Here is a 454,099-nt window from a genome sequence, read left to right as displayed (position 1 = left end):
TGCTAGCGGTCTATCAATTTTGTTGATCTTTTCAAAAAACCAGCTCCTGGATTCATTGATTTTTTGAAGGGTTTTTTGTGTCTGCATTTCCTTCAGTTCTGCTCTGATTTTAGTTATTTCTTGCCTTCTGCTAGCTTTTGAATGTGTTTTCTCTTGCTTCTCTAGTTCAATTGTGATGTTAGGGTGTCAGTTTTAGGTCTTTCCTGCTTTCTCTTGTGGGCATTTAGTGCTATAAATTTCCCTCTACACACTGCTTTGAATGTGTCCCAGAGATTCTGGTATGTTCTGTCTTTGTTCTCATTGGTTTCAAAGAACATCTTCATTTCTGCCTTCATTTCATTATGTATCCAATAGTCATTCAGGAGCAGGTTGTTCAGTTTCCACGTAGTTGAGCTCTTCTGAGTGAGTTTCTTAATCCTGAGTTCTAGTTTGATTACACTGTGGTCTGAGAGACGGTTTGTTATAATTTCTGTTCTTTTACATTTGCTGAGGAGTGCTTTACTTCCAACTATGTGGTCAATTTTGGAATAGGTATGGTGTGGTGCTGAAAAGAATGTATATTCTGTTGATTTGGGGTGGGGAGTTCTGTAGATGTCTATTAGGTCCGCTTAGTGCAGAGCTGAGTTCAATTCCTGGATATTCTTGTCAACTTTCTGTCTCGTCGATCTGTCTAATGTTGACAGCGGGGTGTTAAAGTCTCCCATTATTACTGTGTGGGAGTCTAAGTCTCTTTGTAGGTCACTAAGGACTTGCTTTATGAATCTGGGTGCTCCTGTATTGGGTGCATATATATTTAGGATAGTTAGTTCTTCTTGTTGAATTGATCCCTTTACCATTATGTAATGGCCTTCTTTGTCTCTTTTGATCTTTGTTGGTTTAAAGTCTGTTTTATCAGACAGTAGGATTGCAATCTCTGCCTTTTTTTGTTTTCCATTTTCTTGGTAGATCTTCCTCCATCCCTTTATTTTGAGCCTATGTGTGTCTCTGCACATGAGATAGGTTTCCTGAATACAGCACACTGATGGGTCTTGACTCTTTATCCAATTTGCCAGTCTGTGCCTTTTAATTGGAGGATTTAGCCCATTTACATTTAAGGTTAGTATTGTTATGTGTGTATCTGGTCCTGTCATTATGATGTTAGTTGGTTATTTTGCTCGTTAGTTGATGCAGTTTCTTCCTAGCCTCGATGGTCTTTACAATTTGGCATGTTTTTGCAGTGGCTGGTACCAGTTGTTCCCTGACCCTTTGTGCTTCCCAGGTGAGGCGATGCCTCACCCTGCTTCGGCTCATGCACGGTGCGCTGCACCCACTGTCCTGCACCCACTGTCCAGCACTCCCCAGTGAGATGAACCCAGTACCTCAGTTGGAAATGCAGAAATCACCCGTCTTCTGCATTGCTCATGCTGGGAGCTGTAGACTGGAGCTGTTCCTATTCGGCCATCTTGGCTCCACCCCCAGACTAGCTGCTATTCTTGTATTCAATAGCAGCCACACATGGCTGTTGGCTACCACATTGAACAGCACAGTTCTAGAATAATCAGTTAAGTTTTAAAGATTCAATTTGCTTTAGCTGAAGAACATTTAAAAAATAATGCCAAAAGGCACCTGAAAGTTCAGCACTGAGACCTTGGGTGAGAGATCTGGGCTAGAAATGGAGATAATGGAGCTATTTTTATTGTTAAGGACATGAGAATGGGTGGCCACCACCAAGCCTGACATCTTCCCTAGGGAGCCATCTTTGGGTTAAGCCATTATTGTCCACCAAGGAGTTATAGAAATATATTACCTTGAATGGTTGGTTGCTATCACCACTTGGGTCTCTCTATGGACCTATGAGACAGCAAGAGAAATTACATTATACTTGTGTTCCTGATTACATCCCAGTTAATTAATAGTGATTCTAGTCTTATTTATAACAGTAACTTAAAGTTAATGGGCAATCAGAGTTGTAACAATCATTAAAATCATAAGGAATGTAAAGACAGTTTTATGCTAGTAGTTAAACCTGAAAGACACTAGAAATGAAGTGTGAAGCAAAGGAGGTGAATTGTGTGTGTGTGTCTGTGTGTGTAACCAGTGAAGCATATAACCTGATAAGGAAGGAGTAGTTTAACTGTTGTTCCAAGAACCCAAAAAGATTCTGAGCATACACACCATGTAGGAAAGGGAGATGAGAAGATAGAATGGCAGGGCAAGAATCTGTAAGATATTAAAACTGTCACAGGTGGTACTTTAGGTTGATCTACCCCAGACATGCTTTCCAAAAAACTTCCTCACAGCCTTGCAATAGTTCGCCAAAATTAAATCCTTTTCGAGGCTGAACACAACAGTGAAAACTGTTGCTTCTCATTGTGTTCATCTATGACACCTAGTCTGTGGCAATGAGGATGACTGCACCTTTGAATCAATGTATTTCATGAGTGTAATGCAGAGATTAAGAGCTCAGACTTTAATTCTGCCATACCTGGGCTTGGAAAATGGCTCCCCCATTTACCATGTGACCTGGAGCCTAACCTCTCCCAATCTCCACTTTCCTGTGAAGTGGAAACAGTTACCTCATTCACAGGAATGTTGTAAGGCTTAAGTGAGACGATGCATGCAAACCACCAGGCTCAGTGGCAGGCACCTCATTATTATGAGCATTTGTTGTAAACTCTCCCCCTGCAGATTTAGTTATGCAAAAACAAGTTTTTAATGCGGTAGATCATAATCAAGAGCAAGCATTTGGATGATTCCACACATTTCGCTCCTTATTACGCATTTAATTATTTTGGGTAGTTGGTGGAATCAATAAAAACGCCAACAAGAAAGGCAATTTTTAAAGATGTTAACATATTTCAAACATAAAAATAGAAGGTGAAAATTCTATTCCAGTTTCACGAGGAAAATCTTTAAGGTAGCATTGTGATCCCACTGTGACACACTAGAATCGTCTGAGACAGGAATTACATAGTAGGAAATTGAGTTCTGAGCCTCATTTAAGGGAGTGTAGCTATTAAAATAAGAACATACTGCCTTAATTATCAGACGGTCCTGGCACTGAGAAGCTGCTCCTGGGCTCCTTTCTCTAGACCATAGACCTCTAATTTGTAAAGTGAGAACACTGTACTAAGATATCCGATTTCCTTCTGCTTCTCATACTATAGGATTCTATGTCTGTAACAGAATTGGGTCCCAGTGATTCAATTAATGAGAATGTGACTAAATTAAAATAATTAGCTGTTGAGGATCCTCCCCCATCAAAATGGGGAGGTCCTTCTTATAATTCTTGAGATAGCAGGATTCGAGGTTAAGAGGAAATGATGGGGTAATAAAAAGGGCATGAGGATTTGAGAAGAGAGTTAAAGGGCAGAGAAACTGAAGGCAGCACCTGAAGATGGAGAGGCAGGTGGGAAAAAAGCAGGAAAGGAGGGAATTTGAATGTTCCTGGAAATTATGTTTCACCTTGCTGTTGCTGAGACATACTTACAAAATAGTTTTGGGTTATTTTGAAATGGCTGTAGATTGCTAGACTGTGTTCTTTTGATGAAAACACCATTTCTGGACCAACCAGGTGGACTATAGCATTATCATTATCCCTGTTGGTTTCAGAGATGCCACTCAGCCATGTGGTCAAGCTTACTCCCTTTCAGGTTGGTACGTGTCTTCCCCTATAATCCTCACCCCGCACCCTAAGAAAATCTCTTACATGGGACTATTGGATGCATCCCAAAGGTGGCTATTTGACCCCTTTTACTTGGGAAAACCCAGGATGACAAATGTGTGGGAATTTTTTCTTCCGTATTTCACAGTTTTCTTTAGCTGGACCCATATCCATTCTTCCCCATGGACATAAGCAGTGGACGACTGTGTATTTTACTTTTCTGAAGTTTAATTCCTCTCTTTTTTTTCTTTTGTGTTTTAAATCACCTTTATGCTTTTGAATTGAAATAGGAAGTTAATTGACCTAGATTGCCTTCCACTCTTCCCTCCCCTCTCTCATCTGCTGACTCAGGACAAACTTCAAACACAATTTAGGCACTGTCTCTACAGTTCCTAAAAGCTTTCCTGACCTCTTCCTTAATTCCATAAAATCTGTGCAAAGCTCATCACCTCACTTATTGCACTGTATTAAAATGATGCATTCATGCGGCCACCTTTCCTTCATGGTAAGCACCATATCTCCTTCACCTCCTTCTCCATAACACTCAGCACAGCCCCGACACGAAGCCAGTCTTCAGCAAGTGCTTTGATGAATAGTCAATTTTGAAGCAGCTCTTGAAGACTCCCTTGAGGTCCATTTTCTTTTGCTGAAGCCCAAAGAGGTGGGGAATATAGGGAAAGTCCTTCTCTAGGTTCCCATGGGAACCGAAATAAATGCAGCAACAATTAGAGGAGAAATGAATGCACTAAAAATATCATTTTACAAAGTAAAGGACTGTCACTATTTCAAGTATTCAATTATACCTGCTGCCCTTTCTTTCCTGTAGGAGAATGTTTAAAACAGCTTACAAAATTATAGTTCTTTGTTAATTAAAAAGCTTATTCATCAATCCTAATACTACTATATATATAGATAGATAAATAGATGTGTATGTATATATACACATATAAAATATCTAAGATGTCTAGATCTATGATCTTCTTTCTTCCTTTTATTTATTCATTCAGCCAATCTTTACTGCATGCCAACAATAATGTGCTAGACACCATGCTAAGCTTCAGGGACACAACAGTGACTAAAAGAGCCAAGATAGTCTTTCTTCACGGAGTACACAGTCTAACAGGAGAAATAGACAACTTGAAAAGCAAGCAAACAAATAAATATAGTCTTACAAATTGTGCAAGTGACATGCAGGAACTAGCAAGGTGCTATTATGGAGACTAACGGAGGGGTCGTTGGGTTGGGCACACTCAGGAAGAGGCACCTAATGTTAGACCCAGAGGAAGAGAAGGGACTGGTCTACAAAGAGCTGGAGGTAAACTGTTCCAGCCCAAAGGAAGCGCAGGTGCAAAGAGTTCAAGAAAAATGGAATCAGGAGCTTGAAGAATGGAAAGAAGGCTCATGTGGCTGCAGCAGAGCTGAACAGGAGGAGATTGACTACGTACGATGGAGAAAATTTAGATTTTGCTCAAAGGGCAATGGGAAGTCACTGTAGCGTTTTAAGGAGGGATGTGCTATAATCTCATTTCAAAAGATCACTGCAGTTACTCCAAGATAACAGTTTTGGAAGGTGAATAAAATACGTGAAAGCTAACTATGGGATTTCAATTTTCAATTGAGCAAGAGATGATAATGGTTTAAATAAGGATGGTGGTAGTAGAGACTGGACAACATGAATGTGGCTGAGAAATATTTTGAAAGTAGACACATCAAAATTTATTTGACAATCTGAATTCTAGAATTCTATGACAGAATAAAAACAAGTTCAACCCTATTTTATTCTGTGATAAAGTCAGTGTTTCAAATAAAATGAAGTCGAACTTGCTTTTTCAAGAAGGTAAAAAATATTGATTTTGAGGAAACTGTGAGAGACCTAAGCAGAACAACTAAAGAGATAGCTGGATGCTCGCTTGCTCTCCCCCTTCTCCTTTCCTTTCTCCTTCTTTCCTCCCTCCACCACTTGCTTTCTCTTCTGCACACATCCTTGGGCCTTCCTCATTCTCAGACAACCTGCACCTTGCTCCGTGGCGAGCTTCTGTCTTCATCCTGTCTCTTTCCCATGTTGCCCACCCTTTGCTTACAGCTGTCACTATATATCTGGCTTCTGCCTCTCCTGCAAACAAAAACAATGACTTTATCATAAAATAAGGTCCTTCTACAGATTTCTTTCAACCCACCCTTCCAAACTACTCACATGTTTATAACTACACGAACCATCCCCTGGGCTAATAAGTCGGGGTCAAACACACATCCTTCTCCACATACTTGCTAAGGCTTTACCCTCTTTAGTTGGCCTTTCTCACCTCATTCTTCTCCACTATCTTTTATATTTAAACATAGGATTTAAGCTGCAGTGACATGGAATAGTGAGTGGCTTATTTTTGGACTAGGAAGGCTGCTAGAAAGTCTTTGGTGAATAAAATAAACAACAGCATTTCATTGCACAGTCATGAACTAATAAGAATGCATTTTTTTTTCTTTTGAGACCTAGTCTCACTCTGTCACCCAGGTTGCAGTTCAGTGGTGTGATCTTGGCTCACTGCAACCTCCACCTCCCGAGTTGAAGCTATTCTCCTGCCTCAGCCTCCAAAGTAGCTGAGACTACAGGCACGAGCCACCAGGCCAAGCTAATTTTTGTATTTTTAGTAGAGATGAGGTTTTGCTATACTAGCCAGGGTGGTCTCAAACTCCTGACCTCAAGTGACCTGCCCACCTCAGCCTCCCAAAGTACTGGGATTACAGGCATGAGCCACTGCACCAGGCCAAGAATGCATTCTTAATTACTCCCTTCACACTTTCATCCTGATGCTAAGCATCATCCTGCTCTGTGCTGGCCTGTTAGAAGCAAACTCCTAGTTTTTGTTTGAATAAGATACTTTTGTAGAGAGGATTAAATGGGGTAATACATATGAAGCAATTAGGACAGTGCCTAGCATCTAATAGATGCTCAATAAATAGTAGCTGTCCTGAATTAAAAAGTCCTCTCCCTCTGTCTGTTATCTGATTGGAGCTAACTCAAAGAAAAATATCCCCAAAAAGGATTCTTCCCCTTTAAAAGAATATCATTGACATTTCACATCTTACAGCCTCCTAATCTTCAGCTGTTTTCAGTCAGAGACTCTTTAAAGGAGGCCAATCTTGTTTAAATATTGAAAAGTTAAGTTTCACAAAACAGAATGATCATTCAACTAAGAATTACGAATTTTAGTGTTCATTATGGTTTCCTAACTACAGGCATACAGTGATAAGTTGAATGTGAGAATGTGAGCCCTCAGAAAAACCTTAGAGATATTTTTTCTAGTTTTTTTTTTTCATTTTTTTAAATAGGAAATTAAGATCCAGAGAGAAAAAAGCAACTTGCCTAGGGCTACATAGAGAGTTTGTGGCTGAGCTGGGAAGGAACCAGAGTTTCCAGCTCCCAGCACACTGCTCTTCGGATTTCTTTCCCTTACTAGCAGAAGATTCCTTGTACAGACTTGGAGCCAAATCTTCTTGCTTAGGTCTCTTTCCACATAAGAGAGAGAAGTGAGATCCTCAGGCTGTAGAAAAACGCAAAGCACAGACAATACCTCCGTGATGGTTAACGTTGAGTGCCAACTTGACTGGATTGAAGGATGCAAAGTATTGTTCCTGTGTGTGTCTGTGAGGGTGTTGCCAAAGGAGATTAACCTTTGAGTCAGTGGACTTGGAGAGGCAAATCCACCCTGAATCTGGGTGGGAACCCTCTAATCTTAATTTTAGTCAGCTTTAGTCAGCTGCCACTGTGGCTAGAATAAAGCAGGCAGAAGTTGCAAAAAGCAGACTTGCTGAGTCTTCCAGCCTTCATCTTTCTCCTTGGCAGGATGCTTCCTGCCCTCGAATACCACACTGCAAGTTCTTTAGCTTTTGTACTCTTGGACTTACACCAGTGGTTGGCCAGGAGCTCTCAGGCCTTTGACCACAGACTGAAGGCTGCACAGTTGGCCTCCATACTTTTGAGGCTTTGGGACTCGGACTGGCTTTCTTGCTCCTCAGCTTGTAGACAGCCTATTGTGAGACTTCACCTTGTGATTGTGTGAGTCAATACTCCTTAATAAACTCCTCTTTATATACACATCTATCCTATTAGTTCTGTCCTTCCAGAGAACCCTGACAAATACAACCCCTCACTCATGCTAACTTCTCAGGTCTCAGACAGAGGGCTAGAAACCAGTGCAAATGTGCTCATTGGTTACTGGCTTCCTGAATTAGTTCAGATTTGACATAAACTGAATGCCAATTTGCAGAATCAAGAGCAAGCAAAGGATGAGATAGGAATGGAGAAGGGAAGTCATATGAGTTTCTCATATTTGGCTTCTTTCAGGCAAGGATTGTATTTTTGTAATCTTGCATTTCCTAATACATATTTGTTGAATAAATGAATACATTCTCAGCCTTTCTCTGGCATTGCCCTTAAACAATATGTTAAATATATAGAGAGATTCTAAAGCCTGTCAGAGCATCAGATACAGTTAAATTAATCTGAATAACGCAAGACTAAAATTAAGAATTGAAAAATTAACTTGACCAAAAACTGTGCTTCAAATAAGTGAACCTAATGGACTTATTTTCCAGTTTATTTATCTTATCTAATGTAGTTTTCAAGTTCTGTATCTGTCTTAAAAATCTTCTTACTTTGACAATTTTTAAACAAAATATACATAACCACTCCAGTCATGAAGGGAAGACAGAGAGTAATCAAATGATTACACGAACAAATCTATACTTATAACTGTGGTGAGTAGAATGAAATACATGAATTGTGAGCAAAAATGACATAATTAATAGAGGTCTAGCTTTCAGAACATGGGAGGTGATGGTCTGTCACAACTCACTCTTCTCCAGATTTGAGTTTGGAGTTCAGTTCTGGCGCCTCCATTTTAAGACCCTAGCAAGAAATTCTCCTACTGCCTCCAGAGTTAGTCTGATTTTTTAAATGCCATTTTCTCACATGCTCTGCTTCTCTTCAGCACAAGAACAAAAACAAACAAGAGGAAACTAGATTTCTTTCATTCATTAAAGATTTTTGAGGTTTCTGCTATGTGTCAGGGATTTCGCTAGAGCTAGGGATACATGGTCGATGAGAAATCAACCCACTTTCTGCTCTCCTGGGGTTAACAATCTTGAAGGAGAGACAGACAGTAATCCCATGATTGCACAAATTAAAGGTATAAACACAAATAATAAATACCAAAATGTACAGAAAACCATGAAGAAATATAATGTAATTCCAATTAAAGCTCTTAAAGGGCTTTTCTAAGGATTGAAATTCACACTGATATTTAAAGAATATGTAATAATTAACAAAGCAGAGATGGGTGATGTCCCAGCACAGTTACTAGAAAACCACTACCACTGGCCAGGTTGTTCCTGGCAAATTGTGTGACCTTTAAACTGTGAATTGGAGGGTATTGAGTATTCCAGAGTAATGAATTAAATTGCTAGGGCCAGCGAGCCAAATCCAGCCCTGCTGCCTATTTTTGTACAGCTCATGAGATAAGATTGGTTTTTACTTTTTAAATGGCTGAAAAAAAGATCAAGGGCAGAATAATATTTCGTAACATATGAAAATTATGTGAAATATGAGAAAATTTCAGTGCCCATAAATAAAGTTTCATTGCAACACAGACGCAGCCACTTCTTTATGTACTATATAGCTCCCTTTGTGCTACAGCTGCAGAATTGAATTGCTGCAACACGGCTCTGCAAAGCCTAAAATATTTGCTATCTACCCCTTTGCAGAAAAAGTTTACCAACCTCTGGATTATAAGAAAGTGTTTCTTTTCAGAAGATAAAATTGTCAGTGTTGAGGTTGCTGCTTGAGGGAAGGGTTTAAATGTTTACAGTAGTAGAATTATATCGGTTCCAGGAAACATGCTTTCAGTATTTGTAAAAGTGATTGGCCTGCTCTTTGGCCCCCGGTGTCCCTAAGAGATAACTGAGGCTTGAGTGGACGGCTTCTTTTCCATAGAATACAGCCATTTTGCCCCTGCTAAGATGAGGCAGTCACTTTCAAGGGTGGGAGGATTTGAGTTTCAGTTGCAGTGGCCCATTTATTTAAAAAAAAAAGAGAGAGAAAACAAAAAACCAAAAACAGCCTGTGGGACCTGTCATCTCCTGAGTTAGCAGCAGACACCTAGCATCTGATGACACCAAGGCTGCCAAGGCTTGTGACCCTCATTTCTCTTCTCCGGCTGCACAGACATAGGAAGGTTAAAAAAGAGGTTGTATGGTTTGGCCTGCTAAAATTCTCCATACACCTCTCTTAGGGTCAGTGACTCAAAGAGGCAGGGTGTAAGCAAATAAAAGCGTATGTGCTTGATTGCCTGCTTTCTCCATGCTAACATGACAGCTTGTGGAAACAAGGTCAAGGAATATTAAAACAAAAGATACACCAACTGTGCTAGTCTGTTTTACACTGCTATAAGGAGCTACCTGAGACTGGGTAATTTAAAAAGGGAAGAGGCTGAATTGACTCACGGTTCCACATGGCTGGGGAGGCCTTAGAAAACTTACAATCATGGCAGAAGGCAAAGCAGAAGCAAGGCACTTCTTACATGGCAGCAGCAGAGAGGGGGAGAATGAGGGGGGATCTGCCAAACACTTTTAAACCATCAGATCTCATGAGAACTCACTTACTATGATGAGAACAGCAAGGAGGAAATCTGTCCCCATGATCCAATTACCTCCCACCAGGTCCCTCCCTTGACATGTGGGGATTACAATCTGTGCTGAGATTTGGTGGGGACACAGAGCCAAATCATATCGCCTGCTTTGATCTTCCTTTTGGGAGGAACAATACTAAGAGGGGAAGAGTATTCCAGGCAGAGAAAGCAGTGTGCTTGAAGGTTCCAAAGTGAGAAAAATGTTGATGTGATCAAGAACAGAATGAAGACTGGTGTGACTGAAACTCAGAGAGCAAAGGAGAGTGGTGGGGTCAGAGAGAGGCTGGAGTCAGATCATGCAGGGCTATTGATATCACCATCAGAAATTGCAGAAAAGTTTTAAGCTCTTAACTGATACTGTTGGGAGGTGTGGCCCATCATCTTTTCCAAAACTAGCCACACCAAATATCCCATGCCATGTGCTCTTCTTTCAATGTGAATTAGATACTCCTTTGGGATACGCGGTCTTTTTCCCTCTCCTTGAATCTGGAAGGAGCGTGATGACAAGTGACACTCATGACTTCCTAAGCTAGGTCATAAGAAGAGATGCATCTTCTACCTTGTCCTTTGAAGATGCTTATTCTTGGAACTCAATCATCATACTGGGAGGAAGCAGAGAGATTATGTGGAAAGGCCACATGTTCCAACCAACAACCCTCGCTGAGGCCCCACTTGTGGGGAAAAGAAAAAGACATAGTAACAATCTGATCTCTCTTTCTTTTCCCCACACCACTGGACAGAGGGCATTAACCCCCCGATGTATAAATGAGCAAGTGTTGAGATAATTCTAGCCCCCAGCTGTTGAGTCACCCCAAGACTTCCAGTGTTCCCAGCCAAAGTCCAAAGCACTGAAGCAGAGGCAAGCTTCCACTGGTTTCCCGACCCACAGAGTCCATGAGTATAATAAAATTATTGGTGGTGTTTTATGCCACTACTTTGCAAAGGCCAGAGAATTAGGGTGCACAGAAATAGATAACCAGAACAAGAGGCTCACAGCTCCAAATTTTAGGTTTACTGAAACCCATTCTTGTCTATTCACTTCCTTTAAAAAAAATTTTTTTTAGAATACCTACTGGTAATAGTTCCCTTTGTTATTTAACCTAACTCCACATAGGATTCTTTCCGACCTTACCAATCCCCCACTCTGGCGCCCAATTCCTCAACCAATTCTGCTGCAGTGGCCTCAGCTCACATGTTCAATTCTTTTACAGAATCTATAAACTCAGAATGTAATCTGAGAAGGCATTCGAATAAGGCATTTTAACAGAATTTGTAATTTTATCTTCCTTCTCTTCAGAGGTATAGGTCCTTTAAGGGAAGGGGCAAAACCCTGGCAAGTCAAAGTCACTGTTAGCATCTAAAGAAGATTAAAAAAGAAAGGAATATCACATGCAAACCTAGTTTTACTTGGTTGCAGAAAAACTTGGGAGAAATGAAAACCTGTTCACAAATTGTCACCTTTCTCACAAACTCCAGCATGATTCACAATTCAATCTGCATGCAAATTTGATCAGAACACTGCTTTCTTACTCATCATAACCTGTTTTCTTGGAAACAGATCCCTCCTGGGAGAACAGGAAGTTTGACGTCAATTTTAAGGTTTCCCCAAGTACTGGCAGGGAATTGCTCTGTGGGTGCCTCCTACGAGTCACAGATTTCCTTACCCACCACCTTATCAATACTTCTTGCCCTCAGACCATAAGGAGGAGGTTAAGAGAAGGCAAGAGGAAGGCAACAAATTGTCTCCGTGCTCTGATTCTTGGCCTCCAGCTTTGAAGATTCTTCATTTGCAAAGAGGAACAAGTAGAGAGTGTGAGCCCTGGTGACTATCGTTTCCCACTGGAAGGGAATGATTACCCTCAAAGGGGAAAGCACCTTACTCTGCTTTCAACAGGGTCCTCTGCTGCTCTTTTAAGCACTGTTTGATTTAAATATAACAGCAAGCCTTCCAGATTGAATACTTTTCATTTCTAAGAGCAGATCAATTCCCGTTTACTTCTGAAATTCTGCTTTCATGAAATAACTGATTTTGTGTCTTATGGGATTGTAGCAGACCTTATTGAGCTGTTGTCAATTGGTGAGGGATATATGTGAAAGGGTTTTGGAAAGCCTAAAAACCACGTTAAGGGAAGAAGAACCTAGCTGACTCTGTACCACTACTAACATTTTCGAGCATTCATCAGAGCCAGGCTACTATGCTACACTGTTCACAAACGACAGTTGCTTGTTTAATTCTCCCAATTTTATAAGTTTGAAAATAAACTTGTTCCCCTTTTGAAGATGAAGAAACTGAGGCTTGGAGACCTTCAGCAATCTTCAGAGGGTCATACAGCTGGGCAGTGGCAAAGCTGGGATCCAATCCATGTTAAACAGCTCCAGAGCCAGCACTTAATAGAACCCACACTTGACTCTGATGTGAAGCCAAGCTTGAGAACTGATGGGTAAAGCCTTCCAGGCTTCATTCAGTTCTAATCAGGCAGCAGATCAGCCACACACAATACAGTTTTAAAGGATATCTTATCTTTGTTGATGAATGATAAGCACTGCCCACAATGTTTGCAATTTCTCTTTTTGACTGTCTGGATATTGTTGTTTTAAAAAAACCCTTGAAAAGTGCTTAGCAGCTAAAAATACCCCAGAGAGCTATGTAATGTAGTTTCTAATTTGAATTTGCTTAGAATGGAATGCACAGTGATCATGCTATCAAAAGTAGGGGCTGCCCAGGACTAAAGCTGGAAGGACGAGGTCATGATTGTTACTCTGCCCGGATCTGTTGGGCAGCTTTGGGCAAAGCTCCTTTCCACTCTGGACGCTGCTTTCCCCATTTGTGAAATGAGTGAATGGTAGTAGGATAACAGCTTTTAAGCTTTATACCTCATAGATGGTTTTAGGGCCACCTCTAGGAGGTAGCAGAGGAGGAATAAGCCAAATTCAGGTTTACCTGTTCCCACAGAAAACAGAACACATCCAGTTATTTTATATACTTGGGCTCTAATTACATTGTCAATTAAAAAAATAGCCAAATGTTGCTTTTGCCTAGTCACTCCTCTGCATAGTCTTCTTTCTTCTCATAATGTTCCTCAATTTTTCTTTAAGAAACTACCTTCATTCCCACTTTCCATGGACCAATGGGGATGTCAGTCAAGGGGCCCTAAATACTCTGGACCTAGCGGTGGTTCCATGGCTCAAGTCAGAGCAAACAGATCCTCTGAGAACACAATTTTAAAGTGTGGAAGCCAAAAACAGAACAAAATTGGAGCAGATTCATCCCCTCAAAGGCACTTGAGAAGATTGGTGTGAAAGACTGAATTGTATCCCCGCCCAACCCCAATTCATATGTTGAAGTCCTAACTCCTAATGGAACTATATTTGGGGATAGGGCCTTTAAGTGGGTAATTAATGCCCAACAAGGCCATAAATGGGAGCCCTAATCCAATAGGACTAGTGTCCTTATAGGAAGAGAAAGGGACACTAGATGTGAGAACACAGAGAAAAGGCCATGTGAGGATACAATGAGAAAGTGGCTGTCTACAATGCAAGAAAAGAGACGTCACCACAAATCAACTCTGCCAGCTCCTTGATCTTAGACTTCTAGCCTCCAGACTCTGAGAAAATACATTTCTGTTGTTTAATCCTCCCAGTGTGTGATATTTTGTTATGTCAGCCCAAGATGACTCAAAAATTGCCTAGCTTTGTTCCCCAGATGGCCAGGCCAGCCTTTTCTAAGGCCTGGTATGTCAATTTTCTTTGGGATCTGTGAGTTACCCCAGATCTTCTCAAAAAATTCCTCATTGGCATACATTATGAAGAGTGAGTTTTTGTTGCTTAAAACCAAATAGCCCAGCACAGTGCTTTTCAGGAGAAACAAAAAACAAAAAACAAAAAACTGCAAAGTAGACAGATCCTAAAATCTCCTCCAATCCTAGAACTTCATGGTTTTTGTATTACAGTTATCCAAGGATTTAAAGATGTTTGTCTACCATAGCAAACCTTCATATTTAGGCTGAAAGGAAAGAAAAAAATTCAAGCAATTTGGCATTTATTCTCAAGTTTTTAAATACTAAGTAGCTGAAAATCTGGGGAATTTTGACTGAATTTTTCAGTCTTTATAGTTACTATAACAATGTGATTGTAAGGGGCCCTCCTGCCACTCTGGGTTGAATTCTGTGTCCCTGAAGCTCTAATATGTAGAGTGTACAGAGCAGGAGAATCTCGGACTAAGTCATGCCAGTATTCTCAGGACTCCACTCCATTCACCTTCTCTCTCAGCTGTGCTTCCAGGGTCCTCTATATGTTTCCAAATGCAACAAAATAAATGAATAAATCACACTGCCTACTGGCTGGGAGGTCAACCTGATTGGCCCATTGTAACTTCTGCTGACACCAATGTATAGTGCTTAAACATCTCTTACCCACAAGCACCACATACTGGACTGTAGGGTGAGCTGCACAACCCAACATAATTTCTGCAGACAGAAGTACACAGTACTAGTGCTAGGGCCAATCTCTGCAGGAGACAGTAAGCCTGCTCATACAAACAGTACACCACTATAATCTAGAAACAACTGGCAGTTGAGAAAACCACTACACTAAGGCTGTCTGTACCAAGGAGTTCATACAGAGCCTTGGCTCCTAAAAGCATATAGAAGTAAATCCAAAGGACCCTAACCAATATATACAACAGTCACACCCTCAAGGAGGAAAAAAATTCCATTCCAATGAAAGTAAATTCAAAAATAAGAAGTGGCATCTTCTCCAGATGAGAAATAATCAGCCCAAGGACCCTGACACTATAAAAAACAGTGTTGCAATACCCCTCAAACGATCACACTAGCCCTCTAGCAATGGATCCTAACCAAATTGAAAACTCTGAATTACAGATAAAGAATTCAAAATATAGATTGTAAATAAGCTCAGTGAGATCCAAGAGAAAGTTGAAAACCAACACAAAGAAATCAGAAAAACATTTCAGTATAGAAAAGAGATAGACATCTAAAACAAACAAACAAATCGAACTTTTGGAAATGAAAATTTCACTGAAGGAGTTACAACATACAGTTGAAAGCTTTAAAGATAAGTAGAACAGGCAGAAAAAAAATAATTTCAGAGGCTGAAGATAGGTCTTTTAAATTAACCCAGTCAGACAAAAGTAAAGAAAAAAACAATAAAAAAAAAAAGAACCAAGCCTCTGAGTAAAAAATGGAATTGTGTAAAGTGGCCAAATCTATGAGATGTAGACATTCCTGAGGGAGAAGAAGACAAAGTAAAGAGCTTGGAAAACCTATCTGAGAAAATAATTCAGGAAATTTTCACTGGTCTTGCTAGAAATGTGGACATTCAGGTACAAGATCAGAGACCACCTGAGGAATAGTTTGCTAGATAAACACCACCAAGTCATACAGTCTTCAGACTATCCAAAGTCAATACCAAGGAAAAAATCCTAAAAGCAGCAAAAGATAAGCATCTAATTACCTATAAAGGAAATTCCATCAGACTAACAGTGGCCTTCTCAGCAGAAATCTTATAAGCCAGGAGAGATTTGGGGTCTATTTTTGGCATTCTTAAAAAAAAGTGCCAGCCAAGAATCTTATATCCTGCCAAACTAAGCTTTACATATGAAGAAGAAATAAAACCCTTCTCATACAAGCATGTACTACAGGAATTTCTTGCCATTAGACTAGTTCTACAAGAAATGCTGAAAAGAGTTCTAAAATGAAAGCAAAAGAAAAATACTTACGATCATAAAAGCACATGAAAGTACAAAGCTCGTAAATCCTATAAAGCAATTGCACAACTGAAACTACAAAGAAACTAGGTAACAACATTATGACAGGAACAAAAACATCACATATCAATATAACTTTGAATGTAAATGGCCTAAATGCCCCATTTAAAGTATATAGACCGGCAAATTAAATTTAAAAACAAGACCCAACCATTTTCTGAGTACAAGAAATCAACCTAACTGGTAAAGATATTCACAGACTCAAAGTAAAAGGGTAGAAATAGATATGCCACACAAACAGAAAACACAAACAAGCAGGAGTAACTATACGTATATCAAATAAAATAGACTTTAAATCCATAGCAATATAAAAAAAACACAAAAAGGTCATTGTATAATAATAAAGGGTTCAATTGAACAAGAAGGCATGACTATTCTAAATATGTATGCACCCATCTCTGGAGCACAGATTCATTTTAAAAAATATTACTAAACCTAAGAAAAGAGATCAACAGCAACACAATAATAGTGAGGGTCTTCAACACCCCACTGACAGAACTAGACAGATCACCGAGAAAGAAAATCAACAAAGAAACTCTGAACTTAAACTGGACTCCAGACCAAATGGACCTAGTAGACATTTACAGAACATTCTACCCACCAACTGCAGAATATACATTTGTCTCATCTGAGTATGGAACCTTCTCCAAAATAGACCATATGCTTGGCCACAAAGCAAATCACAATAAATTTTAAAAAAACAAAATTATATCAAGTATCTCCTCGAACCACAGTGAAATAAAATTAGAAATCCATATCAAAAGGAATTCTCAAAACCATACAAATACATGGAAATTAAACAACTTGCCCCGAATGATCTTTTAGTAAACAATGAAATTAAGGTAGAAATAAAAATATTTTCTTAAGTAAATTAATATAGAGATACAATATACCAAAACCTCTGTAATACAACAAAAGTAGTGCTAAGAAGGAAGTTTATAGTGTTAAATGCCTACATCAAAAAGATAGGTCTCAAATTAACATCCTATTGTCACACTTCAAAAAACTAGAAAATCAAGAATAAATCAAACCCAAAGCTAGCAGAAGAAAAGAAATAACAAAGACCAGAAAAGAAACAAATGATATTGAGACCAAAACAATAATACAAAGGATTAACAAAACAAAAAATTACTTCAAAAGATAAAATAAAATTTATGCACACTACATAGATTAATCAAGGAATAAAGAGGAGACTCAAATAAGTACAATCAGAAATGATAAAGGTAAAATTACAACTGATACCACAGAAATGCAAAATATCATCAGAGTCTACTTTGGGTATCTCTACACACACAAACTAGAAAACCTAGAGGAAGTGGATGAATTCCTGGAAACACACAATTTCCCAAGATTAAATCACGAAGAAGTAGAAATCTTGAACAAACCAATAATGAGTAGTGAAACTGAATAAGTAATATAAACCTCCTTCAAAAAGCCCAGGACCAGATGGATTCACAGTGAAATTATACTAGCATACAAAAAAGAGCTGGTACCAATCTTATAGAAATTATTCCCAAAAAATTGAGGAGGAGAGATTCCTCCTTAACTCATTCTATGAAACAAGTATCACCCTGATACTGGAATCAGGTGAGGATACAGGCCAATATCCCTGATGAATATAGATGCAAAAATCTTCAACAAAATACTAGCAAATTGAATCCAACAGCACATAAAAATGTGACCCATGATCGAGTGGGTTTTATTCCAGGGATGCAAGGATGATTCAACATACATAAATCAATAAATGTGATTCACCACAAAACAAAATTAAAAACAAAAGCCATACGATTGTCACAATAGAAATGCAGAAAAAGCATTCAATAAAATCCAACATCCCTTCATGATAAAACTCGTCAGCAAACTAGACACTGAAGAAACATACCTCAAAATAATAAAAGCCATATACAACAAACCCATAGCCAACATTATACTCAATGAAGAAACACTGAATGCATTTCCTTTAAGAACCGGAACAAGATAAAGATTCCCACTCTCATCACTCCTATTCAACATAATACTGGAAGTCCTAGCCAGAGCAATCAGGCAAGAAAAAGAAATAAAAGGCAATCAAATTGGAAAAAGAGGAAGTCAAATTACCTCTGTTCACTAACGACATAATCTGACACTTAGAAAACCCTAAAGACTCCTCCAAGACTCTGAGATTTGATAAATGACTTCAGTAAGGTTTTAGAATAAAAAGTCAACAGACAAAAATCAGTAGCATTTCTATGTATCAGTAATGTTTGATCTGAGAACCAAATCAAGAACCACTTACAAAAGCCACACAAAAAATAAATTACCTAGGAAGACATTTAACCAAAGAGGTACAAGATCTCTACAAAAAGAACTACAAAACACTGATAAATAAATCAGAGATGACACAAACAAATGGAAAAACATCTACACTTATGGAATTAAAAGAATCAATATCATTAAAATGACCGTATTGCCTAAAGCCATATACAGATTCAATGCAATTCCTATCAAATTACTAATGTTATTTTTCACAGAATTAAAAAAAAATCCTAAAATGTATATAGAACCAAGAAAACATACTGAATAGCCAAAGCATTTCTGAACAAAACAAAGCTAGAGGAATTATATTGCCTGACTTCAAATTATACTACAAGGCTATAGCAACCAAAAGAATATGGTACTTGTACAAAAAATAGACACATAGAGCAATAGAACATGATAGAGCTCCCAGAAATAAAGCCATAGACCTACAAGCAACTATCTTCAATAAAGTTGACAAAAACATGAAACCGGGAAAGGACCTTCTATTCAATAAATGGCTCTGGAAAAATTGGATAGCTGTATGCTAAAGAAGGAAACTGAACCCCTATCTCTCATCACATACAAAAATTAACTCCACATGGATTAAAGGCTTAAATATAAGACTGAAACAATAAATATCCTAGAAGACAACCTAGGAGAACTTTTCTGGACGTTAGCCTAGGCAAGGAATTTATGACAAAAGCCTCAAAAGCTAATGCAACAAAAAAATAGACAAATAGTACTTAATTAAACTAAAAAGCTTTTGCACAGCAAAATAAATAATCAACAAAGTAAAAAGACAACCTACAGAATGGGAGAAAATGTTTGCAAACTATGCATCCAACAAAGGACTAATACCCTGAGTCTGCAAGGAACTCAACTCAAGAAGAAAATAAACAATAACCCCATTAAAAAGTGGGCAAGGACATGAACAGAAATTTTTCAAAAGAAGACATACAAATGACCAAGAAACATAAATTTCTCAACATCATTAATCAGAGAAATGCAAGGTAAAAATCACATTGAGATACCATCTTATACCAGTCAGAATGGCTATTATTAAAAAGTAAAAAAAAAAAAAAAAACAACCAGATGTTGGTGAGGATGTGAAGAAAAGAGAATGCTTATAAACTCTTGGTAGGAATGTAAATTAGTACTACCTTTATGCAAAATAGTATGGAGATTTCTCAATGAACTAAAAATAAAACTACCATTTTGCTGGGTACAGTGGCTCATGCCTGTAATCCCAACACTTTGGGAGGCCAAGACGGTAGAATTGTTTAAGCTCAAGAGTTCAAGACCAGCCTGGGCAACATAGTGAGACCTCATCTCTATTAAAATTGTTTTAAAAATAACCAGGCATGGTGGCACATGCTTGTAGTCCTAGCTTCTCGGGGGGATGAAGTGGAAGGATCACTTGAGCTCAAGAGGTTGAGGCTGCAGTGAGCCCTGACCATGCTACTGCACTCCAGCCTGGGTGACAGAGCAAGGCGCTGTCTCAATAAATAAATAAATAAATAAATAAATAAATAAATAAATAAATAAATAAAACTACTGTTCAACCCAGCAGTCCCACTACTGGGTATCTACACAAGGGAAAAGAAATAATCATATAAGAAAGATACTAGAACTTGTATGTTCATCACAGCACTATTCACAATAGCAGTCATGGCCTAAAGCTAAATGTCCATCAACAGATGATTGGATAAAGAAAACGTGCTACAGGCCTGGCGTGGTGGCTCATGCCTGTAATCCCATCACTTTGGGAGGCCAAGGCAGGGGTATCACTTGAGGCCAGGAGTTTGAGACCAGCCTGGCCAACATGGTCTCTACTAAAAATGCAAAAATTAGCTAGGCGTGGTGGTGCACACCTGTAGTCCCAGCTACTCGGAAGGCTGAGGCAGGAGAATTGTTTGAACCTGGGAGGCGGAGGTTGCAGTGAGCTGAGATCGCACCACTGCACTTCAGCCTGGGTAACAGAGGGAGACTCTGTCTCAAAAAAAAAAAGAAAATAGGGTGGCACATATACATAATGGAATACTATGCAGACATAAAAATAATCAAATCATGTCTTTTGTAGCAATATGGATAAAGCTGGAGGCCATTATCCTATGTGAAATAACTCAGAAACAGAAAATAAAATACCACATGTTATTTATCAGATCTAGGAGCCTTGGAGCAGAGACTATGGTGTTTACTAGGTATAGAATCATGTCATCTGCAAACAGAGATAGTTTGACTTCCTCTGTTCCTATTTGGATCCCTTTTATGTCTTTCTCTTGCCTGACTGTTTTGGTTAGGACTCCAGTACTCTGTGGAACAGGAGTGGTGACAGTGGGCATCTTTGTCTTGTTGCCCATTCAGTATGATGTTGACTATGGGTTTGTCATAGATGGTTCTTATTATTTTCAGGTATGTTCCTTCAATTCCTAGTTTGTTGAGGGTTTTTAACAGAAAGGGATGTTGAATTTTATTGAAAGCCTTTTCTGCATCTATTGAGATGATTCTGTGGTTTTTCTTTTCAGTTCTATTTATGCACACACAGATTTTGAAAACATAGCCAGGCCTTTTTGCTTCTTTAATTTAGGGCCAAAAGGAGATGCCCTGAAGACGAAACCTCTTCTAGGACTTGTTTTCTCACACTCTGAGCTCCTGGAGTCATTTGTGCTGGGGAGGGTGATACTAAAAGGAGAGTTCTCAATATGGGCAAGAGAGGATGCATCTGTGGGTTCCACAAGTAATATAATAGGAACATGGGCTCTAATTCCCAGAGCCACCCCTAAGGAAGAGCCAGGACTTTGAAGGGATGTCTTGGAGGGAAAGTTTATTCTTGATAAAGATTCTCCCTTTAGGCTTATCATGTTAGGTACCTTGCTGCCCAGCTAAGGAACCAGACAAGTGTGGACAGAATGAGTATCAGTGGCCACTATGGAAGTCTGGGGTAAGAGAATTTGTTATGTAGAGCAGGGAAAAGCTCCCGCAAAATGATGATTTGTTCTAGAGAAGGAAAAAGCTCCCCCAAAATGATGAGAATTAAATTCACTGTCCTCCTGTCAAGATGACGACTTGGAGCCAGATTTCATTTCATTCACAGAAATAAACTGACATTTCTTTTACACTCAGGTGTGAGGAATGAGATTCATATGGACTAGCTACATGAGACAGATAATTCATATTTCTCAGATTTTGCAAGTTTCAAGTGAAATTATTTGAGGCTAAAAACATACTACTTCCATGTAAGTGGAAAGTGTTAGTGAGCTGGGAAAGTGTGGATTGGTATCATATTTGCTGGTCCAAAGGTGGAGCCTTGGCCATTGTTTCCTGTGGAAAATGTTGGGAAAATAACAGGCTTTGCCTTCAGGATGCATTTTGGATCCTCCCTGCAGTACTGCCTCGTGCAAAGATCCTTTAGGACCATTTTACTATCCTCATTACCATCATTGTTGTCATTGTATCTATTATCAACATGGTCATCATCATCATTGTTATTATCATCATAACAGCTAGTGATTTATTGCAGACACTATTCTAAGCACTTAAATGTATTATCTTATTTATTCCACACAACAACCCTCTGAACAAGCTCCTTTTACTATCCCCATTCTACAGATGAAAAAACCAAACGCAGCGAGATAAGTGATTTGCAAAGTTAAGTGGCAAAGCAGCTTTCACTGATGTGGTAGGATCACTGGACTTCATAAAAATGCCATCATCATATATTTAAATATATTCTTACGAAAAATATGTTTAACTCCGAACAAAATGTAACACACCAATTTACATGTAATAAGACCTTAAAACAAATGTGAAAAACAAACAATTAAGTTCTAAATGGTAGGATTATAGCACATATGACACTGACCAGTGATTATCTAATCCATAGGGTCAACATAGGCTATCGCCAAGTTTTCTATAAGTCCCTATTTTTGTATGTCATCTTCTGGAATTAAACCTTTCCATGGTACTTTTCTGCCTTCTTTTTAATACTATTTTTTTAAATTTATTATAATAGACCATATCAAATGTGGGGTGTTTCTTGGAAGTTGATAAGAAGTATACTTTATTATTTTTTCTGATTATATAAGTTAAGATTAGCTCATTATCTAAAATTAAAACATAATAGGCCTACATTTCCCAAAAAGTTAATGTGTCTGAAATCTCTCACACTGGAAAGACAAACATAACTAACAATTTAGTGCACCTACTCCTCAATATACTTTTTTCTCCATACATATACTCCTGCTAACAAATTTATAATAGCAATACATGTACGTGAATATATGTAAACATTTACTTACAAGGTGAAATTATGCAATATATAACATTTATCACTTTTCTTCAATTAACAATATAGTTAGGATTCTTTCCATGGCAGTACATATAAACCTGTCTGATTACTTTTTAATAAAATAATATATCCTCATGGTTAAACAAATTTCATATATAAAGACATATGATTAAAAGTAAAAATATCTCATACTTTTGCAGAAGTACATTCCCAGAACTAACTACTGTATCGCTTTGAATATTTGAAGCATATGAGAGCATATCTTATTTCTACTTTTTATTAGTCTTAACCAAGATCAGTTACTGTGGTCTCAATTTCTTCTCTTTCCTCTCCCCATGTGGTTATCTGAACTATCAACCACAGATCATCTAGTTTGATTTCTAAGGCATTCCCTATGTAAAAGAGTGGCTAAAAATAGAGTCCAGCAAAAGATTTCTATTTCTTAAAGAGCCAGACTTTTTGTCTTTTAAATCTTTTTTAAAGCTACAAATAACAGACACCGCTTAAAATAAGAATATACAGGCTACTAAGCAAAACACAAATATTTTTTAGGTGATATAGTTTTAAAAATAGGCCATAAACAGCTTTCTTCAACAAACCCCACCTACTTATTCTCAATGATGATCCCAAGTCCAATTTTCATGCTTACAAACCTGCAAGGGAACAGACTTTCTAAGCCTGTTTATTTAACACATCCCTGATTTATCACATGGCATCTCTGCTAGTCCCAGTTATCCAAGCCAAAAGTAATTCAGAAATCTAAATAGCTGCTAATGACCAATGGAATTATGAGACAAATATTTTAAACACAACTTTGATTACATATCTAGTCTTCTCTGTATTCTCTACAACCATTCCTTGTCTGTTGAGGAATCTTGATCATGTCAAGAGCTTAGCTCAAAACCACACTGCATTAAGCCCCATTTAACACTACAGTTATTTGTTTGGTCATGCAGTATTTCCCCTAAAAGGAACTCACTCAAATGCCACAGAGGAGTATGCTCTTCTGTAGGTAACAGGGAGTTAGAAACTTTCAAGCAAGGAAATGGCACACGTTGGTATGCCCTTTGGAAAGATGTTTTTAGCTGGTTTAGGAAGAGGTAATAAAGTGACTGAAAGCTAGAGGTGATGCCCAAACCCATGGTCCAAGCAGTACATAATAAAGTTCAAACCAGGGAAGTCCTAGTGGGACGAAGAGGGCTGGGTAGATCCAGGGAGATAAAATCAGTAGGATTTATTGACAATATGCTAGGTAAGAGAAAGAGAAGGGTCAAAAACAACCTCAATGTTTGTGGCTTTTTGTAATAGCATAGAGATAATATAAATAGAGACACCTGGGAATGAAGTTCTAATGCAGGGGGAGGAGTACTCTTGAGGGTGAGAATGGGCAATAAGGAGTTCCATTCAGAAAAGTTGAGGCCAGAATGTTTACTTGGTATCCACCATTTCAAGTATAAAAGGAACAAAAAGAATAACCCCTCACAGCAGTCAGGACTAGGGTAGGAAAAGCATTAATGGCAAAGCATGAGATTATATGAGAGACATTGCTGAGATATAAAGAAACATAGGGGACTCTCCATAATTTTAGTTCCCAGGGTCACAAAACTCATTTTTACCCCAACTTGTTTCTTATACTCAGCAAAGAAGCTGACAGTGAAATCCATTAGCTTAGCCCAGAGGGACTCCCAGGGCTACTAAACTTCATCTCCTTACAGATATTCCAATGATGCCAGGGACAAAGGCTTCCCCTTCTGAAAGGAAACCTAAGAGCCAGTTTTCTCCCTCTGCCTTCCAGATGGCATTACACATGTCGATTAGAAATGTTCAGGAAGTGCTTTCTCTTTGCAACCAAGAGAAACATTTTCCTTCTTTGGAGCTGGCTCCCACTTTCTCTCCTTCCTTAAATGGAATCTGATGTGTTTTTTCCCAAATTATCCATGACTGATCCCTTGCACTGTTTGTGCTCTTGGTAGATACTCTGCAGTAGGAAGATAAGGATGGGGCTGAGTGACGTATATTACTCTACTGGTTTCCTTAGCAATGCCTCAGCAAGCCTCCAGCTCCCCTACAAACCTCCTTCTGAGTCAGCCTGTTTCGGCTATAGTCCAGGCTCTGCCAGAACATCACTGTTAAAACAGTAATAACTTTTTTTCCTCCACGGCACTTTACAATGTATGACAATCTTTCACAGTCTTTATTTCATTTTATTTTTATAGCATGATCTCACAGAGAAGATATTATCAATATCAGCATTTTATAGGTAAATAAATTGAAACTCACAAAAGTTTAATAACTTGCCTAAATTTCATAGCAATAAATCAATGGTCAGAAAAAGGAGCTCATGGAGTTTGTTCCTCTGGCAATAGTGGCCACTGAGTCACAGCGAGACTTTCCCATACAGTCTGAAGACTTCAGTTAGGGGTTATTCCACCCAATGATGAAATAGGGGGAAGATCTTCCCTGTAAATTAAGATATGCTTCAGATTTATTGACATAAAGTTCAGTTCATGAACAGTGATAATAAAAATATTCTTAATTCAGCCACTAGCTTATCCCAGGGAGCATTAGTGGTGAAAATACAATAGTTTTCATAGTGTCTATCATATAATAGTTGTACTATGGATTCACCACAGGTGTGCCCTACGATTGGCCAATGTACAAAATTCATTTTGTCTTAACTGTTGATACATACAACTGTTCCATGGTGTTCACTGTAAAACACTGTTATGGCAAAGTTTGTTAGGTATAGCATTGAATTGAGTGGATCATCAAAATGCTGTAGAGTTGGTGTAACTTATTTTGAATAATTCGTATAGATTAATATCAAGCTGGCATCTAAAAAAGAGTACACATCTCCTGCACATGGCCATATGTATGTATGTATGTATAACAGGGGTCGCACAGGGCAGTCAGGGCTTTCCTCAAGGAGCCCCACAGTGCTGATGGGTGATACATTTTTATAGCATACAACTATAGATGTGTCTATAGAATCTTCAAGACACCTGTGTATGAGATTAGCATTTGCGTTGTAATTATCTTTTCCTGTTCTTGAATCTCTTACTATCTTGAGGGGAACTCTAAATTTCTAGTGTATGAATGTGAACTACACATGGAAAAAACCTGAGATCTCTTGTTCTAATTTCTATTTCTGACAAAATAAAAATTAATATTTAAGATATTTGATTTCAAAAAGTTTTTTAAAGGCTACTGAAAAAGAATCAAAAGGGCATAGAGTTAGACTGTCCATCTAAATTTAAGACTCTATCTGTAAGAAGATATTTCATATACACCACTTGACCCATTGACACAAGGCAGTCTGACTTTTCTATCGCACACTATTCTATTTCTAAAAATATTATTCTAGAGTATTATTCAGGATTAGTATGAGTGGACTTTAGTTCACAGAGTCCCCCTTTCTTTTGTGGGCAGAAGATCACAAGCTTCTACGTGGATCAGTCCATCCAATACCTCCTGAAGCTCCACATTCTTAGTATTTTCCTTTATATTGATTAATATTCTGCCTTATTATAGCTTTCAGAAGACACAATTAAGCAAAAATGATTGATAGAATCTTGGGTTTTGAAGCCAGATAGCTTAATTAAATACCAGCTGTGCCACTTCCTGTTTCTGCAACTTTAGATGAATTACTTAACACTTTGGGGTGTCAGCATCCCAATCTATAAACAAGGGAGAAAAATAATAATAATACCCACCTCTTCTGACTGTGATAAAGATTCCTTAAAATAACATATATAATGTTCTTATGGCACAGTGTTTGTCACATAGTAGTTATATCATTAACTGTAACTACTATTGATATTCTATACACTGGTCTTATCAGACATGGTCTTATGGAGTAATGTGAAATAGATGAGTGAGCTCTTATGTTCACATGTGAGCCTTTTCCTGTATTGGAAAACTGCTCTCAATGACATCCATGTGTTCTCTTAAGTTAAATAAGCACAAGTAATATTTTAAAGACAAGTGTATTAGTCTGTTTTCACACTGCTGATAAAGACATACCTGAGACTGGGAAGAAAGAGGTTTAACTGGACTTACAGTTCCACATGGCTGGGGAGGCCTCAGAAAGGCATTTCTTACATCGTGGCAGCAAGAGAAAAATGAGGAGGAAGCAAAAGTGGAAACCCCTGATAAACCCAACAGATCTCATGAGACTTATTCACTATCATGAAAATAGCATGGGAAAGACCGGCCCCCATGACTCAATTACCTCCCCCTGGGTCCCTCCCACAATACATGGGAATTCTGGGAGATACAATTCAAGTTGAGATTGGGTGGGGACACAGCCAAACCATATCAACAAGACAATCCACTCCTGTCCGCACAAAGTTAATTAAAAGGTAACAATGCCCACCGCTGTTACTTCAGGTGATAAGATTTGGGCTCTAAGTAAGTCTGTAAGAGACTTACAAAAGGTGGCATAGCATAGCAGTGGAGCGAATAGCCAGCTAGGATTCCTAAGAAATAGATTTTACTTGTTCTGTGCTCTTGGCTAAGTCATTTGACTACTTCAATATCTTCAATTGCAGATAGGAAGAAATGGGACAAATGTCACAACACTATTGTGACAATTAAGGAGATACGCAAAAAATACTATGAGGAGGACAGTGTTCAGCACATATAGGCATTCGATTAGTATTGGTTGATTTTATTTCTAGGCCCCAGACATTCTGACACCCAATTAGTATTTTCAGTTGAGATAGTTAGCTATACCCTTTCAGATGATGGTTATGATGGCTTCTTCAACTAGTCCCTCTGCTTCCAGTCCATCCCTGAAGATCACATGCTCAGAAGTTAAGAGAAGAATATTAAAAGAATAATAATGATATGTCAAAATCTATAGGAAATGGTCAAAACAATATTTGGAAAAAAATTTAGAGCTTTACTTGTCTTTATTCTTAATAAAATAAAAGAACATTCACTATGTTCCCACATCACATAAGATAAGAAAATTAGTTTTTGAAAAACTACAGAAGAATTGGAAACTATAAACATGATAAAATAAATAAGGTGATTACATAACAAAGAAAACTAAAACAAGTAATTAATATAACCAAAGATTACTACTTGAAAAAGACTAAGAAATGCCCAAAAAACAGCAAAAGCTAATTTAAAAAACTAATAAAAATATAAATAAGACAGAAAATAGAGCACACAGGATAATAGAAAAAATTGTATGAAGAAACATTTGGCACAGTTAAATGCTAATATATTTTAAATTCTGTGTGAAATAAATTATTTTCTCAAAGCAAGGGAATTAACACTAGGTACTGACTTTGTCGCAGTGCTGAGTGTTTTATACACATCCTTTTTTTGTTGGTATAATAAGCCATTTTATAAATATTTTTTCCTCCTTTTATAGCAGAAACTGAAGCTTACAGAGATGAAGGTGTATGTCCAAGGTCACCCAGCTACTAAGAGATGCAGCTGGAATTTAAATTCAGATCTACAAGGCCTATGCTATTTTTATTTTTCCAAGTTTTCACCCTAAGAATATAAAACATCAAAATGGTCATAAAAGGAAGAGGAAATTTGAATATACAGCACTAAAAAGTATTCATACACCATTATTAAAATAAGACTTGAACATGCTTGTTTAGATCAAAATTTCTCCAAACATTCAAATAGCAAAAAGTAACCTAACTACCCATTTCATTTCTTGAAAGAGAAAATAATAGCAAATTTCCTACTATAAAAGAAAAAAGTGGTCTTAATCCTAATTGTTATTAAAGTATGAACACACACACAAATATAATGAGCTTTCCTCTTATAGATACAAAGCTTTTAATAAAAATAAAAAATTGAATAAAGCAATCAAATAAAAGTTATTCCATGCTACAAGAATATGGCATGCTATAAGAATACAACATATTCTATTTCTTTCTAAAAGGAAAACATATTCTGTTTAATCTTTCTATTTCGAAAGCTTATTCATGACAAAATCACATCAACAAAAGCAGTAAGTCACTTGAAAGAATCTGGGGCCCATTTCTAATGTTTTGAAGGTTTAAAAATAGGAAGGCAACATGACAGCATGAGGAGCTTCACAGATCTGCAACATCAGAAGCTAAGCACTGTGGGGAAGAGAAATAGACTTCACTAAAATAATCCAGCTAGTCACTAAGCAAATAGTAATAAAAAGCCACAAGAGAGGAAGATTAGAATCTATAGTTTCTACAATATATTCTCTAAAATATTTAGTTTCCAACCCAACTGCAAAAACATTCAAAGAAACAGGAAAATAAAACATATACTGGAGGAAGAAAGAGGGCAGAAGAAACTGCCTGTGATAGCAACCAGATATCAGATTTAACAAAGTATTCAAAGTAGCCATTAGAAATATGTCCAAAAAAACTAAAGAAAATTATAATTATGGAAACAAAGAAGGATATAATGACAACTTTTCATCAAATAGAAAAATATCAGTATTGATAAGGTCATAGAAATTTTTTAAAAAGAAACCAATGGAAATTCTGAAGCTGAAGGTACAAAAATGGACATAAACAATTCACTAGAGGAGCTCAACAGTAGATTTGAACTGGCAGAATAAAGACTTAGCCTACATGAAGATAAACCTATAGAGATGATACAATCCAAAGAACAGAAAGCAAAAAGAATAAAGAAAGAACAGAGCCTCAGAGAAATTTAGGCATTATTAAGTACACAAACCTACATGTAGAATGAGTAGGATAAATGTGAGATCTACAGATACAGCACTGTCAAAATAGTGAAAGTCATTAGACAAGGAGCAAATCTTGAGAGCATTAAGAAAAGAATGACTCATCACTTAAAAGGCAACCCAAATACAATTTGCAGATGACTTCTCACCAGAAACAAAGGAGACTAGAAGACAGTAGAATAACATATTCAAAGTGCTCAAAAAAAGGCTGCTGACCAACCAAGAATTCTATTTCATAAAAGCTATATTTCAAAATTTTAAGTACAATGAAGAATTTTCCAAATAATCAAAAACAGAGAAAAATTGCTGCTTGCAGCCATTTTACAAGCAATAATAAAAGAAGTTCTTCCAGCTGAAAGCAAGCAACCCTGGACAGTAATTCAAATCCACACAAAAAGAGATCATCAATAAAGGTAATTTTATAAGAGATAGTATAAATTCATATTTCTTCTTCTTCTCTTAACTGATTTAAAAAGCAATTGATTGTGTTGTCTATGATTTCTTTCAGCAGTGTTTTATAGCTTTCCTTGTAGAGATCTTTCACATCCTTGGTTAAGTATATTCCTAAGTATTTTATTTTATTTTTATTTTTTGGCAGCTATAGTGAAAGAGGTTTTCTATTTGATTCTCAGCTTGGTCACTGCTGGTGTATAGCAAAGCTACTGATTTGTGTACATTAATTTTGTATCCTGAAACTTTGCTGAATTCATTTATCAGTTCTAGTAGCTTTTTGGGTGAGCCTTTAGGGTTTTCTAGGTATACAATCTTATCATCAGCAAACAGTGACAGTTTGACTTCTCTTTACCAATTTGGATGCCCTTTATTTCTTTCTCTTTTCCGATTGTCCTGGCTAGGACTTCCAGTACTATATTGAATAGCAGTGGTAATAGTGGGCATCTTTGTCTTGTTCCAGTTCTCAGGAGGACTGCTTTCCACTTTTCCCCATTCAGTATAGTGTTGGCTGTGGGTTTGTTGTAGATAGCTTTTATTACCTTAAAGTATGTCCTTTCTATGCTGATTTTGCTGAGGGTTTTAATCATAAAGGGATGCCGGATTTCATCAAATGCTTTTTCTGCATCTGTTGAGATGATCATGTGATTTTTTGTTTTTAATTCTGTTTATGTGGTGTATTACATTTATTGGGCTACATATGTTAAACCATCTCTGCATTCCTGGTATGCAACGCACTTGATCATGGTGTATTATCTTTTTGATATGCTGTTGGATTCAGTTTACTAGTATTTTGTTGAGGATTTTTGCATCTATGTTCATCAGGGACATTGGTCTGTAGTCTTCTTTTTTTGTTATGTCCTTCCCTTGTTTTGGTATTAAGGTGATACTGGCTTCATTTGACTGATTTAGGGAGGATTCCCTCTTTATCTTTTGGAATAGTGTCAATAAGATTAGTACTAATTATTTAAGTGTCTGATAGAATTCAGCAGTGAATCCATCTAGTCCTGGAGTTTTTCTTTTTTGTTGGCAATTTTTTTATTACCATTTCAATCTTGCTGCTTGTTATTGGTCTGTTTGAAGATTCTATATCTTCCTGGTTTAAGCTAGGAAGGTTGTATATTGTCAGGAATGTATCTATCTCCTCTAGGTTTTCTAGTTTATGCACATAAAGGTATTCATAGCATCCTTGAATAATCTTCTGTATTTCTGTGGTATCAGTTGTAATATCCCCCATTTCATTTCGAATTGAGCCTATTTGGATCTTCTCTCTTATTTTATTGATTAATCTATCAATTTTATTTATCTTTTCAAAGAACCAGCTTTTTGTTTCATTTATCCTTGTATTTTTTTTGATTCCGTTTAATTTAGTTCTGCTCTGATCTTTGTTATTTCTTTCCTTCTGCTGGGTTTGGTTTGGATTCTTCTTGTTTCTCCAGTTCCGTGAGGTGTGACTTTAGTTTGTCTATTCGTGCCCTTTCAGACTTTTTGATGTAGGCATTTAATGCTATGAATTTTCCTCTCAAATGGGTAGAATCAATATTGTGAAAATGGCCATACAGCCAAAAGCAATTTGCAAATTCAATGCAATTTTCATCAAAATACCACCATCATTCTTCACAAATCTAGAAAAAACAATCCTAAAATTCATATGGAACCAGAAAAAGGGCCCACAGAGCCAAAGCGAGACTAAGTAAAAAGAATAAATCTGGAGGCATCTCATTACTTGACTTCGAACAATACTATAAGACCACTGTCACCAAAATAGCATGGTACTGGCATGAAAATAGGCACATAGACCAATGGAACAGAATCTAGAACCCAGAAATAAAGCCAAATACTTAAAGCCAACTGATCTCCAACAAAGCAAACAAAAACATAAAGTGTGGAAAGGACACCCTATTTAACACATGGTGCTGGGATAATTGGCCAGCCACATGTAGAAGAATAAAACTGGATCCTCATCTGTCACCTTATACAAAAATCAACTCAAGATGAATCAAAGACTTAAATCTGAGACCTGAAACCATAAAGTTTCTAGAAGATAACATCAAAAGAACCCTTCTAGACACTGGCTTAGGCTAAGACTTCATGACCAATACCCCAAAAGCAAATACAACAAAAACAAAGGTAAATAGATAGGACTTAATTAAACTAAAAAGCTTTTGCACAGCAAAAGAAATAGCAGAGTTAACAGAAAATGCACAGAGTGGGAGAAAATCTTCACAATCTATACATCTGACAAATGACTAATATCCAGAAAGGACTCAAACAAATCAGCAAGAAAAAAAAAACAATCCCATAAAAAAGTGGGCTAAGGACATGAATAGGCAATCCTAAAAAGAAGATGTACAAATGACCAACAAGCATGCGGAAAAATGCTCAGCATCACTAATTATCAGGGAATTGCAAATCAAAACCACAGTGCAATACTCCTCACTCCTGCAAGAATGGCCATAAGAATAATGATAATAATAATAAAAGATGTTCATGGGTGTGGTGAAAAGGGAACACTTTTACACTGTTGGTGGGACTGTAAACTAGTACAACCACTATGCAATACAGTGTGGAGATACCTTAAAAAACTAAAAATAGATCTACCACTTGATCCAGCAATCCCACTAAGTTATCTACCCAGAAAAAAAAAGTAGTCATTATACGAAAAAGACACTTGCATATGCACGTTTACAGCAGCGCAATTTGCAACTCCAAAAATATGGAACCAGCCCAAATGCCCATCAATCAACGAATGGATAAATAAAATTTGTTCTATATATATAACTATATATATATATATATATATATGTACACACACACACACACCATGGACTACTATTCAGTCATAAAAAGGATTGAAATAATGGTGGTTGCAGCAACCCGGATGGAATTGGAAACTATTATTCTAAACGAAGTAACTCAGGAATGGAAAACCAAACATCATATGTTCTCACTCATAAGTGGGAGCTAAGCTATGAAGATGCAAAGGCATAAGAATGATACATTGGACTTTGGGGACACAGGGGAAAGGGTGGGGTGCGGCAAGGGATAAAAGACTGCACATTGGCTACAGTGTACACTGCTTGGGTGATGGGTGCACCAAAATCTCAGAAATCACCACTAACAAACTTATTCATGTAACCAAACACCACCTGTTCCCCAAAAACTTATTGAAATAAAAAAATTAAAAGTTTGAAAAAGGCAATTGTATAAAACAATGTGGGTAGCATGTATTGTTTGGCCTATAACTTATAGAAATATGATACATTTGCCTATAAAGACCACAAAGGAAGTAGATGGAATCAAAGTTGTATTGAGTTAAGGGAATGACTGCACATGTTAACTTGAATCCATAAGAACAATTGAAGAGAAGCAGGAATGATAAATAAGAAGGTTAATATAAGAAAAGCTATAAATCAGGGGTGTCCAATCTTTTTGCTTCCCTGGGCCACACTGGAATAAGAAGAATTGTCTCGGGCCACACATACAATACACTAACACTAATGATAACTGATGAGCTTAAAAAAATTGCGAAAAAAAAATCTCATAATGTTTAAAGAAAGTTTACTAATTTGTGTTGGGCTTAATTCAAAGCCATCCTGGGCCACATGTGTCTTGCAAGCTGCAGGTTGGACAAACTTGCTATAAATATACACCTGTCTCTTTTCAGCTTCTTTAAAACACACAAAGTTATATAAATTAATAATTATAAAAATATACTGTTGGGTTTGTTACATTTATAGATGTAATATCTATAACAATAACACCACAAGAAGAAGGAAAGGTAAATAGAACTATATAGAAGTAATGTTTCTATATCTCACTGGAATTAAACTACTTATAAATCTGAAGCTGTTTCTGATAAGATGTATATGATAATCTCTAAAGCAACCACCAAGGAAATAATAAAATGCATGAAGAGTCATTAAAGCTATTTAAATGGTACATTAGAAAATATTCACTCAATGTAAAATAAACCTGTGAAGAAAATACAGAAGAACAAAAACAACATGAGTCATACAGAGGACAAAATTTAAAATGGCAGACATAATCCAAGTATATTAATGATAGCATTAAATGTGGATGCATTAAACAATCCAACCAAATCAAAAGGAAGATGTTGTCAGACTGGGTTTTAAAAACAAGACCTATAATACACTGTCTACAGAAGACACACTTTAGATTTAATGATATAAATAGATTGAAAGTAAAAGGACGAAAAAAAGATATATGCAAACAGAAATCACGAGAAAGCAAAAGTGGCTATATTGATATCAGACTAAATAAACTTGAAAACAAAAAAATGTGTTTTTTTGTAACTGGAAGTAATGAGAGATGTTTTATAAAGATAAAAGAATCAACCCATCAGGAAGAATTGTAAATCTATACATTTACAAGTATAAATGAATGCAACTAATAACAGCACCCAAATACATGAAGCAAAAGCTGACAAGAATGAAGACAGAAATACACAATTCAACTATAATAGTTGTAGACTTTAATATCCCATTTTAAAAATTGACCATAACAACTAGGCTGAAGATCAACAAAGAAACAGACTTGAAATACACTATTAACTAGCTAGACCTAATAGCTATTTATAGGACACCCAACAAATTAGGAGTATATAATCTTCTTGAGTGCACATGCAACATTCTCCAGGATAGATTACATGCCAGGACATAAAATAGACCTCAATACATTTAAAGAATATAAATAATACAGAATACGTTCTCTGACTATAATTGGGAAAAATGTAGAAATTAATAGCACGGTCCTAAATCAGTAATGGACCAATGAATAAACCAAAAGGGAAATCATAAAATACTTTAAGATGAATGACAATTAACATACAATATACCAAAGCTTACAAGATGTAGCTAAAGTATTTTTAAAGGGGAAATATAGCTGTTAATCCTTACATTAAAGCAAAAGAATAATCTCAATTCAGTAACCCAACCTTCCATCTTATGGCACTGGAAAAAGAAGAGCAAACTAAACCTATAGCCAGCAGAAGTAAGGAAATAATAAACATTAGAGTAGAAATTAATGAAATTGAGAATATATAAACAATAGAGAAAATCGATGAAACCAAAAGCTGGTTCTGTGAAGTGACTGACAAAATTGATAAACCTTTAGCATTTATTGACCAAGAAAAAGAAGAGAGAAGGCTCAAAGTACTAGAATCAGAAATGAAAGAAGGCACATTACTACCTTCCTTACAGAAGTAAAAAGGGTTATAGAGAAATACTATGATTACTTACATGCCAATAAAATAATTTAGATGAAATAGACAAATTTCTGGAAAGACACAAACAACCAAAACTGACTCACAAATAAATAGGAAATAAACCTCACCAAAATCTCACCTAACTTCTTTGTAGAAATTAAGCTGATTCCAAAATTCATATAAAATTGTGATGAATCCAGGATATTAAAACAATATTGAAACATAACAAACTAAGAAGATCTATACTACCTTAACACTTAGTAGAAAACAGTAATAATCAAGGCAGTGTGATACTGGCATAAGGATACACATACAGATCAGTAGAATAGAATTGAACACAGGAAATAAGCTCTTGTCTGTGATTTTAGACATAGCTACCAAAGCCATTCAGTGCAGGAAAGAATAGTCTTTCAACAAATAGTGTTGGGACAACTGGATAGCCAAATGCAAAGAAATAAAGCTGGACTCCTACCTCGTACTGAGAGGTGACAGCGTGCTGGCAGTCCTCACAGCCTTCGCTCAGTCTCGGTGCCTCCTCTGCCTGGGCTCCCACTTTGGCAGCACTTGAGGAGCCCTTCAGCCCACTGCTGCACTGTGGGAGCCCCTTCCTGGGCTGGCCAAGGCAGGAGCTGGCTCCCTCAGCTTGCAGGGAGGTGTGGAGGGAGAGGCGCGAGCAGGAACCGGGGCTGTGCGTGGTGTTTGTGGGCCAGCTGGAGTTCCGGGTGGGCGTGGGCTTGGCGGGCCCTGAACTCGGAGCAGCCGGTGGGCCCTGCTGGCCCTGCCAGCCCTGGGCAATGAGGGACTTAGCACCCGGGCCAGCGGCTGCAGAGGATATACTGGGTCCCCCAGCAGTGCCAGCCCACCGGCGCTAGCTGCCTTCCCATGGGGTAGGGCTTAGGACCTGCAGCCCGCAGTGCCTGAGCCTCCCACCTCCTCCATGGGCTCCTGTGTGGCCTGAGCCTCCCCAACGAGTGCCACCCCCTGCTCCACGGCACCCAGTCCCATCGACCACCCAAGGGCTGAGGAGTGCGAGCGCACGGCACGGGACTGGCAGGCAGCTCTACCTGCAGCCCCGGTGTGGGATCCACCGGGTGAAGTCAGCTGGGCTCCTGAGTCTGGTGGAGACATGGAGAACCTTTATGTCTAGCTCAGGGATTGTAAATACACCAATCAGCACCCTGTGTCTAGCTCAGGGTTTGTGAATGCACCAATCAACACTCTGTATCTAGCTACTCTGGTGGGGCCTTGGAGAACATTTATGTCTAGCTCAGGGATTGTAAATACACCAATCAGCACTCTGTATCTAGCTCAAGGTTTGTAAACAGACCAATCAGCACCCTGTGTCTAGCTCAGGGTTTGTGAATGCACCAATCCACACTCTGTATCTAGCTGCTCTGGTGGGGCCTTGGAGAACCTTTGTGTCCATACTCTGTATCTAACTGATCTGATGGGGACGTGGAGAAACTTTATGTCTAGCTCATGGATTGTAAATGCACCAATCGGCACTCTGTATCTAGCTCAAGGTTTGTAAACACACCAATCAGCACCCTGTGTCTAGCTCAGGGTTTGTGAGTGCACCAATTGACACTGTATCTAGCTGCTCTGGTGGGGCCTTGGAGAACCTTTGTGTCGATACTCTGTATCTAACTAATCTGGTGGGGACGTGGAGAACCTTTGTGTCTAGCTCAGGGATTGTAATCGCACTAATCAGCGCCCTGTCAAAACAGATCACTCAGCTCTACCAATCAGCAGGACGTGGGTGGGGCCAGATAAGAGAATAAAAGCAGGCTGCCCAAGCTGGCAGTGGCAACCCGCTCGGGTCCCCTCCCACACCGTGGAAGCTTTGTTCTTTCACTCTTTGCAATAAATCTTGCTACTGCTCACTCTTTGGGTCCACGCTGCTTTATGAGCTGTAACACTCACTGCGAAGCTCTGCAGCTTCACTCCTGAAGCCAGCGAGACCACGAGCCCACCGGCAGGAACGAACAACTCCAGACCCGCTGCCTTAAGAGCTGTAACACTCACCGCGAAGGTCTGCAGCTTCACTCCTGAAGCCAGCAAGACCACGAGCCCACCAGAAGGAAGGAACTCCGAACACATCTGAACATCAAAAGGAACAAACAACTCCAGATGCACCACCTTAAGAGCTGTAACACTCACCGCGAGGGTCCGCGGCTTCATTCTTGAAGTCAGTGAGACCAAGAACCCACCAATTCCGGACACAATACCATATACAAAAATTAACGCAAAATGGATTAAAGGCCTACATTTAAGAACTTAAATTATCATAAAACTCTTAGAAGAAAAAATAAGGGTAAATCTTTATGACCTCAGATTTGATAATAGATTTTTAAAGATGACACTAAAATTACAAGCAGCAGAAGAAAACATAGATAAGTTGGACTTCATCAAAATTCAAACTTTTGTGGTGCAAAGTACACTATCAAGAAAGCGAAAAGGCAACCCACAAAATTGGAGACAATATTTGCAAGTCAATATCTGATTAGAAACTTGTATTCAAAATATATAAAGAAGTTTTACAACTCAATAAAGAAGACAAATAGAGCAATTTAAAAATGAACAAAGGACTTGAACAGACACTTCTTAAAGGAAGATTTACAAGTGTTTCATAAGCACACAAAAAGATAGTTGACATTAGTCATCAAGGAAATGTGAATCAAAACCACAGTGAAATCACATTTCACACTCACTAAGATGGCTACAATCAAAATGTCAGATCATAACAAGTGTGGGTGAAGATGTGGAGAAATGGAACCCTCATACACTGTCAGTTGTGCAGCCACTGTGAAAAATAGTGTGGGAGTTGCTAAGACAATTTATCATAGAGTTACCTTATGACCCAGTAATTCCATTCTTAGGTGTACAGTCATATGCCACATAATAATGTTTTGGTCAATGATGGACCACTTATACAGGGATTCTCCCATAAGATTATAATGCCATATTTTTACTATACCATTTCTATGTTTGATACATTTATTATTAAGATACAGAAACGCTTACCATGGTGTTAAATTGCCTACAGTACTCAGCATTATAACATGCTGCACAGCTTTGTAGCCTAGGAGCAATAGGCTATACCACAGAGCCTAGGGGTAGTCAGCTATACCATCTAGGTTTCTGTAAGTGTCCTCTATGATGTTTCCACAATAACAAAATTGCCCAAAGATGCATTTCTCAGAACATATACCCATCATTAAGAGATGCGTGACTGAAAAGGAGAATGCAAACATATGTCCACACAAAAGCTTGTACAGTTGGTAGTTGAATGATTCATAATAGCCTAAAGGTGGAAACAGTTCAAATATCCATCAACTGATGAATGGATAAACAAAATATGTTATCTTCATACACAGGATATTATTAGGCCATGAAAAAGAATGAAGTACTATACATGCTACAACATGAATGAATCTTGAAAACATGCGAAGGTAAAAGAAGTCAGTTAAAAAATACCACCTTCTATATGTACATGAAATGTCCAGAATAGGCAAATTCATGGAGATAGAAAGTAGAGTAGTGGAGGTTCAGGGTTGAAGTAGATAGGGAGGATGGAAGGTGGTGATAGCTTAAGGGTTGGGGCTTCTTTCTGAGGTAATAAAATTGTTCTAAAATCAACTTTAATGATGGTAACATGTATCTATAAACACACTAAAAACCATCTGTATTACTGTGTTAAGCCTGCTATAACAAAATACCACAGACTGGGTGGCTTAATCAACAGAAATTTATCTTTCACAGTTCTGAAGGCTGGAAGTCCAAAATCAAGGTGCTGGCAAGGTTGGGCTCCTCTGAGGCCTCTCTTCTGGACTTGCAGCTGGCCACCTTCTTAACACTTTGTTTTTATATAGTCATCCCTTTGTGCACATGAGTAACTGGTGTCACTTTCTCTTATTAGAAGGACAACAGTCATATTGGATCAGGGCCCCACCCTACTGACCTTACTTTAACCTAATCACCTCTTTATAGAATTTATCTCCAAATATGGTTACATTCTGAGGTACTGGGGTTGAAACTTCAACACAAGAATTTGGGGGGGGGTCATGATTCAACTCATAACACCATTGAATTGTACACTTTAAATGGGAGAATTGTATGATCTGTGAGTTATATCTCAATGAAGCTGTTTAAAAATAGTTTAAGAATATTCTCTTAACACAATAACAAACTTTTACTAAAAGCCGAAATTAAACTTAGAGATGCATCAGTCATTCTCCTTAAAAACAAAACCCTGATATTATAAAACATTTATAATGAAGAATATATGGATAGCAGACAGATACAGGAGAAGAAAGAGATAATTACAAACTCTTGGAGAAAAAGTAAACTGCAAGAAAGGAGATGAAATTGACATAATATTACAGTTGGCCCTACAGACTGTCACATTAAATTATCATATTGATCCATTCATGTATCGAGTTTTTTGAGCAGCTACTATATGCTAGGCTGATGTGTGGCATACTTTGGTAAACAAAATGAAGATCCTACTTTCATACAGCTTGTATTCCACTAAGAGTAGGGATACAGACAATAAACTAAAGACGTATTTAAGTAAATTCAGTATGTTAGAAGGTGGTATGGTTTGGCTCTGTGTCCCCACCCAAATCTCATCTCAAATTGTAATCCTCAAGTGTCAAGGGAGGAAGATGATTGGATCATGGTGGTGGTTTCCCCCATGCTGTTTTCATGATAGTGAATGAGTTCTCCTGAGATTCGATGGTTTTATAAGTGTTTGGAAGTTCTTCCTTCCTTTTTTTGAAGGTGCCTGCTTCACCTTCCTCCATGACTGTAGGCCTTCCCAGCCATGGGGAACTCTGAGTCAAATAAACCTCCTTTGCTCATAAATCACCCAGTCTTGGATAGTATAGTATCTTTGTAGCAGTGTGAAAATAAACTAATACAAATGTGGCAAGTGCTATTGAAAAAAAAAAAAAAAGGCTTAACAGACTGAGAGACAGGAGGACTGTCTGAGAGTCCACCTGAGAGAGAGTAAGGGTGTTGGCCTTATAGATATCTGGGAGAAGAATATTTCATTCTGATGCTACAGCTTCTGTAGAGGCCCTAAGGGAAGAGTATGACTGAACTGCTTAACAAATAGCAAGAAAACAAACAGGACTGAAAGGATGTGGGCAAAGGAGAGAGTAGGAGGAGACTATATTAGATTGCAATGAGAGCCAGAGCATGCAGGCCCTGAAAGACATTGTGAGGACTTGGCCTTTTACTCTGAGTAAGATGAAGAGCCATTGCAAGGTTATGATCAGAGAAGCACAAGATCTTCCTTGCATTTTAGAAGAAGCCCCGTGGCTACTGTGTTGAGACTAGAATGTTGAGAGACAAAGGTAGAAGCAGGGAGACTTTTAGGGGCTATTGTATGCGAAAGTGAAAAAGACTGGACTCAAATTTTATTTTAAAAATAGTGAAAAATACTGTAAATATTGAGAAGGTGAGGGAATGAAGGGAAGCAAGGATGGTATAAGAGAGTTGAACCATCATTTACCATAATAATGAGTCAAGTAGGTAATATTTAAAATAAGTAAAGAAAAAGCAGTAAAAACATAGCATTTAGAAATATTTTTAATTAAAAGAACAGACAGCTAAAATGGTTTGAAACAATTGCCATAAGAGGGAGAAACTGGGGAAGAGGGACAAGAGACAGCTGTTTTCTATTACAAGCCTTTCACTTCATTTTATTAATGATATGAATTAATTGCTTTCATAGTTATTTTATAAAGGACATGACAAAAAAGGGCAGCATTTAACTTGATAATCAATTTTGAGTTGGTGAATTGTGCAATTGCAAGAAGTTAAAAAGGAAGAAAGATGTCTAACTGTTGTGTATGTGAAATATCATTATTTGCAGATGGCAGAATGCCTAGTTAAAACAAGAGTCACTGAAAATATTTTAGATAAAGAGACATTTTTTAACTTACTGGTTAGTGTAATGTTTTGTTTAATAAATGTTTCTCTTCAGTGTAATAAAATTGTCATCACTACTAGAAGTTCAGTGCTAAATTTGGCACTCAACTGTACTTAGTGATTAATATCCTAGAGCTTGGTCTTTTTAATTCTGAAAAACTAAATGACCATTCAGCTGTATCTGTTTTTAATATCATTTTAATATTAAACTATCATAATATTATTGCTTTGAAATCCTTTGCTAAGGAAAAAAAATGTTGTATCCTTTCATCCTGGATATTTTTGGTTTAGAAACATTTGCTGAGTAGACCAACAACAACAGTTCAGGCATATGCTATGCTCTGGCCAAAAGTCAAGGGCAGGTCACTAGAAATAGCTTTTAATATTCACTTCCTTCTATTCTGGAAAGGGAAAGTAGAAAGTGGTTTCCACCTGAGTTCAAGTCAACAAATCATACATTTGCCCATTCGTCCATCTATGCATTTATTCATCCATTCATTCAAATTCTTACTGAGCTACAGTAAGCTGAGCAATGGAAATGCTATCAGTAGGCTGTGTGAATAATAAATTTAGGGGACAGTTAGAGTACACTGCAGGAAGGACTAAGAGAGAGTTTTGCCTAGAGGTTTGCTAGTAGAGGCAGACCCAGAGTTAGCAGGGGTGGAAAGTGTTGGAGAGAGGGAGTGATAGTGATAGAGAGGCAGGACACGAGGTGGATTGTATTAGTTGAATATAAATAATAGAATGGACAGTTGAGCGATTGAGAAGGGGGGAAATGGCAAAATATAGTGGTTTGGAAGAACTACGGAGAGAGAGAGAGAGAGAGAGAAACAGACAGAGAGTTATTCAGCCGTCTTAACTTCAAATGGCCGCAGGAGCCAGGCAGGTTATATGAATGAGTGAAGTAGGCTGAATCCTGGGAAAGACAAGTGAGAGTAACTTAGACTATGGTTAACAGAGTAGAACATGCGCCACTGGAAAGGGCAACCTCTCCATAGCTTCTGTGATCGGTGGTAGGCCGGACCTTGTGTCCCGTATTTTCTGATTTTTCAAAGGAAATCCAGATTTGTATTGAGGTTTATATGTATGAAATTATTGGTTAATTAAAATATTTTAAAATCACAAAAATTAAATCTACTGCATTCTTCCCCCAAACAACAACAACAATAAATCCATGACTAGTTTCAAAGCCAAAGCTGTCAGTTTTGTATTCCTGATATAGTGGTTGAGTTCCTTGACCATATATTACCTTAAATAAATCACTTAAGTAATCTTAAGCCTCACTTTCCTTATGTACAATACTAACATTATTTAATTTCATTTATTTAAATCACAGGATTTTTGTGAGAACTAAATGAGAAAATGTATGTACAGCTATGCCCTATTTAAAGTTGCTGCTCTGCTATAAGGTTTGTGAGATATTTTTATTAAAATATACTGCATATACATATAAATCATAATGGCACACTACATATAATGAATTCATTGCAGCATTCTTTATACACATATGTATTTGTTCTTAGCCAATGAAAGCTCAAAAACAGACTGCATAGAGGTTATCCATCCAGATGTGTAATTTAGTGAGCTATTAGTTTCCCTTCTGTCATTTATTTTTGCATTCTAGCAAGCAGCATTGACCCATAAGATTGAGTAGGTGACAGACAGATGGACCTCCCTAATGATGACCAGGGAAAAGTGTCAATCTGCAGGTGTCAATCTGAAATGCAAGTGTCACAGTAGCTCCAGAGACTCCAAGGAAATGACTGCAGCTCAGAGGGTACAAATGGGAGCTTCAACCACAGGTTGATTGCAGACAGGATGAAGGACATTGCTGCAACACAGGAGGATCAACCAGAAATTGAATTAAGAAAAACTGGTAGAAATTGTGATTAAAGACACATGATAGGATCAAGGAATTTGAAAAGAATAGAACCACACTCAAAAATGAACAATGTTCAGAAGTATCTATGCCCCACAGATCTTCTTTAAAAATTACTCAGTCAGCAACTCCATTTCCAGGAAGTCTCGCTTTGAGCTAAATGGGGTTTACGGTGAAGTTTTTGTATAGCAGCTGGCTGAAAATATGACTTTTATTATGATTGGCTTGGTCTGACTAGATTATAAGGTACATGGTGGTAAAATATGAGACTGAAAAGGTGAGTAACCAGAGGCCAGGTCACAAAAGGTCTTGGAAGGTATGCTAGAGAATTTGGAATTTCTCCAAAGAGTTGGAGAAGCACTGAAGGATTTTAAGCAAATATTAATCCCCCATGTTAAATACAGTATAGAACAAATAGCTTACTACTTACCCTCACATATGCAATGATTGACATAAAGCTGGAATATATTTAGTGGATTTTTCCACTTTCTCCAGTGTGACAATGCATACACTGAGTACAATCTTTAGACTCTGCCTTTAATTAACAGCATATGTCTCTGGGAAAAAATAAAGTTTCAGTTCCATAAGCTCTCCCCAGACAATGACACTGTTTCTGAACTTTGTATACTGATAGCTGCTCTAAGATAGCATAAGCAGAAGACAGGAATGGTAATATGGTTTGGATTTGTGTCCCTGCCCAAATTTCATGTTGAATTGGAGGAGGAGCCTGGGGGGAGGTGATTGGATCATGGGGGCATTTTCCCTCTTGGTGTTCTTATGATAGTGAGTGAGTTCTCATGATATCTGATGGTTTAAAAGTGTGTGGCACTTGCCCCTTCACCCTCTCTCTCTCCTGCTTTGCCATGTGAAAAGGCGCTTGCTCCCCCTTTGCCTTCTGCCATGACTGTAAGTTTCCTGAGTGCCCCCCCAGTCGTGTTTCCTGTTAAGCCTGTGAAACTGTGAGTCAATTAAACATCTTTTATTCATAAATTACCCAGTCTCAGGTAGTTCCTTATAGCAGTGTGAGAATGGAATAACACAGAAAATTGGTATCAGGAGTGGGATATTGCTATAAAGATACCTACAAATGTGGAAGTGACTTTGGAACTGGATAATGGGCAGAGGTTGGAACAATTTGGAAGGCTCAGAAGAAAATAGGAAGATGTGGGAAAGTTTAAAACATCCTAGGGACTTGTTCAATTGTTTAGACCAAAATGCTAATAGTGAGTAATATGGACAATGAAGTCCAGGTTGAGGTGGTCTCAGATGGAGATGAGGAACTTGTAGGGAACTGAAGTAAAGGTCATTCTTGCTATGCTTTAGGAAAGAGACTGGCAGCAATGTGCCCCTGCCCTAGAGATTTGTGGAACTTTGAACTTGAGACAGATGATTTAGGGCATCTGGCAGGAGAAATTTCTAAGCAGCAAAGCCTTCAAGATGTGACCTGGCTGTTTGTAAAAGTGTACAGTCATATGCATGAGCAAAGAGATTATCTGAAACTAGAACTTACATTTAAAAGGGAAGCAGAGGACCAGGCATGGTAGCTCATGCCTGCAGTCCCAGCACTTTGAGAGGCCAATGTGGGCAGATCACTTGAGGCTAGGAGTTTGAGACCAGCCTGGGCAAAATGATGCAACCCTGTCTCTACTAAAAATACAAAAATTAGCTGGGTATGGTGGTGTGTGCCTGTAGTCCCAGCTACTAGGGAGTCTGAGGCATGAGAATCACTTGAACCTGGGAGGCGGAGGTTACAGTGAGCCAAGATTGTGCCACTGCCCTCCAACCTGTGTGACAGAGCGAGACTCCATCTCAAAAAAAAAAAAAAAATAGTGTCTGTGGTGTGGGTACAGGGGGACCACATCATAAAAGTTTGAAAAATTTGCAGCCCAGGCCGGTCGCAGTAGCTCACACCTATAATCCCAGCACTTCGGGAGGCTGAGACGGTCGGATCATGAGGTCGGGAGTTTAAGACCAGCCTGACCACATGGTGAAACCCTGTCTCTACTGAAGATACAAAAAATTAGCTGAGTGTGGTGGTGTGCACCTGTAATCCCAGCTCCTCAGGAGGCTGGGGCAGGAGAATCCCTTGAACCCGGGAGGTGGAGGTTGCAGTGAGCCAAGATTGTGCCACTGCACTCCAGCCTGGGTGACAAGGTGAGTCTCAAAAAAACGGAAAGAAAAGAAAAAGAAAAATTTGTAGCCTGGCCATGAGGTAGAAAGGAAAAACCCATTAGAGCCCATTTTGGGGGAAGAAATTCAAGCCTGTTGCAGAATAAGTAAAGAGGAGCCAAATATTAACAGCCAAGACAATGGGAAAAATGTCTCCAGGGTCTTTCAAAGACCTTCAAGGCAACCCCTCCCATCACAGGCCCAGAGGCATAGGAAGATGTGAGAAAGTTTGGAACTTCCTAGAGACTTGTTAAATAGTTTTGACTAAAACACTGATAGTTATATGGACAATGAAATCCAGGCTGAGGTGGTCTCAGACGGAGATAAGGAACTTATTGGGAACTGGAGTAAAGGTCACTCTTGCTATGCTTTAGCAAAGAGACTGGCAGGTGGGAGTCCCCACTGGGTCACTGCCTAGTGGAGCTGTGAGAAGAGGGCCATCACCTTCCAGACCCCAGAATGGCAGGTCCACTGACAACTTGCACCATGCACCTGGAAAAGCCACAAGCACTCAATACCAACCTGTGAAAACAGCCACCCCGGGCTGTACCCTGCAGAGCCACAGGGGTGGAGCTATCCAAGGCCTTAGGAGCCCATCCCTTGCATCTGTATGCCCTGGGTATGAGACATGAAGTGAAAGGGGATTTTTATGGAGCTTTAAGATTTAGTGACTTGCCTGCTGGATTTCAGACTTGCATGGGGCCTGTAGCTCCTTTGTTTTGGCCAATTTCTTTCATTTGAAATGGGAGCATTTACCCAATGCCTGTACCCCTACTGTATCTTGGAAGTAACTAACTTGCTTTTGATTTTACAGGCTCATAGGTGGGAGGGACTTACTTTGTCTCAGATGAGACTTTGGACTATGGACTTTTGAGTTAATGCTAAAATGAGTTAAGACTGGCAACTGCTGAAAAGGGATAATTGTATTTTGCAATGTGAGAAGGACATAAGATTTGGGAGAAGCAAGGGGTAGAATTATATGGTTTGGATTTGTGTCCCTGCACAAATCTCATGTCAAACTGAAGGAAGGACCTGGTTAGAGGTAACTGGATCATGAGGGCGATTTCCCCCATGCTGTTCTTGTGATAGTGAGTTCTCAGGAGATCAGATGGTTTAAAAGTATGTGACACTTCCTCCTTCACCTTCTGCCTCTCCTGCTCTGCCATGTGAAGAAGGTGCTTGCTTCCCCTTCACCTTCTGCCATGATTGTAAATTTCCCAAGGCCTCCCAGTCATGCTTCCTGTTAAACCTGCAGAACTATGAGTCAATTAAATCTCTTTTTTTCATAAATTACCCAACCTCAGGTAGTTCTTTATAGCAGTGTGAGAACAGACTAAAACAAATGAAGAGACCTTACTGGAAAAATGGCATCTCTGCAAACTTGAACCGCAATCTTTAAGTAGACACCAGAAGTGAATCAAAGGATACATTGGTTCTGTTTCTGGCTCCCTGAAAACAACATCTGTTAGAGCCAAGAGAAGGCAAAAAGTAGGTGACAGGATCGCAGGATGCTGTATTTTGCTGATGGAAGTAGTTTCTGGGTAAGATCTAAGCCACAAATGCTACATAGTAAGCCACTAAAGGATGGCAGAGAAAAGGTTTTCTAATCCTTGGTGTGAAAAAGATCTCAGCAATTTTGCTTCATTATTTCTGGATGATGATACAAAATTTAGTGGAGATGAAATGCTTTTGTGAACTTAACTCCATGGTAGTTTCTAAACTTCTTAGCTCCAGAATCACAAAGGGTACAGGAAATGAGCATTGACTGAATACCTGCTAAGCTTCTATCTACTGGGCATTTTTCTTACACTAAACTCGGAAAATTGTCTAGCCTTTTCCTACCCGTCTCTTACCTACACTGCCTCCAACCACAAATAATCTGTCATTATTTCCCTAAAGCAGAAAGATTTTGAAAATGGCCAATGGCCAGATAGTTGCACAAGTATCATTTGTTTTGTTATTGTTGTTGTTGTTGACACAAATTTAGAATCCCACTGTGGCCTTCTGCTTCCGCTGTTGGGGTGCCGTCCTGTTTATATTTAACTCATGAAACAACCTACCTTTCAAAATATGGTACAGAACATATTGTAGGTAACAAAAATCCAACTAGAAGAATAATAGATTAGACAGGGCTCTTGGACAAGGAACACCAGTCCCTTTTGCTTCAGAGTAATTGCAGGTGAACCTTTTCCTAGTGCATGGTGCAATTGTAGGAAGAAGCCTAGGAAAGTTAGTATTTCCGCTAATAAAGATTTTAAAAAGTTTTCTCCCTCTGCATCTACGTTCTGTCATTGCTGGGTACCACGTGGTAAATAAAGATTTATTAATATTCTCCCAGATAAAATGATCTCTGTGCTCTATTAAGTAATACAGTACCCCAAAAGGCCCATGACCACTGGGGTAGGCGGGTATTTCACTTATTTTTGTAACTTATTATTGACTTAAGGATTATTAAGACATACTGTCAAAAAGTGCTGTGTGGCAAAAGCTGATAATTACCTATTTCATGCCCATTATCCCTTCCTCCTTCAGAATAGAAACCTTGTTTTGTCAGGGATATCAGTCTGCCCTGATACAAAACTACTTTTTTCAGCCTCACTTCAAGATAGCAGTGGCCAGGTAACTAAGTTCTGGATGAGGCTTTCAGGAAGGGTAAGAGGCTCTTTTTCCTTTTTCCATATTTCCTGCCTCTTCCTGCCTGGAATAAAGACTTGATATCTGGAGCTACCTTGGCTCTCTTGTTCCTTGAAGTTGGAAGTCACATGTTAATGACGACAGAATAAAAAGATAGCAGTCTAGGACATAGGCGGTATCCTAGAACCACTGCAACAACTATAGAAAGTCAACCTACAGACTACCTATATATGACAAAAAACAAACCTTCATCTTGTTAAACCGTGTTGGTTCAAGCTTTCCTTATTAGCCCCCAAATGTATTTCCTAATTGCATCATTCTCTGTGTGGCTAAATAAGAACACAACAAAAAAATATTCAATCAAGGTATGAAAAAAAGAACAAAACATTTAAATTCTATGACTGTCAAGGAAGGGTTCATTAAGTGTGAGGAAGGAATTACTAGGTGGTGGTCATGGGAGAGCTATGATGTCCAAGTTGGCTACAGGAGAAGGGTTTTTATAAAAGAAAACTCTAAGAATCCAAGATATTTTATTTGTGGTTTCAAACACTTCGCCGTTTGTGGCAATTATAAAACTGCATTATTCATTAACATTGAATTTGTTTAGTCTGTAGGAGAAATGACCGATCCTTGTAAAGTGTTTCTGGGATACTTTGGAATCTATTTAATGAAAAATCAAATGAGACAGGATAACAAGTTTAAGTTCATTTGAGTCAACATCAATGCCAGTTACTCCAGAAGCAGGAAAAGAGACCAGCAGAGAGGAAGGTAATAGAAAGCTCTTGGTGCTGCTCTCCTAATTACCTCTAATCCACTAACGAGCTGGAGACATCTTACAAATACTAATTAATTAAGCCCCCTACCAGTCAGATGATGACTGTAGGAAGAGGCCTCTGTGATACAGGTTTGGACTTTAAGAGAACACAGGGGGCTAGTAATGGACATGTAGTTACAAGCAGGCAGTTGTTGAAGTCCTGTAAGGTCAGTTAAGGCAGTGAGAAGCACTAACCAAAGAAAAGTACAGAATTGAGAACTTGGAGCAACATGTGAAATCAGCAATGACCTCTTTGCCCTTTTCTCCATGCAGTTTTCAACTTCTACTTCAAGCTAAAATAAGCACATTGCACCCCAATCTGAGCATTCTTTGTCTTCAAAAACTCTTCCAAGTTTCACCTTTGTGTTCCTTCAATTGCTCATTAACAACACACACATTTGCTAGAAATTATCATCTCATGGTATTGTCCTGTTTTCATGCTTCCTAAATTGTGTTCTGCTGAATCATGTTACAGAAGGTATTTGAATCAGCCACAATACTTTTGGCTGCGAATAAAAGAAAGTTCAACTCAAAGTGGCTTAAACTATAAAGGGAATTTATTTTTTCTGGTTCACTTAACTGATGAGTTCAAAGGTATGTCAGCTTCAGGCACTGATTTAAGATTAGGGTACTCACTCTATTTCCCTGCATTTCTCTTGGTGCTATTCTCATCTGTTTGCTCATTCCTCTGGCTGAATTCTATCAGTAACAAAATGCTACTGCATTTGGTGAGGTGTCTGGTGACACTGCTATATATCAGAGCATTCAAAGGAAGAGTTTCTTTGCTCAGATACCAAACAAATGCTTTGAGCTTCATCACTAATAGACAAAATTATGTTATGCACCCACTCTGGAAAAACATTAACTCCGACCCAAAGAATGGTGAATGAGTCAGTTTAGGCTAAGTGGTACTGGGATAGCAAATGACCCCAAACTGTCAGTGGCTTGCAAAGCAACAAAGGTTTATTCTCATTCAACTTGCATGTTGGCAGCCGCATATCAGCTGAGACTTGAGCCATGTCCTCTTCATTTTGAAACCGAAATTGAAGATGAAGTCACTGTCTAGGACATATTAAGCTTGTAGCAGAAGTAAACAAGTAATAGCAGAATTATATGGTGACTCTTAAAACTTCTGCTTGAAAATGGCACAGATAACTTCCACTCACATTTTGTAGGGCAAAGAAAATCATTGCCTAAGCTTTTGTCAATGGGATGAAAATAAAATCTTTCTGGAAGAAAATCCAGATAGGATGAGTTTGAAATATTTTGAACATAATGCAATCTACTGCAAATGCTATATGTTGATTGGCTTAAACTGGGTTGCTCATCCCTAAATCAATTACCAGGTGAGGGAGATGGGATTATTCCTTTGAGTTTACATCAATCAAGGTCTACTCCTCTAAGCGAGAATGAGATGAATCATACTTAAACCACCTGGTCTAATTTACGTACCAATAGATAGGTCATATTGGATACACCTTTTAAACATAAGAAACCTGGAACTTAAAGGATTGAGACTTCAATCCTTGAGCCATCAACGCTTGAGACTTCAGAGCCAGAATTAAAGCCAGGTCACATAAATTTATAGCTAATTATTTCCATTGTACTAAAGACTTTGAAATTGTTACTACTATATCTAAAAACAATCTCCTTACCTGACTCGTTTGACCAACAAATTCAACATGGGTAAAGATCATATTGGAAATTTACTATTATTTTTGGACAATCACCATCTTTAAAATCATTCATAGGTCCCAAATTTGAAAAGCCACATCAATTAGAGAAAAAAAAATCAGAAAATGGCATATTTCATCTAGGAAAACAGGCATTCTCATACAAGACAGTATAGAATATATATTGTACAAAATTCCTTAAGATCAGTCTGGCAGTACTGTATCACTCAAAGCAAAAGCCTTTAAATGTGCTCATAGATTCACTCAGTAATTCCACATCTAGGAATTTATCTCATGCAAATAACCATGGATGAGTGGGGAAACAAAATAAAAATAAAAATAAACCACAAGGGTGTTCAATGAAACAAAAATTTAAATAATCTAAATATTCAAAACTGTGGGATTTGTTAAGTAAACCAAGAAATATGCATTCAACAAAGGACTATATGCTATTAAAAAAGAACTTCATGCCTGGATAGTTAATTACATAGAAAGATTTTAAAAAATTATTCTGGCAAATGTGAGTTATTAAATGGTATATGCAATATGTTTCCTTTTATATCTATGCAATAATAGAAGACTTGGGTTTTTTAAATTTTTGTTTATGTTTATACTCAAATTTTCTACATCAGATGTATATGACTTTAAATGTGTATGAATTTTATACTAAGAAATTAAACAATAAAATTTTCTTTTTTAATGAGTCAACCCTCCTAAAGCCAAGTGGAACAGATGAGATTACCAACTGCAGAAGTAATTAGCTCTAAGAATATGTTGCTGATTAGACTAGGATGCCTCTCACATATGATAGAAGAGATTAAAATACAACCTGAGCAATCTATGATATGTAGTTTTGTGATAGCCCAACAAAACTGGTCTAGAAAAGTGGAAAATTCTGATTTAAAATAATCAATATGACTTTCACCTTTGTCAGAGAGTGAGGCAGAATTTTACTCAGGCAAAAGATGGCCAAACATCCAAATGTTCCAGTTTGATGCTTAACAATACCAGGTTCCTTTTATTTTAATCCTGTACTGACCAAGCTGTCTTCTGTCTGGATTTTTCCCTTTCATCAATAAGGAAAACCTCACGTCATGACACAGGTTATTTGTCCTGACTGGTAGAATTCCTACTGAACCTGTCAAGGAAAGAATTCTGGTCTACAAGCCAGTTTTTGGGGAAATGTAATCAGTGTCATTGTGTTTGCCAAGCTCATTTTCAATTAAGAATGAGTTAATCTCATCAAGTGGGGGATAGCCAACTGGCTTCTTTCTCTTTATTAACATTTCCACTTTCTTCTATACTTACAAAATTGCCAGTGAAACTAGATGTGTTGGCCAATGGTTGTAAAATTTCATTCTTGAGATCTTTAAAACCCATGGGTAGGTGTTGCCTCTACTCAGTAATTTCATTAAAATATTTGATTTAGTACTACAGAAAGGAAAATTAGACATGTGACTTTTCCATATTCTAACCATACTTCTACCTAGTATTCCAGTGATAAATCTCCTTTACTAATGCCACAGTGCCTGGGCACATATTGCATAGTCACATTATCGTGCCTTTACTCAGACTCTTCCATAAGTCTTGGACCCTTCTCATACCACATGTTAAAATCTTTCTCAACTACCAGATGGAAAAAGAAGTTCTCTGGCCCATACCACTAAACCCTAGAACTCTGGATCACATTAAGTAAGAATGTAAATTCAATACAAGCCTGTAGTTTATTTTGTTCATTTCTGTACATATATTACTTATTTAAAAATGTTTTCGTGTTAGTAGGAAATGCAAATTGCAAGAATTAGTGTAATTGTCTTATTTCTAGCTTCTCTCCTCACTAGACTGAATGCTTATTGGAAACAGACAAGAAGAGTGTTCATCAGAGTCTCTGATGGTATTGCACAACATGCATGTTTAGCTTTTTATGCTGATAGTTTTCAAACATATAACTAGTAGAGATAATGGCTGCAGCTCAAATAACCCAGTTTCTATTTTAACTGGCATTTTCATATTCAACAACAAAAATTTTGAGCAATTCAAAAATGCATTTATGCATGAACCAAAGATAGAGTGATCTCATGATATAAAATCAAATTTCTATCCTGAGTGTTACATCCCTCACTTAAAAGCTAAAAACTTTCAATGTTTTCAAGTTCAGGTCCTAATTTAATAGATAGAGTCAATTAAACCTCTCAAAATGTCACTTAGAGAATGGAATTAGCAAGATAACACTTCTTGCTGAAGCATAATACATCAGTATCAGAAATATAACTTGCACTAGTATTCAACATTTGTTTCAAAAATGCTATATTCTGAGGCTTTTCGTTATGAAAGCTGAGCTCGCTGCATTTTTTTCCCCAAGAAAAGTAAAAAAACGTGACAGAGAGAAGCACCCAGACTGTGCCAGGACATGCTTACTCAAGAATGTCTTCTAAAAGAAAAGTGAAATGAATAAAAAAGTAAGTCTATGCCTCCAGATACCTCTACATCATGGAGCCACAAAGCAATTCTGGCCCAAGACCACTCCTGAAGTATTTTGACATTTGCTCCTTCTCTGGAAAACAGAAGAGTATTTTTGAAGTTAAAATACACTTCTGCAGTTCAACAAGGAATAACAGAATCTCATAGTTGAAAATATCATGAACAATTTGACCTGGGGCCAGGAAGACAGGAAACATAAGGCAAGAATGGTCAATAAAGAGGAGCATCCTAGGCCAGGTGAGGAGTTGGTCCCCCAGAACTGGGCAGAAGGCTTGCAGCTAATTCAATCCAGCCTTGGCAGGCTCAGATATCCAAGGACAGCAGGAGCGTGTGCACAGCAGCTATTCTGTGTCATGAGAATGGTAGCATCACAGTCTTATCTATTAAGTTTGAGGCATGACTCCAGTAGGATCAAATGAGCCAAATGTATGAGGAATCAGGGTCACAAACAGATTGGAACTCACCGCCAGGCTCCGTATCTGGTAGAGTTGCAGTAACAAGCTCAGAAAAGCAAGGCACAGGTGCAGTCCTGATGACTTGAAATTCATGACCCACGTGAACAAGAAATGCCCATTGACATTATTCACTTTGGCACAAGGTAGCAAAACCACTACAGACCACACAGCTGGTGAGGATGGAGTTCCTGTTACACTGAGAGGCTAGAACTGAGGCAGGTATTGGCGATAGATGTAGTTGTGAGCAAGTCCTAAAATCAGGGAAACCCAGAGTAGTAATAGCTAACATCTGCTGAGGGTCTATTATGTGCCAGACTTTGCACTGGATCTTTATATGAATTATCTTTTACTATTAACATTACCACCACTAACTATGAAACATTTACTGAACATATGTTATGTGCCAAGTATTTTTCTATGTATTTTATGTGCATTATCTAATTTAGTCCTTACAACAACTGTATGTGCTAAATATTTCGTATTTCAATTCTTATATAAAGAAATTCCGATAAATAACTAACTTGTCCCTGATTCAGTATCTTGCTCCCAGGTCACACAGATGAACAAGTGACAGAGCTGGGATTTTAATCCAGGCATCCTGAATCTAGAGTCCCAATCACTGCCTCATGATCTCATTGAACCCCTAGGAGTAGCTCTTGCTATATGCAATTTACAGTTGATGAAATAGACTCACTGAGGCTGCATGATTTTCCAAGGACATCCAGGACATTCTGGTGTCCTCATTTAATCAACCCAGAAAGATCTTGCCTTGGGTCACCCATTAAGAAAGTGCCAAAGGCACAGTGAATTTGTGTGTTCCCATCTCAAAGGTAAGGATGGGCTACTTACACTAAAAGGTTTCCTCATCTGCTGCACAAGTCTCTCAGTTTTTGCCTCTGGTTACCTCTTTCATTTTCTGGCCATCTCATAAAATCTAGAAAACAACTTTTTTCTGTCATTCTTCCTTTCTTCTTCTCCCCATTACTAGCAAGTGAATCTCATCACATATAAATCTTAATCCAGAGAGATACTCCCTGAAACTCAGTGAAGTCAGCCTGGGAGGTTTCAGGAAGACAGTAAGGGCAAATGAATCTCTAAATTACTTGTATTAATCAAATTCCTCCTAAATTTTCTCACTTCATTGTTTTCCCACATGACCACATTGGCTTAGAGCCAGCTCCTTTCCTTAGCACAATTCGTGACACCTGGTAGTCTTAAGAGCTGCTTGATCTAAGACAGTAAGTTACTGCTCTGCTATAGAAGAAGAGGTAGCATTTAACTGATGGAAAGAAAAAGGAGTGGGCAGTAGTGAGCCGGCACTATTTATGAAGCTTCAAATTGCACTGGACATGGCTGGAAGAAGGCAGGAAGAAAAGAGGGCAGAAGGCACAGGAAAAAGAGTCACCATAGTTTTCATGTGAATAAATATTAGAGCAGCTCGCTAAGGACACAGGTGATTACTTCTGTCATTTCTCAGCATATAGACCAGCAGATGCAGATAAGGAGCAGGTCCCTGTGGGAGGCTCAAGGTGCTGCAGTGGAAGTACTAGCATTTTACAAGTAGCCCAGAGTATGCAGGATGCTGGGCATGCATCACTCTCATGTCGTTCTCACAAGAGCACTGCCAAAGTGGCTCCTAAATAAAAATGACACAAAAGGCTATACACTGAGAAGTATCTTTCCTGTCTTTGTCCCTGTCTAATCCCATTCCCATGCTTAACCTTTAATGGGAGCCATTTTGATTTGTCCCCCATTTATCCCTCTGATTCTTTTTTTTTTTTTTTTTCAGACGGAGTTTCACTCTTGTTGCCCAGGCTGGAGTGCGATGGCATGATCTTGGCTCACCACAACCTCCGCCTCCCGGGTTCAAGTGATTCTCCTGCCTCAGCCTCCCGAGTAGCTGGGATTACAGGCATGAGCCACCATGCCCAGCTAATTTTTGTATTTTTAGTAGGGATGGGGTTTCTTCATGTTGGCCAGGCTGGTCTCGAATTCCTGACCTCGGGGGATCCACCCGCCTGGGCCTCCCAGAGTGCTGGGATTGCAGGCGTGAGCCACTGCACCCAGCTGATTTTTTTTTAAATTTTGTTTGTTTTGTTTTTGTAGATACAAACAAATGAAATTATATAGTCTTATTTTTACCCAGGAGCAGTAGTATTATCCATGCTCTGTACTCACAGGGAAACCAAAGTTCAGATAAATTAACTGTTTCTTCCTCTGGGCTGGTCTGTGGCTGATGCAGAATCCTCCTACTCCTGGAGTTGCTGCTGGCAACAGGATCCAGCCTGAAGATCAAGGATCAAGGGACACAGCTGAGAGTCACTGTAGATTCTGAATTTAGAGTTGCTGCTTGAGTTAGCAAATTGGAAGGCCTGAAAAATACCATTCCCCTTTCCTGTGGTGCTAAGAAATCAAAGATCTAAGCTTTTGCACCACTAATGCCTGAAGCTGGAGGTTTTCATGAACCATTCAATGGGTGTCTTTATGAAAGCTTCCTAGAAAGAAAGGCTGAGGTATGTGTGCTTGGGCTAAGGTTGTCAGATAAAATACAGGGTGCCCAGTTAAATTTGAGTGTCAGATAAACAGTGAGTAATTTTTCATTATAAGTGTGCCTTGCAACACATTTAAATGTGTTTGAGGATGATGATGATGATAATGATGATGAGCTAAATCTGACGGCCCCATCATAGGGAGGTGTTGAACATGGGCCTTTAGTCCTCTAAGGAACAGCTGGCCTTAGATCTGAGGGGCTGATGGGTTCCTAAAGTTTTGGGTAAATTGAGATCTAACCCTTTATATTAATAAGTCCTAAAATAGAAGTCTTGACTTCTAGGTTTCATAAACCTTAAGAATAGAGAAGACCACCTTCATTATTTCTGGAAATATAGCTTTTTGAGAGTTTTCTCAACCCCAATTAAACTGCTACAAAAGGGCCTGAGTATAGCAACTGTAGCCTAACCTAGCTAGATGTGTTGGCATTTCTTGGAATTGTTTGTTGTTATTAATTTAGCAGGTGTAAAATGATTCATTTTACTTTGGTTTCACTTTCTTGATTATTTTATGAGCTAATATAAAATAATTTTAATCCATGATTGATTTCTGTGTTTCTTTACTATTTGTGTTTCTTTACCATTTGTGCTCTTCTGTGTTTCTTTACTATTTGCTCTCCCCTTCATATAAAAAAAACCCTTTTATCCATTTATGTTTAATTTTAAATGAGCTCATCACAGATTATTATAGATATTAGACTATCTGTCATATTTGATGAAAAACATTTTCTGTCTTGCTTCTTATCCCTTAATTTTAATTTTGAACTTACAGATGTTTACTGTTTATTCACATGAGTCTATCAATATTATTTCCTTTGTAGTTGTGTCTATTTACTTCAAAGCAATAGAAATTTGTCATCCCTGTATTCATCTCATAAAAGTTTTATTTTCTACTTGTCTTTCTATGCTTAAGAAAAATCAATTAACTCCTTAATCTAGTGATTCTCAAAGAGTGGTTTGAGCATCACTTGCACCAGATTGCCTGTTTTGTTTGTTTGTTTGTTTTAATGCCCATCCCCATTACCCCTGGCAGACCTTATTAATCAAAGTTGTTCCAGACGACCATGAAAACATGTATTTTTAACCACCTTCTAGGTGATTCTTCTGCATCTGAAGCTTGAAAATCACTTCTTTAAGCCATATGAAATTACTAGACATCTTTGTTTTCAAGCAATAAGTTGACTTGAGATAACTTAAGCAAAAATCATATTTGTTGGAAAAATTGGGAGAGTGGTTGTAATTGAAGTAAAACCTGAGGAGCTTGGCTCAGAGATGAAAAGATCACGCAGCTCCGGCAGGCCTGAAAAGAATATAGGAGTAAAATGAAGGAACACTCACTGTCCTCGACCCACCTCCACCCCCACTCCTCAGGATGTAAGCTCCATGGGAATAGGGATCTCTGCCAGAGCAGGTGCTGAATGAGTGTCTTTTCTTGTTGTTGCTCCATTCACAGCCCCTTGAAACTGTCTCCAATTGTCCTGACTTGGGCAACAGCCACCTTGTGACCAGAAAAGGGCAGAGAATTTATAGTCCCACCCACACTGCATATACAGAAGAGGTTATCTCCCAAAGGAAATTAAATTTATCACCACAGGAAGGAAGAAACATTTTCACTGGGTTAAAAACAATTATCTAGTGTATCATGGTATAAAATATGGCTCTAAGATAATTTTTTCCCAAATGGTTTGCCAATTATTCCCCCAATCGCTTATTCATTCATCAATTTTTCAATATTTCTTATATTGAGTACTTTACTTAACATGGGTTACATGGCAACACTCAGTTACATCTATATTGAGATTTGTATTTTATTCCATACACCTGGAACTGGAGGTCAATAACATTAAATTCACTTCATTTAAGATACCAGGTTTTCCCATTACCTTTTAGAAACCATTAAAAGATTAAATAGGCTGTTCCTTGTGCTACCTACTCGGTTTCATTTTCTCCAAATATGCTTCTAGTTTTAATAACCTTATTCTTTGAATTGCAGGCATCTTGCATTTCCCTCTAGGACTAAAAGTATGTTTGTTTAGCAATGGAACTCACTCTGCTTTTTCTCTCTCTCTTTAGGTATAATCCACGCAGAAATCAATCATGCAATTAAAAATTTTCTTCTTTAAACTTCTCAATAACAGCGATCCCAATCTTCTTCACGCAAGTTTATTTTAGGAGATACAAAGCCACAGAAAACCAAAGAGGAAAGCTCTAGCAATATGTACCCATAATTTCTCAAGGTTCTTTAGCATTCAAGGGAGGCTTTCTGCTTAATAGCCAAATAATTCCATCTAAGCCCCCATTCAATATTTTATCAATTTATTGTATAATAGCTATAATTTATCCTCCTTCTTACTCCCGAGGATTGTCAGGAAATAGTTCCACACAGTAACAAATCCACCTTGATTATCATTGGACATCTCTTACTCTGGACCACTGCTCTAGGCCCCTCTGCTGGTCACCTCTCACGACTGTTTCTCAGGATCTTTTTGCAACATGTTCTCAAAGAACACAGCCCAAGGGACATAGCCCCTGTCTTGGTATAGCCCATGCCAGAACACAGACCTTTTCCTAATTCTCCTTAGCCCAGCACATGCTAAGCTGTGAGGTCTGATGTCTACTGAAATATTGATAATAATGCAAGGAAAAGGAAAATTTTTAACTGATACGAGATAGCACCACTCCTATGATCCGTAGATCTGAGAGTGTTTTTCCTCCTTCCTTCCTTTCAAGGGCTGGCTCATCTCCGCCATGAGAATTTTATTGTCTTTTTTGCCCATTGAGTCCAAACTCTTACCCCCTTCAGCCCTAGAGGAATGAACAAGCAAACCCACCCCCTTCCCTAATTTAAGACCCAATTTAGTTCTTTGATAGAATAAATCACAATAAAAACATATCCTTTCCACTATTCTGGGCTCCAGACAAGGCCACTAGAAAGTATAGTTCTCTACATATGTTTATCTGACTGGAGGACACTGAACACTTTAATCCGCAGTGAACTAAACCACACCAGCTGCAGATCATGTTTACAGCTCAGCTGAAACGAAACATCAGATCTGCCTGCTTCCTGTTGGGAGGAATCAGGTCTTAGGAAGATCTATCAATATTTAAGCCAACATATTTCCCAAGAGAAAACAGTGATTTTTCTGGGATAGCCCAAACTAGATCTACATGAAGAAAATAAAATGTCTCTTCTTGTAAGAACACAGTCATATTAAAGATACTCCCAATTTGTATTACTAACAGAGCACATAACTCACATCCTGATCTGAAAACTTTAGCAGGGTTTTACTGACATCGTGGGTTCAGAGCTTCCCTGAGTAGAGGGAAACGCAGGCATCTGTCTTACATGTATGTGATGTAATGTCTCGCCAAAGACTTAAGGCTAGGAAAGCAGTCTAGGAGGGAAAAATAAGCCTTGAATTCCCTGGTGAAGCATGAAAAGTGATGTAAAGAGGAATTTGGTAAGCAGCAGGCTGAAAGTTTATGCTGGCAAATGTTACCTTCAGCAGCAAGACCCAGTATGAGAGACAAATGGAACATCCTTGGCAGCAAAGGCAGGTTTCTATTATCTTTGTTGTAAGGAGGCTTATCCTTGGGTCACAAAAGTCTGTCCAGGGTAATGATTCAGAATGCCATAGGGAGCTGCCAACAGCAAGGGCTGAAGGGAGGACTTTGATTCATCTCTTGCTGGTATTGCTTCTCTTGTGACTTCAATGCTAGAAGTGAAGTATCAGTGACAACGGCTTGCTCTCCTGGAGAGGTGTTCAGAAGGAGCCAGCAAGGTGGGATCTATTTCAGGTCTTCACCATTTATGAGCTGGGTGGCTGTAACTCTGGGCAAGGTGTTTCAAATTTCTACCTGCCAGCTGGAAAACAGCACAGCGAATGGAGGATCTGGGCATGCTTTAATAGTTTTCAAGCATGGATGACGGGAGAATTGGCAAAAGTGAACATCTGAGGGGAGATAGATACAGATGGCAAGACAGAGAATCACGGGACCCCTCTTACAAATGAGTAGCCCCCAACTGTCAGATAACTTGAGCTCCGTTTCCCTACAGTTTGTCCTTTTCAGACTTTTTTTTGTAAAAGTTTAAAGGAGCTCCAGCACAACTCATTTGACAATAGTAACTATTTACTGTGACTACTTCCAATTGTGGCCAAGATCTGCCCTCTAGTGGTGGAAATTGCAATGCCTCTTACTATTACATTGTTGAACTTGGTAATTTTCAATGGTCGGGCGACCCCTGTTGTCATAATAGTCGTATCTCAGTATGTTGAGCTAAAAGAAACCAAAAATCATCTGGTCTGTTTCTTTTCATAACTAAGTCCTTCCAAAAATGCACCTGGCTCTTGCTTTAACACCCAACTCCACGTAAAGATAGCAAAGCAAAACAAGATCACAGAAACTTCTTTCCCCATCTGACGAAATGGTTATTTTTTAAGCCAAATAATACATTAGCAGCTAGAGAAGAAAGGGTACTGCTTGAATCATAAGGTTTGGCATCCATGAAAAGAAAGATTCTGATATGACTGGTACAACTCCTAAGGCCAGCCGTTCTCCCAAAAGCAAAGGTAGTCAATGAAATACTGAGAATTCAAAAGAATATACTTTAATTAAAAAATAAATAGAAAGCCACACCCACCTCTGATACTGATTCTTTGGTGAGGGGAAGACACGATAGTTCCAGATAAAGTGAGAAAGACATCAAGGAGAATCCATCTGTGTCATTTTACAGAAACTACAAACAAAACTGCTCCCTGTTAAGCATGAGCAAAATTAAAAGAAACCGTACAAAATTACGCAAATCTGCTACTACAAAATAAGCAGTAAGCAAGAAAAAGGCAAACCAAAACCCAAACCAAAAACCCTCAGGAAGAAAATAAAACTCAAAGGTGAAGCGCAAGTTCTTTTTGAACGTTTAATTACAGAGAAGAGTTCATTAAGAATGTCAATTCAGTAAAACAATACCTCTAAGATAAATTATAAAATAAAGACGATGGAAGAAGACATTGTGGAGCTAAGAAAAATTGAAAAACAAAACAATGAATTATAAATGTAATAAGTTATAAATTGTAAAGGAGAGAAAAATGTAGCTGCAAATGGCATGGAGAGATGGCTGGGGATAGTCATAGAAAATGCAGGATGAAAAGACAAAGCAATAAAAATAAAGATAGATACAGAGAGAAAAAATCATTCAACGTGAAGACAACTGACATCCTTAGAGTATAAGGAAAAAAAAAGAGAATTCAAAGATATAACCTAAAAAGTTTTCTGAAAAGAACGGTATTAGTGAATTAAAAAGAGGACAATTATGTCAAGAAAAATTGATACAGAATGGTCTAAATTGGAAAATTTCCTGGTTAAACTGTTAAATGTTAAGAATCAAGAAAAAAAATTCGACATTTAGGCAGAAAAAGGCAAGTCAGCCCCTAGAGGGGGAAAATGTCAGGTGGTTTCACGGCTTTGCCATGGCAACTCCAGTCCAAGAGACATGGAGTAATGACCACAAACTTCTGAGAGAAACAACATGATTCAAAAATATTATACCAAGCTAGGGTGTCATCAAGCATGGAGATAAAGGGCAGATATTTTTGACATGCAAGGGCTCAGGAAATATAATACTCATGAACTCTTTTTGAAACAAAACCAAACTACACACAACTGGCAAGTAATTCCACCGAACAAGAGATGAAAAATAATAAAGAACTCGAGTGAAAAAGCTGTGATGAAAAGAACTCATGTGGAATACCATGTTTATTTAATTTCACAGCTAAGGCTAATCCTGTGTGGCCTTGAAGGTAGTATAAGGGAATGTATCATTAAGTCCTAACAAAGTGAAAATAATATAAGCGAAACCTGGAAAAGAGTGAGATGAAGAGTAAACAGTAATTATCTCATCTTTTGTAACAGGGGTCAGCAAATGACAGCCTGTGGGCCAAATGTGGCCCACTTCCTGTTTTTATAAATAAACATTGATTGAAACATAACTACATTCATTCATTTACATATTGTCTCTGGCTGCTTTCACGCTGTAATAGCAGAGCTGAACAGTTGTGACCAAGTTCTTTTAGCCCACAAAGCCTAAAATATTTACTACCTGACCCTTTGCAGAAAACATTTGCCGAGAGAGAAGAGTTCATTAAGAATATGAATTCAGTAAAACAATACCTCTAAGATAAATTATAAAGTAAAGAAGATGGAAGAAGGCATTGCAGAGCTAAGAAAAACGGAAAAACGAAACAATGGGTTATGTTTTGTAACACTATTTTACAACACTAAGACAATCTATAATAACTAAAATTGAAATGCGTGGCTAAAAAAATGAGTCTGTTTTTAAAATTGCTTCAGTAATATCTTTAACTTTAGAGGGATCTCTACTGAGGACGTTTTTATCCAACAGTATGTGTACATATATAGGCACAGAGAGATGTCTAAAGTAATATTCATCAAAAGTACTTGTTACTTCCACATGGTAAAATATGGAGTAATGTGTTGCTTTCGTGTTGGTGTAGTGTCTGATTTTTTTGTAATGAGCATGTATAATTCTTTAGAAAACAGTAAGAGTAATTCAAGTGGTGAATTACTCTTAAAAATAAAAAGGCCAGTCTATTTCATCTTCAACCCAGCGTTCCTAAGAACAGTCAACCTGTTATTTGGGAGCTTCCTCATGCCCCCTTCTCTTCACCTCAAAGTTTTGGTGTGCATTTTGGAAATGTAATTGGAGAATTCCTGTATATTCCATAATTAAGCGTCGGGAAGTTTTCTTTCCTCATTTCCTAGATTTGCCATCAACGTGGATTAAGAATTACTTGGAACAGCAGAGGGCGTCCTGCTTCACGTTTATAGGAACGTAATGCACATGGCCAGTCCTGCAACTTGGAACTTGTGTGAATGAAAGCCGGTAAGTGATCGCCTGTAAGACTCAGTTTCCCCATCTCCCACTCCTTCCTTCTGCCAACCCATCCCCCACACTGCAGAACAGATCATGCCGCCCTCTGACAGCAACCCATCTGTTATTTCCCTTTGCACTCAGAATAAATTCTCAACTCCTTAACTAAGGCAGAGGAGGCCCCCACACGATCCTGCTCCTGTCGTCTCACTCCATGCCCCACATTACACTTGATACCTCAACTACGCTGGCATTTAGTCAGTGTCTAGACCATATTCAGCTCTTTCCCATCTCTGGGCCTTTGCATTTGCTGTTTCCTCAGCTGAGAAATTTCCTCTCCCGAGCTCTTTTCATTAAGGAATCTTTCTCAATGTTTGCCACCTCCTCAGAGAGGCCCTCCATGATGACCCTACCAAAAATCTCACCCACTTTATTTTCCATCACAGCACTATTTATATTATCTTACTAGTACTTCTTACAGTCTGTGATTGTTTTATTTGTTATTATGTTTTGTCTGTCTCTCCCACTAGTACCTGATTTCCACAAGAGCAGGAAGCTGCCTGTCTTCTTCATTGTTACGTCTTCAGCATCTAGCGCTTAGTAAGTACTCGTAAATATTTGTTGAATGAATGAATAGACTTGCAAAATGTGTGTCCTTGCTGCTCTCTCAAGGCTATTATAAGAAGAAAAAGTGAGAAAGTTTTTGTGGTGGGTCAAATTGTATTTCTCTCCAAATTTATATGCTGCAGGCCTAACCCCCAGTACTTCAGAATGTGATTGTATTTGGAGATAGGGCCTTTAATGTGGCAGTTAAGGTAAAATGAGGTCATATTGGTGCACCCTAATCCAATTTAACTGGTGTTTTTATAAGAAGAGCAAATGCGGACACACAAAGAGACACCAGGGGTGCACAAGCACAGAGAAAAGACCACCTGAGGCTGCTGACTTCAAGCCAAGGAAATAATTCTCAAAAAAGCCAAACCTGCTCACACCTTGCTCTTAGACTTCCAGCCCCCACAGCTGTGTGAAAATGAATTTCTGTTGTTTAAGCCACCCACTCTGTGGTACTTTGTGATGGCAGCCCAAGCAAACTAATACACACCTTTATAAATCAAATAGTAGTAAGCAAAAGCGACAACTTAATATTTGAAAGAGCAATGATTAGGCATTAATGGTGGATTGAAATGGCAAGTTATGTTACAGCTATTCCATTGAAGGAACAGAATTTGAGAAGGTAAATCCTGAAGCTGGAGAGTCAGGGATGACTACATATTTTGCAGAGTACAGGACAAAATCAAAATGTGGAGTTCCTTGTTCAAAAGGCAGGAAAAAAGTGCCATTAAAGATACAAAATATAAAGCTTTCTCTTTATTCCATGGCTTCTTTCCCCACTCATCATGGTGTTTTTACTTTGCTGTTTGATGTAGCTCTAAAAACAATTCAAAATTATCAGCATCAATTTTACCACTCATCTTTATATTGTAGAATATTAGTTTTAAAATATAACATTTAAATATTAGTTTAAATGTCAGAGTATTTAGCTTGACGTAGAAGCACTGAAATTACATCTTCTGTATCTTGTAGCTCACACATGCATAGGTATTGCCTCCTCATCAGAACTGTGGAAATGCTGCCGAGAAAAACGAACTCAACCGTGTTTATTTTACTTCTTGACATGTGCATATTCTACCAACACTCTCTATCTTCAGCTTACTGGCGAGGAAGGAAGGAGCAAAATGAGAAGAAACTATAGGCCGTCCACATTTCCCTTTCCTTCTGTGTCACCATTTTCAGCCTCAGTGGGTGGCTAACACAGGCAAGTAACATGAGTAAGAAAGGATGTGAAAGGGATCCTTGGTCATTTGTGTTTCTCAGAACGCCACTGAACAGAAAGCATGGCCCCTGGGGGCTGTCAGTGTCCCCATTTACCCAGTAGATGTAACACACTTACTCTGTATTCACTGTGATTCTCACTGCACTCCATGTGTCCTGGGTACAGTTGACTTCTGTGTCCAGGGCATTCTAATGTTATATGTGAGTGGGGAGGCAAGGAATGGCAGTGGACCCATAGATTACACGTGTTTCCTCTGGTCCCATGCATGCTCCATTGTCTCATTGGACTTTACCTATAGAACACAAGTTCAAAGAAAAAATTATTCAGGATTTCAAGACGGCTACAGCAGAGCATTAAACCACATGCATGGCCCTCTGAGTGTGGGTCCCTGTGCAACGCGCACAAATCATGAGCTCTTGGAGCCAGCCCTGAAGAAAAGTGAAGCCATCCTTCAAAGAGCAAAGAAAGTAAACGGGTCCCAGACTGCTTGCAAGCTAATTCCCAAAGAATAAATATCCTGCGGAGGTCCCTAAAGCCTTTCTATAGAGAAGTGCCAAAGTGTGGTTCAGTACCCAACCCTTAGCAGGAGACACAGGAATTAACAGTCATGTGCTATTGATTTTCACGTTGGCACGTATTATCTCAGGTTCTATGGGATTTGCAAGTGAGACTGAGAACGTATAAACACATAAAACCATCTTCCTAGGGAAATTGTGTTTCTGAGTTTCCAAAGACCCACTTGCAAATCTTCTTTGGGAACCCACTCTATTTCTAGGCAAAAACTATTTGCACCTGGGAGTCCTGGGAGGCCATTTAGCTCTTAACAAGGCAGAGGCCAGTCAGGCACCTTACTGAGACCATTAAGAGACAGGTGGAGGCAACCAGGTACAGTGGGATCCCTGGGCTGGAAGCCGGGAGACATGGGTGGGAGGATGACTCTGACAGTAAGTGTGTGAACTTAATCAACTCGCTTTCAAACACAGAGTCTCATTTCTCTCTTTTGTGAAACAAGAAAGTTGGATTTGATGGTCCCCAAGGGCCCACACTGGGCTAAAAATAACTAAAACCAGGAAAACTTTCTGACAGAGAAGGCAGAGAGAAAAAAAAATGACAAAGTCACATGGAACAACTTGGCAGTGAATAATGAACTGAGGACGCTTTTAGAAACCTCTGTGGGCTGGTTCCCTTTGCAGGTCTTCTAAGTCCCCTGGATGTTGAGGTCTGACTTCTGCCCGACCAGAAGAGTATGGCCTGGGCAGGGTCTCCAGCAGCTTCTCCAGCTCACCTGTCCTCCTGCCCACTAGCCTGCGCAGTGCCTTCCCCCTGCCACTCTCTAGTCCAACTTTGGCCAACTGGTGACCCTGGGCCCGAGAAAGATCCTGAATGACTTGGGAACTCTTGAATGTTTTTATCACTACTCTTATTGCTGTTAACACATTCCTGGATTCTGACCACCTTAAGTCTCTGGAAACATTGGTGGAAACAAATCAAACAAGTAGCAATAGAGTGTGGAAGAAAGTAAGTGGGGTGAACTCCTGAGATCTAGCTTTGGCCTGTTATTAACAAATTGAGTGACCTCAAACAGATCCTTTTCTTCCTGGATCACTGGATTTTGTCTTTTTCCTTCACTTGAGTGAAGTGAATTCTCAAGTGATAGCACCCTGTTTTTTGCATGTGGATATGCCCCTCCTCTATTATGAAATCATAATGTTTAGGTGGGACTGACCCTTTCCCCAGTTGGCAGATCCCATCCCTCTGGCCACAGTGATGGGCCATGGCTGAGAACAGGACCCAGTTAGAGCCAATGAAAAGACTTGAGACCTGTAACTGGACTTCTGAGGGAGAAAGGTTATCTGTTCAATAGATTTGAGGTCATGAGCATGTGAGGTTTGGAGCTGCTCTAACCATCTTGCTGTCATGAAACAGCCAGCTTTGAAGCAGAGCCAATACATGAATGGAGAAAAGCAGAACAAATATAAAAGTAGACACACTGTGTCTCAATGACATTCTCTGAACTCCTAGATCAAACTGTGCCCCAAACCAAAAGCCACCCCTGGATTTAAGCCAATGAATTCCTTTGCTCGTTTAAACTGGTTTAAACAGGACTTTTGGTCACTTGCAAGGATAATAATCCTAGCTACTATACTCACATCTCTGAACCTTAATTCCCTCTACGGCAAAACAGCTATTTTGTGGGTAGTAATTAGCATAAGAGAGCATAACGGTATTATCTCTTTCAGGAGTGGCCATAATTCCGAGGTAGCAAGGACAATTTTTCAAAATGCGAAGATCTGGTTTCTTCACTCACTAAGCATCATATTTTCAGCATCTTGGACATCTTACATGACAGCCTTTAATAAATGTAATTATTATTGTTCACATGTAATTCTGCATCCCCAGCTGATGTCTCTCTTCTGAGCCTCAGATGCCATATCCATCTGAATGCTGGACACCTCCACCTAGATATTTGCATCTCAACCTGGCAGGTCCAAAACTGAGTGTGGTTCTTCCCACCCAACCCCAAACCGCTGTCATGTTCCCAAGCAAAACCCAGCTTCCCAAGCCTGAAACCTACTGGTTGCCCTTTTCTCCTCTCTCTCTTTCTTTTTAATTCATTCCATCCACAAGCCGTGGTAAGACTGTTTTCAAAATAGCTCTCATACTTTCACCTTTTTCTCCAACTCTCCTGACACTTCTATATTAGGGCCACCATTGTCTCTTGCCTGACCACTGGAAAATATTTCTAAAAGATTTGAAGATGGCTCTCTCCTTCTGGTTCTTAATGCAGTTCCCTCCTTTCATCCCTTTGGGCTTAGAAGTAGGAACACCTCTGCTGCCACTACCCCTGGGTGACTGCATCAGCCTTTGTGCCTCCTCCTTACAAGCAAACCATCTCTGAACTGTTCTAATTTGAGGATCCCATCTCTTTCCCATTGGGATTTTAAACCCTGTAGAGCCTTCCATGAACACTTTCCTCCCTACAGTCTGACTCCTGTAATGACTCCTTCTCCCTCCCTTTCCTCCTTTCCTAGATGTCTGCTTACACAGCCTAGAAAGAAGGAGGGAGGAGAAAGCGGAAAGGCTCATGGTAGCAGGGCCAGTTTTGACTTTTAAGAAGCCCTGGGGATTTGTTGGGGGAACAGTGTTCTGGCTCCAGCTATTGCTGGCAATCTTTAGAATGTGGCACTAGCTCCTCTTTGTCCATTGTTTGGGGTTCTACTTGTCAATACTGGAATAATAGGAAAAGTGTGATGGACCATCCTATCACATATGGCCTTCTGCAGTGGGACTTAATGAAGCTTTCAGATACACAGAGGCCTTGTCACCATAGCTCTTTCTAATGCTAGTCAATACTTTCTGTGTATTAGGTCTCTTGCTAAAGCTTTGCCTTGAATGTTTACACACGGGCAATACCCAAGAACCTAACTGGAGGCAAGACAGGTGAGGGAAGCAGGACAAACACACCCAGTCTGACCCAGCTGATAATGAGTTTTCTACATCTGAGAATGTGATATTTGTGTAACATGTTACAGTTTAACAGGAGCTTTCATCCGCCTTTAGCTGGCACATGGCTGAGTAATCAATATATGTTTTCGTAAATGATTAAATGCAACTATAGAGAAATTTTCTCCTCCTCAAAATAATCCTGTGAAGCAGGCAGTGCAGGGATTATTATTCTCACTTTACAGAAAAGGAAACCAGGGCCCAAAGAAGTGAAATACTTTCCTAAGTCCACGTAGTCAGTGACTGTATGCGCTCAAACCAGAACCAGGAGTGTCAGGCACCCATACTAGCTTATTTCAAAAGTCGGGAAGTCAGGAAGAAGGATGGTCGTCTTGATAAAATGGGGAATTGGATTGGATCAAGTGCTTAAGTGTCTTCTCAGTATTAAGTCTCTATTCCTAGCCTCCCTCAATAATCTTACGGCACAGTTGGGAGCTGCCATGGAAGGGGATGGTAGGCAGAAGTTCAGGCTGCTAACCAGCTGGGAATTGATTAAAAGGAACAAGAGAAAGGCCTTCTGGTGCCAAGACTCTGGAGAAATGTTTGTTGACTTTTGGCTTTGCATTGACTACTTCCAACTAGGCTTTGAAGCAGACTTTTTGATCCCAGGGCTCCCTGGGATGGGTGGGGGAGCTCATGACATTGTTGCTATGGTTCTCCAGGCAACCACAAACCCTCAGTAGCTCCAGGAAGATGCCTGAATTACGTGGAAAACGATGAGGGAACTACAGAGAAAACAAGAGATATCTACAAGGAAAGTGGAGCAAAAACAACAAGAATCTAAAGGGCAAAACAAGAGAGGCCCCAGGGACGGAGCAACAGCCAGCACAGCGGCACCATGAGGATGTTGAAGGTGCCTCTCCTGGAGTCCTTCAAAATAAACTTGTCCCTTATAAAACTGAACTAGAAAGTGTCTAAAGGAACGAGAGCCGTAGCTCTCAGCCAAGTCTACTAAAATAAGTTTTAAGAGATGGAGTGATGTTCTAAAAACACAGACCTAAATATTCACTCCCTTGCTCATAAGCTCTCTTTGCTCCTTGTTACCCTCCAGATAAAGTCTGTGCTCCTCAGCAGAGCTCAAGGACACTATTCAGTTCCTCTCCATGCCCCATGACTCTCTCGAATCTGGTCTGCGCATTTGTGCAAGGTTCTCCCTCCTTGGCAAATCACTACTTATCTCAAGGTCTAAGCTTCAACATTAATTTCTCCAGGAACATCCCCTCAATCCTATTCCCATCCCCATATTAGGCACGGTGTTCCTTCTGTATGTTCCCACAACATCACAATCTTTCATAATGGCCACATCACTGGCATCGTTAGGGGCATGTCCGTCCCCTTCTCAGATACATCTCTCACATGAAGCAGAGGTCCGGGCACTTAGGAAGTGCTCATTAAATATCTGTTGGATAAATAATAAGCAGAGACAGTCAAAAATCTCTAAAAGAGACTTCTGTTTCACCAAGCAAAGAGGAACGAAAATAACCAAGTGTGGGACATTGAGCAAAGAGATTATTTTTACCAGGAACAGAAACCCAGACAAATAAATGGCCCTTAATTTATCTCAGGGTTATCAAGAAGTATATTATGCCCTTGATAATTGTGCAGTTATAATTACTTCTTCTGGAAACTGGGCTTTGTTGGAAGAAAGACTGGAGAGATTTGGAGATAAGTTTCCTTAGGAATAAACATGGAGAATCAAAATCCACCAAATGCCTGGATATCTCGGAAAAGAGATCAAACTGAAATAAGTGAGTGGACAGAACAGCCAATATGGGTCTGACAGAGTAGCCGCGTCTAAAGGAGCAGCTGCTCCTCAGCTCCAGCCAATTGCTGAAATGCAAGAATACCAGCAGCAGCAGCCAAATCTTGTGACTGTCCCAGAGAGGCCTCAAGTCCTTGTGGGGTGTGTACCTCTGCATGTCTGAAATCCTCTGGGTTCTAAATCTCCCTAGCTTGTTTACATTTTTAATAATTACTAATCAGGCCAAAACAGCAAATTGTATGAGTCCCAGAGATGCCAGCGTTTGACCTTTTCACCAGGAAACCTGACCTCCCGTGGCTCTGTTTATTGAAAACCGTCAACACCAAACTGCAAGCGCCAAAGCTCCAAACAACATGATCCACCTGTAGAAAGTGATCAATACATGAGGGACTAAAGAAGAACAGAAGTTTGTCTGGGTCAGTTATTGGCACATAGTAAGTGGGTGCTCAGTCAATAAATATCTGTTAAATGGGATCAAGAATAAGGGAATGGTGGATGTATGTCTGCAGTTCAAGGTTTGTACCACTAGATGGTGAAGTTTGTTTTTTTTCTGCAGATGTAAGCATCGAGAAATAAAATACTAAGATAGTTTTGTGGGTACATCTACAAACCATGAATACATAGCTCGGATATCTCACAAATGCTAACAGCTGTTTTCATATCGTCTTCACTATTCCTCCTCACTTCCAACTCCAGTCAGCTCCGGATACAAATAAAGTCATTAGAAGTAGCTGGCTTTCCTTGATATGAGAAGGACCATGCTAGAAATAGAGGATTATTAGAATTATACAACTTTCCAAGACTGAGCCAGGAAAAAATTCAAACTCTGAACAAATTACAAGTTCCTAAATTGAATCAGTAATAAAAATCCTACCAACAAGTAAAAACCCAGGACCAGACAGATTCACAGCCGAATTCTACCAGACATATAAAGAAGAGCCAGTACTATTCCTATTGAAACTTTGCAAAAAATGGAGGAGAAGGACTCCTCTCTAACTCATTCTATGATGCCAGCATCATCCTGATTCCAAAACCCTGCAAAGACTCAACAACAACAACAAAAAAGAAACTTCGAGCCAATATTCTTGATGGTTGTCTATGCAAAAATCCTCAACAAAATACTAGCAAACCAAATTCAAAAGCACATCAAAAAGCTAATCCACCGTGATCAAGTAGGCTTTATCCCTGGGATGCAAGGTTGGTTCAACATATACAAATTAATAAATGTGATTCATCACATAAACAGAACTAAAAACAAAAACCATAGATAATCTCAATAGATGCAGAAAGGGCTTTTGATAAAATTCAGCATCCTTTCATGTTAAAAACCCTCAACAAACTAAGCATTGGAGGAACATACCTCAAAATAATAAGAACCATCTATTACAAACCCACAGCCAACATCACACTGAATGGGCAAAAGCTGGGAGCATTTCCCTTGAGAACCAGAACAAGACAAAGATGCCCTCTCTCACCACTCCTATTCAATATAACACTAGAAGTCTCAGCCAGCATAATCAAGCAACAAAATACTAGCAAACCAAGAGAAGGAAATAAAAGGGTTCCAAATAAGAAGACAGAAAGTCAAATGATCTCTGTTTGCAGACAATATTATTTTATCCTTAGAAAACCCCATAGTCTCGCCCCAAAAGCTCCTAGCTTTGATAACCAACTTCAGCAAATTTTCAAGATAAAAAATCTATGTACAAAAATTAGTCACATTTTTATACACCAATAATTCCTAAGGTGAGTGCCAAATCAAGAATGCAATTGAGGCCGAGAGCGGTGGCTCACGCCTGTAATCCCAGCACTTTGGGAGGCTGAGGTGGGCGGATCACGAGGTCAGGAGATTGAGACCACCCTGGCTAACATGGTGAAACCCTGTCTCTACTAAAAAATACAAAAATTTAGCCGGGCGTGGTGGTGGGCACCTGTAGTCCCAGCTACTCGGGAGGCTGAGGCAGGAGAATGGTCTGAACCCAGGAGGCAGAGCTTGCAGTGAGCCGAGATTGCGCCACTGCACTCCAGCCTGGGCGAGAGAGAGAGACTCCATCTCAAAAAAAAAAAAAAAAAAAAAAAATGTGATTGATTGAATTCACAATAGCTACAAAAAGATAAAATACCTAGGAATACAGCTAACCAGGGAGGTGGAAAGACTTCTGCAACAAGAATTACAAAACACTGCTGAAAGAAATCAGAGATGACATAAACAAACGGAAAAGCATTCCATGCTCATGGATAGGAAGAATCAATATTGCTAATATGGCCATACTACCCAAAGCAATGTACAGATTCAATGCTATTCCTATCAAACTACCAATGACATTCTTAACACAACTAGAAAAAGTTATTCTAAAATTTATATGGAAACAAAGAATAGCCCAAATAGCCAAACACTCCTAAGGCAAAAGAACAAAGTTGGGGGCATCACATTACCTGACTTCATAGTATACTACAAGTCTCCAGTAAACAAAACAGCATGACATTGATACAAATACAGACACACAGACCAGTGGAACAGAATGGACAGCCCAGAAGTAAATCCACAAACCTACAGTTATCTGATCTTTGACAAAGTTGACAAAAACAAGCAATGGAGAAAGGACTCTCTATTCAATAAATGGTGCTGGGATAATTGGCTAGCCATGTGCAGAAGATTAAAACTGGACTGCTCCCTTACACCATATAAAAATTAATGCAAGACAGATTAAATACTTACATATAAAACCTAAAACTATAAAAACTCTTGAAGAAAACATAGAAAATACCATTCTAGACATAGGACCTGGCAAAGATTTTATGATGAAGATGCCAAAAGCAGTTGCAAGAAAAACAAAAATTGACAAATGGAACCTAATTAAACTAAGAGCTTCTGCGCAGCAAAAGAAAGAGTTAACAGCCCACAGAATGTCAGAAAATATTTGCAAACTATGCATCTGCAAAGGTCTAATATCCAGTATCTATAAGAAACTCAAATTAACAAGCAAAAAATTACCCCATTAATAAGGGTGAAGGACAGTAGCAGACATTTTTCAAAAGAAGATATATACATGACCAACAAGCATATGAAAAAACGCTCTACATCACTAATCATTAGAGAAATGCAAATCAAAACTGCAATGAGCTGAACTGTCTAACACCCACCAGAATGGCTATCATTAAAAAATAGAAAAAAAGTGTGCTGGTGAGACTGCAGAGAGAAGGGAATGCTTATGCACTGCTGGTGGGAGTGTAAATTGGTTCAGCCATTGTGGAAAGCAGTGTGGCCATTCCTCAAAGAACTATTAAATAAAAACAGAATTACTATTAGACCCAGCAATGCTATTATTGTATATATACCCAAAGAAATATAAATTATTCCACCATAAAGACATGCATGCATTATGTTCATTGCAGCACTATTCACAATAGCAAAGACATGGAACAACCTAAATGCCCATCAACGGTAGACTAGATAAAGAAAATGTGGTACATATACACCATGGACTACTATGCAGCCATAAGAAAGAATGAACTGATGTCCTTTGTAGCAACATGGATAGAACTAGAGACCATTATCCTTAGCAAACTAATGCAGGAACAGAAAACCAAATACTGCATGTTCTCACTTATAAGTGGGAGCTAAATAACAAGAGCACATGGACACAAAAAAAGGAACAACAGACACTGGGACCTACTTGAGGGTAGAGGGTGGGAGGAAGGAGGGGATCAGAAAAAATGGCTATCAGGTACTATGCTTACTACATGGGTGATAAAATAATCTGTACACCAGAGCCCCATGACATGAGTTTACCTATAAAACAAACCTGCACATGTACACCTAAACCTAAAATACAAGTTAAAAGAAAATTTGGAAAATGTGGTGCATACACACCATGGAATAATATGCAGCCATACAAAGGAGATCATGTCCTTTGCAGCAACATGGATGAAGCTGGAGGCCTTTATCCTCAACAAAATAACACGGGAACAGAAAACCAAACACTACACGTTCTCACTTATAAGTGGGAGCTAAACACTGAGTACACATGGACACAAAGAAGGGAAAAATAGGCACCAGGGAAGACTTGAGGGTGGAGAGTGGGAGGAGGGTGAGGATTGAAAAACAGCCTGTTGGATATTATGCTTATTACCTGGGTGATGAAATAATACCCTGCAACCAAACTCCTGCAACATGCAATTTATCCATAGAACCAACCTGCACATGTACCCCTAAAAGTTAAAAAAATAGAGGATGAATACTAGATGATGTCTGTATGGGGCAGAGTGGGAAGGGCTGGGTATTCAAGGAGCTCATGGTCTTGTGGGGCAAAGAGACCTTCAACCTGGTTACAATTTATTGTATTTGATACTATAATGGTGGTGTGTAGATGATGCTTTGTGAACCCAAAAGAGAATGACTACCTATGTTGGTTGAGGAAGGGGCAGGAAGTCTTCTCAGAGGAGCACCTCATGCACTGGATGGGCCTTGAATGATGAGAGGAAACCCACCAAGGTACGAGGGCAGGAAGAACATTCACTCATTCATCAGATATCTACTGAGCACCCATATTGCCCAGCACTCTGCTGGCCATTGGAAATATGGCAGTGAACAGGACACAAGGGCTCTGTTCTCAAGGAACTCACAATGCAGTGAGAGATACATAAAATAATCATGAGAATAAATACTTTTTTTTTTTTTTGAGACGGAGTCTCGCTCTGTCGCCCAGGCTGGAGTGCAGTGGCGCAATTTCCGCTCACTGCAAGCTCCGCCTCCCGGGTTCACACCGTTCTCCTGCCTCAGCCTCGCCAGTCGCTGGGACTACAGGCGCCCGCCACCACGCCCGGCTAATTTTTGTATTTTTAGTACAGACAGGGTTTCACCGTGTTAGCCAGGATGGTCTCGATCTCCTGACCTTGTGATCCGCCCACCTCAGCCTCCCAAAGTGCTGGGATTACAGGTGTGAGCCACTGTGCCTGGCTGAGAATAAATACATTTTTAAAAAATTTTATTTTAAGTTCCGAGGTACGTGTGCAGGATGTGCAGGTTTGTTACATAGGTAAGCATGTGCCGTGGTGGTTTGCTGCACCTATCAACCCATCACCTAGGCATAATATTAAGCCCATCATGCATTAGCTATTTTTCCTGATGCTTTCCCTCCCCCCACACCCCATCCAACTGGTCCCAGTGTGTAGTTCCCCTCCCTGTGTCTATGTGTTCACATTGGTCAGCTCCCACTTGTACATGAGAACAAGGGGTGTTTGGTTTTCTGTTCCTGTGTTAGTTTGCTGAGGATAATGGCTCCAGCTCCATTCATGTCCCTGCAAAGGACATGATCTTATTCCTTTTTATGGCTGCATAATGAGAATAAATACATTTTAAAAGATTAACAGATTGTGGTAACAACACAATCTTGTGGAAGGAAGGAGGCAGGATGCTGTAATAGGAAAACGGGAGACAAGACCCATCTCCTACAGGATGGTCCAGGTGATCCTCTCTGAAGAGGCAGCATTACTGAAGGATGAGAGGGAGCCAGTCACATAAGCCAGATGGGGGAAGAAAGGGCTGAGGGGGCAGTGGGAGTGGGGATACTTAGAGGAAGGCATAGCAAATACTCTCCAGGAAGAAGACCTAGAATTTGTGGAACCATTTGTGAAAAGTTGGGGAATCTCCTGGTATATCTGAGGAACTGTAAAAAGTCCCTCTTCCATTAGGATGTACAATGGAAAGGGAGACAAAAGATGGTGAGAGCTGAGATCAAAGAGAGGGCGATGGCCTGTGAAGGGATGGCCTCTGACTTTACCTTAAAGTTCAGTGTTTTCCTAACAAGTGTCACACTTGGAGCAACCTCACCACTTCTGCCCTATCTTCATTCTATCAAGGCTATTACTTCCTTATTTTTCTTACAATGAATTTAATGTTATACTTAAAATATTTTTAAGGAAAATGTACTATATAGAGAATTATCACTGTACTATATAGAGAAAAAAATTGTAATATTTACCATTAATAGCAGGTAACCACAAAATATAAATACAAGACAAATAAAATTTTAAAATATCACATATGTCTCCTAAAATTTTCATGACTGGTTCCATCCTAGACTTGAGGGTATGGGGATGGAGAGCATTGAGGGACTTTAATTAGATGACCGAGGACATGAGTTTAAATTTCAGAAATCAGTGTTGAAAGCACTCTCCTATTTAAATATCCTACTAAGAAGTGATGATTATCCTGGCAGTCAAAAAAAAAAAAAAAGTATTTCCAGACAAAAACTTTTTCCCTAAGGGACTTTCCAGTGGAGTGTTACATGAAGCCAACTTTGAAAGCCCTGATGAATAGCAAGCTACAACACAAAAATTCAGAGAGACGGGTTAAGGACAACCTGCTCACTGAAATTCCCAAGTTTAGTATCATTTCCTCCAGCATGAGAAGGATGGCTTAGCTACTTGGCAGCTGGGGAGTAAAGAGATTTAGATAAAGCTCTTGAAAATGAGGAACTAGCTCATAATTCTTAACTGGGGAAAGCCACAATACAAAATCTAACAGACTTTTTTTTTGGTTCTTCTTATGAACTCATATCTGGCAGCTTAGAGAAAGACATGAACTTAAGTACCCATCCCCTGGAGCATTTAGACTTTGGTTTTGCCACTTGAAAAATATTTATGAAGCCCCTATAGAAAGTCAGATACTGTGTAGAAATCAAAATTACTTAATGGGGTGTTAAACTCAAATGTCCAACAAGTGCCAGGAGGGAAATGTGAATGACACAGCAGCCCAGTAAGACAATACAGAGTGGTGGAGGCTACCGAGAACTGAAGACTACCACCCCCAATTGAAAGGGGAAATGGCTGCTCAGCTCCACTCAACAGTAGCAATCCCAGGAATGTGGGGCCTGTGTTGACAGGTCTTCAAATATTTTAACCGAAAAATCATTGCACAATGGTCATTATGTTTAGGGGAGAATTGGAGAGTAGGGGGAGTATATCTTGATTTTTAAAAGCTGGCAAGTATCAGAAAAGTTTTAAACATGCTGCAAAGCCAAGTAAAATATGCCTGCAGACCCAGGCAGAAAGCAATCCAAGGGCCCCAGAGTCTGGATGTTGCAGAGTCTCAGCCTTTTTGGGGCTTATGTGTTGGAAGATAAGACATGTTCATAAATAACTGCAATACAGAACATGGTGATAAGTGTTGTGTGAGCAAGATAAAGTGCTAAAAGAATTCAGAGGAGGGAGGGATTACTGAACAGTGGGGTTCGTAAGGAGGGAGAAGGGGTGTCTCAGAAAGCTATTTCTGACCACATGTTGAGGAACCCAATAAATTCAAGGAGGGAGGAAAAAAGAGATCTCCAATGATCTCAGTAAGCCGGCCAGGAACTAACTGATGCAGCCAGGACTGGGCATCAGCATATCACAGGGAGCATTTTCAAGATGCACATCTAGCTCTTAGCCCTGACATCCTACATAGAAATTCCTTGGGTTGAAGATCATGCACCCAAGTTTTAAAATGTCTTTTTAGTTAATTCTCTTTCAGGCCCTTCCTTAACTTCTGCTCTAAGGAGCTGTCCCCTAAAACACTGCCTAAAACAACAGGTATGTCTCTTTTGTCCTTTCTGTATCCCCAAATTCAAATAAACTAGGATGCACAGGTTGTCAAGTTTTTATTTCGTGAGTGTATCATCTGTGCCGGTACCTGGGATTCCATCCTGAGCAAGGCAAGAGCCTTGATAAGGCACTGCCTTAGCCTGGAGGAGAACTGACCTTCTTGTACTTATCCATTTGGAGCAGGTGCCATTTTGTTATTCCCAAAAAGGCACTCTATGCTACAGTGGCCTGCAGATTACCAAGGAATTGATAGATTTCCAAGCCATCTTTCTCCAAAGATTACCTTAAAAAAATATAACCCTTATGTTGACACAAGTTGTATATAAAAAGTTGACACAAGTGTGTATTGAATTTGCTTAGAACTAAGGATGGGATTGATATCCAATACAGTTATAAAAATCCAGAAGTTCACGTATGCATTTCCAATTTATAACTCAAAATTCTCATCAGAACCTTTCCATACGTGCCTTAGTTTTCAGCTTCTTTCAGGAATACCCAGGCTCAGTTTTACATCAAAGACACCCAGCAAGCAGGCCCCATTGTTTCACTACTATTGTTGCCAAATCTGCCGCCTCTCTCATCACTGGCCATCCCTCCTGAAGGGTTGCTTGTCTAAACACCAATCTAACCTAACAAATCTTACTTCAAATTGTGCACTGTCCCAAAGAAGACATGCGAGGAATGCAATGTTCTCCGGTTGTTGAAACATACGCATTTCAAAATCAAGGAAGCCTTCAGTATGCAGAAGTTGTTAGCTTTCTTGGCCCCTTCCTCTTTTGAGCTACAACCATTCTCTTCCATTCTACATTCTGGTAAAAATGCAAGTTGTCCATGCCTTCTAAGCTTATGAAGTAAAAGAAGATATGGATAATGGGAAAGCCTTAGTATCATGAAAACGAATGACTCCATAAAGCTCCAGTGAAGGTAATTAAAATGAGAAATGTTTGCATTTTGTTAACTACACGTGCTGCCCAAAATAAAATTAGGAGTACACTCTTGAATCCTGCAAGAGGAACTGATCCCAGGAAACTTGTTACAGTCAGTAGGGTGGAAACTGCCCATTCAACTTGATTATGAGCTTGTGCACTCGAAAGGGGGAGATAGTGAGCCCTTTAAGCAATAATACCTTATGCTGTGTGCATTTTGTAGCTCAGAAACATTTTTACATCCAATTCATCATTTGATTCTCACAGCAGTCTTAAGAGAGAGGCAGAGAAGGATTATTATTATAACCAATCTACAAAGAAACTGGGGCCTACAGGGATGTGTAGTAGATATGTGATGCTGTTGCTGCCAAATGCCGCTTTACCCTTCTCCAAGTTCACGTCCGGGGAACACCTGCTCTTGTTTTGAGTCCATGTGCTTATAGAAGATGTAACAACATAATTTATTACTCTAAGGATGGGGCATGTGAATCAGAGCCTTAAACTCTTTAGGTCTCACAAATTTCTTCGGGAATGGGCCCATAGACTTGGTTAGAGCTAACGAGATGCAAGACTTTTATTTGTTGATAGAGTGATGTGTCCACTTTCCTTCTTACCCTCATGTGATGTCTTGGAATAAAGTAAACATATAGGATAATAGAACTAGTAGAAAGAGAAAGGCTTGGTTCAGATGAAATCATTGATTTTCCCATCTTGGAGCAATTACATTTCCTTTTTTATTTTTATTTATTTATATATTTTTCGAGATGGAGTTTCGCTCTTGTTGCCCAGGCTGGGGTACAATGGCGTGATCTTGGCTCACTGCAACCTCTACCTCCCCAGTTCAAGCAATTCGCCTGCCTCGGCCTCCCGAGCAGCTGGGATTACAGGCGTGCACCACCATGTCTGGCTAATTTTTGTGTTATTAGTAGAGATGGAGTTTCACCATGTTGGCCAGGCTGGTCTTGAACTCCCAACCTCAGGTGATCCACTCACCTCAGCCTCCCAAAGTGCTGAGATTACAGGCATGAGCCACCGCACTGGGCCTACATTTCCTTTTATTTATTTATTTATTTTTTTTGAGATGGAGTCTTCCTCTGTCGCCCAGGCTGGAGTGCAGTGGTGCAATCTTGGCTCACTGCAAGCTCCGCCTCCCGGGTTCACGCCATTCTCCTGCCTCAAGCTTCCGAGTAGCTGGGACTACAGAGCCCAACACCATGCCTGGCTAATTTTTTGTATTTTTAGTAGAGACAGGGTTTCACCGTGTTAGCCAAGATGGTCTTGATCTCCTGACCTCCTGATCCGCCTGCTTCGGCCTCCCAAAGTGCTGGGATTACAGGCAGGAGCCACCGCGCCCAGCCTTTTTTTTTTTTTTTTTTTTCTGAGGTTAACTTGAGCTGGGTTTATAGGCATCTAAAACTGAAGAGTGACTCAAAGTGGTTATGGTGTCCACGGCCGCATAACTTCACTTTACTCGTGAGTGACATAGCTCTCTAGCTCTTATTTGGCATCACCTTTCTGCATTCGTGTGTGTTGTCAATTGGTAACTTTCCTCCATGTTTTGGGGAGAAAAGTGAGAGGGTGGAAATGTTTCCAACTTCTTTTTTTGCATCTAAAAATTTCTGGCCACTAGCCAGCCAGTGGATTGCATGCTCATGGTTCAAGTGCACACCCCCTTCCTGCCCCAACCACAGTGGCCAGAATGGGAGGCCAGAGTGCAGAGATGGGGAAAGGCCAATGGGTGATAAGGCACAGGATATAGCCACTTGAGCAGCAGAAGCTTAGAAAGGTCAGCTCCCTTAGAAAGAGGCTGTAGGCACAGTAAATCTTTCTATAGCACTAGTGCTTCTCAGTGCAGCCTCAGATATCCACAAATTCTTAGGCATCGTATGATAATGCTACAATTTTGCATTTGAATTTATCATTCAAATGTTTCTCATGCTTGGGTTACCTGCATGACTACCTTATGAGATTTCAGTGCTTATATTTGTTGTATTTGCAAACAAATTGTATCTAAGTAATAGTACTCAGTTGTCATGAGTTAATGAAAAAAATGGAGGCAATCTTAATGAAAAAGTGATATACTTGCATCAAGTGAAAGTCAGATGACATCATGGATCTTCATGGGACTAAAGCTTTGCAACAATGCCCATAGAGAAAGTGTGATGAAAGAACTGAGGCTCAAGAGTGAATAGACAAGTCAAACTCCAAAGAACCTCACTAGACTAGATGTGAGCAGAGAATTCCTTTTAGCCATGTGGGATTATCCATCACAATCAATTTGGCCACTTCAATTTTAGTTGTTTTATAATTTTATTTATAGTACATTTAACTAAAAAGTTTGTTTCTGCTACTTTGGTTATATACAACTATAAAATGAGTGATTTATTCCTACTTTTATGTTTGTGTATGTGTAAATAACATTATAATAAAAGGGACATACCAATGATGGGGACTATGAGAAATTTCTTTTTTCTTAAAGGGGCTGGTCAGTGTCTCAGACTTGAAAACCACAGGGGTATAGTGTCTCTCCCAGGACTACCTGCTTTCTTCTGGCTTTCTTCTTGTGGTTTGAACCTTATAATACTCTTCTTCTTTTAAGCCACTTTATTAAGGTAGGATTGACATGCAAAAAGCTACACATATTTAACATGTACAACTTGACGAGTTTGGAGATAAATATAAAGCAAAATTTTTCTCTTCTCCTCTTATATATTATTTGTATGTATGTGTGTGTGTACTTGACAAGCTCACTTCACGTAACATCTACACATTCAGCAAATTTTGAAGTATACTATACAGTATTGTTAACTATAAGCACTTTGTTGTGCAGTAAACCTTTAGAACTTATTCATTATCTATCACCAAACCTTTGAAACTTTCAACTAACACCTTCTAATATGTCCACTCCTCAGTCCCTGGCAACCACCATTCATTCTCTGCTTCTAAAAGTTTGACTATTTTATATTTCTTAAATAGTGTCATGTTGTATTTGTCGTTCTGTGTCTGGCTTATAATACTTGGCATAATATCCTCCAAGTACATCTATACTTTTGCAAATGGCAGGATTTCCTTTCCATTTTAAGGCTGAATAATATCCCATTGTATACATACATCACATTTTCTTTTTTTTACGTACATTTTTTATTATACTTTAAGTTCTGGGGTACATGTGCAGAATGTGCAGGTTTGTTATGTAAGTATACATGTGCCATGGTGGTTTGCTGCACCCATCAACCCGTCATCTACATTAGGTATTTCTCCTAATGCTATCCCTCTCCTAGCCCCCCACCCCCCAAAAGGCCCCAGTGTGTGATGTTCCCCTCCCTGTGTCCATGTATTCTCATTGATCAGCTCCCACTTATGAGTGACAACATGTGGTATTTGGTTTTCTGCTCCTGTGTTAGTTTGATGAGAATGATGGCTTCCAGCATCATCCATGTCCCTGAAAAGGACATGAACTCCTCCTTTTTTATGGCTGCATAGTATTCCATGGTGTATATGTGCCACATTTTCTTTATCCAGTCTATCATTAAGGGGCATTTGGGTTGGTTCCAAGTCTTTGCTATTGTGAACAGTGACACAATAAACATACATGTGCATGTGTCTTTATAGTAGAATGATTTATAATCCTATGGGTATACACCCAGTAATGGGATTGCTGGGTAAAATGGTATTTCTGGTTCTAGATCCTTGAGGAATCACCACACTGTCTTCCACAATGGTTGAACTAATTTACATTCCCACCAATAGTGTAAAAGTGTTCCCATTTCTCCACATCCTTTCCAGCATCTGTTGCTTCCTGACTTTTTAATGATCGCCATTCTAACTGGCATGAGATGGTATCTCATTGTGGTTTTGATTTGCATTTCTCTAATGACCAAGTGATGATGAGCTTTTTTTCATATGTTTGTTGGCTGCATAAATGTCTTCTTTTGAGAAGTGTCTGTTCATATCCTTTACCCACTTTTTGATGGGGTTGTTTGTGTTCTGTGTGTGTGTGTGAGTGTGTAAATTTGTTTAAGTTCTTTGTAGATTCTGGATATTAGCCCTTTGTCAGATGGGTAGATTGCAAAAATGTTCTCCCATTCTCTAAGTTGCCTGTTCACTCTGATAGTAGATTATTTTGCTGTGCAGAAGCTCTTTAGTTTAATCGGATCCCATTTGTCAATTTGGGCTTTTGTTGTCACTGCTTTTGGTGTTTTAGTCACGAAGTCTTTGCCCATTCCTATGTCCTGAATGGTATTGCTTAGATTTTCTTCTAGGGTTTTTATGGTTTTAGGTCTTATGTTTAAGTATTTAATCCATCTTGAGTTAATTTTTGTATAAGGTGTAAGGAAGGGATCCAGCTTCAGCTTTCTGCATATGGCTAGCCAATTTTCCCAAAACCATTTATTAAATAGGGAATCCTTTCCCCATTGCTTGTTTCTGTCAGGTTTGTCAAAGATCAGATGGTTGTAGATGTGTGATGTTATTTCTGAGGCCTCTGTTCTGTTCCATTGGTCTATATATCTGTTTTGGTACCAGTACCATGCTGTTTTGGTTACTGTAGGCTTGTAGTATAATTTGAAGTCATGTAGCATGATGCCTCCAGCTTTGTTCTTTTTGCTTAGGATTGTCTTGGCTATGTGGGCTCTTTTTTGGTTCCATATGAAATTTAAAGTAGTTTTTTCCACTTCTTTGAAGAAAGTCATTGGTAGCTTGATGGGGATAGCATTGAATCTGTAAATTACTTTGGGCAGTGTGGCCATTTTCACGATATTGATTCTTCCTATCCATGAGCATGGAATGTCACATTTTCTTTATTCATTCATTTATTGATGGACTCTTAGGTTGTTTTCATGTCTTGGCTATTGTGAATAATAATGGAATGAACATGGGAGAGCAGATATCTCTTCAAGATCTTGATTTCAAATCCTTTGGATGCATACCCTGAAGTGGGATTGCTAGATAATAATGGTATCTTCATTTTTAATTTTTAAAGAAAAGTTTATACTCTTTTACATAGTGGCTTTAAGAACATTGTACAAGGTTCTTTATTGTCTATTACACATCCTCACCAACATTTGTTATCTGTTGGTTTTCTGAAAATACTAGTTTGAGGTGATATCTTATTGTGGCTTTGATTTACATGTCCCTGATTAGAAATGTTGAAAATATTTTCATATACCTGTTGGCAATTTGTATGCCTTCTCTGGAGAAATGTCTATTCAGGCATTTTGTCCAATTTTTAATTCAGTTATTTTTGTTTGTTTGTTTGTTGCTATTAAGTTGTAGGAGTTCCTTATATATTTTTGACATTAACTCTTTATCAGATATATGGCTTGCAAATATTTTCTCCCATCTGTAGGCTACATTTAACAATTTGTTAACAATTTGTTAATTGTTTCCTTTGCTGTACATAAGCTTTCTTCAGGGTGATGTAATCCCAATTGTCTAATATTGCTTTTGTTCCCTGTGTATTTGGTGTCATATTCAATAAATTATTGCCAAGATTGATATCTAGAAGTTTCTCCTCTGTGTTTTCTTCTAGAAGTTTTATGTTTTCAGGTGTTACATTTAAGTAGTTAACCCATTTTGAATTGATTTTTGTGTATGGTATAAGATAAAGGTCCAATTTTATTCTTTTTCATGTGGATATTCAATTTTCCCAGCACAATTTGTTGAAGAGACTATCCTTTCCCATTGTGTATTCCTGACGTCCTTGTCAAAGATCAATTGATCAAATATACATGGGTTTATTCTGGGGTCTCGATTCTATCCCACTGGTCTATATGTTTTTGTTTTTTATGCCACAGTACCATACTATTTTGATTGCTGTAGCTTTGTAACATATTTTGAAATCAGGAACTTCCAGCTTTGTTCTTACTCAAAATTGCTTTGACTCTTCAGGTCTTCCCTGGTTTCATATGAACGTTAGGATTACTTTTTCTGTTTCTCTAAAAAATGTCATTGGAATGTTAATAGAGATTGCACTGAATCTATAGATTGCTTTGAGTAGTGTAGACATTTTAACAATATTGATTCTTCTAATACATAAACATAGGATGCCTTTACATTTATTTGTATCTCCTTTAATTTCTTTCATTGGTGTTTAATGGCTTTCAGTATATAAGCCTTTCACCTCCTTGGTTAAGTTTATTTCAGAGTATTACATTATTTTTGATGTTATTGTAAATGAGATTGTTTTCTTAATTTTCGTTTTGAATAATTCATTGTTAATCTATAGAAATGCAGTTGATTTTTGTTAGTGTATAGAAATATGTGTTGATTTGGTATTCTACAACTGTGCCAAATTGTTTATTGGTTCTAATATGTTGTGTGTGTGTTTGTTTGTCTGTGTAATCTTTAGGTTTTTCTACATATAAGATTATGTCATCTGCAAACAGTTAATTTTATGCTGTCCTTTTCAATTTGGGTATGTTTTATTTCTGTTTCTTGCTTAATTTCTCTGGCTAGAACTTCCAATACTATGGTAAATAGAAGTGGTGGGAGTGAGCATCCTTGTCTTGTTCCTGATCTTAGAAGAAAGTCTTTCAGTTTTTCACCATTGACTATAATGTTAGCTGTATATATGGACTTTATTGTGTTAACGTAAGTTCCTTTTATACCTAACTTTTTGAGTGTTTTCATCATGAAAGGATGTTGAATTTTACCAAATGCTTTTTCTGCATCTAATGAAATGATCATGTGATTTTTATCCTTTATTCTGTTAATGTGATGTATCATATTGTTTGATTTACATACGTGAACCATCTTTGCATTCCAGGGATAATTTCTTCTTGGTCACAATGTATGGTCCTTTTAATATGCTGAAAAATTTGTTTTGTTATTATTTATTTGAGGATTTTTGCACTCATGTTCTTTGAGGATATTGCCCTGTAGTTTCCTTTTTATCTGATATTTTTGTCAGCTTTTGTATTAGGGTGATGCTGACATCACAAAGAATTTGGAAGTGTTCCCTCTACTTCTGTTTTATAAGAGTGTAATAAAAATTTGTGTTAATTTTTTTAATGTTTGGTAGAATTTATTTGTGAAGCCATCTGGTCCTGGGCTTTTCTTTGCTGGAAGATTTTGATTACTGATTCAATCTCCTTATATTGAATGAACAGTTAAATAGAAACAGTTATTGGTCTGTTTAAGCTTTTTATTTCTTTTTTATTTAGTCTTGGTAGGTTATATGTTTCTAGAAATTTATCCATTTCTCCTATGTTGTCCAATTTGTTGGCATATAATTCTCACTAGTAGTTCTCTATGAGCTTTCTTATTTATCTTTTTCATTTCATTACTGGTTGTAGTTGTCTCCTCTTCCATTTCTGGAACATGTTATTTAGGTAAGTCTTATCTCTTTTTCTCTTAGCCTAATTAAGCTTTTGTTGATTTTGCTTATCTTTTTAAATAACCAACTCTTATTTTTATTAATGTTTGCCAATGCTTTTTTATGCTATATTTCACTTATTTTTTCTGTAATCTCTATTCTCTTCCTCCTGTTAACTTTTGGCTTAGTTTGTTATTTTTCTAATTTATTGAGGTATAATGTTAGTTATTTATTTCAGGTCTTTATTTTTAATGTAGGTGTTTATTATTATAAATCTTCCCTCTTAGTACTGCTTTTGCTGCACCCCATAAGTTTGGATATGTTGTATTATCATTTTCATTTGTCTCAAAATATTGTCTAATTTCCCTTTAATTTATTCTTTGATCCAATGATTGTCAAAGAATGTGTTTTTTTGAATTTTCATGTACCTATAAATTTTTCAGTGTTCCTTTTGTTATTAATTTCTCATTTCATCATATTGTGGCTGAAAAAATATTTAGAATGATTTGAATCTTAAATTTTTTAAGGATTGTCTTATGATCTAGCTTGTGATCTATGGTGGATAATTTTCCATGCTCACTTGAGAAGAATGTGTTTTCTGATGCTGTTGGATAGAATGTTCTGCATATTACCATTAGGTCCATTTGGTCTATAGTATTGTTCAATTCCACTGTTTCCTTATTGATTTTCTGTCTGAATGATTTGTCCATTACTGTAAGTGGGGTATTGGAGTCCCCTACTATTTATTGTATTGCTGTCTATTTCTCCATTCAGGTCTGTCAATGTTTGCTTTATATGTTTAGATATTCTGATATAGTGTGCATATATATTTATAATTGTTATATCTTCCTGTCCAATTGATTTTATCATTATGTAATAACCTTCTTTGTCTCTTGTGACAGTTTGTCTTAAAATAATATATTTTTCATCCTTTCACTTTCAGCTTATGTGTGTCATTACATCTAAAGTTGGTCTCTTGCAGACAATATATAGTTGGATCTTAAAAAAATTTCATTTAGCCACTCTATCTTTTGGTTGGTGAGTCTATTTACATTTAAAGTAATTGTTTATAGGTAAGAGCTTACTATTGCCATTTTGTTGGTAATGTTCTGTCTGCTTTGTAGTGTTTTTGTTCATTTCTACTTCTCCTGCTATTTTCCTTTGTTTGATGTTTTTTTATAGTGATAAACTTTGACTCTATTCTCTTTATCTTTTCTGAATCTGCTACAGGATTTTTTTTGTGTGGTTACCATGTGGCATGTATAAAATTTCTTATTGTTATAACAGGATTTTTTGAGGTGATAACAACTTCAGCTGCATATGAAAGCTACAATTTTACTTCTTCCCCACACACACTTTATGTTATTAATGTCAGAATTTCTTTTTATATTTTGTATTAATTAACTATTTTTTGTGGTTATAGTCATTCTTAATACTTTTGTCTCTTAATGTTTACTCCAAGGTTAAAAGTGATTTTTGCACTACCATTATGGCATTACATTATTCTGTATTTGTCCATATATTTACATTTACCAGTGAGATTTATACTTTCATGTGCTTTTGTGTTGTTTAGTGTTCTCTCATTTCAACTTGAAGGACTCTATTTAGCACTTCTTGTAAGGCAGATTCTAATGGTGATAAACTGCTTCAAGTGTTTGTTTGTCTAGGAAAGTCTTTATCGCCTTCATTTTTAAATAATAGTTTTGCCAGGGTTGGCAGGGTTTTTTTTTCTTTCAGCATTTTTAATATATTACCCACCTTCCTCCTCACCTTCAGGAAGGTTTCTAATAAGAAATATACTGATCATCTTCTAAAGGCTCTCTTGTATGTGACCAGTCACTCTTTGTTTGCTGCTTTCAAAAGTCTCTCTTTATCTTCGAATTTCAACAATTTAATTATAATGTGTCTCAAGTGTAGACATCTTTAGGTTCAAACTACTTAAGATCCTTTAAGCTTAATGAATTTGAAAGTTCATTTTCATCCTTAGAAATGTGAAGTTTTCAGCCATTATTTCTTGAAATAAACTTTCTTCTTCGTTTTCTCCTTCTTCTCTTTTTTAAACTACTGTAATGCATATAGAGTTTTGCTTGATGGTGTCCCTTAAGTCCTATAGGCTTTTTTTCACTCATTTTCTTTGCTTTGTTCTTCTAACTGTGTTATTTCAAGTAAACTGTCTTTGAGCTCACTGATTCTTCTGCTTGATTGCGTCTGATGTTGAAGCTGTCTATTGAATTTTTTTAGCGCAGTAACTGTGTCCTTCATTTACAAAATTTGTTTGATGCTTTTTTATTGTTTCTATCCCTTTGTTGAACTTCTCATTTCGTTCATGTATTGCTTTGTGATTTTATTTAGTCGTCTATCATGTTCTCCTGTAGCTCACCGAAATACTTTAAGATAATTATTTTAAATTATTTGTCAGATAATTCATAGATATCCATTTCTTTAGGTTCATTTACTGAAGTTTTTTTTTTCCTTTGGCAGCATCATAGTTTCCTGATTCTTTATGATCCCTGTAGCCCTGCATTGATGTCTATGCGTTTGAAGAAGTGGTCATCTCTTCCAGTCTTTACAGATTTGTTGCTTCATTAAAGCCTTTCACCACCCTGATTAGAGACTCTAAGCAGACTAACTGGCAGGGTCCATGGGTGGGCAGACCTAGTGGCAGAGTCCTTGGATGGGCCTGCTGCTAGAGTCTACAGATCGATAGGTGTGATGCCTGAGTCCATGGGCAGGTGAGCCTAATGTCTCCGTCTAAGGCAAACCTGCTGCCAAGGTCCATGGCAAAGTCAGATACTTACATCACTCTCCCTTTCCCTTATGAAATAACCCACAGGCTGATGGAATCTTCCTCAGTGCTGTGCTGTGTTGGCTTACAAGAGAAGTGGTGTGGGTAAAGTGCAACTATTCTTACTCTCTGAAATGTGTCCTTTCTTTTTCTATTCTTCACCTGAGTGCTGTAATGTCTTAACTGAAATCTAGAGATCTCAGGAAGGTATTCTTGACTATGGGTGGCTGTTAAGTCCACGTTTCTGTAAAGGAATAAGGGCTGGAAACTTCTATTCCATCATCTTGCTAACATCACTCTATAATACCTTTCCAATGGGGCTTCCTGTTTGGGGTCTCTCTACCTCTTAATCATTCCAGATAAGAACTAATCTTACTTACATACTTTCTTCATGTCAGTCCTAGACTCAAGAACTTCTGATAGCTTTAATATGACTATCGAATATAAGTTCAAACCTCTCTTTCTGACATTCCAGGTCCTGCCACTGGGCTATCACACCTGCTCTGCTTTCCTCACCTATGGTTTGTACCCTGGTCATTTGGATTCTCTTATTGAGACCCAGAGAAAACTCTGCGCCTTCCTGTTCTTTCATCTTTGCCCTTACTCTTGACATTGCCTCTCCATTGTCATTCATCTCTTTAAATTATTCTAAGCTACTTCAAGTCCTACTTACATTACCAAATAATCTACAAAAAGCCACTCCATAATAATTTCAGCCCATAGCAATCTATATTCTATTTTTCTTTTCATAATACTTAGTAGGATTTGTCCATATTTCTATATTTGATTTTCTTCAATGTGTATGTTGTCTGCTAATATTATCTAATGTTTCAACTGCAAGTTCTGTTCTAAAAAGTCTCAGGATTTCCACCTGTGCGTTTTAACTCTGAGTAAGGTAGGCAGGATGCCTTGTATTCAGCTTTATTTTCCAGAGAGATGAAGAGAGTTCCTGAAGGTACAGGTAAGCAAAAATGAGATAACACATTTTATTGAGTGGGTACGTGTGTGTATTTTCAAAAATGTCATAACCATCATAAAAAGAAAACTGTCTTAAGCCACAAAATATTTAATGGAGTAAATATGTGAATTATACTTTTTGTTTATCTCTGGTCTTAACTGCCATCTCTGCTAATAAAAACAAAAACAAAACGTGATTTTCTTTGTATTACATGATTTGATAAGACTCTCAACTGAATTTTCATCTTAGAGTCAAAGTTTTTCTTTGGCATACTTATATCTGGTGCCTTAAGGATCTAACAGTATGAGGCTAAACCAACTCCCTGCCTCCCTCCCTCCCTCCCTCCCTCCTTTCCTTCCTTCCCTCCCTCCCTCCCTTCTTTCTTTCCTTCCTTCCTTCCTTCCTTCCTTCCTTCCTTCCTTCCTTCCTTCCTTCTCTCAACAAATATTTATTGAGCAATAGCCATATTTCAGGCTATGTACTAGGTGTTGCTGATATGACAGCAAGCCTATTGGACATAATCCCTGTCCTAATAAATTCATAGTCAAATAAGCACGCCTGTTGAAAAACCCAGCTGTATACGTTGACCAATCAAAACCTCAATGTCTTTAATTTTCAGCTAATATAAGAAAAAGACTGTTAAGAGAGAGAGAAAAACAATGTCTCCTATTTATCTCTCAACTCATAGCAATTCCTGTTTAATTCTTGGCCTTCAAAAAAAGAAAGAATTGTGGGTCAGCATTTATCATGCATCTATAAGAAGTGGGCAATACCCTAATCAGCAATGCTAAAAGATATGCAGTGATTCCCTCACAAATGGAGCCACTGTAAGAAAGTAATTATGTGATTTGAATCACCTGATTCTGATTGGCCTACCAGTCACAGTAGTCCTCCCATCTTCTTTAATGCCAGCACAAAGATCAGTGGGTAAGCCAGGCTCTAACCACACATAGTGTTCTTGACCACAGTGTTGGTTTCACAGGAGTGCACGTAACCTCTTCTGGGCCAATCAGAGCTCTTCTTTGAGATTTTCTGCTTGGGAGCAGAATGAGAGTTTTTACTTCACCCTCTAGGTTCAAGGAACAGAAAAAATGTGAGCCTAAACTTGCTTGCTGCCTTATTGTCCAAGAGATGAAAGATGTCCACTACATTTGTAAGGAATGAAATCAACCCTCAGGGGGGAAAAGGAGACATGAAAGAAGAGGAGAAAAAAATGTCTCTAGGATATCATCTGAGCCCCTCAATATGGCTGTGCTTAAAGCCAAACCTAATAAATGCCATATTTTGCATAAGCTAGTTTGGGTTTAACCTCATGTCATTTGCAATTAACAAACATTAGCAGCTTCTTTGGATTATTAATTGTTGTTTGTGAATGTTTATTAAAGGATTTTTTCCTAGTGCTTACTTATTATTTAAAAGAAAACACGTGTGTCTATGTATATGTATATATGTATAGGTATATGTATGTGCTTTCTTCTGAGCACATTAGAAGCAGGTGAAGAGGGATTCTAAGGGGAGCTTTAAGCCTTGAAAAGTATAGCTTCATCATAGATAAACAGGGCCTATCATGTCATTCAATGAAGCAGGTGAGTTAATCCATTTGAAGAATATTTATTGAGCAGTTATCTTTTCATTCTTTTGAGTCTACTAGAACAAACATGCCACTTTTTTTTTTTACATAAAAGGCATATACCATATATAATATTTAGGATTTTTTTCTAGTCACTTAACAATATATTTTAGAGCTACAATAAAACCCTACTTCATTCTTCCTTTATGGCTTTTTACTTTACTACTAAATAAATGTTTTATATTTTAATAGTTGTCTATGAATGGAAAACGATTATTTTTAGTTTCTTGCTACTACACAAAAGTAATTATGATAAATAGTCATGTAGGTATATCTTTGCTGTCCAAAAAGTTGGGCATTTAGAAGTTGAGCAGATTTTGCCCAATTCTTGCTCAAAGACGTTTTACCAAATTGTACTCACACTCACTGTGTATGAAAGTGAATCTCTGCACCCTTGGCTATGCTGTATTGTCATTTTTAAAATCTTCATCCATCTTATGGATGAAAAAAAGATATTTCAATGTTCTCATTTACATTTTAAAAATTATTCATGAACCTGATTAGTTTTACAAATTTGGAAGCCATTTCATTTATTTTTCTGTAAATTGCCTGTTCATATTATTTATGTAATTTCATTGTTTTTCTTCCAAACTTGTCATAGCTCTTTAATATTGAAAACAAGTTCCATCTGTTCATTTTTATGTGTTGCAATATGCTCTTGCTTTATTTGTTTATTTATTTATTTACTATGTGTATGGTATAATTTTCTACATCACAGTTTTTGTTTTTATTTTTGTGACAGGGTCTCACTCTGGTCGCCCAGGCTGGAGTGCAGTGGTGTGACCTCCCAGGCTCAGATGAACCTCCCACCTCAGGCTCCTAGGTAGCTGTGACTACAAGTGCATGTCACCACACGCAGATAATTTTTTGCATTTTTAGTAGAGTTGGATTTTGTCATGTTGCCCAGGCTTGTCTCGAACTCGGGTTCAAGTGATTTGCCTGCCTCAGCCTCCCAAAGTGCTGGGATTACAGGTATGAGCCATCCACCTGGCTAGTTCTTAATTTTTATATCTGTAAATGTATCACTCTTTTTATAGCTGCAGTTTTGTGCCTTGTTTTGAAAGAATTTCCTCACTCCAAGCAAGACTTAAAATAAACACAGTATATCCACATTTTCTTTTAGTACTTTTATTAGTTCATTTGTATATTTAAAATTTTTATCATGATGGAATTTACGTGGATAAGAAAAGAATTGAATTTTATGTCTCCTCAAACTGTTCATGGTATAATTCTTCCTTTTCCACTGATTGTAAATACTATGTTTATTGTATATTTAATTACTAATATATTTGGGCGTATTATTTAGTGGTTTGCTATTTAATATGGTCCTATCATTAATAAAGGTAGTGTAGAAAACATCAAAGTAAAATGTACAAGCAAGTCAACATTGCTTCAAGTGCTGTAAAAGTAGAAAGGCAAGCAAATTTTCAAATATATGTTTTTTTCTTTACATATTTCTTCTTGGTTCTGATTACTCTCTTACTTATCCAACACTATTTCACATCTATTTTCTCATTTCATCTTAGGAAAGTGCTGCTATTTCTCTATCTTACAGATAAGGGAAACGGGTCTCAGAGAGGCCTTGTGGTTTGTTTCAGGAAACCTGATGGTAAGTAGCAGAGCTAGGAGTTAAAATGAGACTTTCTGATTTTAGGTTTCCTGTTGAATTCCAAGATTTCTTTTAGAAATCAGCCATCGCATAAATTACTCATGAATGACAGTCTCCCAATCTATTCCACTTTCTAGTATACCTGGCTTCTATTAAAGTGAGTTTCCTTACAAGATCCTCAATTAGGCATCATTTTTCACCTGAGAAAAAATAAATCTTAAGTTGTGACAGTCAATATTCAATAAATAGCTGCTAAACGAATTAGTCCTTCAGTCCACCTCCCACTTTTTATGGAAAAACAGTATCTTCAGTGGGAAGTTATCAATTAGAATTTGTCTTCAAAAGAAGAGTCTCTTGGGTTACTATATTGGTCCACTAACATTAATATTTAAATATTATTTCAAAAAAATAGAGAATTTTGATTTTCAAAAGGATCTCCTACTCTCATTCTTATACCTTCAAACTTTTGAATGTGGTTGGAGATTTTTTTGTACTTTTTCTTACAGTTGAAATCCCCTGAGATTCAAAATTGATTATATGATCAAAAGTATTTCTTATTAGTTTTTCAACAGCCATATCTCACAGCAAAAGCTAAAGTAAGCCACCAAATCCTGTGAGACCTCCTGAGGCAACTCTCAGGTTTTGCCTTGGCTGGCATGTGAAGAAGCAGAGCTTATTTTCCTGACAAGTGGATTTGTACAATTTCAACATGAAGAATTATTCAATTCAACTTTTGACCTAGGTCTTTCCACACATTTCAGGGAGTCACAGAAAAAATTACACAAAAGAATGTTGAAAACTTTCTAGCAAGTAAAATAACAGCAATGTAAAATATAGTCATATTTACCAGAAGAAGTCATCAAGAAGACACCCAGGACCTTCAGGAGTTAGTGTGCAGTAGCATTCTTTTAATCACTCATTCATTCATTTGACATTTCAGATAAACCATGAACAAAAATGAATATGATCTCTGCCTATATGGAGCCTACATTCCGATGGAGATTTAGGGTTACCATGTTACAATTAATTTTCTGTTTGTTCCATTAATTTTTTGTCCTTCTGTTTTTCCTTTCCTGCTTTTGAGTTAGTTTAATATTTTTTAGAGTTTCATTTTAATTTTTCTATTGTCTTTTCAGCTGTCCCTTTTGTGTTATTATTGTTGCTCTCCTTGTTGTTGTTGTTATTCAAGTGGTAGCTATAGAGAATTTCAACATACATTTTTAATGTTTCAATCTCCTTAAAGTTATTAGTGTGCCACTTAATGTTAAATGAACAAAACTTGCAATCATATAAGTTCACTTACTTCCCAACACTGGTCTTTATGCTATAGTTATTTTTTATGTATAGAAATGTTATTAGCCCCACAATTCAATCTTGCAACATTTGCTTTACATAGCCATATGTCTTTTAAGAAAATTAAGAGACAAAATTGTTTTAAAAAATATTTACCTACACATTTATCATTTCTGATATTCTTCATTTCTTACAGAAGAAACATGTTTCAATCTGGTGTGATTTATCTTTAGCCTGGAGAACTTTTGAATTTCTTATGGTATTGTCTGCTGGTGATGAATTCTCTAGTTTTATTTTACCTGAAAATATCTCTGTTTCATCTTAATTCTTAAAGGATGATTTTATTGAATACAGAATTCTAAATTTAAAAGTTTAATTTTTCTATTTTCTTTCTTTCCCCTTTTTTCTCTTTCCTCCTTTCTTTCTTCCTCTCTCCCTCCCTTCCTTCCTCCCTCCCTCCCTTCCTTCCTTCCTTCCTTTCTCTTTTTTCTTTCTTTTCTTTCTTTCTTTCTTTCTTTCTTTCTTTCTTTCTTTCTTTCTTTCTTTCTTTCTTTCTCTTTCTTTCTTTCTTTCTCTTTCTCTCTTTCTCTTCCCTTCCCTCCCCTTCCCCTCTTCCTCTCCTCTCTCATTTTACTTTTAGCACTTTCAAGACATAGTTCCATTCTCTTCTGGCATCTATTAGTTCTAATGAGATGTCAGAGAAAATTTATAATGTTCTGCCATGAAATCTGCCATTTTTCTCAGGCTAAATGCAAGATTTTTGAACCTGTAAATTTATTTCTTCAAAGACTTTTTCTCTTCCAAGCTATCAGTCCCTTTTTTCTGGGATTCCAATTTGGCACAATCATGGCTTACTGCAGCCTTGACTTCCCAGGTTCAAGCAATCCTCCCATCTCAGCCTCACAAGTAGTTGGGACTGCAGGTGCATACCAACACATCTGGCTATTAAAAAAAAATTGTAGCAAAGAAGTCTCACTATGTTGGTCAGGCTGGTCTTGGTCTTGACTTCCTAGCCTCAAGCAACCTTCCCACCTTGGCCTCTCAAAGTGCTGGGATTATAGGCATGAGCCAATGTGCCTGGCCACATTTTCTTATCTTTTTTATGTGGTCCCACAAGTCACAAAGGCTGTATTTAATTATGTTTAGTCTTTTCTGCTCTCTTTTCTTTAGGGTGTATTATTTCTTTTGCTCTGTCTTCAAGTTTTCACTGGCTGCTCCTTCTGTCATCTCCCAACTGCTGTTAATTTCATCCAACAATATTTTATTTACAATATTGTATTTTTCTGCTCTAGAATTTCCAGTTTTTCTTAATTCATTTTTCTTTTGTGAGATTGTTTATTAAGATAGTTTCCTTCCTTCCTTCCTTCCTTCCTTCCTTCCTTCCTTCCTTCCTTCCTTCCTCTCTCTCTCTCTCTTTCTTCTTTCTTTCTTTCTTTCTTTCTTTCTTTCTTTCTTTCTTTCTTTCTTTCTTTCTTTTTGTGGCAGCATCTCACTCTGTCACCCAGGCTTAAGTGCACTGGCATGATCTCTGGCTCACTGCAACCTCCACCTCCCAGGTTCAAGGGATTCTCCTGCCTCAGCCTCCCGAGTAAGTGAGGTTACACTCATGTGCCACCACACCAGGCTAATTTTGTAATTTTTGGTAGAGATGGGGTTTCATCATGTTGCCCAGGCTGGTCTCGAATTCCTGACCTCAAGTGATCCATCTGCCTCAGCCTCCCAAAGTGCTGGGGTAACAGGTCTGAGCCACTGTGCCTGGCAGAGACCATTATTTTTCCTTATATCCCTTAGCATGGTTATAATAGTAGCTTGAAACCTTTTGTCTACTAATTCTAACATTTGAGTCATCTCAGAGTCAGTCTGCTTTTCTTTCAAGTGTCGGTAACAGTTTCCTGTTTCTTCATACGTCTAGAAATTTGTATCGAATCTAGAATATTATGAATGACATATTAGTGAATCTGGATTCTGTTATGAACCTCTGTTAGTATTGATTTTTAATTTTAATAGGCAGTAAGCTTGTTTAAGCTCAGACTCTAAATTCTGTCCTTCTAGTAGCAGGCAGCACTTTCAATTTCCAATCTGTTAACTTAGGTTCAGTCTTGCATAGGCATATTTCAGGCTCAACCAGAGATTAAGACAATGTTTTTATGCAGAATGTAGCATTCTCTGTGGCTCTCTCATTTCCACATTTCCTCTCTCCCTTCTTACTCCTGTGGTAACACCAATCTCTGTCTGAAACCATCAAGATTAAAAAGTTTTTTCTGAGTTTTAACATCCAGTCTCTGCCTGTTGGAGTCTGCCCTTAGGAAAAAGCCTCAAAAAGTAGGTAGCTCATCCAGTGCCCTTTGCTCTCCCAGTATGAACTGCTGCTCAGTTTCTGCTGGCTTTTGTTCACTTTCCAGTGTTTTCAGGTACATACCTTTTATATTTTGTCCAGAGTTTGGAAATGTTATCTGCAGGAGGGTTGGGCTGATAGAAATTACTTCTCAATTATTCAAAGCTAAGCTTCATTCTAGTGGATAAGACAAGCATAAATCAAATCGCTACTCAGATAAAGATAAAAATTGCAATTATGCTAAAGTGCTAAGAAAGAGAGGTACATGGTGTTGATAAGAGTTTATATTTTGATTCACTGATAGAGTTAGTCAATTCTTCATTGAGTTACTTTGATGATAAAATGAATACATACATGTACGATCCATTAATGTACCTGGGGGACACAGTTAGCACTCAATAAATGTTAGCTATTATATTATTTTTATTTTTATTAGGATGATCAGGGAAGTCTTCTCTGGGAAAGGGGTATCTGACTTAGCTCTAAAGAGGAGTAGGAGTCAATGTGGTCAAAGAAGGAGAAAAGAGTTTTCTTGGTGTAGAGAAAAGCACATGCAGAAACCTTGCAGTAGCTGAGAACAGACACAAAGGAGGCAGTAAAGGCCAGCATGGTTGGCATGGAGTGGGTGAGGGGAGCATAGGAAAGAAGGCTGGAGTGAGTGGAGGTCAGGAGGTCAGACCTTTTGGAGATTGTAGCCATGCTGAATAGTTTAGTTTTCATCTCAGAAGTAATGAGGAGCCACAGATGTGCTTTAAGGAAAGAGGTAAAATGATCATATTTTTGTTTCAGAAAAAAAAGTTTCTGGCCACTGTGTGGAGAATGAAATGGATGTGGGTGGAACGATGGAAGACGGCTGTAGGAGGCTAGGCAAGGGTGAAAGGGTGGCAATGCAAAGATGGAATTACATAGAACAGGTTGGAATGAGAGACCCAGAAGGGACCTAGATACAGGGCCACATTCTCCGAGATGATCCATAGACATCTTTAACTCAATAGGCCAAAACAGAATACCATTTGCCAACTTTCAGTGACAGAAATTTCAGTAATTCCTGGTGCTTCTTGCTTTGTTACTCCCCAAAGTGAACTGTCCCCCAAGTCATAGCAATTCTTCCCCTAAGCCCTCCTGCATTTATCTACTGCCACTGATTGCAGAGCCTTGCCCTTACTCACCGAAGCGAGTGAACAGCTTCCTAACAGATATCCCTATTTCCAGTCTCAACATTTTCTTATTTGTCCTCCAACCAGATCCAATACCATCTTTTCTAAAGACCCAATCTCATATGTTATCTGTGCTTAACAATCTTTCAGGACCTCTATTTGGTATAGGAGAAAGTTCAAATTCCCTAGCACGACATGATGCTCATGACACATGGATCTTTCCTTTCCCTCTTTCAGCAAATATTTTTACGCGCCTTCTATTTGCTGGAGAAAAAGGAGGAAATGTTGACAGAGATCCTTGTACTCATATTGTCATTAGTCTAATGGGGGAGACAGAGGCCAGTTTCAAATTCATCTTCCTCTACTTCTTTCTCTACCTATACTGGTCTTCTTAAATTTTCTTCAGCACATAGAATTTTTGTCATCATTAATCACTTTGTTCTATTTCTTGGTATCTCTGAGCCTTTGCATATGCTGTTTACTCTTTTTACCTCCTTCTTGTTAAGAAGACACAATTTTAATACCACTTTTTCTAACCCCCATACACATGGTACATCTTTTTTTTTTTTTACTTATTATTTCAAATTTCTATCAAGAATCTATTGCTTGGTGAGCAGATACTTTTGTAACTGTATTTAAAACTTCACATTTCACCATTTCTCCTCTTGTCTCTTGCAGTAAACAATAAAATATTTGAGAGCAGTAAGCTGATCTGTTCATTTTTGTTGTTGTTCTGTCATCTACAACATGGCCCAGCCCCAGTCAACAATCAATTGTTTATTGATTCTTTTAAAGCCTTCTCATTCTACAAATGGGAAAATAAAAATGCCAAGAAGGGAAGTGATAAGTCTTGCGAAAGGTCTTGGAGTTATTTTAAGATTACTGTTTCTAAGTAGGGGGTTGTCAATATTTCTCTGAGTAATGTACTGGAAGGTTTCATGGAAGTGGCAGGACTTAAGATGAGCTGACAAGTTTGACTAGGATTTGGGATTGTGGATATACAAGTGGAAGCTGGTGGAAGTTGACCTGGGACTGAGGAATTTGGTCAGTAGTTCAATGACCTCTGTCAGCTGAATCTATGAATGCAGGTTACTAAATAAAAAGCAAAGGGGCTGTGGTGAACGAGTACTAACATGCAAGAGCAAAACCCTGAATTCTATTCCTAATGCACACTTCACTGTGTGGTCTTGGAATAGTCCTGTCTTTTTTCTGGGTAGCAATTCTAATAATAAGATACACAGCATTATCAATAATAACCACTTATATTTATTAAATCATTAATCTTTTCTAAGTACTATTCTAAAACCTTTATGTTTTACAGATGAGGATACCTACTTTCAAAGAGTTGAAGTAACTTGGCCAAGGTTACATAACTAGTTAGTGATGAAGCTAGGAATCTTGCCCCAGGATGTTGGACTAGACAATCCAAATTCCAATTTAACTATAAAGACTTTAAAGGAGTTTCTGCCACAATAAACCTTGGACATCCTAGGGCTTATTACAAGAGTAACCATCTCTCTTTTAAAGTAACCTATGCACCCAGCTTCCTCCCAGCGGGGGAGAATTTCTCACCTGGGAAGCCTAGCCATTATCTCTGGTTTGCACACACAAAAAACACATGGATCATTTGAGATTCTCAATTGGCTGTGATGGTAAATCATTATTTTTAAAAATAGATTCAGTACACAGAGGTCTTATCTGCATGGTTCTATATTTCACTGCTATTTTTTATCTTTATATATTATTAATCATATGAGCAAGTCAGCAAAGCACTTTCACATATATTTCTTTCACAGTCAATACAATTGCTTGTTTTGGATGAAAAGACAGACTTACTCTGTGATTTTCTCAAAAGCACACAGATAATAAGTGGTTACATTGGTGTTTGAACTTCAAAATCTCTTCTTTGCAATCTTCCCATCTCCAAAATACGGTTGGCCACAGATACAGGTAAATTTATGTGAATCATCAAGTAATAAGACTTCCTTTGGCTGACTGCTTTGCTGCACTTTAGAAGCTTAGGTTGCAAAGTTTAGTTCATTGAATTCACCATTCCTCCTCTTACTTCACCAATTTCATCCTCCACTTTTTGGAGTACCTTTTTTTGTTTTTTGTTTGTTTGTTTGTTTTTGTTGTTTGTTTGTTTTTGTTTTGAGATGGAGTTTCGCTCTTGTTGCTCAGGCTGGAGTGCAATGGCCAATCTCAACTCACTGCAACCTCGACCTCCCAGGTTCAAGCAATTCTCCTGCCTCAGCCTCCCGAGTAGCTAGAATTACAGGCATGTGCCACCACACCCAGCTAATTTTGTATTTTTAGTAGAGACAGGGTTTCTCCATATTGGTCAGGCTGGTTTTGAACTCCTGACCTCAGGTGATCCACCCGCCTTGGTCTCCCAAATTGCTGGGATTACAGGTGTGAGCCACCACATCCGGCCTTGGAGTACCTTTAATAGCTTGTAGTCCAGCCTCCAAAGATAGCTGTGATGGTTAATTTTACGTGTCAACTTGTCTGGGCCACAGCTCGCCCAAGTAGCTGGCTAAACATTATTTCTGGATGTATCTGTGGTGTTTCTGGAAGAAATTAGCATTTGGATTAGTGCACTAGCAAAGCAGATGGCCTTCCCTAATGTACAATGTGTGTGGGCATCACCCAATCCATGGAGGGCCTGAATAGAACAAAAAGGCAAGAGAAGGTGAATTATCTCTGTTTGAGTTCTCATTGCCTGAGCTGGGATATCAATCTTCTATTGCCTTTGGTGATCCTGCCTCTCAGGCCTTCAGACCTGATTAGAATCTATATCATTTGCTCTCTGGCTTTCAGGCCTGTGAACTACACCTTTGGGTTTCCTGGGTCTCCAGCTTACAGGCAGGAGAACATGGGACTTACCAGCCTCCAGAGTCATGTGGGCCACTATGTTATAATAAGTATCTTATAATATTTATAATATATATTATAATATCTTGTAACATACTATAATTCAATTATACCTGTATTATATTATAATAGAAATCATATAAGCCTCATCATGTATGCATACATGTATACATGCATATAAATACAGATATAGATACACACACACACAAATATATATATTCTATTGATTCTGTTTCTCTGGAGAACCTTGACTAATACAGTAGCCCACCTTATCCCTGAGCAGCTTTGAAGTTAATATGAGGATTAATAACCTTCTTTTATTGAGTGAAATTTCCCTCCTGACATTACCACTCATTGATCCTAGCTCAGCCTTTCGCCTCTTCTCTCTAACAACCTCTCAGATTATTTTGGTTCTCAACTTTGATTCTTTTCTCTTTTTTGTGTGTGTGGATTTGCCTTGGTCTCAGCTTCCTCATTTAGAAAATGGATAGGTGGACTGGTCTCATGTGACCTCCATAAAGCTTTGATCCTATGATCCTATGGTATTATATTAATAAATGTCCAAATAATTGTACCGCAAAACAGAAAAGCTTGCTTGCTGCCAGGAATGCCAAAAGGCAAATGTTCCCTAACATTTTGTCCATTGTGTCTTTTCCTTCCTTTCATTTTGTTTGTGTTTTTCTGGAGATGGAAAAGATAGTCCAGAGAAGGTGGATGGGTGTCTGCTTCATTGTTGATGCTGCCATGCTCTCAGGCTAAGAAGAGATTTGAAGTGGTTAGGGATGCCGAAGGCGCAAAACAGTCCCACCCTTTCCCACCTTGGCTTCCAGCTGCATTTCCAAATTACAGGGTGTTTTCCAGATAAAAATCCTGATTGACTGGCATTCACCCCAAGTCTCACACAGCCTCCTCTCTGGCACCTTCTCATAGATGCCTCACATACCCAAGTGTGTCTGTGACCTCTCCTCCACAATATTCTCTGATGAAGGGGTACAGCTTTTCTGCAATCTATGAAAATATAGAGAGGACCAAATGTTTAGAAAGCTTGTATAGACCCACACACACTGACTGGTGTGTGAAACAGTAACAACAATAAAAAATAATCACAAATAGCTACTTAATAATAAATATGTTCTAGCACTAGACTAAGAGCTGTATGTATTTTATCCTATTTACATCTCACAATAACTCTAAGAGATTGGTATTATTTTTTCACCTTTGTGTAGTTAATGAAACTAAACTTGGATACATGGATCACTGACCCAGTGTCACACATGATCTAATGGAGAGCCCAAATCCCAGCCCAAAGTTGTAAAACGGTAATGCCTGAGCTCATCACACTATACAATACTGCCTTATTTTTAAAATTATGTTTTTAAATTTTTGCATCTGTTAATCACCGCTTCCCTGAAGCCCTCTAGGATGTCCTCTACATCTGATTTAGGGTTCTCCACTGTGTTTCATTGTATCCTGTGCATGGTTTTATGCTAATGCTTAGCACACTGTTTAAAATCTTCCATTTGTCTTTCTTTCACTCTAATTTGTAAGCTACTTGAAGGCAAGGACTGTGTCTCTTTATGTTCACAAGCCTTTCTCCTACCACACCTCTCTTCTCAAATATGAGTGTTCAGGACACTCTTGCTCCAGAAGATTGTCAATAGCTCTTGGTTTTATGGCCAAAATCAAAAATTACCGGGTGAGGAGATGGCAAACCCCACCCAGCCCTTTCCAGGAATTGAGAGAATTAATTCCTCTGGGTGTTCCCAGAAGGGTTAGGAGCTCAGATGCTGCATTAAGGAGAAGAAATTGTACAACATAGGAGGCAGCTCCCCTGATATGAAGTAGTGTTGTGGTGTTTCAGGATTTTTATAGAAAACTTTCTGGAGTACTGACTGCTAAATGTCACTGGACCATGGACCTAAAACCATGTATTCTTAAGAAAAGCATGGAGGGTTTCTGTAGCTGAGCTTGGGTTCAGTGCAGAGGAAGAGTATGGGGACCATCTCCGAGCCCATCTGGAGGACTAATGATGCCCAGCAGCATCACGTTCTGGGAACAACAGAAATGACAGTGATGAGCATCTTGGGCTTTCATCAGGACCCTAGCCTTCTCCATCGTCCATACCCTTTAAGCTCCTAAGAAGTGAATCCTTCAAGCATGACAGATTTTACTTACTATCAACTTTCATATATGGAGGCTGAAAACTTCAGTATGCCAAAATCATGGAGCAGATCTGTACCTGTTGTGATTACATACGTATATCAGTGTATGTGCATGAAAACTTTCTGGGAGAACATGCAAGAAACTGCTGAAGGTGGTTGCCTCAAGGTAGAAGAATTAAGGATTTATGGGGAAGGGGAGGTGTGTTTTTCATTGGAAATGTTTTTATAATGTCTAAATGTTACATCATGTATATGTATTATTTGTATAACAATATAAAAAAGCTAATTTATATAATAAATGTAATGAAAATTTATTTTTAAATATTTGGCACAAATTTTAAAGGACTGGAATTTGAATCAATCCTATGTAGAGACCCAGCTTGAGATCCAGATGTGTTTTCTTTAGGATTCTAGAGGAGAAATTGTGGGGCAGTTCTACCAGAAGTTTATTTACATGGAACACTAAAAAGTCTCCTGATAAGTGGATAAGAGAAGGGTGGAGGGAGTGATTCAGAATAATAGCGGTAATAAGAGAAATAAGTAACATTTAATGAAGGCAAAATACTAGATTCTTTACAGGGATAATCTCATTTAAACAGTCCAGTGAAGCAGGTGCCATTATTATTCCTGTGGAAATTGAGGCTCTGAGAGTTTGAATAACTAGCAAATGGCAAAGTTGAGATTTAATTCCAGGCAACCTAAAGCCAGAGCCCAAATTATTTACTTGTGTGTTCTAACTCCATGTGAGTGGGGCACCCTATCTGATATGCAGATTCTCTTTCCACCCCAGCTGTCTTGATAGCGTAACTACCTCTGGCCGGGATAGCAAAAATCTGACATCTACCCAGCAGGAAAAATGGCAGATCCCACTTGGCCACCTGGAGAGCCAGTTTTTGGATTACACGTGAGATACTTTGAGAAGTCTCAAAACTAACTGGAAAGAACTGAGAGTAACTGAGAGAACAGAGGGGCAGAGCCAGAGAAATGCTGTATTGTGGTTATTACCATGATACTATTTTTATTCCCAGTGGCCTGGGAAACAATTTTACATAATAACGTTTAAAGGAAATAAGAAATGTCAAAGCAGGGGCTCCCTTCCCCCAAGTCATAAGAATAGGATTATCTCGGCCGGGCGTGGTGGCTCACGCTTGTAATCCCAGCACTTTGGGAGGCCGAGGCGGGCGGATCACGAGGTCAGGAGATCGAGACCACGGTGAGACCCCGTCTCTACTAAAAAAAATACAAAGAATTAGCCGGGCGTGGTGGCGGGCGCCTGTAGTCCCAGCTACTCGGAGAGGCTGAGGCAGGAGAATGGCGTGAACCCGGCAGGCGGAGCTTGCAGTGAGCCGAGATCGCGCCACTGCACTCCAGCCTGGGCGACAGAGCAAGACTCCGTCTCAAAAAAAAAAAAAAAAAAAAAAAAGAATAGGATTATCTCAATTCCTACAAAGCAGAATTACCTGAAGTTTAACTATGAAAGAAGAAAAACTCATTTCCTGCAGAAGTTCTCAGCCTATTGGTGCTGGTGACACCTAGAATCAGGAGTGAGGTTAAGAGAGGAGAGCCTCCGTCCTAATGCTCTACGACATCTCTTTGATGGTGGAATGGAAAGTTAGCTCCCCGTGCCCTGAGACTTTGCACGTAGCTATGTAAATGGCTGCACTTTCATTCACTTATGTATCTTAAGACTGATTCCCACAGACCGTGAATACATTGAACGTCAAACTATATAAACTGGAGCTAGAAAGGAATTTGAAGTTTATCTAGTTCAGAGGTTTTCTTTCTTTCTTTTTCTTATCTTTAAAAGGATCAGAATTCCCCTTCTTTTCTTTTTCCAAACGAGATCTTATGTAGAATTTTACCATATGAAGCAGATAAAGGATAACTGCTCTGGATGAAATGGGGGTCTCCTAGGCAGTGCCTGCTCATGTTCCCTAATGCCCAACCCCTACGTCTGTGCCTTGTTGTGTTTTGAGATGGCTTAAAATAAAGGAGTCATATAATCTATTGTTAAAACTGAGACAGTTTTGAGCATATAATGAGACCCTGTTAATAATTATGCTGCAACAACAGGTGTAAACTGGGACTGTCCTAAATAAATCAGAAAGCATGGAATCCTAGTTTTAAGGAATATAGTATGAAAACTGTTGGCTCGGTCCAAACTCTGCATGTAAGGGATGAGGACTCTAGGGGAAAGAACTTGCCCAAAGTCACACAGTGACTCAGTGCCAAAGCTAGGGCCAGAATTCAGGACTCCTGAGCTGGAGGACAACAGTTCATCATGCCTCTCTACTAACTTGACAGCTGGATTAGCCCCCATGACTTGCTCCAGTAGGGAAAATCAAGGCCTGATGAGAGCAAGGAAACTCCACAGCAGATGATCCATCATCTCTGTCTAATCCACTGGATCTGGATCCAGATGTTCCACCCCAAAATAAACAAACCAGTAAAAGACTAAATATTTTTTCTAAAAATTGAGTTAGTGTTGGGTTCCCTAACCTCAGTAATCCCAGTATTACCTTTGTGTTTTTTTTTTCCATGACACTGTACTATCTGTACTATTATTTATCTCAGTGTTCTTCAAGTCAATTCATTTTTTACTGTCAGATATCTCTACTTTAGCCTTACCCAAAGCAGTAAGATTTGTGATGTCACGGAGCCTGTATGCTAGTTATATTCTCTCTAAAATTTATTAATATACACAAATAACCATTAAAATATATATCTATGTACCTCTAAAACTACCAATATTCTACCTACGATATGCCTATTATATTTTGGAAAGCACTCATTTAGTGAACAGAGTTTACTGAATATTAAGAATCAATTAATTTAAACTGTCAGCTCCTACAATTCTTGTCTCTACTAGAATTGGGTATAAGTTGATATATGATTCAGCACAGCTCGCTTTTTTAAAATTCAACAGTAATATGCAATTCTGTTTTATGAAGTACACTATGATTTCTAGGAACTTCATTGCCTAAGCAAGATGGTCACTTTGCCTCATTCAGTTCAGCCTTCCTAGTATGGGCATCTGCTCTATTTTAATGCTATTATCTCTCTTTTATCTATTTGCTGATAGATGCCTTTGTGTACCATTTGGCTGTGCGAAAAAAAATTTTCCCAGTTATTTTTGAAAAGGCACATCTCATGTGTCAGAAATAAAGTCACTGGCGTTAATGTTCTTATAAATATTTATTGAGCACCTATCACATGCCAAATTCTAACTAAGCTAAGGAAAGTAAGAGGCATACAGTCTTGGCCTCATGTTCCTTAGTTTTAGTGGGGAAAAAGACAAGTAAACAGACACTCACAATACAAGGTGCTAAGTGTCATATGAAGGATGGGTTGAGCATGTCTCTTTTTGCTGATCAGCTGAGGGGAAGGAAAGCCTGTGTTAGGAGCAGGTATAAACATTATACAGTAAGTTCTCACTCAATATCCTCAATAGGTTCTTGGAAACTGCAACTATAAGCAAAACGAGATGGTATAAGAAAATCAGTTTTACCATAGGCTATTTTTTTTTTTTTTTGAGACAATGTCTTGCTCTGTCACCCAGGCTGGAATGCAGTGGCATGATCATGGCTCATTGCAGCATCAACCTCCTGGGCTCAAGTGGATTCTCTCTCCTCAGCCTCCCAAGTAGCTGGTACCAAAGGAATGTGCTACCATGCCCCACTAATTTTTTATTTTTTGTAGATACAGCATTTCACTATGTTGCCCAGGTTGCTCTGGAACTCCAGACCTCAAGCAATCCTCCCTCTTCAGCCTCCCAAAGTGTTGAGATTACAGGCGTGAGATGCTGCGCCTGGCCTACCACAAGCTAATTGATATAAATAAAAGTTAAGTTCCTATAGTATATTTCTGGTGACAAAAATATCACCAAACTTCTAAATAAGACTAAAGCACTTTAATATTAAACACTGAAGTAATTATGAGCCATATATACATTTAAGAAAGATTAATAAAGACAAATAAGAGAATTACTTACTCACTTACTCCAGTTCAGGATTTGGGTGGCCAGAGCCTGTCCTGCAGCTCAGGGAACCAGGCAGGAACCAGCCCTGTACCGGATGCCATCCCATTGCAGGGTGACTCACATACACCCACAGTGACTCACACCAGGGCCATGTAGACCCACTAGTTCACTTAATATGCACATCTTTGAGATGTGGGAGGAAACCAGAATACCTAGAGAAAACCCAGGCAGACATGGGTAGGACATTCTAACTCCACACGTGCAGACAGTCTGGCTGGGAAGCTACTTTTTTCTCATCAATGGAATAACAAAACAACATTGAATAAAATGACATTATTCAAGGACCTGTTGTACTCAACAAATCAGATGGGCAGAAATGGCCATTTCTTTATTTTTCTAACAGAACTCCCATTTTTCCTTTCTGAGTGCTCCTCTTCCCACTCTCCTGAAAGAATAGTTACAGAAATGCAGCTAATTTTGGTTAAAACTTAGGCTCCTCCCTCCAGTGTATAAGCTGAAACAATGTATAATTCAAACTCCATAGCAGGGCCCTTCTGTCCCACTCAGCGTTCTCCACTCCAATCCTGCCCTGCAGTGGCATCTGGGCAGGAGACAACAAGCATAGTGTCACAGAGTTGGGAATGAGGAGTGTCAAATCCACGGGCTGGACTTCAGAACCTCACTGACCTTCGGGCTCCACACAGTCTGGACACCCTCCATGGGTATCAGCTGGATGTGACTCCCCTGCCTTGGGCTTTGGAGCATGACACTGGAATCCACTATTGAAGCCCATTAACTGGGGCCAAGTTGACAACAACCTAGAACCTTCTTGGTCCAACCACATCTTTTTGGGCCCAGGGAATTCTCACCATGCTGGAGTCATTAGGGTCCGCCAACTTCTACTCCAACCCACTCAGTCATCCCCCTCAGTCAGGCATTACTCTTCCAATGCTCTCCTGTCCTGTTGGCATGAGCCACACCAAATATGAAGCTTACAACTTGCTGCTGCTGCTTCCTGGGATTTACTCCCTGCTCTGGAGTATCTCTAAACCTTTGGAGGTGCTACACATGCCCCACCATCACCCCAGGTTTTGATGACCACCCCATCTTGTAGGAGTTCCCCTTATTTTTATATCCTCATCCTTTCTCAATCCATGATCAATCATGGTCAATGTAAAATCTGTGCTGTGGCTTTCCTGGCTTGGCTCTTCATAGATAAACCTATAAAGCCAAGATTCGAGAAATCTTTTTTTTCTCTCTTTCTCTCTTTCAACAAAGTTGGTGTTCTTTTTTTTTTCTTTAGCAAATTAGCAACATTTCCTATCAGATTATATATTGTTCACAAGCTATACAAACTCTAGGAACTATCGGGTTATTTGGGAGAAAAACAACTGGTGTACTATTTTTCTAAACACTACACCTACAAAACATCCAATATTATCAAGGTAGTTTTACTTAGAGAGCTGAGTCATTCAAACCATCTTCCAGCCTATTTATATTTGATAAATTAAAGGAAAGGGCAGAGATAGGTGAGTTACCATTTATTGAGTGTCAACAATACCAAGCAGAGTAATAGGTGTTTCTTCACTTTCTTTCATCCTCATAACATATCCTTTATGTAGATATCACTCCCATCCGACAGAGGAGGAAACTAAGTCTCAGAAGAGATTATTTAACTTTCCAACTTTCCCAAACTTCCCAACTTCCCACTGTCTAGAAGTGATGAAGCCAAAATTCGCACCCAGATGTACCTGGCCCCAAAACTCATTTGCTTTCTCCTTTCCACAGTCAGCAAAACATAAGTCATCAAATGTCAGCCCAACAACATAATTAAGTTTCATGTCCTGTACATTATTTACAGCATATGATGTCCTTTACAAAAAAAAAAAAATCAACAGATCTATTTATTTATAACTGTTTTTCTAGTTTTTGAGTAAGCTTGATGTACTAACCTTGAGCGTTGGTGGTGGGTGATAATTGACCTTTGGTTTTCATACCTACTGTTGGTACTATCTTGACTGGTTTAATGTGGAATCCTTGGTTACCAACAAAGAACCAGTGATAACATTATTGGGAAAATTAAACCTGCTGTTTGATAATCTGCTTCTTAACACAGTTTCCAGGAAAGCATTCTAGTAAAAAGAGGAATTTATGCACAAATACAGATTTTCTGAGTGACCCCAACTCAGAAGAGAGGCTGCTAAGTCCCATAAAGAGCAAAGCTTGTGGTTGAGCATGAGGCAGCCTCAATGTTGCATGCAGAAAAGAGTCATCACTGGGATCCTGGCAATTGAGCCATGACAGTCCCCAGGTTGTGCAAGTAAATATAGCTTTCCCACCATGAAAATTTTCTCAGGCCCTTCAGGGAAGACTGTGACACAGATTTCCCAAAAAAGGTAACAGCATCAGTGAAGCATTTCCTAAAGATTCAGGAGCTGAGACTCCCCAGATTGTAGGTGAAATAATCAATCCAGAATTGATGTACAATTCCTTCATTTCCAAAAAAGAATTTGTGTGACCCATGATAATAAAAGTAAAAAAACAGATTATATACAATGTGTTCTTAATACATAGATGCAACATCAAATTTAAATTGATTCATATATTATAAAACGTCCTTTTTAATAATTTGTTATATATTATATATGTATAGATATTCATAAAGATAAATGTGTGCATATCGGCCTTCTATATTCACAAGTTCCATATTTGTGGATTCATTCACAGCAGGTCAGAAATATTAAAAAAAAAACATCCAGTGGGGAGGTGGTCAAGATGGCTGACTAGAAGAAGCTAGTGTGTGTGGCTCTCACCAAGAAAAACAGAAGGAGTGAGTAAATACAGCATCTTGTACTGAAACATCCAGGTACTTGCACTGGGACTAAGCGAGCAAACAACCTAACCTATGGAGAATGGGAAAAGCAAGGAAGAACTACGGCCCACATGGAGCCACAGAGAGCCAAGGGAACCTCTCCCGCCCAGAGAAGCAGTGAGTGAATGTGCAATCCTGGGAACCTACGCTTCTCCCATGGATCTTTTCCACCCTCAGGTCAGGAAATCCCCTCATGAACCCACTCCACCAGGGCCTTCAGAGCTGCATAGAGTCTCAGCAGAGTAACTACTCAGGCACATGTGGCAATCTGGGAACCTTAGATACTCAGGCCCTCTGGGTTTCCCAGCAAAAGCAGCTGTGACTCTGGCAAAGTAGGAGGTCAGATCCCGGAACATACCCCTAGGAAAGAGGCTGAATTCAGGGAGCCGAACAGCGACAGTCTCTATGTCCCACTTCCACAGCACCTCACAGAATAAAACCCACTGATTTGGAATTCCAGCCAGCTACTTGTAGCAGCATCGCACCTCCCTGGGAAAGAGCTCCCAGGAGGAGGGGCAGGCCACCATCTTCGCTGTTTGGTCTGTTTAGCCAATGCAGCCTTCAAGTTTTGTAGGATCCAAGCCTACTAGGGGTGGAAAGGATCCCCCAGCACAGCACAGCTGCTCTACAAAAGCATGGCCAGACTGCTTAAGTGGGTCCCTGATCCTGTTCCTCCTCACTGGGTGGGACCTCCCAGCTGGGGCCTCCAGCCACCCCTGCTGTGTTCTCTGGCTGACAGAGATTTGAAACCTGCCTGGGACGGAGCTCCTAAGGAGAAGGGCAGCCGCCATCTTTGATGTTTGGGCTACTTAGCCACTGCAGTCTTGGGGCTTTTGAGAGTCGGAGCTAACCGGGAGCAAAGGTGGTTGCCCAGCACAGCATAGCTGTTTTAAAGTAGGTCCCCAATCCCATTCCTCCTCACTGGATGGGACCTTCCAATGAGGATCTCCAGCCACCTCTGCCAGTGCTCTATGGTGAACAGAGATTTAAAACTAGGATGGAGCTCCTAGAGGGAGGAGTAGGCTGCCATCTTTGTTGTTTGGGTGAATTAGCTATTGTGGACTTCGAACTTTGGAGAGTCCAAGGCGACCAGGGGCTGAAGTGGGCCCCCAGCACAGCACAGCTGCCCTACAAAAATGTCACCAGACTGCTTTTTAAAGTTGGTCCCTGATTGCATCCCTCACCATCAGGGGAGACCTCCCAGCTGGGGTCTCCAGCTAACCCAGACAGTGTTCTTTGTGTTGACAGGTTTCAAACCTCGCTGAGTTGGAGCTCCCAGAGGGAGGGGCAGGCTGCCATCTTTGCTGCTTTTGTGACTTAGCTATTGTGTCCTTTGGGCTGAGGAGTGTCCAAGGAGAGCAGGGGCTGGAGCGGGCCTCCAGCACAGCACACCTGCTCTGCAAAAACATGGCCAGACTGCTTCTTAAAGCGGGTTCTTGTTTTCATTCCTCTTCAGTGGGCAGGAGCTCCCAACCAGGGTCTTCAGCCACCTCCCACAGATGCATTTGGGCTGGCAACAAAGTCTGTATCTCCCTGGGATGGAGGTCTCAGAGGAGAAAGCAGGCTGCTGTCTTTGCTGTTTTGCAGCTTTCACTGGTGATACCTCCATGTACTAGAAAATCTGAGGTGACTAGAGACTGGAGTGGGCCTTCAGCATACCACAGCAGCCTTATGGAAAAGTGGCCAACCTGTTACATGGGGGCCCTTTCCCATATCTCCTCGCCAGACAGGTCCTCCAAGCCTGGGCCTCCAGCCACCCCGTGCCAGAGCTATTGAGTCAGTAGCAACTTGGCAACTCCCTGGAAAGAGCCTCCATGGGCAACTGAAAGTCTCTCTGCCACTGCCTCTGCATTGGAACTGCCCTTGCTACCCTCAGGCTAACATATGAGCAAAGACCCTGAGAGCTTTATTCATACCTCCAACAAGCTGCAGTCAACCCAAGGATAGGAAGCTAGTCCATCTCCCACAGGTCAAATACACACCCCAGTGCTCATCACCAGACAGGGAGCCCCTGGCTTGGGACCACAACACAGACTCTGCCTCCTGGGATGATTGCACTGGGTGATTGCTGACCTGCATCTCTCTGGGGTGGAGCCCCCAGGAGACAAGCAAAAGATCCTTGGCCACAACCACTACTAAGGTCCGTTCCTCTGCTGCCTCCAAGATGGGGAAGAAACATAAACACTGAGATACCCCACAGCAGCTGTGGGCAGCCAAGGAGTGCCAAGCCACAATCTACAGCCAGCACTCAAGGGGAGTGGAACCCACACTTTCAGAGCATTGAGAGGGAACACAGCTGCAACTGTGAGGAAACATAGGGGAGCCATACAACTGAGCAAGAGTCTACTGTCTGACCAGTAAGCCTAAGTGCCACCTACTGGATCATACCCCAAAGCTTCTCACTTATAAGTGGGAGCTGAATGATGAGAACTTATGAACACAAAGAAGGAAACAACAGACACTGGGGTCTACTTGAGAGAGAAGGGTGGGAAGAGGGAGAGGAGCAGAAAAGATAACTGTTGGGTACTGAGTTTAATTAAAAATAACCTGTACAACAAACCCCTGAAACATGAGTTTGCCCATGTAACAAGCCTTCACATGTAACCCTGAACCTAAAATAAAAGTTTTTTTAAACCAACAAAAAAAATACAAAATAATATGATTAAATTAAAAGACAATATTCCCAACATAAAGAGATAATAAATGTTTGAGATGATGGATATGCTGATTTTCCTGATCTAATCACTATTCATTACATGTATCAAAACATCACCATGTACCCCATGAATATGTACAATTTTTTCTGTCAATTTTTAAAAATTAAATTAAATTTTTAAATGCTGTGTAACAACTATTTATATAGTATTTACACTGTAGTAGATATTATAAGTAATGTAGAAATGATTTAAAGTATATGGGAGGATGTGCATAGGTTATATATAAATATTAAATAATAAATCATTCTATATCAGGGACTTGAGCATCTGTGGATTTTGATATCCTTGGGAGTCCGGGAACTCATCCCTCAAGAATATCAAGGGATGACTATACAAATATGTGTGTGTGTGTGTGTGCGTGTGTGTGTGTGTGTGTGTGCATGTGTTATGATAGCATAGTTTAGAAAAGAGCACCGACATAGGATTCAGAATTAGAGTATAATCCTGGCTCCTCTAATAGTATACTGCACGTCATCGAACTTTTTGAACCTCAGTTTGCTCAGCTTTAAGGCAAAAAATGTTAGACTTCCTTTAGTGTCAGCTGTTACCTTGTAAGTATATAATTCAACTCTCCCTGAAAACTATGTTAGATTGGTCTTTCAAATGTTAGTTCTACTTCTTCCTTCATGAAGGCAGGTAGAATAAAATAATATTTTCAATATTTTTGTTAGTTAATATTTGTTTCTTTCAAAACATTTTAAGCTCCAAGAGGATAGGAACTGTGCCTTTCCTGTTCCTCATTGTACCTCTTCACTTGGCTCGGTACTAGCTAAAGTTAATGCTTTTTGAATAAATAATAGATAATAAAAGACAATAACTTGTGAGGAAGATGCAGTATTCGTTCTGAGATTTTGCCAAATGACACTTTAACATGGTTACCATAATTTGCAGTGCTCTCACCATTCTTGCATGTCATCTATGACTTCAATAGGCTAATTCAAAAGGCTTCCAAACTCAAATGTCAGTCTTGATTCTTTTTGTCGCCTCTGCAGTTTCCACTGCTGACCCACCCTGCAACGTTCCTGTGGGACTTTCTCCTCTCGGCCTTGGTGATAACGCCCTTTCTTAATCCTTTCCTTGTAACTCCAACCACTTCTCTGTTTTCCTCCTCATCTCTTCCTCAGGCTTCCCCTATATATAATATTCCCTAGGTCTCATCTTCTTGCCCTTTTCAAGCTAGGCATCCTAGACCATGAGTATATTTCAACAAATACGTCTACTTCATCCCAATGGGAGTTCAAGTGTTTAGCAGGTAAATATTTGTTGAATGGGTGATCCTATAAATATCCATGGCTTCAACCATTACCTCTTAATACTCCCATCTATACTGCCAGTCTCTACCTCTTCTATACTTTAAATTGATAAATTTGTTAGTTTCCTAGAGCTACTGTGATAAAGTATCACAAATTACGTGGCTTAAAATAACAGAAATTTATTCTCTCAACATTCAGGAGGCCAAGAGTCCAAAATAAAGTTGTTAGCAGAGTTGGTTTCTTTTAGAGGCTCTAGGGACAGAAACAATCCCATGCCCCTTTCCTTCTGGTGGTTGCCAACATATTTCTTGGCTTGCAGATGCATCACCGGAATCTCTGCCTACATCTTCACTTAAACTTGCCTGTGTCTCTGTCTCCTTTTCTGTCTTCTATAACTCTCATTGGATTTAGGGCTGACCTTAATCCAGTATAATTTCATCACAGTCCTCATCTTAATTATATCTGCAAAACTCCTTATTCCAAATAAAGTCATATTCTGAGCTTCCAGACAGAAATAAATTTGGAGGGGGCACTATTCAACCCACTACAGTCTACATGTTGGCCCCTCAATATTCATATGCATCCCATATGCAAAATATATTCACCCCATCCCAACATTTCTTAAAGTCTCAATTTATTCCAGCATCAACTGTAAGTCTCCAATCTCATGTAAATACCATCAGCTCAAAAAGTCTCAAATCTCATCACCTAAATCATCTAAACCAGGTATGTGTGACACCCTAGGTTTTCTCCATTCTGGGGGCAAAATTCCTTTCCATCTGTGGCCCTATGACACTAAAAAACAAATTATCTGCTTCTATCATGCAGGCAAAGGTATAGGAGAGACATTCTCATTCCCATAGTGAGAAATAGAAAGAAATAAAGGGATCTCTGGTCCAAGTAAGCCTGAAACCCCAGCAAATTCTATTGAGTTTCAAGGCCTGGGAATAATCTTAGGTGGCTTAAAGTTTGAGAAATTTGACTACATAAAAATAAGAATGCATAGATAATAAACCATAAGCAAAATTAAAAGACAAATGACATATTAGGAAAAACGCAACTTATAGAATAAACTGCATGTTGTTTCCTTAAAATATAAAGAGCCTCTGAAGCATGATCAAATAAGACCAACATCCATTTGAAAAATGGGCAAGATGTAGATGAAATATTTTAAGAAAAAAAAATCAGATGGCTTTTAAATATATGAAAATATGATCAACAGCACTTACAATGAGAGAAATATACATGAAAGTATTCCAAAAGGAACAATGTAAGTTGGACTACTTCTTTGGAGGGCATTTGATAGTATCTAACAAAATTAGACATTCATGTACTCTTTGATCCAGCAATTGCACTTCTGTGAATTTATCCTACAAGTCAATTAATAAGCATACAAAATAGCAAAGAAAAAGCTTAATTACAAAATATTAGAAAATATATGAGTGGTCATTTACACAGAAATGTTTAAATAAACCATGGTATATAAACCACTAAAAAATTAAATTAAAAAGCTTCGTATATAAAGATAAGTAACATTCTCCAAGATACATTATTATGTGAGGGTGGAAAAGATGTACAGAACTCAATGCATATGAATTTGTACATACATGCCTAACATATATCTAGAAGACTGCTAAGAAACTGTTGGCATTGGTTGCAGAGAACTGTTTGGCCAGGGACCACGGTAGAAGAGGATGTTTTTACTTTAAAACATTGTGTACCTTTTGGATTTTGAACACTGAAAATATTTACCTATCATGATTCATGTATTCATTTTTTGAATTCTTTGAAAAGAATTAGAGACTACCAGTTAATCGTGGCAGGTTGTAAAAATGATTTATCTCTACTTCTTTCTGAAACCCACCAAACAGACAGTAAAGAATATTTTTGCAAAAAACATTGTAATTCAACAAGGACTAAAGAAAGGAAAGATAAGACAGTCTCAGACCTGATACCAACAAAATCTTTGAAAGGGGGAAGATATAGAATCCCTTACCCAGAAACTGGGGCTCCAATATTTCCAAGAGTGGGATAAAGAGCATAGCCAAAACACGGGAGTATACTACTTTAAAAAGTAATGACGGTATAGACAGGTTGTTCAGAATTACTAAGATAAATAATAGAGGATACAGTTTAAAAAGTTGACAGTGGTTGCCTCGGGATTGAAGCTAAAATAGAGAGAAGTGGATAGAGGATTGCCATTTTTTATTGTGTACTATATAGTTCAACATCTTTAACTATATACATTATTAATTTGAAAAATGCCTTTAAAAGTTATTATTATTCAGTGTCATGCTAATATACACTGAATTTTCAGTGACATAGCTTAGCCTTTGCAGCAATATAAATGACCAAAATTGACCTCAAAGAAAAAGAGATGTAAACTCACTAATGAACCAAGAAAGAAATTGGAAAAAAAATTAAAGTAAGTCTTGTTACTACCACAACAAATATAATTGGAATTACAGGTAATGTTTTTTTGAATATTTACTTCCAAAATCTGTGTTTTAAAATAAAAAGAAAATTTTTATATGGTAAGTAATTTATTTTATTATGAGATTATTCTAAACAGAATCTAAGCAAATAGAATTTATCCATATGCTAAGATATATTCTTTGTGACTAATCACAGTTTATACTATTATTGCAAAACTAGAAAAAATAAATTACTTAATAATTCTAAGCAAAAATCATTAAAAAGACTTGAATAAAATTATAAATCTTTGACATAAACCAGACTAATACTAGAAATACAATAAAAGATAAAATATGTGTTATGTCCTCCAGGAATTCACGGTGTAGTATTTTCATAATAAAAAAAAGTAGAAGAAATTCTTATTTAACATTCAAAAGAACACTTGACAAAAATAATGACTTAAAATCATCCACTGTTTGAGCAAATATCTTTGGAAGATCTGTGAGCCAGACACTCTTGGGTAACGGTTGGATAAGATGAGTAAGAGACTGACATGAATTTAAGAATAATCATATCCTGATCACAGTCATTATCATAATAGATAACATTTCTTGAGCACTTACGTGATAAAGCTGGAAACTTTACACAGTAATAGTGACCAGTAGCTCCTCAGCTGGAATAGAAAAAGCAGTAGGGGGGTTGAGCCAGACTGGCAGGCCATTGGATCACATGTGAGGGAATTGAGGAAACTGAGAGAGAAGCTTGTAGTCAGGGAAAGGAATTTTGGCATTGGGGATTCTGGAAGTGCAGTTACAGGCAAGGATAGGTACCAAACCACAATGCAATGCTTAATAGCAAAATGGAAATCACCCAAACGCCCCAGCTGAGAGTGAGATTAAAGCCGACGATGGTACCCTTAAAGCAATCAACTATTGTGTAGCCATAAAATTGTAAAACTACAAAGGCCATAAGGATACATAAAGATGTACATATAAATTATGCTAAGTGGAAAAAATAAACCCAAGTATTAGAGCTGAGCAAAATCTCTGCTTGCACATTGACAGAAATAAAAAGATATTATAGACAGGGTTAATAGCTTCAAAAAAGTTCTATTTTTATTTCTTTGGTAGTGTTCTTGTCTTAGTTCATTCCTGCTGCTATAACGAAAATATCTGAGACTGGGTAATTTATAAAGAACAGAAATTTATTTCTTACAGTTCTGGAGGCTGGAAAGTCTAAGATTAAAGCTCTGGCTTCTGATGACCATTGAGGGCCTTCTTGCCGAGTCTTCACAGGGCAGAAGCTAGCCGGCCAAACGCCTATGCAAAGCCTCTAATTTTAAAAGGGCCTTCATCCCATTAGTGAGGGAGCAGCCCCAGGGCCTAATTATTTCATTAAGCCTCCACCACTTAACTGCAACACTGGCAACACCTGAACTTTGCAGGGGACGCATTCAAAACATGGCAGTTCTATAAGCATGTACTTTCTTTAAAAGGAAGACTATCTTCAGTTACTCCCAAATTATCTCCTTTGCTGAATCAGAAAACACCTGTCAGGACTCCAGAGATTCCACAGTTAGTTCACTTCTCTTTCTTTACTCTTGGACCCATAATTAGTTATGTCCCTATGCTGAACTGAGAAAGCATTTATAAATAAAAGACAGTTTAATAAATCTCTTCTTTTCACCAAATAAATTCCAGTTCAGAAATGCCAGCAGATGTCTGAAACAGCAAAGAATAATGCATAAATTTATTGCTTTATTTTACCTGGAATATGCATGGTATCAATAAGTTTTTGTAATTGAAAGATAATCTAGAAATCTAGACTAGTAATCTTCAATTCTGTTCTACAGAGATAACTCAGGGATCACCTTTGGGATAAGGGGTGACAAGGTGGGAAAGTAAGCACAATTCCTTTGTCTCTCCTCCCACACTCCCCCTGGAGCTCCAAAATGCACGAGCAATTCAACCAGAGCAGCTTTGGTAAAATATTGGCTTCATAGGCTAGTGTTTCCAAACATAACAGCATATAAAAGTCAAATGAGGAGTCTTTAAAACGTTGAGTCCTGGGCCGCACACCAGACCTATCGAATCGGCATCTCTAGTAATGGAGCCCAACGATCGGTATCAGTTTAAAGCTTCTCATTTAATTCTGATGCAATCCAAATAAGGGAAATTTTTCTACAGAGGACTGGAAACAAGGAGACGTATGACCTTTGCTGAAATGTTTCTTATTGTGGGAGCTTCTCCCCCACAGAAGGCATTTGTAATTACTAAGAAAGAACACCCTGTCCATGGAGCTGACTAGCTCTTTCTGCCCTCTTATGCTACCTAGTCCCAGAGACCTCCCTCATTCCCAGGACAGATGAGGGGGTTTACACCTGGGTGGCTGCCCCTTCACCATAGAGCTTCACTTCTTTTCTGTTACCCAGCTTCATCCACCTTGCCATAAGAGCCAACAAGATTAAAAGTTATTCAATCATAATTCCTCAACTTCTGGCTAGAGTTTTTGACCCAAGCTGATTCACTCAGAGTACTCCTCCACGACTTTTAAAGATTAAAGCTGGAATATAGAATCTTTTCTCTTTGAAGTAATAGAGCTAGACAAATGTTAATCTACGGCCACTAGTGGTCATATCTTCATCGTAGTGGGTCCCGTGATGGGACACTAGATATGCCACCAAATCAGGACTGATGTATTGACACTGACTACCCCAAATGCCACTAGTACGACTCACAGCTGAATCTTTTTCTGCACAAGGAAGCTGCCTTGCCCTTGATTTCCCAGCCAGCCACATCCAATAATTGGTTAATATAGAGGTATAAAGACCTGATTCCTCTGTTTCAATTTGGGAAAATCTTGAAGAGCTATCGCAGCTCCAGAGATCCACATGGGATCGGATGAGGCAATTTCTGTGAGGGCACTATAGCCCAACTTCTCCCTCTTTCCCCTCTTGCTTCCTTCATTCTCTCAGAGCTGGTGTCCAAGCAGATCTCCATCTGAGAGTTTGTTTTCCCAGAGAACCTAACCTATGTCATTATGGAAGAAACCCATCTGCTGAAGGAGGAAACAGGGCTGAACAGAGACAATAGAGATGAGAGACACCCATATGGAATCCTGACTCTCTTAAATCTTCTGATTGTGCATAATTATACATAGTTCTAAATAGCTCGCCATCCTGATAATGTGATGCTCAGGCCTGAATATAATTGTCCAAGGCTGGACCTGCTAGACTAGAATATGGGGGGATTTTACACTCATTGAACTTCTTAATTTACCTGAACATTAGATGAAGTTTTTAGAAGCCCCAAAATCCTGTTGGTTTATTGGAGCCTATGTTCAACAAAGACTCCTACATTTCCTTCTGTTGAGCCAGCTACCTCTCCCTGCATCCAAACATCATTTACTATCCTTGAAGAACTGCCTACACTTTATGGCTGGCAGTATTTCTTAGCCTTTTAAACACATGCACCAAATATGAGCACAGATCTGGAAGAAGCTGAAGGGACGGGGAGGTGGGAGGTTGTTTTTTGCAGTTTATAGTATAAAAACTGTAAGTTATACGGAACACAATTTTTCCAAAACTGCACAAACTGTTCAACCATCCTATGTTCAGCCCCCTTAAAAATTGTAGAAGACATTTCTTTTATGACAACTTGGAGTTCTTATAGTTCTTACTTAGAACTTTTAAGCAGCACTAATATCTGTGGTGCACATAACAAAAGTTCCAGAGATATTCCCTTTGCCAGGAGTGAAGCTAGGTCTGAAAATTATATGCTCTGGTAACAAAGTTCCAATGAGAAAAATTGAAGTGGTAACAAATTTGAGCAACTTTATTTTCTTTAATTTCTAACCATGAAATATTTGGATCTGTATGGGACTTTGAAGATCATCTAGTGCCAGAATGGCAAACAGTCCCCACTCCCCTGATCTCTCTCCTCCTCCAGAGCCCTTGGCAGACATTAATATGGGACTCAGGATTCTTCTCACAGAGCTCCAGTGCTCCTCGTTCTCCAAGGGTCTTCTTCCCAAGGATCCAAATGATACTCCGTAATTCTCAGCACACCGCATCAGACAGCTACTACCAATTAATTGGTCTGGAAAACTAGACAAACTTTATTTCCTTTTTTTGCCCCAATCACCCTACTCCCCTAAAGGGGTAAAATCATTGACCCAAATTTATGTAATGCTTACTAATCAAGCTTAAATTCCTGATTCCCAAATCAGTGCTCTCTCTCTCTTTTTTTTTCCCCCTTCACTGAAATTTCTCCAGCAATTTTAACCATTATATGCCCACAGGCTGGTCAGGTATGCAGAATTCTGGACCCAACTTCAACCGGCATGTCCTCCATTGTAGAATGAGTGTGTAGCTGTTGCTCACACTGCTTATGACATATGTAGGAACGTAGAGGCCATCTGAAGGAAGAGAGGTGATCAAGCTGGGCTCCAGTACCCATACGGTTGTAGACGCTTCAATAATAATAATAAAATGCTATGACAAATAGAAACAGGCCCTGCACCCAATGACTCATGTCTCTAAGCTAATCCCTCAATGGCCCCACCTCAGTATTAAAAACACGAGAGAGAGGGAGAAATACAATTCCATGTATGTATGTCTGTTTGGTAACCACAACAACCAGCCATAAATGTGAAGTGACTCCCTGATAAACGGTTTTGTGTGAAGTTAATACCATCCCACTTGCTCTTGAACTGTCACCTGGGGCCTTGAAGAAACAAGTGGCCTTAAGGCTATTTGGGCTCCTTTAAAAATGCTAACCCTCTCCAGTGCCAGCACCATTTTTCTTGTGCTTAGAAGATGGCAGCACTATAGGTGGGATGGAAAATAACCAGCTGGCATGAGGTGCCCTAGGAGCCAGTCTGAAATTACAGGATGATGTGTCAGGATCTAGGAAATGATGGATGCAATGAGTGGGTCATTCTTTCTCCTTGGCACAAGAGAACACACCCAGAACTCTAACCTCCATCCTAGGAGGTCTGAATGCCAAAGCAAAATGAACTTTAGAGACACCAGACACAATCCCACCACTTAGTAGATTATTAGAATGAGGACCAGAGAGGGAAGAGACCTGGCTAAGGTCACACAGCAAGTATGACTGGTGTTTCCAAAAGTAGATTTTTGGAGTAGTAAAAAGAAACTGGAAACATGTAAACATCAGGAGCAATGATAAACTGAAATAATTCATCCAGTGAAACGCCACTTGGTCTTGAAGGAAGAGAGGCGGTCAAGCCAGACTCCAGAGCTGCTCACCACAGGAAGGAGGGGTCCCATCCCCCACCAACATCCACAGCCCTATCCCGCCAATGGGTCCCCCTTTTTCCATCTCTGAGTCTTACTAAAGCAAAATGCTAGCTACAAAGTGACTCACTTTGGGAAATAGACTTTGTGACTCAGTTCTGCTCTCTAACCACTAGACTAAGCTCCTCATGACTTAAGGAGGTTTCACTATATCAATCAACAAGCTGAATGAGAGAAGATTCCCTTGCATAAAAGATAAATAGGTGGTTTATCCATCAGTGGTAGGTATTATGAAATAAAAGGCAATGTAATATGTAATTAATTCAGTATACATTAAACTAGGATCAATGCCAGACATACTATCCTCTTACATCCCCATAACAACCCCATTGGTAAAGACAATTATTCAATGTATCTAGAAGCTAAGAATCAGAGATGATAAGTAACTGGAAATGAAGTTTGGGAGAGGTTAGGTGACTTGTCTGAGTTGGCAGAGCCAGGATTCAAGCCAAGTTGTCCTGGTTTCCTCTGCTCCATACCCTTGCTTCCAAACCGACACCCCACTGAGGCATCTTTCACATGGCCAAAGTGATACAGCAGAGGCAAGCTGCCAGTCTCCTACCTCAAAGGCACAGAGACCTCTGTGATTTAATCACCACAACAGTTCTGTGGAAGGTTGGCAGAGGATTTGTCAGATAAACAACAACAACAAAAACCAACAGATTTCAGAAGTAGAAATCCCACGTAGCCTTGAGGCAACCATTTTCTGTGTAGGAGCCTCAGTCTTCTTCATCTGTAATATGGGGATAATTAGAGTGTCTACCTGATAGGTTTTCTCTAAGGATGAAGTGAGATAACATAAGTGAAAAGCACTTTGTGTAAACTGCTAAGTGTCATTCAGTGAAAAGAGAATCAGAGAGATGCCAAAAGGACAAGCAAAATGCTAACCCAATGAACTGGGTCTAGTATAAAACCATTACTTGACTCATAACAAGAAATAATAGTGATATATTATATCTACATAATGCCTACAGCTTTATAGTTTATATAGAGTTTTTTAGAATATAATTCTCTTCAAATCAATAACCAATAGCCACGATTTGAGTCTTTTCTAAAAAATGCATTTGGTATAGCCATTTACATGGTGAAGCTATAATATATATGCTAGGTAAGTTGTGGCAGCCTATGTTAGAAATCATATATAATTCTAACAAAATTCTTCTGAAGTAGGTGCCGCTCCACAGCTAATGAGAGGAGAAGCTGAGCTTTGAACCTAGGCCTGGCCTGACTTTCAGGAACCCACAGTGCACACTTTCCCAGAACACCACAACTCAATGCACCCTCAGCAGGCCCCAAAGCAGAGTGTTATCCACTCAGGAAACAGCCATATGCAGCCGAGGAAACAGCCACATGCAGCCTGAGGTGTGAGACCTGAAACCTCCTTCCTGGAACTTGAAAGAGCTGCCATGGCAAGGAGGACATGAGCCTTGCTATGGGTCTCCAGGGTTCACCTCATACGACTTTCTCTGGCCCCTGTGAGCAGCTCCCCATGCTGCTCTGAGTCAGGCTTCTTGTTTCTCATTTTTCTTCCTAACATATTTTCCCATAGTGCTTTTTCTGAACTTCTTCTTTCCTGAAATCCCCAACTCACCCTGAGGGACCCTACCACCTCCTTTCTCCCTAACCCCACTTCCCAATATTCCTCTATGCCTGTGATTCATTCTGTGAGTTAACTGAAGAGGGTGGCCCTAACCTGTCTCCTGCATATGTGGTTGCCGTCCCCAGTCTTGGACAACGGAGCAGCATAAAGGCCTAGGGAGTGGGCCCTCTAGACCGACTCTCTGGGTCCAAATCCAGGCTCTGCTCTCAGGGCCGTGTGGGCCTAAGCAAGCAAGTTGGCCTTTATGTAAGCTTCAGAGAGACCCGTCTCAAGGAATCACTATGGGGGTTAGAGGAGATTATGCTTTTGACAAGGGCATGTTACAGAGCAGCTATTATCAGTGGATTTGCATGCATGACTGGTTTCATCATTGGTGTTACCCTTCTACCACCCCACCTCCAATCTCTGAAAAAACATCTTTTCTTAAGCCAAATTTTCCTCTTACTCATCCATTTCAACCTCCCCCAGGAACCTAGTCCCAGGACTCTTCTTCCTGTATATGACATAATCTAATTCCTCTTCCACCCTACCCACCTCCTTGTAGACCCCCCATCTCTGTTACAGACACCTCCACCCCTGGGATCCAAGGCAGGCCATCTAGCAGTCTGTCTTTTCCTAGGCCTCTATGCCACCCTGTCATCGTGACCATGGCCTTTGGACTCTTCCTAAGCTGCCTCCCTGGCTTCACCTTTCCTTGCCACATGTCATTGTCCTCCCTATTGCTCACCCCACAGCCTTCCTCACCACAACACTCCCTTCCCAACCTTGCCCCTTGGTTCTTCTGTTCCCCATCCTTGGAGAGCCCTTTTCTCTCCCTGCAGGGAAGGGAGGGCTTATCCTTCAAAGCACAACTTATCCAGGTGCTTCTCATCATTTCCAGTTAGGTTTCAATTTTCATAGTCTGCCCAGTTTTCAAATTATATTATTATATGTTTATGCTTTGCTCCTAAATAAATTACAAGCATCTCAAGGGCATATCTCACATGTCTGTATATCTCTTTACAAGTCCTAATAGAATGCCAGATACAGAAAATGTCTCTGAAAACATGCATTGATCAATTGATTTAAAAATCAGTCTGCAAGCTTTAGAAAAAAAAGACATCTGAGTTAAGAATTATATTAGCTAACAGTTGCTCAGTTCTTGCTATGTCCTAGGCAACGGACTCAGTAATGAGAAAATAAAATGAAAGAATAGTATCTACCATTGTGTCAAATATCTTACATGCATTGTTCATTTAATCTTCACCATAGCTATATGCAGGAAGTACTATTATTATGCTCATTTTGCAGTGTCAGTTATTAAAGCAATTAGCTCTGTGGGAGAAGAACATAAACAGAGGCTCAGCTATTCCACTAAGTCATGCAAACAACCAGAATTTGAACCTTGATGAAACATCTTTTTTTCACTTATGCAATAAATATTTCTTGAATTCCTACCATGTGCCAGGCATTCTTCCAAGCTCCGGAGATAGAATTGTGAAAAAGACAAGCACATTCCCTTCCCTCTTGGGTCTTACATTCTGGTGAGAGAGGAAAACAAGAAATAAGTAATCTAATGAACATATAACATAATATGGGTAGTGCAAAGACTATGAAATAAAGGCAGCAGCATGTGGGATCAGAAAGTAGTTAGCGGAAGATGTGGGGGCTTCAGGTCCAGAGGTTCAGGAAGACCTCACTGGGCAGGTGACAAGTGAGAGACCTGAGTGAAGAGAAGTGTGAGCATGGGAGGATGTGGGCTCTGAGCATCCCCTGTGAAAGAGACAGCACGTGAAAAGACCCTGCAGCAGGAATTAGCTTGGCATCTGTGAGAAAGGCAGAAAGGTTACCAAGGGGTGGAGTGGCAGAAAACTATGTTGACGAAGTAGAAGCGGGCAGATCACAGGACCCTAAGAGTCTGTCTTCTTTTTGCATATTTTGGGAAGCCCCTGGAGAGTTCTGAGCAGAGGAATGATATATATGATTTGTGCTTTTAAAATATTACTGTCTAACCGATTGTTTCACAGAGCTGTTTATGAGAGACCAAGTGGTTTTTGAAATAACTGAAGTTTTGTGGCTAGACATGGTTCTTCTGGGATGATTTCATTAAGGGGCAAATGTGGTTCTGAGGGAAAATAAGACAGTTTGGCTCCCAGGAAGGGGGAAGCCATTCTTGATGATGGTAAATACATGTGTGATGATGAACGGAGAAGTCAGGAAGTTGTGAAAGGTAGTATTTCCCAAAGTTTATTCTATTAACATTTATTTCAAGGTGTGTGAATAAATGTTACACAACGAAACATTGACTCAGCATGGGAAATGGTCTGTTCAACAAAGGTAACCAGACCTCTTTAACGGAGGACTTCTCAGAGTCTTCAGGATGATTATTTGCGTCTGGTCTCTTTAAGACAAGACTGAAGTTGGCAGAGTTCCCCAACCTTATTTGACCACAAGACTCTTTTCACATAAAACACACATCAGGAAATCCCAGTGTAAGGATTTCATCCTAAAACCAGCTAAGACTGTTCAAGATGAAAATAGGGACATAATGAGTAATAGACCTTGAAGGCAGGAATGGGGCATTTTCGGTTATTATGAGGCCAGTGTAAGCTTACCAGTTTGATAAAATTCATAACAGATAATCACATGAGAATGTCACTTTTGCTGTCCTGTTTAGAACTGATAAAGTAGAGGTCTTCAAACATTCTAGGGATTCTGTAAGATGATTTATCTACAGTGTGGGAAGGAAATGTTATGATGTCTATTTATGTTTATATTGTTTCAAAAATCATAAAGAAATTAATATTCTAATATTTACATGGATTATGTGGATTAAAAGTGACACAGTATGACTTATAAATATATATACTTGGCTTGGATGTTCAAAAATGTCATAAGAAGGGATGCATGGTAAATAAAAGCCTGGAGATTGCTGGATTAGGTGACCCATAGAAGGAAATGTCTAGTGCATGCACCAAGCTGTGGTTGTGGAAATGTAGAGGAAGGAATAAAATCAAAGAACCGATGGGGTGGGAGTTAGAGAAAAGAGTGTTGGGGAAGTGGAGGTGTCATCAGCAGCAACTATGAAAAATGTCTGTGGAGTGGCTATGAAAAATAGATGATGACTGCAAGGCCAGGAGCTCTGGAGATAGGTTTAAGTTTGCTGCAGAATTTGAGAATGAATAGGGGGCCCAAGCAGTTATAATGCATTCACATTGCAGCACCAATTGTAGTCTGGTATCTAGGACATAATATCTGTTCAACAAATGTTCTTAAGAAGAACAAATGAGTAAGTGAATGAATTAATGAATGAATAAATGCACAGGGCTTAGCAAAGCAATGTGGAGTAAGAAAATGTGGGCAAAATGAAAATGACCTGACCAAGATTCCACAAAATGTTATTTCCTAAAAACAAACAAAAAAAAGTATAACGACCCCTGATATTAGTTTGTTTTTGACATTAGACCAAAGTATTTTCAAAAGAGAATTTATTGGATATATCCATACATATTTTTATGATAGACTTTTTAAAAATGTTATGTTGGCCGGGCATGGTGACTCACGTCTGCAATCCCAGCACTTTGAGAGGCTGAGGCAGGTGGATTGTTTGAGCCCAGAAGTTTGAGACTAGCCTGGGCAACATGGTGAAACCCCATCTCTAAAAAAATATAAAAATTAGCCAGGTGTGGCGGTGCACACCTGTAGTCCCAGCTACTTGGGAGGCTGAGGTGGGAGCATGGCTTGAGCCTGGGAGGCAGAGGTTGCAGTGAGTGGAGATTGCACTGCTGCACTCCAGCCTGCATGACAGAGTAAGAATCTGTCTCAAAAAAAAAAAAAAAACAAAAACAAAAAGAAAAGAAAAGAAAATGTTGTGTCATACATGTACATTGTAGAAAAATCAGAAAATACAAAGAAGCAAAAAAAAGCGGGGGCGGGTGCAAAATTTATCATACCACCATCCAGAGATAACACAGGTATATATTTACAAAAATGAGCTTATATTTTAAATACTATTTTGTAATTACTACTCAGTTACATTCATTTTTTAGTTGCCATTTCTCCATGGCCTCAGGACCCAGTTGGAGGACTCTTGTGTCCATGTGATCAGCCCCATTAGTCATAAGCATGGCCAGGTCTCTTGCCTGTAGCTCCTTGTGCACCATCTGTCCATCCCTGGCACCTTACTGATAAGTTCTCCCCAGGCCCAGACACTGGAGGCCCCAATCAAGGCTGGAGTTACGGTGAGGTAAGTAAAACACCTGCCTTGGGAATAAAAATTAATGCAAAAATATCCATGATGAGCGAAATGTCAAAGTTTTAAATAAATATAGGACCTGACAGGGCCAAGATTAGGGTGAGGAGAGTGAGTAGGTCACACGATAAATGCAGAGTTGGATCCTGTCTTTATTAAAATGTTATTCATTATGGAGGTTATGTATTAGTTTTGGTTTTTAAAATATTGCATTAAGATATTATTTATCTTCGCCATCCCTTAAATTTTGCACTTGGCTACAAGGTAACCCCACCCTATTCCTGGCCTTTTAGTGTGGATTTTGGTGGGGCAGAGTGGAGTATGGGATCAGCTTCGTGGCTGAGAGTAACGACACCTGAGCCCTCATCTAAGCTCTACTATTAATTACCTGTGCATTTTTCAGTTATTTCCCCTTTCTGGGCCTCCGTTTCCCCAAATGTAAAATTATGTGGATGAACTCTATGATTTTAAAGCACAAATTAATTGCACAAATTCCATGATGCTAATTAGAATTGTAGCTAGAGATCAGGAGACTTTCTTCCTGATACTACCTCTGTCATTTACTAACTATGTAACCTTGGGTAAATAGCTTCCCAATTAGACACAGACAGGCTTCCTTATCTCCACTAGCTGGGGTGAAATCAAAATAGTCTACAAGGTTCTTTTGAGCTTTATATGATTCTGATTCTTTTCCTACTTGAAGCCAAACAATATCCCAATACCATAAAGAGTAGAAGCCAAGTGTCTTGTTATAAGCAACTAGATTTTAACAAAGGGACTTAAAAGCAAAGTTAATGATTTGGCAAGATGTTAGAAAGCCTTCTTTCCGAGGGCAGAGAATTCAGTGTCAAGCAGGCAATATCTAACTGTTGTTTAATTTTGAGACACCCTCATTAGAAACTTGTGCTTATGTATTTCTGTTGAAAAAAAGTGTGGATCAAGAGACTGGTGTTTTTCATTAATACACTGGCAATCCATCTAGTGACCTGGAAAGAGGGATCATGGCAGCTCAGTGTTAGTGTACTATAAACTTGAAAAAGGCTTATAACTACTTTGGATTCCTTTTCACCTGTGAAATAGGGAAAAGGAGGGCTGCTCGTGGGGTTGGTTACTGTGGAAATCAAGTAAGGTATAACTGAAAGTGCAATTTAAACTGAAGAGTTCTCATGTCATGAAATACAACTCTGCACTTACTCTGTGACTCTACTCACTCCCCTCACCCTGATCCTGGCCCTGTCAGATTCTATACTTACTCAAGATTTTGATATTTTGTTCATAATGGATATTTTTTATTAATTTTTACATCCTTGAGGCAGGTGCTTTACTTACATCACCCTAACTCCAGCCTTGTCCAGGGGCCTCCAGTGTCTGGGCCTGAGGAGACCTTATCAGTAAGGTGTTAGGGATGGGACAGATTGCTCACAAGGAGCTACAGGCAAGAGACTTGGCCATGCTTATGACTAATGAGGCTGACCACTTGGACAGAAGAGTCCTCCAACTGGGTCCTGAGACCATGGAGAAGTGGCAACAAAATAAATTGTGTATGGACCTAAAGTTGCTAATAACTCAAGTTCTCATGATACTAGCTTGAGCCATTCAAAGATTAATCATTTAGGAATTCGTATATTGCTCAGTACTTAGTTTTATAGAATCAGATATTTAAGCACTGGATGGATGAACTGGTTTGTCAATTAAAGGGAAAAAATCTGGTCCTTTAACTGAAAACAAACTTAACATGAGCCCATTATGGGAGGTGACTCAGAAACACAAACGGAATCTTGGGCTGTACCCATGGGCTCGTAGTATTTAGAAGCTGTGAGCCTAATTCCATGGGAAGCCAAGGCCAAACAAATAGTCTGTCCTGTCTGTAGGGAGAGCTCAAGGTTGTTATTTGAGTCTGGAAGGATGCTTGCTGAAGGATAGGTTGAATTGTGTCCTCCAAAATGATGTTGAAGTTCAAAACCCCAGTACCTGGAAATAGGACCTTATTTGGAAACAAGGTCTTTGCAGATATTTAAGTTGAGCTGAAGTAATTTGTATCCAATATCACTGGTGACCTTATAAAAAGTGGAAATGTAGACATAGGGACAGCCACACACACAGGTAGGATGCCGTGTGAAGATAAAGGAAGAGATCATAGTGATGCATCTGAAAGCCAAAAACACTGAAGATTGCCAGCCAACCACCAGAAGCTAGGAGAGAGGCATAGAACAGATGATCTCTCATAGCCCTCAGAACCAACCCTGCTGACACCTTGATTTTGGATCTAATACAGTCGAGCAGAGAGCATTTGGCCTAGCATTTGTGCCTAAAAGAAGCACAGATGACCCATCTAATATTCAGATTCTCAGACAAAACCATCTCCATTCCTATCATGGTGCAAATAGCAGATATGCAGTGACTACTTGGTTTTTTTTTGTTTTTTTTTTTGAGACGGAGTCTCACTCTGCTGCCCAGCGCCCGCCACCACGCCCGGCTAATTTTTGTATTTTTAGTAGAGACTGGGTTTCACCATGTTGGCCAGGCTGGTCTCAAACTCCTGACCTCAAGTAATCTGTCTGCTTCAACCTCCCAGAGTGCGGGGATTACAGGCATGAGCCACCGCACCCGGCTGACTACTCATTTAAGAAAGAAATGAATTTCAAAGCAATCCACTACTGCTAGAGAAACAAAAAAGAAGTTGATAAGCTAGATTATGTTCCTTCAACTTCTCCCTTATACAAAGCATGAGCCACTTTAACCTCATTCTATTTTCAGAGGATGAATCATAAGATGTCAGGTATAGACAGCATCATAGAGATTATAAATTCAATCATCCAATCTGCAGATAAAAAAAATGGAACTTAACGAGGAACAGGACAGGTTTTTTTCATATATATGTTTCCCTCTCATACGGGAGAACCCCTTCCTCTTTTTTTCCATCATACATTAACAGACTCCGTATATTTTGCTGTCACCCACAGCTTAAAATGCAATTGAGAAATTATTCAAGCCTACCAGAAGTCAGAAAAGATATGAAACCCACTGGTGGTTCTCACGGGGGAATAGCAATATCTAGTATTTGGGAAAATTTTATTTTTTGCTGGGCCGCCCACGCAAAGCACTTCAACTGAACTATCTCATTTAAGCTCACAGAAATGCTACTATGTAGGTTTTATCTTTGTTTTATAAATGAACAAAACAGACTTTGAGAAGTACAGCAACCTGCCCAAGTGGTGGAGTTCAGATTTAAACCCAGGTATGATGGTCTATGTTCTTAATCCACTCTGCTGTGCTGGGATTGGACAACTTTGAGAGGCTACATGAAGCAGGGGAAAGAGGTCTGTCTGAACTATAAACTGGGGAACTTGGGTACCATCTGGCCTTAGCCACCAACCTGCTCTGGGACTTTAAGCGTATTTCTTCATCTACATTGGCCTTTCCTTATCTGCAAATTGAAGTGGCTGGATTAGAGATTAGATCATGGATACTGAGGTTTTATAATGGTGGACCATAGCTTCATTCATCCATTCATTCCACAAATATTTATTGAGTGCCCATTATGTGCCAGGTACCATTCCAGACACTGATAACAGAGCAATAACCAGTACAAACAAAGTCCCTGCACTCATGGAGCTTGTATTTTAGGAGTGGTAGAAGTAAAGAACACAGAATACACAGGTTAAAAGTTTCAAAATCAGAAAACCTCATGAAGAAAATAAAGCAAGATAAAAGATTGAAAATGACAGATATAAGATGGTTACTACTTCATACAGGATGGTCAGGAAAAGCCACTCTGAAGAGAGGACCTTTGAGCAAAGAACAAAATGATGAGAAGCAAGTCTTAAGAAATGAACATACACAGGCTATGTGGAATCAGTACTAATGGCACTAATGCCTCAAGAGGGTCCACAGTCAGTAAATAACTACTGAAAATGATCTAAATTTCTCAGATGCACACAGAAGATTTGTTTAAGCACACCCATCTTCACCACTTTTTTTCAAGAAATCTTTCATCATAAGCCCAATTTCATGATGTAGCCTCAAAATTAGATAACTCTTTCAGGTTCAGTTATAACTAAGCATTGTTCTAAGACTAATGGAGTGACTCCTGGCCAGAGCAGGTTACAGAAAAAGAGCTGCAATGAGGGAGTACATGTTATTGGTGATATTTAATATTGTGTTCCGCCTAATTACGATTTTTTTAAGTCTTTGCTAAAAATCTCAGATGATCAGAGAGTCACTCAGACTTGACCCATGTTTACATGTTAGAAGCCTCAAGAAGCAATAGTTTCTAAGGTCCATAGCTTTTACTACTCCTGTACGTCTCATAGCTATTCACTTTTCTCTGTGTCCAATCCTGCTACTCCAGTCAAGGCCGCCACCATCTTCCATTCCCATCTTTATTCTCAGCCCCTTCTGATCCATTCCCCATAATGAAGTCAGGAGGATAGTTCCAAAATGAAAAATGTGCTGTGTCACTGCTGTCCTTAAAACTCTTAAAACTGTTGATGGTAGTTACCCAACTCATGATGGTGGTGGTTACACAACCATATGCATTTGTCAAAATCCACAGAACTGCACACTAAACAGCACATTTTACTGTTTGCAAATTATACCTCAGTAAACCTGACTTTCAAAAAATCTCCAGTGACAGGCACTGATCTTGAGATAAAAATCTAACCTTTCACAGGCAGTGGTATTATGTAACTGATATTTATTCTCAGTCTGGATTCAAAGCTCAGTTTCACATCTCTTATTAAATAGGTAACTTTGACCAAGTCACCTGAACTCTCCATACTCATTCTCCTTATTTGTAAAGACCATAATAGTACACACATTTTAGAGTTGTCATGAAGATTAAATGAGTTAATACCTATAAGGCGTTTGGAGCCTAATGTTTAATAAGTGCTTATTAAATGTACAGTATTACTAACAAGGCTTACAATAATAATGTCCTTCATGATTAGTCCCCATACTAGTTTGCTAGTTTGTATTCATTGCTGTCATAATAAAGTACCACAAACCAGGTGACTTCAATGACAAGTTTATTGCTTTACAGTTCTGGAGGCTAGAAGTCTGAGATTCAAGGTTTCATAACTTCTGAGGGCTGTTATTAAGAATTTAATCTGTTCCATGTCTTTCTTCTAGCTTCTGGTATAGTGTGCTGGCAATATCTAGTGTTCTTTAGCTTGTAGTGCATCACTCTGACCTTTGTCTTTGTCTTCTTGTGGTCTTCTCCCTGTATGCCTATCTTCAAATTTTCCCCTTTTTATAAGGATACAAGTTACAGTGGGTCTAGGAGCCCACCCTACTCCAGGTATGATCTCATTTCAACCAGTCATATCTACAACAACCTTATTTCCATGTAAGGTCACATTCTGAGGTACTAGGGGCTAGGATTTTAACATATAAATTTAGTGGGGCAGGGGAGTTACCTAATTCAACTTGTAATATGCCCTGACAGGTTCTCTTATCATCTCTACCCATAATATCTCTTCCAGCAACCTCACATACCCACCCATTTGTTTGGCAAACTAATTCCTATTTGTCTCTCAGGTTTAAGTTAGATCTTACTTTGTCAGAGAAGTCCTCTTTAATGTTTTGCCATCTCCCATTTTAGATTTGGGTCTCATATCCTCCCAATTCCCCTATGTAGTTACACCCCTCATAACAGTTTTTACTTTGCTTTATACTTGACTGTTTACTAACCTGTCTCCCCACAAGACTTCAAACACTTTGCACCCAAGAACTGTTTAATACTGTGTTCCATAACCCAGATGCATCTCAAGTAGATATTTGCTGAATAAATAAATGTTAATGTCCCTTCCCGTATTCTAAACATCACTTATTTTATAATTCTATGAATGTTTAGAAATAGAAACTACAAAAATTAGACAGTAAAAGTTTTTAAGTAACATATCATTAGAGTTTACTTTGAAGATGAGAAACCATGCTAGGTATTTCAAATAAAAGGTATTAAATACAGGGATTTCATTGCACAGTTCTTGGAAGTTTATACAAACAAAAAGAAAATGACGAGGAAATTTAGATATGAGTAACTGCAGAAAGTAGCTACCACGTTCAGCATTGAAAGAAGAGAAAGAAAATGGAAAGGCTACAAGAAACTAAAATTTATAGGGGGTTGCCATGCCTATCTGATGCTTACACCTCAGGAGGAGGAGAAACCATGTGGCTGGATCTCAGACTTCTTAGTTGGGAAATACCCACAGCTTATAGTGGGGGTGCCAAAAGGAGCTAGAAATAGAACACTAACTCTCCTTTGTTGCCAGAAAGAAACATCAAGATACCCGGCAAGAAATTCTATGAAATATAGTTAGTAGACTTCCAGCACTAGCATCATAAAACAGATAGGAAGGTGGAATTGAAGCTGAGACGCGATAGGTACATAACCAACACAAGAACTTGATATAAAGGTATACAGGTTTCACATAATTAGGAAACAGTGCTGCCGATGGGTTTCTAACTCTAGCTCTGTCACTGGTTGACCTTGTCCTTGGGCAAACATCTTTCTTCCTCTGAGCTTTAAATTCCCCATCCATGGCGAGGGAAAGAGCTAGATGATCGAAGGGCCTTTCCAAGTAGGAGCTGGGATTTGACAGAAGCAGCACCAGGGAGCTGCTGGGGATTTCTGAATGACATCATTCTAGAGGCTCCTATCTCAGGCTTTAGCCATCAAACAAATAGGGCATTTCCTGTTTCTGGTTCTGCAGCTACTGTTTACGTGCTCCAATAAAGGCAGAGGAAGGAAGCCAGGGCTGAATTTCTTCAATGTGGTGATTCTCTTGGCCAAACTGATTCCAAAATGTGCCATCAAGAGGAATGTTTCACTGAACTTGGAGCAGTAAATGGAAAAATAACCAAAATGACAGCGGGAGGAGGAGGGGTCGAGGGGAAAGAGGAGCAATTTGGGAGGTGAGTAAAGAGAGCATGTGATTTTTAGACACACAGATCCTAAATTTGCCACGCATCTGATTCACAGCAGCATTGTATTCTCCAGTTCTGTCTTCCTGACATTGCCTCTCTGCCTTTCAACAGCCATGGCTCTTTTTGAAAGTTGGTTATAATGCACAGAGACTGGGTTCAAGTCTCAATTCAGCCACATGTGAGCTGAGAGACCTAAAACAAGGCATTTATTTTTGCCTCCTGTCAGCCTCAATTTCCTCACCTGCAATTCTGCCTGCCTCTCAAGATCATGAAAATTAAATGAGCTAATATGTGTGGAAGTGCTTCCTCAATCTGGGTGCTATTTATAAAAGTGTAGTCATTTTTTAAAAATGCATTAGACATTAAAATACACACAAAAATGCATTGAGTGTACTTAAGATTTTTGTACTTATTTGTATGTTATACTTCAATAAAATAATTACAAAATAGGTAAAACTATGAGAAGTAAACAGTGGCTTATTTAATTTATGAACTAATGGTAGTAACATGTGATAAGTGACTGACTTGGATAACATAGGCAATAGTATGAGTTAATATATAAGGGGAGAAAAGTGCTCTAAATTTTATATACATAGCTAAAATTCTGTAGGTATAGCCTTTATTTAAATTCTAGCTTTGCAAAAGAAACCTATGGTCATTGTAGAAAATTTGGGATCTATAGGACAACAAAACGAGGAAAGTAAAAAGTAACCATAATCTCAGCCCATATACAAAAAAAAAGTAATCTGAATTGTAAGCGCTACTCAACTAGCTGACGAAAAAGTTATTTCATTATTCATTTTCTCCTCCTCTACTTCTTGACATGCTTAGAAGTTGAGAATTATTATAAGCCAGATGGGGCAGCAACGCAGGGGCCTGCAGAAGGCAGGAAGGTAGCACAAACAAGTGGAACAGTGGGATGAGTCACCACAAATGCAATGACAAATGACAGCTGCCCACTCAGCCTGAAAGCCAGGGGACTTCAGGGAGAGGTGGAGACTGGCAAACTCCAAGCCATGTGCCCCAAGGGAGCAGGCTCTTCTCAGCTTCAGCTCGCTCCTTTCATATTTCCAGTGTGGCTGGGTCATTGACATTATTGAGAGAAACTGGCAATCTGGAATGCTGTGTGAAGATACTCAAATTTTAAATGTTAAAGCCTAATTAATTTTTTACACTTTGCAGGCCACACCAAAGACATCCATAGGCCAGACGTGGGCTGTGAATGCCAGCTTGCAACTGCTGCTAATGGCAAAGGCAGTGTGGGGGTGGAGGAAGTTCATTGAAGGTCTTGGGCTGGGAAGTAAGAGTAGCACGTTTGCAGTTCAGAAAATTCCTGGGGTAGCTGGTAGGACGGAGGGACTGGAGTAGGGAGAGACTGGAGGTGATATAAATATATTTCTCTGAGTGAGTGATGATTGGTGGCTCAACTAAGGCTGTAGAAAGAAGCTGGAGTGGGAGGCGAAGGGGTGTGGTGTTGGAGAGTTGATGCAGGGAGGGGCTGGGAGCCCAAGGGGGTGCCCATGTAGCAGTTTTGCCTAGAGCCCTGGAGACCCACAATTCAAGTTTGAGGAACAAACTTGTTTCATAACAGACAACCGGAAAGGAGAAATTGCTTGGTATTGGGGAGGGCCTTCTCCAAAAATAGCTAAAAGATGAAACAAGCCACTGATTGTGGAACTTGAGGGCAGGACCTTGGAGGTTGTGAACACCGAAGGAAATGTGGGCTGAGCAGCCTCAACCAGAGGTCAATGGAAGAGAAGGGAACAAATTTGATATGAAGTCCTACACCTTGAAGGGCCTGCAGATGCTCAGTCTGAGGAAGAAAAGACACAAGGAAAATGGAGCTTGCTTGCAAAGATTATTTATTGAGCATCAACACATTCAGGAGTTCCAGCTGGTGCTAGAATTGGGGGATACAATGATAAGCAACAGCAAGTAAAGTCTATGTTGTTTCTGCCCTGAGGGAGTGTTTGGAAAATATATTAATGGAATGATCTCACAAATAAAAGCGAAGGTGCAAGACTGAGATAACTGCTGGGAAGAAGAAGGGCCCAGTGTTTTGAGAGCATGTCCCAGAGGGTGGGGACATAGACTTCCAGAGGAAATGTTGATAACACTGAGAGCTAAGAGATGAGCAAGAAAGTATGAGATAAACAGAAGGGAAGGAAAGACTTTTAGACATTGGGAACAGCATGTGCAAATACCTGACTCACAGGAAGGGCTGAGAAGATCAGCATGGCTGCAGCACGCTGTGAGGGACATGGCAGGGCTGTCTCCAGAGGCCCGTGGGCTGTGGGACAGAGGAGCGATGGGGGTTGTTCTGTGTGGTCTGCAAATGCATCCATTAGGGGTGCTGCAGACAGTTATTCTAAGAGACTTACGGTGGAGGTGCTTGGAGTTTCTTTATTTTAAATTCATGAAAATAAAAAGCTAGCATTTATTCAGTTTCACCGTGTGCCAGACCCTGTCTAAATAGTTGTCTCATAAATCCACACAATAGTCTCAGGTGGTAAGTGCTCCCATCACCTACTGCTGTTTTACAAGCAATCTTAAAAGAGCTGGGGGCTGGAGTAGGTTGGGTGGGGGATCTCTCTCCATGCAGCTGCTCCATCGCATGGCTAGTTTGGGCTTCTTCATAGCATGGAGGTCTCTGGATACTTCTTACATAGTGGAGGACTTTCCCCAGAGCAAGCAGTTCTGGTGAGACAGGCAGAAGTTGTCAGTCCCCTAAAAGCCTAGCTCCGTAACTGGCAGCCTCACTTTCACTGAATTCACTGGACATAGCAGTCATAGGTCAGACCAGATTTGAAGAGGTGGAAGAATAAACTCCACTTCTTGATGGGGCAATGGCATATGCATGCAGGATACAAGGAATCCAGGATGGCTATCATGGCAATAAGCCTTTATACGATCCCCATTCTACAGATGAAGGGACCAAGGTTAATAGACAAACTTTCCCAAGATCATACATTTGGCAGCAAGTGGCAGAACTGGGACGCAAATCCAGGTCTATCTGACTTCAAAACATCCTGTCTTTAGTTACTGTCATGTTCCTTTCACAGGATAGGATGGGGCCATGAGAAAAGTCCTCAGCTGAGAGTCCTGGGTTCTGATCCCTGCACTGCCTCCAATTTCTGTGTGACAATTATAAGCCACTTCCCACCTGTGGTCCTCAGGCTTCTCATCTGTGCAGGGAGAATTGGGCTCCTGGGTCTTGCATGGCAGTCCCAGGTTTAGGATTCTGGGGTTTTGAGGGTCTGTGCTGCATCCTCAGGGCTTGTTGGTCACTGATCGGCTGCGTCACTCAGCATGTCAGCTGAGTGAAGCATATCAGCATGTCAGCACCCTGCAAGGGGCAGGAGCTTCTGTTCTTCCTCTTTCCCTTCCCTCTTAGCAACGCTCTGCTTTGCTCCCGTGGCTGCTCTGTTTACCCAGTCTCTCCTCCATTTTCCAGTAACCAGTAAGAAGTACCTTAGGTCTCTCCTCCTCAACAGGATCCCCTGAGTAGCTGATTTTAATCTTGACTCTGAACTTCACAGAGGCTGAGACCAACATCTTTTTATGAGTCCGTGCATATCAGTATTTGCTGAGCTTTGCAAATAATTGGTAGCTCAAGAGTGAATTGAAGGATCATTCATATAAGCAATTGCATGTTCTTGTTTTGTTCAAACCAACAAACTGTACACATGACTGCAGACCATTGAGGACAGCAATTGTGTCTGAATTACTCACCATTGTATCAACAGCACCTTGCAAAGTGACTGACCCAGAAGAGGTAATCAAACTGTTACACTTTTTGGTTGCATCAGCAAAATTTATTTAAATCCCTGACATTTGAATCTTTAAATATCAATTTTATGGTTCAATTCGCCCGTGAAAATATTTGAACGCAATTTTCCTCTTTTGTCTATTCTATTATAGTTACTGATAATTTTTCTCCTTATTGGTTTTTGTGCATCTAATATTGTTTTTCCCTAGGAATATCCCCTTTTCCACTTAAGCCACTGAAATTTAAACTTGCCTTCAGGCCTTTTCCTTTTCTTTTCTGGCTCAGCTAAAAGGTAAAATAAATCAGTAACAGAGATTGAGAGTCAGAAACCATATATTCTAGACCTGTTTCTCCTACTACCTCTGCGATATTTCTCAAATTCTTTCCTCACTAAGGACTTGTTTCCCTGTTTGTATTGAGAAAGGGTTGGTATGTCTGTGGATATTTTTTAGCAATGGAAGATTTGCACAAATACAAATTTACGCAGAAGCAGGATACAGAAAGCAGCCGGAGGTGGAGCAGCACCGGCTGGGGTGGGGACAAAGGCCTCCCACCCTCCTTGGTGTCTGGCTGCCTTTGAAGTCCCTCTGCTAAAGTGGCGCTCTGCTGAGCAAAGTAATCTCTCAGGGCACTCCAACTCTGAGACAGAATGATTTATAGCCCTGTTAATCCACCAGGCTGTCAAAAACGGCCACATCAGCAGACATACAGAGACATGCAGTCACACACACTCAGGACAAAAAATAAGCCCCAGAAACTGCTTGAGCAAGCTCAGGCTTTTCTCTAGCACCTTCCTCATTTGTTCAAGTGTTTGCCATATTTATTTTCATTTCCTGGTTTCTTCTCACATCCTTCCTCTTTCCCCCTCCAAGTTACTAAAAATTCTAACAATTTCTACTTTTACTTCTTTGCTGTTATCTGTGGCACATTGCCGCTCCACCCCCACTCTTGGTCGCTATAGTCACAGATTTATTATAGAGTTTGTTAACTTTTGCTTCTCAATTTCTCCACCCAAAAAAAAAGGAGATGAAGGAAAGGACTCTTGTGGCCATGACACTATATTCTAGAAATCTGTGGAGCATTAGTTTTGATTTTCAGTTTTGTTTTTACTGAATTGCACTTTTTAATAGTAGTCATAGTAAAAACTCAAACAAAACAGGTGAGTACTAAAATGAAAGTAAAAGCATACTGTTGGGGCCACTCCACAGGTCCCAGGCCCCAGTCCCTAGTCCCCTATGTTATACATACGTTGTTAATTGCTTCTACTTTCCAAAATATGTTTGTGAATATAAACACGTGTTACTTATACTAAAAGGCGGTATTTTACGTAGTTTTGTTTCAACCTTTCTTACTTCATATCTGGGAGATCTTTATGTATCAGCACATACATCTAGTTCATTCTTTGAACAACAGCATAAAATTTCATTGTACGTTAGACTAATTTATTGAATTTATATACGCATATTCCTATGGTGAGCATTTATGTTGGATAGATGCCACATACAACTGTTTACACAAATGGAGACATGCTACTCACACTTGTACAATCCACTTTTTTACTTCTTGATGTATTTTAAATATTGCTTCAGATCAACTGGTACAGAGCCACCTTTCTAAAAAAATAATAGACTTCCAGCCTGAGCAATATGGTGAAACCCCGCCTCTACAAAAAATACAAAATTAGCTGGATGCGGTGGTCCCAGCTACTCAGGAGCCTGGGGTGGAAGGATCACTTGAGCGGGGAGGCAAATGTTGCAGTGAGTCAAGATCTCACCACTGCACTCCAGCCTGGTGACAGAGTCAGACCCTGTCTCAAATAATAATAATATTAGATTTTATTTTTTAAAACACAGGTTCACAGTAAAACTGAGTAGAAAATACAGAGATTTTCCGTACACTCACTGCCCTCACACACACACACACACACACACACACATACACACACACACACACACACACACAGCCTTCCCTACCAGCAACATCCCACACCAAAGAGGTACATTTGTTACAATCGACGAACCTATACAGTCAAATCATAATCACCCAAACTCCACAGTTTATGTTAAGGTTCATTCTTGATGTACATGCCAACGGTTTTGACAAATGTAGAGTGACATATCTTATATCTAACATTATGGTATCCTACAGAGTAGTTTCACTGCCCTAAAAATAGTTTCACTGCTCTTCTGTGCTCCATGTACTCATCCCTCCCTCTCCCCAAGCCCAGGCAACCACTGATGTTTTTACTGTATCCATAGTTTTGCCCCTTCCAGAATATCATATGTAGTCATGTGCCAATTAGTGACTGGGATGCATTCTGGGAAATGCATCATTAGTTGATTTCATCATTGTGCAAACATCATAGAGTGTACTTATGCAAACCTAGATGACATAGCCTACTGCACACCTAGGCTGTATGCTATAGCCTATTGCTCCTAGGCTATAAACCTGTACAGTTTGTCACTGTCCTGAATACTGTAGGCAACTGCAACACAATGGTAAGAATTTGTGTAGCTAAACACAGAAAAGGTACAGTAAAAATGTGGTATAAAATATAACAAATGGTACACCTTTAAGGCACTTTGCGTCAATGGCACTTGCAGGAGTGGAAGTTGCTCTGGGTGAATTGATGAGGAAGTGGTTAGTGAATGTAAAGACCCAGGACATTACTGTACACTACTATAGACAGTATAAATACTGTTTGCTTAGGCTATACCGAATTTATAAATAAAATAATTTTTCTCTCTTCAACAATAAACTTAGATTATTGTAACTTTTTTACTTTAAAAACTTAATTTCTTTTAACTTTTTTATTCTTTTGTAGTAACACAGCTTGAAACACAAATACAGAGGAAGACAATTTTTTTCTCTCCTTATATCCTTATTCTATAAGCTTTTACCTATTTAATGTTATTTTTATTTTTTGCTTTTTACATTTTTCGTTAAAAACTAATACACAAACACACCATTACCCATTAGCCTAGACCTATGTAGGGTCAGGATCATAAAATCGGCACCTTCCATCTCCACGCCTTATCCTACTGGAAGGTCTTTAGGGGCAATAACATCCAGGGAGCTGTCATCTCCTATGATAACAATGCCTTCTTCTGGGATACCTCCTGAACGACCTGCCTGAGGCTCTTCTTGAGATGTCACTCTTTTCAGAAATGTGTTCATGGTGGTTTACTTGGTTTGTTTCTTTTATTCATCATAGATTTGCTTGTAAATAGATAATGCACCATGAACATTCCTCTCTACTAACGAAAATCATTTTACGTTGGAGTCAACATTTTCAAACGTTTTAAGGAGTTTGTTGAGTTCTTCAAAAGCTTCTGCCTAAACCCATCACTGTGAATATCCTTGGGGGCTTTTCTTTTTTTTCTCCTGTAGTTTCCTTTCCTCCTGCTATGCGTTTCTGTTCTGGTTCCAGTAACTCCTCATTAGTCAATTCCTCAGTGACCACATCTGTGACCTCCTCAATATCATCCTCCTCTACATCCAGGTTAAAGATGTTTGCCATTTCAACTAAAGCCTTGTGAATTTTTTTTTTGCAACATCCTCATCCTTAGCAATGTTTTGAAGTCATGGACAAATGTCTTAAATGTCTCTTCCCAGATACCATTTACACACTCCTTGGTGACTTCACTCCCAACTTCACCAAGGTTGTTGATGCTGCCATAGATGTTGTAATCCTTCTAGAATTGCACCAGTGTCTTTAAAAAGGATCTTCCTTATTTGCAGCAATAGCCTAGGCAAAGATCCTCCTCAGGTAGTAAGTAGGCCTTAAAAGCTGCTATAACTCTTTGATCCATTAGTTGGAACAAAGAGGTGGTGCTTGGAGAGAGAGACACCAGTGTGACATTGAATGAAGATAACCAAAAAAAAAAAGGATGTGCAGGAGCATTATCAAAAATAGGCAAAACCTTGAAAGGTATATTATTCCCCAAACAGTACTTCTCCATGTCACTGGCAAAGTTTAAGGAGGACATCTTGGAAGAGGAGCTGGATCATTCATGACTTATTATTCCTGTAGTACACTGCAGTGTGTGCTTACTGATATGCTTGAAGGCCCTGGGGTTTTCACTGTGCCAGATCACAGAGATTTCAATTTGTAGCCTGAAACATAGCCCCCAAATAGGGCTGTTCCTTTTTTTTTTTTTTTTTTGAGACAGAGTCTCGCTCTGTTGCCCAGGCTGGAGTGCAGTGGCGCGATCTCGGCTCACTGCAAGCTCCGCCTCCCGGGTTCACGCCATTCTCCTGCCTCAGCCTCACAAGTAGCTGGGACTACAGGCGCCTGCCACCACGCTGGGCTAATCTGTTGTATTTTTAGTAGAAACGGGGTTTCACCGTGTTAGCCAGGATGGTCTCGATCTCCTGACCTCGTGATCCGCCTGCCCTAGCCTCCCAAAGTGCAGGGATTACAGGCGTGAACCACCGCGCCCGGCCAGGGCTGTTCCTTTTAAGGAAAAGCCTTGAAACTTGGCATTGACTTGGCATCCTTTTGGATGAAGATCCTTTCAGGCATGTTTCCAGAACAGAGAAATTTCATCCATATTTGCTCTGGCAAGTAATTTTGCTCCACAATCATCTTATTAAGAGTTTCCAAAAATTATTCAGTTGCCTTCACTTCAGCACTCGCAGATTCACCACTCACTTTCACATTATGTAATACGTAAGAATTCTTGAATTGTTTAAGTCAAGCTTGTCCAACCTGCTGCCCGGGGGCTGCCTGCAACCCAGGAAGGCTTTGAATGTGGCCCAATACAAACTTGCAAACTTTCTTAAAACATTATGAGATTTTTTGCGATTATTTTTTCAGCTCATCAGCTACCATTAGTATTAGTGTATTATATGTGTGGCCCAAGACAATTCTCCTTCCAGTGTGGCCCAAGACAATTCTTATTCCAATATGGGAAGCCAAAAGATTGGACACCGCTCATTTAGGCCATCCATAGCTAGTAGTAAATTGAACATCATGGTTGGAGTCAGCCTTTTATTTCCATATCTCAAATAAGATTGCAGCATTGGTGGAATGGGACATGCCTGACTCGCAAGTGAAAACCAAGACTGATTTTCCACCTCTGTGGCCCTTAGTTGCTTTTAATTTTGTTTCCAGGTCAATCCTTCAACATGGCCTCTTACTGACAACACTAACAGTGGGTTTTGTACACTTAGAGGCCATGATGAACAAAACAACATGAGATTAAATCAAGATCAAGAGAAAATTAAGCAATTAAGAGACATGTAAAATAAGACATGTGTGAGGCTGCTGCCGATGTAACACGACATATTGTTCTGCAATAAACTTTTTCTTTATAGGGAGTACACTCTAAAATAAGGATTAAAATACAGTGTGGTAAACATGAGTTTTTATTATCATTATCAAGTATTATGCATGGTACATAATTTTATGTGCTATACTTTTATAGACTGGTAGTGCAGTTGGTTTGTTTACACCAGCATCACCACAAATGGGTGAGTAATGCATTGTGCTATAACAGTATGATGTCTATGATGTCACTAGGTGATGGGGATTTTCTTTTTTGTTTTTTTTGGAGGAGTCTCGCTCCGTCACCCAGGCTGGAGTGCAGTGGCATGATATCCACTCACTGCAAGCTCTGCCTCCCAGATTCACACCATTTTCCTGCCTCAGCCTCCCAAATAGTTGGGACTACAGGGGCCGGCCACCACACCCAGCTAATTTTTTTGTGTTTTTTTTAGTAGAGACGGGGTTTCACTGTGTTAGCCAGGATGGTCTCGATCTCCTGACCTCGTGATCTGCCAGCCTTGGCCTCCCAAAGTGCTGGAATTACAGGCGTGAGCCACCGTGCCCGGCCAGTGATAGGGATTTTTTAGCTCCATTATAATCTTATGGGAACACCATAGTATATGAGGTCCAGTTGACTGAAACATCATTATGCGGGGCATGACAGTAGCTGAAATTGTACAGTTTGTCACCTTTTCAGATTGGTTTCATTCAGTTTGTGATATACATTAAGGTTCCTCCATGTCTTTTCATGTCTTAGTAGCACATTTCTTTTTAGTGCTGAGTGGGATTCCATTGTCTGGCTGTACCACAGTTTATTAATCCATTCACCTACTGAAGGGCATCTTGCTTGCTTCCAAGTTTTGGCAAGTATGAATAAAACTGCTATAAACATCCATTTTTGCATAACAATCTATAGTATGTCAATACATTAATTTATTTAGGCATGCTCCTTTGACATACATTTAGGTTAGTTCCAGTTTTTGGTTTTTGTTGTTGTTATGTTAAACAATATTGCAATGAACATCCTTTATGTATATTGTTTATGTATTTGTGTGCATGCACCTGAAAGAGAAATTCCTAGCATTGGAATTGCTGAGTCAAAGGGTATGTGCGCTACAAATTTTGATGGAACACTAATAAGGTCTACCAGTGTCTGTTTCCAACTTTTAAGTTTTTGTAAGATATTAAATTTGCCAGTATTCTATATTTAAAAACAGAAAAGTTTCTTGTTGTTTGTGGATTTTGAATGTTGATCCATTCACTCCTTTTTATCCTTCACTGCCCAGACAACCACTCCATGAGCTCACACAGCTTGTCACACACCCTTCCCTGTGTCTCCTGAATGCTCCACTTGTCTGAGGTCTGTCCTATATTTTCTAGTAATAACAATCACAAATCCCTATAGGAACACAGCTTTTCTCCTGCAGTCAGTCCCGAAGTCTTACACACATTTGTTCATTTGATTCTCACCACCAGTCTGGGAGCTGGCAGGAGAGGAGTATAAATTTGCTTTACAAATGAGGAAACAAAGGCCTGACACACAGCACAGACCCATGGGTGCAGCACCATGTCCCTCCCCTCACCAAATTTGCTTCTTCTCATCCACTTGCTTGGCACAGGGATGCTGAAAACATCTCTGTGAAATAGCCTCATTTATCTAATTGTTGGCTGTTTCCCAGATTAAAGCTTTCCAAGGCCTTTCCACCCCCCTTCATGATTTGTCTTGAGCCTCAATTACTCCCCTCAGTATTAGGGACTTTAAAAATATCTGGCCCAACTCACTATTACTGTTATTTTACTGTTCTCCTCCTCACATACCTGGTGCCCTAGGTCTCCTGGAATACTTGCTGTTTCTCAAGCATAGTTCAAAGGTTCCCACTTCTGTGCCTCAGTTCATGCTGCTCCTTCTCCCTGGCATTCCCTCCTTCCATGCCCTACTACCAAAAATCACAGGTATCCTTCAAGCTCTGCTCAACAGCCACCGGCAGAATGAAACTTTTTATGATGTCTCTTCATCTTCCCTGACAGCACTAACAAGACTAGCTATCTGTTGAGTGAAGATCCCCTTTTTATACCTCTTCTGTAGCCTTTATCACACATCTTGTCCACAATTACCCTTTTTATCTTTGCCATGTTACTGTAAATCTTTGAAAAGTACTACAACATGGAACTGCTAACCATGCCCCCTTGAGCTTACGAGGACCTAGAAATAGTGGCTTAGTGGTGTTTCAAAACTCTCATACATATATTTTTCCAACATAGCAAAAATTGAATCATTTTCTATAATTTTATATGCAATTTACTTTTTAATTTTAATTATAAAGCAAGGGCAACTTCCTGAGTCAGTGCATTTAGAGCTATTTAATTCTTTTTAATAACTGCACATCACAATATATGAGTTTCTACTAATTTATTAGCCATTTCCTCTTCCTGAGCAATTAATTTTCCTTAATCTTTCTTCATTACAAACAAAACTGAAACAATATCTTCACATACACACCTGACATTTAAGGAACTAATTGCCAGCAATGAAATTTTTAGGTGAAAAGATACATACATTTTACATTTTAATAAGTTTTGCCAAATCGCTATCCAAACAACTGTGCCAATTTATTTTATATTATTTATTTATTTTTGCAACCCCATTCATCTCTTGGCTGAAGATTCCTTGTTATTCAATGTTCACCTGCTCTTCTTGGAAGGCTTCTCCATGCCTCCTCCCCAGTGTTTACATGGGGAGATGGGGTACTAAATTAGTCCTCTGTTGCCCGTAAATTCAAGTTCCTAGCCGTTTCCTCTTTCTGAACAATTAATTTTCCTTAATCTTTATTACAACTAAAATTGAAACAATATCTTTACATACACACCTGACATTTAAGGAACTAAGAAACTCAAGTTCCTACCTCAATCATAGAATTTACTATGTTACATGGAAGTCAAGTTTATGTGCTAATCTCCATTACTAGCCTTTGAGTTTCTTACAGGCAAGGACCCTGCCTCCATGTTCATTTTTTTTATATGTTGTAGCCCCTTACACAGTCTTTAGGAAGTTTAGGTTATTGTGTGTGTGAGAGTGTGTGTGTGTGAGTGTGTGTGAGAATGTGTGTGTGTGTGTATTGGGAGTGGGGATTTGTGCAGGAAATGAGGAAAGAAGGAAAGTGCTGTGAATGGAGGAAGGGGCACAAGCAAAGCCCAGAGGCTCACGGCCAACGATATCCAAGCCCTAACATCCTCCCTCTCTTTTTAGAAATTGTGACCAGGGTAGCTGGCCCTAAATCTTGATCATTTGGCATTTTTCCCATAAGTGATAGGAAACTTCTGCCTCTTTGCTTCAGTAGTCTGGTAAAACTCAGCTGTGAGACCCTGACAACCAGGGAATTTCCTTTTCAGCAGCCTGAGCATGCAGGCTTGACTGAGCTTGGACTGCTGCGTCTGAATCCTGTGTTAGTGGTGCAGAGTGAGACTTTTGTTTAGACAGAGCTGGGTTCCTTCTCTTCCTATTACCTACTATGTAACCTGAGGCAGGCTGCTTAATTTCTTTAAACTTCAGTTTTCTCATCTGTAAAATGGGAATAACTGTGTCTATTTTGTAAAGCTGTACAGAAATAAGAATAAAAGAAGGGAATATGTACATAAGGGGCCAAGCCCAGCTCCTGGTATATAATACATGCATGATAAACAAAAAAACAGGCTTATTGTTTTTCAGACCCCTTAACCACCACCAATTAACTACGATGTGCCAGGCACTGATCTTAAAGATCACTTGATTTGACTTTATCACTTTACAGATGAGGAAATTGAGTCCCAGAGAGAGGCAGTCACACAGCAGGTGAGAAGGCCAGGACAAGACTCTCCTTTCTCCAGGCCCAGGGCATGTTCCACCACCTCATAGCGATTAGACTTAGCTGGGGTACCTTGACTTTCTCTCCTTGACCCAGTGAGATTTCTCCCTCTGTGCCTCCCAAGAGAAGGCATTGCTTTGGAGAGAGGCTGCCCTGTCTCCTTTCCTTCCTCTGTCCTTCAGCCATCATCTGTTTTATCTCTTCCCATTTTTTCCCCTTCAGCCCTGCTCCTTGACCTCCTCTTCTGTGGCAGACGCTGCTTGATCTCCACAACCATTCCACTTCTTCTTTCCTCCAGGGACTAAAAAATACTGCGTAATTCCCTTTCCTAAGCTCTAGCACTGGGCAGTTTGCACTTAGAGGGTTCTTAAATGCAAGAAGTTGTAGGTACTATCTCTTCCCTGTGGAAGGTTTCCTGAGTGCCACAGCCAACAGAGCTCCCCTAGGTTTCATATCAATAATTAATTGAGCACTAAGTATGGGCCACGTCAGTCCTAACCACTTTACAGACCTTAATTCATTTGATCTTCATAATAATCTCATGAGGTTGTGAGATAATATCAACAGCCCCAATTTACAGAAAAGGAAAGTGAGACACAGAAAGATTAAGTGACTTGTCTAGGATTTTATAACTAAGACTTGGAGAAAGGAGGAAACCAAGCAGTAGGCTCCAGAGCTGTTCCTAGGATCAGGCTACACTGGGTCTTTGCCTTTGCTTCTTCCCTTTTCTGAGCTGTTTCTCCCACTCCCTGACTTTTCTTTTGGGAGCTTTCCTTCCTCAATCACTTGCACACAAATCATCTCAAAGGCAGCTGCTAGAGAATCCAACATTTGGACATCCCTCCAAATCCACCCCAAATGTTACCACTGTTCGTAGGTTAATATATAAAAGGATTTTTTCCCTCTTAGATCAATTTATTTATTCATTCGAAGGACTGCCCTTAGAGAAACTAGTGTAATTTCCAGAAATTGGGGTTGTCCCAGGAAATCCAAGATGATGATAATGATGATGATGGTAATAAGGATAAACAATTTTTTTTGAAACAACATGCTAAGTTCCTTAAATGCATTATTTCATTTAACGTTCCAAAACATCCTCTGAGAGTAATGCTATTCAGGGAATGCTTCCACCATAATCGTGACCACCCACAAACACATCACTTCAGTTTCTCATCTCCTAATCATTATGATATTTTTAACTTCCATTCTGATGTCCAACCAAAACCTCAAATTCAGTATGGTCATATCTGAATTCATTGCCCCTTCCTGTCCTACAGCCACACTCAGTCCACTGCTCTCCTTGTACCCTGCTTGGTAATGGCCTCCTCCACTCTCTTGACTTATCCCCCTTACCCCCCGGCCAATCCGAGTTATGCTGATTCGGTTTTTTGTCATGTCTCTTGGTTCTCTCCCTTCCTTTTCAAATCTAGTGTTTTATATATTCCGTCTATTTCTTCCAACTATCCAAGGCATTTTACCCTCATTTTACACATGAGCCCCCTGAGGCTCAGAAGCCTAAAGCATATTGCCTGAAGCACACAGCTGATCAAGGACTGTGTCATGATTGGAACCCACATTCCTTCCTCTGGCTCCAAAGCCCATGCTCTTCCTATCACTGAAGCATATCCCATTAGCACAAGTCCAGGACTGAGATACCTGCAGGTGTAATCAGAAATTATTTTAAATAATTTACTAACAGTACTTTAAATAACAGTGTACTACTTAGGAGTTACTCCCTTTTCAATTTTCTTTCAATCTTTTAAAATAAATGGAGAAAATCCCATTTGATACTAGAATACTAATGGTATTGCAAATCTTCCTTTTCAATAAAGAGAGAGCAGGCCTAAGGCTCAGAACTTTGGCAAGCAACAAAATCTAGCTAGCATTTACAAACATTGTTTTGTCTTCATGGTTACTTTCTATTTATGGCAAATGACACGAGTTTTCCATGTGTGGTAATGGCAGTCATATAAAATTTTCTTTAAAAATAAATGCATTGAGTTTTAAAAATGAGTCAATAATTTTAAAACTCATAAAAGTTTTAAAAGTGAGTCAATAATTTAGAAAATTGTAGAACACCTGCTCTTCGGAATAGCATAAATCACAAAGATGAAATGTGAATAGCTGAAATATGGAAAATAAAAGAAACATAATCAAGTTGTTGTGTAGGATATTGGCAATTTTTGCTTGTCAACTCCGTGGTACTTCTTCCGAATCAAAAATTTATCTCCTCAATGGCCCTCAAAGCACTTTCTTCCCACTACAGGCTTGTTCAGTTTAGAGTAGACAGGTCCTTAGATGTTACCAAGCCCAACTTCCCATTTCATAAATGAAGATTGAGGCTCAAAGAAAGAAGGTAACTTGCTTAAGGTTACAATAGAACATGATAGCTGTTTTGGGACTAGCACCTAGGTCTCTAATCCCCCATCCATGCCCTCTCCACTGAACCAAACTGCTTCCATCATATATAATATATAAATATATATATATGTGTGTATATATATATGTGTGTGTGTGTGTATGTGTATGTATGTATATATGTACATATATGTATATCTGAATGTGTGTGTATATATATATATATATATATACACACACATTCACCATCACACAGTGTTCATTCTTATACCTGAAGGAGACTCAAGCAATTCCTCTCAGATTCCGCAAAAGAAGATTTAGTTAAGCACTGTACCCTAAGTCATCCATTGCATTGTATGTAGTGACTTAATTTCTCTCTTATGTCCCTAGGAGGGTAAGAGATATGTCCCAGCTTTGGGAAAAATAATTTTCTGTAGGGCTTAATTCTCTTGCAAAATCCCAATTTGAGAAAAGCTGCTAGAGTTGAACCTCTTTGAATGCTGATTCTCTTCAGACCAAGGAGTCTTTGGAAAGGCCAACTGAAGTCTCCTCTGCTTTAATTTAATGCCATCTCCTTTTGTTCAGTGCTTCTAAGATGTGGAGAATTTATTAGCATGTCTCATAAAACTCTAGCATAGCAGGAAATTAAATTCATCTGGTATAATCAGCTGTTTGGAAAGCTTTGCTGGTTGCTCTGCTCTAAGTTGTGGTTGCCAAGGTGATTGCAAATTGATTGTTTGACGACTTGTTCTAGCATCTTTCCAGGTACTGATGTTAAGTTTAGACATAGACAAACCTAAGCAGGACTAAAAGAGGCCTGTCATGATGGTAAAAGAGACTCTAGAACCAAGGGAACAAGGAATGTTTAACCTGAAGAGGTTTCGTTTGCTAAGGAGAATTTTAAGGGATTCTCCCAAAAGCTAGGACAGAGAAGAGACTTGTTTTCAGTGGCCTCAAGGGGGCAGACTTAAGATCCATGGGTAGAAGTGAGAAGATGGATTTCAGCTCAATATTGGGATAGCTAGAGAAATATGCACCTGCAAAAGGGGCTGGTGAGCTTGCTCTCACTAGAGATAGCTCTGAGTTTTGGTTGGTGCATTGTGTAAGGAGCTGACTAGATTGTGAGATGCTTCATTCAAAAAAGGCTGACATCCCATCTAGCTATATTACTCAATAATAATAGTAATTTTCAGAATCATTCTTCTTTCTAAAGAACCAAGTTTTGTCTGTTTTTTCAATTGTTTTTCACAGCAATCCAAATTAAAGGTAAATTAGCAAGTATCCGTGTTCAAAGGATCCTTTCATACATTTCATACATATGATTAGATAGGACCAATACGCATTCTATATATATTTTTTGATTCGAAGATAAGATACTAACAAGTAAGATTTTTCTTCTATGGCAGCATGCTAAGCACTTGACATGCATTTAATCTCATTTAATGTAAATTTAATGGGATAATGCTGTACAGAGACATTTTTAAAGACAAGCATTTTAAACTATTGTTTGAAAAGAAATCTACAGATGTTTCTGTGCTCCAGGATCATATACAAGAAAGGACTCTTGTCTAAGCCAAGACCCAGTATAAGATTTTCCTAAGCATCCAGCTATTGGTGTGAGGGCATGCTCTGGTACCATGGAATCTTACTCCTATTCAGACATTCATTAGGTAAATCCAAATATGAGGTTTTATTCCTGTTTGACAGGCAGGAAACAACAAATCAATGTCTTAAGGGATTGACAAAATATGTAATTAGATGCTATCAATCACCATAAAAGAGCCTGCTTTCTCTTACATCAGATAAAGGTGCGTTTAGTCTACTAGAACTTTCCAGTTCAAATGAAGCATTAACTCTCTAAGGTCACATGAACAGTAAGCAGTGCTACTCGAACTCCTCTGCTGGGAAATAAAATAACAGCATTAGGCAGGGAAAACTTGTGAGGCCATGAGCAGACCTGGACTCCTAATTTTCCTTAACACTTTGGCCTGGACACTTCTTGTTTTTTCACTTCAGTAACCTCATTTGCAAACTTGGGGGAAATAAATTAAGTGATATATTCAGCTCTTTCCCAGTCTAACTTTCTCTAAACCTAAAATCATAAAAGGAGGTCAGGAGAAAAGACTCTTAGTTAGCAGACTACATCTTGACATTTCTACCAGCTTGGTGAAGCAGCAGGGAAAGAGCACGCATCCATTGGTCAAGGCTGGAGGGCAAAGGCCCAAAACTTCCTATTTGATATAAGCAGATTCTCCTTCTTTTTTTATTATTATTATACTAAGTTCTGGGATACATGTGCCGAACTTGCAGGTTTCTTACATAGGTATACACGTGCCACGGTGGTTTGCTGCACCCATCAACCTGTCATCTACTTCAAGTATTTCTGCTAATGCTATCCCTCCCCTAGGCCCCCACCCCCAAACAGGCCCTGGTGTGTGATGTTCCTCTCCCTGTGTCCATGTGTTCTCATTGTTCAACTCCCACTTATGAGTGAGAACATGAGGTATTTGGTTTTCTGTTCCTGTGTTAGTTTGCTGAGAATGATGGTTTCCAGCTTCGTCCATGTCCCTGCAAAAGACATGAACTCATCCTTTTTCATGGCTGCATAGTATTCCATGCTGTATATGTGCCACATTTTCTTTATCAAGTCTATTATTGATGGGCATTTGGGTTGGTTCCAAGTCTTTGCTATTGTGAACAGTGCTGCAATAAACATACGTATCCATGTGTCTTTATAGTAGAATGATTTATAATCCTTAGGGTATATACCCAGTAATGGAATTGCTGGGTCAAATGGTATTTCTAGTTCTAGATCCCTGAGGAATTGCCACACTGCCTTCCACAATGTTTGAACTAATTTACATTCCCACCAACAGTGTAAAAGTGTTCCTATTTCTCCACATCCTTTCCAGCATCTGTTGTTTCCTGACTTCTTGTTTTTTGTTTTTTGTTGTTTTTTTTTTGAGACGGAGTCTCACTGTGTCACCCAGGATGGAGTGCAGTGGCACAGTCTCGGCTCACTGCAACCTCCACCTCCCAGGTTCAAGCGATTCTCCTGTTTCAGCCCCCAGAGTAGCTAGGACTACAGGCGTGCCACAACTTCTGGCTAATTTTTATATTTTTATTAGAGACGAGGTTTCACATGTTGGTCAGGCTGCTCTCGAACTCCTGACCTCAGGTGATCCACCCACCTCAGCCTCCCAAAGTGCTGGGATTACAGGCTTGAGCCACTGCGCCCGGTCTGTTTCCTGATGTGTTAATGATCGCCATTGTATCTGGTGTGAGATGGTATTTCATTGTGGTTTTGATTTGCATTTCACTAATAACCAGTGTTGATGAGCTTTTTTTCATATGTTTGTTGGCTGCATTAATGTCTTCTTTTGAGAAGTGTCTGTTCATATTCTTGGCCCACTTTTTGATGGGGCTGTTTGTTTTTTCTTGGAAATTTGTTTAAGTTCTTTGTAGATTCTGGATATTAGCCCTTTGTCAGATGGATAGATTGCAAAATTTTTCTCCCATTCTGTAGGTTGCCTGTTCACTCTGATGATAGTTTCTTTTGCTGTGCAGAAGCTCTTTAGTTTAATTAGATCCCATTTGTCAATTTCGGCTTTTGTTGCCATTGCTTTTGATGTTTTAGTCATGAAATCTTTGCCCATGCCTATGTCCTGAATGGTATTGCCTAGATTTTCTTCTAGGGTTTTTATAGTTTTAGGTCTTACATTTAAGTCTTTCATTCATCTTGAGTTAATTCTTGTATAAGGTGTAAGGAAGGGGTCCAGTTTCAGTTTTCTGCATATGGCTAGCCAGTCCTTCTTGATTTAGTATTTGTGGGTTTTAAAAAAGGAGTTTCCCAAAATATTCAGTTAAACTTTTAAGTGACTTACGTGTATATCTAAATACATGATCAGTTAATATTTGTCTTAAAGGGGTTTTCTTTGTTCTTTTCTTATTATAGGAAGGTTAAACAATATGCTTATTTATGCCATAGCTTCACAAACAGGAAGGAGGTTTTAAATGGTTTAGTTCCACAATTTGAGTAGACGCATATTTAAAGAAACATTGTTGCATAACAAATACTGCCTTTTCCTAAAATGCATCATGCCAGAGCCAATTTTGGAAAACACAAATATGAGGTGAGTATATTTTGAAAACTATGTGAATATAATAGATCCTTAATTCATATTTGTGGATTTTATGGGAAATACTTGTTTTCTAAGGCATCTGTCTTGCAAAAAGTCAGTTTCTGCTATGAAGGATGTTAAAGGGGATATGTAGGTTAAATTCTGTTTCTGAGCTTTGCTTCCAGAGTAAACACCCAACTTACTTTTGCCCTAAAGTATTTGACTGTTATAGTAGAGAAGACTAACAACATATTCTAAACCACTAAGTAATTTATATAAACTTCGCTTACAAACTATACTTGTGTGACACGTATATGAGCAAAAGCATTTTCATACTTCTTACTATATCATTCAATTTTTGCTCACCCCAATGGAAGTGACTTTATGCCCCTTTAGAGATAATGGAAATTAGGTACTTCGTGATTTCTCTTAAAAAAAAAAAAAATGAACTAGAAAGCTCCAAGTCTGGTGAATCTGGAACCTGGGTATTCCAATTCCAGTTGTAGTGCTTCCTCCCTATCCATCACTCCTGTCTGCATGTAATTATGCAATACATTGAAAAGATTCAAAGATGGGTCTTGGACTTAGGCAGACCTGGGTCAAATCCAGATTCCGGCACTGCCCAGCCATTGCCCCTGGGCAAGCCATTTTCCTCTTTGAACCTCATTTGTGAACCTCATTTGTGAACCTCATTTGTGAATTAAGCTAAAAATAGTCCCCACCCCCATGGGACTGTGGGAATGAATAAATAGAATAATGCATGAAAAGCACATAGCAGAATGGTCCATAAATGTTAGCCATTGTTATGTTATTATGTAATCTACAAAGTACGTTTAGTTACACTTCATGAAATACTTTCAGTTTTTCAAAGACACCACTAATACATGGGAAATCAAACCCTGAAAATTAATTTCACTTTAGCAGTAAAGTCACATGCCAGATGCAAAGGGTAGTATTTCATGAACAAAGATCTTACTTTTGAGGTTTGGTCTTACTTTTTTCTTTTTCTTAAAGGAGAATTATCTTATGTTTTTTTTTGTTGTTTTGTTTTGTTTTGTTTTGTTTTGTTTGAGATGGAGTCTTGTTCTGTCACCCAGGCTGGAGCGCAGTGGCGCAATCTCGGCTCACTGCAGCCTCCACCTCCCGGGTTCAAGCGATTCTCCTGTCTCAACCTCCAGAGTAACTGGAACTACAGGTACGTGCCAGCACACCCGGCTAATTTTTGTATTTTTAGTAGAGACAGAGTTACACCATATTGGCCAGGATCTTTTGCTTTCTATAGCTTCAAAATGTTCTTAATGTTAAGACATTCTTAATACTCTGAACCATATGAATTTGCCATTTTGGTAAGTCACAGACGCCAGATGGTGGCAATTTCATATGGCGCAACCCGAAAGATTAACAAACTATCCAGCAGATGAAAGGATTTTTTTAGTTGCATTGGGTTTACTGAAGAAATTGTTTGAATTCTCATTGCATCTTCAGTTCAACAGATAATGAGTGAGTGATGCTACACTCTCAAGAGTTAAAAACAAAAAAACAAAAAAATTAAAACAAAAGCACACAACTTTATCTCTCCGTCCCCAAATACATACATGTATACCCCCGCTTCAGATGAAATCCAAAGGGCAAAACTCTCTTCATGCCTGCAAATTCCCAAGGAGAGCACCGAAAGTACTTGACAGCGAGTGTGCTGAGGAAATCGGCAGCTGTTGAGGTCACCTCCTGTGCTCTTGCCAAATGTTTGAAAGGGAATATACTGGGTTACCGGGTGTATGTTGGGAGAGGGGCATTTTCAGTGCTCGGGTGAGGCAAGTTTGTGAGTACCCAGATGGAGACATCCGTGTCTGTGTCGCTCTGGATGCCTCCAAGCCAGCATGTGTGTTTACTTTCTGTGTATGTCACCATGTCTTTGTGCTTCTGGGTGCTTCTGTGTTTGTTTCTGGCTGCTTTTCTATGTTGGACAGGGGTGACTTTGTGCCGGATGGCTTCTGTGTGAGAGCGCGCTCGAGTGTGCATGTCGGTGAGCTGGGAGGGTGTGTCTCAGTGTCTATGGCTGTGGTTCGGTATAAGTCTGAGCATGTTTGCCGGGGTGTATTTGTGCCTGTATGTGCGTGCCTCGGTGGGCACTCTCGTTTCCTTCCGAATGTGGGGCAGTGCCGGTGTGCTGCCCTCTGCCCTGAGACCTCAAGCCGCGCAGGCGCCCAGGGCAGGCAGGTAGGGGCCACAGAAGAGCCAAAAGCTCCCGGGTTGGCTGGTAAGCACACCAGCTCCAGCTTTAGCCCTCTGGGGCCAGCCAGGGTAGCCGGGAAGCAGTGGTGGCCCGCCCGCCAGGGAGCAGCTGGGCCGCGCCGGGGCCAGCCCCAGGAGAGGGAGGGCGAGGGGAGGGGAGGAAAGGGGAGAAGTGCCTCGCCCCTTCGCGGCTGCCGGCGTGCCATTGGCCGAAAGTTCCCGTACGTCACAGCGAGGGCAGTTCCCCTAAAGTCCTGTGCACATAACGGGCAGAGCGCACTCCGAGGCGGCTTCTCCAGAGCACGGGCTGGAACTGGCAGGCACCGCGAGCCCCTAGCACCCAACAAGCTGAGTGTGCAGGACGTGTCCCCACCACACCCACCCCACGGCCGCTGAATGAGGCTTCCAGGCATCTGCTCGCGGCCCGCAGAGCCCCGCCGTGGGTCCGCCCGCTGAGGCGCCCCCAGCCAGTGCGCTCACCTGCCAGACTGCGCGCTATGGGGCAACCCGGGAACGGCAGCGCCTTCTTGCTGGCACCCAATGGAAGCCATGCGCCGGATCACGACGTCACGCAGGAAAGGGACGAGGCGTGGGTGGTGGGCATGGGCATCGTCATGTCTCTCATCGTCCTGGCCATCGTGTTTGGCAATGTGCTGGTCATCACAGCCATTGCCAAGTTCGAGCGTCTGCAGACGGTCACCAACTACTTCATCACTTCACTGGCCTGTGCTGACTTGGTCATGGGCCTGGCAGTGGTGCCCTTTGGGGCCGCCCACATTCTTATGAAAATGTGGACTTTTGGCAACTTCTGGTGCGAGTTTTGGACTTCCATTGATGTGCTGTGCGTCACGGCCAGCATTGAGACCCTGTGCGTGATTGCAGTGGATCGCTACTTTGCCATTACTTCACCCTTCAAGTACCAGAGCCTGCTGACCAAGAATAAGGCCCGGGTGATCATTCTGATGGTGTGGATCGTGTCAGGCCTTACCTCCTTCTTGCCCATTCAGATGCACTGGTACCGGGCCACCCACCAGGAAGCCATCAACTGCTATGCCAATGAGACCTGCTGTGACTTCTTCACGAACCAAGCCTATGCCATTGCCTCTTCCATCGTGTCCTTCTACGTTCCCCTGGTGATCATGGTCTTCGTCTACTCCAGGGTCTTTCAGGAGGCCAAAAGGCAGCTCAAGAAGATTGACAAATCTGAGGGCCGCTTCCATGCCCAGAACCTTAGCCAGGTGGAGCAGGATGGGCGGACGGGGCATGGACTCCGCAGATCTTCCAAGTTCTGCTTGAAGGAGCACAAAGCCCTCAAGACGTTAGGCATCATCATGGGCACTTTCACCCTCTGCTGGCTGCCCTTCTTCATCGTTAACATTGTGCATGTGATCCAGGATAACCTCATCCGTAAGGAAGTTTACATCCTCCTAAATTGGATAGGCTATGTCAATTCTGGTTTCAATCCCCTTATCTACTGCCGGAGCCCAGATTTCAGGATTGCCTTCCAGGAGCTTCTGTGCCTGCGCAGGTCTTCTTTGAAGGCCTTTGGGAATGGCTACTCCAGCAACAGCAACGGCAACACAGGGGAGCAGAGTGGATATCACCTGGAACAGGAGAAAGAGAATAAACTGCTGTGTGAAGACCTCCCAGGCACGGAAGACTTTGTGGGCCATCAAGGTACTGTGCCTAGTGATAACACTGATTCACAAGGGAGGAATTGTAGTACAAATGACTCACTGCTGTAAAGCAGTTTTTCTACTTTTTAAGACCCCCCACCCCCCGCAACAGAACACTAAACAGACTATTTAACTTGAGGATAATAAACTTAGAATAAAATTGTATAGAGATATGCAGGAGGAGGGGCATCCTTCTGCCTTTTTTATTTTTTTAAGCTGTAAAAAGAGAGAAAACTTATTTGAGTGATTATTTGTTATTTGTACAGTTCAGTTCCTCTTTGCATGGAATTTGTAAGTTTATGTCTAAAGAGCTTTGGTCCTAGAGGACCTGAGTCTGCTATGTTTTCATGACTTTTCCATGTATCTACCTCACTATTCAAGTATTAGGGGTAATATACTGCTGCTGGTAATTTGTATCTGAAGGAGATTTTCCTTCCTACACCCTTGGACTTGAGGATTTTGAGTATCTCGGACCTTTCAGCTGTGAACATGGACTCTTCCCCGCTCCTCTTATTTGCTCACATGGGGTATTTTAGGCAGGGATTTGAGGAGCAGCTTCAGTTGTTTTCCTGAGCAAAGTCTAAAGTTTACAGTAAATAAATTGTTTGACCATGCCTTCATTGCACCTGTTTCTCCAAAACCCCTTGACTGGAGTGCTGTTTCCTCCCCCACTGGAAACCACAGGTAACTACTTGTAATTACCGCCCATGACTTAATGTAGAATGATACAAGAATGACATGCACAGATTGCTTAACTCTTTCATTTGCCTTTGAATCTGCTGCTGCAAAGCTGCATCTCTCCTGACACTTGTGCCCCAAATCAGTTCTACCTGCTCTTTGTATAGCTCAACTCTCCCTATGGTTATTGTTCTGTGTTGTTACCTCAGAAACACTGACTCACAGAAGCGGAGTTAAGGGGATATGTTTTTTTCTTTCCATGCACCCCCACCACCCACCTTCCAGTTCTACTTGTTTCAAAACTGTTTATATTTATGTCTTGGCCATGTGTTATAGTGGAGCTCTTTGTACTGCAGCAGGGCTTGGAATTTTAGGGATAAGGAAGATGTTCTTACGAGGAAGCTACTCAAACATGACCCTGTAATTCTGAGGGAAAATCAAAAGACATTGTTCATGGGGAGAAAAGCTGGAGAACACATAACTGATGGATACCTCATGACCTAGAAACAGAATTTTAATCCCTTTTCCTTCTTTCCTTTGGTCCCTGTTTTCTTCTCCCACTGACTCTCCTCGATTCAGTATAAACCAAGTTTCTGAGTCTTAGCACTGTTAGCATTTTGGACCAGATAACTCTTTGTTGTGGGGGCTGCATCATTGTATGTTTAGCACCTCTGGCCTCTGTTCATTAGATGCCAATAGCACCCCCTGCTTATAACAAGCAAAAATGTTTCCAGACTTTGCAAAAGAGCCCCTGAGGTGTGAATTAGCCCCTGGTTGAGAGTCACTGGTAGAAACTGTAAAATCTCAGCAGATATATACGTTCTTTATAATGCAAGTGCTTGATTGTGCAGAGCCTCATAGAGGGATTTTCACAGTTCACCTAGGCAGTAACAGACCCTTGCCAGCACTCTTTCCATTCCATCATGCTGCCTTCTAAACTTGTTTTCTAGCTGCCCAAATAGTGACCACGAAATGTTAAGAAGGCTTTAGGTCTGTACATGAATTGTTTGAAAGGGTTTATCAATGGAGGTGAGGCCTGTGGGCCATGACTCCTGTTTGAGAAGAGATTATAATACTGTCAAGAGGCACGTTAGGGGAAATCACAAAAGTAAACACATTTCTTCTCCCAGCCCCTTTCTATTTTTGCCTGTGTGTCTGAGCCAGAGCTTGGCCCAGGTTTGATGAAGTGGATCGTCCTCCTTGGCAACGCCAGGCTAGAGCAGATCAGCCTGCAGGGTTCATTGCCATTTCACTGGCTCATGAAGCTGACTCCACTCCCCTCTTCCTTTCTGTCCCAGCCAAGGTCCCCAACCAGAAAAGCATTGGCCTTCTCTGCTTCCTGTCAGCTCAATGATGGGACATTTGGGTGAGCACTGAGCAATCAGGAGAATGTTAGGTGCCTGTGATTTTGGAACATGCCGTGGCACATTGGAGAATGTGTGTCATTCAGTGCTTTTACTTTTTTCCAAGGGTTTTCATACCTATTATCACATTCTCTTTCTACTGCTCTGGTCCCCACAGTCAGAGATTTGGGCAGCTTCTTTGGCTAATCTTCATGCTCTCCGCAGCCTCATAAGATCTCAGACATGGAAGAGCCCATAGAAAGTATTTAACATCTGAAAAGACTGAAACGCTGTGAGGTGAAGGGCTTGCCCAAGGTAAGCAGCCAAGGATGTCAGAGTGGGACTCAAGCCAGGGAACCCAACTGCTATTCCAGGAACTGCTGCATTCTCTCCACCACATTAGCATTGAGTTCTTTCCTCACCCTCAACTGGGGCTGTAACATAACACATTCATTTCAGCCAATTATTTTTCTTTTGTCCTTAACACAAAATTTAGAGCATAAACAAATAATCTGCAATACAGACAAAAGAAATAATTGTTCATTTAACTCAACAAGAGTCCACTAGGATATCTTCTGCATTTAGGAAAGCTGGGAGATTCCTTAGCTCTTTATAACCAGATGTCAGTGTTGTATATATACTCTTTTGCTTAAAGGAATGTCTAATGTAATTACTGTTAAAATTCAGGTATTAATGTTAATTCAGATTCCCAGCTAAAAGTAGAGTTTAGCCATATTCATGTCCCTTTAGGAATACTGTAAACACAAGAATCTTGATTAGTTTTAAGGGTCCTGATAAGCAAGCGTATTCTAGGCATATCTTAATCCTTTGCTTTCTACCTCTTTGGTGTGTTGCTTTGTTTCATTTGAGGGGTTGGCTTTTGTCAGTGTCCCTTCATCTCTCTGTTTGCTGACATGCTGGCCACCTAAGGTTTGTGTTGTATTCCTCATTGTGAAGTTTCTTTTTGCCTGGACAGCAAGTTCTCAGAGTCTGTCAAATAAGAACTTTTTTCTAAGATGCAAGCTGAGAGGTGTGAACAGTGGCAGGACAGGGTGAGCCTCCCCACTGCAATAATTAATGGGATAAGGAATCTGGAGAAAGGGGAGCTTGAGAATAGGAACTGTCCTTACATGATTCTTAGAATGTTTCTCATGGTGAACCTACTGCCAAATGGAGCCTAAACCAGAATCAATCAGAAAGTATTTATGGAGCACCTACTGTATGCAGCATGAGAAAAGTATAGGTTTCCGTTTCTGCCTTTTGGAGCATGATATTAAGGATACTAAGCAGATTCCTTTTATGGAATCTTACTAAATGTTAGTGATTATGTTAGACACCTGTTAGGCATTATGTCCTCTTCACAACTGTATGATGTAGGTAGCATAATTGTCCTCATCTAACAAATGAGGGAGCTGAGGCTCAGAAAGCTTTGGTAACTTTCCAAAGCCATACAACCAACTAGTTGCAGAGTCAGGACGAGAACCCAGGTCTCTGTGATTCCAGGATCCATGGAGCCTAGCACCCAGGCAAACCAGGAAGCAGCACGAGGTAGCTTAGAATCTGTGCCAGAACAAGTGTAAGAACTGGAAATGCAATACTTTCTTGAGAGAAGAGGGAGACTGCTGTGGGTTGAGGCAGGGAGGAATGTTCCCTTCCAAGCATGTGACTGCAGAGTTTCTGGGGACTGAGACAAAAAACCAATCACTGAAGTACCTAGTTTGCTTCTCCGAGTCTTTGTTTTGTCTTCTCATCAGAGAATCAGACCAAAATGGAAAGAGGATGTGAAACTCTAAAACGAACGCAGCAGAGTAAAGCAGAAACAGGCTGCCCTACGTCCTGGCAAACTCTTTCTCAGCTCCAAAGTTGGGAAGGTCTCCTAAATTGAGTGGGTAGCCAGACCTTATGGAAATTTGATAGGCCTGGGTAGCCATATAGGTATGTTGTCCATTTTGAGTTAGCATTCTAGAGCAAAGGAGATGATTTTCTGACAGCAGAGAGCAAGGAAGGTTAATATGCTTTGAATGATACTTTTCATTGACAGTATAACCTCTACTAAATTCAGTCTGTGCTAATCCATACTTCACTGACAGTGCAAATATAATTTGAGGGAGAGATTTTTCTAAATGCGTAAGAGAACAAAATTCCTAAGCACTTTCAAGAACTTGAGAAATTCTGGTGTTTTGTGAATAATAGGAGGCAAGGTGAGGTGAAAAGAGCCCCCCTCCAACCTCCCACCCACCCCCACTCTCTCTCACTCTGTCTCTGAAGTTGGGTGAGGCGGTTTTCTTCAGCTGACTTCCATTTACTCATCCATAATTTGAGGCCAGTACAGGTGGTATCTAAGCTCTGCTCCAATCTGAATTTATACAGTTGTTAATTTAGAGGCTAGAGGTAATCATTTATATTTCTAATTAGAGTTGATGACATTTGCCATATAAACCACGGTTGAATATTCTGAAGGTTGTCAGCCTGCAGAAGAGAATGCTGTGAAGTACTATTTGGTGCATGATAATTGCTTTTGAGTATGATCTGGGGGGAAAAAAAAAACAGATTTCTCGGTTCTGCATGAATACAAGAAGGCAAGCGGTACATTACAGAAAGGCAGATTCCAGCTCGGGTGTAGGAAGACTTTCCAAAGAGTGAGATAAATGATCTATCAGAATCGTGAACCTCCCATTTTTGGAAGCATTCAAGAGAAGCCCAGATGAAGCTCTGTTCAGGATGAAGCACAAGGCCTGCACCGAGCAGGAGGCTGGGCCAGGCTCTTCCAAATCTGTGATCCTACGTCCTTGAAAACAGCAGACCTGAATGTTCTTAAAGTGTATTCAAACTGTTCCCTAATTCCAGCTGGCTTTCTCCCCAATTCCTCTGGATTTCAGAGGTTTCACTGCATTCCTAAATGGGAAACCTCCGGGGGAAATCAGTATCTCAACAGACTTTGGCCATGGGGAGAAATCCAGAAATAGAGCAATAAGGTTAAGCAGTTTTCCAAACTATTAGACCTTTTCATCAGCTGCTCTTCCCATGCCTTTTGCAAATGACCTACTAACTCCCAGAGCTAGAATAATGAGAGCTGCAAAGTCCTCTCTGCAAAGACTATTACATCCTTCTCCACCCTCGGAATCATTGCACTTCCTCTGGTCTTTTTGTCACCCCTACAAGGCAGGAAGGAATAGAGCCAGGTCCCTGGCTAGTACTGGAACACTTCAAAACTTCTAGCCCCAAAGCCTGGAGACCTGGGGTCTGTCATAGCCCAGCCACTAAGAGCCTGGGTAACCTCAGGCAGGCCACTTCCCTTCTCTAGACCCGTTTTATCACCTCTAAAGAGAGATGCTTTGGTTTATACGGGTCCTCTGTTTCCTTCTTCCTCTAAAATTCTGTAAGATATTAGAAAGTCTTCAGCACCACACATCTGACTGCATTGCTTTTATTTTTAAAAGCATTTTTTTTCTTTTTAAAAGGATAATGGATAATTATTATAGGACATTTAAAAGCATATGAAAGGATAAAATGAGATAAATCACACTTAATGTCACCACCTAAAGATAACCATCAATAAATTTGATGATGTATACGCTTCCAGTCTTTGTTCTAAGCCTAGCTATACAAATGTATGTAAATATATTTGTAAATGAAAATAGAATTATACTATTTATACTGTTTTGGATCCACTGCTGATACTTTTACAAATGCTCCCTTGAACTTACTTTTATGTATACTGTGATACAGATGTTATAATTCCTGTTTGCCCATTGGCCTGATTTTATAGAGTGTTCAGGTACAAAAGAATCACCACTCCTGGGCAGTCTGTATCACAAGGTCTGAGTTGGGGTCTAAGAATCTGCATTTTAGCAAGTTTCTCCAGGTTTTTCCAACACAGATTGTCCATGGGCCACATTTTGAGAAATAAGGTTACAAAGATATAAACTTTGTATAAATCAGAGAGAATCCCTCCCCCTGCCCCTTGCTAGTGGACGAAAAAGATGTCTCTGTACTTGCCTTGCTGAAAGCACACTTTCTGCACCTGGGTTCTAATCTGCTTTCAGAGCAGAGGAAACTAACCACTGAACACCCAGGACAGAGTTCTTTTGACATTGTTGAATGCCTCCTACCCAGCATGTTGATTTGTGTGAAAATAAGTCTATTCAAGTCACACAGTGACCAATAACTTCTGTTTGGAAAAGTGCAACAGTAGGTTTCTATTCTCATAGAGAGCCTCTTTTGATAATAGTAACTGTTAATAGCTACAAAGTGCTTCTTATGAGCCAAGCATTATAGTTGGCAATTCTGGTTCATGCTCTCATTTAGTATTCACACAATAATATGCTATCATGTTGGTCTTCATTTTATAAATAGGAAAACTAAGACTTTCAGAGGTAAACTAAGTTGTCCAAGATCACATAACCCACTGGAGTGAAACCCAGGTATTCTGAACCAGAGTGTATGTGTGTGTTTTGCCACTAGAATAGGCCGTCTGTCTTTTCTCAGTTGGGGATCAGGTAAGAAAGAAGGAAGGAGAAGATTATGAGAGGGTATTTTTAACGGGTGCATTTTGTTCTAATTCTCCATGGAATCGTCTCAGAGGGGCCTGATTAATGTATGCCCCTTGAGACCAAGGAGCACGCCCTACTGTCTAGGCAGGTTGTGATTAAGTGTAAACTAGGAAACAGGACCGTACTTAGAGTCGGCGTCTCTGTCTTTCACCATTATTCAGACACAGCTTAAGTGAGCTTCCCCCTCCAGATAGGAGGGCAGAAGGAGGCACCTGGTCATAGCACAATGGTTTGCACTGAGTCAAATCACCACTTTCGGGCCAGGAAGCTCTTGACATCTGGAAATTGGGTGCTCTTGCCATGTCTCTGACAAGGTCTGTGACAGCATCTGAGGTTTCTCATTACAGAGTATCAGGGTGAGATGGGCCATGACAGAGCCTGTAACTCCTTATTCCTTAGTGCACTGGCTGTAAAACCTGGGCTCAAGGTGGCTGGGGTCACTGGGAAAAGTAGGACAGGGCCCCAGGGAGCATGCTCTCTGCTGGCTTGGTTTATTTTATTTTATTTTTTCCAGTGCTGTGAGGGGAAGACAGGAGTTTTGAAATGTGTTCGTATATCCAGGAAAAGAAAACTGTTTTTAAAATCATAACAGCAACACCCATGACAAAGCAAAAGTGGAATTCTAGGGAACTCTTGCATTTTTTTCAAGCATACCATACTGATTTTACAACCTAAGGCTTGTGTCCCAAAGCCACAACTCTTTGTAGGGGGATTTTTCTTCATTTCTTCAATTCTATCTCTAAAACTACTGCCTAGTTTTCTTTTTATAAAAATCCATTTAGATATTTCTAAATATTACAGACAACCCTCATGGTCTGTTGGTGGGTTTTTGTTGCTGTTGTTTTATTTTGTTTTGTTTGTCTGAGAGGTCCTCATGGTTCTTGTGATATGTATTGCAAAAATAAGTCTGTTCTGCTCACAATGTTGCTCACAAACATCCAAACTGAGTTTCTTGTTTCATTTTCCACAATGTCTACAAATCCAAACGTTCACCCAGCATCCTCAATTCAAAAGAATAGAGGGTTAATCTGAAGGACAGAGTGGTGCCAGCCTTAGAAATCTTTTTTTATAGAATTGTGAAGGGGTTAGTTGTGTCAGTTTATGTATGAATTTCTTGATATTATTTTATTTTATGGCAGTTACAGAACACAGAAATGATTTGGGGAAACTTCTGAGAAAATGCACATTCCTGACACCCATTCTAAGATTCTGAGCTAATAGGATTGTAGTTGGGGGCCAGGAATCTGCATTTGCCACAACTTTCCCAGAGGATGGTAAAGCGAGTGGTCCAAGGATCGCAATTTGGGGCCATGGGAGATCTCACTGTCTTCTTCTTCCCTTCCTGCTCTACAGCACAGAAAGTAGGCATGTAAAAGCTGATCATATATGGCTGTATGCATGCACACAAATAACCATTCGGTCAGATAAGCAGAAGTCGAATTTTCTTGTGCTATCAAATTTAAAAAAGAAGATGAAAACAATTTGTAAATTAACGTAAAAGAGGAAGGTGATAATAAAACGCCTTGAGCAACTAGGCACTTAATTAAAATGGTGTTTTGTCACTGACATGGCATTTAACCAGTGATACCTCCAACCTCCCAACAGCATCACTGTCACCTAGACCCTGGCCCTCTGCATGTAAATGCGGGGGTAGCAGCCCAGGAAGAAAAAAAGAATTTTGCTCCAGTGATAGGTTCCTAGTCCAGTGCCCCTTCCTCCAAAACACCCTGCCTTGGGTTAAGTCAAATCATACTAAGGTGCATATGAATCAGTTCACCTAATGCACATAAACCCTCCTTCTTAGAAATCTAAAAGGGGACCCACCCAGCTGCAAAGAAGAATATGACTCACACACATGTATATATACACTTCCACAGATGCACACACCCAAATAAACACAAACATAGACTTTTACATTGATGCCTATACCCATATCATCAAAATGCACACACATGCATATTCCCATAGATATTTGTACAAATCTAGGTTCTTTTTTGTACACTTCCATATGATTGCTTAAATAAATGTAGGATGTAGACATACTCAGTATATATTGTCCTTAGATAGAACACTCTTCCTTAGATATATACTGGCATAGGCATCCTTAAGCAGACTTCTCTGTGCTCCAAATGAGCAAATATGCCATGTCATGTCATCATGGTCATGCTGGTACCTAAGTACATGCAGATTCATATGCTGACCCCTCTCCCTACGTAAGTGTATACACCTTTCATTCAATACCTGTCGATAAGGCTTGACTGTGTCTCCACCCAAATCTCATCTCTAATCATAGCTCCCATAATTCCCACGTATTGTGGGAGGGACCCAGTGGGATACAGTTAAATTATGGGGGCAGTTTGCCCCATACTGTTCTTGTGGTAGTGAATAAGTCTCATGAGATCTGATGGTTTTATAAGGGGAAACCCCTTTCGTTTGGTTCTTACTCTCTCTCTCGCCTGCTGCCAAGGAAGACATGCCTTTTGCCTTCTGCACGATTGTGAAGCCCCCCAGCCACTTGGAACTGTGAGTCCATTAAACCTCTTTTTCTTTATAAATTACCCAGTCTTGAGTATGTCTTTAACAGCAGTGTGAAAATGGACTAATACTCATGTCTGTTGAGTACTCATTATATGCCAGGAACTGTTTGGTGCTGAAGATCAGTGGGTGAACAAAAGCAGTTGATCCTTGCCCTTACTAAGTCTGCATATAACTGAAGAGGTACATTTTTAAAGTGCATACAAAAAGGGCAAATATGGTAAGTGCTATGAAGAAAATATAGGATGTTTTGAGGGAATCCAGCTAATTCTGGGAGGTCAATAACTGTTCTCCCAAAGAAGCAAAGTATCAACAAATACCTGAAGAATGGCTATCTGATGCCTAGAAAAACAGAAGAGGGAAGAACATGGTGCTTAGGGAGAAAAGCACATGCAAATGGCCTGTGGTGAAAGGAGAGCTCTGAGTAAGAAAGATTAAGCAAAGGTCAGTGTAGCTGCTGTGCAGAGAAAGGAAGGGCATATTTGGGCACAGGATGAGCCTGCAGGAGGCAGACAGGGTTACACTGTGAAGAGCTTTTTAAGCTGCATTAAGAATTTGGATCTTTAGCCTTAGAGCATTTAGAAGCTATTGATGTATTTGCAGCAGAGTTCAGGATATGCTTACTTACACAAAAGCATTCTCATATAGGTAAGTGCACACAGATGGCGCCATGTGTGCCCATGTGTGCACACTTGTGTGTGTTTTTTCTTTTTTTTTTGAGGTAGAGTTTCGCTCTTGTTGCCTAAGCTGGAGGGCAGAGGAGCAATCTCCACTCACTGCAACCTCTGCCTCCCGGGTTCAAACGATTCTCCTGTCTCAGCCTCCTGAGTAGCCGGGATTACAGGCATGCGCCACCACGCCTGGCTAATTTTTTGTATTTTTAGTACAGGCAGGGTTTCACCATGTTGGTCAGGCTGGTCTCAAACTCCTGACCTCAGGTGATCCGCCTGCCTGGCCTCCCAAAGTGCTGGGATTACAGGCGTCAGCCACCGCGTCCAGTTGTGTGTTTTCTTAGAAATGCATATAAGTATTCACTCACAAGCTCTGCCTCTCAGAATACACCTCTCCGTATTTACATGCACAATGTATATAAACCTGGTATGTGTTGGGAGGCAAGGAACATCATCCTCACGGGGTATCATTAGGCCTAAGCCAGTCTTGGGGGTGGGGTGGTGGTGGGACTAGGGAAATGATATATCCAGCCTCAACACTCTGCCTTTGGAGCTTCCCTTGGCTTTGCTGCTTGGCCTCATACATGTGCCTCCAGCTCTGCTCCCCCTCCTCTTGGCTCAGAGTACCCAGGGATGAGGTGGGGTTTCTTCCAGAACACGATCATTGACTATTCTTGGCCTGGGCAAGGAGGGGAGGATGGGCAGGCCGGGTTACATAAAGATTGCCTTGTGCCCTCTCAGAGTTGTAAGCAAAGCCTTTGCCCAGCTCCAAGCCTGGAATACTCTTTGCATAGAGTTGGTAATACTGAGAACTAAACACAAGAACAATGGGGAAAAATAGAGGTCTTCAGGTCCTGGTGGGGACTGTAGTGGGACTAGAAGTAGTGCATCCCATAAGCAACCACTGCATGCTACACTGGAGGAAGACACAGACAAAGCCCGGTAGGAAAGCCTATTCAAGGCAAGATATCTGTCTGTTTTCCTCATTGCCTTGGCATAATAAACACACGTACACACATATTTACACATTAGCAATTTTCCCTTCAGTGGGTGTAGCATCTCACAGGAGACGAAGCATCAAGTAATTTATGAGCCAGGACACTCTGAATTATTTTCCCGCCAATGAAATAGAACTATATTTATGTACATTTTGCTCCTGTTTACTAGCAGAGTCAGCAAGGGCTTTAACCAGAGCCAGTGATAGTCTCCAGGAGATCAATAGAGACATTCATGCAGAAGCAAAGGCTCATCTAAAGCCTTACAGGCCATAAATATGGTCCCAAATGATTTTTTCGTTAATTTATTTATTTATTTTTATAGACAGCTCACTGTCTCACCCAGGCTGGAGTGCAGTGGCACAATCATAGCTCACTGCAGCCCCAAACTCCTGGGCTCAAGCAGTCCTCCCACCTCAGCCTCCTGAGTAGCTGCGACTACAAGCTCACACCATCATACCCAGCTAGTTTTTTTCTTTTTTTTAGTTTATTTTTTATTTTTTGTAGAGACAGGGTCTATCTATGTTGCCCAGGCTGGTCTCACCACTCCTGTTCTCAAGCGATCCTCCTGCCTCCGCCTCCCAAAGTGTTGGGATTGTAATTTTTTTTATACTCTAAAGATTTCTACCCACTGAGATTTTGTTTTCCAATGTGAGCTTAGAAAATGTTTCCTTCCAAAATTAAAAGGAATCTGATAATGTAAGTTGAAGTTCTTTTCATTTTGCTTTAGGCTGGGTAGGAGACATGCTTCTTTTCTCTTTGTTGGTTGCCCTTTTATGCTAGCAAGGGACCAGATCCATCACACTGCTGAAGATAATAACACTCAGGGGGACACTGTATGATAACATTTCCTCATATTGACCCAGAATTTACAGAGGGCAGTTTGTAAAGGGCTTTTATATCTGCCATCTTGTTTAATCCTCACCACAACTCTGAGGTCAGCATGGTTGTTCCCATTTCACAGATACAAAGACTGAAGTTAGAAGACCTGCCGAAGGACATGGAGCAATTATAATACATGGCTGGGTGAGAACCTGAATTCAGTTCTTCATGTTTAGGCTCAGAAAATAACACAAGCTTTACTACACTCTCCTACCCTCCTAAGACTTAGGGCTCTTCTCAATGTATTTCTCTACTTTCTGGTGCATTCTTATCTTATAAAGTCAGGGTTAACCCTCCCCAGCACTGAAGCTAACAGCTCCCAAGTTGCAGACAAGCAATTGCCTGCTCCAGGGACAGCCCCAGGATGCTTTTACTGTTGACAAGCCCCAAGCTTGGGTGAGCTCATGTGGTTGGTAAGCAACAGTGACTCTATCAACTGTGGCTTAGAACGAAAGCTCTGAGCCTTTCACGGTCCTTGTGCCAGCCACCAGATGCACCATCATCAAGTCCAAGCTGTGGACCATGTGCTCCTCCCACACCTGTCCTCCTGGCAGCTTAGGCTCTTCTGAGGCTGTTTTTGTTCACTTTGCCTAACTCCTCTTGGGTCAAGGTATTTCTGTGGGAAGACTCAGTGTGATTTGCCTCCATCTCACACCCACTTGAAACAGCCCAGTCAGTCTTAAGGGCCAAGTTCCACACCTCAGTAAAAATTGCAGGCTCTGGGAAGTTATTCAATTTTTTGAAAATCACTAGTGTTTGGTTGAAATGTTTTATTTTAGTCATAGCAATTAAATGTTCTTGTTCTGCACACACATCTTCCAAAAGAATTGTCTTCAGCATACGTGAACAGCATATAATGGATTTGGGAAAGCTTGGGGTGAATGACATATACTAACCATAAGGAAGGATTCTGTTGATAATCTCTTCTCCTCTGAGTGTCAGCTTGTCTGTTTTGCTTAGCTTTCCATGCAATGTTGTGACTCATTCATTCATTTAGAAATTTTGAACACTTACATATGCCAGAACCTGTGCTCACTTCTGGGGATATTGCAGTCATCAAAATAGGCATGGTTAATTCCTGCCTTTGAATTTCTTATGGTCTTATGGAGAAGATGGACAATAAAAAGGGAATTATAAAGAATATGTGGATCTTCTTCCCTAATCCTAACATTCAGGGAAACAGGGTGAGGAATGAGAAATTGGCTTCTGGATTTTGCCAGTAGATTCAGGAAGATATCTGATATCTGTCAACCTTGAACTGGTCTCTATTTATTGCATAAAAATATGATTATTTTCTCTTTAAAGATGCCTCAGGAAAAAGTAGAGTTGAAGGTGGCTCCCAGGATTCTCAATGTCTCAGTTGTGGTCCACTTCCAGAATATTATGCCCAATTCTGAGGGTCACATTTTTCAATGGAAAAATGCATTTATCTCCCTTCTAAGGTTGCCAGATTTAGCAAATAAAAATATAGAACACCCAGTTAAATTTGAATTTCAGGCAAGCAGTGAATATATTTTTCATATAAGTATGTCCCAAATATTGCATGGAACATATGTATAGAAAAAATATTATTTGTTTATAAGAAATTTAAATGTAACTCGGCATCTTATATTTTAATCTGACAGCCCTAATGAAGAACTATAGAGAAGACAGTGAGAAAACCTCAATTCTATGTCTCAAAATGAATAGTTGGAGGAGCCTGGCTTTTTGGATTAGAAACAATGATAGTAAAAACCTAGATTTATATAGGGAAGCATTTTCCGAGCATTGTTCCCAATAGTATATATGGAAAATAGTAAAAGGTACAGCGGGAGGAAAACAAAAATTGAGGTCAAAAGTTTCAGAGGACAGAAGTTTGGAAAATAAATTGCACAACCAGTATTTCCTTTTCAGAGTTCACATTAGGCAGTAGCATCCTAAAAGTGCTGAGAAGTTTTGTAGGAAGCATACCTGGTTGACCTGATTTAACCTGGCTTGCCCACAGAGTTCTATTTATGGGTTTTTGTCTGTTTGTTTTGGTATGTTTGTTTTATAAGGACACCTAGTAACATCGTGCAAACTTACTACTCTGCTCAGCACACTTTGGGGAACGCTGGTATAAAAAATGAAAGGTGTCTTCAAATGTCTAGAGTGTTGCCAGTTAGGGAGGAAGTGGACTTGGTCTTGTAAACCAAAGGGTAGAGCTAGGCCTAAATCATGGACATATCTGGGAGGCAGATTTGGCTCCATATGAAGACTAGAACTTTCTAACAATTAGAAGAGTCTGAAAGGTAATGAGTTCCCTGTTCCTGGAGACATTCAAGCAGAAACAGAATGCTGTCAGGGACACTGGAAGAAATTCTTGCTGTGTAGAAAGTTCTCCGGGTCTGCTGTGAAAAGCACCTTCATATAAAACATGGACGGGGCCTCCACCAGCAAACTTTCTTTAAAACTATGCCCAATGTTCTATATCCCTTCTGCAGTCTAAGTACCTCCCTCCTTCATCCACCTTTAATATGTTTCTTTCCCATCTAGAACCCAAGGAGATTAGACTTCAAAAGTGAATGATCTCTGTTCTGATAGAGCCCTTTTTATACCCTAGCCCAGCTATCTTGGATCATCCACCCTGAGCTTGTGGCAGTGGCTCATAAACTTCAGAGGTAACCTAGAGGTCACAGCAGAGCTTAGTGGCACTGCCCCACATAGTGCCCATGGTAGAGTATAGGATCACCAGGTATTTGAGGCACACAGCATAATGGAACCTGACAGAGAATCAAATCCTAACCTTGCCCCTTCCAGAGTCTGTTACCTGGAGAAAGTGTCTTAGCCTCTCTGAGCTTTCTTTCCCTCTGGAATAAAACAAGGTAGCGGAGAGGGGGGATAATGATACCTGCATCACAGTATTATGAAAATTAAAAGAGATTAAGAGGACATCAAGGATCCTGCCAGAGGTCCCAGTACATAGTGGACATTCACTAAATGTTTATTTAATGTATGAATGTGATTGTTACCAGTATCATAGTAGCAAACATCCAAAGAAGTTGAAAGACTTCTTTTAGAAATCCACTAATACCAAAGCCTGGCAGAGACATAACCAAAAAAGAGAATTTCAGACCAATATCCTTGATGAACATTGATGCAAAAATCCTCAATAAAATACTGGCAAACCGAATCCAGCAGCACATCTAAAAGCTTATCCACCATAATCAAGTGGGCTTCATGCCTGGGATGCAAGGCTGGTTCAACATACGCAAATCAATAAATGTAATCCAGCATATAAACAGAACCAAAGACAAAAACCACATGATTATCTCAATAGATGCAGAAAAGGCCTTTGACAAAATTCAACAACCCTTCATGCTAAAAACTCTCAATAAATTAGGTATTGATGGGACGTATCTCAAAATAATAAGAGCTATCTATGACAAACCCACAGCCAATATCATACTGAATGGGCAAAAACTGGAAGCATTCCCTCTGAAAACTGGTACAAGACAGGGATGCCCTCTCTCACCGCTCCTATTCAACATAGTGTTGGAAGTTCTGGCCAGGGCAATCAGGCAGGAGAAGGAAATAAAGGGTATTCAATTAGGAAAAGAGGAAGTCAAATTGTCCCTGTTTGCAGATGACATGATTGTATATCTAGAAAACCCCATTGTCTCAGCCCAAAATCTCCTTAAGCTGATTAGCAACTTCAGCAAAGTCTCAGGATACAAAATCAATGTACAAAAATCACAAGCATTCTTGTACACCAATAACAGACAAACAGAGAGCCAAATCATGAGTGAACTCCCATTCACAATTGCTTCAAAGAGAATAAAATACCTAGGAATCCAACTTACAAGGGATGTGAAGGACCTCTTCAAGGAGAACTACAAACCACTGCTCAATGAAATAAAAGAGGATACAAACAAATGGAAGAACATTCCATGCTCATAGGTTGGAAGAATCAATATCGTGAAAATGGCCATACTGCCCAAGGTAATTTATAGATTCAATGCCATCCCCATCAAGCTACCAATGACTTTCTTCACAGAATTGGAAAAAACTACTTTAAAGTTCATATGGAACCAAAAAAGAGCCCGCATTGCTGAGTCAATCCTAAGCCAAAAGAACAAAGCTGGAGGCATCATGCTACCTGACTTTAAACTATACTACAAGGCTACAGTAACCAAAACAGCATGGTACTGGTACCACAACAGAGACATAGATCAATGGAACAGAACAGAGCCCTCAGAAGTAATGCCAGGTATCTACAACTATCTGATCTTTGACAAACCTGACAAAAACAAGAAATGGGGAAAGGATTCCCTATTTAATAAATGGTGCTGGGAAAACTGGCTAGCCATATGTAGAAAGCTGAAACTGGATCCCTTCCTTACACCTTATACAAAAATTAATTCAAGATGGATTAAAGACTTAAATGTTAGACCCAAAACCATTAAAATCCTACAAGAAAACCTAGGCAATACCATTCAGGACATAGGCGTGGGCAAGGACTTCATGTCTAAAACACCAAAAGCAATGGCAACAAAAGCCAAAATTGACAAATGGGATCTCATTAAACTAAAGAGCTTCTGCACAGCAAAAGAAACTACCATCAGAGTGAACAGGCAACCTACATAATGGGAGAAAATTTTTGCAACCTACTCATCTGACAAAGGGCTAATATCCAGAATCTACAATGAACTCACACAAATTTACAAGAAAAAAACAAACAACCCCACCAAAAAGTGGGCAAAGGACATGAACAGACATTTCTCAAAAGAAGACATCTATGCAGCCAAAAAACACGTGAAGAAATGCTCATCATCACTGGCCATCAGAGAAATGCAAATCAAAACCACAGTGAGGGATACCATCTCACACCAGTTAGAATGGCCATCATTAAAAAAGCAGGAAACAACAGGTGCTGGAGAGGATGTGGAGAAATAGGCACACTTTTACACTGTTGGTGGGACTGTAAACTAGTTCAACCATTGTGGAAGTCAGTGTGGCGATTCCTCAGGGATCTAGAACTAGAAATACCATTTGACTCAGCCATCCCATTACTGGGTATATACCCAAAGGACTATAAATCATGCTGCTATAAAGACACATGCACACGTATGTTTATTGTGGCACTATGCACAATAGCAAAGAGTTGGAACCAACCCAAATGTCCAACAACAATAGACTGGATTAAGAAAATGTGGCACATATACACCATGGAATACTATGCAGCCATAAAAAATGATGAGTTCATGTCCTTTGTAGGGACATGGATGAAACTGGAAAACATCATTCTCAGTAAACTATCACAAGGACAAAAAACCAAACACCGCATGTTCTCACTCATAGGTGGGAATTGAACAATGAGAACTCATGGACACAGGAAGGGGAACATCACACTCTGGGGACAGTTGTGGGGTGGGGGGAGGGGGGAGGGACAGCATTAGGAGATATACCTAATGCTAAATGACGAGTTAATGGGTGCAGGAAATCAACATGGCACATGTAACAAATCTGCACATTGTGCACATGTACCCTAAAACCTAAAGTATAAAAAAAAAAAAAAAAAAAGAAATCCACTAATTAGTGTGCCAAGATTTCAGGCCCCTGACAAAGTAATAAGCTGGAAAGTATCTAGATAACTTTCCTTTTGATAATACATTCTTGAGAACAGAAACTAGCACATGTGTATAAAAGAACAGAGTTTTCCTTCCTGCTGTCTAGAAAGAGCACTGGAACTGGGGTCAGGTTGCTTCAGCTCTTGCCTTAAGTAACTCTACAACCTCATCCATTCTGGACTCCAGTCCTCATCTATAAAATTAAGGGGCTGGAGTAGTCCCAGCTACTCTGGAGGCTGAGGCAGGAGAATGGCATGAATCCAGGAGGCGGAGCTTGCAGTGAGCTTAAGATTGTGCCACTGCACTCCAGCTTGGGCTACAGAATAAGACTTCTCAAAAAAAAAAAAGAAAATTAAAATTAAGGGGTTGGATTCTGGTTTGTTCTGGGTCCCATGAGCTGTGCCTTTGAATTGGGTGGTAAACGCAGATATCTAGCAATGCTATCGGTCCACTATTATCAGTAAAGACCACGCCAAACCTAAAACAGTGTGTGTGTGCACGCGCATGTGCACGCTTGCATGAGTGTGGATGGGCACACACATGTGTGCACATGTATGGCAATACACAGAATGCACAAGATGCTTTGACATCACTTAGATTGTCCCCTGCTATTATGGCTGTCTGCAGGTTTGGCAAATAGACCCCAAATTCGTTGTGAGGGAGTGAGATGACCACTGACTCAGAATGGGGAAAATTAAATTCAAGTCCCAATCCTGACTGTGCTGGCAAAGTTTGCTTTCTGTCTCTGGGGGTGCAGAACTGAAGAGAGCCCCTTGTTTCCCTCCCCACCTTTCCCTCCCCATCTTTCATGGAAAGGATTTGGTTCCAGGATCTCCCAGTTCTGTGTCTCTTGGGAAAGTGTCTCTGACCTATTTTCGTTTGAATTTGCATGTTCTCTGCATGGATTATCATCTGGCCGACTCGAGTTTTGCTTATTTCTTTTGTTTGATCTGCTCGGGTTTCATAACGCAAGCTCTAAGGCCAATTTTAGCCCTTCTTGGATTATAAGAGTGTCAAAATTAAGATATTGAAGAATTTGTCATGGTTTCAGTCAAGGATACTTGTCTCCTCTGCCCCCACCCTCCCTGGTGAGACTTTCCACTTTGGCCCAAGTAAAAGCCTTCCCCCTCCCTAGATCCCTCCCTAAATGGAGTCTGGTTTTCACATTAGCTGAGAGGAGGCCCTGAAGTCAGAAATCCTCGGCACATGAGTCACTTTGTCTCTTTGTGCCTCATTTCCCCCATCTATAAATAAGTGGAGTCTTGCACTTTCTCATCTGCCAGTGTTGGAGGGCTCTCCATGGAGGTGGCTTTGTGCAGACCAAGGGCTCCTTTCTCACTGGCACATCCTGCCTTCCAAGGTGGATTCCCTTGACTATCAGGGCTCAAGGGGATTCTCTAATAAAGCAATGCATCTCTCTGTCTCCCGGCTTCCACTCCTGGTCCCCTCCAAGGCCCCTTCATTACTGTCTGTGTGACCTTTCTAAAACGCACAGGCAGCCTTGGCTAAAAAGCCTTCGGTGCCCTGCTGCTACCTTCAGTAGGAAGGTTTCAGCAAATGAGTTCAAAAGGAAGCACAGTGAAAACTGACACAGAGAACTAATAGCACACCCAAACACATGCCAGTGTACAGCCTAGATCCATTTATTTGAATCTATAAGGTGGAAGGCAGTGTTCTGAGAATAAAGGGAGGAATAAGACTTGGCCCCTGTGTTTGAGAGGCTTACATCCTTTTAAAGGTAAGCGAGTATACAAAAATAATAATGTTTTTTATTTTTTTAAGTATTGGAAGTACCTTAGAAATCATTGACTTTGCCCAACTGCCCCATTTTACACTTGTGGAAACCGAGGTCATAGAATTGGTAAATTACGAAGAAAAATGTGTTTCCTGGTAGGTCTCCCTGCCTTCACTCTGCCTCCACCACCAGGAGCCTCTGCGCCCAGACATCTTTCTAAGGGGTGTGCCATCCATCACTCCCCACGAAAAAACTCTCTGTGCCCTCCAATGCAGCTAGACTGAAGCCTGTGATGTCAGCATGGTCAGATCCCTGCAACCTCAGCTTGTGTTCATGGCACACTGTGCTTCTGCTACCCTGGCCTTCTCTCTGCTATGTGAACACACTAAGCTTTAACCCCTCCCGTTGTCTTGGAGGGGAAAATTCTCCCAGATCTTCAGGCTTCTTTGTGTCATTCAGTCTCACTCAGCTCAAAGGGCACTTCCTCTGGGCTGCCCCACCCCTACCAGACACCCAAACTAGATGCACAACACTCGTCACTCTTTCCCATCACCCTGATTGGATGCCTCTAAAGCATGTACCACTATCTGTATCACTGCTCATTTATTCATTGTTCATGTTTATTGTTTGTGTCCAATCACTGGAGAGGAAGCTGCTGGAAGGCTAGGATTTGTCTCTATTTCCAGTGTCTAGAACATAATTGGTTCATAGTTGATGCAGAAAAAATATTTGTTGAATGACTAAACAAACAAATACATATTGAAAGAAATTCAAAAATGCAGGATAGTATAAAAATACAAATAAAAATCACCTATAACTCCTCGTTCTGGTATTACTTTTGTTAAAATTTTTTAGTATTTCTTTTTTTCAGGTCTCTTTTCTGTTTGTATACATATGATATTCAGTATGCATTTAATAAAATTGAGACTACGCTAAATTACAGTTTGTCTCTTGCTTTTTTCCACTTATTGTATGGTATTTGCATGTGTTAGGAAATAATGTTTTTAAATGCTATTTTAAGTGTTGCAGAGTATTTCATATACATTTTTCAAAATTAAGCATTTCCCTATTGTTGGACCCTGCTAATTTAATTTTTTTTTCTAATTGATCTTCCCTCTCCAAACCATTCTAATAGCACTTGGCTTTTATGATACTTGTGGTAACTGTTCCTAGCTGTGAGTAGTTTGGTAAAAGACATTCATTTCTTTCCAGGAAATACCAATAGACCTGTCCTTAATTTTGTATGTTTTCTGTGGTCTCTTTCAGTGGGGATTGACTTGGTTGATGACCCAGTTATTAAGTCAAAGATTTGTGGTTAGCAACGAGTTGAGTTTCTAACATTTCCTGGTTGAAAAATAAACTAACATGAATGGAGGGGTAGAGGTAAGTCTCAATCACATCTAATGCAGACTTTTAACCAGGAACATTTTCCTGTTGAAATTAATCAACACTCAGGAACAGAAAAGTAAAGAGTTTCCAAATCCTCATAGACTTATAAAATCTTAGCGAACTGAAAGGCATATTAAAGGTAACTAACTAACTCCCTCACTTTTAAGCAGGAAACTAAGACAGAAGGGGGCACCATGTTGCCCAGAGTCCTATAGCAAATAATGGTGGAGCCAGCCCAAGAAGAGACAGCAAAGTTCTTCACACCTCAGGCCAGAGTCATATCCACACAGATGAACTGAGGTTTTGCTGCATAATGAGTTTTAGGCTGTAGATGACCAAGTTAAAAGACAAAAATTTAAATTATAATGTCTTAGAAAAATCTATTGAAGAAGAATTGTTGTTGATTATCCAATTATTAAGCTCACTTAATTGGGACACCCTTCATCCTAGTCTCCAAATTTTTCTGAAGATGCACCCCATTAGTAAACATTTGTTAACATACCCTTAGTATCTGTGTATGTATTGTGCCCAGATTATACACATACCACTGTAATAATATACTATGTATATTTTTAAACATACAAAAATAAACATTTCACCAGAATGAAGTAAAACAAAACAAATAGTTGTTTTATTATTTTTCCTTTATATCAGTAAGTTGTCTTTTCTGCTCCCTGAGGGGCCTGCAACACATTTTGGAAACTGCTGCACAACATCATTCTTTTTCACACAAAGGGTCATGACTTATTAGTGAGGTGTGAAATCAGTTCAGCAAGTTGCAGCCACCGTATTTTAAATGAATTATCATACAACAGATAAAAAATAATAAGTTGATTACAGGTGGTAAGGATGACTGTTGTTTATGGTACATTTTTTCAATTACAATCATGTGTCACTGAATGACAGGGATATGTTGTACATTGTATTTAATAATTACAGGGACCTAGATGGCATAGCCTACTACACACCTAGACTACATGGGATAGCCTATTGCTCCCAAGCTACAAACCTGTACAGCATGTTACTGTCCTGAACACTGTAGGCAATTGTAACACAATGGTAAGTATTTGTGTAGCTAAACATATGTAGACACAGAAAAGGCACAGTAGAAATATAGAATAAAAGATTAAAAATGGTATATCTTTACAGGGCACTTACCATCAAGAGAGCTTGCCCGTCTATAAGTTGCTCTGGGTGAGTCATTGAGTGAATGTGAAGGCCTAGGGCATTACTGTACACTGCTGAAGACTTTATAAACACTGTACTAAATGTATACACTAAATTTGTACACTAAACTTATAAAGAAATATTTTCCTTTCTTCAATAATAAATTAAACAGCTTATTATGACATTTTTACTTTATAAACTTTTTGACTTCTTAAAAATTTTTGACTCTTTTGGAATCAGTTTAAAACACAAATTGTTTTGTGTTGTACAAAAACACGTTGTGCAGCTGTACAAAACTATATTATTTCTTTATGGCCTTATTCTATAAACATTTTTCTATTTTTAATTATTTTTTTACTTTTAAATTTTTTTTGTTAAAAACTAAGACACAACCACACACATTAGTCTAGACCTACACAGGGTCAGGATCATCAAGATATCATGAGGCGATAGGAATTTTTCAACTCCATCATAATCTTATGGAGCCACCATGGTATATGCGGCACATTGTTGACTGAAACGTCATTATGCCATGCATGACTGTGCTTGTGGGAATGTGTGTATGTGTGGTTTGGATGGGGGGAGGTGGCATACTGGGTGGCTCTGTAAAGTGCAAATCCACCCAAATCAGCAATTGGATATTCTTATATTACTTCCATAATCTCTAACCTCACCACCCATCTTCAAATTTAATCCACACGACATCCCTATGATAAAGATATTCCTACACACATCATGCAATACGTCATGTAAGTGATCATCATGATGATGTGGCGTAGGTTAAATAACTTGCCCAAGTTTCAGATCACGAGGTCAGGAGATTGAGACCATCCTGGCTAACACGGTGAAACCCTATCTCTACTAAAAATACAAAAAATTAGCCGGGCGTGGTGGTGGGCACCTGTAGTCCCAACTACTTGGGAAGTTGAGGCAGGAGAATGGCATGAATCTGGGAGGCGGAGCTTGCAGTGAGCCCAGATCGCACCACTGCACTCCAGCCTGGGGGACAGAATGAGACTCCGTCTCAAAATAAATAAATAAATAAATAAATAAATAAATAAATAAATAAATAACTTGCACAAGTTTATATGGCCTAGTACAGGCAGGATTTAGGCAGCTGAATCCACAGGTGCTGCTGAACCACCAGGAGACCTGCTGCCCAAGTAACTGCAAAGGGGGCACCGAGGACTGTCTAGGACCACAGGTCAAGTTCCACCTCTAACAACCTAGTTTGTTAGCCCTTCCTTCCTTCCTTCCTTCCTTCCTTCCTTCCTTCCTTCCTTCCTTCCTTCCTTCCTTCCTTCTGTCCTTCCTTCCTTCCTCCTTCCTTTTCTGTTCTTGCCTGCCAGCTTTCCTCTTTCGACCTTTCTTCCTCCTCCTTCCTTCTCTCTGTCTCTTCTATCCTCCATTAAGTATTGGTTTTTCATGAACTAGATTTTGGGAAAGATTTCATGGAGCTACAGGGGATCTTAGAGATGACCTACTTCAACCACTTCATTTTTGAAGACGAGGAAATGGAGGTCCAGACAAGGGAAGGGTGTCACCATCAGCTTGTGTCACACCTAAGGTGAGAACCCACTTCCTCTTCCTCCTCATCCATCAGTCTTTCCTCTGTACTAGCTTTATGCTGCCCTATAAAGAGTCCACACTTAACAGAGTCTGCCCCTGGGCTTTCTTTCCTTGAATACTAAGAATTCATGTTAATCCACATAAAGAATTGAGAGATCGGAGCCTTTAACAAATGCCAACCAACATTTACAGTGTATTGTCTGTCAGCACAGTGCTGTGACAGTGCTGGGGATAAAACAACACAGACACCAGGGCATCAGCCCCCACCCCCACACTGCTTTATGTACTCTCAGGGCACAGGGACGCCTCATTCTGTGCTCTTATCACATTGACTTGTGTCATCTTTTGACTGTCAGTCTCTCCCACTGAACTACAAACCTCCTGAGAGCAGAAGCCCTTTTTCTTTTATTGTTTTCTCAGCAATCCATATCCTATTGCACAAATCAGGACCTGGCACATAATAGATGCTCCATAAGTAATGGTTGAATAAACAAATAAATACATAGTACTCGTATTAGTTCGCTAGGGCTTCCATAACAAAATACCACAGCCTGGGTGGCTTACACAATGGAATTTTATTTTCTCATGGTCTTGGAGGCTGGAAGTCCAAGATCAAGGTGCCTGTAGGGTTGTTTCCTCTGAGACCCCTCTCCTTGGCTGGCAGGTGGCAACCTCTGGCTGCCTCTTCATATGGATTTTTCTGTGAGTGTGCACACATTCCTGGTATCTCTCTGTATGCCCTAATATCCTCTTCTTATGAGGACACAAGTCAGAATGGATTAGGGCCCACCCTAGCAGCATTGTCTTAACTTAATCACCTCTTTAAAGGTCCTACCTTTAAATATGGTCACATTGTGAGATACTAGGGATTAGGGCTTTAACATATGAATTTGGAGGGAATACAATTAATTCAATCCATAACAGCCTCCTAGCCTTAACTAGCTCACTGTAGCACACAAAAACATAATAAGACAGCACAATAACTGCTCTAGTAAGAAAGAAAAAAGCCTGTTGAGACACATGTAATGGTTGCATATATGCACCGGGTCACCACTAGCCTGTGGCAGAGCTAGGGTGAGAACCCACTTCCTCTTCCTCCTCATTCATCAGTCTTTACTCTGTACCAGCTTTATGCTATAATTATAATAGCTGCATCACTGGGCATCGCCATGTACCATGTATTGTTCTAGGCATAGAATGTATTGCCTCAGATAATCCTTGCCGGTATTAAATGTCCACAAATATTGCTAGTGCCTGCAATGTCAATCACTGTGCTAAAGCTATATCATAGTGGAAAGACTCTCACTGCTTAATAGGAAAATGCAGATGCACACACACTCAAACACACACACACCAGTGGTATGCTGTCTCTGCCCATTTCTGCCAGGTTTATGGCTCTCATAATATTTGTTCCTCAGCCAGGTAATTTATTCTGTTTCCAATTAGGAAAATAGGAATCATTCTAGGTCTTTCAACATCAGAAATTTAATGTAGGTAATATTAATACCAACACTTCGCAGGTGAAGAAACTGAGGAATAGCCAGCAAGTAACTGTTCAATTCACACAGCTAGTAGATTGCTGCTCCAAGGCTTAAACCCATTATTCTGGCTTCAAAGTCCACTCTTTTAACTGGAACCCCATACTTCCCCTCAATAGCAGGAAGTCTTATTTTTTTTTTAATCCCAACAGGAGAAGGGATCTGAGATCATAGCAGAGAGGAGAGAAATTAAGCAGAGCTGCAAAGTGGGGCAAAGATAACACAGAGAAGAGACACAGAGAAAACAGGATGGCATAGGTCCAGGTTCGTAAGCATCTGGCTGAGCAGGTGGCATAGAGGGCTGGTGAGTAAGGTGAGCTAGCCAGTAAGATGAGGATGGAAAGGTAAGCTGGGGCCAGAATAAGTGAGGTCTCATTTGATGTGAATATAAAATTGGGCTGGATTCTCTAAATGCTGGTGAGCTAATGATCTTGCAGTGACAGATTATTTAATCTTACCTCCTCATTTTGCCAATCAAGAAACTGAGGGCCAGAGAGAAATGACTTGCCCAAGACTACAAAGCAAGTTAGTGGCAAAACTGGGGCCAGCAACCAGGTCTCCCATGGCTAGTACCATCCAACTCTGTTAAACAATTCCTGCATAAGTGTATGAAAACTGAAATAATTTAAAAGAATGCCTCTTTCCATGTTTTCCCATGTCTTTCACCCAGTTTTGACCCCCCGTTTTTTTAGGTGATTAAACTTTTTCCTAAGTTTCAGCTAATTAATATCTTCCCACCTAAAATAACTACTACGGTTCAAAGCCAGAATGATTTTATAGAAATTGCTAATGATGCAGTCTTCCTGTGTGGCTCAGTTGTATGTGGCAGAATGGCTCACAGGTACATTTTATAGACTAGAAGTACCTGTATTTCTTCTGTTTAGGTCTAACAGATATGTAGAGATATGGAGAAAAACTAAACAGCCACTCTGGCTGGGTTTGTTTTACCAAACAAACATATCAAGTCCGCAAACATTTGCTGGTGTCTGGTATATGCCAGGCACTATGTTAGAGTTCCAAGATCCAAAGATATATGAGCTCACTTCCAGATGAAAAGGCTTTCACTGTTTAGTAGTAAAATGCACATACATCCACATACACACACATCTGATATGCTGTCTTAGGGCTCCTCAGAGTAGTGATTCCCTAGCCGGGTGACTCATTCTGGGTCCAACCAGGAAAATGTAAACCACTCTAAGTCTTTCAAAATAAGGAATATAAGGAACTGGATGCACAGGTAATGAAAAAGCTGAGAAGCCAAACGAGATGGTAAAGCACCACAGAGATTAGCAACAGCAGGAAGATGCTACTGCCTCTGAGCCTGGAGGGACACAAGAACAGGTAGTGTTACCAGATTTGGGAGGCCAGGACATCTGTCAGGAGTACATGAAGCACTGAGCACTGAGCACATGAAGCCATTGCTGGAGATGCCACCAGAGGCAGAGAGAGAAAAGAAGAAACACCCAGCTTCTCCCCTCCCCTCCTTCGGTCTTTTATCACTGACTCCCATCAGCCAAACCTGCCTTGAAGCAACAGGGTAAGAGATCCTGTAGTGTGCAGGTCCCTGGGATGTTGAGCAGAGCTGGAGAATCATGAGGCTCCCTTCCTCATGATTCTCCAGCTCTGCTCAACATCCCAGGGAGAGCAAGTGGCAGCTGCATGGCACACCAGGTGAGCTTGGGCAAAGCACTTAGTCTCTCAGTCTGAGTTTCCTTGTTGATAATTTGAGAAGAATAACATCACTCAAGTTTGTTATGAAACTAATGTGAAATAAAGTATGTGTAGGCATTTTATAAGCTTCAAAAAGCATGTATACAAATGTAAGGACTTTAATTCTTCATTTTAATTCAATGTTTTAGATTTTAGGCTCTGGGGAAAAAAAGAAGTGAATGGTGTTTGGATGTCACCAGGAACTTCATAACGCCTAGATAATTATATAAGTAGAGGAAAATATCCTTTAATTGTACTGCTTGTTATCTCACTCTGTCTCTCTTGTCCATCTGTGAAGACCACTGAGTGATTTTGAGGAAACTGGCACATAACTGAAAGGATGTCAGAGTATACTCTCGGTCCTATTTGGAGATATGTCCATGGCTTTGAGTCAAAAAGTGACAAGAAATAGGATTCTAGAAATTACTTCAAGACCATTTATTTCACTCTTTTAATTTCAAAAAGGACCAGTTGGGAGAAGGGATACAGGCACACAGCACAAGCTCAGTAAATCTCCCTTAAAGGAATTTACACAATGACACATGCCAATTTCTTTGCTGAGAGAGACACAGAGCCCTGGAAGACCCTCATTCCTTCCCTGACTGGCCCTCTCTTCCTTGGACTTTAGGGTTTCAAATCAGTCTTATATAATAGTTTGTACTTTCAACTTTTCCTTCTTTCTGTTTCATCATATTTAGGCTTCCTTTCTTTCCTTTTAGTATTTTATCTCTTCTTTCTAATCACTTTGACTTGACTCCTCAATTTCATGGACTTTTTCCTATATACTATGTTAATGGACAATGAAAGCTTAGCATTAAGCTATTTCTATTTTAATTTGAGAGAGTGCAAGATTTTCCTCAATAACTCAATTCCCCTTTGTATTAGATTAGAAAGTATGACAAACTCTTTGAGACTAGCTTTTCTCCCAACCCCAGGGTTTACAGTGAAAATCATAAAGTATTATTTCTTTTTTTTTTTTTTGAGACAGAATCTCTCTCTGTCACCCACGCTGGAGTGCAATGGTGTGATCTCGACTCACTGCAACTTCCACCTCCTAGGTTCAAGCAATTCTCCTGCCTCAGCCTCCCAAGTAGCTGGGATTACAGATGCCTGCCACCAAGCCTGGTTAATTTTTTGTATTTTTAGGAGAGATGGGGTTTCACCATGTTGGCCTGGGTGGTCTCAAACTCCTGACCTCAGCTGATCCACTCACCTTGGCCGCCCAAAGTGCTGGAATTAGAGGCATGAGCCACCACACCCAGCCTGATCTTTTTCTTTCTACTGGCACAAAGTCCAGGCCACAGCCAGAACTGTTGACTAAATGCTGGGATACTCACACCTGGCCCAGAAGAATGGCAGTAATTCTATCTGATACAATGTGGTTTGACCCTCTAGGCAAAAGTGATTCTATCTTCTTTAACTTTTTATGAGTTGCAGGGGCAGTTGTTAAGTGAATAATAAAGTTTAGGGTGTATTCCTCACTGTGGAAAGACTATTTTGATTGCCTCTAAGTTTCCTTTTAGCTCTGACATTTAAGAAATCAGTATTATTCCACCAAAGAAAGCCTATTATGGTCACAAAAGCCCTAAGATAGTAATGATCCCCTGAGTGACTCATGGAATTCCCAGTGGTCCACTGTGAATTGACATTTTATGGGTACAGAGACTGTGGCATCTTAAAATGTCAGAGCTGGAGGAGCGTCAGTCATTATCTGCTACCAGTGCATTCAGGAGTCTGGGACCTGAAGCTTATCGGTATCTACTCACTGAATCCTTCAACGGAGATTTATTTTTATTGTTCTCATGCCACATGCCAGGCATTGTACTAGGTCCTGAGGTGCAGTAACAAATAAGATAGATGAGGTACCTGACTTCACATATACCAGTGAGGCAAAATGCACGATAACAAGGAAAAGATAATAAAGTTTGTAATATTTGTTTAAAAGATATAAATAATATCATGGATTTATTGTGTTCAATGGACAGTGAATAACTTGGGGGGAGGGAGATGACTGCAGAAGTGACTCTTAAGACGAGATCTGAACCTTGAGAAGAAACCAGCTGTGGAAACCAGGGTTTAAAAAAAAAAAAAAAAGGCAGAGAAAATGAGATATGCAAAGTCTCAGAGGCAGGAAAGAGCTTGGTATATTTAAGGAGTGGACGGGCAGCCAATCTGGCTAGAATTAAATAGAAGAAAATTAGTATGAGGAGTGGCTGGAGGAGTTGGCTGGGGCCAAGTCAACCTCATAGGCCCTAGTAAGGAGTTTTGGTTTCATTCTAAGAGTGGGAAGACTGAAGCCTTTTCTGCAGGTAAGTGTCATGACCTGGTCTACATTTCTTAAAGACACCTCTGAGTGCAGTAAGGAAAATGATCTGTAGGAGAGAGAATGAGGCTATTGCAATAGTCCAGACCAAAACTATCTATCTATATCTATCCATACATCTATATCTATCTATATCTCTGTATATAGATACCTATATCTATATCTCTAGATAGATATCGATATCTATATCTCTAGATAGATATCGATATCTATATAGATATAGAGATATAGATATATATTGTTATCTATATCTATATCTATCTATAGATATATAGATATAGATACAGATATCTATATCTATATAGATGAATTTCAAAGAGGACCAGAGGGGAGAAGGAATAGGGGCACATGGCACAAGCTCAGTGTGCCATAGATATCTATACATGGATATATATCTATATAGATACAAAATTGGAATCAGTGGAGCTGGGAAGAAGTAGAGGAGTTTGAGATATGTTTAGGAAGCAGAGCCTATAAGACATGCTGATCACTTGCATATATAAACTGAGAGAATTAGAGGTATAGAAGACTTCTAGATTTTGGAGAAATTGGACGAATGGATGTATTGTTATTGATGTAACGAACCTTGGAGGTGGGTGGGATCAGAAAGACCTATTTGCTTTAAAAGGAAATGGGGAGTGGACAGGTATGTTGGCAGCATAAGAACTGGAATAACAGCACATCTCATTCATGCCTTAAAAGAATGTGAAACTTTGAATTTACAGCAATGGTATTCAATAGGTATGACTTTGCCCCTAAGGGACATAGACACCAGGGACGCTGCTAAATATCCTCCAATGCATGACACAACTCTCACAACAAAGAGTTATCTGGCCAAAAATATCAATAGGGCTGAGGTTGGGAATCCTTACCTTACAGGTTGTCTTTTTGGCATTTATGCAAATGAAGTCCCAGAGAAGATGATTCTGGAAGGTGTCACTGCCTGGATTAACCTCTGTGGTGGAGGCTGGTGGGAGCTGGTGAGTTATGGGGTTTGCAGAGTTTTCCTGTGAGTGGAACAGTCTCCAGAAGAGGGTCTGAACCCTCTGGGGCCTTGGAAAGAACAGAACATTGATTGAATTCAATTAGAAGGCCCTGGACGCAGTGGGAGATGAGGTGGATATGCCGTCTAGTGAGAACTCAACTAAGCAAGAGGATCGATGGCCGTGAGTCTGGGCAAAATCAAGGGTTTCCAGGCGAAGAAAAGGAGCATGGGAATCCTAAGGGGCCTGGGGAGAGGGAACGGGAACTCCTGTTTGAATCCAGGCTTCTTGGGGCAGGTGTTCAAATTAGAAGTCATCTGGAGTCTATTAGTTCTCATAGTAAAATCACCTGGGGAGATTTTCAATGTACTAATGCTCCAGCTGGGCCCCACCCCAGAGGCTGTGATTGAATTAGTCTGGCTTAGGGCCCCAGCACTGGAATTTTAAAAGCTACTCCGTGTATTCTGGATTGAGAACTACCCTTCTAAGCATTGTACACTCTGATGCCTATGGGGCCAAACAAGTAAAGGAAAAGAGGGACAGGGTAGGCCCTGCCTAAGTGGGCAGCCTCTGCTCAGCCGTTGCCTGCTCTTGCCTTGTAGAAATCGGCGCTGTGTTGCCAAATCTTCCTGTCTTCTTGGTTTTTTTGTTTTGTTTTTGTTTTTTTTTTCTGAGAAGCCTAAAATCCAGATTTTTTAAATGTTGGCTCTAAATATTTTAAAATCCCATGCCAAACAAAACATGTCTGCAGAGCACATATTGGGCCTCTGGGCTGTCATCTAGCAACCTCTGACCCAGCCCAGTGGTTTTCACACTTTTTTTTAACCACAAGAGGTTTTCTCCAAACAACTTGTTTTGTAGAACTGTTATAAATTAAATAAACTTAACCAGAACCTTGGTTTAGAGCAGGACAGAGACACACTCAGCCTCTCCTTCCAGCCCAAGGCAGTTCTTAATGCTGCTCCTGAGACCATCTGGTTCTTGGGAACTTCTCTGGTCCATTTGCCAGATGAGAAAACTGAAGTCTTCATAATACAGTCCTGGAGCAGCACCTGTCCCGCAGGGCCACTTAGAAATATGTGTGGGGACCTTTGGAGTTGTCTCAATGACAAAGTTGGCACTACCTGGCACTCAGTGGCTGGCAGCCAGGGATACTAAACTTCCTGCAATGTCCAAGACAATAATCACCCTACACAAAATGCCAATCACTCCCTGCTGGGAAACACCAGATATGGAAGTGGAGACCCAAGAGAGGGAACATCATCTGGCACGATCATGGCAAGTACACTCTAGAACTTTGGCCTCTGCCCCAAGGGCTTAAGAATTTTCATCTGCCCCCATAAGGAGGGGTCACTGGCAGAGCTGAGTTGGCCATACTCCAAAACACAGGAGAAAAAGAGATATTTTAAAATTAAAGCCAAGTAGCCTCTTGAGGTGGGACAGCCATTATGTTAAAAAGCTAAGTGCCAGGTTTTGAGAAGCAACTTGAAAGGAAATGGGGACTGTGATATCTTCCGCCTGGGCCAGGGGCCAGTGGCTGGTACTGGGAGGGGGCAGATCAGCTGCAGCAAGGAGCAGAGGTGCTGGGACATGCTGGAGTCAGGGCAGCTGCGCAGATTTGTTGGCTCCGTGGGTCATTTAATCCCTAGGCCAAAATATGCCAAGTTCAAAAATAGGATGTGGGAGTAAAAGGTGAAAGGAGGGTGTCCCCAACACTCCAAGGAAATAGAGCCAAAAGAAAAATCATCTTCATATTTTTGTCATCACAATGCCACACATTGTACAGAGTTTCACTGTAAAACCATTACAACAGGATCACCTTCTCAAGAAGTGCCAGGCAAGGGGAGAATTATCCCTATTTTACAGGCAGGGAAATGGAGCCTCAGGTTCATGCTTATCTGGCGCCTACCCTATCTTTTTCTTTTTTTTTTTTTTTTTTTTTTTTGAGATACAGTCTCACTCTTTCATCCAGGCTGGAGTGCAGTGGCGTAATCTCGGCTCACTGCAAGCTCCGCCTCCCGGGTTCACGCCATTCTCCTACCTCAGCCTCCCGAGTAGCTGGGACTACAAGCACCCACCACCACGCTGGCTAATTTTTTGTATTTTTATTAGAGATAGTGTTTCACTCTGTTAGCCAGGATGGTCTCGATCTCCTGACCTTGTGATCCACCCGCCTCGGCCTCCCAAAGTGCTGAGATTACAGGCATGAGCCACCGCACCCAGCCTCTGGCTTCTGCCCTTTCAAGATCTGAGTTTATTTGTTCATGCTTACTTTCACCATCCACATGATGAAGGTCAAGGGAGGTATTCGTATTCTCGGTGTGTAGATTAGACTAGCAGTTCCCAAACTGTGGTGGGCATCAGAGTTACCTGGGAAACTTGGTAAAAACACAGCAGACCCTATCCGATTAGAAGAAAGGAGCCTGTGTCTCCTTCACGCTATCAGCACTCACTCCAGGTGATTCTGATCATCACCAATACCCCAACAGGTCTAACCCAGGTCAACAAGACAAGCCCACTTACACAGTGCTTGGATGTCACAGCAATGTCAAGTTACTACGTGGGTCTAAATATTTCTCCTCTCAGCCAGTGATAGAGCTGAGGCAACATCCAGTGGTGTGCTAGTCAGCCAGCTCTCCATGAGGGGGGATCCCTAACTTGTAGTATTTGTCTATTTCTGTGGTGTAACTACTGGGGTCATGGCCAATTTCAAAGTACTGGGGTGACATCACTGAAGATGGAGTTGAGAAGAGGTGCATACAATTAGCTCTTTTGAGATAGTCTGAGCCAGCTTCAGCATGCATCTTTTGGGTCTCATCTTCGAAGATGGTGATCTTTCCCCTAAAATATCCAGAGCTGGGATGTGGGTCAGGCTCATGACAGTAACAAGGAATGCATGCTCTATAACATCATTTTCAGGGGACAACAACATCGATTACTGCTATTCTACCATTATCTTTGAAAAGCAATAGACATAATTTTGAATTTCAACTTTGTGACTAACGACTGTGTGATGCTGAATGAGTCTCAAACCTCTCTGGGCATCATATTTCCCATACTTAAAACTAGAAATAATAATACATTCCTCAAAGAAAAACCATAAAGGCCCAAGGATGTGATATATGTAAAATATGTAAGAGTACTTGGCAACTAGTGGTACACAATAAAGGTTTGTGCCATTCTCGTCCTCTCTCACATACTTCACATTTTGAAACCTAGAAAAGACCTCATCACTCTTCCCATCTAGATGCCTTGCTAGTGAATCAGAGACTCAAGAAGGGCAAGTGCTTTGCTCAACAAATCATAGGCAGCTGGTATGGAAGCCACCCGGCATGAAAAAAAAAATTGTCCCTAGCTAATATTCTTCCTTCTGCAGACCAACCTGGGAGTCAAGCTGTGGAAATTCTGCATGTTTGCATTGGAATGATTTTGTCACAGTCACTATCCTTGTAAAAGTTTTGATAGAGATGTTTGGAGGCATTTTGCCTTAGCAGCCTGGGCTTTGGAACTGGGCTTGCCCTGTAGCAGGTCACTTGCACCTTGATGCCACAGAGGACGGAAACATTTAAAGTTATGGATTGTGTCTCTGCATCCTCTTCCCTTCACACCAGCTAATGTGTTTTTCATTTCTCTTGGCTGGCTCAATTTCCCACATGTTCTCGCAAGCTCTTCCTCTCCAGTCCCCAGGGCTTCCCACAACAAACCTGCGTGCTTTGGCGTCTTAGTAGGAGGGGCTGCTGAAATTCATACCGGATATGCCTTTGGCTGTGTTTATCAGCCCCAGCCCAGGCTCCCTTGGCTGAAGGTGGCTGAAGCAGAGGGCTTTGACTATTCAGGTGGCCCCAGCCTGCCTGCAGCCTATCGCTGAAAGCAACCTGCCCATTCGGCCTGAGAGGATGGAAACTTGCAGTTCTGCCATCTGTTCAGGACCCCCTGAGCAAAGACCTTCCCTTCTACACATCAATTTCCTTATCTGTGAAAACAACAACAACAATAGTATCTTTGTTTTATGTGAACCACTTTGCTTTTCACAATAGTCCCTTTACCGGTGGCTTCCCGTTTAATCTCCGTTACAGCCTGTGAAATAGGGGATACTACGACGGGCCCATAACATGCAGAGCTAGGACAACAGCCCAGGTCTGCACATGCCAAGAGTGAGCAGGAAATTTTGCCCTGTCCATTAGCTGTCTCTTTCATTTAAATGAGGAGGATGGGCTGTGTCTCTATTTTGCCATGTAGAACCTGCTTCATTTCCTTGCCTCCTCTTCTTCACTCCTCTCTTTCCCTCTCTTCCTATGAAAGTAGCTTTGCTCTCTGACAGCCCTGGGGGTAGCTGGGCACACACAGCATATGTGAGAGCCTCACAGAGCAAAGGGCTAATTAGAAGGCATTCACTCTTTAAACTCCCCATCTGAATTCCTGGTTAGAAGAGGCAACAGAAATTTTCCTGCTCTTTTCTGTTCTTTTATTTTTCCTTCATCTGTGTACTTGTGCCTTGCTACCAAGTACTCCTTTTGGACATGGGATGTACACATTTGCTGTGTTTTTGTTTTCTTTCTTTTCCTTTTTTTTTTTTTTTTTTTGGTAGGGAGTCAGGCAGAACAAAAAGCATTTGAAGAATTCAACAGTTCCACAGACATCTAGACTGAACGGGGACCACAGAGAGAACTTGCTTGTCCCATTTAACTGTTGCTTAGGAATGTAAAGAAGTGAGCACTTAGAATCTAGAAAAAATTTTAGGAGAAGTGGTTTCCCAGTGTATCCTGAATGTCCCACTCTGTACTCTACTTTCTCCATCAATCAAAGCCTTCTGTGTATCTCTTGTTGGAATTAACTTCTCTTTTCTAAATGCAAACTCTATCTTGCAACCCATTGACCATACTTCTTTTGAGCACTTCTTCCTTCTCTGTGTCACTGACCTAGTTTTCTTGGATTGTAAATTCTTTTATTGTAAAGACTAATTTTTAATCGTATTTTTTGTGTGTTCACCATTGCAGCTCCCATCATCACCACCTAATAACAATCATAATGATAGCCGCTTCCGTGTATTAAGCGTTACTCTTTGTCAGAGACTATTCAAACAACATCTTATCTAATCTTACATCAGCCTATTGAGACATGTAGTTTTACTTTTAAATAACTTTCCAAGAATTATATAAGTAAGAGGCGGAGCTAGGATTTCCAACTCAGGTTTGTCACATTCTTTAATTCCCAACCTGGTGTTTCCAAGTTCTGTGATATTCTGCCAAGCGCGGCGGGTGAGAGAAAAAGCCCTCCATGAGGAAATTCCACTTTTGTCTTACTAAGATTCGGCACCATCTGAAAACAAAAAAAAACAAAAAAAAAAAACAATTAAAAGGTCATTTCATCCCACCCTCTCATTTCACTGATGAAGATTTTAAGCCAAAGGGGAAAAAGTGAGCCAAACGTAGGTTGCCCAGACGCTGGGTAGCTCAGCATAACACCCAGCCTCAGCCCATTTCCCCTGCTGCCTCCAACCTCATGTTAGGCCTCTCACTTTCCTAAAGAGTTTATAATATGATATGCGGGACAGGAATTGCTCAGTATTGGAAAGCTTAGGCAGGAAGAAGGTGTGGGCAAAAACGTGTATCATGCTGCATGATCACACTGTATAGGACACCAGGGACACCCAGCTTCCCTGAAGTTTTACTTTCCTGAAAAGTTGTGCTTAAATGAGATGCTGGCTTTCCCTTTCCAGTAAGTCAGCCTCCAGTGGGTGAGTCAGGCTGGCTCGTGGCTGGGAGTCTGTGTCATGGCTTTGCCTTTGTGCAGGTTGTCAGTTGATTGTATGTATATGGACTTTAGGATATACAGATGATATATACATATCATCGCTTACTGTTTGGCCTACCATTGACTGTTTATACCAGATAATTCTTTGCCATTGGGCCTGCCTTGTGCATTCTAAGATGTTGTATAGCCTCCCAGGCTTCTACTCACTAGATGCCAGTAGCACCTCTCTTCCCCCAGTTATCACAACTGAAAATGTTTTAAGACATTGCAAAATATCCCTTGGGGGAGAAAGCACCTGTATTCGTCTGTTTTCACACTGCTATAAAGAAATACCTGAGACTGGATAATTTTTAAACAAGAGAGGTTTAATTGATTCACACTTCTGCCTGGCTGGGGAAGCCTCAGGAAATTTATAATAATGGTGGAAGGCAAAGGGGAAGCAAGGAACTTTCTTCACAAGGTGGCAGGAGAGAGAGAGAGAGTGAAGAGGGAAGCACCAGGCACTTATCAAACAACCATATCTCCTGAGAACTCACGCACTATCACAAAAGCATTATAGAGGAAACCGCCCCCATGATCCAATCACCTCCCACCAGGTCCCTCCCTCCTTTGACATGTGGGTATTACAATTCGGATTACAATTCGAGATGAGATTTGGATGAAGATACAGTCAAACCATATCAGGACCTCTGGTTGATTTGGTCTCATCTTCCTCTGAGTACTTTGGTGAGGAAGGAAATGCTAATTGGTGAAGAGAGCAAATATCCAAAACTCCAGCTAGAATCTTTATTCTAAGGATGCTGTGTCTGGGATTTCAAAATATTTGTATGGTTTCCATCTATTGCATCCCTGCATGCCTGCTATGCATCCAACAGCAGCTAAGTGTTTTAACTCAATTTTTCCACACAAGAATCCTGCAGGACAGCTATCATTGTTTCCATATGTATTCATTGGGGTTCTCCAGAGAAACAAAACCAATAGGATGTGTGTGTGTGTGCACACGTGTGTGTGTTTTAAAAGAGATTTATTATAAAGAATCGGCTTATGCGATTATGGAAGCTGACAAGTCCCAAGATCAGCAGTTTGCAAGCTGGAGACCCAGAAAAACTGATAATGTACTACAAGTCCAAAAATTGGCAGACTTGAGACCCAGAAAGAGCCAATGTTTTAGTTTAAGTCTGACAGTAAAAAGAAACCAATGTTCCAGCTCAAAGGCAGTCAAGCATGGGAATTTTCTATTATTGGGAGGAAGGTCAGCCTTTTTTTCCTATTCAGGTCTTCAATGGACTGGACAGGAACCACCCAAATTAGGGAGGGCAATCTGCTTTACTTAGTCTCCCAAATCTAATGTTAATCTCATCCAGAAATACCAGCACACACAACCTTAGAATAATGTCTGACCAAATGTCTGGGCACCCAATAGAACAGTCAAGTTGATGCATAAAATTAACCATCACTTGGCTGGGCACTGTGGCTCACATCTGTTATCCCAGCACTTTGGGTGGGTGGATCACCTGAGGTTGCTTAGGAATGTAAAGAGGTGAGCACTTAGAATCTAGAAAAAATTTTAGGAGAAGTGGTTTCCCAATGTATCCTAAATGTCCCACTCTGTACTCTACTTTCTCCATCAATCAAAGCCTTCTCTGTAAATTCTTTTATTGTAAAGACCAATTTTTAATCTTATTTTTTGTGTGTTCACCATTGCAGCTCCCACCATCACCACCTAATAATAATTATAATGATAGTCGCTTCCATGTATTAATAAGCATTACTCTTTGTCAGAGACTATTCAAACAACATCTTATCTAACCTTATATCAGCCTATTGAGACATGTAGTTTTACTTTTAAATAACTTTTCAAGAATTATATAAGTAAGAGGAGTTCAAGACCAGCCTGGCCAACATGGCTAAACCCTGTCTCTACTAAAAGTACAAAAATTAGCTGGCCATGGTGGCAGGTGCCTGTAATCACAGCTACTCAGGAGGCTGAGGCAAGAGAATAGCTTCAACTCGGGAGCCGGAGGTTGCAGTGAGCCGAGATCGCACCATTGCACTCCAGCCTGGGTGACAAGAGCAAGACTCCGTCTCAAAAACAACAACAACAACAAAAATAAAGCATCACTCTGTGGTTAAGCTGGGTGTCAGTGCATCTTATGGAAAGAGTCACAAAGCTAGAAAGCAGCAGACAGAAATGTCAAGACCAGGTTTGTGCTCTTAACCTCTATATGAGCTTCTCAACCCAGTAGATTCGTGCTGGATGTGTGCTGTACTCTCTTGAGTGCATGGGGAAATAATAGAGCTTGAGAGCCACTGCTCTGTGCACTGCCGTTCATTGGTTGACTATCTCAGAATCACTGATTATCAGGGTGAGAAGAGACCATCAGGATAATCTAACCCAGTGAAACATTAATCTGATGATCACACAAATAAATGAGTAGTGTGCCTATAGTGAGTACTCTGATGGAATGGTGCATATGATTGGGAAATAGACCTGATCTGGGTCAGGAGAGGCTTGCTGAATGATTGAATGGGTAGGGGTTACATGGGTAGAGAAAGTAGGAAGGCATTTGAGGCAGAGAGAACCCTAGGGTAACAGGGAGAGGGCAACTTGACCCAGCTGGCTCTGCAGACTGGGTTCTTCAGGTTGCTGCAAACACACCTCAGACAGGCATACTGGATGTAGGGTCTTGGAAGTCCTATAGAGTTGGGGTTGAGAGTGAGGAAGGGTGACTGTAATAAAATCACAGAAACCCATCCAATCCCACCTCTCATTTTAAAGGAGAGGAAACAGACCCAGAGAAGTTACTTATCCCAGAACACACAACTAAGGGATTGCAAAGGTAGTGTGAAAACTTAGATCTCTTGCCTCTGTCTCAGTTATGTTCCCAGGTACCATGGTACCTCGCCACATTGCCTGGAATCGCCTGACCCTCCCTTTACCCCACAAGGAGTCCCCAGCTCTTGGAGCTTCAGAGTTCTTGTCCAAGTCTCACACAATCCCCTAAAGAGTGGTGAAAATACTCTCCAAAGTCGCTGAACCCTGAGCACAGGACCACACCCCAGGAACTGCCACATAAGAAAGGGGGGAATCTATGCATGGACTCAAAGTATTGAATCAGCAGCTGGAAATACTAAAGTTACTCATGACCCATAGAAGCACAAGTTACAAAATGGTAGTCTGCAGGCTGGATCTAACCCACAGATGTGTTTTGTTTGGCCACACAATCTATTGAAATGTGTTTAAAATTTATTGCCACCATTAAAAACTTAGATTTCATATTTTTAAAAAAGTTCTAGCCTGCATTCCTACCTGACAACAATTCCCTGGAGCTGCTGCCTTCCCCTCCTCACATTCCTCAGGTGCCCACCTGCTTACTCTGTTCCCAACCCCAACTCCTGAGTAGCAGGTGGTGTCTGCAGCCCAGGGCTTTGAAGACATGCAGCACAGTGTGCCTGCCCTGCCCTGCCTCATGACAGCTTTTCAACAAGCTGCTAACAGTGACCTTGGGATGGCCTCTCGAGTCTGCAGGCCAGCTAACCCCAGTCCCGTCAGCTGCTGCTCCCTTGATAGGGCTGTGGTCTCCTCCTGTCCTGTCACCCTCTTTCTAGACTGTGTCCCTCTGAAAGGGATGCATTCAGATTCAAGCAATGTGCTCCCCCAGTGGGCTGACCTAGGTGGAAAAGTTAAAGCAAGTCATTTTATATTTATACACCACTCAATTTCAACTTGGCAATCAGAGCAGCACACACCATGTCAACCCAAATCGAAAGAGGCCTCATAACATACAAAGTTGATTCTCTCTTATGATTCTAGCAAAGTAGAATAAACTCCCAGGAGAAAGCATCAAATCATTTCCTGAGACTATATACAAGCAGATCTCTAACAATGTGGGAGGAATGACAAGCATCTTGAAAAAAAAATTTCTGTTTGTAAGTATAAACAGAGACAGGACTCTAAGGAAAATACTTGTAAAAGTCCTTGTTAAATGACAGCAATCTAACTGGTGTATGAAGTTACTGCTGGTTCTCTCTGCTACCAGAATGAACTCAGATGAACTGTTTTAATTGTTTCGCCCTTTGAGGTTAAAATTGTACAGGTAGAAAGCAAGAAAACTAATGGCATTATAGAAACAAATGCTGGCCTGGGGATCTGGTACCCTGGAGTTTTCCTTCAATCTGCCTCTGACTATTAGGAGCTCATGGGTGGGTCACCTGACACTGTGGGCCTCAGTTTTCTCATTGTGCAATGAGATTGTTGAATCAGATTAGAGATTCCACAAATGAGAGCAGTGCATCCAAGACATAAGACACTTTTGCATAACTTTTTCTAGAGATCCCCTGACCCATTAATCATGTAATTAATGGTCCTCATTAAAATTACTTCAATTCTAGCATAATGTTTTAGTTCGGTCCAAGCGGAAACATTTACAAGCCCACAGGTATGATGTGTTAACTATTATTTAAGTACATATTAAAATATTCAGGAATTACAATTAAAAATAGCATTTGTCCGTGTACCACCTAATGAATATGCAATAAATGTTGAATGGATGAATAACAACTACTGCTGAGGTCAGTCATGTGTGCCATACACAGACACAAAAAAGATAATCAAAGATGCTTTGTGGTAGAGATGTTTTTTGAATGAGGCCTTGGGGTCAGATAAAATTTCAACAGCACAGGAGACTATACTGTTACAGAGTTAAACACACAGGGGCTCTGGAGTCCAGCATCTGATTGGGTTTGAAATTCTAACACCCTTCATGTACAAGGTGTGCCTCTGTGCAAAATTCTTAACTTCTCTACACCTCACATTTCTCATCTGTAAGGTAGGGATAATGACGGTACCTACCTCAAGGACTATATGTGAGCATTAAGTGAGAGAAAGCACATAAAGCACTTAGCAGAGACCCTCAGTAATTAAGCCTTGGTCACATCGTTGTCGTCGTCGTCATCATCATCATCATCATCATCATCATCATCATCATCATAGCAATCGTCATCATACCAATCATCATTGTCGAGGACAGTGGAGAGGACATTCCACAGGCAGGGACTTGAGGAGTGGAGCACCCAGGAGGCAGCCAGTTTGCCTACGATTTCCACAGGACCAACTCACCTGAGCTATTCTCAGCTAAAGTTTCCAATTCTGCTAACAGACTTCAGTGACTTCTGCGGAGTGTTGCAGCAGGAATGATCAGCCCCTTGCCCTCATCGGCAGGCTCTGTTCTGATTGGCTGCATTAACCCATACTGCCCAGTGGTCTGGCTGTGCATTTCCTCCTCCAACAGTGGGGGTGCTCACTCTGGAACCCAGCCTCCAGAATGCATCAGTGGAGAACCCCCACATCTACAGACCCTGGAAGCAGATCCTCCTTGTGGCTGCATTTCTCTTGAAGAGAGCTCATAAGGACACCCAGCAGCCGCAGTGCCAATCAACCTCAACGATGGGGTCAGGGTGCAGGAAGAGCCACAGAATTGCCAGAGGCTGTTGCTGAACTTTTGCTCCTAGATGGGGCCAGTTAGTATTGCACATCTCTGCAGCAGGCATCTCTTGGTGCCATGAGTCCTGGTGGGCCTTATTGATTCCTTATCCATTTCTTATCACCCCATGTGAATCAGATTCAGTTGCTTCATATTTTCTTCACTACACTTATCACTGCCCGATATTATATTACAGTTGTGAGTTTTGCACCTCTTATATTAAGACAGTGTGTGCCACATAGTAAGCACTTAGTATTTGCTGAAAGTTGTAAAAGTGCATCAATGAGTATCCCACAGTGCCAGGCACATAATAGATATTTTACAACATAAATTGTTGTAAAATAGCATTTGCCTCTCTGTCCAGGAAACAGGGATGAGGGTGGTATAAATGGGGAGCATTTTGTTCAGGGATGCTTTTCTGGATGTCGCATTTGAGCTAGCCTTAAAAGATGGAGTAAAAGATGGATGAAGGCTTAGTAGTCGGGCATTCCAAACAAAAATGACAGGTGTTTAGACATGGAAAGCATTGGGGACATTTGAGAAATTGGGAATAGCTCAGTTTGGCTGGCAGACTGGAAATATAAAGAGGAATTCCAAGAATCTACACCTGGAGAAGCTTCCCCAGTATTATAAAGGGTCTCAAAGGCCATGCCAAAGAGCAGGGGCCTGGCTCCCTCAAGCAGTGGAAAGTCAATGGTGGTTTTTAAGGAGGTGAGTAATGTGGGCTGACCGATGCTTTAAGAAGATTAATACGGCAATGTCTTGAAGAGCGGTTTTGAGGTGGAAGGGAGACAGAAAACAAAGATCTGAAGCCAAAAACATGGATAAAGTATAAATAAGGCTCAGTGTAACACCAGATGTTGATTTAACACATAAGCAGGGAAGAGGAGAGTCAGAGATGAAATTGAAGAGACTGCATGCTGACTGAAAGAAGGATGGTGCTGCTGCAGCCTGAGGAGAGAAGACGGAAGGAGGAGCAGAGGGGCTTGGGGGTATGGAAAGGAGAAGAGTGCAGTCTCATCTTGTCATGACCCACATTCCCCATTTGGTGAATGCTTGTAGGCATAAAAGCACCAAAGTCTCACTGACTGTTGGAAACAAAGACCAAAACTCCAAATGTAGATAAGGAATGGACAAATTTCGAGAGTCACCTCCATGGAAGAAGACTACCTAGGCCTTGGGATCAACATAGTTTCTAGAATTGGGTAAATCTAATCCAAGCTCTTCCTCTTCTTATGTGTATGACCTTGGGCAACTCTCTTAACTCAACCAAGACCCTGCTTTCTCATCTGTAAAATGAGAATGATAATAAATCTACCTTATAGAGTTTTATTGAGAATTAACATATGAATGGTATTTTGTACTGGTAAAATACTCAATATGCATCAACAATTATTAATATTATCTTATTTTTATTTGAGGCAGAGGCTGCAAATACAAATGCCTTTATAGGCCAACTGGAGAGAAATGAATTAAGCTAATTCTCCACCTAAAAGGAACATGGCTATTCACCTTCAGCAAATTACTCCACTTGGGAGTTTTGATGAGGTTGTCACACTGTGCAATTTTTTTAAGAGAAGTTGGAAATCTGAACTTTGGAGGGATAAAATTTTCCATTTTAAAATGTTTACTCTAAATTTAAATTACAAGATAATATTGTGGCATCCAACAGTGTATGAACTGAACAAAATGTGTGTGGGGCTGGTATAGCCCATGGGCTGCCATCTGTGAAATCTGATTTAAGACAGGCTTCCAGCTTGATGCAGAGATCCTGGGAGCCCTTTTGGAAGATAAAGCTGCCCCTTTATTCTCCTGAGATATTAGGCTCCAATATCTCTACATGTCAAACAACAGGCATGCAGTGGATGACCCGATGCCCTCTAGGCCTGAGGTTCTGAGATCGCTAGTGTCCGAGGATGTCCAGTCTGGCCTTGATGGCATGAAGAGATCAGTTGGGGAAGGCTTGAGGGTTGAGTGAGACGGCCAGGAAGGCCAGGCCTGGTGGCAGCCTCGTATACTGCAGCAGGGAGAAGCCTGTAGGTGTTTATCCGCTGTGGATAAAGACAGGAGAAGTGTTGAGGCTAGCTAGAGATGAGAAGCAGGGTATCTGACCTGACTAGTTAAAAACTTTACTAAGAACTGCAGCTGAATCAAATCAAATCTGAATATGAGTGTGTGTGTGTGGGGGTGTGTGTGTGTGTGTGTGTGTGTGTGTACAACCCACCTGAGCTGGGGCGATAGAGGAGAACGGGCATGAGTGTGTATCTGCTTTTTCTGCTTGCTTTTCTCAAGTTTGTTCCTATGTGACAGAACGTTCTAACCTCTTGTACTCACAAAGCTACAGCTGATATTTCCAGAAACCTTCATAGCACCACTTCCACCACACCCCTCCTTGCACCTGAACCCTTACCCCCAGGTTTTCAGGGTCTGAATCTGCAGCCAGGCTTCTGGGTTCTAGAACCCAGAGTGGAGATGTAGAGAATCCTACAAACAAGCCTGAGTGTTAGAGCCTCAAGCAGGCTCAGACTCTCCTGCCAAAGGATGGCTGCTATTCCAGCGCCTGCATTGCAAAGATGGGCAGGTCAATGCATGCCCAGCGGGGACAAAAGAAACACTGCCATTGTCCCAGCTGATTGATGCTAAGAAGGCAAGATCATTTTTCAGCAAAGTGCCTGGTTAACCCAAAGTGAAAGTTTGGTTTCCTCTACCTTACTGGAATATTTGACTTTGAATCCATGTTTACTTTCTACCTCTGGGTAGATGTATCCTGTGACTCTGTGACAAATGATATTTACAAAAAGAGGTTTTCAAGATATTTTTAGCAACGGAACTCTTTCTTTAAAATGATATATTACACTAAACCCAATATATGAAATATGTTTTGTAATTGAGTGATTAACATATTCTTTAGTCAATTTGAATCTTTATTCTTGGTGGTAAAGACTTCGTTATTTTCAAGATCTTACAAGGGCCTAACACGAAACTTTAGGATTCTTTGGAGTATGTTGTAAAAACCACTGATACAGTCCTCACTTTCTGAGGTATTGCGGTTCTAAGTGAGGAGAAGTCATACCTCTCATCTTTAACAATGTGAAATGAAGATGACAGAAGGGAATCACAGCATTTCATGGCATTTTACTGATAACATTTGAATAGGAGGTAAGCAACTTTGTGTGTTGGAAAGAGAAAGAATCATGCAGAAAAAAAAAAAGTCAGGGCCCTGTGTTCTAGTTCTGGCTATAGAGAGTGTTGGCTCTAATCGTTTGAGAATTGGCACTCAACATGTGCCACTGGAGAAGGCGCTTCTAGTCTGTGGATGCAGATTCTCCATCTGTAGGCATCATCTCACCTGAATGTCTAGGCTACTGCTCAATGTGTTGGCCCAAAATGCTGTACTATCACAAAACTGTACAGGAACATTCAGTGTGCCACAAAATAGACGGATCCCCTCTATACACCCAAATTTATGTATTGATACTAAGTTGTACAGAGTGATTCCATACAAAACAATGGAAATGAACTGTTGGAAGGTTTCTAGTGGTTACATGAAGTACAGAAGAGTAGCAAATGTGGCCACAGTTACAAGTGCCAGCCTGGAGCCAGCCCTAGATTTTAGTCCTGACTGTATCAACTACTGGCTGTGTGATCCCAGGCAAGCCACTTACCTTCTTGCCTTCTCCATAATAAAATGGAAACAGCATGGCACCAACCTCCCAGTTTGGTAGGTTAGCTGATTTACACGGCAACATGGGGAAGCCCTCAGGCTTTGACTGTGCCCAGACCTGGATTCAAATTCCTTTTCTTTCAAAAATAAGCAAAGTACTTTGTAAACGTCAATTTTCTCATTTGTCAAATAAGGATAATTATTAAATCAAATAATATTTGTAAGAAACTTTAGTTAGAACTGTACTTGTGATATAGTGAACACCCCCCCACCCCCCACCCCACCCCCTGCCAAAAAAAATGATGTGGCCAAGTGTAAAGAAACTTCGAAGGAAATAGTGCCAGCTATAGATGAAGAAGAGCCCAGCTCGAGAATGAGGACTCAGCTTTCACTCTGGCTATGCCCCACATCCTGGGTGACATCCAGGAGTGCTCTTATGTTTCTGAGCCAAAGTCTCTCCATCTGTACAAGAAAGATGTTGCACTCCACAATCAGATTCGGACTCTTGCCTTCCAGTTACAGCCTATGGAGGGATGTGGGAATCAGTGTCAAGCACCACAACTCAAATGTCTTTAGGATCAGACATCCGGCATCATCAGAGTAGTATGACCATCTTGAGTTGTATTTTTCTCAAGACAGTTACAAAACTGACCTAGTAAATATGAAAGAATATTCTTCATATCCACAAAAAAATGTGATCACTCCCATTTTTCTTGAACCACTGACAGCCTCAAATTTGGAGACACTATCAGGAGAGGGGGGACTCTGATGTAAATGGGGCACTTAAGCCCCATCTGAAGATGGCATCTGTATTCAGCAATAGTTTATTGTTGCCAAAACAGGATGAAGGCCCAGTGCTACTAAATATCACAGATTTTCAAGAAAAGATGGAAATCAGATTTCTGTGTGTGTGAAATCTTGGGATCATTAAGAGACAGCAAATAATTCAAAATATTTTAAAGTTCATGGGGAGCAATTTGCCATTTCAGGTATGACCAGTTCATGGGAGCATTTTGCCATTTCAGATATGAGCAGTTCCTAAAACATATCACCAGAGTTGCATGATGGGGTCCAATGTTCCCTACCTCCACCCCCCAAAAAGGAGGATCCACAGGCAAGTCCTTAGACCAAAGAGAATGCAGGATATTCATTCCAGAACATACATGCTCACCACAATTGGTAGGACCAGAGTGAGTATCTGACCCACAAACAGCTCTCCATGGCCACTGTTTTCAAACTTTAAGATCCGTAGAAATCACTTGGGAATAAAATCATCTGGGGAGTTTGGGTAAGATGTCTCAGGAGCCACCCACAGGAATTCTGCTCCATCAAGTCTGAAGGGGGCCTCAGGAATCTGCCCAGATGGTTTCTCAGCCTCCCTTGGGGAAACTTATCTCAGGTCTAACCAGGGGCCAATGACTGTAGAAGTTCTGCCCAATGTGGAGACTCAGTGCTGGAGGGTGATCAGCTGAACCAATTGCTGCACTGAAGGGGAACAGACTGAAGAGTGCTGATTTGCCTCTTCTGGGGAGCATGGACAGAGACACACTCGTGTTACTCACTTACTAGAAGTTTATTTTAAAAATTCACAGAGAAGTAAGGAAACCATCTGAGCTGCAGAAACCATCCGAGCTGCAGAGTCAAACCCCATGGAGTCCACGATATTGTTCCACCACTGGAATGTTTTTCACTCTTGTCTAATCTGTCCATAAGCCTTGGACTTCTGTGTTTCTGCCTCTTCTGATTATGAGCACTATTCTTATGCCTTACCCTATCTTACTGCTCTCCAAGAGAAAAGGTCTGATTGGTTCAGCCAATCACCTGCCAGAGCACAGTGTTCCTATGGACAGAGCATCAACACCTCAGAGGCTGCTGACCAGCCCATAGCTAGTAGGCTTTGGGTCAAGTTATTCTGTATTGTATCAGCTGTGGCCAGGATTCCAAGGTCAGGTGATGCTAAACATCCCAAGCTGTGGGTCAGGAATCTCGCAGAGAAAGGCTAGAGGATGGTAGACTCCTGGCATGGCCAACTGCTACGATATCAGGGTGAAGAAAGGTAACCAAAGTAGCCAAAGAGAAAGAAGGCCCATGAATATGAAGAGACAAATGTCCCAATAGGAGCATGATACTTTGGCTGGTGACAGATGCTAGACATGGAGAACCGACCAGCCTAGTGGGTGAGTCTGCAGGTCCTAGTTCTTATCCCAGCTCCACCATTCTCTGGCTGTGTGACCTTGGGTAAATTACTCAGCCTCTCTGAACTTGAGCTTCCCAGTCTTTCAATAAAAATGATTATAATGTCTCACAAAGGGGTTTTGAGAGTTAAATGAAATACTGAGTATAAAGCCTTTAGCACAAAGCCTGGAGTAAAATAAAAGACAATATTTAGTTTAAAAGAGAAAAAAAGAAACCTACAGAGAGTTTCTTTTCTCAGAATACATCCTCGGAGAAGAACAGAACAACATTGCAAGAGGAAACCCAAATTCTGCGGAAACATGAACTATTGTTGTTATTCTCCAAGTACATAAAGTAGATGTGGATTAAAGGTGGCATTTGGGGTGTTGGAGGCTGGAAGGAAAAAGAGCATGAGATCAGTAGGAAACTTGGACATGTGTCCCCACTCTGTCACTTCTGTAACTAACTGTGTAAGCAGCCAAAAACAGGGCCCTTCCTATGCCTGGGCTTCACTTTCCCCATTTATAAAATGAGGGGGTTGGACCATCTGACCTCAGAGGGCATGTCTATCTCTGAAGCTCCAGAATCTCATAAGGATCAAGAATGGCAGAAGAAGAAGAATCAAAGATTTAGTAACTGACTCCAGATTCTAGAAGGGCTGGGTTTTTTTGCTTTGTTTTGTTTGGGGTAAATGCAATCTGAAAGGTAAATTTAGCCTGGAAAATCAGTCAGATTTGCTGGGATAAGGAGGTTCAGGTGGGACCCAAGGATGGTCTTCAAGAACATGGAGGGGATGTGCATCTGGAAGCAGGGTTAAGCTGGTTCTGTGTGATCTGAGGTTGCAAGGCAGACCCCACCCCATTTCAGAGATGACCAATCTGACAAGTAGAGGAGTCTTCCTCTCATGCTTCAGAATATATTCTCTAGCTTCATTCAGGTTTCTATTCAAATATCAGCTCCTCAGGTCTCTACTCCTAACCCTCACCCTAACTCAATGCCTGTCTTTAATGCCAGTCTAAAATGCCACCTCTGTCACTCTCTAGGCCTTTACCTGCGTTTGCCTTTCACACTGCCCTACAGACCATCATATGATGTCTGACTCACTCCAGGGAATGTCAGCTCCACCAGAGCAGAACATTTGTTTGCTTCAACTGCTGAATCTTCAGTTCTTAAAAAGGGCTTTGAACATAGCAGATTCTCCATAAATATTTGTGGACCTCTCCCCGCAAAAAAAAAAAAAAAAAAAAAAAAAAAGAAGTTCTACAGTCAGTATAATATTCTCCTTTGTCCTGGTGAACAGAACCTGAAATTAAACGCTTCATTTCTAATTGTAAAAATTCAGAACCCAACCTGTTGATGAGGAAAGAAAATGGAGGAGCAGACAATCATCCCCTTATTACAGAAAAATTTCTCCTCTACACTTCCCAATGTGGAAGATCAGCAGGGGAACTGCCCTGGGCAGGGGAGACCATGTGAGGATCTGAGCTGAGAACAGGCGTTCTCATCTGCAGCAGATTGTAACCTGTGAATTATCTCCCCCTTTATTTGGGAGGCGCTGTGCTGGCCTTGAATGGGGCTTTGAAGTCCTGAATATTCAGGAACTGTCCTGAAATTTCCCCTCTTCCGAATCCAGCAGGACTGCAACTTTCAGGAACTGTCAATTGTCTAGGGAATATAAACAAAAGAACAAAGGCAAAGTTGGCTCATTAGAAGAGAAGCAATCTCAGATTGAACTGAATATAAAACCCACTTGGAATTTAAACACCAGAGTGGTATGTAGGAGGAACATGATTACGAACTCTGGGGAGAGGTCCCGATAAACCAAAGCAATTCCATCCTGGTTCTCAGTCCCTGTTCATAAAAATTTCACAGAAGGGGAACAAGTCTCCAGAGCTTGAGCTTCTGGCATAGCAACCCCGCTGCCAGTTGCCTCTGTTTGCTTTGAGATATCAGAAGGGAGACTCCAGGCAAGCTGGCTTTGATTTGTCTAAATATAGTCTCTTTTCTGAGAGTATGGTGAATCAAGCAAGGGGTCCTGGGGCCAGCATGGTGTTTGGCATTTTTACTTTATGGGCTGCATGACGTTTCGCAATTCCTTCCCCTCTGCAGGCCTCAATTTCTCCCTCCATTGAGAAAGAAATCCAGACAGCATTTGAGCTCCTTTTTCTCTGTTCCTTCAAACCTTATTGTCCACGGCATCCAAGGCTACAGTGTATTTTCCTGACCTGTCCTTTTCATCCTCTACACTTGCTTTTCTGTTTGCAGAGAAACTGTTCCTGGCTTAATGTGGAATTGAACCCCAGAATGCAGAAAAGCTCTGAGTCTCAGTCATAGACACCCAGGAGGACTCTCACTGCTGGTCAGACAAATGCCTGGACTTTGGGTCGCCATTCCTGTCTCTTTTGACACCACTGCCTGTTTTGCCAAGTTCCCCTCCATGGCATGTGACAGCATGATGCCCCAAGGGAGAAAAGCTGCCAAGAAGGGCCCTGAGTCTTTGGCATTGGGCGAGAAGGCGGCGCTCTCCTAGCATATGACTTAGGCTACAAGGGGATGCTTGCCTGCTGAGCACTGTCAGTTTCCTTGCTTAGAAAATGGAAATGAGAAGAATCCTGTCCATCTCAGAGGACTTTATGGGAATCAGATGAGAAAAGAGGTTCTGGGGAAAACTTTGATTTGCTATTTTGATCCTTGAGTCCAAGACTCTCAGCCACTGCTTTGACCTCCTACCTCTCCGGCATGCTATCTCTTTACTTCACCCACCCCGGTAGCCTCTCCAGCAGTAACAGAGCAGCTCACAGCATGGGCTCTGGAGTCAGGCTGCTGGGTGTTTCCCACTGGCTCTAATCTTACCAGCTGTGTGACCTTAGGCATGTTAAATCACCTCTCTGATCTTCAGTTTTCTCATCTGAAAGTGGGGATAAAACAGAACCTACCTCAAGGGTTGCTGTGAGATAATGTTTGAAATGCACCTGGCACAGCACCTACAATACATTCATTCCTGCTGCTATTAGTGTTACTTCTTTGAAGATCCACAGCCTGTTACCACTAATAGGATCAGTGGGAGACTGAATATAACTAATGTGACTAGTAGGCGTCCTGAACACTGGCAGCTCTCTCGAGGTGTGGTCCACAGAACTTTGGCAGTCCTCCAGATCCTTTCAAGAGGTCCACAATGCCAAAATTATTTTCAGAGTCATACTACTTGGCGTTTTTTACTGTGTTGACATTTGCACTGATGGTGCAAAAGCAATGATGCCCAACTGTGCAAGTGGTCATTGTATTCTTTACCACCGTGCATGCCCAGAGAGGGGGGAATGCCAGTTTCACTTAACAATGTCTTTTATTAAGCAGTAAATATTGTTATTTTTATTAAATTTTGACCCCATTTTTACTTGAAAGAATGACTAACAGACAAACTATGATTATTTAGATGTGGGCATGTAGCAGACATTTCCACAGAAATGAATGAGGTAAGCCTGTCACTTCAAGAAAAATCACTACCAATATTTGTTGCTAATGATAAAATTCAAGCTTATAAGTAAATTTTGGAAAGCTTATATCTGCCACCGTAAACTTGTCAGCTTCCCAATACTATAAGATTTATAGTAATAGTAATTAATGTGATTTTTTTGTATTGTAGAATGAAATGTGTCAACATTTAGAAGACCTGCATAACTAATATTTGCCCAATGATTAATGTACGATGTTACAAAATCACGCATGGGTAAAAGATCCTTTGAAAGCGTAAGCTGGACCAATGGATTATATGTAATCAACTAAGGAAAAGTTCATTGATAAGGTTCCAGATTTTGCATTGCAACTAACCTTTCAGAAACTGCCACAAGTTTTTGTGTAATATCAAAGAAGAATATCCATGACTACCTAAGATGGCCATTAAAATATTCCCCCTTTTTCCAACTATGCCTCTGAGTGAGGCCAGATTTTATTTATATGCTTCAACAAAACATCACATTGTAACAGACTAAATGAAGAATCAGATGATAATCAAGCTATCTTCTATTAAGCCAGATGTTGAAGAGATAAGCAAACATAAAATAATGCCATTTCCTGAATATAATTTTTTAATTCTGAAGCATTTTCATAAGGAAACGTCAATTATGTTCCCATGTCATGGGTGTATTTTTGTTACTTTTATATGAATTAAAGCAATAACTTTAAATTTTATGTTTTAACTTCTTATTTGGTAAATATCACTAGATGGAATCTACATAAATGAAATCTATGTGTAGTTCTCAATCATCTTTTTAGGAGGGTAAAGAAGTCTAAGACCAAGAAGCTTTAGAACCACAGCTGTAAATGTTTGAGAGAGAGATAGAGAGCAAAAGAGGGTAAAGAGAAGTTCCCATGCTAAGCATAGGAAGTGACAGGCCTGTAGTGTGCTCTGTTCCTCAGCTCACACCAGGAACACTCTGGAGTTCCCTGTCCAACACAGAGCCTCACATTTTAGCAAGGATACTGACAAACTGAACATTATTCCAAAAAGGGTAACTGGAGGATAAAAATCATGTCCCCGGAGGAACAATAGAAATAAGTAGATAAACACCTTGAGGCCGGGCACAGTGGCTAACTCCTGTAATCCCAGCACTTTGGGAGGCCAAGGCAGGCAGATCACTTGGGGTCAGGAGTCCCAGACCAGTCTGATCAACATGGAGAAACCCCATCTCTACTAAAAAATACAAAAATTAGCCAGCGGTGATGGCATACACCTGTAGTCCCAGCTATTAGGGAGGCTGAGGCAGGAGAATCGCTTGAACCTGGGAGGCGGAGGTTGATGTGAGCCAGTATCATGCCACTGCACTCCAGTCTAGGTGACAGAGTGAGACTCTGTCTCCAAAAATAAATAAATAGGCCAGGCGCAGTGGCTCATGCCTGTAATCCCAGCACTTTGGGAGGCTGAGGTGGGCAGATCACGAGGTCAGGAGATGGCGACCATCCTGGCTAACACAGTGAAACCCCATCTCTACTAAAAATACAAAATATTAGCTGGGTGTGGTGGTAGGCACCTGTAATCCCAGCTACTCGGGAGGCTGAAGCAGGAAAATCACTTGAACATGGGAGGTGGAGGTTGCAGTGAGCCAAGATCGCGCCACTGCACTCCAGCCTGGGCAACAGAGCAACACTCTGTCTCAAATAAATAAATAAATAGGCACATATATACCATGGAATACTATGTAGCCATAAAAAAACAATAAGTTCATGTCCTTTGCAGGGACATGAATGAAGCCGGAAACCATCATTCTCAGAAAACCAACAGAGGAACAGAAAACCAAACACCGCATGCTCTCACTCATAAGTGGGAGTTGAACAATGAGAACACATGGACACAGGAAGAGGAACATCACACAACCAGGGCCTGTCGGGGGGTGGGGGGAAAGGGGAAGGAAAGCATTAGGACCAATACCTAATGCATGCGGGGCTTAAAACTTAGATGATGGGTTGATAGGTGCAGCAAACCACCATGGCACATGTATACCTATGTAAAAACCTGTATGTTCTGCACATGTATCCCAGAAATCAAGGTAAAATTTAAAAATAAATAAATAAATAAATAAACTTACTCTGGGGAAAAAAAGGCAAAAATAAAAATAAAATAAAATTTATAGAACTATAATAGCTTCTTCAAATCTCTGAAAGGCTGTCAGAAAAATGTTGACCAAAGGGTTGTATAAGAATGGCCTCAAATATATATTTTGGTACACCAATATTTTTTCTTCTGTTTTCTCCTCTGTCATTCTGTAATGATTCTCCCTGCTCTAAAATGTTGTTTCTAGTCTCTTCTCATTCCCTTCTGTTTTTCTCTTTCTTTTTCTAGCTTGCTTTCTTTTTCTCTCTGACCCCTTTCTCTCCTTCCCTTCCTTTCATTAAATTTCTTCCTTAATTATCCACAATATATAATAAATATATTTTTTTCAAAAAGTTTTGTTTCTTTTTTTTCTTAAAAAGGTGTGAGTAGGAGGAGAATGAGGAAGAAGAGGAGGGAGGAAGAGGGGAGGGCCCAGGGGGAGGCGATGGGGGAAAAGAGAATAAAGAGGAGGGAGAGGAAGAATAAAAAATAATGATCTGGGCTGGGTGCGGTGGCTCACGCTTGTAATCCCAGCACTTTGGGAGGCCGAGGCGGGCGGATCACGAGGTCAGGAGATCGAGACCACAGTGAAACCCCGTCTCTACTAAAAATACAAAAAATTAGCCGGGCGTGGCGGCGGGCGCCTGTAGTCCCAGCTACTCGGAGAGGCTGAGGCAGGAGAATGGCGTGAACCCGGGAGGCGGAGCTTGCAGTGAGCCTAGATTGCGCCACTGCACTCCAGCCTGGGCGACAGAGCGAGACTCTGTCTCAAAAAAATAAATAAATAAATAAATAAATAAAAATAATGATCTGTTTTCGTTCCCCCTCTGTAACCTGATGTATTTAATAAGACAAAGGTGTGAATGATGGTGGTTCCCAGGGCAGGAGCAAGAGCATTTTCTCCCAGCGTGGAGAGCAGGAGGGTGAGTAAGGCTGAGCCTTGGGCTTTGGGTGTTATTTATCTCAGGTTCATTAGTCACAAAACAGTGAGTGTGAATGTTTTACAGACAATGTGAGGCAAATAGAATAGAGAATTTTAGAATATTTTTAAAAGACTTGTAATAAGATTCCTCCTCTAGGAAAGGAGCTTAAGGAAATTAACATATAGGCATGAAACTATGCACAAGAATGTCTGTCACAGTATTAATTAAAATAATGAAGAACTGATATACCCTAAGTGTACAACAATAAATGATTAAATTATTTCTGAGATACAAATGTAAATTAAGACTATTAAGCAATCAATAAAAATAATTAATAGAGAAATAAATAATGGCATGGGGAAATACAAGATAATGTTGAAATTTAAAAAATGATGAAGATACCAAATTAAATATATGTAGTAATTTAGTCAATATATTTTTATTAAGCTGCTACTTGCACTATAGCAGATATTGGACATTTAGTGTTGTGCATAATCCCTGCCTTTATGCAGTTTAAATTCAAATAAAAAATATAGATTTTAAATAATTAATTAGACAAATAATTAGTTGCATGCCTTTTGTTCCCTGTTTCAATAAAGAGACATGAATTTGTGAAAAGCTATAAGGAATGATAAAATATTAATGGTGGGTTTTTAGATCTAAAGCTGTAGGTGCTTGATATATTCCTTGCAAGTTACATATTTTCCAAATTTCCTAGAATAAGAATACATTACTTTTAAAATCATCTTAAATGTCAATGTTAAATAAGGAAAAATATCTAAGGAACACACTCTTGCAATTAATTTCTAACCTTCAGCCTCCCTTCCTTTCTCCTTTACATCATTAGACACCAATGACACCTTCTACCTCTATGACCTACCTAGAAAACCAAAACAGGCAGTGGCCTTCATTCTTTTTGAAAAAAGTGCTAGACAAACAGAGTTTGAGGTGTCAGGTATGCAACAAGGCAAAAGACTGTCCCTTTTCTTATGGAATTCAAAATGTGAAGACAGGAACAGACGGGTAACCAGTGCAACCGTTACTGGGCACTATGCTGAGCGCTCCATGTGCCTCATCTCATTTACTCTTCACTGCAAACTATAGAATAGAGTCTGGGTTTAGACCCATTTTACAGATGGAGAAACTGAGGCTCACTGAAGTTAAATAATACCTTGCAGGTGGCAGAGCTAGAATTCAGATTCCCATGGCCTGACTCCAAAGCCCAAGCCCTAAGTAAATCACCAGGAAGAAGACAGAGCTGTGAGTTAAGCTGTTCAAGGTCCCACAAGGGAGAGGACCTAGCCCAGACCTAAGTATGAGGGGAATCTTCCTGGAAGAAGCAACCTGTACCTGAGACCTCCAGGGTTGCAGACAAGGGCCTGTGGACTGATTCTGGAAAATGAAAGCTCAGTAGGACTAGCATGTGGAATACTGCAGGGGATTAGGGGGAAGGCAGAAATGAGGCCACAGAATAAGCAAGGAACAAATCATATAGGTCCTTGAAAACTCAGTTAGGACATTTCATCTTTATCCTCAAAAATGTTGGGAATCACTAAAGTGTTGTAAGCAGGAAAACATCAGAGTCAGTTTTCCACTTACAAAATACAATTCTGGCAACTTGGAGAATAATTTGAATGAACCAAGACTGAAGGCCAAGAGGCCAATTAGGAGGCTATAGTCATCAATCAGCAGAAAGATGATGGTGGCCCAAAGCAGGATAGAAGCAACAAGGAGAGAGATAAGATGTCTGGTCCCAGAGGTATTTTGGAAGTAAAATTGGCAGATGTAGAGGAAGTGAGACAAAGGCAGAAATAGAATGCCAAGATGTTTCTCTAATAGTGTGCCAATAGAAGTGCCAGTCGTTGAGAAAGGGGACATGGGAGGAGGCTGACCATTCTGTGGAGCAAAATCAGTTCACTTTAGGACAAGCTGGATTTGAATCACCATTGTGACATTTAGTTGGCAATGCCCAGTAAGAAGGCAGATATAAGAGTCTGAAGCTCAGGAGAAGGAGCTGGGCTAGCAGTCCATCTATCTAATGGTTGAGCCTTGGAAATGGAAGAAATTCCCTTGAGAAAGGTGTGTAATGAGAAGACAAGAAGGCTTACGATCAAATCTGAAAAACATCAGCATGTAAAGTCGGGGAAAAAAAATAAGTCAAAACAAACAAACAACAAAAAAAAAAAAAAAGAAAGAAAGAAACAGGAAATAAGCAGCTGCCAGGAAGGTAGAAAAAAAAAATGCCTAAAGAGGACAAGCGTGGTGTCATGTAAGCTGCAAAGAAAATTTTTCTGGAAGGCAGAAGTGGTCAGCAAGCAAAGAAATGTTAAAAGGATTTAGAAACAAGGAAGTTGTCAGTCACCTTTGGGAAGCCAGCTTCAGTTGCAAAGTGAGGGTAGAAGCCAGACTGGGGGGTAGCTGTCCAGCAGGCAAGTAGGTGGGAAGAAGTGGAGACAGCACATGCAAGCACCTGGAAGCATGGCTGGAAAGCAAGGAGAAAGAGGAAGCAGTAGCTGGTGGCGAAACGGCTAAATATTGGTTCCTTTCCACTTCACAGTTATCATGATTTGATAGATGAACTAGACCAATTTCTCTTTGCATGCACTAAGACTGATAAGTGGCATTACTATCAATCAGGAACCACTGAGCTTCTAAATCACCTGATTTCTCTAGGAAGATACCAAAAATAAAGATCATGTACAACCTCACAACATTTGATTTGGATTCAAGAAAGCTGCAATTAACCCTTTGATTCTATGTAATCATAAAATTTTATTATTATTTTGATTATAATGACATCAGCTAACATTTGTGGATCACTCACTATATGCCATGCACTGTTCTAAATGCTACGCATATAACTAGTTTGATCCTCACAACACCATGAGATAAATCATTATCATCATTTTACAGATGCAGAAATTGGGAGAGAGTTGAAGTAACTGGTTCACAATCACAATCGCATGGCAAGCAAGTATTGGAGTCAGGATTCCTTACGGGTGCTTCTCCCTGAATAATCCCAGGGACAGAGGAGGAAAAAAAAAAAATTGAAAAGATCTGGGGCAGAAAAGGTGAAATAATTCTGAGGTTGCCAGAACACTTCCATTCCAGAAAAGTCCTGGCATGAAAGGAGAACAAACTGGTCTGTAGGTACTCTCAGCTACTTTTCCCTAGTGGGTCAGGAGCAGACAATGGTATTTCCTGAGCCAAATGCTCTAGGCCTTGCTGGCACCAACCACGTAAATATGTTCTTTGAAATTCTAGTTGTCTGAAGGCTGGAGCACAGAGGTGAGCTGAATATCCTAAAAGGACTACTGAAGAGTGGAAAGCACAAAGTCCTTCTTGTAAGTGGTCATCCCAGCTTGATTCCACATCTGCACGGCTTTCTACCATTTGTTGAGGGCCTATCTACCATTACATCATTTTGTCTTCATGACAAGCCTAAGGGAGGCAAACCTAGGGAGGAGCTGTGAACCCTGGATCTTTACACGTCTTCTCTCTTTTTGAAACATTCTTTCTCCTCTCTATTTTTCTTATGTGATTGGTTGGCATCTGGCTTATCATTCCCTATTTCTTGTTTTACTGGGTTAAAAGGAAGGAGAGTAGTAAGAATCTTAAAAATATATTTTTATTTGGTTTTGAACTAAATGAGATAATGATCTATGTCTCTTCTTAGGAGGAAGAAACACCAATATTAACTCTTCACCAGCTGCCTGGGCACATCAGAAATACTCAAGGATAAGTGACACCCAAGTTTATGAGCCTTGTATTAGTCAGATTCAGTCAGGGTAGATTTATTATGATGGTTATGAAATAAGAGAACTGTGATATGAATTAGACGCTATGCAATTATGGCAGAAACTAGGAAAGTGAAATTCTGAAAGTGGTATTTAAAGGATCAGGAAAGGATTCATAGTAAATCTGAAAAGTCAAAAGTCAAGCACATACAGCAACACAAGTGGGCTCATAAAGGGGTAGTGCAGGAGACGTCTGTGGGAAACCATTGCCTCTCAGAGGCAACTGCTCTGGGTATTGCAGAGGAGATGATGGGCCTGGAGCTGCTGTTTGTAAAGAGGAAGAGCTGGAAGAGCTGGAAGCTACCAGGTACTGCTATGCCTGTCACTCCATCTGATCACATGACCTTCAGAGAGTGATAATGGCTGCTGCTTCACCTCTGCCTTCCAAATCTTATGCAAGTCTCTCTCTTGTACAACTCTGGCTTGAGACCATAAAGGAAACCATACCTAGTTTCTGATTAAACCAAGCTGACACAGTAAAATCCAATTTATCCAATTGGTAAATCTCCTTTACCAATGAGAAGTAAAAGACAAACTAAAGTAAGGGTTGACTAACATGAGAAGGGATGTCTGACTAACATGAGATGGGATGTCAACTTAGAGTCACCTTGCCTTTTCTTACACCTCCTGCACGCCCAGTGTGTCAGCACATTTTCTAACACTGTACCATTATCTCCACAATGGCATGTGCATGTATCCCCTCTTCTCCCCATGGTCATTAACCCTGTTCAGATTCTCCTCACCTCTCATCTTGAAGACTGAATGTCTTTTGAGTCCTCCACTCACCCTGCTCTCTCTGGCCTCTTCATCTTTTGTGCTTGATCTTTCTTCTGCCTGGAATGCTCTTCCATCCTTTATACTTTAGGTCTTAGTTTAAAGATAACTGTATTTTGGAAGCATTTTGGGTCTCTCAAAAAATCTGAATTAGATACCACACTGATTTGCTTCTCTATTCTAGTACTTATTACATTTTAGGTCTTATTTAGTTGTCTGTGTTCCTCTCCATTCCCACCAACTAGGACCTGACACATAGGGGTTCAATAATTGTCAAGTGATTGACAGAATGAATGAATGGATGGATGAGTGAAAAAGTCTCTCCATTTCCAGTGTGTATTCTCTGTAATATCTTCTACATTCTACACTGAAATTATCTTTTTGAAAGCCTAGAATTCTTCAGTGGTTTGTCATTGCCAGTAGATAAAATGCAGACTCCTCATCTGTGCATTGAAGAGCTACCACATATAGTCTCAGCCTACTTTTTCGTTTTTTTTCTTGAGATGGAGCCTGTCTCTGTTGCCCAGGCTAGAGTGCAGTGGCACGGTCTCGGTTCACTGCAACCTCTGCCTGTCGGGTGCAAGCGATTCTCCTGCCTCAACTTCCTGAGTAGCTGGGGTTACATGCGCCCATCACCACACCCAGCTAATTTTTGTATTTTTAGTAGAGACGGAGTTTCACCATTTTGACCAGGCTGGTCTCGAGCTCCTGACCTCGTGATCCACCCGCCACAGCCTCCCAAAGTGCTGGGATTACAGGCATGAGCCACCGCACCCGGCCCCAGCCTACCTTTTCTAAACGTCTCCCAGGATTCTTCCATAAGTATCCTCCATACTTTAACCAAACTTATCAACAAATTGTTCTCTGAAGAAGAGTAATTATTTGCAATAATAATTTCAAAAAACAACTTTTATTTATTTAGCATATACTATATGTTACTCATTGTAGGATATATTTTATCTATCTTACTGAATTATTAAAATAATTTTGTGAGGCTTTCATCTCTTACCCTTATTTTAAAGATGAGAAAACCAAAGTTCAGAAAAGATAAGTCACTTGCCCTAAGTTACTTGGCCAAAATCACATAACTAGTAGGTGATGAAACCAGTATTTAAATTCATGTATTATCCAAAGTCAAGGCTATAACCATTCCACTTTACCGTATCTTCCTGCAAGAAGTTTTCAATAACCATTTGTTGAATTATTTAATTAACTAGGTGACTAATATAACCTACATACTTTGTATAGCTTATCTCATTAGCATTCACACAACAGCTTTATGAGAGAGAAGCTATTATTATTCCCAGATTACAGATAACAAAAGTGAGACTCAAAGACGTAAAGTAACTTACTCTAGGCCACACATTTCAAAAGGGAGAAAACCGGGAAATTGAACCCTGGTTTGTTTGCCTCCAGGTTGGAGCAACTAGCCACTATGCAACACCACTCCTAGTTAGAATCACCAGCTGCTAGAGCTGGACTGGCCTCAAGTTACCATCTTGTCTCACAGCCCTCACTTAATGGATACAAATAACAATTCCCAGGAAGGCTAAGTGGCAGCACTTGATTGTGGTAAACCAGGACTATGGCTTGGTGTCCAGTGTGTTTTCATTATAAAATCTGTCTTCTTTTCTCACCAAAAATTTAACCTAGATGAGAGCCAAGGCTTGCCCATTAGACAACAGGGAACACACCCAGCCCACTCAGTCTTTTCTCATGCTGTACCGTTTGCCTATTAAAATTCAACTTTATTCTGCCAGTCCTGAGGACGTCTGTTTTCTGTTTTCTAAGAATATGAGAGATTTTGAGTCAGAGACACATCATAACTATCTTCCAGGAGCTTCAGAGCAAATAGAGACTTTACTGATAGGAATGCTGTGACCATTAGACAAAGGTTCCATGAAAACAAGCTCTCAAGACTTTCTATTTATACAAGCACTGGAGCTGGTGAGTTCTGGAAGTTGAATGTTTAACCTAAGTGGATCCTGGGGAATTGTCACCTTCCTGGAGGAGTGAGAAATTCAAGAAGAGCTGAAATGCTATAAGAGCTGGAGCGCATCTACCTGGAGACTGGAAGTTGAGTGGGGCTGGGGTATAGCACAAGAAAGCAGAGAGGTGGCAAGAGGGTTTCATACTAAAGAGACAATGATTTTTTTTCACTCATTCAATTATTTCTCTTGTCAAAACATATGTATGATGCACCTACTATGAGCCACACTTTGTATGAGAACTTAAAACAGAAGGGCTTAACCTAGGCTAGCATCTCAGAGGAAACTCCTGTATTAGTCCATTTTTATACTGCTGTAATGAACTGCCCAAGACTGGGTAATTTATAAAAGAAAGAGGTTTAATTGACTCACTGTTCAGCATGGTTTGGGAGGCCTCAAGAAACTTACAATCATGGAGGAAGGTGAAGGGGAAGCAAGTCACCATCTTCACAGAACTGCAGAAAGGAGAAGTGCCGAGCAAAGGGGGAAGATCCCCTTATGAAACCATTAGATCTGTGAGAACTCACTCATTAGATCATGAGAACAGCATGGAGGAAACCATCCCTATGATCCAATTACCTCTACCTGGTCTCTCCCTTGACACTTTGGGATTATGGAGATTACAATTCAAGATGAGATTTGGGTGGGGACACAAAACCTAACCATATCAACTCCTCTCCCAAGGAGAGGAGTTTTCTCTGAGATCTGAAGCTAGGAGATTGGGTAAAAACAGAGAAAACATTCCAGGCAGGTACAAATAGCAGCTGTAATGGAATGGCCCTGAGGTGAGAGAGAACATAATACTTTGGAGGAACTGAATGAAGGCCACTATGCATAGGGAAATATTACAGTGAAATGGGATAATGGATTGGTTAGCAGGTTCAAATTGCGGAGAGCCTTTTAGTTTATTTTTTGAATTTTTATAATTAGGAAATGGCAGTTTTAAAACTTGGTCCAAATATTCTCTGATACTCCTCCTATTAAGAAGAGCTTTGCTTCCCTCTCCTTGAATTTGGGCCTTGTGATGCTGTGTCAGATTCTGGCCTCGGGCAGGTCTTAAGAAATGGCATCTTCTACTTCCTGGCTTTGGGGACACTTTTGGAACTTAGCCATCATGTTTCTAGGAAGCCCAGGCAGCCTATGGAGAGGCCAAGTGGATGGGAACTAAGGTCTCTGACTCTGAACTTGCAGACAATAGCAGCATTAACTTATCAGCCATATGAGTGAGCCATCTTGGATGTGGATTCTCCATTCCCTAGTCAAGCCACTTCAGCTGATGCTGTAAGAAGCAGAGATGAGCCTTCCCTGCTGAATCCCACCTAAATTGTAGATTCTTAATGTAGATAAATGATTGTTATTATTTTCAAGACAATAAAATTGGGAGTACTTTGTTAAATAGTAATAGACATCAAAAATATAGGTAAATGAGAAGCCATTGAAGAATGTTGAGTTTTTAAGAAGTTTGTTTCTCATTATAGTTTTCTCTTCATATAATGGAGTATATCACAGTTTTTTAATTTATAGAGTTGCTCTGAGGACTGAATAATGTAGTAAAAGTAAAGTGCTTGCACAGTGTTGGGTATTGAATAAGATTCAAGAAGTGTTACTTATTATTGTTATTTTTAGAGTTTAGAGGAAAGGATGATGTAAAATTATTCCAGGAGTCAAAGGATAAGTTATTGGTCACTCGGACTAGAATAGCAAAAGTAGTGATAAAATGGATGGATTAGGGAGTTATTTAGGATGTAGAAATGATGGGAAGCCATAATTAATGGATGTGGAAGCTGAGGGAGAATAAAAACTCAAGAATAACTGAAGGATTCTGGCCTTGGAACTGGGCTAACAAGTGTAGCAGATAACTGTTGAATTTGCTTTCCAACATCTTTTCACCCTGCAGGTAATTTTTCCCCACTGTACTTCTGAGAAATCAACCTGCCTCCACTCTTAATCCATTTGGTTTGAGCAGAGTGGATCCACTCCACTTCCTCCTTCAGGTTAGACATATTACCCAAGCCTTAGCCAATTTCCCAGGCAAGTGGTTCCAGGATTGGCACATGACCCAAACAGACCAATCAGAGCCAACAAGACTCAATTGTAGGGCATTTTATTTGTTTGAGTTTGGAAAAGGAGTCTCTCTATCTTTACTTTGGAACTTAAGCCTGTAACTATTAATATATAAAACTAGAACTATTGCAGTCATCTTACATCTGACCATAGAGCCAACACTGCGCAAAAAGAGAAAAACTAGAAGGTGATGGCATTGTTTGAGCTCTGTTTCAAGCTATACCACTTGAGATATACCACAAGACCTTTTAGTTATATGAGCTAAAGGATTTCTTTTTTTTTTTTGCTTTTTTTCTTTCACATACGCCAGTTTGACTTGGGTTGATGAACACTTGCACTTGAAACAGCCTACACTGATACATTAGTGATGCAAGGGAAAACTGGAAGAGAACAGGTATTCTGTTACAGCTGACTAAGATATTGGTAACTATAGAGAGAAGTTAGGGTTGAGCATAAATTGGAGTGAATTGAGGCACAATTGGAAGTGGGAGAAATAGAAATGAAATGCCTAAACCAATCAAAAAATTGTGGTCATCTCACACTTTATTGGTTATCAGAAAAATGAAAATAATATCATAATGTGACACCATCACACATCTACCAGAATGACTAGAACCAAAAAAAAGACAATTTCAAGTATTGGCAATGATGTGAACTAGTTAGAATTCTTACACACTGCCAGTGGTATTGTAAGTCTATGCAACCACATTGGAAAACTGATTGGCAGTATCAGTTTACTGCTCAAGCTGAATGTATGCATACCCTGTGATACTAGATGTATAACCAACAGAAATATATGCATGTAAGCACCATAAGATGTACAAAAATGTTCATTGCAGGTCTACTTGTAATAGATTCAAACTGTACACTACTCAAATTCTACTCAACCATAGAAAAAATTGTGGTGTATTTTCTCAGCAAAATACTATACAACAATGAAAATTAATGAACCACAAAGCTCAAAACCAGGCAGAAAAAATTTATGGTGCTATAAGTCAGAATATTCATTAGCCTTTGGGAAGGTGGTCTCTGGAAGGAGCAATGGTGGGGGGACTGTCTGGGATGCTGGTAACTTCTTATTTCTTAATATGAGCTCTGGTTGCACAAGTGTGATCTCTTTGTAAAATTTTACCTACCATTTGTACACTTTTCTGAATATTTTCTATACCCCACTAAAACTTCAAAAAATAAAAATGTAGATATTAGAGGCCATTAACCAGTGGAGTAAAGCTGGAAAGGAGGCTGGAGAGCTGAAAGTGGGTTTCATGTCTAGCATCTTCAAATTTTGGAATCCAGGAAACGGGAGAGACTAAATGAACATAGAAATGGGTGACCTTCCCTTAAGAGATTCCACTCCTTAATGCTGGGGAGCCCCATGTTGACCCTTCCCTGATAGGGCAAAGCAAGACCAATCAAAGGGAGCTGCCTGCTGTCCTCTCTAAGAATTCAGCCATTGTCCTACAGTTGGCAGCTGTGGGAGATGCAGCCTTGTTGATCTGATAGGCTAGGATCCCTGATAAGGTTGGACACTGCTTTTTGGGAATTGTTTCAGTGAGCTTTGGAGAGCCTTGTGGGAAAAGCAGACAGAGGCATTCATTTCTTCAGATCTCAGACTTGAAAATTCTCCAACTAAGTCTCATTGCCTCTGAAGAAGAAGGAATTTCACTTAATTTCCTGCAGAATAGATGAAAGAGGCAGAGAGGGCTATGTATATTCCATGAACTCCTAAATTCCAATTTCTTCACATCTTTTCCAGTGCCATTAACTATCCTTCCTACAGAGTCAGTTCAGGCTCACCTCCCTTCTCCTGGAGTTCAAGGAGTCTCTAGCCTCCCTGCTTCATGGCTGACAACCCTCCTTCCACAGAATATTCAGAAGAATTCTTTTAACACGCAAATCTGATTGATCATGCCACTCTCCTTCCTACAAACTTTAATGCATTCTCTATCTTGAGTTTCAGCCCAAACTTCATCAGGAAGCAAAAGGCCTCATGACTTAGCCCTTGACCACATTTTCTAACATCATCTCTGGCCTCCTTGTTCCCTCACAATCCAACACATCGGCCATGCCCAACATCCCAGAGACCAGGTAGAATGCTGAATGTGGAGGTCGTTTTACACTTCTGTGCTTTTAGCCCAAACACCCTTTCTTCTTTGTTTTCCTGTTGAATACTTATTTACCTTTGAAAAACCACACCTAGGCATCATTTATTTTGGGAAGCCTTCCCTGGGAGCCCCTACTCCTTCCTCTCATTCTGATTTTCTGTTTTCTTTCACTGTACATGTTACAGGGTTCTGTATTTATTCACAATGGTGTAGCTTTCCTACTAAAAGTCCAGATACTCAAGTGGCCAGGATTTTGTCTTGTCTATCTCAATCCCTGATTCTTACAATGGCATTTGGCATGTGATAGATTCTCAAGAAGGTTTTGATAAACACACTCTTCAAAGCATAACTCTATGTGTTATCACTGAACTGTAACTTTCAAGAGACTTTTTTTAATCATTCTTAGTGTTGTGTGCATACATGGTTTAACTATGATGATAAGCATAACTAAAACTTTATAACTGCTTTATGAAGGGTGTTATTTCATTTGATCCTTGCAACAGAAAGCCTGGTAGAATGGCCTCTTTCTTTTCTTTTTTTGAGATGGATTTTTTTATTATTTTATTTATTTTATTTTTAAAATTTTTATTATACTTCAAGTTCTGAGATATATGTGCAAAACGTGCAGGTTTGTTACATAGGTATATACGTACCATGGTGATTTGCTGCACCCATAATCCTATCCTCTACATTAGATATTTCTCCTAATGCTATCCCTCCCCTAACCCCCAATCCCGTGACAGTCCCCAGTAAGTTACGTTTCCCTCCCTTTGTCCATGGATTCTCACTGTTCAACTCCCACTTATGAGTGAGAACATGCAGTGTTTGGTTTTCTGTTTCTGAGTTAGTTTGCTGAGAATGATGGTTTCCAGCTTCATCCATGTCCCTGCAAAGGACATGAACTCATCCTTTTTTATGGCTGCATAGTATTCCCTAGTGTATATGTACCACATTTTCCTTTATCCAGTCTATCATTGTTGGGCATTTGGGTTGGTTCCAAGTCTTTGCTGTTGTGAACAGTGCTGCAATAAATATATGTGTGCACGTGTCTTTATAGTAGAATGAATTATAATACTTTGTGTATATACCCAGTAATGAGATTGCTGGGTCAAATGGTATTTCTGGTTCTAGATCCTTGAGGAATCGCCACACTGTCTTCCACAATGGTTGAACTAATTTACATTCCCACCAACAGTGTAAAAGTGTTCCTATTTCTCCACCTCCTTTCCAGCATCTGTTGTTTCCTGACTTTTTAATGATCACCATTCTAATTAGCATAAGATAGTATCTCATTGTGGTTTTGATTTGCATTTCTCTAATGACCAGTGCTGATGAGCTTTTTTTCATATGTTTCTTGGCCGCATAAATGCCTTCTTTTGAGAAGTGTCTGTTCATATCCTTTGCCCACTTTTTGAAGAGGTTGTTTTTGTTTCTTGTAAATTTAAGTTCCTTGTAGATTCTGGATATTAGCCCTTTGTCAGATGGATAGATTGCAAAATGTTCTCCCATTCTGTAGGTTACCTGTTCACCCCAATGATAGTTTCTTTTGCTGTGCAGAAGCTCTTTAGTTTAATTAGATCCCATTTGTCAATTTTGGCTTTTGTTGCCATTGCTTTTGGTGTTTTAGTCATGAAGTCTTTGCCCATGCCTATGTACTAAATGGTATTGCCTAGGTTTTCTTCTAGGGTTTTTAAGGTTTTACATCTTATGTTTAAGTCTTTAATCCATCTTGAGTTAATTTTTGTATAAGGTGTAAGGAAGGGGTCCAGTTTCAGTTTTCTTCATATGGTTAGCCAGTTTTCCCAACACCATTTATTAAATAGGGAATCCTTTCCCCATTTCTTGTTTTTGTCAGGTTTGTCAAAGATCAGATGGTTGTAGATGTGTGGTATTATTTCTGAGGCTCTGTTCTGTTCCATTGGTCTATAGATCTGTTTTGGTAACCACTACCATGCTGTTTTGGTTACTGTAGCTTTATAGTATAGTTTGAAGTCAGGTAGCATGATGCCTCCAGCTTTGTTCTGTTTTGCTTAGGATTATCTTGTCTATATGGTCTTTTGGTTCACAATGGCCTCTTTCAAAGCCAGTGCCACAGATAGACCAGCAGACAACTCTCAAAAAAAAAAAAAAAAAAAAAGGAGGAACTATTAGAGGACCCCTTGATATTTATTTGTCTCTCAGCTTTTAAAAATTTATATTTTAGATATTTTATAATATACACAATAGTACATTAGTGAATGTTTGCAACTTATAAATGAATAAACAAATATATATGGTGGGGGAGAGCTTAAAATTGGTTCACTGATACAGTGCATGATCAAAAAGGTTTGGTGACACTGTGTTAGACAGCACATGGGCCTCTGTGTTTCAGTACTTGAGCAAAGAGACTTATGTAGTCTGCCAGCTGGATTGCAGGGTATATATTTTATAGTTTGGTGACATTTCTCTGCCTAGGTTATGTGCCTGAGCTCAATTCTCATCTTCCTATTTTTCTTATTCGTGTTTCCCAATTACTAGTAGTGATAGCAGTAGCATTTAACATATATTGAGTACTCACTCTGTGTCAGGTGCTATGCTAAATATTTCCATATATTATCGCATTTAATAATATAATAAAATTATATATATAATTATATATATATAATATAATAGAACAGAGAGAAAAAAATGGCAGATAGGAGGCAGGACTAGCTTGCAGCTCCCACTCAGATGGATAGAGCACCATGTGGAACTCACATCATGAACTTGCGCTCCAAGAACTACTGAATTCCGAAGATAAAGGACATAATCTCTTGGGAGCTCCACCATCCCACCCACCACCTGAGAAACCCAGATACTTATCCAGAGGACCTTAAGGCAAGCTTGCATCTTCCCTGTACTACTGTAGCTGATGCCTTTTTGAAAACACCACCTCCAGACTGGAGGCCAACCAACACAAAACTAGGGTGCTAAACAAAACTACAATCAAGGACCATAACAGAGTCCACTTCACTCCCCTGCTACCTCCACCAGAGCAGATGCTGGTATCCATGACTCAGAGACCGGAACACAGATCACAGGACTCTTTGCTTACACTCCCCAGTGCCAGCCCAGAGCCTGGTAGCTCCACTGGGTGGCTAGACCCAGAAGAGAAATAATAATTACTGCATTTCAGCTCTCAGGAAACCTCATCCCTAGGGGAAGCGGGACAGTGCCACATTAAGGGAACACACCATGGGACAAAAGAATCTGAACAGCAGCCCTTGAGTCCCAGAGCATCCCTCTGACACAGTCTACCTAAATGAGAAGGAAACAGAAAAACAATTCCAGTAATATGACAAAACAACATTCTTTAACATCCTCAAAAGATCACCCTAGCTCACCAGCAATGGATCTAAACCAAGAAGAAATCTCTTAATTGCCAGAAAAAGAATTCAGAAGGTCAATTATTAAACTACTCAAGGAGGCCAGAGAAAGGTAAATACCAACTTAAATAAATTTTAAAAATAATACAGGATATGGATGGATAAATCTCCAGAGAAATAGAGACCATAAATAAAAAACAATCACAACTTCCAGAAACAAAGGACATGTTTGGAGAAATGCAAAATACACTGAAGAGTCTCAGCAATAGAATCGAACAAGTAGAAGAAAGAACTTCAGAGCCTGAAGACAAAGGCTTTCAAATTAACCCAATCCAACAAAGACAAAGAAAAAATAATTTTAAGAAAATGAACCAAGCCCCCAAGAAGTTTTGGATTATGTTAAACAACCAACCTAAGAATAATTGGTGTTCGCAAGGAAGAATATAAATCTAAAAGTTTGGAAAGCATATTTGAGAGAATAATCAAGGAAAACTTCCCTGACCTTGCTAGAGACCTAGCCATCCAAATACAAGAAGCTCAAAGAACACTCAGCAAATTCACCACAAAAGGATCATCGCCTAGGCACATAGTTATCAGGTTACCTAAAGTCAAGATGAAGGAAAGACTCTTTTTTTTTTTTTTTTTTTTTTTTTTTTTTTTATTATACTTTAGGGTTTTAGGGTACATGTGCACAATGTGCAGGTTTGTTACATATGTATCCATGTGCCATGTTGATTTCCCGCACCCATTAACTCGTCATTTAGCATTAGGTGTATCTCCTAATGCTGTCCCTCCCCCCTCCCCCCACCCCACAACAGTCCCCGGAGCGTGATGTTCCCCTTCCTGTGTCCATGAGTTCTCATTGTTCAATTCCCACCTATGAGTGAGAACATGCGGTGTTTGGTTTTTTGTCCTTGCGACAGTTTACTGAGAATGATATTTTCCAGTTTCATCCATGTCCCTACAAAGGACACGAACTCATCATTTTTTATGGCTGCATAGCATTCCATGGTGTATATGTGCCACATTTTCTTAATCCAGTCTATCGTTGTTGGACATTTGGGTTGGTTCCAACTCTTTGCTATTGTGAATAGTGCCGCAATAAACATACGTGTGCATGTGTCTTTATAGCAGCATGATTTATAGTCCTTTGGGTATATACCCAGTAATGGGATGGCTGGGTCAAATGGTATTTCTAGTTCTAGATCCCTGAGGAATCGCCACACTGACTTCCACAATGGTTGAACTAGTTTACAGTCCCACCAACAGTGTAAAAGTGTTCCTATTTCTCCACATCCTCTCCAGCACCTGTTGTTTCCTGATTTTTTAATGATGGCCATTCTAACTGCTGTGAGATGGTATCTCACTGTGGTTTTGATTTGCATTTCTCTGATGGCCAGTGATGAGGAGCATTTCTTCATGTGTTTTTTGGCTGCATAAATGTCTTCTTTTGAGAAGTGTCTGTTCATGTCCTCTGCCCACTTTTTGATGGGGTTGTTTGTTTTTTTCTTGTAAATTTGTTTGAGTTCATTGTAGATTCTGGATATTAGCCCTTTGTCAGATGAGTAGGTTGCAAAAATTTTCTCCCATTGTGTAGGTTGCCTGTTCACTCTGATGGTAGTTTCTTTTGCTGTGCAGAAGCTCTTTAGTTTAATGAGATCCCATTTGTCGATTTTGGCTTTTGTTGCCATTGCTTTTGGTGTTTTAGACATGAAGTCCTTGCCCACGCCTATGTCCTGAATGGTATTGCCTAGGTTTTCTTGTAGGATTTTAATGGTTTTAGGTCTAACATATAAGTCTTTAATCCATCTTGAATTAATTTTTGTATAAGGTGTAAGGAAGGGATCCAGTTTCAGCTTTCTACATATGGCTAGCCAGTTTTCCCAGCACCATTTATTAAATAGGGAATCCTTTCCCCATTTCTTGTTTTTGTCAGGTTTGTCAGCTGATTAGCAAATTCAGCAAAGTCTCAGGATACAAAATTAATGTACAAAAATCACAAGCATTCTTGTACACCAATAACAGACAAACAGAGAGCCAAATCATGAGTGAACTCCCATTCACAATTGCTTCCAAGAGAATAAAATACCTAGGAATCCAACTTACAAGAGATGTGAAGGACCTCTTCAAGGAGAACTACAAACCACTGCTCAATGAAATAAAAGAGGATACAAACAAATGGAAGAACATTCCATGCTCATGGGTTGGAAGACTCAATATCGTGAAAATGGCCATACTGCCCAAGGTAATTTATAGATTCAATGCCATCCCCATCAAGCTACCAATGACTTTCTTCACAGAATTGGAAAGAACTACTTTAAAGTTCATATGGAACCAAAAAAGAGCCCGCATCGCCAAGTCAATCCTAAGCCAAAAGAACAAAGCTGGAGGCATCACGCTACCTGACTTTAAACTATACTACAAGGCTACAGTAACCAAAACAGCATGGTACTGGTACCACAACAGAGACATAGATCAATGGAACAGAACAGAGCCCTCAGAAATGATGCCGCATAGCTACAACTATCTGATCTTTGACAAACCTGGAAAGACTCTTAAGAGCTGTGAGGCAAAAGCATCAAGTAACCTATAAAGGAAAACCTATCACATTAACAGCAGATTTCTCAGCAGAAACCCTACAAACTAGAGGGGATTGGGGTCCTATCATTAGCCTACTGAAACAAAATAATTATCAGCCAAGAATTTTGTATCTGTCAAAACTAAGCTTCATGAATGAAGGAATGATACAGTCTTTTTCAGACAAACAAATGCTGAAAGATGTTGCCACTATCAAGCCAACACTACAAGAACTGCAAAAAGGAGCTCAAAATCTGGAAAGAAATCCTTGAAATACACCAAAATAGAACCTCCTTAAAGCATAAATCTCACAGGACCTATAAAACAATAACAACATGAAAAATAAAAGATATTCAGGCAACAGCATGAAGGATAGAATAGTACTTCACATATCAATACTAACATTGAATGTAAATGGCCTAAATGCTCCACTTAAAAAATACAAAATGGCAGAATGGATAAGAATTCACCAACCAAGTATATGCTGTCTTCAGGAAGACTCACCTAACACATGATTCACATAAACTTAAGGTAAAGGGGTGGAAAAGTATATTCCATTCAAATGTATACCCAAAGTTAGCAGGAGTAGCCATTCTTATATCAGCCAAAACAGACTTTAAAGCAACAACAATGGTTTAAAAAGATAGAAGGACATTATACAATGATAAAAGGAATGGTCTAACAGGAAAATATCACAATCCTAAATACACATGCACCTAACACTGGAGCTCCCAAATTTATAAACCTATTACTATTACACCCCATGGGGTAATAAGAAATGAGATAGATGGCAAGAAAATGATAATGGGGCACTTCAATACTCCACTGACAGCACTAGACAGGTCATCAAGGCAGCTAACAAAGAAACAATGGACTTGAACTATACCCCAGAACAAACGGACTTGGCAGATATTTACAGAACATTCTATCCAACAACTGCAGAATATACATACTCATCAGCACAGGGAAGATTCTCCAAGATAAACCATATGGTAGGCCACAAAACAAGTCTGAACAAATTTAAGAAAATAGAAATTATATCAAGTACTCTTTCAGACCACAATGGAATAAAATTGGAAATCAACTCCAAAAGAAACTCTCAAAACTGTACAAATTCATGGAAAGTTAATAACCTGCTCCTGAATGATCGTTGGGTCAACAATAAAATCAAGATGAAGATTAAAAAATTATTCAAACTGAACAATAATAGTGACACAACCTATCAAAACCTCTGGGATAGAGCAAAAGTGGTGCTAAGAGGAAAATTCATAGCATTAAATGCCTACACCAAAAAGTCTGAAAGAGTGCTAATAGGCAATCTGAGGTCACATCTCAAGGAAATACAGAAAAAAGACAAACCAAACCCAAATCCAGCAGAAGAAAAGAAATAACAAGGATCAGAACTAAATGAAATTGAAACAACAACAAAAAATACAAAATATAAATAACATGAAAAGCTGGCTCTTTGAAAAGATAAACAAAATTGATAGACCATTAGTGAGACTAGCCAAGAAAAGAAGACAGAAGATCAAAATTAGCTCAATTAGAAACAAAATGGGAGATATCAACTGATACCACAGAAATACAAAAGATCATTCAAAGCTACTATGAATACATTTAGGCACACAAACTAGAAAACCTACAGGAGATGGACAAATTCCTGACAATATATTACCCTCCTAGATTAAACCAGGAAAACATAGAATCTCTGAGCAGACCAAAAACAGGCAATGAGATTGAAATGGTAATTTTTAAATTGCTAACAACAACAACAACAAAAATCCAAGACAAGATAATTCACAGCTGAATTCTATCAGACATTCAAAGAAGAATTGGTATCAATCCTATTGACACTATTCCACAAGATATAGAAAGAGGGAATCCTCCCCTAGTAATTCTACAAAGCCAGTGTCATCACCCTAATATCAAAACCAGGGAAGGACATAACAAAAAAAAAAGAAAACTACAGACCAATATCCCTAATGAAAACAGATGCAAAAATCCTCAGCAAAATATTAGTGAACCAAATCCAATAATATATCAAAAAGATAATCCACCATGATCAAGTGGATTTCATACCAAGGATGCCAGAATGGTTTAACATATGTAAGACAATAAATGTGATACACCACATAAACAGAATGAAAAACAAAAATCACATGATCATCTAAATAGATTCAGAAAAGGCATTTGACAAAACCCAGCATCCCTTTATGATTAAAACTTTTGGCAAAATCAGCATAAAAGGGACATATCTTAAGGTAATAAAATCCATCTATGACAAACCCACAGCCAACCTTATATTGAATGGGAAAAGTTGTAAGCATTCTCTATAAGAACTGGAACAAGAAGAGGATGCCCACTTTCACCACTTCTATTCAACATAGTACTGGAAGTCCTAGCCAGAGCAATCAGACAACAGAAAGAAATAAAGGGCATCCAAATTAGTAAAGAGGAAGTCAAACTGTCACTGTGCACAGAGGATATGATTGTATACCTAGAAAACCCTAAAGCCTCATCCAAAAAGCTCCTAGATCTGATGAATAAATTCAGTAAAGTTTCAAGATGCAAAATCAATGAATACAAATCAGCAGCTCTGCCCTACACCAACAGCAACCAAGTTGAGAATCAAATCAATAACTCAACCCCTTTTACAATAGCTGCAAAAAATAAAATAAAATAAAATAAAATTCTTGGGAATATACCTAACCAAGGAGGTGAAACACTCCTACAAGAAAAACTACAAAACACTGCTGAAAGAAATCACAAACAACACAAATAAATAGAAACACGTCCCATGCTCATGGATGGGTAGAATCAATATTGTGAAAATGACCATACTACCAAAAGCAACCTACAAATTCAATGCAATGTTCAACAAAATACCATCATAATTCTTCACAGAACTAGAAGAAAAACAATCCCCAAAGTCATGGAATTTTAGGAACCATGGCTAAATATTGGAACCAAAAAAAGAGCCCGAATAGCCAAAGCAAACTAAGCAAAAAGAACAAATCTGGAGACATTACATTACTTGACTTCAAACTGTACCATAGGCCATAGTCATCAAAACAGCATGGTACTTGTATAAAGCAGGCACATAGACCAATGGAACAGAATAGAGAACCCAAAAATAAAACCAAATACTTACAGCCAACTGATTTTCAACAAAGCAAACAAAAACATAAAGTGGGGAAAGGACACCCTATTCAACACATGCTGCTGGGATAATTGGCAAGCTACATGTAGAAGAATAAAACTGGATCCTCATCTCTCACCTTATATAAAAATCAACTCAAGATAGATCAAAGACTTAAACCTAAGACCTGAAACCACAAAAATTATAGAAGATAACATCAGAAGAACCCTTCTAGACACTGGCTCAGGCAAAGACTTCACGACCAAGAACTCAAAAGCAAATGCAACAAAAACAAAGATAAATTGATGGGACTTAATTAAACTAAAAAGCTCTGCACAGCAAAAGAAATAATCAGCAGAGTAAACAGACAACCTATAGAGTTTGCAAACTTTGCATCTGACAAAGAACTAATGTCCAGAATCTACAAATAATTCAAACAAATCAGCAAGAAAAAAAAATCCCATCAAAAAGTGGGCTAAGGACATGAATAGACAATTCTCAAAAGAAGATATACAAATGGCCAATAAACATATGAAAAAATGCTCAACATTACTAGTTATCAAGGAAATGCAAATCAAAACCACAATGCAATATCACCTTACTCCTGCAAGAATGGCCATAATTACAAAATCAAAAAATAATAGATGTTGGCATGGATGTGGTGAAAAGGGGACACTTTCACACTGCTAGTGGGAATATAAACTAATACAACCACTATGGAAAACAGTGTGGAGATTCCTTAAAGAACTAAAAGTAGATCTACCATTTGATTCAGCAATCCCACTGCTGGGTATCTACCCAAAGGCAAAGAAGTCATTATACAAAACAATATCAATCAATTGGATAAAGAAAATATGATATTTTACATATATAGTATACAGTATATATACATATAGTATATAGTGTATATATATATATAAATAATATTTATACACACACACATATACCATCGAATACTACTCGGTCATATAAAAGAACAAAATCATGGTATTTTCAGCAACCTGGATGGAATTGGAGACCATTATTCTAAGTGAAGTAACTCAGGAATGGAAAACCAAACATCTTATGTTCTCACTCATAAGTGAGAGCTAAGCTGTGAGGATGCAAAGACATAAGAACAATATAATGGACTTTGGGGACTTGAGGGAAAGGGTGGGAGGTCAGGGAGGAATAAAAGACTACACATTGGGTAGAGTGTACGCTGCTCAAGTGGGAGGTGCACCGAAATCTCAGAAATCACCACTAAATAACTTATCCATGTAACCAAACACCACTTATTGCCCAAAAACGCATTGAAATAAAATAATGATAATAAAATACTCATAATAATTCTATGAGGTAGGTTTTATTATCCCTGGTTTACAAATTAGGAAACTAAAGTGAAAAAACTTGCCCAAGGTCCCAGAGCTATGTGGTGGAGCAGAGATTCAGTCCTACCTCTTGAATAAAAAAGGTGGAATTGAAGAATAGTTCTGGATTCAAACATAGATTTTGTCATTTATTAGGAAAGCTATACAACAGTATTGTCTTTACTTAGAGACAATTGACCCTTGTTTTAATGTCTAGTCTAATCCTGTAATGGCCCTCCTAGCCAGACACAAATGAAACATAATGCATATGGAATTCAGCGTTTCTGAAAGATGTGCACGCCTCACAGTACCAGTGGGAAACTACTCTTGTAAACAGCATAATTTTTAACCACCACTATCCCCACTACCATTCCCATCATGGCAAAATGCCCAAAGTCATTAGGCAGTAAGTACATCAGTGTTTGACATGAGTCTCAAATAAAAGTGCAGCAAGCCAGTATGCCTTGATTTCTGATGGCGAGACCTCACCGAATTGCTTATTTGAAGCCAGCACCAGAAAGAAGGGAGAAAGGGGTGATGGATTTTCCGAGGCAGGCAGTGAAACAGATACCAGAGAAACTGAGAATGACTCTAACTACCTACTTCTCTAGCGGCCTGGGAAAACATCCTGGGGCATTACTTTTCATGATCTAGTGTACTTCCTTTATGCCCTGAGATTTCCCTGTGGATCCTGGACCCTCAGGGATACATCATACAAGGCTCATTCTTCTACCTAACATCTGCGTTTTGCACATTGCTACACAGTTATCCCATCTCCCAACTGCCTGTTGGCAAATGCACAATACTTCAATCTACCCAGGTAATGCTTAGTGGGGAAATAGGATGTCAATGAATCCAGAGAACCTGTGATGATGACATAATGACTTGGCCAAGGTCATCCTGTGATGAAATGAAAAATGAAACTCAAGCTTGGTGTCTGTACTGACATCTGTGGATAACCCATTAGTTTTTGGAACCTGACTTGGACACCTTAGGAGTGTCAGGTTCACAATGTACTTGACCTTAACTGAGACTGTGTCTTCTTTTTTCCTTCCCTCTTCTCTTTGAGAAATGCGGTCTGGCAAGGAGCAGAGCAGCTTTTTCCCAGGCATTCAAGCTTGAGTTGGTTTATTTCTGGTGCACTGGGTGGGATAAGCCAGGAGACCCAACTAGGATACCCCATCCTGCTGCTAGGAATAGAAGTAGGAGGCATCCAGTTTTCCACTGAATGGGAGCCCAGGCTGAGTGACTACAACAAAGCCTCAAATTAACATAGATCATTAGAGGGGAAAGTGCCCCAGGCAAGGATGGTGAAGTAGATGATGACAATGACAAAATAATATAATAATAATAATAATAGCAGCTAGAATTTATTGCATTTTACATGCATTAGCTCATGTAACCTAATCTAACATTATTATTGATACCACATGTGTACATTTGTGGAAATACAGGCACAGAGTGATTAATTCACTTAAGTCATACAGCTAAAAGGTAGAAGAGCTCAAAATCCAATGTCTGGCATTAATAGCTGAGTTAAAGGATATTCTTTTAGACAGCAGAAACATTTTTATAAATTTTTTTTATAAATGCAATCTGACTTAACACCCGGATGACCAAAGGTTCATCTATAAAATAAACAAAACCAGAATGGCCCAACTACCATTCTGGTTGGAGGGGAAAAAGGGAAGAGGAGAGGATACTGAAGCCTCACTTTCTTGGCCCTCCAACTATGCCAGTCCTGGAGAGGAAGAGGAGCTTCTGTAGAACACAGTTTTTAAACCACTGGTCTTGTCTGTCATCACCATCACCCTCCTTTTTTTTTTTTTTTTTGAATGACTACATATATTTTGATATATTCAAACGCCAAAAGTACATAGCAATGGAAAAGATGCACTATTCCTACATGAAACAAATAAATGAATTTCACAGAACATCGAGTCAAAAAGCTAGATATAAAAGAGTATCTAATGTTCGTTTTCATTATAAGAAATTTCAGAAACTGGTAAACCCAATCTATGGTGACAGAGGACACGAGGATGACTGACTAGATTTGAGAGCATCTCTTATTTTAAAAAGTAAGAAAACAAAAGTCTGATAAGGGAAATGACTTAATATTTGATTTAGAGTCAAGTTGATTTCAAAGTTTCCATCTCCTACAGTATTTTTACAAATACCCAATTTCTTGCAAATATTTACTGAAATCTTTCTGCTTGCTAGGTGCTAGGTGCTCTTCTAGACCCTGAGCACTCAAAAGTAAATAAAAAATAAGCTCATATTCTCATGTTGTCTGTATTCTAGTGGGGGGATATTGGCTGTAAGAAAATGAATGAATACATGAATAAATCAATTAAGAAAATACCAGATAGCAATAAGTAAAATGTAGAGAATTAAAATAGTTAAAGAGATTACAAGTGACTATCTGGCTAGTTCAGATTAGATGATCAGAAAGAGGTGACTTTCAAGCTAAGACCTGAGGGACAAGAAGTGGCCAGCCACATGACAAGGAACATGTTCCAAGCAGAAGGAACAAAGCGCCGAGGCCCTAAGTTGTGAAGGAACTTATTCTGGTTGTGGAACAGCACTTGATCAGTATGGTGGAGCAGAGTGAGCCAGAGAAAGAGTGGTACAAATTAAATTCAGAGGGGTAGGAGGCACCCAGAACATAGAGGGATTGCTAAACTGGGAAGAAATTTGAATTTTTTGTAAGTTGAGTAGGAAAGCCACTAGAGAATTTTTAGGCAGGTGAGGAAAGTGACATGACATGATTATGTTTTGAGAAAGTCACTCTTCCCGCGGTGAAGAGAATGGATCATAGCAAAGCAAGCATGGAAGCAGGAAGATCTGTTAGAAAACAAGTGCCTAAATCCAGACCAGAGATAACAGTGGTGTGAACTAGAGAAGACTGGGAATACTAGGGATATAATTTGGAGGTATTTGTTTATGGATCAGATATAGAGGAAAAAGGGAAAGAGAATTTCATGAAAATTCCAAGACTTTTGATTTGAACAACTTAGGGATCTTGGAACACTAGGAAAAAGCATGTATGTTGGGAAGATAAACCAAGAATTCCCATTTCAGCAGGTCAAATTTATGATGCCCATTAGACATACATGAGAGAAGTTGAACATCCAACGGGATACAAATGGTGTCCAAAGGAGAAGTTAAGATTGGGTTTAATTTTAGGAATTCTCACATATGTATGATAAGTAAAACCATGGAGCCAGATGAGGTTACCTGGATGAAGAGGAGATAGAGAAACTGAGCAGTGATCTGAGGCATTCAAACATCAAGAGAGAGAATGAAGCAGGAGCCAACAGAGATATCAGAGAAGGCATGGCCAGAGAAGAAACAACCAAGGAGAGCATGATTTCATAGCAGCCAGAAAAATGTTTCCAGAAAAGGGAATGATGACCCATGATAAATACTACTAAGACGTCAAGTAAGATGAGAAGAGAGAAGTGATTTGGATTTAGCACTCCAAGCATACTCAGTGGAATGGGGGGACTGACTGCAGTGGGTGGAGGAGCAAATGTGAGATAAGGAAGTAGAGAAAGATTATAGATGACCCTTTTGAAGTAGGAGGTGGGACTCAACTCCAGAGGTGAGGCTCAGACACCAGACCAGATTGAGGACTAGCTGAAACAGGGAAGAGGCAAAAACACCACTCCATGAGACACGTCCACCAGTGCTATATCAGTTTACCATTGCCATGGCAACACCCAGAAGTTGCTGCCCCTTTCCAATGGCAACGACCTGACAACCCAGAAGTTACTTCCCTATTTCTAGAAATGTCTGCATACTCTTCTCTTTAATTTGCTTATAATTAAGAGTATTCATACTTTAATATATGCAAATTTGCATATATTAAAGTATAAATTTGCATACATTAAACATATAAATACTTTTAATTATATGCAAATTAAAGAGAAGACTATGCAGAAGGCACTCAGAATTGCCTCTGAGCTGCCACTCTAGGCACATGGCCTATGGGATAGCTCTGCTCCACAAGGAGCAGTAACTGCTGTTACTATACACTGCCACTTCAATAAAAGTTGCTGTCTAACACCACTGGCTTACCCTTGAATTCTTTACTGGGTGAAACCAAGAACCTCCATGGGCTAAGCTCCAATTTTGGAGCTTGCCTACCCTGGATCACTTTCAAGAAGGTTTTCTGTGGAAGAAAGCCGAGAAATTAGATGGTAGTCTAGAGGATGATGTAAAATCAAGGAAGTTCTTCTTTCTGTTTGATATTGCTTTTAATTGGAGACATTTTGTGCCTGTTTTTAATGTTTATGGGATTAATCCAACAGAGAAGAAAAAATGAGATCCAGGAGAAATTTTTTTGCCCTTGAGAGGGAAAAAAGCCATTGAGAATATAAGAGTAGATGGAATCCAGAGTGATAGTGGAAGGGGCTTAATTTTTCGTAATGAAAAAGTAATATTTTTAGCAAAAAAAAAAATCATATTGTACAGGACTTTTCCAAGTGTACTTGGCTCTAGCAATCATCTTCTTCCCCAAGCCATGTGGCAACAAAGAAAAAAATCCCTACATACTTCCAAATACTTCATGTGGGATACAATACTGCTCCATTGAGTACCAACTAACAATTTTCTATCTGTTCCCTCTTTCTTGCTTGTCCCCAGCACTGGAGACAAAGTCTCAGGGCCAAGTAAAGGGATTTTTAAACTGAGAAAGGGATCGGGGGTTTGGGGAAAGGTGATACAGCAAAGTTCTGCCCTGGGATCAAGACCAACAGCTGGTAAAGCCCAGTTGGTAAGCGATTCTGAATGCCTCCTGAGAACCATTGCAACTTCCCAGTTAGAATAGTTGTCCCCAGCCTTCAAGATGTAATGTTCCATTCCTCTGCCTCTATCTGTGATAGAGTAGCTTGTAGCTTCCACAAGAACCAGTGAGAAACCTGGATAAAATACAAAATTTTAAAAATCTGTTTGAAGCCATCAAAGAGCAACTAGGACTTAAGAGACAAGATTCTAAAGAGGATATGAGCCCCACTTCTGTTTTCCCCCTTGGAGCATTTGCTGAGTCGTAAGCTGTCAGAGCAAGAGGCTAAAAGGCCAAACAGAAAGTGTTGGAGGAGCTCAGGAGAAGTTTTAGCAGACTCACAGTGCTCTGGAAACAAAAATTGGAATTCAGGAGCAACCAAGTAAGAAAGTGTCCTGATAAACACCTAAGATCTCACTTAGAACCCCTGGAAGGCTATAGGCTCACCACAGAAATTAGGCAGAGATAAGGCAGTCTTAACAAAGGCCAAAATCAACCTTTACTCAGCTGAGTCCTAATTGGATTGAATGACTCTAAATGCCTGCCAGAAAAGAAAATCTGTCATCTTGCATATACCAAATACAACTCATATATCAAGAAACAGTACCAAAAAGAAAAACAGACAACAGAAAGCAATCCTGAGGTATTCCAAATATGAGTTATCAAACACAGACTTTCAAATAACTGTGATAAATATGTTCAAAAAAGTAGATGACACGCAGAGAATTTCACCACAGAATTGAAATCTACAAAATGAAATCAAAAGCATATTTTAGAATTGAAAGATCCAATAACAGAAAGGCCTCTCTGTTCTGTGACCACATTCCCTCAATGTCTATGCTTGGTAGAGGAATCCAGTCCAGGTGGCAGGGGTTGGGGGCAGGAGAAAGAAAGAAAAGAAATATTGGCTCATATTTGCAAGGGGCTCCAAATACTGGCTTTTATCTCTGCCCTCCAAGTATTGGATTGGGGCCGTGGTCACGAGACCACCAAGTTGGCTTGAGCAGTGGCTCTAAAATGAATTTTTGAAAAAAATAAATAAATCTTAGGATGTCATAGACATGAATCAGGAGCCAGTGAGGGAGACAAGGGGCTCAAAGACTTGCTTCCTCCTACCTGGCTGACATCAGCTGCCCCTTATATTCAATATCTAAAGCCCCTTTATACCTTCTCAGTGAGTGGTCATCTAGCCTTGTCTGGAGACCTTTTGGAGCAGGGCAGCCCAGCAGTTTATGAGTTAGCCCATTTTTTTTTCCTTCTGGATACCATCTAATAACACCTCCCCAGGATCTTGTCCTCAAGTGTCTAAACCTCTTGTACTATTTACATGGACCTTTGTGGTCTAGTCCTGCTTCTCTCTCCAGCCTCATCTCTTTCCACACCTTATGCTCCACATTCCAGCCACACTACATGTCTTCCAAATCCTCACTGTACCAGGCTTCTGTTTCCAAGGCCTTGCATATGCAATCTGCCCTTCCAGAATGCTTTTACCCATCCACCTTTGGCTCACAAAATTCCTACGTCAACTTTGGTCCTAGCATTGATGTTATACTTTGGAGGAAGCTGCTAGTAATTCTTCCTGCAATCCAACCTAGATTAAATGTTCCTCCCAAGTTTTCCATAGCACCTTATAGCTCCCCAATTACAGCAAGTACCACCTTGGATTGTAACTGCCCAATCACTTGTCTGTCTATAGCTATGTGTAGGCAAGGACCATTGCCTGTGTTTTTCATTGTAGGCATATAGCCTACAGACTGCCTCATGTATTCCAAGGGCTTATTAGGAAGAAATGAACGAATGGGTGGTAAAGCACTTAGCACAGCACCTGCCGCATACCTGGCATTCATTCATTATTTATTGATTAAGTTCCAGAGGCTTAGGACAGCTCCTAGGTCTGTCATTAATTCTAGGATTAATTCTGGTAATAAAGTCACCTCTCTCTTTCTTGGGCCAGGTTCTCCATCTGTAAAGGAAAAGCACTGGATCAGCTCCCAAAAGGCCTTTCCAGATTTCCTTTCTGTCCTTATGCACTAGGGAGCCCTATATCAGCTAGGCCCTATATGGCAAGGCAGAGAGAGACCCAGAGCCCTGAGCCACAGCACTGTGTTGGCAGCACTGACAGGCCCAATTTCTGGCTGCCAGCCTCTCACTTTGAGTCCACTGCCAGCTTGGCTGGGAGACCTGCTGGGAACTTACAGGAACATTCTGAGGAAATGTGAACTTCACTCATCAGCAATAGGGAGCCTGTGTGAAAGGAGGCCTGGGGTGTTGCCTGGGGATATATGCCTGAAGCCAAGTCCCAGATAAATACAGCTTCAGTTCTCTGGGCCCACGGAGCCTGTTCTTCTCAAGGAGAGGCCTAATGTCTTAAATACACAGCCACTGGCTCCAGGCACAGCATTTCCTAACCCCTGTGGGACTATTTTATCTGTGCTTAACCCACAATGGCTTAAACAAGTTTAGAACAAGCTATCTCCCTCCAGGTCTGGAACTTTAAAAAGGCTGAATGGTGTGATAGACGGAAGTGCTTCACTCTGGGAGGACCAAGGCCCAAGTCCTACCTGCCTTGGCAAATAACTCACTAATAATGTGACTCTAAAAATGGCTCTGCCCCTTTCTGTGCCTCAGTTTCCACACCTGTGAAATAGGAGTGTTCTCCGATAGCCCCTGGGCTGCAATACTCAAATTCTCTGACAACTATGAAGGTTGTCCCTGACACCCAAAGGAATCATGACAATGGGAATGCCTCTGTCTTCACCTTTCATTATAGTTATTTTATATCGCTCTTTCACCACTGCCTGAGTTGGGCTCCCAAACAGATCTGTGAGACAAATTAGGGAACACAGAATAAACCATTTAATTTCTGTTTCTTAGAGGAATATTAAACATTTGGCTTGCAAGCTTTTAAGACAGGATCATAGACCATAAAACTATTTAATAAGTACAATGTACTAAAAATATCCTTTACTGAGACAGATTGGTGAAATTAAAAGAGCACCAGCTTAAAGATCAGGAAGCCAGATGCTGTTCTCTGCTCAGGCCCAGCCTCAATCATGTGGCCTTGGGCAGGCATCTCCTCAACTTGACCTCAGTTTTGCCCTTTTTACAATGGTATCTATAAGTTCTTCTTTGCTCTGCTATTCTGGAATTATCTTATGTAGAATAAGTCTTCTCAAGCTGTGTGGGGCTTTTCGTGGTAGATTTGAGTGAAGTTTTGTTTTGTTTTGTTGTTTGCTTACCCTGCTACTGCCAGTGAAGTCAACACTACAAGCAGACAGTAAGCCAGGAAACATTTCTCCCTGTCAGGTCAGCACATCCCATTAGGTGGATCTGCTGCTCAAGTTTATTAGATCAGGAGACCGAGGCTGGAGAAGGCTCACAGAGTGGTCTGAGTCAGTTGCTCTACCATGAGGTTGGAGTGTAGTAGATTCGACATCCTGTGTACATCTCCTGATCAATGGCCAATCCCATCTTCCAGATTGGAAATGAAACCCACAGTAGTCTGAAATCTAGTTGGTGTCCCCCCAAGTACTTACCAGCAAAGTTATTATTTAGCGCATTACTTCCTAAATCATACCAGTGGAAAATTAAGACCCAGGGGCATGAGGGCTTCTGTGAGATTGGGCAAACCAGATTCTGAGGTTTGCAGGCCTTGGATGCAGGCTCTTCACAAGTGAGGTTGAGTAGTTGCACCTGTCCTCTGCACCCTACAAATGACAGTCAGTGTTAAGATCATTTACAAGGGAGTTTTAAAAAGAGGAGAGGCTCAGTGGAGAAAAAGTAGGGAAAAAAATAAGAAGGTAGAAGAGAAATAAAGAAAAAGCTAGAGGGAATGAGAGTATGTACCATGAAACACTTAGAATACCTCAAATTAGTCTCTGAAAAAAGAAAATAAAGTTTCCAAAATGTTTGGACAATACTGACTACTTTATCTCACCTCTTGGAAATTTATATCCTGTAATAGCACATCAAAATCCTTGTAAAGTTCTGTGATTTAAAAAAGCAAAACAAAACAAAAAAAAACAACCATTTAAGCTTAACCTAGTCTAAGCAAACTTTTTGATCATGGAATCCAGTTTTCTTGCAATGCTTATCAAAATTCCTGGAATACAGTGTCAGAAAAACTGATCTAAAGAAACCCAGTATGCTGGAGTGAAGAGGTATAAAGAGGAAACTGGTCCCTGTCTGTAAGGAGCTTACAAAAGAGAGATGAGAATTGCCTAGATGAAGAATCTTATGGGTATTAAAGAACAGTTAAAGATAGAGAGGGCATCATTATTATCCAGGTAAGCGGTATAGGCAGCACATGTTGTGCTTTCATTGGTTTATCCACAAGTTTCTGGACCACCTACTACATACAGACACCATACTGTGCCCTGGGATTCACCATATGGGCAAGAAAGTCTGACCTCTCCACCTCTATGGCTTAACCTCTAGTGGGGAGACAGAGAGAAAAAAAAAGTAAGTGTAGATGTAAGTAAATATAGAATTACATGTTGTGAAAAGAACCCTGAAGGAAATGAGGAGCAGGGTTCTCTGATGAAGTAAGGGGGACACATGTCTGCTCTGGGGTCAACAGTGATGGGCTTTCCAAGGAAGTGACATTTAAGTTTCAGTTTGAAAGATGAAAAGAAGTCAGGCATGATGCAAATGGGGCAAAAGGACCAAAACATACTTGACAGAGCAAGTTGAGGCTGTGGGCTTGGCTCAGAGCCTAAGTAGGTTAGAAAGGGAGAAACAGGTATGCAGTCATTTCTTGATTTAACTAATGTGTTATTGAGTCTCTAACATGAGCCATCAAGCTAAATTTGCAGCAGTGAGAAAACTGACAGGCCTTGGCTTTTCTAGAGCGTTCTATGGGAAAAAATGCAGAAGCAGCATAAGCATGTAACAAAACAAGGTAATTTCAGATGTTGAACAATGCTATGAAGAAAATAAAGCAGAGTAATGTGATAGAGAGTGGGGTGAGGGTGTGGGGAAGAGACAGTACTTATAAAGTTTATCAGAGATGGGCTCTCTGACCATTTGGTACTTGAACTGAGATCTGAATGACAAAAAGGAGAGGGCTATATAAAAAGCTGTCTCGGAAAAACACATCCCAGAGAAAGGAAGAAGCAAGACCTGAGGTGGAGCATAAATTCATGTTCTAGGAATCCAAGGAAAGCTTCTAAGTGACAGGAGCAACATGACAAATGACAGGGAGGGAAGAAAGTTAAGTTTCCTTTAAGTATCCTTTGGCTAAAATAGAGCTCTCAAGCACAGAAGTGAAGAATTAAATATTTGGAAAAGTAGGCTGTGGCCCCATTGTAGAGAAACTTGAATGTCAGGGTAAAGAGGTGAGATAAGTTCTCTACGTGTTTTCCAATGTCACATACAAGACATTGTTCCCAGGCACAGCACACTCCTACTGGCTTATCCACAAGTTTTATTACTTTTATTATTACAACCACACTTTTTATTATTACCAACCAAAATGCTGTGGGGGAAGGGGGGTAAGAAACCACAATAGTTTGTGAATAACTATTTATAACACTTTAAAAATGGCAAATACGGCAGAAATCGCTTCCTGTCCTCCAATATCTACTCTTTCATTCTTCCCCTGTAATACGGCTGTCAAATTTCAAGTTGAAACACAGCTACATTTCCCAGGATTCCCTGTAGCTAGGCTCAGCCATGTGACTAAGTTCTGGCCAATGGGATGTTGTAAGCAGAAGTAGAAAAGTCAGGTTCTGGGTTGTGTCCTTAAGGGATGAGGCGTATCCTTTATTCCCCTACATCTTCTCCCTGCTATCTGGATTATGGATCTGATGGTTGGGTTTCCACTCAGGATGGTGAGATGGGGGGACACACCTGAGGATAATAGAGAATTGGAAGAAGGATGGATCCTGGATACCTGTGGAGGCTCCATACCAGCCGTGAACTGTCTACATGAAGAGTTTTACATGGCAGAGAAGTAGACTTCTCTCTGTTTAAGCCACTGTTCTTCTAAGTCTTTGTTAAACACATCTAAAGCTGGATGCTAACTAATATAGTTACTTCTTACAAATTGTAGCAATGAATAAAATAAGCCTATTGTAATGTAAATGAATTAGAAGGTATGTATTAAAAAGCCTTGAACCCATTTTACATATACATTTTTAAGGTAAAATTTTCACAAATATCTGTACTTTCAAATATTTTCACATTCACTTGCAACACAACTGACAACAGATCATAGCATCATTTGTGTCATGACACTAAGGTAGACAACGCTGTGTATAACACAAATTGGTAACTCCATGAAGCTGAGGACAGCTGCCTCTCCAGAGCAGCTGGAACTGGGGTCCAGTTGGAAATCATGTGATTCCTTAGCCGGGCACAGTGGTTCATACCAGTAATGCCAGCACTTTGGGAGGCATAGGCAGGAGGATCACTTGAGATCAGGAGCTCAAGACAAACCTGGGCAACATAGTGAGACCTCTACAAAAACTTTTAAAATTAGCCAGGCATAGTGGTGCGCTACTATAATCCTAGCTACTCCGGAGGCTGATCCCTTGAGCCCAGGAGATCGAGGCTGCAGTAAGCTATGATCGTGTCACTGCACTCCAGCCTGGGTGACAGAGCGAATCCCTGTCTCTAAAAATAAATGAATAAGTGAATCATGCGATTCCCATCAAAAGCGACATGGCCTGTGCACTAACTTTGGCATCTTACAAAGTTAAACATAATCTCCACCATATTACCCAGCAATTCTACTACTAGGTATTTGCCCAAAGGAAATGAAAATATTTGTCCAAACAAAGAGTTGTACATGAATGTTCAGAGAACTTTATTCAAGTAACCAAAAACTGGAAACAACCCAGATGTCTATCAGCAAGAGAATGGATAAACAAATTGTCATACGGTACACGCAATGGAATGCTTCTCAGCAATTAAAAGGATTGAACTACTAATAAATACAGCATTGTAGATAAATCTCAAAAATTTTATGGATGTCAGAGTACATCCTGGATGATCCCATTTATAGATCCTAGAAACAGCCAAACCCATCTGTAGAAATAGAAAGCAGGTCAGTGGTTGCCTGTGGCTGCAGGTGGAGTGGGACTGACTGCAGAGGGGCACAAGGGAACTTTCTAGAATGATAGAATTGTTCTGTATCTTAATTGGGGTGGTGATCTAACAAATGTATACCTTGGTCAAAACTCATCACTGTACAGTGAAAATAAGTGCATTTTATTGTATGTAATTTACATTTTAATAAAGTTGACTTTTAAAGTTCTTTTGAAAAATTACCAAACTAAACCAAGAAAAAAATGCTTTAAACAAAGAAGGTAAATAGTGATTTTAAATATGAGTCCTAATTTAATGTCAAAAGAGTGGATATTCTGAATTGCAGCAGTATTTTTAAAGCAAACTGTTTCTCACATGAACACTCTGGATAGCTGTGCTCCAGGAAGAGAGGCAGTAGGGACTGATTTCCTGAAAAAACAGCTCCAAGAGCTGCCAGTGGATAGCAGGGAGGTGAGGCAGGAGTGCGTGGAGGAGCCAGACTTGATTGGGTATGACACACCCTAGGGCAGGGCTCAAATGATCTGTGAAGGGCCAGGTGCCTTTTGTTTCTGTTGCTTGTTTGTTTATTTGTTTTGTAAAACTAAAAAAAAAAAAAAAAAATCCCATCTGCTAGAGGTCACAGAAATGAATTGCTATGAAAGTTCAACTTATTCTCCATGTATGTCTTAATCTCATCACAGATCATCAGCAACGTGCACAGACTGGCGCTGGTGCACAGAACACACTTTCAGCAGCACTGCCCTGGGGGTTCCTGGAACTACTGGGGGTGCACTCTGGAAGAGACCAAGATGCCATGTAAGCAAACAGAGGCAGAAGCCAAAGACAAGTGGGTCATGATTATGAATGTGGTCCTGTTTGTACACAGCAGGTGGTGGGGGCTGAGGAAATGTGCTTAGAGAGATTTCAGAACAGGCACAGGAGGCTGACAAAACACTGTTTTGGAAAGACTCATCTGGCAGCACACCAAGGATGGTGGGGCACAAACAGACTTGAATCCCTGAGACTGATGAGGCGGTTGATGCAACCAACCAGGTGGGAGATGGGTGACCGGGATTTGAACCATAGCAGAAGCTGTGAACAGGAGGAAATGGAAGGCAGAAGATGAGGAAAGGAAGGGTCAACAATGACTGGTGACTTGTCAGGGGCCTGGGGGATGGAGACCAGGTCAGAGCTGGCCTGTGACATAGGAAGGGGCAGGTATTCTGAGGAATAAGGGGAAAAATGGGGAGAAAAACTTGAGTCTAGGGCCTCCATCTGCTCTGGGAAATAGGAAGTGGGTTCTCGGGCGTGCCAGTGCTCCCCGACCTGGTGGTTCCTGAGGGCTGACTCTGCCTGCCTTGGCCTCCTGCCCAGCAATCCCTGACCCACTGCCGCCCACAGCACCACCCACAGTGGATGACAAAGGGAGACAAACAGAGGGGTGTCTTTGTGCATGCCATTTCCCCATGCCTGGCATGCGAGCTTCCTCCCACCCATTGTCTACCTGTGACTCCTCCTCACCCAGGCCCAGCCTTGATATCACTGCAGAAGGAGCCAGGCCCTGCTGTATGTGGCCATGACACTCAAATGTATCACAGCACACATGTCCCATCACAAAGCAGCTGCTTATGCATCCGTCTGCCCTCCCACAATACGGGTTCACCATAGGGGTTGGATCCAGCTTGCATTCACCAACCTTTAGCACAGTGCCTGATGCAAGTCACTGTGCTCAGGAAGCAACATAAACAAGTGAGGATGGAGCACATCGAAGGAAAGACAAACAAAGGCAGAAAGGTCATGTGAAATGGGCTCAGCTGGTGTGGAGGTGAATGGGAGCCAGAGGTCACACAGACTCTGCTTTTCTCCGCCCTGTGATACATGTATGTTTACTATTATTTGAAATTGAACTTCTGTCATCCCAGACAGTTTAGCAGCTGCTCTCTGAATAAAAACACAACTGTCAACCCATCCGCAAAGACACTATTGTCCGGATTTGGGCAGCATCACTCAGAGCAGTCTCACCCTAAAAAACCATAGGAAACTGGACGGAGGCTGGAACTGACCAGTGAAGGGGAAGTCACCACCTTTAATCTGAGAACAAGCAGTAAAAGAGAAGCTGGAAAATCCTTCAGTTCTACTGGTGCCGAAGTGATTGACATGACTTCACGTCACCGACTGAAGAGGTGGAATAGAAACAGGTGGAATTGTCATAGACCTGGAGATAGAAGCCCAGTTTCAACGTGGGGTTGCCCACTCCTGGGGACGGGGAGTGGATGGCACTCCCAGAATGGTCTGGAGTTTATGGCCTGGTTCATTCTGATGGGTTTGTGCCCTTACCATAGAGGATGTTCATGTTTTGAGTATCACCCCTGCCCACCACCCTTTAGCAGGAGTTATCACAATGATTTCCTAATCCAGAGAAAAGGCTTCTGCAATACAGAGAGAAAAGGGATTGAGATCCCAGAGGGAAGTTACTAGAACAACCAGAAAGGGAAGCTTCCTATTGGAAGCAAGGATTTCTGGACACAAAACTTTCAGTACTGAAATCAAGGAAAGTCTTTCATAAACTGGCCTAGTTGGAAGGGACCTTAGAGATCATTGCCCAACCCCCTTTTTCATAAATACAGCCCCGGAGAGGGTCCACGTTCACACAGAGCCTGTGGCAAGGCTACACCTGGAGCCCAGGTCTCCACCTCCACCTGCAGGGCCCTTTCCCCTGGTGGTGCTTTCTTTCAGTGCCACCTTCTTCATTTCCATAATTACAACTAATTTCTTGGTGCTACCCAAAGCAGGGAGTTTTCCAACATCGAATTGTTAGATACGAGGGATGGCAATGTCTCCCACAGTCCTGTTTCCAGATGAGGAGAGTCCTAAGGGAGCCATAGCTCATCCCACAAGCCCCTGCTGCCCTGCCCAAGGCAGGCTGCACCTCTCAACTCCTTGACTTGCTCTCTGGCATCCTCCACAGTCTCTTTGAGTAAAAGAAGGCTCTCACCCAAGCCTGAACCAGAGAGTTTGCCTCTCTCTTTCCCTTGGGCTGCAAACAGGTACAAACAAAGACCCAAAATAAATAAAATTCTTTTTCTGTGCCACCCTTAGCACAACAGGGTGAGAGGGGAGAGAGCAAATACTTAAGTGGAAAAAATCAGGGACAAATCATCCGGAGCTCCTCCAGCCACCTGCAGATGGCACCTCTGGTTTTCCTTTCCTCTCACTCCTTAGAGGAGTGAGTAGTGAAGTCGGCAAATGATTTCTGACCCAGCCCTCCTGGAATCGGTGGTCCGAGAGTGCAAGGCCCTGGTGTGAGGAGTCCACAGGCATCTGGCGATGCATGCTTCCCAAAGGATGATAAGATCAGCATGATGGACGGACAGCTACACCTCCAAAGACTTTCAAAACAAGAGCACAGAAAATGAGCAACTTCTCCTGCCTCTCCTAAGCCCCAGGCTGCCTGTTTACAAATTTTCTCTCCTCTCTCTTCTCATGCCTGAATCTGTTCAGGAATGTTACATCCCAGCCTTTCTGGGATGACTACATGTGACAGTGGCAGCCATTGTAATGCCTCACATCTTGGAATGTGGCATCCCTGAATGAGTCAGGCAGGAGTGCCGGCTGTGAGAGAGGAAAGCCTGCCTTGTGCTGCTTCATCCTGGGATCACGGGGCTCAGGCTATTAGATGGTGCATTTCAAGATTCCCGAAGGCAACATGCAATTTACTGTCCAGTTTGATGGAGAAAAACAGAGAAGTGGGACTACAACAATAATAATTTCACTTTCATCACCTTCTAATTTATAAAGTCCTTTCATAGCTAGGCTCTCAATTATTGGTACAATAAATATCCTTGCGAGGAAAGCAAGGCTGGTAAAGTGCAGAGGCTGGAAATGCCTCAGGCCTTGTGCCTGGTAAGGAGAAGACAGGACCAGCAGCTGAGATGTTGGCATCATGCAGACTTCAGGGCTCTTCCCATTGCATGGTCCATGTCCTTCCTTCAGAAGCAGGCATGCTGCTTAGTCTGTAATGTAGACTGGCAAATGCACAGAGGTTTTTCCAAAAGGCTGAGGTAGAGGCATTGCACACAGCAGTCAGAGGCACCGATGTGGGGGTTGAGTAGCTCCCAGCTGAGTCCTGGCTCTGCTTTCATTGACTTTGACCAAATGATGCTACTTAAACTCTGACCATCAATATCTAGTTTTAAAATAGATACAATAATGCCTACATCATAGACGTTTACATTAAGAAGATAAGGTCTTGGAGACAGTACAGCGTAGTGGCTGAGAGCTACAGCGCTGGTGTCAGTAGACCTGGATTCAAACCCCAGGTTTGCCTCTTGCTAGCAATAAGTCACATCACCTCTCTGAGTTTCAGTTTCCTCATCTGTGACATGGAGATAAAACCTCTACCTGTTTCATAGGGTTGTGAGGACTAAGTGTGATAATATATGCAAAATAGCTTATCTAAGTACTTGGCAGAAAATAGGCACTTGATAAATATTTGCTGAATGACGAACTGAAATGACTGGCAAGGCTGGGATATAAAACAAAGACTGAATAACTCCAGAGCTGGGGCTCTTAACTTTCACGGAATGCTGGTTCTCAAACATGCCAAGCACCTCCCACCAGATAATTGGGGTGAGAGGCATTCTTGCAATAGCTGGGTAATTATCCTCAAAGCCCCTTCCAATCCTCAAGAATCCATGAGTTCACCTACTCTCTTGGATGCATCCCAAAGGCCTTCAAAGAAGAGGAACTTGGGGAAGGAATGTAACCTCCATAAGAGCTACGTCTCCACACAAGGGGAGAATTGGGCTAACACACACACACACACACACACAGGTATATCTGGCCCCATTCTACCATCAAGATGAGAGGTTTCTGTCTTAGAGACCGTAGAGAGATGCTGCTCTATGAGAACACCGAGGCCCAGAGAGGTGAAGCAATTTTCTTAAAGCTGCACAGCCAGAGAGTGGCAAAGCCCGAACTGGAATTCAAGCCTCCTGACTTCCAGCCCCAGGCTCCCTGCCACTGCCTCCCTATTTACACAGGCTTTCAAAATCATTAGGGTACAGAATTAGTTCAGCACTAAGCTTTCAAAATCCACATGGTCCCTCCCATAGGTCCTCTTGCAGACAAAATCACTCAGGGAGAAAAATGTATTAAGTCTTTCGAAATGGCAGAGGAGGGTGTTCCCTCAGATAAGAACTCCTGAGGACACCAGAGTTGAAATACTGATTTGATCAGCGGATCATCTGGGCCCCATCTCTTGTGCAATTTTTGTCTTTTTTGGTATTCAGATGGTGGAAATGTCAGGCTTCTGAGCCAATGCTCTCTGACAAGTGCATTTTACGTGCCTCTGCAGCCCTGACCGAGGAGTGGCAGGCCTGGATCAGCTCTCACCAGAGGTTCGGAGAAATAGGTTGCTCTGATCCCCAATCAAATCTATTAGGAGTTGTCCCACCAAACAAGCCTGTGAATTCCAAACAGTGGCTCCGTTCTCACTGCCCTTCCCACCTAGGTCACTGGCCTGGCTGGACGACAGATTCTGGAGCCCCAGATTGTCAGTGCTGGGCAGCAGCTCAGACACGTTCTGATGAAACTCCATACCTCTCAGCTGCAGGAACTAAGGCCCAGGAAGAGGAAGGGGCTTGTCCGAGGTCACACTGCGGGCTCGAAAAGTGAGAGTTTTGTTCCTTTGGCCCACAATCTCCTTTGATCCTAAAGTGGTAGCCTGAGGAGTTCAGATAACAGAGCATGTGACAAAGAAGCCAGAGCTCCAGGACAGTGAGCAGAGAGAAGAGGCACCAAGCAGCCCCTTAGTGACTGAGCTTCTAGGAGCACCTGGCACCCAGAAGTCCCTGTCCCCTGACGGTGCAGGTATCCTAGTGCCTAGAGCCAGATGCTTACATAACATGAAACCACGCCTACATCAAACACACACCCACCAAAACCAGAAGTGAGCTTTTCTCCTCTTCACACCTCCCAGCATCTGAAGCTGGATCTCCTGCCCAGATATGTCAGCTGGAGAATGAACAGCTTAATTTGTGATTGGAGACATGTAAGTTAGATGCAAGGAAAGACAGTCCCAAGTTTTGGAGCTGAGTGACGTTACTAAGGAATTTCCTTCTTTAGAGAGTAGTTTAATTTCAATGTTGGGTATGGTTCTCCGAGAACATATAGTTCCAGAATTGAATAATCTATAAAGTTTGCTTGAACTGAGTCATTTGCTTCTGTTGAGATTTGAATTGGAGTCAGAGAAGTTTTTTGTTTTGGTTGCCAGGAGTGGAGTCTTACCCTAATATATAGTCCTTGGAAAGACCCACTTAGACACAAACAACAGCCACCACCCCTCCCCTTCAAAAAATTAATACTTGGATGTGGGTCAAAACTGAGCACAGAATAACAAAACAAGTGCTGTTTCCTAAAGTCACCTTCAGGAGCTGCTGGTATAGGAAAGCTTTTTGTCTCAAAGACAAAGAATAGCACAGGCACCTCCATGAATCAGGATCCAGAAGCTACTACCCGTCCCTTCATGAATCAAGGTACGAAAACTTCAGACTTTTGTGAGAAAATGTTTTAAAACGAATCCTTGAAGTTTAAAAAGAAAAAGAAAGGTGTGCTTTTCAGAAGATTATACAATGTTCTAAACTACAAACAGCAGGAAAATTTTGTCCTCCCCAAACTCTAACCCAAGCAAGATTATTCTTCCTATTGTAGACTCTCCGCAATGGTAAAGGACCAACGAGGTACTACCAGGAAAGGGTTGAATACACAGAAATCACTCAGTAAATGTTTGTGTTACAAATAAGGGCAAGAAAGTGAGCTTTTTATGCAATTTAAACTAAAAACTCATCCTGTTCAAAGCTTGGAGACGTGTAAAAGAAATGAATGTCTGATCTAAATTGACTTTCAACAGACTGAAAGTGGCTACTACTGATCCTAAGCACCATAATGCAACTAACATTTATTGAGTGCCTCCTGTATGCCAGACACTGTGCTAAGTGCTTCATCTTGGCTATCTTATTAAATCCTCAGGATAACTCCGTGAGCAGGTAATTGTTATTAGCTCCAAATTACTGGAGAGGGAATTAAGGATTATGGAACTTGAATAACTTGCCTAGTAAGTAGCAGAGCGGCTACTCTGGGATCAGAACCTATGCCTTCCAACTTCACAGCCTGTGTTTTTTAAACCATTATGTTCTACCCCCTGCCAGTTTTAAGAGCCTCTTATAATTGAGTGCATTAGGGCACTGGAAGAGAGGGGTTTTTTATTTTCACAAACTAGCAGGGACTAAATTTTAAGCTCATCGTGTGTTGCTGAGTGATGAAATTTGTCTCTGAATCTGGTTTGGGGAGTGCTGGCATTCTTCATTCCGCAAACATAGGTTCATTCATTCAAATCCATATCAGCACCCAGAATAGGATCTGTACTAAATATAGGGTATGTGGAAAGAAAAGACAAAGGGGCTACCCTCAGGGATTTCCCAGTCTAGTAGAGGGAACTGACTTGTTAATCAGTTACCACCATTCCGTTGGGTAGCTGTGGTTGTAGGTGTGTGTGCAAGGTCCTTTGAGGACCAGGACCAAAGGAACAACGTAACATGGTAGTTATTTAAGTTCATAGATTCTACAGAAAATCAGGCCTGAGAGCAAATCCTGGCTCCATCATTTAACTAGCTAGACAAGCCGAACAAGTTCCTTAATCTTCTAAGCTTCAGTTTTTATCACTTTTTAAATGCTGACAGCAATATGGTCTATACCTCGCCCTGCTGTTATAGGAAGCCATCAAGGAAGACTAGTCTGGGAAACCAGAGATGGGTCTACACAAAACTTGGGCAGAAACGTAAGTAGGAAGTGATCGTTTCAGGAGGAAAAACTTTGGACAGAAGCAAGAAGGGGTGAATGTGCATCTGTATCTGTGCGCTCAGGGAAGAAAGTGGTTTACTATTTCAGAAAAGAGCCAAGACAGAAGCTGGAGATGCAAGAAATGTTGAAAAAGAAAAGAAATGGAGGAGAGAGAGATTAGTGGTATCCAGTACTCCAAGCACAGGTATGCAAAGATATATGTGCAAGGAATTGATTGCAGTGTTGTTTGAAACAGAAATGAATGAATACATGATTGAATACATAAATAAGTAGAAACAACCTCAACGTCCAAAGGAGATTGGCTAAATAAATTATGATATAGACACATCATCGTGGAATAAAACTATTTGGATATTTGAAAAATGGGATATGTCTATACAGACTTACATGGAAAGACATGGGCAGCGTAGTGTTAAGTAAAAATGCCAGTTGCAAAAGGGCATATTAAAATGACCTCAAATTTTTAAATACGTAAGCAATGGTGCAGAAAAATTTTTACCAAACTCTTTATAGTGGTTACCTCTAGGGATTGGCATTGAGGCAAAAGGGTATTGGTGATATTTCACTTTCTTTTTTTTTTTTAATTATACTTTAAGTTCTAGGGTAACATGCACAACGTGCAGGTTTGTTACATATATATACATATGCCATGTTGGTGTGCTGCACCCATTCACTTGTCATCTACATTAGGTATATCTTCTGATGCTATCCCTCCCCGATCCTCCCACCCCATGACAGGCCCCAGTGTGTGATGTTCCCCACCCTGTGACCAAGTGTTCTCATTGTTCAATTCCCACCTAGGAGTGAGAACATGTGGTGTTTGGTTTTCTGTCCTTGCGATAGTTTGCTCAGAATGATGGTTTCCAGCTTCATCCATGTCCCTACAAAGGATGTGAACTCATCCTTTTTTATGGCTGCCTAGTATTCCATAGTGTATATGTGCCACATTTTCTTAATCCAGTCTATCACTGATGGACATTTGAGTTGGTTCCAAGTCTTTGCTATTGTGAATAGTGCCACAATAAACATACGTGTGCATGTGTCTTTATAGCAGCATGATTTATAATCCTTTGGGTATATACCCAGTAATGGGATGGCTGGGTCAAATGGTATTTCTAGTTCTAGATCCCTGAGGAATCGCCACACTGACTTCCACAATGGCTAAACTAGTTTACAGTCCCACCAACAGTGTAAAAGTGTTCCTATTTGTCCACATCCTCTCCAGCACCTGTTGTTTCCTGACTTTTTAATGATTGCCATTCTAACTGGTGCGAGATGGTATCTCTTTGTGGTTTTGATATGCATTTCTCTGATGGCCAGTGATGATGAGCATTTTTTCATGTGTTTGTTGGCTGCATAAATGTCTTCTTTTGTGGAGCTTCTGTTCATATCCTTCGCCCACTTTTTGATGGGGTTGTTTGACTTTTTTCTTGTAAATTTGTTTAAGTTATTTGTAGATTCTGGATATTAGCCCTTTGTCAGATGGGTAGATTGTAAAAATTTTCTCCCATTCTGTAGGTTGCCTGTTCACTCTGATGGTACTTTCTTTTGCTGTGCAGAAGCTCTTTAGTTTAATTAGATACCATTTGTCAATTTTGGCTTTTGTTGCCATTGCTTTTGGTGTGTTAGTCATGAAGTCCTTGCCCATGCCTATGTCCTGAGTGGTATTGCCTAGGTTTTCTTCTGGGGGTTTTATGGTTTTATGTCTAACGTTTAAGTCTTTACTCCATCTGGAATTAATTGTTGTATAAGGTGTAGGGAAGGGATCCAGTTCCAGCTTTCTACATATGGCTAGCCAGTTTTCCCAGCACCATTTATTAAATAGGGAATCCTTTCCCAATTTCTTGTTTTTGTCAGGTTTGTCAAAGATCAGATGGTTGTAGATGTGTGGTATTATTTCTGAGGCTCTGTTCTGTTCCATTGGTCTATATCTCTGTTTTGGTACCAGTACCATGCTGTTTTGGTTACTGTAGCCTTGCAGTATAATTTGAAGTCAGGTAGTGTGATGCCTCTAGCTTTGTTCTTTTGGCTTAGGATTGTCTTGGCAATGCAGGCTCTTTTTTGGTTCCATGAAAAGTCCCATGAACTTTAAAGTAGTTTTTTCCAATTCTGTGAAGAAAGTCATTGGTAGCTTGACGGGGATGGCATTGAATCTATAAATTACCTTGGGCAGTATGGCCATTTTCACGATATTGATTCCTCCTATCCATGAGCATGGAATGTTCTTCCATTTGTTTGTGTCCTCTTTTATTTTGTTGAGCAGTGGTTTGTAGTTCTCCTTGAAGAGGTCCTTCACGTCCCTTGTAAGTTGGATTCCTAGGTATTTTATTCTCTTTGAAGCAATTGTGAATGGGAGTTCACTCATGATTTGGCTCTCTGTCTGTCTGTGATTGGTGTATAGGAATGCTTGTGATTTTTGCACATTGATTTTGTATCCTGAGACTTTGCTGAAGTTGCTTATCAGCTTAAGGAGATTTTGGGCTGAGACGACAGAGTTTTCTAAATATGCAATCATGTCATCTGCAAACAGGGACAATTTGACTTCCTCCTTTCCTAATTGAATACCCTTTATTTCTTTCTCCTGCCTGATTGCCCTGGCCAGAACTTCCAACACTATGTTGAATAGGAGTGGTGAGAGAGGGCATCCCTGTCTTGTGCCAGTTTTCAAAGGGAATGCTTCCAGTATTTGCCCCTTCAGTATGATATTGGCTGTGGGTTTGTCATAAATAGCTCTTATTATTTTGAGATACATCACATCTCCAACGTTTGAATTATGTATAACAAGAGTTATTTTTATATTATGTTTATAATAAAATTTTTATTAAATGTTAATGCCCCAAAGATGTGGAATGGGATATTTAAAAAAAAAAGAGGCGATTGGGAGGTCTTTGGCTACTTATCAAAAAGCAGAGTCAGTGGCAAAGTGGCAGCTCAGAGAAGAGGAACACAGGAGGGAGGTGACAGTGGAATTAGCAAGTGGTGGCTCCTCTGTGCTTGTATGTCAGATGGAAGAGAGGGAGCCAGGGAAGAGAAGAGATTGAGGGGTACTGCAAAAGCCCTTGAAGGGAGGTCTGGGGAGGAGGAAGGGAAAGATAAAATCAATCCAGCGGAAGGGCACATTTAGTAGTGAAGGAAGGAAGGCAGGGAGATGGTGGATGACAGTCCAGAGAGTTCTGAAAGATTGATGGGTGGCCTCAGACTTATCAGTGAAGTGGGCAGGAGGTTATTTCCTGAGATTAGGTGATGTGGAGTGGGGTAGTGGTGGGCTTGGGCTGGAGGCTGGAGGAGATTAGAGTGCTTGACTTCTGACTGTGCTCAGAAAGTGTGGGAGGGAGTTTCTCCTCATTAGCCCCCAGCCAAGGCTCTTCCCACTAGCAGAACTGGGTGGTCCTCCCATTCCTGGACTCCACAGTCCAGGTTTCCAGACCTCGTTGTGCCAGCCACCTTTGGCACCCTGCAGCCACGGCTTTTTGTTTTCTATAGTATCCCTGGGGATGTGAAGGTAAGGAGGGGCAAGAGGGTGGGTGGCCTGTGGCTGCTACTGCTAACAATGCTGCTTCCGAGTATTTTGTCCCTAGTGGAATGGGACATTTTGTTAAGGGAAGGAGAATGGGTAAGGCTCAGTAGAGTGTGCTAGAAGTGCCTGAAGGTCCTCAGAGCCCATCTTTCCTCACACCCTGGGTCAGCTGGAGATTATCAGACCATGCATCTGGGTTTTCTGTCTGAAACTAACCAGTAACTCACTAGTATTGATGATTTTATTATTGCCAAAATCGTCCTCAGGAAATGGCATTTGGAATGTGGAAGGAGAGAAGGAGGAAAAGGAGGAGGGAGAAGAAATGAGAACAAAAAAGGAGGAGGTGAGAAGTATCGAAAAATGGGGGAGAGATTAGCAGTATCCAGTACTGCAAGCACAAATTTCAGAAGGAAGTAAAGAGAGGGAGATGATAAACTGAATGTGTGCCCTGGAGCCAGAGGGTTTAGAGTACAGAGTGAAGCACTTTAGTTATTTACTTTAAGCAATAAGAAGTGGTAGGAGCCTACGATTTTTGCTACTAAGGACCCATCTTCTTCCCCTCATACTTGGAGGCTGGCTCAGGAGAATGACTGACCTGCACCCAGTTCCTCCTCTGCCCTAGCCCAGGCTTCTAAGGTGGACTTATGTTTAGCAGGAGCATCCACCTGAATTTTAAAACGTGAGTCAGGATAACTCTGCTGAACTAGACTAAAATGACATCTACACCATATGAAATTCAGTCAGAAGCAGACCAGTACCTGGTGATGGCAAGGTTGAATCTTCTCTACTGCTGTGTTGAGATTCAGAAGGCTCTGGGCCAGCTGCAACAAGAAGAAATGATCTAAGATACTAAGAAAAGAAGGCTTGGTATCTAAGAATACGAGAGCTGAAAAGAATTTATTTTTTTGAGATGGAGCCTTGCTCACTCTGTCACCCAGTCTGGAGTACAGTGGCGCGATCTCGGCTCACTGCAACCTCCGCCTCCCTAATTCAAGCGATTCTCCTGCCTCAGCCTCCCAATTAACTGGGATTACAGGTTCCTGCCACCACACCCAGCTAATTTTTGTATTTTTAGTACAGACAGGGTTTCACCATGTTGGCCAGGCTGGTCTCATACTCCTGACCTCAAGCGATGACCTGCCTTAGCCTCCCAAAGTGCTGGGAATATAGGCGTGAGCCACAGCGCCCGGTGAAAGGAATCTTAAAGATCATCGAAACACAATTCATCCCTTCCTCCTCTGTCTCTGTAGCACTTTTTGAAGATAGCATGATGTATTGTAATTTATTGCCATGCATCTATCAAAAAGCCATATTTTCTCCACTGTTGCATTGTCAAAGCATGGCATCTAGCACAGAACACGTTTAGTGGATGTTTGTGTTTGTTACCTCCTATCTTACCCTCTCATTTTACTGATGAGTAAAAAATAGTCCAAACACCTGAAGAGACATTCCAAGCTACTAACTTGCTCAGCCTAACAATACACTGACCAAAGGCTTAGCTCAGCCTGTTGTGTTCAGGTGAAAATACGAAGGTTTTCCACAGTGTCCAGGGAGATGGAGAGAAATCACTTCCATCACACAGCATGTCCTGTGCAGAGGCAACTTGGGAGCTAGGTTTTGGAATGTAAGCTTTTGCTGAATGTTGTAAGCAGAAAAAAATTACCAGTTTCTGACTCTAACCCTGTGGTAGAGTGTATGAATCACCATTTTTCAGTTTTGCATGAAGAAAAGCCCCCATCTCCTCTCTAAGGGGAGTAATGAGCCCTTTGAGCCTTCTCAGATGTGTTCAGAAAGTACCTTGAGTAAGGCTTGGTGCCAGTGCCGAGGTGAGAGGCTGAGTTGTGTATCAGGAACTAAAAAGGATGAATCTTTAGATTAACCCTTTGTATAACAGTCTCTGGACTTTCCTCAGATGAAAACAAAGAAGGTGAACTCCTTCTGCAACAGTATTTGCCAAAATGTTTTCTCAGAACACTAGTGCCCACATATGTTCTTGGAAAGAAAAACATGGCTCTGTGGCCAAGAAAGATGGATGAATGCTACATTCTATACTTCCTTTAGGGGACTCACCATGTGCATTAGCACACTAAAGGCACTGAGAAATCCTGCAGTGAGAAAACCAGTTGAACTTTGTTCAACCCAGTATTGCACAAAATTATGTCCCTAGAGAACACTTGTTCCATGCCACACTTAGGACAATAGCTCTCAGATTTTTTTGCTCACAGTACATAAATCCTGGAAGTTGGGGCAGCACACTTGAAACCAGTGATATGTACAATGTGCATATCACTGTTTAAACAGGTCTACTGTTTAACAAGTTCTCTTGATGGGACAGTCAGAACTACATGGTTTACTCAGTGCCCTTCAGTACTGCTTGAAGGTTGACTTGAACTTGGCTCCTCCATGGCCATTCTTTCTTATAAACTCCCAAATCCAAGTTGCCACCTATTCCAGAAAAATCTCCTCTTCCTTGGAATGCCATGGCATCACAGCACACCTCTTGGCAGCCAGTTGACCCCACTTGGGCAACATCATGCCACCCACTCAGCTCAGAGTTCTCCCCAGCAGGCAACATGGCAACAGTGTGATCTGCAGCTGAAGCAAAAATAAATTTTACACACACGGAAAAATGTTTGGCAGCACATCTGTAAACAATTTAAACCACACCGGTTGAGAGCACCCACCCTGGAACTGGTATTCCAAGAAGTAAACCAGGAGGACTGTTAAAAACAGGCATTTGTGTGAAGCAAGCTCAGGGCCAGCTTTGCTTCTCAAGAGGCTGGGAGGCTGCAGGAAGGAGTGGTGTAGGGCTGCTGGACCCCTGGAAGTTGGTGTTCAAAGTCCTCTGAAACACAGAGATAGAAAGTAGCTTATAAATCTCATTTCCTTGTTTCAATTATCTATACAAATTTAACTGAAATGGGAAAATGCTTATTTAATTGCATGATTGTTTTTAATCACTTTATTGATTATGATTGACATACAAAAAGCCATACATATTTAATATATACAACTTGATGATTTTGGAGATAAGCATCTACCTATAAAATCATCGCCACAAATCTATGCCATAAACCTATCCATCACCCCCAAAAGTTCCCTCCCAATCTATTGCGTGTGTGTGTGTCTGTGTATGTGTGTTTGATAAGAACACTTAACATAAGCTCTATCCTCAGCAAATTTTAAAGTATAAAATAAGTATTGTTAACTATAGGCAGTATAAATTTCCAGGATTTATTCATGTTGTGTAACTAAAACATTGTATGCTTTAACTGATACCATTCCAGTCCCCCTTCTCTCCTGCCTCTGGTAACCACCATTCCACTTTCTGCTTCTATGAACCTATTTTAGATGCATCACATAAGTGGTATCATGTAGTGTTTTTCTTTCTATGCCTAGCTTATTTCACTACCATAATGTCCTCAAGGTTCATCCATTTTGTTGCGAAGAGCAGGATATCCTTCTTTTTTGAGACTGAAAATATTTCATTGTATGTAGATACCAAATTTTTTTTGTCCATTTATCAGTCTATAGATATTTAACTTGCTTCCATGTCTTGGCTATTATGAATAATGCTGCAATGAACATGGGAATGCAGATCTCTTAGAGATCCTGATTTTAATCTCTTTGGATATGCACCCAGAAGTGGAATTGCTGGATGATGTGTAGTTTTATTTTTAATTTTTTGAAGAATCTCCATAGTGTTTTCCATACTGGCTACACCAATTTACATTCTCACCAACAGCATACAAGAGTTCCCTTTCTTCCACACTCTTGACAATATTTGCTATCTTTTCTTTCTATTAGAAATTAAGTGTAGAACTGTTTTAATTTTTTTGATAATAGCCATCTAACAGGTGTGAGATGATATCTCACTGTGGTTTTGATTTACATTTCCCTGATGATTAGTGATGTTGAGCACCTTGTCATATACCTGTTGGATATGTGTATGTCTTCATTGGAGAAATGTTTATTCAGTGCTGTCTTGGTCTGTTCTGCATTGCTATAACAAAATAACACAGACTGGATAATTTATAAAGAAAATAACCTTTTTTCTTATAGTTTTGGAGGCTGAGCAATCCCAGATCAGGCAGCCTTATCTGGTCAGCTTCTGGTGACCATCACTGGGCATCACTGGGCAAGGGGCACACTGAGAGCCAAACTGGCTTTCATAACAGACCCACTCTCATGATGACCCATTAATTCATTAATCCATTGACCTATTAAATGGATTAATCCATTTATTAGGCAAAATCCCTCATGGTCTATTCACCTATTAAAGGCCCATCTCTTAATACTATTACATTGAAGATTAAGTTTCAATATGAGTTTCGGAGGGGACACATATTCAAACCATAGAATTCTGCCTGTGGACTCCCAAACCCCATGTCTTTCTCACATACAAATAGCATTCATTCCATTCCCATAGCCCCAGAGTCTTAACTTATTTCAGCACCAACTCAAAAATCCAAAGTACAGAGTCTCATCTGTTAGCCTGTGAAACTACAAGTTATCTACTTCCCAGACAAATGGTGGCACAGGCAAAGGGTGCGCATTCCCATTACAAAACGAAGAAATAAGCCAGAAGAAAGGAATAATAGGCCCCAAGCAAGTCCCAGACCCAGCAGGGCAGACATTAAATCTTAAAGCTAGAGAATAATATCTTTTGACCTTATATCCGATATCCTGTGGACTCTGGGATAGGGGTTAAGCCCCTGAGGTTTTGGGCAGCCCCACCCCTCTGGCTTTGCTGGTGCAGCCCATGTGGCTGCTCTCCCAGGTTGCAGTCCAGTACCTGTGGCTTTCCCAGGTGGATGTTGCATGCTGCTGGTGGCTTGACAGTTCCAGGGTCCCAGTGGCAGCCCTACTCCCACAGCTGCACAAGGCACTGCCCTGGTAGATACTCTGTGGTGGCTCTGTGCCTCCAGTCGTTTCTGCTTGGGCTCCCAGGCTTCTCAATACAAACTCTAAAATGTACGTGGTGGCCACCATAGCCCCACAGCTCTTGCATTCTGCATGCCTGCAGAATTAGTACCACAGGGACACTGCCAAGGCTTATTGCTTGCAGCACCCTCTAGAGCAGTGGTGTAAACCACATCTGGGCCCACTTTAGCTACAGTGTGATGCCAAGGTTTACAGCTTAAGCCTTTTGGAGTGGAAAGTCTATCTTCACCTGAGACTGCTTGAGCCACAGCTGCAGTAGCCAAATTGTTCTGCACTAGGATTCAGGGAACAGAGTCCCAGCATGGCCATGGGCAATTAGGCTGTGGAGGGTTCCTGGGGCCATCTTGCAAAACCATTCTGCCGTCTTACACTTCTGGGCCTAGGCCATTGTATCTTGGAAGCAGCTTCTAGGACCTCTGAAATGGCTGTGTGGCCTTTCTCCCATAGTCCTGATGAAGAACACCTGGCTCCCTTCTAGTCATAGTAATCTTTTTAGTAACTGGTAACTCAGCCACACCCTTATTTTGTTCTTGCATACGTGCTTTTTTGTTCTTTTCATGGCCAAGCTGCAAATTTTCCAAATAATTATGGTCTACTTCCCTTTTAATTATAAATTTCTGTCTTTTAATCATCCCTTTCCTCCTGCATCTCATTGTGAGCAGCCAAAGGTAACCACACAGCATCTTTAATGATTTGCTGCTAAGGTATTTCTTCCACCAGGAATCCTGGTTCATCACTCCCAACCTCCCACAAAGCCCTAAAGCATGACATAATGTAGACAAATTCTTTGCTACTTTATAACAAGGATGGCCTTTATTCCAGGATTCAACATCTTGCTTCTCGTTTCCATCCAAGATACATCAGAATGGCCTTTATGGTCTATATTTCTGTCGACATTTTTGGTAATCTCTAAGAAGTTCCAGACTTTCTCTAGTCTTTTCTTCTGAGCCCTCACCAGAATCACCTTTAACATTCCATTCATGTCAATATAGACTTTTTCCAGGATTAACTTCAAAACTGTTTCAGCCTCTACCCCTACCAGTTCCAAAGTTTCTTCCACATTTTCAGGTATTTGTTACTAGCAACAGTGTCAGCTCTCAGTACCAATTTTCTGTCTCAGTCCGTTCTGCATTGCTGTAACAGCATCTCTCAGACTGGGTAGTTTATAAGGAAAAGAAATTTATTTCTTACAGTTCTGGAGACTTGGAAGTCCAAGATTAGGCAGCCACATCTGGTTGGCTTCCGGTGGGAGTCTTTTGCTATGTGATAACATAGCAAAAGGCATCACTGGGTGACAGAGGCACACTGAGAGCCAAAATGGCTTTTATAACAAACCCACTCTTGTAATACTCCATTAATCCATCCTCTCAATACTGTTATATTAGACATTAAGTTACATCAGCTCAACATGAGTTTTAGAGGGGACAAATATTCAAACTCTGGCAAGTTCCTTTGACCATTTTTTAAATCACATTATTTACTTTTTTGCTATTGAGTTCTAGAGATTTCTTGTATATTTTGCATATTAACCCTTTATCAGATATATGGTTTTCAAATACTTTTTTCCATTCTGTAAGTTGCCTTCTCATTTTGTTGGTTGTTTCCTTTGCTGTGCAGAAGTTTTTAGTTTGATGTAGTGTTACTCATCTGTTTTTGCTTTTGTTGCCTGTGCTTTTGGTATTATGTCCAAGAAATCATTGCCAAGGTATTTTTATTTTTTTGAAGCCATTGATCAGAAAAATAAGATAACTCTTAATTAATACTCATTAGGAAAATTATGATAAATAAAAGGGCATCAAACAAAAGCAAAGGCCCATGGATCCTATTACTGGCTCTACTGTTCAATGAGCCCTGAGGCTCAATTTCCTTAGCAGTAAAAAATGGGTTAGATTCAGTACCCTTTAGAATCCTTTCAATGCTAATATTATTCTCACTTCCAAAAGATGCAAGAAATAATTTTAAAACTAATACATAAAAGAGGAAGTGAAGGATTATTAACAAAATCAATATTTAATAACTATTTATTTACCATTAACATTTATTGGAAATGTTACAATGTACCCGACATTTTTCCAAGCACTTTGTATTTATTATCTGTTTAGTCTTACAGCATCCCTATAAGCTAGGTGTTATTATTACCTTGTTTTATAGATAAGGACACTGAGGTTTAGAAAGATTAAGTGGCTTAGCCAACACAACACTGTTAGTAAGTAATAGAGCTGGGATTTTAATCCAGCTGTCTGACTCTAGAGCCACTACACTGTTGATTTTCCAAAATACTAAGCTTAAAAATTTTGTAACAGATGCTGGTGTGCATATCTTGTTATGATATGAAATGTGTGTGAAATACAAATCTAAGAAAGGAAATATAAACACCTAAAGGGGCAAGACTTCTAAAGGGTCAGGTTATAATAGCAAAATTAAATTGTTCAGCCAGAACACAGACGAGAATCTATTTCATGTGTGCCCCCGGAGCCTGACATGTGGATCCCAGGGTTGGTGAGTTGGCACAGCAAGTTTCCCGAGTTGGGTTCAGGAAGGAGTGAGGTAAGCTTCAGGGTGAGTCCCAGAGGGAGGAAACTGGCAGGCATCCAAGGGAAGGTGGTGTGAGCCTGACAATGGAAACTTAGAATCCTGTGTCTCTGAACTACTAGGAAACCTAGAGGTCATTCCATCAAACCTTTCACCCAAACAAGGCACTCCCTTTATAACACCCTGTGGGTGTTTATCCAGCCTTTTCCTATAGATTCCCAGAGATACAGTTTGCTGTACATATTAGACAGCCTGTTTTATTGCTGGACACCTAAAGATATTAGAAAGCTATGTTTCTTTTAACGAGACAAAATATGCCTTATGGTGATTTTTACCAAAGGTCCTTGATCTGCCTCCAAAAAACCTGAAAATGCCATTTGACCCCCTTTCCTATGACAGGAATCAGAAATTAGAAGACTAATTGAGTCTTTTATGGCCAATTTAAACTTCCTTGTGACAAGTTTTGTCCCTCACCATCTCAGTCACCATCCTGTTGGCATTATCATACTGGCCAAGGCCTACAACTCACTGACCATGGTGTTGTTTATGGGACCTAGTCAGGGGCCTGCCACACAGTTACAGACACAGTGTGATTATTTGAATTGAACTAAGCAACTGCAAGAGGAAAATATGGGAAAAATGGTAACCTGGGCCCTTGACAGCATTGCTTAGGCAGCATCTACATCTATCTCTTGATCTGGGCCCCTTTTCCAGATCCTCCACGGCAAGAGGTATTTTCCCCACATGCTAAAGTTGGGGAACATTGATTGCTGCCCCAGACTTGAAAGAGGAGTTTTGGGGATCACCATTATGACATCAGTACCTAGCCAGAGCCTGGCCCACAATAGCTACCTGATAAACACTGAACAAATGAATGAGCAAGAGAAACTTATGGTGCACCTACTAAGTTCCAAGTACTTAAGTATGTTCTACTTAAGGTACATATTAAGTACTTAAGGTACATACTTCCTTATTCAAACCTTACAACTTCATGATTAAAATATGAACATACCCATTTTACAGATGAGGTAACTGAGAATCTGAGAGGTTAAGAAACTTGCCCAAAGTGACTCAGTTAGTAAGTGGAAAAGCCATGATTCAAACCCAGACTTGCCTTTCTCTAAAGCCCATGCTTTCAAAAGCATCACAATATCTCGTGAAGGAAACAAGGAAAAATAGACAGGATGCAGACAGAAAGACAAAGTGACTGGAAAAAGAAAATGCATGTATTATAAGATAGCTTTGTGAACTGTGAAATTTTCTGTTACAGGAAGCATTGAGGCCTGTCTGTGTGGAAGGAGGACCCTCTAGACCAGTCCCATTGGGCACCCTGGCTTCTTGGCATTCGCTTCCTCCAACCCTGCCATTTCTTCTAGGCCCTTCCCACTTCCACTGTGCCCTTTGAACACTAGCAAGAGCACCGTTGTCTGGTTTTATCCCAATGCAGGCCACAAGGGCTTTACAGGGCACATGTCCTGTGCCCAGCTTCATGAGTAACACCTACACCAAAAGAAATCACAGCCGGATTCCAATATCCCAGGTGTGTGCATGCTAATGGGGACACTGAGCCACAGAGGCCATGTTGGATGGGTAAGGAGCCAATGTTTACATCAGACTTGTGCTCACCAGCCATTCTTTTCAAAGCAGCCAGAGAGATCTTACTTAAAAAGCAAATCAATTTCACCACTTTCTGTTCCGCTTGTATCTCTCACGGCTCTCCCTCGCATATAAAATATAATCTAAACTCCTGTGAGGTCCACCAGACCTCCCCCCACCACCACCTTCCCAGCCGCATTTCATGCCCCTTCATTCCTGCACTGGCCAATTTTCAGAGCCTCCCTCCTGCCTGCCTCAGGTGCATGCTAATCCTTCTATCCAGAATGTATTCTTTCCTATGCTCCACGGGGACCAACTCTTGCTCCTCCTTTGAGTCTCCATCTAAACCTCATTACCTCAGTGAAGCTATCCCTTAGCCCCAGGCCAGGTTGTGGTCCCTGGTTATAGGCCCATAAAGCACCTCTATTCCTTCACTACCCACTTCCAATTATTTGTTTAAAGTTTATCTTCCCTGATAGAATCTAAGCTCCACACAGGTATATCTGATGTGCTCACCATTCTCTCCCAAGAGCTGTAGTAATCATGGAGGACATAGTTCAGAGTTATGTAGGTGTTTTAGCCCAGCCACTTACTCTAGTCAGTTCTGTGCCTCAAACAACTCCCTTCTGACATCTCGGCCTCAGTTTCCCCAACTGCAAAATAAGACAGCTGGGCTGAGTAACCTCTGAGTTCTCTCATGATTCTAATGTTTCAGGTTTGACAACTTGAGGACACTTATGGTATAGCTTCAGCCTAAAGCAAAATAATTTTAGAGCAATGCCACTCAGGAAGGAAGACCCTGGGAATGTAAGTCCCCTCCTTGGTGTGGGCCGTGTTTACATAATAAACCCAAGAAATCATCATAAATCATTCCAAGTGGAGCTGCCTGGGTTGAAGCAACAAGACAAAAATACCTCTGGGCACTGTTCCTCTCCCCACCCAGCTTAAGAGAAACAGGGCCAGCCAGCACTGGGCCTTCTGAAAAATCAGTGGTCAGAATTTTCTTTCTGTACAGGGCCCCTCAATGGGCCCTTCTCTCCCACCCTTCGAACTTCGATTCCCTTCTAGTGCCTTTCTGTTTTCTAGTGCCTTACAAAGAAGAAATGTCCTGAGAAGACCAGGGACTGAGTTCTAGGTCAGCCACCACTGAAATGTGTGTAACTCTCCATAAATATTTCCTTCCTTGTGATCCATATTCTCAGCTCTGTTGCATAGGGGTTATAGCTGGTCTCTAATGACATTGAGAAAACACACAGAGGAAACATTTTTTAAACCTTAAAGGGCCATACAAATGCACGGATTGCTTTTGGCCATTATTTCTGACTTGTTCACTAACTAAAGGGTTACTCAAGAGGCCACCTGGAGTTTCTATTTTATCTCTAATTGGAGAATGAAAAGTTTGATCCTCAGGTCAAAAAGTCTCAGGCATCTGGGTAGCAGGTGGTTGAATCGCCCTGGACTGGCCCTAAAGGCAGATCTAATTCAAGACTTCTATATGTTCCTGAGTTTGGGTCAGGAACCATAACTTTAAACCAGACTTAGTCCCAAAATTTGCTACCAGGTTCAAGAAAGTCTTTTAGGCCCTGTGGCCTAAAAAGTTTTAAAGTAGCAGTGTAGCTGAGGAGTTCAGAGAATGTACTTTGATGCCAGACAGGCCTTGGTTGAGTTTCTCTCTGCCACTTACCAGCTGTGTGAGTTTCTGTTTTCTCTTCAGAGAAATAGAATTCACTGCCCTCAGTATGAAAAGTGTCGATGCATGTGAAGCATGTAGCTTAGTGTGCATGCAACAGGTTAGGCATTCAAAAAGTCATGTTATTGTTATTGCCCTTTGTATTCCAGAGCCAGAAGCCATACCCCCCACCCAACCTAGCCTTGTCCAAATTCCCTGGGCATTCTTTCCACTTCCTGCCTTGTCTAACCCTTGCCTTGCTCATCTTGTTTTCCTTTCTCCAACAATTCTACAAGACAGATACTTTCACATTTACCTTATTTTACTTAATATTCCTCAGGACATACCTCTGCAAGCAAAAGTTCTGGAAAAGGAAGTCTCTTGGTCAACAAGTATACTAAATTCAAGTGCCATTACAGAGACACCTGGGCATCTAAGCAATAGGTGCCAAAGAAATAGATGCCTGGACCATTGGAGGCTGAGATTTTTTTAGACCTGGCTGTGCCACTATGACAATTGCCAAGATATTTAACGCTCTCCGGCCTTTAGGCTTCCTAGCCGTAGAACTAAAACATCAATTCTAAAAATGTATAAGCCTTTTATTCTAGCTAGACAAAACTCTTTCCCTCTAATAAATCTTTTGCAAAAGACAATATATAAAATATTTAACCAAATACAATCTGCTACAACTATAGGAGGGGAGGACAGACTCGTGCCTGATGCCCTTTCTCATCTTCTCCTGGTCTTGCCCCTTCCTCTCATCCCCAGGGCAGCCTGGAAGCTCCCATGCACATCCATAAGGCTTCATAGAGTTCCATTTAAGTAACCTCTTTGTGCCTTATTCCTCACCTGTTGAAAGAGGATAATAACTAATTCTAATTCAAAGAAAAATAAAATGAGTTAATATAGATAAAGCCCTTGGCACAGTGCCTGGCCTAACATAAGTGCTCAGTAACTGTTGGGTGTCACTGTTATTACTGCTGCCACTTGATTAAGGTGTCTGCCAGCCACAAGCATTAGGCACCTGTGATCTTTAGAGGCACCATGAAAACACGCAAATGTACGGAGATTGTTAATTGCCCCCACCACTCACCACCCCACTCCATCATCTTCATGGACACAGTTCAGAATAACATGTTATTTCACAAGATGGGCAAATTCTGTTTCTACTGAAAGCATGTGTTTTATAAAACAATATTTCGGTCACTCCTTGATTTATTTGGCAAACATTTACAGAGCTCTCATTCTGTGTGCCAGGGTTGAGGCTAGGAATGTAAGTTGAGTCTAGAGAACTCACAATAATGATACCAGTCTATGTTTTGTGGCTGGTGACCCATGCAGTCATTCATGCTGCAAATATTGTGCATTGACTGTGAGCCACACAGTATGCTAAGGATGCAGCCACAGTCAAGAAACACCACTTTGGGAGGCTGAGGCGGGAGGATCACGAGGTCAGGAGATCGAGACCATCCTGGCTAACACGGTGAAATCCCATCTCTACTAAAAATACAAAAAATTAGTGGTGGCGGGTGCCTGTAGTCCCAGCTACTCAGGAGGCTGAGGCAGGAGAATGGCATGAACCCAGGAGGCGGAGATTGCAGTGAGCCGAGATCGCGCCACTGCACCCCAGCCTTGGCGACTGAGCAAGACTCTGCCTCAGAAAAAAAGAAACACCAAGCCCCAGCCCTGCGGAGCTTGCTTTCTATGGGGTAGAGGTAGAAAGGGCCCTGGAAATGACATGGAAGGGAAGATCCACAGATGCCAAGGATTAGGAAGGTGGAGTAGGGATGAAAAGTCAAGACTTCAGCAGAGCTAGATTCAAGAGAGGAATAAGGGTGTAATCTCAGGTGAGGTGGGTACAGAGAACAGCATGTACAAGTTATTTATCCAAGAGATTTCCAAGAACACTATTGTTTGCTCCCATTAATTTGCTCCGAAGAGGACACATACTAGTTTTTTGGGCACCAACTTTTTAAAAAATAAGCTCTTACATAAACAATTATTGAAGGGACATTTGTCATAAGCAAATCTTAAACTCATTCTAGAATTAATCTTCTCTTTATGATTAATAGACCAGAATCTTGTTTCACACAACTTTCATTCTGGGAAGTTAATTTGAAAAAAAAAAAAAAAAAGACAATTTCATTTAAAGGAAACTGAGCATGACTTGAGTATGGTACACAGGAAAGAGCTAACGATTTGAATAAGAAGACCTGAGTTTGAATGCCAGCTTCTTACTAATTGAACTTCCTCTCTCTGAACCAGTTTCTTCTTTGGTAAAACTGGGGAGGGCAGATCTGACACCCACCACAAAACGGGAATATCCTATGAAATAATGGGTGGGAACACAACCTGTAGATGTTACAGCATATATAAGCCATTTGTATTTATTTTAATAACCTCCTTTCTCTGTTCCTTTGTTTTTCTTGTCCCCATGCATAATAAAATGATAATAACTGGATCATTTTCATCGCTCCTGTTTCTTTCCTTTCAAGAGGAAAGGATAAGTATCTAACAATGGCATTACAATTCTTTTGGGCTCATAGTGTCACCAAGGAATGTCCAATACAATCTGTCGCAAAGCCCATTCAAACAAAGAGCCTCTTTGGGCTTCCCTAAGATCCAAAAAGAGCAGGCTGGGCTCTCTCCTGTCAAAGACAGCCATTCTGATCTACAGTCCAGCCTCCAGATCCCTACTGTCTATCCCCAGACACCTAGGAGCTTTCAGTTTATTCCCATAGACCCCATGATAGAGCCCGGCTCTGCCCTTCCCACTGTCCTCTCTCCCATCCCCACCACAGCAGCTCTTCCCCAGACCACACTTTTTTCACATCTGAATTCACCACTTATTGCCTCAGTGTGTCCTCAGTCATGTTGGTTAAGGTCTCTGTGCTTTGTTTCTTAAAATTTTTATAGATACAAAATATTTGCGGTACCTATAATATTTTGGGGTACACATAATATTTCGTTACATGCATAGAATGGGAATGATCAAGTCAAGGTATTTAGAATATCCATAACCTTGAGTATTTAGCATTTCTATGTGTTAGGAATATTTTAAATCCTCTCTTCTAGCTATTTTGAAATATGCAATACATTTTTGCTAACTATAGTCACCCTACTCTGCTATCGAACATTCGAAGTTATTTATTCTACCTCGCTGTATGTACTTGGGATTATTTTAATCCATAAAAAGGACATGATGAAAGAATCTACCCCCACAGGATTGTTTTCAGCAGTAAAGGTTGTTATTCATTTTAAGAATTTCACACAATTTAAGGCAATTATAAACACTTAGGAAGTATTTCCTATTGTTACTATTACCAATTTTTCCTTCTTTCCTCCTCCCTTCCTTCTTTCCTTCTTCCCTTCTTCTCTCTTCCCCTTCTTTTTTCCTTCCTCCCTCCCTCCTTTTCTTTCTCCCTCCCTCCTTCCTACCTCCTTCCTTCCTCCTCTCTTTCTCTTCTTTCTTTCTTCCCTCCCTCCCTCTCTCTTTCTCTCCCTTTCTCCTTCCTCCCCCCTTGTTTTCCTTCCTCCCTCTCTTTCTCCTTTTCTTTCCCTTCTCTCTCCCTCCTTTCCTCTTTCTCCCTCCCTCCTTCCCACCTGCTCTTCCTTTCTCTTTTTCCTTCCCTCTTTCCTTCCCTCTCTTTCTCCTCCCCTCATTTCCTCCCTTGCTTCCTTCCTCCCTGCTCTGCCACTAACCCTTACTTCCTCCTTGCCTTTCACTCTCTCTTCTTTCTGTCTCCCCTCACTCCCTTGCCCTTGCCTGCATGTACCTCAGTCCCTACCTCCCCTTACCCTGACAGCCTCCCCAGGCCTGAGCCCATATGGAGTTGGCTCCCACAGTGGCTCCCCTGCAGGAACAGACTCAGTCTTAGCTGCTCCCAGGGCTGGGATCTATTAGCTAGACCAGTACTTGACTTTAGGGTATTTCTAGGACTTAAATTACATTTGTGGAGCCACTAGCCATTATTTTTGGGAACTCTAAGTGGCCCAAAGTCCCTGAGGACTGAGAGAAGATAAATGTTGTATTGCCCATCTTTGCTTAAAAGTGAGCAAGATTGATTCTGGCCATTTTAAACAGTTCTTTTAATATCTGGGCAACTCTCCACTAAGTCCTCTCTCAATCTACTAGCATGAGGACTCAGCTGAGTCCTGAAGTTCTTCTCATCCTTCTTCTGTCCCTTGTTTCTTTCCCAGCCTGAATTTGGCATCACGCCCTGACACCCAGAGAATTTTCTCGCTCCTCTGCTGAACTCTGAACTCTCAGGGACATGAGCAGGGACATGTTTACAATCCTTTAATTACCCTGAGATGCCTTAACTCAGAGAATTCGGATTCAAAAGGACCTAGATTTAAATACTGCCTTTGGCACTTTGTTCTTATGACCTTGCACAGATTATTTAATTTCACTATGTCCATTTGCCTATTTGCTCACTCAACAAATATTCATTGAGCCTCTACAACATTCCAGATGCTGTGTTAGTTATCAGAGATGAAGTGGTGAACAAGGCAGGCATAGCCCTTGCCCACAAGCAGCTTAGAGTGGAGGAGATATCTAACAACTGAAATTACAAGCAAACAAACAAAAATAATAAGTTGTGATGAGTACTATGAATAAAACATTCAGGAGCTAGGCTAAGCAATAACAAGGTGGGAGAAAGTAGAGATACCTATTTCAATATGGTGCACAGAGATGGCTTAGAGCTGCATTGGCTTAGAGATAGCCCCAGTGCTATCCACATTTTGGCCTAATACTTATTTGCTGGAGTATGGAGGGACTGTCTTGTGCATTGAATGACATTTAGCAGCATCCCTGGCCTCTGCCCACCAAATGCTAGTAACCATCCCCAACCACACTGCAACAATCCAAAATGTCTCCAAGACATTGTTAATGTCCCCGGGAGAGCATGAGAGGGCCAATCATCTCCAGCTGGGAAGCCCTGGCATAGAGTATGGGCTTTGCTGTTGCACAGATTTGGGTTTGAGTCTCCCCTCATTTATTTACTTGCCATCGTGATTTTGAATAAGAAACTAAGCTCTCTGAGCCTCCGTTTCCTCATAGGTGAAATGCGGATGTTATCAACATCATCTTGTAGTGTTGTTAGAGGAATAAATGAGATAGCAACCAGTCCATAGTAAGTTCTCAATAACACGGTGATTATTGCTGACACTATTATCATCACATATGTCTCTCCAACTGGCCACTAGCCCTTTGGGAACAGGAACTGGCCCATAATCACATGCTATAGTTTGGATATTTGACCCCTCCAAACTTCAGTTTGAATGTTGACCCCCAGAGTTGGAGTTGGGGCCTCATGAGAGGGTGAGAGGTGTCTGGGTTATGGGAGCAGATTCCTCATGAATGACTTTGTGCCTTCCTGAGGTAATGAATGAGTTCTCACTCTGCAGTTCAGGTAAGAGCTGGTTGTTTAAAAGGGCATGGCACCTCTTCCCTCCTTCTCTCTTCTTTCACCTCTTACCATGTGACATGCTGGCTCCCCTTCACCTTCTTCTATGATTGGAAGCTTCCTGAGGCCTCACCAGGAGCAGATGCTGATGCCATGTTTCTTATACAGTCTATAGAACTGTATGCCAAATAGATCTCTTTTCTTTATTAATTACTCAACCTCAGGTATTCTTTTATAGCAACACAAATCAACTAAGACACCAGATTTATACCCCCAGCTCACAGCACAGAAGCCAAGACACCTTACAAACCTGGTAAACCTCTGCAGTGAAATCTAATAAGTCCCCACACAGACTGGATGGACAGAGAAGGCAACCAATGCCAAGTAAATGACTGTGACTTTGATTTGACCCCAGGCAATTCTGGTCTCTGTGCTGCCCTGCTAAGAGAAGGGAGAAGGCTGCATGAAAGCTTATTCCCCCAACAAGGTGGCTGATGAAAGATTATATTGCCATTGGTCTTCCTCTTCTCCTCTGAACAATTGCAAGGGCCTTTCCTCTTCCTATTTGGCTGATGTGAAACTCCTGATTCTTTTGCATAACAGATTTCACCTCTGTTCAGCCTTTGTGGCCCAGCCAGTGGACCAAAGGGCATTTATTTCCATATTTCCCTGCTGATCTAGGGTGAGCAGGTTGACACTTTGTTGCCTCTCTGGTTATTTCTGGGCACTCAGTGGAACTAGGATAGTTCCTATCCCCATAGAACTGAGTTTAAGCAGAGAGACCAAGTCCAACTTTCTCCAGCCCCTTTGTTATTCTTTCTCTCTATCTGTCCCCACCTCATTACCCTTAAAGTCCTTACAGATCTAACAGTCCGGGGTTCATTTATCTTTGAGCCCTGAGAAATTCCTCCATGGGAGAGATAAAAGCAAATCAGAAGGGCATTGGCCTTAGAAGTTTCCTTTCCTAAGAAATTATTTCAAATACTTTAAAGACCTTGCTTGCCCCTGTGCCTGGCAATACCTACTTAAGTCCCCTACTGCCTCTAGATCCTGTGTTGATGCAATTTTGGCAGGAGAAGATTGGCTCTGATTTTAAAAAGAGTATTTCCTGAGAAATGATAATGTACGAGATTCTGTGCTGGGCCCTGCAATGGCTACAAAAATACTAGGCCCACTGATCTGTGAGTTCTTGTAGCACCTGCACAAAAGTGATCAATATATGTTTGTTGAATGAGGACATGGCCCTAAAAGGAGAGATGAGAAGACAAGCATCTGTTGAACACCTGCCACGTACTAGGACCTTATTAGGCCTCTAGGTACAAAGGGGAACAAGATATAATCCTGTAAAAAAAACTGAGACCTGGTGGAGACAGGTCCATTCACAAAAAAATGTAATATCACTTGATAAGTGCTGAGAGAATCCTATGTGTATGCAGCAGGGTGATACTCAGCCCAGCCTGGGACTTAGGGAAACCTTCCTAGAAGAGATGATGCCTGAGCTGAGTCATGAAAAATGGGAATGAGTTAGCATAAAAGATATCCTAGACAACGACCAGAGACATGAAAAGGCATATGACCTGCTGGGAACTGCAGGCAACTGGGCATGACTAAAATGTCAAGAAAAAGGTAGGAAAAGGCAGAGGATGAGAAAGCAGACACAGTCAGGGCTGGGCACTGGAGGGAACTGCCAGGATTCTGCTGCCCCACTGCCTCTTCTTCAGGGTCTGTATCTGCTGCAGGGAGCCCCTGGCCTGGCCTGAGTCCCCTCCAGCAACTGAATGAGCTGGTGCCCTGAGGGCCTGGCCATTTTGCCCCTCTGTGGGTGACACTGAAGGACAATATTCACTCCTTACTGGGTTGTCTGAGGGTTTGTTGGGCCTGCTTCAACTTCTTCATCTGCCCAGTTCTGTGTCCTCCCCAGTCCTTTCATAGGTATTGATTTGTGTAAACATTTTCCACTACAAGCCCCATCTTCACATCCACTTCTGTGAACCCAGCTTGCACCAGCCTTGGATGCCAAACCAGGGGTTGGGATGCATTTTGTCACTATCAATGTTCAGTTATTGTTCCTTTGCAACACAGGCACTCCAGATGTGGTCTGCCCAGATTCTAACATTCTTCAGTATATAGTGGTTACCTAGGCCATGGACTGGGAACAATTCCCAGAGAACTGGCTGTAACCAGTTAGTTATACAGAACATTCTTTTACTCCTTTCCCACTTTTAGATGAGAATTTGTCTTCCTCATTACCCATATCTCTAAGTGGAAGAACTTCATCTAGAAAACACTTGTCACATCTCTTCAAATAGCCCTTCTCATAGGAGGAAGAGGGAGTTATCTGACTGATCAGTTTAAGAGAAGAGATCTGAGATTCTGGGCACCCTCTCTTCTCTCAGGATGGCCTCCCAAAGGAAATGAGACCACCATTTGGTCTATGCTCAGAGCCACGCAGAAAGCTTGTTGTGGCCAATGCTGTCCCCCCCAGGAAGACATTGGTGGACTTGCCTTCCAGGACTGGGTAGGGAGCATTTCCAAGCCCATTTAGCCCCACAGCTAAGCAACATCCCCCAATCTAGCTTGAATCAGCAAGAATGATGACATTTTGATCTTTGTCAATCTAACTCCACTATCCTACCTGACACTCAGTTAGTTCTGAACTTGGGCAGGGAAGAGAAATGTTATTTTTCAAGGCCTCTAAAATAAACTAACACTCAGAATCCAAAAGCTTACAGTGTCTTAATGTATCAATTTCTCAGTACTCAAGAATATCAGCAACTGCCATTGCATACATAAATGGTCAAATAAATGCATATTTCTCTATCTAAAAGATAGACTCCTACCAATAAGAATTAGGTATATATATTCAATGGAAGGCTTCACTGAAGCTCACCAGGGACAATGGGAAGGAGCTATGGGCATGAGGCCATGAACAAAGTGACTTAAAAACTGCTTTAAACTGCATGAAAGAATATTGCCTTCACAGTGTGCCAGAGCATGTTTATACAAGGGAGAAGCTAATGAACTTAACGTCGGTGTATTTTGTGTTAGGAATGCAGCTGAATATTTTGAGTGTGAGGACTATAAGACATTTCTAAAAAGATTAAAGGGTCTTTTCCTCTAGTATAGGTTTAGAAAAAAATCAGACAAGCCTCTTTCTTCGATCACATACTGGAAGTTAAACAGTGGCAGGATGTCATGGTTTGAAGGGCCATAGACCTTGTTCCTGACCAGATTCACCAACACCAATTGGCTAAATGACTTCTCTCCAGTCATTTTAACATATTCAGCTTCAGTTTCCACATCTGTCAAATGGCTATGATAACTTATATGTTATCACAAGGGGTGTTAGGAGAACCAAGTATAATGTTTCATTATAGATCATACTAAGTGATATCATTGGCTGGTGCTGTGTCCTGAAAACATTGCTAAGCATTTTTCATGGACTTTCATACTTGATCTTTCACCTTAAGCAGCTCATATTATTTTCTCTGCTTAACAGATGAGGAATCTGAGGTGCTGAGAGTTTAAGTAATTATCCCAGGTTCTCACAACTAGTAAGGGTGAGCTAGATCTTGAGCCCAGATCCCTGATTATCTGACCCCAAGGCCTGTGCTTTTAACCACTCTGCTCTATGCCTTATATATTAAAAACTTTGTTGTAGAGTGGGAAGAATACTGAGCATTAGATGTATTCCTAGCTCTGCCTCAAATGAGTCATTGACACTCTCCGGGATCCCATGTGTGGAAGATATAATAACGGCCTCCAAAGATATCCACACCCTAATCTCTGGAACCTATGAATATGGTATGACACATGCCAAAGCAGAATTCAGGTTGCAGATGGATTACCGTTGTTAAGCAGCTGACCTTAAGATAGAGTATCCCAGATTATCCAAGTAGGTCTACCTGAATCAAAAGGGTCCCTAAAAGCAGAAGAGGGCAGCAGAAGAGGAGGTCACAGTGATGTGACGTGAGACAGACTCACTCTGCATTGCTCACTTTGAAAACGGAAAAAGAGGCCATGAGCCAAGGAACGCAAGTAGCCTCTAGAAAGGAAGGCAGCCCTGCTAGCATCTTGATTTTAGTCCAATGTGATGCATATTGGACTTCTGACATACAGAGGTGCAAGATAATAAATTTGCATGCTTCAAGCCATTAGTTTATGGTAATACGTTACAACAGTGATAGAAAGCCAATACACTATGCACCTGTTTGTCAAATGAAGGAATTGGGCTTGAAGTTGATTTCTACGGCTTTTGTACCTATGACATCTTTACTAATAAATAGTTTTTTACTATTTACTAATAAATGGTTCTTCTAAAGCATGGGAAAGAGCACAGAAATAAATGACAAGCAGTTGTTCCTGGAATATAACAGGGCGCAGAGCCAGAATCTCAGCACATGCCCACCTCCACCCAAACAAAACTGCTTCTGCTACTCTCAGCTCCCCAGGCACCAGTCATCTCCCCCAGACCCCTCTCCAGGCCTGGAGTCCGCCGCAGACTGGCAGGCTTTGAGCCTAACACCATTTACCATTATGAAGCTGCCTTGTTCATGCTGCTTGACAGACACTGTTCAAAGTGGCTATTTTAAAATACGAGAAATGGAAAGAAACATGAAGCACCAAGAACAAGAGTCAGGGTTCTCTCTCTCTCTCTCTCTCTCTCTGTCTCTTTCTCCCTCTCTCTCTCTCTCTATGTCTATCTCTTTCTTCCAACTCTATCCCCAGCTGATCCACATTCTGGCTTTATTCCAATACACTTGAGCCTCTTCTGTCCAAAGCATAGTCTCATTTTATATTTTCAGGAGCCATGGGAGACTGAGGGAAAAGGAGTCAGCCAGGTATGAAGGCTGGTGGTGACTAGCAAAAGGCTGTTACCTAGAGGACAAAAGTATTCAATCATCCTTTGTCTTTGTTTTTGTTTTTTCCAACATGTTGAAATAGACAATAGAGGATGGGGTATAAGAAGAGAAAGAGAGAATACAAAGTTCTGAGCACAGAAAGGGAGGAGATACGAGGTCAGCATCCCTCCAGGCTGTAACTCCTGGAAAGCTCAGGCGGGGATTCCTGGCAGCAGTGCGTGGCCTGAACATCTCTGCAGGGTGATTTCTATAGTCTCTGTCACTGACTATGACAGTGCAATAGGAGCACAGGATGACAGACCTTTCCGACTGCCCATTTTCATACCCCCTTTTTTATTTTTGCCATAGCATGTACCCTCTCTACCATTCTTTACCTTAAATTTTTCTTTAAGTGACATTTTGCTTTAAGAACTTTTTCTTTAAAGGAAATTTTTAATCATTATCTGTTATTAAAATGCCTAGTTTTAGATGAGACTTCTCCCCAGTTGCTTACCCTCTTCAGTCCTCTTGTCTCTCTAGGCACCTGGGAGGATGATAACTCCCTATACCTCCTGCCTCCTCCTTGAACTCTGCCTTGAGTTAGGTGGCGCCTCATGATGATTCTGGCTGGGAAGAAGAGACTTGTGTCACTTCCCAGCCAGCCAGGGCAATTAATTACTACTGGGAATCTTTCCAGTGCTGCTGCTTCTGACAAGCAGGCTGCATGTTCCAGGTGGAGATGCTCAAGGATTCACCTTGAACCTGGATTGCTAAGTCACCAGCTGAGAGTAGTTGCTGTAGAGCTGTAGTTTTTCAAAGTGTGGTTCCCAAATCAGCAGCATTAGCATCACCTGGGAACTTGTTACAGATGCAGATTTTCTGGCCCCACCCAAGAGCTACTGAATCAGAAACTCTGGGCAGGAGGAGGCAGCAATCTGTGTTTGGACAGGGGATTCTGATGAAAGCAATGGCCTAGGTTTTCTAAGGTCTATAGGGTCATGTGGCCCTACAACAGACTTTGTATGAGCAAGAAAAAAACTTTGTTGTATTAAGCCATTGAGATAGCTGGAGTGTTTGTCACCAGGATATAACCTAGCTTATCCTGACTGATACACTGCTAGAAATGAAAAACAAGTATACTTTGCCAAAAATAGAAGGTAACTGTAAAGTAAAAACATCATAAAAATAGTTCTATTAAATTTGACGGTTATCACCTGCTAAAGGCTTTCAGCCTGGAGTCTACTCAAATTTCAGTAAAAGGGGAGATCAGCACATTTTAAAATGTGGTTAAGGAGATGTTAGCATTAACTAAGACTTTTTCCTTGAGGAAGAACTGACTCAGAATTGGAAAGGGAATATTGACTCTGCCAATCAGTGCTATTCAGTGACTCAGCATTTTACTGCCTGAAATCATCTCAGATACCACTAGGGTTATGTGAGCCACCCTTTGGGAAAATTGATCGGATCAACCTCTTTGTCTTGTGTTTGTGGAAAGCTGTGGTCCAGAACTGTGAATGTCCTTGTCTATGGTTACATAGCAAATTAGAGGCAGAACTCAGATAAGAACCCAGGTCTCCCACAAGCCCTGATCATGGGCACTTATTTTCCCAACACCCAACAACCTTCAGTCTTTCAGCAGCTATACATCCCCAATTCAGCTCATGGTATTACTGCAGAAACCCAGGCTCCTAACATGACATGTAGGGGGTTGCTGAAAGGAATGGTCAGGGATGGGATCCTGAGGTCAGGAAACTCAAAGGCAAATATAAAGTCCACTCTGATATCATTTGTGCAGAGAACTGTGGAAGTGGGTAATTAAAGAAAACATAAAGAAACAGCTAGTATAGTGAAGGAGAAACCAGGAGATGGAGAACGAATTAGTTTCCTGTGGCTGCTGTAACATATTCCGACAAACTTGGTAGCTTATTCTCTCACCATCTTAGAAATCTGAAATCACTATCCCTGGGCCCAAAGGTGTTGGCAGGACCAGCTCAAGGGAAGAAACTCTTCCTTGCCTCTTCCAGCTTCTGGTGGCTGTGAGCATTCCTTGACTTGTGGCTGCTTCGCTCAACTGTCTGCTTCAGTAATCTCTAACTGCCTCTATTTTGTAAGGATACTGGGGTAGCATATAAGGCCTGCCTGGATAATCTAAAACAATCTCTTAATTCTCACACTCTTGGGAATTTCATCACATCAGCAAAGACCATTTTTCCAGATAAGGTAACATTTACAGGTTCCTGAGATTAGGACATGGATAGGTTGGTGGATGGGGTGGGAATGTGTGCATTCTTCAGCCTACCATGGAGAGTCTAGTTCAAGGTCTACCACCAGCTTGAGCTGACCTCTTAGGCAAGTTCATTTACCTCTCTGAGCCTAGGTTTCCCTCTGGCAAAAGGAGAGGGTCTGCACGAGATGATTCCAGAGGGTTCTTCCAACTTTGGCAGTAGGAGTTCCCTGGATAGTAGGAGGTCTCCTCTATGCCCCTAAAGGGCACATGTAACCCAAAGCAAGAGGTTCTCAAGGATTACTTAATGGCAGAAACTAGAGCAGAGCCCACATCTTTTGACTGGTAATTCCTCAATACACTGACGACCCTCCTCCACTCCTTATACCTGCCACCACCCTCTCCTTATACTGGCCACTCTCTGGTGGCCACTATAAAACTACTGTGGCCTGCTCCCAGAGAGGTGAGATGCCACATCACAATGAGGACTTCAGAGAACCTGCCTAAGTCCTGAGGCGTGCCAAGGACACCTAGTCCTCACCTCCTCCAAGGCCCTGGGACATCATGAAAATAAACAGAGATCTAATTCATAAATCCTTTGGGGACAAAAATAGGCTGAGACAAAAGGAGCTGGTGAAAGCTCCAGAGCCCCTAGGGTTGGGTTTTTGAAAAGAAGCTTCTAAAGCCCTGTCTTGACTCTTTCCTAGGACTGGAATAGAGTAATGCAAGCACCCCCAGGGCCTTGACCTGCCTGGACAATTGGCTGTGTGGAGGGTGAAATAAGTGTAGATACTAATCATATTAGCAAAAATGAACACATTTGTTAATATTGAGTGCTGGCAAAGGTTGGAAAATGGGTGCACACATACAATGCTAGTGGGAATGTACATTTGTACAACCACTTTGAAGAGCAATTTGGCAGCACGTACTAAATTAAAAGGTATATGATCCTATGATTCAGTAACCCCACTCCTGGCATTGCCTGTGCTAGAAAAACACAAACAATTGTACCAAGAGGTATTCATAAAGCTATCTGTTGCCACTTTGCTGTCAAATGCACTCCCTGCTCTGTTCATTGCTGGGAACTATATTCCCAGGATTCCTTGCCCACTGGCTTCTGGGCAGATTTGGCCAATGGGAGGCACTGGCGAAAAGCTAGAGGGAGGAAAAGAGAAACTAAGGTGTTTCTTCCCTTCTGTCCCAGAGCACCTTTCACAGTCCTAGCTCCCAACACAGCGCCTGCCCTGACTTCTGTGCTCTGCCAACACCACTTCCTCCTAGGAGTGCCCTCCAGCTGTAGGGGGGGTCACATCTTCCTGTTGTTCCTAGTCTCTAAATAGCCTCACCTTCCTACTTGGCTTCTCAAGTCTCTTATCCCCTTGGTGACCAATTCTCTGCATTAAATCCCCTCTATTTGAAGTGCCTAAGAATGTTTTCTGTTTTCCTGACTAGACCCTAACTGATAACAGTGTTTGTTTCAGCATTACTGGTAAGAGCAAAAAGTTAGAAATATCTCAGATGTTCACTATTTGAGAAATAGTACAGAATACTCTGCAGCAATTTTTTAAGTTGACATAAATCTGCAACATGGAATATATATTGATAGAAAAAAGGAAGTTGCAGACCAATATGTCCTGTAGTGTTTGATTAATGTTTATTCTTTAAAAATAATAAACCAATTGCATATGTTTTCTATAGTTTTATATAATCTTTAGGTTTATATATAAATCGATACATGTATAGAAATATCTGGAAGGATTTATGGCAAACTAATTGCATTATTTCCTTTGTGAGGTACCTAAGATAGAAGTGGAGTAGGAGAACCTTAATTTTACTATATTGTTTTAAGTTTTTACAAGAAAAGTATATTTATGTATTACTTGTGTAAGTAAAAATTAATTTCAAGGTAGACAGCAAAACAAAGAAAAGACATGGAATGGGAAAGTTATGTTGAAACTACATTTCGAGGCATCTGATGTACCAAGATAAGAGTTTGCACTTAATTCTATAGGCAGCAAGAAGGTATGAAGTGTGAACGGTCATGACATGACCCAGTCTAGGCTATGATAGTGCCTCCTCCTATGGTTGTCATTGAGGATCGGGTAAGTAAACATAAATAAACCACCCAGACAGCATTTGACATATGGTGAGTACTTTGTAAGTGTTAACTACTGCTATTGTTTCCTTCCCTTTGCTCCAGCCACATGAGCCTTTTTTTTAATCTCATAAATATGCCAAGTTATTTGAGGCCTCAAAGTTTTCACACATACTGTTCCTTATTATTTCTTTTTTCCCTCTCTTTCTCATCCTTCAGTGTTCAAATTAATATTACCAGCTCAGTGAGCCTTTCCCTTACCTGCACTTCTAAGTTGTTTCCCTGGCCCACTATGTGTGTCTGTGTCAAAGCATCCTGTTGGCTTTTGTAGAACACTTGTCTCAATCTGTAATAAAGTCTGTGGAGAATAGGAATTGCTACTATTTATTGAGCACTTACTGTGTGCAGATATGTTTTTATGTGCTTTATATATACTAATTCACTCCAGCATCCTAATAACCCTTTTAAGATGGCATTAGTATTATTCTTATTTTACAGATAAAGAAACTTATGAATAAGAAAGATAGAAATTTGACCAAGATCACAGCCAGTAAGTGTCAGAGCTTGGATTCCACCCATTAGTACACCATAATACTTATTGAATGATGAATCAATTATGAATACAAAGCACTTTATAGTACTCTTGATGTCCTCATAATTAATTAATCCCATACACAGTACAAGTTGTTTCAGAATAAATGGGAGTGATTAGCCTAACTGATAGAGTCTCTAAGGGTAGGTCGTATACCTTAGGAGGAGGAGGCAGCTATTTTCTATGGAGAGGCAGTAAATTGAGCTTTGTGAAGCAGGGCTGATGGCAGAGTTGCAAAAGAGAAGCAGAGTGTGCTGGCAGAGATGTAGGAAACTCACCAGGCTCCAGACCACATTACCTGGTTCTTCAGAGACTGCTCCCTGCCAAGCCCAGTCACAGCCAGAGCTCCAACAAAGGAGTTCTGGAGCAGTGAGAACCGGCTGCCCTGAGAGGGATGCCAAGGAAGTAAGAAAAAAACAGCCCTTGACTCAGGCCAGGGAGATTTCTGTTTAATCCTGGCCTTTAGAAGCAAGACCTCCCAGAAAACCACTCCTTTCCCTGAGTCCCTGTTAGGTGAATCCCAGCAGCAGCGAGCCGTGACTCTGTTGTTTGCAGATGTTAGGAGGAAAAATAACCGTAATATAAAGGCAGCTCAACTGTCTTCTCCTCATGTGCCTGGCACCTTATGGGACCTTTAGATAAATTATCTCCTTTAAATCTTTTAACAACTCTAGAGATTCCCTCAGCATTCATTTGGTCAATAAATATGTATCAAGCACACGCTGTGTTGATGAGGTGAGCACTATTTTTAACTCTGTTTCACAGATGAGGAAAAAGAGATTTAGAGGGATTAAGTAACTTGCCCAACTTAGACATTGGCAGTTAGAACTTGAACTCAAGTCTACCTGATGCCAACCCCCCTTCCTTCCCTCCACTCTGAATTACCTTCTAAACTTGAAACCAGAATTTATTTCTATTTATGTATCAGGTACTGTACAATAATCATAATTAGGAATTATTCAATGAAATAATGGTTCCTTGCTGATAATAAATATTCAGTACAGATTAGTTTGTGTTATTCTACATATTATATATTTACACATTGTGATGGTTAATCTAGGTGCCAGCTCATCTAGGCCACAGTTCTCAGCTATTTGGTCAAACATAACTGGATGTTGCAGTGAAAGGATTCTTTAGATGAGAACAACACTTCAATCTGTAGACTTTGAGTGAAGCAATTTGCCTTTAGTCATGTGGAAGGGCTTTATCTAATCAGCTAAGGGCCTTCAGAGAAAAAGGATGAGGTCTCCCAAGGAAGAGGGAATTCTGCCAGCCGACCACCTTCAGATTCAAACTGCAATATCAGCTCTTCCCTGGGTCTCTAGCACGCCAGTTAACCTGGCAGGTTTTGGGTTTGTCAACTCCACAATCAAGTGACCAAATTCCCTAAAATCTCTCTCTGTGTGTAGAGGTAGAGATAAAAATAGAGGCAGAGATAGAGATATCTGTAGCCTGTAGATATACATCCTGTTGGTTCTGTCTTTTGCAGCTACCTGCAAGGTCGCCAGCCATCCTGCTCAGACTGAGAGTGCACCTCTCCTTCATTCCTGCATTTACCATGCAAACGTCCTGAGGTCTTCAATTTGTGCATGGGGAAATAGATCACCATCCTCAGAAATGGTGATGCAAGCCCGTAAGCCCAGCTTCACTACTACAAATATATATTCATAATAATAATAATAACTGGATGAGCAGATAAAAGGAATGTCTATATTAGATGCAAAGAATGTATACTGCCTGAATTCTTCTAGAAATCCAGCTTCTAATGAAAAATATTGCCTATGATATTGCCTACAACTGTCACAAACAGGTCCCCTTGTATGAAAAGAGCTGATTTTCCTAATATAGTTACAAGATCCATATTTTTTTTTCAGACAGTCTCGCTATTGCCCAGACTAGAGTGCAGTAGTGCAAACGCAGCTCACTGTGGCCTCGAACTCCTGGGTTCAAGTGATTCTCTCGCCTCATCCTCCAAAGTAGCTGGGCTTACAGGCATGCATCACCATTTCTGAGGATGGTAATCTATTTCCCCATGCACAAATTGAAGACCTCAGGACGTTTGCATGATAAATGCAGGAATGAAGGAGGGGTGCACTCTCAGTCTGAGCAGGATGGCTGGCGACCTTGCAGGTAGCTGCAAAAGAGCACCTGTCTGAAAGCCAGGATTGCAAGCCACCCACCAGGTGGGTAACCTGGGCCAGATCTCTTTCACAGTCTAAACTTTAGTTTCTTATGTACTAAAAAAGCAATAATAGTCATTATTCTGAGGCTTATTGTAAAAATCAAAATAAAATCCCACATGGGATAGTATTTTCTGAGTGGCAATGTTTTCCTCGAAGAAAGAGCAGGCAAAGCTGAGGAGTGAATAGAAGCTGTTTCTGGGCTCGGGTCGGAGCAGGGTCAGTCCTGGCAGTGCTATGGGGTCAGTGCAGATGGTTCACAGCCACGGCTCATGTGCCTCATGCTGCTAAACAGGAGAGCATTGATCTGATCACAACCACTTTGATGGCACTGCTTTCAGGTTCTGAAATACCCAGTCTCATTTTCCCTTCATGATAGCCCTCCAAGGGAGGCAACCCAGAGAGAGGGGGATCCTCATGTCTACACCACAAGTTGGAGGCAGAGCAGAGCCCATGAGACTCGAAGTCCAGCATCTGTCCTCCTCACCAGAAGGTAAGGGTGCTGACGTTCAGAACTTAACCTCCTGATCGAGGGGCCAGCAGAGCAAAAGGACATCAGCCACAAACTCTCCCTCCAAAGTTGAGTGTCTCACCACCACGGAGAACTGGGAGACAGATAAAGACTGGAAGGAGAAATTAATTTGAAAGAACAGGAAAGCATCAGCCAGATCCTAATCAGAGAATCAGGCTGCTGGCAGAACTGCAAGTCATTTATCAAATGCCTCCTGAAACTCAAACTTAATGTATCACTTTTCCTCTTATCTTAGGATTTGGGGGAAATGAAATACATTTTTATATGACAAAATTCAGCCACTAACTGACTCTATAACGTTGAGCAAGTCATGGAGCCTCTCTGAGCATCTGTTTCTCTTCCTCAAAATAACAAAGTTGTACAAAATCAGTTTCCCAAACTTCGGGTAGGAGATTTCTGGGATCATGAGCTGCCATACATAAGCACCACAGCTGCTATTTTTAACATAATATTGCTTTTTGCAGGTATTTATTGTAAAAGGAAATGATCACCTCATAAATGTGAAAGCACAACCTTTGGGGTTCATAATTTATTATAATGAATACATAGTTCTTGCAACTGAAAAAACTCTCACGTGCCAGGCTCCTTCAAGCATCCCTCAGACTCTCATAGGGAAACTCTTAGCCTAGATGATCCCTGAAGGCCCTCCAGCCCTGGCATTCCACTGTGAAAATCCCAGATCCCTGGCAGCCTGGATAACCCCTGGGGAAGTTTTCTGACACTGTGCATGAGACTAGCTCCCTCTGCATGTTCCTAACAAGAAATTTACTGTGCTTTTCTGTAACCCTAGTGAAGTCTGTCATCCCTGGTAAAGGCAGTGGCTGAGCATATTGCCCGTCACTGGGTTTGAGTAATGGTGCTGGCACAGTGAGCCACTTAACAATGTTACTTCACATCTCTAAGACTCAGTTCCTTTGTCCACAAAAATGAGGTTAATTGTTCTTCAGTAAATGGAATCTCAAAACCAAAAAAAATGTCAAAATTCACTTGAGTGGGGAAGGCAGAAGAGATGTAAAATGGTGGCCCAGAAACGTTGGAGTCAAGGGAAGAATTTGCCAATTGGAGGAGAGGAGCATGTTTAAAAGCAAAAGGAAAGAAGTCACCCACTCATGGCACTCAGTATGTTTATAATGACTCTAGCTGATACTTATTTAGTGGTTACTATTGTGTGAAGTGCTTTTTAAGCTTGATTTTATTTAGTCCTCACAGTCATTATTATTCCCACTTTACACATGAGGAAGTTACAGTCCATTAAGATGATGTGTCTTGTCCAAGAACACAACTAGAAAGTGGCAGAGCAGGGACTTGAACTCAAGTCTGTCTGACTCCAGGAACCATGTTCTCATCCCCGATGGCAGGGAGTTCCTGAAACAGGTTCCGTGATCACTACTCCTGCAGGCCCTGAGCTAGCTGCCCAGTCTGCTCCACAGGCTCTGTCGCTTATCCTATGACCAACTGAATAAGATTCCTGATAAGACATTCACAGCACAGGCCTTAGCTCTCTTGCAACCGTCAACTTCCTTTTGAGTCTTCTCCCCTCCTATCTTTTCCTTCTGATGCCTCATGAATGCATCAGTAGATTAATGTACCCTGGCCACAGTCTTCATTTTGTCACAGGGAGCCAGTACCCCTTCTCCTGCCAAGGAGTGGCAGTGGTTCTGGGTAACCTATGCCAAAAGCAAACTTGGTGGCTTCTTAATGGAGTTCCACAGTGGGGCTTCAAGGAGAGAGCCATACCAAGAGAGAGAGTCTGCTTCATCTTTATTATACAGTCGATAACTTGGAAATGATCAGCCTGTCTTACAGCTCTAGTGGAGGTCAAAGGAGAGAGAGTGAATAATATTCATGTACACACATGAAGCATACGTGAAGTGTACATGTCAACAAAATTCATATGTACAATGAAGAATTACACTAAAAGCAATGCTTTTCTCTAGCATTTATAACTACTTCTTCTCCATTCTTCTCTTCCATGGGTCCTTTCTTCCATTATTACTGATCTCCTATTTCTGTCATTTTTATTTTGTCTCCCAAGTCCCTCTGAATTCCATCTCCTTTCTCTCCACCAGTGCAAATTATAGGGCATCTTTAGGCCCTAAATCCAGTGGCTTGTTCTCTCTGATCCAACAGGTTGGGTCAGTGATTTGGCATGACTTGGAATAGCCACCAGAGAAAAGAGACCTGTCACCTTAGTTCTTACTTACCTTTCCTTGGTCAAAACCGAGTCCTCATTACCTCTCTCTCTCTCCCAGAGATCTCCAGCCATCTTGGGACAGGTAAAAGCTAAATGGGTCAGCATCTCCACAGTTAGTCTTCTCTGTTCACAAGCCTCTCACCAGGCATCCACATCAGGGTGGCCATAGCTCTAAGGACCATTGCCCTCAGCTGGGTCTGCCCTGGGCCAGCCTGCAACTGCCCTACAAATGGGAAAATTATAGATGAGCCAGGAGACTGGAGCAGCAGATCAAGGAGATAAGGGCTCTGAATGAAATATTCCTTGCCAAGGGCCAAGACTTTTCCATGATTCAAGATATCTCCACCTGAGCTCTTTTGCAACCCAGAATGAGGGGGATCAGAGTGTTCCCAACCCCAGAGATTGCTGTCCTTGGCAGGAGCCATGGGATTGAAGCCTCCTCAGCAATGGCAAATTCAAGGGCATTAGACTTTTAGCTGCATTTGGGGGACACTGGGCCAGGGCTCACCTGTCCCAGATGGGCAGTGATTATAAATCGGACAATAAATAAATGCTTTATCCTGAAGGAGCTTAACTCTGAGCTTTGAAATTTAATTCTTTGTGCCTCTGCCACAGATCTTCTCCTCTCCCCTCTCTGGAAATGAAGGCTGTAGATTTTCTACAATATCAGGGAACCTGCCCCGATAGTCACGTAGGTTCTTTTCTATTTTCCCTAAGCATTGGCCGGGTTGAGAAATAAAGGGACAGAGTACAAAAGAGATAAATTTTAAAGCTGGGCATCCAGGGGAGACAGCACATGTCGGTAGGTTCCGTGATGCCCCCTGAGCCGTAAAACCAGCAAGTTTTTATTAGGGACTTTCAAAAAGGGAGGGCATGTATGAATATGGTATGGGTCACAAAGATCACGTACTTCACAAGGTAATAGAATATCACAAGGCAAATGGAGGCAGGGCGAGATCACAGGACCACAGGACCGGGGTGAAATTAAAATTGCTAATGAAGTTTCGGGCACCATTGTCATTGATAACATCTTATCAGGAGACAGGGTTTGAGAGCAACCAGTCTGACCAAAATTTATTAGGCGGGAATTTCCTCTTCCTAATAAGCCTGGGGGTGCTATGGGAGACTGGGATTTATTTCATCCCTATAGTTTCGACCATAGAAGACGGCCACACCCAAGGGGGCCATTTTAGAGACCCACCCTCAGGGGCACATTCTCTTTCTCAGGGATGTTCCTTGCTGAGAAAAAGAATTCAGTGATATTTCTCCATTTGCTTTTGAAAAAAGAGAAATATAGCTCTGTTCCACCCGGCTCACCGGCGGTCAGGGTTTAAGGTTACCTCTCTTATTCCCTGAACAATTGCTGTTATCCTGTTCTTTTTTTAAGGTGCCCAGATTTCATATTGTTCAAACACACATGCTCTACAATTTGTGCAGTTAATGCAATTATCACAGGGTCCTGAGGCGACATACATCATCCTCAGCTGACAGGATTAGGAGATTAAAGTAAAGACAGGCATAGGAAATCACAAGGGTATTGATTGGGGAAGTGATAAGTGCCCATGAAATCTTCACAATTTATGTTTAGAGACTGCAGTAAAGACAGGCATAAGAAATTATAAAAGTATTAATTTGGGGAACTAATAAATGTCCATGAAATCTTCACAATCCACGTTCTTCTCCCATGGCTTCAGTCGGTCCCTCCGTTCGGGGTCCCTGACTTCCCGCAACCTACAAAGCTGGATTCCAGGTGTTTTCAATTCATTATTTAATTAATCAGTCCACGAAGTATATAGTTAGGTATGCCCATCATTTAGGAAAATTAACACACAAGAACCAAAGAACTATACTTTGGTATAGAAATTCACATTACAAACGGAGCTTCTTTAAAGTGAGAGCCCTAAGTATACTCAGGATATGATTTGAATTGTAAAATATCTTTGCTTAACCACAACTCTTTTGGAATACACATAGAGCACACAATGAAGGCCAGTTCAAAGCCTGAGTGTCACAGATCCTTTCTACAAGACGATCCAAGGAAATGGTTCCCAGACCTCAGTATGCATCAGAGTCACCTAGAGAGCTCATTAACATGCAGATTCCTGGGCCCTCCTCCAGAGCTGCCTTATCTCTGGGGGTGGAGCCCAGTAATCTCTCTACTTAAGCAACTCTCCAGGTGACTGGATGCAGGCAGTCCAAGAGCCACACCTGTGCTAGGTCTTAAAGCTGCAGTATTCCTATGCCTGGAACAAAGCCGCCCCACAGCTCCTGGCCCATTGCTCAGTGTGAGGCCATCCATGCAGAAGCCCCCTTCCACTCAAGAGCTGGACCCCAGGCTCCTTTGACACCAGCTGCGAAAGCCACACACCAGCTGCCCCAGATAGCTAAGGTACAAGCCCCTCCTAATCAAAACCTCAGGCTTGAAATGCGTGCACAATTACACAGATGGCAAAGCAGAAGGCCACAGGTGAGGCGGGACTCACCCAGCAGCAGTGGGCAAGCCAGAGAGCCATGTGGGGCAGAAGGCCTGCTCTTCTGGTCCCTCTGCCAGCCCTGCACAGCCTCCAGGTTTCTGCTACATGGCTCTTCCTCTCAGGATGAACTTGAGAATGAATCGGGTGTTCCTGTTATTATCTGTCTCCAAACATTGTCTTTCTACTTCACACCAGTCACAGTTGGTAGCTATGTAGTATTTTTTGACATTTGTCTTTCCAACTAGACGATGGACTTATTGAGACAGGGGCCTGTTTTGTACACCAGAGTGTCTAGCACCTAACACAGTGCCCAGCGCATAGTAGAAAGTCAATACATATGGACAGACAGAAGTTACAATGATCTCTTCTACATAATAGAAAATAGAAATATTGGAAAAAAAAAAAAAAAGAGAGAGAGTTTTGCCATGGCTAGAAACAAGTCTATGCCATGAAGCCCTGGGAGGCAGAGGGAACTTGCTCTCCCTCGGGCCTCAGTGTCCAGATTGAACTAAACAGGCTCTCCCTAGCGTTCCAACTCATAACAGTCTATAGACTTTAGAGAATGGATTGAATAGAAAATGACTGAACATTAGACTTCCACCTCTCTACAGGGGGTTGGGGTCCTAGAGGCCACCCGGCTTTATGGCTTCACAGCTCCCTCTAGTGGCCAGGGCCATGTTTCACTATACTTTTGTGATGGGCTTTGCTTATCAAATTGAGCTGCAATCAGTTATTTAGCTGAGTTAATAACTGAGTGTTATTAAACTGAGCTTAAGTTAGTTTAGAGGTCTGGCTTGAGTATAATTAGTAACTTACATACATGTGGAGAGTATTAAACCCATTGAGATTGTCATTTATTAATTCAGCAACTCATGGCCCAGTGCCTAATCTATACCTGGGAAAGTGCCAGGTGAAAGGATATAGCAATGAGCATGTCAGGGATCTTCACTGCCCATGGTGCTTATATCCTAGGGAGGGAAGGAGACATTCAGAAATTATGCAAAAGTAAGGTGTACACCACTGGGGTGAGAGTCAGGAAGGAAATATGCAGAGCATTCATGAAGAATATGAGTGGTGGCCCCTCTTCAGGAAGGCTTCTCTGAAGAAACAACATTTCAGCTTGGGTTTGAAACATGAGGAATAATTATCAAGGCAAAAGTGGGAGAGGGATTGGAAGGAAGGAAAAGGCAAAGAACTCTAGGCAAGAAAGAGCCCCGTGAGCTTGAGGTAGTGAGAGCGGGCCAGGGTTGCCTGGGTAATGAGCAGAAGACAAGGCTGAAAAAGTAGGTGGTGTTATTATTCCCATCAGTTTCTCACTAATGTGGAAACTGAGGCCCGGAGATGTGACATGAGCTGGTCATGGTGATGCAGCTTCTGGGTAGTGATAGAGAAAAGGGGGCCTGGTGCAGCCAAAGTGGATACTGCAGGATGGAAAGAGCTGGGCCAGGGAGACAGAGGCATGGGGTGGTTTGTGGGAGGGAGGGAGACACACAGTTCCCAGTGTTCAGACAGCAGTTCTGGGAGGGACTCAGCAGTCATCTAGGCCTCCTTGTCCATTTGCCAGGGGAGAAAGCAGTGAACAGCAAATCTCCTTCACCCACATCCCCAGTAGCCAGGCCTGCAGCAGCTGGGTCCGCATCACTGCTCCCCAGAGACACTCCCACCAGGCTCCCACAGCCTCATGCAAAGCTCCAGTTCCCGTGAGCACCTCCATCTCTCATCCAAACTGTCCTCTCTCAGCCCATGCGCTCTTCAGTCCCAGGCTCTGTTGCCATCACCCTAGGGAGCAGTCCTCAGGAATGAGCTGTGCATGACGGGACCCTGCCCTCCCTGCCACCACCCCCACCCTGCTGCTGCCACTTTGAACTCCTGCCATGTCTCTCCTTTTGAGGTCTGCCTACTGACTGTTCTCCTCCTTCATACCACATTTCCCCATCTCCTAGCCTGGCTCATCCTCCAGATCTTGGCTTAGACATCCCTTCTTCCAGAAGCCAGCACCACTCTCCTTGGAGCTCCTCTTCTGAATCCCCCTGGAGCACTGATCACACTGCATATTGGTTTCCTATTTCCTTGTCCACCTCCACAGCTAAACTTGAGCACCCCCAGGTCAAGGACTACGTCTATCCCATTTTCTCCTATATCCCAAGCAGCTAACACGGTGCCTGGGCACTTAGAAAGTGCCCAGACCTATTTCTTAAATAAATGAATGAATTAAAATAAATGACTCTAAGCTGAGCCACCTGCTTTTTACCACCATGCATTGTCTTTCTCATCTCCATCTGCCCATCAACCTCTGCCTTCATTATGTCTAACAAGGGCCTCCCTACTGCTGTAAAATAAAGAAAGCAGTCTGCCTCAGCCCAGACAGTGACTGGTCAGTCTTACTCATGGCAACTGCTGGTGTCCCCTAACCTCCCAGGAGAAAGTGCAGTCAGAAGCAATAAGGAGTTGTCTACATTTCAGACTTGTTAGACATTCTCTCCCCCAAAATGTGTTTTCCTGGCGACTAGGAAAGCATTTGAAAGTTAGATTTTTTTTTTTTTTTTTTTTTTTTTTTTTACCAATTTATACAACATTCTGAAGCTTGGCTTCCTCTGAGTGAGCCTCCAAATCATTAGAGACCCCGTGGCTAAAAACCCCATATGAGACATCTTGTGCAGGGTAACCCCAATATGAATAAGCTTATTCTTCAGCTTGCATGCAAATGAGATCCTGGTGGTTCTGTTCAATCAATGGCATCTATGTATTGAAGACATACTATGTGCCAGTCTGCATCAAATGATTCTGATCTGTAGAGAAGAGTCAGCTTTATTCCTGCCTTTCACAGAACTGGCCTTCTAGCAGAAATTGTAGAATTAAGCAACTTATTATAATTATTCAGTGACATGCAATGAGATGCAAACTGAGGGGGATCCCTGAGCACCCTGAAGCTCCCTAGAGTGACGGCAACAGAGCCTGGGACTGAAGTACCCATGGGCTGAGAGAGGACAGTTTGGATGAGAGGTGGAGGTGCTAGGTGCCAAGATAGCTCAGCCTGAGTGTCCTGGCCTGGGTCAAAGTGGCTGCCCTAAAGCTGTGACCTTTGGGCTGAGAGCTAAAGGATGTGTAGGTGTTCTCTAGGCTAAGGAAGGGAGACAGTGTGTGCAGATGCAATGTGTGTGTGCACATGCATGTGTGTGCACGTGCATATGTGTGTGCATGTATGTGTGTGCATATGCATGTGAGCATGTGTATACTACAAGTGTATTGTGTGTGACACATGTATCCATGCATGTGTGTGCATGTGTAAGAGCATCTGTATGCCACAAGTATGTTATGTGTGCATGTGTATGTTACAAGTGCACGTGTGTGCGGGTTGCAGATGCATGTATGAAAACATAGATGCCATGAGTATATTGTCCATATATGTGTGTGTCCATGTGAGAGCATATGCAGGTGCATGTATGTGAGCATGTGTGTACAAGTATATTGTGTGTACATGTGTGTGCACGTGTATATGAGTGTACATATGCCACAAGTACATGTGTGTGCAGGTTTCAGGAGCATGTATGTATGTATGTGTTCATGTGTCCCAAGTGCCTGTGTACCGCTTATAGACACTCTTCAGCCTTTACATCTCCTTCCTATCACAAGTCAGTCATTGCGAAGTGGATTTCAAGCCTTCTCCATATGGTGCAGTGTTTCCAAGCCTCTTTTGGATCATGGATCATTTCAATTAACAACATAACAACAACAGCTATTCCATATTAACTGCATGGCAGTCATTGTGCCAGACATTTAATGTGTGTTCTCTCATTTTCTTCTCCAGCAAACCCAAGAGGCAGGCCTATGGTTATTGTTCCATTCTACAGAAGAAGAAACAGAGGCTCAGGGAGAGGAAGGCTCTTTCCCATGGTGGCCCTGAGCACACGTCTGTATGATCCAAAGTATATGCTCTAATCCACTAAACTCTTTCCTGCCACCAGAGCAAGTGACACAGCAGATTGACCTTATAGCTGGTCCCCCTCCCACTGTTAACTACAACATTCTCCTAGCAGTGAATGAAAAGTCTTCAATGAAGTTCTGTTCCAGCTCAACCACTGATTCACTGTGTGACACTGGAAAAGTCTCCCACTCTTTGTTGCCCTGGAGCTTGCTGAGCTCCATCACTCCACATGTAGAGCTTAGCACCACCATCCACAGACGGCAGGCAGGTTACATAATCTCATGAAATGCCTGTTTCCTCATCGCTAAAATGGAGCTAACAATGGTGAACTCCTGATAGTACTGTGGAGGGACTGACCAAGCTCATGTGTGAAGAATGCTCAGCCCTGTGACTGCCTCACAATGTATGCCAAATAAACTACAGCTGTCGCTGATACTGAGAACACAGGAGAGCCAGAGAGCTGAGAGCACCAGCTTGGGAATCAAGTGGACCTGGATTCAAATGATTAAAATGCTCACTTTGCCTTCTAATGGCTGCGTGACCTTGGCAAAAGTTATTTAGCTGTCAAATTTTCCTTGCTTGTAAAATGGGAATTAAAATAGCACCTACTTCATAGGTGTGTTTGAGGAATACATGAGATAATACACATAGCATTGCCCTATGAATGTTAGTTAACATCATTACTATTTGCACATATTGAGTAATATTATAAATAAGGATTATGTGGGGTCTAATTTTGTTCCAGTTCAAGGTTTTAGAAAAAAATAAATAGAGGTATCTGGTTTGGTCAGATTTACTAGACATTGTACTGTTTGTAAAAAATTTAAAAGAAAAAAAAAAAACTGGACCTGTCTCATAGGTCAATAGAAATTCAATTTCCTTTTGGCTGAGGCCAGCGGTTCTGTGCAGTTTATTCTGGTGCTGGCTGGTGGTTTGGTTAGGTTCAAGGCCATGACCATGAGTAAGTGATTCACTCTTGCCAAAAACTGCAATCATGGTCATATTCTAAATATTTATACTAAAAGAAACCAAACCTGCTCCACCTTCAGGGGTCACAGGCACCACTCCCTCACATACTGGAGTTCATTCATTCATCCAGCTCAGGCTTATTAACCATTCACCTCATGCCAGACACCAGGCACTGGTCATGCTGGTGGCTAATGGGACAGAAACCTGCTAGCAGCTTTGGCCAGTTTTGGAGAAACAACCGAATCAGGGCCCTCAATGACGGTAGCTGCACCTGGGCTGTGCAGGCTCCTACAGAGAATGCAGGCCATCTGTTTGATGCATATCACAATGTGGTCTGTTCCAGCTGGGAAAGGCACTTGGGGATTGTCTCGGGCAACACACACCCTTTACAGCCACTGAGATCTCACAGCTGAGCTAAGATCCTGCCCTAGATCTGCACCTCTCCCTCCCTCCTAGATGCCCCAAGATTTCCTCCACTTCACACAGAGCAGGTGGTCTCCAGACATTTTAGCTCACAAATGACTTAAAACATAGTGATAATGAGAACTGAAAAAGTAATATCACTCATAACAGTATCTTTCACTTACTGGGTGATTTCTGGGTGTCAGATTCTTCGTTAAACATTTTATATGGTATGCCTCATCTAACATTCAAAGAACATTATTGGTTAGGTCATTATTATCCCATTGTACAGAAGAGGACACTGAGGTTCAGAGAGGAGAAGGGATTTTCCCATGTTAACACAGCTAGAAGTTGCAGAACTTAACTTTATCTGACTCCAAACCCAGTGCACATGGCCACCACACAATATCCCCTCGGTGGGACGCACAGCACAGGGGACCTGCCCTCCTGTACCCTCCTCCTGTGCTTACCTGGCCAGAAACAGTTTGATGCCTGCAGCTAGGAGGGAGGAAGAAACAGCAGCAGGTGGGCAGAAAAGAGGCTTCAAATCTAGTCCTTGGCTTTAGCACCCACTAAAATCCAGGACTATAATGAGCTTAAGGATGATGAAGAAAGACAGCAGTGGAGAGCACACTGGTGAAGAGATGGATGGGTGGGTCTACAGACTGTTCCAGTGTCTGCTCCAAATGAAGGGTGGCACCAGGTGCTGGAAGAATACCTGTGTCATGTGACCTGGGGCAAACCATTTCCTATCTACTAGAGAGGGAGCACGGCATAACAATTAAGCCCATAGCCTCTGAAGCCAGACAACCCAGGATGAAACCCTAGCTCTGCCTCTTACCAGGTGTGTGACTTCATACAGTATTTAGCATACTAGGCATTAGCTTCCTCTTCTGTAAAATGGGCATAATAATACCTGTCTCATAGTATCATTATGAAAACTAAATGAGTTAACACACAGAATACCCTCAGGACAGTACCTAACACATAGTAAGAACTATATGCATTTTTGCTAAATGTTTAAAAATTATGTAAACTAGAGGTTGTAGTACCCAACTGTTTGAATTAAGATGCTTTTGGCTGCAAAGTAACAGAATATCTGATCCTAAGTGGTTTTAATAGAAAGTTTTTAGTATTAGTTTCTCATTAGTGTAATGAGAATCCTCCAAATGGAGATGGTTCCAGGCTCAGGGAGGTCCCAGGAGCTCAGGATCTTCTTATCTCTCACCCTCCCTTTGATGGTCTTCCGCAAATCATTTCCCATCCTGGCCCAAGATGGCTGCCACGGCTCCAAATATCACATCTCATTACCACAAAGCCAAGTATCACATCCAAATGTCACAAAGCTACATCTAGAAACAGAAAGTAAGGAATAGGGAATCTCTTGCACTATGGCTGTCTTATGAAAAAGAAACTATTTCCTAGAAGCCTCTCTGAAGACTTCCTTTTTCTGTCATTAGCCAGAACAGGGTCATGTGACCACCTCCAGGCCCTGTAGAAGGCTAGCAAAGCAATATCCTGGCATTTCTGTCATAATATAGAGCTGGGCTCCACAGCAAAGAAGATGGGAGGAAGAAGAGTAGTTGAATAGGCAATCAGCAAGCCTTGCAAGACAGTCTTGAGAAGGAAATGTGGGGAAAAGTGCAGGAACACTGTGAAAGAGTTAACCACTTCCACTGTACCTATGTAAGATATTGTTCTCAGAAATAATCATATCAATAGCAATGTTTCTCCCTGTGGGTTAGAGGTAGAGCCTATAGAAATGCAGGATGCCCCATCTCTACTAAAATACAAAAAAATTAGCTGGGCGTGGCGGCATGCACCTGTAATCCCAGTTACTTGGGAGGCTGAGGCAGGAGAATTGCTTGAACCTGGGAGGTGGAGGTTGCAATGAGCTGAGATCGCGCCATTGCACTCCAGCCTGGGTGACAGAGAAATACTCCGTCTCAAACAAACAAAAATAGAAATGCAGGACGCCAATAATTCTAGGTTGTCCTGTTCTTTCCCCATGGATATGGCAGGCAAGGGAAAAATAAAAGGAAACCGACTGCCCTGACACTAAAACTGACATTGTATGGCCTCATAATAACCCAGGCCTGGAAAACAATAGATCACCAACTTCCCCTCTCATTTTGGTGGATTATAAATAAAGCCTGGAGGGAAAGTAATGAAATTAGTTTAAGAATAGTGATAGGATTCCTCTGGCCAGGCGCAGTGGCTCACGCCTGTAATCCCAGCACTTTGGAAGGCCGAGGCGGGCGGATCACGAGGTCAGCAGATCGAGACCATCCTGGCTAACACGATGAAACCCCGTCTCTACTAAAAATACAAAAAATTAGCCGGGTGCTGTGGCAGGCACCCGTAGTCCCAGCTACTTGGGAGGCTGAGGCAGGAGAAGGGCATGAACCCGGGAGGCAGAGCTTGCAATGAGCCCAGATAGCACCACTGCAGTCTGGCCTGGGTGAAAGAGCCAGACTCCGTCTCAAAAAAAAAGGATTCCTCTGAAAGCAGAAAACCTTTATTTAGAAAATACCTTGTGGGCCATTCTGTAGTGAAAAGTCAGCCCTCTGGCCATAGTCTAGATCTGAGCTCAGCAAACATTTTCTCTAAAGGGCCACATAATAAATACTGTAGAATTTTCAGGCAATATGGCCCCTGCCACAACTACTCTACTCTGGGTAGTATAGGCAATGACAGTGTGTCAACAAATGAGTGTGGCTGCATTCCAGTAAAACTTTATTTTTTTAATTTTTCATTTTTTACTTTTGAGAAGGAGTCTCGCTCTGTCACCCAGGCCGGAGTGCAGTGGCATGATCTCAGCTCACTGCAACCTCCATCTCCCGGGTTCAAGCGATTCTCCTGCCTCAGCCTCCCGAGTAGCTGGGAATACAGGCACGCTCCCTTCCCAGTTTCCCCTGTTTGTCACTCCGCTTCTCAACCGGCCCCTGATTTTTGTATTTTTAGTAGAGATGGGGTTTCACCATGTTGGTCAGGCTAGTCTCGAACTCCTGACCTCGTGATCCACCTGCCTCAGCCTCCCAAAGTGCTGGGATTACAGGCATGAGCCACCGTGCCCGGCCATAAAGCTTTATTTATAGAAACAGGTGGAGGGCCACATTGGGCCCACGGACAGCAGTTTGCCAACCCTGGTTCTACATGGCAAGTTACATAAGACAACAACCTAAGCCAAGGGACTCAAACTCTAGTGCCCATAGGGCTGGAGAGGTAAAGAAGTAAAGCAGGCTGGGTGGGGACTTTGACATGTGGAGAACATATGACTCACGGAAAGGAGGCAGTTGCAAAAACCAATGTAATAAGACCCTCCAGTATTTTAGGAAAACCAGAAATGCAAATATTGAGGGCATCTTCTCATTTTTAAATATTGGCATGCATTCAAAATTTTAAACCTGGTGCAGACCTAATTGAAAAAAAAAACATCTGGGGGCCAGCACAGTTTAGGGGCAGCCAGTGTGTGTCCTCTGGCCTAGATCACCCTTCCTGAGCAATGTGCTATGACAACGGAGTACACATGACACATTTGAGTGGCATGATCCAGGAAACTTAGCCCAACGCCAGTCTGACCTATTGCTAATGGAATGCATAACTGCCGCTGTCCTGCCCAGTGGCTGAGCCTGTGGGAGGCCATTCAAATGCATGACTGCAATGAGCTGCACGTGCACGGCCACTCCAAGTCTGGACTGTAATTCTCTCCCTGCCTCACTAGTCCTCTGCTTTCTATAAGCAGTGTTGGCATAATCAGTGCCCTGTGACATCAGATGCCATGTAATATTCATCATACGGACCCTCCTGACATACTTCAGAGAAGCAATGAGATCATATGAAAGGGACTTAACAAGCCATGAAATCACACAGACATCAACTAGATTGGTTTCTGGCTTCCCCAGCCCCAAACACGAACTCATTATCCTCCAATAATGAGCATATTCTTTAGAGAGATCCAAAAAACCCCAGAAGCATGACAAACAGGACAGACACAAAGCAGAAGGACTCTCAACCAGATTTCCTCCTGGTACAAAGGCCCTTAAGCTGTGTCCAATGCTGCCCTGCGGAAGCCCAGGCGCCACTGAAAGGCCCCGGGCTACAGACAGCTCAGCTTGGGACATTCTGTCCTTGGCTGTCTTTCAGCCTGTGTTCTCACCTGTTCACTGACTTCTTTGCCTCTCTCTCCAGTTCCTGTAAATCTACAGCATCCTCAGTATTTGCCTTGAGCTTCTCTCTCACTTGGTTCAGCTCTATACCTTCCTGCCTTCTGCCCTATTTGCCTAGGTCCTCCACTTCAAAGGTTGCACTGACCTGCCTTTTCTGATGTCTCTGGACATGCTCCACCTTCAGACCCTCAGCTCCACTGGGACCACCAGCATCAGGCTCCAGCCCACCCTGTGCAAGGCCTCCCCTTTTTTAAGGAGCTAGTTTGACGTCTGCTCATTTTACCAAGGACTCTACACCCACATCCATAACTTGCTAGTGAAGACATCAACCTAAGTGCCACCTATTTGTGTCGCAAAGATTCCCTCTCACCTCGTCTCTGAAGATCACCGAAAACCACTCTTTTGATTCCCTCAGCTATACTTGGGGGTGGAGAAAGGGAGGGATGAGAGAAAGAAAGAGAGAGAGAAAAAAAAAAAAACAATGCAAACTTCCTACCACAAATGATGTTCATCCCATGTCCACTGAATCCTATGATGTTCATCCCATGTCCACTGAATCCTATGATGTTCACTCCATGTCCACTGAATCCTATTCTGTTCAAACTAGGTGCTGAGCCAGCAGTTTTCTAATGGCTCCTCAAGTCTTGTGATTTTTTTCAGGTTTTTCAGGGACCCAGGTAGGAGGGTTAAGGGGGATGCTGCATATCAGAGGTGACTTCAGAAGAACAGCTCGGATCTGTTTTGTATACCATAGTCCTGCATGAAACTATTGTTTGAAAAACTTATTCCACCACTAAAAAAGTTAAAATTTCTGTGTTAGCCACTGTGACCAGGTGCAGATGGAGCAAGGCAAGCTCCCTTACTGAAGAAGCCCATAGGATAAACTTGAGGTAAGCAATATTTTTGGCATAGGGCAATTTGGAAAGCATTGGGCTAAATTTTTGTTTGTAATGAAAAGTAACTTATTGAGTCTCACATTAGATGTGTCTGTTCCCACAATTTAAGTTATCTACTTTGTTGAATAGAAGAATAACATCAAGGAAGTATTACTTTTTATATGCTTAAGTATGAATGTCTGTTTCCATTTTCCCAGTGGTGATATGGGGGGAAATTTCTAACCTTTCCTTCTGAATTTAGACAATGAACCATTTCTCAAAGGTGTCATGAGGCCCTGCTCATCACTTGCTTAGTGCATAGACCCTTGGTGCATAGGCACCTCCAGAGGATTGCCAACAGGGCAAAATCTCTTAAAGCAGTGCCCAAGCTCCTGTTTTATTCACTTCATTGTTCAAATTCATATTTCTCCCATGTGGTTTGTAGATACCTCCTAGGGGTTGGTAAGTCCCAACGAGTCTTATGGACAAGTGAGCAGACTAGGCTAGCAGTGGCCAAACAATACGGAGCCTGCAGGGAGAGTTGTGTCCTGTCAGCTGAGCTCAAAGTCTAAAAGCCCTCGCACACCCTCAGCTGACGGCTCAGGCAGTGACAGCTCATTCGGGAAGGAGATTTGCAGTTGTGAACACTGACCAGCTCTAAAAGAATAGAAAAGTAATTAATCATATCATTTTAGAGCTGTGCATTCTCAGACTCTCAGAATCAGAGCCTCTTAGAACCTCAGGTCTGGGAGAAAGCAGAGAGGCTCCAATATTGCATAATGGTTAAGTTCACCAGCTTTGAGTCAGATAGACCTGAAATTGAGACCACTCAAGGACTCTACCTAAAAGGAAATTTACTAGAGGGCATGGGACAACTCGCAATAAGGAAGAGAAGGTGTAAAACAAACTCGAAGCAGGCAGCAGAAGTTGCAGCAAACTGGCCCAGGAACCAGGGCTGTAATCAATCCATCCTGAGCATTTCATCAGCTCTCACACATAGGTTCGGGATTCCAAGTCCTGGGCAAAAGATTCCAATCTTTTCCCTTGTCTCCCCAGGGAGGTTTGAAGAAAGTTTAGGCATCATAATGGGAGGGGAAAACATCTTGGTTTACCATGCCAACAAAACCATAAACACTAAGGGTGAGGCTCCCAAAGGAAAGCCAGGGGCTGTGGGGAGGTGAGAATGGCTGCCTGGGAGCATAAACAACAGAGATCTACTATCCTGCACCTGCCACAGTGTTGCTCAGAGGACAGACAGAAATGCTCCACACCATGGCCTTAGCATACTTCAGGACACAAAAAAAAGGGCCTCCATAAACATGAGTGCCTTCATTTACAACTCATGCTCCTGCGTAGAGCTAGATCCCCTCTAGAGCACAACTGTTGAAGCAATTGCCACTAACTGAGACTCCTTCCCCTTTGTAATCATGTCCCCTAAGTTACCCTGAATGCAGAGGCCATTTGCTTGGAGAACTTTAAGAGATTTTATTCATCATGTGGACGGCCCATGCCACTGAAAGTCCAACAGTAAATATATTGGACCAAACCTGGCTCAGAAAAAGGCTCCCTCCACCAGGACTCAGAAAAAGACTCTCCCTCCCTCATCCTCCCCTAGGATTCCAATATCCTCCCTTAGGATATTGGAATAGGGAATGTATTTACTTCCCTATTCCAATATCCTAAGGGAGGATAAGGGAGGGAAAGTCTTTCTCTGAGTCCCAATGGAGGGGGTCTTTTTTGATTGCAATAGGGAATACATTCCCTATTCCAATAACCTAAGTGGTGTCCCCCTCCAGGTTCATTAGACTGAGTGAAGTGTTGGGTTCTGGCAGTTTAGCTGCACACACACTCTTAGGTCAGGAGAGAAAATAAAGGCAACACAGCCTCAGAGACCTTATATTTTGTCTTAATATTCCACTAGGTCAGGAGGAGGCTCCTTGGATGCCCATGCCAAACCTCAAAAACTCTAAAAATGCGTGCCAAATAGGGGGACAGTCTCTTGCTTCACATTTCCAACTATGGCCCTATTAAAGGGCTGCTGCAAATATCTGGGGTCTGAAGCTATGTTTGCTTAGCCTGAGGCATATCCTAAGTTCAAAATCAATTATGCAGAAAGGGGAGGGCCAATGGAAAGTCAGTCAGCCATTGTCTAGCCAGTCAATGCCACCCTGCCCTGAAGGACATCAGCTGGCCTGATGGGGGCAGAGCTACAACATTGTCTCTGGGCTTATTTCCATCTCTATTCTGATGTTAGATGGGAGTATCAATATCATAGCTCAACAATGCTCATCTTCAGCCTGGACTCCTCTAGCTCCCTCCCCCTAAGGCAGCCAATCCTATCATGAGCTCATCAACAAACATACACTAAGACCCACTAGAAGCCAGTTGCCATGTGAGGAGTTAAATAATAATAGCTATAGTTTATGGAGTGTCTCCTACAGGTGGGACACAGCTTCCACTGCTTTACCCACATTGTCTCAATTCATCATCACAATGGCCCTGTCACTTTCCTCTTTCTGTAATAACTATTCACGCTGTTTGAATCACTGGGAGGTTTTCCATTGCATTGCACAGAATTCTGCTTTCCTTTTTGCTTTTTTTGTTTCTCTTTTTCCCTCAGAAAAGGCTAATAAATTCAACCAAATGGCTGGAGTTGGAGGGAAGAAGCAGGGATGACCTTGTCTGAAAGATGGTCTCAAACCCCCTCTCCTGCCTCTATCCAAAGACAAGCCTTCACCTGAAATATGAAGTGAGGCTGATAAGAAAGTCCAGTCTCTGCCTGTGTTTCACCATCTCCAGTTTCAGAGACAGCAGCTTCAAACTACTGCTGGAAATCAGAGCCAACTAGGGCCCCAGGGGAAGAAGGAAAGAGAACACAGGTTCACCTGAATGAAGGTCAGTGCTGGCTCCCCCTGAGTCTGGCAATCTCCCCTGGACCTGAGGAGACCACCTGGTCCCTCAGATCCCCCTGCAGGGGCAGGAATGTCTGAGCCAGGGCATTGTTTCTGTGGAATCTTCCCACCAATGAATCTCCCAGCAGGACCAAATGTTTGGCTGTATTTAAACTGTCATTTAGCCAAGGCAGTTTGGTGGCACACCCAACTTCAACCCAGCAAGCACAATAGGTCTGCAAGCTCGCGTCAAAGCTTGTTTAAACATCATTTGAACCAAACAGCCAGTCAATTTAAAAATACTCCAAGCCAAGAGCCAATGAGATTTGAAAACAAGAAAAACTGAAAATGAAAATAAAACGGAAATATATTAATGTATGTATGTACTCATTTATTTATTAGTTAAACATTGCCTTTTTCTAGAGAGAATCTAAGATGTCAAAAGCCAAATTGTTTTTTACAATAAAACAGTACTAGATATGTTCTGTAAATTTCAATGATATCATAAAAATTCAACTTGGGTAAACATTTAAAACACAAAGTGTGTGTGTGTGTGTGTGTGTGTGCACATGTGTGTGTGTGCATGTATGTGCGTGTGTTTTAACAGATGAGGAAATTGAAGCTCAGAGAGGTTAAGGCCCTTGCCAGAGTCACACAGCAGTGAATGGTAACATAAGGACTGCCCCAAGTCCTCTGCTATATGTATGGATGTGCACGCACCTACCTATACTTGCTGAGGCCACACTCTTGTTTCAGGCCCAACAGGGTCTGAAATGCAAGGATTTTCTTCTCTTTTGGTCCCAAACATAAAAGGGATGTCATATCTCATTTTCACCTGAGTCATGCATTTATTCCTTCAGAATCACTTATTGAAGTCCAGCCACATGCCACCCACTGAACTGGACATTTGGGATACAGTGGCCAAAAAGCCACATACAATTGCCTTGCACACAGAGCTTACATTTAAGACAGCTTGGAAGCCAGCAATGTGTGCTCTGTGCTGAAACTGAGGCATTCATATTTATAAGCCCTCTGAGCCAGAAAAACATTTAGAGGTCACCTAGACCAGGGTTTCCCAAAGTCCAACCATTCAGATACCAACCCCGCAGTTTTTGTCATATGTCAACAACACTTTCATATATGTCTTCAAGTGTTCTAATCTACATAAACACATCTATTTTCAGAGAAAGCCCTCTATCACTGCTGTAAATAGAAAACTGGAATCACTTGTCTAAAATAAAAGGTAACCACAAAAATAAATAAAACAAAGACAAAACAATATGATTAAATTATCAGCTAAGCACAGTGGCTCCCGCCTGTAATCCCAGCACTTTGGGAGGCAGAGGCGGGTGGATCACCTGAGATCAGGAGTTTGAGACTAGCCTGGCCAACATGATGAAACCCCGTCTCTACCAAAAATACAAAAATTAGCTGGGCGTAGTGACGGGTACCTGTAATCCCAGGTACTCGGGAGGCTGAGGCAGGAGAATAGCTTGAACCCAGGAGGCAGAGGTTGCAGTGAGCAGAGATCGCACCATTGCACTCCAGTCTGGGCGACAAGAGCGAAATAACGTCTCAAAAAAAAGAAAATATATCATCTAGAAAGACACTTGTAGTCCAAGTAAGATTGAGCTTGAAGCCTGTTCTCATTTTGTAAAAACATAAGCTCAGGAAGTGTTGAAAGGGTGTTGAAGATATTTTAACTCTACACTGAGACTTTCTTCTTTCCTTTATTAGGAAGATTAAAGGAGAATTCAATCAGGCACAACTTTCTATGATTTAATTATTTTCAATGCTGTGTTAAACAGTCATGACATTTAGGAAATCATTATCTAATCCAACCCTAAAACCCAGAGACAGGCAGCTACTGGACCAAGGTCACATAGCAAATGAATGGCAGAAAAAATAAACCCAGTCTCTGTTCCTGCAGTAGACTGCAGATCAGCAAATTAACATCTGAATAAACTCTTGGATTTGCTCTTTACCACAATTGAAGACTGATTTGATCCACTTAACTTTTGGATGAAAAACAACTGTAATCCATCTCAAAGTGGCAGATGTGGTGATCCCTCTCAATTCTCCTTTTTTTCTGTTTTATCTATCCACTCATGTTCCATGTGTCATGGGTCTTGTATCAGAAATATGCTGAGATTTCTAATAAAACTTAGAAAATTCTGTGGAAACCTCCGAACACCCCAAAATTCAAATATAATCCTTAGATAACCTGCTGTAATATGGAATTCAGGAAGAAAAAAATCCCCAGCGCCACCCGACAAGAACTCCTCGTCCTATAAAATCCTCAGTGTGTGCAGCCCATACTTGGCAAACCTCACCACATACCAACTGTAACTCTTCAAATCAGGCCTGGAGATAAATGAGAAGAAACCCTCTCTCACCCACTGAGGTCACCTGCAATTTGCCTGCCCCTAATCCCCCTCAGAAGGCAGCTTTCAGCAATGTCCCCAGGAAATAGTTGGCTGTGAGAACACACAGAAGCCTCAGCCTGCAAAGGAGGCACATTCTGGAGTCCTTGCACATGGTTTCCTCTCCAGCAAGGTGAGGCCAGGGTTTCCATGTTCCTCTCCCAGGCCAAAATGGAGAAAGAGGAGAAGATGACAGTGAATGATATCTGGCCACTTTTTCTCTTTGAGCTGACACAGGAACACTTTAGGGCTGCTCAGAGGGACTGAAAGCCATCCTTTATGGAGGTAACTCAAGCTCAGCTTTTCTCTGTCTCAGGGAAGGCAGCCTGCTTAACTGCCCAGATTGGACTGTACTGATCTACCTTATTTGAGTGGCAGAATAACCCTGTGCCCTCCAGAGCTGGTGCCCTGTGAACACCCAAAAGCAAAGAGAAGTGACTCTTGTTCCTAATGTGGAAAGAGCAGAACTTCCTATGATGCAGCTGGTGCTTCCTGAAATAGAACAGGATTTGAGCAAATGGTTTTCACTAGGCTGGTAGGAAAAGCTGTGTGTGGCTCGATATTTCCTCAGTGGTGACTCAGACCCTCGCTCCTGGCTGCTGTCTCATCCTGGTTGGGTCTGTTTTCTAATTATCACGTTCAGCCCTCAGATTCCCTCTCCCAGGGTCCTCTTTTGCCAGTGTTTATTGTCCCACCAGCCTATTCTAGTTCTGGGGAGGTCTTACCTTTTATGTCACTTATACTCAGCTACAATTTCTATTATGAAATTGATTAGAATTTGATCAACAGTTTATGTTTGTTTCCAGAACACCTCCTGTCTGGCTCTGCCTCCTTCGAGAAGAGATGATGATTTATGCTTATCTCAATCAGAAGCAAGTCTTCCAAATCTGTAATTTGGAACTGTTTTCAAATTTTAGGCATATGCCCAGTTACTACCAAAATTACTTGGAGAGAAGTGTATCAAGGGTGCTGATTCAGCAAAGACTGCCTTAGACATGCTACATCACCCAAAATCCATTCCAGACTTTCCGGCCCTGTCTCAAATTGGCTCTTATTCAATCAACATTTAGTGAGTCCTGACTATGAACCAGCCATTGTGCTTGGGGTAAAGACATAAAAAAAGCCTGGTCCACATATAATGCCCACATTATATGCCAATGTGGAAAAGACTGCAACAGAGTTATCTCAAAGCACAGGGGGAGTCTCAGAGCGAGGTGTGACCTGGCCCTTGCCTGCCTCTCCAGCTGCACTCACAGCATCCTCACCATCTTCACTCTGCTTGGTCCCACTGCCCTTCATTCTGCTTCAGGTTGCCCTGCTCTTCCCTCTGCCTGGAACGATCTTTTCCCATCACTTCATTTGGCTAGCTCCTTCTCATCAGTCAGTCTCAGTTTATGCATCCTCCTCAAACAGGTCTTCCCCGGTCATCTCATCATCCCCTGTAGCTTCTCCACACGCACCCCAGCAGTCTCTATCATGTCACCTTTGTTTTCTCCCTGGAAACATTATTTCAGTATCTGACACTACCTTGTTTATTTATTTGCAAATTGCATATTGCCTGTTTCTCCAAAACAAAATAGAGTCTTCACAGGGGCAGGAATTTTGAACCTGTGTTTATCACTATGTCCTTAATACCTCCAATAGGCTTGGCACACATTAGATGTGCCAACAGTAAATACTTGATGATTGAATGAATAATACTTTCTGTGGGGAAATTGGGAAAGATTCATAAGGATGTGACTTTAGGAGGTAGCCAGGTGAGCAGTTATACAGGTGAGCATCTCCCATAGAAAGGCATGATGCTTTAGGGGAATAGCAGCAGGTACTGCAGGCCACACAAGTGATCTCGAAGGAGGGTGAAAAATCAGGCAGGGCCCCCATGGTGACGATCTGTGGATGTCAATCTCAGGAGTTTTTATTTTTTCCCTCTAGGGCAGTGACAAGGTCACTCATCAACTAAATCTGAAGGAGGCAGCTAATCATTTTTCACAGGAGGTCTTCACCCATATAAGTGAGAGACTAGGGGCTCACGCTGTGAAATTGCCCAGGCTCTTTGCCAGCATCCCTAATAATGCTATCACGACTGCTTACTAAAACTCACCGTGTGTCAAGCACTTCACTGACATCATCTTATTTAATCCTCACAACATCCTTAGAAGAGATCTTATCTTCCCCATTTGACAGATAAAGAGGAAAAGAGGAGAAGTGATTTGCTTAGAATCTGCTAAGTAGAAGAGCTGGGATTTGAACCCAGGCATTCAGACACCAGAGTCCATACCTTACCAGCTTCTATTCCTTGGGAATGGAAAAGGCTTTCTGATTTTGCATGAAAGGGTGCCCAAGATGGAACATTCTAGATTCCTTGCTGTCCTCATTTTCAGGCACTGACCTGCATGTTCATGATATAAATCATTCACCTTCCTGCCTGTTTGAATGTTGGCATTTTGCCTTCAATCCCCTGCTGCCTACATTCTTTGGACATTCACTGAGGATGGCATGTGTGGCCAGGGCCTTGACTGAGTTACTCAGCTCAGATTTAGTCTCTTTGGGTCTCACCACTTAAGACCTAATTTCTGTCTTCAAGCATGTCCCAGGGAAGTAGGAGACTAAGGCAAGGATAAAAAAGTGGACTAAGATTAGTGCTAAGGGAGTTTCTGTGCCAAACATTCATCTTCGAGCCCCTCAGTTGGCTGGACAGTACTCTTAGGGTAAAAACAAAAGTCTTTGTCAGGGCCCTGCCAGGTTATCCTTCAAATCCCAGCTCAGTGGGAGAAAATTTTTGCAATCTACTCATCTGACAAAGGGCTAATATCCAGAATCTACAATGAACTCAAACAAATTTACAAGAAAAAAACAACCCAATCAAAAAGTAAGCGAAGGATATGAACAGACACATCTCAAAAGAAGACATTTATGCAGCCAAAAAACACATGAAAAAATGCTCATCATCACTGGCCATCAGAGAAATGCAAATCAAAACCACAATGAGATACCATCTCACACCAGTTAGAATGGCGATCATTAAAAAGTCAGGAAACAACAGGTGCCGCAGAGGATGTGGACAAATAGGAACATTTTTACACTGTTGGTGGGACTGTAAACTAGTTCAACCATTGTGGAAGTCAGTGTGGCGATTCCTCAGGGATCTAGAACTAGAAATACCATTTGACCCAGCCATCCCATTACTGGGTATATACCCAAAGGATTATAAATCATGCTGCTACAAAGACACATGCACACGTATGTTTATTGCGGCACTATTCACAATAGCAAAGACTTGGAACCAACCCAAATGTCCAACAATGATAGACTGGATTAGGAAAATGTGGCACTCATACACCATGGAATACTACACAGCCATAAAAAATGATGAGTTCATGTCCCTTGTAGGGACATGGATGAAGCTGGAAACCATCATTCTCAGCAAACTATCGCAAGGACAAAAAACCAAACACCGCATGTTCTCACTCATAGGTGGGAATTGAACAATGAGAACACATGCACACAGGAAGGGGAACATCACACACCAGGGACTGTTGTGGGGTGGGGGGAGGTGGGAGGGATAGCATTAGGATATATACCTAATGCTAAATGACGAGGTAATGGGTGCAGCACACCAACATGGCACATGTATACATATGTAACAAACCTGCACGTTGTGCACATGTACCCTAAAACTTAAAGTATAATAATAATAAAATAAAAAAATAAAAAAAAATTTTAGCAAAGAGGAAGACTTAAAGAAAAAAAAAAAGTACAAATCCCAGCTCAGTAGCTTCAGTTAAGCCTTCTCTTTTATGTCAAACCCCCCCTCTATTAGGCTCTCAAAGCAACACCACCTCTTTTCCTTGGCTCTTATCATAGAGGCACTGTTGTATTTATATGGGTGATTATTTGTTTAACATAGGTCTTCCCCACTGGAATGTGAGCACCATGAAGGCAAGGACTTGCCTGCTTTTCCTCTATATTCTCTCTCCAGGGCCCAGCACACGGCCTCTTCATACTGGCTGCTCAATAAATATAGGTTGATTAAATGAACTCAGAGTTGGAAGGCAGTTACTGCATGAGTGATTGAGGGCATTACTTAATCTCTTTAATTTTCTCATTTGCAATTTGGATAATATCTGCTGTATGTCCTTTTGAAAGCCATGAAATAAAATTAAGTGCTTAATAAATTATTAAGTGCTGTACAGATTATTTCTACTAAGAAACTACAGACTGAGTCTATCCCCAGGATTTAGAGCACTTTCAGGAATGTCAGCCTCAAAAACTGGAGCTGAGAGGACAGTGAATGGAGGCACGACATGCAGTTCCATTGTTTAAATGGAAATGGCCATAGAAGCTTGTAAACTCAGTCATCATTGTGTCACCTGAGGCCAACTGGAAATCTGGGCCTCTCCTCCAGAAGCCATGCCTGGAATAGCACCAGGGTACTGTGGTCTTTGCAATTGAACTCTGATGGGTCTGAGGTCATGGTTGTTGTCTGGACAGCTGTGTGAGCTTGTGGCCTAGAGGGGAAAAAGAAGAAACCAAAAGACATGCCTGTGTGTCTCCAGCATAGTCTGAGGAAGAAGAAGATTTGATGGGCAAAGCTCCAGTACAAATATCCTCAGAATTGGAGACGTGAACTCACCACCCTTCTGAGGAAACTCTGCCAGGCGACAGCCCCCATATTCAATTATTGCTAAGTATTTTCATTCCTAACCTCATCCTCTAGCTGAGCTGACCCCTAGTTTCTACTAACCTGGGGGAGAGAACCCCAGCTTTGGAGGCTGAAAACCTAGATCAAGTCCTAGAAAATAAACAAATGACCAAATACTGAGTCCCTGCTGTGTGCCAGGTGCTGTGCTAAGCACAGGATGTGCTTTAGTTCATTTGTTCTCCTCAGCAGTCCTCTAAAGCAGGCAGAAGTACCCCCAAACCCATTTTACAGATGAGGAAATGAGCCTAGCCACCTGCCCAAGGTCACACAGCTCAAACGTAAGCTTCCTAAGGCTCCGTTTCCTGGTTCACATAATGAGACAAAGCAACTCATCACAGGATAAGCATAAAAATCAAGTGGACTGATGGCGTGAGTGTCACATGAGGCTTAGATTTTGGGACCAGCAGCATCAACATCACCTTCAAGCTTGTTACAAATGCGGAGTTTGGGGGGTCTCATTCCAAACTACTGACCCAAAGTCTGCATTTTAACATGATTTGAAGGTGACACATACGCACTTTAAAGTTTTGAGAGGCTCAGATATAAGGTTATTAGCCCCCACTATAAATTGTTGAGCTAGCATCCGACTCATTACTGTCTTCTCAATTTGCTTAGTGAGAATCTATCACTCTCTACCTTGATTGCTTCAAGGGCAGTTTAAGGTGAACACAAATCAATGGGGGCTGTTGATAACTGCAGATTCTCATCCAGGGGGTCTGAGGTCTGAGGCCCCAGAGTCTGTGCTTCTCACATGCTCCCAGCTGATGCCACAGAAGGCTTTGAACTACACTCTCAATAACGAGGGGTGAGAGGAACCTGGCAAATCAAATATCTGCATCTGCAAAGTGGAAGCCAGGCTTTGTGCTTGAATGACATTCATCAGGGAAAGGCACCTCCACCAGGGCATACACGTCTAGAGGGAAGGGAGCATCTCCAGTCTTCCTTGCATTCTCAGCACTTAGCTGAAAGAATGGGCATTACTCCCTGCTTAACACTGTCCAGTGGCTTCCTACACACACAAAATCCCAAACTGCTCACCAGAGCTCACAAAGCCTGACCCAACCTTGCCCCACTGGCCTCCCTGACCCCTTCATACCTCTCCTCCTCCACTGAAGCCCCACCACACCAGACTTTTTTCTGTTTCTCAAACACATCAAGCTTTTTCCTGCCTCAGGGTCTCGGCACCTGCTCTCCCCTCGACCTGGAATGCCCTCCCTCCAGCTCTTTCCATAGCTGATTCATACCTCAGCTCAAATTTCACCTCCTCAGCGAGGCCGTCCCTGACTGACCTGCCTAACCTGGTATACCCACACCCCACCCCAAAACTCTCAAACATGAGATTTTTTTTTCTTGCTTAGCCCTTATCAGCCTGAAAAGATTTCACTTGTTTATTTACTTATTGGTAGTTGCTTTTTCTCTCTGATTCTTATGAAAGCAGAGACTTTGTTCACAACCTCTGGTGCACAGTAGGTGCTCAATAAATAGCTGTGGAGTGAACGGATGAATGGACTAACACATCTCCAGGAACTCATAATTTGCTTCTGTCGCTACAACAAAGGAGGGGGAGATGGAGGGCTATGGGAGGCCAGAAGAGGAGTGAGCATTCCTCCTGGATGAGGAGGAGTCAGGGACGGGGAGGAGGGGCCATAATCAGGGCAAGCTCCCTGAAAGTGGTGTTTAAACTTCACCTGGAAGGGTGGAAAGGATTTTGATAATGGTAATGGTGGAAAGGTAATGATAGGTGGAAACAGCCACCCCAGGCAGAGAGAACAGTTTGTACAGAGACTCAGAAGCTGGCAAGTGCAGAGGGCTTAGGGAACAGTGCATACAACTGACGGGTGGAGGCTGAGAATTTGCCCCGTTCCTGCCCAACCCATGGCTCCAGGCAGAGACAGCCCTCCCTGCAGGAGTGACAGAGTCTGGCAGGAGTCCTGCAGCTGAGCAGCTGAGGTCAGAGCCTCTCCTCACCAAGCCTCGGCCACACCCATAGCCTAGATGACAGACAAGGCATTAGGAGGCGACAAGTGGGTCTGGGGATCAGGACCCACCTCCATCCTACTCCCATCTCACTCTAGCAGGCAGCTCTGAGGCCCACTTGGCTTCTGCCCTCTTGTCTCTATGGTTCCTTTAGTCCAAGGGTCAGCACACTTTCTGTAAAAAGCCAGATGGTAAATATTTTAGGACTGTAGGTCAGATAGTCTCTGTTGCAACTACTCAGCTCTGTTGTTGTGGCATGAAGCCTGCCACAGACAAGACATAAGCAAATGAGGGTTCCAATAAGACTTTATTTACTAAGACAGCTGGGAGGCCTATGTTTTGATTTATGGATCTCTTGCCACTTTTGAGACCCCAAGTGCCCAGTGCCGTCTGCCGTCTGGCCTAATCCCACCTCTACAGTCTGCAGCCTCCTCTCATTGCCCCCTTGGTTCTTCCCACCCAGGCACCTGGATCTCTAAGGGCTTCTGCAGACACGTGGTTCTCTCTCTCTCTCTCTGTCTCTGTCTCTCTGTCTCACTCTCCCTCTCTCTCTCCCCTTCTCTATCTCTTTCTCACCTGTGCTCCTTCACACCTGGCTTCCTGCTCCCTGTGGAGCTCCTTTTCTCTCTCCAGTTGTGCCTTAGAAACCCTGACTCATCCTCACTTACCAGTCACATCACTCTCTCAAGGGAACCTTTCAGATGCTCTAGATGAGGTGCCAGGCCCTCTCAGGTGCCCATATATTCTCTCTTTACAGAGCTTGGCACATTGCAATTATTTCATAAACCACTTGTGATCATTTGTTTCAGGTCCATGCTTATCTCTAAGTCCAAATGGGAAGAAACCACGTTCATCAGCCTTTTCTATTCCATTCCCAGAGCCAAAGACAGGGAGCCTGGCACATAAAACGTCCTCAATAAACATCTGTTGACTGTTCCTTAGGTCATGGCCCATAAGACTTGTTCATTCATTCGCCACTGTTGTTCATGCCTCTACTATGTGCTACACAGGGAGGATACAGGAGTGACACATGCACGGAAGGTCTCTGCCCTTTGAGGAGCTCACATTGTATTAGGGGTAACACATTCTAGAAACTGGATTCTATTAGTCTCAGTGTGTGACCTTAGCAAGGCACCTAATTGTCTGAGCTGCCTAAAAAATAGAAAGGGACAGACTGAATTGTCTAATTTAGAGTTTCCAACTACATTTTGAGGAGTCCTGGGGTTCTGCAGTGCTTCCTAGGTTCAGCAAACAGTGATGTGTTTCTTTCCAGGAAGATTTCAATGGCCTAAATAAGCTATTTGTTGCTGTTGTTGTTATTGTCTTGCCATTTTCTGTTATGGAGTTCCACTGAAAAGTTCACATGTAAAGTAGGTTCCACTGCTCAAGAAAGAGTTGGAAGCCACTTGCTAAGCCTGGCCATGGTATGGGCCAGAGTTGGGGAAGGCAGAAACTCTCAATGCCTCCAAGATGGGGTCAGGAGAAGCTGGCCAGATGAGCATGGGGGAATGATATTCTGGGAAACAGAAGATGGTGTTCAAGGAAATACACAGATGGAGTGCCAGCCAGAGAGAGAGAGAGCAATCCGACAGAGATCCAGCAAGATGGGACAGAGACAGGTACTCCCTGGGTCTTGAGCACATGGAACTGCACGCCTGGTCACTGACAGTGGTCAGAGGCCTCAGCAAGAAAAATGAAGCTTCTGGGAGTTCTGAGAGCAATAGGACCAGAGCCTAAGGGAGAGATGGGGTAAAAGGTAAGCAAGGTTCCAGTCTCAAAGAAGCTGAGACTTAAATACAAAGAGACAAGACTTAAATTGGAAATGAAGCCCATGGTGGGGACCTGGTTGGTTTCTGAGAGGGGCACCATGACCCACAAATCAGGTCAGAGTTGGAACTGCAGCAAGCTGATTTATGCTTCTAATCAAGCTTCCTACCCAGAAGTCTTTAAGTCTCCCACTACTGCTTGTCCAAAGTCTCCCAGACAGCAAGAGGGAAGAAGCAGAAACACAGCTCCCTTTACCTGATCCCTTGAGCTGTGTTTTTCCCACTACCTAACCCATGCGATGCAAACTGGACTACGTTCCAAATCCAGATAGGATTTTCTAAGCCTGCACTAGACAATGAGTTGTTTATTGAGTGCTTAGTGAAAGGGAGAAGATAATTTACTCTTAACTGAGTTCTGGCTCATGTCCTCAGGAACCAGACTGACATTTATGTTTTAGCACCAGCCCATTAGGGGAACTGGAATGGCATTTTTTGCCTCTAGCTGAGTGTCTCTGGGGCGGTCTTAATGGTGATCTTAAAGTTCCGTCTACATAATACCAAAGCTACAGGTCAGTTCAGGCCAAAAATAATAAATAAAAATCACTACTATTAATAGTAAGCTTGTGAGAGCACTCTGCTCACTTTGCACTTCATCCTACTTGCTCCTAAAGATCACAGATCTTGGGGAGGAAGCAGAGGGACAGGCTAACATGCCCCCACCTCACTTTATGAGTTCCCTCTGCTACATCATCCTGTGGTACTCTTCAAAGCACTTAACACTCTTTAAGCTAATAGTCTATTTTTAAATGCCTTCCAACTAGACTATAAGCCCCACAAGACAGAGAATGTGTCTTTCTTGGGTAGGTAGGGCTTTATCTCCAGTGCCTAAAATCTGATCAATACTCAGGAAATAGATATTGTACGTTCTGAATGATGTCAATAATGAATTTGGGGTGAAAAAAAGGTGAAATATGTGCGAAGATATTACTATCATTTGAGTGATAATAAAAATTACTCTGGAAACAGGATTGCCGTATTTTTTTTTATATTTCTGTAGTTTAAATTTTAAAACATTGAGATACTATCTCACTACTATTAAACACTCAAAGACAACATTAGTAACTGGCTGTGTTGGGGAGGGCCTGAGGAAAAAGGCACTCTCGGCATTGTAGGAGAATACACTGACAAGACCATCATGAAGGGCAATTCAGCATCTATCAAAACAACAAATGCATATGCCCTTAGCATTCTGCTATTTCACTTTTGTGGAATTTTTCCTACATATATAATCACAATCACATGAAATGACATGTGTATAAAGTTATTGATTGCAGCATTGTTTATAGTAGCACAGTATCAAAAATAACCAAATTGACACCACTAGAGAACCAGCTAAATAAACTGTTATTCCCATCATGCAAGGAAATACTTTACAGCTGTAAAAATGAATGAGGATACCGTTTGTGGAGTCACATAAAAGATTTTCCAAGATAGACATTTTGAAATAAGCAAGGTACAAAGCAGAGTGTATAGTATGCTGTAATATTTAAAATGGTGGGAGAGTATATTACTGAATTGTTTTTATACACACAAAATATCCCTGGAAGAATACACAAGAAACTAATTTTTTTTCCTTTTTTTTTCTTTATTATACTTTAAGTTTTAGGGTACATGTGCACAATGTGCAGGTTTGTTACATATGTATATATGTGCCATGTTGGTGTGCTGCAACCATTAACTCGTCATTTAACATTAGGTATATCTCCTAATGCTACCCCTCCCGTCTCCCCTCCCCCAACAAGAAACTAATTTTTTTAAATGTGGCCTATGGTAGGGAAATAGGGGCATGCTATTCCTTGTTTAATTTTTGATTTGGGAATCATGAGAATTCATTATTTGTTCATATATATTACTTAAAAATACTTTCAAAATAAAAAATGAACTGTTTTAACACCAGTGGACCTTGTGAAAGATCACTTTAGGAGATTGACACAGCAGAGGCATCACGTCTGGAAGTAGAAGATGTTGGTCCCAGGCCCAGCTCTGACATTGACACTGGCATTGACATTGATGCTGATGTCAAGGTGTTCCCTTTCCTGGGCCTCAGTGTCCCATCTGTGGGATAAAGAGGGAGAACTAGCAGATGTTTTAAATACCTCCTGCTAGTCTCACCTTCTGGAATCTAATCTGTGGCTAGGCTTTACTTAATTTGGCTTAAAGCACATGCTGTATAAAATATGTCCTGTTAAAAGCATTTTGAATATTGTATTTTTTGTTACTTTGCTTCATTCGTTTGTTTGTTTGTTTTTCAAATTGCCACTTACTATTTTTAGCACAAATTCCTTTTGAAAAGCTCCCACCTTGTCTCTCTGAAGAGGGGCACTTGGGTGTCATGAATACACCTGTGGCCTGAGATATGGTAACGGAGGGAACAGACCAGGTTCTGAGTGGATGAAAACAGCACAAAAGGAGATAGCAAGGAGCACCAAGAAAAAATTTACTGGCAATAGGAGCATGCTGTTAGATGCATGCCGAACCCCTGAACTCAGTTTATCCAGGTGGAGGTCCCAAGAAACCAAATGCAGCTCCCTTTTTTACAGTTCTGCATATGTAGGAGCTGAATTGCATATTGGTTTCATCTTGCTAAAGTGCACATTCCCCTTCCAGTAACAGCAATCTAGTTTCCTATTTTGGGGTCTCCTTCCCCCCACCCCGCACCCCGTTAGCCCCTGTCTGTGTTCTCTATCTGTGAATTCAGATGTCCCAGGCTGGTCAAACAATGGTATTCTACTTCCCTGTCACAAATGGCCATCATGTCCAGAGCTTTTGTCCAAAGTGCTAGGGAATAAGACACTCTTTTTTCTATTCCAGTCAGACCCAGTGAAAGGGATAAGATGTAAACTTCTGGTCACCACCCTGAAACTGCACGAAGCTTAAGAATGAACAGGGAAAGCACATCCAAGAGATGGTGACATCTTTGAGGTACTATCAACCTGCTCCTGGAACCAGTGTGGTTTTTAAGTCACTTGAACCAATACATTTTTTTTAAATTACTTAAGCCAGTTTGAGTTTCACCTTCTGTTTCTCAAAGTGAAAAGAACCTACATACAGCTTCTTGTACATGAATAGTGATATCTCTTCCCAGATTTGGGACGTTTTAGCTATTATTTCTTTAGATAGGCTTTGTGTCCCTTTATCTCTCTCTTCTCTTTCTGAAATTGCATTATGTAAATATTAGTTCTCTTGGTGGTTTCCCATAGATCCCATAGACTTCTTTTATTCTTTTTTCTTTTTGTTCCTTCGACTGGATAATTTCAAGTGTCCTGTCTTTGAGTTCACTTATTCTTTCTTCTGCTTAATTGAACCTACTGTTGAAGCTTTCTATTGAATTTTTCAGTTTATTCATTATACATTATAAATATATACAATTATTATTTATCAATTAAAAATACATTTTAAAAGGAACAAATGCCATATAAATACCAACTCCACTTGACTTATAGTGACTTCCTGAAGAACTATATTGGGAAAAACCCTGGGGCCTTGTCTGGGCTCATGACTCATGAGGAAGGTATGCAGGAAGAGGGAAAAGGTGAAAATTGAGCATTCCTTGACTACGTCAAAACCCCTGACTCAGTCTTCTGCCTCACTCTGGACTGGGCAATGCTTCATATATCTCCAAGGTTGGTCTTTCAGGTTGGCACATAGGAAGGAATTTGTCAGCATGTATCCTGAAGGGTAAATGTCCACATTTGTTTAGATGTTTAGTGGGCGTTCCAGCCCTCAAAATGCTGTGATTGGTGCCATAAACAAATTTACTCCCAGTATCTGATCTAAGAGAACTTATACTCGGAAGGAGACATCTGCTTCCTGCTTCACCTTGAAGGTTATGTACTCCACTCACTTCTTTGACCTCAAACAATTTGTAATCTGCAAATAGTCAAAGTGAGCAATGATGCCAAAGTGAGCAAATAGTCAAAGTGAGCAATGATGCCGAAAAGCATAATGGATTATAGAGGTGCCATTTACAGGTACCATTTACAGGTACCTAAAACAGGACAGGAAGTGAATCCTAGGGATCGAAGCAATGGAAGATTACTCCTATTATTTTTAATCTGGTTTTCATGGTTCCACCAACCTGGGCAAGCTAATCTGGTTAACTGAGACTCTTCTCGATAGAACTTTTATTGGTTCTGACTCCACTTGACATCCTCAGAAAACAAACACTGAATAAGAATGAGCTACTTTTCTGGAAAAAAAAAAAAAAACTATTCACTCAAAGCACTTAAAATCAAAACACATGCAAAAATATATTACTACTCGTTTGAGGGTACCCTGTTATGAAGGTATAATTTATACATAATATAATTCATTCTTTGTTAGTTACAGAGTTCTGTGAGTTTTGGCAAATGCATTCAATGCCATCACTACTACAATCGAGATATAGAACAGCTCCATCACTTCAAACAATTTTCTTGTGTCTTTTTTCATCAATTCTTCCTCCGACTCACAGCACAGATCTGTTTGCTGATCCTGTAGTTTTTAAAATGCCATATGGATGATATACAGTATGTAGCATTTTAAGTCTGACTTCCTCTAATTAGCATAATGCATTTGACGTAACTCCAAGTTGTTGCATGTATTGGGTGTTCATTTCTTTTTATTACTGAGTAGTATTCTGTTGTATGAATACATCATAGTTTGTTTATCCATTTCCCAGTTGGAAGACATTGGGTTGTTCCAATTTCTGGCAACTATGAATAAATCCACTCTAAACATTTGTGTATAGGCTTTTGTATACATAAGTTTTCATTTCTTTGATATAAATACCTAGGAGTAGCAATTCTGGGTCATTTTGTAAGTGTATGTTTAATTTATAAGAAACTACCAAAGCATTTTCCAAAACAGCTATTTCATTTTGCATTCCCAGCAGCAATAGCCACTTCTTTTTTTCAATGTGTGGAATGTCATTTTTATATAGATTTGGCACACTATCATATCTCCATTAGGGTTCAAAAGACTTCATGTCTGTGCTGGGAGCAAAGTAACCTATAGATACCACTCGATCATTTTTCTGACATGAGACTTACAGAGCATCATCTCTAGGGTGATTTTTGAAAAACACATAAATGCAGAATCTTGGTGTTTAGAAGGAAATCAGAACTCACTAGTTCAACATCTTTAAGTAGGGCTGTTTTGATCCAATTATAATCAATTTTCACTCACTAAGGCCCTGCTTAATAGCCTTATTTTACTGCCCATGTGAAATTGGGTATATTACATAACTGTCTTAAACTACAGCTTCTTCATCTCCACAGGGTTTTTGTAAGAACAAGAGAAAAAAAATGTATCTGAAATCAGAAAGCAATTAAATATTGTGCTAATTAGAAAACAGACATTGCTAGTGACTGTACTTAAAACCTAATAGCACAAATCATGTGATTACTAAATGTTAGAACTAAAAGAACCTTAGAGATCTTCCATTAGGTCCCAGCTCTTAATGATAAACAGTGAGAAAACGGAGGCCCTGGAAAGCCAAGGTAACCCCACTCACTCCCTATTACATCTCCTTGTCTTACTTTTGTCATAGCACTCATTTTTCTGCTGTCTGACTCTTTGTGAGTTAAGATCTGCCAAGGTAGCAACCTCTATCAACTACATTGCTTAGAACACAATAAGTTCTTAATAAATGCTTGTTGAATTATCATTTTAAAAGTGAACTTCAATTAGATTATTCATACACAACAGGTTTGACTACATGACAGATACCTTTTTTGACAAATTATTAAGCCACTTGTCAGGGTGACCTGTAGGCATCATAATAAGCCAAATCAGAGCATAAGAATTGCTCAGTCAACCAAATGTGAGAAGCCTAAATCCTATTCCCATGCTGTAATCTCCCAGTCCTGTTCTGTCTTGCTCTTCCAAGGGACACGTTGTATAAACAGCATCAAGTGTTAACTTGTTAAAACAGTTACACCCAAAAAATGCTGAGATTATTTAACAATGCAATAATATGAGGTCATATCAAGAATTCCAAGGAGAGGCAGAGTTTTCAAAGACTCCAGTTCAATGCCAGGGAGCTATTGTTTCTAAAATTATTTTTGGAAAACGAAATATTAATTCCCCAACTAATGTATTTCATGGTAGTTAATTGTGCTTAATTCTCTAATCTGAAATTCTTTATTTTAGATCCATTCCAAAATCATCTTATTAGTTTCACACTTTAGAAGAAATGTGTAAATCAAATGCTTCTAAATTTAATTTGATTTAAATTTTATTTTAACTACTGTAACCCCTCTGTGGGGAGAGGAGAAAAAGCACATTTTTGCCAATGGTCTTTGCTCCTGAACAAAGATTGGTTCTATCTGTCACCATTGGGAATGTTCAGGAATATTCTCACTGGATTGTAAGTGCCAAGAGGACAAGAACTTTATAAGTTTTTTTCATTGATCTATTGCTAGAGCCTGGGGCAGTGCCAGGCACACAGAAGGAATCTAACAACTATTTATTGAGTACATAAGTAAACCTGAGGAGATAAGGTGTGGAAAATCTCCCAGGCCTTATTCAGGAGAGATCAGGCTGATCTTCCAGCTAACATTTCTATCCCACAGCAGACCCGTATGGTCTTTACATCTACAGTCTTGTGCATATTCCATAAGACTTCCACATATTTGCCTGGGTTTCTCACCTATAGCATTTTCAGAGAGTCTCACTATGTACAAACACTGAAATAACTAAGTGCCAGGAATGACTACAGAAACAAAGGGAAACCTTATAACAAGTGTGGTGGAATGATTCAGTGAAGATCATCAGATTAAGAATGAGAAGAACAAAATTGTGTCACTCTCCCACCACTTAACAAGTGTAGGAAGTTCACCAAGTCATGTCCTCACTCTAGGCCTCATTCAAAATCCGTGTGTGTGTGTGTGTGTGTGTGTGTGTGTGTGTGTTCTTTAGATCATGAAACTTCTCATCTGAAAATCTCCACTCTGTGGCCCAGAGTAAGCTTACATAGTGAGTGCACCTAAAGGTGAGCCATCTCCACTTTGGCCACTTCTCCAGATACCCACAAGGAAGTTCCGAGAATGCTGTTGCACCTCCTCTGGCCAAGGACAGAGAGTCATATCATCTGCCCACTTGGAGACAGAGAAGGTGACTTGCCTAATATCTTTCCTGCATGTCTTAAGAACAAGGCTGGGTTCTTTTGGCCTTACTGGGTAATAAAAACTCTATGCACACAGGCTAGAAGTTGAGTGGTGGAAGATTCAAGAGAACAAGCTAGATTTTATGAAAAGTGGGTAACAAAGCATCTTTACACCTTCTCCCATGGACGTGAAAATCATTACCAAAAATCCTACCCCAGATGGGAGTGTTATCTGGTCTTGTAAAGCTGCCTTACTATCTAGTCCCCAAGATAGCCCCAAGTGAACCAGGCTTCCCAGTGCTCATGCCATTGAGTAATCCCCTCCTATACCAGCTCTAGGCTGGCTTTGTATAACCAATAAAATATAGCAGATGTGACACTGTGTGACTTCTGAGGCCAGGTCACAGGAAGCTTTGCAGCTCCTGGTTTAATCTCCTGGAATGCTAGCTCTTGGAATGCACTCTCTTGGAACTCAGCCACCATGCTGTAAGAAGGCCAAGCCACATGGAGTGGACATGGCTCATGGCTCCAGTTGATCACAGCCCCAGCTGAGCTCCCAACCAACTGCAAGCATCAACTGCCAGCCCCGTGAGGAAGCCATCTTCGATGCCCAGCCCAGAGGAGCCTTCGATGACTCCAGCTCTGGCCACTATTGGACTGCAAGCACAGTAGAGAACCCAAGCAAGAATTGCCCGGGTGAGCCCAGTCAATCCATCAGACCAACAGATGATGATAAGCTGTTTTAAATCAGAAACTTTTGGGGTGGTTTGTTATGTCACTTGTTCCATCTCATGGTTCAAAAACATGATCCCCATAACTTTAATGTTCAAGGGTTATCGCTTTGCTTTCTTCTTTGGATTTGAGATGTCATTTCCAAGCAACCTTTTCTCTCACTCAAAATGTTTCTCTTATCTGGTCTAGTTGTGCCCTGCTGAGCTCAAACATGAAGGAAATTAAAAAACCACCACCAACCACACACTCATATACACACACAACACACACAAAACAATGTCTTGGATTGTGGAAGAATTTGTTATTGTCATTGTTTTTTAACGTATTTTCTTTATATTTCTTTGAGTTCCTTTTGGAGTCATTGAATTCCCTTTTTGAGTCTTTTTTCCAAGATTACAGGCTCAAGTCATGGGTTTCAAAAATAGCCATAATCTATTAACGACCTATTACATTCCAGCCACCATACGTCTAAAGCTAACTGCTTTAGACATATTAATTCATTAATTTTACAACAACTTTGCTATATAGGTATTTATTATCCCCATTTTACAGTTGAAAGTGCCATAGCTCAGAAACATAAAGTGATCTGTTAATGCTACACTGATACTAAGCACTTTGAGACAAGATTTGAACCTAGGTCTACCTTAACCAGCATAAATATGGCTGAGAAATATCTGAATTCATTCACATCCACAAATCACATTGTAGTTGTTGAATCATTTGGCAGGAGCTATACCTTGGTCAGCAGAACTGTGTACCTTGGAAAATCACTCTGAAGGAAGGACTTACATGTGAGTTTTGGGGATTGCAAAGTGTTGACATTTTCAGACCACCTATGTATATTGCTGCAGATGTTGGTACAATTCTGTATTGTCCAGTTTGCACTGATAATAAGACAGTCTGATAAAATTTTATGCCATCATTCCAAAACATGAATACTGGAACCACTCATTCAAGGGGATCTGGAGAGTGACCCAGGATAGAGTGAGTCACAGGGACCCAAGAGCTTCAACAATCTGATACTCAGAAGCAGCTGGAATGAACTGAAAGAGAAGAATTATACAGCAACCAGGACATTTAGGAAATGTCCCTATGAATCAATCCATCTGCACTGGGGATAAATGAGATACATAACAGAAAAGAATGAGTTCTTGGGGTGTGGGGATACACATGTGTGTGCATGTTTGTGTGTATGTGTGTGTGTTTGATGGGGTGGGGGCTGCTTCTTTTCTAGGAGTCATTTCCAAGCAACCTCTCGTCTCACTCAAAATATAGCTCCCTTAAGCCAGTTTTCCCTGCTTTCTCTCATAGGTGAACCATCCTAGGGAAACTGAGATAGCCCCAAAGTAGATTTCATGTTGGTATGCTCTGGAGTGGGCTAGGCTGCTCTGTTTTGTTCTTTCTCTGATTTATTCCTGTCTCTGCTTGCACTTGCAGTTCCTTTCTCCTACTAGGATATTGGTCATTTAAAATATATTCATAGTAAGATGACAAACTGTTACTCTTTAGAAGTACAGATATACGCCTCTCTGAGCCTTAGTTTCCTTAGTTTCCTGTAAATGTTCACACCTCCCATCATAAGCAAGCTGGCCTTTGTCAACAAACACACATACCCACACAATGTTGTGCTGCCAAGTGGTTCATAGGAGAGGATTTGAGGAGAAGACCAGGTTAACCTAAAGACAACCATGCTGATGAAGCCAAGTCAGGAGCAAAAGGAGATCAGAGCAGCTTGGTGGTGAACAGCATGGACCCTTGGACCAGATCAACCGAATGCAAATTCTGCCCCTGCTACTCACAAGCTATTGGACCTCAAACAAGTTACTGAACTTCTCCAAGACCTCGTTTCCTCACCTATAAAATGGGCATGTTAATAATACCACCCTTGAGGTTGTTGTGAACATAGAAAATGAAATCATGCATTCAAAGAATTTAATCCAATACTTTATACACCATAAATGCTCAGTAAACATTAGCTGTGTTATTTATTACAGAGTACACAGGATACAAAATATAATAGCAATTATATATTAAATATTTGCAATAAGCAAGGCCCTGGGTTAAGTATTCTAAGTACATTATCTCTTTTAATTTTCAGAGCAATTCTATAAGGCAAGTTCTAGGATAACCCATTTGACAGGTGAGAAAACTGAGACCCAGAGAGGTTAAGTCATGTCTCCAAGGTCCCAAAGCTATCTGACTCCAAGCCCTGAGGTCCCAGCCAGTCCACAAACTTCATTTCCCAAAACCCGGAATTAGATCACTTGTTGAACATCTGTTGACACTTTCCAGGGGACCTTCAAAACCCCAATCCCTTAGAAGCCCCAAAACGTTGAATATGACCCTTTAAAACACCAGGAACATTCACAGCAAAAGACCAATAACTACACATGGGGCAGAAATTAACACATGTAGAGGACTTTTTCTTCTCCATACAAAAGCTTTTACCCATATATCACATTGGGTGTGAGAGTGAATATACTGCAAGAATGTACTTCCTGCAGCTGAAACCAGCAGGGCAAACAAGGTGCTTTCAGTAGGGTAATGTGTACCCCTTGCTGTGCTCTGAAAAAGAGGGTCAATTTCTTTGTGGGGAGTAGCAACACAAACCATCCCACCAGCAATAAAATCCACGGTTCCCTCAACAACAAAGCTAACTTTAGCCGTATGGGCTCATCCTGTATTTCCCAGGACCCAGGAGTCTTTGGAAGTTTCTTGAATGGGCTTCCACCTTAGCTTTTTGCATTCTGTCAGATAATACAGTGGTTATGTCTGAAGGGATTCCCCCAGGAGCTCCAGTTCTTTTAGTGGTAGTAACATCAAGTAGTCTCCAGACACTGCAGCTAGGTGGTTGAAATGCTTGCTCTGGGAGGGGTGGCCAGTCAGCTGGGGTCACAAAAGCCTTGTAATTAGAATCAATGTGACTAATTTCCAGGTAAAATGAGAGGCTCTTGCAAACTGCTTTTGTAGAAATCATACTCACTGGTGCCCAGCCTGCCCTGAATCACTCTATACTCACAACAGAAACAGCTGGTGTCAGAGAACTCTACAAATATGGCAGATCGTCACATGGGACTTTATCCATGGAGGTGAGCCTCCTCTTGCACTGGAAGCTAGTATGCTGATGATGTCATGGTGGCTCAACTTTCCTAGTGTCTAAGGCGAGTGTCAGAGAGCAACCCTAACGTGTGTTGGGTGACCATGGGTAAGGCTTTCCCTTTTCTGGTTCACCTTTCATATAATAACAACAGAGCTGAGCTAGAGGGTCTCCAAAGCCCACCAGCTGCCACTTTGTATGACATAAAATTATCAGAACATGAATTCAATCACGAGGTAATAAGAGGTAACAATTGAACATTTAGCTGTTTCATCCAACAGCCCTATGAAGTTGTTATCATTAATACTTCCATATTACAGATGCAGAAATGGAGGCCCAGAATGGTTAATTGCCTTGCCTAAGATCATGCACAGAGTGGGGATTTCTACCCAGGTAGCATAATCCCAAGGTTTATGCTCTTAACCATTCATAATATTAATGAAAACACTAAGAAACCAACAATGCATACAAAGGGTTCCAGATCCTACTTTTCTGGATGTCTCCATTTTTATCCATAAGCAGTGTGTGTGTCAGTTCTCAGGCATCACCTGGAGGATACATATATAACACCTACCTAAGCCCTAGCATGTCAACCCTGGACAGGTCCTGACAGATTACAGAGGCTGAGGTTTTTAACTCATCATCCTTGGGCGTGCATTAAAGGGTCCATGAGCCCTTTGAAAGTATGTGTAAATATGGGTGTGTGTACATAATTCCAAGAAGAGATTTCACAGGGTTTTTTTTTTTTTTTTTTTTTTTTTTCAGATTTTCGAAGGGGTCTATGAACTTTTAGAGCAATCTTTTGACAGTTGGTAAAACTGAGACCTCAAGTGGGAAATGGACTTGTCCCGGTATACACAAGGAGTGACAGAACTGGGTTCAGACCCCAGATCACCTGAACCCAATCTCACTGCTCTTTGACTACATCACACTGAGCTAACTCATCCCTGCAATATGCACCAAGAGTCTTCCAGGATTAAACTGCTGGATATAACATGCACAGCTCATAGGGTTTGGGTATGGTTTGGAAAATCATCATGCTTCACATATATCATTGACTTTAACCTTGGGCCTCTGTATCTCGTCATTTCTTTGAAGTTTGTATCATTGATAGTTACCCCTGATCTGCCACTCTGCCCATCTTCTGTGAATGAAAACTTAGCCCACAGCGTTTCATTTAGATCTGGTCTGGGCTGCCTTTACCTAGCCTCACTCCTGGCTTCTATAGACACTTAAGGTGATTAGGCATTTGTCCCTCAGTGTTTTGATTGAAATAATCAGTTCAAAATAAAACTGACAACAGCTAACCTACACAAAGAATGTGTTAATGAGCAAACATTCACAGGGGAATCAAATTATCCCAATAAAATTCAAATCAATCAAATTTAAACCAGGAAAATTTGACTTACTAGAAATAAAACTACAATGGAAAATTCACAGTGGCAGAAGCTAAAATTTGACCCAAATAAATTATTGTCGATAAATTACAAGCCATCGTTGTAAAATTCCAAATGCAAAAGAATTAATCTCCATAAAATGATTTTGATAAAATAAAAAAGAAGATGGAAAAAGGTAGAAATTGTTTAACTGCTCTGTATTGAACATTTATCTTGGAGTAAAAATGATTGAGTAAGCAAAAATTCAGCTATTATTGGGTTTTTAATGTTGTACTTACAAGCATGGAGTCAAAACACCCTCAGCAATAAATCACGGAGGTCAAAATGTCTGCCAGACTACACATAGGTTCAAAATGACAGCTCCAATAAAGGGAGGTCACAACTTCCTGTGACTGTGCTTGGTAAGTGATGGAGGTAATCATTTACAGATGATGCTCTGACAAGGGAGGCAGACTGAGACCATCACTGTCACATGCTCACTTGAATAGCCAAGCATCTAGCCCAGATTACATTCCTCTAAGCATGCCTTAACCCCACAAGTTCAACAAAGAAGAGTTCATTAACTTCTTCGCCAAACAAGTACTCTTCTGAAACGTCTGTCAACACAATAACAATAATAGCCAACACTGATATAACATGGGCCAGGCACTTTATATATATTTACACATTTGATCCACACAACAATCCCATGAGATAAGTACTATTATCATCTCCATTTGCCAATGATGAACATGAAGCACCAAGAGGTTAACAACTTGCCTGAGATCACACATTTGATAAGCAGTGGAGCTGTTCAGTGGTACTACCATGCATCCCAGACAGGATGTTCAGGTGAACAAGATCTATCTAGCTTAAGTTCCATAAAATTTATCAAAATTTCAGCTGAGGTTTTATGCAATACTTGCAATATAGATAAGGCTTGGACTGGTGTCCTGACGCTGCCACTCTCTATCTACAGGACTTTGGGTAAGAATTAATCTCTTAACCTCTTTGAACTCATTTCTTCACATGTGTTACATGAATAATTATACAATGCAATTACTTCTTGCAGGTAGGAGAAATGAAGAGAAGTCAATGATATAATAAGAGTATAACCTTTAGTACAGTGTTTGAGGTATAAGTGTTCAAATCTAAGCTGTGATGGTAAGAATAATAGGTAAGTTTATCAGAGGACTCTGACTTGCCCTGGAGCCCATAGGACTTATGAAGACAGGGACTGTCATTATCTTGCTCACTGGATTGTGAGTTTAGCACATAAGAGGTGTTGAATATTGGTTAGTTGGTTGATTCGTTGGTTGGGTATGTGGGTGGTTGGGTGGTTAGATGGTTGGTTGGTTGGTTGGTTGGTTGGTTGGTTGGTTGGTTGGTTGGTTGGTTAATTGTCTGGTTGGATAAATGAATGGATGGATGGAAGGATGGATGGATGGATGAATGGATGAATGGATGGATGGATGAATGGATGAATGGATGAATGGATGAATGGATGGATGGATGGAGAGATGAATAGATGGATGAATAGATGGATAACCGTCTGCCTCCTCTGTCCCAAAGGAGCTAAACTCAGACTTTTCTTCCTAGTGCTTTGCATATATGCATCCAATCTCCCCCAAACAGACTGACAGATACTCAAGGGCAAGGATGAACTTTTTATCCACATCCCACAATACCATGAACTTATGATTTCCCAAGGAAAGAGACTTGGGATTCTGAAACAATACTCTGAACCACTCAGGCCTCAAAATACCTCAAAGGTACTGCCTAACCCCTGGCTCTTTATTCCATAGAACATTCATCACTGAAGGGATTTCCTGTGGTATTTGGTGCAATAAGGCTTATATAAGCCAAGGTCCCTGCCCCCTAGATTTTCTATCATCCCTCCTCCTTAAGACAAAGGAAACATTCAAATGTTCAAAAGAGAAATATTTATCTTGAAGATCCTAAGTTCTGAAAGAGAAAACGTGTAACAAGAATTACATAATTATGTAAAGCACTGATTTTTCAGGTCAGACAAAACTGGTTGTGAATCTCTGCAAACATCTGAAGTACTTTAAACCTTGATTCCATCACCCGAAAAGGGGCGATAAGGTCACCTTCTTTGGAGGATCATTTGGAGGATCAAATCCTATACTGTGGGTAAATTACTTAGCACAGTGATCATTACAGCTTCAGTAAAAGACCATGATTATCCCTGGTCAAACTACTATCTGTTTGAAAATTAAGAAAAGACCTACCACATCTATAGCAACTTATTCCAAACGAACAAAAATTATGCTTATTATTCTCAATAAACTTTTGCTGAATACCTGCTGCACTTATACCTCAAACACTGTACTAAAGGTTATACTCTTATTATATCATTGACTTCTCTTCATTTCTCCTACCTGCAAGAAGTAATTGCATTGTATAATTATTCATGTAACACATGTGAAGAAATGAGTTCAAAGAGGTTAAGCCCTATTACCTGATTTCTCAATCACTCATGAGCAATAAGTAGTTATATTATAGTTTTAAAACTTTCTCCGTAAAGGTCAAAACCCAAGTCCAACATTTCATTCCTTTATTTTTTTATTCACCCATTCAACAAATCTTTATTGAGAGCCTGCCATGCATCAGACACTGGGCTGGGCTCTGGAAATACAGAGCTGAGTGACCCAAATAAGATTCCTGTTTTCATGGAACTTCTGATCTAGGTGGTACACATGAATTATTAAAAAAAAAAAAAACATACTCACATAAAATACACTTTTAAACTATGATAAGTCCTTTGAAGGAAAAGTACAGGGACAAATGAGTACAAGCAAAAGGGAGATGCTAAGGACATGAGGAAAAAGAAAAAAGAGACAAACTGGCTGGGCGCCGTGGCTCACACCTGTTAGCCCAGCACTTTGGGAGGCTGAGGTGGTTGGATGATTTGAGCCCAAGAGTTTGAGACTAGCATGGGCAACATGGTGAAAATCCATCTCTACAAAAACTACCAAAAAAAAATTAGCTGGGTGTGGTTGTACATGCCTGTAGTCCCAGCTACTCAGGAGGCTTAAGTGGGAGGATCATCTGAGCACCTGAGTCTAGAAGGCCGAGGCTGCAGTGAACCATGGCCACACCACTGCACTCCAGCCTGGGCAACAGAGTGAGACCTTGCCTAAATAAGAGAGAGAGAGAGAGAGAGACAGAGAGAGAGAGAGAGAAACAGACAGATGGACTTTACACAACTTGGAAAGAAAGAAAAGAATGCCACAGGACTTGGAAGAGGATCAGAATATCAGTTTATATAAGCTCTTAGGACTGTAAAGCAACCGGAAATGAAAATCCTCCAAGTAATCTTTCTGTTTGCTATCCTTTCCCTCCACCCACTAGAGCCCCAAAGCTACATGTTCTAGAACAGACAAAAGTTAGTTTTGTTTTGTTTTATGAATAAGTAGCTTTTTGGTCACCAGGATTACCATGCAGCTGTTATTTCAGCCTAGCCCACGGCAGCTCCCCTGAGGAGGAAAGCAGATGTAGCCATTGTCACTGCTTGCTGTCTGGTACAATGTTCAAAGATTTCGGGGGCATTCCTATGAATGTCTCTATGAAGTAGATGTCAGATATATCCCCAGATGAACAAACATCAGAAGTTCTCTATGTGCAAGAAAGTTCAATAACAAAAAAAAGTCACCTTCACACATATTTGGCCCATGCAAGGAAGATCAAGTAGTTAAGAGTCATACAGATCATGTTTAAATATGGTCCGCTAGATTTGAAAGGTTAAAATAAAAGACAGAAGCGAGGTATCTATTTTCAAAATCCTTTTCATAGATAATGGTAAAATGTGTGACCCTAAATAAAAATACAGTAAAATGGAAGGTTAGGGAAGTAGATAATTAAGCATTCCTGAATACTAAGTGAGTAAAAAAGTGCTACTACCAACATTTATGCATAAGAAACAAAGCATCTGTACATGAACACTGGCTCTTCTCAGGCTATTTGTTTTGCAACACATATTTGGAGGAGAAGGATGTTCCCAATAGCTTTTTCCATGATGTCAAAAGTAGGCTATTCTCTCATGTTCATGATCTTCCTTCTGCTACCACCATTGGAGCTACGGGTACTATGATGGGTGAGACCCACGAAACTCCACCTGGCTGCTTCCCTTCCTCAGGTGTCCATAGTCTTCTATGATTGGCTCTGGAGTCTCTTGCAAGTTTCCCTCATTCACCTCACTCCCAACCTGGAATCTTCTTCAAAACATAACTTACAGATCTTATAATTTGTTTTGACCAATCACTACTATAGGTCAAAGCTTTCTGTTCCTCCTTCTATTTTCCATTTGGGAAATACAGTCTCTCTTTTTTTCTAGGCTAAGTTACCTGACTGTGGTCAACAATAACACCAGTATTTTTTTTTCAAGGCCTCCTGGAAAGTCAGTTCTCTCCAATCCTGTTCTAAAGTAACTAATTTTGATTGATTCAATTACACCAGAATCATTGTGTTGATTTCAGCCCAGTATTTCAGGCTGATGAAACAAGTTTTAATCTAATGCTCCTATTCATGATCATTTTAGTGATAGCATTTCTCTCAGAGATGTGTTACCTGACAGAAACACAATATAATATAATGGCTTCATTTCCTAGCTCCAGCATCAGAGGACATGAGTTCAAATCTCACCTCAATCACCACTAACTGTGGACTTAGACAAGCCACATCAATTCTCTAAACCTCAGTGGAGATAAAAATAATAGTAACTACACCAAAATGTTGTGTGATTACATGAGAGTCATCACAAATGTTTTGCATGGGACTTAATGCATAAAACACAGTCAACCTCAACTATTATTTTTATTTTGAGATGTACACATTCTCTGGTCTCAAAAAGAAGTAAGGTATCCATCAAATAATACATAGAAAAGAACAAAGGCTAGAGCCCTCCTGCACTTTTTTAGAGACCACCCTCCAGGTCAGCACTTTTTAAACTACAGGTTAATGAATGAGAAATTCATTTGGTGGGTCATAAATTTGATATTTTTAAATAGAATAGAATGTTTTTAAAAATGAATAGAATAGAACAGAACAGAATGTATCAGAGTGCATTTCTCTACGTTGTTGCATATGCACAAACATATGCACACAAGGATACAATATAAAATGCATTTCTTACCGTGGGCCACAACAACAACAACAACAACAACAAAGGATTTGAAAGCCACTACCCTAGTCTGATTCAGAACTATTAATATTAAATACATTCTTTACCAATGATATACTACTTAGGAAGGCATCACTGCCCCCTACTGGAACTCCTGGATTTCTCACAGAAAAGGACAGCAATCGATTAGCCTGTCTTCTCATTAACCGCGTGACTTCAACCATCCTCTCACCTACCCTGTCTGGAAACTCACCTCAAAGAGTCTCATCCCTCAAGCTAGTGTGATGCCCTGGATAAGAAGTCAAAGGCAGCACTAGAAGTGGCAGCTGGGTTCTCACCTTTGAAATCGTTTTGAAAGCACAGCATCCTTCCCTCTCACCTGCCTCTCAGTCTCTACTGGGAAGCCAAGCCAAGCAGCCCCATTGTGCAGTCCTGGCAACACATGTTATCCTTGATCCTGCACCATGGCAGCTGGGGAGAATCTCCACCCCCTAAGCAGTCACTTGTCTCTGCTTCTTTGGGGAGAAGACACCCCTTAGAGGAGGGTGAACAAAGTGCACATTCCCAGAGCCAGCACTTCCAGCAGCCTCCATCCTCAAGTCCCCTGAGTTCTAGAATAATCAGACAGAGTTGGGAGAGTGAGGGGGTACGTATCAGGAAATATATGCTGTCCCACCAAAGAGGGAAGACCACCAAGTGAAAGGCCCAGTAGCAAAGACCACCCCTAACATACACGCCCTCCCACTTAACGGTGTTGGGCCCAGGAATAGATGTGCTTATTAAGAATCTACTCAGTTCTGCTTCATTGTGACAGCTACCATCAATTGATATTCATACCAAGCCATCCATACATCTCGTCTCAATTAAAAGTCTGAGCAGAGGAATAATTGAAGCTTAAAGAGGCAAAGTAAGTTGCTCAGGTCACTCCGTGATGAAAAGGAGAAAGAGCTTCAGACCCAAGTGTCCCTGAATGCAGGACCAGGGTGCCCGGCCACACCTCTAGGTTTGGCTGCACTTCTCAATGTCAAGGCTTATATGCCCCCAAAGATGGATTTCCTTTAGCCATTTCCTTGTCTATGACATAAATAAGTCTGATATAATTCTGATAGCCCTGGGCTCAGGGAAGTTAATTAATTTGCAGAAGGTCACATAGCTAGTAAGAAACAGATTCTAACCCGAGTATGTCCAACTCCAAAACACATTCCATTGCTCCCACCTGAGCTGTCACCTGAGTGAGTGCAGAGCCCATTCCCTTGAATTTCTTCCTTCTTTGCCCCTTGTCCACGCATCTCAATGGCAGCAATTAAAAGAGGAAAAGAGACCAAAACTGACAAGGTCATGAAAAACAAGGCAAGGCAGAAACTGTCATAGACCAGAGATGCATAGGGAAATATGGCAACTAAATCCAATGTGGGATCAGAAGGAGAACATTAGTGGGGAAAACCGGCGATAATCTGAATCAAGGCTGGAGTGTTTTGTTGCAATAGCCAAGTCCTAATGTGTTTTCTACCTTCTCCACTGCTGCCTAATCTAGTCTCATGCTGCTTCTAGAATCATCTTTCTAAAGCACAAATCTGACCATGTTTCCTTCAACTGCTTATAATCCTTCTATACCCTTCCCTCAACCTCCAGGTAGAATCCAAACCCTCTTTGCTTCCCTGAATCTGTTCCAGCCTCACTGCACTCACAGTGAGCTGTTCTCAGAAAACATCAACCCCTGTCCACCCTCTGGACCTTTGCTTGACACATGCACTGTCTGTCAATACCAACCTGCTGGTCTGCAGTTAGAATCAAGTAAGTCTCCCTTTCAGAACTCAGTTTGGATATCACATCCTCCAGAAAGCCCTTCCTGATGCCCATAACCCTGTCTGGGTAAAATCCCTTCCCCTCAGTGCCCGTAACATCCTGTAATTAACTCCAATCACAATGCTTCTGATACTGAATCATATTACATAATATATAATTCGCCCCTTTCCTGTCACCCAGCTGAATCCCCACTTCCCTGAAATGTGTGCCCAAACCTGGCATTGAATGACACTGACCCTCATCGGAAGAAGCTCAGTCCTCTTCCCTGCTTACTCCATTTCTCTGAGTGTGCAAGGAAAAAGTGGTTATTGCTAGTCTGTCATCTACACTCTCTGCCACTTATTAATCTCTCTGTTTTCAAACAATGCCAGATAAGGCCTAGGCTGGGTGCTTGCAAAGAGCAACAGGACCTAGCTTGAAGTTAATGCATTGTTTTATTTTCATTGTATTTGCCATTATTTACAGAATTCGGTTTATGGAAAACAATACAAGTTTTTCTTCTATATAGACTGGTCATCCTTTACAAAAATAAGTTAATATGAGTAAAAGAAGTAAATCAATTTAGAAAATGTTTTGTAAAGGCTCTTTGGTGCATATCGTGATAAATGCATGCATACATACACACACGTGTACATATATACATACAACTGTGAAGGAAGCCCTGAACAGCAGAAATCCTGTCATTTGTGCAACTAAGTCCTTGAGTCATGAGACCCCTGCCTCAAGTACCACTGTCTTTGCCACTAACTACCAATGTGTCTGGGAGGAAGTTACCCTTCTGTTCCTCAGTTTACTCACCTGTAAAAATAAGAGAATATAATTGGGCTATAAAAATATATTATTTCATCTCTCCAATACTATTTCTTATCCTGTTCATACAGTATAAAAATAGCACTGCTGAAAAACCCAGAGGTGAGGTTCTTTTATCAGAGGACAAATATCTGAGATGTGTAGAGGTTAAGTGACTTGCCCAAGGTCGCACTGCAATTTAATATCAAAATCAAGACCAAAACACAGGTTCCCTTTAGTGACAGGCTTCCTGATCCCTCACCCTAACACCCTCCATTCCTGCATATTCCCTTTCTCAAATAAACTTCTGCCAAATGGGGTGCATTATATTTACAAAGAGGAAGAAAATGAACACACACACACATACATATATATACACACGCACAATATAAAAGCATCTTAAAATAATGGAAAAGCAAATAAGAAAAGGACAAAAGCAATATTAGATTTCAGAATGTTAATACTGTTGGACAGGGAACTAGTATACCTGAAAGCTGAGAAAACATGTTACAAGGTTTTCCACAATGTTGCAATGCCCTCCTTGTTCTTTATTTAGATTAGATGTAAGGAGCCAGCAGCCACACAGCCCATACAAGATTTGAGGGAACAATTAGAATAAAGAGGGTAACTAGATCATGTTTGGCTATGATACACTTATTTTTTTAAATGTTTAAGTAGAGACCAGATCCAATCACCACTTTACTCTCTGTGGATCATGAAAAAAAGACAGCATCAACATGTTTCCAAAGGGAATAGTTGGCCCACATTTTAAAAATGAAATTTTTAAACACTTTTTAAAAGAGTTTTAGCAAGCGATTTACATATAGAATGTAGTAATTGCAATTATATAGCACAATGTTTTTCTTATTTTAAAAAAATAGTCTTACCCTTGTCTTTGGAAACATGCTAAACATTTTTATAACTGACCTGGTTACAGGTAAATTCATCAGATTTAGAGGTAAATCAAAGTGCACAGAACTGGGAAATTTTAGCTAAAATTTCCAATGAAATGTAACATGGATAGAAACAATGCTCTTCACATATGTGTGTGTATGTGTATGCATATGCAAATGCATACGCATATTTCCAGCAATTGAGAAAGATCTGTCCAAACAGAAATTCAAGTCAGAAGACACAGAAGTTTCAATTGATTATAAAGCTCAATGGAAGCCAAGGACAGATGTGGCTGCTGGGGAGAGGAAGAATCAAATTAAGTATAGTAACATCCCTCTGTTCTCTTCACCCACCGGCCAATATCAAAAGCCTTGGGCAGTTATGGGAACCGCTCTTTCAGAGAAACAGAAAGAAATCTGGCCAGAGGAGAGTGAATGGTCAGCGGGAAAAGGGAGGGGATATGTAACCTGAGTCAGATGGGGAATGGCCAGTGGCATGGTTTCCAGGACTGTGTGAACCTTCTTCATATACACGATATGTAACTGTTCTGGAATGTGTGTGCCCCTGACTGTCTCCCAGGAATGTTGTTGAAAGGTCTATGCATGGGAGATTAGACTGAATACCCTCAACCACAACATCCCTCCCAGCTTGGGGCTTTTACAGCTTGTGGTGGGGGCAAAACCGCATCTATTCTGCATGATAGTGGATTGGATAACTTTACTAATTAGACAATTGGAAGCTTCTCCTTCCTGGAGAATACTCTCTAGAGTAGACAGCCTTTTGACAACCAACCACATCTCTAAGAGAAAATATGTGCCAATGCTAGACAACCTTGATGACTAGAAGATGCAATGGCGGCTCAACTCACCACTCCCATCTCACCCTGCCAAACAACCAATCATCTGATTAGCCCAAGAAGCTAGAAATTAAGAGCAGATGGTCTGATAATAAAAGCTAAGCTGATGGGCATCAGACGCAGGGAATTATGGCTGGTATCCTTGTGATTCACACAAGGAGCAAGGGTGAACCACCTGCATCAGGCTTGCTTCAGTTCTTTCTAAAAATGCATGTTCCTGGGATACATCCCAGATCTACTGAATCAGAATTATTAGAGATAGAAACCAAGAAGTTCATGTTCAACAACCTCACCAGGTAATAGTTATGCACACTATCTGAGGGCTTTTGCCCTGCAGTGGTGCTTCCCATACTTTAGGGTGCATTAAAATCACCAGGAAAGCTTGGACGAGTCAGGGTTCTGGGATCCAGAGATTCTGATTCAGAGATCATAGGTGGGGCCGCAGATTTTCATTTCAAACAATCTCACAGGTGATGCTGATGCTGCCGGTTAGTGGACCATATTTTCAGTTTGCTGAAATTAGAGAATTCCTGATTTTATTATCAAAGAACTCAGATACTGTGGTAGGTCACTTCTGAAATGATCCCCAGTGATTCCTCACCGTCTGGTATTCAAGCTGCTGGTAAACACCCGCCTCTTGTGGGAGCTGGACCTAGTGACTCACATTATGAATTGAATAGGCAAGACTAAGGAGATGTCACTTCTGTGACTAGGTTACAGAAAGAGAGTGACTCCCTTTTCTCTTGCTCACTCTGGTTCTTGCTCCTTTTGTTTGCTCCCTCTAGTGAAGCAATGGTACCATGTTGTGACTGCCCTGTGGAGAGGCCCATGTGGCAAGTGGCTGCAGGAAGCCTCTGGCCAACAGCTAGCAAAAAACTGACTCCTAACAACAACTGTGTGGGTGAGCTTAGAAGCCCATCCTTCTCTAGTTGAAGTTGAAATAACTGCAGCCCTGGCTGATTGCAGCCTGTTAACCACCCTAAGCCAGAGGGCTCAGCTAAGTCATGCTTGGATTCCTGCCCTTCAGAAACCATGAGACTATAAGTGTTTTAGGCCACTCAGTGTGCTCTGCAGTGATAGGTCATTAATAGAGATGCTTTGTAAAGCAGTTGCCCTGAAATCAATAAGATGCCTTGTAGTTGGGTGTGGTGGCACATGCCTGTAGTTCCAGCTACTCAGGAGGTTGACACTGGATGATCATTTGAGCCCCGGGATCTGAGGTTGCAGTAAGCCCTGACTGTACCACTGAACTCCAGCCTGGGCAACAGAGGAGATGCTGTCTCAAAAAAAAAAAATGACATGTATTGGTATTCTCACCCATCCTTCAAGTCCTCCATCTCATCTGTCCCCATTGTGGATGAGATAAAATGTGTGTGTAAATGTAACTGGACAATATTTAATCATATACACTATTTATATGTAATTTATGTCATAATTTTCTTAACATTCAATTTTCAAGCCTTGGTTCTTGGAAAGCTTCCCTGGAGCTTCTGGGAGGTTATATGGTAGCACAGCCTTATGGCAGGACAAAGACGGTGAATCCAAGTCAGGTTTCGCGCAATCCATCTGGCCTTTCTGAGGCTGTGTCTTTTGAGCTAAGATCCTGGTGAATTCTCTCCTGTCAATCCCTGTGAGCATGAGAAGTGATACATACTTTGGTTCTGAAGAAAGAAATGGAAAAACTACAGGCTCCTCTGCTGGCAAGGGGAAGGGGTCTTTCCCTGAGAAAATCGGTGAAGAGCACAAATTCCAATCTGCTTGTCTTTGCACCAGTGCAGTGACTGATTTCCTCACTGCAGGAGGAAGGAAGGTTCCTGGAGGGCAAGATTCCTCATCTTCTCCAGAATTATGTATGGAGAAAGTGCTTTTCAGAGGCTGTTTGTGTGGAAGGCAATGGTCAACTGGTAAAGGCTCCAGATGCAAAGCCTGGAACCAGGAATTCTCATCGTTGCACCATCAAATCTTTCTGTGGCCTGCAATGAGCCCCTCTCCTTCTGGACTTCATTCTTCTTGTTGTAAAATGAGGGGACTAAGCCAGGTAATGACTCGGACCCTCCCAATGAGTATTTAAGAGCCTAGGGCAGTGGGGTCAGAGTCTGGCCATGCCAAATGTCCAGAGACAGGACAGCTTTCCTCAGAGGGCCAGGCCACCGCCACTCAGCCACCGCGCCCTCTCTGAGGAGCACCCGGAGGGCCTGCTGTGCCACAGGGGGCTCTGGCAGATGTTGTCCAGCCTGCTCCTAATGGTGTCCTGAAGCTCTTCGTCACCCAGCAGGACCGCTGCTGCCAGGGCCAGAAGGAAGTACTCAGTGGCATCATGGGCATCCTAACCCCGTGGTATGGGGGCAAAGAAGAGACAGCATTAGCAAACACTTCCAGGACAGGCTAGGAGGCTGTGCTGGCCACTCTAGTTTTTTTTGTTGTTTGTTTGTTTGTTTGTTTGTTTGCCCAATATCCAATTCCCATCTCCTGAGTCCTTAGGGAGCTCCTCTCTCCCTCCACTGTGGTCCTTGGGGTATTGCGAATCCCAGTGCCCTGCACTCTAGGCACAGAGGTGGTCCCTTACTGAGGCTCAGCCATTGCCCTGGACACAGTGCTTCAAGGATGTGCACATGACCCAAACTTGGCCTACATCTGCCACTCCCTGGGACTTTCCACTGTGTCTCAATAAGGAAAATAGTCCCTCTGAAGTGGCAGGTTCAGAGGTGGACTTGAACCTGCCAGTAGCTAGAAAGGGAAAAGGCCAAGAAACAAAGCAAAGTAGAAACATACAGAGTCAAGGAATACAATGAGAGGTGGGGAAGTCTCTGATGACGATTGAGAAACAGGATCCAGAGCTATCTGCAGTTACATCTGTAGCTCAGCTTTCACATTCTTTGAGCCAGTAAGTTGCCTTTTTTGCTTAAGGAAGTTTGAACTGAGTTTTTCCCTTTACAATCCGTGGAGTTCCTGGTTGACATGATCAGATCACACACTTTATCCCTGAACCACCTACTGGGAGATGTGGGGCAGAAGCAAGATGGCTAGAGGGTGCTTCACTACCCCCTGGCCTTCCCTACATGGTAAAGATGAGAAACAGATGCTTCTTTGGGTGAGACTCAAAAAGGTTGCCTGGTTTCCATTTTAACCCTCGTAAGTCAGTAATTAATTCAGGCCAGAAGCAAAGGCTGGCAAATAAGAAAAGGACAGCAGAGCTGCCCTGAGGTCCCTGGGGGCCAAACACAAGAGTGACTCAGAAGCCACTATATTAAGAGATTAAGGGTTGTGCTATAGGGGACAGGGACCTCTAGTAAAAGAAAGCCAAACTTAGGGACACAGTTTGAGAGTCAGAGTTGTAACAGAGACTTGCAACCAACACAACTCTAGAAGTCACCAAAAAAACAAGAAGTTCTGGGGTGGGCATAATGGCCTACTACACCTGTAATCCCACCATTTTGGGAGGCCGAGGCTGGCAGATTGCTTGAGTCCAGCAGTTTGAGACAGGCAACATGACGAAAACCCATTTTTACAAAAAATACAAAAATTAGCCAGGTGTGGTGGCGTGCACCTGTGGTTCCAGCTTCTAAGGAGGCTGAAGTAGAAGGATTGCGTGAGCCCCAGATGCAGAGGCTGTAGTGAGCCAAGATCGAGCCATGCTACTCCAGCCTGGGCTACACAGCAAGACCCTGTCCCAAAAAAAAAAAAAGAATAAAAAAGCAAGCAAGCAAAAAAAGAAGTTCTAGATTCAGCAAGCAAGAGAAGCAGGGCTAAAGCCTTCTTAAGATCTAAGTATACTTAGTTTAAAGGCCCCATACCTCGTTATCTCAAACATGTTCATATGCACCCACATTTCTCATAAAATGTAGCTTTATATTACTTTATAAGAAATGAGTTGCAGTTGACTAGTTGGTCTGTAACATTTTACGGACATACTGTTAAGTATTCATTTTGATCTTCATTTTAGACCTTATAGTTCTTTTGTTTTGGGGTCTTGTATATTTCCATAGGCCCTTGAGGGACTCACAGGCAATGTGCCTATAGTATCTAACAGATAAAGAAGCCACAGACATGGTGGCAAGGCAAGGAAAAAGAGGAACCATGGTCTACTCCTCAGTGAAGATGGGAGCACCTTTGAGATCTTCAGCAGGGTTAAGTGGAAAGGGCTTCCATGTCCCCTGTAAAGCCACTCCTCACCCTATGAGACAAGACTCCTCATGTTGGCACTCTGGTTTTCTCAGCTCCACCACAAAGGCTCCTCATTGTCTTTGAGTCAGGAAGGAGAATGGTTGGGTGGTGGCTGTTAGGAAATCTTGGAAGTCTGGCTCTTACCTTCAGCTGGCAGAAGGTGAGTTGGCCCAGGCGATAATACACCTTGGCATAGTACAGGGCCTCCTTGGGACTCTGCAGCCGGGGTGGGCAGAGGGACAGGGTCTTCAGGTAGCAGTCCTCAGCCATCTCATACATATGCAGGGAGTAGTACACTGTAGCCAGGCGGTGAAAGGCCACCAGCTCCTGCCTCCGATCTCCTAATAATTGGAAGACTGAGAGAGATACCCTGCAACCAACACTTTGCATCATTTTTTCACTCATTCATTCCATAAAACTTTTTGAAGGTCTACTAGATGTCAGGGACTGTGCTGGGGCATAGGGAATAAGACAGAAGAGGTGCCTGTACTCATAAAGCTTATTGTCTCACATGACAGACATTTGTTAAATAATCCCACAAACAAATGTAACATTACACGTGTCATAAATGCTACAAAAGAAAACGCAAGGCTCTATAAGAGTGACTAAGTAGAGGATGGGTCAAGGTTTCCTGGAGTGATTCCCAGAAGAAAATTTTCTCCTTATTGCAGATGCTACTGTAATGCAGGATTCTGGGAAAGAATTCTTCTTAAACCCTTTTAATGGGACATGGTGACAAGTCTAGCTTAATGGAGTAGCTAAGAATTGCAGTAAATCACTCTGTATAATAAATGTCTTCCTCACACAAAGTCTCTCTCTTCAGAGTTATCTTGGGTACCACCATATAGCAGTCTCTCCTTGTCCCCTTTACCTACTGTCAGTCTCAGATAAGCTACAAACACCTGTTCACCCTTAAACCATGCTTTAGAATGCTGGTTTCTAATGGGTCTATGACTTGTTGTTTGGTGGATTTGTTTTAATACAGAGCAACCTTTTACATGGAACAAAGGCTTACAATCATGTCTCTGGAATATTTGCAAGGTGGCTGTTGGATACCATCTAAAAACATCACTTTTAAGCTTCAAAGAGCCAAAAGCCAAAATTAAAAAAGAAAATCTAAGAGAGAGAAAATTCTCTGATATGGAAAAATCAGCCACAGGGGAAGTACATATATAAAGGATGCATACAACCTCCCTTCAGCTCCCATCCAGTGAGGGATAAAGAGTGCTCAGAGGAGCTGCCTGGGGCCTCCAAGGCCTTTCCTGAGATTAGCACACAGTCACTCAGATGAGATCTTATGCAATAAGGAAAAAGGTAGGGGAAAGAGGGAAAGCACTCTCAAGAGTGCAATTAGACACAATAAAGTCCAGTATCATCCACATCCGATACCCTTGAAAATGCCCAGAAGTCCCTCCTGGAATCATCACAGAATATTCCATTTACACTTACATCTAATCAAGGCTTCTCTAATCAAACCTGCTTTTCTTCAAACACCAACATTCAAGATGAGGGGTTTTTAAATCTTTTTTATTCTGCCATTTATCTGTTCTGATGACTATTATTGTTTCCCACTAGTTTTTGACATAAACACAAGATATTCAGCTATGTTCTGAGTTAGGGTAATGGGAACCTGACCTTCATTTACATTTTAGCTTCATGGGAAAATGCACTTTTGACTAAAAATTAACTAATTTAAAATTTAGGGCACAGTCCTTTTGCAATGGGAACATAGCCTATGCAGAGAATAAAATATCATTTACTTTACACTTGGGGAACAACAGCAACTGTAATATAATAATAGTGTGGCACAGGCAACACTTACCAAGAACTTACCATGTACCCAGTATTGTGCTGTGGCCGTTACATGGATAATCACTGGTCTTCATAACAACTACCATGAGGTGGGCACTATTTTTAATCCTGATTTGGTGATGACAAGCTTGAGGCTTATAGAAGTTAAGCAACTTGCTTAACTAAGGTCTCCCTGACAGTTGGACCTGGGATTTGAACCCACACAGTCTGACTCCAGACCCTGTGCTCTTATTGCTTTGCTATCTATCCTTGACTAATCATGCCTCCCATTCAATACACCCAATAGTGAAGACCACCCACCTGTGGCTGTGCTGAGCCTGGCGGCCAGGGTGGCAAATTCCAAAGCCTTCTCATAGCCTTCGAGGCTAATCTGCAGCTCTGTCAGCTTGTTGAAAATCCGGAGCTCAGTTCTCACCGCCTTCAACCTCCTTGCTAAAGGAACAGCTCCAGCCTAAGAACAGAAGCCCAAGGAACCTTAGTCTAGCTAGGAATCCTCAGTGCATACCATAGCTAGGAGGCTTATCTTCTACAGGCAGGAGTTGGGGGACGGCAGTGGACTAAAACAAAGGGGAGTCAGCCATGTTTCCCTGTGTGCCTTTACTCAACCCTCTCTCTCCTGATCCTTGCTCATGATGTTTTGCCCAGATCTTAAAGTAGAAGAAGTAGAGGGCATTGGGCCTCCTAAAACTGGGGAAACCTAGAGTAGGAAAGGGAAGTGGCTTTTCCCAAGGTCACATGGAAAGTTGTTCCCCTCTCAGCTGTGTGCTCCCCTAGCATCCATGGCACTATCTATGAAGTACACGAGTATACGCATAGTGTGGGAATATCTCAAACAGTGGTCATTTCTATGTTTTTATTATGACAGAATTTTAGGCAAATCACTTCATCTTTCTGAACCTTAGTTTTCTCATCTACAAAATGCACATGAAAATAAGCCCCTCAATAGTCAGAGATGCGTTCCCTGTTCTTCCCCACCCCTAGCTCAGTGCCTGGCACAAAATGGGTGTTTGCTAGTGTTTGATGACTGAATAAACAACTGAACAAATAAATAAATGAATAGCTGAATGAATAAAATTTTAGGATCAAATTAGATAATGAGGCTTCCTAAACTTCAGTCAGTGATGAACAACAATCACAATTTTTGATATATCTGCTTAATATCTGGACATTCATTTAATCTGTGTTATTCTTAACATCAACTCTTTTTCTTGCCTCATCCTTCACAATAATATCTGTGAAATCATAGGTTTGATGAGCTTGTATTATATATTTTTAATTTTAAAAAATATATTTTAATACATGCTTATTAAAAATATGATCAAATAAAAGCATTCATCTACATAACCATTTAAATAATCTCCCACTGCATCCCCAGTAGTAAGTGGAAAACACTGGTAAACTCAAAACTGTGCTGCAGACTGTAAAGTATCATGCACCCAAGAGTTTGAGATGGTCTTGAACTTCTGGACTCAATTATTTTGATGTATTATCCCAAGAAGGATAACTTGTCAAGCCTGAGAATGACTAAGTTTATCAGAACCTTCCCTGAGCTCCCACTAGGTTGAAGAGAGAGTGAGTAGGTGGGCACTGGACAAGAAAGAGAGAAAAATGAAATACAAGCAAGAGAGGAGAAGAGGGATCCAGGCCAAAGTCCAGCCTGACCCTGCCCATGCCCGTGCCAGGACCTGTCTCAGCAAACTGCACAGCTTGGACTTACTCGGTAGTACTCCACTGCATGATGCCTGTGGCGGATCCCATTGAAGAACACATCACCTGCTTCTTCATAAAGCTTGAGAGCCAGCAAAGGCTCCTCTGACTTCAGGGCTGTCTGGATGGCTGCCTAGGTGGGACAGAGACAGTTGTTAAAGGCAGAGAGGAGGGCTTCCCAACCTCCACAGGACTGGCAGAGCTAAGATGCAGACCACCTAAATCAACTAATCCTCTGCTAAAGTCCCCCAAATCCTAAATGTCTTCACACTCCTAGGGCTGGTAAGAGGACTTTAGATATTCTCCGGTCTGGCATTTCCCCATCCTGGTATAAGAGATTGCTTTTGGTGGTGCTAGATTATTTTTAACAGTATATAGAAAAACATTTTGTTTTACTAGTTAAGTATTTATTTTAATGTGTTTTAGAAAAAAAAAACTAATAATGCATCCAACCTGCAACTTTAGGTAGTATTGCGTAGAATAAGACTAAGTGTAAAAAAAAACTACGTTGATTTGATGTTGAGTAAAATAAAAAGAAGTAAACAATGGTATAGAAGGTACATGTATATAGCAAAACCATGAATTTAATATGTAAATAACTGAAATGGAAAAATAGTGATCCAGTTCAACACCTTACACTTTCCAGATGGAGATAGTGTGGCTCAGAAAGAAAACAGAACTTCCCCAGGTTCATGCCAATAATCAGTGGCAAACAATTGTTGGTGTCTTCCATCCCAGTACCCTAGCCTCCACAGCTTCTTTATCTCCAGCAAGCTATTTTGGATTTCATTGACACCAAATGTGCTAAGGTAGTTGAAGAGTAAAGAATATATTGCTGCACCTGCAGAGCACAGTTACAGGACCTCAAATAGCCTCAGGTCCAGAATGATTCACTTCCATGGAAATGACCCTGCACAACATCAGTTAGGTGGCAGCCTGGGGTTGGGTGAGGCCTGGGACCAGTTCTGGCCAGTGAACATTTCATCACTGGGGCAAGACGCTGCAGTTGCTGTGTTATTGCATGGGCAGCTATGGGGGGGGGGGGCAGTGAGATGGAACCCTGGAATCAGGGGGCTTTGCCACCAAAACAATGCACAATCAGAACAGTGCCCTCTGGCTTCAGTCTCCCACAACATGGAAGGAGAAGACTGAATTGTCTGCCCTCTGGAAACCCTTTCAACCCTAAAATTGCAAGGCAGATGGCGTAGAGGCTGAGAGTGAAGGCTCTAAGTCACACCGTGTGCAGTTCTCAGCTCCACCACTTACCAGTTGTATCACCTTGGGCAAATTACTCAGTCTCTCTGAGCTTCATCTGTAAAATGGAAATTAATAACGGAAACTCCTACTGCGTTTATAATGAGGGTTAAACTACATCATGCAAGTGAAGTGTTTAGCAAAGTCTCCTGCACATAGGAAGCATGCATTCAGGGTTTTGCAGCCATTATTAAGTCTCAGTAGAAATGGATTTGTGCAAGTTTATGTGCTAGTATAAGGAGAAGTAAAAAGAGAGAAAATAAAACATAGGAAAGAAAAAAATTGGTATATTTTTGTAGAATTAAACATCTTACATATCATCACAGTATTTAATGTCAATATTGTACAGACAGTAATAAAACACTAAAATATCATGTATTAAACATTTACTAAGTTCAGAGCACTTAATAAATGCTTACTATGCATTTACTACTATGTAAGTGAGATATATAAATTTTTGTTTTACTAATCCTTATGCTAAAAGACAGAGTTCAGTTCCCCCATGAAGAAACTGAATCCCAGAGATGTCATATGGCAAGGCCAAAGTCACACAGTCAGTCCATATGTGATAGCCCTGGGATTTGACTCTAGGCTTTTCTCTCTTCAAAGCCCAGGCTTTTAACCATTACACTGTACCACATCTCTGATATTAAAAGTATGCAAACAAACAAAAAAATAAGAGAATAATATTGTTAATACCCCACATACACACCAACCTTGCCTCAAACTGCAGCAAAACCCTGAAGTCAAGGTGTATGCTGAGCTTTGGAAAGACAGGTGTACTTAATTGGACAAGTGACGTTACAGATGATATGTGAGTCTCCCTCCACATCCTCCCAGGGTGCACACGTGTATATGGGTCTCAGTGACAGGCCCTCTCTCCACGGGCTTAGGGTGAACATCATCCTGCTCTGGTTCCAGCCGGTTGGTTTAAAGGGTACAGCTGCCTCCCCAAATGACCCAAGTCAACAACTCCCAGAGAGCTCTGCAGGAGGCCTACCTGCAGGCACAGCTCCACCAGCTCGTCTTCCCGCATGAGGTAGTGGAGTCTCCCTGCCCCAAGCCAGGCCTCGGCAGCCTTGTCTCTGTCCCCCAGGTCAATGAAGATACGCAGGCTCTCCTTGATGCATGTGAGTGACCTCCTGAGGGACCTGGGGACAGACATGAACTTGTGAGGTGCGAGGGCTCAAAGGGGCCTCAGGGTCCACTCAGCACAGAATGAAATAGAAGCTCTGAGCAGGAACAGCCATGTCCCACATCACACAGGGAGGTGGGCCTAATTGAATCCCAGCTCTACCCCAATCAGCTGTGTGACTTTGAGAAAGTACAGGATGCTTCTGTGCCTTGGTCTCCTTATCTGTAAAACAGACCTATAATTGTGCCCACCTGAGTGGATTGTTGTGAGGATTAAATGAGATAAAACTAAGTGCTTAGAACAGTGCCTATTATGTCCTTGGCACCTGATGAATGTTTAAAGATCACTTATAATTATTATTATTACTGATGCATGGTCCATCAACCCTTTTACTGCTCTATAACCTTTTTCGGTGTTATGCTATTGAAATGGTTTGGCTGTGTCCCCACCCAAATCTCATCTTGAATTGTAGCTCCCATAATCCCCATATGTCGTGGGAGGGACCTGGTGGGAGGTAATTGAATCATGGGGCCATTACCCCCACGCTGCTGTTCTGGTGATAGTGAGTCTCATGAGATCTCATGGTTGTATAAAGGGTAGTTCTCCTGTCATTTAAGATGTGCCTTTGCTCCTTCTTTGCCTTCAGCCATGATTGTGAGGACTCCCCAGCTAGATGGAACTGTGAGTCCGTTAAACATCCTTTCCTTTATAGATTACCCAGTCTCAGGTATGTCTTTATTAGCAGCATGAGAATGAACTATTACAGTTACTAACATGAAATAGACATCAAATGTATACCTATTGAGTGAATGCATGAATGAGTGACAACAGTGGTAACTTTAAATCATCGAAAAGATTTTGATGTTTTGTTTATAAAGAAAAATCAAAGTAGGATGAAAGTTTTAACAGGTTGGTGCTTAATGGGGTGCCCTTTAATTATTTGGAAAATTGTATTTTGTAGAAAACTCTCCCTCCATGACAATGGAGGGACCAATGAAGAAATGAGACATAGGTAACATATTTTCTCACAGATGATTCAGTATTCAAAAACAAGGAAGGAATACTGTGCATCATCTAGATAGTAGTTCTCAGTCCCGGCAACAACTAGAGTCACCTGGAAGCATTTTAAACGTGTACACTGCCACACTATTTCCCAGTGTGTTGCAACGTCATGATAGCCTGAGCAGCAGGCTCTTGGAATATGGCTCAGGTACAAGCACTGTGTCTAAGCTCTCCATGTAATTCTGTCATGCAGCTTGGCTTGAGACTTGCCGATCTAGTCCAATCTTCTTATTTTATAGAGGAAACAAGCCCAGAAACTGGAAATAACTTACATATGTTTGCACAGCACATTAGGGGGAGATCCAAGGCCAGAACTCCCTTCTTCTGAGTAGCAGCCTAGGACTTGTCCCATAACACTCATATTTCCCAAAACATGATTTGTGGCCCACCTGCATCAGCATTTCATAGGGAGCTTATTCAAAGCACAGATCCCCCAGATCTACCTCAAACTGACTGAAAAAGATTCATTACAGTTGCAATCCAGGAACCTGAATTCCTAAGACACATCCAGGTTACACTCCTGCACACCAAAGTTTGAGAACCACTGCAGTAAACCATGCAACTCTTCCCAGAAACACTGATCATCATCAACCACATCTATGGACACTTAAGTGGAAAGTCCTCAACAAACGTGGTTACCACTTGATCATGGACCTCTCAGCCGCCAGGCCCCTTTGTGCACCATGAGGGAAACAAGCATTGCTCTCAGCTCCTGAGGCCTGGATCCTTATTGGCAATGAGGCAGCTGTTGGCCTTCTGGAGACAGTGCCAGGCATATGGCCCTTGTAAGAAATAGAAAGAAAACACTCAAACTTTCTCTTCCTCCCTGCTCTTAACATGAGATTTATTGACATCCCGATGGGTGCTGGCCACTCTTTCTCAAGTTTAAAATGTGAAACTTCCTCTGAGAATACAATGAGCTGAAAAACTCCACACCATGCTGCAGTGATCACCAACCTCCTCAGCTCAGCTACAGTAACCACAGGCGTCTTTCACTATAGGAAGCCCTGCCTTTCTCTCTCCACTTTGTACCCTGCAGACTCAAGCCGGGTTGAGATTCAGCAGGCCTGGCCTCCACAACTCTCCTCACTCTCACTGGAGCAGTTGATGAAGACAAGACCCATAAATCTCATCCTCATCCTATTTCCTGCTCTGTTTTTTTTATATTCCCATTTACTGTCCTGGGATGCCCTTGGGCTACTATAGTTGTTTTCTCCAGACCTTCAGGGAGCAAGATTTAGGTTATTACAGACAGGCCAACTGACAGAGCCAGCATTTGCTTCTGGCATTTTCTCTCTCTGAGTTCATTATGACTGTGGAAGAGAGGAGATCTCTATTTCTTTCCAAGAAACGCCCTATCAGGGGAAGACAAGACTTACAGAGACCTAGTGGCTCACACAGCACCTTGCAAATGGGAGATTTTCCAAAGACAGCTGACTCTCACCAAGATTTGCACATGATCTACGATCTCCAGTAAAAAAAACAAGTGCTTCTGTGATCTAAAACTGGGCAGTAGTCCAGCTTCCTTGGTTCCTTCCTATCACCACTCACCCCCATTACTTTACATCTGCCAGTGGCCAAGCAGTGTCACCTACCAGTTGAGCACCAGATAGCCCAGCATGCCAGTTCCTCCAGCCACCACCCACAGACTCTAGGTTTGGTTTGGCTTCCAAAGCCAAAGAAGCATGGAGCACTGCTGGTGGGCCAGCACTGCATCAGCCTTGTGTACTTCTGAGTCTCCTGTGCCTGTGTTCCGGTATGTTATCTCCTCTCCTTTCCAATCTTGACTCTTCTCTTTCTCTCATTTTTCCTGTCCTCAAGTTCTGGGGCTAAGTCTTTGTTTCTTCTTCCCTGCCTGAACATCAGCCATGAGCCCATGGCCAAGTGACCCCAATACACCTGCATTTCCAGACTTCCTCTTACCACCCTCTGCTGGAGCTTCCCAGATCCCTGCCCTGCCTGGATGAGTCTGTCTAACCTCTGGCCAAAGCCCAGCCTCCACTAATTGGTCTTGTCCTGTTTTGATGATAAAGATGGCCAAAAACTGACAGCTGACTCTGTGTGAGGTGTTGGGTGTATACTTTCAGTATACATTTTCTCATTTAATCCCCATAGAAACCCCAAGCCATTAGAATTCTTAGCCCATTTTGCAAATAAAGAAATCCAGTAGGATGTTGTTGCTTTGATTTGTTTTTTGAAACGTATCTAAGTTTTCCTGCACATTTCTAAAGCCTTATTTTGAGCTCTCAGCAGCTTTGTCTTATAATAGTAACAATGGTAGTATTATTACCTGACATCTATTGAGCACTTAGTGTGTACTAGGTGCTTTATATGCAAAATCTCATGTAATCATCACAACAGCCCCAAGAAATCAGTACTATTATCTTTTTTTTTTTTTTTGAGACGGAGTCTCGCTCTGTCTCCCAGGCTGGAGTGCAGTGGCGCAATCTCGGCTCACTGCAAGCTCCGCCTCCCGGGTTCACGCCATTCTCCTGCCTCAGCCTCTCCGAGTAGCTGGGACTACAGGCGCCCGCCACCATGCCCGGCTAATTTTTTCGTATTTTTAGTAGAGACGGAGTTTCACTGTGGTCTCAATCTCCTGACCTCATGATCCGCCCCCCTCGGCCTCCCAAAGTGCTGGGATTACAAGCATGAGCCACCACGCCCGGCCTGAAATCAGTACTATTATCATATTAATTTTACTAATAGAAAAAAAGTAAGGCTTAGTAAGGGTAACTGTCTTGGACCAAGTAATAAGCCCTGTTTAAACCAGGATCTAACTCTCAGAGTCTGACCCAGAACCGTTACATTTATACCCTCAAGCAGTGCCTAATTTCTGGCTCAAATATTAGCACTTGGGAAGATTTTTGTTTCATTTACCACTTAAAAAATCCTGAAGTTTTAAAAGACATAAGCTGTTTTAAACCTTGAACAAAGTTTTCTCATGTGTGAAACTGGGGTGGTAGTGTACATTATAGCCTCGTGATCAGATGACAACATTTCAGGAAAAGCAATTCCTTCCTTACTTACAACAAAAATGAGAAAAGAATTGCTTCTGTGTTAGGGATTAACATATTAATTATATTTTTTAAAACGTAGCACTTTTTTCAGTTCCAGAAAAATAAGAAGCATAAATATAAGAATAAAAGCCAGGCGGCCGGGCCCGGTGGCACATGCCTGTAATCCCAGCACTTTGGGAGGCTGAGGCAGGCAGATCACGAAGTGGGGAGATCAAGACCATCCTAGCTAACACGGTGAAACCCCGTCTCTACTAAAAATACAAAAAATTAGCTGGGCGTGGTGGCGGGCGCCTGTAGTCCCAGCTACTTGGGAGGCTGAGGCAGGAGAATGGCATGAACCCAGGAGGCGGAGGTTGCAGTAAGCTGAGATCATGCCACTGCACTCCAGCCTGGGCGACAGAGCAAGACTCTATCTCAAAAAAAAAAAAAAAGAATAAAAGCCAAGAGCAATGGCTGCTAGGCTACTGTTGTATTCACATGCAAAGAATTAATCATTATTTTGAGAGGACCTATTACATGCAAGACATCCCTTCTTTCTAAAAACAATAATATGCACATCCTTTGTGGCACTTACCATGATTTGTATGATACCTTTAGTGGCTATTTTTACGTTTATTTTCTGTGCTATTCTGTTATCATTGTGAGCTCATGGACTATTATCACCCTTGTTCAGTTTTTAGCACAGTGCCTGGGCAATAGTAAATGCTCGGTAAATATTTGTTGAATTGATTTAATAGATTTAATAGAGCCACAGAGTTCTCATGGATCTGGCTCAGTTCTACGGCCAGTCTGCATTGTGTCACCTCAAGACAGAAGACAAGACTCCCTAAGGTTCCTCCCATTGAGAGATTGCAAACCTTTATCAGACTAAATTCTGCAGTTGTCCCCTGGAAGGCAGAGAAGGCATGATCCTGCAGATATTAGACAAAGGGACAGAAAAGTGTCAAGGTTTCACTCTATAGCCTTCCACACCTATTTCTTTTGCCTAGGGCAAAAATTACTGGCTGGGCGGACAGAATACATAGAGTGCTTAACACTATGCATTTTAGATCAGGAGTTGTTAAACTATGGCCCATGAGCCAAATACAGCTTTCGATCTGCTTTTGTAAATAAAGTTTTATCGGAACACAGCCACATTTATTCATTTATGTATTATCTATTTTCATACTACAACTGCAGGGTGGAGTACTTGTGGCAGAGATCATATGGCCCACAAGGCCTAAAACACTTACTGTATGATTCTTTATTTAAAAAGCTTGCTAACTCTGCTCTAGAAACACACTGTTTGGATATCAATCCCTGCTGGGAAGCCTCATGCAAGTTGTTTGGCTTCTTTAGTTCTCAATTTCCACAATTCTTTCTACATCACAGGGTGATCCTGAGATTTACATATGGCTTAGTAAACAATGCATGCTCACTGAAGGCTATTATGGCCATAATTTTCACTATGGATGTTCACTGTACAGGTCTGGATACCCACTGCAAGCCCCCTCCCCCATGCCCACTAACCTCCATATCTCCTTCTAGGGAAGAAGTTGAGTCTTCTTTGCACCTATATTAGTCCGTTTTCCCACTGCTGGTAAAGACATACCCACGATTGGGTAAATTATAAAGAAAAAGAGGTTTAATGGACTCACAGTTCCATGTAGCTGGGAAGGCCTCACAATCATGGCAGAAGGTGAAAGGCACGTCTTACATGGCAGAAAGCAAGAGAGAGAAGGAGAGCCAAGCAAAATGGGTTTCCTGTTATAAAACCATCAGATCTCATGAGACTTATTCACTACCATGAGAAGAGTATGGGGGAAACCGTGCCAGGATTCAATTACCTCCCACCAGGTCCCTCCCACAACACCTGGGAATTATGGGAGCAATAATTCAAGATAAGATTTGAGCCAAACCATGTCACTACCCATAGCCAGCTGATCACCAAATCCTGTCTGTTAAATCTACAAAATGTCTTTCAAATGTGTCCTGACCTCTCCTAGGCTACTGCTATTCCCTCCACCTAAAACCTACCCTTCTCCACTTTTCAAAATATTACTTATCCTTCAAGGGCCTCCTCAAATGCTACCACCTTGATAAAGTCTTCCCTGACAGATCACCCCCATCCTTTGCTGAAAGCATTGTCTCCTTTCCCTCCAAACCTGCCCCTACAGAAGCCTGCCGCTTCTTCCATGAACACTTCCTGCCTTTGCTTGCTGTGGCTTTGAGCTTTGTGAGAATGCAAATCCCTAGAGGGGAATTTAGTTGAAGAAATCTGTCCATTACATCAAGACTCACTTAATAAATTCCTCCTAAGCAATTTGTGCCAGGAAAAAAATTGCTCCAACAGATACATGTGTTTATGTTCTTTTGTCAGACAGTGAGAACCTCATACAGCTTTCCCCTTTTTACTCAGCTACCAGGAAGCTTAGTACTAAATTACAGTAACCACCCCCAGGTGCATGGAAACACCCGTTTATCTGTGTCTGTAGTTGGTCTTTGTTCTTTTATTTTTTTTAAGTGTTCTGTAAGAGAAGGTGATTTATACATGCTAAACAAATATAGCATTACAGCATGTTCTCTTTGTTGAACTGGCCATTCTGCAAAGGGACAATGACCTTATGTGTACAGGGGTTTCCTCTGACACCTAAAGTATTTCTCAATCTTCCATTCAATATCACTCATATTAGTGGTAAAGCAAAAGTGGATATTTATTTCCTCCCAATTGCACAAACAGGAATCTCGGAGTTTAAAACTAAAAACTATTTGTCATTTAGCATTAGGTATATCTCCTAATGCTGTCCCTCCCCGCTCCCCCCACCCCACAACAGTCCCCAGAGTGTGATGTTCCCCTTCCTGTGTCCATGAGTTCTCATTGTTCAATTCCGACCTATGAGTGAGAACATGCGATGTTTGGTTTTTTGTCCTTGTGATAGTTTACTGAGAATGATGTTTTCCAGTTTCATCCATGTCCCTACAAAGGACATGAACTCATCATTTTTATGGCTGCATAGTATTCCATGGTGTATATGTGCCACATTTTCTTAATCCAGTCTATCGTTGTTGGACATTTGGGTTGGTTCCAAGTCTTTGCTATTGTGAATAGTGCCACAATAAACATACGTGTGCATATGTCTTTATAGCAGCATGATTTATAGTCCTTTGGGTATATAATGGGTGCAGCAAACCAACATGGCACATGGATACGTATGTAACAAACCTGCATATTGTGCACATGTACCCTAAAACCTAAAGTATAATAATAAAAAAATAAAAAAATAAAACTATAAACTATTCAAATTAAAAATCCTAATCTAGATCAATTTACAGAACAATGGAATAAAAATTTCCAAAAGTTTACTCCTCCATAAAAGCAATGAAAACAGGCAAAAATTATCTAAATAAAATTTTTCAGAACTCTGGATATTAACCAAAGGTTTGCAAGGAGTATTTATTCAGGAAAACGGCTGAATCTTGTTACGAAAGTGAGCTTCATTGCTTTACAACTTGCCTTAGAGACATCCTGCTTGTCCCTAGCTCTGTGGTACACTTAAAAACCAACAGCCTCACAATAATGGTAGCTGGAAAAACCAGCAACCTAGCAACCACTGAAGGAGACAATGAGCTTGAAATCCCCCAAAGTTCTATCACCCAGAGAACTGTTACTGTTTGATCTGTTTGGAAGTTCCCTGGAAGCCTCTGCTCACAGGGCTTGTCTTCATTTAACCTCACTCAGAGCTCACTCAGCGCAGAACAGCCTTTTCCCTGAGGCATATGTCAAAGATAATCAGCAGCAATTGTTTAATATGGTCACTGCCTTAGGTGGTAAAAACATTCGGATCAACAAGAAAAGGTCAAAACACACACACACACACACACACACACACAGACACACACACACACGAGAGGAAAAGTTGGGAAATGAGATGTCCATAAAAAGTTTTAAAAGTTCTGACATATTCCTGGGAATCTAGAAGACCACATGCATGTGCAGAGCTGTGAGCATGACCAGGAAACTGCTAAGATTTTTATTTTAAAAACATGCTAATTATTACCCCAGGATAGCCAATAAGAAAATAACTGAAAGAAATACAGGACAAGAAATAACAAGGAAATTAAAATAGTATACAAGAAAAAATCTATTTAACACAAAAGAATGCAGTAATGGAGAAACAGAAAAACAAAAAGATATAAGTTATTAATACAGAGAAAAAATAGCAAAATTGCAGACATAAATCCTACCTTACCTGTAATTAAATGTAAATGTATTAAACACGCTAGTTAAAAGACAAACATTGAGGAATGAAGAGGAAAGAAAATGTTTCTACTATATGCTGCCTACAAGAGATATACTTTAGATTCAAAGACACAAATAGACTAAAAGTATAGACCACGTTAACAGTAACTAAAGAGAGCTAGAGTGGCTATGCTAATATCAGATAAAAAGACCAAAATTGTCATTAAAGACAATGAAGGACATTTTATAATGATAATAGACTCAATCCATCAGAAAGGCATAATTATAAATATACATGCAGCACCTAATAACAATGCCCCAAAATACATGTAGAAAAAGCTGACAGAATGGAAGGGAGAAATAGACAACTCAACAACAATTAGCGATTTTAATAACACACTTTCAATAATGGATAGAAGAACTAGACAAAAGAACACCAAGGAAATAAAAAATTATAATTAGACCTAAAAGATATTTATAGACTACACCAAACAACAACAGAATACACATTCTTCTCAAGTTTACATGGAACATCCTTCAGAGTAGACCATATGTTGGGCCACCAAACAAATCTCAGCAAATGTAAAAAGAATAAAATCATGCAAAGTTTGTTTTCCCACCACAATGAAATGAAATTAGAAATCAGTAACAGAAAGAAATTTGGAAAATTCACAAATATGTGGAAATTAAACAACATACTCCTAAATAACCAATGAACTGAATAAGAATCACAAAGGATATTAGGAACTACTTTGAGATGAATGAAAACAAACATAGCATACTGAAATCTGTAAAATGGCATAGGCACAATACTCAGAGGAACATTTATGGCTGTAAATGCTTGTATTAAAAGATAAAAAAATCTCAAATCAATAACCTAATATTCCACCTTAAGACACTAGACAAAAAAAGCAAAGTAAACCCAAAGCAAACAGAGGAAAGGAAATAATAAAGATGAGAGCAAAAATAAATGATACAGAGAATAGAAAAAAATCAATAAAGCCAAAATTTAATTTGTTTAAAATGTTTTTTTAATGACAGATCTTTGGCTAGTCTGATCAAGAATAAAAAGAGAGAAGAGTCTCAGGAATTAAAGTGGACATTACTATCAACTTCATAGAAATTATAAAAAGGATTATAAAAGAATACTATGAACAATTGTATACCAACAAAGTAATTAATTTAGATGAAATGGACAAATTCCAAGAAAGACAAAAACTACCAAAACTGCTCACGAAGAAACAGAAAATCTAAATAAACCTATAACAACAAATGATATTGAATTAGCAATTTTCAAAAACAAAACAAAGAAACTCCTTACAAAGGTAAGTCAAGATTTAGAAGTCTTCACTGGTGAATTTCATCAAATGCTTAAGGGAGAATTAACACCAATCCTTCCCAAACTCTTCCAAGAAATAGAAGAGGAAGGAATATTTCCCAACTCACTCTATGAGGGATCAAGAAGTGAAATGACAACCCATAGGCTGGGGAAAAATATTTGTAAATCATATATCTGATAAACGACTTGTATCCAGAATATATAAAGAATGTTTACAACTCAAAAATCAAAAGACAAACAACCCAATTTAAAAAATGGACAAGTGAATAGACATTTTTCCAAAGATATACAAAGGGCCAAAAGCACATGAAATGATGCTCAATATCTTTAGTCATTAGGAAAATGTAAATCAAAACCACAATGAGATACAATTTCACTCCCACTAGGATGGCTAAAATAAAAAAAAGACAGACACTAACAAGTGGTGGTGAAGATGGGAGACATTGGAACCCTTACGCCTTGCTAATGGAAATGAAAAATAGTGCAGCTACTTTTAAAAACAATCTAGCAGTTTCCCAAAAGTTTAAATATAGAATTATGGTAAGACTCTATAATTTTGCTCGTAGGTCTACCCAAGAGAACTGAAAACACTTCTTCACACAAAAATTTGTTCATGAATGTTCACAGCAGCATTATTCATATAGCCACGAAGTGGAAACAATTCAAATGTCCATCAACTGACGAATGAATAAACAAATGTGGCATATCAGTACAACAAAATATTATTTGGCCATAAAAAGTAATGAAGTACTGATACATGTGACAACATGGATGAACCTTGAAAACACTATGCTAAGTGAAAGAAGCCAGACACAAAAGGACAAATACTGTATGATACCATTTATATCAAATGTCCAGAATAGGCAAATCCATAGAGACAGAAAGTAGATTAGTGGTTTCCAGGGTTGGAGTGAGGTTGGGTAATGAGGAGTGACTGCTGATGGGTACAGGCTTTCTTTCAGGGGCCATGAAAATGTTCTGAAATTAGATAGCAGTGATGGTTACACAACTGTGTGAATATACTGAAAACTAAATTTCATACTTCAAAAGGCTGAATTTTATGGTGTGTAATTAAACCTCAATAAAACTGTTAGTAAGTAGTTCCAGATCCAGCTCAATTCAGGAAACTCATAAAATTTTTGAATAGTCGGCCTCTGTTTGAATACTTGTAAAGGCAACAAGCTCACTCCTACATAGGGCAGACTGTTCTGTTTGTGGGTATTTGGATTGTTTTTTCTAACCGCTGAATTCCCCAATACCTACCACAGTGCCTGACACAATGGAAGGGCTCCCATAGTGTGATAAAATGTTGGATTGACATTTCACAGTGATATTTTCAAATGAAAAAAAGCAAAGAACAGAACAGTATATTAGGTAATAGACATTTTATCATGATTCCATTTATGTAACTAAAACATGTGCATATTATATTTAATATATCTAATATTTATTTAAGATAGACAATATGTATCATATATAATCTTTAATATGCATGAAATATTCCTTGATGGGTATTTGAAAATCTTTAAGTAGTTACTTCAGGAAAGTATCAAGGAAAGGGAAGTTGGAAGGGGACCATTATTTTTCACCTATAACCTTCAATACTAGTGTAATCCTTTTTTTTTTTCTTTTGAGACAGTCTCACTCTGTCACCCAGGCTGGAGTGGTGTGTTGTGACCTCGGCTCACTGCAACCTCCGCCTCCCAGGTTCAAGCGATTCTCCTGCCTCGGCCTCCCAAGTAGCTGGGATGACAGGCGCCCACCACCACGCCTGGCTAACATTTTTGTATTTTTAGTAGAGACGGGGTTTCACCATGTTGGCCAGGCTGGTTTTGAACTCCTGATCTCAAGTGATCCACCTGCCTCAGCCTAGTTAAAAGGTGTAATGCTTTTTAATCTTAAGCAACTACATAATTTTAGAAAAAACTATGTTCTTCATGAAGTAGAACATCAAATCTCTGATATTCTACTTCACTATATGTAATTTGGTTCTTTATCAGAGGAGAATCCCTAAGAAAAGACGCACTGTGTTCTGTGGCTAATACTATATAGGCCAGTGTTCTCAAAGGGCTGTTGGAATGGGCAGCTGAGGTTCCACTCACGGCACTGTGACTACTGTGCTTGTCACTAAAGACAAAAAAGCCTGCCTTCGAGCTGCAAACACCTTTCTTTCCTTACCTGAGCCCTGAGCAAAGGAGCCAGGGACTCCCCCACACAAAGCTGCACCATTCTCTGTCATAATCATCAGTAGCCATGTCAGCATACAGCTTCAGCTCAAGGGCTGTGAGCTAGTGGACTAAGTTACTCACTAATCACCTGGCTACCCCAAACACACATGTACTGTATGTCTCCTCCGTGCCAAGCTCTGTGCTAGACATACAGTCTGCCCACAAGACCTTCTGAACATACTACAAAGTCTTTCAAACCCTAAAAGCTTAGGTCTCTGATTTCAGAGGCACTCTAGAAAGACCACAACTTTAAGAATCTGCACCAAAAATTCAATACACTTTGGAGGCAGCAGGAATTCTAGTATGAATATTCAGTGTCAGAATAGCATAGCAAGCTGGTCCCAGACTCAACGTTTTCCTGGAAGGTATCTGATTCAACTTATCTTTACAGACGGAAAGAGACCAAGAGGAAAAGTGACTTGTTTAAGGACACGTTATTAGGTCATGGCAGGATCAGGTTTTCTGGCCCTAATCCAGTTTTGGTTGCTTTTATCCCAGCTCTGTGGCTTCTGACTCCCTCCAGTAACTTCTTTATCAGAGGCCATCTGTAGACCCACCCCTGACCTCCTCTCCATCATCCCCATCACATCAGGACAGTGATTCTGCATCCTGTCTTAACTAAGGCCTCTTTGGTCCATGCTGACAGCATCCAGGGCCTTCTCTCTGGCTTCCCCCTTAATATTTCAGTGGGCTTAGGCATCTGGAGTGGGGAGCTGGTGAATAAAGGATGGCAGTGGGATAGTTGATGTCTGGGAATATTTAAGACTGAGCTTGCCCAGTAGCCAGAGGTGCCAATAGCCTGACACATATTTGGCACTCTTGCTCCTGTTCCTGAGAATCCAACTTTTCCAGAGCCCAGTCCTATAATACCTCACCATGAACATATGACTACCTCATCTCAATAGTTAATTCAAGCCTGCCTTCTGGATCTTCTCCAGAAGCATCCAGACTCCTAGGGTGTCCTAGAATGAAAGCAGGGTGGAGCTGGGGCTCCCTGACTCCTCACATGCTGCATGGATCCAAAGCTCCCTCCCTGGGACTGAAGGCAAAGACAGCATGAGGTTTGGAAGATACCTGATTCTTGTAAGAGAGGGAAAGAATTAGGTAGAGTGAGAGGGAGACAGACTGGAGGAGAAAGAGAAGGGGGAGTGGAATTCATTATCTGATTATTCCTTATCTGATTGTCCAGGTGCACACAGTTACCATGTTGCTTAGAAATTCAAAAAAAAAAAGTCATTTAATTACCCTTTCCTCAACCACCTCTCTCTCTGCTTAACAGTAGCGATTTTAGAAGCTATTCTGAATGCTCTATTTTAGAAGTCATTTATAATTATGAATGCAATACTGCAAGGCAAATGTGTTGCAAAGTGAACTTGAAGATCTTGCAAACCACACAGGATTTAATGGAATCAATTTAAGGCTTGTTACAGAGCAGAACTTCAGTCTGCCCACTGGCAAATGAGGATGAAGCGGTATTAGACCAGTGAAGAAACAATGAAGAGAAAATCAACAGAAGATGGCAAAATCTGCAAGTGATAATAATGTGAATACCAACGGGTTAAAGGAGGCATTTGGGTTAAACTGTTAAGTTTTGATTTATTTTTACAAAAATGAGGATTTTTAAGGTAGTCCTAAAAAATCAATCACAAAACAAAGAACGCTCCATTGTGCTATTACATCATTTTGTCAGCACAATTAAGCCAAAAAGTCAACACTCCTTTTATTCCATGTTTATTATAAGACTTAATGCAAAGTTGAAATTATAATCTAAATATTCTTAACTAAAAGGTGAAAACACTCTTCATTTCATAATCTACAATTTCATTTTAAAGGTAAGTTCCCAATAAAACTTTTTTTACCATGACATTTTACACCCCTGCTTTCAGTGGGGGTGACCTTTCTTTAAAACCAATTGCCCTCGGTAATGAAGACCTCCTGAAGGTTCCTCTGTCCTTGGTATAACTGCCACTTCTCTGAATCATGCACCCTCAGCCATGATCCCGTGATAGGCGGTTATGGAAACACACAAGTAATAGTGGCACAGTTAACATTACTGTGACCTATCTATGTATCAGGCACAGTTACAAGTGTTTTATGAGCATTAACTCATTTATCCTTCACAATAACACTGTAAGATAGATGCCATTATTATCTTCCTTTGGCTGATGAGGAAACTGAGACATGGAGAAATTAAATAGCTTGCCCAAGGCTACACCACTAATAAGTGATGGATGCACTGTGGTGGCTGCAGAGCCCTTGCTCTTTTGCACAAAGCCCCGCCTGTACCATGTACATTTGGACTTGCTTCCTGTGGGAAAGAACACTGTTTCTCCCTAAGGAAGGAAAGCTGCTTCTAGGACAGTTCCTGAGCCCTGACTCACCTGGCGGTGTTTAGGTTCCGATAAAGCTGCCCCAGGGACTCCAGCAGCCTCCCTTCCATCTCCCGGTCCCTGAGCTGCTGAGCCAGGGCCAGCCAGTGCTCATGGTAGGTGATGCATGCCTCAGGATTTGGGGACACAGAGCTGTAGAAATGGCAGAGGGATTTGGTGGCCTGAAGCTGACCTGAACATAAAGCAGGGACATGAATGAGATGACTTGAGATAGGAAACGGACAAAACTTGCTCCAATACTTTTCTCTATAGCTTCCCAGCAGCATGGGACATACTCACTCTTTAGATGTCGATGCCTTAAGCCAAACAGCAATGCCATTTCATAACAAAGAAGGCCATGGGTCAGCTGGCGTCCAGACACCAGAACTTGGGCCAACCAGAGAAACACCTGTACTAATTCCATGTCTGTCTCCTTGCTGGCCTGAAGTTCACAATAGAGTCGTACAGCCTGCAGGAGATAGTTTCTGGCTGGATGCTGAGCCCAGGACTTAAGGCTCAGGTGGCCAAGATTGGCCATAGCCACTGCCTGGTTACGCATGTCTCCCACCTCCTGGGCTCTGTTCAAGGCCCGAAGATAGCTCTTGGCTGCCCTGTTCACCCGGCCTTCACCTTGGAGTGCAAGTCCCAGGAGGTTATAGACGACTCCCCTTTGAGTGAGACTCTCTGTCTCCTTCAGGGAGCATAGCAGTGGCTCAAGCACGTCCAAAGCCTTCTTGGCCTGGCTGGCTAAGAGATAGGCCCATGCCAGGCAGAGAGAAGACTCAAAGGATTCCTGCTCACCCAGCAGCTGCCCTAGCACCAAGGCCTGGCTCAGGTAGTGGATGGCACCATCAGGAGACCTGTACTGGAGGTACACTTTGGAAAGGATGAGACACAGGGCCCTCTGGGTGCTCTGGTCTTCTAGTTCCTCACAGGCAGCCAGGGCCTGTCTGAGCATTGGGCAGGCCAAGGCAGAAACTTCACCCCAGCCTGGGGAAGGAAAGCCAAGGAGCTTGGTTGTGTTCTGGAGGACCAGGTGGACCTGACAAATAGGAAGAGACATCCCTTGGGCACTCTGGATACCATGTTGCTGGACAGAGGCCACTGCAAGGTGTGGAAGATATTTCTTGTCATACAGAAAACTCAAAACACTGGCCACAGCCTCAGAGGCAGGAGGGTGTCCAGAGAGGAGCTGCAGGCGCTCGGCGAAGGGCAGGACCTCCTCGTGCCGGCCTAGGCTCAGGAGCAAGCGGATGGCCAGAAAGCAGGCCCTGGCCTCCAGTGGGCTGCTGCCCACCACAATCCCCTGGCGCAGCACGTAGGCCACCACGTCAAGTTCATGCTTGGCACTAGACTCACGGTCAGGCAGGCAGGCCAGCAGGGCACCTGCCTTTTCCAACAGGGTGGAGCCTTTATGTCTCAGCCTCTGTTTCAGGTAGATGGCAGCCAAATTGATGTACAGAGCACCCACCAAGGATAGGTCCTCAAATGCTCCATTGAGAATGTGTCTGGCCTCCTCAAAGTACACCCTGGCCTGAGAGAGTTTGACCTTCCTGAGGCTCAGCCGGCCCAGGAGGAAGCAGAGCCGGGCATGGGCCCAGGTCATGTGGCTCTTCTTGGCCCACTTTCTTGATGCCTCCAGGTAGGCCACAAACTCATCCTCCTCAGAGAAGCTATAGAAGGAAGAAGTGAGGAAAGAGAAGGAGAAGTCATAGAGACTCTTAAAGTGGTCAGCATAACCCTCATGATCCAGAAAAGCCAATATGGGGGTGAAGTTCTCAGCCTCCTCCTCCTGACCAGTGCTTAGGTCCATGAGCAGTTCCGGGTCATCAAGGTCATCAGGCTCCGGCAGGTGATAGCTGTCTGAAGTGGCTGAGAGGAGCTCCTCCTCCAGGCTGGAGTCCTCAGAGGTGCTGGACTGTCTGGAGCCCATGGCCTGATGCTCCTCCCAGGCTCTTCCAGGCCTGACCTCCTTGAAGCCTTCAGGCTGGGATGCTGTAAGGATAGGCAAAGTTGAGCAACCTTGGGCACCTGCACCTAATGTGGCCGCTCTTGGCAAGAGGACAGAAGTGCTGTCCTCGAGGATGAATGTCAGGTTCAGCATGAAAGCTACTCACCACTCAGATCATTTGGAGGATTCTGGATGGATTCAAACCCACCTAAGTAGAGATGAAGAACAGGTCTGGTGTTAGGTCAGGATGGGCCACCATGCCCATGCCTCCAGGTGTACCCCAGACCAGTGGCCTCTTAGGAGACTTGGCATTTAAGACCTTCAGTCATCATTAAGGAACAGGGCAGAATTATCCTTTCACCATCATCTTAAGAGCTGCAGGGGCCTAATCATCTTGTTTAACCCCTGCACTTTACAGTGGGGGAACCAAGGTATACGTGAAACTCAGAGTCCGAGAAGAAAAGCTGGAAACACAGGCTTTATGTCAAGAGGTGTGGGTACTGTACGGGGGTGGGGGGTGGGGAAAGTGGGGGTCATGATAGAATCTGAAGATCAGAGAAATGCAGTTCCCAAATCTCTCAGCACATTCACGATGGAGCCAGGACACAACTCCCAGCACAGAGCACGTGGGAGCACATGGTGCTGCCTCCCACTTCCAAATGTATCACATCCTTTGTTCTTCCCTCCTCCATTCATTCATCATTCATCCACTTGGCAGACATTGGTTCCATGTGTCCACTGGGCTGGACACTGTGTTTGCAAAAGTGGCAGGGGCGAGGGGCCACAAGTGAAGGGAGAATAAAAAGGAGCAAGGATGCATGCCGCATGCCGCAGACCTGCACTCCTGATCTTTGAGTGAGAGGCAAGTGCTGTCTGGGGCCTCCTCTTGCATCCTCCCCACCACTGGACCAAATCATGATCCAAGTCTGCACCCAGGCCTTCTCCTCAAGGAACACTGCTAGTATACCTCAATTTTCAGACATCAGGCTCCTGCCTACTGGGCAGTGCTTACAGCTCTAGCTTCCTGCTCAGCCTCATAAGGCAATATGATCTGCTTGTGGCTTGTGGCAAGAAAGCTCTGCTAGGGCAGGGTGCTGATGCCTGAGGCAAGTGCTTTCACAAACACTCTTTATGCACGGACAAATCTCTCAACTCCCTGCTCTACTCCTGGGAGATGGCCTGAGGGCCCATTCAGCAGAATCTCTAGCTGTATCCATAAAATATGGATCATCTAATCTGGCTACACAAGAGCAGACACAATGTCACCATCAATAAAGAGATGGGAGAAACAAAATTCTTCCTCAAGTCACCATCAATGAGAAAATGTACTCCCTGACACAGAGCAGTAGGCCTTTCTCAAAGTAAGAGAAATGAGTATCATTCATTCAGTCAGTCAGTCCTTCAGACACTGCTGAAAACTAGTCAGTTTGTCAGAGGAATCTTTCACAATTGTTGAGATCTGATTCCATGACACAGAAAACATCCAAGACTAACACACCCAACAACTCAGTCATTTTGTGTCGGGGGCAGTGTGGTAAAGTGGATTGCTCTGACTAGCAATTCTTATCCTAGCTAAGGCACTAATTCCTTTGGGCCTGTTTCCCAATCTGTAATGTGAGACAAGAAATCATCTCTTAAGGCCTTTTCACAGTGGTAACATTTACAGCCCCACCCGTGTCACTGGGGGCCTACTTCAGTCCTAGAAGGTACCTCAGCCAGGACTCAGGAAGTTCTCCTTCCCCAAGATTAGGAGGGAAGACCCAGTACAGCCGACCACCCATGATATAGGTGAGTTGGCTTCATCACATCTCATAGTTCCCCTGCAACCCCAGAATTACCTGAAATCTAAAGTGAAATGCTGCTAATCAAATACAATTCAGGTCATCAACAGAACAGTGGTCATAGCCACCCAAATTCATGAATAGGATTAGAATTTAGGGGTATTCTATTCCTGGTTAGGGACACCATCTTATTCTTGAGGACCCCAGGCTTTTGAAGGTGTCTAAGAACCAACACTCACTGAGTCGGTAGACAGATGTGATGTCAGTGCGAGCAAGACTGTGGAGGAAGCTGGAACACTCAGTCTGCTTATCACTTCCCAGGGCCAACAGGGAGCATCTCTCCTCATCACTGAGAAAGGCAGAGTTCCTGCTCCTGTATCAGGGCAAAAAACACAGAGACAGATTAGTGCAAGGCTTCAGACTCCATCTCCTCTTCTCTCCACACTAGGATGTAGTGGAGGATGCAGAAAAGCCATCAATCCACCGGCCCATAGATGAAATTAGATTCCTCATCTCACCGTTGCATACTGTATTTATACCGCCAAAAAAGAAGGGCTATTAGCACATCATGCTGGGAGAACTGAGAGATGTGGTTGTCCAGTAGGTCAAAGTGGGGATGAAAACACCCTTCCTCTTAAAACCCCATCTCCCAAGAAAAACAAAGCCCCTTCTCTCAACCTCTACCCATTCTTTGAGATCCCATGATACCAATTTTTAATGGAAGAAAGAGGAATTGATTGCCCTACATGGAAGGGTTGAAAAGGGACGATTAAAAAAGTTTATTTGTCCTTAGGTTATTTCAAGAAAAAGTGAGGGACAAATGACACAATCTAGAGGAATAATGAAGAAAATGTGACCATAGTCAGAGGAATCTTTCACCATTGTTAAGGTCTGATTCCATGGCATAGAACAACAGTTTAGTCAACATTAAGAGGATTGGAATGGCTAAGGGAAAGAAGTGGGTAAAAGGAAGATTAGGGGAGTTGAAAGAAATTATTATAAACAATAGAGATCTTGATACTCATGCTGTTGTATAAACTAACTATTAAGCCTAATTTGCTTACTAGAGATTTGTTATAGAATTAAATAATTAAAAACTAGAAGTGCCTTAGAAGCTACTGGATTGCATCTATCTGAACAATTTTTTAGGCCACTTTTAGTTCTAAATAGAGAATGTTTTAATGTCAGAACCCATTTTTAAAACAAAATTAACTTGGAAGCCCAGGAGTTAATAATAGCTAATACTTTGAGAGGAAGTGGTATGAAGAACCAGATACTGTTATTTTATTTAATCCACACATTTGCCATACAAGGCATGTACTATTCTTATCCTTTTTACAGATGAATAAACTGAGGCACAGAAAAATGAAGTTGGTGGTTAGGGAGTGGTAGAGCAGGACATAGGGACTTCTCTAGTTAAAGCAGTGTTCAACGAGGGGATGGGGGTACTGTAATCAGCCATTACCATTTGTCCCCATAACTCAGGTAAATGTAGTTTGAAAGCCCATGATGAGAAAACTATTAATAGCACTACACTTACTGGGCCCCCATCTCCCTGGGCTGATCGCCAGATTCCCCCCAACACCACAGAAGCTTCTAATGTCAAAACAGCATGTAATTGAAATCTACAACTAAATTCAATTGGGATAAATTGATCCCAGAGTTTTATAGATCTCTTAAATTTTACAGTGTATTCCTAAATTTACTATTTCATTTACTGTTTATAACAACTTTATGGTGCAGGCTTTTTTAATCCATGTTTGTAGATTAAGAAAAGGATTCAGAACCATTCAGTGACATGCTAAGAACTGCATGGCTAGAAAGTGGTAAAGCTGAAACTAAAACTGAGGTCTTCTACCTCTGTGTGCATTGCCTCCCAGCATCTGCTAAAGTCCTGAGTTCTAGGACAACTTAGAGAATTTAGAATTTAGAGACAGGCCAAGAAGCTTGACAAATTGTATTAGAGATTTCCAAACATGAAAACTGGGTTAGAAGAACACGGCAAAGCTTCTGGCAATATGGCAAGTTAAAGGGCTCTAAAAGGGCCACTCTCCCCCATATCTATAGAAAAATCTGTAACAAAGATGAATATTTTAGTACATTCTTGAAAGAAAGAAAGGGAAATCACTGGAAGCCAGTAACAAAAGCAAAAACCAAACCCAGATTGGCAGGTGAGAGCAGATGGCCCAGAGCTCCTGGTAGTTTCAGCTGGGACTTTGGCCTTCAGAACTGGGGCTGACCTTCTAATGTCCACCCCAAGGACAGGAGCTGTGATTTAGACCTGCATGAAGCAGGGAGCCAAATTAAACTCCCTGGAGTCTGAAAGGGTTCAACTGCTATAAAGAGCAGATTGGAAAATTTCTTCCTACCTGCCAAGAACACACTTTTCATCTATTTGAGTTCCTGGAAAACATCAAACACCTAGGCTTATGCCACTGGGACGTGTGGGATCTGAATTTACACTACCTGGTGTTGGTAGCACGTTCCAAGAATTAACAGTAAAAAACCAGTCCTGGATCATTACTCCCTAAGGTTCCAGGAGTAGCAAATGCAAAACCTAGTCAGCAAGGTTTTCTTCAGTCCAGGATCCATATAAAGCCCATCTTTTAAAATGTTGAAAATTAGTTAATGTAACAAAAAATACAAACCGTGCAATAAAATGAACTATTCACAAAGAGAGCCAGCAGATGCACAAATAACTATATTAACACTACAAAAAACTAGAAATGACAATAATCTGAAGAATTTATATGAATGATTAAAAAGGTGAAATAATAAGAAAAAATAGAAGCTACAATGAAAAGATGGAACACTGTGAGAAGAAACAGCCATATATGAAAAATAGCAAAATACAAATCCTAGAAAATGGAAAATAAAGGCACAGAAATTAAGAACTACATGGGTGGGTTAAACAGCAAGTTTAGTCATAGCAGAGGTGAGAATTAGTGAAACTGAAGATTATGTCATGAAAATCAATCAGAATTTAGCCTGGTGTGACAAAAAGATAAAAAATATAAAAGAACTGATTAAGCAAGAATGAGGATAGAGTAAGTCCAACATACCTCTAATAGGAATTCCAGAAGAGAGACTAAAAAGAATGAGAGAGAGGCAATATTCAAAGGAAGAAGGACTGAAAATTTTCCAGAATTGAAGAAAGACATGAATCTTCATATTGAAGAAACACACCAAGTCCTGAGCAAAATAAATAAAAATAATATCATTTTTAACATGATGTCCATTTCTTTATGCTTATAGGTCTTTTTAAGTTCTCTATTTTTTCTACACCTCCTTTCTTGGTTTAATTACTATTGACAGCTCAATTTCATGGAATGAATGAATTAAATATAAAAGATAAGATCATAAATTAATGAAATAAAAACAAAGAAAGTAGATGAAAATAATCAAGGCAATGCTGCCATTAATGAAGTATCATTATAAAAACAAAAATCAATGAAGATGGTCAACAAAAGAAAAAATGATTCTCTGAAAAGACTAACAAAATGGACAAGGCCCTGGCAACACGGATTTGTAATTTTATAGTTAAAGTTATTTTTTCCTGCAAACTTTGAAGATGTTATGCTATACCTAGCTAAATTATCATTCAAGAGTATATTTTAAGTATTATATATATTTAAGAAGGCCAATATTCAGGACTGAGAGTATTTGTAACCCACAGATCTTCACTGAAATAGCTACTAAAATAGATACTTTATGAAGAAGTGGACAACTTGCTGTCAATATGTAATAAAATATATTACACGTAGACACATCATGCAAAGAAATGGCTATGAGACCAAAATTATTAGTAGCAAAAATAGATTCCACAAGAAACTGAATTATAAAGACACAAGCAATATGAAGAATAAAAGAGGGGATATAACAAAAGAATGTTTTCTAACTGTAATACTATAAAATACTAGCTTTTTTCCTATGTTCTTTTTTCTGGTTTTGAGTACATTAATTTATCAATCTTACTTATTTTTTTTAATTTAGGCACTTAAGTATACACACATACTTTAGGGAGTAATATACAAGCACAAAAAGAGAACCTACACGGAGAAGATGGAGACTTCAGCAAAGGCTAAATTTCTTCTCAGACCCTGACACCCAACGAACATAGACGAAGAGTGACACCCAGTGGCCAGTCAGAAGGCAGCATGCAGAGACTTCCACTGCTTGCTTGCGCGGAGTTGGGTCATTCCTCTGAGCTCAAAACCCATTCCTCGGTTGCTGTGATTCAAGGAGCTCTGATATCTGGAGAGTGCTTTGGGGATATGCAAGGAGCCAGTTCCCCTCTTCTCCTTGTGCCACCCCTCCCTGTTTTCTGGCTCATTTGCCCCTTCTCTACCAATTGTGCAATCTCTGGTGCATTGGGTCCCACAACTGACAAGGCACAGGAGAACATCATAGTCCACCTCACACAACACGGAGGACACTGCTCTTCAGTGTGAGAGGACCCCTTACAACTAAGCCAGTGAAAATGTGATGACTGAATTAATTCAGTAGTGCTGACTTACTGTTATTTGAGGTAAATTAGCGTGAGGTGCAAAAGTCCAAATACAAGTTATGAAAATGACACCTGTCCCCAATATCCTATTAAAACTGCCTCTCAAGATCACCACCCACAACAATGGCAATGGCACAAACAACAATAAGAACAAGTGCCTGTGGATCATACACACACACACACACTGTGCCAGGCACCATTCTAAGGGCTTTGTGTGTATTATTAGCTCATTTAAAGTCACAGCAATCCTATTAGGCAAGTGCTAACATTCTACGTTTTACAGATGAGAAAACTGAGGCATGGAGAGATAAATGAATATGTCCAAAGACACAGAGCTGGTAAGCCAGTGCAGGCACAAGCTGCACTCACATGCTCATGAATGCCTTTTGGGCAGCCTGACTCCGCAACTCTGTAAGCCATTTAGCTACTGTGCTTCCGGAAGACCTCCCAATGGCCAGTCCAAAAGGCCTTTCCTCACTTGGCCCTGCTGTACCTCTCTGATGACAGCACAGGTGTCAGCCCTGCCTCCCCCTCAGCTTGTTCCTTATGCTCTGTGGCTCCTCTGTCTCCTCTCTGTGTTCTCTCTTCCTCTGCTCTGTAAATGGAGGCACCCTCCAGGGTTCTTCCCCCATTCCTATTTTCCATCCTCTTTGTTCTTTCTCCCTTTCACTGGGACTTCTCACCAGAATGTATTGGATTTAACGTCAGGATTTAAAATCACCAGGACATCTAATGAGAGCTCACTGGATTTAACGTCAGGATTCTAAGGTTCCAGAGGGAAGGCCTTGGGTTCAGCCCCTTCACCCCTGGGGTCCTCAGTTCCCCCTGTGGTAACATGAAGGGGTGGCTCAGAGCAATGTTCTCACCTTGGCTGCCCACCAGCCACACCTGGGGAGCTTTTATCAATATCATTGCCCAGCCCCCATCCAGACCAGTTACATGACAGCCTCTGGAAGCAGAACACAGGTATCCATATTTGTAAAGCTCCTGGAATCTTTGACTTCCTGTCAATTGGTCTTCAGTAGTGGCCTCTCCTCTCCATTCTCACCCTTTTCTAAGTGCCACCCTAGGCCTCTCGCTGGTCTCCTGCCTCCAGATTCCCCCTGATGATGCATGCCTCCCCCAAAGCCAGGTTTCATTTCCTAGAGAAAAGGTCCAGTCATACAATATGTCACCCTTGCTCAGAGACATGCAGTGGCTCCCCATTCTCCACCAGGTTAAGGAGAGGGCACTGACACAGGCATTCCCAGGTTTCCAGAGCATGGACCCACCTTTGCTGCACCATGCCCTTCTGGACATGGTGATTCATGACACAGGGCATTTCATGTTGAGAGATGGCATGTCTGGGAGCTGGGCTAGGGGCTGGGGTGGGCAAGGGACAGGATGGCCGACAGGAGTTGTTTCTGACTCCAAGCGACCCTTCCATTCCTGCTCAGCACCAGCGTACCTTCTCCAGGACATGCCCTTCTGGTAACTTCCTCCCAACTACATGAGTCGTTCTTCAAGCACTGAGTCACTTTCCTACCTATGACCTCTTTTCCCATCAACATCTGTTGAAATATTTTACATTGTGCAAAGCTTAATTCACATGTCACCTTCTTCATGAAGTTCTCTTGATATCCTTTTCTTCCTTACAAGTCCCGATAGTTCTCCATACCTCTCCAGGAGCTCAGTGAGTGGTCTTCCTTGTTTATAGTTATTTGGACTCCCACATTTCTACATAGAAAAAAATAACCTTCTGTCTCCTCCTCTCCCCACGAAGGGCAGGGCTTACAGGGAGCTTCTGCCCCTTGGTCTGCTCTCTTCATTGGCTATTTCCCACAAGAGAAAGAATTTCAGTCTCTGTTCAGATCCTTAGACATTTCTTGGGCCACATTTTCCCAGTGTGGGGCGCAATGTTGTGTCAATGTTAGGAGCCAACTCTCCCTTTCCCCATGTACTTCCTGAGCCCAGGCTTTCTACTGTTTCCTATCCCCACTTAGGAAGCCCACTCCAAAAAGATGGAGCAATACCCCATATCTCTGTCCTTCCATGACAGGGTGGGTGGAGCAGGCTGGTCACCTTCTCCTGATTGGCCAGGCAGATGGGTCTGCTCCTCAGAACCAGCCTTTCTGGATTCAAGGCAGAAAAGAGTAAGAGAAAGACTCTGCCCTCCTAGCCAATGCTGAAGTCACACATTGGTATTCAGCTTGAAAGCTGAATGAGTGAAGATCTACATGGGACCTACCTCCCAGCCCTAAGTGGGATCAGCATGCTGCCAATCTATTGCTCCCCGTGTGTGCCCTTCCTCTGAAGGGGTCCTGTTGGTTAGACAGGGTGGGTAGCAGGATCCAAGTACCAAAACCACACCCTCAGTGCCTAACAGCACGCCCTTTGTCTTGGAGTTTTGCTTCCCTCCTTGCACAGAGGAAATCCTCAGTGACCACCTGTTAAAATAAACTGAACTGATGCATTCTCTCCTTTCTATCACTCTCTGTATCAACCTCGGTGTCAGAATGTGCTTTTGTGGCTCCATGTTACCAGGGCACCCTCAAAGTTCAACTGCAAATCTCCTCAAAGCGGGGAGGGACCCCTGGGAAAGGCAGCCCAGCTCCAGGACATGCTCACTGTCAATACTCACATTGGGGAATAAGAATCAGGATCTATGTTCCTGGTGGGGACAAAGCCCACTTGTCCTGAACTCGTCGACTTTCCAATGAACCACTGAAGCCCAGGTATGACAAAGCCGATGATCTCAATACTTTCTCCCTGGTAGAAACTCAGTTCATCCTTCTCTCCTGGCTCATAACCCTTCAAGGCCTTACAGCGTCCTCTGCCTGTGGAAAATAGCACACAGATCAGCTACAGAAGACATGAACAGCTGAGCTTCCCATCACCTTCCAATGCAATAGAAAATGAGGGGTTCCCAGATTTTAGAATGTCAAGGACCAGTAACATTTCACTCCCCTCCCCACCCATAAATTGGCAGGAATGACTCAGGACAATTGGCTTTTCATTTTGCCAAACTAGGACATATTTTTAAAAGAACTACAATCCACTTTCACCAAAGAAAAGATGTTTTAACAAACACAAAAAAAAGATTCTCAGATAGTGGATATGCCTTAAAAATGAATAAACATAGCTTATGGGAAACTGGAAAGCTCACTGTATTGTCCTGGTTTGTCTGATTTTGCCAATGTCATGTAAATGCTTTGTCATGGTTGGCACAAATCCACAGACCAGTGTGTGAGAACCACTCGACCAGAGAAGCTCTCCATGTCCTTCCAGCTCCTTTGGCCTCTATGACCCTCAGTCTCCCCAACTGGAAAATGGGTATAATAAGAATACCTGCTGCTTATAAATATTAAAGAGAATCAAAGAGTTATAGTGCACAATGTCTGGTACCTGGTCAACCCTCAGTAAACATTAGCCTCATTACCACTGGTGGAATAGAAAGCTGCTAATGACTTAGAAAGATCTAAAAGACTCCCTTTCTGACTATGGTACTCAGTCTGATAAACTGCCTACCTAGGATCTAGCAATGACCTTTTGATGAATGTTTTTCTGTCCAGTTTACAAAGTACAATTTGTACTCACGTTCTCAGGTCTTCTCAAGAGCTTCAAAGGGCACAGAAACTATCAGAATCCCCTTTTCCCAGATTACAGAGGGAGAGAGAGGGTATGAGATTTGCCTAAGGATCTTATGCATGGCAAAACTGGGTCTAGAGCTTAAATCTTCAGGCTGCTGGTTAGCCTCTCTATTAATCCTACCCTGGTGGAGATAAAGGCTTTTATGTGCCTCGGTTTCCATATTTGCTTTAGCTTCTCTGCTAAAGCTACTAGCCTATTTTTTCTGACATTTTTGGTCAAGTTTCTAGATTGTGTTTTCAAGATCAGAAATTCTCACTGTTCTGTGGGTTGATGGGCTCTACCATGTGTTAAATATCTACATTGTAAGAGAAACTGTACAAAGTGATTTATGGATGTCATTTTGTTTGATTCTCATAACAACATTAAAGTTGGTTTTATTGCATCATTTTACTAATGAGGAAATTGCAATATAGGGCAGGTGGATTGGCCAAGATCACACTGGTTTTAAGTCCAGGAGCCAGAATTTGAACCCAGAACAGACTTCAAAGCCTTGCGTTCTAACTACAAGGCTGTACTGCTTTAGGAAGCTAAAAATCTTGTTTGTCATCAATAATTGACTAGATCTGGGGTCTGGGTTCCATAATCCTTCTGTTTCTTTTTTTGTGTTATTTGGGCTCAGCACTTACAAAATTGTACTTTGTGGTAGGAGTGTGTGGGAGTGGGGTGAAGGGGAGTTCTAAGGATGAAGATGAACAGAAGGTATTTCTAGATGTCTAAAAAGTGGTGGACTTCATCATCCAGTAGATATGGATCTACAGTACTTACAGATATGTGTGTGTATACACACATACAGAGATTACTTGTGTGTGTGTGTGTATAATTCATTTATTCAATAAATTTTTACTGAGTACCGTTATGTGCCAGACATTTCTACTCTTCCTAAATTCAAAGTTAATTTTACAAAACTCTAAGGGAAATTAGAAAATGTTTTGACCAGAGATTGAAACAGGCAGCCCACAGGCCGCATTTGGCTCACAAAACATTTAATTTGGCCCACAACAGGCTCTTTTTTCACTCATATATCTTAAAATCCCTAATTATTCCTGCCATTCCCTAACACCTTCCATCCAGGCCCTCTAGCATCTGTGTGTCCTGCCCACACCTGCAGGCATTTGTAGCTGCCCCCTGGATTGAGACCTCTCATTTTACAGGCAGGAAAAACCATGTGCACAGACAGAAACTGGCTTCCCTCAATCCAGTTCTTAGCAGAGATGAGACAGAAATTCACATCAACTGACTCCAAACCTGCAGATAAAATTGAGAGGCAGGATAACATTATCTCCCTAACAATACTATGTTTTTGACTCAGCCATACCAATCTGATAGGAGCCTGTCCAATCCCTCTTCCTGGAAAGGCCACAGCTTCCTGGATAATTCTTTAGGAACCACCTGCCAACGAAAACATGGGGTTTGCAAACACAGATTTCAAAAAATTGCAACAATGAACAGAACAGTCCATCAGAATAATGATGATGATGATGAGTATTGTTTTTTCTCTTATTTAAATGATGGCAAACGTTTATTGAGAACTTACTTTCTACCAGGACCTGTGAAAAGGTGAGAAGTTAGCAGACCTGGGATATTTTGTGGCTCCGAAAGTAGTTTGTCAGTTAAATAACTAACAAACAATCCCTTTACATTTGAACTGTCAGATGTCTGCCAGAGCCACACAGGTCCATGGTGTGGGGTAATGTTTATTGTCAATCTGTATATTTAAGTTTATCATATCTTCCAGCAGGAATCTGGAACACTTAAACTTTAGTGTGAAAAGCATCTTCTGGGAAGTTTATTTAAAATGCAGATTCCTAGACTCAACCCCAAGAGAGTCTAAGGAGGCCCAGATAAGTGGTCCCCAGTCCATACATGGGGAAACACTACATTGGCGGTCATGCGGTATATTTGCTCCTAGATACAATGCCAATGTGAAATTTAGAGTTGTCTCCAATTTCATCAGATTGTTAAAATTCTTGATTGTTAAAAAAGAAAAGAAAAAGACAGAAAGATAAAGACCCACCCAGAATCTGTTCTCTCCTCCACACTATGGATGCCCATATATGAAAGAATGCCTACTCTGTTCTGTGCAGACCTCAGTCTGCTCTGGGACTTGCTCCCAGGAGGCAGATGGCTACTCACTGGTGGAAAGGGAGAGGCAGAGGCTCCAAGGTTGACACCAGTACCAGGCCCCGCTGACCTGTCACCAAAGACACGCCTTCCAACTCGGACCCTGCTTCTGCCATCTTCACTGAGATTAACTCATTCTTGCAAAGTGTCAAGCATTCCCCTTCCTTCTCGGCTGGTGGAGTCACAGAGCACAGGGCTCTGCAGAAGAAGTGGCCTGTGGATAATGAAAAAAGCAATGGCTTTCTAAGGAGTAGCAAGAAGTGAAAAGGGATTATCACACAAAGTAATGTTTCTATCCAGAGCTGGAGTACTTTTCTTCCTCAAAGTAAAGTAGACATTTCACAGGGGAGACACTAAAAGAGGCCTTATGATCCCCAGAAAACTGATACCAGGAAGAAAAAAGCCATTGAGAGGGAATTCAGTTAAAACAGACACCAACATTTCTAATAATCTATGAGAAAAAGGCTTAATTGGGACTTTATCTTGAAAAAGAGATGAAAACTTGTGAAAATATATTTATATTTAATAGAATTTCATTTATTGTTGCAACCTCATGATTAAAATTAGAACCAAAAAAGAACTGATTAAATTAGTTTGGGTGAATATAATTACTCCAATAAGTTTTATAATAGCATGATATTAAATTCTTTCCTTCATGTAATATTTGTGCAATGCAATCATAAGAAGAATCCTTTTTGCAAAAATATCATATGCAAATCTGGCTCTTTCCATGTGTCTGTGATGTCATCAGGCCTATCCACCTCATAGTTGTTAATTGGTAGATGATAACATTGATTGGACTCTCACCTATAAACAGATCAAGAGGTGCTCCAAGAGGTTCCTCAACATCACTTTCCTCAATTTCATAAAAAACTTCAAGTTTTGCAACATTTGCAACTTTATTTTACAATCAAATTTTATCACATGTTTAGAAAAGTGTTTCTCGATTTTGGGTAGACATTAGACTTACGTGGAAAACTTTCCAAAATATGACAATACCTGGGCCACCACCTTCAGAGATTTAATGGGCCTAAGTGGAGACCTGGCACGGATATCTTAGTAAAACTCTCCAAGCAGTTCTAACATCAATCAGTGAGACTGACCAGCACAGCTGTTCATGTAATGTCAGTGTTGAACTGAGAGGAATGTTCGAAGTACTATTATAACAGGTGGGTTCATTTGTGAACATTCCATGTTTGAATGATTTTTCCCTCCCTTTGCATCCTGCTTATTTCAGGGCCTCTGGTAGCAAATATCTGAATAAGATCCCATCTCTATCACTATGCTGCACTCACCTTCCTGTATCAGGAGTCCCAGGTATATTGTTTCCAGGTGTTTATCATCTACAGACACTTGGATCTCTGTATCCTCCACCAATATGCAGTTGAGCCAGTACTTGTGGTCAAAGAGGAGATGTTCCAGACACATGGATACGTAGCCTAAGAAGTCAAGCCAACAATATTTCTGAACAAAATGATTTCTGACATAGCTGAGCACAGAAGAGAGTGAGAAAATTCCTTCCTGAGCTTGATTCCCAGACCACAAGCCCCAACCTGCCATTTAACTGGAATTAAAACAGCGTAAGAGGCAAAGCTAGACATTTTCTAGAATGAGTTGAGTCTTCTCAACATCTGTTGGGAAATACAAGACGTTTCTAAATGTTATTTACTATTTCAACATATTGTGGGTTTCCATAAATGCATAATGAGATGACCAAAACCAACTGCCTTTTTCTAATACATCCATGGAGGTCTCCAAGTTTGCAGTGTTGACTATGGGGGTTCCTAGTGCCTCCTTAAAGTTCTCCTGACCTGAGGTTCAAACCACTGTGCCCTTGATGATGCAATGCCTGAGGAGGTTCTACATGGTTCCCCCTCAGTGAATTTCAGGAGTCAGGATTTGCTTCCACCCACCAGCTCTGACACTGCCCCTCCTCCAACGCCCAGAAGATCTCTCTGGTAAAAGCAGACTAAAAACTATGTAAATTGTAAAACTCTAATAATTATATATAGTATTTTAAACATGGCCATAAGCATGAACTACTCGTATTGCTTCTCTTGAGGCTTTTTCTTTTTCCTAAGATGCAAAAGCCTGTTTCCATCCTGACTGTCCATTGCGCTGATCTAGGCCTTATGTATCTTCCATAATTGCACTTTTGAATTTTAGTGTGCACACAAATCACATGGGGATCTTATTAAACTACAAATGCTTAGTGAAGGTCTGAGATAGGGTTGAGCTTTTCCTTTTTTTTTTTTTTTTTAACAGATCCTATGTGCTGCCAACGCAGCCAGTCTATGGAGCACAGTTTGAATAGTGAGGATGTCTGATGGTCAGGAAGGAGATGTGTAGTGCGGAGAGCAGATCTCCAGACCATAAGAGGAGAAGTTATTATACCTTATGTTTTCCAGTCATGAGTCGTCTTGACCCTCCACCCCTGCACAAAATCTGTCCTTGTGTATGTCGGCATGGAGCCCAGCATTTTCTGGGAGATATAAAACATCCATCAAATTAGGTGACCTCTTGTTTTTTTTTGACTTCACTTTAACTTCCCCATTATAAGTTGTTCTCTCTGGAGAAGGCAGGTGAACAATTTCCCACCACGGTGGAACTGATGCTGCATCCCAGTGTCCTTCTTTACCTTCTAGAAAACGCTGCAGCCTTAGGTTGCTATAAGCAGATAATTTCTCTATTTCTTTTTTAACTCTTTTCCAAATACATGTGAAAAAACACCTGGAACTTTGCTGTTGACTATGTTGAGCAGCTATTTTGATCTTACTCAAGATTAGTTCCCAATAGTTTAAAACACACACACACACTAGCACCAAGTTCACATCTATTTCAGTACTTTGAACTTAGTAGATGACCAATAACTGTTTTCCAATTGATTGGTTATTTAATAAAAAAGGATCTCCCTGGACACAAAAAAGCAAACTTCTTCATATGGCATTTTAGAATAATAGTTAATATTTGCTTTAGATTTAGTTTGAGGCACTTTGTGATATTTCAAAAGTTAACCATCTTTTTTAAGGCTCTATTTCTCTTAATTACCAGAGCCAGGCCAATTCCTTAATGTCAAGCCCTACAGATTGGCTAAACTGTGGAGGAGGTCATCCTCCACCTGCTTGCTTTGTATCATACCTAAATTAAGGTAGGTGGAGAACTTCCAGATTTCCTCCATGGTCTTGAAAGTGATGAGAAACTGGGCCCTCTGAGACTGGACACTGACCAACCTTGCTGAGAGGTCCTATGTAAAGGAAACAATGAGTCAGCCTGGGATGACAGAAGTGTCCCATTAGCAAGCTCGTATATAGACCAAATACTCTGTATGAACTTCTTGATTATGGCATTGATTTTTACATCACCAAAAAATGGAAACAACTTAAATATTCATCAATAAGAGATTGGTTAAAATGGAGTACAATTTATCCATAAAGTGAAATATTGTATTATGCAGCCACAGAAAAGAAGAAAGAAGCTCTTTGTGTACTGATATAGGCTCCAGATATAATACTGCTATACAGCAGCAGCAGCAAAAAGAAGCCAGGGAATAGAACTATGTGCAGAGAATGCTACTTTTTGTGTTAAAAAAAAAAAGTGTATGTGGGAGGATAAAGGACGATGATTCATAGAAGGCATCTTGAAAACAAATTTGATTGTGAATCTATGTCTAATGATTATTTTTATTAATACAAAGCTGAAAACACAAAAACCAAAACACACAAAAATAATCATCCCTAGTCCCTATTCCTAAAGATCATCAATGTTAACACCTTCATGTAATAACTTTGAATCTTTTTTCCTATACAAGTTTCCATATAACTATTTCACGTACATAGAATCACATTGCATGAATTATTTTGCAATCTTCTTTTGCTGCTAAGCAATATTTTGCAAAGCATCTTCTATGTCATCACAAAGTTTACACCATTCTTAATGGTTACATGTGCCATTGTTGCATTAACATAATGAATTATTATCATTTTCTTATGGTTTCATGTTTGGATTGTTTTACATTTTTTAAAATCCTAAATGGTACTGTGATAAACATCTTTATAGCTAAATCTTTGTGTACATTCTTAATTGTTTTAACACAAGTATTTCTAAGAGGTGCAATTGGAAATGCAAGGATATGCACATTTTCAATCCTAAAATGCAGTCAACAGTCACCCAACTGTCCCCCAGGAAGGCATTCCAATTTGAATGCTCACAAGGAGAGCTAGAGGAAGACTATAAGCCTCTTGGGGTTTGTTTTATTTTGTTTTGTTTTGTTTTTTTAGACGGAGTCTCGCTCTGTCGCCAGGCTGGAGTGCAGTGCAGTGGCACAACCTCGGCTCACTGCAACCTCTACCTCCCAGGTTCAAGCGATTCCCCTGCCTCAGCCTCTTGAGTAGCTGGGACTACAGGCACCCACCACCATGCTTGGCTAATTTTTTGTATTTTAGTAGAGACGGGTTTCACCATGTTGGCCAGGATGGTCTCGATCTCCTGACCTCGTGATCCACCCACCTTGGCCTCCCAAAGTGCTGGGATTACAGGCATGAGCCACTGCACCAGGCCCAGTTTTTTTTTTAATACCTAAAAAATAAGCAGGTCTGAATCACTGCCGAGACTTAGTTTTCCCTTAAATCTGTTGTTTGTCCAAGCCTCTGGAGTTGACTATAACAAGTGATGGTCAGAACATCCCTCCAACAGGCCAGGTCCTGTCATCAGTACCAACTCCAGAAGCTCTATCATGAGGGAAACTTAGAGGAAGAAGAAGATAAAAGAATCCAGAAGAATAGCCCCAGTTCAGTAAAATCAGAACTCTGGGGTTCCTTCTGCCATACCAAACCCCAGGAGGCCCCAGATCCATCATTAGGGAAGGGGTGCTAGGTAAAAATCAACTTACAGAGAATTTACTACATCCCGGGCACTTCACCCAGAGCTTTATGAGCAATATGTCATTTAACTCCCACAAAAGCCCTATGAAGAGAATGCAGTGACAGTATTTGGTCCATTCCAAAATGTGCTTTTATCACATTTAACCACTTCTGAACTAAAAGATAAGGAAGTATGTCATCAACCATAACTGGCAGCATTTGTTTTCTTTCTTGGAAGTACATAAAATAACAGTGCATTTTATAATCAATGGCATCTTAGATCTAATGAAAAATGGCATTATCCCGGTTGTATATTCAAGAGGGCCAAGGCACAGAGAGGTTAAGTAAATTGTCCAAGGTCACCTTCAGGGAGTAAGTTGCGGAGCCTTGATTAGATTTCAGATCTAGCTGACTCCAGGCCTCAACTTTAACCCACAAGTATGTCTGACTCAAGCTTAAGCCCAGCAGACCAGTTTTTTCAATCAACCCTGCTCCTGCCATACCAAATGAGACTCAAAATAAAGGAAAATCTACAGTACCAATAGCAGCCAGTGTCTCCCAGTTCCTGAATTCCAGGTATTAAAAAAATAAAATAAAATTCAAAAAAAAGTAGCTGTTCACTCTGATGGTAGTTTCTTTTACTGTGCAGAAGCTCTTTAGTTTAATTAGATCCCATTTGTCAATTTTGGCTTTTGTTGCCATTGCTTTTGGTGTTTTAGACATGAAGTCCTTGCCCACGCCTATGTCCTGAATGGTATTGCCTAGGCTTTCTTCTAGGGTTTTTATGGTTTTAGGTCTAACATGTAAGTCTTTAATCCATCTTGAATTAATTTTTGTATAAGGTGTAAGGAAGGGATCCAGTTTCAGCTTTCTACATATGGCTAGCCAGTTTTCCCAGCACCATTTATTAAATAGGGAATCCTTTCCCCATTTCTTGTTTTTGTCAGGTTTGTCAAAGATCAGATAGTTGTAGATATGCGGCAACATTTCTGAGGGCTCTGTTCTGTTCCATTGATCTATGTCTCTGTTGTGGTACCAGTACCATGCTGTTTTGGTTACTGTAGCCTTGTAGTATAATTTGAAGTCAAGTAGCATGATGCCTCCAGCTTTGTTCTTTTGGCTTAGGATTGACTTGGTGATGTGGGCTCTTTTTTGGTTCCATATGAACTTTAAAGTAGTTTTTTCCAATTCTGTGAAGAAAGTCATTGGTAGCTTGATGGGGATGGCATTGAATCTATAAATTACCTTGGGCAGTATGGCTATTTTCACGATATTGATTCTTCCAACCCATGAGCATGGAATGTTCTTCCATTTGTTTGTATCCTCTTTTATTTCATTGAGCAGTGGTTTGTAGTTCTCCTTGAAGAGGTCCTTCACGTCCCTTGTAAGTTGGATTCCTAGGTATTTTATTCTCTTTGAAGCAATTGTGAATGGGAGTTCACTCATGATTTGGCTCTCTGTTTGTCTGTGATTGGTGTACAAGAATGCTTGTGATTTTTGTATATTGATTTTGTATCCTGAGACTTTGCTGAAGTTGCTCATCAGCTTAAGGAGATTTTGGGCTGAGACAATGGGGTTTTCTAGATATACAATCATGTCATCTGCAAACAGGGACAATTTGACTTCCTCTTTTCCTAATTGAATACACTTTATTTCCTTCTCCTGCCTGATTGCCCTGGCCAGAACTTCCAGCACTATGTTGAATAGGAGTGGTGAGAAAGTGCATCCCTGTCTTGTGCCAGTTTTCAAAGGGAATGCTTCCAGTTTTTGCCCATTCAGTATGATATTGGCTGTGGGTTTGTCATAGATAGCTCTTATTATTTCAAGATATGTCCCATCAATACCTAATTTATTGAAAGTTTTTAGCATGAAGAGTTGTTGAATTTTGTCAAAGGCCTTTTCTGCATCTATTGAGATAATCCTGTGGTTTTTGTCTTTGGTTCTGTTTATATGCTGGATTACATTTATTGATTTGCATATGTTGAACCAGCCTTGCATCCCAGGGATGAAGCAACCTACAGAATGGGAGAAAATTTTTGCAACCTACTCATCTGACAAAGGGCTAATATCCAGAATCTACAATGAACTCACACAAATTTACAAGAAAAAAACAAACAACCCCATCAAAAAGTGGGTGAAGGACATGAACAGACACTTCTCAAAAGAAGACATTTATGCAGCCAAAAACCACATGAAAAAATGCTCATCATCACTGGCCATCAAAGAAATGCAAATCAAAACCACAATGAGATACCATCTCACACCAGTTAGAATGGCCATCATTAAAAAGTCAGGAAACAACAAGTGCTGGAGAGGATGTGGAGAAATAGGAACACTTTTACACTGTTGGTGGACTGTAAACTAGTTCAACCATTGTGGAAGTCAGTGTGGCGATTCCTCAGGGATCTAGAACTAGAAATACCATTTGACCCAGCCATCCCATTACTGGGTATATACCCAAAGGACTATAAATCATGCTGCTATAAAGACACATGCACACGTATGTTTATTGCGGCACTATTCACAATAGCAAAGAGTTGGAACCAACCCAAATGTCCAACAACGATAGACTGGATTAAGAAAATGTGGCACATATACACCATGGAATACTATGCAGCCATAAAAAATGATGAGTTCATGTCCTTTGTAGGGACATGGATGAAACTGGAAAACATCATTCTCAGTAAACTGTCGCAAGGACAAAAAACCAAACACTGCATGTTCTCACTCATAGGTGGGAATTGAACAATGAGAACTCATGGACACAGGAAGGGGAACATCACACTCCAGGGACTGTTGTGGGTTGGGGGGAGGGGGGAGGGACAGCATTAGGAGATATACCTAATGCTAAATGACGAGTTAATGGGTGCAGCAAACCAACACAGCACATGGATACATATGTAACAAACCTGCACATTGTGTACATGTACCCTAAAACCTAAAGTATAATAAAAAAAAGACTTAAAAATTAAAAAAATAAAAAATAAAAAAAAAATAAATAAATAAAACTTAAGACCAGAAAATAAAAAAAAAAAAAAACGTAGCTACTTTTTATGGAACACGTATCACCAAACACAATGCCAAGCTCTCTACTCATACAGTCTCATTTCCCCCCTGAAAAACCAGACATCATCTTTTTCTTTGCTGCATGACATTTAGACCACTTTTCTGCTTCAGTTTGTACCAGATTCATGCAGAAATTGTAAACAGTAACTAGAACATACTAGTTTATTATGTAAAGTAATATTATCCTTTCCCTTCCTCTAGTTGAAACAACTTTTTTCCATTTCTGACTTTAGTTCTCCTACTTAGTACATCCTAAACTGTAAATAATTTGATCTTACCATTCTTCCTTGGTTTTAACAAATGAAGATATTATCTACCTACTATGAAAGATGAGAAATTGGTTTATTTCTTTATTGTTTTTTTCCTCCTCTCACCCAAGTATTTATAAGGTATTGTTTTTTGACTGGCAATCTTGGTACTTTAAAAATATATACTTAGTGGTTACCAGGAGCTGAGACATGGGGATAATGGGAGTTATTGTCTAATAGATATGGAATTTCAGTTTGAGATAATGAAAAAGTTCTGGAGGTGGATAGGTTGTGAATGTACTTAGTGCCACAGTGAATTGCACACTTAAAAAATGATTAAAATGGAAAATTTTATGTTATGTATATTGTATCACAGTAAAAAAAAGAATTTGAAATTACCACATTAGAAAAAAAGTATACTTAATGAGGTAGGTATTATAACAATTCCCATTCTATATAGGTTAAGTAACTTGTCAAAGATCACACAACTAATAGAAGATTTGAAACCAAATTTTCTCTAACTCAACAACTCCAAGTTGCCCCATTCAGAGTTCCTGCCCATTCCTATCCACTCCTGTGCAGAGAATGTGCACAGAATCTTTCATTCATTCAGTCTACCTATTAGATGTTTTTTCCAAGGGCCTACTTTGTTCCAGATGCTGTCTTAGGTGCTGGGGATCCTGTAGCAGACTGACACAAGTCAGCACTCAGCATTCACCTGTTTCCTTCATGCTCACCTTAAACAGCACGCGCACCTCCTGGTCCTCATTCTCCAGCGCCCAGAGCCGTCTCCGAGCAGCTTCCTGTAGGGGTCCATTTACACACCTCCTGGAGCGGCTCTTTACACAGAAGGAGAGTGTCAGGTCTTAAAGAGAACAGAGAGAGAAGGATCAGGCTGGAAATAGAATAAAAAGGAAGAAAGAGTTAGATAAGCCCACAGTTTCCCCTGCATGTATACCTGAACCCTCAACTGGTGTCCTCATTAGTTACAGATCAGAGTGGTCTTAACACTCCTTGGAGCACCCCTTTAAATAGTCCTCCCTAGAGGAAAAACACATACTGAACCTAGGAGGGCTCTGGAATTGCAGGAGTTGATGCACTCACGTTGGTTATTTCTGCTTTGTACAAGGTTTATTCCTACACTGCCTGGCACTGATGTAATGGTGCTGACACAGGACCAGCTAGGACATACATCACTCCCTGTGAATGACTTGTGAAAGTTTAGAATCAATAGGACTTTGTCCATATTTAAGGAAATGTACTTATATGTCAAAGTTATCATATGTAATAGACATATACTTTGTGCATTACACATAAACACATATATATATAAACATGTACACATTACACATATACACATTTTCTCTAACCTGTTTTTTCTGATACTGCAATTATTAATGTTTATCAGGGTAATTAATGTATTAAAGTCTACCTTTAATTTCTCCAAAATGCACATTCATTTAACAGATACTTATTGAGAGCTTTCTATAAGCCAGAAGCTGTTTTACGGGCTCCTCAGCAGAGAACAAAACAGGCAGTCCCTGTTCTGATGGAGCTTGTATTCTTCTTGGTAAGTGAATAACTAGGCAAGAAATTCCACAAACATAATAGTTTCAGATGGAGAAGAGCACTGTGAAAAAAAATTAATGGAGTCAAGAGACAGAGAGATGGAGTGTTTGAAGGCAGGGGATGCCTTTGGATAGTGTTGTCGAGAAAGGCCACACTGAGGAGGTTCATCGTATAATTACACTTTGCAATGTGTCTTCTTTAGACAGTAAGTAGCAATCCTGTTAATAATTATTCAAAAAATAAACTGAGAAGGCATTGAAATAGATCATCACAGAGGTCTCACTTGCAGCCTCAACTTGCCAGGACCTCTGCAAATTCCTCAGCACATTAGAGATGACCCTTATCATGCTGGCCTGGGTCCACAAGGCAGCTGTGGACGTCTACCTTTAAAAGGCCTGTCTTTAACCTAGAAGTCCTGAAAATGCTGTGGCTGCAAATGAGCTCTTCTATGACATTCCCAAATGACCAGACTTTGATGTAAACTTCACATGGGTGTTTGTTCCACTCAGTTTCTCCTAGGCTTATGCTCCAATATCATGCAACCCCTTTTTCTTTAGCACCCCCCATCCATCCAGGCCTCCATCTGGTAGACTTGTGGCATGCTGAGCTCTAGGAGGAGGTACGGTGCAAAGATGAAGCCCAGGGAGGGGTCACACAGGCTCCAGCTCAAGACTTGGCTCTGCTCTTCAATAACTGTGCCACCCTAAACAATTAATCGCCTCTCTATGCATGGCTTTTCCCTTTAGCAAAATGGCTTTTATAGTACCTATCCCACAGGGGTTTTAAGATGTTTACTAGACTGGGTGCAGTGGCTCTTGCCTGTAATCCTAGCAGTTTGGGAGGTCAAGGGAAGAGGAGAGCTTAAGCTCAGGAGTTCACGACCAGCCTGGGCAACATGCCCAAACCCTGTCTTCTGACAAAAAAGAAAAAAAAAATTAGCCAGACATGGTGGCCTGGGCATGGTGGTGCATGCCTGTAGCCCAGTTACTCAGAGGCTGAGATAGAAGGATGGCTTGAGCACAGGAGGCTGAGGTCACAGTGAGTCAACATCACACCACTGCACTCCAGCCTGGGCAACGGAGCAAGACCCTGCCTCAAGGAAAAAAAAAATGCTTCCTAAATAACATCGTGCATATAAATCTTTTTACTCAGTGCCTGGTACATATTAAATATTCAGTAAACACATTACGCGTTAGCTGTTGCCCCTCCTCACCTCCCCACCACTAGCAAGTACTGCTCATGGCTGGCTGCCCTCAGGTGATCATGACTATTAACCTTGGCAATAACCGATTCTATGATTCCTTTCTACCAAACCCATCTCATCCATCCTTCCAACATCTAATCCAAAATCCCCATTCAAATCTCTTAGAGTAGCCCCTGCTGACTGACAAACAGGGCCTTTCGTGTGAATCTCCTTGCCATGCACATGAATCTATGTATATGGAACTCAAAAGACCTGGACTTAAATAAGCAGACTGCTCTTGAGATCTCAACCGTGAAAACTGATACTTAGAGCAGAACCTCTGTGCCCACAGTGGGATCCCACAGCGCCCTCTGCATCACTATAGCAGGGAGGAAGTCAAGCTCAATATAGTTTTCATGAAGTGTATTGTGTCACAGATTAATCCTTCTCAAAGTCAGTTCTGTAATTGTGATAATATGTTTGACTGATTCTGTCTGCAACTGTACTGCATTGAGGAGAGGTTGGCAGCTACAGCCATCTCCCTTTCTCACTCCATGACCTTCCTGGAAACAGCATCAGGGTGGAAAATGCTGAAAGATGGACAAGTTCAGCCCGAGGTCAGTTCAGTTTCACCTACAGATACCCTTTGTTCACTGGCCTTCATGCATTGATAAGGCAAAATGCTGACTCTACTGCGTTCATGAAACAACAGATGGTAATTCAGGTTTTTCCAGGGGTGGTCCAAGCTGACAGACAGATAAGCAGATTGACACAATATCAAGAAACAAAGGGCAAAGTTTTTCTCATTGTCAACGAAGAAGTTTGACAAATTTGAAATTGGGCCTGCGGCTATACCACCCTGAACACGCCCGATCTCGTCTGAAACTGGGAAAAGAAAGAACCTGGTATGACATGTATACAATATCTATTGTATCTATTTAAATATATTTATAATCTTTTTCACAAGTCTATATTTTGTATTACAGGGAGAGCTATATTTTTGGAGGGCGAAGGAGCGTTGTGGTTTTGAACAAGGCCCTTCCTCATCACGTGTTAACTGTGTCGTGGTGAAGTCATTTCCCTCTCTGACACTCTGTTTCTCATCAGCTAAATGGAGATTTAGGCGCTTCCACCTAGCGATGGGCAAGCAAAAATGAGAAAAACATGTGAGGATCATTTGGCACACGAATTGCCCTCTAAAATGGTCCTATCTACTGTACAACAGAAATCAAGTCTTCTACAGGTTTGTCCTCAGAGTTTCTGTTACAGAGTTCTGCCCAGGTGCACCTTTCCTCTGATAACAATTTTCTCTTTGCAGGCTTCATCGATGTCTTTTAAAGGGGATTTTGTGGGAGACGTGTATTAAGAATAAGATTTTTTTCACATTAATTTCAAAACTTTTTCTGTTTCTGAAAGAGTCATACAGATGCCCTTCTGCTCAAGCCAGTCTCACTTCACATATTCATTTATTATTCACTTATTTAACAAATACTTACGCAGAACCTACTACATATAAAGTACTATGTTGGGTATCATATAGTATGTAAAAGTGACCTCCACATATTCATTCAACCATTCATGTATTCATTTATTTATTTATTTTGAGGCAGGGTCTCACTCTGTTACCCAGGCTGGAGTGCAATGGTGCAATTACAGCTTACTGCACCCTCAACCTCCCAGGCTCAGGCAGTCTTCCCATCTCAGCCTCTCAAGTAGCTGGGACTGCAGGCATATGCCACTGTGTCTGACTAATGTTTTCATTTTTTTTTAGAGATCAGGTCTCACTCTGTTGACCAGACTAGGCCCCAATTCCTGGGCTCAAGTGATCCTCCCATCTCAGCTTCCCAAAGTGCTGAGATTACAGGTGAGAGCCACCACGTGCAGCCCATGTATTTATTCATCAAACATTTTCTGAGCAGCAACAATGTATGAACAACTCTTTGAGGTACCATGTTGAATATAAATATTTTTAACCCCTATCTCTCAATACCTTCAAATCTAATTTATGATATACTTTCTTTAACAAAGCAAATAAGTATGGAGCTCCTAATAAGTGCCAGATTGTGAAGAGCTCTGAGTAACAGCTTGAGAAAGTTAAAATTAATTTTGTAGGCAATGGAGTACAACAGAAGATTTATGAGCAAGCAAATAGCATTGTCAAAATCTTTTCATCAAGAGGGAAAGAGGGAGGGGCTATTTAGATGGGAGAGATAAAGAGGTTATTGCAATACTCAACATGGAAGAATAAGGCTTGTCTTTGGGATTTGGATACCTGGATTAATGTTCTGCGGCAGAAAACATTTTTCCTTGTATTCAGATGAGGCTATACACTCACTCGATACAGCTGGATCCTTGGAAGGAGTTTCTTTACCTGGAGAAGATGAAATAAAAGGTCATCTTAAGAGTGTAAGGAAGTTCAAAGCAAGTTATAAGCAAGGCTGTAGCTTTGGTCAAGTGACAATTTTTTTCCAGGATTAGTGGCATGAAAGAATTCTAATTGTTATCACCATTGCCTTGTAATTATGTAAGCTATTATCAAAGAACTGTCATACATGCCATCTCAATCCAGCAGCAGCCTGGGTATGCTCATCTTATTAAAAAGCAGATCCCCATTCACATATTGAACTAAGTCTCATGGCTTAGAACACTGAAGGTGCTCAATATACATTGAGCCTACACAGGTCATCACAGATCTGACTACAGCAAGGCTTAAGGTTCAATAGGGGCAGATAATGGAAGGGCTGGAGTGGAGACAGACATTGGCATCATTAGGGAGGCAATTGGGGTGTGGTTGTAATGGCCCTGAAATGTATAATTGTCCCCAGCTGTCCTTCTGTCTTCCCCTTAAATAGGGTCCTGTCAGGCCTCTCTTTCTTCCCAACTCTGAAAAGTTACTGTCTTCACAATGGTAGAAGTGGAGTAAAAAGAAGAAGAAAGAAGACCAAGACACAGGCTAGGGCTAGGGAGGAGGAAACTTTGATGGCAGAGAGTTGAAAAGAAAGAAGATGGTGCACCTATAAAGCATAATGAAGTAGATACAGAAGGAAATGTCAAAAACATTGCTGTAGAACATTGGCCTCCTTTACGGCATCCCCAAAATACAACAAGGAAACTCAAGTCCTTCACACATTAATTTTAGTTGATGGATTCTGTCCTTTTTTCCATAAAACTGTTCAAGAACTGTACCATGGAGTCAGAATGTGATAAGTATTACCTGGTCCTGAAAAGCAGTTAGGAAACCTTGGCTCAACCACTATTTGTGAGTCACTCCTTTAATTTGCTTATAAAATTGTGCGTCAGAGCCAAAGAGGCCTACCAAGTTTTGCATACTGGATCTGTGCCTCTAATGACACAGCTTAAGAATGCAACAGGGGTGGAGCGGTCACACTTACTTCTGGTTAATGTTGAACCTAAATTCTCATATTGCTGCTAATAGCCTGTGTCTCCATTCTGTGCCTATGGAGGGGGATTTTGACACCCAAGTTGAGGACCTTCCATTTCTTCACAGTGGGAGCAGTTAGCACTGTTTTGGGTGATGTACATGAAGAATGAAGTGGATTTCAAATGGAATAGGCAGAAGCAGGGGCCTGTCAGCTCTTCATCCAGTAAATCTTGTTAGCTGTTCAGTGCTGAAAGCTAAGCAGCTTAGCTGGAAACCTGGCAGCAATGAGCTATAGTTGAACAGGATCATTTTTCAGTTCTGCCCCGAGGAACCAAAAGCAACTGCAGCAAAAAGGCACTGGCTTGGGAATAATGAGAAATGAGAATGAGCACAAATCAAATCTTCCCATACATGAGTTCAGTGACCTTGGGCAAGACACTTCACCTGTCCACTTTGTGAGTTTTCACTTTCCCCACTTACAAATGAAGGACTGATCTAAATTAGTGCTTTCGAACCCCAGCTGCCTATTTGAATCATCTAGGTTGCCTTTTAAAAATATTGCTTCATCCCAGCTAAAAAAAAAAATTAAAACAATGGACCCTTGAAGATAAAGAGTAGAATAATGGTTACCAGAGGCAGGGAAGGGTGTGTGCTAGGGAGAAGTAGGGATGTTAATGGGTACAAAAATGCAGTTAGATAGAATAAATAAGATCTAATGTTTGATAACACAACAGGGTGACTGTAGTCACCAATAATTTATTGTACATTTAAAAATAACTAAAAGAGTATAATTGGATTGTTGGTAACAAAAAGAAAAGATAAATGTTTGAGGTGATGTGATTTACCCTGATGTGATTATTACCCATTGTATATGCCTATATCAAAATATCTCATGTATTCCATAAATATATACACCTAATATGTACCCACAAAAATTAAAAATAATAAAAGAATAAAAAGAAAAAATATTGCTTCATCCTCAGAGATTCAGATTTTTGTGGTCCATAGTACAGCCATAGATCTTTTTTTTAATAATAAGTTCTTCAAATGATTCTAATTTGAGCCAGTGTTGAGAACCGTATGTCTAGATTGGTGCTTCTGAAACTTTATTTTACCTATGAATCACCTATGGATATTGATAGAATGCTGATTCTGCTTCAGTATTTGAAAGCTGAGGTTCTGCATTTCTGATGTTTTCACAGGTGATGCTCCTCCTGCTGCTCCCAGGACCACACTTCGAGTAGCAGCCTGCTTCCCTGGGACAAAATTTGACTGTAGACTACAGCAAACCCACAAACATCTTCTTTATTTTTTTCTGGCCCACACAGTGAATTTTTACTTTGAACTGCTTGACATCATTTAGAAATTGAAATGTTTCACATAACCCAGATGCTTGAGTTTGTTTTGAAACATGGAAGATCTGTAGCCCAGGAGCCTCATTGTCATATGGTAACAGTCAGCTGGGGCCAAGTGGCTGCTGTTGCTCTATAGGGCATTTGTTCTCCAGCCACCATGGTCCCCACCCTATTCCGTCACTCATTTACACCTGACCCTGGCAAGTTTGTAAGTGTATCCCTGCTGTAGAATTCTCTGAGAAAATACAATAGACTGACAATGAGGACTTGTGAGGTGAGCCCACCTTGAAGAAGGGAAGTCAAGGATGGGGACCCTGGCTTGGGGAAAGGGTGCACAGCCTTTTAAGGATTTGTGAGGCTTAGGGCAGAAAATTGCAAGGTTTTGCAAAATGTGATACGTGAACTGTCTGTATCAGAATTTTTTAGATAATTGTTTTTAAAAAGATGTCTATGCAAAAGAAACTTATAGAAAATATAGAAGAATATCTGCATGACTTGATGTTGCCAATGATTTCCTAAACAGGATGGAAAAAGTGCTACCCTCAAAAGGAATAATGGATAAATAGTAATACATTAAAATTAGAAACTTCTATTAATCAAAAGATGCAATTAAGAGACTGAAAAGCGGCCGGGCGCGGTGGCTCACGCTTGTAATCCCAGCACTTTGGGAGGCCGAGGCGGGCAGATCATGAGGTCGGGAGATCGAGACCACGGTGAAACCCTGTCTCTACTAAAAATACAAAAAAATTAGCCGGGCGTGGTGGCGGGCGCCTGTAGTCCCAGCTACTCGGAGAGACTGAGGCAGGAGAATGGCGTGAACCCGGGAGGCGGAGCTTGCAGTGAGCCGAGATTGTGCCACTGCACTCCAGCCTGGGCGACAGAGTGAGACTCTGCCTCAAAAAAAAAAAAAAAAAAGTGACAGAGTACAAGAAAATATTGATCATACATATATATAGTCATCAAATAATTCAAACATATTCAAAGATTTAAGGAATGCCAAAAATCTTGGAGAAATAGGTAGCCAGCCTACCAGAAAAATGGGCAAAAGGATTGAATAAACTTTTCACCAAAGACAATATTCAAACAGCTAATAAATATATGAAAATTGTTTCACCTCATCAGGGAAATGAAAATTAAAACCACAATGGAACACAGCTACACAGACTGGCTAAAATGAAAAAAAAGACAGATAAAGCCAAGTGTTTGTGAGGATATAGAGCAAGTAGAATACCTAGAATATACTGCAACTAGAATATACTGCAAGTGTGAAGATAAACTGAAGTTCTATCTTTGGAAAGCTGACAGTGTCAATTCAAGCTGAAAATATGCACGCACTAAGACCAAAAGACATCCACTAAAATATTCAGAACAGTGCTGTTTATAAGAACCCAAACTTGTCTACAATTCAAATGTCAATTTACACTAGAATGGACAAGTAAATGATGTATATATAATATATAACTAAATCTTAATACAGCAAACCGGGCATGGTGGCACATGCCTACAATCTCAGCTATTTGGGACGCTGAGGCTAGAGGATCGTTTCAGCACAGGAGTTCAAGCCCAGCCTGGACAACATAGCAAGACCCATCCCCCCAAAATTAAATAAATAAATAAATCCAATACAACAATGAGAATGAATGAATTGCAACTGTATAAAACAATATCGATGAGTATATTCACTTGTGAAAAGTCACCACACTGTACACATGATTTCATGCACAACTCTGTATAAATGGTAATTTTTTTTAATCCTCTTAAAGCCTTTACTGACCTCAACATTCTTTTTTTTAACTTTTATTTTAGGTTTTGGGGTACATGTGAAGGTTTGGTTCTTCGGTAAACTTATATCTTGGAGGTTTGTTATACAGATTATTTCATCAGCCAGGTATGAAGCTCAGTACCCAATAGTTATCTTTTCTGCTTCTCTCCCTCCTCCCAACCTCCACCCTCAAGTAGATCCCAGTGTCTGTTGTTTTCCTCTTTGTGTTTATAAGTTCTTATCATTTAGCTCCCACTTATAAGTGAGAACATGTGGCATTTAGCTTTCTGTTCCTACATTAGTTTGCTAAGAATAATGGCCTCCAGCTCCATTTATGTCTCACAAAAGACATGCTCTCATTCTTTTTTATGGCTGCATAGTATTCTATGGTGTATATGTGTTAATGGTACATTTTTATAAAAAGCTGAATTTTAAAATATTCCTGGAGCCCCTCTTTACCTACTCTACCTTGAAACATCTAGGAGTAGAGTCCTGAGGTGTGCGTTTTTAATTAGCACTTTGGGTATTTCTGATGGCTTAGAGTGTGAGAATGCTCAAGCCAATTCACCAGAGGCCTCGGATCCCATGAGCCAGAAGGGCACCTCTCTGAGAAACAATAAAGAAGCTGGAAAATTAGAATGCATTCTATAATAGGAAAAACAGCTAATAGTTATACATGGATTGACAGTTTGCAGCATTCTTTTACACATGGTGTTATATTTCAACATGAAGAAGTTTGAAAACTTGAGCTGGGCCTTGTAAAAGAACCAGAGATAATTCAAGGCAACAAAAAACTGTCATATAGAATAAATTACCTTCGAAAAAAATGTATGATTTGTATAACTGAAAGAAAATAAACCAAAAGGTCTATGGTAGTTTTCGCTGAGTCATTTTAACAATCTTTTTGATACTTTCATCTACTTTCCAAATATTCTAATTTTTCTTTTTTTATAGGCACATTTAGATATTATTTAACTGAAATATTAATTTTTTGAAAAAAGTTTTGTATATTAAAGATGATAACACAATCTGCTAACAATACAGCCTGCTGATTAATAATTGTTTTAATATTAATACTTTAATCTACTATTTAAATTCCAGCTTTGTCAATTGACCCAGTAATATCAGTAATATCCTTTTTATCATCTTTTCTTCTTCAGTATAGAATGCAGTCTAGGATCAAGTACTACATTTAGTTGTCAAAAGTCTTTAGCCTGCTTTCATTGGGAACATTTCCATACACTTTTTTTATGACTTTTTTTCTCTGATGACATTGACATTTTGGAATGATGAAGTCCCTCCTCCACCCTTCTTTTAGTTTTTCTTCAACTTTTATTTTAAGTTCAGGGGTATCTGTGCAGGATATGCAGGTTTGTTATATAGGTAAACGTGTGCCCTGGTGATTTGCTGCACAGATCATCCCATCACCTAGGTATTTAGCCCAGCATCCATTCATTATCTATTCAAAAATATGGAACACTTCACAAATTTGCATGTCATCCTTGCACAGGGGCCATGCTAATCTTCTCTGTATCTTTCCGATTTTAGCATACATGCTGCCAAAGCAAGCTCTCTATTTTTCAAATATTCTGTAATCAGCATGCATTTGTTTTCTAACACTGAAGGCAGGTAGAGAAGCGGCTAAGAACAAGTGGCAATCAGACAGTCCTGGACTCAAACCCTGGCTTCTTCATTAGCCATGTGACCCATGTGAAGCCAGTCTATGTAGTCTATGTGGAGCTGACTCCTTAACTCCAAAAGTGAGCACACAATTCAGGCATAATCCAACTGGGTTATGCAGTGCCATGGCCACGGATCAAAATTAAGCCAATGAGAATTAGTTCTAGGACCCTCATCAGCACACTTAGTGAAGAGATTTCTTTTCACTGGACTAGAAGCCATGAATATGACAGCCTGGAGCTGTGGCGCCCACCACAAGGAGAAAGCCCACCTGACATTCAGTCCAACCCATAAAAACAGAGCTTAGGAAAGTTAGCTTTCTGATAACATCATCTGAACACCTTGATTTAGCAATATCTGAAGAAAAAAAAAAACCTAGACTTTCAGTTATTAATCAATAAATTGCTTTTGATATAAGCTAGTTTTATTTTTATTATTATTGATCAGAAAAAGTTACTAACCCTCAATTCAGAAAAACATTGAGATTCATTTGTAAACTGCCAAACTGGTTTCCAAAGAGGCTGTAACATTTTGTATTCCCACCAGCAATATGTGAGAGTTCTAGTTGCTCCACATCCTCACTAACACTTGATGTTACAGTCTTTTTAATTTGGGCCATTCTAAGTAGGTAGGCCATTTTATCTGATTGTTTCAATGTGCACTTCTCTAATGACTTATGATGTTAATCACTTTTTCACACGCTTATTAGTCATCTACATATTTTTATATGGAAGTGTCCATTCCAACATTTTGCAATTGTTATTGGGTTATTTATCTTATCATTATTGAGTTGAAGGAGCTTTTCTTTGTAATATACTTGTTCTGGATATTAGCCCCAGTTGATGGCTTGCTTTTTGTGTTCTTGGCAGATGTATATAAGTGGGAGGAAAGCAGGATAGGGTGGGAATGAGCTTTGTACACACATGGGATGGTAGAAGCCAGCCTGCGCATGCTGGGGAGGTGGGTAGCTGTGGGACTAAAATGGATAAATATGGTAGGGTCAAGATGCGGGAGCACTTTAAGGCAGGCAGGGGTGTTTAGAATGGATACAGTAAGCAATGGTGAGGTGTGAAATATTCTTGAGCATGGCAATGGTATAACAAAAGTGAAAATTCTACTTGGGTAACATGGGAAGGATAAGGAGAGAAACGCCCAATAGGCAGGGAGACCAGCTGAAGAGGTGCTATGAAAATCCAGGGAGGTGAGTGTGAGAATATGGGCTATGGCCCTGGCAATGAGAAGTGAGGGCATAGAGTGAATGAGGCTATATTTTAAAACAAGAAAAGAGAAGGTATCTTGACATATTGAATATGAGGGATAAACATGGGGAAGAGGCAAGAATTGCAGAAAATGAATGAAGGAAGGGATTTAAAAGATCACCTAGTTCCACTCCCAATTTTAATGTTGAGAAACTAAAGGCCCAGAGAGGAGTCGTGATTTTACTGAGATCACACAGCAAATTAGCAAAAGAGCCAGAGGCCATCCATATCAATGGGTAGGGACCTTGCCATTTTCACTACATTAACCTGACCTCAGAACTCTAAAGTCTCGGGCCTCTGATCAGGGAAACATCTCACAACAACTTGCTGAAAATGAGAATTCACCTTCATTTCTCCTCTCTCAGCCTCTCTTTGCTCCTACCCACCCACCACCATGCTCAACTTTAAAAAGAAGACTAAACAGTAAACATTTTCCTGCATGTTTTTTTTTCCTGTACCCACATTTTCTTTTCTTTTTTGACCTAACAGACCTACCATCAGCAGTTTTTATGATGTAAACCCACTTTCTCCTTGTTGGGACGAATAGCATGTTAGAAGCACAGCTACATCTACCCACATGAATATATCTTAGATTATAATGTTTAGCAAAAAAAAAAAGTTGCATCATGATATCATTTTGTTTAAGTTTTAAAGTCTGCAAAACAATTCTTTGGAATGATCATGAGTTCATGAATATGTAGTGAAAGCACATAGCCACTGAATTCATGAGAGTTATTAACTATGTGGAGAGAGAAGGGTAATGAGGTTGGAAAGAGATATCCAGGGGCCCCTAAGTATGTTTATGATGTTTTAGTTCTTCAAAAAGTAAGAGAAAGAAAAAGGTAAAGTTCTGAAGATAACATGGCCTAATGCAAAAATTTGTTACAGCTAGATGGTGGGCTAACTATTCTAATATCCTCTATTATCAGTAGTTTTAAATGCTTTACAAGTCGTTTAAAATTCAAAAGTGAAGCATCATTTACTATTATCAGCATTCACCCTTGATCTCCTCTTATTATACTGATAATTCACATTTACCAAAAAGGTTGAAAGGAAAGTTACAAGCACCAGTGATCAACAGAGGCGAATGTATCTCTTCCACATCTTCTATTTAAGGGCTTAAATCTGCCAAATTTCTTCAAACAGGCATTGAAAATAAGGGTGAAGTGCTAGAAGTTTTTTGATCGACAAGCTTTGACATGGCTTTCTCTGTGATCCAAAGTGAGCAACTGTAGCTTATTAAACAATGGCAAGAAACAACTCATAGATAGGGTGGGGAAGTCAGAGATGATAGCAACTGATCAGAACCTATCCTCTCACCATGTGCAGTCCCCCCGATTAGGGGACTTCTGTGAGCAATTGAGAGCCATCCCAGGGAACAGATGCTGCAGGCAGAGTCCACATGTAAGAATGCAGGTGCCTGGAGTAGTCAGAGTCAACGTTCATTATTGTGTCACTCCACGCAAACCAGTCTGGCAGCTGTCCAGTGCTCAGTGCTATCAAGAGCCTTCTCCTTTCCTGTGTCCCTTAGCCCTGAGGACTCACTGTTTTGGTGTCTGCTGTTAACTCCCACTTAAACAGACACAAGGCAGAAGCACCCCAGGAAACATAAGTACAGACTTCTCCAGGCCAGTAAGGAATGAGGAGGGAGTGATGTAGGAGTGGCCCATATTAACTAACAATAAAACAGCCTGTAGTTATTGAAGGGTTATCAAAAGCCAGACCCTGTGCTAAGTCCATGAGAGGAATTACTCAATTTAATCCTCACATAACTTCCATGGGATAAGTACCACCATTAGATACAGTTTACAGCCAGGAAAACTGAGGTTCAGAAAACATGAAGGACTTGCCCAAGGTCACACAACTATTAAGTTGCTCCAGGATGGGTCTCATACTTTGTTCTTTTCTCTAGGATAAATAGGGGAATCTGGAATGGGAATATCCAGATCGACTGGACTCGGACCTACAACACCCATATCAACCTTACTAGTGAAAGGCCCTGACACATACAGGGAATAATATGGGGGAATTTCATGAAAAGTCTCGAGGGAGATACATAGCAGGCTAACTCTTGGTGAAAAGGTGAATGTGGGGTGCCAGCCAGTAATCAATGGCAAAAAGAAGGTGAAAGAATAAAGTAATTGAATGATAGTGTTATTATGATTTTGATCTTTTTCAATATTTTTGTTTGTTTGTTTGTTTTGAGCTGCGTATCTCTGTTCTACAGGAAATATTTGGCTGAAGGACAGATGTCAACTAGAAGCAGGGATGAGGGAACATGAGCAGAGCTCTCTGAGACACCTCTACACAGCAGTTTACAACCCTAAAACTGTATATATGACTAAATGGAGGCCCAGAGAGAAAGCAAGATATACTAGGGTCATCAAAATGGAATTAACAATGGTTAATTTTATTGTGCTCAACTAACTGTGCACCAGACTGTTTCACCATTTCACATGTAGACTTAATCTCCACCACAGCTCTATGAAGAGGGCATAATTATGTCATTAAAGCTACAGATAAGGAAACTGAAACACAGAGAAGTTAAATAAGTTGTCGAGGCAAGTAAAAGAACCAAGATCAAATCCAGACACTTTGGCCTCAAAGACCAAGTGAGTAGCCAAGATGACACCTGCCTAACTAGAGCTAGAGGAAGTCAGATCTAGAGCCCCAATCTCTGACTTCCAGACCAGTGGTCCTGCATGTCTCCCTCCATGCTGTTTCTGCTCTCATGGGGCACAATGGCAATAGAACTTAGGGGGAGGGACTGAAAAGTGTTTACATCTGAGAAATCTGGAGAAGTGAAATTGTTCATAGCTAAAGTCGTGCCTTTTGTGCCAAAGGCATCATTTGGGGTTTGTTTTCTTATAGTTTTAGGTCCAGGGGTTGCCTTTTTCTGGGAGATATTCCCTGCTGTAGGTGCCAAGGTGCCTAGATGAAGACTTCAAGCAGAGGAAGCAGAATACGGTTGTTTTGAGTTCACTTTAATGACCTCGAGTGCCTTCTACAAGCCCAGGTCATAAGACTAAAGAAGAAAGTTGTCTGTCAGAGAATAGAGAGCCCTCAGCTAGGGGATGCTTCTTAGCTCCTTCTCTCAGGAACCATGGTGGAGCTCCAGGAAGACACAGAGTTCTAACAAGGGTTAGGAATGATTCCTTGGAGCAATGTTCCCCTATCTCCCAAGCAAGCCTCCCCCGACCAATCTACCCCCACATTTCCCCAAAGCCACCACTCATCCTGATAAACACCACACAAGAGAACACAGGGCCCTACCTTGATTCTCCTCTGAAAAAAGGCAAGAAGGTTGCTTCAGGGAGACCAACCAGGCTGGTTGCCCTGGAACTGACATATCCCAGCAAATTCCTCAGTCCCAGGCAAACCATAATGGCTGGTCACCCTAAGTCACTCTCCCATGAGATGACAATTTCTTAGAGCAACAACTCTCCATTGCCTCAACTTGATGCACACACTTACACATGCACTCACACACAAATCACACTGTAATAGACGGAGGCCGGAAACTGCCTGTTTTTCTCCAGTAACAGCAACCCTGACAAAAATAGGCTTGAATGACTAAAGCCAAGTTTATGACCACCCATAGGCCACAGAGGAACTCACTGCCTGAACTTTCTTCCTGTCCTGGGGGATCTTGGGAAGAAAGGAAGGAAGGGCTTAGTCACACCCTGGGAGTGGCAGCCAGGAGCAGTGCTGCTTAGCTCCTGACAGAGCGAGCTCAAAGCCTCTTTCTTCAGGAAAAAATAGATGCTTCCAGGCTTTGCTCCCTTTTTACAGAGCCAGCATGACAAACACTTACCCAGGGAGGAAGGAGAGGCAGCCAGAAAGCATAATCATCTCCCCATCTTTGGGAGAAAAGTTTCTCCAACCCAGCAGGTTCCTGAGCCTCCACTGGACCATCCACTTTGGCCAAGCCACAGGCCAAGGGCCCCCTGGGAAACTCACCTGGGCCCCGGGTCAGACTCCGCTCCCTGGGGATGCAGAAGCAGCCACCCATGTGTGTACCATTCTACCCTGGCCGAGGCCCTTGGGAACACCGGCCAGAAGAGTGCTGCAAGGGCCAGCCTCCCAACGGTGTCCCTCCTCCTGCCTCCTCCCTGGCACACAAGGGACCGAGGCCTGCTCAATGCACAATGCAGCCTTTGATATCCCGGCTAGGGCAGGAGGCCCAGGGAGGGTGGGAGGGGCAGCCCAGCCCAGCCTGCAGGCCCACAGCTCCTGCACTGTCAGGCCCGGGGAACAGGGCTCCTCCCTGCCTCTCAGCAGATCGCTTCATGCCTATCAGCCTGCAGCACATTCCTTGCATTCTAGGATTGAGATACACAGTTTGGTTCTTGTGGGGGCAGCCAGGGCGGGGGAGGAGGGCAGAGAACATCCCAGAGATCAAGACTGCTGTTCTTGCTCCCTCCCTGACTGACTTGGCCCACACTGACTGGCCTGCCACCCCTTTACAGTGATCTCCACCCAGTATCTCTCTGCAAAGGCCTCCCTTGGCTCTCTGATAAAGTTGGAGCTGTGGGTGCAGCATTTCACTTCGACCTAGCAGCATCAATGAGCCAGCTCTTCACTGGGGAACACGCAAACCCCCAGCTGCTGGTGTGCAGGAAAAGAATCCAGGAGATCATCTGATGAAGCCCAGCATTTTACAGGTGAGGGGATGGAAAACCAAATACATCAAAGGATGGGGAGAGGTTGGTCAATAGGTAGAAGGTTAGAGTTACATAGGAGGAGTAAGTTCTAGTGTTCTATTGCACAGTAGGGGAACTATAGTTAATAATGTATTGTATATTTCAACATAGAAGAGAGGATTTTGAATGTTCTCACCACAAAAAAAAATGATGTTTGAGATGATGGATATGCTAATTACCTTGATTTGTTCATTACACAATATATAGATATATTGAAACATCACATTCTAGCCCATAAATGTGTAGAATTGTTATGTGTCAATTAAAAATAAAACTAAAAAAAAATACAGCAAGTCTACAGGTATGCAAGCAAAACTGGTCCCACAAGACTAACCTCTTTCCTGTTTCAGATAGGCAGTGGAGCAGGGGAATCCAGTTGACACTGTGGCTAAATTTCAGAAAACCTCCCATGAGATCTTGCAAAGGAGATGGAGAAAACATGGCTGAATGCCAGCAAGGTTGGACAGAAGCATGACTGCTCTAACAACCAAGCTCAAAGAGCACTGCTCACCCAATGTTTCCTTCATGACTAGAGCAAAGTCGTGAAAGGACCCTGGTGAGAGGCCCAAAGAACAGGAGGTGTGAGCCAAGAGAAGGTGGGGTCCTGCCGGGCCTATGTTGCAGGCTATTTGGAGGCTGAACTTGAGGTCAGTATCACCAGCATTTTAAGGAGGGCAGTGGCCTGATCGAGTTTATATTCTGAGAGGAGCACTCGGGTGACCAGGTGAAGAATGGTCTAGGGGTCAGTTCCACCGGAGATCAGGAGTATCCACCTCACGCACCAGCCCAGCCCCAGAGGACAGGGTCTTGAGCCTGTCTCTTAAGCGCCGCTCCTGTCTCCATGCTGACTCATCCTGAGACACAGTTTCTGAATGTTTACTGTGGGCCAGGCTGTCACTGTACATTATTCTATTCAAATCCCGTAACAGCCCCATAATGTAGGCATCATTTCTACTTTGTAAGTGAGGAAACGGATAAAGGGGAGTGTATAACTTGTCCAACTCCCTCCCTTCTCCCACCGTTTATGAATGTCAGAGTCAAGACTGAGCAAGGTCTAGTTGATTCCACAGCCCAGAAGGATCACATTTCTGATACCTGGGATACATTGTGGGTTCTTCCATGACTACTAGGACACACAATGAGAAAGGCCTAGGAAGGACTGAAACCTCTGGAGCCAGCTAACCATTTACACAAAGCCCAGGAGATGAGAGATGGGGCGGGGAGTAGAGTGCAGGAGGGATGGGGTCTCTCTGATCACATTGCCACCGGGGAGGATGTTTTCTCTGTACAGGTCTATTTAAAGTATCTACTTCCCATACGTTTCTCATGTGTTTCCCTTACCGAGGCACAGTGTTTTTGAGTATGAATTAGAATGTTTTCTTGGGCCCACAATGAAAGGACAAGAGTTCCTTTAGAAAACAGCCACTTAAAACTGGGATGTACGTGAAAATCAGGCAGTGACAAGAAGCCCCATGCTCTAACTTACACATGCTGACAGATGCACAGACTTATCATTGCTCCTTGGCTGGTCTGCACACCACTCTTACACAGGTACAACAACAATCAGACTATAAATGATCAAAACCAACTATTGAAAGGATCCCAGGCCATCTGTCAGAGATGACACCCTAGGCAGTTGGCTAACACACACATTGTGGCAGGTCTTAAATGAATAGTCCATTCTGGATAAAGTCATCGCTTCCCTTGACATGCAAGAAACTGTGCTGTTCTGCTCCTGGGTAGCCTGATGAATTGATTAGGGCAAAGAGATTTCCAGCAGGAGCAAAGGCCCTGAAGTAGGAACTTGCTTAGCATGTTAAAGGAAGTGTGGCTGAAGGCTAGTGAGGTAGGCGAGGGCACAGAGATGAAGTCAGAGAAAGCAGCAGGAGACCAAACAGTGCAGGGCCTTAGAGGTCATCTTAGGACTTCAGCTTTTACTCTGAATGAGGTAAGAGCCAATGGAGGACACTAAAAAGAAGAGTAACGTGCATGACTTATGGTTTTAAAGGGTCAGCCTGGCTTATAGGCTATAGATGGAACTCCAGATATGCAGCAATTGTAACATCCAGCAGAGAGATGATAATGTCTTGAACCAAAGTGCTATTGGTAGAGGTGATGAAAAGGGTTTAGGTATTAGACATATTTTGAAATAAGGGTATATTAGTCAAGGTACTCCAGGGGAACAGGACCAATAAAAGTTTAAAGATAAAGAAAGAGAAAAAAAAATTAACGAATTGGCTCCTGTGAGAGTTGGCGAATCTGAAATCCATAGGGCAAGGCAACAGGCTGGAGACTTAAGTAAGAGTTGCTATTGCAGTCTTTAGTCCAAATTCCACAGAGCAGCAGACTAGAAACTCACACAAGTTTCCCCTGTTGCAGTCAAGAAGTCTTGAGAAGAATTTCTTTTTTAGGAAACTGCAGTCTTCAGTCTTAAGGCCTTTGATTAATTGGAAGGCCCCCAGTCAGCTGGTGGGAAGGCCCATGCACATTATAGAGGGTAATCTGCTTTGTGCACCGTCTACTGATGTCAATATTAATTATCTTTAAAAAAAAAATCTTCAACATCTATTTTGTTCTTTGGTCAAACAACTGGGCACCATGACCTAGCCAAGAGAACACATGAAATTAACCATCACAGAGAGCCATGAGGATGTGTTGATATATTGAATGTATGAGAGGAAAAAAAAATCTACTCTAGAGTAGTTCTGATTTTTTTTACCTGAACAACTGAAATAATTTAATATTTATTGAAATGTTAAATGCTAGGAGAAAAGAAGCTTTGTGAATTGAAACCAGGAGGTTGGTTTTGTATATGTAATATTTAATAGTCCTTTAGTATATCCAAGCAAATGTAGACAAAGCAATCTGGAGTTCATGGAGAAGTTAAAAGCTGAACGTAAGTATTCGGGAGTTGTCACTGTGTAGAGGGTATGTAAAGTTAGGAGACCAAATAAGATCTCTTAAGGGAGAAAGTGGAGGATAGAATACGGAGGATATATCAAGAATGAGCCCTACAAGCACATTAATTTTTACATGAATAAGAAAGGAGTAGAAACCAGCAAAAGCGATAGAGAAAGAGTGGCCAGTGAGAGGATATGTACCAAGAGCATAAGATGGTACAGAATTCAAGTGAAGAAAGTGTTTCAAGAGCAGAAGGTGATTAACTATGTCAAATGCTGCTAATAAGTAAGATGTGCACAGAGAATTTACCACTGGACATCTTGGTGGAGCAGTGGAGATAAAAGCTAGATTGGGAAAGCTTCAAGAGTATATGGTAAAAAAAAAAAAAAAAAAAGTGGAGCTCCAATCCACCTTCGACTCACCACCATCACCATCACTGCCATCATTATGGAATACCTGTTGTTCCCTTAATATTTGTTTGGTATTCAGGGGTTACAAGCTCATATGGCTACAAGAGCCATGCAGCTGATAGAAATGAGTGAGCTGGCCAGGAGATAAGTGGCAGCTGATGCCACTGTAATTGCCTGATGGATTCTTTCTGCCTGCTGCACAGACAAAACCAGTTCACTGAGACTGGTATTGCAGCAAAGAAAACCTTTCATTAATGTGAGGCCAGCCATGCAGAACAACCAGGGTTATCACTCCAGTCAATCTCCCCAAAGACCCAGAGTTTAGGGTTTTTCAAGGATAGTTTGGTGGGCAGGTGGGGAGGGGGTGGGTGCTGCTGATTCGTTGGAGATGCAATCATAGGAATGTGGAAAATAGTCCTCATGCACTGAGTTTGTTTCTAGATGGGAAACACAGGACAGGTGAAGTCATGAGTCATGAGTCTGGGTGGGCTCAGTCAGTTGCCAGAATGTAAAAGTCTGAAAGACATCTCAAAAGACCAATTTTAGGTTCTACAATAGTGGTGTTACCTACAGAAGCAACTGGGGAAGTCACAAATGTTGTGACCTCTGACCACATGACTCCTGAACAATAACGGATTACAGAAACTGTATCTACATTTTAGCAGAATTCAGGTCCCTCCCATAATCTTAATCTTACAGCTTTTCATTAGTCTTACAAAGACAGTTTCAGCCCCCAATGAGGGAATTCGTTTTAGAGAGGGACTGTTATCATCCTCGCTTCAAAGTTAAACTATAAACTAAATTCCTCACATGGCTACCTTGGCCTACCCCTAGGGATGAGCAAAGACAGCCAGCCTGTGAGGCTAGAAGCAAGATGAAATCAGTCACATTAAATTTCTCTCACTGTCATAATCTTTGCAAAAGCAGTTTCACTGGCATCAAGGTTGGGGCAACAACAGGGAGAGGTGTACCTGTAGGGCATGGAGGGCATTGCTCTAAGAAGAAGCCCCTGCTAGGCTTTGGGCAATGAGGAACATGGTGCAAGACAGGCCTGTGTAACCAGACATTCTCATTTGTCATGGAAACCAAAAATCCAGATTTGTAAGTGAAGGTTCCTAACGTTTAAATGTTTATAAGCTATAGGAGTCTAAGGCAGGAGAATTACTTGAGGCCAAGAGTCCAAGACCAGCCTGGGCAACAATATAAATACCCTATCTCTAAGAAAATGCTAAAATAAATAAATAAATAAATAAATGTTTATAAATTATTTCAAAAAATCTTTCAAAGCACTATGTGGGCCAATACCTCAGGGCAGACAAACTTGCCTGTAGACCAAAATCCAACCCAAGAGCCACCCACCAGTTTGCCATTTCAGACATAAAATTGAACTTTTTTCTTAGAAAAATTGTAATCTAGTTGGAGCAATCATAACTTAGGTACTATAATTCCAGGGAAAAACTGAAAAGATCCCATTATCAGTTGAATTGTGTCCCCCTGAAAAAGATAGGTTGAAGTCCTCACCCTCTGAATCTGACTTTATTCAGAAATAGGCTTGCTGTAGATATAATTATTCAAGACGAGGTTATACTAAAGTAGGGTAGGTCCCTAATCCAATATGATCTTATAAAAATGTCCTTATAAGAAAACAACCTGTGGGCCAGGGGCGATGGCTCACATCTGTAATCCCAGCACTTTGGGAGGCCGAGGCAGGCGGATCACAAGGTCAGGGGATCGAGACCATCCTGGCTAATACTGCGAAACCCCATCTCTACTAAAAATACAAAAAAAATTAACCAGGCGTGGTGGCGGGCGCCTGCAGTCCCAGCTACGCAGGAGGCTGAGGCAGGAGAATAGTGTGAACCCGGGAGGCAGAGCTTGCTGTGAGCTGAGATCGCGCCACTGCACTCCAGCCTGAGTGACAGAGCAAGATTCCGTCTCAAAACAAAACAAAACAAAAACCTGTGAATAGACAAGGACACACAAGGAGGGCTCCATGTGACAATGAAGGCAGAGATTGGAGTTACATAGCCACAAACCAAAGAATACCAAGCATTGTCTGCAAACCACCAGAAACTAGAAAAAGACAAGGAAAGATTCCCCCTACAGGTTTCAGAGGGAGTATGGCCATGCTGACACCTTGATTTTGGACTTCTAGTTTCCAGAACTATAAGACAATCCTTTTCTATTGTTTCAACCCAGTTTGTGGTACTTTGTTAGAGTAGTCCTAGGAAAGTAATACAGATCCCATAAGAGATAAGAATATGTCATTTATTCAACAAATTGTTCAGTGAAAAAATATTTATTGAGCATCTTCTACACCTAGGCATTTATCTAAGTCTAGAGGATACATCAGCAAGGAAAAAAGACAACATATTGCCCTCATGTAGCTTTCACATTCTAGTGAAAGGAGAAAGGCAAGAAACATAATAAATAAGTAAATTATACAGTGTGTTAGATGGTGGAAAGTGTTATGGAAAAAAAAAGGGTCTTCCACAGTAGAGGGGCTGCGGTTTTCAGAAGGGCTGAGAGACAGAAGTCATCACTGAGAAAATGACAACTCAGCAAAGACCAAAAGGACATGAGGGAAGGATCCAGGAGCAGCCAGGGGGAGAGCATGCCAGGAAAAGGGAAGAGCCAGTGCAAAGGCCCTGGGGCAGAAGGGTGCCCAGCATGATAGAGGAAGGGCAGAAGAGGGTGTGACTTGAACATGGTGAGAAAGAGGTAGGAAGCAGACACCTTCAAGGTCATAATTAAAGAAAGAATGAAGAAGGAGCTTCATTACAAAAGTGTAGGCAGGCTTAAGGCAAACCAGCAAGTATGATGAGGCACTCCAGGGCTAGAAATAAAAAGAAGCCATAACATCCTTAGGCCTGAAGGCACAAAAGGAGGGGGAGCTAGTGCAATCTAGCAAGAGCTGGCTGCAGCCAGGGCCCAGGGCCAGGGGCTATGTCTTTGATAGAGGAACATAGCTACGGCCTAGCCAAGGTCATGAATGGAAAGGGGCCAGCAGAATAAATACTCCGTCTTCTCACCTTCCATCTTCCCATGACTGAATATAACTGGAAGCCAAAGATTAACAGAGCTTTGTGGAGGAAGCCCGTAAAGGCCAGCCTCCTGGGGGCACAGCACAGGGTAGAGAAGAGTGAGGAGTGGGTTCCAAAGGATGACTGAAGATTGGGCAGCACAGGGAGATTAGCAGGAGATGAAGTCAGAGAGGTAACAGGGGCCTGGGTATGTAGGGCTTGCTAGATCATTTTAAGGATGGTGGCTTTCATCTGAGTGAAATGGCAACCATTGGAGAATTTTTGGTGGAAGAGTGATATGACTTATGATTTGAAAGAATCACTCCAGCTGCTGTGTTGAGAATAGACAGGGTAGAAAAGGACAAGAGTGAAGCAAGGAGACTGGCAGGAGGCTATTGCAGTAATGCAAGCAAAAGTGTGGCTGGACCAGGGGGTCGGCCTAAAGGAAAACAAAGCTGAGGCAAACTTAACATAAGTAGAGTTTATTTGAGCCAAGTTTGAGGACTGCAACCCAGAATCATAGATTCAGCACATGAGCTCGGATTAGCCACAATTACAGGTGGGTTTTTAAAGGAAAAGAAGCAGCAGTTCCTAAGTTATTTACCAATAATTTACATTAAAATAACATAAGCTATTGATTGGCTACACATTGTTATTAAATTCCAGGAAAATGAAGATTATGGGTGAGGCAGCTAGTCAGGAACAAAATGCCTTTAATAATGGACCCATGGCATGGGTGCAGGAGACATTACTGAAGTCCCATACTCATGTCTCTGAGCCTGATAAATTTTGCATATCTCGCACAGCTCAGATTGTTCTAAGCTATTTTTCTTTTCTTAAAAATAATGTTAAACTAAATTTGGCCTAAGGATGCCTCCATATTTGATTTCTTATGTCACAAACGATAACCTAATTTAGTACATGAACTAACTGAAACTAACTTGGGTGTATACTTTTGTAACAAAAAGCTGAGTCTCAGCCAATCACAGCAGCAGAGCTTCAGTCAAAGGTGGCCAACTGATCAAACCATGATCAAATAAGGCAAATACTGAGCTGTAACCAATCAAGCAGCCTTTGTACCTCACTTCTGTTTGCTGTCCATAAATGCTACCTGCTCAAGTTGCAGCCTGGAGCTCTCTGAAACTGTTCCTGTTCTGGTCGGGGTGGGGCAAGGGTGGGGGTGCCCAATCTGTGAATCATTCTTTGCTCAACTAAATGTTCTTAAGTTTAATTTTTCTAAAGTTTTTTCTTTTAACAGTAGAAGCAGTGGAGGTGATGAGAAATGGTGAGATTCTGGTTTATTTTGTAGGTTGAGGCAGAATTAACTGTTGCATTAGATGCGGGGTATGAGAGAAGGCCTGAGCACCTAGAAGGATTGGGAGTGCCATGAACTGACAGAGGTTGTGTAATCGTGTGATATAATAACAAATACATGGCGGGCATGGTGGCTCATGCTTGTAATCCCAGCACCTTGGCCACCAATGCGGGACCATTGCTTGAGCTCAGGAGTTGGAGACCAACCTGGACAATATAGTGAGACCTCATCTCAACAAAAAAAAAAGAAGAAGAAGAGGAAATACATATTTGGTCTCTGCTCCTGGTTCTTGAGACAGAGCTCCTAAAACTTTTATGATTTCCTAAGTGACAAGATCACCTAATGCAGAGCTCCTAAATCCCTTGGAATTTCCTGGAGAACAGGAGCATCTTCTGTTACTCTTGGTGGACTCCTTAATAGCCTCATGATGGGGGCTCGTAGGCAGGGGAATCAACCATGTGATTACATTAGAACTTTCAGACCCCACTGCCCTGACCTCTGGGGAAGAGAGGGGGTGTTAAAGATGAGCTAATCACCAATGGTCAATGATTTAATCAGTCATGCTACATAATGAAGCCTCTATAAAACCCCAAAAGGACAGGGTTCAGAGAGCTTCCTGGTTGATGAATCAGCAGAGGTCCTGGGAGGGTGGCACACCTGGAGAGGGCATGGTACTCTGTGCCCCTTCCCACATACCTTACATTATGCCTCTCTTCCATCTGGCGTTCATCCACATCCTTTGTAATGTCCTTTATAATAAATGGGTAAATGTAAGTCAAGTGTTAGTCTGAGTTCAGTGAGATGCTCTAACAAATTAATCAAACACAAAGAAAGGATCATGGGAACCCTTGATTTACAGCTAGCTGGTCAGAAGTACAGATCACAACCAGGGACTTGTGACTGACACCTGAAGTGGAGGGCAATTTTGTGGGACTGGGCTCTTAAACTGTGGGATCTAACACTATCTTCAAGTAGATGGTGTCATAACTGAACTGAATTATAGGACACCCGGTTGGTGTCTGCTGGAGAATTGCTTGGTATGTGAGGAAAACAACAGACACATTTTGGTGAGAAGCAATAAAATACTCTATATGCTGTGTTGAGTGTTGTATTGTGTGTGACAGTAGGAATAACAGCTTGCTTTTCCTATTGTTACAATTGGCACTGGATCTATCTCACATGGGGGTCAGGAGGAGGCCTGCCAGAAGAGCAGGCTTGACTGAGTGGGTAGGTGAGATGGAACTGTTCACAAGTCTGGTATTTAGGAGAAAGGTCTCTATAGAAAATACAGACTTGGGAATCATCAGCACATAGATATATATTCGATATGAAAATGAAGTTAGCACTTCTCAACAGGAAAAACAAAGTTTTTTGGAGGAGGTGGCATGTGATTGGGGACCTTGAAGGATGGGATTTTCATAGTCAGAAATAGGTGGGAAGACAATCCCAGATTAAGAAAGAGCCATTATCAATGCTAGGATTCGCACTGAGGCTAGTTTAGGGAACACTTTTTCAGTTTGAATGAGCAGAGGACTGATTTTGGAGGGAGCCAGTGGCAGAAATATGAGCAGAATATTAGCCTTGTAATTTCCTGTACACTCATGCATCTGTCTACGAATTCATCAGACACCACTGGTGACCTTAAAAGCTGTGTTTGTTGTGGACATTAACAACAACAATCATAAATGCATATTGAGCCCTTACCATGTGCTTATGTGAAAATTCCTCACTTAATATTCACCCCCAACTAAAAATAAGGAAAGTAAGAGTCTGAGTGATTTGCTCTAGTTCTGTCTGCTGGCAGGATTGGAACAAAGGCAGTGTGACCCCAGAGCCTTTGCCTTACCACTCAGCTCTACTTCTTTGTCAGAAACACCAAACCAGGCATCTGTGGTGGTGGGGCCCGGCAGCCACCAGAAATATAGACTACTAAGTCTTGGGCAAGGCTTTTTCCCGACTTTCTTCGGTATGAGATGTGAAACATGCCCTCTCCAGGGGTCAGCTGAGGAACCAGCAGTGGTAGCTCCAGGAAAGAAGGTTGGGCTGCTGACCAGGGCTTAGGTCACCAAGCTGCTGACTCTGACTCACCTGGGAAAACTGACTGGCTTTTAAAGCATCCGCTTCCCATTTTGTGTCTCCTATGGGCAAACCTGAGGTCAAGGGCAGAAAACCAAAGCATCACCCTGGAAAGTTAGCACTGAAAGTGCCCTTGAACAGTAATGTGTCTATCCCTCTACTCCTTATCTCCTCCGAACCCATTTAAGACCATACAGGCTATGTTCCTTGTCCTACATTTTCTTGGAAGGTTTGTGACAAATCCTATACTAGAACTCAAATATGAGGACTTTCATGTTCAGTGTGCTTCCATAAAAGATGCTAACATGAATTAGTTCCTGGTTTGAAAGGAATAGTATCAACAACAAAAAGGACGTCCACTCAGAGACCCCATCCGAAGGTCACCAACATCAAAGACCAAAGGTAGATTAATTCACGAAGATGGGGAGAAACCAGCTCAAAAAGACTGAAAATTCCAAAAACCAGAATGCCTCTTCTGCTCCAAAGGTTCTCAATTCCTCACCAGCAAGGGAACAAAACTGGATGGAGAATGAGTTTGACAAATTGACAGAAGTAGGCTTCAGAAGGTGGGTAATAACAAACTCCTCTGAGCTAAAGGAGCATGCTCTAACCCAATGCAAGGAAGCTAGGAACCTTGAAAAAAGGTTAGACAAAATGCTAACTAGAATAACCAGTTTAGAGAAGAACATAAATGACCTGATGGAGCTGAAAAACACATGAATTAGTTCCTGTTTTAAAATTAGGTTTCCTGGTGAGCAGGCTGGAATAGAATCAAGTGTGTGTGTGTGTCTGTGTGTGTGCCAAGTTCATGATACAAGCCCAGGACTGACACTCCCTACCACGCCCAGGGAAAGGAATTTCTCCTCAGTTGAGCTTGTTTTTCAGGAAAATTTAGATTTTAAGCATCTGACCCAGTAAATGGGATAGGAAAGAGGAGCCCTGTCATCCAGTGAGTCCTGCTCAGTTGTCTTTCCTGGAGAAACACTCACACCTGTGTAGCAAGAGGCCTGTGCAAGGAAGCCTACAGCAGCATCACAAGAAATAGTGAAGAGTGGAAGGAACTCATATGCCCATCAACACAGGAGTGATTATCCAGCAGTTAAAATGAATGAAGTGGGTCTTCATAAAGTCAAGGAAAGATCCCTAAGATATTATTACACAAAGAAGAAGGAGAAGAAAAGAAAGTTGGTAATACAATGCATACAATATGATCCCATTTGTGAAAAAGAAAAAACATCCCAACCATACGTGTGTATGTAGAAAGAAGATCCTCTTGCCTGATGATTTCAATGGATTTAATAATTCCACAATTGTGCACTGAGTGCCCTCTTTGTGCTGGCCTTGTAATTCATAAGAAAATCATCTAGCAGGGAGCAGGGTAGGCAACATCCCTGCCCTCTAGTAGCTGATTAAGGGAGGGATAAATCATGCCTGAGCCAGCAGAGCATGCCTGACCCCCCAGAGCCTTAACCAACCCCCTACCTCACCCCTCAGAATCAGAGCGTCAGCCCAGGAGAGTAGCCACAACCCCAGCATTCAAGCCTGTGTGTCACCAAGCCCCTTGAGGATCCAGAGATGGTCTCACCAGAGCAGCTACACCTCTGGTGCCTGAGCAGATGTGGTGCTCTACCCTCTAGGGAAACAGAGTCGTGGCTGTTCTATTTCACCCTACCCTTTGGGCTGAGCAACTGCAGAGCTCCATCTTCTTGGATCTGAACCAACCCTCTGGAGTCTGAGCTGCTGAGGTGTTGCACCTCCCCAAGGTGTTGAGCTATCATTGCACTGCTCCCCGCCTCCTAGAGCCCAAGCCACAACTGTGCCCCTCCATTCTAGGAATTCTCTGCCACTGCACCTGGACTCACACACCCTGGGCCACTGTTGTGTTCCACCTCTCCAGAGTCCAGAGTCACCACCATGTGCTACTTCCTCTCCTGATGCCTGAGTTGCCAATGTACCCTGTTGGCTCTGGGCCCAAGTTCTTGAACACTCCTTCCTCCCCAGAGCCATACCAATGCTGTGCCCTGACCCCCAGCATCAGAGTCACAGCTACACACCTGACCCCTGGGCCCAAGCTACTGGGGAGTGCCTCAGAGTAACAGTCCTCTGTTTAGTGGGAGAGCTTCATCCACTTGTCACAGAGAGTGAACCTGCACCCACATTACAGGTTCTACAATAGTACAACAAGACATTGAAGCCAGGACCCAAACTCCACAGCTACTCTAAGCAGCTGTACTCTGGAACACAGAACCACTGTGGCTGCCTGTGGCCTGTGTCAGACCCAGCACCAAGAGGGATCCCCTCAGCTACTTCTTCCCACTGTGGGGAAAAAAAAAACAAGAGGACCTCCCCAAAGACTTTTCCACTGAGAGCTCTAACAACCTACCCTGCCACCACTGCTGCTACAAACTCTTGTAGCCTTAGCCACTGAATCAGCTGCAGTTATCAATGATGTCAATAACAACTGAAAAACTTCATGGAGACTGCTCTACTGCACCTACCTGGAACCACAGCCAACACACAACCAACCTAGGACTCATATGCCAGTGAAAATCTTTCCCTATGAAAGCTACTCTAAAATTGGAGATGACTATTTCATCAGAGGCACAGACATCAACACAGGGACACAAGAAGCACGGAAAAGTAAGAAAATATGACACCGTCAAAGGAACATAAGTCTCCAGTACCTGATCCTAAAGAAATTAAACTTCACAAATTTCCCAAAAAGTAATCAAAATAATGATCTTAAGGAAACTCAATGAGATACAATAGAATACAGATAGAAAATTCAATGAAATCAGGAGAACAACTCATGATCTGACTGACAAATTCAACAAAAAGATAGATATCATTTAAAAAGAACCAAATAGAAATCTGGAGCTAAAGAATTCAATGAATGGAATTAAAAAAAAAATACAGTTGAGAGCTTCAACAGAATAGATCAAGCAGAAGAAAACATCTCTGAACTTGAAGACAACTCTCTTGAAAAAATTTCCTTCTTTTAGCAGCTTTGAGAAAAAACCTGAAGCTGGATAGGTGTTAGGAGGGGTGAAACATACACACACCCAAAGAAAAAAAAAAAAGAAAAAAAAAGAAAAAACCTAGTTAGAAAGGGGAAAAAATTTTAAAGAGTGAGGAAAGCCTACAGGATTTATGGGACACCATTAAATGAGCAAATGCTCACATTACGAACTTCAAAGGAGGAAGGGAGAAAAAGACACACAAAGTTTATTTAATGAAATAACTGCTGAAAGCTTCTTAAGTCTTGGCAGAGATATGAACATTCAGATCCATGAAGCTCAAAAGTCACCAAATTTATTCCAAAGGCACATTTTTATCAAAATGTCAAAATACAAAGGCAGAATCTTAAAAGCAGCAAGTGACATAAAGGGAATCCCCATTAGACTATCAGTGAATATCTTAGCAGAAATCTTGAAAGTCAGGAGAAAAACGGGATAACATATTCAAAGTACTGAAAGAAAAAAAGTGCCAGCCTGGAATACTATACCCACAAAGTTATCCCTCAGAAATAAAAAAGAAATAAAGTATTCCCCACTACATTACTATAAAGGTGGTATGTAAATCTTTCAAATTTCTAGTATGAAGATTCAAAGTTAAAATGGTCAAAATAACTATAGCTACAATAAAGTATAAAGGAAGATACAATATAAAAAGGCATAAATTGTGACAGCAAAAATATAAATGGGGGGAATATAAAAGTCTTGGGTATTCATATGCAACTAAAGTTAAGTTGTTATCTGTTTAACACAGTCTATCACAACTATAAGATGTTTTAGGTAAGCTCCATGGTAACCACAAAACAAAAAGCCACAGCAGATACACAAATGAGAAAGAGAAAGAAAGAAAAACTTAACACTACAGAAAATCACCAAATCACTAAGATAGACAATAAAAGAGGAAGAAAGAAACAAAGGATCTACAAAACGACCAGAAAACAATTTAAAAAATGGCAGGAGTAAGTCCTTATTTATCAGTAATAACTTTGAATGTAAACAGATTAAACATTGCAATCAAAAGAGACAAGCTGGATATGGTGGCACAAACCCATAATTCCAACTACTCAGGAGACTGAGGTGAGAAGATTCCTTGAGCACAGAAGTTTGAGACAAGCCTGGACAACACAGTAAGACCCCCATCTCAAGAAAAAATAAGACATTAAGTGGCTGACATAAAGTGCGTTAAAAAAAAAAAAAAAGATCCAACTATATGCTGTCTACAAGAGACCTATTCTAGCTGGAGAGACATACGTAGGCTGAAAGTAAAGGAATGACAGAAGATATTCCATGCTAATAGCAACCAAAAGAGAGAGAGCTTGCTATGCTTATATCAGATAAAGTAGACTGTAAGTCAAAAAGTGTTGCAAAAAACGAAGATCATTATTAAATGAGAAAGGAGTCAATTCATCAAGAGGTCATAACAATTATAAATATATATGCATCTACCATTGGTGCACATAAATATATAAAGCAAATATTAATGAACATGAAGGAAGAAATAGATAGCAATACAGTAAAATTAGGGAAGCTTACTACCTCATTTTCAATAATGGATAATCAACCAGACAGAAAATTAACCAGAAAATACTGGACTTGAACTGCATATGAGACCAAAATGGACCTAATAGACATATATAAAACTTTCCATCCTAACAGCAGGAGAATATACATTCTTCTCTAGTGCACATGAACATTCCCCAGGATAGACCATATGCTAGGCCACAGAATAAGTCTTAACAAATTTAGGATGATTAAAATGATATCTAGTACTGCTTCTGATCAAAATTGTATGAAACTAGAAATCAATAACAGGAAGGATCTTGACAATTCACAAATATGTGGAAACTAAACAACATGCTCCTGAACAACCATTGGTTCAAAGAAAAAAATCAAAAGGGAAATTCAAAAATGTCTTGAGACAAATGACAATGGAAACACAACATATCAAAACTTATGGAATGCAGCAAATGAAGTTCTAAGAGGAAAGTTTAGCAATAAATGCTTGTATTAAAAAAGAAAGATTCCAAATAAATAGCCTAACATTATACCTCAATTATCCAGAAAAAGAAAAACAAACTAAATTCAAAGTTAGTAGAAGGAAAAATAATAATAAAGTTCAGAATAGAAATAAGTCAAATAAAGAACAGAAAAACTATAGGAAAATAATTCATAAAACTAAGAGTTGGTTCTTTTAAAAAAATAGATAAAATTGACAAATCCCTAGGTAGACTAAGAAAAAAAAGACTTAAAGAAAAAGAAAAGTGAAGACATTACAACAAATGCCTCAGAAATTCAAAGGATTGTAGAGACTATTATGAACAGTTATATGCCAACAAATTGGTTAACTTTAAAGAAATCAACAAATTCTTAGAAATAAATAAACTACCAAGATTGAATTGGAAGAAATAGAGAGATTGAACACACCAGTAACAAATAAATTGATTGAAGAAGCAATTAAAAGCCTTCCAACAAAGAAAAGCCTAGGACCAAAATAGCTTCACAGCTGAATTCTACCGAACAGTCAGAGAAGAATTAATGTCAATACCTCTTAAACTCTTTCAACTAATTTTTAACAAGTACACCAAGAGGACACAAGGAGGGAAGGATGGTCTCTTCAACAAGAGTGCTGGGAAAACAAACTTTAACATGCAAAAAAAATGGAATTGGACCATTATTTTACACCATACATAAAAATCAACTCAAAATGAATAAGAGACCAAAATGTAAGATCTGATACCATAAAATTTTAGAAGAGAACACAGGGAAAAAGCCCCTTGACACTGGTCTTGGAAATGAATTTTTGGATATCACACCAAAGGCTCAGGCTACAAAAGCAAAACTAAATAAATGGTACTACATCAAACTGAAAAGCTTCATTATAGTGAAGGAAACAATCAACAAAATGAAAAGGCAACCTACAGACTGGGAAAAAATATTTGCAAACTGTGCCTGATAAGGGGTTAATATCCAAAATTTATAAAGAACTCTTATAACTAAACAGCAAAAAACAAATAACTTGATTTAAAAACAGGCAAAGGATATGAACAGACATTTCTCTAAAGAAGACATAAAAATGGCCAAAATGTATATTAAGAGGTACTCAACATCACTAATCATAAGGGAAATGCAAATTAAAACCACTATGAGATACCACCTCATACCTGTTAGAATGGCTATTACCAAAAAGATAAGAGATAATAAATGTTGGTAAGGGTGTCAAGAAAAGGAAAGCCTAATATACTATTGTTGGGAATGTAGATTGGTAGAGCCATTATGGAACACAGTATGGAGGTTTCTAAACAAATTAAAAATAAAACTTCCATATAACTCAGCAACCCTTCTTCTGGGTATATATCCAAAGAAAATGAAATTACCACTTCCACTGCTGAGTGTGTTAGCTCATGCCTGTAATCCTATCACTTTGGGAAGCTGAGGCAGGAGGATCACTTGAGCCCAGAAGTTCAAAACCAGCCTGGGCAACATAACAAGACCCTTTCTCTACAAAAAATAAAAAATTAGCCAGGTGTGGTGGTGCCTGCTTGTAGTCCCAACTATTCTGGAGGCTGAGGCAGAAGGATCAAATTGAATCCAGGAGTGAGTCTGCAGTGAGCTATGATCACACCACTGCACTCCAGCCTGGGCAACAGAGCAAGATGCTGTCTGAAAAAAAGAGAACAGAAAAGAAATAGCCACCTCATAAAAATATTTGCACCCACATGTTCATTGCAGCCTTACTCACAGCAGCTAAGATAAACAATCTAAGTGTCCATCAATGGACGAATGGATATAGAAAATGTAAATATATATGTATATGAATATTATTCAGTCTGAGGAAAGAAGGGATTATTCTGCTATTTGCTACAACATAGATGGATCAGGAGGACATTTTGATAAGTGAAATAAACAAGACACACGAAGAAAAAAAATTGTGTGATCTTACTTATATGTGGAAACTGAAAAAAAAAAAAAAGGCCAAATATACAGAGCTAAAGAATCAGCATTGTCATTTGTCTCAGTGGTTACCATGGTGAGGAGTATGGGGAGATGTCAAAGGATACAAAGTAGCAAATATGTACAATGAACAAGTCTAGAGATCTCACGTACAACATGACTGTAGTAATAAAATAAAAGTAATACTGTATTAGGATTTTTTGTTAAATAGATTTTAGCTGCTCTTGTCACACATACACAAAAAACAACTATATGAAATGATAGATATGTTAAGCTGCCTCACTATAGTAACCATTTTACTATCTGTATATATCCCATAACATCATACTGTAAACCTCAAATATATGCAATAAAATGTTTAAAAAATGAAAAAAAGAGGAGATGAAGAAGGCGAAAGAAAAAGAGGAGGAGAAATTCTAATGTAAGCATGGTGTATCAGGGGTGCTCTTGGAAGAGAGGTCCAAGGTGTTTCCTAGGCTGTTATACTCTTGACCTGACTCGAGAGATGGTCCCTCATACTGTGCATCACAGAAGATACCAGATCTCAGTGCCAAACACAATCTCCACAGCATCTCGGAAGGAAGAAGAAGCAAAACCAAGAAGCATTTTCTGTAACAGGCATATTCCAGTAACTGAAGGTCCCTCAACTCCCCAGTTTCTTGATGGCCTTCATAGAGCACTGCCTGTAGCTGATTACAGCACCCTGGGGAAAGCAACTTTATACTACCAGTATCTTCTTCTGGGACAGACGTCATGCAGGAGTTACACCATCTGCGTGAATGTGGCCACCCTCCAAGTATGACCTCTACACTCTCCCCTGCCTGAAGAAGTGCCTCCATTCGACCAGCAATCTGTTCAGAGGGCCCCCACTCTTGCTGGGAGCTTTGGGTAATAGCAGAGGAAGCCTCTTCTCCTCTGGAAGATGACACACCTCTTTCCATCCAGTCTGAGAGCAGGCTGAAGAGTTACATGGATTATACAGAATAACATACCCTTCTCCCACAGCACTTCCCAGTCCTTGGGCTTGTCTTCCCTGGGTGGAGAAATCAGCCAGACAAGCTACTATCCAAGAGGGTAACAGAAATCTTACCAGTACTTGGATGTGTTTGTACCTCTCAGCGGTCAATTTGGGCATTAGATTTGTGGTCAGAAGACTTGAATTAAATCCTGGCTCTACCGGTTTTGAGTTGTATGCTCTTTGGCATATCTCCCCCTTTGTAAATAACAATAATAATAATAATTAAAGATAACAAAAAAGGTTATACCTCACTAAATAATGGTGAGAAATTGAAAAGATTTATTTTTTACTTGTGCAAAGCTCATGTGCATGGGCGTACACGTGCAAACACTGTTCTACTTGTCTTAGTTGTGTTATTCAAGTACCTGGAAGATACAGGTCTATGGGGAAGAAGGGGATCCAGGTGAGCAGAATATGCCAAGCAGTCATGACAGAAACAAAATCTCAGTTTCAATCAGAAGGCATATCCAGAAACATCACTAAGCAAAACCGCATCCACCTGTCCTCAAAGATAATCAGAAAGATTCTTTTCAGATTCCTAACATCTGTAACTGTAAGAAAATAAAATTTGTGTTGTTTTAAGCATTAAGTTTGTGGTAATTCATTACAGCAGCCATGGGAAATTAATATACCTGGGAACCAGTAAGGTGCAGATTCTGATCCTGATGGGTGGGAAGGGGCCGGAAGATCTGCATTTCTAATGGGAGCTTGCCTGTGGTACCTGTTCCACTGGTCTGCAGACCATACTTTGAGCAGCAAGACCACAGGCAACTCCACCTGCAGCCCTTCCTTCAGTGACTGGAGCCTCCAGTTAGCATGGCATGGGAGCAGGGACCTTGCAGAGTCCATAGTTCCTTACCTTTGACTGCCTGAGCCCTGAGCTTCTGTCCCATTGAAATTGGCATGGATCTCTCACCAGGCTTTTAATGTCACCTCGCCTAAGAGATACTCCTTTTATTCCCTTTTGTTGCCCTCTGTTTATTTACTTCATGGAGAATAATCACAAATCTGGGTTTTTGTTTATTTATTTTCCCCCTCCTCATATTTCTGCCCCCACCCACTCTGTGCAGCAAGTAAGTGCCTAGCACAGAATACGTACTTCTACGTAAATAAATAAATAAATATGTGGATGAAAGAATGAAGGGGTCCCTTGGGTTTTTTTCAAATAAATGTGTGCCAAAATCTCTCACAACTTATATTTGGTTTTTGGTTTTGGTTTTATTTTGAGAAAAGATCTTGCTCTGTTGCCCTGGTTGGAGTACAGTGGCATGATCACAGTTCATGGCAGCCTCGGACTCCCAGGCTCAGCAATCCTCCTGCCTCAGTCTCCAGAGTAGCTAGAATCACAGGTGCACACCACCACACTTTTTACATTCTTTGTAGAGATGGGGTCTCTCTATGTTGCCCAGTCTGGTCTCAGACTCCTGAACTCAAGTGATCCTCCTACATCAGCCTCCCAAAGTGCTGGGATTACAGGCATGAGCCACCACTCCCATCCTACATCTTATATTTGTACAACTGGATTTTTCTTTAAGCTACATAATTCAAAAGTTTACTTCGATCCAAGGAGCTTTATCTTCTCAGACTGGGCTCTGGCAGATGAAATCAGTTTGAGTATTGATTCTTCTGATCCATATTCAAGATTTCTTCCCAGATTTAAAAAGCCTGCTGTAGTAGGTTAGTTTCCTAGAAGCAGACTCTGAGAAGAAGAATGGCAGGCAGGAAATTTATGGGGATGTGCTCTTGGGATCCACACCAGTGGATAGAGCGAGAGAAACAAGATCGGGCAGGAGGAGTTGCTGGGCAGCAATGCAGATCCAACAGAGGCCTCGACTGGTTCCTACAGAGTGCTCTAGAGTGGGTGGGCCCTTCAGAGTTCCTGAATTGAGGTCGGGGGGCCGACCTTTTCACGCCTATAACAGCCTACCATGCCCAGGAGATTGTTCTCTTCAATTCTAGGCAAGCCCTAGAGAGGGACTCAGCTGAGAGCCGCCAACCTTGAAAGCTTCCAGCAACTAGGGGATAAGTGGGTCCGTCCTGATGTGGTGGGAATGTAGGCAGCCTCCACAACATTCTGTACGTATGCCTGTTTTTTCAGCCATTTTGTTGGGGGAAACTATTAAATACGCCTATAACAGCCTACCATGCCCAGGAGATTGTTCTCTTCAATTCTAGGCAAGCCCTAGAGAGGGACTCAGCTGAGAGCCGCCAACCTTGAAAGCTTCCAGCAACTAGGGGATAAGTGGGTCCGTCCTGATGTGGTGGGAATGTAGGCAGCCTCCACAACATTCTGTATGTATGCCTGTTTTTTCAGCCATTTTGTTGGGGGAAACTATTAAATAAGTCCAGAATAGAGATGTGTGGCACGCTGATACGAACAAAAGAGAAATAGACTAATGTAAAGGAGAAGAAAAACACCGTTTTGTTTTTTTTTTTTCTGGAGGGAGGTTCTTATACACACACTTTTAAATGACTAGATCTCATAAGAATTCACTCACTATAATGAGGACAGCACCAAAAGAAACTAAGATGGACTTGAGGGTATATACAAACAGCCTGTCTCGGAGACAGAGTTCTTCTGAGATGGGCCACAAGGAAAATGTGATACACAAAAATGTTAAGAGTTTGAGGGAAGGAGGGGAGCATTTGGGGCAGTCCATGGGTGGAGGTCTCAGTGTTCTTAATATAAACCAGGAGAAGAGGAAAGGTCTACATGGGAGGGCAGTGTAAGAAGAAGTCAACAGAAAGAAGTAAGATAATTGCTTGGGGCAGTGAGGGGCAAGCCAGGCTGGCTGTTAGGAGTTTTCAGGGTACCCAGTCATGGGAATTTATGGCACCCCTCCAGCAGTCTCGAAACATAGCAGGGACAGCAGATGGTTCTGAGCTGGCAATGTAGGGGTGGCCAGGGGAAAATGGGGTGACAGAATACCGGGAGCTGGTGAGAGAGTCACTGAAATAGGTGACCTTGGAGTCAGGCTGGATGGGGAGGCCAAGGTGGGTGGCAAGGGAAATGAGAGCAAGAATGGTCCATGACATAAGGTCATGAGAAGACTGTCCAGCAGGTTCAGGAGTCAGTTTGTATATTTCCAAATCTCATGTTGAAATTTAATCCCCAATGTTGGAGGTGGAGCCTAGTGGGAAGTGATTGGATCATGGGGGCAGATTTCTCATGAGTTATTTAGTGTCACCCCCTTGGTGCTGTCCTTGTTATAGTAAGTGAATTCTCATGAGATCTGGTCATTTAAAAGTGTGTGGTAGGCCGGGCGCAGTGGCTCATGCCTGTAATCCCGGCACTTTGGGAGGCCAAGGCAGGCAGATCACCTGAGGTCAGGAGTTTGAGACTAGCTTGGCCAACATGGAGAAACCCTGTCTCTACTAAATAAAAATACAAAAAAAAAAAAATTAGCCAGACATTGTGGTACATGACTGTAGTCCTAGCTACTCTAGAGGCTGAGGCACGAGAATCGCTCGAACCTGGGTAGCAGAGGTTGGCAGTGAGCTGAGATTGCACTACTGCACTCCAGCCTGGGCAACAGAGCGAGACTCTGTCTCTATTTAAAAAAAAAAAAAAAAAAAAGATGTGGCACCTCCCCTTTCTCTCTCTTTTGCTCCTGCTTCCACCATGTGATGTGCCTGCTTGTGCTTCACCTTCTTCTACACGTAAAAGCTTCCTGAGGCCCTCCCAGAACCTGAGCAGATGCCAGCACCATGCTTGTACAGCCTGCAGAACTGTGAGCCAATTAAACTTCTTTTCCTTGTAAAGTACCCAGTCTCAGATATTATTTTTACAGCAATTCAAGAACAGCCTAACACAGAGTAGGACAGCAGACAAAGTGGATGGTGCAGAGGGGCACGTCAGAGATCATGTTTGTAATGCTGGAGAGTAAGAAGGAGTCCGAGTCCCTGCTGAAGGTGATGAGGGAAGTGCCATCCTGCAGACAAGTCAGGTCCCAAAACCACCCAATGTATTCTGCTTAAAATGATGTTATTACAGTAGGTGCATGTGCATTAAAAAGTTCAAACTATATAGTGAACAAAAAAGCTAGTCCCCTTTCAAACAACTTCAGCCCTAACTCAAGCTTAGCCCCTTCTCTAAAGGCAACCACTGGTATTTTGGAATGACCTTCCAGATCTTTGGCTCTGTATTCTAGACACAGGCATGTGTGCTCCCATTTCTGGAAGAAAGATTATATATATTTTATATATATATATAAAATATATACACACACACACCCTTAAGATAATATTCATCACATAATAATCAAACATATCCATATATATTCATACTATATATAGTATTATATAATTAAAAATCTATTATATAATTACAAGATAGTATAATATATTATATTATTACATAATGTATATTAATTTGCACACCGCTTCATGCTTGATTTCACTGGAATTGCCCCACATTGTGAAAATGGCAACTCTGACTTTGCCTGTTTAACTTGACTTGTCACTGGGTCTTTCAAGTGAGAAAGATGGGTGCTCTTCGTGGAAAAGAGAACTTTACTGAGGGCAGCCCAGATGGTACCCTGTGAAAGGTGAGGTCCATGGGTAAAGCTGGCCCAGAAAGGTTTTCTCTTTCCTCCTGCTAGAGGCAGTAAGTTGTGTCTCAGTGTTTTTGGCACATGGTTTTCCAACATCTAGGAATATTTTCCTCTTTCCGGTGGGAGTTGTATCTCCCTTCCTGGAATCTAAACAAGTTCAAAACAAACTCCTAAACAAAGGGACTCTCTGCTCCATGGTTCTCAACTCCATTCCCTTGAGAGGCACGAGCCGAGATTCTACTCTTCTGATTACTTTACCAGGCAAGCCCCACAGACAATCCCACACCAGGCCTTCCTCTTGCACCTTGCCAGTGGCCACCAATTGTTATGAACATCCTTATGGGTGTAGCATTTTACACCCTTTATTTATGCTGTCATAATTATGCAGGGAAAAGAAGATTGTTTTCCTGATAGAAGTTATTTGGGGACTTTCGATGAATGGGTCAATGAATGGTCTTGCCTAAGACGAATTGATCACCATTAAGCTGGATGAGATAAAATGAATCCTAGACAAAGGACAGTGAGAGGCCCACATTTAAGTCCTGATTCTGCCCCTCTGCCTCATCACGAGGCTGAGAGGCTGAGCAGCTTGTCCAAGGGTGCATTCATCAATTATGAAATTGAAACATAATCTCTGCCCTATGTGCTTTACAGAGTGGCTGTGAGAGGAAATTCAGAAGTATCTTTGGAAGCATTTTGTTAATTTTGAGATACTGGGGACATCATCAAAATGAAAAACTTTTGTGCCTCAAAGAACACCATCAAGAAATTGAAAAGACAACCCAAGAAGACAAAATTTGCAAATCTTATATCTGACATAACATAGAATATATAAATATATATACATACACATATCTATAACATATAAAGAATTCTTACAACTTAAAAATCAAAGTAAAATAAACCAATTTAAAAATAAACAAAAGATCTGAATAAATGTTTCTCCAAAGAAGATATATAAATGGCCAATAAGCTCATGGAAAGATGATTGACATCGGTAGTCCTCAGGGAAAGCCAAATCCAAACCACAATGAGACACCAATTTATACCCACTAAGATGGCTACAATCAAAAGGCCAGATAATAACAAGCATTGGCAAGGATGTGGAGCAATCAGAACCTTAATAAAATGGTGGTGGGGATATATAATGGTGCAGCCACTTTTAAAATCCAGTCTGTTAGTTCTTCATCATTGATATGGTTTGACTCTGTGTCCCCACCCAAAACTCATCTTGAATTGTACTCCCATAACTCCCACGTGTTGTAGGAGGGACCCGCTGGGAGATAATTTGAATCATCATGGTGGATTCTCCCATACTGTTCTTGTGGTAGTGAATAAGTCTCACAAGATCTGATAATTTTATCAGGGGTTTCTGCTTTTGCATCTTCCTCATTTTCTCTTGCCGCCACCATATAAAAAATGCCTTTCCCCTCCTGCCATAATTCTGAAGCCTCCCTAGTCATGTGGAGCTGTAAGTCCAATTAAACCTCTTTATCTTCCCAGTCTCTGGTATGTCTTTATCAGCAGCATGAAACAGAGTAATACAGTAAATTGGTACCAGTAGAGTGAGGCATTGCTGAAAAAATACCCGAAAATGTGGAAGCAACTTTGGAACTGGGTAACAGGCAGAGGTTGGAACAGTTTGGAGAGCTCAGAAGAAAATAGGAAAATGTGGGACAGTTTGGAACTTCCTAGAGACTTGTTGAATGGCTTTGACAAAAATACTGATAATGATATGGACAATGAAATCCAGGCTGAGATGGTCTCAGATGGAGATGAGGAACTTGGTGGGAACTGGAGCAAAGGTGACTCTTATTATGTTTCAGCAAAGAGATTGGCAGCATTTTGTCCCTGCCCTAGAGATTTGTGGAACTTTGAACTTGAGAGAGATGATTTAGGGTATCTGGTGGAAGAAATTTCTAAGCATCAAAGCATTCAAGAGGTGACTTGGGTACTGTTAAAAGCATTCAATTTTAAAAGGGAAGCAAAGCATAAAAATTTGGAAAATTTGCAGCCTGGCAATGTGGTAGAATTGAAAATCCCATTTTCTGAGGAGAAATTCAAGCTGGCTGCAGATATTTGCATAAGTAACAGGGAGCTGAATGTTAATCCTCGAGACAATGGGGAAAATGTCCCCAGGGCATATCAGAGATCTTTGTGACAGTCTCTCCCATCACAGACCCACAGGTCTAGGAAGAAAAAGTGGTTTTGTGGGCCAGGCCCAGGGTCCCCATGCTGTGTGCAGCCTAGGGACTTGGTGCTCTGTGTTCCAGCCACTGAAAGGGGCCAACACAGAGCTCAGGCCATGGTTTCAGAGGGTGCAAGCCCCAAGCCTTGGCAGCTGCCACGTGATGTTGAGGCTACAAGTACACAGAAGTCAAGAATTATGGTTTGGGAACCTCTGCCTGGATTTCAGAAGATGTATGGAAATGCCTGGATGCCTAGGCAGAAGTTTGCTGCAGAAATGGGGCTCTCATGAGGAACCTTTGCTAGGGCAGTGCAGAAGGGAAATGTGGGGTTAGAGCCCCCACACAGAGTCCCTACTGGGGCACTGCCTAGTGGAGCTGTGAGAAGAGGGCCCCCATCCTCCAGATCCTAGAATAAGTAGATCAACCTACGGCTTGCACCATGTGCCTGGAAAAGACACAGACACTCAACACTAGCCCGTGAAAGCAGCTGGGAGGGAGGCTGTACCCTGCAAAGCCACAAGGGCGGAGCTGCCCAAGACCATGGGAACCCACCTCTTGCATCAGCATGACCTGGATGTGAGACCTGAATTCAAAGGAGATAGTTTTGGAGCTTTAAAATTTGACTGCCCCACTGGATTTCAGACTTCCATGGGCCCTGTAACTCCTTCATTTTGGCCCATTTATCTCATTTGGAATGGCTGTATTTACCCAATACCTGTATCTGCATTGTATCTAGGAAGTAACTAGCTCATTTTTTATTTTACAGGCTCATTGGCAGAAGGAACTTGCCTTGTCTCAGATGAGACTTTGAACTGTGGACTTTTGAGTTAATGCTGAAATTAGTTAAGACTTTGGGGGACTGTTGGGAAGGCATGATTAGTTTTGAAACGTGAAGACATGACATTTGGAGGGGCTAGGGGTGGAATGATATGGCTTGGCTCTGTGTCCCCACCCAAATCTCATCTTGAGTTGTACTCCCACAATTCCCATGTGTTGTGGGAAGGACCCAGTGGGAGATAATTTGAATCAGAGTGGTGGAGTCCCCCATACTGTTCTCGTGGTAGTGAATCAGTCTCATAAGATCTGATGGTTTTATCAGGGGTTTCCACTTTTGCATCTCCCTCATTTTCTCTTGCCACCACCATGTAAAAAGTGCCTTTCACTTCCCGCCATGATTCTGAGGTCTTCCAGCCATATGGAACTCTAAGTCCAATTAAATATCTTTTTCTTCCCAGCCTCGAGTATGCCTTTATCAGTCAGCAGCATGAAAATGGACTAATATAATCATGTTAAACATAGAGTTACTATTTGATCCAGCAACTCTACTGCTAGTTTTGTATCCCCAAGAAAAATGAAAACTTATGTTCACACAGAAACTTGCACATGAATGTTTATGGTAACATTATTCATAATAGCCAAAAGGTAGAAACAATCCAAATGCCTGGCAATTGATGAATGAATACAAATGTGGTATATGCATACAATAGAATATTATTCCCCAATAAAAATAAATGAAATACCAATACATGGTACAACATGGATAAACCTTAAAAACATTATGCTAAATGAAAGAAGCCAATTACAAAAGACCACATGCTGCATGTATGATTCTATTTCTTTGAAATGTCCAGAATAGGCAGATCTATACACACAAAAAGTAGTTGCTTGGGGCTGGGAGGTATGGGGGAATTGAAGAGTAATAGCTAAAGGGCACAAGCTTTCTTTATGACATGTCACAAATGTTCTAAAATTGATTGTGATGATGGTTGCACAACTATGTGATTATACTAAAAATCACTGAGCTGTACAATTTAAATAGGTGAATTGAGAGGCTTCAAGATGGCTGACTGAAGGCATCTGGTGCTTGCCTCCTCCACAAAGAGGAACCGAAATAGAGTAGAACACTTTGAATATATCATCTAAGAAACAACACTGGAATTCAACTGAGAAATGACAGGAAAAACCCAAAGCAAGGAAGGAGAGGGAAGTCAGGCAGTCTGCTTGGCCAGGATTGGCTGGGAGCCTGGGGAGGCTCCACAATGCAGTGAAAGGATGAGTGAGTGATTCCCAGAGATTAACATTTCCACTACAGACTCCTGCATCCTCTGCATGGGAAAGCCCTAGACCCTTGCAGTCTTCAAGACTAATATCAAAAGCTGCCTGAAGATCAAAGGCATTGCTCCAGAAAGAGAGCTCATGCTGGGCCCCGCACACCCCAAGCCCTAAGCAGCTACAGCAAAATGCCATATTGAGAGCCCAGCTTCCAACAGACCACAGACTCCAGGGCAGAAGAGTAAGCCATTAGCAAAACCCCACTGCCCCCCACAATGAAGCCACTGCATATTTTCATGCATCGCAATGACAAACTCCCCTACCCTCAACAGCTGCTTATGGCTGCCACTGCCAGGATTCAAGCATGAGCAAAATGCATACTCCTCAGCCATCTGCATATGGCTCCTGCCACTAAAAGCAAACCTGCTCCTCCCACAAGCCCTGAGCAGGTCTGCAGTGCAGCCACTGCAGTCCCCACCTGAACATTCTGCCTTGGGCCTGGAGATCACCCCACCCCTGCCGACCACAGCCAGCACTTGCAAGCCCCACTGGCAGACCTAAAGGACACAACTGCGTGGCTCACTCTACCACCCAAACCTCCTAGTGCCACAGCACACAGTGCAGGGACCTGGAGATTGCCTAGTCCAGTCCATCACCATTGGCACTTGAGCACTTCTCCCAGGGGCCTGAGGTGAGGCTCATTCGGCCTGCCACTGCCACTGCAGTTGACACTCGCCCACACATGCTACCAGTGGGCCTAAGGCTCACCCTGCCTCTGCCTACCACAGCTAGTACCTGCAAGTACCCCTGGGAGGACTAAGGACCAGTTTGCCCAGCCTTGCTCTGCTCCCCCACCACCAGTACCAGAGCATGTGGTCCAGAGACCTGGGGACTATCCAGCCCAGTCCATCATTGTTGGCACCTGAGCAGTCCTCCTGGAAGCTTGAGTTCAAGCCCACCCAACCTGCCATTACCACCACAGTGCGCACACACCTATAGGCCTAGGGACTGGCCCACCCAGCCCATCACAGCCACTGTCAACACAAATACAGACCATGTAGGACCCAGAGATTAGTCCACCTACTGCTACTACAATCACCCATGCCATGACCATTGCCCAGGGGCCTGAAAACCCACCAATTTGCCTGGCCCAACTCTGCTACTACCAGCACGTGAGAAAGCCACCCGGGGATCCAAGAATTGGACTGCCTGGAACCACTGAAACCAGTGCCAGTATATGCCATCCTGGAGCCCAAGGACAGGCATGCTTAGCCCACTGCTGCCATCACAGAGGTCTGAAGATAGGACCACCTGGCATTGCTGTATCCAGCAAAACTTTGGCACAGTCTCCACTCCACTAACAATTGCACCCTAAGCCACTCAGGAAATCACAGACACCACTGACAATGTTTACAGCTGAAGAAATCATATGGAGACCACACTGCTGCACACATCCAAAATCAATGGCAAAGTGCCCGACCCAACCAATACCATAGATACATCTTCAAAAAAGTACCCTCCCCTAGGAAAGCAAATTCCAAAAATTGAAAGAAACAACTGTTACACCAGATGCACAGACATAATGTAAAAACATAAACATATGAAACATGAAAAAGCAAGAAAATATGACACCTCCAAGAGAACACAGTAATTCTCCAGCAATAGAGTTCAGTCAAAAGGAAATCTATGAAATCCCAGATAAAATACTTAAAATAATGATGTTAGAGTAGGAGGGAAAATGGCAGCTAGGAGGCAGGACTAACTTGCAGCTCCTACTTGGATGGACAGAGCAGCGTGTGGAGACTCACACCGTGAATGTTTGCTCCAAGAACCACCAAAAGAACATACCAGGAAAACCAAAATAATTCACAGACCCTTTGAAGGAAGGAGCTTGTTGCTGCAAACTATGAGAGGGGAAAGTCTGCCTCCAAACACACATCCTTACCGGGGAACCTGAAAACACAGATCATTGAAGAAGGATTTAACCTTACCTAGAGCTGAAGCAAATTCAGAGAGCCAAGTGAAGTAAAAAAGTAGAAGCAGAAGCAGGAAGAGCCTGTAGGCACTCCCAGTCCCCAAGGAAGCCATTTCTGACATTATCTCACAGGGGTCCTTGGGGGAAGGCAGACAGTGGAATTAGGGAAGGGCCACAGGGTAAAGGAGGCTTCCAGCTGAACTATGTAATAATTTCAACCAAGTGCGAATTTTCTTGGGCAGAATCTGTGGGCTAGCAGGGTGAACGGAAAGTGTAGACAGGAGCACAGAAGCTATGGCAGGCAGGGAGGGTCAAGACCTGAAAGACCTGCTTGCTTTCTCAGCAAGGAGGCTTGTAGCCTGAGGCAAGATCTCAGCCCTGCACACCGGAGGCCTGGATATAAATTCAGCTCTATGGAGCGCATGGCTGGAGTGAGACTGGCCTTGCTGGCTGCACAGGAGCTGGGTGAGGCCTGTCACTGCCAGCTTTCCCCCAGTTCCTTGGCCAACTGTACAAAGCAACAGAGGCAGCCATAATCCCCCTTGGAACATAACTCCATTGGCCTGAAAAATACACTCCCATCCCCCACAGTGGCCATGGCAAGCCCTGCCCAAAGAGAGTCTGAGCTCAGACACACCTAACCCTGCCCCAACCTTATGGTCTTTCTCTACCCACCCTGGTAGTCAAAGACAAAAGACATAAGCTCGTGGGAGGTCCATGGCCCCAACCATCACCAGAGAAACCCAATACTTACCCAGGTGACCTTAGGATAAGTTCGTATCCTCCTTCTACTAGCACAACTGGTGCTCTCTTGAAAGTGCCACCTCCTGCCTGGAAACCAATCAACTCAAGCCATTACAGTAACCCATAACAGAACAACCCTACTCCAAGGAAGGAGAAGACAACAGCCAATTCCACCACCTAAAACATCCTGGCTACCCAAAGGTCCTGAGTCTATCCACATTACAACTTTACTGCTAGCATAATCAGCATCCAAAAAAAAAAAGTGCACTAAACAAAACTACAACCAAGGTCTGTCACATAATCCACTTCACTCCCCTACTACCTCCACCAGAGCAGGTGCTGGTCTCCATGGCTGGGAGACCTGAAGATAGATCACATCACAGGACTCTTTGCAGACACACCCTAGTACCTGCCCAGAGCCTGGTAGCTTCACTGGGTGGCTAGACCCAGAAAAGCAATAGTAGTCACTGCAGTCCAGCTCTCAGGAAGCCCCATCCCTAAGGGAAGGGGGAAAGCACCACATCAAGGCATCACCCCTAGGACAAAAGAATCTGAACAGCAGAACTTGAGCCCCAGATCTTTCCTCTGACATAGTCCACCCAAATGAGAAGGAACCAGAAAAACAATTCTAGTAATATGACAAAACAAGTTTAACACCCCCAAAAGATCACACTAGCTCACCAGCAATGGATCCAAACAAAGAAGAAATCTTTGAATTGCTAGAAAAAGAATTCAGAAGGTTGATTATTAAGTTACGCAAGTAGGCACCAGAGAAAAGTGAAAACCAACTTAAATAAATTTTAAAAATAATACAGGATATGAACCACAATGTCTTCAGAGAAATAGACATCATAAACAAAAAGCAATCACAACTTCTGGAAATGAAAGACACACTTAGAGAAATACAAAATACATTGTAAAGTTTCAACAATAGACTAGAAAAAGTAGGAGAAAAAACTTCAGAACTCAAAGACAAGGCTTTCAAATTAACCCAATCCAACAAAGACAAAGAAAACAGAATAAGTAAAAATGAACAAAGCCTCCAAGAAGTTGGGGATTATGTGAAATGACCAAACTTAAGAATAATTGTTTTCCCCGAGGAAGAAGAGAAATCTAAAAGTTTGGAAAACTTATTTGAGGGAATAATTGAAGAAAACTTGCCTGGCCTTGCTAGAGACCTAGACATTTAAATAAAAGAAGCTCAAAGAACACTCAAAAAATTCATCATAAAAAGATTATCACCTAGGCCAAGGGCAGTGGCTCACGCCTGTAATCCCAGCACTTCAGGAGGCCCAGGCAGGTGGGTCACCTGAGCTCAGGAGTTCGAGACTAGCCTGGCTAACATGGTGAAACCCCATCCCTATTAAAAATACAAAAATCAGCCAGGCGTGGTGGTGCATATCTGTAATCCTAGCTACTAGGAAGGCTGAGACATGAGAATTGCTTGAACCTGGGAGGCAGAAGTTGCAGTGAGCCAAGATCACACCACTGCACTCCAGCCTGGGTGGCAGAGCAAGACTCTGTCTTCAAAAATAATAATAATTAATAATAATAATAATAGTAATAATAATAATAAAGGTCATCACCTAAACACATAGTCATCAGGTTATCCAAAGTCAAGACAAAAAAACAAATCTTAAGAGCTGTAAGGCAAAAGCATTAGGTAACCTATTAAGGAAAATCTATCAGATAAACAACAGATTTATCAGCAAAACCCCTACAAGCTAGAAGGGATTGGGGTCCTGTCTTTAGCCTCTTTAAACAAAATAATTATCAGCCAAGATAATTTATAAATGAAGGAAAGCTTTATAAATGAAGGAAAGATAAAGTCTTTTTCAGAAAAACAAATCCTGAGATAATTCACCACTACCAAGCCAGCATGACAAGAACTGCTAAAAAGAGTTCTAAATCGTGAAACAAAACTTCAAAACACACCAAAATAGAACCTTCTGAAAGCATAAATATTGCAGGGCCTATAAAACAATAACACAATGGGAAAAATGTATTCAGGCAATAACTAGCACTAGAAATAGAATAATACCTCACATCTCAATACTAACACTAAATATAAATGGCCTAAATGCTCCACTTAAAAGATACAAAACAGTAGAATGGATAAGAATTCACCAACCACGTGTCTGCTGTCTTCAAGAGACTCATCTAACACTAAGGACTCACATAAACTTAAGGTAAAGGGGTGGAAAAAGATACTCCATGCAGATGGACACCAAAAGCTCGCAGGAGTCACTATTTTTATATCAGACAAAAGAGACTTTAAAGCAACAACATTTTAAAAAATCAAAGAGAAACATCATATAATGATAAAAGGACTAGTTCAACAGGAAAATATCACAAGCTTAAATATATATGCACCTAACACTGGAACTCCCAAATTTATAAAAAATTACTACTAGACCTAAGAAATGAGATAGATGGCAACAAAATAATAATGGGAGACTTCAATACTCCACTGACAGCACTAGACAGGTCATTAAGACAGACAGCCAACAAAGAAACAATGGACTTAAACTGTACCCTAGAACAAATGGACATAGCAGATATTTACAGAGCATTCTACCCAACTACTGCAGAGTATACATTTTATTCATCAGTGCATGGAACATTCTCCAATATAGACCATATGATAGGCCACAAAACAAGTCTCAATAAATTTTAAAAAATTGGAATTATATCAAGCACTCTCTCAGACCACAGTGGAATAAAATTGGAAATCAACTCCAAAAGAAACTCTCAAAACCATACAAATACATAGAAATGTAATAACCTGCTCCTGCATGATTGTTGGATCAACAATGAAATCAAGATAGAAATTTAAAAATTATTTGAACTGAATGATAACAGTGACACAACATATCAAAACCTCTGGGATACAGCAAAAGCAGTGCTAAGAGGAAAGTTCATAGCAATAAATGCCTACATTGCAAAGTCTGAAAGAGAACAAATAGACAATCTCAGGGTACACCTCAAGGAACTAAAGAACAAACCAAACTCAAACCCAGCAGAAGAAAAGAAATAACAAAGATCAGAGCAGACTAAATAAAATTGAAACAAAAAATACAAAAGATAAATGAAATAAAAGTCTGGTTCTTTGAAAAGATAAACAAAATTGATAGACCATTAGCAAGATTAACCAAGAAAAGAAAAGAAAAGATTCAAATAAGCTCAATTAGAAATGAAATGTGAGATATTACAACCAATACAACAGAAATACAAAAGATCACTCAAGGCTACTATGAACACCTTCATGCACAAAAACTAGAAAATCTAGAGGAGATGGATAAATTCCATCTAGAGGGGTTGTGATAAATATAGAACCCTCCTAGATTCAACCAGAAAGAAATAGAAACTCTTAACAGACTGATAACAAGCAGTGAGATTGAAATGGTAATTTTTTAAATGGACAACAACAAAAAAAGTCCAGTACCAGATAATTCATAGCTGAATTCTATCAGACATTCAAAAAAAATGCTACCAATCCTACTGAAACTATTCCAAAAGATAGAGAAAGACGGACTCCTCCCTAAAGCATTCTGTGAAGCCAGTATCACCTTAATACCAAAAACAGGAAAGGGCATAACAAAAAAAGAAAACTACAGACCATATCCCTGATAAATATAGATGCAAAAATTCTCTACAAAATACTAGCTGACTGAATCCAACAGCATATCAAAAAGATAATCCACCATCATTAAGTGGGTTTCGTACCAGGGATGCAGGGATGATTTAACATACACAAGTCAATAAATTCAATATATCACATAAAAAGAATCAAAAACAAAATCATATGATCATATCAATAGATGCAGAAAAAGCATTTGACAAAATCCAGCATTCCTTTATGATTAAACCCTCAGCAAAATGGACAAAGAAGGGCCATACCGTAAGGTAATAAAATCCAGCTATGACAAATCTACAGCCAACATTATACTCACTGGGGAAAAGTTGAAAGCTTTCCAAGAACAGGAACAAGTCAAGGATGCCCACTCTTGCCACTTTTATTCAACATAGTACTGAAAGTCCTAGCCAGAGCAATCAGACAAGAGAAAGAAAAAAAGAGCATCCAAAATGGTAAAGAGGAAGTCAAACCATTGCTGTTCACCAATGATATGACTGTATACCTAGAAAACCGAAGTACTCAACCAAAGAGCTCCTAGATCTGATGAATTCAGTAAAGTATCAGGATACAAAATCAAGTACACAAATCAGTAGCACTGCTATACACCAACAGCAACCAAGATGAGAATCAAATAAATAACACAACTCCTTACACAAGAGCTGCAAAAAATAAATGAAATACTTCAGAATATGCCTAACCAAGGAGATGAAAGACCTCTATAAGGAAAACTACAAAACACTACTGAAAGAAATCATAGATGACACACACAAATGGAAACACACCCATGCTCATGAATGGGTATAATCAATATAATATAACCAATATTGTGAAAATGAACATACTGCCAAAAGCAACTGACAAATTCAACAAAATTTGCTGTTGAATACTCATCAAATTTGTTGTTGAATATTCATCAAAATACTATCATCATTCTTCAACAAACTAGAAAAAAATCCTAAAATTCATATGAAACTAAAAAAGATCCCATGTAGCCAAAGCAAGACTAAGCAAAAAGAACAAATCTGGAGGCAACACATTACCTGACTTCAAACTATACTATAAGGCTATAGTCACCAAAACAGCACAGTAGTGGTATAAAAATAGGGATATAGACCAATAAAAGAGAATAGAGAACCCAGAAATAAAGCCAAATACCTACAGTCAACTGATCTTCAACAAAGCAAACAAAAACATGAAGTGGGGAAATGTACCACCCTATTCAACAAATGCTGCTGGGATAATTGGCAAGCCACATGTAGAAGAATAAAACCAGATCCTCATCTGTCATCTTATACAAAAATCAACTCAAGATGGATCAAAGACTTAAATCTAAGATCTGAAGCCATAAAAATTCTAGAATATAACCCTTCTAGACATTGGCTTAAGCAAAGACTTCATCACCAAGAACCCAAAAGCAAATGCAACAAAAACAAAGATAAATAGATGAGACCTAATTAAACTAAAAAGCTTCTGTGCAGCAAAAGATATAATTAGCAGAGTAAACAGACAACAAACAGAGTGGGAGAAAATCTTCACAAACTGCATCTGACAAGCGACTATTACCTAGAATCTATAAGGAACTTAAACAAATCAGCAAAAAAAAACCACAATCCAATCAAAAAGTGAGCTAAGGACATGAATAGACAATTCTCAAAAGAAGATATACAAATGGCCAACAAACAGGAAAAAATGCTCAACATCTCAATGATCAAGGAAATACAGATCAAAACCACAATGTGATACCACCTTACTCCTGCAAGAATGGCCATAGTTAAAAACTCAAAAAATAATAGATGTTGCCACGGATGTAATGAAAAGGGAACACTTTCACACTGCTGGTGGGAATGTAAAACTAGTACAACCACTATGGAAAACAATGTGGAGATTCCTTAAAGAACTAAAAGTAGATCTACCATTTGATCCAGCAATCCCACTACTGGGTATCTACCCAGAGGGAAAGAAGTCATTATATGTAAATGATACTTGTACATGCATGTTTATAGCAGCACAATGTGCAATCACAAAACATGGAACCAGCCCAAATATCCATCAATCAATGAATGGATAAAGAAAATGTGATCGATGATAGATAGATAGATAGATAGATAGACCATGAAACACTACTCAGTCATAAAAAGGAATAAAATAATGACATTTGTCAAAACCTGGATGGAATTAGAGACAATTATTCTAAGTGAAGTAACTCATGAATGAAAAACCAAACACTGTATGTTCTCACTTACAAGTGGGAGCTAAGCTATGAGGATGCAAAGGCATAACAATGATACAATGGACTTTGGGAACACAGTGGGAAGAGCGGGGGTGGTTGAAGGATAAAAGACTGCACATCAGTTACAGTGTACACTGCTTGGGTGATGGGTGCACCAAAATCACAGAGTCACCACTAAAGAGCTTATCCATGTAACCAAAAATCACCTGTTCCCAAAAAAACTATTGAAATAATAATAATTTTTTTAATTTAAAAAACAAAATAATGATATTAAGAAAGCTCATTGAGATTCAAGAGAATACAGAACAATAATACAAAAAATCAAAACAAATTCAGGATATGAATGAGAAATTTTCCAAATAGATAGCATAAAAAACCATCAAATGTAAATTCTGGAAATGAAGAATTCATTAAATGCAATATGAAACACATTTGAAAGCTTCAATATTAGACTTAACCAAGCAAAAGAAAAATTTCAGAACTCGAAGATAAGTCATTTGAAATAAACCAGGCAGACAAAAATACAGAAAAAAGAATTAAAAAGAATGAACAAAGCTTATGTGACATATGGAACACTGTCACATGACTAAATACTCAAATTTTCAGTATCCTGGAGGAAAGAGAAAGTGAAAGGGTTAGAAACCCTATGTAACAAACCAGTAGCTGAAAACAGCCCAAGTCTAGCAAGAGATTTAGACATCCAGATACAGAAAGGTCAGAAATCCCCAGACAGATACAATGCAGAAAGATCTTTCCACAGCATATTATAATCTAATTGTCAAAAGTCAAAGACAGAAAGAATTCTAAAAACAGAAAGAGAAAAATGTTTAGTCACTTATAAGGGAACCCCCATCAGACTAACAATGGACTTTTCAGCAGAAACCTTACAGGCCAGAAGAGAATGAGATAATATATTTGAGATAATATATTCAAATGCTGAAAGTAAAAAAAAAACTGTCAGTCAAGGATACTATTCCCAGCAAAGTTATACTTTGTACATGAAGGAGAAATAGTCTTTCCCAGACAAGCAAAGAATGAAGGAATTCATCACCACTAGACCATCCCTACAAAAAAATGTTTTAGGGAATCCTGCACCTGGAAGCAAAGGGATAATATCTGCCTTCATAAAAATGCACAAAAGTATGAAACCCACTGGTAGAATGAAAACACAAATAAGAAAAAGAAAGGACTCAAATGTTACCACTATAGAAAACCACAAAAACACAATGATAATAAGAGTGAAAGAAAGGAACAAAGGATACACAAAACAATCAGAAATCAATTAATAAAATGACAGAAATAAGCCCTCACATATCAATAATAACCTTGAATGTAAACAAATTGAATTTTCCACTTAAACTAGATAGCCTGGCTGAATGGATTTTAAAAACATGACCCAACTATTGGCTGCCTACAAGAAAATCATCTCACCTGTAAAGACATATAGACTGAAAGTGAAGGGACAGAAAATGATATTCCATGCAAATGGAAACCAAGGGTGAGCAGGAATAGCTATACTTAGATAAAACAGAGTTTAAATCAAAAATAGTAGAAAGAGACAAAGAAGATCATTATGTAATGATAAAGGAATCAATCCAGCAAGAGAATATGACAATTCTAAACATACATTCACCCAACACCAGAGCACCAAGATATGTAAGGTAAATATTATTAGATCTAAAGGGAGAGATGGGCTCCAATACAACGATAGTTGAGGACTTTCAACACCCCACTCTCATCAGTAGACAGATCATCTAGATAGAAAATTAACAAAAAAAAATCGGATTTAACTGCACATTAGACCAAATTTTCCTAACAGACATTTACAGAACGGTTCACCCACAGCTACAAAATACACATTCTTCTCATTAGCACACAGAACATCCTCTAGGATAGACCATATATTAGGACACAAAACAAGTCTCAACAAATTTTTTAAAATTAAAATTATATCAACTATCTGCTAAGACCACAGCAGAATAAAACTAGAAATCAATAATAAAAGGAACTTGGGAAACTACAAATACATAAAAATTAAACAACATGCTCCTAAACGACCACTGGGTCAAGGAAGAAGTTAACAAGGAAGTAAAAAGATTCCTTGAAACAAATGAAAAGCAAAAATTGTCATACCAAAACCTATGAAACACAGCAAAAGTAGTGCTAACAGGGAAGCTTCTAGCAATAAATGCCTACATCAAAAAAATAGAAAGATTCCAAACAAACAATCTAAAGGATGCACCTCACGGAATTAGAAAAGCAAGAATAAACCAACCAAAAATTAGTAGAAGTAAAAAAAAAAAAAAACTCAAAACAGAACTAAATGAAATAGAGGCGAAAAAGCTACAAAGAGTCAATGATATCAAAAGTTATTTTTTGGAAAGATAAACAAAATCAATAAACCACTAGCTAGACTAACCAAGAAAAAAAGACAAAAGTCTCAAATAAACAAAATCAGAAATGGAAAGGAAACATTACAACTGATACCAAAGAGATACAAAAAATCATCAAAGACTGTTATGAACAACTATATGCTGACAAACTGGAAAACCTACAAGAAATGGATAAATTCTGGACACATAAAACCTACCAATATTAAATTAGAAAGAAATTAAAAACTTGAACAGACCAATAATAAGTAATGAGATTGAATCAGTGATAAAAACCTTCCAACAAAGAAAAGTTCAGGAATGATGGCTTCACTGCCGAATACTACCAAACTTTCAAAGGAGAACTCACACCAATTCTCCTCAAACTATTCCAAAAACTTGAAGAGGAGGGAACTCTTTCTAACTCATTCTATGAGATCAGCATTACCCTGATATCAAAAACAGATAAGGATGCAACAACAACAAAACCACAGGCCAATACCCTTGATGAACATAGATGCAAATTCCTCAGCAAAATACTAGCAAATTGAATCCAACAACACATCAAAAAGATAAACACATCAAAAAGATCAATTGGGTTTTGTCCCAAAGATGCAAGGATGGGTCAATATATATAAATCAATAAACATGATCCATCACATTAACAGAATGAAGAACAAAACTCATATGATCATCTTAATGGATGCAGAAAAAGCATTTGACAAAATTCAACATGACTTTCTTATAAAAACTCTCAGTAAACCAGGCATTAAAGGAACATTCCTCAACATAATAAAGGCCACATATAACAAACCCACAGCTAACATTATACTAAGTGGGAAAAAGCTGAAAGCCTTTCTTCTAAGAACTGGAACAAGATAAGAATGCCCAGTTTTACCACTCCTATTCTACACAGTACTGCAAGTCCTGCTCGGAACAATCAGACAAGGGAAAGAAAAAGCATCCAAATTGCAAAAGAGGAAATCAAATTGTTTCTCTCTGCAGATAATACAATCTTATGTCTAGAAAATCCTGAAGACTCCACCAAAAAACTCTTAGATATAAATAAATTTGATAAAGTTACAGAATACAAAATTAGCATGCAAAAATCAGTAGCAATTCTACACACCAATAATGAAATATTTGAGAACAAAATCAAGAAGGCAATTCCACTTACAATGTCTACACAAAAAAATAAAATAAAAGCCAGGCATGGTGGTTCATACTTGTAATTCCAGCACTTTGGGATGCCAAAAAGGATTGCTTGTGGGCAGAAATTCAAGACCAACCTGACCAACATAGAGAGGTGCCATCTCTACAAAAAAATAAAAATAAAATTTAATTAGCCAGGCATGCTGGTGTCATGAACTTGCAGTTCTAGCTACCCAGAAGGCTGAGGTGGGAGTATCGCTTGAGCCTAGGAGGTCAAGGCTGCAGTGAGCTATGATAGCACCATGGAACTCCAGCCCGGGTGACACAGCAAGACATTTGAGACACTGTCTCAAAATGTATCAAATGGGACTATACTAAACTAAAAAGCTTCTGCACAGCAAAGAAAACAATCAACAGAGTGAAGAGACGACGTGTTAATGGGAGAAAATATCTGCAAACTATTCATCTGACTAGGGACTACTATCCAGCATATACAAAGAACTCAAACAACTCAATAGTTAAAAAATAATAACAATAATCCCATTACAAAGTGGGTAAAAGGCATGAATAGACATTTCTCAAAAGAAGACACACAAAGGGCCAACAGGCACATGTGTGGGGATTTCTTCCCACCAGCAGTCAGTCAATTTTCCAGCAGATTATTCAGCTAGGTGTCCTCTTATTCAATTCAATTCTGATACTATCTATTCACAGATTGTACCAGCTCCCATAGGGTAAGGGCTCGGTTTTACAAGACTGTGTCCACTTCAGACACAAGTCACAGTTCCTAGGACCTCCTGCTTGGATTTCATTAATTTTCTAAAGTGGCTCACGGCATTCAGGGAAACACTTTGCTTATGTCTACTAGTTTATTAATAAAGCATATAATAAATGATACAGATAAATGGACAGATGAAGAGATGGATAGGGCAAGGCACGTGGGAAGGGGCATGGAGCCTTCATGTCCTCTCTAGGCAGACCACCCTCTAGGAACCTCCTCATGCTCAGCTATCCAGAAGCTCCTGAACTTAGTCCTTTAAGGTTTTTATGAAAGCTTCATTCTATAGGCATAATTGATTAAATCACCATTGGTGATTAACTCAACTCTCAGCCCTTTGCCCCTCGCTTCTCCCTAAAAGTAGGGAGCTGGAGCTGAAAGTCCCAACCCTCTAGTCACGCCTTCATGTCCTTTTGCCAAGCAGCCCCCACCCTGAAACTATCTAGGGACTTAAGACACTTTTATCACTCTGGAGATTCCAAGGGGTTTAGGAATAGTATGCCTGGACTTGGGGACCAACATCAAATATGTATTTCATAATGCGACAGCCTCATACAGCCAAAGAACTTTGAAAAGAGCAAAATTCTTCAGACTCTGTTATGCTGTGTTGAGGCAAAGTAGCAAACATAAGAAGGAATATTTGCTCATTTTTGCTTAAACCCCTATCTGTCATGAAATGCAGCTCTCCGGAAGATGCTTTGAAGACAAAACAGGATAGAACACACACAGTCTCCACATCTCTTGCTTGAGTCACTATATTTCTTAAAAAATAAATGACTCTGGCCCCTGTCTTTATTTACACATAAGAGAACACCTGCCAAGGTTAGGGATTATGCCCCTGCAAACTGTAATCAGATGTGCTCTTGTGTTCATTTGATGTGATTTTGCATGTGCCGAATCCCCAAAACCTGTATAAGCAATGGGCTAAACACTGCTTTGGAGGTGTCTGACAGAACCTCTCTGAAAGCCTCCTCCCAGCACATATGCCTCAGTCCATAGGCCTCCACAGGCCTCAGTAAGATTTCTAAATAAAACTAACTTTAATTATTTAAAAGCTTGCTTGTGTTTTTCTTTAGTCGGTCATGTCACATCTTTTCATCTGCACACATTCAGATACATGTAGGCTGTACTTTGCCTGTTGCTTCTCGATTTTGCCAGAAAAATACTACCTTGGGAGCCCCTGTCTCTCTCAAAGAGGACAGAAATGAGCAGTGGTCAACTATTTTCCCAGTTAGTAAGAAATAAGAGGACAGGTGACCAGCTCTGGGCTTCATCTCTCTGGAATCCTCAGGAACTCTAGGCTTGTTAATACCACAACACTGAGTATTCCTGAAACAAACGAAAAATACTTTTAAATTTTTTTAAAGAAAATATGGCCTATAATATTGAATACTAAAAACACAAATAGTAAGAAAAATGCTATTCTAGGCTCACATCTTTTTTTCAAATAAGCAGAGGGTGTGAGTACAGTTGTCCCTCAGTATCTGTAGAGGGTTTGTTCCAGAACCCCTACAGATATCAAAATCCACAGATGCTCAAGTCCCTGATATAAAATGGTGTAGTGTTTACATATAACCTATGCACATCTTTCCATATGCTTTAAATCATCTCTAGGTTACTTATAATACCTAATAAATGTAAATGCCATGCAAATAGTTGTTACACTATATTCTTTAGGGGATAATGACAAGAAAAAAGTCTATATACATATTCAGTATAGACATGACCACCTTTTTTTCCTGAATATTCTCAATCTGCTGTTGGTTGAATATATGGATGTGGAACCCACAGATATGGAGGGCCAACTATTTTGTGTCCTAGAGGCACTGGAATATGCATTGACCTCATTTTAAGAGTTAAGCAAAGAGAGCAGGATGAATGACCTTGGGAGACCCTAACCCCTCCATCAAGGGAAGTGTTTCCATTCATGAATACTAGGTGGGATACTGCAGGGGGGTTAATCACAGGGCTCTGTGGTTGGATCATTGAGATTCCTTCCAAAACTGTTAAGAGTAGAAATCAAATATTTGTGATATCTCATGTCATGTAGCCTATGGATAAAAAGGAATCAATTACTAATACAACCAACAACATGGATAAATCTCAAAACTATTATGCAAAGGGGAAGTAGCCAATCACAAAAGAATACATACTATGTGAGTCCATTTGTATGAAGTCCAACAGACTGAACGAATGCTTGGTTGTCTCTGGAGTGGGGATGTGCATTGGGGATGATATGCATTGGGAAAGGACATAAGGGGACTCTCCAGTGATAAAAGCTGCCCTCTATCTTGATCGTGCTGTTGAAATATGGAGATATACACTTGAGATCTGTGTACTCTATGTATGAGAACACTTTCCGTTGTTCAATGGCTCCATCCAATCTATCTCACTTATGTCAACAGATTGATATCAAATAAAACAGCACCTGTTATTTTATGATTAAATGCTTTACAGTTCAGGAGCCTCCTCTCCAACTTATTTTGTGCAAGCCTTTCCCTGCCCCTGATGTTCCAGCTGCACTGGCCTCCCTGAACTCACCATGTGCTTTCCAGCCTCAGGACCCTTGAATGTGCTATTTCTACATCTGGATTGGTTCTTGCCTCTGGTTTTCCATGGCTGGGTCTCACTCATCCTTCCAGTCTTATAACTGAAATATTTTATCTTCAGATTACTTGTCCCCACCCCTTACCGTACATTTCCTTCATTCTACTGTCTTACTTTGCAATTATCTATTTATTCATTTACTTAATGAACGGTAAGCTGATCTCTTTTTAACAGTGAATCTTTAGTGCTTAACCATACTACATATCTACGATATTTACTGAAAACAGAAATATGTTAGTGAACATGGACTTCAGGGCATACATTTTGTAATCTAGTTTTGGTGACTGTAAATCGCATAATTCATCCCTGAGCCAGGCATCAGCAGCCTTGTTTTTCTCCCCCGGGCCAATGAAGATACACAGGCTTTCCATGGCACACGTGAGGGAAGACATGGACTTGAGAATTGTGAGGCTTGAAGAATCCTCAGAGATCACCTAGCATAACAGGAAACCAAGGATTTGGAGGGAACAATCTTGTCGCAGATCGCACAGAAAGATGAGGGCCTGGTTTGAATCTTATCTCTGCCCCAACCAGTTGTGTGACCTTGAGAAAGTGAAGATCTTTTTTGTGCATTGGTTTCCTCATCTGTAAAACAGGGATTTAATTTTACCCGCCTCAGAAGATTGTAATGAGGATTAAATGAGGTGATAAAACTACAATGTTTAGGACAGTAAATTGTATGTAATATAATATTATAAATATTAGCCATTATTAATATTATTTTGCCCTGAACTCTAGTCCAGCAATCTTTCTACTTCTCTATGGCACTTCTATAATAGACACCTAACACACAATAGATGCCAAATAAATATTTGTTATATAAATGAACAATGCTCATCCATAATAGTGACTCTAAAATATAAAAAAATCCTAAAATTTTCTTCTGATTCTTCTGCTTAAGAAAAAAAATTTAAATAGAGAAAATGTTTTAAAAGAATGGCATTTAGGTTGGGCATGGTGGCTCATGCCTGTAATCCCAGCACTTTGGGAAGCTGAGGCAGGTGGATCACCTGAGGTCAGGAATTCAAGACCAGCCTGGCCAATATGGTAAAACCCCATCTCTAAATGCAATCAAAACCACAATGAGATACCATCTCACACTAGTTAGAATGGTGATCATTAAAAAGTCAGGAAACAACAGGTGCTGGAGAGGATGTGGAGAAATAGGAACACTTTTACACTGTTGGTGGAACTGTAAACTAGTTCAACCATTGTGGAAGACAGTGTGGCAATTCCTCAAGGATCTAGAACTAGAAATACCATTTGACCCAGCCATCCCATTACTGGGTATATACCCAAAGGATTATAAATCATGCTGCTATAAAGACACATGCACACGTATGTTTATTGCGGCACTGTTCACAATAGCAAAGACTTGGGAACCAACCCAAATGTCCATCAGTGATATACTGGATTAAGAAAATGTGGCACATATACACCATGGAATACTATGCAGCCATAAAAAAGGATGAGTTCATGTCCTTTGTAGGGACATGGATGAAGCTGGAAACCATCATTCTCAGCAAACTATCACAAGGACAGAAAACCAAACAGCGCATGTTCTCACTCGTAGGTGGGAATTGAACAATGAGAACACTTGGACACAGGGTGGGGAACACCACACACCAGGGCCTGTCGTGGGGTGGGGGGAGGGAGGGAGATAGCATTAGGAGATATACCTAATGTAAATGACGAGTTAATGGGTGCAGCACACCAACATGGCACATGTATACATATGTAACAAACCTGCACATTGTGCACATGTACCCTAGAACTTAAAGTATAATAAAAAAAAATTTTTAAAAACCCATCTCTATTAAAAATACAAAAAATTAGCCAGGCATGGTGGTGGACACCTGTAATCTTAGCTACTCAGGAGGCTGAGGCAGAAGAATCGCTTGAATCCAGGAGGCAGAGGTTACTGTGAGTTGAGATCACGCCACTACACTCCAGCCTGGGCAATAAGAGTAAAACTCCGTCTCAAAAAAAAAAAAAAAAAAGACTGATATTTATTAGTGTATTCTTTAATTGTCTGTAAAATTCTCTTATGCAGAAGAACTCTTCTTTCATGACAGGGATTAATGCAAAAATGAAATATAAGGCAACATAGTATTTTGCACAGGCTGAGAATCTAGAACTTCAAGGAACAGTGGACATCATCTAGATTAATAGTTCTCAACTGTGGTGGCAAGTATACTCTCCCAAAAATATTTTATACATACATGTGTAGTGTACTGAAATCCCATGCTAGTCTGAGGCTCCAGACTCTCTGGGAGCGAGGCCCAGATTTCAGTCTTGGTCAGAGAGCTCCAAATGACTATTGTGCAACCCGGTTTGAAAACTGACCTAGTCTAATGCTCTTATTTTATAAAGGAAACCTTGGGCCCAGAGATGAAAATGGACTTGCATAAAATGGCGAAGCACATTACAGGACTTTCCAAAGCAAACGTTTTCTTCTCCCAAGTCACAGTCCAGCTCTGGTCTCACAACACTGAAATAGTTGTCATGGTTAATGGTGTGCTGGTAAACCAGCAATCCAGAAAAAAAAAAGGCTCTGATTTGTACTATTTGCCAATTTCCATGGTATAAATACTACCACCATGGTTAATTTCATGCTACCAATGTTTAAATAACCAGCTCACAAAATTCCTGTGTATTTAATAATCAGGTCTCAAGGGCTGGTACATGCTGGCTCCAGAACACTACTGTGACCATCGCCCATCTGCATCAGTATTACATCAGAAACCCTAGCCCTATCTGAGACTGACTCAATCCAAATTATTACAGTTGTAACCCAGAAGTCTGACTTTCTAAGAAGCAACCTTGATAAAACTCATACAAGCCAAAGTTGGAGCACCATGCTGCATGGAATAATGCAGCAGTCTCATAGGTACCGTGGATAGTCATGAGTTGATCCTATGAACCAACAGGAGGACCTTATCTAATGTGGTTATCATCTCATCATGGACAACCCAGCGCCCATGCCACCTTGTGCACAGTGATGGAAGCATAGCATTGTCTTTGACTAATGAGACCCTGATTCATTTTGACAGGAAGACAGATGTCAGCTTTCTGAAGAAAGTGTCAAGCATTTGTCCCTTACAAGGACTGGGAAGAAAGAGCACACATTTTCCCTGTTGCCCTGCCCTTGACATATTTATAACATCCCAGGACTGGCCCTGACCATCCTCTCCCAAGTAACGGAATGTCAAGATGACTGCAGACATTATGCTGTGAGTGGAAAAGCTTTATAGTAAGCTGAGGTGATCACCAACCTCCCTGAGCTAAAATAATCACAGGCTTTTTTTCTTAGTGACCCCTGTCCTACTCTCAGGCACCTTATATCCTCAAATCTTAAATAGAGTTAAGAGATTGGGCAGGCCTGGCCTAGTATTCTCCCTACTTCCACTGGACATAAGACATGTTTTATGTAATCCTGGAATTTTCATACCAATCAAATACTATGAAAGTCATCAATCTGAATAGTGACCATAACCCCAAATTCATGGATGCCCTGAACTCTAATCCAGACTGAACCACCCTATCCCCAGTTAGAAAAACTCAATTAATCCTGATGAGCTTGGATCTCTAGAAGATATTAGGAATATAGAGTCAGCTGGTAGGCAGATGTTATATCAGTCCATGAGCATCATGCCAGGTAGGTGGCACACTCTGACTTCTTGTCACTTCCATGATCCAAAGAGAGCATCTCACCTTGTCACTGAAAATGTAGAGTTTCTGCACCTGAATTAAGGCCAAGGGGAAAAATAAAGGTGCAAGGCCTGAGACCTTCCACCATCTGCACATGACACTGTGATGTGTTGAAAATCCTGGGGAGATCCTCAACCTTCATTGCTCACTGCCAAACCCCAACTCATGCTATCACTAGCCCATAATGCAGTCACACTTCTAAATAAGAAGAGCTACCACCAGCTCATCAATGGAAAATTGTGCTGAATAATTGCTGCGTGGAAATAAAAATGCCTCTCCCAATAGCACCTTCTCTCATGAAACAAAGCAAAGCCCTTCCCTTAACTCCTATCCTTTTGGTGAGATGACATAGACACCGCTTGCATGGGAAATGTAGAAGAAGTTGCCATAAACGTAAGGGTTAGAGAGGGACCATTAAATAAGATTTCTTTGTGGTTAGGTGATTTCAGCATAAAATCTAAACAGAGGTGACACAAAGTTGAAGAACCAGGAAGCAAGGCTGGCTTCAGTCAGATAGAAGCTTCCATAACCATTAAGACTTGATTCCATGACTTAGGACAAATTCACTGTGAATCATTAAGAAAAAGTATAATTGCTAAAGGATGGAAAGTGGGGTTGAAAGAATGTCAGGGGGCTGTAAAAAAATAATTATAAACAATGGATATCTTTATACCCACTCTGGTAGGCTTCAAACTTGGCTAAAACTAACTTTCCTACTATAGAGTTGACATAGAAGTAAAGAATTTTCAAACCAGAATGTCCTTTAAAAGTATAATAGCCAGTCTAGAAAGTGCAGTGCTTTTAAAGCCATTTCTAGATCTAAAAACACACTGTTTTTTCATTCAGAATAATTATTTAAAAATAATAAAACTTGGAGCTCAGTAACCACAAGGATCACCTACTGAGTGATTACTTCGAACCAGGCACTAATCTGAGTGCTTTCTATGTATTATCTCACTTAATCCTCATAACATTCCTGTGAGGCAGGCATTAACACTGTCCCCTTTCTACAGGTGTAGAAACAGGCATAAAGAGATGAAGTACTTGCCAGGGTCACACAGCTGGTTTGTCATGGAGCAGAACACAGGAAGAACTGCCCTGTTTAAAGCAGAGGAGAGGGCAGGGGTCTGCAGTCCTGCTACTGATCCTTCCCATGGCACAGGTGACCCTGCTTGAAAACCACTGGTAAGAAAAACAGAAAAGAAATGGAATTGCTTAAGGTCAAGCCAGGATAAAGTGTGACAAACATAAATATTTTAATGCATATTTAGCTTTAAGAAAAAAAAAAGGTTGGCTGGGACAGTGGCTCATGCCTGTAATCCCAGCACTTTGGGAGGCTGAGGCAGGGAGGATTGCTTGACCCCAGGAGTTTGAGATTAGCCTAGGCAACATAGGGAGACCCCATCTCTACAAAAAATCAAAAACCTTGCGGGGTGTGATAATGTTCACCTGTAGCCCCAGGTGCTTGGGAGGCTGAGGTAGGAGAATTGCTTGAGCCAGGAAGTGAAGGCTGCAGTGAGCCATGATCATGCCACTGCAAGATTCTGAGAAGAAAAAAGAGAGAAAGGAGAGAGAGAGGAGGGGAGAGAGAGAGAGAGAGAGGAAGAAGAGAATAGGAGAGGAGAGAAAGACAAGAAAGAGAAAGAAAGGAAGGAAGGAAGGAAGGAAGGAAGGAAGGAAGGAAGGAAGGAAGGAGAAAGAAAGGAAGGAAGGAAGGAAAGAAGGAAGGAAGGAAGGAAGGAAGGAAGGAAGGAAGGAAGGAAGGAAGGAAGGAAGGAAGGAAGGAAGAAAAAAAGAAGCAGACAGACCTGGGGGCCAGAAACAAAAGCAGAAATCAGTGATCAGAGCCTGATCAGGAGGTGAAAATAGATGCCAGGGAGATCCTGGAGTTTCTCAGCCTACACTGGTCCACAGAGCTGGGGGCTGGCCTTCTGTTGCCCCCACCTGTTAACAATGACCTTGAGCCTGTGTGAAGCCAGGGAGCGGGAAATTTGCTCCCTGCAGAAAGCCTGCAGGCTGGAAGGGTTGATGTTCCATCAAAAAGGAATCAGAAAACTTCCTTTGACAGTCTGAGAAGACCCTGAAGAAGCTTTGCATCTGTTAGAGGCCTTACAAGGAAAAGGCAAACACCCAGGCCTGCACCTTGAGAAAGTACCATGCATTGTGCAGGAACCCCATTCAGAGGATTTAGTGACAAAAACTGGTTTCTGGATGTTGATTCTCTAAGAATACAACAGAAACAATGGCAAAAACAACTCTTTCAGGATATTTTCACAGTGCAGGGTTCACAAGAAGCCCATTTTCTTAAAACGTTGAAGAATACAGTCATGCACTGCATAATGACATTTTGGTCAATGACAGGCCACATATATGACAGTGATCCCATAAGATTACAATGGAACTGAAAAATTCCTGTCACCTAGTGACATCTTGATGATCCTGACCCTGTGTAGGCCTAGGTTAATGTGTGTGTTTGTATCTTCTTTTTTTAACAAAAAAGTTTCAAAAGTTAAAAAAAAAGTAAATAATTTTAAAAATAGAAAAAAATCTTATAGAATAAGTGTATTAGTCCATTTCCACACTGCTATAAAGAACTACCTGAGACTGGATAATTTATGAAGAAAAGAGGTTTAATTGACTCACAGTTCCACACACTTAACAGGACTGGGAGTCCTCAGGAAACTTACAATCATGGCAGAAGGCAAAGGGTAAGAAAGCACCTTCTTCACAAGGTGACAGGAGAGAGAAAGAGCAACAGGGAGAAGTGCCATACACTTTTAAACCATCAGATCTTGTGAGAACTCACTCACTATCATGAGAACAGTAAGAGGAAATCCACCTCCATGATCTAATCACCTCCCAGCAGATGCCTCCCCCAACACTGAGTATTACAATTGAACACAAGATTTGGGAGGGGACACGGAGCCAAACTATATCAATAAGGATATAAATAAAGAAAATATTTTTGTACAGCTTACAATGTGTTTGTGCATTCAGCTAGGTGTTATTACAAAAGAATCAAGAAGTTTTAAAAAATTAAAGATTATAAAGTTAAGAAGCTATAGTAAGCTAAAGTTAATTAACTATTGAAGGAAGAATCTTTTTTTATAAATTTAGTGTAGCCTAACTGTACAGTGTTGATCTCAGCTTACTGTAACCTCCGCCTTCTGGATTCAAGCAATTCTCCTGCCTCAGCCTCCCAAGTAGCTGAAATTACAGGCATCCACCACCATGCCCGGCTAATTTTTTCTACAGTAGTATACAGTAATGTTCTAGGCCTTCACATTCACTGACTCACCCAGAGCAACTTTCATTCCTGCAATATCTATTCATGGTAAATGCCCTATACAAATGTACCATTTTTTATCTTTTATACTGTATTTTTGCTGTACCTTTTCTGTTTAGATAAATAAATACTTACCATTGTGTTACAATTGCCTACAGTATTCAGGACAGTAACATGTTGTATAGGATTGTAGCTTAGGAGCATTAGGCTATATTATAGTCTAGGTATGCAGTAGGCTATACCACCTAGGTTTGTGAAAGTACACTCTATGATGTTCACACAACAAGAAAATCATCTAATGACTTGTTTCTCAAGAATGTACTCCAGAGTTAAGCAATGCATGACTATAGTTCAAAGTAGTTCACAGTTAAAATAGATACAAATCAAATAAGGAAATTAAACACCACGAGAAAAAAAAAAACAGCAGATGCAACTGACCAGTGAATCAGCACTGCAAGAATGAGAAATTAAAAAACTATGAATGAAAGAGATAGAATAAGCATGTTAAAAGACAGACTTCATAGTAAGTGTTCTTATCACAACTTTTTTTAAAAAGGGAGAAAAAACACAGACTAAACTGCAAAGAAATGACTATTAAACTGACAGCAAAATTCTAATAAACAAAATTAGCAACAAAAAGAAAATGGAATTATACAGACAGCACAAGTAAATGGTATTGGGCAACCATTTGTATAAACTTTTAAATGTACAAAGCCATACTGTTAAATATTTATGAACATGTACAGATTTAATAAGCGCATCAGAATATGGACAGGAGAGAGACCACTTACATCAGAAGAGAGAATGCCTCTAGGGTGGAAGGAAGGGGAATGTGATTAAGGAGGGCTATAAAGGAGACCTCAACTGTATCTGAAACCTGCTATTTCCTTTAAATAAGTACACACGCTCACATGCACATACACAGAGACACACAAACACATTTGGATACAAAATATTCTTAAATGTCAATATGAAAAAGCAAGTCCTGTCACCTTCACAGATGTAAGATTCCCATAGGCACCTTGGCCAAGCTCAGTAACATCTACTTCATTAGAATGTCTGCTCAATGCTTTTAAGACTTGTTTTCAACTGCTATTGCTGTAGAATTAGTTACTGAGGCTGCAATCTCCTTACTTTCATGACAAGCAGGCTGGTTTCCCATGTGTGGATCAGAAGTCAGCTTCCTGATGCGATTTCACTCTCAATATACTGCCTGCCTGGCCAGTAGAAGGTTCTAGGGGTAATATATCAGCACAGGGAGAGAACCTATGTGGAAGAGGATGGAGACCTCAGCAAAGCCTGAATTTCTTCTCAGAACCCTGACACCAAAGGAACATAGATGAAGAGCGACACCCAGTGGCCAGACAGAAGGCAGAGTGCAGAGACTTCAGCTCCCTGACTGCTTGCTTGTGTGGAGTTGCGTCATTCCTCTGAGCTCAAAATCCCACCTTCGGTTGCTGTGATTTAAGGAGCTCTGATATCTGGAGAGTGCTTTGGGAGATATGCAAGGAGCTGGTTCCCCTCTTCTCTTTGTGCCACCCCTCCCTGTTTTCTGGCTCATTTTCCCTTTCTGTACCAATTGTGCAATCTCTGGTGCATTGGGTCCCACAGCTGATCAGGCACAGGAGAATGTCGTAGTCCACCTCACACAGCACGGAGGACGCTGTTCTTCAGTGTGAGAGGACCCCTTACAACTAAGCAAGTGAAAATGTGATGACTGAATTAATTCAGTAGTGCTGACTTACTGTCATTTGAGGTAAATTAGCGTGAGGTCCAGAAGTCCAAATATAAGTTATGAAAATAACAGCTGTCCCCAATATCCTGTTAAAACTGCCTCTCAAGATCACCACCCACGACAATGGCAATGGCACAAACAACAATAAGAACAAGTGCCTGTGGATCATACACACACACACACTGTGCCAGGCACCATTCTAAGGGCTTTGTGTGTATTATTAACTCATTTAAACTCATGGCAAGTGCTAACATTCTACGCATTTTACAGATGAGAAAACTGAGGCATGGAGAGATAAATGTATGTGTCCAAAGACAGAGCTGGTGAGCCAGTGGAAGCACAAGCTGCACTCACATGCTCACGAATGCCTTTTGGGCAGCCTTACTCCGGAACTCTGTTAGCCATTTAGCTACTGTGCTTCTGGGTGACCTCCTAATGGCCAGCCCTGAAGGCCTTTCCTCAGTTGGCCCTGCTGTGCCCCTCTGAGGACAGCACCAGTGTCAGCCCGCACCTCCCCCGTGGCTTGTTTCTTCCTCTCTGTGGCTCCTCTGTCTCCTCTCTGTATTCTGTCTTCCTCCACTCTGTAAATGGAGGCAAACTCCATGGTTCTTCCCCCTTCCTGTTTTCCATTATCTTTGTTCTCTCTCCCTTTCACTGGAACCTCTCACCAGAATTCATTGGATTTAATGTCAGGATTTAAAATCACCAGGGCATTTAACCAAAGCTCACTGGATTTGATGTCAGGATTCTGAGGTTCCAGAGGGAAGGCCTTGGGTTCAGCCTCTTCACCCCTGGGGTCCTCACCTCCCGCTGCGGTAACATGATGGGGTGGTTCACAGCAATGTTCTCACCTTGGCTGCCCACCAGTCCCACCTCGGGAGCTTTTATCATTATTGCTGTCCTGGCCTCACAGACCATTTAGATGACAGCCTCTGGTTGTGGAATTTCTATTTCTTCCTTTAATTTTCTCAATTGCTTCTTTGTATATTTTGAGAGCTTGTTTGGAAGTCCTATCAGCACAACTACTGGTATACCCTTGACCCAAGACTGGTCCTCCTCTATCGGGGATGGTCATCCTCTTCTACCAAGCACACAGCTCCGGGAGGGACGCATGTGGAGCGGTGAGGGAGGAAGGGGACACCCACCTAGCCAGCCAGATCAGCCAAATCAACCCTGGAGATCAATGGGGTGACAGATGTCACAGCCAGCTTGCCCTCACATCCTCTTTGTATATTTTGAACATCTATTATTCGGCACACGCCTTCATGATTATATGTCTTTTGGGGTATTAATATAGTCACTTTAACCTACTTGTGCTCTACAGTTTACATGATATATCTTTTTCAATCCATTTGCTTTTAACCTATCTTTGTACTTAAATTATAACTTCTGAATAGCATATAATTGGGTCTTACTTTTTAAAAATAAATTCCGATAGACTGTTTTAATTAGAGTGCTGTTTCACACTCTTCTGGACTCCATGATTTCTGATGAGAAGTCAGAGATCTTTGGAATTGATATTCTATTTAATGTAATGTGTCTTTTTCTCTGGCTCTTTCAATATTTTCTCTTTACCTTTAGTTTTCAACACTTTGATGTGACTAGGTGCACTCTTCTTCTCATTTATCCTAAGCTATGGTTTATTGAGATTCTTAAGAATTTGTACCTTTCAAAAAAACATCTGCCGGGCACGGTGGCTCACGCCTGTAATCCCAGCATTTTGAGAGACTAAGGCGGGCAGATCACCTGAGGTCTGGAGTTCGAGACCAGCCTGGCCAACATGGTGAAACCCCATCTCTGCTAAAAAACACAAAAATTAGCTGGGTGTAGAGGCAGGCACCTATAATCCCAGCTACTTGGGAGGCTGAGGCTAGAGAATCACTTGAACCTGGGAGTCGGAGGTTGCAGTGAGCCGAGATCATGCCATTGCACTCCAGGCTGGGCAACAAGAGTGAAACTCTGTCTCAAAAAAAAAAAAAAAAAAAAAAAATCTACTCAATTCTATCTCTCCTCTCATCTTGGGGTTCCAATTACACAATGTTAGATCTTTCATTATTTTCTCACATATCCCTGAGGCTCTATTCATTGTTTAAAAATTTTTCTTTTCCTCTTCAGATTGGATAATTTCTATTGATCCATCTTCAAGTTCACTGAATCTTTCTTTTATTATTTCTATTCTGCTCATAAATGGTCTGGCAAATTTTGATTTTAGAGATTGTATTTTGCATTCTAAAGCCTCCGCTTGGTTTATTTTTATAGTTTTTTGGTTTATTTTTGTCTACTATTATTTTGAATATATTTTTTGTTGTTGAAAGTATATTTTTCTTCACTTCAACCAGAATAATTACAATAGCTGTTTTTCAAATTCCTATCTGTTAGCTGTAGCTTATAGATTATATCAGGATTGGTCTCAGTTGATTTCCTCTTCTCTTAAGATTTTCCTGACCTTCATACGTCAAATAAGTTTGGATTGTTTTCTGGATATTGTGGATATTATGTTGTAAAGACTGATGGATTCTGTTTTATTCCTCTGAAAAGGTGTTTGTGTTTTTCTTTTACTAGGATATTACAGTTTGTTTAGACTCACACTGTAAGCTCTGCCTCATGAGTATTAATTCAAATTTAAGTTCAGGGTTTTTCCCCATGGGTAAGGCACTAGGAGTATCTCTCCATATGAATTTTGGGGAGAGGGGTCAACCAGAGACAGGAAAAGTTTATACACAGAATTTGGAGCTGTCCTTCTCTGGTTCTCTCCTTTCTGTAGTTTACTCCTCACTTTCTAATGACTGATTGCTCCAAACTCTGTCCTCTGATATTTTAGGTCATAATCGCTGCAGCTGTTCTGTCAGAATTTTAGTCACCCTATGTGAGGCAATGAGTTTGATAGCCAGCTGTCCATCAAAATTCAAAAAAAAAAAATGAAACACACCTCTCACTTGCCCTTCTTTCAAGTTTCAACTCCCATCTGCAATCTGTCTGCTTTTGTTATTGCTCTAATGCCTACAGATCATTGTTTTGTTTTAGTTTGGTTTTGGTTTAACCAATATAAACTTACTTGGGCATTAACAAAACCAGAATCCTCACCTTGTCACCTCTTGAGATTTTTATTTTTTCTCCCTAAAATGAAGGATTGCTCTAAAAGAGTAATTCTCAACCCTGGCTTTATAGTTAAATGACCTAGTACCTTTTAGGAATGCTGCCTATATCCCATCCCTGAAATTCTGATTTAAGTTTCCAGAATGGGGTTTGGGCAAGAGTTTGGTTTTTTTGTTTGTTTGTTTTTGTTTTTCTTATGATTCTAATATGCAATCTGAGTTCATACCCACTCTTGAAGATAGACACTTTTTAAACTTTATTGGGCACACAAATCACCTGGGGATCTTGTTACACACTGATTCTGACTCATAGCCCTGAGGGAGGCCTGAAGCTGTCCATTTCTAACTAGGTCCCAGGCAATAATAATGTCACTTGCCTGAGGACACGTTCTGAGTGGCAAGATGCTACTGAACTCTTAAATCCTAGAACAATGGTTGAAAATAGGTAAACAGTAAACCATACCTTTCCAAAACCATGACTTTTTTCCCACACAGTGATTTTCTGAATATCTATAGCCCTGAACCTTCATTCCCATGTGGCAATAGCAGATGACACCAAGTGTTTGCTACACTTCACACAGGATGATATTCTCTATGTTTCCAAGTCTGCACCCTGTTTATAGCACTTATTTGCATATCCCCCTGCAGGCTTTGAGTTTAGGATTCTAGCATAGGATTTCATGAGCAGAGAAGGTAAACATCATGAGAGAACATATACTACAGGGTTGTTCTGAGAATGAAGTGAGATATTATAGGTAAAGCAGCACTGTTTGCAGCCCATATAAAATGTTGAATAAATATTAGTTATTTCTAGTCAACATCTAATGGATTTTTTCCCTTTTTCAGTATTCCTTTTCTTATAAAAACAATACCCTGATTTCCCTATAGAAGCCAATCCTTAACCATTCTCAGTATATGTGGTTCATGTGGGACTAACACCATCTCTAGCTCCAAAAGTAGGCATTGACCTAGGTGTGTATATAATCCTAGGTATGTGTATTCAAGAGAAATAAAAGCATTCTGTCCACATAAAAACCTGTACATAAATGTTCATAGCAGCATTATTCATAATAGCCCAAAACTGATAAGACCTAAATGTTCATCAATCAACAAATGGATAAACAAAATGTGACATAGCATGGGAATGGAATATTATTCAACAATAAAAATAAATAAAGTATTGATACATGCTGCAATATGGATGAACCTGGAAAGCATTATGCAAAATAAGAGAAGCCAGACATAAATAACACATATTGTGCAATTCCACTTATATGAAACATCCAACATAATCAAATCCATAGAGACAGAAAGTAGATTAGTGTTGCCTAGGGCTGGAGAGGATGGGGGATTTGGGGAGTGACAGCTAGTGGGTGAAAGGTTTCCTTCTGCAGTAATGAAAATACTCTAAAATTAATTGTCGTGATGGATGCCCAACTCTGTGAATATACTAAAATTCATTCAATTTTATGCTTTAAAAGGGTAAATTGTATGGTATAATAATTATAATGCAATAAAGCTACTTTTACAAATTGTCTTTCTAAGACCAAAAAAAGTGGGTTTAAAACAGACTTAGCAGTAAAATGTATTATAACAATAACACAAAAGACAGGAGAAACAAAAAGGCAATACTCTTATAAGGTGCCTGTACTATATGTAAAGGTAGCCTCTGATAAGTTAGATGTTAAATTATATGGCAACCACTGAAAATACCATAAACCAAAAAGTACTTCTAAAATTAAATGTAATCATTAAAAAATGCTCAAAGCAAAAGAAGACAGGAAAACAGGGGAAAAAACAAAGAGCAAGTAGAACAAAGAAATAATGACAAGATGGTAGATTTAAACCCAACCAAATGATAAATTACATTAAATAAAAATGTCCTGCATTATCCTTAGCAAACTAAAGCAGGAACAGAAAACCAAATATCACACATTCTCTCTTGTAAGTGGGAGCTAAATGATGAGAACACATGGACACATAGAGGGGAACAACACACACTGGGTCATATTGGAGGGTGGAAGGTGGGAGGTGGGAGAGGATCAGGAAAAATAACTAATGGGTACTAGGCTTAATACCTGGGTGATGAAATAATCTGAACAACAAACCCCTATGACACATATTTTCCTACGTAACAAACCTGCATTTGTACTGTGAACTTAAAATAAAAGTTTAAATAAATAAATATGGGCCTAAACTCTCCATTTAAAATTCAGGGATTTCCAGATTGAATAAGAAAATTCAAATACATAGATATAAAGATAAATATAGCTAGGTTAAAATTAAAAGAATGAAATAAGGAATGCCATTCAAATGCCAGTAAAAGGAAAGCTGGCAAGACTATATTACTAACAGTTAAAGTAAACTTCAGGGGTGTTGGGGTTTCTTATTTTCTTTTTTTTTTTTCCAAGATAGATTACTAGAGATCTTAGACACCAGTTCTCTGCAGAAAGAAGAACCAAAGTTACAGGTGAATAATCATAACTTGAATGAAATATCAAGTAAAAAGTGCTAGAGCCTAGCAGAGAACTCATGGAAAGAAGCTAGGGCACAGAAAAAGAAGAAAGCAAGAGGCTGACAGAGATCAGCTAGGAACCCCAAGGGATTTGGTATTACATACAAAAAGGATAGGTGGAAGTGGTTTTGGCTCCCCTTACCCCTGCAGGAGACCTCTGGTATCTGAACTGTTGGAGAGCTCTTCCGCCCGCATGAACCCAAACACTGGTGTGGGCAATGATCTGGGGACTTCTTAAGGGCATCACACTAGACTACCAGCTCACCACGAGTTGCCTGCCCTCCCCGTGACCTGAGGAGCAACAGCAGGTGCCATACTTGGGGCACACCCATTGGACAACCGTGTCCTTCCAGGGGAACATCAGCCCCTGTGTTTCCATATTACTGGAGCCCCTGCAGACATTCCTTGGCATCTACTTAGATTGTGGCAGCCACACAGGGCTGCCTGGGCCAGGGAGCTTCAGGGTCCCCAGTGGTCTAGCCCTTGAGAAATGCTGCTCCTAAGAGAAGGGAGTGCAGCACACCAAGGGGGACCCCTGGGGACCAGGAGACGAGAGCATGCACTTTCCTGTGCCCAAGAGCTCCCTTGGGCTGAGAGCAACTGCACTACCTCCAGTGGAGAGGCAGGCACTGGGCTCACTAGAGATATCAGATACCAGTTCTCCACAGAAAGAAATTCTGCAAGGGAGGAGTATGGTTTTCTTCCAGCAGACAGGTGGTTGTGGTCCTCTGGCATGGATATGAAAAGGAGGAGTTCTCCTCC

At 40.9% G+C, this 454,099-nt stretch overlaps 2 protein-coding genes, 1 long non-coding RNA gene and 1 other non-coding gene across 15 annotated transcripts; 2 read left to right on the top strand and 2 right to left on the bottom strand.

Moving 5' to 3' along the window:
- The first annotated feature begins 155,432 nt into the window (after positions 1 to 155,432).
- On the top strand, positions 155,433 to 186,528 carry ADRB2 (adrenoceptor beta 2). The gene is made up of 2 exons (XM_055285693.2): positions 155,433 to 156,840; positions 186,395 to 186,528. The coding sequence occupies exons 1-2, from the start codon at positions 155,661 to 155,663 to the stop codon at positions 186,526 to 186,528; spliced, it is 1,314 nt and encodes a 437-aa protein (XP_055141668.1). The 5' UTR covers positions 155,433 to 155,660.
- On the bottom strand, positions 186,483 to 396,360 carry SH3TC2 (SH3 domain and tetratricopeptide repeats 2). Of its 12 annotated transcripts, none has more exons than XM_063643223.1 (19): positions 396,259 to 396,360; positions 385,133 to 385,231; positions 380,846 to 380,973; positions 375,074 to 375,179; positions 373,231 to 373,374; positions 371,948 to 372,149; positions 371,130 to 371,203; positions 368,805 to 369,000; positions 361,917 to 362,050; positions 360,063 to 360,104; positions 358,246 to 359,940; positions 357,958 to 358,138; positions 343,574 to 343,724; positions 341,330 to 341,452; positions 339,913 to 340,063; positions 337,945 to 338,141; positions 255,172 to 255,234; positions 191,715 to 191,817; positions 186,483 to 186,568 (listed from the first exon to the last, which is right to left on the bottom strand). In XM_063643223.1, exons 1-19 carry the CDS (start codon positions 396,308 to 396,310, stop codon positions 186,501 to 186,503), a joined length of 3,909 nt encoding a protein of 1,302 aa, XP_063499293.1. In that variant the 5' UTR covers positions 396,311 to 396,360; the 3' UTR covers positions 186,483 to 186,500. The 12 variants fall into 12 exon arrangements, 6 of the variants coding, with proteins under 6 accessions (XP_063499293.1, XP_063499294.1, XP_055141647.1 ...); XM_063643224.1 differs by having other exon boundaries at positions 337,945 to 338,138; XR_010121863.1 differs by lacking the exon at positions 186,483 to 186,568 and adding an exon at positions 257,098 to 257,258 and having other exon boundaries at positions 191,752 to 191,817.
- LOC129487151 (U6 spliceosomal RNA) lies at positions 390,825 to 390,927 on the bottom strand. Its single transcript, XR_008659252.1, has one exon. It is a non-coding gene; the product is annotated as a U6 spliceosomal RNA (small nuclear RNA).
- Positions 396,361 to 396,604: 244 nt separating the features above from the next.
- LOC129486191 (uncharacterized) lies at positions 396,605 to 442,374 on the top strand. Its single transcript, XR_008658880.1, has 3 exons — positions 396,605 to 396,962; positions 397,535 to 397,648; positions 442,049 to 442,374. It is a non-coding gene; the product is annotated as an uncharacterized lncRNA (long non-coding RNA).
- The last annotated feature ends 11,725 nt before the right edge of the window (positions 442,375 to 454,099 follow it).

The sequence above is a fragment of the Symphalangus syndactylus genome, chromosome 7, assembly GCF_028878055.3.
Source record: "Symphalangus syndactylus isolate Jambi chromosome 7, NHGRI_mSymSyn1-v2.1_pri, whole genome shotgun sequence".
In the NCBI taxonomy this organism is placed as follows: Eukaryota; Metazoa; Chordata; class Mammalia; order Primates; family Hylobatidae; genus Symphalangus; species Symphalangus syndactylus.
Note: the sequence above shows the minus strand (reverse complement) of the source record. Positions and strands in the feature narration are given on the sequence as shown.

Coding starts and splice junctions, on each gene's coding strand:
- ADRB2 (XM_055285693.2), top strand. CDS start 155,661: ATGGGGCAACCCGGGAACGGCAGCGCCTTCTTGCTGGCACCCAATGGA. Junction 156,841..186,394: donor AGACTTTGTGGGCCATCAAG/GTACTGTGCCTA, acceptor CTTACCTTACAG/GTTGTCTTTTTGGCATTTAT.
- SH3TC2 (XM_063643223.1), bottom strand. CDS start 396,310: ATGGGTGGCTGCTTCTGCATCCCCAGGGAGCGGAGTCTGACCCGGGGC. Junction 373,375..375,073: donor CTCCACCTACCTTAATTTAG/GTATGATACAAA, acceptor TTGACTTCTTAG/GCTACGTATCCATGTGTCTG. Junction 372,150..373,230: donor GGGACTCCTGATACAGGAAG/GTGAGTGCAGCA, acceptor CATTATCCACAG/GCCACTTCTTCTGCAGAGCC.